Source organism: Ovis canadensis, chromosome 2 (genome assembly GCF_042477335.2).
Source record: "Ovis canadensis isolate MfBH-ARS-UI-01 breed Bighorn chromosome 2, ARS-UI_OviCan_v2, whole genome shotgun sequence".
Classification (NCBI taxonomy): domain Eukaryota; kingdom Metazoa; phylum Chordata; class Mammalia; order Artiodactyla; family Bovidae; genus Ovis; species Ovis canadensis.
This window is the reverse complement of record NC_091246.1, coordinates 14,776,920-15,353,635: the sequence shown is the minus strand read 5'-3', so window position 1 is coordinate 15,353,635 and position 576,716 is coordinate 14,776,920. Positions and strand designations below refer to the sequence as shown.

General features: G+C 41.8%; 2 non-coding genes across 2 annotated transcripts; one reads left to right on the top strand and one right to left on the bottom strand.

The window, feature by feature from the left end:
• Positions 1-73,320: 73,320 nt before the first annotated feature.
• Positions 73,321-73,427, bottom strand: LOC138434814 (U6 spliceosomal RNA). The gene has a single exon (XR_011254893.1). It is a non-coding gene; the product is annotated as a U6 spliceosomal RNA (small nuclear RNA).
• A 343,140-nt stretch (positions 73,428-416,567) lies between these two features.
• Positions 416,568-416,675, top strand: LOC138434807 (U6 spliceosomal RNA). Its single transcript, XR_011254887.1, has one exon. It is a non-coding gene; the product is annotated as a U6 spliceosomal RNA (small nuclear RNA).
• The last annotated feature ends 160,041 nt before the right edge of the window (positions 416,676-576,716 follow it).

The window sequence follows — 576,716 nt, the reverse complement described above, 5'->3', positions numbered from 1 at the left end:
ATCCAGGTCTCCTGCATTGCAGGCAGATTCTTTACCGTCTGAGCCACCAGGGAAGCCCAATATATTTTAATAGTGGATGCTATATTTGTGGCTCTTCAAAACAGTGGTTTTGAACACTGTTCCTGGAAGCAAGGTCACGCATTTGTTTCTTGAGATTTTCTAAGAATTTTGGTATCCTTTTAAATGTCTTTTAATAAATCTGTTTTCTGCTTAAATTAGCCAGAGTGGATTCTGTCAGCTTTTTTTAAAAAATAGGCTTTATTTTTTTTAGAGCAGTTTCAGATTCACAGTAAAATTGAGCAAAAGGTACAGAGATTTCCCATGACCTTCCCATGACCTTCTGCCCTCAACAAGCATAAACTCCCCCATTATTGACATCCCCTATCAGAGCAGCACACTTGTTACAGATGGTGGACCTGCATCATCCAAAGTTCAGGATCTAAGTTATCACACAAAGTTCAGGATCTACATTAATGTTCAGTCTCAGTGTTGTACTTCTAGGGTTTTGACAAATGTATAAAGATACGTAGCCATCATTATACAGAGCAGTTTCACTGCCCTAGAAATATTCTGTGGTCTGCCTATTCATCTCTCCCTCCACACCAATCTCTCAACTAATCTTTCTCTGGGACATTCTCCTGATTCCCAGTGTAAGGATCAGAAATCCAGTTTTCAGAGAACTGGCAGTTAGATCACAGTGTATTCTGGGCTTCATCGTTGCATACATCCAAACAGGACTTCAGATTGGAAGTGAGCATCCCGAAGCAATGGGATCTTCCTAGGCATTGCATGTGCTCATGTGAAAGGTGACAGAGGTCCAGAGTTTTTAGGGGAGCCAGTGCTTGCCTGACTGAGTCCCTGAGGCAGGGCTGGCACCAGGAATGCTGAGAGTGGAGGCTGTGCTAAAGCTAAGTTCTTGGCATCCTATATTTGGCATTGGTAGTGATGACAGTAATAATCCTCATCAGCCTTTGTATGGAGTGCGTGTGTGTATGTGGCAATTTTTTGAGATTTATTCACATATCATACAATTCACTCATTTAAAGTTTTAGAGCATTTTTATCAGCCCTCCAAGAAACTTCATATCTCTTAGCTGTCACTTTCCAACTTCCCACCCTCCCCCCCGACCCCAGCCCTAAACAACTATGAATCAACTTTCTATTTGCCTATTCTGGACATTTCATATAAATGGAATCATACAATATGTGGTCCTTTGTGACTGGCTTCTCTCACTTGGCATGAAGTTTCCAAGGTTCGTTGATGTCGTAGCCAGGATCTCTACTTCGTTTCTTTCTTCCGCCAAACAATAATCCATTGTATTGTGGTTTTGAACACTGTTCCTGGAAGCGCAGCCACAGATTTGTTTCTTGAGATTTTCTAACTAAGAAGCCTCACTGACACATTTGGGGTCAATTAAGATTGTGATTTTAAAAATTTGCTTAGACCAAACCAACCATAAGCTAGGTAGTCTCAAAGGGCCATTCACTCTCTGATGTTCTGTGAGTCTATAAACTTGAGACCACGTGAAATGATCGCTGGCCTCTGACAGTAGGCTTTCTTATGACTGGGTTGGGGACGAGAACATCTCCTCCTTTTGGACCAACTCCTTGCTGCCCACCCGCTTCCCTAGGGGATCCCAGTCTCCACTCATCTCCACACTGAGCTCCTCCACCTTTAGCTGGGGCTCTCTTACAAGCCCCAGCCTCACATCTCCAGTCCTTCAGTTTCTGTTGCCTTACTTTAAATCCCATTAGCCAAGGCAGAACAGTTCACCTTTCCCTCCATCAGGTCTCCTTTCTAACCAAGCATTCTCTTGGCCAAGGATTGAAATCTGACCACCACCTTTGCCTCTTCCTTCTTCTCTAGTAACTTTCTCTTTATGTCTCCAGATGACCAAGTCCTGCCTTTTCTGCCTGTATGATAGGTTCCTGATATTTTTTCCTTTTGGTTTCTCCTTAAGCCACTATTATATCCAGGCTTCTACTAGCTCACCCTGAATGTCATAAAGAACTTTCAAATGGAATTCTGCATTTGGCTCTTCCCTTCTAATGCAGTGAGTAGGCTTCAAACTTCAGATCACGTGCCCCTATCAGTAAAAATTTTGCTTTTTATGTTGATTTTTATGCCAAACAATAATCCATTGTATTGTGGTTTTGAATACTGTTCCTAGAAGCGGAGCCACAAATTTGTTTCTTCAGATTTTCTAAGAATTTTGATACCCTTTTGAATGTCTTTTAATAAATCTGTTTTCTGCTTAAATTAGCTAGAGTGGATTCTGTTGTTTGCAACTAAGAATCCTCACTGACACATTTGGGGTCAATTAAGATCGTGATTTTAAAAATTTACTTAGACGAAGTCAACCATAAACTAGGTAGTCTCAAAGGGCCATTCACTCTCTGGTGTGAATATCACATAAATATCATATTTTAAAAATATGCTGCTACTGCTACTGCTGCTGCTAAGTCGCTTCAGTTGTGTCCGACTCTGTGCGACCCCATAGACGGCAGCCCACCAGGCTCCCCCGTCCCTGGGATTCTCCAGGCAAGAACGCTGGAGTGGGTTGCCATTTCCTTCTCCAATGCATGAAAGTGAAAAGTCAAAGTGAAGCCACTCAGTCATGTCCAACTCCTAGCGACCCCATGGACTGCAGCCTACCAGGCTCCTCCATCCATGAGATTTTCCAGGCAAGAGTACTGGAGTGGCCTGCCATCGCCTTCTCCAATATTTGCCTTTAAAACATATACACAAAAGTCATGTCTAAAAGTAAAATTTTCAAAGGATGAGAATTAGAGAATAGCAAAGAGATGTTATAAAAATTTTCTTCCCATGCCACAGTGGATTATCTTGCTCATCAGTTGCCGATACCATTGCTGTCTTTGGTTCTCTGTGCTGGTATCACAGTTAATCTTCACACGGCAGATCTGTCTAGGGTGGTTCCTTGCTCAAACCTTCCGCGGCTCCTAGGTGAAATGAACTTCTAATCATCTATCAGCCTCCTTTCCCATGTATCCCCTTCTTTGGTTTTATCTCAAGACGACTCTACTCCAGCCGGTTGGCTGGTTTTTCTGCTCAAGCCCACGACAGTGCAGTCTCCAGGACCTCCTTCTTGCTCCTGCTCACCCGCCTCAGAGAACACTCATCAGAACACACAGCCCATATACTGTTGAGCCACGTGTGTAGTGAGCTTTAACAAAAATATCTTAGATCTGTTGACTGAAACTTCAATAATCAAATGACTTTAACACGCATTTTATATTTACCAGCTTCCCTGGTGGCTCAGTTGTAAAGAAGCTGCCTGCCAAGGAAGGAGCTGCAGGAGATATGGGTTTGATCCCTGGGTCAGGAAGATCCCTGGATAGGAAAATGGCAACCCACTCCAGTATTCTTGCCGGGGACATCTCATGGACAGAGGAGTCTGGTGGGCTACAGTCCATATATTCACAAAAGGGTCAGACACAACTTAGTACAACAACAACATTACATTTATAATTCTTATCATCAGCCCCCCTTTCCCAAGGGAAAACTCAGTTTCACAAAAGTTGAGGGACTTGTCCAAATTCACAAAGCTGGAGAAGCCTAGTTTCAGCTGGTACCCAGATTTGGCATGTGCTTCTCTCACCATCCACGGTTCTTCCGGTGGAATGAGAAACAAACATGAGCATTAAATTTAGTCCAACCCCTGGGGCCTCTCTTCAACCAGGCACTAGTCACCAGCCAGAACCCCTTTTCCCCTCAAATTCAAGAATCCCAAGTGAGGATAAGACATTCACACTAGCCACTTCACAAGGCTGCTGGCGGTATTAATGAGCTAATGTTTGCAAAATACTTTGAGCTTCAAGAAAAGCCAGGCGCCAAAGAACTACAAAGGACTATTAAGACGGTAGACTTTAAATCCCCTTAACAAGCTCCCTCCCCTCAGAGCTAATCTGGTGTGGATCCTCCTTTTCTTCCTAAAGCCCTGGATCATTGCTCACCTCTGTACCTTAAGGGTGAGAGTGATGTCTTTTCTGCTTCCTCCATTTCCAGGACTTTCATCGCTTATAAATTGTTGAGCCACAGGTATTTTAATATGGCATGTGGAATCCTTCCAATGTTCAGAATCTTATCATGATGAGGGTCCTTCAAGAGGAGGAAGCCCATGCTTAGATTAGGACCAAAGACCAAGGAGAAACAGGTGCATGATCAAAGATCATGACAAGATCAGTGGCACACAGGCCATGAGCCTCGAGTTTACACATCACTGACGCACTAAGGAGCGAGACTGGAAAGCCTTACACCAGTTATCTCTCACTCCTCCCCCAAGACCAAGTCCATCGGGGGCCGCTGGGGGTGGGTTTAGGCTGCCAGGGTCCCTGAGATGTTTAGCCAGCCCCAGTCCATGGCTAGATGTCCAGATGGGGAAGAGCAGTGTGGTGGAGGGAAAGAACACAGACTGGATCTCGCACACCCCTGAAATTTTTCTCCAGCTCCCCCTTCACTGTGGGATTTGGGGCTGGAATTGGTCAGTGGGCCCTAGTTTTCTGACCTCTGTTCTGGAGCACAAGTCTGAACGTGTCACTCCCAAGCTCACTGCCTTTAATCTGTCCTGTGGGGATCAGAGCTTGGGCAATATAGATGCTCTCGGCCTCAGCTTTTCCCTTTGGCATTTCTGCCAGCCCCTGATGATTCCTTGGACACCCCTATTTGCGTTGTCTTCCTCATCCCTGCATCTTGTCACACACACAGTTGCTTCTTTTCTCCAGAGCAAACTTCCTCATCTTATTGGCGTGGAGAACCTCTTTGCTCAACCCAAAGGTTGAAAGTTCCCTTCTTCGTTGATCTTTGAGACTCACCTACCAATTAGTTCTACTGCTTGTCTTTTGTGCCTACCAGCACCAAGAATCCAATCAGAATCCAGGGAAGCTGGGATGGGTGGGACCCGCTGCCCTCCCGAAGCGGATGGGTAACTGGGTGACTGTAAGAGTGCTGTGACAGAGTGCCGGGAACAAGGAGGGGCTGGGCAGAAGATAGATCCGTGTCAAGGAAAGAGGCAGAAGCTAAGCTGCCATCTGAAAGGCACACATGATTTAGCCAACAGGAGAATGGAGGATGAGAAGCAGAGAGATTCACACAAAGCCAGCAGCACCTGCATAGATGAAGGATTCTCTAGAGGGATTGAAGTCTGCATGGCTCGCCCACTAGGATAGCTGCTGCTGCTAAGTCGCTTCAGTCATGTCCAACTCTGTGCGACCCCAGAGATGGCAGCCCACCAGGCTCCCGCGTCCCTGGGATTCTCCAGGCAAGAACACTGGAGTGGGTTGCCATTTCTTTCTCCAATGCATGAAAGTGAAAAGCCAAAGTGAAGTCGCTCAGTCGTGTCCGACTCCTAGCAACCCCATGGACTGCAGCCTACCAAGTTCCTCCGTCCATGGGATTTTCCAGGCAAGAGTACTGGAGTGGAGTGCCATTGCCTTCTCCTCACTAGGATAGCAATTCATCCTTATTCACTAATGGAGAGACAGCACAACTTAGGCCAGGCATCAACAAACTACATATAGCCCAAGACCTGATGTGCATGATTTGTGAGGTAGAGGTGGCTTTACATTTTTTAAATGATTGAAAAGAAATCAATGAAATATTTCATAACTCATAAACGTTCTATAAAATTCAAATTTCAGTGTCGACAAAGACAGCGTTTTTGGAACACAGCCATGGACTGTCTATGGCTGCTTTTTGCTATGACAGCAGAGCTGAGAAATTGCGACAGAGACCAGATGGCCCACAGAGGGAAAATATTTACTATCTAGCCCTTCACAGAAAAAGTGTGTGGACTCCTGGCTTAGGCTGTGAAACCAGACTGCCAAGGAGCTAGGCCTGATCCCTCTTCCTACTGCTTATGTGACGCTGGGAAAAATCCCTACCCTCTTTGTGCCTCTGTTTCCTCATCTGAGGATTAAAACTATGGCTGTTTTTTTTTTTTTAATTGAGTTAACATGTTAATAAACAAAATATTTTGAAGAATGCCTGGCATGTAGTAAACACTCGATAAATGTTCATTATCATCACCACTGTGGCTCCAGAACCCAGCAGTGGACTTGCCACACTCTGTTATTCCTTAAAGGATATCTGTTGAAAGGGAGAATGAGCGAGGAAGGGGATGGAGGTGCATCGTGCCTCACCTGATCCCATGCAACCTTCTAGAAAGGCACGGGAGGAAACCCTGGCCTCCATACGCCTTATTCCACTTGCCTTTTCTCTTGCCAGCACCCCTGAGCATCTGCTAGCAATCTGGGTCTTGCGGCACTTTCCTCCTTGTGCTGTTAATTTTTAAATGGATTTTCGGGCTGTGGATGATGGAGGGAAAAGCAGAGGGCGTGGGGAAGGAACCCCTCCACTGTGGACAGTGGGAAGCCATAATTGTGGGGTGTGTGCCTAAGAGATCATGTTTCCAGAGGGTAGGGGGGCCCCTAACATAAACAATCCCTACAAGAAAAAGAAAAGAAACAACTATTTCTCGGAGTCCCCTTGTGAGTCCCATTGGGAACTGTTCCTCCTCAGCATTTGGAACTTGCAGCAGCCTCCTGGGGAAATCAGCCCCAGGACCATAGAGGAGAAGGGCAAAGTCACTCAATTGGAGGCTGAATGCTTCTGTCGCCGCAAGGCTCTCTTGTGGTTTGGAATAAGGCTCCTGTCCTTGGTGTGGCATCTGTCCTTTAAAAACTAGCTCAGAACGCTCTGAACACCTCCAGTGGAGCTCTGAACTCATCCTTCAGGGAATATTTGATCTTTCAACTGATTGGAGCGCCAGTGAATCTGAGCCAAGCCTTCTGGGTCATGACAGACCCCGCTTTTACTATTTTCCACATTCACCCTAAGAGTACTTCGGGAACCCCGCAAAGGACAGAGTGAGTGGATTCATGTCTGCCTTATCTATCTATTCACAAAAGTTACCAGCATGGACCAGAATAGCTAAGTGCCACCAAGTGTGTGTTAAAGAATCCATTTCAACGCAGTGAATCCCACACAGGCTGAGCCCTGCCAAAGGAGAAACACCACAGCCTATGGGCCGACGGCTGATCACACTCTGTTTACTTCCACTTCCCTTGTTTTCAGCCACACAGCCCATCCTGAGATGGGAAAGGATGCAGCGTGTGACTCTTACTCACTCACCTCCTGGTACATCGAGAACTGGAATCTCGCTTCAACAGTAATTACTATGATTACAGGTCCCTGTGGAACTCGTAGGGTGAGCTCCAAACACAATTCCTCAAGCTTGTCAAATCACTGCGTCGATTTGCTTATGAAAGGTAGCTCTAATCAAAAGGAGTAATTACAATATTAAGTGCCAAGCCTTGGTGTGCAAACTCTTGAGTCATAAGATATTAAGCTTAATTTAACTCCACTGAAGGAGGCATGTAGCATCATGTACTCAGCCTTCTGAATGGAGGTGAGCCCAAAACTTCACTCCAGGAAAGTGGACAAGCTGCTTGGTCTATTAGCCACTCAACTATCACATACTGTACAAGCCTGAGCACCTGTCTTAGGGAGCGATTTACTCTCGGAAGTCCTAATGATTTAATGGGTTACTGAGTAAGACCCCTCATGCACTGACTTACAAAGCTGTTAGTATTTCAGGGCTATAACTACACTTTGGCCTGGCCCTATACCCTAACATCTATTTACTCACTCATTCATTCATTCAATATATGTTGAGATACTAGGCCCTATGTTGGGCACGGTGGATGCTGAGATAAATAAAACATGCTCTGAGTCTTCAAGAAACTGACTGCTCATTTGGGAAGACAGGCTCATAAACAGGTGATTAACCTATAGTGTGAAAATGCTATAATTAAAAAAAAAAATGTTTTCTGGAAGAGTAGGAAAAAGGATGCCTCCACCGAACTTGACGAAGTCCAATAAGGCTCTGAGAGGGAGGTTCCACCCCAGCTGATTCTATAAGGATGTGAGTGGGTGTGAGAGACTGTCCAGAGCCCCAAGAAGAGGGACCAGCAAAGCAGAGGAGTGCCAGTGAATAACGTGACGTATCTCAGGAAGCTATCCACAGTTTACTGTGATTTTTAAGCATAGTGTGTACGCGTACACGTGCATGTCCACAGATGCCTGGACGGAGGTTGTGAAGAGGTCCAGGAGAGGGAAGCAGGAGCTAGTAATTGGATTCCTGTCCCATGAGGACCATCCAAGTTCTTCTCCCCAGAAAGGGGGTCAGGATCTAAGTGCTGTTACTATTTTGAGGAATCTACTCAAAAACATGGTGGCAGTCAAAAAGATTCCACAAACCAAACCCTGACACATGTCACACACGTAGACACAATCGCCTTGCCCCGCAGAACACACAGGTGCTCCTGCTCTGTGGGGATAGCACCGTCTTACACACACAATGACCCGGGTACCCTCAAGGGTATGCTCTCATCTCAGAACCAAGTCTTACCTGGGGTTCTTTAGCAGCAAGGAAGTCCTCCCATAAAATAAGTGGAGTGATCAGTCATACTGATCATTCTGATAGATTGCCTAGTGGATGAATGGGCCACGCTGCTTATAATGACCTGTTTTCATTAACGATGGAATCATCCTTCAGTTTGGCTAAGGCACTGGAAACAAGGACAGCACACATTTGAATCCATTTAGTTCAGGACTTCTTCTTCTTCTTCTTCTTCTTTTTTTTTTTAAAGAATATGAAACCAAAGACTTCAGGAGAAGGAGAAAAAAAGAGACATTACATGCTCTGGATGTCCCATGTTTTTAATATTTTAAAACTAATTTTAAACTATCACGTAGGGTGGAGAAACTATTTACCATTTCATTAAAAATGAAGACATGAAGGCTCAGAGAGAGTAAAGTATTAGCCAAGATCACCAAGATCACCCAGAGAGTGGATCAAGGACTGGAACTCAAGTCTGATCATTAAAGCTGGACTCTTGCAATAACATGCTGCTCTCTCTTCTGATGAGAACGAAGGAAGATAATTATATTACTTATGCATTTTTTCCTTCAGATATTTATATGAAATAAACGAGTCTCTTAAAAATTGGAAATAGTGGCTACCATATCAACTGTTCACTGAATATTTTGGCTGCTCAAGCAAGAAAGTACACAATGTTGGAAATGACATGTCTTGTTTTGTCTTGTCTGAAATTATCGTTTTTCTTATTGTCTTCTCTCATTCACAGATTTCCCTAATAAACACTGAAAATTTTCTCTCTGTTTCCTGGCCTGTGCTGTGTACAGTCATTCAGTAATGTCCCACTTTTTTGTGCCTGTAGTCTGCCGGGCTCCTCTGTCCATGGAATTTTCCAGGCGACGGGTGCAGGTTGCCATTTCCAGCTCCAGAGGATCGTCCCTACCCAGGGATCGAATGCACTTCTCTTGCATCTCCTGCACTGGCAGGCGGATTCTCTACCACTGCACCACCTGGGAAGCCCTCTCTGTTCCCTGCTAGGTGGCAGTTCTCTTTTCCTGAAGATCTCTCTTTCATGAAGTCAAGGCAGTCAAAGCACGTTATATAAGAATCTCAGCGGTGTGTAAACAAAAACTTGCAAGTTCCAGCACTTCAGGCAACAGCATGGAATCATAGAATTCCCAAGGTGAGAGATACCCAGCAGGTTGTTTGTAGTGACACAGTAGGATTTGAATACAGCTAAAACCAGAACATCTGGTTAGAGTTGCTTAAGACCATTAAAAATATAATTACATTAAAAAAATCAAATAAATCATTTAAGTAAATTGTTCAGTATCTCACCAAATTAATGTTATTTATTTTTTACCAAATTAATCAGCCACAGGTCTAATGTTGAGACATGGCCTGTAAGAACTGCAGAGCAGTAGGTATGTGTCATTGCCTTTCTTCCCCTAGCGCCCAAATGAGACAAGTTTGAACCAGCCAACACATTTACCACTGGTCCTGTGCCACCCTACTCAACATCTTAACTGCTCCACAGCAACATTTAGAAATGAGACCTGCTGTGGATCCTTGGCTGAGGAGGTTCTGGGGATAAGAAGGCCAAATTCACGAGCCTGATCTTCTCATTATCCAGTTAGCCTCATCATATTTTTCCTTCGCTAGACTGCAAGAGAGAGGCTGGAGAGAAAGTGTACTGTTGGGCACAAAGATATCCATTTACAGGAATGATCATCCTGCCTGCGGTCAATGACCAGGATGTTAGGCCCCAGCACAGGTCTAATAATTTGAGACAGAAACATGGACTGTCTGTTTTCAAGGCTTGAGACTTCCAAAGTAAAACTTGCTAATCTTTTCTTTCATGTTAGGAACAATCGGAGACGTTTTTGGTTGGATCAGATTGGAAGGATAAGAGTTCATTTTTTTTAAGCTCTTTGAATGAATAATAACTGCCCAGAAATCCTTCTGTTTTTCCACTTGAGACTTTCCTTTTGTTACCAAATGAACAAAGGCAATAATTACTGGTGCTTCCATTACTTCCTAATGTCATAAGCAATGCTGACATCTGTCCTTATTTAGAACCACTTCTATTCCTAGGAAATGTTAAAAAAAAAAAAACAAAAACTATGAACTTTCATTGGACTTTTCTCCATTTCAATTCAAAGTTAGTTGGAATACAAGAATACATTCTTGTTCCTTCTGACTCCAGTTTAAAAGCCTGACTAATATAATTCCATCCTAGGACTGTTCCAGTACTGTTGAGTTTTCTCTTGGGAAGTTATCAGAGAGGCTTAGAGATCTGGTAACAAGGTTATACTGGGTCATGTTGTTCAAGACTTTCTGATAGCAGATTTCATGAGGGGTTGAGATCTTGGATTGACCTGTCCTTTCCAGGCTTTAATATATAGTATGGAAAGAGAAGTAGGAGGTTAGTTAAGTTACAGAGTTTCTAGATTCAGGCCTCCTCCGCTCACAAGTGACCTTGGATAATTCAGGTCCACTCTCTGGACTTAAGTCTCCCTCTCTGTAGAGTAAGGGCGCTCTGCCTGATTGCCTGAGAGAAAACTATTATGTTTGTGACATCATAAATTTAACAAGATGGCAAATATTTAATTGAGCATCTACAATGTTTGGGACACTGGACTAAATGCCACAGATAAAAAGATGAGTCATAAATGGTCTTGTCTCTGAGTTTTCTGGATCTAGAGGGAAAGGTACATACAGTCAGTGTTGACATAATATGGATTAGAAATATATACAGTCCATTATTCTAAGAAATGTTCTGGTTTACAAGGGCAACATGGCTTTTGAATCAGTGGAATAAGAGGAGATTACATTGCAGAGGTGTTCAGGAGGAGAGCTGGAGTGAAAGATTGTGGAGAGATTGATTTATTAGGGGGAACTCATTGGATTCTCAATGTTGTTGTTTTTAATCTTCATGCAACAGTGTCTCCTGTGTAAAGGCAATGGCAAGCTCTGGAGAGGGAAGCTCCATAAACAAGCCTGCTATTAATCATTATCTTAATGACCTGAGCCAACCTGCTGAGCCTTTTGATGTTTGCTCAACTCCAAGGATTAAGATGCAAATCTGGGTGTGATCTCTATCACCACTGCATGAGGATCCGTGGTCCATTAATCTCAGGCTACAAATGAGCAGAGCTAACCTCAAACAGACACAGTGCATTTCACCTTCCACCCAGGGGAGGGGGCTCTATGTACCACTCCCCCCTCCTTACCCTAGCCCTCACAAAACCTGGGGAGGGCTTTTTTGGGTGGAATCCAGTCTGAATGGGGTCCTTTCCCTCTATTCCAGTCATAAAAAATATTTTCCTAGTGCTTCCCTTCAAGTTGAATCCCCAGTGGCCATGGGAACCTGCCAAACCAGATACTTTCCAAGAGGAATATCTTCATAACCAAATCTGCAAAACGATGAAAGAAAAGGAGGAAGGCACTCAAACATCAAAACACCAGGCATAAACCCAAGATCTAAACATATGGCAAAAGGATGTCAGGTGACAGCTTTAGGAAATGAGACCTGGTTCAGATCTCAGCCTTGCTCCTAATTCGTGTTTGCCCAGATGGTGGGGCAGTTAGGACCATAGCATTGAGAAACAGGTCAATATCCAGGCTCTGTTACTTGCTCCGAAGCCTGGCTCACATAACGACTTCTCTGGGCCACTTCTAGCAAACAAGAATTTTAATATATATACACCCCTATAGGGTGAGATAATAGTATTTCTAGAGCCATTGAATTTAGATTGTAAAGAAGGGATCTCACAAATGGGAGATGTCTGTGAACTCAGAGCAAAGATAATCCCACTTATAAGCCTCTCAGTTCTTGCCCACTCATCAGGCTTCCAGGCAGTAGGGTTTCTTCTTACAGTAAGGTTTTTTCTTCCCCAGATTCTATCACCCAGCTTCACTTGCTCCTGGGATGTGACCATGCAGATGAGTCAGCCTGGGGGATATGGTCTCGCCTAAGTTTTGCGTTCCTTAGGGTGGATGACATAGGCGATCAGGCAGTTAGCACTCCAAAGGGCTTTCCCAATGTAGATTCCCTGACATTTGCGGCCCACATCAAAGTATTTGTTTACCTCTATCACTACCCCGTTAAAAGCTTCTGACTGTACTGGCTTTCCTTTAGAATAAACATCAGCCAGTGATCAGTGGGTATCAGTGATTCTGACTCCTTTGGAATAGTCACCCTTGTACCTGTAGTGATGTTTTCCTGTGTCTGGCCTTTGTTTTGGGGGCAAGCTGAGAAACAAACCGCCGCAACAAAACAATGCTAAAATGGCTAATAAGGCAGCAGCCAACACAGTTTAATGAGAAAATGACAGGAAAACGGAAAGGCCACACAAACCAAAAGATAAAGGAACGTTCTATCTCATAACGTATCAGAGTTTTGTAAACTTGAGTGTCTGTGCAGATAGATGTCAGGTGTGGTTGTTTTACCACTGTGATATAGGTACTTTTGGTCTCATATTTTGGTAATCTGAATGAATGCGCTGCTTGGGAAAATCCTGAATTTCTAACAAACAGCCTGATTGTAAGCTGTCTTGAAACTAACTGATGGAAGATGACTCAATTCAGATACACAAAAGGGACGTCCCCAAGAAATTCTCTTTTCACATCCACCCCACCATTTGCCCAGGCCCAGTAGAGTACCAGACATCAAGCAGGCACCCCATGAATTAAGAATTTAGCTCATTCTGTCAGTTTATTTAGGATACTTGGTAAAGATCCTTCACATTATTTTTTATTCCTCATCTCCCATGAACCATACTTAAACATCCATTTTGAGATTATTTCCAATGGAGTAACACCATAGCTGACTTTGACAGAACACGGATTATGCAAACAGTGTTATGCGTGGTGGTTCCTTTAAGACAACCAAGAATTTATTCTGGCAGGCTTGTTCCTTTGAAGGATGACTCCCTTTAAAACTCCCAGAATACACAGAGTGCGTGTGTGAACATAGGCTCAGGTCCCCACATTTTATGGAAATGACACTGAATCATTTTGCAACAAAGGAAGGGCTTTGGATGCTTTTTGGAGGTGTGGCAGGGTGGCAGGATCCGGGCAAACCAGTCAAATGGGTGCACCCCTAAGCAGCCAATGGCCTACTCTGGAAGGAACTGGGTTCAGAAACCAGAATGAGCTGTGATTACGGAAGATTCTAAGCATTCTCACCTATAATCCAGGGATGTTTGTACTCTTCATGACCATGTAAGGAAGTTCCTAACCAGTGGATGGCCTACTGCTCACCAGAACGAGAGCTACTTACACCTTCCCATTTAGAGTCTCTTGGCCAAAGAGACCTTTATAGAACTCCAGCCTAGTAGTTTTGGGTCTTCTTTCCAAGAAGCCAGAGCTGCCTTTGTGTCAGCTGCAAGGGCAGAGGGGGGACTGCCAAAGTCCTTAAAGCCCCTGCTTCACCTACAACTGTTCTGATTTTGTTCTATTGCATATCTTGGGATTCTTTTAATGCTTTAAGAAAAGAATACTTCTGCTTTAAAAATGTTTGAAAATAATTTCATTTTTTTTTAAACATAGACAAACTGGGCCCAAGAGATGAACAGTGAAACTGATCCCCTCAAGGTCACCATGTTGCCAACTCCAATCCTCTTCCTAGTTGACCTCATCTGAAATTCACTGCTTGCATATCTACAGTCCTCACCTCTCCCTCTGAACTCAAGCACTGAATAGCTAACTTTCTGTCTTTTGCTCTTGGATATCTATTGGGCATCTCAAACTTCACAATTTGAAGACAAGACTTGAATCTCTCGCCTTCAGTCTATACCTTGTCTGCCTGTCGTAGCCAGTAACTGTAGCCTTGCCTGTCACCTTGAATATGGACTGTGCTACTGGCTGTGGAATACGTTGCCAACAGAACTGCCTCAAATACTCTGGGCAAAAACTTAGGACCCATCCTTGATTTTCCTCTTTCCCTTGTCCCTACATTCAGTTGATCAGTATCAGGACTCTGGTTCATTAAATCCTTCTCCACACATGCCATGTGAACTGATGCTGTTTCTTTTTCACCTGCGTTAATGGAATAGCCTCTTACCTAGTCTTGTTGCCTCTTCTGCCTCCACTTCCCTCATAATCCATTCTCTTTACAACAATATAATTTCCTGAAAATGAGAATCAAACCATATTCCTCTCTTGTTCAATACCTGCCAAGAACAACCTGTTGCACTTTGTATAAAATCTGCATCCTTTCCTCTGCCTATGGGGCCCCTGCCTTCCTTAGTGACCTCCAGTGGTACAGCTCTTACTCTCGCTCGCTCCCCAAGTTCTAAGCACACAGGTTCTCTTCTGACACCTGGAGCATCCAAGCTCAAGTTTCACACTGAACTCTTATAGTGAGTGAGTGAAGTTGCTCAGTCGTGTCCGACTGTTTGCGACCCCATGGACTGTAACCTACGAGGCTCCTCTGTCCATGGGATTTTCCAGGCAAGAGTACTGGAGCGGGTTGCCATTCCCAACCCAGGGATCGAACCCAGGTCTCCTGCACTGCAGGCAGATGCTTTACCATCTGAGCTACCAAGGAAGCCCAACTCTTATAGTAGCTGCCCCTTATTTCCTGGAATGTTCCTCCTCTAAGTCTCAAGCTCAAGTCTTAATGTTATTGTTGACCTTCAGAGAAACCTTCCTTACTTTTCAATTGTAGCCTTCCCATACACTTTCTAACATGTTTTCTTGCTTCATTTAAATCATAGAACATACAGCTCTCCAACTTTTTGTTCTTCTTTCTCTTTTTCATTGCTGAACGCACTTTCTCTCTCTGAACAAGGTCCATGAGAATAGAAATCGTGCCAGTCACAAACCTTGTGCAACGTTTTCTCCCCAGCCCCTAAAACAGTTCCTAACACATCACTGATATTCAATAAGGATATATTGAGTAAATGAATGAAGGTGATTTGTCTAAAGACACACAGTCCTGGTAGAACAAAGACTCTGATCAGGCTTCCAGACTCCTACTTCACAGAGAGACTCATAAGATTAACTTCAAATGTCTCTATTCAGGGTAGCATTTTATGGATTCATGTGACGTTATCCTTTCCATAGAGTGAAAGAAGGAAATAAAGTTCCTTGAGTTATAATCTCTGAAGTCATGAGGATATTTTACTGCTTAGAAAATAATCAAATTATTCCATAAACATTTATTGAGAGGCTATTACCTAGAACTATTAAGCATGAAGAATAAAACCATGAATAAGAAATAGTCCCCACCCTCTTCTCTAGACAGGGAGAGAGAGGCACCTAAACAGATGATGACAGTATTAAACTTTTAGTGGATATAAAAATAATTGGTAATACTTACTGAGCACTTCTTGTGAATGGGATGCTCTTCTGAGCATTTTAACTGCTTAACACATTTACTTTTCATAAGAACCCAGTGTCGTGTTTACTGCTATTCCTCTAGTTTTGCAGTTGGAAGAGACTGAGGGATAGATTAGGTGATTTGACCAAGGTCAGGCAATGAGCATGTGTAACCTACTATGGAGTGCATCCTGTTAGTCACTGAGCTATACTGCCTCCCTTATAGAGCTGTGCAGAGAGTGATAGGAAGATAGGGAATCAGTCCCTCCATCTTTGGTGGCCAGGGGGATCAGTGAAGTCTTTACTGTGGAAATAATGTTTGACGTTGAATCTTGAGGGACAAGGGGGAGATTCCCTCAAGGGAGAAGTTGTGAAAGCATGAAAGGTATAGAAAACAACTCATGCAAAGCCGCTGAGTTGTGAAAGAGCCTCTGTCTCAGAAACTAGCCACCACATTGTGAGTAGCAGAGAAAGGGTGTGTATGTGTGTTCAGTCATGTCCAATTCTTTGAGACCTTATGGACCTTAGCCTGCCAGGCTCCTCTCTTCATGGGATTCTCCAGGCAAGAATACTGGAGTGGACTGCCATTCCCTCCTCCAGGAGGTCTTTCTGACACAGGGATCGAACCCATGTCTCCTGCATCTACTGTGTTGGCAGGGGAACTCTTTACCACTGAGCCACCTGGGAAGCAGAGAAGGGATGAGAGGTAAAACTGGAGAAAATGGAGGGACCAGGATGCAAGTTTTCTTCTCCTGAAAGTGAAGGAGAATGAATTTTCCACTCAATGAGAACAAGCGGAGACTTTCAAGCCAGTGATTTACACATTCTAAGCTTGCTTTACAAATTCCACAGTCTTTATGCAAAGGGTGGCTTGGCGAAGGGGGGAAAGTAGTAGAAAGACTAGGAAGTCTTTGCAGTGGTCCAGATGGGAGAGGCAGAGAGACTGCAGGGTATTGTGGCCCCTATTTCCTGCAGGTGAGCAAAGTGCGCCTGATGCTACATGTGAAAGGAAGGAAGAGCAGCTGCTTGGGGTGAGCTAAGCGCGCTCGCCTAAGGCGTGTCTGGGACCATTTCTCCAGCAGCCAAGGAGGTCAGCAAAGGCTCAGCTGCCCCACCCTCTGACTCCAGCCAGCTGTTGCAAGGGCTCCAGGGATAGAGCCTCTTCCACACTGCTGTGTCTTCAGGGCTCATTAGGAAAAGGCGGCTGTCCTCTTGGTAAGGCCTGTGCCTCAGCCCAGCACAGAAGTGATGTCAATGCATTTTTCTCCTGCCTGTCTGTCACTGTTCTTTCACAACAGGTTTTAAAAACATGCTGAGGTCATATGAGAATGTGTTAATGTGTTTGGTGGATTATTATCATTCTGTCATTTCTGCAACTGGTTAGAGGGGTGAGTTCTTTTGGTGTTTAGACAAGAAAGCATGGAATTACCTTTATCTCTCTCTGCAGTTGATGCATGGAGACGATCCAAGAAGAAAACAACCGTATCAGGTGATGTATCCTCTCATCAACTTCCCTTACCTCTCCTCACCTGAGCAGTTCACAGGCCCTTACCTACATCCCCGTTGCCCTCATGGTAGAACATCTCAGGACAACATCCAAGTGTTTAGAGGAGAGATGGCTAAAGGAGAATTGCCCCCAGTATTCTCTGCTGGTTTGCAAGAAATTTTATATATATATATATATATATACTTATATTTTAGTAAGTACTCAGAAGCCTGGATATTAGCTTTATTTCAACTCCTGATCCCAGTGCCTAAAAATATAGCAGTTCCTGTTGATACGGTGATCATAACAAAACCTCACTGTCATTGACTTGTTATTTTTGTGTTTCAGTATATTGTGATTTTATCTACCTAACAGATACTTGTAGACAGTTACAAATGTTTTTAGACTTAGAGATCTTTTATCAGCCTGGGGACTCCCCTGATTCTGCCACATTAGGAAAGGATGTGTGCTATGATGTTTGAAGATTCCAGTACATTGAAGGACGGCTGCATAGATTAAGTATGTTAAAATGATTATGGTTAGAATTGTTTAGGGCAGAAATTTTTAAACATATGTTTGAAAAACAAGTTATAGGAGTCGTTTTAAGGAGGAAAAGAATTCCATTGTGTACTAACTCTAGGATATGGTAGGTATTTTTCTGTCTTGGAGATTCATAATATAACAAAAAGACGGTGTTTGTACAGTTTTGTGTAAGCATAGCATTTGCTTGTGTTTATGATGACCACGGGGTGTGTGTGTGTGTGTGTGTGTGTGTGTGTGTGTGTAAAAGAGTGCAAGACATTTGTAATGCATGATTTTCTAAGGTTTCTAAAAAATGCAAGACACGTAACTACAACCAATATTCTGTCCTCTGTATGGATTTTCCGTTCCGATTCTATTAACATTATCCATTTTCTTAGAGATCTTTTCAAGCTTTGGGTAGTTGGTTGGAAGTTCATTTTCATGATTTTTTTTCCAGTCTCAGACTTCCCACACCATGCATCATATGAGTGGGAAAAATATTCTAGGTTTCTCCTACCTCTTGTTCACTTTCCACTTGCTAGTTAATTGGACTACATCATCAGCAGGTCCCCTTCACACCACTCTCTTGGGCTATAATTATGCATGCATACGGGCTGATTCACTTTGTTGTACAGCAAAAGTTAACACAACATTGTAAAGCAACTATATGCCAATAAAAAAGTATCACACTACTATAAATAAAATAGATAACCAACAAGGATCCTACTGTATAGTACTGGGAACCATACTCTATATCTTATAATTGCCTATAATGGAAAAGAATGCAAAAAAGAATATATATATATATATATATATGTATATATATATATATATATATATCACAATCACTTTGCTGTATACCTGAAATTAACACAGCACTGTAAATCAGCCACACTCTAATAAACATTTTTAAAAATTAACAACAAAAAAAAAACTCAAGTACCAATTGCAAAGATTTTTCTCACCTGCTTCTACCCTTTTTGAACCCGTTATTAATTGTTTCAAAATAATTTCACTCTGGGAACTCCAACTTAAGCTTTCAGGACACGAAACTACATTTATGTCCCTGCTGTCCCAGCCTTTTCTGCCACTACATGTCCCCCTTTCTTTCCTCCTCATTCAGATAATAAATGAGCTGCTACCTATTAAACATCTATAATGCATTTTTAACAGTTTATCTCATTTAACTTTTATAATGGAGATTGGGAGTACTCACCCCATTTTACTGTTGAGAAAGTAAAACTCAGAGAGTTTAAGACACCTACTTAAGGTCACACAGCTGGAAAGTGGCAGGCTAAGAAATTGAACTTGGATTTGTCCAACTCCCAATTTTGTATCATTTTCTGTAATCCTGTATCACAAGCTTGGATATGGGTATCCCTGGATGACAGCATAGATAAAACTGTTAGGCCTAGGGAATCTATTAGACTAGCCACACTATCTCAACGTTTATGGGCAGAAAGGAAATATTGTAAAATACTTTTCATGGTAGAATGAAGTAATTCATAATATGGGCTAAAATACATATTTTCAAGATAATTTTTAAGATGCAACTGAAACTGCTATTAAATGTTGTGCTTTTAGAGATAACTTTGAGCCAAGTTCCTAAGCTCCCAAGGATATTGGTTTGTTCTTATATACCAGTTGAAGCTGAAGCTCCAGTACTTTGGCCACCTGATGTGAAGAGCCGACTTATGGGAAAAGACCCTGATGCTGCAAAAATTTGTGGGCAAGAGGAAAAGAGAGTGAGTGACAGAAAATGAGATGGTTGGATGGCATCACCAAATCAATGCAAACAAATTTGAGAAAACTCAGGGAGATAGTGAAGAACAGGGAAGCCTGGCATGCTGCAGTCCATGGGATCGCAGAATTAGACACAACTTACTCAGACGGTAAAGCATCTGTCTGCAAGACAGGAGACCCGGGTTCGATCCCTGGGTTGGGAAGATCCCCTGGAGAAGGAAATGGCAGCCCACTACAGTATTCTTGGCTGGAAAATCCCATGGACGGAGGAGCCTGGTAGGCTACTGTCCATGGGGTTGCAAAGAGTCGGATACGACTGGGCGACTTCACTTCTCTTTAGAGACTGAACAGTGAATGACAGCTGTATACCATTAGGGTTATACCATGGAGAAGAAACTTTGTTTATACCTGTTACTCCCCATTGCAAAAAAAGCATTATGAAAAGTTCTAAACTCAGTTCCTGTCTAACATTTTTCTGAACTGTATTATAGTGGTTTCATTTACTCACACGGCCCTGTTCCTAGCTTCCAGTCTCTCTTTTGATACATGCCATTGATATGATTATTCATTAGTTCATGAGAACCTGACTATGCATCTATTAATAAACCACAGGACATCTTTAGTTCCATGTGTTTCTAGAAACATCTACCAAAACATTTAAGAATGAAATTCCTTATGCATCCCTTTTAACATGTTTTTATCAATGAACTTTACTGCTGTTTTCCCAGTCATTCATGTTTGAAATGTGAAGATTCCCTTAGACTCCATGTTAGCCTTTATCCTGATATATGTGAGCTGGAAACATCAGCTGCTCCACTGTCATCCTCCATTTCCTTTGTGGCTGCCCTGTACCTGTCCCTTATTGGTCCTTCCTCAGATCAGCGGTTCTCAGATGGGTAATTTTGTACCACGCCACCTCATCAAGGAAACAGTTGGCAATGTCCAGAGATATTTTGGGGTGTCACAATTGGCATTTAGTGAGTAGAGGCCAAGGATGCTGCTAAATATCCTATAATATGTGGGACAGACCCTCACAACATTGAGCCCCCAAAGTCCAAAGTGTTGTGGTTGAGAAACCCTGGCCTGGTCCATGGGAAAATCTTGTTCACTGGTTCCTCCTCTCTGCTTGTGCTTCACCTTCCACCCAGCTGGCCACATCAAGGTTTCTAAAGCATATATCTTCTGATGTCATCCCACTGGTGACACCTTCCATGGTGCTTAGTGAATCTCTCATCCTGTTATTAAGATTCTCCAAAATAGTTCTAGCCCTGGTTCCCACTCCCTCCCTTCATGCCACACCATCATACCAGACTTCTTACACCAGCTCTTCCCCCAGGCCTCTACCCTGGATGCCTTTATTTTTCCCTTCCTCGCCCTCACCCCTCCTGTCAAAATCCTGCCCCTCCTTCCAGCCCAACCGCAAAGGCTACCTTCCTTTCTCAAGCCTTTCCTTATTCCCCCACATGGCCTCAGCTCTTCCCTACTCGTCTCTATGGGCTTCCATCATCAAGTTGTATTCCCTGAGGACAGCCACGGCACCCGGCTACTTACGCTCAGATCCACACAACACTGAGCCTCGTCTGGCATGTTTCAGGGTTGCAACTTAAAAGGAAGAGGCAGGAGGAATGTGAAAGGAAGTGGGCATTCACACCAAGAAGGGCAGAGGGGAGCATGAAGGAGCACAGGGGGCTGATCACAGGGCCGAGAACTGGTGGCTCAGCTTCACCTGCTTCTTGAGCTTTCATCTTTCATCATGGAATCACTTGCTACCTCAATCCACTCTTCCTCTCTCCCTCCTCTTCCTCCTTTCTTCCTCTTTTCCTTTTCTCACTTCCTCCCTTCCTTTCTTTTAGAACATTCATTCTTTAAGAAAGGAGCAGTGACATTATTACCAAGGGGATGGAAATTAATTCTTAGAATATGAAAAAAAAATTAGCTATTACAATGGTGTGTGACTTTCCAAAGCTCAACTCTACCCAAAAAATCCTATTAATTTCCCTCATTAGGGGTAAGTAGCATTTTAATTTATGTTTTCTCTTAAGGGGGGATGGGGTGGGGCCAATCATTTTTTTTAAGGTCGAGAAACCTTGTATTAGAAGAAGGTAAAGGGTATATGCACATACATTTACGTATTTTTAAAGCTCATGGACAAAGTTTTGTGTTTTTTTTTTACTTTAAAGAAATATTTATTTTATTTATTTGGCTGTGCTGGGTCTAAGGTGCAGCATGCAGGATCTTTGATATCTTGTTGTGGCATGCAAAGTATCTTTAGTTGCAGCTTGTGGGGTCTATCTCCCCAATCAGGGATCAAACCCAGGCCCCCTGCATTGGGAGCACAGAGTCTTAGACTACCAGGAAAGTCCCAAAACCCATGGGCAAATTTTTGAAGGTTCTATTCTTTGATTTGTAATTAGAGAAAATATAAAGTGTTGCAGTTTTGGTTGTGATTCACTTACATACTACTTTCTCTGTTTTATCAATAAGAAAAATGAGGCTCAAAGAAATGAGTGTATTCATTCATCAAGATCTCAAGACCTATAAATTCATAGAGCAAGGTTTAGGAGAACTCATTGGAGTATTTAGGAGCAAGACTGGCACATGCCGGGCATCGGTAATATAGCCACCTACATTAGGACCATTATTGTTGCTTTCATTACCTCCCAAGCTCTGCATGGAGGGGCTGGGAATAAGACAGTGGTAGAGACAACAGATACAGTCTCCACCCTGATGTAGCTCACACTCTAGTGGGTGAGACAGAAATCACCATAGGGTATGTAATTGCAAACCGTGTTGAGTGCAGGAAGCCTGAGAATGCATAACAGGAGGAACAGATTTAATGGTGGGAGGAGGGGGGAGGAATGAGGAAGGCTCCGAGGGCAAGGATAATGAACTGAGATCTGAAGAATGAGTTAAGTGGGTGAATTAGGATGTGAAAAGTGCTCCCCTGGGAAGGACCAAAGGATATGGAGGCTTCTGAGCAGAAGGGAGCACCGAGGGTTTGAAAGACAGACACCAGCACCAGCATGCCTGGAGCCTAGAAACCCAGGTGGAAAGAAAGTCAGGATGAGTCTGCAGAGGGAGACTGGGCATGGGAGACCACGGCAGGAGATTTAGTTTCATCCTAGGTTAAATGGAAGCTGTTTGCCAGTTTTAAGACAAGGATTGATGTGCTAGGACTTAAGCTGTTGGGGAAAAAATGAACTGGGAGAGGATAAATGGGGACCATGGAAGAGGAGTGGCAGGTAAGACTTCTTGCAAAAATAGTTGGGTCTAACGTAATGGCAGGGCTTCCCTGGTGGCTCAGATGCAGCATCTGCCTGCAATGTGGGAAACCCGGGTTTCATTCCTGGATCGGGAAGATCCCCTGGAGAAGGGAATGATTACCCACCCCAGTATCCTTGCCTGGAGAATTTCATGGGCAGAGGAGCCTGGCAGGCTACATACAGTCCATGGTGTTGCAAAGAGTCAGATATGACTGAGCAACTAACAAAGTGATGGGGTGAAGATAGAAATAGACAAGTTTGAAGATATTTAGGAGGCAGGATTAGTAAGAATGGATTGCCCGTGGAGGGTGATTGTCAAGGACAACACCTGGGAGTCTGGTTTAGGAAAATCCATGGACAATAGTAACAAGCTGTAGGCCACCTAGTTAGTAAACAGCAGAGCCAGGCCTATAATCCAAGCCTTAGATCATCCTGTTAACATTGTAACTGGTTCTCAGTGTCTGGGGTTGATTTATTTCTGCCCAAGTTCTCTTGAAACATTGTACTCTTGGATATAAATCTTATGGAAAAGTTCTTCCAAAGTTGGAAGCAGCTAACAACCTCTTGGATTTAGGGGAAATGAATTAAAATTCCTATAGCATGGACAGGTCACTCAATACTGCTGAGCTGGCATCCTCATTCTGTTAAACAGTTAAAATACCCACATCATTGTTTGTTTGGTTGGGTTTTTTTTGGTCACCATTTGGCATGCAGGATCTTAGTTCCCCAACCAGGAATTGAACCTGTGCTCCCTGCAGTGGAAGCCCAGAGTCTTAACCACTGGAGTGATGGGAAGGTCAAAAAACATCCACGTCAGAAGGAGGTTATGGAGTAGAGGTTAGAAAAGGCAGAGTCAGTCTGCCAGGGGTACATCTGACCTTGGATCCTGGGCACCTCATTCCGTCCAGTTGCTCCAGTCACAGCCATGTCTTTTTCTCTATAGGTAGTTCCTGTGACACGGGGGCCAAGAGGAACTCTGGGTTTGGGTGTCTTTTTGTCCTGGTGTCCCAGGTGAAGTCAGCTGCATTTTTTTTTTTTTTTTTGCATGTTAGAGGCTCAGGAAATATGTGGTAACCAACCTTGCCCCACAATCTATCCCTCACCATCACCAGGTGGGCCACTGCCTGCTCTCTGTGTATGAGGTCTGAGATCAAATGTCAGTTAAGAGCCCAAGGCAGATCTCAAACTTTGCAGTGCATAAAAGTCACTCTCACCTGCGATGACTTTTTAAAATACAGATTCCTGAGTCCCACCACCCTAGGTTCTAATTCAGAAAGCAAGAATGAAGCTGAGGAATCGGTATTTTCATCAGTTCCCAAGGGTGAATCTAAATTTGGAAAGTTGTCAATTTGGCTGTGATTTTTTGAGGGTTCCCTAACTTGGGGTCCAGTAGGGTGCTAAATAAGCATTTGAGTTCAATTGAACAAGCACTGAATTTTGTCAAGTTGGATTACTGTGCTGTGGCCCTATTGTCCTTCCCTTTGATCCCAAGTCAATTGTTGAAGAATCTGCTATGATTTTAGGAGCAATAAATTTTATTGAAAGGAGTGAGGGTCCGGAAAATGTGTGTGTAGGTATATATATGCGACATGAGGAGTTATAGCAATCCCTAAGTTACTACCAAGCAGCTTAAGAGGATTTGGAGTTCTCATTTTTAAGGACCTGCTGCTGATGAAACTCTACTTTGTACACCCAATATTTTTGTGAAAATAATTATAAGTAAATGAAGCCAGCCTCAGGCTGAACAAGGCACACTTTCTCATCCTGAGGCATCTTCTGAGAGCTGAGGCAGCTCAGGTCCAGGGGTCCCCTGAGCCCTGAAGGCAGCTGATTGCGGGCTGTCCAGCTTCTTTTTGATCACATAGGGTTTCATCCCCTGTGTCATCTAGTCTGCAGAAGCCCATGCATTTCCCACTCCTCCCTCCTGCCAGTATTGAAATCTATTGATTGTGAGAGACAAATGTTCCAACCATTAAAGTTTGGTCTTGCTACCCCCATAGGCATGGCCACTGACTGGCTCTCCTGTTTAAACCCATGTCCAACCTCTGGGATCTAATAAGTTCTGTCCTGTTCATTTCAGTCGCTCAGTCGTGCCCAACTCTTTGTGACCCCATGGACTGCAGAACGCGAGGCCTCCCTGTCCATCACCAACTCCCGGAGTGTACCCAAATTCATGCCCATCCACCATCTCATCCTCTGTCATCTCCTTCTCCTCCTACCTACAATCTTTCCCAGCTCAGGGTCTTTTCAAATGAGTCAGCTCTTCACATCAGGTGGCCAAAATATTGCAGTTTCAGCTTCAACATCAGTCCTTCCAGTGAACACTCAGGACTGACTGGTTGGATCTCCTTGCAGTCCAAGGGATTCTCAAGAGTCTTCTCCAACACCACAGTTCAAAAGCATCAATTCTTCGGGGCTCAGCTATCTTTATAGTCCAACTCTCACATCTATACATGACTACTGGAATAACCATAGCCTTGACCAGATGGGCCTTTGTTGGCAAAGTAATCGCTCTGCTTTTCAATATGTTGTCTAGTTTGGTAGCTTCCCTAGTGGCTCAGAGGGTGAAGTATCTGCCTACAATGCGGGAGACCTGGGTTCGATCCCTGGGTCAGGAAGATCCCCTGGAGAAGGAAATGGCAAGCCACTCCAGTACTCTTGCCTGGAAAATCCCATGGACAGAGAAGCCTGGTAGGCTACAGGCCATGGGGTCACAAAGAGTTGGGGAAATGACTGAGTGATTTCACTTTCACTTTCTTTTCAGGTTGATCATAACTTTCCTTCCAAGGAGTAAGCATCTTTTAATTTCATGGCTGCAGTCACCATCTTCAGTGATTTTGGAGCCCCCCCCAAAATAAAGTCTATCACTGTTTTCACTGTTTCTCCATCTGTTTGTCGTGAAGTGATGGGACCAGATGCCATGATCTTAGTTTTCTGAATGTTGACCTTTAAGCCAACTTTTTCACTCTCATCTTTCACTTTCATCAAGAGGCTCTTTAGTTCTTCTTCACTTTCTGCCATAAGGGTGGTGTCGTCTTCATATCTGAGGTTATTGATATTTCTCCCGGAAATCTTGATTCCAGCTTGTGCTTCCTCCAGCCCAGCGTTTCTCATGATGTACTCTGCATAGAAGTTAAATAAGCAGGGTGACAATATACAGCCTTGACGTACTCCTTTTCTTATTTGGAACCAGTCTGTTGTTCCATGTCCAGTTCTAACTGTTGCTTCCTGACCTGATCTCTAAAGTGCACAATGAATGTAATGTGCTTGAATCACACAAACCATACCCCCATCCCCAGTCCTGATATGTATTTGAAAAGCAAAATTTAAAACACCATACACTTGAACAAACACCCTCTTCCAACAAGACAAGAGAAGACTCTACACATGGACATCACCAGATGTTCAATACTGAAATCAGATTGATTATATTCTTTGTAGCCAAAGATGGAGAAGCTCTATACAGTCAGCAAAAACTAGACCAGGAGCTGACTATGGCTCAGATCATGAACTCCTTATTGCCAAAGGCATACTTAAATTGAAGAAAGTAGGGAAAACCACTAGACCATTGATGTATGACCTAAATCATATTCTTTATGAAGATACAGTGGAAGTCATAAATAGATTCAAAGAATTAGATCTGATAGAGTGCCTGAAGAACTATGGATGGAGGTTTGTGACATTGTACAGGAAGCAGTCAGAGAAGGCAATGGCAACCCACTCCAGTACTCTTGCCTGGAAAATCCCAGGGACGGAGGAGCTTGGTGGGCTGCAGTCCATGGGGTTGCGAAGAGTCGGACACGACTGAGCAACTTCACTTTCACTTTTCACTTTCATGCACTGGAGAAGGAAATGGCAACCCACTCCAGTATTCTTGCCTGGGGAATCCCAGGGATGGGAGCCTGGTGGGCTGTCATCTACAGCGTCGCACAGAGTTGGACACGACTGACGTGACTTAGCAGTAGCAGCAGCACCGCACGAGGCAGTGATCAAGCCCATCATCAAGAAAAAGAAATGCAAAGGCAAAATGGCTGTCTGAGGAGGCCTTTCAAATAGCTGTGAAAAGAAGAGAAGCAAAAGGCAAAGGAGGAGAGGAAAGATATACCTATTTGAATGCAGAATTCCAAACAATAGCAAGGAGAGATAAGAAAGCCTTCCTCAAGTGATCAATGCAAAGAAATAGAGGAAAACAACAGAATGGGAAAGACTAGAGATCGCTTCAAGAAAATTAGAGATACCAAGGGAACATTTCATGCAAAGATGGGCTCAATAAAGGACAGAAACGGTATGGACCTAACAGAAGCAGAAGATATTAAGACGAGGTGGCAAGAATACACAGAAGAACTGTACAAAAAAGATCTTCATGACCCAGATAATCATGAAGGTGTGATCACTCACCTAGAGCCAGACATCCTGGAATGTGAAGTCAAGTGGGCCTTAGGAAGCATCACTACAAACAAAGCTAGTGGAGATGATGGAATTCCAGTTGAGCTCTTTCAAATCCTGAAAGATGATGCTGTGAAAGTGCTTCACTCAATATGTCAGCAAATTTGGAAAACTCAGCAGTGGCCACAGGACTGGAAAAGGTCAGTTTTCATTCCAATCCCAAAGAAAGGCAATGCCAAAGAATGCTCAAACTCCTGCACAATTGCACTCATCTCACACGCTAGCAAAGAAATGCTCAAAATTTTCCAAGCCAGGCTTCAAGAGTATGTGAAATGTGAACTTCCAGATGTTCAAGTTGGATTTAGAAAAGGCAGAGGAACCAGAGATCAAATAGCCAACATCCTCCGGATCATCAAAAAAGCAAGAGAGTTCCAGAAAAACATCTACTCTGCTCTATTGACTATGCCAAAGCCTTTGACTGTGTGGATCACAACAAATTGTGGAAAATCCTTCAAGAAATGGCAATACCATACCACCTGACCTGCCTCCTGAGAAATCTGTATGCAGGTCAAGAAGCCACAGTTAGAATTGGACATGGAACAGACTGGTTCCAAACTGGGAAAGGAGTACATCAAGGCTGTATATAAGCTTCACCCTGCTTATTTAACTTCTATCCAGAGTACATCATGAGAAATATCAGGTTGGATGAAGCACAAGCTGGAATCTAGATTGCTGGGAGAAATATCAATAGTCTCAGATATGCAGATGACACCACCCTTATGGCAGAAAGTGAAGAGGAACTCAAAAGCCTCTTGATAAAAGTGAAAGAGGAGAGCGAAAAAGTTGGCTTAAAGCTCAACATTCATAAAACTAAGATCATGGCATCTGGTCTCATCACTTCATGGCAAATAGATGGGGAAACAATGGAAACAGTGACAGACTATTTTTCTGGGCTCCAAAATCGCTGCAGACGGGGACTGCAGCCATAAAATTAAAAGATGCTTACTCCTTGGAAGGAAAGTTATGACCAACCTAGACAGCATATTAAAAAGCAGAGACATTACTTTGCCAATAAATGTCCATCTAGTCAAAGCTATGGTTTTTCCAGTAGTCATGTGTGGTTGTGAGAGTTGGACTATAAAGAAAGCTGAGCTCCAAAGAATTTACGCTTTTGAACTATGGTGTTGGAGAAGACTCATGAGAGTCCCTTGGACTGCAAGGAGATCCAACCATCCATCCTAAAGGAGATCAGTCCTGAGTGTTCATTGGAAGGACTGATGTTGAAGCTGAAACTCCAATACTTTGGCCACCTGATGAGAAGAAATGACTCATTGGAAAAGACCCTGATACTGGCAAAGAATGAAGCCAGGAGGAGAAGGGGACGACAGAGGATGAGATGGTTGGATGGCATCACTGACTCAATGGACATGAGCTTGCTAAACTCCAGGAGTTGGTGATGGACAGGGAAGCCTGGTGTGCTGCAGTTCACGAGGTCACAAAAAGCTGGACACAACTGAGTGACTGAACTGAACTGATACTCTTGAAAGATATATGATTTTGAAATATGATGAACAAGAGGATGTAGTTATAGGAAACTCATGGGGATGAGCAAAAAGGCCTTTGAAAGTACAAGGAAAACAAATCTAAGACTTTGGCACCAGGGACTGTTTTCATGGAAGACAATTTTTCCATGGACTGGGCGTGGGGGATGGTTTCCAGATGATTCAATCACATTACATTCATTGTACACTTTATTAGATCCCAGAGCTGGGGGACCTCTGCTGTGTGGAACTAGTCTTTTGCCTTCATCCCAGCCAGGCTACTCGCTAATGTTGATTCTCATCACCTACTTCTTTATTACCGCAATTGCTGTTCTACTTCTTTCTTCCAGACTGGTTCATGCTTTCTGAAGGAAACTGATTTTTTGCCTGTGACTTTTGACTGATCATGTGTCACTGATGGCAAAGAATCTGCTTGCCAAGTGAAAGACCCAGGTTTGATCCCTGGATTGGGAAGGTCCCCTGGAGAAGGGCATGGCTACCCCACTCCAGTACTCTTGCCTGGAGAATTTCATGGACAGAGAAGCCTGGCAGACTACAGTCCATGGGATTGCAAAGAGTCGAACATGACTGAGTGACTATCACTTTCACTTTTGATGTCATAGGGTCAATGTTAGATTATAGAAGGCCATCATATGGATAGGAAGAGATTGGTTGTAGATAGAACCAAGTTTGACTCCTGGATCCCTTCCATGAGTGACTATGGAGGAAATCTTCCACTCTAATAAATACCTGTGTTACGCTCCATGTCTTCCAGATGGGGAATGAACATTAGGGCAAAAAGAAGTGTTTAGCACTGAGTTTGTGACTCAGAGGGCATTGGAGGCCTGTCTGTTTATTAGAGGAGACACTATGGGCAGGATGTAGGCTTGTTTGCTAAGGTTTATTTTAGCATCAGAATTTCTGCTCTCCGCTTTAAAGTGTGTGGTTTATTATTTATTTAATTGGCTGCGCTGGGTCTCAGTTGTGGCATTAGGAATCTTTTAGATGCAGCATGTGAACCCTTAGTGGGGGCAAAGAGGATCTAGTTCCCTGACCAGGGATTGAACCCTGGGTCCCCCGCTTTGGGAGCGCAGAGTCTTAGCCCCTGGACCACCAAGGAAGTCCCTAAAAATTTTGTCTTTAAATGTATTTGTTTGTTTGTTTTTTCCTCGGTAGTATTCTGTAACTTTACACTATATCCCATTGTACATCTGAAAACTCTCTCTAGAGACATTTGTTGGGTGGGCAGCTCACAAACTCAAAGATATTGGGAAGCCATTGTATGCAACTTACAGAACAAGTTGGTGAGTCCTAGCCTAAACTGAAGGTACAACAATGGTAGCAGTTTTTCCTAATACAACCTTTCCCCTTGCATTGGAAAGAGGCTTGGTTTCCCAAACTGAAAGTCACTGAGCAGAAATCTCCTGTTTTTTGAAACTGTGGTCAGTCTCTGGCTGAATATAAAGCAGTTCTGTGATGCCATGGTGGTGGTGATTTAGTCGCTCAGTCGTGTCTAACTCTTTTGCAGCCCCACGGACTGTAGCCCACCAGGCTCCTCTGTCCATGGGATTTCCCAGGCAAGAATACTGGAGTGGCTTGCCATTTCTTTCTCCAGGGGAGCTACCCGACCCAGGGATCGAACCCACATCTCTTGCATTGCAGGCGGATTCTTTACCACTGAACCACCAGGGAAGCCCCCACTGAGATGCCATAGAGAGAAATAAGAACAAGTTAATTGGCACTGACAACTTTGCTTGGAAGTACAGTCCACTTCTCCCCACAACCCCCACCTCCCACAAGCTTCTCTGTCTGAATCCAGCCCCTGTTCTATCTGGGACAGAACACACCCTCTACTCTGTAATGTACTTCAGAACATGAGTGCATTAGCAAAGGAATGACCAATCTCCCGAAGGTCCAGAGGTTCTATTTGCCAGAGAGGTTGGACCGAAGAACATTCTGAGCTCCACCCAACCCCACATGAGTAAGAAATGCTTTCTCATAGAGGACAAAGGGAAGGCATCTTATCAGACAGGATTTTACTGACTAGGAGTGAACCAACAATTTAACCCAAAGAGTGTGAACTGAGGAAAGAAACTCCTACTCTATCAGCCTGTAAACTCCATTTCTAACATTCCAGCACCAGCTATACTATCCAAACATCCATCCGAGTTCCTAAGAGCACTCGAGTTTGGCCTAGAACATGAGTCATTTATTGAGAACTGCTATCCTGTTCAGTCCAGTTCAGTTCAGTCGCTCAGTCATGTCCGGCTCTTTGAGACCCCATGAATCGCAGCACGCCAGGCCTCCCTGTCCATCACCATCTCCCAGAGTTCACTCAGACTCATGTCCATCGAGTCAGTGGTGCCATCCAGCCATCTCATCCTCGGTCGTCCCCTTCTCCTCCTGCCCGCAATCCCTCCCAGCATCAGAGTCTTTTCCAGTGAGTCAACTCTTCGCATGAGGTGGCCAAAGTACTGGAGTTTCAGCTTTAGCATCATTCCTTCCAAAGAAATCCCAGGGTTGATCTCCTTCAGAATGGACTGGTTGTATCTCCTTGCAGTCCAAGGGACTCTCAAGAGTCTTCTCCAACCCCACAGTTCAAAAGCATCAATTCTTCAGCACTCAGCCTTCTTCACACTCCAACTCTCACATTCATACATGACCACAGGAAAAACCATAGCCTTGACTAGACGGACCTTAGTTGGCAAAGTAACGTCTCTGCTTTTGAATATACTATCTAGGTTGGTCATAACTTTTCTTCCAAGGAATAAGCATCTTTTAAAGGCACAAAGAAAAATGAGACAATGTACAGGAACACCTTAGAATGGTATCAGGGTCTGGGACATAGTAGCTATTTAAAGGTATTATTTTTGTTGTTGTTGTTGTTGTTAGTTGCCATTGTTCCTGGTAAGTTTTCTGTCTTGTACCAGTAGTATTTGACATTATTGATAAGGTATTGTCTTTTTAGAACGTGCTTGTGTTAGGTTTGCCTCCTAATTCTTGACCCATGACTTCCTGCATCTGCGTTTTTGTTGTTGCCGTCACTGTCATTGTTTGTTTTTTGTTTCTGGCCGTCCCACATGGCTTGCAGGATGTTAGTTCCCCAACTAGAGATTGAACCTGCACCCTTGGCACTGAGAGCACAGAGTCCTAACCACTGGACCACCAGGGAATTCCCTGTCATTTGTTTATATAATAGACACCTTTATCTAGCTATAATCTATCTATCTGGCATCTCCCACATTTTATTTCATTCCTTTCTCTCCAGTTTCACTATGATTTAGTCTAAAAAAAGCAGAAGCTTCTTTTAATCTCTCTCACTTGAGTCTGTGAGCCCACTGAAGGCAGGGGCCAAGGATTATACCTTTAATATGACCAGAGTTTTGATAGGAATCCCATAAACATTTGCTGAGTGTACATATGATCAATGAATTGATAAATGAATGGATGAATTAGCTCGCTAGTCTTTCCACCACTAGTCTTTCTGTTTCTGGCTAGTCATGCCCACTGCAAGCATACTGTCTCCTGGAAATTTCATCTCTATCCTGTTACTCCCTTGCTCGAAAATAAAAGTGGCTCTCCATTACCCTTTAAGCCAGACTTCATGCCATCCCCACTCTCTTCTCTTGATCTATCGCATATCTCTCTACAAAGCCCTCTTCTACTCTTCTGTGTATAAATCCTAGGGCCATGCAGGTTGGACTTCTTTCAGGCACTGAATTTCTGTATACTCATTCTTTCCAGATCCTTGCTTATGCCTTTGCTTCCTTTCTCTTTGTATATCCAAATTTGACCCATTATTCAATGCCCACATCCCAGACTTTAACCATAACACAGTCCATAGAGACATAGTCCCTTCTCAGAACTTCTCACACCGACATGGCCCCTGCTTGGCTCCTTGCCAAATGCTGCTGCTGCTGCTGCTGCTGCTGCTAAGTCACTTCAGTCGTGTCTGATTCTGTGCGACCCCGTAGACGGCAGCCCACCAGGCTCCCCCGTCCCTGGGGTTCTCCAGGCAAGAACGTTGGAGTGGGTTGCCATTTCCTTCAATGCTACCCTGTATTTTATCTGACAGTCAGTTTTTAAGATCTTGAGAGCAGGAGCCGTGCCTTATGTTTCTTTCAATCTGAACTATTGTTAGTGTGTCTTGTCCAAATGAATGATTTTAATATTTTAACTTAATCATCAAATTCCTATGAAGTAAGTTCTACCGTCCTACTTTACAGATAAGGAAACAAATCAAAGCTTCCAACATCATCAAGCCCTGACTTGGCTTCATACCCAGTGTTAGATCCTGGCGATACAGGTATGAATCAGGTACAGTCTCTACTCTCAAAGAGTTTAGAAATTAAGAGAGGGAGGAAAATGAATAATTATGATTCAGTTTGATAAAGAAGTGCAATATATGAGCTAGTATTAGCCTTTCCTCTATCAAATGAAGGCAGTGACCAACCCTTTCCAATGTCTAAACAACGCTTAAATTTCTTAACAACACTATCTAACTTCTGTAGGCTTCCTCCTAATAACCTACACTCCCAGTTTAGTCATGAGAAAACATCAGTAAATTCCAAAAGAAAGAAATTCTAGAATATACCTGAGCAGCACGCCTCTAAATTATCAAGGTCAGCAATAACAAGGAAAGTTTGTGCGCTAGTCACAGCCAAGAGGAACTAGGGAGACACAATGGCTAAATATCCGTGGTATGTTAGATGTGGTCCTGGGACAGAAAAAGGATATTATATAAAACCTAAGGAAATGTGAGTAAAATATGGACTTTAGTTAATAATTATGTGGCAATATTAGTTACTTATTCATAACAAATACACCATACACACATGATTTTGATGAACATCTTTCTTGAGGACACAGCACCTCCGTAGTTGAAAACCTAAGTTAATTAGATAGCTGATGTTAACAAAAGCTTCCATTAAAAAAAGAAACCTTCAAGAGCTATACCCCCCAGACTCCTGCTACAGCAGAAGAGTCAATGCTAAGTGTATAATAAAAAGATTTTAATAATGGAAACTGACCATGGTGGTGCTAGTGGTCAAGAACCCACCTGCCAATGCAGGAGACCTAAGAGACGTGGGTTCGATTCTTGGGCCGGGAAGATCCCCTGGAGGAGGAAATGGCTACTCACTCCAGTATTCTTGCCTGGAGAATCCCATGGACAGAGAAGCCTGATGGGCTACAGTCCATGGGGTCGCAAAAGAGTCAGACACAACAGAATCTACTTAGCACACATGGGATAAATAGGAACTGTCTGTACTATGGTCTCAGTTTTCCTATAATTCTAAAATTATTTTCAAATATAACGCCTACTAAAAAATAATAATGTTAACTCTTAAAATTAGGGTTGTAAGTGATTGTTAAGATAAGGGAGGCAAGGAATCTGAGCAAAGGAATCCATTTATGGTGGGAGGTAGAGAAGGGAAGAGGGTGAGTTTGGTTTTGGAGATACTGCGTTGGAGAGGCTGGTGGGACGTCCAGGTGTCCAAAAGGCAGCTAAAGAGCTTGACTTGGAGTCTAGGGGAATGGAAGAGGAAGACTCCGGTTGAAGACACACACTTGGGAGTCCTCATGCACATAGATGATAGTTGAAGCATTTGGTATTTTAAACACCGTTCCAGAGATCAGCAGCCAGCAACTCTGTTATTACTGAGTGACGGATGAGCTGCAGGAGGGTGGGGGGTAGTCAGTTTGATTATAACTACAGAGCAGCTGGAGCTTTCATCCTCAGGGGGAGCAAAATCAGCCATGTGGGCACAGATGCTGTGTTTTCCTTATTCTGGAAGGCAATTCTCTGAGATAAACTCTGGATACAGTAATTATGTTGGTGAGTAAGTTGATGTAGCCTCAACTGCATAAACCCCACAACAACATGCTTTCACATTATTCAATACATTGTTTTTCTTTTTTTTTTTTAAGAAGAAAATTTTAATTCTTTCTTCCATTGTAGGTTTAAGGTAATTATCCCAGTTGAAACTATTTTGATAAACATCTTTCTTGAGGACACAGCACCTCAGTAGTTGAAAACCTAAGTTAATTAGATAGCTGATGTTAACAAAAGCTTCCATTAAAAAAAAAAAAATCCAAGAGCTATACCCCCCAGACTCCTGCTACAGCAGAAGAGTCAATGCTAAGTACAGTTTTTATCATCAAACTGGCACTTTTGTATAGTTAATCATAGATGTCTGCTGCCTCTGGGACAGAGATAGTATACCCCCAACTTTTCCCCCAAGGATGAAAGACTCATCACCATGGTAAAATCTGTGTTTTTCACATGACAATACCAGTGAGCTGAGTCTCATATACACTAAGGTATTAACGTTGCTTATTGTCTAGTAGGAAAAAGCCATTTCTTGGAAATTTAAGGGAGAGAGTCTCAGTTAACTCTAAGCATCCCAGTGAGCAGGAAAAGCTGAGTAGAATTATCTAGAAGTGAGCAAAAGGACCAGGCTCCTAGAAATGTTCCTAGCAGTAAATTCGCAGAAGCATAAGGTCTTCCAACTATAAGCAAATGAAGTTTAAAAAAGATTGCTGTAACAAAACAAAACAAGACTGCTCTATCCTTTATAAGCCTCCCTACCACACCCCAAACACAAGCATGGATAAGAGGACACATACACACAGGCACACATATTTGACTTCCAAGCTGCGCAGCGCAAGGGAGAGTTCATCAGCTTGCTTTAGTTCAGAGAAAGAAAAGGTTGGTAGCTAGAAAGGCTGCATTTTTGACTCTTGGCAAATGGCCACGAGTGGGATCTCTGTCCACAGGCAGCCTGTGTCTGAGCTCCTGCGCCATCTCTCAGAGGCTCTACAATACCAAGGATGTTGCCCAGCTCCCCTGAGTCTCTCAGGCTCCTTCTTTAAGAAAACAGAGATAGAGATGCTCATTACTATTCAGCTAATACACACTGAATGTCTTCCAAGCAGCAGGCACAGTAACAAATGAACAAGAAAACACAACAGCCCCTCTCAGAGATAAGTGCATCTCTGGGAGGTTGCTTTGAGTATTCAGGGGTTCAGGATACTTGGCCTGTTTGTGGCTGGATGCCTGGTCAATGTGTACACAATGTTACTGAACTTTTCTCCCACCTTGAGATGAGCAGCTGAACTTGAATAAAAGGACTGTCAAAGTAAGGAACATTTAGCAGCACCAGGCCTAGGACTGAAGGGTGTTAGTTTGTGGTGCCTCAAAACACTTTAATAGCAACCACATTGAAAAACCCCAAGAGCTCTGGACTCATAAAGAGCTGGCCCTGAAATCTCTGCCTTGTCAGTCACTGCCTATATGATATTGTGCGGTTTCTATAATCTCTTTGAGGCTGAATTTCCTCATTTGTAAACTGGAGCTCTTATTAGTCATACCTACCTAAGGCTGATGTTATAGGTGATAAGGGAAACACTGTATGTGAAAAGGGCTGGTTCACACATTAATTATTATTGATTATGTTCATTGTTATTGATGATGAAACTCCAGCTCTGACAACAGCCCCCATGTGGTGCCTTTGGGGCTGAAGTATTGCAGTAGCAATGGTAACATACTTCAAAGGCTCCAGGATGACCTCCAATCACTGGAAATGATTTGTAAATAAGTCCCCAACCTCATCAGGAGCAGATCCAAGGATTGTGACTTTCTATCAAGTAATAGCCACAGAGACAATGGCCCAGAGAAGAGACCTGCGAACAAGCCTGTCCCAAGTTCTCAAGAGCAACTCATGGCTCCTGCTTGATCTCTTCCTCAGTTGACTCGACCCCTTTCCACATCAGGGATCGAGTGGAGAGAATTTAAGCACCACAACTGTTCATCAATCTCAGAAACACCCCTCACGGCTAGTTCACCAGAGTCCTAACCTGAGGCCAATCTCTTTTGATTTTTATAACCCAAGATGAGCTCTAGACTCACTTGAAGAACTATCATGGGAGCACTTGAGGAGCCTCCATGATCTCCACAAAATAGAATTTTAATCCTGATTGTGCTGGAGGTCTGAGTCAGTTGGAAGGGTTTCACCATATTTTCTAAGAGGCCATGTGCTGCTCATGCAGAAAGACTCTTGGAGAGCCTCTCAGATGGTAGGCTAGTAAGGATTCCCCTGTGTTAGAACAATGTAATGGGATCACTAAGGCTTACTTGGGCTTCCCTGGTGGCTCAGATGGTAAAGAATCTGCCTACAATGCAGGAGACCTAGATTCAATTCCTGGGTCAGGAAGATCCCATAGACAAGGGAATGGCTACCCACTCCATTATTTTTGACTGGAGAACTCCACAGATAGCCGAGCCTGGCAGGCTAAACCCATGAGGTCACAGAGTTGGACATGACTGAGCGACTAACACACACAGGGCTTAGTTACGCCAACTACCATAGTTTCATGAATTCATCATACAACTTCACACCCTCGTACTTTTGCACAGGTTTTCACTCTGCTTGAGGGAAGCAGTTCCACCTCTACATGCCTGTACTCTCCCTATCCATCCTTTAAAACCAAGCTCAAGCATCTGTCTGTGAAGATATTCCTGATTCCCACTCTCCACTTTGCCAACAGACCTGGATGCAAGTCAAAGGACCCAGCCCATTTAGTGTGTTCTCAAGAAGTGATTATTGTTCTCTCAAGTTCTTAGAGTTGACCTGGTTTCTTCTCCACTCTCTGACAATTAGATCGAGTGCCATGTGAGAGGCTGGAAATCAATTATGCAGTTGTGAAACCTTTGATTGGAAGCAAGATTCTATGTTGTTCAAATGTGAGTTACGTAAGCTACACATTGTGCAATGGGGCAGGAGGATCTCACTGCGAGCACAGATTTGGAGGCTATTTCTGGTATACGAGCACCTCTGCCTGCTTCCCATTGGGGCACTATACCTCTCAGCCCCAGCACAGATCCTGGTCCAGAGCAGGCACTTAACAGAGATTTGCTCTTTCTGGGGGACAAAGAAAGAAGCTCAGAGGGAAGAGGATCTGGGAATTCTTTCCCTCATCTTCTCTCTAAGATTTAGTGACCTATTTGAGGAAACCCATGTTGGCTGCCCTGGCAGCCTTTTCCCCATTCTAGGATAGTAATTAGGACAGAGAAGGCAATCTCTTTATTGATGATGAGACTCACTCTATGGAGCAGTGTGGGTTTGGATGATCAATGCCATCACAGCTCAAAGTAGTCATCACTGTCTTGTCACAATTAGTAATAAAAAAGTTTTTTCTTTTTTTTTGCTTTTTCATGGTATGAAAGCCACTATTTTAATATTCTTAGAAAACAATTCCCATTCCATATTCATCCTTCAGTTTTTTCTTTTTTTTTTTTAATTTTAGTTTTTTATTTTTTAAATTTTAAAATCTTTAATTCTTACATGCATTCCCAAACATGAACCCCCCTCCCACCTCCCTCCCCATAACAACTTTCTGGGTCATCCCCATGCACCAGCCCCAAGCATGCTGCATCCTGCGTCAGACATAGACTAGCGATTCAATTCACATGATAGTATACATGTTAGAATGTCATTCTCCCAAATCATCCCACCCTCTCCCTCTCCCTCTGAGTCCAAAAGTCCATTATACACATCTGTGTCTCTTTCCCTGTCTTGCATACAGGGTCATCATTGCCATCTTCCTAAATTCCATATATATGAGTTAGTATACTGTATTGGTGTTTTTCTTTCTGGCTTACTTCACTCTGTATAATCGGCTCCAGTTTCATCCATTTCATCAGAACTGATTCAAATGAATTCTTTTTAACAGCTGAGTAATACTCCATTGTGTATATGTACCACAGCTTTCTTATCCATTCATCTGCTGATGGACATCTAGGTTGTTTCCATGTCCTGGCTATTATAAACAGTGCTGCAATGAACATTGGGGTACATGTGTCTCTTTCAATTCTGGTTTCCTCGGTGTGTATGCCCAGCAGTGGGATTGCTGGGTCATAAGGTAGTTCTATTTGCAATTTTTTAAGGAATCTCCACACCGTTCTCCATAATGGCTGTACTAGTTTGCATTCCCACCAACAGTGTAGGAGGGTTCCCTTTTCTCCACACCCTCTCCAGCATTTATTGCTTGCAGATTTTTGGATCGCAGCCATTCTGACTGGTGTGAAGTGGTACCTCATTGTGGTTTTGATTTGCATTTCTCTAATAATGAGTGATGTTGAGCATCTTTTCATGTGTTTGTTAGCCATCCGTATGTCTTCTTTGGAGAAATGTCTATTTAGTTCTTTGGCCCATTTTTTGATTGGGTCGTTTATTTTTCTGGAATTGAGCTGCATAAGTTGCTTGTATATTTTTGAGATTAGTTGTTTGTCAGTTGCTTCATTTGCTATTATTTTCTCCCATTCAGAAGGCTGTCTTTTCACCTTGCTTATATTTGGATATCCTTCTGCTGAAGATTTCTACCAGAAGAAAGAGCTGAACCAAGAAAAATTAAATCTGGGGCGGCTCCAAGGCAATTAGGCTAACAGGGAGTGGGGTGATGTTCACCCCAAGATATGGAGCCTTTGGTGGCCTAAATTTTCAATGCATCTCAATCCTACTCAACACTTCCTTCCCCTGGAGGTCTCTCCTGGCTCCTCAACCAGAGGTGGCCTTTCTTCCTCCACACCTTGTTTTTCTAAAGACACCATAGCAGTTTGTGTGTCTTAACACTCTTAGCAAATTAAGAACTCCTTAATTTTGAAGGCTGTGACCACGTGGTTTGGTGGAAAGAAGATACACTCGGGAGACAGACAAACTTGGGTTCATTTTGTTGTTGTTGTTGATCAGCTGTGTGACGCTAGGTAAGTCACTCAACCTTTCTGAACTGGTTTTATCATCTCTGAAACAGAGATAACATAACCCATTTTGCAAGTTCATTGTGCTGATAGAGTAAGATCATATAAATGAAGGGTCTGGCAGTACAAGTTAGTGCTGTGGGATTAGACAGCTGCCCCCACTAATCAGCCCATCAGTTCTGTCAAGTTATCTGACCCTCTAAGCCTCAGTTTTCTCTTCTGTAATAAAGGACCGACAGGACTCTCCTCATAAGGTTTTGAGAGGATTAAATGAGCTAATACATACAAAAAACTTTTCACCTAATTGACACCAAGAATGCTCAATAAATAAATATTGGCTGTTAGCAGTGTTTCACCCACTGTCGTTTCTCTCCATTCTACCCTGATCTTCCACACGGTGCTGGGCAGAGTCAGGAGATAACTGCTGGGCTGAAATGATAACTGAAATGATGTTAGGATGCACATCACATGAGCTTGGATGTTCATGTCTCCTGTTTCAATGTTTGACAGTCGCAAGGATTTTCCCCAGTTTTTCCTAGAAATTAATTTCCATATTTAAAAGAAGACCTCAGCTAAAATGTCCACATTCAGTTAATTTAGAGGAGAAGAGGAAATAAGTGCTATGAGAAAAAGAGGCAAAGAGAGAGAGAGAGAGAGAGAGAGAGAGAGACTAAAAGGGGAAGAGGCAGAGAATATTCCAGAAGAGAACTTCTAGGTTAACCCGGCAGAGGCCTGCTGGTTCAGGTCACGAGGCCCCTCCTACACTCAGGCGTCTTTGGAGACTCCTGTCCCCATGGTAGCAGTGGTGGTTGGAGGATGGTTGGAGGTTGGCACGTTTCTTACCTAAACCAGGAACGTTTAGCGTCCAGGAATCTGACCAGGATGAATCCAGCCCTATAAACACTTCTCATAAGAAGTGCAATGAGGTCCCCGTTAGGCCCATAAGATGGTGGCCCCAGTGGTCCAGAGAGAGTTCCTCCAAAAACCATATGTGTCATTCTTAGAATTGTTCCCCCTCAGAGCCCTCAGGGGTCACGGTCAGGCCCCTCCGCACTTGGTTGAGCAGCAGAGCCCAGTCAAGGCAGGTGTTGGGCTGTGGGCCATGCTGATCTTGACTGGTCCCCTCTGCTTCCAGGGAGTCAAGCTCAGCAGGCATCCTCTGGAGTGGATAGAGCCCTGGGTCTCTGCTGCAAGTTAGCATGTGAGTATAAAATCCAAGATGATTCTATTTGTAACAATTCTTTCACCAAATCCCAAATAACTCTTAGAAACCACCCAGAAATCCATCCTTGCAGCAACATTTCCTTTGTCTCAGAACAATCTCAGGGATGGGAGTCAGGGCAGGGGCCAGGAAGAGAGTATTGTCTTCCTTTTGCTCTTTTTTTCCTGGATGTAAATAGAAAGGTGCACTACCCTGGAAAGGGCTCGGAGGTCAAGGACACGAGGTGTTCACACAGGAGGTTTCACCATATCCAGAAGTTAGGCAGCTGCTTTGCTCCACCCACTAGACCAGGTAACATTTCCTTAAGGTTCCTGCGGGAGACAGGAACATGTGTGCTCTGGAGTTTGGAAATCATGCTTTAGGATAAAAAGTGGTTTAACTTTTCTAAAACTAGCTAATATACTAGGTCATGTTTCACTTCACTTTTTGACTCATAAATCTCCCATGAAAATATGAGGGTTTGGCATCCACCCCCTCCCCAGGATGTTCAGGAAATAGTATATTTGTGGTTTCCTTATGTTAAGGAAAATTTCCTAATTTCCTTTCTTCCCTCCATCCCATCCTGGAGTTGGGCTTTGCTTTGCAAATTTTTGCTGAACAGAAGAAGGTCCTCATCTAGTGGTCTTGCCTTCCATGTTTCTTGACTATTTTCTTCTTTGCAACAAAAGCCCACAAGGTGTATTCTTTTCATGCTCTTGCTTCCAGACAGCAGTCCCCTGCAGGAAGCAAGCACCTCCCAGTGGTTCTCCTCTCCCTCTTCTTCAGCTATAACATGTTAAAGAAATACTGAGATGTAATATACCTGCAATAAAAATTCACCAGTCTCAGATATACAGTCCAATGATTTTTTTTCTTTGCCTAATATATCAGTTCAGTCGCTCAGTCGTGTTCGACTTTTTGCGACCCCACGAATCGCAGCACCCCAGGCCTCCCTGTCCATGACCAACTCCCGGAGTTCACTCAGACTCACGTCCATCGAGACCGTGATGCCATCCAGCCATCGCATCCTCGGTCATCCCCTTCTCCTCCTGCCCCCAGTCCCTCCCAGCATCAGAGTCTTTTCCAATGAGTCAACTCTTTGCATGAGGTGGCCAAAGTACTGGAGCTTCAGCTTTAGCATCATTCCTTTCAAAGAAATCCCAGGGTTGATCTCCTTCAGAATGGACTGGTTGGATCTCCTTGCAGTCCAAGGGACTCTCAAGAGTCTTCTCCAACACCACAGTTCAAAAGCATCAATTCTTCGGTGCTCAGCCTTCTTCACAGTCCAACTCTCACATCCATACGTGACGACAGGAAAAACCATAGCCTTGACTAGATGGACCTTAGTCGGCAAAGTAATGTCTCTGCTTTTGATATATACACCTGTGTAAAAGCCATTTTGACCAAGACATAGACCATTTCCTGCTTCTGGGGGCCTCCTGTGTGCTATGTACTTGCCAATATTTCCCCCTAAAGATATCACTATTCTGATTTTAACTTTACCTATTCTTGCACTTCATATAAATGAAATTGTACAGCATGTACACTTTTGTATCTGGTTTCTGAGGCTTTTCTACTGGGAATTCATCTTCTTTCTTGACAGGGGAGGGGCACTGAACAAATATTCACTGAAATAGATGTACAAAAGATCCATGTATGAGGCTGATTTTTAAAAGAACGTAGATTTTAAGGGAAAGAGTTTCAGGGCAGACAAGATCTTCTCTAATAAGGAAAGTAAGTGCTGCTGCTAAGTCACTTCAGTCGTGTCCAACTCTGTGCGACCCCATGGATGGCAGCCCACCAAGCTCTGCCATCCCTGGGATTCTCCAGACAAGAACACTGGAGTGGGTTGCCATTTCCTTCTCCAATGCATGAAAGTGAAAAGTGAAAGTAAAGCTGCTCAGTCATGTCCGACTCTTCGCGACCCCATGGACTGCAGTCTACCAGGCTCCTCCGTCCATGGGATTTTCCAGGCAAGAGTACTGGAGTGGGGTGCCATTGCCTTCTCCAAGGAAAGTAAAGACATTAGCAAAACCTTTGCTCCTAGGTGATATTACAAAAGAAGAATATGAAAGATATTTCTCACCTACTTCCTGCTCCTCAGCACCCACAGTGACAAATTCTGTCTGCTGATCAGTTCAGGCTGATCTCTCTTTTTCTGATTATTGTTTTTGGAGGGGAGCCTGACCCCAGGCAAGGGCACAGCTCTAGAGTCAGAGAGTAGGTCGGCATCACTGTGAAGACGGCACAGTGGAGACAGTCAGGACACTTGCTTCAGACACTGATTGTGGGTGCTTGGAGAGTCACTCAGCATTTCAGCTTCAGTTTGCTACCATAAAATAACCTATTGAGTGGATTAAAGAAAATTATGGTTATAAATGTACACTGGGAACTACAAAGCACTAAACAGATTCATTCCATAAACTAGTTGTGATGGCTCATTTTATGTGTTAATCTGAGTAGGTCATAGTGTCCTAATATTGGTCAAATATTATTCTGGATATTTCTGTAAAGGTGTCTTTTTTTTGGATGAGACTAACATTTAAATTGGTGGACTTGAGTAAAGCAGATTGCCTTCCATAATATAGGTGGGCCTCATCCAGTCGGTTGAAGGCCGTAGTGGAACAAAGACTGAATCCACCCTGAGCAAGAATGAATCCTGCCAGCAGAGGACCTTTGAATCTGAACTACAGCTCTTCCCTAGTTCTCCAGCCTGATGGCCTATCCTGTAGAGCTTGGACTTGATTAGCCTCCATCATCACATGAGCCAATTCCTTAAAATATATCTCTCTCCCTCTCCCTCTCCCTCTCTCTCTCTCTGTGCATCCTCAGTCGCCTAGTCCTATCCCACTCTTTTTAACCACATGGATTGTATAGCCCTCCAGGCTCCTCTGTCCATTGGGATTTTCTAGGCAAGAATTCTGGAGTGGGTAGCCATTTCCTCTTCTGGGCGATCTTCCCGACCCAGGGATCAAACCTGGGTCTCCCACACTGTGGGCAGATTCTTTACCATCTAAGCCACGAGGAAAGCCCTGGTGTGTGTGTGTCTGTGTGTACTTCTTGCTAGCTTCTTCTTTCATTCCAAATGCTGTCTAGTTTACTGTTTCTTTTCTAAATCGCTGAAGAATATATTTAAATCACATTTTCTTTTTTGCTCGTTATTAAATCTATTTCAAGTAATAATTTTTCTTATCCATGAGAGAGAAAGGTGGAAATAACATTTTTGCAGACACACTATGTGCTCCACTCTGAGCTAAGTTGTTAGTGACATCTAGAGACATTATTTCTTATCATCTCATTAATTTCAGCATGCTATGCTTACTGGTCATGTATCTAGACCTATTGGCTCACTGCTGGGCATACTCCACCCTCTATGACACAAAGATCATGCTTAAATTTCCCTAAAGGATTCTATGTAAACCCAAGTACTTGAATTGATTATACTTAGCTTGTCTGACACCTAGAATCCTTCTTTCTTCCCACCATAGTGAACTGATAAAATCAAAATGTGAAACTTTTTGACATTTCTTTGGTCCCTCCCCTAACACAAATTTCAATCCAGAGTTATTTCTTCTAGATCCTTCTTTATCTTTCCTTGAGGGCATCCCAGGCAAAGGGTACACCCACTCTTGCCTCACTGTCCTCTATGACCTGTGGAAAGGGAACTAATGGGGTTTGGGGAGAGATTTTTATCTTCTTCTTCCTTCCTAGTGAAAGCCGCACCCCAGCCATAGCCAGCTGTATGCCTTTGATGACCACAAAGCAGGTCAGGGTACTGTCAGACAAAGGACATGGGGCCACTGCAGTCTGTATCTTCTGTCATTAAAAACCTTGCTCTTTTTCTTGGATTGCTTCACTGATACATACATAATTTCAGGTTTTAAAAACTCCTTTGTGATCAGATATCTTTAGCTTTATTACTTTCATCTGACTTTTTTGAATCATGACTTAAGAATACAATGAGTGGGATTTCAGTTTATATTACTGAGTTCATCTCAGATCTCTATGAGCTCACCTCTTCATCCTCTTTTTCCTGCTTCCTATCAATTCTTCCTTCTAAAAAAAGGTATGGTGGGGGACTATTTCCTAGATTTTAAACATAGTTTTTCCTGATATCTATCAGATCTATGTAAATATTTCCTCTTTTATTTGTAGAAAATGCTCTTCAAGTCTTTGATACTACATTGGTCTGATGTCAGTAGATTTTTAGACATGCTCATTAAGCCATTCAGTCATGTACCAATAGCCAAAAATAATATAATTTGTCATTTGGTCTTTGATGGTAATTTATTCTCTCCATGTCTCACCTTCTTCATATGTAAAAAAGGGATGATAATGTTTGTCTTTCAATGAGTTTATGGTGAGGATTACAAATAATGATTATTTTTAATGGTTCCTTACATTATTCAGTTCAGTTCAGTTCAGCTCAGTGGCTCAGCCATGTTTGACTCTTTGTGACCCCATGAACTGCAGCACGCCAGGCCTCCCTGTCCATTACCAACTCCCAGAGTTGACTCAGACTCACATCCATCGAGTCAGTGATGCCATCCAGCCATCTCATCCTCTGTCATCCCCTTCTCCTCCGGCCCCCAATCCTTCCCAGCATCAGAGTCTTTTCCAATGAGTCAACTCTTCGCATGAAGTGGCCAAAGTACTGGAGCTTCAGCTTTAGCGTCAGTCCTTCCAAAGAAATTCCAGGGCTGATCTCCTTCAGAATGGACTGGTTGGATTTCCTTGCAGTCCAAGGGACTCTCAAGAGTCTTCTCCAACACCACAGTTCAAAAGCATCAATTCTTCAGCACTCAGCCTTCTTCACAGTCCAACTCTCACATCCATACATGACCACAGGAAAAACCATAGCCTTGACTAGATGGACCTTAGTTGGCAAAGTAATGTCTCTGCTTTTGAATATGCTATCTAGGTTGGTCATAACTTTCCTTCCAAGGAGTAAGCATCTTTTAATTTCATGGCTGCAGTCACCATCTGCAGTGATTTTGGAGCCCACAAAAAGAAAGTCTGACACTGTTTCCACTGTTTCCCCATCTATTTCCCATGAAATGATGGGACCGGATGCCATGATCTTCGTTTTCTGAATGTTGAGCTTTAAGCCAACTTTTTTACTCTCCTCTTTCACTTTCATCAAGAGGCTTTTTAGTTCCTCTTCACTTTCTGCTATAAGGGTGGTATCATCTGCATATCTGAGGTTGTTGATAATTCTCCTGGCAATCTTGATTCCAGCTTGTGTTTCTTCCAGTCCAGCGTTCCTCATGATGTACTCTGCATAGAAGTTAAATAAGCAGGGTGACAATATACAGCCTTGACATACTCCTTACATTATTACTAGCTTTGAAACCTGCAGATGCATTACATATATGCCTCCGTGTATATCAAATATTTTATTTAAGAGAAAGTAAAAAATGTTTATGTGGTGCTTAACATGGTGCTGAGTATAACAGGTACTCAATAAATGGTGGCTACTACTGTAGATATTACAAGTTCAAGTCATGGGTCTATATATGAGAAGAAATGTCAGAAACAAGTATTTAAAGTATTCAGTTCAAACAACCTAATCAAAAGATGGACAGAAGACCTAAATATGCATTTCTCCAAAGGAAACATAAAGTTGACCAAGACGCACATGAAAAGATGCTCAGCATCACTAATTATCAGAGAAATGCAAATCAAAATTACAGTGAGATATCACTTCACATCAGGCAGAATGGACATCATCATAAAGTCTACAAACAATAAATGCTGGAAAGGGCCTGGAGAAAGGGAACTCTCCTACACTACTGGTGGGAATGTAAATTGGTGTAGCCACTATGGAGAACAGTAGGGAGGTTCCTTAAGAAACTAAAGATAGGGCTACCATATGATTCTGCAATCTCACTCCTGGGTATATATGTGGAGGAAAACATGATTTGAAAGGACACATGCACCCCAGCATTCCCTGCAATGCTGTTTATGATAGCCGAGACATGGAAGCAACTTAAATGTCCATCAACAGATGAATGAATTAAAAAATGATACATACATACAGTGGAATATCAGTCAGCCATTAAAAATGAAATGACGCCATTTGCAGTAACATGGATGGACATGGAGATTATCACACTAAATGAAGTAACTCAGACAAAGGCAAATATCATATAATACCACTTATATGTGGAATTAAAAAAATATGATACAAATGAACTCATTTATAAAACAGAAACAGACTCACAGATATAGAAAACATATGCATAAATTATGATGAAACAAAGTTTTAAATAATTTACTAAATAGTAAATGTATATAAAGCTCCGAAATAAATATTTTTAAAGTTTATAATCAGTAATTCAGCTTGTGTTCATTAGCGTAACTTCAGAAACTTTTAGTCTTTATACTTGAAATGACTGCACAATCCCTGACCATGATATTTTAATAATTATCTCTTCAAATTCTTGACCAGAAACTTTTCACATAGATGTGGTTCAAATTATGACATTTTTATAGCAAGTTAAAATTTTCCACAGTTAAAATTGTGTTTAAAGAACCTAACAGCTCTTCCTTTTTTATTGGTAACAATGGATTGTTTACTATAATGCAAATGGACTTCAAATCCAATTAAACTTCTTTATGTCAAGAGTTTCAAAATAATGATGAAGCTCTAATTTGTATGACATGCAGCATTCTTAGAGCAAACACCCTTCAGCCAGCTGGTAAATCACTGTCAGTGGAAACATCTCGCTTATTGTTTTATTCTGATTCAGAGTATCTCAACTTTGGCACTAAAGACATCTGAAGGCAGATGATTCCTTGTATGGGGGGCTGTCCTACACATTGTAGGATGTTTAACATTTTCCTAGCCTGTACATACTAGAAGCAATAAGCCTCCACATCTCCAGACATTACCAAGTGTCCCTTAGGGAGCAAAATCACCTTTTGCTGAGAATCACTGCTCTTCATACTAAATGAGAAACTTGTAAGGCACTGACTTGGCATATAGTATTATGGTTATGACCTGGGTTCAGACTTATCTCTTCCACTTGTAGATTAGCTGACCTCAGAAAAGTCACTCAAATGCCCTGAGCATCATTTCTTCATTTTAAAACAGGAGCATCATCCCTACTGGGTCTGCCTCACTGGATAATTATGAAAATCAAATGAGATCTCAGATACAGTAATGCATGTAAGCCATCAAAGCTGTCAAAACCTGCCTGGAAACACTAGAACTCTGTGGTGAAAAGTGTGGCAAGGAGGCTGCATGGCTCAACTAAAATCCCTTCAAAGTGACTTAAGATATCAGACTGCTCAATACATTTTGGCTTCTATTGTTATCATCTGCATTCTTCAGGCAAAGAAGCTGAGGCTCTAAGAGGTAAAGGAGTTTGTCCAAGAGCGCGTGGAGACAGGGTTGAATTCAGAAAACATGAACTCCAACACTGGCGCTATGTCCATGACATTCATGTGCTTCCCAGTGACGAGTGCCATGAGTACAAATAAAAGTAGCCCCTTCTGTGAGCAAAGGAGGGGTTGCCACTTACAAAATAGATCTCTGTCTTCTGGTGGGAGTTGGAGGAAGTACCACAGGACAACAGGATAAGATAATTTTGATACTTTTCTCCTGCTTTCAACTTAGAAAGGCCATATCTCCTTAAGACCTGCTTGAAGGAAGCTAAAAATGAACAGGCAGGGCCAACCCCGCCTCCCTGCTATGAATCACTCACTCAGAGGGCTAAGTTCTGCCTTCTGCATCTGGGCTCTTTTATTTTTAACTTTGCAAGCCTCGGTTGTTCTGGCTTCCTAGGGAAAACCCCTCCACTGCCAGCAGCCTCGCTAGAAGCCCCGGCTGTCCTGTGAGCATCTTGCTGGCGGAAGGGGAGCACAGAAGAGGGCTGTCCCTTTAGCTGCCTTCCCTGAGGGAAAGCTTCTGATCTCTGGAGTTCTAAAGCCTGAGCCCAACAGCTACCTACCCTCTGCGCTCAAACACAGTTGGCCCAGCTGCCTTGTGGGGGGAATTTTCCCCTCTGGGTCTTGCCTGATCCTGGACATTACACTGAGCCAGGGGCGTCTTCTCAAGCTCCCAATTTGTGGTCTGTGGTTACAGGATAATCAGAAAGGCAGCCTCCGCAGGGTACAGGTTACATCCAACCACGCACCTCTTCTCTCCTAAACCCCTGCTTCGACACTGGATTCCTGGATTCCGGGTTGAGGGTGGGGGTTAGCACTTGGAGATCAGCTGCAGCTCTCCCCTGTAGAGTCCCACATGAAAAAAGAGAAGGTTTCAGTCAGTTTGGGCACAGCGTCCTCCAGGAAGATGCCTGGCAAAGTCCTAAATATGTGTCAAGAAGTGGGACGTGGGGAGAGGAGCATCAGCTTTGGAGTCAGGAAACCTGGGTCTGGAATCTGTCATCCATGAGCCATCCGAACTTCTACTAATCATTAACAAAAGTTAACTTTTTCTTTCTTTTTCCTTCCCAGATGCTTAAACATTAAAAAAAAAAAAAAGCCAACCTCTTTAACTCTGTACAATCAGGTGATTCTATCAAACTCAACTGAGGTGAGACTGTACAAACAGCACATCACCCAGCATAGGCACTTCAGTAAGGGCTGCTTCATGTCCTTCCTTCAACGACCCTTTGTTCAGCGCCTGCTGTGTGTCACTGTCCCGGGTCTAGTCCCAGATGGTCTTCGTGTCGTTTCTAATGTTCAGTCACTCAATTGTGATCGACTATTTGAGATCCCATGGATTGTAGCATGTCAGGCTCCTCTGTCCTCCATTATCTCCCAGAGTTTGCTTTTTGCCTTTTCGTACTGTCCTTTGGGTTCTCCAGACAAGAATAGTGGAGAGGGTTGCCATTTCCTGCTCTAGTGGACCACGTTTTTTCAGAACTCTTCACTATGATGATGGTCATTACCTTCATCTGCACCTTATAATGCTGCAAGCATGGACTCTGCAGCCAGAGCCTGACCTTAGCTCTAGTTCCTCTTCTTACCATCTGCACCACTAGGCAAGTCGTGTCCTTTCTCTGAATCCACATCTCCTCACTTGTAACACGGGGAGAATACTTACAGGACTGTGGTGGTGACTTCCTGAGATCACACAGCTAAGGCAGAGCTTGGCACAGTGAATGAGTCCATACATATATTTTTGGGGGGCTTCTTCCTTTCTATTCATCTGCTAAGTACTCAAAACTGCTCAGAGATGGGGAACTTCTAAAATGCTTCTGATTGTTGCCCAAACCAGTACAAATATTGCCCCTCACACTAGTTGACTGAACAGTAGTAAGATTGAGTGGTCCTCAGGCCAGCTGACACTGGCCACCATTTCTGTCTCTGTCTTAGCAGTACTAAACTCTGGCTATTAAATCATCTGGGGAACTTAAAAAATATCAGTATCAAGGCTCTCCTGTGGAAGTTTCTAATGGACAGCGAGGAATGAAAACCACCGGTTCTTTTCCAGTGGTTCACTTTTCATTTGAAAAGTTCAAAGCTCAGAGAGGTTAAGTGAGTTGCTGGAGGGCAATCAGCTAATATGGAGCCTGAACGGGAGTCAAAGCTAGAACAACAATATTTTCTCTATTGTTATCTCAACAACCTTCAAACATTTGATTGGCTTATCTGATTCAAACTAAAAATGAGGCCTGAGAAGGGGTCCCCAGAGGTGGTCTCCACAGAGCAGAGACAGTAGACCACTCTACTCAGCTTAGAATTTCCAGAGTATCTTCATTCCACAGATCATTCTTGAGACATCTGCCATGACCCACAAGCTGGGCTGAGTCTGAAGATGCATGTCAATGAGATATAGCACCTGTAATTGAGGAGTTCATGGCTGGTTGTTATGGACTGAATTGTATCCCCCTCAAATTCATATATGGATATCTTAATCCCCAGTGCTTCAGAAAGTACTGGTGCTTGGAGACAGGGCCTTTAAAGAAATAGCTAAGTTAAAGCGAGGTCATTAGGGTAGACCCTAATCCGATATGACTGGTGTCTTTTCAGAAGAGGAGATTAGGCTGCAGATACACACAGAAAGAAGAGCATGTGAAGAAGATGGCCATCAACAGGCCAAAGAGGAAGCTTCAGAAGATCTCAGGCCTCCGGCCTCCAGAACTGTGGGAAAATACATTTCTGTTGCTTAGCCTGGGCAGTCTATGGTGCTCTGTTATGGCACCCTGAGGAAACTCATACATGCACTGGTTCTAGAAGGTAGTCAGACAGGTAAGGCATTAGTCTGCTTAAACACCCCATAATAAACAACAGGATGACCATGAGCTGGGGCTTCTCTAGAGCCCAGGGGAGTTCCTCAGCCCTGAAGGGAGGGCTGGGAGGCTGACACAGATGCCTCCACCAGGAAAGAAACACAAGCTGTGTTTTTGAGAACAAGCAGGAGGCTGCACGGGGAAGTGGGAGAGTGAAATGCAGGAAATCAGAATAGGGAATGGGAAGGCAGTATCTCCTGCAGCACCCATGGGGTGAGTCAGGGGATGGGGCCTGAAGGGTGGTGAGAGATGAGGCTGTGACATACATAAGGGCAAGTTATCCAGAGCCCTGGGCACATCCAGATAACAAGTCGAGGTTGGGTAACAGGAGCCAGTGAAGGGCCTTCCATGGGGGAGCACCAGGTTAAGGTTTGTAAAGTGACACTGATGCCCACGTGGAGGCTAGGTTAGAAGGGAAAGACTGAAGGCAGGGAGACTATCAAAGAGTTGCTACAGCTGTCCTGGTGAGAAATGAAGGAGGTTGGAACTAGTGCACAGTCCAAAGCATGGAGAGAATTTAGTGAGTCCTCTGGTGAAAAAGAAGGAAACAAGTGGAGAATTTTTCATAAGACATTGTTTGTCTTAGGATGAACAATTGGTTAGGTGAGAAAGACAGAGAAGGAGTAGGGAAAGTCAAGGATAACTTCCAGGTATCTGGCTGAGACAAATGGGTAGGTAATGGTGCCAACTGCTAGAGCAGAGTTCTTTTTCCCTGCTGTCTTAGCCAGCTGAGGCTGTCGTATCAAAATATCCTGGACTGCATGGCTTAAACAAGTGAAATACCAGAGAGTTTTCTCTCTCTCCTATAAGCACTCACTGAGGAAAGGCCACATAATGAGAAGGCAGCCATCTACCAGAAAGGAAGAGAGGTCTCATCAGAAACCAACCATGTTTTTACCTTGACCTTGGACTCCCAGTTTCCAAAACTGTAATGTATTTACAGGGAGAGAGAGAGAACAAACTGGTATAATTTTTTATAAGGCACTAATTCCACCAGACCCGGGCCCCACCCTCATGATCTCATCTGACCCTAACTACCTTCCAAAGGGTACATTTCCAAATGCCATCACCTTAGGGTTAGGGCTTCAATATATCTGGGAGGATACAGTCAACACTACTGAAAAGAGGTTAACAATGTTGCCATGTACCCCAGCCATCTCCTTGTCCCAATTGATTTGAGCTTCTTTGATGATTTCAGGAGGAGGCTTGCAAGCACATTTGTTATATTCATTCTTCTAACCTTCTATCCATGGGGGGAGCTGGTGGAAATGAAACCTCAGTAGGAAAGTTTGGGCTAAGCTGTGAGTTAATAGTGAAGACCTTCTGACACAAGCATGGAAAACTAATCTCTTGAGGACCCAATCTATGCGAGGCCTCGAACTGGAAACAAGATGTCAGCTGAATATGGTGCACCGCACCCCTGTCCTTAAGAGTCCAGCTTTGTAGATCCAGGGGAGACTTTCTCTGGTCAGACTCGAGTCATGGACCACTTGCTTCTGGATAAAAAGCTTGCTAGGGATGATCCTGTCACTCTCCTCTCTGGGACAGAACTGCATCTAATTCCTCAGGCAAGGGGCAGTCTGCTTGTTTGACTCCTAAGTGGTTTGTTGGGATGAATCATGCCCCAGTTCTCTAAGAGGGTTTACTTGTTGGAAAGAGTGTTCTCTTTGATCTCATGGCTTAGAGTGTGTAGGTTTTGTCCAGTTAATCATGTAGCTGGCGTCAAGCTTTGTCAGCTTTTATTTATTATTATTATTATTTTGAGGCTATATGGCATTCGAAGGATTTAGGCACTGGCCCTGTAGCCAACATGGCTTCATTTCAACAATAGCTGGAGCCTGAATCTTTTTTCAGCCCCTTGATAATAACTGAGTCTGGTCTATTCTAAAGTGTCTCTCAGATTAAGAGGTGATTGAAAGGGTAGACCTTTAAAAGAACATACTCTCTTCTCCTGAGAGATTCCCACATGGTTGAAAGAACCACCCTGATAGACTATGTTGCCTAATGCTTTCCAGTTACAAAGCACATTCATTCTTCCATCACCTTAACGTCTCAAATCAGCTCTGACAGTAGCAAGGATGAGGTAGATGGGTTTAGTTTCACAAAAGAGAAATTCTAACACTGATTAAAGGGTTTACCCAATGTCTTATGGGGAGCTGTGAAACAAACTCACATCTAATGATGTGCCAGATTCTTTCATACTAACTTAGTTAATCCATAAACAAACCCAGTAGAATAGGTATCACTGTGCCCATTTGAAAGACGAAGACATTGAATCACAAGATATTTAAATCACAGTTTCAAAGTTCTCCAGACCATAGGGAGCTAAGACAACACTGACTCCCTAGTCTTCTATTAACTAATCCAGTGCTCTTGTTGGTTATGCTGCATTTAAACTCTCCAAGCCTGACTATAATGAGGAAAATAATATTTCCGCATAGTTGGATTTTGGGTAAAAAGAGCCACAAGTGGAAAAGTCAGTTGTTCTCCCTATTTATAGACAGACTTGGATTTTTTTTTTCCCTTCATATACAGAATGAACAAGACTCAGAGACATGAACCCGCTGTCCCATGCACTCTTTCAGAAGTCTAGCATTCCAACAATCAGGCATTGTAAACCAGGAGAGACTCTCCAAGCTTGATTGCATTGTTCAAGACCACAGGCCAGGGTAGCAGCCCCTTCATGGTGAAGACCATGTCTTCCCTGATTGTTGTTTATTTTCCTCTTCTCTGTGTGCTCTGTGGTCTGGCAAGGAGCTGGGCACCTCAAAGGGAAGCCACCACAGTGGCAAACCTCAGTTCCCGGTCCGAGGAAGCCCAGCTCAGTTTCTCATGCTGACAGAAGTTATAATCTACATGAACCGAAGTCATTTAACCTATCATAGCGACAGAGCATTTGCTAAGTCCAAAGACACACAGACCCAAGATAACAGAACAGGTAGTCATTCTTCTGAAAACTGAAAGAATGGGACAAAAGCTGTCATCCCAGCAGCCTCTGGCCTCCCTTCCTGACACTCCCTCTTGGACCTCTGAATGTTTGCTCACAGTTATTCATGGGGTCCCTGGACCTCAGATCTGAATGAAAGTGAAAGGGAGGGAGGCTAGGGCTGCTGTAGGTTAGGAGCCCATGTGCTCCATCTCATTAAAACCCTATTAAACTCTTTCTTTGTGAAGTGGCTGTTAAGCCCATCTTATAGCTGAAAACACTGAGGCTATAAGAGGTCTGCCGTGGCTCAGTGGTAAAGAATCTGCCTGCTAATGCAGGAGATGCAGGTTCGATCCCTGGGTTGGGAAGATCCCCTGGAGAAGGAAATAGCAACCAGTATTCTCCAGTATTCTTGCCTGGAGAATCCCATTGACAGAGGAGTCTGGAAGGTTCCAGTCCATGGGTCACAAAAGAGTTGGACATGACATAGTGACTAAACAACAATAACAATAGCAAGAGGTATGGTACTTTGTTTAAAGTAACTGGCTAAGCTTGCATTTGAGCCTGAATCTGATTGCCTGCTAAACCTGTGTGCTCTCCATCATTTGATATTACCAGTTGGCACACACATAGCACTTTCTATTCTATTCTATTCTATTTCATTTCATTCCATTCCATTTTTATCCTATTCTACTGTAATTAATAGCTATTTAGAGCCAAACCTTTTCTCTCCAGCAGAAATGAGCAGTTTAAAGGCAATGATCCTCTTCCTCAACTCTTCATCTCTCACCAGACCCCAGAGGAGGGCCTTGTTCATAGTTGCTACCCAATAATTGCTTGCTTTTACTGATTTAAACACTTAGATGTGCATTTATCCCATGATTGTTTCTGCTCCAAAGTCAAAATCCACTGGCCATCGGTGGCATTTCCCTGTACCCAGAGCTGATGACTCTTTCTGTTCTAATAAGATTTTTTGCCCATCCTCTTGGGTAGCAGCAGCAGCATTCAGGAAGTGAACCCTCTAACCCAACCCAGCTCTAATCAGAGATGTGAAGGGAAGCTAGATTATCTGGAGCAGGTTATATAGGATAGTGGTGCTTTGGACTCTTCAAATTCCCAAATCCATGTTACAAGGTCTGTTTTCAATCTTCAGGCATTGTAGGCATCTCCTGGGGCTATGAGAAGAATGCTCTCATTTCAGGACAGAGTATAGCCAACGGCCAACTTGGCAAGGGCCAGAGGGATATAAATTCAGAGTGACAACCTAAGGAACATGGTTTTAATAGAAATATACTTCTATTTCTTCTCCAATCACATGTTGACTGTCTGTTTGCATGGAGAAACCTGAACTAAAATGAGGATAGTCAGAACTGGTAATTGAGGGGCTCTGCTTTTCCCCTAAAGCTCTCCTGTCCTCCAGATGACAACTGTGAGAGATCACTTGGGTGGCTGGGGACTCAGTGAAGTCAGCATTACAGAGCAGCCAGGGGAAATGTAGGTATGATTTGCTTTATACCATGGGGTACAATTCTGACAAAATTCATTCAACATCATGTTAACAAATACCCAGACTGTATTGGGCACATGTTAGGTGGCAATGTTTCAAAGGTGAATAAGATACCTCCTTGAGGAGCCTGTAATCTAGTGGAGGAGACAGACATATAAAGACATATAAAGAATTACCCATATTAGATGTATTGCCTGGGTCACAATATATATCTCTGGACATGGGATGGGAAGTAGAGAGAAGGCAACCTCACAGAGAATGCCTAGGCGTTTTCAGGATGAAGAAGGGGGAAAAAACATTCCAGAAAGATGGAGACACTAAAAATAAATAAATAAATAGGGTGCCTCGGGAACTAACATAATACAGTTTCAGGGCCAGTGTTGTGTTTTGGGACATGGTGGAGAAGTAGAAGTCCCTGGGGAGTTACATGGAGTGAGATTATGAATGGCCTCATACACCAGACCGAGAAGCTCAGCATGGGAGAGACATGGTCAGAAGTGCTCCATGGAACCACTGCCAAGGCTACAGCATGGTAGGTGAATGAGATGGGGATGCAGGGGACGAAAAAAAAAAAAACAAAACCACCAGAACTGGGGTTGATGTGGTATAAAGAGCTGATGAGGGTCTGAGGGTCTGAACCAGGCGGGACAGTGGGACTGAAGAGACTGGAAGGTCTGGGGAAATAGATAAGAGGCCTCCTTCATAGACTGCTGTGATGTTATCCCTCAGAGAAATCACTTACTGCCAACAGAAGACCTTGCCTGGGTACCAGAACCTCAGTATGGCTACTCCTCTTATCCTGAGATGCTACGGTAAACAGAAATGTAGAGTTTCAGAAAAGCAGATCCTCACACACACACAGGGTTTACTGTTTATAAGATCTTTTTCATGTGTATTATCTGTCGTCACAGAAGTCCTAGAAAGCATACATTATTCATATTTAAAATTATGTTTTTGTTTTTCTGATTATAAAAAAATATAGAAATAACAACTGTAGAATGCCTGAAATACTTTAAAAAAAAGTAGGAAATTAGAATTGGCCTAGTACTCAGATGGATAATTAGTTACCATGTAGGTAAACCAGTTGCTTATAGTACAATGCTACGTGAAAAAAAAATATAAGAATACATTTCAATTCCAATTTTATAACAGATCTTTTTAGATTTTATTGTGATTAAAAAATTGGGATTAAAATATAAATAATTTTTTTTCTTTTCTTAGCATTAGATTACAAGCTTTTTTATGTTGATAAATCAAATTCAAAAGCCTAATTTTTCATTGCTGCAAAATATTTTAATATACATGTGTGCTGAAATTTACTAATGCTATTATCAGCTGCTAGGTGTTGTTGATGGACATGGTTATTTCCATGGATGGGAATTTTTACTCTCATGAGCAAAAATTGTTTTGTTGAATATGGTTTGCTGAATAACTCTAGCATACATTTTCCCCATTTATTTCTAATTATTTCCTTTGAATAAATTTTTAAAAGTGAAATCTCTGGGTCAAAGGATATGTGCATTTCAAAAATGGTATTAGTTGTCAAATTGCTAAGGCTTCCCTTGTGGCTCAGCTGGTGTGGGAGACCTGGATTTCATTCCTGGGTTAGAAAGATCCCCTGGAGAAGGGAAAGGCTACCCATTCCAGTATTCTGGCCTGAAGAATTCCATGGACAATATAGCCCATGGGGTCGCAAAGAGTCAGACACAACTGAGCGACTTACACTTTCACTTTCACTTTCTCTCCTTGTTTATTCCAATTCACTAGACTTCAGTTCAGTTCAGTTCAGTCACTCAGTCGGGTCAGAATCTTTGCGACCCCATGAATCGCAGCACGCCAGGCCTCCCTGTCCATCACCATCTCCCGGAGTTCACTCAAAAACTCACGTCCATTGAATCGGTGATGCCATCCAGCCATCTCATCCTCTGTCGTCCCCTTTTCCTCCTGCCCCCAATCCCTCCCAGCATCAGAGTCTTTTCCAATGAGTCAACTCTTCACATGAGGTGGCCAAAGTACTGGAGTTTCAGCTTTAGCATCATTCCTTCCAAAGAAATCCCAGGACTGATCTCCTTTAGAATGGACTGGTTGGATCTCCTTCAGTCCAAGGGACTCTCAAGAGTCTTCTCCAATCCCACAGTTCAAAAGCATCAATTCTTCGGTGCTCAGCCTTCTTCACAGTCCAACTCTCACATCCATACATGACCACTGGAGAAACCATAGCCTTGACTAGATGGACCTTTGTTGGCAAAGTAATGTCTCTGCTGTTTAATATGCTACCCACAGTGAATTAGCCAGCCCATATTATCCACATTCATCAGCGCTAATCAATCTTTTAAAAAATCTTTGTCAAAAAAAAAAAAATCTTTGTCAATCTGAAACACATACATGATAACCCATTGTTAGGTTACTGTGAGCATCCTCATCACACACGTGGTGAGTTCTCTTTCTCACTTTATGGATAAGGGTTAGTCACCTTCCTGGACCACAGGTTCAGTAAGTATCTGAGGATGGACTCCTCTGGCAGTGCTCTTCCCACTGTGTGCTGACACTGTCTCTGCGGGAAGAGTCACCCCGACTTCGCCATGTTGACAGGGCTTCCTTTCATTGGGGTCACACCCTCAGGAGCTTCCGCCTGCATGTCAAGGCAAGAACACGCCCTATCTCCTGAGGGCCAGCGGCTCCCTCAACCTGTTGGAGGTCCCAGTGTCAGGGACAGTTCATGCCATGCTCTGGGTGGAGGCCCCCAGGTATGGTATGTGCTTAGGTGGGTGGTGGTTCCCATCGAAGCCCAGATGGAAAATGACACGAGGAACTGAACCCCGTGTTCTTTCGGAAAGGAAAACTTGGGTTGTTAGCCCTCTGCCAAAAAGCCGTCCTTGTTCCCTCCCTGCTTCTAGGATCTGGTCTGGGCTTTGCAGTGTGACCCGCAAGGCCCTGAGAACCTGGCCCGGCCTGCCTCCACCACAGGGTCCATACCAGGGGCTCTCACACCAACACTGTATCATCTGTCTACACTTCATATTGTCCTAGAATCTCTTGTTTCTCGCCCTTTAGGCCTCAGTTTCAATGTCAACTTATTTAAGAAGCTTTTCTTGCTACCACAGTCCTCTGAGCTTACCCCTCCTATAGTCCTCCTCTGGGAGTCAGACTGGCTGTTTACATATCTGCCTTCCTTCTGGGGAGAAGGGGACATGTCTTACTCATTCCTGAGCCAGGCATCTGTACAGCCTTGGCCGAAGGTTGCACATTTACAGGTACATGGACTGAATGGACAGTCCCACGGAGAGCCTACGAGATTCCATTTGAGATCGGTCACAGACTCCTTCATTCACTCGGCAAGTGTTCACTGAAGGGCTTCAACAAGTGAGGGGCTACCACACTCAGCGATGTTAATAGACACACCTGCTCCAGCCCCGAGGCTCTCATTCACCAGCAGCTCCAAGTGTTGGCAGCTCTCAACTTTGTCTCTCTCCGGGAATGTCCTCAGCTGAAGAGAACCACCCAGCCAAAAGTTTCATCCCCTTCGAAAAGGCAGGCTTCATCCAAGACAGGTCAATGGGAGGGTGTCCACTGAGGCCCCATCTGCTTGTCTCAATTTGGGACAACTCTGAAGGTTTGCCCCCAGCTCCAGAATTCTCCACAGGGCCAGCTGGGTCCTTTGGGCCGTGACATTGCAGTTCAGGGTCTGTCTGCCCAATCCTGTTTCCCCTACTCTCCCATCCCAGTGGCCCTCCCAGTAAACTTCCTGGATGCAAACTTCCTTCTCAGAGTCTGCTGGCTGGGGAACCCACCCTGCAACAGCGATAAGCAAAACAGACATATGTGTTCCAACAGAGCTTTGGGGCTCGATTTGTCCATTAGTTCCACCCCTGTTTCCAAGGATAAACTGGAGGGCTTCCCCAGTGGCTCAGCAGGTAAAGAATCTGCCTGCAATGCAGGAGACACAGGTGACTCAGGCTCAGTCCCTGGGTCGGGAAGATCCCCTGGAGAAGGAAATGGAAACCCACTCCAGTATCTTGCCTGAGAATCCCATGGACAGAGGGACCTGCCAGGCTACAGTCCATGGGATTGCAAAAGGGTCAGACACTACTGAACAGCTGATTAAGCATAAGGATAAACCAAGGACATTCGACCCCAGAATAGCTGTGCTCAATATGACACCTGCCAGTGTCTGCCCCGTGCAGCCACACCATTCCCAGGGCCATCACTAAGGCAAGAATGGGACTGAGTCGGCAGCTTGCAATCATCTATCCTTGTTCCATAAAACTCTTATTGACTGTCCTCCTGTCTCCGGGTGCCAGGGCCAGATATCTATGAGGCAGCTCTTAACTTCCAAGGCCATTGTCTTGAGGGGAAATGGACAAAAAACAACAGTCAACTGGGGACATAAGTGTCCCCATGAAGACCTGCAGAGTGCTCTGGGAGCCCAGAGAAGGAGGTGATAGCTTCCTAAGGGGGCAGGAAAGCTTCCCAGGGAAGCAGGAGAAGGGGGGCAGGGTAAGGGTAGTATTGATAGAAAAGAAAGGGGAAAGGAATTTTGGTTTGAAGAGTGTCATGTAAAAGCATGACTAGGAGTGAGTGAAAAGCAAACTAGGCATTACTTTATGGAGCTGCACAACTGAGTGAGGTTGTCTGCAAGGATAACCTATCTCTATGTTACAGATAGAGACACCGAGACCCTTGGAGGAGAAACAGCTTAGACACAGTCATTAGAAGTGGGTCCCTTGTGACTTGAACCTGATTCTTCTGACATCAAATCAGTGGCTGTGTTTAGTGCCCTGTCACAAACACTGAGTTTTTCTTTAACAGTCAGCATTGTGTCCAACGAGGATTAAAAGGACTATAAAGTCAAGGCTTGGCTCTTGAAGCACTTATATATAGCAATAAAAAATCAATAATAGCATGGGACAAACGCAGGGGTCCAGGTCCAAGCAAATGCCCTGGGTTCAGTGCAGAGGTATGCCCCAGAAAACTGTCCTCAGACCTGTTCAGTATTTGGTACCAGTGACTTGGACAAAGACATAACAAGTCCACTTATTGCAGCTATAGCTGACACACAGCTGGGAGGGAGAGAAGAAATGATTGATGACAAAATCAAACTTCTAAATGATCTCAGTTGGCTGGAATGATGAGCCAAACTCATTTGGCATCCAGCAAGATGAAGTGCAGCAGGGGTCCATGTGAAGGCCAGAGTTTCCCTTCAAGCAGTCAGCTGTGCTAGATGAGGAGAGGGTAGCCCCACCTGACCCCCAGGCATAAGGGAGAGACCTGGGCACTTCCTCAGGCCCCAGTCTAGCTTTGTCGTTGTTGCTGTTCAGTTGCTAAGTTGTGTCCCACTGGAGTGGTTGTCATTTCCTCCTCCCGGGGATCTTCCTGACCCAGGGATCGAACCTGCATCTCCTGTGTCTCCTGCATTGGCAGGTGGGTATTTTTTTTTTTTTTTTTTACTGCTAAACTGAAGTGTAACAAACTAAGACATCTATGGCTGTGTGAAGATTATAGTCATATTGTAGCTCACCTTTAATAAGACATTTTATGAATTACCTTGGAGATGACTTAGTGGGACATTTTATGATTCTTTCCAGTGGTGGCCTGGAAGTGAGGGCCAACATTGTCAGATGGAAGAGGAAGCTACTTATGCACAGCTTCATCTGGGCAACAGTTCCATGAGCTTACCCTCTGACAGGTCCTGGACAGCAGAGAATATTAGCCAAGGACATGCTGGAACCCGACAGGACTCACTCACATTCTGCCACTAACCAAGTGTGTGACTGGGCAAGTCGTGAAGGCTTGACTTCTACCAAAAAAAGAAAAAAAAATACTGTCTACAGCACAAATGGGCTTTCCTAGTGACTCAGATGGTAAAGAATCTGCCTGTAATGGAGACCTGGGTTTGATCCCTGGGTCAGGAAGATCTCCTGGAGAAGGGAATGACTACTCATGCCAGTATTCTTGCCTGGAGAATCCCATGGACAGAGGAGCCTGGTGGGCTACAGTCCATGGGGTCACAAAGAGTTGGACACGACTGAGCAACTAAGCACACGTACAGCATAAAGCACAATTTTACATTCAATTTTTATTTTAAAATTTACAGAAATGTCCTTGAATGACAGTGTTAGATTGTCAACTCTTTTTTGAAAAGATGGCTTTTCTTTCTGAGATTCCATCTTTCTTTTTTGAGGGGGGTGGCTGTTAAAATTCTCATCCTTTCATGAAATGTTTATGACAATTGACGGAAACTGTTTTTTTTAATGGGCTTCCCTGGTAGCTCTCAGCTGGTAAAGAATCTGCCTGCAATGCAGAAGACCCTGGTTTGAATCCTGGGTAGGGAAGATCTGCTGGAAAAGGGATAAGCTACCCACTCCAGTATTCTTGGGCTTCCCTGGTTATTATTTTCAATTGAATTACTTGAAAGGATACAGAAATTCCCTGGTCTATGAAATACAAAAGATACCTGAAAACAAATTTAGTAAGAATTTATGATTTTCATTCCTAAGGTAAGGAGATAACTCCCCAATGTGGCTTGAGAGGAAGTCTTGGTTCTCCAGAATCTAATGTCAAATTCTGTGTCTAGCAACTGGCTGGGCACAACATGGAAAATATAAAAGGGCAATCCCTGATTCCAGAGCTCTTAGCATCACATTTGGAAGGGTAAACAAGGGTTTGGAACAGTTTGGTGTTTAGATGTTGCCGTGACACTGGCTACCTGTTAACTACAGATGGATATACATTCAATTTAGCTCGGCATTCAAGGCTCTTTGTGGTCGTATTTCAACTAGTCTTAAGAACCTTATTCCTCTTCCTCTTCCTTGTAGCCTTAAACTCTGTGCTGGGAACTTCTTTGGAAGTCTAGAGAGATATATATCTCCACCCACCAAAAAAAAAAAATCTGTAAGACTGTGTGTCACGTTACCACCACTTCTTAGAATCAGGTTCTGCCTGGTTGTGCACTTATCTGTATATTTCTTTTTCTTCCTTTCTCCTTAGACTGACAGTTGGCTGCACTGGAGCAGGATCTAGAGCCTCTCTCTCTTCCTTTTGGTCCTAGCACAGCTAATAAATATGGGATGAGTTGAAAGGAATTGAAACTTCTCCCTATTCATCTGACTCAAATAATCCACACTAAATTACTGAGCCTTAAATGTGAGCAGGAAGCCTCAAAACATCAGATGTCACCTCCTACTTGCTGTCTCCCTGCTTTAGACTCCCAACAAGCCTAAAATGGCCCTGAGTTGGTTTTCTTTGGCTGAAGCCATAATAAGACCTAAGATGTGAGTGGGAAGAAAAAAAATTAAAGTCAGGTTGCCGAATCTGAAAAGTGTTGGCAAGGTTCTTCTGATGTTTGTGCGGAAGACATGTCCACCCCCACTTTATTGACTTAGGAAACTATGTCTTTTTTAAGACAATCCAGCATGGAGCTGCAGAACCTAAGGGCTAGACAAGCCAGTGGCCCTGGCTCCTGCTAATCATAGATGGATATACACACAACTTGGCTTGGCATTCAAGGCTCTCTGTGGTCTTAACCCCAAACTGTTCTTCCAACCTTCTTCCTCTCCTCTTCAGCTCAGTGCAGCCCAGCCAACATGTGCAGTTCCCTGCACAGTGACAGCAAACAGAGGAGGCACTGGGGATAAAGGATGGAGAAGATCCAGGCCATTCCTTTGAGAGGAACAACATCAAGCGCTTCTCAGAAAGGTGTGAAGTTGGCCAAATAGGAAAGGGAGAAGGCAGATGCAGGTAAGCCTCTTGATCACACTGAAGAAATTGGTGATGCCAAAGCAAAACTGGACTTGATTGTTGCAGATTCTGTGGATGCCAAGGGAGGCAGTTTTTCATATAAATTTACATTTATTTTCTAGTGATAATAACCACATATGGTGAAATTACAGCATTTGTTTTATGGTAACCTTTGTCAAATCACTTGGGCTTCCCTGGTGGTTCATGGTAAAAAAATCTGCTTGCAATACAGGAGATACGGATTTGATCCTGGGTCAGAAAGATCCCCTGGAGGAGGTCATAGCAACCCACTCCAGTATTCCTGCCTGGAGAATCCCCTGGACAGAGGAGCCTGGAGGGATATGGTCCATAGGGTCGCAAAGAGTCGGACATCACTGAAGCAACTTAGCGTGCACACAAGCAGGTCAAATTATTTAATCTCTCCAAGCCATGTGTATTCACCTTTAAAATGGATGTCAACATGTACAGTAACTGCCTCGAACAGTGGCATCAACAGTGGATTAAAAAGCGCTTCACGAGCCACCTAGATGTCTATCGACAGATGAATGGATTAAGACGTTGTGGTGCGTAAGTGGAATATTACTTAGCCATAAAAAGAAATGAATTTGAGTCAGTTCTAGTGAGGTGGATGAACCTAGAGCCTGTTACAGAGAGTGAAGCTAGTCAGAAAGAGAAAAACAAAGGTCATATATGAATGCATATATATGGAATCTAGAAGAGTGGTACTGCTGAAGCTATTTGCAGGGCAGGAAAAGAGAGACAGAGAGAACACACTTGTGGACACAGCTGGGGAAGGAGAGGGTGGACGAATTGAGGGAGGTGTTGAAGCATATGCATTATCATATGCAAAATAGCTAGCCAGTGGGCAGTTGCTGGATGAGGCAGGGAGCTCAACCTAGTGCTCTGTGACCACCTAGATGGGTAGGATGTTGTGGGCGGTGGGAGAGAGTTTCAAGAGGGAGGGGACATATGTATACTTCTGGCTGATTCACATTTTTGTACGGCAGAAACCAACACAACATTGTAAAGCAATTACCCTCCAAATTAAGAAAAAGTGCTTCACAAATTACTAGATATTATTTTATTTTCACCAGTTTCTGCACGCATGGTATAAAGTAGTGTTAGACTTTAGGGGAAAGGAGTGGTGCCAAATAACTAGGACCTCTTCCAAGTCACATTCTCGAATTGCTGGGTGACCCCACGTACAACAATTTATTTTTCTATCCCTCCCTCGTGCCTGATTTAGAAGGCAGGGGAGATTGTATCTGCCTTATATCTATGTCCTCCACAGATAGAGAAGATGATTTAGAGTCCAGGAGACAATGAGTACCTATGGGGAAGATAGAAGGCAAGATTTTTTTTGTCATTTTCTCTCTTCCTCTTGTTCCTTTCATTTCTTTCCCAGGCTTTGCCAAAAACAGTTTCTCATAATTTTCTTATTTTCTAAGGCTGGCAAGACCTCCTGCTTGGAAAACAAGAGTACTTAGCTGTTAGAATGACCTGTTTTTGATTGAAAATATAAAACATAAAATAAAAATAAAAATATAAAATTTAATAATTATACATATATTTATATAAAATAATAATTTTATAATATTAAAATAAAAAATTAAATAAAATAATTTATATAATAATATTTATATAAAATATAAATATATATATATTCGGATGGAAGATGCATGCCTACCTTAGAAGCAAGCCCAGCACTGGGCCAATGGCTGGAATGGAAAGAGCATTGGAGCTGGGGTCAGGACACCTGGGTTAGGATTCCTGTTCTGTTTTTCATTAGCTGTTTGACATTGAGTACATCACTTTACTTCTCTGGGCTCTTACTTTTCTTATATATAAATAGTAATAGCACCATCTATCACAGAAGGTTTCAGGTCCACGTACATACCCAGTATGTTGGCCCTTGTTGTAGCTCATGCTTTGGAAGATGATGTTGTGTAGAAAATTACTTAATCTCTGTGAATCCTTGATGCCCAATGCTTATCACTACCTTTTCATCTCTCTCTTCATTCACTACTGTGATAATCTAGTGTTTCATTGTCTTTAGTATCAACTATGAGTTTACGACTCTCATCTACTGGGATGCTCTGTTTCAACTTGAATGTCTAATAAGCATCTCAAAATTAACATGTGCAGCACTGAACACCCGGTCTGTCCTCCCTAGCCTGCTTCACCTATGGTCATCTCCATCGCTGCTAACAGCAGCTTCTTTCAGCTACTTTTAGCAGCATTATTTTTTTTAACTTTTTATTTTGTATTGAAGTATAGCCATTTACCAATATTGTGATAGTTTCAGGTGAACAGAACAGATGCTCAGCCATACATATACATGTATCCTTTCTTGGACCCTTTCTTTTTTTTTTAATTTAAATTTATTTATTTTAATTGGAGACTAATTACTTTACAATATTGTATTGGTTTTGTCATACATCAACACGAATCCACCACAGGTATACACATGTTCCCCATCCTGAACCCCCTCCCACCTCCCTCCCTGTACCATCCCTCTGGGTCATCCCAGTGCACCAGCCCCAAGCATCCTGTATCATGCATCGAACCTGGACTGGTGATCTGTTTCTTATATGATATTATACATGTTTCAATGCCATTCTCCCAAATCATCCCACCCTCTCCCTCTCTTGGAGCCTTTCTTGACTGCTCTCTCCCAAACCCACATTCAAACCAGCAGCAAATTTGGGAGGAACTTGCCACTACTCACCATCTCCAATGTCATCATCTCAATCAAAGAAATCATTGGCTCTCACCTGAATTCCTACAATAGCCTCCTGTCTAATCTCTCTGCTTCAGCACCTGCTCATGGAGGAACTTCCCAAAACAGCAGCCAGTGTCATCCTATTTAAAAAAAATTAAAAGACGAATCTAATCCTGTCACTTCTCTTTCGAAAATCTTTCCAAGACATTCCACTTCAACAGAGTCAAGCCAAGTTCCTTCCTAACCATCACCCGCCCTGGCAGCACGGCCGCCCCCATACCCTTCTGGCTCCTTTCACTCCAGCTCCGCTAGTCTCTGGAGCACCCCAGACTTCCCCTCCAGTGGCTTCTTCCACTTTCAGCATTAGCCTCCCAAATAGGTCTGTGTCTCACTCTCTCACCTTCTTTGAGTTTTGTCCATATGTCACCTTCCCAGCAAAGCCTTCCTTGACCATCCCACTTAAAACTGCATCCCAATCCCTGCTCTCTCAACCCCTTTCCCTTGTTTGCTTGTGTCCATGGTATGTTCTTCCTCCCAACAGTCTATGCTTTACTTACAACTAGAATGTAAATTCTGTGACAGCGGGTGGGTTTTGTTTTGTTTTGTTTTATTTTGTTCACTGATTTATTCCTCTGTAACCATGCTTGGTCCCATAGCAGGTACTTCATAAATATTTGTTGAATGAATGCATGAACAGGGCAAGCCACTAAAAAATCAGGAGAATCAGCACATATAGTCTTGAAAACAGTCATTGGTTACAGTATCTCCACTTTACAGACTAATACATGGAAGCTCGGAGAGATTAACTAATTTGCTTATGTTTACACAGTGGGTGTGTTTATGGTCAGAAGAAATCAGGCTCACAATTTTCAAATCCACATTCTTTCTATCACACTACAAAGCAGGATACATGTGAAAAAGATCCTAAAGTTTCAGCCTGAGTTTTTTTCTTTCAGCTGCTGGCCTGGCCTCCTTGTCTAGTTCCTTCAGGCTTCATCCTCTGTCAGGATGGTTGGGTAAGAGGATGCGTACCGCAGTGCACAGCCTACAGAAATCTGTCCCGTGTGCTGAGCCTCAGCTCTGTGCCCAGAAAGAACCTTCTCTGACCCCCTGGGGCATGAGAATGTGGACAACCAGGCCAGGGAGGCCTGGTTTTTCATGCAAACGTCTCTGCCTTTGAGGAGTCCTTGGCCTTCACGTCCCAGTCCCTCCTCCCCCACCAGGCAGGCTCCCATCTCTAGTCTTCTGAAACAACTGTTTTTCCTTTCTTCACACAGCTTTTGTCTTCCTGCACTCAGTTTGACGTTGCGTCTGGCCGCATGGGCCATGCCGGCTATTTTTACTGACAGCAGCCACCAGCCCATATGTTTCCCATTACCACAAACTGTTACCTTCTTTGAAACCATTTTGTAAATGAGCAGGACTGCAGACAACCAGGAGGTCAAGTCCACGTGGCCACGCACAGGGCTCCCAGGATTGGCCTGGACAGGTATGTTGGTCTTGATGAATGTCTTTGAAACCAAATTGGGTTGGACAAAATGCTGATTAATTACTTCATGTTTTTTTTTTCTTCCTTTTTTAAAATCCCCTTCTCCTCTGCACTCAGCTCAGTAGGTTTTCAACAGGGTCAAGTTTCAAAGGCAGGCTGCTTTTTACAGGGACATGAATTTGAGTTTTGTTTCTTTCCATTTGGGGAGCTCTCTCCAGGATGAAATCTCAATGGGAGATGAGGCGTGTTAACCCCACAGGGAGGGATGGACAGTGACCACAGCTGTCAGTGCAAAGTAGAGAGATGTATGATGTGATGAGCGGGGTCCTGAGGATTCCCTGCCTCCCGGAAGATGAAGAGCGACTCCAGGGCTTTTCTACTAACACCTCCTTCATCATGTAGAACACTGGAATTCATAAAACATCTCGAACACATCATTTTACTTGAGCCTCACCATCTTGCTGTGATATTGGGCTTTTTGTTTTCATTTTACAGATGAGGAAACTGAGCGTCGAGTGGCTAACTGGTCTGCCCAAAGCTGTGTGGCCAGTAAGAGTCTGAAAAGAGATTTAACCTTAGCTCCTAGACTGCAGGCCACAGCTTGGGCCCCAGCAGAACAGCTGCCTGAGTGACTTGAAACAAAACCAGGTAGGGCTTATTCAGAGGAGCAGCTAGCAACTCACAGTGGGGCCTGATGGGGCTTGTTGCAGCAAAACTGGAAGCTGGCACTGAGACCCAGGCTCGCAGGGTACTATAAAGCTGCCGCCACTCTGGCTGGATGGCATTGAAATAGACACAGACAAAGGGCTTCCTCCTGCAGGGCGGAATGTCGCCAGATCAGGGCCCAGGAGCTGTTGTCGTGCACTGAGGGTAAGCCTTCCAGAGCAGGAGGTAGGTGAAAGGGGAGCTCGGGGCTGAGAATGAGATTGGACGCTGGCCCAAGTCATTCTGAGATCCCTTCCAGCCTGACCACCTGTGACTCAGGATGGACCCACCTACCAGGCCGTACAAGGTATTCTTGGCTCCTCTCTCCCTTTCCTAGTTTTCCAGTCCTTTTAGCTTCTCAGATGTACACAGCTCTTTCCTGCTTCAAGGTTTCTGGGTGTGGCATTCTCATTACCTAGAACCCTCTTCCCTATTCTTTGCAAACCAGACTTTCCACAAGAATGTCCCCATCTCAGAAAGTCCTTCCTTGGCCACTGAAATGGGTTGGATAGTGAGTGCAGCCCCCTGCCCCCAAACAAGATATGTGTATGTCCCAACATTATGTCCTGATATGTTTCCCAACTGGAAACTCTGAAGGTGACCTTGGAAAACAGGTCTTTGCAGGTATAATTAAGTTCATCCTGAAAGGAGATAATCCTAGATTTAGGGTGAATGTTAAATCTAATGACAGGTGGTCTTATAAGAAGAGGAGAAAACACAGAGACACGCAGGAAGAAGAAGGAACGCAGGTGATAGGCAGATGGAGAGAGATTGCAGTGAGAAGCCAAGCCAAGCAAGGCTGACAGCCACCAGAAGCAGGACAAAGCAAAGCAGGAGGCCCCTCCCCTGGAACCTTCAGAGGGAGGGAGCACAGGCCTGCTGACCCCTGGATTTCAGGCGTCTGGTCTCTACAACTGTGAGAAATAAACTTCTCTTGTTTAGTAGCCACCAACGGTGTGGTGATTTGTTACAGTAGCCCTGGGATCTAATTTAAGCAGCACCGCCACCCTCCACATACACAGGGACACATAGTCACTAGTCATTCCCTTTTGATCCTCTCATGTCAGTGATCAATTTCCAAATAAACCATCACCTGGGATGACTTGTACACTGTCCTTATTCCCACTTCTTTAGCGCAGAGACCATGCCCATGTCATCCTTCTCACCTTCAGGCAGCTCCAAACACATTCCTAGGTACAGAGTTTGTTATTTAATCACTGAGTTGTGTCTGACTCTTTGCAACCCCATGGGCTGTAGCCCACCAGGCTCCTCTGTCCACAAGAGTCTCCAGGCAAGAATAGTGGAGTGGGTTGCCAGGCCCTTCTCCTTCTCCCTTCAATCTCAACCCAGGGATTGAACCTGGGTCTCCTGCACTGATAGACGATTCTTTATCATGGAGCCACCTGGAAAGTCCAGGTACCGAGTAGGTGCTCGAAAATACTTACGAAATAAATGAGGCCTGAGTTTTCTAGCTTCATATCTCTGCCTCCACTCCACTCCAACCCACTCCTCACTGCCCTCACACTTCTCAGCCCTTTCGCACATACAGCCCCCAGCCCAGAAGGCTGCCAGGTCCTTCTTTACCTGCTGTACTCCAGCTAGGTCTCCAAGGGGAAGTACAGAGCCTTCCAGTGTAAAAGAGAGGATGGGAGGCCTGATTTCTTGGCTGATTTCCCACAGGCTCCATGCTTTTTGGGAGGCCAGGGCCTTGCCTTGTTCCATCTGTGGTCTGGCACCCAGCACAAGGCTTAGCACAGAACATACACTTCAAACAAGTGTGTTAACTCAGTGAGTCCACAGAAAGGGGCTGTTACAGTGCATTTTTAAAAACATATTTTATTTTTCAGATTTACAGAAAAATTAAAAAAACAGTACAGAGTTTCCATATACCTTGTACCCCGTTTTCTCTCTTAATAACATCTTATGTTAGTATGGCATTTTTGCTATAATTAAGAAACCGATACTGATCTATTATTATTAATTAGGATTCAGATTTCCTTGTTTTATGCTTATTTTTTTTCTGTTGTTGTTATTCCAAGATCCTGTCTAGGACACCACATTATATTTAGTCATCGTGTCTCCTTGGGCTCCTCTTTTTTCCTTTTAAATGATTTAGTCTCAACTTGACATTTCTAAAAAAGCTTTTTTTCAGTTTTACTGAGGAGTAATTGATATATATGTATATATATAATATACATATATCACTGTATAAATTTAAAGCATACAGAATAAAGTTCTGGTTTACATATATTGTGAAATGATTGACTTCCCTGGTGGCTCAGATGGTAAAGCGTCTATAATGTGGGAGACCTGGGTTCGATCACAATGAGTTTAGATAACATCTCTCATCTCATATAGATACGATAAAGAGAAAAAAGCAACTTTAAAATGTATAAATGTTATAAGAGACAAAGGTTTAATACCTCCATTCCTCCTTTTCATCCTCTCCCCAAAACTTTGTCATACTTCAAATTATATCAACAACTAGTGTTTGCATCATTATAAGCCTGCAAATATTATTCACTGTAGAACCCATTAGAATACTGTGATTACATGTTCCTATTTTTTAATTGATGCATAATTGACTTGCAACACTGTGTTAGTTCCTGGTGTATAACATGGTAATTTTATACTTCAATACATTGCAAAATGCTCACCACAGTAAGTCTAGTTACTATTAAGTATGTCACTGCATAAAGTTATTATAATATGATTGTCTATAATCTCCACTCTGTACATTTTATCCCTGTGACTCATTTATTTTGTAACTGGAAGGTTTCACCTCTTAATCTGCCCCCTCCTTTCACTCATCCCCTCCTTAGGTTCATCTTGACTGTGGCAGTTTCAGGCTTTCTTAGTTTTTGATTACCTTGATGTTTTGACGAGTACTGGTCAGGTACGGAATGCCTCCATATTGGACGTTAATATTTTTCTCATGATTAGACTAGGCTTATGAGTTTGTAAGAGCATGATCTCACATATATAAAGTGCCACATCGTATCATTATATCACGCCAAGCATTCATACTATCAACATGATTTATCATTGTTGATGTTTACATTGATCACCTTTATTGAGGTAGTATACATCAGGTTTCTCCATTGTAAAGTTATTCTTTTCCCCTCTTCCTATACTGTAGCCTGGAAGGAAATTGCTATCAGAAACTATATTTCATTTTTAAGCTATAATTATGCTTTAATAAGTAGCACCCTAAGTCACATCCACCATTAATTAATTGTCAAGACACTCTAAATTGGAAACTGAGAGTCAGGGAGTTTAAACTGTATTCCCAAGGTCATATAGTTAATAAGAATGGAGATAAATTCAGTTTTATCTGAGTCTGCAGTCTGACCTACATGCCCTTTTTATACTGTTATCCTACAGTACTAAGCCACTAAATTTTTAACATGGTCTTATCAGTGTCCTGGGTCTTGCTCCAGTGAGAGTGAAATGGAAGCCTAGACTAGCAGAACAATACTTTACCATCTACACTGTCCTTGAAAACAGATTAACATGCAGATCTAGTCTATGCACCAACATAAACCTCTTTATGTCCCCCAACTCCAACATCATGAGCAAGAGTCCAAAACTCACATCTGCTCTGCTTGGGAAATCAGACTGCATCTTTGGCAACCTAGCTCAGCTACATAACACATTCAAAGCTGAGAGGAGTGGGAGGACAGAAAGTGCTTTAGGATTATTTTCAAGGGCACAGGGAAGGAATGCAGTATAACATCCCAAACTTCAAGTGACTTGAAGGCCCAGAGGCAAAAAATGACTCACCAAAGGCTACACAGGGAGATACTGACAGAGCTGGAATTAGAAATAATGTCTTCAGTTTGGCACAGGTCTGTTTTTATTTGGGACAAGCGCATCTCAGAAGATGCAAAGTTATGGCTGATCACTGTGTGTACTTCGCAGACTTCATTGTTAAGAGCAGGGTCTGAGAAATGAGCTTCCCATCACTGGTGCACCATTGTCTTCATCTGGTGCCATTTGGAGGGCAGTATTGGGCCATATAACGAATATCCTATGAGCCTCATCTGTTCTCCATGAGAAAAATCCTTAGCCTTCTAGGTTAGCCAGGACCGACAGGGGAAGAAACCACACATCAGGGTATATAAAAAGTTTGGAAGCACCAAATAAAAAGGAGGAGATTCAATGATCCAAAATTTTCTATCTGCCCCTTTAACAAGGAAAACATCCTGTTTCTCACTGAGGCCATTTCTAGAGCTTGGATGAGGACCAGTGAGACACAAACAGCCCTGTGGTCCATATGACCACAAACAGAAATCAGGTAACATGCATTGGACATGTTTCCTTTTACAGGGTTCTATGAGATTACAATATAAAGGACTACCATGATAAATTAAAGATATCAAACACTGTTCAGAGAAGATAGTAGATTCTTTTTAAAGTATTTGTGTATAATAAACTCCATAGTGACAAACATTTGTGGAGAAATTTCTCTTCTATATCATCTCATGGGTATCTTCCAGTGAACTTGACAGGACTATCCCTATTTTACAGAGGAATAAATCAAAGCTTAGGGAAGTTAAATCTCTTGCCCAAGGCCATGAAGTTGAAGCTGGATTCAAGATTTCAACTATGATCTTTTGACAATTTGATGGTGATTATCTTTGTTTCCTATATCGGTTTGTAACACACACCTGTTGATTCTACATAACCTAGGTATTTTAATTAGGTAAGAACTGAAGAAATAGTTTTAGCAGATGGATGAGATATTCTAATTCCACAAACTGAAACCTAAAAAAGAGACGGAGAAGCTGAAGGAGAGTAGGTGAATTCTTAGGGGAGCTTGCTGCCTTACGTGTGTCCAACTCTTTGCAACCCTATGGACTGCAGCCCACCAGGCTCCTCTGCCCATAGGATCTTCCTGGCAAGGATACTGGAGTGTGTTGCCATTTACTCCTCTAGGGGATCTTCCTGACCCAGGGATTGAACCCACGGCTCCAGAAACTCCTGCATTAGCAGGCAGGTCTTTACCACTGAGCCACCTGGCAGGCCCGAAGTGTTAATATCACACTGTTGCTTTAGAGAAGGCCCAAAATGCCAGATACACCAGGGAACTGGCTGAGGAGGATGAGAAGAATAAGGTATAAGAGAAGCTACCGCAGGGATGAGGGGAGTTTTAAGATGGCAGATAGAGCAGGGAGAGGTCTTAGATTTATACCCCTACCCCTCTTTGAAGTTTTCTCTGCCTCCCTCAGGCAGACCTCCTCTGTCTTCCCTCTGTGCTTTCTTCCCTACTTACTCTGGATAGCTGTTTGCCCCACAGCTCTTCTTCTGTTTTTTTGTCAGATAGAGATTTTAGTTTATTTTTTTAATTGGAGGATAATTGCTCTACAAAAATATGGACTGCTTCATGAATTTGCATGTCATTCTAGTGCAGGGGCCGTGTTAATCTTCTTTGTATCATTGTAACTTTAGTTTAAGTGCTGCCAAAGCAAGCACACCATAGCTGCTTTCACAGGGGTTTTCTCTCTCGTTCTATGAGCTTCCTGAGGGCAGGAGCTGGTCTGACCCGTTTCCACCAACCTAGCACTGCCTTGCATTGCACAGTGGAGATATCTGACGAGTGCTGGTTAGATGAACAAATGAATAATGAACAGATGGCAATTGATGAGATGGATTGAAGTCTACCTTCTTGGGACTTTTCTTTGTGGGGTAAATCTCAAAGTTCTTTTCACGTATAAATATAAATACTATGTGGAAAGAATCTCCAGAAATAACAATGATGTAGGAACATGGCATCTGGTCCCATCACTTCATGGGAAATAGATGGGGAAACAGTGGAAACAGTGTCAGACTTTATTTGTTTGGGCTCCAAAATCACTGCGGATGGTGATTGCAGCCTTGAAATTAAAAGACGCTTACTCCTTGGAAGAAAAGTTATGACCAACCTAGATAGTATATTCAAAAGCAGAGACATTACTTTGCCGACTAAGGTCCATCTAGTCAAGGCTATGGTTTTTCCTGTGGTCATGTATGGATGTGAGAGTTGGACTGTGAGGAAGGCCGAGCACCAAAGAATTGATGCTTTTGAACTGTGGTGTTGGAGAGGACTTTTGGGAGTCCCTTGGACTTTGGGGAGATCCAACTAGTCCATTCTGAAGGAGATCAACCCTGGGATTTCTTTGGAAGGAATGATGCTGAAGCTGAAGCTCCAGTACTTTGGCCACCTCATGCGAAGAGTTGACTCATTGGAAAAGACTCTGATGCTGGGAGGGATTGGGGGCAGGAGGAGAAGGGGAAGACCGAGGATGAGATGGCTGGATGGCATCACGGACTCGATGGACGTGAGTCTGAGTGAACTCCGGGAGTTGGTGATGGACAGGGAGGCCTGGCGTGCTGCAATTCATGGGGTCGCAAAGATTCGGACATGACTGAGTGACTGAACTGAACTGAACTGAACTGAGGAACACAGTGGATCACTAGCTCAGTGGGTATGAGAAGGTTGTTCAGTCGCTAAGTCATGTCTGACTCCTTGAGACCCCATGGACTGCCGCACACCAGGCTTCCCTGTCTTTCACCATCTCCCAGAGTTTGCTCAAACTCAAGTCCATTGAGTCAGTGATGCCATCCAACCATCTCATCCTCTGCTGCCCTCTTCTCCTCCTGCCCTCAATCTTTCCCAGTATCAGCATCTTTTCCAATGAGTCAGCTGTTTGCATCAGGTGGCCAAGGTACTGGAGCTTCAGCATCAGTCCGTCTTTTAAATATTCAGGGTTGAGTGGGTAGAGAAATCCTTTCGATAATGGATCAAATGGATACAGGGAAGACAACACCACCAGGACAATCAATTTTGAGGGACAATGATTGAAAGAGCTGTGTATTGAAGCAAAATATAAAATTATAAATTATAAAATTATAAAAATATAAAAAATTATAAAATAATAAAATTATAGCAACAGATGGAGAAAATACAAAAAATGCAAATATTTTAAAAGCCTAAATTCTGAGTGATAATCAACTTCAAAGTGAGAAACCAAAGGACAGGGAGGATTAAACAAGGAGGTCAGTGGAAGAGGCATTTTGCTTCCTCCCCAGGGAGGGCTACACCTGGAAAGTGCCCCCTGCTCACTAAAGGGCAGATTCTGAATGTGAGACAAATGAGGGTGTTTCCAGATGACAAGCAAGTTCCATTGGCCAGTCAAGGAAGGCCACCCATACTCCCATTTTCAAGACTCCTTTCTGCTTAAAAACAAACTAAAGGAGCTTTCCTAGTATATGGTTTCCGGAGAAGGCAATGGCACCCCACTCCAGGGCTCTTGCCTGGAAAATCCCATGGGTGGAGGAGCCTGGTGGGCTGCGGTCCATGGGGTCGTGAAGAGTGGGACATGACTGAGTGACTTCACTTTCACTTCACTTTCATGCATTGGAGAAGGAAATGGCAACCCACTCCAGTGTTCCTGCCTGGAGAATCCCAGGGACAGGGGAGCCTGGTGGGCTGCCGTCTATGGGGTCGCACAGAGTCGAACACGACAGAAGCGACTTAGCAGCAGCAGCAGCAGTATATGGTTTCTGGCAGGCTCAGCTCACCTTCCCCGTTTCCATTCCCTCTCCAGGCCCAAGAGTCAGGGATGAGAAATGGGTGGAGCGTGCAGGGAGGAGGGGCAGGACTGAGGTTTCTCAGAGAACCTTGCTGAGGGGAGAGGAAATAATACTGGCAAGAAAAGCCGCCCTACTGTGCATTGGGCATGGCGCAAAATGTTTTTGCCTTGCTGATTTCAGTCGCTCAGTCATGTCTGACTCTTTGCGACTTCACAGACTATAGCCTGTCGGGCTCCTCTGTCCACGGAAATTTCTAAGCAAGAACGTGGAATGGGTTATCATTTCCACCTCCAGGGCATCTTCCTGACACAGGGATCAAACCCGCGTCTCCTGCACTGGCAGGCAGATCCTTTACCATCCTTTACCACTGAGCCATCTGGGAAGTGCCTTCTCAGGTTACAAACCTTCAACGCTTCTCATTGTCTAGAACAGCACTCTGACGATGGAAATGGTCTGTGTCTGCAGCGCCCAACACAGTAGCCACTAGACGTATTTGGCCATTGAACACTTGAAATATTGCTTTTGCCACTGAATTTTTAATTTTATTTGAATTAATTTGAATAGCCTCATGTAGCTAGTAATTACCATGTTAGACGGTACACGCCTAAAGTCCTACATCTTTAGACTGACATTGAAACCCTTCCAGACCTAATACACAGTGACAGCCCTTCCCCCTCAATTTCAGACATGTTATAACTTGGGGTTAAGCCAGGACATGTGATGTCAGCAAGCAGAAGGGAAGGGAAGAGAAGATATTCTTATGACTTTAAGTCTGAACTCTCTTCTAGGTCCAGCTACACCTCTCTTGTGCAGGCACCCCATCCTCCCAACCCCTGACCCCTCCACACCACCTTCTCTTCCCTCCCTGTCACAACATGGCCTTGTTCTGTTGGCCTTAGCCAGACTTTGGACTCTGTCCCACCTCTGCTTACCTCCTGTAGAACTGGATGCTGTTGGTCTTGGCAACAACCTTGAGGCTACACTTGTTCCTCTACCAGCGCTAATTAGTTATTGAACAAACAGCAAGAGAGCCTCAGGGTAGGCCCACATGCAGGACTTTCAGACCAGGTGGAAAATGTCAAGATGTAATGGAACTTCTGCTGTGAATCATGTCTGGAGAATGAAATATTAGAGAGAGCCAGATCCTGGAACACATGAGGGAAACAGGAGAATGGAGTGCAGTTCTCCTTGGAGCCTCCTCATCTTTGCAACTTCACTGGGAGGCGAGAAACCCTCCTGTGGGTGGGCAGGGCCAAGAGACTGCTTAGCTAAACCTCCCTTTGCTCTGGGTTTTGCTCTGTGGGTCGATGGAACCTTTGCCGTTGATGGAAGCTTTATGTTTGTGGATGGTTCAGGAGAGGTGAAAGTGATGAAGATTCCTCTAAAATGTGGAACACCTAATATGGGGCAGGAAATTACAGCCACGTGGGCTGCCTGGGGTCAGGGCTCACCTCAAACACACTCCTAATCAGAGGAGCTGCAACCCAGAGTGGGGAGGCCCCTTGCCAAGTATGTGGAACATGTTAGTGGCCAAGGATTCTGGGCCTTTGAATCGGGGATGCCTTTATTTATTTTTTATTTTTCGCTATAACATAGATGAACTTTTTTAAAAAGTAATTTATTTTAATTGGAGGCTGATTACTTTACAATATTGTAGTGACTTTTGCTATACATTGACATGAGTCAGCCATGGGTGTACATGTGTTCCCCGTCCTGAACCCCCCTCCCACCTCCCTCCCTATCCCATCCCTCTGGATCATCCCAGTGCACCAGCCCTGAGCGCCCTGTCTCATGCGTTGAACCTGGACTGGAGATCTGTTTCACATACGATAATATACATGTTTCAGTGCTATTCTCTCAAACCATCCCACCCTTGCCTTCTCCCACAGAGTCCAAAAGACTATACATCTGTGTCTCTTTTGCTGTCTCGCATATAGGAACCGGGGTTTCTTGACTCCCAGGCAACTGCTCTTCCTGTTGTAGTTAAACAACAGAGGGAATGCATAAGAAAACACAAGCTGGGATTTCCCTGGGGGTCCAGTGGTTGAGAATCCACCTGCCAATGCAGAGGACAACGATTCAGTCCGTGGTCCGGGAAGATCCCACATGCTGCAGGGCCACTGAGCCCTTGGGCCACAGCTCCTGAGCCTGCACTCTAGAGCCCGTGCTCTGCAACAAGAGAGGCCGCTGCAGTGAGAAAGCTGGTCATCACAACTAGAGAGTAGCCCTTAGTTGTTGCATTTAGAGAAAGACTGTGTGCAGCAATAAAGCCCCAACACAGCCAAAACAATAAATTTAAAAAGAAAACACAAACTGACTTTCTTTCTTAATGGTCTCCCCTTCCATCCTTACAAATGTCCCTTGCAGAGAGAAGGAAATTGAGCAGTTCGCCATCAGCTCTGAGGGTGTCACGCCTTCTCGATGCAGTGGACTGGGACAAGCTCAGAAGTGAGGGGCAAATGACCTGCAGACAAGCCCAGATTCTTTCCACATTTTTGCTCCTGATTCTCAGCGTATTACTTAACTTTCTGGGCTTCAGCCTTCATATGTGAAGTGGGGCTGGTAACCCTGATCTCGCAGGCAATTTATGGGGGTTAAATGAGATGATGGATATATGGTACCTAATTCAACAGCTCCGTTTATCAAACTGAGCAGCTGCCCTGTGCCTGCTGTCAGGATTCAGAGGTGCCACCTAGATGCCTGGGAGGTGGCAGATGTCCATTATGGTCAGTTGGTAGGAGAAGGTGGGGGTGGGGATGCCAGTGAAGGCATCCCTGACCCAAGCAGTGGTCCTCACCCCACGCACCCTTGCTCCAGGTTGGGCTGAGCTCCTGCTGCCTCTGCCCCTCCCCCTCCCACCAGTGAGATGTTTTTATTTGCTCCGTGTGTTGTTTTGTTTATAAACCTGGGCTTCTGGGAGAAGCCAGATCCCGAAGCAGGTCCTAGATGTTGCAGGTCAGCCCTGAGGCTGACACAGGAGCCAGGCCCCGCTGGGGAAAACATCAGGCTGCCACACCTAACGGGCCTGTCCCAGCTGCCCTGCCCTCAAGCGGTTCTAGCTTCTCCTCCATGCCCGGCCCTGGGCAGGAGGCTGCTGAAGCAAAGGAGACAAGGGTCCTGCCCTGGAGACCCTCAGGGGTTCTCAGAAAACACCTCACGGCCATTACACGGTGCCGGATGTTTGAGCTTTGACAACAAAAGCTCATATGCTTATTTGAGGATTAAATTACTTAAAGCAAGACCACAAGAAAAACTCATTATGTTACAGAAAGGGAAAGACGGAAGCTATACAAGCAGCAAGAGGGCTTGGAATCCAGCGTTTTGGGGGGATGTGCTGGAATCCACGGAGATGTGTAAGACTCCATCCCCGACCCCCTAAAGCTCTTAGGTACGTTGAGGAAGAGAACATGTGAATAATCACAGCACTGTGTGAGTCCTGCAGGAATACCTTCCAGCGCTGGGAGCTCCTGATCTGCCCAGGGCCTGTTTCCTCCACCCTGACCTATGTTCTCAGGATCATGAAACCCTTGTCTTACACAGCCTTTGTAAGGAGCTCACAGAAGCGGCTTCAGAACTGTCTGGCAAATGGGGTCACCGATCCACCTGCTTCCCTCTCCTCTTGGTTAAGGGCTGCTCTGTGAGATGTTAACTTCCTTGCAGGTTCAGGTGTGCCCAAGCATGGGTGCTGAGCAGGTCCCCAAGGATCGTAACATGAGAGAAAGCCCAGCCTGAGTGAGGAGGCCGCCATGTGATGCTGAGAACAGTGCCTCATACCCCTCCAGCAGTGGCTGGAGTGAAGGTGGGCTGCACGTGTGTGGGATAGGGTACGCGGAGTGATTGTGAGCTCTCTGCGATGGTGTGAGTATGTGGGAAGGTGAGAAGGGAGAGGGAGTCCACTTGGGTAACTGTTGTGACAAGCCAGGTAAAATTAGAGAGGGAGGAAACCACGTCACTTAAGCTGAGAAGAGGGGAGGTGCCGTTTAGGAGAACGGTCGGGGAGGTGGAATCCAGGGGACCTGGCGACTGGATGTGGGAGGCAAGGGAGAGGGAGGCCTGGGATGGTTGCTAGGACACCAGCTGTTGGGGGAGGCTGGCCACCTGGTGATGCTGTTCATTCAAACAAGGAATTGAGAAGGTGGAAGGGGTTCATATTTTATTCGAAAGGGAACAGGGGTTTTCCCTTTCCCAAGTGAAGAGAAAATGAGACCTCAGCTTTCCTGGAAGCCTTTACTAAGAAATTCCCTGTCTTCAGGAAACAGAAAGAAGTTTCAAAATCATGCAAATGGGGCTGGGCCAGGAGCAAGGAATGTGTGCTTGCATAGGACTTTTTTTCTTTTTTTTTCCTCCTCCACTCACCTCTACAGAACTACTACCTTCTCCCCTGCCTAACAGACTCATAGACACTTCTGGACAGACTCTTTTCATAGCTGGAGAATCTGACCACAGTAAAGAGATATACCCATATACCTCAGTGCGCATGTGTGAATAAAGTCGCTTCAGTCGTGTCTGACTCTTTGCAACCCTTTAGACCATAGCCCACCAGGCTCCTCTGTCCATGGGATTCTCTAGGCAAGAATACTGGAGTGGGTCATGCTCTCCTCCGGGGGGCGCTTCCCAACTCAGGGATCAAACCCACATCTCTTATGTCTCCTGCACTGGCAGGCAGGTTCATTACCACTAGCGCCACCTGGGAAGCCCATATATCTGTGTGTGTGTGTGATATGAGATATATTTCATATCTCCCATATATCTCATATATGGAAGCCCATATATCTCTGAGATATAGTTTATTTACAACATGAGTAGGGATCAGAATCTCACCTGTAACTCAGGCCCGTTTCTTATTCCTCTCCCCTACCCCTTCATGCCTCATTTCTGTACACTGTCAGCTTTCTTATTTTACAATGGGCCAAGGGACGCTCTGAGGTTTGGGGTCAGCATTCCCTAACCAAGCAAACAAGCAAGCAAACAAAAAGCCTTGCGTGTGTACCGTCTTTAGAATACCTGACGCCATGTTTCAGGTACTGCTTTTCGTAAGCCCCAGTTCTCTCCTTGTTTCATTGAGGATGAAACTGTTTCAGAGAGTAGTGAAATGATTTGCCTAAAGTCTCATGACCAGAAGTGAGACTCAGGCCTGAAACCAGGTTTCCTGGACCTCTCCTTATTTCTAGTGAAAAAGTGAAATTGTTAGTTGCTCATTTATGTCCACCTCTATTCAACCCCACAGCGTGTAGCCCACCAGGCTTTTTTGTCCTTGGGATTCTCCAGGCAAGAATACTGGAGTGGGCATCCATTCCCTTCTCAGGGGATCTTCCTGACCCAGGGATTGAATCAGGATCTCCTGCATTGCAGGCAGACTCTTTACCGTCTGAGCCACCAGGGAAGCCCCCTTTTTTCTAACATGGAATTAAAATCATGTTCCTAGATGAAGCACACTAGCTCACAGCAGCCTCCCTAAATGTTGTTTTCCTCTCCTTTTCATCTGACTCTTCGACAAACCATGCTGTTGCTCCCATAGATCCTCCAGCCTGTGCATTCTGGAGGATTTTCTGGATTACTTCGTCCCTTTATGAAAGGACAGGAATGCAATAGTGACTCCTTCCAGTTCAGACAACTTCTCTCACTGCCCTGAACCTATGTCTATGACCCTCAGGATAAAGTCCAGACCCCTTACCCTAACATCCAGGCATCCCATGTGTACTCTGATTCTCCTTGCTCTCTGAAACCATCCTAATCACATGGGCACAGCTCCTTGCTCTCTCAGTTACTCCTCTTTAGTGAGAGCACTCATTACTCTGGAAGTTCCTGCCTCTTTGGGGAACTGTATCGATCAGTAGAGGGGCTCCCAGGTGGCTCAGTGGTAAGGATTCCCTCTGCCAATGCAGGAGACACAGGAGATGCGGGTTTAATCCCTGGATCAGGAAGATCCCCTGGAGGAGAAAATTATACGCTTGCTTGGGAAATCCCATGGCCAGGGGAGCCTGGTGGGCTATAGTCAGTGCGGTTGAAAGAGTCGGACATGACTGAGCAACTGAGCATGCACACACCTACCGGCAGACCATGCTTCTTGAAAGTCAGATAAGTTTTATGCACATCGTGTGCCTCTAGTGATTAGCATGGAGCCTTGCACAGGGTAGTTAATAAATATTCATTGAATTAGTGCAGCAATAGATATGTCCATAAATTCAGGGAAGCAACAAATGGAGATAATGATATCTGTCCCTAAGGAGCACACACAGTATTGTGGTAAAGATAGAAGATATGTAAGGACAATCTACTCATAAGAGCAGAACAATCCATGAGGCGCCAGACAAATATGGAGCATTATTTCCATGGGATTATAGAAAGGACAATGAAGAGCTGGCGTGTTCACTCACAAGGCCTGTGTTGGCACTGTAGGTGCTGCTGCTTGGGGGGCAGGCACCATGGAGAACCTTGTGACCTCACTTATTGTTATGGAAGAAACCGTGTTGTAGTTTCTGAATAGAAGTTGGTTCAGAAAAAGCACTCAGATCATCACCCATTATTAGAGAAATGCAAATCAAAACCACAATGAGGTACCACTTCACACCAGTCAGAATGGCTGCGATCCAAAAATCTGCAAGCAATAAATGCTGGAGAGGGTGTGGAGAAAAGGGAACCCTCCTACACTGTTGGTGGGAATGCAAACTAGTACAGCCACTATGGAGAACAGTGTGGAGATTCCTTAAAAAATTGCAAATAGAACTACCTTATGACCCAGCAATCCCACTGCTAGGCATACACACCGAGGAAACCAGAATTGAAAGAGACACATGTACCCCAATGTTCATCGCAGCACTGTTTATAATAGCCAGGACATGGAAACAACCTAGATGTCCATCAGCAGATGAATGGATAAGAAAGCTGTGGTACATATACACAATGGAGTATTACTCAGCCGTTAAAAAGAATTCATTTGAATCAGTTCTGATGAGATGGATGAAACTGGAGCCAATTATACAGAGTGAAGTAAGCCAGAAAGAAAAACACCAATACAGTATACTAACACATATATATGGAATTTAGGAAGATGGCAATGATGACCCTGTATGCAAGACAGGGAAAGAGACACAGATGTGTATAATGGACTTTTGGACTCAGAGGGAGAGGGAGAGGGTGGGATGATTTGGGAGAATGACATTCTAACATGTATACTATCATGTGAATTGAATCGCCAGTCTATGTCTGACGCAGGATGCAGCATGCTTGGGGCTGGTGCATGGGGATGACCCAGAAAGATGTTCTGGGGAGGGAGGTGGGAGGGGGGTTCATGTTTGGGAATGCATGTAAGAATTAAAGATTTTAAAATTTAAAAAATAAAAAACTAAAAATTAAAAAAAAAGAAAAAAAAAAGAAAAAAAAAAAGATCATATTCAGATTAATAAGCAGATTCAAGCTATAGGGCAGTCTACCATCTCCACATAGTAGGTCACCTGGAAATTCCAAGAGCTCAGGTTGGTCTAATTAATTTCATTCAACTTCTCTAAGACTCAGTTTTCTCTCCATGTAATGGAGACATAAGAGCAACTGCTCCCCAGAGTCACTGTGTCAGGATTACGCAGATTAGACAACGCATGGTTGGAAGGAGACTGTCCTGGTGTCTGCCTCATAGTAAACGCTAAGTACGTGGTGGTGCTGCTTGCAATGAAAATGCTTTTGATGAGGCTGGCAATCAAGTGCTCCCAGATCCCAGGGCAGCACCGGACTTGTTGGTTGAGCTATGTAATGTTTGCTGAAGAACAAACAGACAGATCCTCCAGGAGAGCTGAATCAGGCAAGAGGGATACACATGTGGAGTGAGTTACTTGGGAAAACAATTGAAGCCAAGACTAAATGAGTTCATGAGAAATCAGGTTTGTTTCTGTGTAAGAGATGGACAAAAGACTTGGTGAAAAAAACAGGAAACTGGGATCCTGATGAACCAGAAAGAAGGGCAGTAATTGACAAAAGCCAGATGGCTTCTTCTGTCTCTTAGCATTGGGTCCCTCCCACAACAAAGAAGGGACTACTTCATGTGAAGGATCTTGTGGTCATTTAACTGGGCCAGACTGCAAGGCATGCTGGGATCTCAGAGATTCTTTGGGATCCCTTGGCTGGGTAACTGACAAAAAGGTGAGATAGGGCTAATTCTTGATGAAATGTGAATGATGGGCGTGAATGTGGGGGGCTGATGTTAAGTGCCTATGGTGCTACGGTGCCTTGGGTATCACTGGTTATGTTCTGTGCCCTGTAGCCTCCCTACCACACTGATAACTAACTAGACCAAAGAGTCACTCTCTGGCCGGAATCTAGATGTCAGGTAGTGAGCAGGAGCCCTGGGAATCCGGCTTGCACATCTGCCCTACAGGAATATTTTATATTATATGCTGACAAAGGGACACAAGCAGGATCTCTCTAGAGAAGTTGTGAATACGACACTTAAGAGAAAATTCAGAGAAAAAGAGTAGAAATGATGCAGAAAGCTGTGAGGAAAGGGAGAAACAGCTGAAGCTAGAAGAGAAGCAGAAGGGCAGTACTGAAAGAGGGGGCACCAGCGCAGGGAACCCAAAGACCGTTGCTAGGGGGACAAAAATTCAGGCTGCTGCTGTTTCTTGGCCCTCTCTCTGAGGCCTGCAGAGCGGCTGCCAGTTCCTGGACCCTCCTCACTTCCCTGAGGCTCTTTCACAAGTCCTCTGTAGCGGGGCAGCCCAACTTTGTGTCATTCACTGCCTTAAAGGGACACCTGTGAGCCCTGCTCTGGGCTTGAGCTGCACATACACTGAGAGCTATGTATAGGCAGGGTCTGCAGAGGCGAGCCCTGAGCCAGGTGTCCTCTTTCCTCCAACCTGCATGGAGACTCCAGGTCTGTCTGTTTAGGAAGTATCTCCATTTATTGACAAGAGGTCGAGGGTGGTAGGAACAGCCCAGGCTTCAGAAAGAAGGCAACTGGAAAGAGACATGTCCTTGGGACGCTAGGCAAGAGGTCTAAGGCCTCAGACTAGGCATTTGTCAAAGCAAGAAATGGGGCTCAGGAGTGGGGGTGTTGCCTGGGGTATCAGTGGGCATCCGTTGTCCTAGATGGGGGTGTGCTGTAAGCATCCCAGGGGCGCAGAGCTGCCCAGTGGCTGCAGCCAGGCTCACTAGACACCAGTCATTGTTGGCAGTGACCAGTGGCAGGAATCCTCTCAGAGCGAACTTGCTATTGTACCATCTCTTCAATCATGAACAAAATTGCCAAGTAGGCAGGGTAGGGCTGAACTTGTAAGCTGAAGGCTTCATGGGTGGCTGGAGAGGCAGCCTGGAGAAGCAGGAGCTGACAGTTGCACTCATGCTTACCCATATTGCACTGACGCTGGTTAGATTCATCCTCTGCTCTTCTCCAAGTTGTGTCGAGGCCCTGTCCCCTTCTCTGTATTTCTAGCACTCAACATGATGCCAGGCACACGGGAAGTGTTTAGTACATCCCTGCAGGACTTTTGAATACACATTTAGAGCTGGGGAAACACTGTCCTAAAAACCCCACAAACCTCAGATATCAAATATCATCCTCTTCAACTTGAGATCTTCTTAGGTAACCATAGGGGTGTGTGTGTGTGTGTGTGTGTGTGTGTGTGTGTGTGTGTGTGTGTGTGTGTGTGAGCTCTCAGCTGTGTCCTACTCTTTGCTACCCATGGACTATAGCCTGTTAGGCTCCTCTGTCCATGGGATTTTCCAGACAAGAATACTGGCTGCTGCTGCTGCTAAGTCACTTCAATCGTGTCCGACTCTGTGTGACCCCATAGACGGAAGCCCACCAGGCTCCCCCACCCCTGGGATTCTCCAGGCAAGAACACTCGAGTGGGTTGCCATTTCCTTCTCTAATGCATGAAAGTGAAAAGTGAAAGTGAAGTCGCTCAGTTGTGTCCAACTCTTAGCGACCCCACGGACTGTAGCCTACCAGGCTCCTCTGTCCATGGGGTTTTGCAGACAAGAATACTGGAGTGGGGTGCCATTGCCTACTCCAAAGGATCCATTAATACAATGCCTGCTTGAAGCAGATGTTGCTATGACATGGAAGAAACAACTTATCTGGAGACACGTGTTTAAATTCTCCCTCAAGCAGTTACTAGCTGGGGGGTCTTGCAGAGGGTTACCTAACATCTCTGGGCTTTTCCTCATCTGAAAGTGATAGTCACTCAGTCATGTCTGACTCTCTGAGACCCCATGGACTGTAGCCCACCAGGCTCCTCTGTCCGTGGTGTATACTGCCTCTGTCCAGGCAAGAATTCTAAAGTGGGTCGCCATGCCCTCTTCCAGGGAGTCTTCCCGACCCAGGGATTGAATCTGCATCTCTTATGTCTCTTGCATTGGCCGGTGGGTTTTTAACTCCTAGCACCACCTGGGAAGCCCAGCAACTAAGAGATAATGCCTATTCATGGGGTAACAGAGGATTTGGTGAGATGACATGTGAGAAAACAGCAGCCCGCAGAATGGCTTGATAAATGCTTGTTGAATGGCAGATACCATCCTGGTAACTGAAGTTCACCAAGGCTGTGTTCTGCTTTTTGCCCTGACTCATTGCCACATTGTCTGTCAAGGACCATTATGTTGTTCAGCCCAGCTCTTCTCAAACTAACAGGGACATGCATGAGTTGGCCTGACAAATGGTAGGAAACCACCATTGATCACTTACAGTTCATCCTTGGAAGACAAGCAGTGATAGACTGCCAGGGTCCAGTAGGGGAATCCTGGGCACTGCTTATCTGAATGCACCCCTAGAGCCACTATTCTGGGAGAGCCTGGGCAACTTCAGAGGAGGGACTAGACAGTGCCAGCTGACTGGCATCCCTGGCAGCAGGGGGGTTCATATTTTAGCAAGCCTCTGAGCTTATGCAAGCATCATCTGGGTTAGAGAAACCACAGGTTTAGGTCTGCTAACTATATAATTAAATAAGGTAGAATGTCAAGAGAGAGGCAGAGATGAAGCTTTTAGACTTAAAAAGCTGCATATTGAGAAAAGGCCACAATAACATCTTTATATCTTCCCTGAGAAAAATGGACACAAAGCAACAGATTTCAACTGCAGAGAGCATGAGGACTCACGTGGAGGACTGTTGGAGGGCTGCAGGCTGGGTGTATCACTGCATTTGTGGCCTAGACACTCTGACCCAGGCTCTCCATGTATTATCACTCATCCACACTGCATTTTCTGGGCTCCAAAATCACCGTGGATGGTGATTGCAGCCATAAAATTAAAAGACGCTTGCTCCTTGGAAGGAAAGTTATGACCAGCCCAGACAGCATATTAAAAAGCAGAGACATTACTTGGCCAACAAAGGTCCATCTAGTCAAGGCTATGGTTTTTCCAGTAGTCATGTATGGATGTGAGAGTTGGACTGTGAAGAAGGCTGACTACAGAAGAATTGATGCTTTTGAACTGTGGTGTTGAAGAAGACTTTTGAGAGTCCTTTGGACTGAAAGGAGGTCTAACCAGTCCATCTTAAAGGAGATCAGTCCTGAGTGTTCATTGAAAGGACTAATGTTGAAGCTGAAACTCCAATCCTTTGGCCACCTGATGCAAAGAGCTGACTCATTTGAAAAGACCCTGATGCTGGGAAAGATTGAGGGCAGGAGGAGAAGGGGATGACAGAGGATGAGATGGTTGGATAGCATCACTGACACAATGGACATGGGTTTGTGTGGACTCCGGGAGTTGGTGATGGACAAGGAGGCCTGGCATGCTGCCGTTCATGGGGTCGCAAAGAGTCGGACACGACTGAGCGACTGAACTGAACTGAACTGAACACTGAAGTTGTGTGTGTGTGTATTTATGTGTGTGTGCTCAGTCATGTCCCACTCTTTGTGTTCCCATGGACTGTAATCCTAAATAGTAAAAGTTATTATGCCTGCTTTAGTGAAATGAAAACTGATACTCAGGTTTATTTAAGCAATTCACCCTAACTCATGGGAGCCTGGGGGGCTGCCATCTATGGGGTCACACAGAGTCGGACACGACTAAAGTGACTTAGCAGCGGCATGACATTATTGTGTCAGAGCTAGGACTTGTCTGTCCAAAGGGTATTGTTTTACTGAATCACATTGCCAAGGGAAAGTTCTGGCTTATAATTTACCTTTTAATGTAAATAGTATATATGTAATCTAGCAAAACTGAGAGGAATAGGACTTCAGGGTGAATCTTATATTTAAGGAGGGTTTTGGGGATCTTCTAACCAACTTCCTGTTGTACCTCATCAATCTATGTATTTGGCATGTCACCATAATTGCCCAGTGGCTTTACTGAGAGGCTCTATACTCTTTGATCTCTGTGAAGCATAACATTCTGTGGACCCATCTTTCCTCTTGGTTGGTTGCACCAGCCATGGGCTTATATGATAACCCCTTAATTGTTCTACTTGCTCAAGGCCCTCTCCACTCTAATCCGTCTTTCAACATGGAAGTCAAAATGATCTTCACAAAGTCTGACTCTGGTTCATGTGCCAGTTTTGCACTCAGATATAGAAAGGCTGTCTCCTGCAGGTCACGTTTAGTCCAGTTCTGTGGTCTGACACTCAAGGACTCCTGCAATTCCTTCAATCTCCAACCTTCACCTTCAGCCAATCAGAACTAACTACTTACTGATCTCTAAACTCAGTTGCTCTTTCTCACCTCTGCGCCTTTTCTCATGTCATCCCTAGAGATTTCTCCTAGAGATAAATATCAAAATCATACCAACAATTCAAGCCTGAGGACAAATACTGCCTCTTTCTTTTATTTCATATCTCTTCCCCTTTGCACTGAACACAGTTCCTAGAAAAGGACTTGTGGTCAAGAAATTCTTGCAAGTTCATGCATATATTATTAATGGAGTCCCTACTACAGAAAACTGTGCTATGTGTTTGGAGATGACATAATAATACACCTAGAAAAGCCTAAAGATGCCACCAGAAAACTATTAGAACTAATCAATTAATCTGGTAAAGTTGCAGGATGCAGATTTAATACACAGAAATTTCTTGCATTCCTATAGCCTAACAATTAGAAAGAGAAATGTACGCTATTTCTTGAAATATCATTTTTAGACATATATTGAGCTAAGCATTATTTGTTGACATTTCCCTGATATGGTAATTGAGTAATTAGTTCTCATGCATCACCATCTTGGTGGGTGTGGAAGCGATATTTCATTGTGGTTTTGATTTGCATATCCTTAATTGTTGATTATATTGAGCATTTTTCCATGTGCTTATTGATTATTTGTATAGCTTCTTTAGAGAAATGTCTATTCAGATCATGTGTCCATTTTCAAACTGGGTTTTCATTTTATTATTGAGTTGTAAGAGTTTTTCATACATTCTAGTTATGAATTCCTTGTCAAATGTACAAGTTATAACTATGTTCTTATTTGTGGGTTATGCTCACTTTGTTGATAATGTTCTTTGAAGTACAAAAGTTTTAAATTTTGACAAGTCCAATTAATCCATATTTTCTACTGCTATTTGTGCTTTTGGTTACTATATGAAAAGATTTTTCCTAACACACTGTAATTTAAATGTATTCCTGTATTTTTCCTAAGGGTTATAAAATTATAGCTCTTACATTTAGGTTTCTACAAATATCGACCTATTTTTTGTTTATAGTATATTAAATCTATTTTTAGATGGTTTACATCATTTAGTTTACAAAATTAATTTACCCTTTTTCCTATTAGTACTTCAATTATCTACTATAGTTATATAGAGAAGTTATTGATTTGAATATATTCACTTGTATATATTTATTTGGTGGCTCAGCAGGGAAAGAATCTGCCTGCAATGCAGCAGACTCAGGAGACATGGGTTCAATCCCTGCGTCGGGAAGATCTCCTGGAGAAGGGAATGGCAGTCCACTCCAGTATTGCCTGGAGAACCCCATGGACAGAGGAGCCGGTGGGCAACAGTTCATAGTCACGGAGAGTTGGACATGACTGAAGCAACTGAGCTCAAGTAATTTTTCTAAACTCTAATAACTGCTTAGCTTTTGTGTTTATTTTTTATTTTGGGGTTAAGAAATAGAATTTAATAATTGCTTTTTGAATCTCCTTTTTAATAAATTTGCCTCTTTATTTCACTGACATATTTCTAGAACAATGTTAAATCATAAGAGATAATGGTGGACATCTGTGTTTTGTTCCTAAGTTGGATGTAATGCACCTGATGTTCAGTTTGACTTCTCGTATTCTTTACCATGTAAGAATTATCCTTCTGCTCCTTCTGTATTATTTCAACTTTAATAAGGACCGTATGATAAATTTCATCAAGAGGATCATGGTTTTTTTCTCTTATACCATCTGATGAATGATGTAATGCAGTTATCAACATTTTCAGTATTGAACCATCCTTGCATTTCTGAAGTGAATCCTGCTTAGTCAGAGTGCATTATTCCTTTAAAGTACTGCTGGTTTGGATTTGCTCACATTTTATTTATGACACTTACATAGATGATATTGCCCAACATCAGTGTATGCTAAATCCCCTTTCTTGAGTCAAGCCAAACTACATTAGGAAAGTAAGGGGAGGTTAGCAAGAAAAGGCTCAGATGAGATTTCATGATCTCATTTCTGTTCATTTTGGAGAATCTGGTCATCATCCATCTGACAAAGTGCTTTTTCTATATTAGTTTTTCACCCTGAAGCCCCTATTTTAGCAAAGCACAGAAAGAAAGTGCTAAAGTATTACAAGGCTGTCCCAGTAACATAAAACTGCAATATCACAGTAGTTACACCACCATTTACCAAGTGTTTATGATATGCTGTACCATTCAGTTCAGTTCGGTCACTCAGTCATGTCCGATTCTTTGTGACCCCATGAATGGCAGCACACCAGGCCTCCCTGTCCATCACCAACTCCCGGAGTTCACTCAGACTCACGTCCATCGAGTCCATGATGCCATCCAGCCCTCTCATCCTGGGTCGTCCCCTTCTCCTCCTGCCCCCAATCTCTCCCAGCATCAGAGTCTTTTCCAATGAGTCAACTCTTCGCATGAGGTGTCCAAAGTACTGGAGCTTCAGCTTTAGCATCATTCCTTCCAAAGAAATCCCAGGGTTGATCTCCTTCAGAATGGACTGGTTGGATCTCCTTGCAGTCCAAGGGACCCTCAAGAGTCTTCTCCAAACCACAGCTCAAACGCATCAGTTCTTCGGCGCTCAGCCTTCTTCACAGTACTTGACACTAAATATATTATTTCTCCTTCTCTTTCCTTCTCCCTTTTTCCTCCTCCTCTTCATTATTTTTATTTTAATCAGCTGGAAAACATATTGGGATATTAATCTGTGTTTCCATTTGATAGGAGATTGGGAAAAGACATCTGGAGAAAATTCCCCTTCTCTTCACAGAGCTCTTAAAGGTCTTTGTGTTGTGGGCCTGCCCTCTTGCTTACTTCCACCTCCAGGCATTTGTTTGAGGAACTTACTGAGGGAAGTTAGTATCTGGGCTGGAGAAGGAGACTCAACTGGGCCTACAGAGTGAGCAAAGGCTATCATCCCAGAGCCTGGGGAAGCGGGACATGCTGTGGCAAGTCTCGCAAATGCCAAGAACTTACACAGCATCCTTAGAAGTGCCAGGATCTCCAATCGGGGTGAGACATAGATGTCACAGAAGTGACTACTGTGGAGACTGGGAGAGTCTGAGACCACTGGGATCTGTACAAAATAGTACAGTGTTCATGCTTAGCATGATAGCAAAGGGTTTCCTGTTTGTGAATGTAAATATTTTCACTGTAACATCTCAGAGAACAGTTATAAACTTAAGAACTGAGTACATTCTTCCATCTTTCAGGCACGAAGTACATAGCCAAAGAAGGAGACAGAGTTCCCCTCAACACCGCCTTACCAAAAGAATGATTAGGGAGAAAATTCCTATCTTTTATCTTTATGACTTTCACTGAAACCTTAGGAACTTTTTTGTTTTAATTATTTTCCCATTTTCAGATAAAGAAACTAGTACATACCTGGAGAGGTTAAATAACCTGGCCAGGGTCATGATATCATTCTAAGTTCACCTGACTTCACAAATCATAGGCCAAAAATTCTGCTGCCTTAGTTTAAACAAACCAAAAAAAGGTATTTCTTACTGAGGGACTATTTGTGCCAAGTAAAAGGCTAAATGCCATATATATGTATGCATTATGTGTGTATTATATATGCATGCCTGCGTGCTAAGTCGCTTCAGTCGTGTCCAACTCTTTGTGACCCCATGGACTGTAGCCCACCAGGCCCCTCTTGTCCAGGCAAGAATACTGGTGTGGGTTGCCATGCCCTCCTCCAGGGGATCTTCTCAACCTAGGGATCAAACTCATCTGTTCCATCTCCTGCATTTCCAGGTGGGTTCTTTACCATTAGCGTCACTTCAGAAGTATTTATTAATTTATTTATATAGGCTTCCCTGGTAGCTCAGCTGGTAAAGAATTTGCCTGCAATACAGGAGATCTGGGTTAAATCCCTGGGTTGAGAAGATCCCCTGGAGAAGGGATAGGCTACCCACTCCAGTATTCTTGGGCTTCCCTGGTGGTCAGACAATAAAGAATCCACCTGCAGTGCAGGAGACCAGGGTTCAATCCCTGGGTTGGGAGGATCTTGTCTCCATCTCTTGGATTGGCAGTTGGGTTCTTTACCACTACTACTGCCTGAAAAGTATTACGTATGCACTTACTAATTTATTTATATAGTATTCATATGAAACCCATATCAGAAATTTTCAAGGAAGTTCTTACTATCATATTAATCATCTCATTTTATCATAAAGCAAAAGATGGAGAAACATTCCATTAGTTGCTAGACCTAGTGTCTAGCCCCAGTTGTGCTGCTAACTCTTCAGTTTTTTCATTTGTGACATGAGAACAGCAAAACAGGCCTTTCCATATTATTATGGGTATGGAGTGAGGTACTGCAACTAGCAGGATCTTGTTAACTGTGAAAAGAGGTATACATGTGGACCTTGCCTTCTATTGAGATCACAGTCAGTACTGGTCATCACAGCTGAGAGCCTTTCCCAGCAGTTACCAGGATACTGAGACATACATTACAGTGCAGAGGGGGACCAAGACACCAGGAGCTGGATGCTGGCCTTGGAAACTGATTGTTTACATTTGTTTGTAGTCTCCTTGAAGCAGAGGTTAGGTCATAGTTCTTCTGGGCCTGGCAAAGTCAGCTGGAAACTGCTAATGGCCAAACCATCTCATCAGATTGCTTCTTTCCAGTCCTTCCCTGCATTCAGGGAAGACAAACCAGATGCCCTCTCATCACCACTCTGAGGACCCTCCCTTTGGTAGCTCTTCCAGGCAGCAGGAATGCCAAAGATTCCTAAAGGCAGTCCATCCACAGGGCTCAGAAAACCATCAGGTCTAATGCAGGCCATCCCAAGGAAGGTCCGAAGAGACTTGCTGTGCAGGTGTCTGTACTCAGGATGACATCAAGGCACATGTCTGCGCTCTGAGATTGCTGCTTGGCATTGACCACAGCCAGAGTCACTCAGAACGAGCTGCTAATCCATGCTAGTAAAGGAGGGGTCTAATGTGTTTGCACAATAGTCAAGATTGCCTAGAGGAGGACATGGCAACCCACTCCAGTATTCTAGCCTGGAGAAGCCCATGGACAGAGGAGCCTATGGACAGAGGAACCTGGCAGTCTACGACTGAAGCAATTTAGCATGCACAAGCTTGCATGCACAGCAGTCACCTTCCCTGTGATTACAGCTCTAGCGTTCCCCCCAAAGCACCTAGCACCAAGGCAATGAGGGACTCAGGGGGAAAGTCAGGAGAAAATCACAGATTTAGAGATAGATGCCTTTTTCCATCAATATTGGGAAAGTGTGTCTGGAAATGAAGGTATTTTGGAGACCTGATAAGCACCATGAGCTAGAGAGCTATGTTTTACTCTGTGCTCATCCTGTACTCCAAGGTACTTGACAATGCCTGACATTCTAGATGCTCTATAAACATTGGTTGGTGACTGAGTAAATGAGTATTTTGGTAGCAAGTGGGGTGGTCCCACTTGCTGCAAGTCTTTGTACAATTCAACGATTTCTTCCTATGAAGGAACTGCACTAACCCAGTTTTTTTTCTCATCAAGAGATACAATGCCAGGTGTGAGGAAAGCAACAGCCCTTGGCACAAAATCAAAGTCCTGCATCTGAATCTTGACACCTCCTCCCCTGACCGATTGTGTGGCCATGGAGAAGTCAAAGAATTTTGCACTTGAATCCCCTTATCTGAGAATTTAGAGTTATAATTCCTCCCTTGTGAGACTCTTTTTTTCCTTCCATAATTCACATCCCACATATGTGTGGGATCTGTCAGTACAGTTTCTGGGAGGTGGCAGTTAAGACTAAGAGCGCATGTTCTGGCTTTCGAGCCTCAGAATGTATTTACATCCTGGTTCTGCCACTTGTGAACTAAATGTCCATACTTCTCTAAGTCTCCTCTTCATCTCTAAGAAAAGGAATAGTAATATCCGTCCCATTGGGTTGAGGGCATAATGAATGTAATATACTTGCCACGTTGCCTGGAATATGATAAGAAATTATGATTGTTATTTTTTTTAGAAAGAGGAAGTGATTTCTCATTTGCATATCAGACTTTGATAAGATAAAAATGCTTAATGCTTCTTAAAGACTTTTCTTTCTTTCTTTTTTTTTTAAAATAAACTTTTAAAAGCATAGCCACTCCATGTTCTTGGGTTTCACTACAGAATTTTAAGGCAGCATATCATTTTTTGCATTTTTCCCTTCTTACTTCTTTTGGAATAGAACCACTAGAACATGAAAAAAAAAAAAAACCTTATAAACTGGATAACAGCCTTTGCCCTTCCCCAGACCTTCAGGATATAATCCAAGTTTATGATGCAATTAAGAAAGAAGTACAAGCCAAGGGACACCCATTCCACTGAGGCAACACGCAGCCCTTTCTCCAGTGTGATCTTGCAGAGAATTCTAGCTCAGACAGGGCTTCTGTGCCTCAGATTTCTCATCTCTCAAAAGGAGATTCCTGAGTCATAGTGCTGGGGTGAGGCTCAAAATACAGAGTATATATGGAAAAGCTTTTGAACTGGAAGAAGACTGAGGATGCAAGAGCTACAATGTGGTTAGCAGAGCAAATCCTTCATGCTCCCTTCTTCTGGATGATTGTAACAACCTTCCGAGGATCCTCCTCTTTCCTGCTTAATGAATCATCCATAGCTCTCAGAAGACTAATGATTTCTCCTCCACCATGATCTCTGCCCCACATGAAACTTCAGCATTTCCATGGTATTCCTCTTGCACAGCTGACATCCTCCTTCCTATTATAAAGCAAAACGGCTGCTTACAGAAATTCTGAAGGTCAGAATTCTCAATCACATACTCCTGCTGCTTTGCGATCTTAATGACTGACAGATGGCAGTCCCGTAGGAAAGACTGTTCTCGCAAGATCTAGCTCAATACCACCACCTCCATTCCCTGTCTTATTCTCATCTTCCACTTGCTTCCTGTGAAGCCCTGGGGATTGTCTGAATGAATCCTGTGGTTAGGAGATTGGGGAGAGAAACAAGCGTCAGGAGGGCCCAGAACTAGTGCCGGTTCCTATCTTGGCCACGCAGGGCTCAGGATTCAGAGGATTAATCAAGCCTGGTTACCCGGGGGCAGGACTGGGTCAGAATACCTGGTTGTCTGCGTTGTGTCCTATAGTTCTATCGTCGTGTTGTTCAGCCACTCAGTCGTGTCTGGCTCTTTGTGACCCCATGGACTGCAGCATGCCAGGCTCCTGGAAATTGCTCAGATGTTCATTAAGTCAGTGATGCTATCTAACCATCTCATCCTCTGCCACCCCTTTCTCCTTTTGCCTTCCGTCTTTCCCACATCAGGGTATTTTTCGATTAGTTGGTTCATTATCAGATGCTATTCTATCTCTAATGTTATTCTCACTATGTTGTGAGATAGAAATAATTTCCCTGCTTTCCAGATTAAAGAATCAAGGCTCAAAGGAGTCAAGTAACCTATCTGAAATCACACAGCTGGTGAATGGCAGAGTTGGAACTCACATGTCAATCCACCTGACACTCAACTTCAGGTTCTTTTCCCCCACAACAAACTACCTCTGGACAGTGGGTCAAGATGAGCTTGTGGGCAAAATCCTGGAATATTTGCCTCAGTAGTAAAGACATTTTCCAAATAAAAATAGGCTATTAATGAAGAATTTCCCAAGGAGGCCTAAATGCTGGAATGCTGGTGATAGTGCTCGGGGAAATCGGCAGTTAACTCTGCTGGGCAGTTTTCCTCCCGAAGCTTCTCGTCTCAAAGACCCAAAGGTTACTTCTGATTACATCAGCAGCCACACAGTCCCAGTTTAGGAATCTCGAAACCACATGTGTGACTCACATGTCGTTGTTATAACAGTAGGAAACACATTAACTCGGCTTTAAAGAGCGTTCAGTGAAAAGCCAGGCTTCTAGAAACCAGTTTCTTGGTTTGTGAAGCACACAGTCTAAGCCGTCCTCCTGATGACAGTGTCGTAGTATGAGGCTGTACATTATGTGATCTGACAGCTCAACGAAGCTGTTTGCTTTCACAGACTCCGTGTCCCAGCACATTCCACTGAACTTACAGCAGTGACTAAGGAGAATTTCACCACCGTGACATTTTGAGTTGCAAGCCATAGGGATTGTTGTTTGATTGAACCATATATTAAAAGCGTTTTTAAAAACGTGTGTTACAAAATCATTCCATTGAAGTCATAAACAAGAGTTCTTTCGGTCTCTCTCCAGGCTGACAATAATGCTGGTGAGTTACAGGCATTTCAGAATGAAGGAAGATATCACTTCTCTTTCCCAAGTGTATGCTGTTGATTTTTTTAAATAGATTTTCATGTGCTTAAAATCAGAGTTTTTTTATAACTGGATTATGAATGTGGAGTCTCAGAAATACTTAACATTCCTCAGTGTTCACATGGGGGTTGAGGACCCAGAGCCAATCCCGGGGAGCAGAAACTACGCAGGACTGGAATGATTGGACTTAGACGCCGCTTCAGGTTCTGAGCCCTCCCTCACTGCATGATCTTAGAACAGCCATCAGAATCCTTCGTACCTCAGTTTTCTTGTACCTAAAATGGGGGAAACGATTTTACTTCACAGGGGAGTCTGTGAGGATTAAAATAAGACGGTGCATGGTAGATGTTACCTGGTACAGAGTAAATGTTTGAAAATGTGGTTTCACTCACTTCTGTGTCTCGGTGGAGGCAGCGGACAAGCAGAGGAGCAGTAAAATAAGTTATCAAGGCGAGACTCAGGGGCTGGGAGAGAGCAAAGGGGGAGGACTTTAGTAGGGCCAGAGTCACAGGGAGCGAAGGGGAGAGAGACTGGGAGCCACACTTTCATAATGCCTACCACCGTGTGCCAGGGATTAGTGCGGGTGTCAGAGGAAGCCGGATGAATTCTGTTAAGAGACATGAGACTCTAACTCGCATGGACTGGTTTGACTTAAGAGCTTTGCTCTTCGGGGTTTTCTCTCTCCTGCTTTTTAAAGTGATATAAAGAGAAGGGGGACCAGAACATATGCTTTTATTTACTCAAGGGAGAGAAAAAAGGAGAGTAAAAAAAAAAAAAAAAAACCAACAGAACCTAACGTTGAGTTATTAAAACTCTGGTGAAAACTGAAATGGTAGTGACTTGAGATTCCTTTGTCCCGTTGTAGGTTCTTGGGCATAAAATGATACAGCACCAAGGTCCTAGTAATTATTATTGGAAAACTAAATATAAATACACCCACCAAGATAAAGACTTAATGTGAGAGCTGTCTAGCTTTTGGTTTGTTTACTGTAAGAAAGTAAAAGCAGCTTGATTTGAGTTTGTGTTTATCTTTGCAGAGGAGTTTTATGTGGCTGATTTTGCATAGAAACAAGCGTGTTTTCTAAGAGATGCCAGCAAATGCGGAACTGGGAGACACGCTCTGGATTTGCCTGTAAAAGTCTTTATCATCTTGGGAGGTGATTTGACTGGTCTTGATGGGCAATTGGATCAAAGGCTCTAGCAAAGGAGGGGACATGACCAAGCTCATATGCACACAGAGGCTCAGCAAACAAGACATCACAGCGGCCTCTATAAAATGATTTCCAAAGATTTATTTGAACAGTGCCCATCCAAATGTGAATGTACACCAGACAGTCAGGATGGACCTAGACTGCATTGTATCCACTCAGTGGGGTGTGTGATGAGGCAGAACCTTCCCAGTCCCACCCCACCCTGAGAACTCCAGTCAGTGTTTGTTGACCGTTTTTTTTATAGTCCAGATTCTGAGCCATGTGAGCAGCATAGAAAGTCTAGAGCCACGCAAACTCACTGGGGGTGATGTGGGTGGGTGAGTAGACATGCGGACGCTCTATCCAGAACCTGGCAGGCCCCTTCTGCATTTCCTTGCACCTTTCCCCGGCTTCTGGGGTCTTTGCTTCTACCAGATGCTACCCTTGGCTGCTGGAGCCACTGTACCCAACAGCTCTGAGAGTTGGAAATGTTGCAGGAAGGGGGACCCCACTTCCAGGGCCTAAGACTGGACTCCTGTCTAACATTCAGAAACGAACTGTCTGAGGAGACACACAAAGGAAGAGATGTTATTGGGAAGGGGCGCCCAGGTGGAGAACAGTAGGGGAAGGGAACCCAGGAGAGCTGCTTTGCCTCGTGGCTCGCAATTTCAGGCTTTATGGTGATGGGATTAGTTTCCGGATTGCCTTTGACCAATCATTCTCACTTAGAGTTCTTCCTGGTGGTGCACGCATTGCTCAGCCAAGATGGATGCTAGTGAGCGGGATTCTGGGAGGCGGTCAGACATATGGTGTCTCCTTCTGACCTTTCCGAAACTCTTCCTGTTGGTGGTGGCTTATTAGTTCTGCATTCCTTACCAGGACCTACTGTCAGAAAATAACTCACAAAAGTGGTTACTCTGGTGCCTGGCCAGGGTGGGCGGATCCAGTCAGTGTGCGTCCCCTAACAGAAATACCTGGGAGTTTGCAACCTGCTGGGGTGGCCCTTTGCCAATGACTGATTGGAGTGAACAGTCTGAACGCTCAGCTCCCTGGCCTTGAATGTGGATGAGCTCAGGTGTAATTTCTACTCCAGAGTCTCCTGTGGGATCAGGCTGAGGCTGGACTTTGCCTGAAATTGCACCCTCGCTCGCCTTCTTCCCCTTCCTTATCTTGTTTCCCTCGCTGCTTTTCCAAGTTCTCCTGGGAACACTTCCTTAATAAATCACTTGCATTTGAATTATGATCTCAGGGTCTGCTTCTATGAAAACTGACCTAAGGCAAAGAATTAATCCAAATGCTTCTTATTGAAATAGGGTGTGTGTGTGCGCATATGCGTGCGTGCTCATGCAAGCAATGTTAACTATTAGAAGCCTTCTCTCATGGCGTTAAGGGGGATTGATTTGGTCAGGAGATCTTGTAGCTTTCTTTGGAGGGATAAAATGAATTCTTTCTATCCCCATGTTGGGAGTGAGGTTGGGATTGCAGACTGTGGATGCTGAGGCAAATCTCTCCTGGGAGCTAGGAGAAAGCAGACGTTTTGATTCACCGAGAATCAGGAGAGAAAGAGTGCAAGAACAGCCAGCAACCTGGAGCGGCTGAGGCCCTGGAGGGTGCGCAGTGTCCTATAACTCCTACAGCAGCTACTGTTCTGAGCCTAGGCAGCTGGACGAAGTCATACGTGTTTGGGGGACGCAAATTTTCCTTGCGAATTCCTAGAAAAAATAATGGGGACCATAAGATCCTGATATTTTTCAAGAGACAGCTATCAATTCAGTAGGCATTCAGACCACATCATCACACATTTCTAACAATCAGAAGAGTCCAAAGAAATAGTATTATGCTCATGAACTTGGCTGCCTGTGGGTATTGGAAGCTCACCATCAACAAAAACATCCAAACGAGACAGGAGGGGCTCTGATCAGGCACATTGTAGCTGGGTGAGATCAACCAGTGATCCTTTCAGGCGATCAGTAATTTTAATTCAGGAAATCATCCCTGAATATTCATTGGAAGGACTAATGCTGAAGCTGAAGCTCCAATACTTTAGCCACCTGATGAAAAGAGTGGGCTCATTGAAAAACACCCTGATGCTGGGAAAGATTGAAGGCAGGAGAAGGGGACAACAGAGGATGAGATGGTGGGATGGCATCACCGACTCAATGGACATGTGTTTGAGCAAACTCAGGGAGATAGTGATGGACCAAGAAGCCTGTTGTGCTGCAGTGTATGGGGTCACAAAGAGTCAGACAAGATAGCAACTGAACAACACTTGGCAGAGACATTGTGGCATTTGCTGCTTTCCCCCCAATAAGAAACCATTCATTGACAACTGGTATGATCCTCATAACTCCCCCTACTAAAGAAAGACAAGGACTGAAGCTGGACAAACTAAAGGTTCAGAATTCTATAAACTCACAAAATAGGCAGGAACACTTTCCCTCTTTCACTGACAGCTGGAGCTTCCTCAGTCTTGTTGTCTAGCCAGCTTTTGTTACAGGAAATTGATTACTGGAGGTTTGGGGCACACAGGTAGGCTTGGCCCTGCCATACCTTCACTCACGCTAAATTTGAGACTCTCTGAGCCCCATCACCATTTGCCTCACGTGGCCCTATCTGCAGGCTGCTTCATATACTATCATTCCTACCAGGTACACAGATTTCATCATAGTGCTGCTGGCCCAGTGGAAGGTTAACTTTGAGCTTCTTGGACATGGTCGAAAGGATAACAAGCAGAGGCCAAGAAAGTGAAAAACAAACAAACAAACAAAAAAAAACCTGTTAAGAAATTGACATTGGAGTTGGGTGAATCCAATCACCTCAACTTTTTTAACTTCCTCAAGTTTGAACAAGTCTGTGAAAGAATAAAGCCTATCTTGACTCTGATCTTCTGAGAATTAAGCTTCAAACACATAATCTGCTTTCTCTTCAATATGGATGCTCACTCTGGGCTCTGAGCTAGGTTGTCCAGGGCCTCCTCATGGAAGGGTAGCTGGAGCCCACGCATTCTCTTGGAAAGTGTCAAAAGAGCTGAAAACCCTATGAGAGGTGGGAGGTGGGGAAGAAGTCTCCTAACTTTGGGGGAAATTAACAAGAGCGCTAGCATAAGCATTGGGGTTTGCCTCCCCTGTGAGGCTACCTCGGGATCCAGGATTATCAAGGCCAAGGAGAGGATAAGTACTGATGGAAGTTACCAAGTGGTACAAAAGAGAACAAGGAAATAGCTTCATGAAGAAAAGTCAGCTGCAAACTGTAACATTTCACCAATCAAAATGATAGTGAGAGAGAGAGGGAGCAGAGGTCTATGCCCTTCGCCTTCCCCAAAGACGATGCAGTCTGGAGAAGAGAGGGTTACACTGTGTGTGGAGGACTTGCTTACTCTCCCTCTCCATTCACCCGAAATCCCACTGGGATATTCTAATCTCCTTGGAACATGCTGCATTATCTGTACTTTTAGCACAGCTCACGTTTCAGATGGCAGGCTGCGGAGCAATCTGATTGTTTTATGGGCTCAGCCAAGAGAGGAGCTCCGATTCCTTTCTCTTGGCCAGGTGCCCTCTTTGAGGGAGAAGACCTGTGGTGTATAGGGACCAGCCAAGTGCTTAAAGATTTCAGAAACTTCAAAGGCAGGGGAGGAGCCAGAAACAATAAAAAGGAAAATGATAAACATTCAGCTTAAAGATGGGCTGAGTTAAAAATCCCTGAGAAATTACTCTGAGCAGAGTTAGGGGCCGATTCTCAGAGGCCAGTGGCAACATTCCATGGCATTACACAACGTTCCAAGAACCAATTATTAGCTTTGTTTTAGTTGTGATTAGCACAGTTAATGACTCGTAGAGGCGGAAAGACAAGGAAAGTGGGGGAAGATGAACCCACAGAAAGGGCTTTCTGCTCTAGTCCAGGACTCTCCAAATGTGGGGGAGGGCATCCTACCTTCCAGGGGGCCTAGAACACCTCCACCCATTTTGAATATTCAGTTTTGGAACTATTGTATATGAAGAAACATGATTTTTTATTTTTTTCAAAAGGCAAAACCATTGCTATAGAAGAGCTTGAGTATCAAGGACTCATCATGTCCTGTGGGCAAAGTTATACCACGGGACTCAATATCTTTAGGGTCATGCCTACACAAAGGCCAGAGGACAGTCAAAGCTATCAGCTGAAATGTTAGGTCCAGAATATTGGAAGAGTTCACGCAGCCTGACTGTTCTGGGAGATTTAAATAGCCCAAGCAGAAGGGAAAAAAAAAAAAAAAGTAGATAGACTAATTTAGCAACTGTATGTGAGCATTTACTGGTGGCTTCCCAGGTGGATCAGTGGTAAAGAACCCACCTGCCAAGCTGGAGACTCGGATTTGGTCTCTGGGTTGGGGAGATCCCCTGGAGGAGAGCATGACAACCCACTCCAGTATTCTTGCCTGGAGAATTCCATGAACAGAGAAGCCTGGCGGGCTACAGTTCATGAGGTCGCAAAGAATCGGACATGACTGAGCAAGTAAACAGCAGCAGCACCATGTGAAAGCCTACTGTGTGCCTGACACTTTTCTAGGCACATGGGCTATACCAGTGAACCAGAGCAAAGAGTGCTTCTCTCGGAACTGACGTACTAGAGAGGGAGCCAGGTAAATAAAAACAAGCAGTATGTTCAAAGCTGATAACTGCTGTGGAAGAGCAGGAATGTTGAGCCTGGGACGGGAGCTGGGAAACAGGCTGCCGAATTAAAGAAGGGGTCAAGTTCAGTGTCATTAAGATGGTGAGATCAAAGTGAAAACATGAAGAGGGTGAGGAAGTTAGCCTAGAGGTTTCTGGGGGAGGAGAATTCCAGAAAGAAAGAAGAGTTCCCTCAAAGAGGCAAGCCAGGAGAGTGCTCTGTGGACCAGACAGAAAGGAAGCCAATGAAACTACAGCAAAATGAGGAGTGTGGACAGAGTGTGAAGAGTCAGGCAGATCAGGGATTAGGGGAGGTCCTGTAAGGCCCATGAGGTCGTTATGAAGATGCTGTCAGGGTACAATATTGCAAACCTGAAGTCTGAATGCCTAAGGGATTTCAATAGCTCAGATTGAAAAAAAAGTACAGAAAAAAAATCACATAGTCACTGCCTTCAAGAAGCTTTCTGTGTAGTGGGAAAGGTAGGTAAGTAAGCACGTAACAGTAATACATGTAATAAGTGGGCTCTCCGGTGGCTCAGTGGGATGAAGAATCTGCCACTCCAGTATTCTTGCCTGGAGAATCCAATGGACAGAGGAGCCTGGTGGGCTAGGTCCACAGAGTCGCAAACAGGCAGATACACCTGGAACAACTGAGCACGTGCGTGCAGATGTGCTAAGTAGGCAATGCAGCAGACAATCACCGTGATGTAGGGACAGAGAGGAAGATCGGTGATCCTGCTTGAGGAAATTGGGGAAGGCTTCTCAGAGGAAAAGCTATCTGAGTCAGTTGGTTAAAGTCAAGGAAAGATGGTTGGGCACTTTACATTACACGTGTGCCCCTGGGGACACCGAGGCTCCCAGGAGGGTAGGTGGCCCCAAGTGGCCCAGCACTCAGTCTCCAGTCCAGGCTACTTCCTACCAGAGCCATTCCCTTCCCCTGTACAGACCCAGTGGGAGTTCTGTTTGAAGTGACTCTCTTCCGGCTTCCAGAGGAAATGGAAGGAAGAGCTGTGCCTGAGCCTAAGCACTAAGCTCTGACGTCACTTGCTACACTCTGAGGGTTGCTGTTGTTCAGTCACCAAGTCATGTCCAACTCTTTTGACCTCTTGAACTACAGCAAGCCAGACTCCTCTGTCCTCCACTATGTCCTGGAGTTTGCTCCAATTCATGTCCACTGAGTAAGTAATGCTATCTAGCCATCTCATCCTCTGCCGCCCACTTCTCCTTTTGCCTTCATTCTTCCCCAGCATTAAGGCCTTTACCAATGAAAATGCAGTGAATACATTTTCCAATGAAAATGAGAAGGAGTATCTCTCAATTTGATATGCCCCTTCAATAAAAGCTAGACTGAGGACGTTGTACAGATGACCCCGTGCAAATGAATTTCCCAGAACAAGACAAATTCTAGAGAACAACAAGGAAGACCAAGAGTCAAAGAGAAAAAGATGTGGGTAATCTAATAAAGGAGTCACTGGAAATTTAAGGTCTTCAAAGCCAGTAAGCCAGAGCACGGAAACATATTCTTAGTAGAGTAGGAAGTTTGCGAAAGTTGCTAATAGGCAGACCTAGGCTCGTATCCAGGTTCAGTCCTTTGCAAACTATGTGACGAAGGGTGTCTTTTCCTTCTTTTTTACCAGGGATCATAATACTTGTCTTTCCCATCTCCCAGGACTGTTCTGAGGATCACAGACATGAAAACATGTGGGAAACTATTGTACCCGTGTTGTATGTCTCTGTTTTGGAGGTGACATTTTCAAAGACTTTATTGGCTTATTTGGTCAATATGACATGCTTTTGCAATCTTATGAGTCACAGCCTCTTTGTATTAGAAATTTAAAACCTCACAGAGATTCTTGTCTGAAGGCTTCATGTTACAGATGAGCAAACAAGGGCATGTTGAAGATGGCAGAGGAAAGCAGAGGCCAAGCTGGGCCGGATCCCTTGAATCATCTCTCAGAGCTCTGTACTCAGATGGACTGCAGAACATAATTAGGAGAGCACACGAATGAAGATTCTTCCTGCTTCTGGCTGAGTCAGGGAGAAGGGAAGTATCGTTTCCTCCCGGGGCTCTTCCAGGGCAGCACCTTGAACTCCTTCCACAGCAAGTGCTTTCACTGGCTTTAAACACATTTCTTTATTTTCATAAAAGACTATTTATTAAGCACCTATTGGGTACTAGACTGACATTAAGTGCCTGCATGAAAACTGCTCTCTTTAATCCCCCCAGGAACCCAGTGAGTTGTTAGTATTACCATCTTGCAGATGAGAAAGCAGGCTCTGAGAGCTGGTGTGCCCCTCCCAAGATCACATAGTTTGAAGGCATCAAAGCTGAGTTGGAACCCACCTTTGAAGGCACCATGCCCCACTGTCTTTCTACCTTACCCAAACTGTATACACTGCTTTCTCTTTTAGCCTCTGGCAAAAACTAGAAATCTGGATTAGGGGAAAAAACAAACAAAAAACAGACAAAAACAAAAAAACCCACCTCATTAAAGAAAGCAAGTGCAAAAGTGGAATCTGTCTTCATCAATAGACTTGAGAAATAGAACTGATATTACAAATTAGATTTTGGGGATGACCTGGTTTTTTTTTTTTCTAAATTACAAAATATGGAGCTGACAATATTCTCCACATACATAGTCACTTTTATCCAGAGCAGTTTCACAAATATGATACAGATGAATCATAGGTAGGATTTATGAGTAAGTCTAATATGTAGCAATGTGGGAGGGCCCATTTGAGACAGTGTCTGTAAGAACAGAGGCCCTGTTCAGAACTGCTTAAAGCAGAGACACGTGATGGATGTGATGGATTCTTTCCTATTGTAAATATATCAAGTCGAAAGAAAAGAGTGAACATCACCCAAGCTTATCTATCTAGAAGCAATCACTCCCAACACTGTAGTACCCTTTTTTCTCTTTGTCCCCAGACTTTGCTTTTGGAACACATTAGCTAGAATTAGACTCTGTACATTTTTTCTTTTTCACTTAGTACTATTAGTATTATTTACTATGATGTAAAACACACTTCAAAAATGATATCTTGCAGAGAAATCATATTGCATTACTGGAATGAAAGAAGAGCCTATCAGAGAAATACCCTGGAGGGGGTGGAAAATGAGGACAAAAATCAAATGAGGTGGGGAGGGAGGTGAGATGGTTTCCACGTTTTTGAAGCAAAGGATAAGGTCTTCTTGAGAGAAGCCAGAATGGACTCTCTTATTTCAAGGATCTCTGGCCTCCCCAGTTCGAGTTAACATAATTGTGGCAGTGGTGTGGTTGACTCAAACTGGCTGGGTGCCACAGTGCAGGGCTAGATAGAGAGTAGCTTAGGTTCTGAGAGTCATATGTTCTCTGCTGCAGCCACTCAACGCTGCCATTGTAGCAGCAAAGCCACCATAGACAATCTGTATACAAATGAGCCTGGCTGTGTACCAATAACACATTATTTAGAAAAATAGGCAGTGGGTGGGATTTGGACCACCAGAGGGGACTTCTTTTTATTAGTCTTGGTCTGGGATGGACACTTTGTAGACCCTGTATAGATACAGAGAAGGGCAAAATTTTGTTTCTGCCATCAAATGGGGAGAGATAAGGAAAGAGATTATTACAATGCAGCATGTCAAAAGCGATAAACAAGAGATCAAAGAGAAGGAAGCAGAGCGGTCTCCTCTAAGCAATGAGGAAGACCTTGCAAATGGAGGGATGCCTAGTCTGAGCTCCAAAAATCAAGTGGGAGTTCCTGTACGTAAGCCTATTCCATTGGTTGTATGTTGAATTGCTTTTCCTATAAGCTTTGGTGGTGTCTCCATGGAAACACCCAAAGCCTGGGCCTGGCCAAGGTCAGCAAAATTTCCCAGGGAACTGGTGGGCACTTTCTGGAGCAAACACCACTAAACTATTGCCTGGGCTATTTTTCATCCTTATTTGATCAGCCTATGAAAATAGCCGGTCTCTCTTTGAAATCTTTCTGTGTTGTGTTTATTTGATGTGTATACATGTTATACAAGACACTAAAGATTAAATCACAGGGAGTTGTTTCAAGATACAAATTCCACCCCCAGCTATGGAGTAACTGTGGCTTCCATTCAATGCCATAATGAGTGCCTACTATGTGCAAAAAGGAGGCTTTCCCGGGCTCCTGTCCAAGGCAATTATTATCCCTCATTTTCCAGTACCACCTACACCAGGAGCTGTAGGATAATTGTCAAAGAAACCAAGAGTCCTGGGATGTTTGGCTCAAAAGGAACCAAAGGAATGAGGAACTGGAAGGAAAAGGTGTTTGTACTGGGGAGGAGAGATTGGTGGTGTTTAACTGTTCCTTTTGCGCAGGAGTCCTGCTGAAGTGAGTGTTAATGACTGTATTTCTAGTCTTGTTAGGAGTAATCAAGCTCTCCAGAGATTCTTGAAACAACAGCACTCTCTAAACACCCAGTGTTTTTTCCTGTACTTGCACATTAATCCTTCCATCTCTGCCTAAACCAGCTGCTAAGAAAAACTTACAATTATTCCAATAGATTTCTGTGGAAACAGTGATGAGGGAAAGATATGAAGTTAGTTGTGTCAAGAGTTCTAGGACTTTCTTCTTATGGGTCCAGAAGGTTTTTAAACTGACGTCTAATTAAAATGTGGTTAAAACATGAAAAGAAATTTAATTTAATCTTCAAGTCTTCTACTTTGACAACTATGAACAGGGAATATTTTATTTTTTTCACAGGTAAATACTAGATATGCAATGAGAAGTTAAGAGAAAAATGTTGAGAGGTAGAGAAAGAGGTAATATGGGAAAGACAGAAAAAAGCAGGGGATGGAATTCATCATAAAAAAACTAAATTTTCTATAGATGGTGAGAGAAAGAGAGTAACGGTGGAGGAGAAAGATCAACCTCTTAGTAAAGAGAGAATAGGAGTTAGAAGAGAGAGAAAACAAGGGGGGGAGAGGCGCCACATACACGTGAAACTTGAGAAGCAATTACATCTGGAGTCTTCATGGGTAGAGTGAGACCCACTGCTTTCAGCTCGTCACACTCTCCTTTTTAAAACTCCAGAGGCTCTGATCTGTATGGAGGTGCCACAGCAATCCAACCAGGGGAAGGACTTGTCCTGGGTTGCTATGGCATTGTGTGTGTGTGCTCACTTGCTCAGTTGTGCCTGACTCTTTGTGACCCCATGGACTGTAGCCCACCAGGCTCTTCTGTCCATGGGATTCTCTGGGCAAGAATATTGGAGTGGGTTGCCATTTCCTTCTCCCGGGGTTCTTCCCGACTCAGGGATCTGGGTCTCTTGAGTCTCCTGCACTGGCAGGTGGCTTCTTTACCACTAGTACCACCTGCGATGGCATTACTCAGAAAAATACTTCACATATTGACAGGGAGGCAGCTCTCCGGTGTTGACTGGTGATGGACTCTGGGATATTGGTGATCAGCTCAATTTTCTTCCTGTGCCTTATATAAAAAAAGGGGCAAGACCCTAAAGCTTGAGATTTAATTTGGGGATTTTAAAGCATTTTTTCAGCAGAGATAAAAGTATCCCTTGATATCAGGAAAAACTAGAGGCGATGCAGATAACTGCATCTGAGTCAGCACATATTTTTTGAAGAACTGTGGTGTGCCAAGCACTGCATTTGCCTCTTCACACATATATCAACTCATCTAATCTTCAAAACAATCCAATCAAGTTGCTATTATGATCTTTATTCTCTTGGCAAGGAGACTGAGGCTTGGTGAGCTTATATGGGATTTTTCCAAGGACCTACAGCTACTAAGTAGTGAGGTTGGGTTAGTGCCCAACACTGAAGCCCAAGTGCTTTCCACCAGCACAACTTTACTAGCCTCTTGGAACTACTACCAATCCACCCAGAGACAGAACTTGGCCCAAGGGCCCATTAACCAGGGGATCCTCAGGGGACAGACATCTGGCAATGTCTGTTGACATTTTTGGTGTCACAACTGGCTGGGAGATGCTACTGGCATCTAGAGGCCACGTATGCTACTGAATGTCAATGTTCAGGACAGCGCCTGCAACAAAGAACTATCTGATCCAAAATGTCCATAGTGCCAAGAAGAGAATCCCTGCAGATAGAAGGCCCTGATCAGGGCTGCTCTCCTAAAAGAGCATCTCTTACAAGGATACTCAGAGTCAGACAGCACAATTTTTAATACTTTAAGAATCTTGGAGGCCTCTCGGGACAAAAAAAGTGGGAAAGTTGCCTTTTCCACTCTGGTTCTTGGATAAACACAAGATTTAGTTTTACAAACCCCAATCAGTTCCTTTTAATACAACATATTAGGAGGAAAATAGAAAATGCTGATGACAACATTGCTGGAGCTTTGTGTTTTGGACCGCAATTTATTTAGGCCTCTTCATCTTCTGCCTAACACTCTGCAACAGAGACTTGATTGTTCTTCCTGTCTCTGTTCTGGCTTCCCTTGAATCTCCCCGCTACCCATCATCTTTCTAAAGCTCAGGTAAGGCCATGCCACTGCTAAACCCTTCTGAAGGCTCCTTCTCACCCGTAGAACCAAAATGGTTCATCGTGCCCATCCTGGCCCTTGGGGCTACTGTGGTCCTGTCCCGCCTGACTTCTCCAACTTTATTCCCAACATCTTCATTTCCAAATATTCTTTTATATTCCAACCAAGCTATAACACTTGCTCTTTTGAGTTGGTGGTGGTCAGAATCATAACCTCTTTCTTCTCGCCTCTGTCATTTTGCTAAAGCAATTCCTTTTTCTTGACATTCACTTTGGTTTGTCAGCCATGGCCACCTCTCACCTCAAGGTACAGTTAAATGCCACCCATTCATCAAGCTGTTATTTAATTTCTGATACTACAAGTAAATTCTTTCACCAGTGAAATCCCATAGTCTTTTCTCAGGACCTCCAAATGGGTATATGTGTGCATATATGCAGATTACATGTGAAATAAATATATATACACATATATATTATACTATGCATATTATGTCATATAGTACTAGACTGGTACAAAAGTAAGTGCAGTTTTGGATTGTGAATTTTAAATCATTATAACTAGGTTCAAATATATCTTTATTAATCAAAATAGGAACCATTATAATCAACACATTTTTGCCAATGAGAAATAAGTTTGTTTATGCCTGTAGCATAAAAATCTGTGCTTTGGGATGCAACAGACTCTTGGAAAGCATTTTCTGTTTCCTACTGGTTGTGGAAGTGTTTCCCTGCAAGAAGTTGCTGAGATGCTTGAAGAAGTGGTAATCAGTTGGTGTGAGGTCAGGAGAATATAGCAGATAAAGGCAAAACTCCATAGCTCAACTCGTTTAATTTCTGAAGCATTGGTTGTGTGATGTGCAGTTGGGCACTGTCACGGTGAAGCATTGGGCCCATTTTGTTGACCCATACCAGCTACAGGCTTTGCAGCTTTCAGTGCATCTCACTGATTTGCTGAGTGTACTTCTCAAATGGAATGATTTTGCTGGCATTTAGAAAACTGTAGTGGATCAGATTGGCAGCAGACCACCAAACAGTGACTATGACCATTTTTTAGTGCAAGTTTGGCTTTGAGAAGTGCTTTGGAACTTCTTTTTGGTCCAACCACTGAGCTGGTTGTCAATGGTTGTTATATAAAATACGCTTTTCATTGCATGGCACAATTTGATTGAGAAATGGTTCATTGTTGTTTCCCAGAATAAAGAGAAAACACTTCAAAACAACAGTGTTTTTGATTTTTGGTCAGCTTATGAGGCACCCACTTATGGAGATTTTTCACCTTTCAATTTGCTTCAAATGCTGAATGACCATAGAATGATTGACGCTGAGTTCTTTGGCAACTTCTGTGAAGTAAGAGCATCAGCTTCGATGATTGCTCTCAGTTGGTTGTTGTCAACTTCCAATGGCCTGCCACTAGCCTTTTCATCTTCATCTTTGTCTTCTTTGCAAAACTTCTTCAGCCACTACTTCCCCATACATTTGTTGGCAGTTCCTGGGCCAAGTGTGTTGTTTATGTTGCAAGTTGTCTCTGCTGCTTTACGACCATTTTGAACTTGAATAAAAAAATCACTTGAATTTGCTTTTTATCTAACATTATTTCTATAGTCTAAAATAAATATAAAATAAACAGAAAGTAATGTCATTAACAAAAAAACACAAAACAAGAAATGCTCATTAAAATGATATATAACAGAATGACATTTATTTAAGAATGTATTCCAATATCAAACAGTAAAGTTCAACAATGAAAAATTGCAATTACTTTTGCACCAACCTAATATATATGCTTTGGCATAGTCAATAAAGCAGAAATAGATGTTTTTCTGGAACTCTCTTGCTTTCTTGATGATCCAGCGGATGTTGGCAATTTGATCTCTGGTTCCTTTGCCTTTTCTAAAACCAACTTGAATATCTGGAAGTTCACAGTTCACGTACTGCTGAAGCCTGGCTTGGAGAATTTTGAGCATTACTTTACTAGCGTGTGAGATGAGTGCAATTGTGTGGTAGTTTGAGCATTCTTTGGCATTGCCTTTCTTTGGGATTAGAATGAAAACTGACCTTTCCCAGTCCTGTGGCCATTGTTGAGTTTTCCAAATTTGCTGACATATTGAGTGCAGCACTTTCACAGCATCATCTTTCAGGATTTGAAAGAGCTCCACTGGAATTCCATCACCTCCACTAGCTTTGTTCATAGTGATGCTTTCTAAGGCCCACTTGACTTCACATTCCAGGATGTCTGGTTCTAGGTGAGTGATCACACCATTGTGATTATCTTGGTCTTGAAGATCTTTTTTTACAGTTCTTCTGTGTACTCTTGCCACCTCTTCTTAATATCTTCTGCTTCTGTTAGGTCCCTACCATTTCTGTCCTTTATTGAGCCCATCTTTGCATGAAATGTTCCCTTGGTGTCTCTAATTTTCTTGAAGAGATCATGAGAAACACTGGGCTGGAAGAAGCACAAGCTGGAATCAAGATTGCCAGGAGAAATATCAATAACCTCAGATATGCAGATGACACCACCCTTATGGCAGAAAGTAAAGAGGCACTAAAAAGTCTCTTGATGAAAGTGAAAGTGGAGAGTGAAAAAGTTGGCTTAAAGCTCAACATTCAGAAAATGAAGATCATGGCATCCAGTCCCATCACTTCATGGGAAATAGATGGGGAAACAGTGGAAACAGTGTCAGACTTTCTTTTTGTGGGCTCCAAAATCACTGCAGATGGTGACTGCAGCCATGAAATTAAAAGACGCTTACTCCTTTGAAGGAAAGTTATGACCAACCTAGATAGTATATTCAAAAGCAGAGATATTACTTTGCCGACTAAGGTCCGTCTAGTCAAGGCTATGGTTTTTCCTGTGGTCATGTATGGATGTGAGAGTTGGACTGTGAAGAAGGCTGAGCACCAAAGAATTGATGCTTTTGAACTGTGGGGTTGGAGAAGACTCTTGAGAGTTCCCTGGACTGCAGGGAGATTCAACCAGTCCATTCTGAAGGAGACCAGCCCTGGGATTTCTTTGGAAGGAATGATGCTAAAGCTGAAACTCCAGTACTTTGGCCACCTCATGCGAAGAGTTGACTCATTGGAAAAGACTGCTGGGAGGGATTGGGGGCAGGAGAAGGGGATGACAGAGGATGAGATGGCTGGATGGCATCACTGACTCAATGGGCGTGAGTCTGAGTGAACTCTGGGAGTTGGTGATGGACAGAGAGGCCTGGCGTGCTGCGATTCATGGGGTCGCAAAGAGTCGGACACGACTGAGCGACTGAACTGAACTGAACAGAATATATATGCAATAGATATAGAATATTCAAACAGTATATCATGTATACTTTTATAGTAATTAAAATACTTTTGGGTACTAATGCAGTAATATCTATATAACTCAATAGAAGAGAGCAGAGAAACTAGGAATGAACTCAAGTGTCTAATTTAGTATGAATTCAGTATATAATAAAAAAGCATTTTAAATCAGCAACTGATTATCCATTAAATATATATACATAGCACTTTATACCATATACTATTTCAAAAAAATTCAGATGGGCTAAAAACCCAAATCTTAAAAAAATACTATAATACTGCTATAATATGTTCTTGGAGTAGGTAAACCTTAAACAGTACACAAGAAAGACAAAAGAGAAAAAAGAAATATAACTTAAATTTTAGAATTTATGACTGGAAAAAGTCAGCCTGGGCAAGTTTAAAAGATAAAAGATATCAGTTCAGTTCATATCAGTCGCTCAGTTGTGTCCGACTCTTTGTGATCCCATGGACTGCAGCACACCAGGCTTCCCTGTCCATCACCAACTCCTGGAGCTTGCTCAAACTCATGTCCATCATGTGTGATGCCATCCAACCATCTCATCCTCTGTCATCCCCTTCTCCTCATGCCTTCAATCTTTCCCAGCATCAGGGTCTTTTCTAATAGAAGATACACTGGGAGAAAATATTTGCTATATAGGAGACAAAGACTTATCACAAATAACATGTAAAGAGCTTCAATACTTCAATGAATTAAAGATGGCCCAGTCAAAATAATAAATAAATGGCTTCAGAAAGCAGTTTGCAGACTAGAAAATACAAATGGCCATCGATCACAAGAGAAGATAGTGAACCTTACAGGAAATCAGCAAAACCTAAAGCTGCTCTGCAAGCTGATTTTCAGTCCATAAAAGGCTTCCCTGGTGGCTCAGAGGATAAAGCGTCTGCCTGCAAAGCAGGAGACCCGGGTTCGGCCCCTGGGTTGGGAAGATCCCCTGGAGAAGGAAATGGCAACCCACTCCAGTATTCTTGCCTGGAGAATCCCATGGACAGAGGAGCCTGGTGGGCTATAGTCCACAGGGTCGCAAAGAGTCGGACACAACTGAGCGACTTCACACACACACACACATAGTTTGTAAAACATGAAAAATTTAATAATATCAAGTTATGGTGAGGACATGGAGAAGGAGTACCTCTCATATACTGTGGGTCTAAATATAATTGAAAAGTTTATTTTCAATAGTAATTTATTAACTGAAATGTAAAATGTGTAAATTTTTTGGCATAGCCAATTCCATTCTAGGAGAGGATCTTTCTGAAATATTCATACATGTACATAAGAGTGGAAATTTAAATGGGGTCTAAGGGGAGATGGTTAAATAAATGATGGCATATACAGACTATGGAATACTATGCAACCATCAAAAGGAAAAAGGCAGAGATATAAACATGGGCAAAAAAGTTGTCTCAGTCATATTCTTCACTGAAATAGCAAAGTATGTTTGTGGGTAAGTAAATAGATATTTTCAACTTTCTGGAAGAGTGTATACCAGTGGTTAATTTTGGGGTAGGACTTGGGATTAGCTAGAGAAGAAAGATTTTTCACGTTTTATTTTGATCTTTCACCTTTATTTTTATTGCTTTATGGCTTGACGACAGAGGATGAGATGGTTGGATGGCATTGCCGACTCAATGAACAGGAGTCTGGGCAAGCTCCCAGAGTTGGTGATGGACAGGGAAGCCTGGCATGCTGCAGTCCATGGGGTCACAAAGAGTCTGACATGATTGAGCTACTGAACTGAACTGATGACTCGATTTAAAAAAAAAAAAAAAAAGAACACCATTGGTGATTTTGTAAATTATAAAGCCAATATTTAAAAGGATAACTGTAATGTGTTAAGCACCTAGTTTCAAAGCATTGTGAAAATTGTCTCAAGTGTGTCATCCTGTACAACTCACGAGCAACCCAGTAAAGGTATGCATTAAATCCCAGATCAAGAAACTGAGTCTCAGAAAGTTCAGACATTTACTCTCTGAAAATATGAAGAGTAGACTGTGCAAGAAGATTAGAACAAGAACTGCCTAATGGCAAGGCCAGCATTCTTGACTGCAAGAGGGGATGAGAACACCAGGGAATGAAGGTGCACTGGCGGCGGGCTCTGCAAGAGACGGGCTCAAGAAGACAAACTGGTCACGGCTGGGCAAACCAGGGAGAGCTACAGGTGCCAGTCTCAGAAAGCACCGAAAGGACATGCGGATGGGTACAATGGGAGCCCTGTCCAGGGAGACACATTGTACTGTACGACCACACTCCGGGAAAGGCAGAGGGCAGGCAGTTGTAAAGGCACCGGGTCAGAGCTCAGAGCACTGTCATCTGACGGAAGAAGGAGTTCATTTGTTCTAGAAAATCCTGTGGGAGAAGGGGAAAGATAGAAATGGACAAATTTGCTACATGACTCAGGGAACTCAAACTGGGATTCTGTAAAAACCTAGAGGGGTAGGAAAAGGTGGGAGTTGGGAGGGAGGTTCAAGAGGGAGGAGACATATGTATACATATGGCTAATTCACGTTGATGTGTGGCAGAAACCAAAGCAATACTGTAGAGCAATTATCCTTCAACTCAAAAAAAAAAAAAAAAAAAAAAGGAACACAAGTAAATATATGTTTTTAATATCCAGAAGATTCTGAAGGAAAAATTAAAATGCTGGGCTGACCGGGTAAGGAAGGCAATCCCTGTTAGTAGAGAGGTCCTGTCTCAGTCAGGGATACGATAGGATAACCTAAAGCAGGTGACCCCCCCCCTACCCCGTGTTCAAAGTCTACATCAGTAGAACTGTGGGATATACTTTTCATGAAGATGAAAGGGTATGGAATTTTTTTTTTTTTTTTTTGCCCAGCACCCCTCCAACTCCTTCCCTTCTTATTTGAAAAACTGCTTTTCCTCTATGGATGCAGTATTGGTAAATCCATCAAGATGCCCCCACCACTCTTAAAGTCCATGAAGTGAATTCTTCATTCCCCTTGGAATTTTAATCTTAAGCGGAGTCACACAAGAACCGAATAAAATGGTTAGAGTTTTTTTTCACCCTCCCCTCCCCCCAACAAATGACTTGAAAAGGCTATCTAGTTATCTAGCCTACTTCCTGGAGTCTCTCAAGAGCCTGCTCTATTGCAGATCTACACAGCTATGCTCTCCCCAGTAAATCTCATGTCTGACTTAGGTTGGCTGCAGTTGGCTTCTACAGAATCTTACCAAAGAATCTAAAGTGATACAAGAGGATTTACAGGTTCAGTTCAGTCGCTCAATCGTGTCTGATTCTTTGTGACCCCATGAATCGCAGCACGCCAGGCCTCCCTGTCCATCACCATCTCCAGGAGTTCACTCAGACTCACACCCATCGAGTTGATGATGCCATCCAGCCATCTCATCCTCTGTTGTCCCCTTCTCCTCCTGCCCCCAATCCCTCCCAGCATCAGGGTCTTTTCCAATGAGTTAACTCTTCGCAGGAGGTGGCCAAAGTACTGGAGTTTCAGCTTTAGCATCATTCCTTCCAAAGAACACCCAGGACTGATCTTTAGAATGGACCGGCTGGATCTCTTTGCAGTCCAAGGGACTCTCAAGAGTCTTCTCCAACACCACAGTTCAAAAGCATCAATTCTTCGGCGCTCAGCCTTCTTCACAGTCCAACTCTCACATCCATACATGACCACAGGAAAAACCATAGCCTTGACTAGACAGACCTTTGCTGGCAAAGTAATGTCTCTGCTTTTCAATACGCTATCTAGGTTGGTCATAACTTTCCTTCCAAGGAGTAAGAATCTTTTAATTTCATGGCTGCAGTCACCATCTGCAGTGATTTTGGAGCCCCAAAAAATAAAGTCTGACACTGTTTCCACTGTTTCCCCATCTATTTCCCATGAAGTGATGGGACCAGATGCCGTGATCTTCATTTTCTGAATGTTGAGCTTTAAGCCAACTTTTTCACTCTCCTCTTTCACTTTCATCAAGAGACTTTTTAGCTCCTCTTCACTTTCTGCCATAAGGGTGGTGTCATCTGCATATCTGAGGTTATTGATATTTCTCCTGGCAATCTTGATTCCAGCTTGTGCTTCTTCCAGCCCAGCGTTTCTCATGATGAACTCTGCATATAAGTTAAATAAGCAGGGTGACAATATACAGCCTTGATTTACAGGTTACCAATGCCCAAAATGAAGCGTTCATTCTTTTGGTCATTCATTCAGAGCCTTAGATTTTCTGGGCTGTCATTGACACTGGGGATACAGAGCCCAAAGATCTCAGACACAAAAGGAAACAAACCCAAGAAGCTGAAGGACTCAACCAGTGAGGTCTGTAATCCATCCTGCAGGACAGGTGGGTGGAGTGTAAAGAAAGATTCCTTAGGGGAGATGCCTCAAATTAAGTTAAGGAATTAACCTGCTCCGTCCCTGCTTCTTTCTCCATGCTGCCGCATTTCCACGTTAGCAAGCCCATTTCCATCAGCTTTTGGATGCCACTGAACTTGGGCTTCCCACGTGGCTCAGCGGCAAAGAACCCGCCTGCCAATGCAGGAGACACGGGTTTGACTTTCAGGTGGGGAAGATCTCCTGCAGAAGGAAATAGCCACCCACTCCAGTATTCTTGCCTGGGAAATCCCATGGACGGGGAGCCTGGTGGGCTATAGTCCATGGGGTCACAAAGATTTGGACCTGACTTAGCAACTGAGCACATACACCACTTAACTTTGTCCCAAAAGCACCAGTGGTAATAAAGCAGTTAAACAGATTTTCACAGGAAAGGTTGGGAAGCTACAGATTTAGATAGTTTCTTTGGGAGAATGATATGAGTTTTTAAAAAGCAACAAAAAATGAACTCCTGGAGTTCAGCCCAATTCTGATTTAGTGAGGCAGGAGTCACTGTATAATTGCATACTTTTTTATTACAAAGATAATGGAATAATAAAATATAAAGCACACTGGTAAAAATCACAGATATGACCTAAATGTGATCACATGGAGTATTCTGTCTCAGGGAGTAGAGAGGAGACTTATCTCCTTGACTTCAAGTTTGCTCATCTTGCATATTTAAGACTTTGCATGTCCATGTCTCATTAATTATGGCTTTTCAGCTTCTGAAATTCCATGACACTTGGAAAATATATGTGCTTACTTGTATTTATACACAATAATTAAAAGCAAGCAGGGTTTGGGGCAGACCTTTGGAATGATGTTAAACTATAATATAATTCATCTGAGCAAACATTTACTAAGCACCCTTCTTATGTCATGCCATATTACTGGAATCAGGATACAAAAATGAAAAGGACATCCTGCCTTTGAGAAACTCCCTGTCTGGTGGGGAAGACAGATTCAAAAAGAGCTACAAAAATGTGATTGAAATGAACTTAGGACTATGAAAACATGGGAAAAAACAATTAATTTCACCAAAGTTACCCAGGAAGACTTTACAGAGGAAGTGACATTTGAGAAGGTCTGGAAGGACATGGAGAAGGATGACCTAGGCAGAGCAAGAAGAAAGTGGATGAGCTCGGGGTGGGGGGGCCACTCAGTACAGTGTATAAAGGGGAAGAGGGCAGAGGGCTTTATCAGCACATGCGGCGGCATCTTTCACTCCACTCTTTGTTACTGTCATCGTTATGGTCAGCACAGCCTGAGAAGATGAGTTGCTCCAACTCTTCTTTCCTTTCCTACATCAAAGCACAATTTCATTTGCCAACGTCTATATATTTGATGGGTTACAAATGTTGAGTCTTTTAATGTATATCTCCCATATACATTGCAATAAGATTTTTCAGAATACTGTTTTCCAGGTCTAGTCATTGTTTTATATTAAGCACACTCAAGTGATCTCTGAGCTTCTACCTGTTCAGAAAAGCTAGCTATGGACCATTGGATCGACCGGGTTTGTAGAACTTCATTCATTTGAGGGCTTTGAGATTTCATATTATGAATAGTGATGGAAGATTTTATTTTGCCTTATTTAGGTGAAAAGTGATCAATAAAAAAATGAATGGCAGCAAATATAATTGCTGAGTTGGTATTTTATCTGTTTGAGAGAAAAAAACGAAAAACTTTGAATAGCCACAGAAAGAAACTATTTCCAAACACAAGTATGTAAATTAACTCATTTAAAACTAATTCTTATTCATCCATTAAAGCTGTTATGAGTACTTTTTAGACTTTTTACAACATGTGTTCTAGTACCTGCAGCTAGACTCTCATCCTCATTTAAACCCCATAGCACCACATCACGCCTCCTTATGGCATGTTACACCATCTTGTATTAGAAACACTGAAGTATGTGTTTTTTTTTTAATTTTATTTTTACTTTATTTTACTTTACAATACTGTATTGGTTTTGCCATACATTGACATGAATCCACCACGGGTGTATACAAGCTCCCAATCCTGAATCCCCCTCCCACCTCCCACCCCATATCATCTCTCTCGTTTCTACTTTCCTGTTATTTCCACTAGAGTAGAATTTATGTCTGGTTCACCTTTGCTTCCTCTAACCCACCAAAGTACCTAGAACTTTAAATTATTATATGACTTAATTATATAATATTGTATAGTAAATATTTTCATACAAAGAGTCCTCTGATACAGACTCATTATTTTTGTAATTACTATAAGTATGTACTCTTTCCATTAATTTTTTTTTTTACTGCCTCTCTATTAAGTTGCTCCAAATTAAAGGCTTTTTAACCACAAAAGGTTCTTATTTAAAACTGTTCCCCAGATTTACTGTCTCATCATCATACTACTGCTCTTCTGGCTGAATAGAATTGATGTGTCTTAAAATTTCAATATCAAGATTCTGCACCTTGCCACTAAAGAATTCCATGAATGACTTGGAATGGGGCATTTCAGATCTGACTTTCCGTTCTCTTCACTGATGAACGATGGCTTGTTTGCATTCACTCCAGGATTGTGACAAAGGTGCGACTATGTGAAGGGTAGTGGAGAAAATGATTAGTCATTGCCATTAAATACCAAACCAGACCTTGTGCCTCAAGTTTGGGGCAGTATTTCTTTCCATTAGCAGAGAAGTACTAGGTCATACTGAGCTTCCTCTCTTATTGCGGCATATGGGAACTTAGTTCTCCCAACCAGGGATCGAACTCGCAACTCCTGCAGTGGAAGTGTGAGACTTAACACTGGATCGCTAATAAAGTCCCTTCATTTGTTTAAAAGCAGCACTGGGGCTCACTATCAAGCACTGGGAATTTAAAAAATGAATGAAACCAGCCTCAACTCTCACAGCTCTGTGGGGTCAGCAATGCCATAAGCCAATTGTTGCAAAATATTGTGGCAAAACCTTCAAAAAGAGCATATTTTTCAAAGTATAGGGTTCACAAACCGCTTGCTCTACCTGAGGAAACAGAAAATGCTCAGAAGAAATACTGTTTGAGCTGAATGTAGTGGTATAGTAAGCAGAATAATATTCTTCTCCCTAAAAGACATCCATGTCTTGATCCCTGGTACCTGGGATAGAAGGGATTTTGCAGATGTGATTGAGATTAAGGATCTCAAATGAAGAGATGGGCCTGGATTGTCCAGGTGGGTGCCATCTAGTCAACCACACAAGTCCTTCAAAATGGAGAACCTTTCTATTTGGGCTACAGACAAAGAGAGATGTGAATACATAAGAATGGTCAGAGGGATGTGATGTAAAGACAAACCACTGTAGCTGCCTTTGAAGATGGAGGAAGGAGCTGTGAGCCAATGAATGCAGGTGGCCTGCCTGGCAAAGGCAAGGCAAGGAATTGTACCTAGAGCCTCTGGTGATACCTTGTCTTTGTCCAGAGAGAACTGCGCTGGACTTCTGACCTCCAGAACGATGAGATAATAAATGTGTGTGTGTGTGTGTGTGTGTGTGTGTGTGTTTTCCTAGCCACTGAGCTTGTGGTAATTTGTTACAATAGAAAACTAAGAAAATGGGGACGGTCTACCAATATGGAAGCTTAAGCAAATGTCCAGAGGCATATGAGAAAATGATAACTTCCAGTAACTGCAAGTATTTCTGTGTGGCTGGAATGTAAATTGTATGGAGGAGAAAAGACAGGAGAGGGGCTGGAGAGACTCAAACCCTTGGTGATAACAGCAGCAATAACAATAGCATAATTATGTTAACGTTTATTGGGCATTTAATGTGCGCCAGATGCACGTCTAAGCATTTTCCGTGTATTAACTCTCAAACACAAAAATGTCCTATGAGATAGCAACTATTATTATCTCCCTGAAACCAAGTTACAAAGAAGGCTAAGTAGCTTGCTTGAGCTTAACACAGTCCAGCCCAGCCAAGCTAGGATTCAGACCTTGTAGTCTGGCTCCAGTTTCCTCCCTCTAATCACTACGCTCTGATGGGCAATGTTGGAAGCCAAGGAGGAGGTTAAACAGCAGAGAGACCATCAGTTGAGGCTGGGGAGTGGAGAGGGGAGATACAGAACTTCATTTCTTTATCGTTTGTGAGCCCCCTCTGTCTCTGTGCTGGTTTTGTTTATCATGGAGTGATAGCAGACAGGCAACTAGAAAGATCTACAGGAAAAAAGATCTACAGGAATTGAGGAAAATGAAACAGCGAGAGGGCCGAGGAGATATTTCTCAAGGATGGATACATCTGCTGCAAACATTTCCAGTGAAATTGGCTGTTATTATTTCACAACTCCCAGCGCCTCTTTCCTTCCTGCCTTTTGATAAGAATCAGGAACCACTTCCTTGGTCCACACTTCCTGTCACTAGCGATCATTTGGGGTGTGCATGTGGGTGTGTGTATGTGTGCTCTTAATTTTTACAGACCAAAATGTTTTCAGATACAAATTACAATGTTGTTAGATCATTTAAAACTAAGCAGTATCAGTCTGTCTTCTTAGTGGATCCCACTAGTGATTTCATTTAGAGACCGGTCACTCCTGGTGTACAGACAAATTCCCACAGATCATGGGTATTCTTTTTGCTCCTCACCCTTGTCTGCTTAAGGATCTCCTCAATGAATAAATGTGTGAATGAGTAAATGAATGAATGAATGTCCCGGAAGCGGATTTGATGCTAGCTCCAGATGGATGAGGAGCTCTTCTGAACGCTGTAAGTAACAAAACAAACAGGTTGCAATCTTAGAATCACCTGAAGATTTTAAAAGTATGCCAGTGCCCAGAACCCATTCCAGATCAAGGAGATAGAACTGTTAGGAGCAGGGCTTGTTTAGGCTTATTTTCAGAGTGGTCTGCTCCTCACCTTAGGTGACTGCAATGTTCTCTATCTCTCTAAGCTTGTGAGAGCTCTTTTAACCTTCAAGGAGAAGAAAAACCATGACTTTGGAGTTGAAACACAGGTTGGATTCTTATCACTCTCTTCTAGTAATTTGAGGAAGTTGTTCAGTTTTTCTGAACCCGAGGCCTTCATCTTTAAACTGTGATTTAATAGTTTTCTCACAGGGTTTTGGAAGAGTTAAATGACATTAAATATGGGAAGCCACTGGCATAGCTTAATAATAGTAGGTGCTTCATGCCTTGGAATTTTTGCCTCCTTTTTCCACATTTCTTCCCTCAGAAATCCAGGTAGGACATCTGCGGGAAGACAAGCAGCATTTTGAATCTCAGTGCCTCTCTCCAGCCAGAAGACTTGTGCACAAACTCTATTTTTCACCAGCTCTTCAAGGGCTGTTCCCATCACTGGTTCACATCTTTCCTGGGCAGCTGATGCTAGAGCCAGAACACACTGTTCCCAGCTTACAGGACTGCTCCCCTCTTGCCCTGCACCAAAGAGGATCAGCAGGGTGGTCCCTATTCTAGAGTGTAATGTCACGATGTGTTCAGCTGTGCCTGGCCCTGACCACCTTTGCACTGGGCAACTGTGTAGCCCGCTGACCTTTCCAGCTCTGAGTTCCAGTTTTCCAGAACCTCTTACTCAACACCGTCTTTTCAAGAGCTTGTCAGGGACCACTGTTTGAATGCCTCTGCTGCAGGATGCATTCTGAGGAGCAATTGTCAATAGTCCTCTCGATATCTGCAAGCATCAAGCCTTTGGCACTCTTCCAAATGATCTATACATTGAAACTGCTTGAGGTGCTATCGTTTTGCTCCCAATACTGATGCAGGCTTCTTTCCCACACCAGCAATTATCTGGTATCAGCTGGGTGTCCTACAGTTCAGCTCAGTTCTGACACTGTCTACCTGGAGATGGCATTGGAAGCCCACCGGTGAAGGCTCAGTGCTAGGCCTACCAGACTGGCCTTCCCATCACTTCAGACACCGACTGCAAGCGCAGGCTGTCACCTGTGCTCCTGACTGGCTATAGAGCGGATATTCCAATGCCTGCTCCTTGGGTTTGATTAATTTGCCAGAGCAGCTCACAGAACTCAAGAGAAACATTTTACTTACTAGATCACCAGTTTATTATAAAAGGAGGTAAGTCAGGAGCAGACAGATGAAAGAGATGCACAGGACAAGGTGTGTGAGAAGGGACGCAGAGTTTCCAATCCTTCTAAGAGCAGGTCGCTCTCCCCAGATCTCCATGTGTTCAGTAGCCCGGAAGTTCTCTAAGCCCTGGCCTTTGTGTTTTTGTGGAGACTTTATTACATAGGCATGGTTAATTAAATCATTGTGAGTGAATTTCATCTCCAGTCCCCCTTCACTTCCGGAGGTCCAGCAGGTATGGGATGGAAAGTTCCCTCCGTCTCATCACATGATTGGTTCCTCTAGTGACCAGCTCTTAGCTTTAAGTGACCTAGGGCCATTTCAAAGTCACCTCATTAAGATAATAAAATATACCTTAGCCACTCTCATCATTTAGAAAATCCCAATATTTTAGGCACTCTGGGCTTCCCAGGTAGTGCCAGTGGTAAAGAAGGTGCATGCCAGTGTGGGAGATACAAGAGATTCAGGTTCTGTCCCTGAGTCAGGAGGATCCCCTGGAGGAGAGCATGACAACCCACTTCGATATTCTTGCCTGGAGAATCCCATGGATGGAGGAGCCTGGTGGGCTATAGCCCATAGGGTTGCAAAGAGTCAGGCACGACTGAAGTGACTTACATGCACACAGCTGTCAGAAAAGGGGACAAAGACCAAATAGATATTTCTTGCTATAAATCACGACACTGCAAATGCGCTTACAAGTCTGTCCTTCACAGCGTCAATGTCATCTGAACAGTACTCATATCCCATCCGGGAAGGAAAAGCAAAAACATTACCCTTCCCTGCCCTCAGGAGTGCCACATGGTGCTGGGCATCTGTCTATTCTGTACAAAACACTTTACAAATGCTTTCACAGTCCTAACCTCCTATGGTTCCTTCCCAGATGCCACTGGGATGGCAGGAAAGACACTATTAGTACATCACCCCAATTTCACCAAAGAAAAGTCAGAGTCAGACTTTAGAATTAAGCTCCCTCTCACCAAATCACAGAAATGTACTTTACATGTTTCAGGAGATGAGCCCTGGGTTTCATTTTCAGACAGGCATGCTAACTGACTGTTCAGTCCGAAGTGACTTGAAATAGGAACTATAGCTCAGCGAACACACATCACTGTTGCTCTTGAAAAATGAAAGGCACCATGACCTGGGGTGATGAACTGGCAGGTAAACGAAGGGGGACTCTTCCCTCCTCTCCCCAAATCCACGCCCATGTTCCAAGCTGTGCTATGTATTTGTTGACAGAATTTCCAGAAAATTGCCGGAAGTCATTACTCTTTATTTGCATGACAGGAGGAATTTCTTCTCTGCGGTAAATCCTTCCCTGGGCTGGGATTTGGGAGGTAAAATCGGCTCCCATTTGGAGATGCCCCGTGGCTTTCCTGGGACGCGTCTCTGGCGTGGAATGGATCAAGGCTCTTTTCTGTAAGCCCCAAGCTCTTCATGCCTGAAACCACAGACTCCTTTTCAATAAGACCAATAAGCTGAAATTTCTGGGGCCCTGGAAAACATACCACTTTCCCAACTCCAACTACTGGAGGATTTGGGCTGGATCTCTGGGTACTTGCATAAGCCAGCAAAAAAAAAAACAAAAAAAAACCAGGAGAGAGAAAATCCATCCCTTCACCGAACTCTGAACAGCTGTCTCTCTAGTTGTTTGCTGACAGTCAACAGATCCTTTGGAAGCACCATTTGGATCTGAGAGACTCTCTGCTTCCCTGGGTCCTGATGTCCCAGCCTGCCTAGGAAGTCAGGTCAGAGGGAAGCCGGAACCCAGAACATGGCAGATGCATCTGAGATGGGCCACAAGGAGAGAGATCTGCCAGGTGGTTACTGATAAAGAAGATAGATGACTGACCCTGTGACTCTGCAGTCACCAAGAAGCCCAAGGGTTGCAGAAGAACCAGGTGCAAGAAAAAGAATAACCGCAGGGCACGATCTGCCTCTCACTGCCAGCACCGCTCAGACACCCACCCACGCAGCCACATCATTACCGCCGTTGACATCACAACTCGCTCTGAAGAAGGGCATGGTGTCCCCTGTTCTCAGGTACTTGGAGAGAGGTCAAAACAAAGCTCCAAAAGCCACAGGAGGATGGAGCCTTGAAATGATTCCCGTTTGTACTCCATCAACAAACAGTGTGTTAGCAGATTCGGAAAATCTTTTATTGTTTCTAGACACTGAAAAACTCCCAGTTTGGAGCTCCTTCCAAAACGTGCTGGTATTCCACAGTTAGAGCCATCCCTCAGAGACCTTTCAGCTGCCAAATGCCAATTAGAAATGGACCGGGAGCATTTCTTGCAATTTTAGAGAGACGCAGTAATTGATCGCAATCTAAATTTTTGGCTATCTGTTGGTAAAGCATCTACAATACAGCTAGTTCTTGTCATCTCTTCCCAGACTCCAGATTGTCGTTTCCCTGCCTTCTGGTCCATAGGGAAGAGCACAGTCAGAAGGAAGTGTGAGAGCCCCCACTGTCTCTGCTTCCTGGCTGCTGTGTGCCTCTGACCAGGTGTCAGATCATGCTCGCGCTGTCCACTGCACTCTGCAGAGGCTGTTTATTAGCAGTCGGGGTGCTTTTTTCATGCAAAAGCTGGGCTGTCTTCCTTGATCTTCTCAGTGTGGGTGAACCTATTCTAGAATGCTCTGTGTTTCTATCTCCCACAGAACTGTTTTCACTGCATGAGTGTGTGTATGTGTGTGCATGTGTGTGTGAGAGAGAGAAAGACAGAGATAGACAGACAGAGAGATAGAGACAGAGAGATTGAGATTCCCAGGAGTTTTCTACCCATTTGTTGTCATATTGATATCTTGGTGTTGGCCATGGTTGGCAATATTCATGCCATGAAAATTGGTAAATGCTGTAACTGAGGCTTTACTTTTTTCCCCTCCAGAGATCTAGTTGTTAAGTAACAACCAACACACCCCTAACTTAACAGTTGTATTCAACTGTGGGGACCCACAATTTTGCTCACACCTTCTGCTTATATCCTCTTTTCCCTGCCTCCGCTGTTGCTATTGAATTCTACCCCTAAAATTTTCTGTGCCCTTCTGGAGAAATTCTAGTATTATGTTCACAGAAGTCAAAGCAATTGACTGTTTATTTATACAGAGCCTTTACATTGTTTGAAGCAATTTCACCCACATTTCTTCATTTTGAGCTGTACCACAACCCTGAGAAAGGCAGAGTTTGCATTCTTATTCCCATTTTGCAGATGGAAGTCTGCCTTTTGGAGTGGCTCCATGGGAATTACAGGGCCAGGTAAGGACCAGGGGATTCTCTCCACTACTCTGCAGCCTCTGAAAGTCCCTAGACAAAGCAGTCACTATTCCCAGGACAGACTGTGGCCGGCTGGGGAGAGCCAAACTGCAGCAAGAGCAGAAACAGCTTTTATGTGGTTTGGGGCTGCGTTCTGTGATTCTTTATGTAGAAACAAATTGTCCTTTTAATTATTGTGTGGGCTGTACTGAAATAGAAGTGCATTCCTTGAGCCACTGGCAGCAGGCAGAATGGCCCAGGTGTTCAACCTGAAGATCCGCCAAGTTTCAAGCTTGATGCTCATAATTGGGAATGATATCTGTATTTCTATGCGGAAAGTTTTGTGCTTTTTTTTTAAATTAAGCCTTTGGGATATTGTGAATAAGAAGTACAATGGAATCAAGGCATTCACAACATATTCATTATGAGAAAAGGCTGAGGACAAGCCTGTGGTGAGCAGTGAGTGTTCACTGGAATGTCAGAGGACTGGGGCCTACTCACCCTGATCTGTCTCAGGCATGGGAATCTTATAACTGTTGCCAAAGGGTAAGCTCAGGTGGTTGAATGGCTTTAAGTGATCCTTCCCCACTCACTGCCCAGCTCAGATGACCATGAACACCTCTCCGTTTCCTCTTTCCCAAACAATTTGAAAAGGAAGCACAGAACTTACCCTAAATATAAATGACCACAACAAGGCTCTGGTTCCCCCACTTAAAGTTCACAGGACTCCCCAAGTGGGTAAGTGGGCATCAATGCTTGTCCAATGTCCCCTCCCACCTCTTTTCATAATGTCACCCAGACCGCTCATTAGGGCACTTCTGCTCCTCCGGGTCATGCTGTCTTTGTGGGAATGAATGTCAGCTTTTGTGGGATTTTTAACCAGAATGTCTTTCCTCTCTTGGCCCAGGAAAACCCCTGCCCCAGCTAAGTCACTCAGACTCTCTCCCAGGACCTCTGAGCAGTCCCACAGGGGAAATACACCCAGCACCAGCTCCTTCCCAGAGAGGAGGTGTGAGAAAGGTTGCCCACATTCCCGCCACCTGGATCCTTAGGGCCGCCCCGGATCCTGGTTTACCTCCGGCCTGATTATCTCTCCTTTGATTTCAATTACACTTTCCTGATAAATTTTGGTTTGGGTTTGATTTCTTCAAGTTAGCCAGTAGATCTATTTCTGATGATCAAAACAACATTAATTGGTTAGAGCCCCAAATAAATGAGATTTTTGCCTGCTAGGCTGGGGGCCTCTAGTCACAGCCCACTGGCATCTCTGGGCAGGTTTGAATGTAGACTAGTAGTGGGTGGGGAGTTGGGAATGAAGCTGAAAATAATGCAAAACTTTGGGTTAGAAATGACCAAGACTTTTCCTGGCCCTGAATGAGCACAAATGGGGAACTTACATATCATCCTCAATTGGTTTCTGAGTTCACTCATCTGTAATGTGATGAAGCTGGGCCAGATGACCAGATCCTGGGAGTCTATGATGTTAACACACAGGCGTTTTCATCCATTCAGTAACCACAAACCGAGCATCTTCTCTGTGCTAAGCGCTGGTCCAAAGAGGTGGGTGGGGTGAAGCCTCTGCCCTTGGGTGACATGGTTTGATTTGTGTTGAAGGAAAATTTCCAGGCTGGAGGCACGGTGTGATATCCTGGTGTAGGAAGGTTGGGGCTACAGCCACTTTGTAGAGGCAGAGGGGCTCAGTGACTCAGTAACACAGAGGGAGAAGTTCACAGGAGTCAGTTTACTGACTTAGGTGATGGTTGCTGTTGTTTAGCCACTAGGTCATGTCTGACTCTTTTGTGACCTCCTTGGACTGTACCCTGCCAGGCTTCTCTGTCCATGGGATTCTCCAGGCAAGAATATTGGAGTGGGTTGCTAATTCCTTCTCCAGCAGATCTTCACAACCCAGGGATCGAACCTGAGTCTCCTGCATTGGCAGGCAGATTCTTTACCACTGAGCCACCTGGGAAGCCCTAGGTGACGGCATGCCCCTGATATTAACTGGTCCCCATTTTTTTCTGCGGTGGGTACTTGGGAGGGAATTGAGCCATAAGCCTCAGAAGTCGGTCCCTTTATAGTTTGTTTCTCAGGATGGTTGCACTTTTCCTGGCCGCCCAAGAAGAGCAGCCCCTCCGCGGCAGAGAACACGGAGACCACACAGCAGACCTCCCGGACACCTGCTTTCCTCATAGCCCTTGTACTTTCCAAGACCGCGAGAAGCGCACACAGCAGGAAACTGCTTAGCAACTGCACGTAGCAAATTAGGATTCCAAAATATTACTGTGGGTTTTTTCCTCCCCGCTTTGTTCTCCTGTTTTGTTTTCAGTTGTTCGTGATTCAGCCATTGTTCCATCACACAACAACACGCCAACCGGTTCTGCAGCCCCTGGGGTGGGAACCCTGCTGGGCCACCACTCGGCTTCCTGGGGGGCTGCAGGCAGAGATCCTAGGCGATCGCCCTCTGGAGCCGGCTGGCCGAGGGGCAGCCGCAGGAGCTTGGCGTGGGCGGCTCCCAGCGTGAGGCTGTTCTTAGGGCCCCTGGGTTTCTCCGGGGCTGAGGCTGCAGAAGTTTCTTCTCATCTCTTTCTCAACTTGTCACGCCCCTTGCTATCATTCTCTGTCCTTATCTCTGCACTCTGGCCACCTCCCAGCGTTTCCACTTCCTCTCCCGGCAGGATGAGGCTCTTGCTCGTTCCGCCTCTTGTCTCTCTGAATATACGTCTCTGTCTCCTCCGTGTTTCTCTAAGTTGCCGTGTCTCTGTATTCTGTCTCGTTATCTCTCTCTTTCTGTTCTCTCACAGTTTCTCTCTGTGTGGCTGTACTTCTGACTCTCTGTCTCTTTCTGCCTCTGTAAGTTTCCGTCTGCGTCTTACTATGTCTCTATCTCTTGGTTTTTCCTTTCTCTCTTTTTTTCTCTGTTCTTTTCTCTCCTGCTGTGTTTCTCTCTCTCTTCCTCTCTTCTCTTTCTCTTGCCCTCTCCTTTCCATCCCCCATCCCTCTCTCTTCCTGAATCTTTTTGAAGCTCAGCGGCTTGGCTCCGTTCCCAAACGAAATGGGCTCATTTTCCAGGAGAGGTAATACTGCACAGGGAGGGTTAATTTTTCTCCCGCATCATCAGCTTTCCTTTCATTTCAGAATCCCCGGGTCTGGCCGAAAGAGCTTCCTAGGAGAGGTTCCACGTGCCTTGGTAGAAGCCACCCAGCCACGCTGCACCCCTAGAGAGCTCTGGAGAAGGCGGGATTGACAACTGCAGAGTGAGCCATGCCAGGATTTCTCTGGCGGTGCGCCAGCTAGTCAGAGGCAATTAATATGAAATCAATAGGCCAAATCGACGTTTTCAGAAGTTAGCTCAAAAAAATCCCTGAAGATTAACCAGCCTGTGGCCTTTGCTATGAAATTGTTACCACACCACTTTCTTTTCTTTTGAAAGTCCAGATGGGCAGATAAATCCAAAGTGGATCAACCACATCTGTCATTCCTCCACACAAATTACACCCCCTCCCACCACTTCCCTCTTTCCAACATGCAACAGTACTCAGAGCCGGGGCTGAATTCATATTTTATGCCGCACAGTATGTTTTGAATTCCCTATTGTATTAAGAAGAACCGCATCATGACCCCTCTGAGGCAAAGAGCTGGCAAATTCTGAAATCTGCTTTTTCCAAAGGGGAGAACTGCAGGAGTGGAGGAGACTGCTTTCTTCTAGGCTCAAAATGGGCTGACAGTAGAACCCAGCTCATCCACTCCCTTCACCACTATGCAGAACCAGTATTCAAGCCAAAAAGGTCACGTGGCTGTGTTCCATTTCCAAAGCCCTCTTTTCTACATCTGCCAAGGAACATAGTATCATGCCCCATTTAGAGATGAGTTTAGAACTCAAGTTCTTTCCTGAGAGACAACAGGGAAAGGAGAGACACTGCAGGACTCCTTGGGGGAATGTCTCTTATGCTCTGTGTTGGGAAGCCTCTGGAGGAGGAAAGACACAGAAACCCATTCCAGTATTCTTGCCTGGAGAATCCCATGGACAGAGGAGCCTGGTGGGCTACAGTATACAGGGTCGCAAAGAGTTGGACATGACTGAAGTGACTTAGCATGCATGCATTCAGGGCTTCTGAGCCAAGTCTGAAACATTAAGACTGGTACTCCAGGATGTCTGTCTAAAGGGTCCTTGAAACAAGGAGGACTCAAAGTAAACGTCAGAAATGGGAAGACCCAAATCCAGAGTATTGGGAACACAGTAATAGGAAATACTAAAGAGATTATATCTATGCTGCTTTTCAGTGCTTCATGGGTGGATACACAGGGGTGTTAAAAGGCTAAGGGCAGGGATTTCCCTGGTGATCCGGTGGCTAAGACTCCACGCTCCCAATGCAGGGGGCCCTGGCTTCGATCCCTGGTCAGGGAGCTAGAGCCCACTTGCTGCAACTAAGACCCTGTGCAGCCGAACAAATAAGTATTAAAAGGCCAAGGGCGGATAAACAGAATCTCAAGCAAAGTCAGGAGACTTTTCAAGACCAAGGCCCCTAACGCCAAAACATATGCTCCTTAGGTAAAAGTGTTTCCCGAAGTTTCTTTATACATAGCAGCCAAGTGCATGTACATTCTTTCTGGTCAGGGACACCTATTACTTTCCCTTTAGGATTATTAAGAAAAGTATGGAGAATTTTCTGCTTTGCATGAGTGGAGACTCTTGGCGCCAAAACTAGGTTTCACATGAAAAACTACAATTGTGGAATTCCAGAGCTGGGGGATATTTAGAGGTTGGCGGATTCATCCTCTTCATTTGACAGATGAGGGACCAGAAGCTGCAAAATAGAATATCATACATAAGGTCACACAGTAAGTGTGCCGGGAGGTAAGCTTGCTCCTCAACGCCACTCCGGCACTGCAAGTTCATTGTCTGGTTGCGCTGTCGCTTCATGCCATGCTTGGGGGAATGGGGAAGGAAAAAGACGTTGCCTGAATAGAATGACACTCCTGGGATTTGAGGCTGTAAACTATGGCTGTGTGGAAAGTTGAGAGAGGCTAGACTTAGAGAGAAGAAACATGCATTTTGCATGGCGGTGTCAACACGACCTGCAGAAGCCCAGGTCTGTCCTGAGGGTCTGACACTGGTGATCTCTGTGCTTTGATCAGAGTGCCTCTTTGCTCCTGATCACAGAATGGCCTGGGTGGAGTCCCCCTGACTTGTTTCCTTTGCTGGACCCCACTTTGGACCACAAGAAGCCCTAGCTGTGCCAGCAGATTTGTCTGTGTCTGGCCCTCTGGACCTGAGCAGGTTTGTCCCTTCTTTGCCTGGCCTGACTTCAAAGCCTGCTGTCTGGTCCTTGTCCTGATGGCTTGAACTGGAGAGCCTCTCTCATTATCCCTGCTACATGTTCAAGCTGGCACTGGGAATCAATAGCTTCTGCCATGTGCTCGATGTGACCTTGAAGTGCAGAGTTAAACCATCATCTGGTCCAACCACAGTTCCTCCCCACCCCTCCTGCCATCTGCCAACCCCTGCAAGCCTGCACATGCACCTGTGCGCACACGTTACAGATCAGTAAGTTGAATCTCACGAAAGAGAAGCAACTGGTTCCAAAGCACACTGTCCTTTGTGAGAGAGTTTCGGCTGAGATAGAGACGTCACTATACCAAGCCACCTCCCCACTTCTAGTTTTAATGAGGAAAATCTCTTTGGGTTATTGTTCCCACCTGCATTTTACAGAAGCACATTCTCAGTTCCAGCCTCAATGTTAAGTGATGTCAGCAGAAGAACAGCAAAGCCAGGTCTGGATCATTTCCTATGACTGCAAAGTCACTGCAATACCAAAATGTAATTTTGAAAAATGCTAAAAAAAAAAACCAAAAACCCAATATTCATTAAATGCTCCCTAGTTGTAGGCCCTGCTTTAATAACTTTATGTGTACTAACTCATTTAATCCTCACAATATCCCCATGAGGTCCATACTAGCACTTTTCAGCTTTACAGATGAGGAAACTAAGGAATGCGGAGATTAGGTTAGTTTGCCCAAGACCACACTGTAGTAAATAGCAGAGCTGGGATGCAACCCAGGCGGTCTGGCTCCAGAGCCACACTTTTAAAGGCTATTCTGGGTTGTCAAAAATATTGTGGCAGCCGAATAAATAGTCCAAATCAAATACAATTAAGTTTATTGAAGAATAACTGCTAATCTCCGCAGGCTCTGCATCTTCTCCTGCAGCGCATGGTCTCTCCCTGGCTGCCCAGACTCCGTGCAGGAGGTGGAGTTTCACAGAGGAAAGTGACTTGAATGGTTGGTAACAGAATCAGTCCAAATGAAGAAACATTACTTCATCCTCCATTTTATAGAAGGGGAAACTGATGCCTAGAGGCCTTAGGTGAGGTATATCCGTTTATCTGCAGGGAGTCTGGCACAGCAGTTTGCATGGGGTCAGTACTGAACATATATGAAGTTCTAAGTCAGTTCCAGCCTCTGGACTGAATAATTGGAGGCCACCGGACTCCTTAGACCCCTTGGAGAACCTGGGGTCTCCACTGCCCCCATGCTGGAGAGACGAGATTTGCCTGTGACATAAGCAACCTCAATAGGAAGAAGAGGATTAGGATGAGGAGTGAGGCACAAGGTGAGCAGGGCTGGGTCTCCCTGAGAAATCGAGGTGCAGCTTCCTGTGTTAGGGGATGGACCCTTGATCTGGATATCCTCAGGGAGGAAGCAAAGAGCAACGATCTGGTCCAGCAGGATGTAGGGTTTGCCATCAGTCACACAGCTCCAATCTCTAGACCAGCCACCCTGGAGTCTTACTTCCTTCATGCGTAAAGTCAGGTTGAAATACTACAGATCCTGGTAAACTGTTTAGTGATTGAGATAAAAGAGTGTTTTCTTACTGATGGGACCCAGTGGGCCAGGCAAACATTTTCCTTTCCCATCTTCTCTGTCAAACTCTGTTCTCGTCAACAATGATCTAGAGAAGGTCTTGCTGCTGTTGCTATTGTTGTTAATTGCTAAGTCATGTCCAACTCTTGAGACCCCATGGACTGTAGCCTTCCGGGCTCCTCTGTCCATGGAATTTTCCAGGCAAGAATACTGGAGCCATTTGCCACTTCCTACTCCAGGGGATCTTCCCAACCCAGGGATCAAACCCACATCTCTCACGTCTCCTGCATTGGCAGGCAGATTCTACCACTAGTGCCACCTGGGAAGCCCCACACTCAGAGGAGCATGCCCATATTATATAACTGCATTGAACAGCCATGTGGCCTGAAACCCATTCATTCCATGTGACTTGTTGGCGGGCTCTCTGTAGGGACTCAACTGCTGAAATGCATGTGTTCCAGATGTTTATCTCCTTATTACGAGTCTCTGATGTGCCACTTACAGTAATGTACTTGTCCATGCTAATATTGTGTCTTCCCCTGGAGGCTCTGCCAGGGTGGATTTGAGGCTAGGAGAGACAGAGTGTCTCTAGCCTGTTTTAATTAGGAATTGTGCCCCTGTCACGGCCAGCACCAGGTGCCAGGCCCCCAGCAAGGCTGTTCAAATCAGCAACTATACACTGAGGTCTGTTCTGACCAGGCAATCCTTGCTTTTGAGGGGTCTCAGCTTTCGGGGAGGGCACAGATTGCTAATTAGCATGCAAGGTGACCAGTGTTCCAAACCCGTTCTGGGCAGCAGGCTGTGGGCTGAGGAACTCCACTGGAGTTCAGTTTAGCTGAGCTTTTCTATAGGACAAGTGGAACAGGCCACTCATGGATCAGTGATCAGGCCAAAGTGGAACAGGACAGCATTCCCAGCAAAGGACACAGACCGAATAAAGGCGCAGAGGTGTGAAAGAGCAGAGATGTTTGGCATGTTGCCGACACTGGATTAAGGGCAGAGAATGGGAAGGGACGAGGCAAGAGAGGAGGGCTAGAGACGTATCCATCAGTGCCTTGAAAGTCAGGACAAGGCGTTGTTCCTAAAGACGTGAAAGGGGTATGGCCATGTTCAACCAGGAAGACATATGATCAGGATGGTGCTGTAGATAAGTCAGTTGCTGCCGCCAAGACTGATGAGAGGAGGCCAAGGGAAAGAAGAAGGGAGAGAAGCTCCATGTTCAAGTTGATGGTGGTCTGAATGGGACAGTGCCTGGGGAATGAGCAAGTGGAACTGATAGGATGAGAGAACAGTCCATAGGAGGGTGAGGCAGGTAGGAGTGAAGAAAGATACTGATGCTTCTGTCCAGACAGACTTAGACGGATGAAGTCTCTTAGAAGAGGACTGCAGGAGGAAGCACATTCCAGAGGAGGTGCTGGAAAAGGTAGAGTAGAGATGATGAGGGTTGATTGTGGAGCTACCAGCTCATCAGTATGTGAGCCCCTCCTTCATGTTGAGTGGGCTATGCCATTTTAGGTGCCTAAGGAGAATATCAGTTTGCCTGCTCCCCAAAGTCGGGTCTGACCATGCAATGCAAGGACTGCAGACAAGATTCTAAAACTCCTAGTCTTCTCTTTCACTTCCTCCCTGCACCGTTCTCATTCCTTCCACCGCATTTCTTTTCTTTTCATCTTTCTGAGGAAGACCTTGCGATCAGTTGAGGCTGCGAGCTAAGGCTTGTGGAGAGGTAGTGTGTATGCCTGGTAGGCCTGAGTAATTCACAGACATTGAAAAACTGGTCCCACTGTAACAGACAGTGAATCTGTTGCCCCAGGAGACTCCAATTCTGCAGGTCTTTCGTCTCTGCCATCACACCATTTCTTTTCTCTCTCTCTCTTCCATCCTCTTCCTTCCTTCTTTCAGTAAGTGTGAACAGAACACTTCCTCTGGGCAAGATGGGGCTAGAGTCCGGGGACACCAAGGCAGGTATGGCGTGGAGGGTGTCCACCAGGAGCATGAGGTCTAGTGGCAGGAAAGAAAGCCGACCCTCACATTTCCGCATGCAGGGGCCCATGACAGAGGAAAGGCCAGAGAAAAGGAAGAAGCAGTTTTAGAAGCGATTTCTCCATGGAAATGACCCTGGAGCTGGGCCTCCGAATGAGATTTCTGAGGGGGAAAAGGAGAAGGGCATTCTAGGCAGAAGCACAGAAGCCCACGGGCCACGCTGCTCCTTTTCTCTTCCCTTCCGACCTCTCTTCCCTCCTTGCTCCGTCTCCCTGCTCCTACTCCTGCTCCTCCTCTCTTCCAGATTTTAATCCCAACAAAGTGAAAGCAAAAGTGTTAGTCGCTCAGTTGTGTCCAACTCTTTGCAACCCCATGGACTGTGGCCCACCAGGCTCCTTAGTCCATGGGATTTCCCAGACAAGAGTACTGGAGTGGGTTGCCATTCTCTCTCCAGGGGATCTTCCCGACCCAGGGATCAAACCTGGGTCTCCCGCATTGCAGGCAGATTCTTGATCATCTGAGCCACCAGCCAAGTCCTGTATCACTTGACATGCATTATTTTTGACCTAACGTTGCCTACAATGTAAAGGCAACCTGCACTCTACTATTCCCATTCTAGAGGTGAGGATAGTGGGCTCAGAGATCTTAGGTGACGTCCTACTAGATGGCTACTGGGTGGTGACAGGCACTTTCTCTCTAACTCTCTACCACCCACCTCCTTTTAGACTTTTGAAAAAGTGACAAATTTGTTTCTAAATGTCTCTTGCCTGTAATGAGAAAATAAATGAATGGAATAGAAAACACACTCAACAAGAAGTCAGGAGACATGGTGCTACCATCTTTCCATGGGATCCCTGAAGAAGAGGATGAGGAAGATCCTCCCCAACCACCCCCAGCCGGCATCCCTTGCCCTGGGCAGTGGAGGGTTCCTTAACCAGAAGAAACGGGACCGTTCACACAGGCCAGAGGCACGGTGCGGCTCTTCCACAGTTGCCTAGGGCCTGTGCTTGTTTCGTGCTCTGCCGTTGCATCTTAAAATTCTTCATAATTTTAACAAGAGGCTCCACATTTTCCTTTTGCATCGAACCCACAAATTATGTAGCCGGTCGTTCTGGGGAATCGGCTCTCCTGCCCATCCGCTGTCACTCTCCGGCCACCGCCCCTCCAGAGACGCTCCCCTGCGGCCCGAGTGCTCCTTTGATCTGAGACACAGGCTGGTTCCTGGGTCCACACACAACAGTGGGATGATGGTGTCCAGCACCAGATGTGATTACTCAAATCACTTCCTCCTGTGACCAGGACCCGGCTTAATACTTCCCAGGTACCAGGTGTTCCCTGAATCTCGGCATGTGGAAGGGTTTGGGTGGCTCCATCCTTTTCTCTTTCGATAAAACAATTAGGTTATTTAAAATATGAAAAGCTTTGAAATCATGAAAGTGCTTTATTTGAAGTTTGGGGAAGAAAGGACTTTGATGGTGAAAGAAAAGACAGCTATTTCCATTTTAAACAAGGGAAGAGAGGGAAAGATTTCTGTGAGAAGGTTATAGCTTGGACTTCATTGTCCAGGGTACTAGATAGAGACCCTGTAGAAACTGTCTTTTAATAAAACTGGGACCAAGTCCAATGGATAGAGGCTGAAGAAATAAATCTCTGGACCTGGAGTAATGAGGAGGTTCCAACATCAAGACATTTCTAGATGGGGATTTGACCGATTCACAAGGGATTGAAGTGCTTATCTCCAGAGACATGGAGCCTGCTGCATGCCCATGCCCATTCCATAGCAGGCTAGAGGAGCTTCAAGCATCAAATGGGCACTCAGACCAGATGGCATTTTTAACAATCCGGGCAACATTTGCTTACTAGTTAATTACAATGCTCTGGATACTGAGTTTTTCTGACCCAGTGAGTCTATTAGTCTGTCTGTTTATACATAAAAGCCAAGGTCCCCAACTCTCCTTTTATATTTCTGCAGGAGACAAGTGAGAAGTCCATATTCTTGTATCTACCAACAAATATATAAGCAGGAGAATACTGATTGGCTCAAATTCTGTCATGATTCCCTGCAGTTGGGGACCTTCTCTGAAATGAATGAATGAACAAAGACAGTGAGAAACACTCAGTGTAGAAACAAGCAATGCAGATCCTTCTAAGATGAACAAGATCAGAAAGGGTGGACCCCAGGTGGCGGTTCTCTCAGGTTATGGGTTCCCCCGAACCTACCCAGTTCCCACGACCCTAACTAGTCCTCCTGACTCACTGAGGCCGAGCCAGCCAGCCTCTGGGGTGTCCCTCCCCCTCAGAGTAGAGCTAACAACATTAGCTAACACCTGGCTGAGGGCCGAGGAGAGGATGTTCCTGAAACACTAATAGACACTTCTGTGACCCTTTAATGTCACTGTGTTCCCAGCATTTCCTCAGGCATAAACCACATCCTGGAAATAAGCCAGGCACAGGTACATGAAGATGCAGCTGGAAAATGCCTGTGTTTACTCAGTTAAAAGCATGGAGAGCATGGATCTGAGAGTCGGGAGACCTTGGTGCTCCTCCTGGCTCTGCCTTTGAAGACCTAGATGGCTTTGGCCGAGTCCCTTCTCCTCTTGGGGCCTCATTTTTCCCATTTTAAAAAAGGCAGATAATCGTCTTACTCAACATGATTGAGAATTGAATGAGTTAACCTTAATAAAATGCTTAGAAAAGTACCTGTAACACCATAAATACTATATAAATAACAAAGACCAAAGCATCACTAGTCTTTACAGAAATCTTTTAAGATAAGCATTCATGTTACCATTTTGCCTGAGGAATCTGGGATTCAGGTATCGAGTGATATACCCGAGATCCCATACATGGACCCATTCTTCCATGTCCACCAGAACTAGATCAGCTATGAGATAACTGGCAAGTCTGATAGTCAGTGCTTCTGTCTTTATAAACTGACAACCCTGCCTGGATTTCATCTGGCCCTTGGTTTTTATGGGTCCAAGCTAGATGCACAAAAAGTTCACATTCAAACATCTCCAATGCCATCGATGATGTGGAAGGCCATTTGTGGCATCAGCATTTTGCTCAGTGTTAGATACAGTCTCAGAGACTCTGATAAGCCCTGGCTCTGAAACCCAGAACTTCTGGGTCCACATCAGTGATATGAAGCCTGGTTCACCCAGCTCAGCAGCAATTTTGAATATATTCTGAGTAGCCAAAATGAATGTCTAATCCTGTTAATCCCCTATGTAGGTCAACAGCATCAATAGCTACAGCCTTCCAGGATACTAGCATGTCAGAGATGCTCTCCTCCCCCCTCACCCTCATGGTAGCTGGCCACCAGTCCTGTCTGCAGGCTTGCCTGGTGGCTCTTACGGTAAAAAAATCTGTCTGCAATGTGGGAGACCCAGGTTCTATCCCTAGATCAGGAAGATCCCCTGGAGAAGGGAATGGCAACCCATTCCAGTATCCTTGCTTGGAGAATTCCATGAACAGAGGAGCCTGGTGAACTACAGTCCATGGGGTCTCAAAGAGTCACAATTGAGCAACTAACACACACACACACACACACACACACACACGCACAGAATCCTGTCTGTACGGTCATCTGCTTGGAATCCCTAAGCGGATAACCATTATCTAAAAGACACAGTCTCAATTTATCACTCCAGGCCCTTCCAGTGGGAGGCCCTCCCTAACCTTCTCTCTTAGTCTCCCATCCTCCTCCTATAGCTTCCTCCCATTGGCCTCCAAGGCAAGCTACCCTCCAGTCATGGAGAATCTCTTGTGTAACCTGTAACTACCAAGCCCTCCTCAGCTTTCCTGTTCTATATTCAATACTTCCAGGAGAAATGACCCATCCTTTCCTTCTATTAAGATGCTTTTGGATTCCCCCCATACCCCCTATCACCGTTGCCTTCTCAAGGACCTCACCTTGTCTCTGGTTTCTTCCTTTTTCAGTTTATTTGTTCCTTTCTATGAGGCTAAAGATGCTGACTCTCTCTCATTGTAACAAAACCTTCTTACTCATGGCTCCCTCCAGCCATCACCCTTCACAGCCAATACTTCCTGCCTCTAATTCTCTACCTCCTACTCACTCCCCTGGAGAAGGAAATGGCAAACCACTCCAGTATTCTTGCCTGGAGAATCCCATGAACAGAGGAGTCTGGTGGGCTACTGTTCATCAGATCATAAAAAGTCGGACACGTCTGAGTGACTAGTTCAGTTCAGTTCAGTCACTCGGTAGTGTCCAACTCTTTGTGACCCCATGAATCACAGCACGCCAGGCCTCCCTGTCCATCACCAACTCCCAGAGTTCACTCAGACTCACGCCCATCGAGTCAGTGATGCCATCCAGCCATCTCATCCTCGGTCGTCCCCTTCTCCTCCTGCCCCCAATCCCTCCCAGCATCAGGGTCTTTTCCAATGAGTCAACTCTTCGCAGGAGGTGGCCAAAGTACTGGAGCTTCAGCTTTAGCATCATTCCTTCCAAAGAAATCCCAGGGCTGGTCTCCTTCAGAATGGACTGGTTGGATCTCCTTGCAGTCCAAGGGACTCTCAAGAGTCTTCTCCAACACCACAGTTCAAAAGCATCAATTCTTCGGCGCTCAGCCTTCTTCACAGTCCAACTCTCACATCCATACATGACCACTGGAAAAACCATAGCCTTGACTAGACAGACCTTAGTCGGCAGAGTAATGTCTCTGCTTTTGAATATGCTACCTAGGTTGCTCATAACTTTTCTTCCAAGGAGTAAGCATCTTTTAATTTCATGGCTGCAATCACCATCTGCAGTGATTTTGCAGCCCCCCAAAAATAAAGTCTGACACTGTTTCCACTGTTTCTCCATCTATTTCCCATGGAGTGATAGGACCGGACGCCATGGTCTTCATTTTCTGAATGTTGAGCCAACTTTTTCACTCTCCTCTTTCACTTTCATCAAGAAGCTTTTTAGTGCCTCTTCACTTTCTGCCATAAGGGTGGTGTCATCTGCATATCTGAGGTTATTGATATTACTCCTGGCAATCTTGATTCCAGCTTGTGTTTCTTCCAGTCCAGCGTTTCTCATGATGTACTCTGCATATAAGTTAAATAAGCAGGGTGACAATATACAGCCTTGATGGACTCCTTTTCCTATTTGGAACCAGCCTGTTGTTCCATGTCCAGTTCTAAACTGTTGCTTCCTGGCCTGCATACAGATTTCTCAAGAGGCAGGTCAGGTGGTCTGGTATTCCCATCTATTTCAGAATTTTCCACAGTTTATTGTGATCCACACAGTCAAAGGCTTTGGCACAGTCAATAATGCAGAAATAGATGTTTTTCTGGAACTCTCTTGCTTTTTCGATGATCCAGCGGATGTTGGCAATTTGATCTCTGGTTCCTCTGCCTTTTTTTAAAAGCAGCTTGAACATCTGGAAGTTCACAGTTCACGTATTGCTGAAGCCTGGCTTGGAGAATTTTGAGCATTACTTTACTAGCATGTGAGATGAATGGAATTCTGTGGTAGTTTGAGCATTCCTTGGCATTGACTTTCTTTGGGATTGGAATGAAAACTGACCTTTTCCAGTCCTGTGTCCATTGCTGAGTTTTCCAAATTTGCTGGAATATTGAGTGCAGCACTTTCACAGCATCATCTTTCAGGATTTGAAAGAGCTCAACTGGAATTCCATCACCTCCACTAGCTTTGTTCATAGTGATGCTTTCTAAGGCCCACTTGACTTCACATTCCATGATGTCTGGCTCTAGGTGAGTGATCACACCATCATGATTATCCGGGTCATGAAGATCCTTTTTGTACAGTTCTTCTGTGTATTCTTGCCACCTCTTCTTAGTCTCTTCTGCTTCTGCTAGGTCCATATCATTTCTGTCCTTTATCGAGCCCATCTTTGCATGATATGTTCCCTTGGTATCTCTGATTTTCTTGAAGAGATCTCTAATCTTTTCCATTCTGTTGTTTTCCTCTATTTCTTTGCATTGATCGCTGAAGAAGGCTTTCTTATCTCTTCTTGCTATTCTTTGGAACTCTGCATTCAGATGCTTATATCTTTCCTTTTTTCCTTTGCTTTTCACTTCTCTTCTTTTCACAGCTATTTGTAAGGCTTCCCCAGACAGCCATTTTGCTTTTTTGCATTTCTTTTCCATGGGGATGGTCTTGATCCCTGTCTCCTATACAATGTCATGAACTTCATTCCATAGTTCATCAGGCACTCTATCTATCAGATCTAGGCCCTTAAATCTATTTCTCACTTCCACTGTATAATCATAAGGGATTTGATTGAGATCATACCTGAATGGTCTAGCAGTTTTCCCTGTTTTCTTCAATTTCAGTCTGAATTTGGTAATAAGGAGTTCATGATCTGAGCCACAGTCAGCTCCCGGTCTTGTTTTTGTTCACTGTATAGAGCTTCTCCATCTTTTGACTAAGCACCTACTTACTCCTCAATCCATATAATCTGACTTCTGATCTCTCCATTCTATCGAAATGACTCCTTCCCATTGTTCTCCAAGCCATCTTTTTCCTAAGCCTGATCACTCCCAAGGAACTTTTTATCTGATGTTTCAAAGGTACTGAATTACTCCCCTTCCCTGGTGGCTCAGGTGGTAAAAAAATCTTCCTGCAATGCAGGAGATCCAGGTTCAGTTCCTGGTTTGGGAAGATCCCCTGGAGAAGGGAATGGTTACACACTCCTGTACTCTTGCCTGGAGAATTCCATGGACAGAGGAGCCTGGAGGGCTATAGTCCATGGGGTCTCAAAGAGTTGGACACAGATGAGCAACTACCACTTTTCACTTCTTGAAAGACTCTCTTCCTTACCCTGAAGTTTGTTGATTTTTATTCTATCTCTATTTTATTCTAAACTCCCTACCTGTCAGTTCCCACTCAGACCTCTCTGCTTTCTCTTTAAATTCTTTCTCCCCATGATAACTCGACCAGTCATGATGGGCTAGGTTATGCTGCCCTAAAAAACAACCATTAAAATCTTAATGACACTCAGTTATTTTTTGTTTGGGCTACATGTCCAATGCAAGGCAGCAGTGGGGAAGATCCAAGAACCATTGGGAGTCAAGAACTATTCCTCAGCATGAGCAAGACTAAATACTAACCAAGGGAATTCCAGCATTTTCCTGGCTAGATTTCAGAATCATTCTGGTGATGTTTTAAGAAAAACAATGTCTACAGCAGTTATCCTATGCCTGGCCTACCATTTGTGGGCAGCAGATAAATTTTCTCTTGAGTTCACAGGAGTTCAGATCAAGGGGGTGATATTCTGGACTTTAATTTGATACTGTGATAGAATGAGATGGGGGAGAGTCTTGGGGAGAAGTGTGTTTTGAACTTGGAAGGGATATGAACCTTTGGGGTCTAAGGTCAGAGTGTCACAGCCAGACTCCAGATAGTCCTCAATGGTCCGAACTATGTGGTATTTTCATTCTTGTAGAGTACAGCCTCCTCCCTCATTGTGTAGAGCTGGTCTTGGTGACCAACAGGATATTTCAGAAATGATACGAGTGTAGCTTTTGAGGCTAGGTCATAATACACAGCACCTCACTCACCCTGGAGGAAATCAGGTGCCATGTTATAAGGGCATCAAGTAGTGCCATGGAAAGGTCCACACAGCAAGGAACTGAGACCTGTTGTCAACCTCTATGTACATGAGTCATGTTGTAGATTCTCCAACCCCAATCAGGTCTTCAGATAACTGCAGTCCTTGCCAACTTTCTGTCTGCAGTCTCATGAGAAAACCTGAGCCAGAACTTCTAGACGAGAGATCCCCAACTTCCTGACCCACAAAAACTATGTGAGATATGGAGGTTCACTATGAAACCTGTATTCTATTTTTGGACCATAAAGAAAGCTGAGTGTCAAAGAATTGATGCTTTTAAATTGTGGTGCTGGAGAAGACTCTTGAGAATCCCTTGGACAGCAAGGAGATCAAACTTAGAGGAAATCAACCCTGAATATTCATTGGAAGGACTGATGCTGAAGCTGAAGCTCCAATATTTTGGCCACCTGATGTGAAGAACTGACTCACTGGAAAAGACCCTGATGTTGGGAAAGACTGAAGGCAGGAGGAGAAGAAGGCAGCAGAGGATGAGATGGTTAGATAGCATCATGAGTTTGGACATGAGTTTGAGCAAACTCTGGGACATAGTGAAGGAGAGTGAACCCTGGCATGCTTCAGTCCATGGAGTTGCAAAGAGTCAGACATGACTTAGCAACTCAACAAGAGCAACATTCTGTTTTTGGCTAGTCCATGTTAACTCTTACCTAAACTGCTGCAGCTGCTTCTCTGATCTCTTTGCTTTCCCTCAAAACACTTTCCTTTTCCCCAGATTACTTTCCTCATAGAAACTTAAATGAAATGTCAAAACATGAATCTGCTAAAAATCTTTTTTAAGAATTTCCATTTTTTCTCAGAATAAAGTCCAAACTCCTCAATATGGCCTATAAGGCCTATGTGATCTGACTTATATATATTTAGCCTTTTAGACTCTACTCTCAAGGCTCTTTCCTTTCTACTCAAAATTCAGACAACCAGATTTCTTTCAGTTGCTCAAATTCTTTCCTCTTGGCCCTTGGTTGAAGTTCTCACACAAGCTTCTCTCTCTCTGGAACTTCTCTACTCTCCTTTCTCCCCCTAACCTCTCTTCTTCTTCTGTTGACCCCACATCGCTGAGAAGCCTGTCCTAACTTTCTTGCCCAGGTTTAGAAGGTGACCTTCATGTGTGTTCAAGCTATGTCATAGCTCTATCACATTCTGTAATATTAACAGGAATCCTGGGCTTCCCAGGTGGCGCTAGTGGTAGAGAACCTGCCTACCAATGCAGGAGACATAAGAGACACAAGTTCAACCCCTGGGTTGGGAAGATCCCCTGGAGGAGGGCATGGGCAACCCACTCCAATATTCTTGCCTAGAGAATCCCATGTACTGAGGAGCCTGGCAGGCTACAGTCTACAGGGTCACAAGAGTCAGTCACAATTGAAGCAACATAGCATGCATGCATACACTAGAAACTGAGGCCCCTTGGGCCTATTTCTGAGTCTTCTGCAGATGTTTCTCCCATTGAAGAGATTCTGTGCCTCTGCCTGAAGATGCTCGTCCTTGCAGAACATGTTTGACTCACACCCAGGGCAGCTGGAAACTCTGCAAGATTACTCTCAAGCAACGAGGCCTATCAGTCAGTAAACACATAACCCATCTTTGTAATTTTGTCGGGACAATCCTGAGGTGTGCTCTACCTTGTATCTCAGGGAGTCCCCCGATGGGATTGAACCCCCACTGCCCAGAGAAGTAACCTGCTCATTAATACACGCCTTAGTCTCTGCTTCCTTTCCCTATGTCATTTCATTTAGTTATTCTCTTACAGCTTCTTAAATTCTTTTCCAAACAATTTGCTGGCATACATAATCTCATCTCAGAGACTGATTCTGGAATATCCCAAACTTAGTCACTTAGTCAGCATTTACCATGAGCTGGACATTAAGTCAAGCTCTTTATTCAGATTATAAGTTTTAATTCTCTTAGCAACCCAGTGAGATAGCTACTAATCCACAAACTTAGGGTAATAATACTTACTCACAGGATTTTCATGAGGATTAAATGGGATAATTCATGTAAAGAGCTTAACACTTGCTATGTATGATCATGCATGTAAAGAGCTTTGCACTGAAAGAGAAAATGAATCTGAACAGTTGAGCAAGGCCCTTGCATAGTAAGCAATTAGTTACTCATCCAAGATCACACAAATGCAAAGTGATAGTTTTGCTTTTTTACCAAACCTTCCAGATTCTAGATCTTGCCATTACTGTTCTAAACTCCCTAACTGTAATCTTCTATTGAACTACTTTTCAGAGCACACTGTAAGCTTCAGGACAATAGGAGTCATTCAATTACATTCAGTTTTATCCCCAGAACTTGGTATTCAGTGGGTAGCAAGACAATTGTGTAAAAATGAGCTGATTCTCTCCCTTGAATATAAAAAACCAAGTCTGTCTTATATTCAGTTTAGAATACTCATTACTCAAAATAATTTTCTGGGGCTTCAGTTAAAATAATCATAAAATTATATATAAAAAGAGAGTGTCTTCCATCAAAAGGCTAATTTTTCTGTTTATTTTTTCCTTCTTAAGGATAATAGTGCATTTTCATCATGGGAAGGCAGCATATTTAGTGGCAGATCATGCTAGTTTTGAAGTAAAAAAGAATTGGTTCAAATCTAGTATTTCCAACTGTATGACCTTAAACAATACTTAGCTTCTGTGATTTGTCATTTTCTCACCTATAAAACAGGAACGACCATACCTCCTATATAGTTATCAATTGTTGTGTAACAAATTAATCCAGAACTTAGTAGCTAAAGACAACAAATATCTTTTATCTTACACAGTTTCAGAGAGTCAGGAATATAGGAGTAGCTTAGCTAGGTGGTACCTCAGATATGCAGATGATACCACTTTAATAGAAAGTGAAGAGGAACTAAAGAACCTCTTGATGATAGTGAAGGAGAATGAAAAAGCTGATTTAAAATTCAACATTCAAAAAGCTAAGATCATGGCATCTGGTCCCAACACTTCATGGCAAATAGATGGGGAAATAATGGAAACAGTGACAGACTTGATTTTCTTAGGCTCCAAAATCACTGCAGACGGTGACTGTAGCCTGCTCCTTGGACGATCTATGACAAATCTAGACAGCATATTAAAAAGCAGAGACATTACTTTGCTGACAAAGGTCATATAGTCAAAGCTGTGGTTTTTCCAGTGGTCATGTATGGATGTGAGAGTTGGACTATCAAGAAGGCTGAGCACCAAAGAACTGATGCTTTCAAACTGTGGTATTGAAGAAGACTTTTGAGAGTCCCTTGGACAGCAGAGAGATCAAACCAATCAATTCTAAAGGAAATCAAGCCTGAATATTCATTGGAAGGACTGATGCAGAAGCTGAAGCTCCAATACTTGGGCCACCTGTTGCAGAGAGCTAATTCATTATAAAAGACCCTGATGCTGGGAAAGATTGAGGGCAGGAGGAGATGGGGACGACAGAGGATGAGATGGTTGGATGGCATCAGTGACTGAGTGGACATGAGTTTGAGCAAGCTCTGGGAGATGGTGAAGGACAGGGAGGCCTGGCGTGCTGCAGTCCATGGGGTGGCAAAGAGTTGGACATGACTGACCAACTGAACAACAAAACCATCTATGTGGTTCATGCTCAAAGCTTTTCATGAGGTTGCTATCAAGTTGTCTACTGGGGCTGTAATTATCTAAACGCTCGGCTGGGGCTAGAAGATCCACTTCTAAGTCCATTCACATGGTGGTTGGAAGGGGTCTCAGGTTCTTACCTTGGGAGCCTGTCATAGCATGGCATCTGATTTCCCCAAGGTGCAAGATCTGAGAGGGAGAAAGAGAGAGGACTCAAGATGGAAACCACATTGTGTTCTATAATCTAATTTAAAAGTGACATACCATAATCTCTGCCATATTCTATTGGTCACACAGACCTATGCTGGCACAACGTGGGAAGGGGTTACACAAGGATATAAAGAGCAAAAGACAGGGTCTTTGGGGGCCATCTTAGAGGCTAAGTACAACACTACCCATATGCAGCTGTAGTGGAAGGCTTCGTGTATTTAGTACAGAGTTATCTCTCAAAAAATATTCGTTCTGTGTTATGCATCCCAGGGAAGATATGTAAGTTCTGGGATCTGGAGGATACAGTGAGAAACCCAGAGTTTAATATTCATCCCAATACAGTTACCACCTAACAAATCTAGCTACTACAGCTCACATCCAGATGAGGACAAAACCAATGATACGGATGACAGCCAACATCTATCTACAAAAGTCCTCAGCATCTCCAACATTTATTTACACTTATCATTCTGTATTAATTTTATATCATCATATACTTCATGTATCTCTACAACTCCATGGCATATTTATTATTATTGCCACACTTTCCAAGTAAGGACAATGAGTTTTAGGAAGATTATATGATTTGTCAAAGGCACTCAGCAATCAAGCCAGGATTTAAATCCAGGACATCTGATTCTAGCATCTACTCTTTTTTAATCAATTATCTTATTCTGTATCAGCAGCAAGTCCTTCCCCCACCCTCCCCCCAGTGACAGCCCCCTCTCTAAATATATACATGTATGTATGGAGAATGGAGAAATGGAGAGTGTTGGTGTTTTTGTCCTTTGCAGTGACTTCTACATAAGCACCCAGTATTTTCCTCAGGGTTCTCTTGCATGTGACTATTAAGTGGCCTGGCATGTCCCAGAGCATGTCCACTTTAGCACAGAGCGCCTACTCTGCAGTACTGGTAGGACTGTCCTAGGCGGTTGTTTTCATCTTCTGGGTCCATAGATTAGTGATAGGTGCATTTTGCTTGACCCTTCTCCCCCTCACTACCCTCCACACATGTACACACACGCAGGGAGAAGAAGGTGATTGGAGAAGATTTCTCAGCCCACAGATTCCTAGAAATTAATGACAGTCAAACAGTTTCTCTCAGGAGCCTCCTAAGCCATGAGGTGGTGGATGAAAGAGGGCTGTGTGTATAAATGCACGTGTGTGTGTAAGCAGCATGGGCCTCCAGCCAGCACAGCATCTAGACAGAGCTGCGACTGTCAGACCTTAGAGTCCCGAGTGCAGGTAAGGACAAGGCACAGACCTATAGACTTACCCCAGGGTGTTGGACCTGCTACATTCACGGGTCATGATGACAGCTCTGGTGCAGCTACAGGGGTAGGATTACCATTCAGCTGCTAAGTGCAGAATAAAGGAAGCAAGGGCAAGAAGGTCTGGGAGCATAGCTAGGCCAAGGGACTAGGAGCACTGCCTGAACTGTACTGGCCACTTTATAAGTATCCCCTCACTCAGCCTCATCTACAAACCCACCTGTGGTAGCATGGGAGGGGCTATTCTTCTATTTTAATGTGAAAAAAATTTTTTAACTTTTTATTTTGTCTTGGGGTATAGCCGATTAACAGTGCTTTGTGAATTTCAGGTGAGACGCGAAGGGACTCAGCTATTCACATACATGTATCCATTCTCTCCACTAACCCCTCTGCCATCCAGCCTGCCACGTAACATGGAACAGAATTCCCTGTCCTATACAGTAGGACCTTGTCGGCTACCCTTTAAATGTAGCAGTGTGTACAGGGGCTATTCTTATCTTCATCTGACAGAGGAGGAGACTGTGACTCAGAGAGATAAATGACTTGGCAAAGTCTGACAATTAACAGTAACCACAGAGTAATGATTTCTAAGCTATTGATTAACCATTTACTCATAAGAAACTGGCCTTTCAGTTGGGACTTATTAATGAGTTTCTTAAGATCACTTATCAAAGATGACTATGCACAGCCCTTCCTCTGCACTTGAGGTAGATTTGACCTTGCTATTTAAGAAGAAAAGGCAACCCACTCCAGTGTTCTTGTCTGGAGAATCCCAGGGACGGGGGAGCCTAATGGACTGCCGTCTATGGGGTCGCACAGAGTCGGACATGACTGAAGCAACTTAGCAGCAGCAGCAGCATTATTGGACGGAGGCAGAGTATAGCACTCTTCTAGCTAATCCTTATCAACTCTTGCCTCAGTGGATTTTTAGTGACCCCAGCCTCCCAACCATGACCACTAGCTTCCTCTCTGACCCCAAAATGATACCACTGAGTGAATCAATACATCCCACCAACACACACACACTCACAGAATTTTCTCTTCCACATGGCCCACAACTGGTCCATAGGAAATACAACTCCTCTGCTCCAACAACCTAGGAAAACAGACCGATGCCAAAACAAACATGCTCTCCTGACTCTGGCCTCAAAGCTCTTAGTCCCGTTCAGTTCAATTCAGTTCATTTTCAGTCACTCAGTCATGTCCGACTCTTTGCGACCCCATGAATTGCAGCACACCAGGCCTCCCTGTCCATCACCAACTCCCGGAGTTCACTCAGACTTATGTCCATTGAGTCCGTGATGCCATCCGGCCATCTCATCCTTAGTCGTCCCCTTCTCCTCCTGCCCCCAATCCCTCCCAGCATCAGGGTCTTTTCCAATGAGTCAACTCTTCGCAGGAGGTGGCCAAAGTACTGGAGCTTCAGCTTTAGCATCATTTCTTCCAAAGAAATCCCAAGGTTGATCTCCTTCAGAATGGACTGGTTGGATCTCCCTGCAGTCCAAGGGACTCTCAAGAGTCTTCTCCAACACCACAGTTCAAAAGCATCAATTCTTTGGCACTCAGCCTTCTTCACAGTCCCAGGCAGGAGGGACACCAATTTCTACACCAACCAAACACAGGGAAAATACTTCCAGGTTCTTCAAGCGGTCCTATTAAAGTCTCATCATTTGTCTTGAGTTGAAAAGAACTTAGCACTGGGAACTGTTCTCTTCAAAAAATTCTCCCAACAAAATCCACCCACTCCTATTCAGAAGTGGTTGAGGGGATTGAATTGAGATAAAATAGCGTGGGCTCTTAATGTCATCCTGGCAGTTTCAAATGCTTGTGCCATATGATCTTGGGTGAATTATGTATTTTCTCTATGCCTCAGTTTCATTATCTGTAAAATGTGGTAACAGTAGGCCTTAGTTACAGATTTTCCATGAGGATTGAATGAGACAGTGCATGGAGTTCAGTTCAGTCACTCAGTCATGTCTGACTCTTTGAGACCCCATGGACTGCAGCATGCCAGGCCTCCCTGTCCATCACCAACTCCCAGAGCTTACTCAAATTTATCTCCATCATGTCAGTGATGCCATCCAACCATCTCATCCTCTATCGTCCCCTTCTCCTGCCTTCAATCTTTCCCAGCATCAGGGTCTTTTCCAATGAGTGAGTTCTTCGCATCAGGTGGCCAAAGTATTGGAATTTCAGCTTCAACATCAGTCCTTCCAATGAACACTCAGGACTGATCTCCTTTAGGATGGACAGGTTGGATCTCCTTGCAGTCCAAGGGAATCTCAAGAGCCTTCTCCAACACCACAGTTCAAAAGCATCAATTCTTTGGCACTCAGCTTTCTTCACAGTCCAACTCTCACATCCATACATGACCACTGGAAAAACCATAGCCTTGACTGGATGAACCTTTGTTGGCAAAGTAATGTCTCTGCTTTTTAATATGCTGTCTAGGCTGGTCATAACTTTCCTTCCAAGGAGTAAGTGTCTTTTAATTCCATGGCTGAGGTTACCATCTGCAGTGATTTTGGAGCCCCCCCCCCCCAAATAAAGTCTGCCACAGTTTTCACTGTTTCCCCACCTATTTGCCATGAAGTAATGGGACTGGATGCCATGATCTTAGTTTTCTGAATGTTGAGTTTTAAGCTAACTTTTTCACTCTCCTCTTTCACTTTCATCAAGAGGCTCTTTAGTTCTTCTTTACTTTCTGCCATAAGGGTGGTGTCATCTGCATATCTGAGATTGTTGATATTTCTCCCAGCAATCTTGATTCCAGCTTGCGCTTCTTCCAGCCCAGCGTTTCTCATGATGTACTCTGCATACAAGTTAAATAAGCATGGAAAACACCTATCAAATACACTGAACGTGCCAGGTCTTATGCTTTGTTGTTGTTTAGTCACTAAGTTGTAACTGACTCTTTGCAACCCTATGGACTGTAGCCCACTAGGCTCCTCTATCCATGGGATTTCCCAGGCAAGAATACTGGAGTGGGTTGCCATTTCCTTCTCCAGGGGATCTTCCCAGCTCAAGAACTGAACCTGCACCTCCTGCATTGGCAGGCAGATTCTTTACTGCTAAGCCACAAGGAAAGCCCATTATTCTTTATAACTAATAGCACATCTCTGTGCAAACAGTTGACACTATCACTTAACAGAATGACTCAATAGGTTCCTCACTGATTTTGGAATCAGAGTTTATAAACTTCCATGAATCTGTGAAAGAATATATTCATGAGTATGAATCTACCAGAAGAAAAGTCCTAGATAATTTTTATCACTATTTCCATGTAATTTGCTAATGAACAACAACTGATTACCAAAACTGCAGTGATAACATTTCTACAGAAAATGAACAGAGCTGCTACTCCCTCTTTCTCTGGTATGATTGTTCCTTTATCTGCCTGGCCACTAGGAACACTGATAGTAAGGGTCTAGGATACTCTTTCTTCCTTTTGTGACTGGCAAGCACCAATTCATCAAAATTCAGCTCAAATGTCATCTCCTCCTTGAAAGCTGACCTTGACCAACCTCTACAAATAGAATTACGTACCTCCCTCCTTTAGATCCCTACCGTACTTTGTATAGCTCCCTCTTGTAACTACCAGGCACCTTGCTTCTGCTTGTCAATGTGACCCTCTTGAATTGAACCCTTTGCCATTACTCTTAAATATGACTTTGAGTCTTGTCTTCATATTGGTGTTTCACCCACACTGGGTGGCTAGTGTGACCACACACTCTGGTTTGTCTCCCTTCCTCATCCTGATAATGTAATTTTCACCTTCAGACTCATACTTGTATCTGACATCCCAGGGTCTCCTTGTCCCTAACAGAAAATTTGAAACTAAACAGAAGTGGAATCAGAAGCTCAAATAGCATAGAAAAGGGAATTCCTATATTTGGGAGTGATGAGGACGGAGAAGAGAGGAAGAAGACAAAGGGTCTGAGACCTGTGTCTTGTGGGCAGACGTGTTTTCTGGGCAAAGAGGTACAAGTATAAGTTTATTTAAGGCAGACGGAATGCATTGGCCAAACACAGAGAGGAATGTAAAAGGGTCCCATGTCAGGAACCATGAAAACAATTGATGTATGGGAGTGCAGAATGGGAGGGCCAAGGAAAATGCTAGAAGGCGACACTGGGAAGAAAGGATGAAAGTCAATGGAAGCTAGCTTAAAGAGTTTGAGTTTTATTATTTATGCATTGTAGGGAGATCTAAAATTGTTAAAAGGAGATATGGAGGGTGCTACATTTCAGAAAGTTCACCCTGAATGACACGAGGTTGGTTTGGAGGGAACATTCAATAGCATCAGCCTAGAAGAGTAAGTTCTTTGATCTGTTTCAACACAGTGGATGTCTCCCATCTCATTAATACACATCTGCTATGGCTGAGGAATGTCTCCATAAATCAGATACAATAAAGATTCTTCACCTGGTGTGTGCAGGTGGGGAGTCAGGGAGCAACGATGGTGCAGGGAAGAATGAAAAGGACATCTGCTCCTGGTGAATGCTGGAGGATACGTCTGGCTGGGTCTGTGGTCTTTACTCAGGAAGAAGACAAGGTATCTAGGAAGACACTGCTTTGAAGCAAACGACATAAGGCGCCAGGGAAAGCAGATGAGCCTGAAGATGAGCAGGAGAGAAGGAAGCCAGAAAGATACACAGATGATACTGAACAGTTGTGGCACAAGCAGGAACTCTGCTCCATCAGCCTGTTCATTTGTTCTGAGCTTGGGATTTCCTTGGGTCCTATTCCTGCTGCTTTGCAGACAGGAGGGCACTCCTTGAGTAATGTGCCCCTCCTTCTGGCTGGAATCCTCTGTTCTTGGCCGAAGGTCACTGACAAGTCCAGCCTCTTCTGTCTCTTGCAAGATGGGATGATCAGTGGAAAGTTTGCTCAATGGCCTGAATAGAGATCTGGATCCTGGCTTCCTAAATTTTTTCTTTTTTTAAAATTTCTTCTGGCCCAGGATGTTTAAGGAACTGGTACACCAAGGTGGACCTTGGGTATTAGTTTTTAGCTGATATTGCATCTTGTTTCTAAGTTTGGAACAACCAAGACCTGATCTTAATAAATGTAAATTCACTCTCTGGCCTCCAGAGAAAAGGAGTTACCAGAAAGCATTTCATCAGTATGGAATCCTAACTGTGGCCCTAGGTCATTGAATTTTAATAAATCAGTGTGGCTGAGTGATGACTTAGGAGACTCTATTTTCAGGAGAACTGACAGGATTATGAGAAAAGCTCCTAATGACTGATATCTCATGCTGGAATCTTAATTACCACAGAATTCATAGGAAGCACCTTATGGCTCTACAGATGATTTGATTAGAAACCACATTTTAAAATCTCTCCTGGATGAGTCAGTGATAGCATCCTTTGGGAGCCAAGTGTGCGTGTAAGCTCTCATGCACACAGTAAATCTCAACACTGCAGAAGAAAAACAAAATTCCCTCAAAAGCTACATTTTAAATTTCTAGCCTTAAAAAATTGTTACTGACTTTTTCTTGACCAGAACTTTTCAGACTAAGATAGACTGGAGTTAACGATAGGTTGGAATGAAAGTATTACTCTTGACATTTTTTGTCATTATCAGTCATTATGGGTAGAGATCATGTAAATCCCAAGGCATGACGTATGAAGTCCCACAACATAGGAAGCCAGCCTATTTGCTTATGTACACATTTAGCCGCTGAACCCTTGAAGAGCTACGTGCCGAATGCTGGAGCAGCAACAAAGTGAGCAAAATCAAAAATGGTATCTTGCTCTCTTATGCTTACAAGTTATTGAAGCAGACACACCTAAGCAAAAAGTTATCCCATGAAATGTAAGTGGGAAGATAGGTACAAAGAAACCAATAACGCAGGAAACTGACCTATGTTAATCACAGAAACAAATCCCTTCAAGGGCCAATACATTGGAAACTAAATTCTCCAAGAGTTCACACTCTCTCCTCTCACGTTTCCAGACACCTTCCACGCTCATGTTTTCTCTTATCATTATAGTCAAGGTAGGTCACCTGCCAAGTCACTTTCCAGGTGTGGTTTTCTCCACCTAGGTTGTTTGACCCCAGGCATCAGCAATCTCCAACCACCCAAGTCTTTCTAAGTATCACCTGAAATGTTACTTTTCGGGAACTTCCAGATCTCCTCGGGAAGGATGCCTTCCCCTCTGAGTTCACAGTGTCTTTGCCCTCTGTTCTGCTCTGTGTATGTGGAACGCTGCTGGAGTCCCAGTTCCCAGAGCAGGGTAAACAGATGTTCAGCACTTATTTTCAAATGAATGGGCAACTACGTCAACAGTTGTGTTTATCTTTTCTTCCTCCTTGGGGTAAGATCTCAGTGGGTGTCTTACTCATCTCTGTCCTCACAGCTTGTGACAGTTTAAGGTGCACAATAGCATTTTTAGGTGCTTTGTTTTTGCAAGATTTACATGAAAGAATCACTTATTGAGACTCAATTAAAACCAAGTTTGAGAAAAAGACTCAGACCTAGAGAACAAACTTATGATTGCCGGATGGGATAAGGATGGAGGGAAGGGATAGTTAGGGAGGTTGGGATGAACATGTACACACTGCTCTATGTAAAGTGGATAAACAACAAGGCCATACTGAGTAGCACTCGGAACTCTGATCAATGTTATGTAGCAGCCTGGATGGGAGGGGAGTTTTGGGGCGAATGAATACATGTATATGTGTGGCTGAGTCCCTTCACTATTCACCTGAAACTATCACAACATTGTTAATCGGTTATACCCCAATACAAAATAAAACATTTAAAAAACAAAGCAAACCAACTTTGGTAGCATCATCCAATGGCTCTAAATTGGGACCGGAACTGTTCCTCTGGGGATGGGTATTCAGCAAAGGGTAGGGCATTTCTGGCCGTTTTCATGGCTGGTGAGGACTCTGCTCACATTTAGTGGCAGAGATCAAGAAGGATAAATATCCTGCAAATCAAAGGAGAGCCCAGCACAGTGGAAAAGTGTTCTGCCTCCAATTCCACCTGCACCACTGAAGAACTGCTTCCTTTAAGTGATGTTGAGAGACTTGAAAATATTTTGAAGAAAGTTGTAGACTCTTTGCCTCTGGGGAAATTAAAACAAGAAAATGTTGTCCTGATGGCCTCTCAACCCCACCCAGCCCTGTGATACTAAAATCCTGGGGAATGTAAAATCCAGGCCAAATGGTCCAGACAAGGAGACCCACCCCTCTGCATCATGCAGGGACAGCCTCAGAGATCCCTGCTTCCATGAGAAAGGGCTTAAAGCTGGACAGCGCCCCCTCTGGCCAGGAGAGAGGTTGCTTCTCTCCATGTGTTAATATTTTAACTTCTGGAGAAAAAACTCCCAGGACATTGTTGTTCAGTTGCTCAGTCACATCCGACTCTTTGAGACCCCATGGAATGCAGCACGCCAGGCTTCCCTGTACTTCACCATCTCCCTGAGCTTGCTCAAACTCATGTCCATTGAAGCAGTGCAGTCACCATCCCCAGTGTTGAAGCCTACGTATGTATAGTTTTATATAATAGTTATATTCTCAATCAGCCATAATTTATTTTGATAATATGTGATATTTCATGTAATAATATAATGTACCATTAATGATATGAAGAGAGAGAAGTGTTAGTTGCTCGGTCATGTCCAACTCTTTGCAGCCCCATGGACTGTAGCCCACCAGGCTCCTCTGTCCATGGGATTCCTCAGGCAAGAATACCGGAGTGGATTGCCAAACCCTTCTACAGGGCATCTTCCTGATGCAGCGATTGAACCCACATCTCCTGCATTGCAGGTGGATTCTTTACCATCTGAGCCACCAGAGAATCCCATCATTAATTATATGATAATAATAATAATTCTATTATAATAAATAATGATTTTGTGCTCTCCTCTAGTCCTGGAGTTCCCTGAGAACAGAGGCAGTATGTTACTTATCCTTGTGTTCCCAGTACCTAAAAAACACCTGACAACTTCCTTATACTTCATATACATTTTTGTTTCATTCCAAAGCTTGTATGATTCAAAAAGTTTATATTCATGCTACAATCTATGGCACAAAATCTTGAGGGTGGTAAGTATCTTGTACTTACTTCTATATTCCCCAAATCCAGCTGAGTTCCATATACTCAGAAGGTGTTCAGCAAATTTTAGTTGAATCAAATCAAACTGAATCAGTGCAAATATACTGAGCTTTGAAAGTTCTAGTCTGAAAGATATGAATGATGCATGCTGGTATTATTGGAGAAAAATACATTGAAGAATATATTCCCTGGTGGCTTAGATGATAAAGAAGCCACCTGTGATGTGGGAGACCTGGGTTCGATCCCTTTGGGAAGATTCCCTGGAGGAGAGCATGGCAACCCACTCCAGTATTCTTGCCTGGAGAATCCCCATGGACAGAGGAGCCTGGCAGGCTACAGTCCATGGGGTTGCAGAGAGTCAAACACGACTGAGCAACTAAGCACAGAACACATATTGAAGAAAAGAGATTGACTAGGCTGAAGGAATAAAGGCCCTCTAACAAATAATCTCAGGAAAACCATTTAGCTACCCCAGAAGGGAATGTGTTTCTTGACAAAGGAAGTACTGAAGCAGAAAGTGGACACCTTGGCAGAGGAAATTCAAGACTCAGCCATCAACTTATAATAGCTGCACTCATTGTTTAGAGACATGTAATGGAAACATCCCAGAAGCTGATGGAAACTCAAGGTTTTTATCTGATGGAAACATCAAGGTTTATATATTTCACAAATATAGATTCATTCAAAATTAATGCATGAATATGGAGTCTAGATCAGAGAAGGCAATGAGTGGCACCCCACTCCAGCACTCTTGCCTGGAAAATCCCATGGATGGAGGAGCCTGGTGGGCTTCAGTCCATGGGGTCGTTAAGAGTTGGACACGACTGAGTGACTTCACTTTCACTTTTCACTTTCATGCATTGGAGAAGGAAATGGAAACCCACTCCAGTGTTCTTGCCTGGAGAATCCCAGGGATGGGGGAGCCTGGTGGGCTGTTGTCTATGGGGTCACACAGAGTCGGACACAACTGAAGCGACTTAGCAGCAGCAGCAGCAGCATAGAGTCTAGAAAGATGGTACTGATGGTCCTATCTGCAGGAGATGCAGACATAGGAACAGACTTGTGGACACAGTGGGGGAAGGAGAGGGTGGGACAAATTGAGAGAATATCGAGGAAACGTAGATATTACCATACGTAAAACAGATAGCAAGTGGGAATTTGCTGTGTGACACAGGGAACTCAGCCTGGTGCTCTGTGACAGCCTAAAGGGGTGGGGTGGGGAGGGGAAGGGGAAGGGGGCTCAGGAGGGAGGGGACATGTGCACCTATTCATGTTGACGTAGGGCAGAAACCAACACCATGTTGTAAAGCAATTATCCTCCAATAAAAAAAAGAATATCCTCAAGAATATCCTGCCATAGTAATCCAGCAGAGAAGAAACGATGGATAAACTGAGAAATAAATTATACTCTGCACCTTCAAGTCATTCCTAAACCATTTCCCCCTCCTAATTATATAACCAAGGTATGTTCACTTCAACTCTTGAGTTAGATTTCTATAACTTAAAATCAGGAGAATTTGAGCTAGTTAAAGCACCTACCATTGCTTTCCCCAACATATCTTTTTTTAAGAAAAGCTTTTGATTGCTTGAATGAAATATAAAGATACTCCATTATTTTGAGGCAAAGGATCCATTAAACATAGTTTCCTTTCCCCTTATCTTAAAGCAACTGCTTGGAGGGATAATTTCTAAGTGTGTTTGAGAAAAGCTGACTGCTCTAGATCAGTGGTTTAGAAATGAGACCTTTTTAAACAAACAGATTATTGAATGTCCAGGATACTTGTTCTCAATCAACAAGGACCAAGAAGAGCTTCGAAGAAAAAGGCCAGTGAGGAATCTTCCCTCTCTCCTGCCACCAATGGCCTTGTCTTGCCTCTTTGAAACAGTTATCAAAACTTGACATAGTCTCTCTTGGTCTTCATTCTGAGCAAAGGAATGAGTCAGAGAGCATATAAACTAGCCAGTCTTTTATTCACTCCACCAGGAAAAAGATAACAATATTGCCTGACTGGTTAGTATCTCAGTTTTACTGTCTGCCTCTCTGAAGATACAGGTGGCAGCGGCTTCTTTTCCCTGTTTTGACCAATACTGTTAACATCAATAACCATTTTCTGCAACCATGATAACACTAACTCCCTGTTGGTTTAATAATGACAATAGTAATCACAGTCATGATCTGGATGTATATGTGCTTTCCAGAGGGAGAATATACTATCAGTACTTTCCAAAAAATTTCTATGGCCCCATTCAGAACTTTTTCTCAAAAAGTATGTTTACAAAGAAAGCTTGTGAAAAATTACTCACCAATCCCAGCCCCAAACAGTTACAGTTCTCTGATTATTCATGGTTTTCTGTCTCACAGGAAAGTGACATAAAATCAGACTCATGTAGTTAATCTTCTAGCAGCCAATTCTAGAAGAATATGCATTAGAAAGGTCAAAGGCTAACTCATCTAAAACATGATATCAGAGACATCTGAGCACTCTACTTTGGTCTCAAGTTCTTCAACACATTCAGTCTCATTCATCTCTAGCAAAGAGAAGTTGGAAATGGTCCTGATCATTTAGGTTGACAGATGTGAAGGCCTGGGGAAAAAAAAAATCAATTGACCATTTATTCTGTTCTAGACATTGTGTCAAGACTTTTATAAATGTCATCATACTTCCCCCCGGAAAAACCCTGTCCACTTTATAGATGAGAACATCGAGGAATAAAAAGATAAACTGCCCAAAGTCAGCTAGCTACTAATTATAGGGCCAGAATTTGAACTCCAGAGTCTGTGCTCGTCACTTAACAGAGCAAGTGCTTCTCCCTGATTTTCTTCACCTGTACTTGGTCTGGCCCTCATGCAAAGTGGTTCCCACAACAGATTGTCATTATTTACTTAAAACTTTAATGATCCAATGAGTTTCTGAACTCAATTTTATTAAGCTCTCTATGTGAACATTGCTTGGCCATCAGCAGGGGCTCAGTAAACATTTGTAGAGTAGTGGAATGAACACATGAATGAAAGAATAAAGGAAATAAACAAAGTAAACAAAAACACCTAACATAAACAGTTACTTTTTTCCCTAGCTTCCTATCTGAAGTCTTTCTCAGATCTTTCCTGACTTACTTTTTACCAGATATATTGGAGACTACACATCATAACCTGTATGATTCAGTGAACCTTTATGGAACGGAATTTTGGGCACATCCTTCACGTGCAAGTTGATTTAAGCCAAATCATGCTCAGAAATATTCATGATGTAGAGAAGCGAGCAGGAACATAATTATTCAACTACAGCTGGTGTGGACCAAAGAGATTTGCATTCAGAGTCCACTGGAGCAGGAATAGGTATCTGAAGTTTCACAAAGCAGTTAGTGCTTGAGATGGGCCTTGAAGAATGAGTTTGAACAAACAGGGTTTCAGAAAATCAGTGCTTACCATCAGAGAATTTGTTTCTTTCTCTAGGAGTAGTATGCTTCATACGTGCCCTTCAACAGCCCTCATCAGACCGGGAAAGGACTGAGACAGAGGATGACAGCAAGAACTGTCCATGATGTAAGAAGCGGAGCCAGGGGAACATGGCAAGGAAGAGGCCACAGTGAGGCCCTGTCTCCTGGGGTGGGGTAAGCTGTCCATGGCACCATGACTGTCTTTGAGAGCATCACTGATTCATAGAAAATAGTTGACATTCCTTACCACAGTGCACTTAGCAACTCTCCCTGCAGAGTTCAGTTCTTCCTCCTGTCAGCTGTGAATGGAAATAATTTGTTTATGGTTAACAGAGATCCTATCAGGCAGGGAGGAGACTAGGAACCACATCTTATCATCCAATCTGCCACTGCCTTTCTGTGTTATAACCATGGAACCCAGACACTCAGAGCAAAACAGACGTGTGGGATGGCCATATAACGCTCCTGTTCCAAACTCCGGTCACCATGGGTAGAGAAGGCGCCAAAGGAGATACTCATCTAATTAAGACACAATAGCATGCCAGAACAGAGGCAAGCAGGGGCAGGGAGACTCCAGAGAGCTCATACGCACTTGGAAGTCTGTCTATACCTCCAGAGCCAGGGAAGAAGCTTGAGGATTGGGGCTTGGAGCCAAAAGGAGCTCATGACCAGAGATGAGACGGGTATGTCCCTCAACTCCGTCAGATCCCAACAGGCAAACTGTGCTGATTACCATGGCCTTTGGTTTCTTGGCATTTCATGAGTTGCAAGATCGTCTCGGTTCCCTCCTGCATGGTGATGGTCCATGCTCCAATTCAGTTTTCGTTAGTTCTTGTCTAGAGTGTTGTAACAGCTCCCTCACAGTTTTCCCTGCCCCTGCTTTTACCTTCCTGAAACCCATTCTACGTATTACAGACAAATCTATCCCTGACAGTCCCCTTGAAATCCATCTCTCACTCTTTGTTGTTGTTCAGTCACAAGTCATGTCCGACTCTTTGCAGCCTCACAGACTGCAGCACTCCAGGCTACCCTGTCCTTCACTATCTCCTGGCGTTTGCTCACATTCATGTCCGTCAAGTCAGTGATGCTATCTAACCATCTCATCCTCTGCTGCCCCCTTCTCCTTTTGCTATCAATCTTTCCCAACATCAGGGTCTTTTCCAATGAGTCAGCTCTTTTTATCAGGTGGCCAGAGTATTGGAGCTTCAGTTTCAAGCATCAGTCCTTCCAATGAATATACAGGATTGATTTCCTTTAGGGTTGACTAGTTTTATTTCCTTGAAGTCCAAGGGACTCTCAAGAGTCTTCTTCAGGACCATCATTCAAAAGCATCACTTCTTTGGCACTCAGCCATCTTTATGGTCTAACTCTCACATCCATACGTGACTACTGGGAAAACCATAGCTTTGACTATACAGACCTTTGTCAGCAGAATGATATCTCTGCTTTTTAATGCATTGTCTAGGTTTGTCATAGCTTTCCTTCCAGGGAGCAAGCATCCTTTAATTTCATGGCTGCAGTTCCCATCTGTAGTGATTTTGAAGCCCAAGAAAATAAAATGGCATTGTTTCCCCTTCTATTTGCCATGAAGTGATGGGACTGGATGCCATGATCTTAGTTTTTTGAATGTTGAGTTTCAAGCCAGTTTTTTCACTATCCTATTTCATGCTTATTAAGAAGCTCTTTAGCTCCTAGCGGGATCCATAGAATTCTCTGCAATGATGAAAATGCTCTGTATCTGTGCCATCCAGTATGGCAGCCAGGTGGCTCAGAGGGTAAAGAATCTGCCTGCAATGCAGGAGACCCAGGTTCAATCACTGGGTCAGGAAGATCCCCTGGAGAAGGGAATGAATATCCACTCCAGTACCCTTGCCTGGAGAATTCCATGGACAGAGGAGCCTGGTGGGCTATAGTCCCTGGGCTCGCAAAGAGTTGGACACAATTGAGTGACTAAACACTTTCACTTTTTCAGCCACATGAGCCGATCAAGCATTGAAATATAGTCAGTACAACTAATGAACTAGATTTTAAATTTTGTTTAACTATATTTAAAGAGCCATACATATTTAATGGATACCATAGTAGACACTGTAACTCTGCAGAATGGTATCCAAGCCCTTTAGGGGCTTCCGGGTGGCACTAGTGGTAAAGAATCTGCCTGCCAATGCAGAAGACACAAGAGATGCAAGTTTGATCCTTGGGTCAGGAAGATCCCCTGGAGAAGGAAACAGCAACCTACTCTAGTATTCTTGCCTGGAAAATTCCATGGACAGAGGAGCCTGGTGGGCTACAGTCCATGAGCCCACAAAGAGTTGGACAAAATTGAGCAACTGAGCATAGCACACAGCAACAGCCAAGCCCTTTAGCCTGGCATTGAGAATCCTTTATGATATAGTCCCAATTTACATTATCAGTCTCATTTCCTACTACACTTCCTATCTGATTTCCCCACAAACTGGCTAAACTCTTTATTTTAAACCTCTACGCCTTTTTCCAACTGTTTGCTGCACTCAAGCATCCTATTCTTCATCATCTACTTAACACATTTCTATTCGGATTTCAAGATCTAAATTAAATGACGCATCCTCTGGGAAGCCTGGATCAACTTCTCTTGCCCCACATAATGAATCACTCCCTCCTCTGTGCTCCCAAAGCTCATTGCATCTGCTTCAATTATGGTGATTATACCACATTGTATTATAATTATTTGTTTACTGGGGCCTCTCATCCACTAGTCTGGAAACCACAAAGGGAGGGGACTAACTCTTATTCATCTTGGTAACTCTGTTACCCAAGGAAGGCCACATCGGCAAATGTGTGGTGAACACATGCAAACCTGCAGAATGAATTCATCATCCAGTCAATCAAGTGTTTATCTCAAAGAGCTCCCTGAACTGACAGAGTGGTTAGTAAACTGTTGTAACATCAAAGTGGCTGATGCTAACCCGTGACGTCAGAACAGATCTGTATCCATGAGACGGTGCCTCTAGTTAACATGTCACATGGAACTCTCAAATCCACTTTAAACCTGAAAACACGTGGACCTGAATGCATGGTGCTCTGGGATGAGAGGTTAAGCCGAAGGATGCTGGAAACTGCAGATGCCTAGATAACAAACCAGAATCCAGAGCCCTCTGGGGGCACAATATCTTTGAAGAGTTACTCAGAGCTGCTTTAATAAGACACAGAAAGATAAATATTGCATGATCTCACTTATATGTGGAAGCTAACAAACAAACAAAGAATCCCTTATTCTTCAGAGTGGGAAGAGGATCTGTTGTAAACACAGTAGTTAACAATATGGTATTGTGCACTTCAAAAATATGTTCAGAGGATACACCTCATGTTAAATGCTCTTACCATTTACAAAGGACATTTTTGGAGATGATGGTAACTTGACTGTGGTGATGGTATCACAGATGTATCCCTATGTCTAAGCTCACCAAGATGTAAACATTTTCTATGAATCTGTTTCTATTCTATTTGTCGTTTGTTTCATATTTCTTTTTTAGACTCTACATGTACGTGGGAACATACAGAATTTGTCTTTCTTTGCCTGACTTATTTCACTTAACATACCCTCCAGGGTCATGGTTGCCAGTGGGGAGAAGGTTAGAAGATACATGAAATAGGTAAAGGGGATTAAGAGGTACAAACTACTAGTTATGAAATAAATAAGACACAGGGCTGTCAGGTACCGCACAGGGAATATTGTCCATAATGTTATAACTGTGTTGCTTATCTGAAACTAACATAATATTGTAAATCAACTATACTTTAACAAAAAAGAAGCATACATTTACTGTGTGCAATTATACCTGAACATCAATTAGACCTGAACAAAGCTAAAACCATATAATATGTATAAAATAATTATTTCACAGTGTCAGACTGCAGATGGTGACTGCAGCTATGAAATTAGAAGATGCTTGCTCCTTGGAAGGAAAGTTATGACCAACCTAGATAGCATATTGAAAAGCAGAGATATTACTTTGCCAACAAAGGTCCGTTTAGTCAAGGCTATGGTTTTTCCAGTGGTCATGTATGGATGTGAAAGTTGGACTGTGAAGAAAGCTGAGTGCCGAAGAATTGATGCTTTTGAACTGTGGTGTTGGAGAAGACTCTTGAGAGTCTCTTGGACTGCAAGGAGATCCAACAAGTCCATCCTAAATGTGATCAGTCCTGGGTGTTCATTGGAGGGACTGATGCTGAAGCTGAAACTCCAATACTTTAGCCACCCCATGCAAAGAGTTGACTCACTGGAAAAGACTCTGATGCTGGGAGGGATTGGGGGCAGGAGGAGAAGAGGACGACAGAGGATGAGATGGCTGGATGGCATCGCTTACTCGATGGACGTGAGTTTGAGTGAACTCCGGGAGTTGGTGATAGACAGGGAGGCCTGGCATGCTGAGATTCATGGGGATGCAGAGTCGGACACGACTGAGCAACTGAACTGAACTGAACTGAACTGAATTATTTCTAATGAAAACAAGATCATATATTTTAAAAAGAGTGGCGGTAAAGGAAGTATCACAGTTTCGTCCATAAAGAGAACTATTATTTATTGAGCTCCTGATTTGTACCCTGTTTTATATGTTTTATCTCATGTAACCTTTCTAAAAACCCTGTGACAGTGTTATCTGCCTCCTACAGATGAGGAAACCAGAGCTCAGAAAGAGATGATCTTGCATGATCTCCCACGTTGTGAATGGTGAAGACAGGATTAAAATCCAAGCCTGCCTCTACAAAGCAATTTTACTAGCTGCTTTATAAATATATATATGAAAATATCACACTTTAAGTTCTGAGCCACCTATTGCTGAAAGACAAGTTATATTCTTCCAAAATGTCAAGGAAAATTTGAGCTGGAACAGCTTACATGGTCATCTGTGCACCCTCCCCCATTTCACTTGGGAAAACTGTGATCCAGAAAGAGGCAAAAGCACTAATCCAAAGTCACACGGGATGAATCGTAGAGCAGAGGCCATGTTTCTGGTCTCAGGCCAGAGGCCTTCTAACTTGTTTTCAGATTCACTGAAAAGATAAGCTTCTGTCAGTCTCTTCATGATACATCACTGTATTAGCAGGCTTTGGAGAAACCAGCAATCAAATGCCCTACTGGCCTCGGGGACACTGGTACAACCTTCCAGAAAGCACTTAGGTAGTCTGCATCAGAGGCTTTAAAACTGCTCACAAGAATTGACTGAGTAACTTCTCTCATTTCCTGAAAGTCATCTTGAAGAATTTCTCTGCAATGTAGGCAAAAATGGTCATCTCAGCCTCACTTATAATGGCAAAAATAAAACATAACACCAAAAAGCAAAAAAGAAGCAAATATAAATGCCGTTAAAATCAGGACTAAAATAGTTCCTACTACATTGCATTGGTAGAAGGAATAACTGATTAAAAAAATACACTTAACCCCGTGTTTGGCTCAAGGTTAACACTTTTAAATTAGACACCATAATTCTTCATATTTGTTGCTTCTCCTAGATAATAATGAACCCAAGGACAAAAGCAGTCATTTCACATGATTGAAAGGTTATGCTCAAAATCCTTCAAGCTAGGCTTCACCAGTATGTGAACTGAGAATTTCCAGGTGTACAAGCTAGTTTTAGAAAAGGCAGAAGAACCAGAGATCAAATATCATACATTCATTGGATCATACAGAAAATAAGGAAATTTCAGAAAAAAACATCTACTTCTGCTTCATTGACTACGAGAAACCCTTTAACTATGTGGATCACAGAAAACTGAAAAATTCTTAAAGAGATGGGAATATCAGACTACCTGACCTGTCTCCTGAGGAACCTGCATGTGGGTCAAGAAGCAACAGGGTGTGGAACAATGGACTGGTTCAAAATTGGGAAAGGAGTATAATAAGGCTGCATATTGTCATCCTGCTTGTTTAGCTTTCATGCAGAGGACATCATGCAAAAAGCCAGGCTGGATGAATGCCAAGCTGGAATCAAGATTGCCAGGGGTCGGGGGTGGCGGGGGGAAACATGGCTGGGACAAATTTCAACAACCTCAGCCATGCAGATGATACCACTTTAATGGCAGAAAGTGAAGAGGAACTAAAAAGCCTCTTGATGAAGGTAAAAGAGGAACGTGAAAAAGCTGGCTTCAAGTCAACATGAAAAAAAACAAAACAAAACAAAACTCAGATCAGATGGGCATCCAGCCCATCATTTCATGTCAGACAGAAGGGGTAAAAATGGAAGCAGTGACAGATTTTATTTTCTTGGCCTCCAAAATCAGTGCGGATTGTGACTGAAGCCATGAAATTAAAAGGCCCTTGCTCCTTGGAAGTAAAGCTATGACAAACCTAGACAGTGCGTTAAAAAGCAGAGCTACCACTTTGCCAACAAACGTCCATATAGTCAATGGTTTTTCCAGTAGTCATGTACAGGTATGAGAGCTGGACCATAAAGAAGGCTGAGTGCCAAAGAATTAATGCTTTTGAACTATGGTGCTGGAGGAGATTCTTGAGAGTCCCTTGGACAGCAAGGAGATCAAACCAGTCCATCCTAAAGGAAATCAAGCCAGAATATTCATTGGAGGGACTGATGGTGAAGCTGAAACTCCAATACTTTGGCCACCTGATGCAAAGAACTGACTCATTTGAAAAGACCCTGATGCTGTGAAAGACTGAGGGCAGGAGGAGAAGAGGACGACAGAGGATGAGATGCTTGCAGTCCATGGGGTCACAAAGCATCAGATATGACAGAGTGATGGAGTACACACACACACACAAGTGTGTGTGTATAAATATATAAAACCAAATCACTTTGCTCTATTCCTGAAACTCACAAATATTTTCAGTCAACTATGAAAAGTGAAAGTGAAGTCGTTCAGTTGTGTCCAACTCTTTGCGACCCCGTGGACTGTAGCCTACCAGGCTCCACCATCCATGGGATTCTCCAGGCAAGAGTACTGGAATGGGTTGCCATTGCCTTCTCCAGGGGATCTTCCCAACCCAGGGATTGAACCCGGGTCTCCCGCATTGGAGGCAGATGCTTTAACCTCTGGGCCACCAGGGAAGACCCATATATATATTTTATATATATATATATATATATATATATATATATATATATATATACATATATATATATATACACATACATACATATATATACACACAAACAGAAATACCCAGAGATCAGAGATAAGGTCAAATGCAGAAAATAAAAATAAGCCAAATCAGAGAAGCCTAGACCAAGGCCTCACTGTTTTCTGTTCCAGTTTCTATTTCGAAGCAGCAAGCACTCAAGGGTGTACCCCATTACCATAAAAAGAAATTTCTTGCTATGACCCTGTTAAACCCCTATTCTCTTCCATAATTTATTTCCTCCACTGTCTTCAGGTCTACTTGAGGTTTGGTGACAGTATGCCTCTTCTTAGCCTAACTCTTCCTGGTACATTAAAATAGGCCCTGGCTTCGAAGGGTTAAAAAAAATTCCACTTCTTTCCCTAACAGCTGCATTTAATCTCCTTGAACCTCCTTCTCTTATCTGCAAAACAGGGTTAATACTAACTATCAAGAGATTGTGTGAGGATCAGACAATACATGTGTGAATGTATTTGCACAGAGCCTGGCACCCAACAGGGACATCGCCAAAGGGAATTCCAAAACCATTTTTATCCTTGACAGCTTATGCCAAGAAAGGAAAGATACATGATTGTGGGGCTGGCACATATGATGGGAAAGCAGAGGCTGAGTATGAGTGCCAGCCAAGACACCAAGTGCCCTGGGTGTCCGGGTAAATGTGGCCACAGAGTTGGACCAACTCTTAGTCCTATAGGGTTCATCCTTTGCAAAAAGGAGCCTCATTTATGACATGAAATAACAACCATGTGTCTCTTTGTATGGTAAATCCAATCAACAATAAGCCATCATTTTTTTCCCTACAAATAGGCCAGATGGCCCCTCTAATGAATTAATATTCTCCAATCAACAAACTCATAAGCTCAAAAAGCAATGTGAAAAGAGAAGGGGAAGGTCAGAGAGGATGGTGTGAATGAGCAAAGGGTGTTCTATTTCTCACAGTTTCAAAAACTGGAATTCCTATCTTGGGGGGGCCAAACAAAATTTGTGAGAATACACCAAACATTTTTAATTTTAAAAATGCAGGGTTTGCGGATGGATGACTAGGTGCAGCACAGAGGACTTTTAGGGCAGTGAAAATGCTCTATATGATACTATAATGGTGTCTACGTGTGCATTTGTCCAAACCCATAGAATGTATAACAGCCAGAACCAGTCTGAATGTAAACTATGGACTTTGGGTGATTATCATGTATCAGTGTAGGATCATCAGCTGTAACAGATGTACCACTCCGGTGGGATATGCTGATAATGGGGGAAGCCGTATGTGTTGAGCAGGGAAAAGGGAGCATTTGGGAAATCTCGATACCTTTGTCTCAATTTTGCTACAAATCTGAAACTGCTTTTAAAAAGTTAAGCCCTTAAAGATGTATTTATTTTAAAATGCATACTTACAAAAATGCATTTATGTCATTTTAGGTTCTATTCAATAAGGATTAAAGTCCGTTTACAATAAGGGCCAGGCATATAGAAATTCACTAAAGAGAATAAGCAGTAAAGCAGAACCAAAAACATGAGAAAAAAGAAGACTGGGAATTTTAAGGGAAAATGTAATTCTCCTTGATGTGGTGGAGCACCATGTTGGGCTCTGCGTTTCCCAGCAGTGGGAAAAACAAGAATATAAAATTGTGTAGCTCTTTTTATCTGAGGAGCAAAAGCTATAAAAGCTGCTTAAAGAAGATAAGCGTGTTTGTCTTTGGGGATTGCTGTAGTTTTGCTTTGTTGGGTTTTTCTTTTCCCTTTTCCCCTGCGGCTGCATTTTTTAAACAAACATCTTACTTAGGAATTCATGTGAGTAATATTGAATAACAGAGGACAGTCTCTCATCCTTGGAGTGTGAGCTTTGGGGGAAGGGACCATGTTATCCTGCATCTTTAGATTTCTGGAGTCCAGAGGGGTTGATGGGTCTGAGTCAGACAACAGGTGACAGCTGGGTGAGTGATCAGTATGGCATAGACTCCTGACTGTGGTCTTACAGCAAGTACAAAAGTAAATTGCGCACAACCAGTGCTGATGGTAGCAATGTTTGATGTAATCTTAAAAATCAGGAAAGGTAAGGGATGTGACCCTAGTTAACAACCTTCCATGCACCTAATTTTAATGAACAGAATGTACCATACCGTCATGGCAGCACTGCTGTTCAGCCTAAACATGTCAGTATGAGCCACCAACTTGCTTCCAGCCAGAATCCATCATGAGTGAGTGGTTAATGTTAAACATTTTGAATATATCCTGCAGACGGGAAGGGGCATATCATTCTTTGCTTGAATTCTCTCTTCTGAATTCATTAAAAAATTTTAAATAAACCCATATATATGGAATTTAGAAAGATGGTAACAATAACCCTGTATGCGAGACAGCAAAAGAGACACAGATGTATAGAACAGTCTTTTGGACTCTGTGGGAGAGGGCAAGGGTGGGATGATTTGGGAGAATGGCATTGAAACATGTATAATATCATAAATGAAACAAATCACCAGTCCAGGTTCGATGCAGGATACAGGATGCTTGGGGCTGGTGCACTGGGATGACCCAGAGGGATGGTATGGGGAGGGAGGGGGGAGGAGGGTTCAGGATGGGGAACACATGTACACCTGTGGCGGATTCATGTTGAGGTATGGCAAAACCAATACAATATTGTAAAGTAATTAGCCTCCAATTAAAATTTAAAAAAATTTTTAATAGAAATTATTTTACTTTGAACAAAATTTTAAATAATGATATAAACCTTATTTGGACATATATATACATATGTAAACATATATAGGTTTATATATAATATTTATATTTTATATATATATATAATAGAAACCTATGCCATTTCACTACTTTACAGTATGAAATATCAAGTAGGATGAATGCTTGCATTTGTTCTGGAGCTCAGTCTCTTCACAAATAGTTCTCCTACCTGGGAGGCCAAAATATCAGAAAGTCAGCTGATGCCACTGAAATCAGAGCAGCCGGAATATGCTGACTTTTCCCAATTATTGGCAGTGCCCTTGGGTTTGACCTCTGATTTTTTTCTTTCCAGTGCATTGGAAATTTTCCAGTCACAAAGATGTGGCTGGTGTGAGCGGGTCAAGATATCTTCTCCTTTGGAGCCTCGCAACCTTGGTCAAGGTTTTCAGACGAAGTGCATGAGGAGTCCTTCATGTTATGAATAACCGGACTCTTACTCCATATGAATATGAGAAACCCTAACCACCCCCAAGCTTTTGGAGGTGGTAATAGCAATGAAGGATATCCCCAGATATTCGTGTTCCACTAAAGCTTTTAGCCACTTTTATCTGCTTCTCTCTGCATTTTTAAGTAATATCAAAGAGAACAGAAGGAGCAGAGCTATGGCTGAAGAATTCACCAATAAACTCTGTTTTACAAGAAAGAAGAGAAACCACAAAATCTTTAAAAAGGCTTTTATAGACGAACTGTTTCTAAGCACGACCACACTCCTGAAATAGTGTGTGATGGTCTTGGGATGCAGGGTGCTGTTGGCATTTATCCAAGACTTCAGATGCTCTGAGGATTGGCCATTATCCTTGCCAGACAGGCTTGTCCATCTTCTCATCAGTTGCAAGACATTTAATAAAAACAGGCTGCGTTAATTCACTCTGGTTTTATGGACTGCTCCACAGGGCTTCAACTGGGTAAGCCTGCAAGACCCAGCCGTGCATGGCAAATGGCTAAGCAGATGGTTTCAGTTTAGATAGTGGCTGTCAATGGTTTGGTGTGAACAGCTCTCGCAAGCCAGCATGAAGCGAACAGATTGCATGGTGGCTGGGAGAAACATATGTAATTGGAAACAGTAGCCACTTACAATGGGGGCACATTTTCAATCTTGATCACAGTGGCTCCAGTTTGGAAAAAAAGAGTTGATTAACTTAATGTCTTTTTGGCTGTGATGAACCCAATACTAAGAAAGTTTGGGTAGTATCTCTGGAGGGTGCTGGGCATGGCTGTTCTGCTGCTATGAATCAAGGGTGTCAGGGCCTCAGAACGAATCCCATTCTCTGGAGACTGGGAGGCAGTGGCAGAAACAGGAGCCCAAGCGGCCAGCTGAATACTGAAATGCCTGGGGTCATGATGGCAGAGGCAGATGGTTTGGGCAAACGGCATAGGCGTGAAAGACCAGGTAACTTAGAAATCCGAGGTACAGGTGGTTTTTTGGAGACCCCCACCCCACCCTCATAGAAAGAGGACATATGAAAGTCTGCAGCACACAGTACAGCCAGGGTTTTTGTCCAGGGCTAGATCAAAGAATGTGGATCTTGAGGGTAAGTAGTTTGGGCAAGACATTTCTCAGAATGACAGCGAAATAAAAATAGTTACTGAAGGCAGTTACAAGACAGAGGAACAAAGCACTGATCTTGCCTTAGGACTGGACCTCAGCCTCAGAGCCAACTTTGTAGACAATGTGGTTTCAGTATTTATAAACATTTACTGTGTAACTTTCAGGTCCTGCAACATACTTGGGACACAGGGATCAATGAGACATGGGTGAACCTCCTTGATTCCTTGCCTATAACCCCAGCTCTTCTTCAGCTCCATCAACACTTCTCTGGGAAGGCTTCCTCTGCCCTCCCTGATTATACCAAATTCTCCTGCTGTTCAGTGTGCCGTGGAATTGCCATTCCAAGCACCTTTACATTTCAGCTTTTCATGCACTGGACAATGATCTTTTTAACTCCCTTACTAGACTGTATCATGACACTGGGGACAATTTATGAGGTTTTATTCCTTGAAGATTTTGTATCTCTTGGTGAGGAAGCACATGTGAATATTTGCTTAAACTATGGATTAGTGAAGGGCTTCCCAGGTGGCACTAGTGGTAAAGAATCTGCCTGCCAAATGCAAGAGAAAAGACGGAGGTTCGATCCCTGGGTTGGGAAGATCCCCTGGAGAAGAAAATGGCAACCCACTTAAGTATTCTTGTGTAGAGAATCCCACGGACAGAGGAGCCTAGCGCGCTACAGTCCATAGGGTCACAAAGAGCCTTAGCACGCATGTATGGATGAGTGAAAGCAGAAAAAATGATTCCTTTTTTCAAGGTTCTCAGAATCCTTGACAATGCCAAGGTCAAAGGAAGTGCTGGATTCATTGCCCAACCTAAACTGGGAAGTCAAGGAAGGCTTCCTGGAGGAGGTGACCCTTGGGCTAAGGTATGAAGCTTGAGGGGAAGTAAGACCAGCAAAAGCAGCAGGAAGAGCTGGGAAAACATGGTGCAGCTCCTGAAGGTGGGCCGAAGCTGCTTCACTGCTTGCTGTCCAGTGCCCCTTGTTTCAGGGAAATGGCAGGCAGAATGGAACCAGTGTTGGGTGTCCCCTGACTCAGCAAAGGAGGACACAGGACGGAGGACAGAGAACCCTGCACAGGACAGGGAACCAGGCACTGTGGAACTCGCAGAGTGCTTCTTGGGGGAAACACTGTCCTTCTCTGTTAGACTGATTGAGCCTGAGGTCTGATTGCCTCGGTGTCCCAGCGCCTGTCTGAGCTCTCTGAGTCCCCAGAGCCTGACTCCGCTCTGCACTTTCCCACAGTGGCCTGTCCTGGGCCTCATGCCATGTTCGCTGAGTGGCAGGAAGGCTGGCTGCCCAGCCCAACATCCTTGGCGAGGAGAGCTAGCTTGTAGGGGCTGCCCTACAGGCTTTCTCTGATACCAAGGTGCTATCTCCCTGAGTCAATTTCCTCCAGTGATTAACACTCACCCCACACAAATGGCCTGTGTGAAGGAGCCATTCTTTCCTCTGCCCGTTGCCATAGCCTGGCTCAGCTCTCCTGGCAATTTGAGTTGTTGGCATGACAAAGTTGTGAGCCACCACACACACTGGAATGAATCAAAGGAGGCTTGATGCCATCTGGCCCAACACCCTCATTTGACAGATGAAAAGACTGAGGCCCGGAGAGAGAGACTAGCTCAAGATCCCACATAAAATTACTGGCAGCAAGGAGAGAACCTGGGCCTTTTGAGGCTCTCCCTTCAGGTGCTGAGTCACCAGGGAAAACAGAGCATGGCAGAAGCAGACCACCATCTGAAACCCCGGTTTCAGGAAAAGAAGTCACCAGGTTGGGTCTTTGTACAATAATCAGGCTGTTGGGGCCTTACAGCGGGAGACCCAGCTGAGTGGCTTTGGGCAAGTTGAGCTACTTCTCTGAATCTGTAATGGAGGGGTGAAAATGACCACACTTCTTACACTGCCCCTGCCCTTGAGAAGTTCACAGGTCACTGGAAAGACTGGTGCCCCAAACCAATCATTTCCTAAGATGAGTTCAATTTCCACAAATATGTACAAAGTACACAATTAGTCCAGGGTGTAAGAGCTTCCAGGTGTGCCCAGGTGGGCTTCCCAGAGGAGGTGACAGGTTAGAAGTGTTTTTTAACAGCTCATGTGAGCATAATGGATGGTCATTAAAGGCAGAAGAAACAGTGTGTGTTCAAAAGCATGTTGTAAGAACTCCCTGCCATGTGTCACGACTCAAGTATCAAGTGCAAAGAAGTGGACAGGGACTGCGATTATGGGGTTGAAGCCAAGAGCTACAGCCCAGGTGAGTGGAGGCAGGAGGGGGTTGGTCAGATCTGAGATGAAATCAATCACTCTGGATCATCAAGTCCAACATCAAAATAATCAAGTAGCCAGCAAGTGAAATATTCCTCTCTGAAATTTGCTGTGAAACTTACACACTTGATTAATTTTCAACACAACTTATATCTCACTAAAGTTTTCAATTTGAATTGTACTGTTCACATAATTTAAGTTTGGTAGTTTTAAAAGAGCCACGAGTTATAAAGAGTTAATAACTACTTTCATGTTTGCATATATTTAAGGAGTACTAAATCAAGTTTTATAAAAATTCATTTAGAGATTGGAATATTGGGAACCGGATTGAAGTCAAAAAGACAGATAGAAGAATGGTGTGATTGTCCAGGTGAAAAATCATCCCTGAGACAGAATATAGGTTTTAAAATGTGGGCTCCGGTATCATAGTTTCTGTGGATGACTTCAGTTTCTGCTGCTAAGTCACTTCAGTCGTGTCCGACTCTGCGTGACCCCATAGACGGCAGCCCACCAGGCTCCCTTGTCCCTGGGATTCCCCAGGCAAGAACACTAGAGTGGGTTGCCATTTCCTTCCTCAATGCGTGAAAGTGAAAAGTGAAAGTGAAGTCGCTCAGTCGCGTCCAACCCTCAGCAACCCCATGGACTGCAGCCCTCCAGGCTTCTCCATCCATGGGATTTTCCAGGCAAGAGTACTGGAGCGGGGTGCAGTTTCTAACTCTTGTTATTTAACTTGGATAAGTAAAATAACTTCTCTAAACCATTTCCTCTTCTGTAAGATGGAGATAATAACGCAGTGGAAGTACCTCATTGGATGACTATAAAGGTTAATGATAATCCAGATGCAGTACTTAGCACAGAAGGTGGCCAAAGCATTTGTGCAAAAACAAAAGAAAAATTCACAGCAAATACCAGCAAAAGATGAGGATCGGACCAAGAACAAGGTAACCAAGACCTTTACATGCTGATACATAATTGTGACGTGACAGGAGAGAAAGGAAGCTGGAGGAGGGAAATCTCTGGGAACCTAAGATTCTGAGAGCTCCAGAGGGCAGCCACCAGAGTGCTGCCGACAATTTCTTTCCTTTCCTGTCGTTGTTCCGATGCTCACCCTGCTCTGCAGGAATGAGAGGGAGGAACGGTAGTACTTACAGACCGCGGCTAGTGAGAAAGGATGCCTTCACACCCGCAATGGGGCCTCACTTCAGAGCATCATGCACTGAGCTAAAGTTTCAGGGGTTCCTTGGTGGCTCAGCGGTAAAGAATCCACCTGCCAATGCAGGACACGCAGGTTCGATCCCTGGGTTGGGAAGACGCCCTAGAGTAGGAAATGGCAACCCATTGTAGTATCCTTAACCTGGAAAATCCTATAGACAGAGGAGCTTGGCAGGCTACAGTCCATGGAGTTGAAGAAGAGTTGGACATGAGTGAGCAACTATACAACAGAGTTTCAGTTAAAATACTGAGAGTGAAGGCAAGCAGAAGGCACATTGCAATATAAGGTTTATCTAAAAGTGAGCACTGCTTATGGCAATGCATGGTCAAAGTGTGTGAAAGTTGCTCAGTCGTGTCTGACTCTTTGCAAACCCACGGATTATGCAGTTCATGGGATTCTCCAGGCCAGAACACTGGAGTGGGTAACCTTTCCCTTCTCCAGGGGATCTTCCCAACCCAGGGGTCAAACCCAGGTCTCCCACATTGCAGGCAGATTCTTTACCAGCTGAGCCACCAGGAAAGCCGGTTAAAGTAGGAGATGTGTCTAAATAACTATCCCTACAAGTCTTCCGATGGCCTAGGCTGGGGCTGGATACCTGCCTTCCAGTTTCCATCCCCAGTTCTTCCTCTGCTGTATACAAGGAATTAAAGACGATTTAAAATTTGAATGATAAATACGGAAGTTCCTGTCTTAGTCACATTTTAACAGATATGGAAAAATACTCCAGGGTTCCCTTTACTCTTATGCTTTTAAAACCTCCATTTTTATCATAAATTCTATTTCCTTTAACTGCATTAGATTTGAGGACAAGTTGTAGTCTTCTAACTCAAATGAGGAAGAAATGTAAATTGCTTGAACTTTGATATTCCTTTGTATTAGAGAGATATGACACCTTTGGTCAACTTACACACAATTGGTCAGCACCTCTGTCCTCTGGCCAGCTTAAACACAACTTTCCAGAGAATTGAAGAAGTGTAGTCCCACGGAAACTGAAAATCTCTAAATGGAAAGTCAAATAGAGAAAGAGACCTGGATTCATTGACTGAATATACTGAATGAATATTTATTGAGCTTTTTGTCTTACCTGGATCCATGCTGGAGATACAACAGTAAACTAAAATCAGAGTTTATGACCCCAGGGAACTGTTCTAGTGCTAGTGCTTAGTTGCTCAGTCATGTCCAACTCTTTGCAACCCCATGGACTCCAGCCCGTCAGGCTCCTCTGTCCATGGAGATTCTCCAGGCAAGAATGCTGGAGTGGGTTGCCATGCCCTCCTCCAGGGGATCATCCCAACCCAGAGATGGAACCTAGGTCTTCTGCATTGCAGGCAGACTCTTTACCCTCTGAGCCACCTGGGAGGCCCTGGGAAGGCAGAAATGAATCAAATTCAATTAATAGCAACATATGTGTTTACCATTGCAAGTGGGATAAGTAAAAGTATGTGCTTACCCAGGGCCTCCCTGGTGGCTCAGCTGTAAAGAATCTGCCTGCCAAAGCAGGCGATTCCCGGGTCAGGAAGATCCCCTGGAGTAGAAAAATGGCAACCCACTCCAGTATTCTTATTGGGAAAAATTCCATTCACAGAGGAGCCTGGTGGGCTATAGCCTATGAGGTCTCAAAGAGTCAGACACAACTTAGCAGCTAAACAACAACACGTGCAAGGATAAGAGCTTACTAGAGACATTTTATCTACTCTGGGGGTTGCCCCCAGAGAATCACAGTTCTGCCACTTTCTACTCATGTGGCCTTGTCAAGGAACTTATATTTCCTGTGCCTCAGTTTCCTCATTTGTAACCCGAGGTTCTGCACTTCAGGGCTGTGGTGAGGATCACAGGAGATAAAGTGTGACTATGTCTTCTCTGAGTCTAGGGTTAAAGCACTAAATTTTTCTGTTTGTTTGAAAATTACAATGATAGAATTCTTTTGGAGAAGGAGAAATAGCTGATTATCTTACAAGGTTTTATCAAGTATAGTATCTCCAATCAAGTTAGTGGGTACATGCAAGGTAATTTTGGAAAAGTAAATAGGATTTTAAAAATATATATTGTTTCCATTATAGGCTGTTTCCCACATTTGAAGGGTTTCCCAGGTGGCACAGTGGTTTAAAAAAAAAAAATCCACCCGTGAATGCAGGAGACTCGAATTCAGTCCCTGGGTCAGGAAGATCCCCTAAAGTGGTAAATGATAACCTGCTCCAGTAGTCTTGCCTGGAAAATTCCATAGACAGAAGAGCGTGGGGGGTTACAGTCCACACACATGCATACCCTTGAAACTAACACAGCATTGTAAATCACCACTATACTTCATTTAAAAAAATATGTTTTTTTACGAAAAGGATAAAATAGTAAATAACTTGCTAGTTAATCAAAATTGTAATAGGAAAGTCAGGTTGTACTATTGGTTTTATGTACTAATCTACTTGTCTATTTAATTCAGGGAAAGTTCTGAGCACAGTATAGATTTAACTCAGACTTCTACACTTTATCTTTGCATCATACAGCAATTATTGAGCTTCTACCATGTGCTAGGCACTGCTCTCGATATGAACCATTCAAGTTATTGTTCAGTTGCCAAACTGTGTCCAGCTCTTTGCCACCCCATAGACTGCAGCACACCAGAGTTCAAGCATTAAAGAAGTGATCCAAACATTGGCCCTGTATTAATACGCTTACAACACAGTGAGGAATATAACCTGATCAAGTGTTACAGGAAGTTCCTGATCAACTTTTATTCCTTTTTTCAAAACAGCTCAGCTGCCACCATCTCCAGGAAGTTTTCCTTCATCTGAAGAGTGAGTAACTCATTTCTAATCGCATTTAGTAGTGCACATGATATATTTATCTTGAAATTATTGGTTACATATCCATCTCTCTAACAAAGCAAGCGCTTCCATTAAGCAAGGACCATCTCTTTACATCTTAGTCTGCAACAAAGGGACTACATATGTAAAAATGAAAGGATTTTTCTTAAATGTTGTAAGTATGCTAATTGTGTGTCATGTAAAAAAAAGGAAAGCAGCAAGAAGATCCATTAGGTATAGTGCACGATAGAGATGAAGTGGGAACAAGGCATGACAGAGAGGCTGATGGATCCTAGAGGTGAAACATAAAGATATACGGACTACAAAAGCAAAGGGCCTTATCTTCACATTGCTGCCATTGGAAGACACAGGGAAAATTGTAAACATTTATATTAACCAAAAGGGAGATGGGAAAATCAAGATGAAACTGGTACATACATTTAAGTTCAGCAGAATGGCTATTTCAAAATAACTTGACATTTTTACAATCAGTATCACCAAAACTTCTCAAGGGGGAGTCGTGTTCTTGATTTTGTGTATCTACAACAGTCAGTATAGTGCCTGTTTCCTAGTAGCTACTTCACACATCATGTTTAATCAGACTTGAAGGTGATGATATAGTGGGAAAAAATGATTAAAATAAGGTAGGGGAAAAATACAGTGACTACAACTGAGGAAAAATTATTTGAGATGTAAATACAGGCTTCAATTATAAATTGTACACATCCCCTGGAGGAGGAAATGACAACTCATTCCAGTATTCTTGCCGGAAAAAGCCCCTGGGCAGAGGAGCCTGCCAGGCTACGGTCCACGGGGCTGCAGAGTCGGACACAGCTGAGCAACCAAGCACACACGCGTCTTCCTCTCCTTCTGTCTCAAAACTCCACCTGGGCAAGTTTAGGAGCAGTAGTGCTGGTCGCTCAGTCGTGTTCAACTCTTTGAAACCCCATGGACCATGGCCTGCCAAGGTTCTCTGTCCACGGGATTCTCCAGGCAAGAGTACTGGAGTGGGTTGCCAGTCTCTTCTCCAAAGGATCTTGCCGACCCAGGGATCAAACCCAGGTCTCTGGCATTGCATGCAGATTCTTTACCATCTGAACTACAGGGAAGTCCTTGTACAAGTTTAGGGATTGAGAAATAAAGACAGAAACCCACAAGGATAAATACAGGAGAAAACAGAAATACTTTTTTTGGAAGATGGAAAGCAGATGGGACTGAATTAGCAGTCCCAGTTAAGCTGAATTATAAGCCAGCAGTAGAGAAAGGTGCAGAATGTCCAGGCTTGGCAGCATTAGGTACCTCTGTAAAGAGAGTTCAATACAGGAGGACTGCTTGAAAGCATATTTGAAAATCAGTGAGATACCCTTCCTTTCACCATGCAGAATATTCACCTGGCAGAAAATTGGAGCCTTTTTTCTTTGATGAGACTAAACAGCACATTTTAAGATTAGAGAGCGCTGTACAGAGTTGAAAAGTGGGTGCCATACTGAAAAGGGGTTATTTGACTACAAATGTACATACATGTTGTTACTCAGACTTTTCCCTCATATGGCTTCTGGGGTGCAACAATTAGACTTATATTCTCCAGGAAGGAGGTTGGAGGGAAATATGCTGGGGAATCTGATCATTTTGAGAGGAAGAAGCCTACAAATACTAACACTAGGGAATGAGATGGCCCAAACAGAAAAACATATGCTGAAGCTCATGGAACATCCTCCCATGTACACAGAGCTTTTTAGTGTCCCACACTTAAATATGAGTTACTTGGGGAAAGCAACTAACACGAAGTGCAAAGATCAAATTAATAAACAAACAAGAAATGTAGCCTAAGTAGGGACATGAAAATTTCAGGAAACTATCATCAATTTATTTCTAAGAGATGAAGATGAATTTGCACCAATGAAATAAGAACAATATACAAGAAATGAGAACAAAAATCACATAGGAAAAAATTTTTAATGAGAGTATAAACCAAAAACGATTGAATGAGGGGATTAAAGGTAAATCTGAGGAATTGTCCAGAAAGAAAAATAAACAAAAGAAGAGGAAAAATAGATGTCATTCCATAAGGTATAACATCTGAAAAACAAGAAACTCAGAAAAAACAAGATATAAAATAGAAGGATAGACATCATTAAAGAAATAAATCAAGAAAAAATTTCAGAATTGAGGGATGAAGTTCTCAGGTTGAGTGGATTCAGCATAATAGCTGAAAGTATATCTATATTAAAACACATTATCACAAAATCTTAGATTGCTGAGAACAAAAAGAACCTTTAAAACCTTTCAGCAAGGGAAAAAATGTCTAAATAAGAAGAACCAACAACCAGCAAAGTAGCACACTTTTCTAAGCACATCTGAAAGCAAGAATAAAATTGAGCAATATATTCAAAATTGAATTGAATTAAATTAAAGAAAGTGGGGAAAACCACTAGACCATTCAGGTATGACCTAAATAAAATCCCTTATGACTATACAGTGGAAGTCAGAAATAGATTTAAGGGACTAGATTTTGATAGACATAGTGCCTGATGAACTATGGAAGGAGGTTCGTGACATTGTACAGGAGACAGGGAGCAAGATCATCCCCAAGAAAAAGAAATGCAAACAAGCAAAATGTCTGTCTGAGGAGGCCTTACAATTAGCTGTGAAAAGAAGAGAAGCGAAAAGCAAAGGAGAAAAGGAAAGATATACCCATTTGAATGCAGAGTTCCAAAGAATAGCAAGAAGTGATAAGAAGCCTTCCTCAGCAATCAATGCAAAGAAAGAGGAGAACAGAATGGGAAAGACTAGAGATCTTTTCAAGAAAATTAGAGATAACAAAGGGAACATTTCACGCAAAGATGGGCTCGATAAAGGACAGAAATTGTAGGGACCTAACAGAAGCAGAAGAGAGTAAGAAGAGGTGGCAAGAATACACAGAAGAACTGTACAAAAAGATCTTCATGACCCAGATAATCATGAAGGTGTGATCACTCACACTCACCTAGAGCCAGATATCTTGGAATGTGAAGTCAAGTGGGCCTTAGGAAGCCTCACTATGAACAAAGCTAGTGGAGGTGATGGAATTCCAGTTGAGCTGTTTCAAATCCTGAAAGATGATGCTGTGAAAGTGCTGCACTCAATATGCTAGCAGATTTGGAAAACTCAGCAGTGGCCACAGGACTGGAAAAGGTCAGTTTTCATTCCAATCCCAAAGAAAGGCAATGCCAAAGAATGCTCAAACTACCACAGAATTCCACTCATCTCACATGCTAGTAAAGTAATGCTCAAAATTCTCCAAGCCAGGCTTCAGCAATACATGATCCGTGAACTTCCAGATGTTTAAGCTGGTTTTAGAAAAGGCAGAGGAACCAGAGATCAAATTGCCAACATCTACTGGATCATGGAAAAAGCAAGAGAGTTCCAGAAAAACATCTATTTCTGCTTTAGTGACTATGCCAAAGCCTTTGACTGTGTGGATCACAATAAACTGTGGAAAATTCTGAAAAAGATGGGAATACCAGACCACCTGACCTGCCTCTTGAGAAACCTGTATGCAGGTCAGGAAGCAATAGTTGGAACTGGACATGGAACAATAGACTGGTTCCAAACAGGAAAAGGAGTATGTCAAGGCTGTATATTGCCACCCTGCTTATTTAACTTACATGCAGAGTACATCATGAGAAACTCTGGACTGGAAGAAGCACAAGCTGGAATCAAGATTGCTGGGAGAAATATCAATAACCTCAGATATGCAGATGACACCACCCTCATGGCAGAAAGTGAAGAAAAAGTAAAGAGCCTCTTGATGAATGTGAAAGAGGAGAGTGAAAAAGTTGGCTTAAATCTCAACATTCAGAAAACTAAGACCATGGCATCCAGTCCCATCACTTTGTGGCAAATAGGTGGGGAAACAGTGGCAGACTTTATTTGGGGGGTGCTCCAAAATCACTGAAGATTGTGATTGCAGCCATGAAATTAAAAGACACTTACTCCTTGGAAGGAAAGTTATGACCAACCTAGATAGCATATTAAAAAGCAGAGACATTAATTTGCCAACAAAGGTCTGTCTAGTCAAGGCTATGGTTTTTCCAGTGGTCATGTATGGATGTGAGAGTTGGACTATAAAGAAAGCTGAGTGCCAAAGAATTGATGCTTTTGAACTGTGGTGTTGGAGAAGACTCTTGAGAGTCCCTTGGACTGCAAGGAGATCCAACCAGTCCATCTTAAAGGAGATCAGTCATGAGTGTGCTTTGGAAGGACTGATGTTGAAGCTGAAACTCCAATACTTTGGCCACCTGACGCGAAGAGCTGACTCATTGGAAAAGACCCTGATGCTGGGAATGATTGAGGGCAGGAGGAGAAGGGGATGACAGAGGATGAGATGGCTGGATGGCATCACCTACACAATAGACATGGGTTCGGGTGGACTCTGGGAGCTGGTGATGGACAGGGAGGCCTGGCGTGCTGCAGTTCACAGGGTCACCAAGAGTCGGACACGACTGAGCGACTGAACTGAACTGAACGGATTCAAAATTGATCTCTTGATGAATATGCTATACCTGGGCAAGCGAATGTGAAAGTGTTAATTGTTCAGTCCTGTCCGACTCTCTGTGACCCCATGGACTGTAGCTCACTAGGCTCCTCTGTCCACAGGATTCTCCAGGCTAAAATACTGGAGTAGGTAGCCATTCCCTCCTCCAGGGGATCTTCCCAATCCTGGAACTGAACCCAGGTCTCCAGCATTCCAGGCAGATTCTTTCCAATCTGAGCCACCAGGGCAGCCCCTATAACTAGCCAAGCCATCAACGAACTGAGAGAGTAAAATAAAGATATTTTCAAACTTAAGTGAAAGTCACTCAGTTGTGTCTGACTCTTTTCAACCCCATGGACTATACAGTCCATGGAATCCTCCAGGCCAGAATTCTGGAGTTGGTAGCCTACGCCTTCTCCAGCTAATCTTCCTGACCCAGGAATTGAACTGGGGTCTCCTGTATTGCAGGCGGATTCTTTACCAACCGAGCTATCAGGGAAGCCCTTTTCAAACTTAAAAGGTCTCCAAAAAATGACCAACTGTAACACCTCAGGAAGCTATTTGAGAATGTACACCACCAAGAGAGAGAAAATTAAGGAAGAACTAGAATCCAGGGAACAGTGGATCCACCATGGGAGACTGGCAAAGGGGAGTCACCGAGATAAAGGTGAGAGTCCCAGAGTGTCAATCATGCAAGAGGGCTGGAGAGCAACCTGTCTACATGAGAGAACTTCAGGGGACTCTGAAGTACTTCTTCAAGATGAAATCAGTATTAGCTAATGTATTAGACCGTAACTAAGAGAGTAGTCATAACTTGAGACAAATTGAGGGATTAATTAGTGATATGTATGTAGAAAGTTAAGCCAAAAGGAAAAGTTTTCGGAAGACCAAAAGATTGTGCAGGAATAGAAATACATGACATGAATCAACTCTGAATAATATTTATATAATCATCGAAACGTAAATACTGAAAGTTGGTCAAACCACAGTTAGAGCATAACTGTTAGAGCAGTTATCTTGGGCTCAAAAAGGAGTCAAAAGTGCGCCTGGATTAAGTGTAGCAGAGGGTGAAAGAGATCTAAGTCCTTGTTTTCCGTAATTGGAAGTTAATTTACAATCCCTAAATTAAAATAAAAATTAAGTAGCATGTAATTTAGATGATGTGAAGCAAACATGAAAGAATATACTAAAAGGACGAGTGTACATACTTGCGAGTAGAATTATTTGATTCTTTAAGCTACATGTGTGAATCTCATTGATAAAAATGGAAACTAATTTTTAAAAAATAAGTGTATCAAGTTATAGAGAATGATTAGACGTTAGCGTCTATCCTTGGTTCTCAGGAGCTATTTTAATTTCTAAATACGTATCCATATTAACTGACACTCTAGTTCTTTCTTTAAGGATTTAAGATACCCCCTGGGACAATTTAACAATGTTTTATTTGCATCTTAAAGACTTATAAATCATTGCTTTTGTGATTAAAATTGCTCTGGAAGGCTAAGCCTGGTGGCCATATTATCTGTTTGCTTTAGCGAATTAGGTTACAAATGCTGAGCAAAGACTTGGTCTCTCCATTCTGTATTTGTGTTTACTCAGGCAGGTACCATTTTGTGGCCAAGCAGATAAGCTCGGTTCCCAGGCCTGTAAAGGGTGACAACTATTATTATTTGAATGTGTGGGAAAATTATTTAAATAAAAAATGCACAAAGATTATCAACACCCCTATCACTCAGTTTAAACAGGAACCAAATAAATGTCACTCTGACATCATGTACTTTGCAGCTTATTCCTGAAGTGTCCACAGAGGACAGGGAGGAAAGATGTTGATTGATAACAGCTGAGAATTCGTCACAGTGGGTATGTGATGAAAAACTGCAGCTACTATTTACTGGATGTTAACAAATTTTAAACCACTACTATCTTTTTTAATCTCTAGACCAAGCCCATCAGGTACTTACTGCTGGTTTAATCACTTAGTTGTGTCTGATACTTGCAATTCCATGGATGTAGCCCACCAGGCTCCTCTGTTCATGGGATTCTCCAGGCAAGAATACTGGAGTGGGTTGCCATTTCCTTCTCCAGGGGATCTTCCTGACCCAGGAATCAAACCTGTGTCTCCTGCATTGCAGGTAGATTCTTCACCAACTGAGCTATGAGGGAAGCCCAGGTACTTACTATCCCTAATTTACATATAAAGAAACTGACAGAGTTTAAGCAACTTGACTAAGTAAAAGAGCTGGGAATCAAATACATGGCTATTTCATTACTGCCCAGTGTCTCAACATCTGCTCTACTCAGGTTGGAGCTTATAAATTGGGTTCATACAATGGGGAGTTTGCATATTTGTGAGGATATGTGCATACATATACACAAACGTTTTAGTTGTTGTTCAGTTGCTAAGTCATGTTTGACTCTTTGTGACTCCACGAACTGAAGCAAGCCAGGCTTCCCTGTCTTTAACTATCTCCTGGAGTTTGCTCAGACTCATGTCCATTGAGTTGATAATGGCATCCAACCATCTCATCCTCTGTCTTCCCCTTCTCCTCCTGCCCTCAATCTTTCCCAGGATCAGGGTCTTTTCCAATGCGTTGGTTCTTCGCATCAAGTGACCAAAGTACTGGAGCTTCAGCTTCAGTATCAGTACTTCCAATGAATATTCAGGGTTGATATCCTTTGGATAGACTGGTTTGATCTCCAATACACACACATACACAGATGTCTGTTGAGAGTGAGAGAAATATAAGAATATGAGAGAATTCTGGACATCCTATTTTGACCTGTCAGCCTTGCAGTTTCTAAGGCAAATAAATATCCCAAGGATAGAGTCCAAGCTACACACAGTCTTTGTAACTATGCCACTTAGGCCTAATATCTCTGTAGTTCCTTGATGATCCAGGCTGAGTTGCACGGAAAATGCCTTAACCGGTTTCCTGTCCTCCTTAGCCATTTTTCTAACCAGTGTTGTCCTGGAGAATCTTGTACTGGCTTTGTGTGGACAGATAGCTAAATTTTCAGGAATTCTGTGAGTCAACTGATGTCAAGTTGGTTGTTTGATATCGATCATGATGAGGATATTCACACCACAGAATTTGGCAAATGCTATAAATCAGGACTTGGTTTTCTTTTCTCTTGTCTTATATATCCTTTTGTTGTTAAACTTTTACCAGCCATGTCACTGCCTAAATTGGTACCTTAGTTCCTCAAATCTGAGCACTCCTCTGCAGAGGAAAAGGCAGCCCAGGAAGAGAAAGCAGGTCAACGCAAGTGCAAAGGGCTTTCCCCAAAGCCTGGAGCTGACCTAATCTAGGTCTACCAACCCAGACCTTCTGAAGACAGGACAAGAGCTTCTAACCTTACTTAATTCTGCTAAGGAAGGTCTAAGAGGAGCAAGCACTGAACGGGAAAATGAGAAAGTCAAGAGTGAGTCCAGACAGTGCTGAATCACTTCCCAGGGCAGCAGCTTCTCTCTGCCTCTTCTTGCCTCACCTCCTCTTTCTGGCCTCAGGTTTTAACCCCTTTGTTCCTTCACAGAGAAAGTTCCATTCTCAAGCTCAGTCACCATTTACTGTCTTTGAACTTCACCCACCTTAAAAGACCCATCTTTAAGTGAAGGAGTCAAAACTTGCCCAAAGCTACAGAAACTTACTAGCTATACAACTGAAAGCAAATCATATCACCTATTTGAACCACAGTCTTGTGTGCTGTAAAATAGGGTTTTTAATGCCACCATTTCAGGAATGCTGTAAGGAACAAATGTCAAGTTTCCTCAATTACTGCCAAACAAGAGAGATGTAAAAGATGGTTACTGTCAATATTATGATTGTGGATTTTGGCATTCCTGTCAGGGAAGATGTTGAGAGGTCAGAAAGAATCTAACTGGAATTATGTTACCCATTTCAGAGACTTGAAGCTGAAGCTCCAAGACTTTGGCCACCTGATATGAAGAACTGAGTCATTTGAAAAGACCGTGATGCTGGGAAAGATTGAAGGCAGGAGGAGAAGGGGACGACAGAGGATGAGATGGTTGGATTGCATCACCGACTCAGTGGACATGAGTTTGAGTAAACTCCAGGAGTTGGTGATAGACAGGGAGGCCTGGCATGCTGCAGTCCATGGGGTCGAAAAGAGATGGACACAACTGAGTGACTGAACTGAACTGAACTGAAATGAAATGAACAACAGGCTCAGGAAGACACTGATGCTCCAGAGTCAACATGCCATAGATCAGATTAGCTCATTCCTCCACCCCTAACAATACAAAGAGGTTATATTAATACTATACATAAACCTGGGTTTTGTGATATAGCTCAACCACATAAGATAAGATGTCTCTTAGAAGCACACGTGAGCATAACGATGCTATATGCCAGCCCATCCATCCCTTTTGCCTAAACAATCTTTAATAGCTGGTTTTTAACCTGGCACACTTGAATCTTGAGCCACTTACTTCCCTCGGATACAACATGGGCTTAGAGGGAAGCTGTCTTCACATATGAAGTCAGGCAGAAGTGCCTTTCTTGATATTCTCTTCAGGTAGCTGAGAGATGGGAGTTGGGGGTAGAGTTATCCTAATTTGTTTGCCCATATACCAGTGGGCCCATAGGTCAGTAGGCACTGCCTGTATGTTTCCAAACCCTCTTGATGACAGAAAGGCTGGGGTGAGAATAATCAAGGATCAACCCCTAATCTCCATAACACCTCCATCTCCAAATCAACACAAATCAACACACAGAAGACGTCAGAATAGCATGCTTGCCACAGAAATGTAGTGCTCCAAGTCCTTTGGCTCCTTAAGCAATCAGAATACCCCGCCTCAAATCTGTCTACACAGAAATTTGGAGCTACCACTCATGACTGCCATCTCCAAACAGTTGAAGGCCTGCAGTTAAGAGGAATAAATGGAGTTGACTGGTGTGGCCCAGGTTTAAAATTTCAACAGGTGGGTAGATTTCTAAGGAAGCTGTGATAGCTCTGGTTCAGCATGAGTAGGAGTTCATCAGAGGGGGGTACACAGAGCATATGAGAGAATACGGCTGCGAATGAACTTCTTGGTCAGTCACCTTAAAAGTAATTTGGAAACTTCTCCCACTAGGAGCCAATCTTCATGGAAGGGCAATTCATTTAGGAAGTGCCATCATTTTTAATCAGAGTATTTCACTGTTTATAAAGCCTGGAAATGAGCTACAAATTACCTTAACCTTTCTGTGACCAGTCACTACCCTTGAAAACTCAAGGAATAATACAAAAAGGAACTTCATTGCTCCTCTCATTTGTATCATAGTTGGTTCAATGGTTCTGTGGACAATAATGACTGTTATTTAAATGTCCTCTGTGTGTGTGTTCATAAAACAGTAGATGAATTTCTCTTTTAGTTTACTGCGTGGGAAAATTTTGTCACAACCTATGTAGAGGCACACTTCTTATTCTGATAGTGATGATACATTCTGTTTTACATTCTGTTTCCTTTCCTTTCTTCTTCTTTTTTTTTTTTTGTATTAACTAACAAAAGACTCAGCTCAATTTGGTCCTCACCTGTAGAAACTGCCCGTGTATAGAATTTTGTTAACATTTTTAAAATTTCCCTCTTTTTCAAAGGCTTTTGGTGGCAAAACTTTTATTGGAAATTTGGCAGAAACTGAATGAATAAATACATCAAATAAATTATAAAAGGGTAAATTCACCCATAAAATGTTCTACTGAGCTGGTCTCTTAGAACTCCAAGCTTTAATGCTGGTTGGCTTTACCAGATGGTTGCCTATTACAGCTGCCTAAAGTAACAGAAATGCCACTGGAAGTGCTTCCCAGGTGGCTCAGTGGTAAAGAATTTACCTGTCAATGCAGGAGACACAGGAGTCACAGGTTCGATCCCCGGGTCAGGAAGATTCCCCTGGAGTAGTAAATGGCAACTCGTTCAGCATTCCTGCCTGGAAAATCCCATGGACAAAGGAGCCTGGCAGGCTATAGTTCATGGGGTCAAAAAGAGTTGGACACAACTGAGCAACTTAGCACACAAAATAATAGAAAAAGTTGATAAGTATCTCAAATTCATTATATATTAATTTACCAAACAGTAAAAACAGAACAACACTATCTGTACTTCTCTTAGTATATAAAATATTGTCAGATTCAATAAATATGTGTTAGAACTCCCAGATTATATATCTACATAGCCTTTATTATATTAATACATTTTGTTTCTGTGGGATAAAAATAAACATCCCTGTTTCCTGAGAAAAGAAACACCTTTTTTTTTTTTTAAAAGTGATGAGAAGCATGTCAAATGTTCAATAAATTTGCATACTTCAGTCTTGGCTGTCAATATAAAATTTTGCAAGGCCGGATATAAATTTTGCAGTAGCATTGTGAAAGAAGATGGGTGTCACTTCTGTCAAACAAACCAACCTATGTAATAAAACATTCTGTGTTTGATAAGCCTTTTGTCACCAATACATCTTGAGTAAATTAGCTTCATGCAAAACCTGAACTTGGCAGTGCCAACACCAATATTGACCCTGACCTCACCTTGGCCACCTAACGCAGAAGAAATTCTTCCTCTTATTTGACTTGCTACTTTTTTTCATAAACATAGTCGTGTACATATTTACTCTCTCACCCTCCAGTGCCTCATACCCACAGATACTGAAAACAATCAGGCTATCACATTTCCTCCACATTTATCCAGCTCTGACTACCTTTCTAATTTGTAAGATATGGTGTTGATGTGAACAAACCCACTACTGACAAATAACGATCATGCAAAAAAGTTGATTTCCAAAATCACTTCCTGTGGTATCCATGATGGCCTCCAAGAATTAAAGTTTAACTTGATGAGTAATTAGGTAATGCACACTCAAGTGCTGTACACTTGTAGATTGCTTTCTTATTACATTGATAAGGGCAGTAATTAGATGGGACAAAAAAAATTGTTATCAATCATAAGTTATAAAAGGAATAGTCTTTTTGATCAGGTTGATTCAACTTCAAATAATATACGTTAATATACATGGATACTATACTTGTGATTTAAATCCAGAGAAATTACATATCAAGTTGAGTATCTACCCAAGAAGAGATTTAATGGTATTTTCCCCCAGATAATTTCAGGAGTCTATTAGCCAGAGGATTAAATGCCAATCGTTATGCCTGATACCACATACAATATGTAAATGGTGGAGGGCCAGGGGTTATTTCCTGGGTTGCCCTGAGACAGAATGGCAGGAACATGAAGAGTGTTCCTATTACCACTATCACTGTCCTATCACGAAGGCGACAACTCTGAGACACTCATTCAAGGTGAAGTCAAAGAATGAGTTGATCCTAAATGACCTTGAGGGCATAAAGGCTCAGACAATCTCTGCAAGACTCAGGTACCTTGTTCATAAACTGGGTAAATTGTTCTACTACAGTATTGTGATCAACTCAAGCTTAAATTAGATAAAAGATGCCATTTCACACATGATCTTAGTATGAACGGTATTTGATGAGGAGTTTAAGAATATGGGCCCTGATCCAAGGCAATAACCTCTGTGAGAATTTGGTCAACTCATTTCCTTTCTTTGAATTTGTTTCCTGATGCATAAATGTGACCTCAGCAATTTTATTTATTAATCTGATTTGAGCATTCTCTGCCATCCTGGGTTCCCACGACTTTTCCCTAGTAAAAGGTGTTATTAAAGCAGATATTCTGGTATTGTTCTGGCCCCAGAAGCATTCCTTAAAAAGACTTTTTACTAGAAAGAAGGATTAATATCCAAGCTTCTTTATCTCCTTGGAATATTTTCAGGAAACCTGTGATGAAAACATGTAAGTTCTGTTTCCTGAGGCATAAATGTGACCTTAGCAATTTTATTTATTAATCTGGTTCGAGCATTCTATGCCATCCTGGGTTCCCATGACTTTTCCCTAGTAAAAGGTGTTATTAAAGTGGGTATTCTGGTATTGTTCTGGCCTCAGTAGTGTTCCTTAAAAAGACTTTTTACTAGAAAGAAGGATTAATAATCCAAGCATCTTTATCTCCTCGGAATATTTTCAGGAACCTGTGATGAAAATATGTAAGTTCTGTGAGTAGGAGCAGAAAACTTAGGGAAGACCATGTCTATTGTCCACTTAGAATGATTGTCCATCCTTTGCCTCCTCCTGGTATACTCCTTGTCCACCTCGGCTGTCCGGTCAATTCTTTTGAGATTAAACTGCAACTTGCATCATAAGGAAAGGAGATGTTCCTTCTTAGTCTCTTGCTGTGTTTAATATTCCTTCCTCATTCCCACACTCAGTGCCAGACCCTTTATAAGCTTTTACTGGAGAATATTAAGTAGCATTGGGCAAGTAGCTGGTCAAATATGTATACTAAAGTGACCATTTGGATGGCAGTATTGAGTAGTACATGAATAGCAACTGTCTGTCCAGTATTCCACTAATTACTCAGGGTAAAATGATGACTAGCCAAAGTCCCTGCTCTCAAGGAGCTCCTGGGACAACAGGTATCCTCCGACAATGAAGGGGGAGGCAAAGAAGAAGAAACGGAAATTCTGTAAATCACAATGCAAATTCCTGTTACCAGCAATGAGACTCATCTTTCAGAAAACTTCTTCCTGGGTAATAGGGGACACTGCAATGGTTTACAGAGTCTTAACTCAGCCTGGAATCCTTTGTTCAACCTAAAGATTGGGTGAATGCAGTAACGAAATGGTCAAAGAGAAACAAAAGCAGGTCTTACAGAAGTAGGATAAGGAGACAATCTATGCTTCTGCAGTCCACTCCCAATTCCAGCTTTCAGGCAGGCCACGACTGACTAAGCCTATCCTTGCACCCAACTGGCAAAGGCAGTTCAGCTGAGTAAGACCTGGTTGAATTTCATTACCTGTGTTCTTTGATAAGATGACGTTTTATCCTTTCCATAGCAGCCCTTGGACTGACTGCCCATCTCTAAGCATGAATCACTCTCAATCACGTTTCAAAGGGTCCTTGTCTCTAAATTCTGAAATACGTAATGTTGTTCTCTGTCTACTGATGTCATCCCTTGGTTAAATGTCCGTCCTGCCCTAAAATCTCTGTTACTCCATAAATTTGTATAAGTATTTTCATATAAAGGTATATACCTTTGTTCACCCTGTACTTCCTGAATCTTCGACCGTCATAATATCCTTTATGTTTTTAATGTCATTTTCATTTTTTAATCTTTGAGATAGACATGTCTTGAATATGTACTTTTTTTTTTATTCCTAGCACTTAGAAAGAACATCACCTAAAATTTTAAAGGCACTTAAGTGGTCCAACTTTTGTATTGAATGCTGATTGACTGAATAATGAATAAATGAAGATGATAAAGAGAGTATTAAGGGCAAACTCCAGGAGATAGTGAAGGACAGGGAGGCCTGACATATTGCAGTCCATGGGGTCACAAAAAAGTCGAACTTGACAGCGACTGAACAACAACATAAAAAACAACCCAGACTGCATTAAAATTTCTAGACTAACTTTGGAATTCAGAAGAAAGGAGCTAAACACTCTACATATCTATCTTATTAATTCTTGACTAAAAGTTCTGGGAGAGGGGTGGGGGGTCAATGTTTTCATGGCCATTTTACAGATGAGAAGACTGAGGTCAAGAGGACACCGCGAATCAATGAAATAGCTAACATGTCAGCTTGCATCTCTTGGGCTTGAGCCTTTGTTCTTTCTGCTCATAACATTACACTGCCTCCCTACTGGCAAAGGAAGCAGTAACAATATCCCATCCCTTGCGCAGTTCTTTAGAGCTCAAGGCCCTTTCACAGCCAGCACCTCCTTTGTGTTGGCAAGGCAGCTGTCACTTGGGGGACATGCCGAGCCCTCTGCTCTGTGATGGAGCCAGTGGCAGAAGGCACAGCCAACAGCTTCCAATCAAAGGAAATCCTGAAAAAACAGCCTCAGCAATCTGCTAAGGTCCTCCCCGTCACAGTCCTTGGCAACAAATAACACATGAAAAGAGATCAGCTTCTGCCAAGGTGGACTTCAAAGAGGGTGGGGTGGCAGTGTTGGAACCTTCCACTTGGCATCTATGCTGTCTGCCCATTCCAGAAGTTAATTCACAGAGAGTGGGCTGAAGGGATGCCTGTCTTCCCTTCAGCTGATTCGTGGGAACTGTGTCTGCTAGCTAACTCTCACTTGTCTTTAAAGAGAATGTTCCCAGCTCCAAGCCTTTGAATTAAGCCTTGAACCAGTGCTGTGACATGTGTTCTGAGCTAGTCCCAAACAAGCGCAAACACAACAGCCTCCGCTGATCAGTACAGCAGGCCTGAAGGATGGAATCCAAAGCACGAGCCCTGAGAACAGAAAGTTCCAGCTCTTGCTGTGTGCAAGTTGCCATGAGCTCCAGCCATGCGTCCTGCAGCCAAGGATGGGTGGCCCCTTGAGCAGGAAACTCTTTGGCAGCCTCTGCTGCGTGCTTTGCTTGCTGACAAGAGCACACCCTGGTCTCGGTTATTGCCCTTATAAAACAGCTCAAGTCGGATGTGAGCCAAATGTTTTAAATGTGCCTGGAAGAAAAATGTTAACTATGAATCCATGCGGTAGAACAGTACAGTACAACTGCAACAACACGCAGTTCTCCCAGAGGAGGGGCCAGCGAGGAAAATACAGCTGCTACCCAGGCTCCCAGGGGCTTCTTCTCTTCCTTCTGCAGAAATCCTGCTGGGTCAAGGACTGCTTTGACAGCCACATGCCCCAGAATCTGAGAAATGGGTGCTATTGTGGCTCTAATTAGAGAGTAATAGAATTTTCAGAAATTTCCTAACTAGGAGAGACTGTACTAACGGTTTAGTTTGTATGTAAGTAGAGGACAAGGGCTTTCCAGGTGGCACTAGCTGTAAAGAACCCACTTGTCAATGCAGGAGACGTAAGAGAGTGTGGGTTCAAGCCCTGGGTCTGGAAGATCCCCTGGAGGAGGGCATGGCAACCCATTCCGGTATTCTTGCCTGGAGAATCCCCATGGACAGAGGAGCCTGGTGGGTTACAGTCCATGAGGTCGCAAACAGTCGGACTGAAGCAACTTAGCATGCAGGCACAGAGGACGAAGTCCATAGAGGCCACCAGCAAGGTCTCACCTTTCTATTAAAATTCATTCTGCAGGTTTGCAATCCATGTTTTACAGAACAAAACAATGTACACAGGATACCTTCCGTGCCCAGACCCTACTGTCTACCAGGCACTGCTCTAGGTATTTTTCCAATATCTTATTGAATCTTCAATACAGTCTCATAAAGGATTATCACCTACACTGAAAAAAGAAAGAAATAAAAGCTGAAAGCGTTTTGTGCAACTTGTCCACCCAGTAAGTGCTAAAACAAACATTCAAACCCAAGTGCCCTGACTCCAAAGCACGTGTTTTTTCTTTGTCCTAAAATGCTGTTGCAGATGCACAAAAGTTGTCTGTTATATTTCTGGGCTATTGACATACATTTTTCTAATAATTCTAATGAAGAAATTTAGGGTATGTAATTAGAACAATATTTGAGTGCTTCTATGAGAAGAAAACCTACTTTGCCCAGGTTTATGGTGAAATGCCAGAAACATTAAAATTCATGTATTAATTTAAAAAGACAAGGATACCATCAATTACATTAACATTTATTATTTTTCTGGACACCTTAGCCAATACAATAAAGCAAGAATCAGAAAAATAAAGCAAGACTCTTGGGGGAAGGACATAAAATTATTATTTTTAAATGATTGACTACATATTATCAAGGTAAAGGAAAAAAGTCAGGGAAAAACTTTTAGGACTAATAAGAGAGCTGAGTAAATTAGCCAGTAAATTGGTAATTAAGATTAAGAATAAAATCAATAACTTTTCTAGTTAGCAATAATATCTATTTTAAAAATATAGTGGAAAAGATTGATTATATTCATATTAAAATATACTCCTAGATAGCTTTAATAAAATTGTGAAATCTATGGAAATGAAACTTTAGAATTTTATAGAAATTCAAAAGAAAATTTTACAAAATCAAGAGATATTTTAAGTTCCCAGATGAGATGAATGAACAATGATGTCAGATCTTCCTAAATAAATATATCAGATTATCATAATCATAGAATCATAATATTCTATGATAATATTCTATCAAAATATATCAGAATCAGAATCATAGATCATTATGATCATAGTTTTTCCATTAGGGAAATGAGTGTAAAGTTATTCAGAAGAGAATGACTTGAAGGAATAAAATAGTGCAGAACAAGTTTAAAACAAGAGAAATAAGATACAGTTCGCCTATCAAAGCATATATAATATTATTATCATTAAAACTGGAACATATTGTCATAAGACTAGACAGCTGTATCCGTCAAAAATAACAAAGTTCTAGAACAATCATAAAATAGTATAGGACTTACTACACAGCAAAGGAAGCAATAAAATTCGATAATATTCACCAAAATATATTAGGGAACATGGCTAAAAGGATGGGGAGAAAAATACTTTTATGATCCTCAGCTTACATAGCCAACAGTTCAAATTCCATATTTTACAGATCTAAGTGGAACAAAGAAAACAATTATTTAAAAATAAATGATAACAAATGTTTAAACTATCTTGAAAATAGGGCATGACTTCTATATATGAAACAGTTAACATTTTACAAAATGTTTCTAGGAAGGATTTTGGCAAGGTGAACCAAAAGTCCTCAAAATGTTTTTACCCATTAACTCCACTTCTAGGAACTTACACTGAGGAAACCATCAGAGAAATTCATAAAAATGTTTTCATTTATTAGGAATCTCACTATAGCACTTTTAATAATATTTTTTAAAGAGTTGAAAACAAAATTAATTAAATTGTGAGACATCTAAAATGTGGGTGTAGTCCATGAAATAATACCCCCTGCTGCCCCTGTAAACATCCAGGTCCTAGTCTTCAGAACCTATGAATATGTCACCTTCCACAGCAAAGAGAAATCTGAAGATATGATTAGGTGGAGAATATTGAGATGGAGAGATTATCCTGGGTTATCTGGATGGGTACAATGTCATCACAGAGGTATGGGCGAAAGACTCAGAGTGAGAGCAGGCCATCTGGCAGTGGAAGCAGAGAGAGAGAGAGGAAGCAATACGATGGAAACAGAAACGGGAGAAATGTAGGGCCACAAGCCAAGGACTGTAGGCAGCTGGAAAAGGCAAAGAAACCTAGGGTCCTGTGAAACTTTCAGAAGAAGCCACAGCCTCGCCAATGCTTTGATTTGAGGCCACTGAGAGTGATTTAGGACTTCTGACCTCCAAAACTACAAGACAAAAAATTTTTGTTGTTTTACACCACAAAGTTTGTGGTAATTTATAACAGCAGCAATAGGAAACTCATTTTAGTACTAAAACACCATTAAAAATAAAATTTTGGGAAATAATGCTATAGGATCGTAATGAAGATAAATGCTATTTGAAAACAAGGATAATATAAACTGGTGAAAATGTTAAATCATGGGAGTTGATTGTTACTAAGATTCGACAGATACAACATTTCAAAGTGAGATTCCAGGTCTAGATGCAAATTTCTAAAGGAAATGGTTGTTTAAAAGGCTGTTACTCTTTAAATCCCTATTCACCTTTAGAATATGAAAATATCCAGTTTTGAAAATTAAGAAAGAGGAACTTTGATGGAGAATGTCTTTGGAGAAAACTGCTGCTGTGGTGTGAGTACTCTCCATGTGTGTCAACAAAGTGTGTGTGTGTGTGTGTGTGTGTGTGTGTGTGTGTGTGTTGGAGAGAGAGTGCCCTGAAACTCTTCTCAAGCCTACTGAGAAGAGTTTCAACAGAACCACCCAGAAACTTGACGTATGATTCTTGACTTTGGGAGACACACAGTGGAAAATCTCAATGGAGGGGGCCAGCGTGGCTGGCTCTGCTGGTGGTAGGTTGTGTTGGAGGGCAAGCACTCCAGCAGGAGCAAAGAATGTGTGTTTCTCATCTAACAACTATCAAGAGGGAGTGAGAGAACCAGTGTGGGGTTGGAGTCCTACTCACCAAGACTCCTGGAGGGTAGACAGTCCCACTAGAGGGAAGCTGAAGGCAGTGCTGGATTACTAGGGACTGAGAAAAGAGCCCACATGAGTTGGAGAAGGAGAGGACATCACCAGCAACAAGAAAACTGCAGACAGAAGACCTCAGGAAGCATCACGCGGTGACAGGACTGTCTTAAGGAACACATTAAAGGTCATTGAGAGCAACAATTTCAGCGTTTGCCTGACCAGGGAGTGGGAAGTCCACCTTGGACACTGGCAGTCACTAAGAAACTTCTGTTTCTTCCCCTGACTTCCAACCCTGGAAAGGTCAGAAATGAACAAAAGCGAAGGGCAAAAACTGAGAGTGAAGTCAACTGCACCCCCTTTGCCTTCTTCAGGGTTTCCAGTGGCAGCTGGTCTAGCTGGGGACGTGCAGAAGACAATTTTAAATCAAAGCTTTGATCACCATAAGGGACATGGAACTGTAATCTCCGAATTGCAATTGTGTGTTTGTTGAAAAAGAGCCCATCAGCTCTCTATCGCTTAGGGATAACCATGAGATTCCTCAGTCTTTTAGTTTAGGGCAGAGGAAGAACTATTTCTTCTAATTAATTGTAAAAAGACAATGGAAGAGGTGAAGCAATTTTGCTTTATAATTGAATCTCGAGTTGTTCTGTCCAAGACAGGGGCTACATTGTTTTTTACAACATGTAGAAAGAAAAGAAGAAAAAGAGAGGAAGAAAGGAAAGAAGGAAGAAAACAGGGCAGGGGAAGGGATGGAGTGGAAAGGAGAGGAAGTGAAGAAGAAAGGAGGGAAGGCGAGAGGACAGGGATGGAGGGAAGGAGGGAAGGGATGGAGGGAGTGGAAGGAAACACATGAAAACGTAGTAGAGTTCTTTCCAGTTGATTAGGTGATGCATGTTTTATTTTTTACTGCCTTCTTGTTTCAACACGTTTACACCTTTATAATAAAACAAGTAAGTTTTACATGCATCTACCCTCCCATGCAAGGAGATCCAACCAATCCATTCTGAAGGAGATCAACCCTGGGATTTCTTTGGAAGGAATGATACTAAAGCTGAAACTTCAGTACTTTGGCCACCTCATGTGAAGAGTTGACTCATTGGAAAAGACTCTGACGCTGGGAGGGATTGGGGGCAGGAGGAGAAGGGGATGACAGAGGATGAGATGGCTTGATGGCATCACTGACTCGATGGATGTGAGTCTGAGTGAACTCCGGGAGATGGTAATGGACAGGGAGGCCTGGCGTGCTGCGATTCTTGGGGTCGCAAAGAGTCAGACATGACTGAGTGACTGAACTGAACTGAACTGACCCTCCCATGCAGAAAAGCTCATGTTTGGTGTCTTGATAGCATGTGGCTTTATTAAAGAAGAGTTTGAAAAATGAAAAAGCCTTGGACGGGAAGAGACTGGAGAAGCTTCTCTCTCCTGGGTATTATAGTTTCAAATCTGTGTTTACAGAACTTTCTAAACCTGATGCTGTATTATCCTTAATGTTAGACTGTTGCTTCATTATAGAAAGAACCCACACATCGTGGGCAGGAAACAGTTGAACAATAAAAAACTGGCAGCCAAAAAAAAAAAAAACACCCAAAACCTGAGCTGGCAGTTTTTAGCTTCAGTTCATAAAACCAGGGTGGCATTTGTTAATGGGATGCAGAAAACACCCAGAGAGAAAAAAACTTCTGGATAACAGAGGGAGAGAGAGAGAGGGAGGGAGGGAGAGACAGAGAGAGAGAGAAAGGGAAACGGAGAAAGAGAAAGACACACAACACACACACTTTTGTTTAACTCACAGTGTTAGAGTAATATTTTTCATCAACGCCACTGCAACTACAGTATCCAGCCTAGAGCACACATGTATAGAAATGCCAGCAGGAACTGAAAAATAATTTGGGAAATTCCTACTTCCAAACGGATTCTTGGGACAGTGAGGTGCATAAGATAATCTCACACTTGGCGCTTATTTCATCGTATGCGCTTCATACATGTTCATTCTCCTGTTTCCAAGCAAGCCCCCTCCACCTCCTTCACCCACTTCATAAACATATGGGCACCTCGCAGGGGAGGTTTGGCACCAGATGTCACCTCATCTCTGCTTTCTTTATTCCATTCCAGACTCTTGGGTGAATTGTCATGCCTGATATGGTTGATTTCAAAGCCAAGTTTAGACGATGTGAATAATTAAAATCATGAAACTTAAACTCTCAAGTGAAACATTTCTGAGTCCTGCACACAGAAAGGAAACTTGAACGTTGAATTGGAAAGGAGAAGCCAAACCACAGCCAAACGAAAAAGGCTACAAATCCAGCATTTTAGGTACCACAGAAAATTAAGCACAGCAGGCAGAAAGGCAGCAAAGTTTATCTTGAATCTGGGCCAAGAGTGAGCCAGGAGGAAAACAAACAGCAAACAAAACTCTCGAGTGAAATGTATTATTCAACTAAGGTTCGGTGGATGCGAGGTTAGCCTTTGAGTTGATCTCAGCTAGGTGTTAGTCTATCTTTCGAGACCTCTGAGCAGATAACCATGTGCAACTATGCAAAGCCATGCATCGTCTCTAAATACAATAGCAAAATTAAAGGTCTTTGTGGAGACCCAGAATAGTTCACAGAGGGTTCTGTGGTTGTCCTGGTGCCTACACTCTTTAATTCTGCAAATGCATGTGCTGAAAAACGTAACAAAGATCCCTTCTGATAGGCATGTGGCTCTTGTGGGATCTAAGATTTCCTTCCATCAGAACAGCATATCCACAAGGAAAATACACCCACATTTACCCGCACACAGACTCAGAAATTTACTCCAGCCAGGCAGGGGTGCATAGATACACATACACATTCGGATATAACTACATTCATACACACGTGGGCACGTGCTTACATACACATGAAATCCAAAAAAGGAGTATGGAAATTCAAGGTTAAAAATAAAATTCAACAATTTTTAATGAGGTTAAAAAAATAACAAGATCGGAGGAAAATCTGCTCATAGTATTGAGGGTCTTTTTCTTTCCCCTTTTGTTCCACCCACTTTTCAATGCACTTTGCATTATCGCACATAACGGCTTCTGCTGGAATTGGAAAAATTCAAACACGTGTGCTCTGAAGCAACATTTCCAGAAATACAGCTCAGGAATGTGTACTGGAGTAAATTCAGAGATATTAGCAGGATTTCCCACCTATTAAGGTAAACTCGATGGACATGACTTTGGGTAAACTCCGGGAGTTGGTGATGGACAGGGAGGCCTGGCATGCTGCGATTCATGGGGTCGCAAAGAGTCGGACACAACAGAGCGACTGAACTGAACTGAACTGAAGGTAAATTCACCACCACCAACAACAAAAATCAGTTGCATGCATGAAGCTCATTATCTCCAGTGGCTAAGGGGAAAAAAAAGGGCCATCTTATCTCAGTTGCCAATAATCTTGCTTCTTTAAGACAGTCAATGTCTGTGGTATGGATTGCCACATTAGAAAGTCTATACAACATTTGGAGTAAATTATTCCTTGAAAACCCACTTATTCAACAACCTGAGTCTCTGCTACTTTTCCAGTCTATAAAGGCAGCAGCATCTTCCCTTCAGAAGCTCACTATCCATCTGGTTGTACACTCTCCATCTTCTTCAAAATATTCATTCTTTCAACATTGACCAAGGATGAGAAAGAGGGATTGCTATTTCCCCTACTTGGAGAAAAGGGAAATGGAAGTGAATCATTCCGGAAGTAAGAGGATTCAAAGGCATGTTGGAACTGGCCTACAAACTCTGTTGGAACAAACTGTCCTTGCACTAGGCTGAGCGCTTTGTACCGCATGCAGTACAGACATGCACTTACCAGCTGGAAAACAGCCTGGAAAGGACATGTGCTGCCTTGTTAGCCTTGACCCTGATGGCTACAGCAGAGCTGCACATCTCCAGGGCTGGCATCATTTTCGAATCATAACCAACATTTCGTTTTTCCTCCTCTTAATCAACCAGTATGAGATGGTCTGTGGTTGGGCTGGCAGAACTGCACTGGAAAACTGAAAGGACTGCTTCTGATTTCAGCGTGGGGCTGATCGTGAGGATGTGCAGCAGCCTTGCTCGCTCTGAAGAAAATGGGTGGTAGCCAACACAAGACTCTGCCTGGGCCTCATGCTGAGCGGGCCCCCTGCACTGCACTCTGGAGGAGGAAGCTAATGTGCTGTATCCGCTCCTGGCCTTTTCATGCGCTTATACAGGATGAGATCAAACCCTGCTGATTCACCGCCTAAGCTACATCTCAGCATGATGTCTCACCAACAGTACAATCTTCCCCAGTGGCTCAGTGGCTCAATGGTAAAGAATCTGCCTTCAGTGCAAGAGCCACAGGAAACCCTGGTTCCATCCCTGTGTAGGGAAGATCCCCTGCAGGAGGTAAACATACCAGTATGTTTAGCCAGAATTTCATGCCAGAGGTCCAGGCTTGCATCTACAAGCTCCTGATGAACAATCTCACCGAAATATTCCACAGGCGCCACAAATTCAGCATATTGATAAAGATAAGTTATTTGCCCCAATAGCCACCCTTCTAATAATAACAGAAGAATCTGCCTGCACTGCAGGAAACCCCAGTTTGATTTCTGGGTTGGGAAGATCCCCTGGAGAAGGGAACGGCTACCCACTCCAGTATTCTGGTCTGAAGAATTCCACGGACTGTATAGTCCATGCGGTCACAAAGAGTCAGACACAACTGAGTGACTTTCTTTTCACTAATAATAACAACAATGACCAAAAAAATCCATATACTGTAGAGCAAGATTCAACCTTTTTTTATTGAAGCGCCAGGCAGTTGGTTTTTTGTCCTTGTGGGCCATATAGTCTTTGTCAGAACTCCCTGACTCTGCCATTGTGGGGTAAAATAAGTCACAGAAAACATGTAAATGAATGCATGTGGCACAAATCCAATAAAACTTTATTAACAAAACTAAGGCATAGACTATTATGAATAGTCCATGACCACTCACTCATAGTCACTCAAAGCAGACACTCCTAGACTCTTATTTTCCCCTAATTTTTCACATCTTCCCATCATTCACTAAATTTTACCAGTCTGTACCTCTTCAGTTCAGTTCAGTTCAGTCGCTCAGTCGTGTCCAACTCTTTGTGACCCCATGAATTGCAGCACGCCAGGCCTCCCTGTCCATCATCAACTCCCGGAGTTCACTCAGACACACGTCCATCAAGTCCGTGATGCCATCCAGCCATCTCATCCTCTGTCATCCCCTTCTCCTCCTGCCCTCAATCCCTCCCAGCATCAGAGACTTTTCCAATGAGTCAACTCTTCACATGAGGTGGCCAAAGTACTGGAGTTTCAGCTTTAGCATCATTACCTCCAAAGAAATCCCAGGGCTGATCTCCTTCAGAATGGACTGGTTGGATCTCCCTGTGGTCCAAGGGACTCTCAAGAGTCTTCTCCAACACCACAGTTCAAAAGCATCAATTCTTCAGCACTCAGCTTTCTTCACAGTCCAACTCTCACATCCATACATGACTACTGGAAAAACCATAGCCTTGACTAGATGAACCTTTGTTGGCAAAGTAATGTCTCTGCTTTTCAATATGCTATCTAGGTTGGTCAAAACTTTTCTTCCAAAGAGTAAGCGTCTTTTAATTTCATGGCTGCAGTCACCATCTGCAGTGATTTTGGAGCCCCCCAAATTAAAGTCTGACACTGTTTCCACTGTTTCCCCATCTATTTCCCATGTAGTGATGGGACTGGATGCCATGATCTTCGTTTTCTGTATGTTGAGCTTTAAGCCAACTTTTTCACTCTCCACTTTCACTTTCATCAAGAGGCTTTTGAGTTCCTCTTCACTTTCTGCCATAAGGGTGGTGTCATCTGTACCTCTTAAACGGATCCAAAATCTCTTTTTTCCCGCCCTACCACCAATGCTTTTAGATCAATTATAGTAATCTGTGATATTTTGAGCATGAATAACTGCTGTGCACAAAACTGAAGCAAATTTTATACAGTCACTGCCCTAAGGTCTCCACTGTGTTTAACTTTTTAATTCAGCAAATATTTATTTAGTTCCCATTATGTACCACACATTATATTAATTACTGAGGCAACGGTGATGAACAAGAAAGATGTGGTCCTTCCCTGCACAGAGTTTCTATAAGGTAAAAGGAATGTTATTCTAAAGATACAAACTGTACAATGGAATGGAGTATATGTTACAGTTGAAAACTCTAACAAATCCTTGAGTACTTGACACCAAATAAAGGAAGTAAAACTTAAAAAAAAAAGATAAAAACTTAGATAATCTCTGAAAGTGGTTGGATTTTGTCTACTTCAATAGCTTCCCTGACATTAAAAGCCAATTAAAAAAAATTTGTCAAACACCTATTGAAGAAAAATAAACTACATGTATTCTCTGTGTGCATGCTAAGTCGTTTCAGTTGTGTCTGACTCTTTGCAACACTATGGACTGCAGCCCACCAGTCTCCTCTGTCCATGGGATTCTCCAGGCAAAAATACTGGAGTGAGCTGCCATGCCCTCCTCCAAGGGATCTTCCCCACTCAGGGATCCAACCCATATCTCTTATGTCTCCTGCATTGGCAGGCAGGTTCTTTTCCACTGGTGCTACCTGGGAAGCCCTATATTCACATATAAACCAGTTGTTTAAGTAAATAATAAGGATAAAAGCAAAACTATCTTATTTATCAAAAGAGGAAGGTATTCTTTATCCTGTAATAATTCTGAAGCGTATATTAAAGGCTTTGGGGATATTTTTACTTCATCTCTGAGCATTTCTGAGTATTCTAAATATCAGACTTGGCTTGTATAAATGGAAAATGCTAAATGCTTTTAATTCATTGTAGAAAAAAATCACTATTAAATCTAAAGAATTCATGTTTATTTGTGGAGTTATAACATCAACAGGATAAATAAAAGGGGAGGGGTGAATAATATTATACAAACCCCATCAGTCATGTCCAACTCTTCACGACCCCATGAACTATACAGTCCATGAAATTCTCCAGGCCAGAATATGGGAGTGGGTAGCCTTTCCCTTCTCCAGGGGATCTTCCCAACCTAGGGATTGAACCCAGGTCTCCCACGTTGCAGGTGGATACTTTATCAACTGAGCTATCAGGGAAGTAAGCCCTCTATTCAAAATAGAAAGTATCAAAGTACCTTGAAAAATGGCAACTGAGATGTTTTGATATGTAAAGCTGGAGAACAGAAGAACTGGGGGGACCATAACACCTGCTTTTGGCTGGGAGAAATACTGCTGATTTTGTGGTGCCTGCAGAACATTCCAGTGACGATGGTCATTAGGAAGTTACAGATACAAACCTGGAACTCAAACATAAAATTATAGCCGAACATTTAGATTCAGTAGTTTGTAGTTCTGGTGGTCATGTTGAAACAAGGAGGGGCTAAGCATCTAAAATGAAGCTATGATATGCAATATGTAAAATACAATATAATACATGTAAATATCTAAAATATACAATGCAATACAATATATAAAAGATAACCATAAGATACATGTATTTTATAGTAGATATGTGTACATACAAACTTACAATGCACATGTACTTATGAGAAATTAAGCTTCACTGTTCTAAGTCAGTGAGATCTGCAGGTGTTTATTATCGCAGCTTAATTTAGCTTATACTATTTAATATACTATTTAAAAACCAATTTCAACTTAACTCTCTACAAAATAAAGATGATGATAAAATATATTTCAGAAAGCTGTTGAAGTACATAAGTTTGTTCATGACAATTACTTGGAAGAGAGTCTGGCACAGGGTGAGCGCTAAACAAACGTTACTTTCATGGTAACTGAACTATACCGGATCCCTGAGATTAATGTCCCTTATTTCTCAGTACATGTTTTACAACTACTGCCTGATACACCAGAAATAGTCATTGGTAACAAGGACGATTCCACTAATAGATTAATTTAGCACGAGAGTCCTGAACCAGTTTTTGTAAGAAAATATCTCATCATCAAGAAATAACGCATAGAGAAAATGGGCATTACTGTGACATTAGTGTGTGCTCAGCCAGGTCAGCTCTTTGAGATCCCCTGGACTACAGTTCATGGGGCTCCTCTGTGCATGGGATCTTCCTGACAAGACTACCGGAGCGTGTTGCCATTTCCTCCTCGAGGGGATCTGCCCACCCCAGGGATCGAAGCCGAGTCTCCTGCTTCTACTGCACTGGCAGGTGGATTCTTTTACCACGGAGTCACCTGGGAGTTCTACCATGACTTTGGGAATGAAGAAACCTAAGCTTTAGAACCTTCCACTCCCTGAGCCTCAGTTTCCTCCTCTTTGATTGAGGGGTCTGAACCAGATGGTTTCCAATGCCTTGGCAACTTTCAAGTCCAATGGTGTTCCAGTAGAATACATTTCAACATTACAAATGACACATTCAGAGAATGAAATTGTAGAAGGTGGCCCTAGGGTACATTTGTTTATTCCGGTTCAGCGGTGGTGGAAATTTGAATTCCAGGTGTCCAAGCAAAGTTCTGAACCCAGAGAGTCTCTGCAGCATACCTAGGAGATGCCCTTTCTTTCATGGGCTCCCCAGCCTTGCAGGGGATGGCAGGCAAAAAGCCAGGCCTTTGTATTCCAGCTCTGTCCACGTTTTGTGGCCAAGTCTAATGGGAATTCTGACTGACATGTTTGACAAACATATTCTACTCATTTGTGTCCCCCAAAGCACTGGCATGGGCGTAATAATCCAACACCTGCCACAGAGGGACAGATCAAACTGAAAAGGCCTCTGACATCCTCAGTTTTCATTGCTATGAGTTCATAGACTCTCAGAGTTCACACAATAGCCAAGCAGTGGGTTTTAGCCACACTTCAACTCAGAGAAATCTCCCCTAAAGAACCTCAATTTAAAAGACATAAAACACCTTCCGCTGCTAAGTTTGCAATAAAAAATGGCTTACAGTAACAATGCTGGTGGCAATGTAAATCGATAACTTTTTTGGAAAGGAATTTTAAAATATCTACCAAGAATAGCAAATAGTTCATTTCATAAGACCGAGTGACTCAATTCCAGGAAATTTATTTTACGGAACTAGTTCCCTAAAAGGGCAGAAGTGGAGAAAATTAAATAGAAAACTAGATTTATCATAGTGCCTTCCATAATAGTGAAAAATTAGAAACAGTTTTAAAGTTCTCAAATTGGAAGCTGGTTAAATAAACTGGGACATAACCCCTCAACTGGATTTGATGCAACCAATAAAACTGTAATTCAAAATTTTACATATTCCTGGGAAATGTCTATGACATAAAGTTAAAGAAACTCAGATATACTTTGATTCTATATGAAAAAGAAACAATTACTATGCTTGAGTTACTAAAGTGGCAAAATAACTAGTAATTTTCCCTTTATTAAATGATTTGTGATACATTTACATTATTGAATATTCAAGACATAAATCCTAATAGGCAGAAAACATCTGAGAAGAGTCATCTTATTCAAGTCTTATAATCAGTTTATTCTTTTTTCTTTCCATCTTATTCAAAGATTGTAGTTCCTCTAGAGAGGAAAAAAGATTTAAATTTGTATGTAATATTATAGTAACATTATAGTACCTAGGTCCATCCCAGGTGGTACTAGTGGTAAAGCCACCTGCCTGTTAGTGCAGGAGATGTAAGAGACATATATTCAATCCCTGGGTTGGGAAAAACCCCTGGAGGAAGAAATGGCAACCCACTCCAGGAATCTTGCCTAGAGAATCCCATGGAGAGAGGAGCTTGGCTGGCTACAGTCCATGGGGTCGCAAAGAGTTGGACATGACTGAAGTGACTTCAGTTCTGTTCAGCCGCTCAGTCACGTCCAACTCCTTATGCTCCCATGGACGGCAGTAAGCAATGCTTCCCTATCACCAACTCCCCAAATTTACTCGAACTCATGTGCATTGACTCGGTGATGCCGTCCAACCATCTCATCCTCCATCATCCCCTTCTCCTCCCACCTTCAATCATTTCCAGCATCAGGGTCTTTTCCAATGAGTTAGTTCTTCGCCTCAGGTGGCCACAGTATTAGAATTTCAGCTTTAGCATCAGTCCTTCCAATGAATAGTCAGGACTGATTTCCTCTAGGATGGACTGGTTGGATCTCCTTGCTGTTCAATGGACTCTCAAGAGTATTCTCCAACACCACAGTTCAAAAGCAACAATTCTGCAGTGCTCAGCTTTCTTTATAGTCCAACTCTCAAATCCATACATGACTACAGGAAAAACCAAAGCCTTGACTAGACAGACCTTTGCTGGCAAAGTAACATCTCTGCTTTTTAATATGCTGTCTAGGTTTGCTCATAACTTTTCTTCCAAAGAGCAAGTGTCTTTTAATTTCATGGCTGCAGTCACCATCTGCAGTGATTTTGGAGTCCCCCACCCAAAAACAATCTGTCACTGTTTTTATTGTTTCCCCACCTATTTGCAATGAAGTGATGGGACCAGATGCCATGATCTTAGTTTTCTGAATGTTGAGTTTTAAGCCAACTTTCTCACACTCCTCGTTCACTTTCATCAAGAGGCTCTTTTAGTTCTTCTTCGCTTTCTGCCATAAGAGTGGTGTTATCTGCATATCTGAGGTTACTGATATTTCTCCCGGCAACCTTGATTCCAGCTTGTGCTTCATCCAGTCCAGCATTTCTCATGATGTACTATGCATATAAGTTAAATAAGCAGGGTGACAATATACAGCCTTGATGTACTCCTTTCCCGATTTGGAACCAGTCTGTTGTTCCATGTATAGTTCTAACTGTTGCCTCTTGACTTGTATACAGATTTCTCAGGAGGCAGGTCAGGTGGCCTGACCTTGAAGAATTTTCCAGTTTGTTACGATCCACACAGTCCAAGGCTTTGGCATAGTCAATAAAGAAGAAATAGATGTTTTTCTGGAACGCTTTTGCTTTTTCAATGATCCAACAGATGTTGGCAATTTAATCTCCGGTTCCTCTGCCTTTTCTAAATCCAGCTTGAACATCTGGAAGTTCACGGTTCATGTATTGCTGAAGCCTGGCTTGAAGAATTTTGAGCATTATTTTGCTAGCGGGTGAGATGAGTGCAATTGTGCGGTAGTTTACTTTGCCAGCAAAGGTCCGTCTAGTCAAGGCTATGGTTTTTCCAGTGGTCATGTATGGATGTGAGAGTTGGACTATAAAGAAAGCTGAGTGCCGAAGAATTGATGCTTTTGAACTGTGGTGCTGGAGAAGACTCTTGAGAGTCCCTTGGACTGCAAGGAGATCCAACCAGTCCATTCTGAAGGAGATCAACCCTGGGATTTCTTTGGAAGGAATGATGCTAAAGCTGAAACTCCAGTACTTTGGCCACCTCATGCGAAGAGTTGACTCATTGGAAAAGACTCTGATGCTGGGAGGGATTGGGGGCAGGAGGAGAAGGGGACGACAGAGGATGAGATGGCTGGATGGCATCACTGACTCGATGGATGTGAGTCTGAGTGAACTCCGGGTGTTGGTGATGGACAGGGAGGCCTGGCGTGCTGCGATTCATGGGGTCGCAAAAAGTCGGACACAACTGAGCGACTGAATGGAACTGAACTTGCGCATTCTTCGGCATTGCCTTTCTCTGGGATTGAAATGAAAGCTGACCTTTTCCAGTCCTGTGGCCATTGCTGAGTTTTTCAAATTTGCTGGCATACTGAGTGCAGCACTTTCACAGCATCATCTTTTAGGATTTGAAAGAGCTCAACTGGAATTCCGTCACCTCCCCTAGCCTTGTTCATAGTGATGCTTTCTAAGGCCCACTTGACTTCACATTCCAGGATCTGACTCTAGGTGAGTGATCACACCTTTGTGATTATCTGGGTCATGAAGATCTTTTTTGTATAGTTCTGTGTATTCTTGCCACCTCTTCTGCTTCTGTTAAGTCCATACCATTTCTGTGCTTTATCAAGCCCATCTTTGCATGAAATGTTCCCTTAGTATCTCTAATTTTCTTGAAGAGATATCTAGTCTTTCCCATTCTATTGTTGTCCTTTATTTCTTTGGACTGATCACTGAGGAAGGCTTTCTTATGTCTTCTTGCTATTTTTTGGAACTCTGCATTCAAATGGGTATATCTTTCCTTTTCTCCTGTGCCTTTTGCTTCTTTTCTTTTCACAGCTATTTGTAAAGCCTCTTCAGACAACCATTTTGCCTTTTTTCATTTCTTTTATTGGGATGGTCTTGATCACTGCCTCTTGTACAATGTCACAAACCTCCATCCATAGTTCTTCAGGCACTCTGTCTGTCAGATCTAATCCCTTGAATCTATTACTTCCACTGTATAATCATAAGGGATTTGACTTACGTCACACCTGAGTGGTCTAGTGGCTTTCCCTATTTTCATCAATCTAAGTCTGAATTTGGCAATAAGGAGTTCATGATCTGAGTCACTGTCAGCTCCTGGTCTTGTTTTTTGCTGACTGTATAGAGTTTCTCCATCTTTGGCTGCAAAAAATATAATCAATCTGGTTTTGGTAGTGACCATCTGCTGATGTCCATGTGTAGAGTCTTCTCTTGTGTTTTTGGAAGAGGGTGTTTGCTATGACCAGTGCGTTCTCTTGGCAAAACTCTGCCCTGCTTCATTGTACTCCAAGGCCCAATTTGCCTATTACTCCAGGTATTTCTTGACTTCCTACTTTTGCATTCCAGTCCCCTATAATGAAAAGGACATCTTTTTGGGGTGTTATTTCTAGAAGGTTTGTAGGTCTTCACAGAACCATTCAACTTCAACTTCTTCAGCATTACTGGTCAGGGCACAGACTTGGATTACTGTGATATTGAATGTTTGCCTTGGAAATGAACAGATCATTCTGTCGTTTTTGAGACTGAATCCAAGTACTGCATTTGGGACTCTTTTGTTGATTATGATGGCTACTCCATTTCTTCTAAGGGATTCTTGCCCACAGTAGTAGATATAATGGTCATCTGAGTTAAATTCACCCATTCCGTGAGGAAGTGGCTTAGCACATAGTATATAGTATAGACCTATGGGTCTTTGGCCACCTCATGAGAAGGTTGACTCATTGGAAAAGACTCTGATGCTGGGAGGGATTGGGGGCAGGAGGAGAAAGGGATGACAGGGGATGGATGGCATCACTGACTTGATGGACATGAGTTTGGGTAGACTCCAGGAGCTGGTGATGGACAAGGAGGCCTGGCATGCTGCAATTCATAGGGTCGCAAAGAGTGGGACACGACTGAGCGACTGAACTGAACTGAATGGGTTTTAAATGCATTTGGAATTTTTAATAAGAAGTGCATATTGATGTTTATGAATTTATTTGTACTTCCAGTTTAGCTGTAATTCAGCTTGGAGATTTTTTTTAACAAATGATAAAATTACAGAGAAAGCATCCCAAATATAGAATTTTGTAACAAATGTAACTCTAAATGTGAGGACAAAATGAAGAGGTGAAACCTACAAGTATTTTGCCTTCCTGCAGAGTGACCCTTACCCAGAGCAAGAATGTGGCTCCATCTCCCCAAAAGGCATTGGGTTTGCTTTCTGAACTATGCCAGTTTAAAAATTTCAAAATGATGGCAAGAAGTGACACTGAGTAAACCACTAAGACAGATTCTTAACTTTCTATTGACTATTACTTGATAAAGTCTTTCCATCACACTTTGACAATTTAAAGCCTTGCTCTGATTATTTTTACTTACAGAAGTTGGGTATGTTTTTTTAATCCAATGCCAAGGCAAAATTGTCATGATTTTTTTCTCTTTCAATTATAAAATCAATGCTTGAATTAAAAAAAAAAAAAAAAGCCTGGAAAACATCCTACAGGTAGAAAGAACCATCAAATAAAGGCAAATTGCGTCACATTATTCTGGGCAGGCCATGAGTGTCCATCTGCTGTGAAGAAGGCATCTTTGGCCCAAATTATTTTCACTGGCCAAGACATCCTACAAGAAAAAGCACTGCTTTTCCAGGCAGTCTTATCCAGCCAGTGCTTGCCTCTTGCAACTCAAGACCCTCTTTCTCCCTTTTCTGCCAATCTCCACTTCCTAAAATAAATCCTCAGTTTCAGTTTGCAGCTGAGATTCCCATTCTCCTGCCAAGAAACCTGTGAGCACAGCAATGCCTTTATCTTTGAAGGAATGCGCCTGTGCAGGAAGCCAACACCTATCGAAGTAGCACTGACTCAGGTCCATTCAAATGCGCTAAAACTCAGAGGAGGCATGGACTGAAAGGACTTTCTGGGTTACATAGGCAAGGGGTTAAGGCCTCAGTTCTGCCATTTGCTCAATTTTAAAACCTTCACCAAAGTCATTTATGTTCTCTAAGCCTTAGTTTCTTCTTTTGTAAAATGGTAATCACAATTTCAACCCAGTTGCTATGATGATTGAACAAGATAATATATCCAAAGCATCTGACTCAGTAGCTTGCAATAAATACTATCTATTATTATTATCTCAGATATTTTATTTAGCAGGCATAACTAGCACAATCTATCTGTTAGCATATGAGTCAACATATGTGTCCAAAAAGAGTAAGCTGTGCCATTGCTCCATTTGGATTTTTCTCTCTTTTTCTGTAGTAACTTCTATTGGCCACTGCCTAACTCCCCATATAATGTATATATGTTGACAATTGCAAGGGCAAATAGGTAGAAAAGGGAAAGAAGAAATAATAACAGAGAAGGTGTGGGCTAGGCAAGGTAGTTTGTAAATTGTCAATATAAGATGACATATAACTTGATTTTTAATTTTAAAAAGTGATCATAAAACTAACTAAATATTACTTCTTGTGACTATAAAAACTTTTTTTGTTTAATTGTTTGTTTTCTGGCACCTAAATACTTTCAGATGTGCATTTAATTTTGGCACTTGAATGTTAATCTACTCAAGAGACAATTAACATTCCATTAGTTATATATGTGAATGTGTTTAGGGCAGGAGAGTAGCCCATCATTCAGTCCTCCTTCCATTGGTGGGTAGGAAGTGGGGAACATTTCCCATGGCATGTTTTCTTAATAGCAAATGAAGGGAAATGTCTATTCTCCCTTTGACAGTCAGAGGCACAGGCCTATAACCCAGATTGAGCCAAAGATGCATTTTTACTAGGAAATTGAAATCAGAAGCAAGGGATGCTAAAAAGAAGTGATGGTGGAACTAATTATGGTGTCACACAGATCCACGGCATTTAAGCTCAGTGTCTGCTACTGGCAGTGATGACCCACAGTGCAGAACACCAACAGCAGTGAAAGCCACATGCCTCCACTGCAGTCGAGTCCAGCAAGGGTGGTTTGTGACCCTGGTCGGGTTGCTATTGCCGCCTGGCTTCCAGACGTTCTTTGAATCTTGTCTGCTTGCCAAATCTACTTCTTCAAGCTTCCATGAATTACAAAAATTCTCTTTTATTCCAAGAGAGTTGGACGCTGCTTGCAACCAAGGAGTCTGGCTGGCACACCATATATCTCCCTATGAACCATCACTGACACCTTTGTCTTCATTCTCTGTGGAACCTGCCCAACCCAGGTTCTTTTTATATTACCCTCAACCTCGTCTCAGGCTATAGTCTCCATTGGCCTGTCCCCTTGTAAACTGCTGGCGTTAAAGACTTCACTTAGCAGGAGTGCTGAACAGGATGATTAATTTTATGTGTTGATCTTTAACTGTGTTATTGCTTTTCCTAGACCTAACAGGCTGTTTGGCCCTGTGTCTTTTCACTTGCATAGCTGTGTTTCGTCTGTGCCCATCTGTTTACAGTTCTTAATTTCTACTCGTACATATCATGTTTGGTGTATACTAGGGTTTAACTGTATACACTAGGGCTAAAGCCAAATTCTTTTAGGGCATTTAATGTACAGCTTCGTTATACATTTGTAAACACAGTCCTCATATCTTTTGCATTAGTTTTGCTTCATTTTTGTAGAATTCATCCATTGTGCAGTACCCACCAAGTATGGTCGCCTTGCCAGAAATGAGCTTAGGGCTTGTCCCAGTCAATAAACATACAAGCCACGTTTCAAGATGTCTGATTGACATGAAGATCCACATGGGGCCTTTCATGAATGCAACAGGGTAGTGGGACATGACTCTTAAGGATATCTTCTGAATTTTCTCCCCTGTTCCACAGACTGAGGTCTACTATCCCATCATAAATACTAGGAAGTAGTTCCCCCATCCTTAACTGTCTACTTCCCACCCCAAACTGCAAGGAGTAGGAAAGACTTCTCTGAGAAGTCTCTCTTTTCTCATTCTGTGTGTGTGTGTGTGTGTGTGTGTGTGTGTGTTGTACTTTGCATCGGCTTCCAAATGGAAGTATATCTGGACTGGAGCCCAGAGGCAGCTCTGAAGACTCAAATCTTTCTGTTCTTACCCTGAGGTCCAGGTGTGCTGTGGCCATGATTCCTTGAGGTTCAGTTCAGTCGCTCAGTTGTGTGTGACTCTTTGAGACTCCATGGACTGCAGCATGCCAGCCCTCCCTGGTCATTGGACCATCACCAATGCCTGGAGTATACCCAGTCTCATGTCCATTGAGTCAGTGATGCCATCCAACCATCTCATCCTCTGTCGTCCCCTTCTCCTCCTGCCCCCAATCCCTCCCAGCATCAGAGTCTTTTACAATGAGTCAAGTCTTCGCATGAGGTGACCAAAGTACTGGAGTTTCAGCTTCAACACCAGTCCTTCCAGTGAACACCCAGGACTGATCTCCTTCAGGATGGACTGGCTGGATCTCCTTGCAGTCCAAGGGACTCTCAAGAGTCTTCTCCAATATCACACTTCAAAAGCACCAGTTCTTTGGCGGTGAGCTTTCCTTATGGTCCAACTCTCACATTCATACATGACTACTGGAAAAACTATAGCCTTGACTAGATGGACCTTTGTTGGCAAAGTAATGTCTCTGCTTTTTAATATGCTGTCTAGGTTGGTCATAACTTTTCTTCCAAGGAGTAAGCGTCTTTTAATTTCATGGCTACAGTCACCATCTGCAGTGATTTTGGAGCCCTGAGGTTAAGCTGGCTGGTTAAACAAGCCCAATTACTGAGCTAAGGCAGCTCTTTCCAAAGTCAAGATTTAAGGACGAGGAGGAGGAAGCATACTCAAAACACATTCTCTGATCTAGCATTGCTAGCAATATTTTGATCACCTTCTTTCTGACTTCTCTATCCCTCAGTTGGTTTCAAACACGTGTGCACGTGCGTGTAGCCATGCCCTATGAGGTTGGAAGAGGGATAGGGAAAGATGCAAGTAGCTTTTGTATATTAAATTCCAATGTGGGTATAACTGTGTAGATGTCATCCTTAACTAAAAGAGTAAAAAAAAAAAAAAAGTAAAGTTTAACTTTTTTTCTCTCTCTCTCTCTGTCATCCCCCAAGTTTTATTCCATTTCCCTGAATAATCTGGGCTGCCAGAAGACGTCTCTCAAATGATAGGTATTACATCATTGATTTTCATTGATTTAGTGCCTACCTGCACCAGGCACTGAGCTGGACACCAGGGCTGTCCCTCAGAATGCAAAGATGGATACAAGTAGCAAAGGATAGAGCTGTCAGGGAGGAATGGGCCACGTGATGAAGGACCTTGAGGAAAATGCTAAGGAAGGTTCGCATGACCCAGAAGTTAGCTATTTGATATCTCAGCCACCTACTTATCACAGCAAGCCTGTGACCCACAGGATGGCTCCAAGCTGAAGGTCAGAGCCCTTGTACTCCACAGGCTTCACTTATACCAAATCAGTGTGAGAGACAGGCCAAGTAGAAGGGCTCTGCCCACCAACTCTGTGGGCAACCAACCCAACCAACACTGCCAACCAAGTGTAAATGTAAGACATTTACACTTTCACCTGAATCATATACTGACATAGTGCATGAAGGGCTTCCCGAGCTCTCAGACAGTAAAGAATCTGCCAGCAATGCAGGAGACCTGGGTTCAATCCCTGGGTCAGAATGATCCCCTGGAGAAGGGAATGGCTACCAGCTCCAGTATTCTTGCCTGGAGAATTCCATGGACAGAGGAAACTGGTGGGCTAAAGTCAATGGGGTTTCGAAGAAAATTTGGCATTTCAGCTAAAACAAGATAAAAAAATCAAACTCTTATTTTTTAAGGATAAAATTACCAATGTACAACATTCCTATTGAGGGCCCTTCTGCAAGTAGGTAACACTAAAGGCTCAACTTATTTTATAAATGAAAGTATGAATCTCAGTTTGCATCTCCAGGCATATAAGAAATAAAAAAATTCTATATTCTCTTTAAATCAAGTTAAACATGACATTGAGCTGTCATTCTACCAGGGTGGCATGAATCCAGTTTCAGTTACAAGGGGTAGACCCTTCTTTTTGTAAAGCCACATCAAAATCTGGGAGGCCTCCAAAGGAGGAGGGCTGTCTGATTCCCAGTCCATCCTGGTCATCAGGAATCCTCACTGAGCCCGAAGCTGCCCCTTGAAAACCTGCTGGTTCCATGCCACGTGGGACTCTGGCACTCTGGAGCCCAGAACTCTGCCTTCTAAGCTCACCAAGAAGCCAGCCACGCTCAGGGTTGCTCATCGTCCTAAACAGTCAAACAGGGTGGAGCAGGAGCCAAGCTCATCACTGGACATACAGCCCTTCTCCATCTCGAAGATGCTCTACTCTCTCTGCTTACATTTTCCATCACTTTTCTCTATAAAGGACACATGACGCTTTCAAGTCAAGGCTTCATTGAAAGGCTATAGTCTACCTTGTATAATTTCATGAACTGTGATATTAATTATATCCTGCTACCTGATTAAAACAGAGGTTGAAAAAGACACAAAGAGCCTCATTCATATGTTGACAGTTCAATAATATAAAATGTAGGGTTTTGTTCTTAAGTCACTACATAAAGTATCTTTCTAATTACTGACTCTTCTTCCTGGAAAAAATTCTGATTAGCTGAAGGAGAAATTCCATCACTCAACATTGAGTTACTCTAGGCACTTGTGACCTTTCCTTTTCTGTTTCAACCAGGGACAAAAGTCATCAGCCCAAGGTTGGTCGTCACAGAAGTTCCCAACAAAGGGCAAAGTGTAGCTTTGAGCCCCGACTTGGCAGCTTGGGAAGAGGTCTCTGTCTCCTTCCAATCCGGGGCTCTGATAGGCAATCCATGAGGCCAGGTGACTTTGACTTTCCACAGTCTTAGTGGGAACTCAGGCAGCTCATCCACTGATCTCTTCTTGACTCCCATGGGGAGGTTGGAGCTCTCAGCTGTGAGAAAAAGCGAACTGGGAACAGCCCATCCATAAAAGTGTAATAACAAGAACTATTCAGAAGCCTCATCAAGAGCCAGTCAAAACACCAATACAATACCAGCTGGGCAGACAGGAGGAAACCAGGAACAAGAAAGAGTCCAAGCGACAACTCCAGGCAGAATGAGCACCTTCAGTATGCTCATCTATCTCCTTTCTGTGCAAGGGTGTGAACTGGCGGCGACTGCTGCAGTAACTGGATCCTGGCAGTGGTGGGGGGCTGAGGGGAAGGCCCAACCCCTGAGACAGGTACAGCCAGGCTTCAGTCAGGGTCTGAGTGTCACAGGTTGTGTCCTCTTGGATGTGGTCCACTGTGAACACTGTTGACCCCTTGCACTATCCCTCACCCCACCTAATAAAGCTGGGCTAAGTTACCCTATTGGCAGGCCACAGTCACTGATCTCAGATAATGTAGATAGTTCTCTCAAACATCTCAAAATTGCTGGATTGAGTCTCTTTCTTCTTCCATTCTACATGGACCAATGGGAAGGGGGTCCATGGCCAGACAGGGTTCTCTCCTCCTCAAAGATGCAGGCCCCGAGAGAAACAGGCCAGCAGAGCAGAGAATGAATCACCAGCAGTTCCCAGCAAATCCCAGGGACTGATAGACATGCCGAGATCATCAATAAATGGGAGGGAGCTGTAATATTGTCACTTGACATATGACTCTGCTAGTCATTTTCAAAGGGAGGCTCCAAAGGCAACAAAAGTATTAAGAACACACGCGTTCCAAAGGAACATAGGAAATTCACACATATTACCATCTTCCGTATGCTAGGATCTTTGTCTATATTGCCTCATTTGAACCTTAAGACATCTCTGCAAAGTTAGCATTATCTGCATTTTTTACAAAGGAGGAGGTGAGTGATTTAGCCAGTGTCACCCTTTGGTAAATGTAGAGCTGAGAGCTGATGCCTGGTACTTCTGACTCCCAATAAGTACCATTTCTAGTACATCCTCTCCAGGAGGGTGCTGAACCATCATTTGATATCTATATTCAGGCACTGGTGAGAAGAAATCAGTCCTATTGATTTAGTCACCCTTTACAGAAATATTCTAATTACAGCCAAGAACCTGGAAACACACAGACCAAGCTATTCATCATCAAATCAAAACAGGGGTCTATTATGTCTTTCCCAAAGAAGACAAGAATGTGATTATATGGCAGGCCTATTTATTCCTCAAATCCGATTTTGAGAGTTGTCTTTGAAATTGGTACAGAGTACTTTTAGAGGAAAAACAAACAAACAAACAAACCTAATTGCTTCAGCCTTGGTCTTAATTTGACAACAAGACACAGGCAGCAAGGCAGGTTTGGGTGGTCAGCCTCCCGCCTGGTGGGATATAGGCCAAGAAGCCCACCCATGACATGATAAGAGGATGGTAACTCAGGATGTCACTGTTTTATTTTAACCTCCAGAATCACCGGAACACATGAGTTCAGAAAAGCAGAGACTAGATGCTCATCAGAGAGAGTTCTTCTCTGGAGAACTGCATGGAACTCTCTGGCTTACAAAAAATTATAAGCAGCCAGAGAATCCCAGAGAAAAGTGTCAGCATTTTCTCTAGGAGCACAGAGTACTCAAATATTCATGGCACATCAAACCAGATTTCTGGTAGGAACTTGAAGAGCCTAGGGGAGGTGGTTCACTTCATTCATTCATATACTCACTCATTCACTTTTTCTGTACTTCCACAGCACTTGTTTATTGCAATGAAAAATAAAGATGAGCAATATATATTCCTTACCTCGAGTGTCTGGTACATAATAGGTTCAAAATAAATATTTACTGAATAAAATAATGCTCATGAAAGACACATTTAAGAGATAATATAAATATGCACATACTATTTTATTGCTATCAAAGCGTGTTAGTCTTTCAGTCCTGTCAGACTCTGTGCGACCCCATGGACTGTAGCCCATCAGGCTCCTCTGTCCATGGGGTTCTCCAGGCAAGAATACTGGAGTGGATTGTCATTCCCTTCTTTAGAGGAGCTTTCTAATCCAGGGGTCAAACCCAGGTCTCCTGCATTGCAGGCAAAGAGAATATAAATTAGTACATGTTATTTTATTGCTATCAAAAGATTATATTAAACCTGGGTGGCAGTATTTCAGAGAAAGCTATTGAAAGGAAAGACCATTTGATCTAGGCTTTGAAGGATGGATAGAAGCTTGACAAGCATATAAAGGGAGGAAAGAAATCCAGATGGGAGAAGATATGTACATAGACATGGAGTTGGGAAAGAGGATAGTGTCTCTGGGCACTCACCAGCATCCCTATGACACAGAATTGTGGCTGATGCAGATGGGTGAGGTAGGCAGGAGATGAAGCTGGAGAAATTACCAGGGACATACCCTGGTCAGCTAAACAGCAGGACTTATCCTTCAGGCAGTGGGGCAGAGAGGAATTCTGCCCAACTTACGTTTAAGGACACAAATGTTCTTAAATGTTCTTATGTTATGTTTAAGAACACAGCTCCAGAGCAACCGTGGATGACTCAGCACAGACTAATAGCATTCCCAGGAACCATGCTCAGCTTTCTCCTTATGTTGGTGGGTGGGCACGATGTCTCTGGGCAGGAAGACCACCCGCCTGGTGTCACTGCACACACATCTGACTTCCATGGGGATCTTCCTAAGTCTCATGGCATGAGGAAAGCTTATTCAGAAATCTGGAAGGCAAAATTCTCCCATGCTTTTACTTACATTTCTGTTCTCTTTTTTTTTTCCATTTGGCCCACATTCTTTTATTATTATAGTCACAGAATTCCTTCTTGCTGCTTCTTCTTTAGTACTCCAACAGAGAAACTGTCACTTTGAACATCTCTTTCTCTCATTAGCAGATAATTCTAGCCACACTTCAAAGCCCAGTCAAATGCCACCCTGCCTGTTCAGTGAAAATGTAAGAGGCAACCACCCGGCGCCTTCTGACCCAAGCCCCGCAGCAGAGGCATGCCATTTGCATTTGAGTCTCACATCGGACCTTCCTACCAGCCACTCTCTGCCAACCTACCTACCCACTCATACTTGGATTGATCTCCTCACCAAACCTCCTGCATACCACTTTCACCCCACATTCACCTTGATGTGCACCACATGGATTGAAGCCTTTTTTAAAAGTTGCAAAATCATGAGCAGTGAGAAACAGAAAAAATAGAATAGAATAAGCTCAAGAGTAACAAGTATTTATCCAGGGCTAACGCCGAGTCAGCCTCAGCTCTAAGGATTTTTAACTATTAAAACTCATAATGGGTTAGACAGCAATATAAGGAATCCAGACAGAGAGGCTGAGCGGGAAGAGGAGGAAATAGGAAAGAGGAAGTTTGCTGCCAACAGAGGTGTCAGCTCTCACCACTTCCTTTCACTGTCACCCAGCCGACTCAAGTCTCTGCCCAGCAACAAGTTCGCACTTTCTTCCATCCAGTAGGGATTTTTTCCCAGTGCTTCTATTCTCATTCCCATTCCTCTTCCCTAACAGAATCTGTAAGGAATGAGGATTCTCAACCTTCCCATTCAAGAAGGTTTACTCTAGTGGAGAGGCATCCTAACCACTGTGTGAAACAAGCCCCCACCTCCCCTTGAAGGCAAGAGGAAGCCATTGAAGGTGCCGGAAGAGGGAATAACATAATCCAGGTGGTGTTTTAGGATTTGTGGCAGAGGGTCTTGGTTTTCTCTGAGCTTCTGGCTTCACATCCTGGCAGAACGTCCTAAAGGGGAGTTCAAAATGATAAGTAAATGACTGTGGTGGGACAGGATGAAAGTACTGTTCACAGAGTCACAGAGTTGGCATCATATCTGTTCCTTAGTGAGAATTTGAAAGACTTTGATACTTTGAACCAAACCAGACTGCTCAATCCCCTCCCCATCTGACAACATTTTATCAGTATTCAGTGAAGTTGCTCAGTCGTGTATGGCTCTTTGAGATCCCATGGACTGTAGCCCACCAGCCTCCTCAATCCATGGAATTTTCCAGGCAAGAGTACTGGAGTGGGTTGCCATTTCCTTCTCCAGGGGATCTTCCCGACCCAGGGATTGAACCCAGGTCTTCCACATTGCAAGCAGACACTTTACCGTCTGAGCTACCGTTTTAGCAGGCTGATAGTTAATTAGACTATCAGAGGGAATCAGACACTTGCTAGCTCACTGAATACTTGACACAGGATTACAGAAACTTCCCTGTGCCGTTTCTGTCTCACCTTGAATTTTCTCACCCTTATACCCTGCAGCCATGCTGGTGGCTTCTGGACACCCAGTTTTATGACCCAACCAAAGGCCTACTTCATCCCCAGGACCTATTGACCATCCCTTCCTTTGCTCCCACTGTGACTGCACCTCCTCTCTTGGGCTTTCTTTCCTTCTTTTTTCAGGCCTTCATTCAACAAACAATGTTGAATTGTTTCTGAGTACTATGCTTCTGAGTACTCTGCTTAAGAATCAAGATACAGATGTGAAAGTGGTTTCCAGAGCGTCTGCCCTCTTGAAGCTCAAGAAGAAGAGAAAAGTAAACAGACAGACATGTGGGAGGGGCTGTGATGGGGAAGAAATAGGTGGCACCGAGACAGGAAACTATTCTAGCAGTCATCAATTCCCAGGAAAAAAAAATGACCACTGCAATCACAAAGTCTGGATGAAAACTCAGCAGATTTCATGAGTGTGGGTGTGTGTTTCATAGGCATTGACTCAAAGAAGGATGATGCTATAATTATAATTCAATGAAATTCAACTGAAATCATGGCAAATTTAACAGCTTCTTCACGTAAACTTGGCCAATTCCAGATTAAAATTTGGTGAGCTCAAGGTTGTCTCCTCTCTTTTTCTTCCTCTTCCAATGTAATTTAAGTTGGAAAAAAGATGGAGAGGTGGTGGAGAATTTTCCAGCACTGGTGTGGAACTACCTCTGGGCAACAACCATGCCTCGGTACCTCCCTTGCCTCTCCCATCACCCACCCGCCACTATGCTGCTGAACCGACTCCTATCATACTTAAGCCCCTCCTCCTGAGTCTTCTCTTCACTCTGTCTCTTAAAGTCCCAGATCTGTATTTCTGGATTCTCTACCTTCCTAGTTAGCAATCAATCAAACAACCTCTCACCCTAACAGAGACTCCTTTTACTTTATAAGTAGAATAATTTGTCTTCCTTTTGTCTTAAGTTTCCCCTCCATTTTAGGTCCAAGGTTTTATATTTGAATAACCAGTAGCTTCATCAAAATGCTTCTATAACAAAACAGCAATATTACTCTAAAGATGAACTGTTAGAGTAAACAAATAGGTATGTGCTGTGCTTAATCACACAGCTGTGTCTGACTCTGTGACCCCATGGGTTATACCCCGCAAGGCTCCTCTGTTCATGGGGATTCTCCAGGCAAGAATACTGGAGTGGGTTATCATGCCCTCCTCCAGAGGATCTTCCCAATACAGGGACTGAACCCTGGTCTCCCACATTGCACGTGGATTCTTTACTGTCTGAGCCACCAGGGAAGCCCCATAAATATAGTTCTTTTAAATAAGGAATTTTTGTTTTCTTTTGTCCTGTCTCATGTAAAAAAGTTAAATCTAAAGTCTATTCTCTTCCCCTGAATTACACACCCCTCTAAGTACAAAGTCCACTTTTCTGTAGAACCATTTTAGCTTGGGCTGTTAGTTCACCCATGTTCCAAGATGATTAAAAAAAACTGCATGAATTATATTAATAAATTTGCCTACAGATCTTTGACAGCAGTTATGAAAGTCCTTCATCCCATACAGACTATTTTGCATCTTTCCAGCAGTACATGTTCTACCAGTTGTACAATTGTGATAACAAATTCAAAATAAAAATATCAAGGATGTGGGGGATATATGTGCCCCTGGGTTGCCCATGCTTCTGTCCCTCCTTTAGTACAGAAAATGAAAAGTTCTCTCTCTCCTGACTATTTTAAGAGAATGTGTTTTCAGGGGCCCTTTTCCTTTAAAAGTTAAAAGATCAGTCAAAACACACAAAGAAGAGAATTCAAAACATGTTTATGGTTAGTCCTATGGTTGATTTAAAAAAAGAAGGGACTGTTCTTTTCCATCTAGATCCTCTTACCACATTCAGGCTTCCTAATATATCCACTGACTGAATTTCAAGAGAAGTGGTCTACCTCCAATCCCACCAGCCCAATACATATTCAAGATGAACAAGTTATGCTGGGCATGGGGTAAAAGCAAGGTGGAGGGCTGCTTGTAAGACAGCTCTGCGGTGGAAAGGATTCTAAGGTCAAGGTCAAAGTAGGAGAGATGTTGCACAAGGCAGTCTAAGGCAGCTTGGCCAGGCTACCAAAGTTTTCACCTAGAAAGCCTCTTTGGGTGTTAAGACAAGAAGGAAGCAGTAGGGTATGGAGTGAATTCAAAGATGTGTGAAAGGTGTGAACTGCTAATGAGGATGGTGCCAGCGTCAAGGCACCTTGCTGAGCTTCTCAGAGCACTGGCCCAACACTGATGAAAAGTGAAAGTAAAGTCGATCAGTCCTGTCTGACTCCCCGTGACCCCGTGGACTGCAGCCTACCGGGCTCTTCCATCCATGGGATTTTCCAGGCAAGAGTACTGGAGTGGGTTGCCATTTCCAACACTGGTACATCTATCATTTTGTTTGGGTGCCACCCTCCCGGAGCAGGCTGACACCTGGCCTCTCCTGAAGGCATGTAGAAGGGCCAGCCCACTGAAGAAATAGGGAAAACACAGTCCTACATATTGTGAGCATGAAGTCAGTTGAAAGTTCTTGGGCCATGTGGTGCCCATGACTCCTCGTCCCTTCTTTCTAGGCCTGTGCTGAGTTATCAATTTTTTAGAGAAATAATCCAGATAAACACAGGCTCCCTGTTATTGGTGTAAGTTCAGAGCTCCTTGAAAGAATGAAGAGTCCATTATTTCTTTGTTCAGCCACACATTATTTCTTGTTCAGCAGTTGTGCTCACATTTCAGAATAGCTAACTATGAGGCATGCAAGCAGCCAAACTCTTTGATGTGTGCCCTCTACACAGTACAAGCTTGCACTCTACTAGCCCAGAGGTAACCCTGCTACTCTAGATCAGAAGCAGAACATCCTTGATACTGTTTCCGAAGCCACGAGCCCTAAAACATTCAGTTGTGCCTAAACTCATCTGCCCTTTTCCACTTAGGGAGAGGAAATAGTGAGAGAGAAAAATTTCCCTTTCCAAAGAAATGAGCTTTTGCATTACAATGATAATTATAAATCCATTTTATATGTGATTCTTCCAAGGTCACACAACTGGCATTGTGGATTTAGAACTTCAACCCAGATCCAAACCAAATACCTACCAGGCATTATGTCCAAAAACATCATGCCAAAAGGAAAAAGGAGAGGATGGGGAACACCATTTGTTCACTAAAGTTCGGGGATATCAGGATTTCACGGATTTTTCAAAGATGCTGTGAAAGTCTTCAATAAAGTGCTTGATTCTTTCAAAGTAAAGCCAGGATAATGGGAAACACTACATCTGCTTTGTAAGGATCCCTTATTGGGCTCTTTCAAAGTGTACCTTTTTCAAATTAAAAGGAATGTTACCAGTATTTTTGCTTTGCTGAGTCTGAATGGCCCCGGTGTGGCAGCAGCCCAGAGCACGCTGGGAAGAGGCAGAGCTCCAGGGTGAGGGCAGTGACCCAGGACTGCCTCTCTCCTGACCAGGACCTGCTGCTGCTGTTGAGGCTAAAGATGAGTCAGTCTCCCTCCAAACCAAACAGTAATTAAGAGAGGATGCATTTTTAGACTGCTGTGGTCTTACTCTGCTGGCAGCTTCTGAAAGCTGTCAGAGGTCTGCCAAGGGAAAAGGGAAGGGACTACCATTTATTGGCTGAGTAGCTACGACAGATTGGGTACTATGCTAAGTGAGCTACGTACTTGGTGCCATTCCATCTCAGCAGCATCCCTATAAGACAGGATTTTTCTAGCCTCAGTTTTTTGGTTTTTTTTTAGAATGATGATAATAAGGTTCAGAAAGAAGAACTGACTTGCTCTAGACCACCCAACTGGGAACACACAGTTTCTAGAATTTATCCCTAGATCAGCCTGACTCCAAAGTCTATTTTAATTTTTACCTCATCAATTCTTGACAGCCAAATTTTAAGTTTCATGGAATTTGCTCTGTGCTCCAAGTTTGAGTCCTTTAAGAAAATATATGGAAACAATGGAGATCTGTGTATTCCATATTAACAAGGCACAACTTGCGTTTGTCCTTTAAATTCAATATATGTGACTTCTCATTGAGGAGCGTGCTCTGCCCTCCACATGTAGGTCGTGGACAGTGACATCTGTGCTCTCTTACTGATCCACCATGAGACAAGTACAGAAACTGAAAGTAAGTACATCTTTACAGTTATTTGATAGAGCAAGTTTTTTTTTGGCAGTGAATCAAATAACAAGGTAGTATATATTATGTATGTCTTTTATTATGTTTTTATCTTATGAATGTCTTTTCTTCTAGTATTTCATTTTTAATGTGGTTTATAAAAACATCATATATAATGGATTGAAAATTTTAAAAAATAGGGCTTCCCAGGTAGCTCAGGTGGTAAAGAATCCATCTGCCCATGCAGGAGACACAGGTTCGATCCCTGGTCTGGGAAGTTCCCTCAGGTGGTAGAGCAACTAACCCCATACACTACAGCTACTGAGCCTCTGCTCCAGAGCCTGGGAACCACAGCTACTGAGCCCAGGAGCTGCAGGTACTGAGGCCTACGTGCCCTAAAGCCTGTGCTCCACAACAAGAGAAGCCCCCACAATGAGACCCACACGCTGCAACTACAAAGTAGGCCCTGTTTGCACAACTAGAGAAAAGTTTGTACAGCAGCAAAGACCCAGCACAGCCCAAAATAAAATTATTCTTAAAAGTTAAAGCAATAAATCTTCTTCACTTCAAGTCTGAAAATACTGTCTCAAAGTTTGAGAGATCTTTGAAAGCAAAGAGCATCTTTCAGTGGTCATTAAACGAATGCTGTGATGTAGGTCTTTATAACTAGGGAATCTCACACTTTATGGGTGACTTCTTGCCGAAAACCATTTCTGACCTATACCGCTAGCCACCTCAAGTATTTCTGATTTAAGAGGAGGCAAACCAGCAAGGCAATTAAAAACACAGAGTCAGAGGAAACTGGGTTTGAATCTTGTGTCTACAGATTAGCATCTGTAACCTACACATTAGCTCTGTGAATTTGAATAAGTTACTTTGCTATAACTCAGTCTCCTGCCCAGAGAAGGCAATGGCACCCCACTCCAGTACTCTTGCCTGGAAAATCTCATGGATGGAGGAGCCTGATGGGCTACAGTCCATGGGGTCGCTAAGAGTCAGATGTGACTGAGCGACATCACTTTCACTTTTCACTTTCAAGCACTGGAGAAGGAAATGGCACCCCACTCCAGTGTTCTTGCCTGGAGAATCCCAGGGACGGCGGAGACTGGTGGGCTGCCGTCTATGGGGTCACACAGAGTCGGACATGACTGAAGCGACTTAGCAGCAGCAGCAGCAGCCTCCTTCCCCATAAAAAAAAAAGACATGAATTTGGGGAAATGCAAATTAAAATTAAAACTAAAATAAGGTACCAATTCACACTCATTAGGATCAAAAATGAAAAATAATAAATGTTCATTAGGGTATGGAGAAACTGGAATCCTTGTGCCTTGCTAAGGGAAATAGAAAAGTTAAAGACAGAATCACCATATGCCCCGCTGATGCCACTCCGAGGCACATGCACCAAAGAACTGAAAACAGGGGTCACATAGCTACTTGCACACTCATGTTCATAGCGGCATTTTTCACGATACCCAAAAGGTAGGAAAAAACCTTAATGCCCATTGATGGATAAATGGATAAACTGTGACATAAACATAAAATGGAATATTACCCACCCTGGTAAAAAGATAAAATGAGGAATATTAAAATTTTTAAGAGTATATTTGAGCAAAAAGTCAATTCATAGGGAGTAACACCAAACCTGAAGTGTTAGGAGTCCTCCACCGGCACTAGGAACGGAAAGACTTATGAGATAGTGTGAAGCAAAGCAATGATTTGATTAGCTATAGCTTAAGCATTCTACCTCCTCTGGGAAAGCCTGTTTATGATCAACTGTATTTATGTTTCAATTTCTTAAACTTGAGACATTCACAAGTTTGGGTTTTGATTTGGTTACAAAGGCCAACCAGGCAGGCATTAGAGGCAATCCAGTCTAATGGCCTCATTGTTTTGATCAATTTAGCACTCTTAAGAAGGAAGGACATTCTGACACACGTGACATGGATGAAAAGCCCGACACAAAGGACAAACCCTGTATGATTCCACTTATATGAGGTACCTAGAATAGGCAAATTCATAGAGATAACAAGTATTGATAGAGGTTGCCAGAATAAACTGCGGAAAATTCTGAAAGAGATGGGAATACCAGACCACCTGACCTGCCTCTTGAGAAACCTTTATGCAGGTCAGGAAGCAACAGTTAGCACTGGACATGGAACAACAGACTGGTTCCAAATAGGAAAAGGAGTACATCAAGGCTGTATATTGTCACCCTGCTTATTGAACTTCTATGCAGAGTACATCATGAGAAACGCTGGGCTGGAAGGAGCACAAGCTGGAATCAAGATCGCCAGGGGGAAATACCAATACCCTCAGATATGCAGATGACACCACCCTTAGGGCAGAAAGGGAAGAAGAACTAAGGAGCCTCTTGATGAAAGTGAAAGAGGAGAGTGAGAAAGCTGGCTTAAAGCTCAACATTCAGAAAACTAAGATTATGGCATCTAGTCCCACCACTTCATGGCAAATAGATGGGGAAACAGTGGAAACAGTGGTTGACTTTATTTTGGGGAGCTCCAAAATCACTGCAGATGATGACTTCAGCCATGAAATTAAAAGACACTTACTTCTTGGAAGGAAAGTTATAACCAACCTAGACAGCATATTAAAAAGCAGAGACATCACTTTGCCAACAAAGGTCCATCTAGTCAAGGCTATGGTTTTTCCAGTAGTCATGTATGGATGTGAAAGTTGGACTATAAAGAAAACTGAGCGCTGAAGAATTGATGCTTTTGAACTGTGGTGTTGGAGAAGACTCTTGAAAGTCCGTTGGGCTGCAAGGAGATCCAACCAGTCCATCCTAAAGGAAATCAGTCCTGAGTGTGCTTTGGAAGGACTGATATTGAAGCTGAAACTCCAATACTCTGGCCACCAGATGTGAAGAGCTGACTCATTTGAAAAGACCCTGATCTTGGGAAAGATTGGAGGCAGGAGGAGAAGGGGATGACAGAGGATGAGATGGTTAGATGGCATCACCAACTCAAAGGACATGAGTCTGAGTAAACTCTGGGAGTTGGTGATAGACAGGGAGGCCTGGCGTGCTGCAGTCCATGGGGTCGCAAAGAGTCGGACATGACTGAGTGACTGAACTGAACTGAACTGAACCAGAAGCTGAGGGAGGGGCAGATGAATTGCTGCTGTTTCAGTATGGGATGATGAAAAAGTTCTAGAAACAGATATTAGTGATGGCTGAACAACTTTGGGAATGTACTTAATGCCACTAAACTACACACTTAAAAACAGTTAAAATGGTACATTTTATGTTGTGTGTGTTTTGCTTCAATTAAAAAAGAGAAACAGATGTTATTTCCCCACCTATCCCTAACTGTTGTGAGCATAGGAGTCGTGCTAATCAGAGACTAGAATGAGCACTTCATGCAATTTTCTGTGCTTTTCCAATGTTCTCTAGTGAGTGAGTATTCCTTTCATGCTTGGAAAATAAAGAATATGTTAAAAAAATTATTTTTGTTTGAAAAGTAGGGTTTAAAATCTAGGATTTTCACCTATCCAAACTGAGAGAACTTTGTCTTTACCAAAGGATCAGGCTTTAGAGTGACTGTTTTTATTTAGAGGTGTCACCATAATCAGCTAAACTCAGCCACATTTTGTGTGTGTTTGTCTTTGACTATTTTTCAGATGTTTAGATGACTGGTGAGACCCGCATGGCCCCTGTTTAAAAGATGTCTGCTCTTAATTTCTAAGGTAAATTTAATGCATTACTATCTTTCTTCAGTCATCGGCCTTTGAAGTAGGCCTTTCATTGGCTTGCCACAGAACTGAACTTCAAGGTTTCCGCTGATGCCTCCTTGCTCCCCTACATCACTTACTGCAGTTAGTGGGCAGCAAGTAGATGTACTTGTTCAGCAAATTCTAATGAAACAGTTCCTGGAACAAAGAATGTAGGAGCACTCAGTGTGGTATCTGCTGCTGAAGAGCTCTGCATCAACAGGGAGAGACAGAGGAGCAAGCAAACAAACAGATGGGAAGCGTCAGGCTGAAGCTAGTCAAGGTTAGCGGGAGCACCGTCTCCAGCTGCACAACTCAGGAGCTCTCCCTGTGGCCAGGCGAACTGCTCGGTGGCTCTGTCTGATCTCTCTTCCACCCCCATCCATCCCTCTACATCACATCACCTGTATAATTTCTTTTGTCGTTAAGAGCTCACGCCATCTTGTCTATTTACTTGTGACTTACACGGTAGTGAAAGCTCTGGGAGCAGAGACACCTTGTGTCTCTCTGGGACACCACAGTATGTTCAGCATCTAGAACAGTGCTCAGATCTGGTCAGCGACACCTGAAGAACTTCCACCCAGGAACTGATGGAGACAGCAACCCGTGTAGAATAGGAATAGAATTAAAGCTCTATTTTCAAACAGCCCTAATGTTCCAAGTATGTCTGGCATGACTTTGATGGGGAGGTGTTAGAGATGAGGAAAGCAGCTCAAGATTCCTCCCTCCGCTGCCCCCTTGGGACGCCCTGGTCCCATAGCATTTTAGAACTCCAGAGAGGCCCGTATTTATTCATTTTATCCTTCTAATAAAATTCAAGAGGAAGCAATGCCAGGAAGAGATTACAAAATTTATGCTGCTTTTAAAATGTTTGTGTGTAATAAATGAACATTCTATAAACAGAATGCTGTTATTCTGTTAGTCACAGAATAACTCTAGTATTTTTTAAAAACGGAATTATAGTGTACCTTGGACAACATGTTCCAGTTATGGAACACAAATTTAAAATTGTATATAGTTGACTTTTCTTAATCCTGTAAGTATTCTCATTTGACAAAAATGCCTCACGCTTCAATTTACTGACATGAAGTCCATGCCAAATAGTTCTCAGGCTCCACCCCTATTTTATTATGCCCTGAGGCTTTCCTGGAGCATAGTAACTGCTCACCAAGAGGTTCATAAATAAATGCTAAATGAATACACATATGAAGGAACCAGTGACTGCAGACAAGAAAGGAGGGTACCTGAGTTGAGTCTACAAAGATGAACAGCATCTCCAGAAACTTGCTGGTAGGAAGAGAAATGCCTTCCAGGCCCAGGGGACAGGTATGCAAAGGCACGGCACTGACAATCAGAACCAGGGGTTCTGGGAACTACGAACAAGATATATATAGTACATGCATGATCAGTCGTGTCTGACTCTTCATGGCCTCAAGGACTATAGTCTGCCAGGTGCCTCTGTCCATGGGACTTTCCAGGCAAGAACACTGGAGTAGGTTGCTATTTCCTCAGGGATCGCACTCCTGTGTCTCCTGTGTGGCAGGCAGATTCTTCATCACTGAGCCATCGGGGAGCAGTTTAGCAAACAAGATATATCATGCTACAAATTCTGCAGGGGGCATAGTGCGGTCTCCAGCGTGAGAGCTGGCAAGGAGCCATATCTACGGGGCTTTGGGAAGAGCTTGGAGCTGACAGGAAGACAGCGAAGGCCGTTAAGCAAGACAGCAAATACAGTTGAACTTGACTTTTAAAAAGATCATTTTGATCCCAGTGTAGAGCCAGGGCCAGCAGACTATGACTGTGGGGCAAATCTGGCCCTCCACCTGTCTTTGTAACTTAAATGATACTTGTTTGGAACACAGCCACGCTCATTCTTTTGTGTACTATCTGTATTGCTTTCACACAGCAATGACAGTGTTAAGTAGTTGCGCTGAAGACCTTTGGGCTCACAAAGCCAAAAGTGTCCACCACCTGGCCCTTTATACACCAAAAAAAAAAAAAAAATGCCGATTCCTGGTCTATAGGAGGAGAGAGGAGAAAATGGGTTCAGAGGCAGGGAGACCAGCTAGGAGTCTGCCAAGAGCCAGCAGTGAGGCTGGAGAGGACAGGCAGATACAGGAGACGTCAGAGGAGTAGAATGGTCAGGACTTGGGTTCCGTGGGGCCAGGATGCTCAGAGTGATGTCCTGTTTCTCTCTTGGGTGACCAAGTAGAGGCTGCATTATTCACAGAGAAAGGAAAATTGGTTTGAAGACAAGGATGCTGACTTTGATTTTCAACATGTTCACTTTGAGGATCCTCTGGGACATCCAGGGCTTCCCAGGTGGCACTAGTGGTAAAGAACCTGAGAACCAGTGCAGGAGACATAAGAGGCATGGGTTCAATCCCTGGGTCAGGAAGACCCCCTGGAGGAGGGCATGGCCACCCACTCCAGTATTCTTGTCTGGAGAATTCCATGGACAGAGGAGCCTGGTGGGCTACAGTGCATAAAGTTGCAAAGAATTGGACACAACTGAAACAACTTATAGAGAAGGCAATGACACCCCACTCCAGTACTCTTGCCTGGAAAATCTCATGGATGGAGGAGCCTGGTGGGCTACAGTCCATGGGGTCGCTAAGAGTCGGACATGACTGAGCGGCTTCACTTTCACTTTCCACTTTCATGCATTGGAGAAGGAAATGGCACCCCACTCCAGTGTTCTTGCCTGGAGAATCCCATGGACGGGGGAGCCTGGTGGGCTGCCGTCTATGGGGTCACACAGAGTCGGACACGACTGAAGCGACTTAGCAGCAGCAGAAGCGACTTAGCACTCGTGCACACACTGGGACATCTAGGTGGAGATGTCACCCAAGGAATAGGATAGACAAGCCTGGGACACAGACCTGGGAATCCTCAGCATGTCATAGGAGGTGGTTAAGCAGTAGAGGAGAACCTATGCAGAGAAGAGCTGCGGACTGATGGAGCTCTGGGAAGCCCACAGAGGTCAGCTGGGAGCAGTCAAGGCATGAGGAGCCAGGGGCCCCGGGGAAGGGTACCTCTTACCCAGAGGCCTGGTTCCCTGCTTCCTTCCCCCTCTCCCACCAAGACAGAGTAGGGCTACAGGCCAGGGGGATTCCTCCTCTGCCTCCCAACTCTAGGGACACCATCATTTCACCTTAGAATGGCCCATCCTAAGCGGCCTGTGGGAATCTAATCATTTTTTCTATAGACCAGCCCAGCATTGTTCTCATGCCACCTCAAAGTGGTGGCAAATGTCAGGGTGAAAAACAAACTGCTCCTTGAGATGCCCAGAAACCTGCAGTGAGGGACCAGTTTACTGTGTTTGCCTTTAGGCAAAGGCTCATTGGTGGACATGTATGTCTCTATAGTCTCTCTCAGAGGCATTTGACTCAGGCCCCTGTACCCAAGATCATGACCTTGCTCTGGGTTTAGAGGAATATATATGACATACACAAACACACACACACACACATATGCATATGACAGGGCTTCCCTGGTGGCTCAGTTGATAAAGAATCTGCCTGCAGTGGAGAGGATCTGGGTTCAATCCCTGGGTTGGGAAGATCCCCCGGAGAAGGAAATGGTAAACTACTCCAGTATTCTTGCCTGGGACATTCCAGAGGAGCCTGGCAGGCTCCAATCCATGGGGTCACAAGAGTCAGACACGACTTAGTGACTAAACCATCACCACTGCCATACATGATATATCTCATACAAATTATATATGCCATACAAATGATAATAAATGATACACATACGCATTTTTTTTGTTCAACTTAAAAACTGAGGCCTCCAAAGAAAAGGAGTTTGCAAAACAGTCAACAAATTTATAGAAAAGCCAAAAATATCCTGTTTTCTTTTTTCTCAGTGTTTTTTTAATTGAAGGATAATTGCTTTGTAGTATTGTGTTGGGTTCTACAAAACATCAACATGAATCAGCTATAGGTGTATTTATGTCCCTTCCCTCTTGAACCTCCCTTCCACCTCCCTCCCCATCCCACTGCTCTAGGTTGTTACAGAGCCCAGGTTTGAGTTCTCTTCCCATGTCTTCTGATACTAATCTGATATTTCCTCTTACCTGGCTCCTCCTCAGTGTTCCACAGCCTTTATTATCTTGGTGTGGATCTGAAGGCTGTTCCTCTTTCCTTCCCCCACCTTCCACTGGAACCCTCCTTCCAGGATGGTGTCACGTAGACACACACAGGCATAGTATTAAAGTTTCAAGGGATGGAAAGCTCATTCTCCACACCTCTGAGCTTCCTTGAGCACTCTGGCCTCTTGCCCTGTCCTGACTCTCCCCTCAAGAGGTACAGTCCTGACTGGGCAGACAGCTCTTGCTTCACGGCTCCCTGTGGTTATCGTCATCAAAAATCCTGATCCCAAGGATCTGCTCGACTTCTCCCTTCTATCCCAAACCAAAACAATGCCGTCATTATGGTTCAGAGGGTCTGCTCTGCAGACTCCAGCTTTATTATGGTTTAACTCTTCCAGAGCCAGGTGCCTTTGACTCTCATCTTAAACCATGCACCTTTTGATAGCCATCATGCTGACTCTTGCATCTTCTCTTCAATTTGTTCCAAATGTAGGTGCAAATGAAGGAAGTTATCAACTTTTTAGAACAAGGAAGCAGGAAATTTTCTCCGTCAAAACCCCAGTGTGTCTCTGTAAAGGGTAGGGAAGGGTGAGGCTGAATTCAATGTTTTGTCTTTCTGGTAATTCACATGATATCCACGTGGTTTGAGAAAGAGTTAGTCCAAAGCTGAGAATACTGCATTTGGCTTGGGAATGAGTCCAGTCACAACCTGGCCTTGGGCTTCCTATCCAGTTTCATTCACCAAGGCTGGGGGCTGGGTAGCCAAGTTCATTTTAACATCTAACATGATCCAAAGCTTTCAGCCACTAGGCCTTTGCACATATGGGCCTTCCCACACCTCAACTTTCCACCTTAGTCGGAGCCCCTGTGTGGCAGGTCTTAAACCAGGTCTGAAGGAGACGTGAAAAAGGATGAGCTACTTCAAGACACGAACTCTCTGACCCTGTATTAGTTTTCCAGGGCTACTAGAACAAGGTACAGCAAACTGGGTGACTTAAGACACCAGAAATGTATTCTCTCACAGTTCTGGAGCCCAGAAGCTTGCAATCGAGGAGTCAAAGGACTTTGCTTTCTCTAAGAAACAGACTCCTTCCTTGCCTCTCACTATCTTCCGGTGGGGGCCCACAACCCTTGGTGTTCCCTGGCCTGCAGCTACATCACTGCAGTCTCTGCTGTGGCTTTCACGTGGTCTTTCCTGTGTATCTGTATGCCTCTGAGCCTTCACATGGCATGTTCCTCTTCTCATAAGGACTCCAGACATACTGGATTAAGGGTCCACCGTAATGACTTCATTTTAGCTTGGTTACAACTGTTAATGGGCTTTCCAGGTGACACTACTGGTAAAGAACCCTCCTGCTAATGCAGGAGACATAAGAGACACAGGTTCTATCCCTGGGTCAAGAAGATCCCTGGAATAGGGCACGGCAACCCACTCCACTATTCTTGCCTGGAGAATCCCGTGGACAGAAGAGCCAGCAGGCTACAGTCCATAGGGTTGCAAACAGTTGGACACGACCAAAGCAACTTAAATGCACAACTCTTAAGACTCTATTACCAACCCGTGGCGGGTTCATGTTGATGTATGGCAAAACCAATACAATATTGTAAAGTTAAAAAAAAAAAAAAAAAGACTCTGTTACCAAGAAAGGTCACATTGACAGTACCTGGGATTAAGACTTCAGCATAGTTTTTTGGTAGACACAATGCAGCCTATCACAGGTCTTGCTCATTTTGCAGGCCTCAGTCTAATATCCTTGGGGAACATACCTGGATGCCTCAACGAGATGGAGCCCCCCACCCCTTCCTCCTTATCAGGATTTGGTCCCTCCATCTTTTGGTGCTTGTCTTATACTGCCTCATAAGATGTGATATTTTGGAGAAAATTACCAAGAGGAATGGGTCGTACAGGGAGAAGTAAGTAGTCATTTGGTCCCTAGGTACTACTTACGCCTTGCACAGCTTCTCACAGACTATAGAGGGTCTGCGTGCCTTCTTTGGCCAGACCTGAAACTCTTCACAGGGATGGCCCAAGGAAACTTTTCAGAGAATCCAGGATTGAACAGAGGCACTGGCACAAACTCACCATAGCTGGCCAGGAAAGTCCTGGCTAACAGACGCCCCATGGGTTACTCTGTGGTGTGTGCCTCAGCCTGCCTGCCAGCCAAGGAGTGTCCTTCCACTCATCTTTCTGGATGCTGCTGAATCCAGAAAGTGGGCTCTTCAAGAGCAGCAGCAGGTGGCTTGCCTGAGTCAGGGCCACTTCCTCTCCCGACCCTGGGGTTCACAGCTCCCCGAGGCAGCCCTCCTGGCTGGTGTAGGTGGTTCTCCACCTACATTCCTAAGCCTTTCCACTTGGCCAAGATGAATACCTGCAGCCCTGCCTCCAGCACTAGGGGGAGACTGCTGGCCCTTGAGGCCAGCCGCTGGTGACCAGGATTGAATTCTAGATACCCACAAACCTCCAAGCTGCAGCCACCGTTTAGCCCAGGCCACAGGGCAGGAGGACTTTGTAAAGCAGAAGTCATCAGAATGAGATCCCCCAGCACTCTGAATCCTAGCTCTGCCCTTTAGGCAAAGCTCTGATCTCAGACAAAGCCATGTGATTCTCTAAGCCTCTGTGACTGATCTCATGGTGAAATGGGTTTAATGACAGTTTCCTTTCAGCATTTCCGGAAGCCGCTTTAGTGGTTGTGAACATGGGTTCCAGAGTCAACAGCCTAAATTCAAAGGCAGACCAACAACTGGAGCAAGTCACTTACCCCATCAAGCTTCAGTCTCTTCAGCTGGATGGGAACTAGTCAGGACAATTGTATTAGTTCCCTAAGGCTGCGCAAACAGATTATCACAAACAAGGAGGCTTCACATTTATTTGCTTACAATTCTAGAGGCCAGAAGTTTGTCCCTCCGGAGGTTCTAGGGAAGAACTCATTCCCGGTCCCCTTTCAGCTCTGGAGCTGCATTCCTTGGATGGTGGTCATTCTGTCCATCTTCAAAGCGAGCAGCATCTCCCTCCGCTTCAGTCATCACACCACATCAGCCTTTTGTGTTGAATCTCCCGGTGTGCCTGCTCTTCCAAAGACACTTCTGATTGCACTTGGGACCCACGGGGATAATCCAGGAAAATCTCACCATCTGACAGTCCTTAATCACATCAGCAAAGCCTCTTTTAACACATATCAGATAACACCACAGACTCCAGGGATTAGGACCTAGATATCCCTGGGAAGCATTATTCAGTATACCGCAACAATATAAAAATCCACACCAACCCATGCAGCATGGCACAGATCCCTCAGGATAGCCCCCTGCTCTTCTTCCCCGTGGGAGGGGCAGAGGCATCCAGAAGGGTAGGGGGCCACTCAGGGAGCTCAGGAAAGGAGCTATCTACTCACCAGACTGGAATTATTTCAGTGTTTTAGTACACAGTCATACCAGCTCAATATGAGGCCTGCTATTGGTAAATACCTCAGAGAGCAGTCATCATGATTACATTTCATAATCCATAATCCAGGCATGTCAAGTACTCAGCACAATGCCTGGCCTATAGTTAAGTGCTTAGTAAATGTTAGCTATTGGTATTGTTATTAATAGCAACATGGTACCTTCCAGGGGCCTCAGCTCTATTCTGAGTAGATTAATTCCACTGCCTTTCTGCTGTCTCTCAATTTCCTCCACTCTGCTCCTTGGACTTGCTGTGACTCTCAGATCCCTCAGAATTAGATCTTTATCCTCTGCAATTGATACTCTAATCAGAAAGTGGGGTAAATACATCCATTCATCAAGCCTTCAGTTGGCACAAAGAAAAAAACCATGCTTCCCATTTCCTCATCTACATATTATGTGCTATGGCCAAGAATACCCTGGATGTGTCCAACTACCTGGGAGGTAGCCAGACATCCTAGGCCTCGAGTTATACACTGGAGCCAGGTTCTGACAGTTAGGAGGAGTTTTCTTTGTGAAGATTCACTACTCGGAGCTGATTGGCCAAGCCTGGAAGATGGCCTCAGACCACACTCATCCCCGAGCTGAGTGCTCATAGACTCTAAGGCAATTAACTGCTCATGAAGCCCAATAGATGCAGGCCTATGGGAATCCTGTCTACAAAGAAGATTCCAGGCATCGCTTGGTGCAAATGGCCAGTGAACCTTTAAGGTTAAGTCTCCAATTATCCCATCATTTTTTTTTTTCATCTAATACTTGAGAGTACCAATTCTGGGTTAGAACACTTGCCGTGCTTGGAAATCCAAACCCAGTGATAACAGCTACTGCACAGTAAGTGTTGCTAACAGTGTCAGACTTTGGTTTTTTTGGCCTCCAGTCACTGCAGATGATAATTCCTGCCATGAAATTAAAAGACGCTTACTCCTTGGAAGGAAAGTTATAACCAACCTAGATAGCATAGTCAAAAGCAGAGACATTACTTTGCCAACAAAGGTCCATCTAGTCAAGGTTATGGTTTTTCCTGTGGTCATGTATGGATGTGAAAGTTGGACTGTGAAGAAAGCTGAGCATCGAAGAATTGATGCTTTTGAACTGTGGTGTTGGAAGAGACTCTTGAGAGTCCCTTGGACTACAAGGAGGTCCAACCAGTTTATCCTAAAGGAGATCGGTTCTGGGTGTTCATTGGAAGGACTGATGCTGAAGCTGAAACTCCAGTACTTTGGCCACCTCATGTGAAGAGCTGACTCATTGGAAAAGACTCTGATGCTGGGAGGGATTGGGGGTAGGAGGAGAAGGGGACGACAGAGGATGAGATGGCTGGATGGCATCACCAACTGGATGGACATGAGTTTGGGTAAACTCCAGGAGTTGGTGATGGACAGGGAGGCCTGGTGTGCTGCAATTCATGGGGTCACAGAGTCAGACAGGACTGAGTGACTGAACTGGACTGATGTGCCAGAGAGGGTGCTAGGAGCTTACCTCTATTCACTCATTGTAAAAAGAGGTAGAAACTGAGGCTTGCACAGTTTAAGTAACTTGTAGATAGTGTTGCTGGGCTCCCCAGGTGGCACAGTGGTAAAGAATCTGCCTACCCATGCAGGAGACATGGGTTTAATCCCTAGGTCAGAAAGATTCATTGGAAAAAGAATGGGAACCCACTGCAGTATTCTTGCCTGGAAAATTCCAAGGACAGAGGAGCCTGGCAGGCTACACAGTCCATGGAGTCACAGAGTTGGACATGATTGAGCACAGCACAGCAGCAAATAGTGTTGCCAGGTCTTCAGCTCAGGATGTCAATATCTTTTTTCCCCCTACAGTACCAAATTGCCTGCGAATGCAAACCAATCTATGAACTGCTTTAGGAGTTTCTATCTAGTGGGACTATGTTCCATAATTAAATAACTGCTCCATTACCACCTGAGCAAGGTGGTAGGAGCATGGAGAATAGAGGACCTCTCTCTTCAGCCACAGAACTAGAGCCCGGAACATGCTCAGAGACTACCTGCTTAACTTCACACTGTCCATAGAGGGAAACTGAGTCACCGTGAGGGACGAATGTTCTCCCAGGGCTTCAGAGAGAGCAGAGAGCAGAACTTGGAAAAGAGCAGCTTTCTGAGGCCCACCTACACAGCCTCTCACCCTTGATCCTTCCCACTGCCTGGGCCCCTGGAAAGGGAAAAGTCGGGATTATATATAGTTGCCAGATTTGGCTAAAACCAAAACAGGGTGCCCAGATCCTAAACAATAAATAAATTTTTGTATACGTATATCTGTAGCAAAATCTGGCAACTTGGGTTGGAACAGATCCAACTAGGCAGTCAGGGCTTTAGGAAGAGACGGGTCGAAGGAGAGTGGCAGCCACCCTTTGGCTGATTTCCAGTTGATTACGTGAAATTCAGAGAACTGACCAAAGGGGTCAGAGTGGGAGACGGGGGAGAGGTCTGGGTGGTGCACGATTGACCCACAGCCAGCCAGGCAGAAGGCCCGCACTCGCACCAAACCCTCCAGGAAGGCAGAGGGGAAGGGACATGGAGCCACAACAGGGGCATTAAGGAGGGAGCACAGAGGAAGGAGGGGGGACTCAGCCTGGATGAAGGAGATAGTTCTCAGCAGAAGCAGAGCTCTTCCAAGGTGTGGTGGTCACCAGAAAGATTGGGTAGTGGTGGTGGGAGCATCCTAGGCAGAAGGAACAATTGAAAAATCCCCTCCTGAATTTTTTACTCCCCTTGCTAACTTTCTTAGTATTTGGTAGCTTGTTACAACAGGAAAAAAAAAAAAAAAAGAAAATGCAGGATTTGACTTAAGAATCTGCAGGCACATTGGCACCACCTCCCAGCTATGTGACCTGGACACATTTACAGAGCATTTCTGAGTTGTTTTTTTTTTTTTCCCCCACCCTGGGTAAAATGGGTTTCATGGAGCAGTTGTTCAAATCAGATAGGAAAACGAGGGTAAAACTTGATAAAGTGCTGGTAAAAATGCCAGCTCTTATTTAGTAAACGCTAAGTTTCTATTGAATGAATGTTGTTTTCATGCCTCCTCTCCCCATCAAAACCACATCTGGATCTTAACGCAAATCACATTCGTGAATCAAGCCCTCTGCTGCTTTATCACTCCTTGCTCCTCCAGTGTACGAGGAGAGTAAGGGGCCAGATAGATCCCCTGGGCCTCTGGTTTCCAATCGTTAGTTTAGGGAGTGGCTTTGGCTCTCAGCACCACACTGGGCACTATTAAATAGTTTCCTGCAGCAGTAAGTTGTAGCAAACAGTCCCTTAGTGAACAAAAGTTTTGAGGATGAGGTCAAGCAAGGATTATTGGTGTTAAAAAGTAATTAAGTGAAGAGACAGGGATGGGAGTAGAGACGATGCAGAGCCAAAGAAGAAGGGAGGAGAAAAGACAGGGAAGGAGGAGCGAAGGCAGGAGAAGAGTTAGGCTGTGCTCGCATCTAGTTACTTTCTGCCTGCAAGCTGGCAGCTCTGGGGTCTAAGGCAAATGGTTTAAGCTCCCTGAACCATTTTTCTGATCTGTAAAAAGAATAGAACCGATTTACAGTTGGGTTAAGCTGGTAATTACTGGAAAACACTAGCAATTTTATTAATATTTATGTCATGCCCTATGGTACACATAGTACGTTCTGATCCGTCCTCCTACTTGAATGGCACGTGACTCAGGTGGGCAAGAGAGTGACTGTTCTCCATGCTTCAAACTGAGACTCAAGAGATCAGTGATTTTCCCATATCAAAGCCTGGTAAATGGCAAAGCTAACTGCTATTAGACCAGCCCCTGCTCTCTGTGACCCTGGTACCCACAGACCACTTTCTGTGGGACAGGCCTTGTGATCTGTGCTGAATGAGGTCAGCCAAACCAGGTTTCAGTGACCTCTACAGGAGCAGTCTGGATGATGTGATGGAGGCAGAAACCAGTGTGTAGTGTTCTGGAGAGTGACTCAGCAATACCTTCATAGTGTTAAAACATAAACTGAATCATATTAAAAAATTTAAGTTTATTTGAGCAAACATTGATTTCCATCAGGTAGCCAGAACTGAAGCAGTTCAAAGCAAGAGGAAAGACTTTTACAGAAAAGAGGTGGAAGCAAAGCAAGTAAATCGTGTGATTAGTTATGTTACAGCTTGCTGCTTCTGCTGCTGCTAAGTCGCTTCAGTCGTGTCCGACTCTGTGCGACCCCACAGACGGCAGCCCACCAGGCTCCCCCGTCCCTGGGATTCTCCAGGCAAGAACACTGGAGTGGGGTGCCATTTCCTTCTCCAATGCATGAAAGTGAAAAGTGAAAGTGAAGTTGCTCAGTCGTGTCCCACTCCCAGCGACCCCATGGACTGCAGCCCACCAGGCTCCTCCATCCATGGGATTTTTCCAGGCAAGAGTACTGGAGTGGGGTACCACCACCTTCTCCGTATATTAGAGCTTACGAGTTGCCTTATCAGGAAAAGCTTAGTTGCCCATTTGTGATTGTTTATCTTTGGGTTTTGATTTCTCAAACTCAAGAAATTTTAGGCTTAGGTTTTGGTTTGCTTATGTAAGCTACGAAGGCATTAGAGTTACCTCAGTCTAACGACCTCCTTGTTTAATTAACTTAACTTGTGGGAGATACTTGCATGTGAAAACAGGGAGTTCCATGGAGCCGTATTTACTGAAGCTGTGTTGATTTTTGCAAAAATAAAAAAGAACAACTTAAATATTCTTTTAGAGCAGAATGGAACATAAACCATACACAAAGCTACAGAGTGAAGTGAAGAAGTGAAGTGAAGTGAAAGTCACTCAGTTGTGTCCAACTCTTTGCAACCCCATGGCCTAGACAGTCCATGACATTCTCCAGGCCAGAACACTGGAGTGGGTAGCCTTTTCCTTCTCCAGGGGATCTTCCCAACACAGGGATCGAACCCAGGTCTCCCGCATTGTAGGCAGGTGCTTCACCTGCTGAGTCACAAGGGAAACCCAATAATACTAGAGTGAATAGCCTATCCCTTCTCCAGTGGATCTTCCTGACCCAGGAACCGAACTGGGGTCTCCTGCATTGCAGACGGATTTCTTACCAACTGAGCTATGAGGGAAGCCGACAGAGTGACGTGGTTAATGGCAAAGGCCCTGAGGCCAGACTGCCTGGTTCAAATCCTACATTTTCCACTTGCTTGCAGTATGACCATTGGCAGTTACTGATCTTCTCCATAAAAGGGCACTAAAAATAGACCATCTACCTCCTAGCTGTGTACTGAGAATTAAAGTAAGTTCAAATATATAAAATAAGTTCAAATAAACATCTTGAATTAATGAACATCACTATATAACTCAAAGGGTATCAAGATAATTTTCGTAACCCCGTTTTACAGATAAGCAAATGGCAGCCCAGTGAGAGGAAAGTACTTTTGTTTATCTCAATAGAGGCTATGAGCTCAATCCACAGACGCTTCCAATACCAAGCTCCTTCACCACGCCCCTCTGTTCACACACAACAAAGTCAGATCTCAGGAGTCTAGCTCAAGGTCTTAATAAGGCAAAATGCTTAGGAGGCAACACAAATTCCATTTTTTTAAAAAAAAAAGTATCTTCAAACATACAAAATAGCATCAAACACTAACAAATGTAAAGTGGTAGTCATGGGACGTGTGTCTCATCTACAAAATACAAGGGTTAAACTAGGAAAAAAGAAGACTGGAGTATGATGTTGTTGTCTGACATGCTTGCTTGCTTTCTTTGTTGTTATTAAAATATAAAGTAATCTGAGTTTACTCAGTACTGGAGAAGGAAATGGCAACCCACTCCAGTGTTCTTGCCTGGAGAATCCCAGGGACAGGGGAGCCTGGTGGGCTGCTGTCTATAGGGTCGCACAGAGTCGGACACGACTAAAGCAACTTAGCAGCAGCAGCAAGCTGAGTTTAGCCTAAATCTAAGCCAGCCTTGTCTTCTCTTTCGTACCCTCCTTTCACATTCCCATTGTTTATTCTATTTCTGAGTCTCCCTCCCAAGCCCAGAGCCTCAGTTTGCATGCCTGGATGTCAAGCAACCTCCTACATTTTCTTGCTGACCTTCAATCCGCCTGCCACACTGATAACAGATGAATCTTTGTAAAAGGCCCATCTGCTCGTTTCTCTTGCTGGGGTCCCTTTCAGGGGTCCCTTATGATCTTCAGAATGAGGCCTTAGCAAGGCAGACAAGACCCTCTGTCATTCGGCGGGCTCCTACCTCAGAAGATGCTATGACCCTCCTCACCTCATCACAATTCCTCCACTAGCTTTCTCACTCCCAACCCTTGCCCGGATTCCTCTCTCTGTCTTTCCCCCTTCCCTTCAGCTGCATGGAGAAGGAAATGGCAATCTGCTCCAGTATTCTTGCCTGGAAAATCCCATGGACAGAAGAGTCTGGTGAGCCTCAGGTCCATGGGGTCGCAAAGTGCCAGACATGACTGAGTGACTAACGATGCATCTGCACAGTTCCTGCTCATCCTTCAAGATTCTAAGCACACCTCCCACCCTGAAGGAGGTCATCCCTTTGACCCTTGACCCTACCCCTCACCCACTCCGTGAGCCGGCTGCTCTTCTGGGCTCCCACAGCAGCGCCTTGAGTTTGCATCTACTTTTGCGCTTGGCACACCCAACTGTCAGTGACTTGTCCCCCATCCTCTCTCTCTCCCCCTTTCTCCTCACTAACCTAGAGGAACTCCTCGAGGGCAGAGATCATTCCTCTTAATGTCCCCAGTTAGTCTGGAAAGTGCTACACACAGACACACTAGACCAGATGCACAATTGAATTTTATTCCATCATCCTGTAATTCGCTTTGAAACTGGGAAAAGCACAGAGGAAGTCTGTCCACGTCTCTGAATTTCTACTTGCACCTATTCAGGCACTGCACACATACTTGCTAGATGTTTCTGAGGTGCTAACAAACTTGTTTTGTCTGTTCAGTTCCGCTCAGTTCAGTCACTCAGTCGTGTCCGACTCTGCGACCCAATGAATCACAGCACGCCAGGCCTCCCTGTCCATCACCAACTCCCAGAGTTCACTCAGACTCACGCCCATTGAGTCAGAAGATGCCATCCAGCCATCTCATCCTCTGTCGTCCCCTTCTCCTCCTGCCCCCAATCCCTCCCAGCATCACTCTTTTCCAATGAGTCAACTCTTCGCATGAGGTGGCCAAAGTACTGGAGTTTCAGCTTAGCATCATTCTTTCCAAAGAAATCCCAGGGCTGATCTCCTTCAGAATGGACTGGGTGGACCTCCTTGTAGTCCAAGGGACTCTCAAGAGTCTCCTCCAACACCACAGTTCAAAAGCATCAATTCTTCGGTGCTCAGCTTTCTTCACAGTCCAACTCTCACATCCAAACATGACCACTGGAAAAACCATAACCTTGACTAGATGGACCTTTGTTGGCAAAGTAATGTCTCTGCTTTTCAATATGCTGTCTAGGTTGGTTTTGTCTGTAAATGCACTTAAAAACAAAGTCTGGGTTTATGCTTTCCAAGTAAGATAGTTAGCAAGGTTTCACACTGTATAATTCCACAGATATAATACTGTTCACTAGTTAGAGAAACAATTGAGTATGCCTCATAAAGATGACTTAATTTCGCAAATGAGTTGTACTCAAGTAAATATTTACTTCTAAATGCAACTTTGTCTCTTAGGACACTTTCAGTAAGCTCATATGATATATGGCTATGTAGTTATATAATCATTTAGCGAGATGATAATTTTAAATAAAAAGAAACACATGCTTTCAATGTATCAAACACTTTTTAGGACTACTTACATGCAAAGTCTTGAGGTGACCACAATACCCTTGATTTCTTTCTTTTTCACTAACACACATACATACATTCCACAGACAGGTCAAAATAGAGCCATGATCTCATACGATCTCTCCATCTCACTGCTGTAACCCTGGTCGATTACCGCATACACGGATCCTTGCAGTAGGCCTTAACATCTCCTAATTCCACCCTTGTCATCATTTAATCCTTCTTCTACACAGCAGCTAAGCGAATTCTGTAACATCTAAACCACATTATAACACTCACTTGTTTAACATCTTCTGATGACTTCCCAAGTTACTCGGAATAAAATCCAAGTTCCTTACCATCGGCAAGAAACCCCGCCTGACCCAGTCACTGCCCGCCTGTCCCCGTCCCACTTCTGACACAGCTCTCCTACCCCCTTAAGCTCTCTGTGCACTGGAGGTTCTCTCTGCCTTGATCACTCAAGCCGGCTCAGTTCTCACACCAGGATTTCAGCAATCACTGTTTCTTCTCCGTAGAGCCCTCTTTCCCTAGTCCTTTGCATGACTGACACCTTCTCATCATTCAGGCCTCAGTCAGAATCACTTCCTCTCCCAGAGCGTCCCTTCCACTCACTCCATCACATAACTCTATTTTACTCTCCTGACAACACCTGCCTTTCACTATTGGAATTTAGCTTGCTGCTTTGCCTATATTTTGTTTGACCTCTTCCTATTGCCATACCCTTTCAATAAATACCTCCATGAGAAGGGTCTGCCTTGGCTTGTATCTAAGCCTGGCAGTGTCCCCAGGGCTTAGAATAGGTCCCAGTCCACAGTAGATGTTCAACAAAATGCCCATTCAGGAATAAATTTAGACATGAACCCTGCCTGAAAGATTACGTGTAAAATTCAACTGAACATGGGACAATCTAGGATAAGTGCTGTCACGGGTGAAGAAACGCTAGAGCCTCCTCTTGCTCAGCGTTGGCCTCGCCCTTTGATTATAGTGACAGCGTTCTGAAGAGACCTGCCTCCTCTACTTTCTTTTTCCATAATGCAGTGAGTGCTTTGTCCTATGCTCATGGCCTTTAAAGATAAAGTATTAATTCATTAGCGCCCATTTAAGGCTTCCCTGGTGGCTCAGCCATAGAGAATCTGCCTGCCAAAGCAGCAGATGCAGGAGACTCGGGTTCGATCCCTGGGTCGGGAAGATCCCCTGGAGGAGGAAATGGCAACCCATTCCAGTATTCTTGCCTGGGAAATCCCATGGGCAGAGGAGCCTGATGGGCTACAGTCCATGGGGCCCAAAGAGCGACTAAGCAAGGTATTTTAAGTTCTGGTTCTAGCCACGCTCAGTGGTTTCGCTTCTTGCCCTCTTTCCTGCAAGCATCATTCAGTCCTCTAAAACCAAACATGTGCAGATGCCAATCACCTTAGCTTTGTCTTTCTTCTGTGTTATTAATATCTTGTTCTCTCCGCCCCCAATGCCATTCTCTATTTCTTAGCCTGGCTGACTCCTATTCCTTGCTCAAGGCTCAGTCCAGATGATTTCATTTCTGGAAAACCTTTATAGTTTCTCCCCTTCACCTGCTACCACAGGCTGGGCTGATGCCTCCTCTTTGCTCCTGTAGTTTCCTGTGCTCAGCTCCACCTGAGGACTCATTCCACCTGTTTTTGCCAATGTAAGTCTCTGCTTTTTGTCATCAGGCCAGGACTGCAAAGGGCAATCTGATTTATCACAGAAGTCTCAGTGGCAAACATAATATACAATAAATGTTTACAGAATAAGCAGATGAACTAATGAAGTATTCATGTCCCTGAATAAAATTTCCAGGGACAAGGAAAAATGCACTGTGAGCAGAGCAGGTCAAATCGGGGAGATGTTCAGAAACAAGCAATATAGGTCTGTAGTCACTTATGAGTAATTCCAAACCCCGAAGCATGAGAAACCAACTCTTTTCTTAGCAGGTGGTAAAACTTCATTTGATCTATTTAGTATCTTAATGTAGTCTACTTAGTATGAGTATTCTTATGTGAAGTCGCTTCAATCATGTCCGACTCTGTACAAACCCATAGACAGCGGCCCACCAGGCTCTCCTGTCCCTGGGATTCTCCAGGCAAGAACACTGGAGTGGGTTGCCATTTCCTTCTCCAATGAGTGAAAGTGAAAAGTGAAAGTGAAGTCGCTCAGTTGTGTCCAACCCTCAGCGACCCCATGGACTGCAGCCCACCAGGCTCCTCCGTCCATGGGATTTTCCAGGCAAGAGTGCTGGAGTGGGGTGCCATTGCCTTCTCCGTGAGTATTCTTATACTTTGCTATAAAATATTAGTGCAGCTGAATGAAGGGTGCTGCTCTAGGGAGATAGTTTGTAATATAACAATATGGACTCTATTACCTTTCTTAAATCTAAAAAGGTTCTAAACTCCAAACACAACTGACCTCAAGGGTTTCAGATAAAGGATTATGGCCCAGTGTTTGAACTGTCCTAAAGGATGCATAGGGCTTCCCAGGTGGTTCAGTGGTAAAGAAACCTCCTGCCAATGCAGGAGACGCCGGTTTGATCCCTGAGTTGGGAAGATCCTCTGGAGGAGGAAATGGCAACCCACTCCAGTGTTCTTGCCTGGAGAAGCCCATGGACAGAGGAGCCTGGTAAGCTATAGACCCCCGGGTCTCAAAGAGTTGGACACGACTGAACACAAACAAACACACACACACAAAGATGGATAAGGTCCCAGTAGACAGGACTGTGTAAGAAGGAACAGAATGTACAAAGGAAATGCAACAAGTAGACCAGTAACGGTGATTCGTCTGGCCTCACCTGAGAGAAGAATGCCTAAATTGACAGAAAGATAACAAGGAAGATGTGTGCATCTGACGGGGTCCTTGAATTCTAGGCTAAGGAGACTGAACTTTATTCTACAACTGATAGAAAGTCAGAAAAGGATTTTTAACAGATAAATAAGGTCAGGTAAAGCATCTCTGATATTCTGAAAACAATCTGTCTTCCTAGTTATGGGGCATTTAACTGTTCAGGGCATCGATTGTTTTACCTGAAAATTGCTGCTGCTGCTAAGTCACTTCAGTTGTGTCCGACTCTGTGCGACCCCATAGATAGCAGCCCATCAGGCTCCCCCGTCCCTGGGATTCTGCAGGCAAGAATACTGGAGTGGGTTGCCATTTCCTTCTCCAATGCGTGAAAGTGAAAAGTGAAAGTGAAGTTGCTCAGTCATGTCCCACTCCCAGCGACCCCATGGACTGGGGACCAGGCTCCTCCATCCATGGGATTTTCTGGGCAAGAGTACTGGAGTGGGTTGACATTGCTGAGGATAATTTAAACTGAAAATCAAAGGAAGAATGCATGTGAAAATGTTTTCTAAGCTGTAAGATTCTTTTAAAATATAAAGTGTAAATAATGAGAAAGTAGAAAAAGAAATTAAGGAAACAATTCCATTCACCATTGCAACAAAAAGAATAAAATACTTAGGAATATATCTACCTAAAGAAACTAAAGACCTATATATAGAAAACTATAAAACACTGATGAAAGAAATCAAAGAGGACACTAATAGATGGAGAAATATACCATGTTCATGGATTGGAAGAATCAATATAGTGAAAATGAGTATACTACCCAAAGCAATTTACAAATTCAATGCAATCCCTATCAAGCTACCAGCCACATTTTTCACAGAACTAGAACAAATAATTTCAAGATTTGTATGGAAATACAAAAAACCTCGAATAGCCAAAGCAATCTTGAGAAAGAAGAATGGAACTGGAGGAATCAACTTGCCTGACTTCAGGCTCTACTACAAAGCCACAGTCATCAAGACAGTATGGTACTGGCACAAAGACAGACATATAGATCAATGGAACAAAATAGAAAGCCCAGAGATAAATCCACACACATATGGACACCTTATCTTTGACAAAGGAGGCAAGAATATACAATGGAGTAAAGACAATCTCTTTAACAAGTGGTGCTGGGAAAACTGGTCAACCACTTGTAAAAGAATGAAACTAGATCACTTTCTAACACCGCACACAAAAATAAACTCAAAATGGATTAAAGATCTAAATGTAAGATCAGAAACTATAAAACTCCTAGAGGAGAACATAGGCAAAACACTCTCAGACATAAATCACAGCAGGATCCTCTATGATCCACCTCCCAGAATTCTGGAAATAAAAGCAAAAATAAACAAATGGGATCTAATTAAAATTAAAAGCTTCTGCACAACAAAGGAAAATATAAGCAAGGTGAAAAGACAGCCTTCTGAATGGGAGAAAATAATAGCAAATGAAGCAACTGACAAACAACTAATCTCAAAAATATACAAGCAACTTCTGCAGCTCAACTCCAGAAAAATAAACGACCCTATCAAAAAATGGGCCAAAGAACTAAATAGACATTTCTCCAAAGAAGACATACGGATGGCTAACAAACACATGAAAAGATGCTCAACATCACTCATTATTAGAGAAATGCAAATCAAAACCACAATGAGGTACCACTTCACACCAGTCAGAATGGCTGCGATCCAAAAATCTGCAAGCAATAAATGCTGGAGAGGGTGTGGAGAAAAGGGAACCCTCCTACACTGTTGGTGGGAATGCAAACTAGTACAGCCACTATGGAGAACAGTGTGGAGATTCCTTAAAAAATTGCAAATAGAACTCCCTTATGACCCAGCAATCCCACTTCTGGGCATACACACGGAGGAAACCAGAATTGAAAGAGACACATGTACCCCAATGTTCATCGCAGCACTGTTTATAATAGCCAGGACATGGAAACAACCTAGATGTCCATCAGCAGATGAATGGATAAGAAAGCTGTGGTACATATACACAATGGAGTATTACTCAGCCGTTAAAAAGAATTCATTTGAATCAGTTCTGATGAGATGGATGAAACTGGAGCCGATTATACAGAGTGAAGTAAGCCAGAAAGAAAAACACCAATACAGTATACTAACACATATATATGGAATTTAGGAAGATGGCAATGATGACCCTGTATGCAAGACAGGGAAAGAGACACAGATGTGTATAACGGACTTTTGGACTCAGAGGGAGAGGGAGAGGGTGGGATGATTTGGGAGAATGACATTCTAACATGTATACTATCATGTGAATTGAATCGCCAGTCTATGTCTGACGCAGGATGCAGCATGCTTGGGGCTGGTGCATGGGGATGACCCAGAAAGATGTTATGGGGAGGGAGGTGGGAGGGGGGTTCATGTTTGGGAATGCATGTAATAATTAAATATTTTAAAATTTAAAAAATAAAAAACTAAAAAAAAAAAAAAAAAAAGAAAGGGCCATAAAATGTCAGCAGGCCTCAATGGCCAGAAGATGATATAAAACCCATAAGACCTTTGTATAATTTTATATGAAGCACCTGATTGTGACAAGGGTCAGGTCTACTGACCCCCGCGTGACTCTGTATTCATCCCTATGTATAACAAAAGGTATATAAACAAACCTGAAAAATAAAGAAATTGGATCAGTTTCTGGAAAAAAAAAATAAAAAAAATAAAATAAAATATAAAGTGTAATTATTATTAACTGACAATGAAAACTGAAGGATGGTTTGGCAGGATTAAGGGATTCAGTGTTACATATGCTAAGTTTGTGGGATATCTAAGAAGCAATATCTAATAACCAGCCACAGGAGTTGGGCCTGAAAGCAACTGTGGAATTTGTCATAAAGAAGCCCTTCATAAATCTTAAGAGGAGGTGAAGTGTTCCCCATTTCACCATCTGAACTGAGACACTGTATTTACAAATTTAAGTTGCTTTCAAGAAAGGGATAAGGAAGTCAATTGTACAGTCTTTGAGAGGATGTGTCATTAAGAAGCTGGAATAGTGAAATCGTCAATCCCTTCATGCAGGGGGCCTTGTTGCTAAGCCATTTGCATTTTATTGAAAGAATATAGTATGGGAAGTCACTGTAATAGACATTTTGGGATTTGTGTCTGGATTTTTTTTTTTTCCTGCAAAAAGAGAGGACTGAGAGTTTGTTTTGCTTCTGAACTTTTCTTTCAAATTCTTTTTTTTTTTTTCCTTCCAAACTACATCTCTGAGAATACAGTGAAATTTAATAGACTATAATAACTGGAAGGACCATTATTTTCAAACCTCAGTCATTCTGTAGATTGAGACTAAAGTCCAGATATGGGAAGTTAGCTGCCCATTAATGCACCGTTAGTCAGTATAAGAACATAGTCTTAAGGCCAGCTAAAACCTTCTCCATTTCCAACAGCGACAGAATCTACAACCAGGCTGGAGACAATGGCATGAGCCTGGACAGAGACAAGCAGACTCTGTCAATCGTCTTTCCTCCCCATACCAATGAGCGGGGCTCAGATATAACAGATTACCCTGAGGTGGTCACCAAGCCATTTAGGATACATTTAGCCGGAATACTCTGGAGAAATACAGTGAAGGCAGGGAGAGGTGGTCAAAGGAAGACAGAAATGGGCTATTGAAGGATGGTTCAGAAACTGAAAGTCTGGCTTTGGTTTTCTCTTTGGAAGTTTTTCTCTTAATGCATTTGACCATTTTGGAAGAAAGTGAACAGAAGTATATCTATGCGTCTCTTTTCCACATACAGCTGGGCAGCTTGAATATACTCTCCAGGTTATACAAGAGACTGTGTGGAAACCAAGCTTTTCTGAGCACCATGCTTTCAACAGATAGGGCACTTAGAACCAGCCTTTTCTGCAAGTCTATTGTTTCCACATATCATATACCTGATCCCTGCCCCCACACTTTATACACATGTGTATACACATGTCCATTCCCCTGGCATGCAGTTACTGAAGCATCCTGGGTACTGAGAATACAACAATGAGTAACTCCCAGAAGAATGTTGACTGTGCTGTATTTCCATTTTGAGAAATCTTGGAAGATGCTTGTATTGTTTCATTTTGTTTTCCCTCACCTTGATGGGATAACAGAATGTTCTTTGTTTCTCCACCAGCAGCGTTCTTCGGGGCATTAAACAATTCGGTTCCTCGTTCTGCCCAGGGATGGTTTAGTTTTACCATCTTTTTCCAAATTGCTTTGTCAGTGCTATAAGGAATTTTCCTTCCTTCATGGAAATATCAGCGTCTTGGGACATTTTCCCTGTCCTTGCCCTTCTCAATATTAATCATTAATAATTTCTTTCTTGATGTCCCCATAAACACCACAACATGGCATTTCTCTCACTTGATTGAGATGGGTTTGTTTCCATGTCAATTGTGAAGTTTGATTTCCTTCTGAGCTCCACGGCAGAGCTTAGGGCCTGGCCCATAGTGGATGCACATAAACGTAGCCCTGAATAAATTCAATCAGGTAAAAATGCATCTGTCCTACTGAAATCATTGTCTGATTCAAAAGAATACCTCAGATGATCTGGAAGACAGACATACCATGCCAGCCTTAACCTCCCCAAATATCCCCAAGATATGTCCCTGCCTTGGTAAAACCACCTCATGGAGATGCATGACCTTGCAGCTGTTGATGTTTTGAGCCCCACTCTCAGTCACCATGGGAAGGACCCAAAATGAGCCCTACATCTGAGCGAATAGGAGGATTCACTCTTCATTCACATGAGTGACCTGGATGAATTAAGCCTGGTTTGCTTCATATTTATCCTGATTCAGTTTCCATGCATGATTAGAAAAATAAGGATAAGTATTTAGGCAATGATGCAATTCAAATGAAGCAAAATGCTTTGTGATGTATATGAGGGTCAGTGACGGAGCATGTAGAGTACATGTGTACGCTCAGTTGGGTCTGACTCCTTGTGACCCCATGGCCTATATAGCCTATATGCCAGGCTTCTCTGTCCATGGGATATTCCCAGCAAGATTACTGATATTGGGATACTGAATACTGATTCTGGAATATACTGGAACACTGATACTGATACTGGGAATATTGATAGTAATACTGGGGTGCCATTTCCTCCTCCAGGGGATCGTCCAATCCAGGGATTGAATCCGGGTCTCCTACTGCTCCTGCATCGGCAGGCAGATTCTTTACCACTGAGGCACCCAGGAAACCACAAGGGCACATACCAAATGCCTAGCTGAGGAATTGTTTTGGGAGAAGCTAAATGTCTTGGAAGATCTGGCAAGAAGACGGCTGAGAGCTGCGTGCAGCCCACTGATGCATCATGACTCTTGAAGCATCAGGACTCCGTTTCTCACCTTATGTGTGTAATACAGTGGAAGGGAGCCCCTTGACTTCCCCTCAGAGGACAGCAAGGCTGACGGGCCTCAGCGTGGATCACTCAGGCACTGCTTGCTACTGCTGCCACTACTTATTGCTTCTAGTAAATTCCACAGCCTGGCCGTTGGCATGCCGTCTCATAAAATGAGGTCTGACCTATGGGCAGAACATGGTCAATCTAATATTTCATTATCTCTGACATGGTAAATGTTAGGGACCTGAAATGCATTTGAGAAGCAAACGTGTGTCTGAATTAGACAATATTTCTCCATCAGCTCATTGCTTACTCACTCTGGTTCATTCTAATACAGGGGGAAGAAACTAAAAGGCAACCAAACAAAGGGATCTTCATTTTTCTCCTCACACATTCTGCTGTACTTTCACAGAAGCCATGAGTGAAGTGGATAAGGGGCTAGAAGTGTATTTTCTTGATTGCAAGGAAATACACTGAGATATGTTTAATGGCGGATTTGAGCAGCAGGCATGTGGCAATTTTTTCTCCTAACTGCTATTCTTTTCCTAAAACATTTTTAAATGGAAAATATGGTGCCTGCACATATACAAAGAGGCTTAAACCTGTAGGCAAACAGTTTGGGAAATGTTGTTGGATACCTATTTACCACTCCCTACTCAAGAGATAGTCACCAACATCCTAGAAGCTGCCCTTCCTAATTTCAGGATGCTGGCCCCTCCCAACCATAAAGGTTCTACTCTCTAAAATGTATGGTAATGAATTTGTTTATGTTCGTTGTTCAACCATTTTTCTCTACCTCCTGTAACAATACACTCTTTGTCTGTTTTAAAACTTTGTATAAATTGACTCAAGCTGGATGTATTCTTTGAGTCTGACATCTTTTGCACAACATTATGTTTTTAAGATTCATTGGTGGTGTTGCACATATCTGTAATTGATTTGTTTTTACTGCTCTATAATATCTCATTATATAAATTTTCTATGACATATTGATCCATTTTGCAGTTGATGACTGTTTACATTGTTTCCAATTTGGGGCTATTTGGACCAAGAATAATATAAATATCTGTGTCGTAACTCCCTGGTACATATGTGCACACGTTTCTTTATGGTATACACTTAGGTTGCTGGACAAATGGCTGTGCATATCTTTAACTTTGATAGTTATGGAAAATGTTTTACTATAACAAATGCAGTACCTTTAATAATAAAAAGCATTTTAGTTTAACAAGGAGAAATATACTAAAAAGTTTTAACAGACAGATGACCCAAGCTTAATTTGGAGATGTATCACAAAAAGAAAAGAATTTGTGAAGTCACTATGCCTGTTTTACCATGAAGCCAGTGGATTTCCTTTATTGTGATGATTCCCTTTAGTCCCTTATTCCAGGGGTTTAAGAATGGAAATGGGGGGGGGAGCATGAAATAGGAGATGTATCTATGTTTGTTACTTAACTGAGAACATGTATTTTCCAGACAGGATGGTTTTCTGTAATTTAGTAGAAAATTGCATTAGCCTCCAGTACTCATTCTACACTGAAGGTTCTGGAAGAAAAATAATAAAGACATTGAAAAACATGACAGGTGGGAAACAGTTGGGGAAAATGAGATGAAGCTATGTGTTCTGGAGAAGAGATAACTTAGGAAAATTAAAAAAAAATCCTAGCACGCCAGTCTCAGAAAGGTCTCAGCAAGGAAAAGCAAACTGGTGTACACAGTAAGACTTTGAAAGAAATATGTGCATTTATTTAAAAATACATTATATATACACCACTAAATATGTGCCAGGCATTCTTCTAAACCCCTGAGTGGGGTCACTTAGGCAGATGTCAAATGATTTTTTTCCAGCAGGCTGGATAGATTGCCTTATCAGATGAGAACCTTTGTCTCTGGAGGTACAAGGGCTCAGAGACTGCTAGTTGAGCTGTGCAAAGCAATTCACACACAGGGCACAAGATCTGTTCTGCCCTTACTACCTTTGTGACAATGAGCAAATACTTAACAGCTCTGGGTCTCATTTTTGTTATCTATAAAAGAGGAAAGGGTGATCAATAATAGGACCTTCCTCTTAGGGTTCTTGTGAGAACTCTGTATGTGAGTGTGTGTGTGTGTAATACTTAGTACGATGCTTGACACAAAATACATCCTCAATATATTAGCTGTTCTTGTTTTTGTTATTATACAAGATGACCTCAGAGATAACTTTTGGTGTTTGCATTCTGCATTTCCACTGAAGTAATGAGTATAGCACAGATTTCTTTGACAAAGACTGTGATGTACACTGGGATGCTCCTCTTATGAGCTGCATGAGCTTAGGCAAGTTACAACCCTTCCTGAGCCTGTTCCCTCATCTGTAGAAGAAGAATAGTTATAACCCTGTAAACTAGTGGCTGGAGTGACCAACGCAGCAAGTGATGTAAAAAGTTTAGCATGAGGCCTGAAAGCCAGCTGGTCTGGGTGCTCTCCCTGCTCCTAGGCAAGCTACCTAATTTCAGCGAAATGCCATTTTATATAGGTAAAATCAGGATAACAATACCTGCCACAGTTTAACACAGTAAAGCCCTTGGCATGGGCATGATCTGCAGTAAGGCCTCAAAGCCTTTCTTGGCTTCTGTTGACTTTTCTGTGAAATGGAGCAAGCAATGTCAGTCTTCTCTGACTCATAAGCTTGTTGTGAGGATCGAAAAAGATAATGGATATAAACTTACTTTTTAAACTATAAAATTTTAAGTTAGTGAGAATCTAAATTAGTAGGCAGGGACTTCCCTGGTGGCTCGGTGGTAAAGAATTTGCCTAGCAATGGGCGATGGCACCCCACTCCAGTACTCTTGCCCGGAAAATCCCATGGACGGAGGAGCCTGGTGGGCTGCAGTCCATAGGATCGCGAAGAGTCGGACACAACTGAGCGACTTCACTTTCATTTTTCACTTTCATCCACTGGAGAAAGAAATGGCAACCCACTCCAGTGTTCTTGCCTGGAGAATCCCAGGGACGGGGGAGCCTGGTGGGCTGCCATCTATGGGGTCGCACAGAGTCGGACACGACTGAAGCGACTTAGCAGCAGCAGCAGCAGCAGCAGTAATGCAGCAGACATGAGAGTCTGGGAGGATCCCATATGTCACGGAGCCACTAAGCCCACGCATCACAACTATTGATCCTGCGCCTTAGAGCCCGGGAACCACACCTACTGAGCTCACGCGAAGCAACTCCTGAAGCCCATGCACCCTGGAGCCTGTGCTTTGCAGCAGGAGAAGCCACTGCAATGAGAGGCCCTGCACACCACAGCTACAGGCTAGTGCCTGCGCATCACCAACAGAGAAGAGCATGCACAACAGTGGAGACCCAGCACAGCCCAAAATAAATAAATGACGAATTTTTAAAACTATTAGGTCGGGATTTATATTGCCTAGTTTTATCTTATGAAAATGAGTATTACCAAATGCTCTTTTACCATTCAAGATCCTCCTAAACACTGCATCCACTTACTCATCCAGCAGTTATTCAATGAGTATATTACATCAGAGCATTTTCCTAATAGCATTCTTTCTTACAATTATTTTGACCTTGTCTAAAAGATGATTTTTTTTGGCAATAACTGGAAAAAGATGGACACAAAAATAAATAAGGAAAGAAACTGGGATTGTGTAAATGTAAGGACAAAAAAATAAAATGACTCCAGAGGTAAGATTATTCTATCAGAACTAATATATAATTCTATACTCTGATTAATACAGGCTATCTGTTTTATTCACAGGAGACACTGCAAAGAGAAAAGCAATTTCTTACTGTTGTTCAAAGTGTCATCCATCGATTCTAAATTGAAATCATCAGGGGTGCTTGTTTCCTTTTCCCATCTCCTGACCACCTGAATTTCCACACCTCATTGTGTCTCTGAACATTTTACAAAAGCCCTAATACCTATGGAAAGCTGTCCTTCTATCTGAAATTAAAGACATGGGGAATGGTATCCACAGAAACTCTTGGCAAATCTCTTTCGGAAAATAATTTGGCAAAAGTGGTAAAAAAATAAATGGTTAACTATATTCAAAATTCTTAAATTTCTCAAGAAAGTGATTCAATCAAAACTAAAACAGAGGCCAAGGAATAAAGATGGTCATTGCAATTCTATCTACAGTTAAATTGAAAACAACTCACTTATGCAAAAAAAAAGGGGGAAATAGCTAGTTACAGTATAGAATATCTTTTCTATTTGCTTACTCTGGAGACATAAAAAATGATAATCATGACTTTGCCAAATTGGCTCAATTTCCTTCATGAAACTTGGAAGGTTGATCTCAAAATGATTGCATTGATGCACAGTATATAAACTGAAGATTGGAAAATAAAAATCAAAATATGTTTAATTATGTATAAGTTAGGGATAATTTTGTTTCACATTTTTAAAATTGTCTTTCATTTTGGTTTGGTTTGGCTCTGTGTGTGTGGTGTGTGTGTGTGTTCTTTTTTACCCCAAATGGGGCAAGTTTATTATCTCCATCATCATTTATTATTGGAAAACTAGGAATCAAGCTTTAACTATTTCCAATTCTCTCTTTCTGGACAAGGTTAAGGTGGGAATAAGCAGTGAGGGGAACAGATAAACCTTACAATATCACTGAGAGAATTGAGAAAGACCTCAAAAATATAAATTCTCTTCAAGGAGAGTCACAACCCTCTACCTCTCTTGGATTTTTTAAAGCATGCTTTTCTTGGCAGTTGCATTTATCAGCACATGTGAAAATATTATCCAGGGTGCATTGTGTATTTTCAGAAATGTGACATGATAACATCCCATGCAGAAAGGGATTTGGTAGTGAGCACCCATCAACTTTCACTCATGGGACTCCCTCAGGCAAGACCTTCTATGTCATGTCAACATTTTTCCCCTCTACCAGCAAAACTAGAAGATATAAGGAGGGATAGCATGTCAACCTCTTGTCATCATTGCCTTCCTAACCCTCATGCAAGCCAAAATGACAGGAGGGAAAAATGTTGCTGTTATTGCCTTTTTAAAGGAAATAATGTCAAAGATAAATACTGTTTACAGATTTAACCCAAATGTTAGTCATAAAATCATCTTCCAATGCTTGGATATGTAATGAGGCATCTAACGCCAAGTTAGTACTGTCAACAGAAACCCCATCCAACTTTCTAAACTGTCTGCATCTGAATAAGGGGCAGCTCTCAGGATACTATGAAGGATAATCGCATAAAACAAGTCAAAGGGCATATGTGCCTAGCCCTTATGCTGCTAGACACTGATCCATTTTCCTTCCAATACAAGAGAGCACGAAGTTCTTCATGCCTTACCTATAAGAATTTCTTCCTGTTCTAACAGGTGAGACAAAGACTGTTTCTAGCCCTGTGTGGGTCATGGATTGCTCCATCTGCTCTGTTCTGGTGACTTTTTTCCCAGCATCAGATCATTCCTCACATGCATGAATAGATCAATACCTGACTGAGGATTCAAAGGGAACCCTCCGTAGACATTCAGAGTTCTCTCTGCATGCAGCTTTTCCTCTTAGATTTTCTGTTCTGAAAATTCTAGTTCTCTCAGCCTCCCTAAATTCTGAAGCCTTCCTCTTGAACTGAAGGAGTCCAGTGGGCCCTGGTTAGGATCCTTCCCCCTATCCTATGACCTCAACCCCCTCCCAGAAATGTTCTGGAGCTTACTGTCCTTCTCTCAGGAGTCACTGTTCTAGGCTGCCTATTAGTCATGGTTCAACATCGTAAAAATATTCTTTCATATATATTTTGTTTAATTTTCTAAGGATTTAGGGCTGGAAAGTAACCAGAGTTCCTGTTTTTCTTTCACAGGCAGAAGCATACATTTCCAATACATTTAACATATAAATTTTTGATCTTATTCTTATAAAATGTTCACTGTCCTTTAATGTTACTTATTTCAAATGATGCAAATGTTTCTATTTTAAATTCAGAAACATGTTCTAAGACCGATTTACTCTGCTGCTACTGCTGCTAAGTCACTTCAATTGTGTCCAACTCTGTGAGACCCCATAGATGGCAGCCCACCAGGCTCTCCCACCCCTGGGGTTCTCCAGGCAAGAACACTGGAGTGGGTTGCCATTTCCTTCTCCAATGCATGAAAGTGAAAAGTGAAAGTGAAGTTGCTCAGTCGTGTCCGACTCTTAGCGACCTCATGGACTACAGCTCACCAGGCTCCTCCGTCCATGGGATTTTCCAGGCAAGAGTACTGGAGTGGGGTGCCATTGCCTTCTCCAATTTTAAATTCAGAAACATGTTTTAAGACCGATTTACTCTGCTGCTGAACGTCTAAACCATAACTTTGGAGCACTGCATAATGCCCCATGATGCGTATTCATCCCTATTTGCCTATATTCTTCCTCAGTGATATAGACCCTGGTAGCCTTCAGTTTGACGCCACTACACCTAATAAGCAACCGTCATCCTTCTACATGTGTCATGGTCTTTGGGAGATATACTAAGAGGAGAAACTCCTGGGTCCCACATCATTTAAACGAGTAGTGCCAGACTGCACTCTGGTCTGGCTGCCAATACACTTCTTCATGAGATAGCCTGAAATCCAAAGTTTCTGCTCCAGTTGGTATTATCCAGTTTTTAATTTTTGCCAGTATCTCACTCAGCTCAGGCTACCATAACAAAATGGCACAGACTGTGTAGCTTAAACAACAGAAATGCATTTTCAAGCTGTCCTGGAGACTAGACATCTAAGATTAAGGTGTTAGCATGATCCATTTCTGATGAGAGCTTTCTTCCTGGCTTGTAGACAGCCACCTTCTTTCTGTGCCATCACATGGTTGCGGGGAGAGAGAGAGCTAGCAAGCTCTCTGCTATCTTTCCCTGCTAGGGCACTAATTCCATCATGAGGGCCCTACCCTCATGACCTCATCCAAAACTAATTATCTTGTGAAGGCCTGTCTCCGAATACTAACAAAATGCCAGTTAGGCATATGAAATTGGAGGGGTGGGGGATACCATTTAGCCCATAGCAGTCAGTTTCACAGCAGCTTCTGCAATGCCTCAGTCGCATCTGCGTGCAATACAGGAGACACATGTGGTTCAATCCCTGGGTCAGAAAGATCCCCTGGAGGAAGAGACAGCAACCCACTCCAGTATTCTTGCCTGGAGAATTCCATGGACAGAGGAGCCTGGTGAGCTATGGCCCATGGGGTCGCACAGAGTCAGACAGGACTGAACAACTAAGCATGAGCAGAGTGTTTCATAGGATGATATCTCCGTTGTTATTTGCCTGTAGTTTAACCTTATTGTGAAAGACTTAGCCAATGGAAGAAATAAGACAAACTAAAGATTTGAGACTTTTAAATTTTGAGAAGGAAAGAAAATTATTCTTATTGTCTACCTAAAACCCTTACTCCAAATCAACTGATACACTCTAGCAAGAAAAAAAAAAGGGGGGGGGACTAAGTTATTTATTTATTTATTTATTTGTATGGCTCTGCTAAGTCTCTCTTGCTGTGTGAGGGCTTTCTCTAGTTGCGGAGAACAGGGGCCATTCTTCATTGCAGTGCCCAGGCTTCCCAATACGGTGGCGTCTCTTGTTGTGGAGCACGGGCTCTAGAGCGTGGGCTCAGTAGCTGTGGCACAAGAACTTAGCTGCTCCCCAGCATGTGGGATTTTCCCTGACCAGGGATCAAACTCGTGTCCCCTGCCTTGGCAGATGGATTCACAACCACTAGACTACCAGAGAAGCCCAGGACTGAGTTTTAATTAAACAAACCATAACTGTCTTGCCAACAAAGGTCCATATAGTCAAAATCATGTTTTTTTCTGTTGTCATGATGAATGTGAGAGTTGGACCATAAAGACAGCTGAGTGCCAAAGAATCGATGCTTTTGAACTGTGGAGTTAGAGAAGACTCTTGAGAGTCCCTTGGACTGCAAAGAGATCCAACCAGTCCATCCTAAAGGAAATCAGTCCTGAATATTCATAGGAAGGACTGATATTGAAGCTGAAGCTCCAATACTTTGGCCACCTGATGCAAAGAACTGACTCATTGGAAAAGACCCTGATGCTGGGAAAGATTGAAGGCAGGAGGAGAAGGGGATGACAGAGGACTAGATGGTTGGATGGCATCACTGACTAGATGGACATGAATTTGAGCAAACTCCTAGAGATGGTGATGGGCAGGGAAGCCTGGTGTGTTGCATTCCATGGGGTTGCAAAGAGTTGGACATGACTGAGCAGCTGAACTGATTGAACTGATAGCTTTCTTGAATGCAACTATATTTACATACACATATATAGCTCATAAATATATACCTATTATGTCAATACTATGTATTCATACAGAATACATGTACATGCATATTATGTATACATATATAATGCATAATAGGAAATAATTCAATTAATAGTACAAAAATAAAATACTTAGAAATAATAATAAATATGCAGCTGCTGTTCAGTCACTCAGGCATGTCTGACTCTACGTGTCCCTACGGACCGCCAGTCTTCCCCATCCTTCACCATCTCCCAGAGTGTTCTCAAACTCATGTCCATTGAGTCACTGATGCCATCCAACCATCCCATCTGTTGCCTAATGCTTGCTCCTTGTGCCTTCAATCTTTCCCAGCATCAGGATCTTTTCTAATAATGACTGAGCTCTTCATATCCAGTGGCCAAAGTATTGGATCTTCAGTTTCAGCATCAGTCCTTGCAAAGAATGTTCAAGGTTGATTTCCTTTAGGATTGACAAGTTTGATCTCCTTGCTTCCAAGGGACTCTTAGGAGTCTTCTCCAGCACCATAGTTTAAAAGCATTAATTTTCTGGTGTTCAGCCTTCTTTATGATTCAACCCTAACATCCATACATAACTACTGGAAAACCATAGCTTTGACTATATGACCTTTTTTGGCAAAGTGGCATCTCTGCTTTTTAATATGCTGTCTAGGTTGCTTCCAAGAAGCAAGTATGTTTAAATTTCATGGCTGCAGTCACCATCCTCCGTGATTTTGGAGCCCAAGAAAATATGCAGTACTTAAATTAAAAGTAACACTTTAGTGAGAATAATAAAAGAATGTTGGGTTAAATAAAGAGAACTCTTGCTTTTGGATGGGAAGATGCAATACTGGGACTATGTCAATCCTTCCCAAAACAATATAAAGATTTAATAACTTGCCAATTAAAATTGAAAGATTTTACTGTAACTTGACACATTTATTCCAAAATTTAGAAATCTTGCCAAAATACATTAAAAACTTAAAAATAGCAAAGAGGAACTTTCACTGATGCTAAGTATGCCAGAAAAAAAAAAAAAAGAGTGACAACAATTGAAACAATGTAGCACTAATACCAATTAGGTGAATCTGACAGAATAACAGGTAAGAAACTGATTAAAAACTCTATAATAAAGTAAGGAAAAGATGCATTATTTGACAAATTGAGCTTTAGTAATTGATTCACAATTTAGGGGGAAGTTAGTCTTATCTAATACCATATGGCAAATAAATTCCAGACAGATTATATCTTTAAACATTTAAAAAATACAAATAACAAAGTACCAGAAAAAAGATGTAGGCAAATAATCATAAAAATGGGGCTTTTAAAGCATAATACCAAAAGCACAAATTATTCTAGCAAATACTAATACATTTAACTACATAAACTCGGCAAACATTTGAACACAAAGCTCTAAGTGAATCTGATGCAGGGTGAACTCTACTCTACTCTTCCTCTGTCCTGAGAGCTCCTGGTCTTCAACATAAAGTTCAAGCCACTCAAAGCTGCATTCAAGTCCTTTTACAATGTGACATTAGCCAACACTCTCAGCCTCTTTTCCCACTGGGTCATAGCATTCACCCTGGGTTATGGCATGTCATTTACTCAGAGTCTATTGATCCATCCTCTGCTCCCCATCTCTTATCCTTCCCTGGTAAACCCCTACTCCTACCTGAGCACTTAATTCAAAATCTCTCTCTTTGTTAAGTCTCATCCAGTCCTCACTCCCCTTCCCTCCCCCAGGCTTGCCCTCTGGGTTCCCTCTTTTATTACAGTTGTCTAAGGTGTTTACATTCCAGTTTCTTTACTAGGCTGAGATCATGCTTTGTCTCTAAATTCTTGTCCTGTTGCACAGTAGACAAATGCCAGCATGCCTTGCCTGGTAGTGTTGCTCTTGAGTGCTCATGCTATCTTCTGACTGTGGATTTAGGCAGAAGTTTTTAGACAGATGAAAAGCCTAGGCCCAGAGATGTGCTGATCTGTTAATATAACATGGAGGGCCAGGTGATCAGTTTTGCACCATACTATGTGCTTTTGATAAAATCCAGTCTGTGATTTTCAGATGCTTCACCAACAGCACTTGCTTATCACATTAATTCTCTTTAGCATTTGTATTTCCTTCAGTGACATTCAGGCATTTGAAAGGCCACCGCAGCACTTCCAGTACAATCATCAGACTTGCTCCCACGGCTCCAGAGAGAACCTCCCCACTAAGATTCTTTTTCAAAGGAACCATCCCAGAGTCGAGCATGTTGGAATTCAGTAACCACTCAGCATTTCTGACATTGAGAAGATATATTACTGTACTCCAGTGACTGCAATGTTTAGACAGTTTTGGAAGAGTATTGTATCAATTATATTATCCCTCTGGGAACCCTATTAACATTAAAATGCCTTATGAGACTAGCTAAAGACTCAAGCAAAGAAAATCTCTCTTAGGCGTCCTCATATTTTATAGTTGTTAAAGGAAAAAAATTCACCTTAGCTCTCTCTTTGCACACTGGGATAGATGGCTCTTCTTGAACTATTTTAAGCAAGTTATCTTAGAAAAGGAGGACTTGTCTCAGAACAAATGACCTCAAACCAAAAGCCAACTTGTGTGGGAGATGATGAGGAGACAGCATGAATTAGAATCACACATATCTCAGTTCAAATACTGGCTTGACTATTTACAACATCAACAAAACAATAACAATCAGTATAATTTACTGAGCAACTATTCTGGGCAGGGACCTTATATAGCCTATTTCATTTAATTCTTATATCAACAGTGAATATTATGCTTATTCTAAACATGGGGAAACCAAGGCTAAATGGCTAAGTAAACTTCGCCAACTCAGACAGGTAGTGTGGTAGGCAACTTAGGAAATGACTCTCAGTGACCCATGCCTACTAGTACACACATCCTTATGTAATTCTGCCCCTTATGTATGGATTAGATCTAGTGATTTTCCACTAGTAAATAAAACACAGCATGGACTGTTACTTCCACAATTACATTTTAAAAGACTTGCTTTCATCTTGCTCATTCCCTCTCTTTCACTTTTTCATCTTGGTGGAGCCATGTTGTAAGCTGTAGTATGGAGAGACTTTCATGGTGAGGAACTGAGGGTCACTTCCGGCCAAGAGCCAGATCCACAGTCCCACATTCCATAAAGAACTAAATCCTGCCAACAACCACTGAGTGAGGTTGAAAGTGGATCTCACCCTAGTTGAACCTCAAGATTGCTACTGTATGGCAATACCTTGGTTGTAACCTTGTGACACCCCCTGAGCCAGAAGACCAGCTAAACCCAGCCCAGATTCCTGACCCATAGAAACTGTGAGCTAATAAATGTGTTATTTCAAGCTATTAAGCTTTGAGGGAACTTGCCACATGCGATAGATAACTAACACAGGTGATAAGAAACAGAGATGAGGGTAGGAAATCACTCCAAAGAACAAGTTTCTTCTTCTTGGTTAACTGATTCCTTAAAAGCCACATGACTCTGGGCAAATTACCTAGACTCTCTGAAATTTTTCAGTATATGGATAAAATAAAGATGATGTCAACACCACATGTATAGAGATAATATATGCAATGTCTGTGGCTTATCGGTCAGTTAAAAAATGAAAAAAGAGAAACGAGTAAAAGGTTACCACAGGAGAATGTCTTACCAAGGCCAGGCAGTATGTGATGGTGGGGAACTGGAATAATAAAGTGCTTACAATATATATTTTACATGTTGGCATCAAGGGAATTAGGCTCTTGAGAGTCCCTTGGATTGCATGGAGTTCAAACTAATCAATCCTAAAGGATGTCAACCCTGAATATTTGTTGGAAGGAGTGATGCTGAAGCTGAAACGTCAATACTTTGGCCACCTGATGCGAAGAGCTGACTCACTGGAAAAGACTCTGATGCTGGGAAAGATTGAGGGCAGGAGGAGAAAAGGGGAAACAGAGGATGAGATGGTTGGATGGCATCACCGACTCAATGGACATGAGCTTGATTAAACTCTGGGAGACAGTGAAGGATAGGGAAGCCGGGCTTGCTACAGTCCATGGGGTCACAAAGAGTCAGATGTGACTGAGCGACTGAACAACAATTAAGGAAAGCACAAATGTGGGAAGCACAGTAGTTACATAACCGGGTGCAGTCGTTTCACATCTATGATATGCTGTTCATGGGTGCAGTGATAATAATGTACAACCTCCCCCCACACCCCTGACACCAGGAATGTTCTGAGGCTGAAATGAGATCATGTGTGTGGAATAACTGGCATCAGTTCAGTCCAGTTCAGTTGCTCAGTCATGTCTGACTCTTTGCGACACCATGAATCGCAGCACGCCAGGCCTCCCTGTCCATCACCAACTCCCGGAGTTCACTCAGACTCACGTCCATCGAGTCAGTGATGCCATCCAGCCATCTCATCCTCTGTCATCCCCTTCTCCTCCTGTCCCCAATCTCTCCCAGCATCAGAGTCTTTTCCAATGAGTCAACTCTTTGCATGAGGTGGCCAAAGTACTGGAACTTCAGCTTTAGCATCATTTCTTCCAAAGAAATCCTAGGGCTGATCTCCTTCAGAATGGACTAGTTGGATCTCCTTGCAGTCCAAGGGACTCTCAAGAGTCTTCTCCAACACCACAGTTCAAAGGCATTAATTCTTTGGCTCTCAGCCTTCTTCACAGTCCAACTCTCACATCCGTACATGACTACTGGAAAAACCATAGCCTTGACTAGACGGACCTTAGTCGGCAAAGTAATGTCTCTGCTAGACTTAGCAAATAATAGACACTCAATAGATTCTAGCCATTTTTATATTATTTTTCTAGTTAGTATTAAATAGTTTTACTAACAAAGATGGCATTAGGGATTTGGCACAGGTGAAAAGGAAGTTTCTAGACTAAGGCCTTTTTAGCAACTACCATCATATTTTGCAGTTCCTTTCTACTCCTTGAAAGTATCAGGTAAATTCAAATATACACACTTCGTATATTCAGATATACACACTCCATTTCAACCTCTTTTCCCTTCTCTATTTATCAGATCTCACAGCAGGGCTTCTCCACTAATAGTTACTCCCTAAAAGAGCAACAAAAACAGAGAGAGCCTCCATCTAAATTAAGTGTTCGATTTCCTCCTCAGGGAATCTTCTGAGAGATTAATCATCAGACATCTGGGCTATTGCAAATATCTATAGCCACTTCTGATGCCTCCATATATATGGAACATAGTAGGCTCTCACAGTGACCCACTTAATACCTTGGAGAGTAATAGCAGAAACCATATCCATTCAGGCCCCCAGTGTCTAGCAGAGGTCCCAGCTTAGGGTAGGTACTCAATGAACATTTGCTGAATTTATGAATGAACTGAACAAACAGAATGGCTTTTGACCTTCCTGGACAATCGTCATTTGATTTTCTAAACTTTACTGTGTTCATGAAAAATCTTCGTGTATAGAATTTGTTGATGTACTAGATGCATGCAACAATTTCACTTCCTTCCCCACCCCCCACCCCCATGGCCTGCTCTTACATCCTGACAAATCTATTGGTTGAAAAACAGAATTCCCCTCTCAAATACAGAGTCAGTATCCTCTCAGTTTCCTATGAAATGAAATAAAAGAAAACAAAAAACCTAACTGCAGTAACAGCAAGTCTGTATGTTTTGTCGAGCTAAGTTTACTTAGAAACTGAAGCCACTCAAGACTGCTAGCACAGATTCTTTTCTGCAGCCATAAAGGACTACCTCACTGAAGGCATGCCTGTTTTCAAAGAAAGGAAAACTTGGATATACTTAAAAATGTATATGTCATATAGTTCATCTGACACCAAACAGCCCTATGAGTTTATATGAATCACCTAATCCTCTAGTTTCAAAGAAGTTGATGGGGAAATCATTGATACTGAATTGTATACACTACCCATTGATTTCCTTTAGACTCCAGTACTCCTGCCTAGAAAATTCCATGGACAGAGGAGCCTGGTAGGCTGCAGTCCATGGGGTCGCTACAAGTCAGACACGACTGGGCGACTTCACTTTCACTTTTCACTTTCATGCATTGGAGGAGGAAATGGCAACCCACTCCAGTGTTCTTGCCTGGAGAATCCCAGGGACGGGGGAGCCTGGTGGGCTGCCGTCCATGGGGTCGCACAGAGTTGGACACGACTGAATCGACTTGGCAGCAGCAGAGCAATAATCAAAATGATCAAATATGTAGACCAAAACAGTTTGGAGAGATGATACAGGAATGGTTATCCTATAAAGGTCACAGATTCACTTATTCTCCCTGCTTTTATACATTTGTTCAGTGGGACTAGGGTGCTCAAGAGTTAAAGAAAGAGAGAAAAATTTATTCAGTTAGAAAGATCAGCAAGATGTGAACCGCATTTTAGCATTAGAAACAGCAGTTATATTAAAGGGGAAAAAGGAAAACTCTACACTTTGAGTATCTGTGGTGTTTGTGTGTGTGTATACATGCACACATTCAAAACCCTGGCCTCCTCTAATTGCTTGAAGAAACTTTAACAAATCACTTTACTTCTAAGAGCCTCAATTTCATCCTCTGTAAAATGGACAAAATCATTCTGACCTCACTCTGGCCCTGTTGTGAGGTTTAAAGGAAGCACTGCACACCAAAGTGCCTAGCATAGCTCCAGGCAGATAGCAGGGACACATTAAAAGTTGGTTAAATCTGAATAAGAATGGGCATGGCTGGCTGCAAATGAAGTCTAATTAGAAAATAATTACATAACTCAAACTTTTGAATGATTAATAATGAAAATAATTGTTTTTTCCCTCCTACCCCATTTTCTGTTTAACATTGAGCATACTGTCACAATTAAGGGCCAGAACTCTCTGAAAGTGACTGCCATAAAAACATAGAGCTGGATTTATTAAAAAATAATAATAAACAGAACATTCAAAATGTTCATGTATTTAAACTCCAATTCCTGGAATTTGCTAATAAAAGCATATTAAAAAGGTACACTCCTTCAAGAGCAATTTTAACTTTCAGAATAGTTTTGTCCTCCATTTAGGATCACCTAGCCTCAGCACACTCAGACAAATGACAGGCTTACAATAATTTTGCAGGTCCTTCTGAATACTATTTTTCATCCCCAAAGAGAAATTGTTCTTATTTTATAAAGACAAGGCCGCCACAGGCTACAGAGGTGAAGAAATTCTCTTGGAACCTGCCTCATTCAGACTGCAAGACTCTCCGGTGAGTTCCTCTTGTTTTAGAGACTCTGTAGACACGGTTGTGCCATGTGGGTCTAAGGACTCTACTCTAACACACTTTCTTATATATATATATATTTTTTTAACCACGTATCCATTTTCTCTTTATTTCACTAAAATATATGGTACATGGAAAATTATATCCAAGAAGAATGATACATGATCTATATTATAATTATCATCATTATATCAACATTATACATCACTTTACTATTCTGTACTTTAGTATGCCAGGTATCTTATTTAACTTACTTATTTTTTAATTGAAGTATAATTGCTTTATAGAATTTTATTGCTTTCTGGCAAACCTCAACATGAATCAGCCATAGGTATACAATATCACCTCCCTCTTGAACCTCTCTCCCACCTCTCTCCCCATCCCACCCCTCTAGGTTGATACAGAGCCCCTGTTTGAGTTTCCTGAGACATACAGCAAATTCCCATTGGCTATCTATTTTACATATGGTGATGTAAGTTTCCATGTTACTATCTCCATATATCTCACCCTCTCCTCATGTCCATAAGTCTGTTCTCTATGTTTCTCCATTGCTGCCCCACAAATAAATTCTTCAGTACCATCTTTCTAGATTCTGTATATATGTGTTAGTATATGGCATTTCCCTTTCTCTTTCTGACTTACTTCATTCTGTATAATAGGCTTTAGGTTCATCCACTTCATTAGAACTGATTCAAATGTGTTTCTTTTTATGGCTGAATAATATTCCATTGTGTATATGTACCACACTTCTTTATCCATTCATCTGTCAATGGACATCTAGGTTGCTTTTATGTTCTAGCTACTGTAAATAATGCTGCAATGAACAGTGGGATACATGTGTCTTTTTCAATTTTGGTTTTCTCAGGGTATATGCCTAGGATTGGGATTGCTGGGTCATATGGTGGTTTTATTCCTAGATTTTAAGGAATCTCCATACTGTTTTCCATTTTGTCTGGTGTTCCTCTACATAAAACATCTTTGCCTCTTAAAGTCCTCCAAGAGTCAACTCTTCCTTCAGGAATTCTTCAATGAACCCCCAGACTTTTGCAGCATCACACAAGCACCTCCATTCTGGAACTGGTTAGTAAAACCTAACTTTCCCTCTATACTAGCCTGAGAGCCTTTTTAGAGCAGAGAACTAAGCAGCATACTATGATCTTTAAGAAAATGGTCTCTGAATTCAGAACAATGGAGATGGAATCCTGTCTCTATATGCATTAAGTCCATTGACGAACTACATAAACTCTTGGAGCCCCAGTTTCTTTATCTTTTAATAGGTGACAGTAACACTGAACTCAATGAATAATTAACAGAATTAAATGAACTGAGGCCTAAAGGATGAGGAGTTGGCCGTGCAAAGACAGAGAGTGCACATTTCAGGAAGAGAGAATAGTAAGCACAAAGGCACAGCTGATGAATCATGGGACACTGAATAATTAACAGCCATCAGCTCCATCCCTCCTCTAGCATTAACTCAGCCTAGGATTATAGTTTCTAGGGAAAAGCAGTGAAAGCCCCAGAATTAACACACGATGTTCGCGGAATGTTATTAGTTTAAATCTTCTTCATTCTCCTGTCCCATTTGCATTCTTTCCAGACTCTACTATCACACTTAAACTTTGGGTGAAACTTAAAAGCCCTCCAAAGTAGAGAAAAGGCTACCCTGATAAGGCCCCCAAAGTATGAACACAAATGCTGAGTGCAGCATTCTGGCAAGGCAACTTCAATGAGAGCAAAATCCAAACTGGTGGGCCTCTGGATGAACACTGCAAAACATACACATTCAGGGAATGTGAGCTTCTAGTCAAGCCTGACAGCAGGTTTATTTCAGTATGAGGTACCTTTGCCAAATGAACAGACACTCAAAGATTTCAATGGCTTAAAAAATGATTTTTGCTTTATAGCAGAGAAATAAAATGATTTATGAGTTTGTCAGCAAACGGATATGCCTTTAAAATAAAAATCCTCCCAATTCAAAGTTTCATGAATTGCAAATGAAACAGCAAGTGATGTATATGTACACACGTGTGTGTGGACACGTGTGTATGCACATATGTATCTTAGTGCTTAAGCTCTCACTTCTTTGCCTCTGTGATTTGGAAGCCAGCTCCACTGTGTGCCTTCACTGAGGCGGAAAGATAATTGTAATTATGATGCCCAACAGTCATTTCCAAGACAAACCAAATCTGTGTTCCATTAGAGTCATGCAATAGTTAAACATTATTTTTTTATCCCAACCATAATAAAAAACAGGTTCATTCAACTGAATGCTCCTGAAGTCAGAAGATTCCACATAGTCCCTTCTGTGATATTTGGAAATGAGATTTTGATGGTGTTCCAGGCATATCAGCAGGAGGTCAGTTTAACTTAGGGTTTATCATGTTCACTGTGATTTGGACAGCGGCTGTATGGAAGTCCTGAAATGGTAATCAATTTCCTCCCTGAGATGCTAAGTCTGCTTGCCAACTACTCAGCATGTTCCCTCAATGCATTGTTCCGAGATGTTAGAATCACAGAAGTGAGAGCGATACCTTCTATGGACCTAGTGATGAGGAAATGCTGCTCTTTAGGAGTTGTCCCAAGAGGAAAATCTAACACTGGAGTTCTCTTCATCAATTTGCGAGAATCATTCTGATACTATATTTTTGCAAAATTAACTTTGAAATGATTTACCAATTATTGCATCCCAATGCCCTAATACATGTACTCAAGTATTTTAATGGTAAAAGCAACTCTTTAAAGAATGTTGGATAAAACAGAATGTTCTAACATCCACTGGTAACCATTTATCTCCTATAAAAATTCTAGCTTATATGCACTTTCTGCTTGCTTGTTCACATTTTTCAACCATGGCAAAAATTACCAATACATTTAAAACTTCAATTTAAAAGGATGCATTCTTTCAGCCAGTGCTTTATCCAGCAAATCCATGTCACACCTCCAGAGTCAGGGATCTTGCTCTGTTTGGTCTTCTAAAGATTTGCCTGATTTTCTAACCAGCTCTGCTATGTATTTAAACAGTGGATTTCAAATTCTGTGAGTGACTCACATAATGATACCTATTTTACATTGTAACCCAGCATACACAAAAACTTATCATTCATGGAACAAAATTTACCCTTACTATCTACACTACACACTGATTTTATTTTATTTTTCCTTTTCTTCTTAACTCCATTCCATTCCATTTTATTCCATTCCTTTCCATCCACTCCATTCCATTTCATTTTTTAAATGCAAGTCACAACTCATTAAATTGATTTTCCCACACATCAGTAGGACAGGGCCTGCAGTTTCAAAAATACTAATTCACCAACTTAAAGGAATGTTCCCCTGCTTCCTTCAGTATTTTACCCCCAAGTTCTATGGATTTTGTAGCATTAGGATATCTAATTTACCGTGCTGACTCTTAACATAGTTTACAAGTTTCTTTATACTAATCTCTAAAGGAAGCTAGAGATAAATACTACAGGTAACACAGGATTGCTGTAGGAATTAAATGAAATCATGTACATAAAGCACTTAGTTCAGCCCCTGACACATAGGATGTCCCCAATAAATGGTAACTAATCCCTATGGCAGACTCCTGAATCCAATCTCATAATTTTTACCTGTAAGAAAATATCTCTAGATATGATCAAAAGAGAAGAAAGTTAGCAGAGTGAGTCTTCTCCAGTTGTAGGCTCTCCAGTTTGTAGTTTCTACTGATTAATATTCTCAATTGTTTTGTACTCCATATGGGGTATGTACCTGTCACTGTCAGAAACCACTGACCTCCCTTCACCATTCTAAACCAAGAGAAGTTTGACCAGTTTTATATATATATATATTATATATTATATTATATATTATATTATATATTATATATATATATTGATATATATTTTTACGGCATGATATAGGAGCTCTAACACTGCCTGGAGAGTCGGCCGAAAAAGAGAGAAGGTATGGGCTGAATGTTGAGGAATGAATAAGTGATAGTCGGGGGCAGGGCGGGGGGTTCGTGCTGCCTGAGTCTTCACTGCTGTGCGTGGGCTTTCTCTAATTGCAGTGAGTGGGAACTGTTCTCTAGTTGTGGACATGGGCTTCTCATTGCTGTCACCCTTCTTGTTGCAGAGCATAGGCTCGAGAGCCGTGTAGGCTCAGTAGCTGTGGAGCACAGGCTTAGTTACTCCATGGCACGTGGAATCTTCCTGAACCAGAGATCAAACTTGTGTCCCCTGGATTGGCAGGTAGATTCTTAACCACTGAACCACCATGGAAGTCCTGACCAGTTATTTATTGAATGATTCTAGTAAGTAGCCAAAAGCCGCGCATAAGTTAAATTACTGAGTAATGCCTGAGTTACTCAATTTACCTCCTGTACCTCGTAAGGGCAAGTCCTTCCTGCGTGGGCCATGACAGGGTCCACGAGGGTTCTCCTTGTCTTTACCTTCCCTCTCCCCTCTGACTGCATTCTTGCCCTTCATACTCTGCTGTATATGCTGCTTCTTCCAACCCCCTTCACTTAGAATGTGATGAAGTGGACCTCACTCCTATGATCCCTTCTTACGTCTTTCAAACTTTGCAGTTCTTCCTTTGGCCATTCAGTTCCTACTGGATCTACAGATAAACAGGGGATGGTGGGCGTAAGGGATGTTTTAATCCCAGTCCTTGGCTGTTATTCTCCTAATTCTCTGATACAAAATACAATATGTAACTGTGAGGACTGAGTTCCTTCTATAAACCGCTTCTCTGGTTGACACTTGCCTTGGATGGTATGGGTTCATCTGCCCCTTCATTTCCCTGAGCTGCACTGGAAGAGGAGCAATGTTAACAAACCTGCCTCTGCCCCTGCCATCCAGACAAATGACATCATACCAAAAGACCTTCCCTGCGGCTCTGCAGGGCCTCCCAGGATGAAGGACTGCAAGTTACTTATCATGACTTCCAAGACGTTTTATAAGTTGGCTCCTACCCAACTCTCCCGCCTTACTTTCTGCCATGATTGGTCTCCTCATCTACCATTTTTTCTATCCTCTGTCTCTCTGCCATACAGAATAATTTACCATTCTTCCAATTTGCTGGACTTTCTGGTCCCCGCACCGTTATCTAAGCTGACCTCCCACACGGAGCTCTTTCCACCCGACTCCATCTGATTATCACTTATTCATCCTGCAACGTTCAGTCCATAACTTACTTCTTTTTCTCCCTTACACAGGTGCTGTTAGATCTTCCATATCATGCCATGAACTTCTCTTTATTACAGCTCTCACCGTCCAGTACTCTAACTAGCGGTCCCTCCCAATACCATAAGCTCCTTTTCATTTCAAAAAACCTCAGAAATGAAAGCAGAATGGGTAATTATTGAGAATTGTTTGGGTTCAGTTAACTTATCAATTAATCTCAAGTCTAACCTCTTGTGCTATGAGGCTGAATCACTTCAGTTTTTAGAACCACAAGGGCGTGAAGGAATGTATTTTTCCTCCTCTACCCCATGAAACTTGCTAGGTCTTCCTTTGCCTATGAGTCAGCCTCCTGTCCCATCAATTAGTTCAGTACAGTTCAGACACTCAGTCATGCCCGACTCTTTGCAACCCCATGGACTGCAGCACACCAGACTTCCCTGTCCATCACCAACTCTAGGAGCTTACATAAATTCATGTCCACCGAGTTGGTGATGCCATCCAACCATCTCGTCCTCTGTCATCCCCTTCTCCCACCCTCAATCTTTCCCAGCATCAGGGTCTTTTCAAATGAGCCAGTTCTTCATATCAGGTGGCCAGAGTATTAGAGTTTCAGTTTCAGCATCAGTCCTTCCAGTGAATATTCAGGACTGATTTCTTTTAGGATTGATTTCCTTTAGGATTGACTGGTTGAATCTCCTTGCAGTCCAGGGACTCTCAAGTCTTCTCCAACACCACAGTTCAAAAGCATCAATTCTTTGGTGCTCAGCTTTCTTTATAGTTCAACTCTCACATCCATACATGACTACTGGAAAAACTGTAGCTTTGACGAGACAGACCTATGTTCTTTCAGTGGCATTCTATGGGTTGCTTCACTGAGATTTGAATTTGGATGGATTTGCTTCTATGTGTGTTGATGTGAGTTGACACTACAGCTTGAAACAGTATCTCATCTTCTATTTGCTTTGAGATTCCTCAACTTGAGCCCATGTCCAAAAAGTTAGCTTATTGCCTCCTGAATTATTTATTGACCTTTGAGGCAATGGAATGTGGTCCAGATGGGGATTTCTATCTAATGGGGAAAGTGTTTCCTCACAAACTTGACCAGAGTTCCAAAACTGGGGCCTGTGGAGGGTGCAGAATTCTTCAGCTGTCAAAGAGCTTGGCTCAGCATCAGTCAACAAGCGTGGTCACACTCACAGACTACATAGCCATTCAGCTGTCACTGAGTCCAACACTTTCTCTTTCTGCCATGTCCTCTACCAGGCCCCAGGCAGTAAGGATGGTCAGACACAGGTTTTGCCATCAAAGAACTCAAAGTCTGTTGAGGCGAAGACAAGTAAACAGATCATTAGGATGGAATGTGACAGAGATACGTATAAAATTAGGGGCAATAGGAGAGTCAGTGACAAAGGTATCACAAAACCTAATGAAGAGATAATGGACTGCATCAGGCCAATAAAGAAGGAAGTATTTTTTCCTGATGTGCCATATGAAAAATGACTTAGGAATGCTCCACAACGGTGAGAACCAGAATTTTGTCCCCATTGCTTTGACTGCCACTTAAAGCCAGACTTTAAATCTGTCCTCCTCAGAGAGGACAGTTGAGCAGGTAGCAAAGGAGGGAGTCAGCATGAAAGCGTGTGTGTCTAGGAAAGACAGTGTCTCTTGGAAAGCTTCCTCTTCACTCTATAGGCAGCATGTTGAAGCAGGATGCAGGAAGCAAGCAGAATTCAACCACAGAATTCTAGAAACCATCCTCTATCACTCTACACATCCCCTTATCTTCCTACTCTTGTGATGGAAAAGGTGGCAAAAAAGGGTGGGGAAGATATAAATAAGATGACCCCTAAAGTTGCTGCCATGTAGTCACTCATGTTATACAGTGAGATCACTGACTGACTTTAGGACCTATTTTGCGATGATTAAAGGAAATCTTCAAAAGCTGAAAAGTCAAGATGGAATAATTTTTGTTCTTGATGGTTCCAAATCTGTTCAACAGTTGTCCTAAACTTGTCATTATTCTTTAAATTAAAAAAAAAATTTTTTCTGTTGTGTTAGTTTCAGATGTACAGCATCTGGGTGGAGCAGGTCTTGGCATCAAAATGGCAGCCTCTAGGACAGCTCACACCAATGCATTATCCCAAGTACCTCTGCCAGCTGTGTCCTTGTCTTTGCAATGAGCCACGGCTGTCCCCCCCGCCACCTCTCCAGAAGACCCTCCAAGACCAGCGGGTAGGTCTGTCCCAGGTTCCTATGAAGTCACTGCTTCCCCCCCTTGCCCAAGTGTGCACAAGACGTTGAATGCACCCTCCAAGAGTGCATTCAAGCACTCCAAGAGCAGAGTTTCTGTAATCAAGTCCCACTGGCCTTCAAAGCCAAATGCTCTTGGGGGTTCCTCCCTAATGCAAGACAACCACACTGAGGAACCTGACGTGGGGCTCAGAACTCTCATTCTCTTAGGAGAACCTCTGTGATTAATCATTTTCCAGTTTGTGGGTAACTCACCCAGTAGATGTGGGATTTGATTGTATCAGCAATGTGCCCTTCTTACCATCTCCTTTTGGCTCCTTTGTCATTGTAAGTAAAATCCTTTTTTTTGGTTATTGTTGGTTCTAGTCTTTTTTGTTGATGGTTGTTCAGTGGTTAGTTGCCATTTTGGTGTTTTCTCAAGAGGAAGTAAGCTCAGGTCATCCTACTCCACTGTTTTGCCCTTGGACACCTTCACTGACTCCTAATAGTCCCTAAAACTGGCTTAGTGCAGCTTCATCCTTGGGCTTTCTTTGACTACTTTCTTCTTTGATAGGTGGCCTTCTCTTGGGATCATTTATATAATAACTGCTACACTGAGTTACAAAATACCTGATCTGGGTGCAGGTCTTCATTGTACACATGTGGGACCTTACATTCAGAGAAGGGAAGGGACTTCACTAAGACCATACAGTCAGTGGCCGGCTTAGTCCTCCCAATTACATTCCTTGTATCTTGATGCTGTGCCTTCATTTTAGGAGATAGAGTCAGCCATCTTTAACATCCCTGTCTCAAAGATGCAGGACAGAGCCTTGAAGAGGGTTTAATACCATTCCTATGATAACACAGAGAGTAAATAATGAAAGGGAGCATTTAAACCAGGAATGTTCAATTCTACTTTTTTTTTCTCTGCTATATTGTATTGGGAAAACCTTTAAGAACAGATCAATGCTAAGAATCACTCATATCTTCTGAACAAAACTCACCTCTCAAGTACCTTGAAGTGTCCTTAGATACCTAAGAAGATATATCTTGACATGTCCTTTGAACATGACTTATAGCAAACTTTCTCCTTGAGAAGACAGACACAGCTCCATGGAGATCTTTGTCTTGTCCATTCCTCACTTCTAGACAGAATGTGAATCCAATAGCAGATGGCCTTACAGTTTAAGCCGTTCATACTGTGACTTGAAGCTGTCCTTATGTGAAGACACATAAAGAAACTTTCCAATAATGGCTGAGATTTTGAAAAATAATTTATTCATTAATGGGTTAGTATGTTCCTCAAATGCAGAGACAGACAGGCCTTTCATTCTTGTATTTCCAAGGGTTGGATCAGGTCAGTGTCTGATATTGCATGGATGTTCAGAAAATGTATGAAGAATATTTGAGGGACTTTGCTGGTGGCTCAGTGGTTAAGACACCACGCTTCCACTGCACGGGCTGCAGGTTCAATTCCTGGTTTCCTAATGAAGATCCCATGTGCCATGGTACAGCCAAATAAATAATAATTATAAAAATTATTTTTTAAATTATCTTTTACCTGTACACTTCTGTAGACAAATACCTTGCAGAGTAAAGTCTGGGGTGGATATGACTAAACTTGAAAATTCGTCTTTGTAGAGAACCTAACACCAGCAAGCCCTTGTCCTAGTGAATTTCTCAAACTAGTGTGGTATCAGAGGCAGAATGATGTGAGTGGTTACATCATCACATGTTATGATGGGTGCAGGCGGTGAGGGGTCTATTATCCAAAAGGATTATCAAGCAATACTGAAAATGGACTGAAAAGTTATTCTGCTCTTCGTTATAACCTTGAGCCAGAAATTCGAAACAACACCTGTGATAAACTATTCCTCCCTGAGAAAATTTTTCTGTTAGCCTAAATTCTAAACAATTATTGTGGTTACCACCGAGTTCAGATAATATATATGTGAACTTTAAATAAACACTTTTTTGCTATTTAATCTTGAATAAACCTCATATTCTACCCAGAAGTTAGTTTAGAGAACTCCCAATTATTCAGGCTGTCCTCAAGAGGTACAGCAGCTCTGGGTACTGATGTTGAGGTTATGTTTGTGACAATTTGGAACCATTCCAACTTGCACTAAGTGTAGTTCACATCCCTAGCATTGGTGGTCTTACCTATCACTATATTTAAATGGGTGATTCTGAATGAACATCAACAACACAGCAGCTGAAAAAGGTGAAGAAACAGAACCAGAGATTTCATTTTTGACATCCTGAGTGACCTCTTGGAGAACTGGTTTGCATCTAAAACTTAAAACAGCAAAGGTTCAAGGTATTATGTTCCTGGCTGGCTAAGTGCAAATTTTAGCTCATAAATGAACTTGAGTTTTTATACTGTGAATTTTTATATGAAAGCACTACTTACAAAAACCCAGAAGCAGCTTAATCAATGTACCTTGAAACAGTATATTTTCTGACACTCAGCATATAGAAATTGTGCAAAAGGTCATTAACTGTACAACAACATGATACAAGAAAATGAATATTTTGCCTAGGAAAAAATATTAAAATTTTAATGAAGAATGAAGAAGAAGCAACAAAAGATGCTTGCCTTACATTGCTAGAAAACAAAAGTACAAAAGAATGCTGCTGCTGCTGCTGCTGCTAAGTCGCTTCAGTCGTGTCCGACTCTATGCGACCCCATAGACGGCAGCCCACCAGGCTCTGCTGTCCCTGGGATTCTCCAGGCAAGAACACTGGAGTGGGTTGCCATTTCCTTTTCCAACAAAAGAATGCTGAACTCCCTCAATCATTTTTTTCAAGAAATTGGACACTTGTTCTAAAGCAATTGATCAAATAATGTTAGTATTTTTGTCATATAGTCTTTTCCTTGATTTTTGCAAAACATTTTACAAAATATGAAACATTTTGATAAATTTTCTGATAAAGTTATCTTAGTTAGTATTTTAAATTTCAAAGACATTTGAAAGCAGTAGAATTAATCTCAAAGACCAATACATAGCCTATATAATAATTTCTGGCATTTATTGTGAAGTAGGGTTTTATGAATTTGCCAAACTTATTCTATGTATAATATTTTTCTTAACTATGTGCATATCAACCAATTCTTGCAAAATAAGAAGTTTTAATTAAAATCAATGAAACGAAAGAGTTTGTAATAAACTATGAGAGAAAATGGGTCCATTATACTTGAAAAACAAGCAAACTCATAGAAACAGAGATCAGATTTGTGTTTACCAGGGGCAGGCAGTGAAGGGAGGGAAAATTAGATGAAGGTAGTTAAAAGGTTCAAACTTCAACTTACATGATGAATAATACTAGGGGTGCAATGTACAGCATGATAAATATCATTAAAACTACTGCATGTTGTCCATGACAGTTTGTTAAGAGTAAATCCTAAGAGCTTTAATCATGAGGAAAATGTTTTTCCTATTTCTTTTATTTTGTATTTATATGACATGATGGATATTCACTAACTTATTGTAATAATCATTCCATGATATACATATAAGTCAAACCATTATTCTGTATACCTTAAACTTATATAGAATTGTATGTCAATTATATCTCTCAAACTAGAATATTACTTAATTAAAGCCAATAATTCTTATCAACCATAAGGGAAGATAGACTAACAAGTCTGGCTATACTATTTATTGAACATAAATAGGCAAAGAAGACCAAATTTGACAATATCATTGACCCATTTGCACAAAGTACAAGATCAGAAACTATAATATTATTATGTAAAAGCATGTGTAAGCTCTTTTGCCTCTTAAAAAATATATTAATGTAATTAAAAACATTAATCCTTCAATTTTTTCTTTTTTATGACATAATTTTCTATTGGCATGATTATATATACATTCATAGAAAATTTTTACAGTCTGTATTTTTTCCTATTATTATTCATTCATTTTATTATTATTCTTACTGAAAATCATTTTGCCACTTAGAGGAAAGGGGGTGCTCAAAATGATATGCTTTCATCTGTCACATGTGCTAGGCTCACCACTTTTAGCAGCTGTGTTTTACAAATGAGAAAAATCAGCACTCAGAGAAATTAGGTGTTCAAGGTAACAAATTTAAGAAATATCATGAAGTTAATCCCTTATGAGAATTCAGATGACTGCAATCCTTAGAGCCCACAGAATTCACCAATTGAGCCCATGCTTGAGCAATGCACAGGGTAGAGAGAACATTGTGGTTGACTTCATGTGTATTCATAAATTTTACTTGAATATAAGTCAACCCTACTCTACAGCCTTTCTCTTGCTTCACCTAAACAAATTTTTCCACTAAAAAATAAATATCAACTGTGAAACAGCCTATTTATGTAAGCAAAAACATTATCTAATCCCCATTTATTATGATTCATACATATACAATGCATTTGATTATACTTTTTGGTAATGTTACTTTTCTAGTAAAGTTTATTAAAAACAGAACTCTTTGAGAGATGCAAAAGGAATCACTATGAAAATTCACAATAAACCCCATATTGCCAGCCTCATTCCCCTAGTTAATGTCGTTCTTGAAGATATACATAGGAAAGGCGTATGGGGCCCCTTCTCAGTTGTGTTATACTATATTCTGTTTCCATGGGAATACATACTAAGGAGATGAAATCATGAAGTACTCTAGAAGGTGCTAATATAGCAATGGGGCATAATAACCTGCTGAAAATATCTCCATTCACATAAAATATGTCAAAGGAGAATAATGAAAATTTTGAGGAGGTGAAGGAATGAGCGCCGTAGACATGGCAGACTAAATTGCCGTGCTAGCTCTGAAGCTGCATTTAATAACTGTGAGTCACGTGCAGTATTAAAATACCACTGATCGTAATTTAACTTTTTCAGGGTCGGGGTCTACCCTTTGAGTATTCAAGTTTCTCTCTTTCTTTCAATTCCTCTCCCTCCCTCCTATAGATTTTCAACCCAATGGGCTTTATCATCATTTTTTCTATCATTGTCACTTTTCTCCTTCTTATCAAATTTACCTGTCAGTTATTGTGACATTACTGCTAAGTCACTTCAGTCGTGTCCGACTCTGTGCGACCCCATAGATGGCAGCCCACCAGGCTCCTCCGTCCCTGGGATTCTCCAGGCAAGAACACTGGAGTGGGTTGCCATTTCCTTCTCCAATGCATGAAAGTGAAAAGTGAAAGTGAAGTCACTCAGTTGTGTCTGACTCTTAGCGACCCCATGGACTGCAGCTTACCAGGCTCCTACGCACATGGGATTTTCCAGGCAAGAGTACTGGAGTGAGGTGACATCGCCTTCTCCAGTTGTGACATTAAGTGCCAAGCAAATTATAAAGACCATCCCATTTATATTTCAGAATGCACTTATCATGTAGAAATTCCTTTTTTTCCCCCCATTTTGCTGCTGAGGAAATTGAGTCAGAGAGAATGTCATCTTGATAAGCACGATTCAGGACTCAAGTCCAGGTCCCTCTGATGTGTTCCCCACTAAACCCCACTTCCTCATTTATGACCATGATGCCTGAGGTTCTTAGTTCATTTAGTTTAGACTTAGCAGCTTACAAACATCCCGTGAAAAAAGACAATTTCTTGCAGGTATAATGGGAGTCCTCGCTTAGCCTCAAGCTATCTCGGTACAGATAATCAATTGGGAAGAGCTAGCATTAAGAGTCTTCTCTATGAATCAAGCGTCAATGATGGTTTCGGCTAAAAGAAAGTTCAATATGCACATCTAAGGAGAAGACAGAAGAGGAAGGAAGAATACTGCAATGAAGGTGTCTAAGAATGTTGCCTGCTGGGCCACACAAACTCTTAGGGGAGTCATGTGGAGAATGAGACTGGGGCACCATCTGAAGAAGCTGTTCTCATAAAGGACTCTGATACACGGGTACAGCTGGGCTGACCGGGACACGAAATGTAAGGCAGAGTGGGAGAAAGGACACTGGCCTGGCGGCTGCATTACAAAATGATAGTTTGGGAATTAGTTAGAGTCAATTATCTGCAACAGCAAACAGACTGAAAAAAGTATAATGGCTCAAGCATATAACTGTTTTTGTTGTTTGTTTGCTTTTGGCTTTGTTGGTGTTGTGTGTGTGTGTGTGTGTGCAGTGCACATTCAGAAATAATCCACAGTATTTCTAGGTTGCCAGAATGACTCTGATCACAAGTCATTCAAAGAGTCATGCTCTGTCGTCTTCAACATGATGTTCAAGGTCATCTCAGGTATGAACACCTAGCCAGACAAAGGAAAGAACATAAAGGATTGCTGTGGAAATTTAGTACTGCCAGGTATCCACAAAGGAAAAGAATCAGTCTGGAATAGACTCCAGAGAATTCATCCCCACCATAGCAGCAACTTTGGAAACATCAGATAACAACTCAGATATCAGCAATCTCGGAGAGGATTCCAGCCCTCGTGATGAAAAAGCAATCCCTTCTTGTGGCTTCATAGTCATAAAGCAAGGCCAGAGGTAATGAGAATCTACTGATAAGAAGAAAGAAGATGGCTGTCGGCCTGAAAGAACAGAGATGTCTGCTCAAGGCTCACACAAAAGGAGTTTGAGTAACAACAGTTACAGCAAGAGTCACAGAGAACTGAAAGTTTAAGTGTTTATTTTTAAAGATCCAGATTCAAAGAAAGAAAATAACAAACGTTATTAATAATCATTCCACCCACAGATGAAAATTATTAACATTTTGGTGAATACTCCATCAAATGTATGCTCACTTGGATGTTCTTTATATTTATACGTGTGCAGTCATCCCTTAGTATTTGTGGGGAACTGGTTCCAGGACCTTCATGGATACCAAAATCTGTGGTTGCTCAAGTTCCTCATTTAAAAGGGCATAGTACTTGCATGTAACCTATGCATATCCTCCTGTATACTTTAAACCATCTCTAGTGTTGTTTATGTAATATCTTGTTGTTTAGTCACTAAGTCGTGTCTGACTGTTTGTGACCCATGGATTGCAGCACGCCAGGCATCCCTGTCCTTCACCAACTCCCAGAGTCTGGTCAAACACATGTCCATTGAGTCGCTGATGCCATCCAACCATCTCATCCTCTGTTGCCCCCTTCTCCTCTTGCCCTCAATTTTTCCCAGCATCAGGGTCTTTCCAGTGAGTCGGCTCTTCACATCAGGTGACCAAAGTACTGGAGCTTCAGCTTCAGCATCAGCCTTTCTGATGAATATTCACAGTTGATTTTCTTTAGGATGGACTGGTTTGATCCCCTTGCTATTCAGGGGACTCTCAAGAGTCTTCTCCAACACCACAGTTCAAAAGCATCGATTCTTCTGCACTCAGCCTTCTTTATGGCTCTCTCACATCCATACACAACTACTGGAAAACCCATAGCTTTGACTATATGGACCTTTGTAGGCAAAGTGATGTCTCTGCTTTTTAACATGCTGTTGAGGTCTGCCATGGCTTTCCTTCCAAGGAGCAAGTGTCTTAATTTCATGGCTGCAGTCATCATCTGCAGTGATTTTTGAAGCCTTAGAAAATAAAGTCTACCACTGTTTCCAATTTTTCCCCATCTATTTGCCATGAAGTGATGAGCCCAGATGCCATGAGCTTAGTTTTTGGAATGCTGAGTTTTAAGCCAGCTTTTTCACTCTCTTCTTTTACCCTCATCAAGAGGCTCTTTAGTTCCTCTTTGCTTTCTGCCATTAGGGTGGTATCATCTGCATATCTGAGGTTGTTGAGATTTCTCCCAGCAGTTTCGATTCCAGCTTGTGATTGATCCAGCTGGCATTTTGCATGGTGTACTCTGCATAGAAGTTAAATAAGCAGGGTGACAATATACAGCCTTGATGTACTCCTTTCCCAATTTTGAGCCAGTCCATTGTTCTATATCCAGTTCTAATTGTTGCTTCTTGACTTGCATACAGGTTTCTCAGGAGATGAGTAAGGTGGTCTGGGATTCCCACCTCTTTAAGAATTTTCCACAGTTCTTGTGATTCACACAATCAAAGACTTTAGACCATGAAGCAAAAGTAGACTTTTTTTTGTTTACACTGTAACACATAATACAATGGAAATGCTAAGTAAATAGTTGCAGGCATATGGCAAATTCAAGTTTTACTTGTTGAAAATTTCTGAATTTTTAAAAAATACTTTTGATCTGCAGTTTGGTTGAATCCATGAATAGGGAACTCCTGGATAAGGAGAGCCAACTGTGTGTATATATATATGTGTGTGTGTTCATACATGTTTTTACATGGTATATCATACTTCTGTGCTATAGCCTGCTTTTTCAGCTAAATGTTAAAGATTCTTGCTCTTGCATTAAGTAGATGATCACATAAATGATCATATCAATTCTTCAGAAAAAAGTCTTTGTCTGCTTCTTCTTTTTATTTATCTATATTCTTTTTGCTTATAAATAAAGCTATAATCAATGTCCTTGTTCATATATCTTGAGGCACCCATCTGCTTATTTACATAGGAAAAATTCCCAGATGAAACAGTTGATTCATTACATCATTCATGACTACATACTTTGGTGCACAACCTTAAGAGTGTGCACATTTAAACATTTGAAATACATTGCCAAATCTCGCTCAGGAAAATTACAGCCACTTAACATTAGCAGCACATGAAAACTGATGCCTATATTTATGAGCCCTAGATATCTTTATTATCTCTAACATTTTCCAAAACAGCAAAAAGGAAACTCCATGTTCATTTTCATCTCTTTGACTATGAATGTTCATGATGATGACTTTGATTGTGTGGTGCAGTCTGCATCTGTTCACATGTTTCTGGGGCATCCTGCATTTATTGTATTTGAATATTTGGCCGCTCAGTGCCTTCCTCTGTTGCTGCTTCTCGTCAGAAATGTTTTTACTACACTAATTTTTATTTTTAGATGTTAAAGCAATTTAATAAAAAATTATCAAGATTGTGTTAAATACAAAGGTTTGTTCAGTGAGTAATGGCATAACTAGAGTGAGTATTCATACAAGAACCAACTGTAGCTCTTTATCCTTCTTTTTTGGTGATTTTTGATGGGTTTTATAGTTTTCTTCAGATAAGCGCTGAACTTTTATTTTTTGTTTATTCTTATATTTTTTATGTATTAAGCTGTATTTTGTATCAGAATGTTCACCATTGTATTTCTTACTTGATCCCTTCTTGTTAGATAAGACCTTTTTGAGTTGTATATATTCAGTTTTTAACCTGCTACCTGACTGGCTTCTCTTTTTATGTCTATGAGTTTTTACTTACTTTCTTGACTTTTTATGAAGTTGGAAATTTGAATTTTTTTTGTATTTATATATCTTTATTTTCTTAACTCTTTGCATGGCTGATTTTTCCAAAACAGTATTAAGTAACAATGGGGGTAACAAACAGGCTTAACTTGTGTCTGATTCTAAAGAAATGGTACTGTGTGTGAAATGTGGGCGTGTATCTGTGCATGTGAATGAGTATGCAAATATATGTTTATTATATGAAAAAATAGCATCTTAAATCTGTTCCTGCTAGACTTTTAACAAGGAACAATCAATAAAAGTTGTTTTATTTTAATATCCGTTATGATACTTACAAAAAGTAATTCATACAGCTAGGTTTTACATTTTACAGGGAGTTTCTTAATAAAAATGGGGGAATCATGTTAGTTATATTGTATCCATTGCCTTTGACAGGGAAGGACAAATGTTTGATTCTGTAAAGATGCATCTCCAAAATCTCAAGTTCAGCCATATACTATAAAAACAACTTTGATGTATTTTTAAAAATTGAATGTTGACTATAAACTGCTTAAGAAGAGCAAAATAACTGCCATGAAATTGAATAAAGATCAGGTAATTATGTGGAAAACCTGGAATCTCACTGCCCAGATATGAAACTAAACTAAAGATGCCCACAGGCAGGTAAGAGATGGGTGTACAGCTGCTTCATTTGTTGCTGTTGTATAGTCACTAAGTCTTTTGTGACCCCGTGGACTGTAACCCACCAGGCACTTCTGTCCATGGGATTTCCCTGGCAGGAATACTAGAGTGAGCTGCCATTTCCTTCTCCAGAGGATCTTCCTGACCCAGGGATTGAACCTGCATCTTCTGCACTGGCAGGCAGATTCTTTACCACTGAGCTACCAGGGAAGCCCCACAGTTTCTTCACACCTTACAGAAAAAGAAAACAGTGGCATTTTGAAATAGAGTTTTTTTTTGGTTGTTGTTTTTTAATGAGATCCTTCAGGGGATTGAAGGACTTGATCTTTAACGTCCTTTTCAGCTCTGCTAGGACAATGTGAGACCTCTAGAAGAGACTGCTGCCCGCAACTGGAAACCAAAAGGATGTCAGAGACTTCAGAGGAGGCGGGGGGAGTTCTGCAGTGAACTCATTGACCTGAAAGGACCCATTTACCCAGGGGAGAGGGAGAACAGATTTGTATTTTCTCCAGGAAGCCCTTCCCTATTTCCTCTTCCACCTCAGTTCCTAATCAGATCAGACTCTTCCCTCCTGCTAATCTCTGTACCATTTAGTGTGCCTCTCCTGGCACTTCTTCTTCTCATTATACCTTATTTTCCAACTAGAAAATAAGAATATCGAAGGAAAATTTTATGTGTTTGTATTATGCCCACCCATACACTATAGCAGGGGTCCCCAAACCTCGGGCCATGGACCAATACCAGTGGGTACGTGGCCTGTTAGGACCCGAGCCACACGGGATGAGCAGTGCACAGGCAAGCAAAGATGCGTCTATATTTATAGCCACTCCCCATCACTCACATTACAGCCTGAACACCTCCTGTCAGATCAGCAGCAGCATTAAATTCTCATAGGAGTCCCAACCTTACTTTAAATTGTGTCTGTGAGGGCTCTAGGTGGCCCAGTCCTTATGAGAGTCTAATGCCTGATGATCTGATTCTGCATTATGGTGAGTTGTATAATTATATCATTATACATCACAATGCAAATAGTAGAAATAAGATGCACAATAGATGTAATGCACTTGAATCATCCCAAGACCAACCCTCTCTCCCCCTGCTCTGTGGAAAAAACGTCTTCCATGAAACTGGTCCTTTATGCCAAAATGGTTGGGGACCACTGCCCCACAGCACCCAAAACAGGACCCTATGTACAACAGACATTGTTTAGTCAGTCAGTTCGGTGTCTCAGTCATGTCCGACTCTTTGTGACATCATGGACTGCAGTGCACCAGGCTTCCCTGTCCATCACCGACTCCCAGAGCTTGCTCAACTCATGTCCATCGAGTCAGTGATGCCATCCAACCAGCTCATCCTCTGTTGTCCCCTTCTCCTCCTGCCTTCAATCTTTCCCAACATTGGGTCTTTTCCAATGAGTCAGTTCTTCACTATTAAATGAATAAATAAGTGATAAACATAAGCTCAACTGAGATTCTTTACAGTATTACTACTGATAATAATTATGATAGCAACAGCTAATTTTTATTAAGTACCTAGTATGTGTCAAGATTTTAATATGCATTGTTCCTTTAATCCTTATAATGGTCCTGGCAGGTAGATAGTATCCCTACTCAAGAGATGAAGAAATGAGTTCAGAGATGTCCCCTGATTTGCCAAGGCTCATATGAAAAAGATTGGAAGGTCTTTCTAGACTTCAAAGACCATGTTCTTTTCAGTGTGCCAAGTTGTCAGGTGATGACAGGAATTTCAACCCTACTTACATGAACATTCTGGTGTTCCTGTTCTGCAAAGATTACTTTGAAGAATTTAAGAAGGAAAAAATATGTTCAAACGTGGGTGGGATTTCCAATGAGTTTTGAAATTGGAGAAAATGTATTGCCAAGCACTAAACAAACATTGAATCTGTTTTATGAGTTAATGGATTAAGTTGGATTTCGGTGGCATTCCTGTATCATACACAGCATACACAGGCTCATGCCTTTCTCCAAAAATTTCAGAGCAGTTGGGGTTGATCACAGATACTGTCAACTAGCTGGACTGTTTCAGGAGAATGCTGCATAGAGTTTGTATCTGAGACTGTTGCTTATCCAGAAGAGTTTGTGAAAGCACTGTGACAGCCCAAATGATCCTCTTGGAAACAGGATAAATGGTTCCTAAAAGATCTTCCCCTGTTTAAAATTTACAGTTTTTGAAGGCAGGAACTCTGTCTTTTACTTTCTGTATAAAGAATAAGCTGCTTTGTAACATGCTCAACAATCATTCGTTAAAGGAAATGAGCAAAATTTAGCTCTGTGGCATTTAAAGTCCACTTACACTGATTATACCAGTAGGTAACACCAAAATCTGGTTTTCCTTAAATGTCTCATAGCCTGGGAAGGAAAACTTCAAAATGAAAGGTGTCAGCAAAAATAGAGGAAAAGAATAAGCAAACTGAAAAACTAGCTTCAAATACTGACAAAAATTAAAGCAGGGATAGAAAACTTTACGATTTGCATTTAATATTGATCAGTCGTTAGAGTTTCTTGCTCGGAAAGGTGTGAGACTGGATGCAGGCTCAGAGAGTAAAGAGTATGATGATCCACTCTTAATGTCTGATGGTCGTAGTCTGTGATCATAGTGCTGGCACTCTGGCCATGCATGTATCCAATACCCTAGGCTTAAAAGAAACAAGAGGTGTTCCCTGATGGTCCAGTGGTTAGGACGCTGGGCTTTTACTACCAGAACCCCAGGTCAATCCCTGGATGGGGAACTGAGATTCCACAAGCCATGAGGTCTGGCAGAAAAAAAAAAAAAAGAGTAAAGAAATAGAAAAAAAATGTTTTTAAAGTGAAAGGAAAAAACTAAAAAAGCTATGCCTTTAAGAAACAGCTTGATCTGCCAGAGTCATTTATTCAACTGTAATACTTCCTAAGGAGGCGCAGTGGTAAAGAACCCATCTGCTAATGCAGGAGATAATAAGAAAAGTGAGTTTGACCCCTGAGTCAAGAAGATCCCCTGGAGAAGGAAACGGCAACTCACTCCAATATCTTGCCTGGAAAATTCTAGGGACAGAGGAGCCTAGTGGGCTGTAGTCCGTGGGGTCACAAAGAATTGGACAAGACTAAGCACATATATGCACGCGAGACTTAGTAAAGAGGCCATTAGTTTTAATAACAAAGTAAAATTACCAAGGAGCTTAATTCATAAAGGTAACTTTTCCTTTATTAAAAATTAACATTTTATTGGCCTGTATACAGACTAGAAAAAATCATAAATTCAAAACTCAATCTGATTCTTCTATTAATTAAGTAATATGATATACAAGAAGACAACTTTTTGCCTTGCCCCCTCCCACCTCCTGGAGAAAGAAATGGCAACCCACTCCAGTATTCCTTCCTGGGGAATTCCATGGACAGAGAAGCCTGGTAGGCTGCAGTCCATGCGGTCTCACAGAGTCGGACACGACTGAGCGACTAACACACACACTCCCACCTCCTGTCCTAAATGCATACAAACGTTCACATGTGCACATAAGCAGGCAGCAGTGGGACAAGCTAACTAACCAGAGCTGAATACTAGCATGAGGAAGCCAGACTGTGGAGAATGCTAAAGTAACACAGGCACAATTGTGAGGACTCTCAATGCCAAACCGCAAATAGTTTATGAAGGAGAACACTGCTACTATGATCCTCTGATTTTCACACACTCAGAAACACTGGGAGTTGCAAGTGTCCTCAGAGGTAAAAAGAAAACCCCAAATGCTGCCTTAGAGCAGTTAAACTTAGTGAAAGAGTTTTGATTTGAACCTGTTTGCATGTCTTTAAATTTTGTTCCAAGTTTTATCTTATATATTGAAACAATGGTAGATGCTGAATGATTTATGTTTTTTCATTTAAAAAGAGTGTTGGCTAAAGTCGGTGTTATCCCTGTTTCTCAAGTCATGAATAGTAACAAGGAATCTTTCTTTTAAAATTTCTTTCTGTAAGTCAGTTTTTGCCTAGTAGCAAAGACTAAGTGATGCAAAAAAATAGTAAAATAGAGTGAATTATGTCATACTTATATCTATAGGTTGACTATCTGATCATTTTAAGAAAGCAAATCCATTGTTTTAGGAACTAGAATACTATGAAAGTTCACTAATGAAAATAACTAATCAAAACTGCAATTTGCAAACTACACTCTTGTGCTTCTTCATCTTTGACTTCCAAGGTTTCATTTGTTTGTTTGTTGCCCAAGAGGTCAAAAAATAAATAAATAAATAAAAGGAGCCTCTCCTAACCTTTCACTTTACTTAGATTGTTGCTGACTTTTTTTCTTTTCAATAAGTAGGATAAAGCAAAAACAAACCAAACAAATAAATACTCAGAAAACGAAAAAAAAAAAAAAAAAAAAGAGCCCACCCTAATCTTAGCCAATAACTGTTTCATTTGGTCACATTATCTAATTCTGGATGACTGTTTTACTCTATCTGAGCTTTCTAGCCAATTCACTGATTTTTGCTTGGTTGTAATGAAAGGTAATGGAACACAGTGGCTGCAAACATTTTACGAGCAGTCCTACTTGCTGTTCTTCAAGTAATCACCATGATCACCAATTCTGTCTTTTAGCTTACGTGTACCTTGAACTGGGATGGTCTTCCTCCTGTGTTTAAGTTCTTCAAGGACCAGCTTATTTCTCTGCCATGACTTCCATGCTCAGTCTTGTTGAAAATGACTTCTTTCATTTAAATTTCTATAAAACTATCCTGTGCTCCTCTTCCTTTTCTGTATCATACAAAATAGCTTTTAGCTGAATATCTACTTCCCTAAAAGACGGCAAATTCCTCCAAAGCAGGATCTTTGCCTGGTTCTTTAGGTGCCAAGAATTTAATACAAGCTCAGAAAATTATTTATTTGATCTATGAAAAAATAAAAAGAATTTAAACACATACTAGTATTAGATGTGTATATTGTTATGTGCTGCTACTAGGACTCAGAGTCAATTTTCAGAATTTTTAAAGCAATTAACTATGGTTCCCATCTTTTTGGCATTCAGTATCCTTCCAAGGCTTGCTTTTGCAACAAATATCTCCCTAAAGTGGAAAATGACTTATGGTTTGATACTTTTTTGAAAAACATATTTAAAATTCAGTCAATCAGTTCAGTCGCTCAGTCATGTCTGACTCTTTGTGACCCCACGGATTGCAGCACTCCAGGCTTCCCTGTCCATCACCAACTCCAGGAGCCTACTCAAACTCAAGTCCATCATGTCGGTGATGCCATCCAACCATCTCATCCTCTGTCATCCCCCTCTCCTCCTGCCTTCAATTTTTCCCAGCATCAGGGTCTCTTCAAATGAGTCAGCTCTTCACATCAAGTGGCCAAAGTATTGGAGTTTCAGCTTCAGCATCAGGGCTTCCAACGAACATTTAGGACCGATTTCCTTTAGGACTGACTGGTTGGATCTCTTTGCAGTCCAAGGGACTCTCAAGAGTCTTCTCCAACACCACAGTTCAAAACCATCGATTCTTCAATGCTCAGCCTTCTTTATAGTCCAACTCTCACAACCATACATGACTACTGGAAAAACCATAGCTTTGACTAGATGGACCTTTGTTGATAAGGTAATGTCTCTGCTTTTTAATATGCTGTCTAGGTTGGTCATAGCTTTTCTTCCAAGGAGCAAGTGTCTTTTAATTTCATGGCTGCAGTCACCATCTGCAGTGATTTTGGAGCCCCCTAAAATAAAATCTCTCACTATTTCCTTTGTTTCCCCATCTATTTGCCATGAAGTGATGGGACCAGATGCCATGGTCTTCGTTTCCTGAATGCTGAGTTTTAAGCCAACTTTTAATTAGGTTTTTATTAAAATATTTATTTGGATAAATGTTATAAAAGTAGTTCTAAAGTTTACAAATCACAAGCAAGAGCAACAATGCTCATTACAGGCTATGTTAGTTTCTTAGGGCTGCCGTAGAAGAGGATCACAGACTGACATAAAGGTTCTGACAACGGCATGTCAGTTTTCCCCTTGGCTGCAGGATGGGATTTCTTGATTTGGCTCCGTTGGGTAGTAGTTGCCACGCGTGGGATCCTCACTGCTTCATGCAGGATCTTTCACTGCGGCACATGGACTCCAGCTGTGGTGCACAGGCCCCAGAGTTCACCAGCTTCAGTGGATGCAACTCTGAGGCTTAGCTGCCCTATCAGGGATCTATCCCACATCCCCTGCATCGCAAGGCAGATTCTTCATCACTGGATCACCAGTGAAGTCCTGTAATATTTAGTAGTAGCTGTTTCCCTAATATGAAACTATTATATTCCTTTTAAAAATTCAACCTGGACATAAAGTAGAGTTTCTTTAATATTCTGCTAAGACAGAGGAACCAGAGATCAAATTGCCAACATCTGTTGGACCATAGAAAAAGCAAGGAAATCCAGAAAAAAATCTACTTCTGCTTCATTCACTATGCTAACACCTTTGTGTGGATCACAACAAACTGGAACATCCTGAACACCTTACCTGGGAGTACCGGAACACCTTACCTGCCTCCTGAGAAGCCTGTTAGAAGGAGAAGCAACAGTTAGAACCAGACATTGAACAACGGACTGGTGCCAAATTCAGAAAGGAGTACGTCAAGGTTGTATATTGTCACTCTGTTTATTTAAGTTACATGCAGAGTACATCATGTGAAATGCCAGGCTGGATGAAGCACAAGTGGAATCAAGATCGCCTGGAAAAATATCCATAAGCTCAGATACGCAGATGACACCACCCTAATGGCAGAAAGCAAAAAGGAAATAAAGAGCCTCTTGATGAGGGTGAAAAAGGAGTGAAAAAGCTGGCTTAAAACTCAACATTCAAAAAATGAAGATCATGGCATCTGGTCCCATCACTTCACGGCAAACAGATGGGGAAAATGTGGAAACAGTGACAGGCTTTATTTTCTTGGGCTCCAAAGTAAGTGTGGCTAGAGACTGCAACCATGAAATTAAAAAGACGCTTGCTCCTTGGAAGAAAATCTATGATCAACCCAGAAACCATATTAAAAAACAGAGACATCAATTTGCCAACAAAGGTCCACATAGTCAAAGCTATGGTTTTTCCAGTAGTCATGTATAGAAGTGAGAGCTGGATCATAAAGAAGGCTGGATGCCAAAGAATTGATGGTTTTGAACTGTGGTGCTGGAGAAGACTCCTGGGAGTCCCTCAGACAGCAAGAAGATCAAATCAGTCAATCCTAAAGGAAATCAACCCTGAATGTTCATCGGAAGAACTGATGCTGAAGCTGAAGCTCCAATATCTTGGCCACCTGATGCAAAGAGCCGACTCATTGGAAAAGACCCTGATGCTGGAAAATATTGAGGGCAAGAGGAGAAGGGGTTGGCAGAGGATGAGATGTTTGGATGGCATCACTGACTCAATGGCCATGAGTTTGAGAAAACTCTATGAGATGGTGAAGGAGAGGGAATCTTGGTGTGCTGTTGTTCGTGAGGTCACAAAGAGCTGGACGTGACTGAGTGAGTGAACAACAGAAAGAAACTTATTTTACTAGTGTCATATAAAGTGCTTTTTAAAAGCTCACTGTATATGCTGCTGCTGCTGCTGCTAAGTCGCTTCAGTCGTGTCCAACTCTGTGCGACCCCATAGACGGCAGCCCACCAGGCTCCCCCGTCCCTGGGATTCTCCAGGCAAGAACACTGGAGTGGGTTGCCATTTCCTTCTCCAATGCAGGAAAGTGAAAAGTGAAAGCGAAGTTGTTCAGTCGTGTCTGACTCTTCGTGATGCCATGGACTGCAGCCTACCAGGCTCCTCTGGCCATGGGATTTTCCAGGCAAGAGTACTGGAGTGGGGTGCCATTGCCTTCTCTGCACTATATATGAGATAGGTCTAAATTTTTGTCAGGTTTCAATAATATAATTATGCTAGGTTATAAAAGTTAAGTTTTATCTTTTCTAGGTTTCAGAACAGGTTTCATAGAGTTTATCAAGAGTTTGGAATCACTTATAAAAAATATCTACAAGAGAAGTTCTGTATGTCTAATAACTTCACAACTTTTAAAAATTTCTTTCCTGATTATTGATCTATTTATCCACTTCTCCTTGAGTTCATTTTTTTCTAAGTATTGGGCTTTCTCTCTGTTGCTATTACAATTCATGCTTTCCTTTTAATTTTATTTTCCTGCTATTATCTTTACTCATCTTTTAATCTTTATTGATCTGCATTATTTGATTTAGTTGTGTTTCTTTTAAATATCAAAAGCTTTAGTTGAGGGGGGGGATCCAATCTGAAAAATCTGTGTTACTTAAGAGGGAATTTTGTCCCTTTCATGTTTATTCTCATAAAATATCTTAGCTCTCATTTGGCCATTTTTTTAAAAAGAATCTGTGATGTTAATGTTTATTTGATTTGTTACTAATCTGTTAATAATGGACTGTGTTTTTGCTGGTTTTCTTCCCCCTGGTGATTAGGTAGGTAGAGAAAAGACTACATATTCTGAATCTTGATATCTGAGTAATTAGATGCAGTCAGCTGTGGTATGGGAACTCAGTACTTTGTTTCACAAATAATAATATCAAAACCCAGCAAGGTTAACTGATTAGTCTAAAGTTCTAAGGACTAATTAGCAATAGAATTGATCTTAGACCTAGAACTCCTAGCTTCAGAATAGTGCTTTCTATCGCCTCAAACGTGTGAGAAATTATGCTCGATTTCATGTAAAGAGCCTTTTTCCCTCAACAGTTTCCACCCCGTATGTTCACACTTCCTTCTCATGGAAGAAGCATGCTTTCCATCATTTCAGTGCTTTCTGCAATCTTAGCAAAGGCAGAGAAGACTATATACCTGCAGAGAAATGCAAACCTAATGTATTAGTTGATGTTGGAACTTAGTGAATTATCAATAAGCTTATCATATTTTCAAAGTTCCTTTCATTTCAACTTAACACTGAAATTGGTGCAAAGGGATCTAGGGAGGGTTTTTGGCATTTAGGAGCTCACTCCTTATTCAAGGAAAGATGCATGAATAAGTAACTATGGCAGACTCTAATGGGCATAACAATTTGGAAAACATCTTTGATATAATAAATATGGCATTTAATGAAGTTTACATGTAATTCCCTCCCATAATTTCTCTTTGAAGAAGATGAGTGTTTCAAAATACTTTTAATAAAGATTAATTCGCTTATCAGTCTTATTATAGGTTTGGTGTTTTCACTGAGAAAGAACACATACCTCCATACAAAAGCATGAACACAGTGCATGTACATGCTAAGACGCTTCAGTCGTGTCCAACTCTTTGCAACCCCATGGATTGTAGCCCATCAGGCTCATCTGTCTATGGAGTTCTCCAGGCATATACTACAATGTTAAAAAACCAAATCTGCATTTTATCCACAGCAGCACAGTTCAGTTGCTAAAGGAAAAAAGGAAGGAGGAAGGAAAGAAGAAAAGAGGGAAAGAAGGGATGGAGGAAAGAAAGGAGGGAGGGAGCGAGGGAGGAGAGGAGGAAGAAAGAGAGACAGAGAGAAGAAAGAGGGAAGGAGGAAAAGGGAGAAACAGATAGGCAGGGAGAGAGGGGGGAGAAGCTAAAGAAAAAAAAGAAGAAGGAAGATGACTCATGAAGGAAAGACCAGAACTCATCTAATCCATTTCAGTTTGTGTTATCTCTGAATGAAACTCTTGTGAGTTTCAATGCCCTTATTTGTAAAATGATGATTACGCTACACTCATAGGGTTGTGTAGATTTCAATTAAACAAGGCAGCAACTGGAGGCTCTGGCACATGGCAAACTCTCAATAACTGGTAAACAGACTGTTACATTAATCCAGCATCTACACTGAGGAAGTTGCCTGTCACCTCATTTAGTATCTCTGCAGCATTAGCTGTTTAATTTATTTGGACAAATCTGGCAGCAATCACTCCCTACTGTTGCAGATACATATAAAAAAGTGATTCAAATTTTTACTTTTTGACAAATCTTTTAGGTGACATTGACACATTTCCTTTCACCGTACCTCTAGACAGACACATTTTCTGAAATTAACATATTCCTCTATGTACAAGTTAAACTACAGTAAAATTGAAAACTGTAATAAATCAATCCACCAAATCTCATACTTCAAGGATGATTCCATAAATCACCTAGAAAGTCAGAGGCTTATCTTGAAGAAACTTCCATGTATCAGAAAGATCATTTTAAAAGGGAGTAATTTATGGTTAAAATAGATTTTGAGTCACCTTTTAAAAATGTATTCGTCACATAATTATCACAATAATCTCGAGATGAGTCAGGCTCATGCTTGGTAGCAATGTCTTTGAAAAGGTGCTACTTCTGAAAACCACTTTACGATGCTGCATAAATGCAAAACATTATCCTGAGTTAAATGACAGCTTCATTTTGTGGAAGTTCTATTGTCCTTGCTGCAGGGAGCAAATTTAATAATTCTTTTCTCCTTCAAACAGATTTTTCCCACATGTCTTCTATTGCTGCCATGCTAAGAATTTTTGAGAGAATTAAATACATATTCCAGGTCATTATAACATTTTCTTAAATACTAAACTTTTATTTTTTAAAGAATAACATATAGTTACAATATTTACTATAAGTTAGCTTTGTGCTAATAACTTTATTTATTTGGATGTCAGGTATGTTAAAAATTGTACATATATTTTCTTATTTAATCCTCGCAACATCTGTGTGTATGGTAGGTACTGTTCTTACCATCATAGTGCAAGAAACACCATGGGCTAGAAAACAGAAATAACTAAGTTCTCACAATAATGGAACCAGGACTCATGCCCAAGCAGTCAGATTAGAGGATACCAAGCTCTTAACTCCACCGCCATATTGTCTCTTGGCTAGTAATGACATATTAAAAGAAAAATGCAAACTTCAGAACAACATGTATAGAAGGGCCCTTAGTATGAAATATATTTCCTTAGTGTGTGTGTGTATATACAGATACATTTTATATATATATACACACACATATAGACACTATATATCATTTATGTATATTTATGAATGTATTATATTTTTATTTAACTTAGATATCAAAAATAATTTAAGTTACTATACAGCACTTTTTATGGGAAGGACTTCCTATATTCTAGACATTACACATGCATTATCTTGCTTCTCAAAATAACCCATTAACATGGGCACTGTTATCTCTCCACTTTACAGATGAGAAGAAAGCACATTAAACCAAGATCATAGACCTGAAAAGTGGCTAAGAATCAACCAGATAATAACATATATAAATATATATACACACACATACATCTATGCACACATATTGACTTGATGGCATCACTGGCTTGATAGCATCACTGGCTTGATGGACATGAGTCTGAGCAAGCTCTGAGAGTTGGTGATGGGCAGGGAAGCCTGGTATGCTGCAGTCCACGGGGTCACAAGGAGAGTCAGACACAACTGAGCAACTGAGCTGAACTGACACACACATATATATACACGGATATATATATATACACACACACACACACATATATGTGTATGTATGCACACATATATAACGATATATACACACATACATAGTTTTAATTTTAAAAGGGAACATCAACTAATATTGTTTGAAATAAGTTCACAAAATGAACTTTAAAAAATTGAGTCTTAATACGTGATCTCCATTGACTAAGATAACCTTTTCCTGAACTTACAAATGGGCACTATCCCTGACTGCCCCATGACCTCCCCTTGACTTTTCTTCTGTGGTTTCATTGGTTAACAGGATTCCTTTCAGATTGGTACATTCAGTTTCCAGAAGTGGTGATGTCTTCACTTAGATCATTATAAGTTTTATGGCCTGAGAGGCATTTTATCTTGTCCTGTGACTGTGCCTCTATTCCAGGGGTTAGCAAACTATAACTTTGGTTATTTGTTTTGTACAGACCATGAAGGATAGTACTTACTTTTTAAAAATGGCTTAAACGTCAAAAGAAGAACAGTGTTTCATGACATGTGAAAATTATACGAAATTCAAATTTCAGTGTTCATAAATAAAGCATTATTGGAACACAGCCATACTCATTAAGTTATACATTGTCCATTGCTTTTCTTGTACTACAATATCACAGCTGAGTAGCTGCAACAGAGACCATATGGCTTGCAAAGTTTAAAATATTTACTATCCGGCTCTTTACAGAAAATATATGTCAACCTCTACTGTATTCTAATATGTTGTTTTAAAATAAATATATTTATTTTAAAGTTCAACTTTCTAGGAGCCTCTCTTCTTTCCTAACTTCATTCAGGGCACCTCCCTATTGCCCTGTATCCTGCTGTGATCTCTTAAGGACATGCCATTTTCCGTCTTTTTTCCAAACATGACCATAATTGATTGCTTTCTCATTACATAGGCACACTGCTACAGTTGCTAATGGTCTAAGAAAACCTAGATATAGAAAAGTGGGCCATAGACTGAGAATCCAGATTATTCAAAAACCTCCTCCTCCCTAGACCTCTGTCTTCTCATCTGTAAAGTAAGTGCAGTATACTAGATAGCTAGCGCTTCTCAGATGGCTGAGCAGTAAAGATTCTGCCTGCAATGCAGGAGATCTAGGTTTGACCCCTGAGTCAGGGAGATCCTCTGGATAAGGAAATGGCAACCCACTGCAATATTCTTGCCTGGGAAATCCAATGGACAGCAGAGTCTGGAGGGCTGCAGTCTAAGGAGTTGCAAAGGAGTTGGACATGATTTAGAGTCTAAACAACAACAATAATGAGATAGATAAGGTCATTGTTATTATGACATCTCTGTTTACAGTAATTGAAAAATCAACATTAAATGAACATCAACTACATACAGGTAAGAAAAATTAACGTGAACAGAGTCCCTGCCTTCAGTGAGCTGAGAAAACTCAGCACTTGCCTCAACTGTCCAAATATTAGCTGCCCAGGTGTACCAGGAGAATAATGCCCACTCCCTCAATTCCCCACCAATATGCTTATGCCCTAATTCCAGAACCTGTCACTATGTTACCTTACACGCAACATTTTACTGAAGCTACCTTGTTGACAACTATTTTGCATCCTGTCTCATCTGTTACCCATATGTTTTAGTTGCTCAGTCGTGTCAGACTCTTTGCAACTCCATGGACTGTAGCCCGCAGGCTCCTCTGTCCATGGAATTCTCTAGCCAGAATACTGGAGTGGGTAACCATTCCCTTCTCCAGAGGATCTTCCCTACCCAGGGATCAACCCTGGGTCTCCCATACTGCAGGCAGACTTCATCTCCTGAGCCACCAGGGGAGCCCTCCTGTCTCACCTGTTACCCATCTGACACTGTGCATTTCGGGATGTGCCACTTCTGCTATCATCCTGCAGTTTATTGAGGAGGAGATTGAATTTCAGGTGCAGGAGACTTGTCTATAATCATGTATTTAACAGTGGACAAGGATTCAGAAAAAAATGCTGCATTCATTCATTTAATGAACACGTACCAATCATCTGCCACGCACAAGACTCTGCTGCTTCCCAGGGCGTGATTCTTTCCCCTGGATCAATAGTTCCTCATTCCCAAGAATTGATACCACTTGTCCCCATACCAATGTAATTCTTTGAATAATTTCATCTATCAAGAAAAATAGAACCTGTAAAAATATTTCTTCCTCTTATTAACTAATGACGTACAGAAAACTCAGAACTCCCGAGTTGATAAACTCTCCTCCTAGTCATGGGAAAGCACACAATATCGAGCATTGATTCTGAAGCTCAGCCCTTAGGGGCTCAGAAACCTCGGGCCAAGAGCCATTGTTCTGGGTTTGGATCACCGAATCTTGATGCCATACCAGCCTTTCAGAGCCACAAAGCTAGCAAGGTCTGCAGCTCATCTGGGTTATCAAAGATGAATACATCTTCTTTCCCTCTTTTTTTTCTTTCTTTTTTTAAATCTAGAGAGAATTGTCATAGCCTTGAACCCTTGTTCAAATATTCTGATGAGAATTAAACAAGCCCTGTGCTAGTAAGTTCTTTGGATTAAGAAGGAAATAAGGGAGAACTGCTTGCGATGAGGGACAAACTGTCCTTTGAAAACTGAGTTAGTGTTTCCAGGCTGCAAAAATGTAAAAGAAAAGGCTCAGAACAGCAGCTGTGGAAGAGAGGGAAAATATAAAGAGGCTGAGGGTGCTGAGAACCTGGGCTAGATTGAGTTGCTCTAAAGACATTTATGAAGAACAGAGAGGGGTGAACACGATTGCTCAGTCCCACGTCACTCATCCCAGGCTACATGGAACTTGGAAGGCAAGATTTTTTTCCAGAAGGCGAAAGTAGAATTTGCCTGCCTTTGGGTAAATAAAATGGTCCAATCACATAATATTGAATGAATGGATAAATGACTGAAAGAGATACTGCTGATTACTATCATTTTGTCAGTCTCTATGTTGTAATACTTTTGTATGTTATTTGTTTTAATCATTCTGTATGTGATTTGTTTAATCATTTAAACAACTCTATGAAATTGGCATTCATGTCCTCATTGGTAGATGAGGATATTGACAGTCAGTATTGACAGCTCAGTATCATCCTCATTTTTCATATGCAGTAAATGGAGATTCAAAGAGATGATATGTCAGTAGTAAACAGCCACAGACTTCTGACTTCTTGCTACTACCTGACTGTGTATTCCTGGGACATCTAAGTAGAGATGTCAAGCTAAGAACTGGAAATACACCCAAAAGAGTTATAGATAGACACAAGGTACAGAGGCTAAATGAACAGGTGAATTTTGAATTAAAGCAGAATGTGAAATGTTGAATTGCTTTAATGTGGTCAGTTACATGAGGACAGAAATGGTGGTCAAAAAAAAAAAACAAAAGTGATGAAGCTGCAGCAGATGAAAGCAGCCAAACCTGAGCTGTCTTCTTTTCTGAGATTACTGACAGATCCCATAAGTCCTTCATCTTTGTAAGGGTCACGTCCTGCAGCTCAGTTGAAACTCCATCCCTGCAAATTACAGCCTCTCCAAGCCCTGGACACCTCTGTCGCTATGGATTCACAGCAGGTGCTCATGAAAGAATAATCTATGCTCATCATCTCCCCATACTGGCCTCTCATTCACTCCTCAATCTGACTGATTTTATTGTCATCAGACACCGGACACCAGCTCACCAGGGCCACCAACAGCCTTCATACGCAGCAACGGCCAGGCATGCGCTCACTTCAGCACTGCTTTTGCTTGACACTGCTGACCACCAATTCCACCTAGAAACTACCTGAAGGATGGGTTTTGATGATACCATTCTCCCATGTTTCTCCTTCGCCCTTGAATTATTCCTTCTTAGCTTTTCCCAAGCTTTTCCTCCTCTGTCCATTCCTTAGGGAAACTGTATGCCAGAGCCCAAAGGAGAAGACTCTCTTTCCTTTCTTCTCTGTTGACATCTCATTTCCTATCTGTTACCTAACCACATGCCCATAATCGTGAAATCTCTATCTGTATAAAAGTCCCTACTTTATATCCAATTTCCTATCAGATATATCAAACAGGACATTGTTTAGATGTCTCAAACTCAACGTAACCAAAGTTAAATTAGCTCTGCATTCTTCTCCTGATTCCAGACCTGCTTTATCAACTGTATTAACTTCATATTGATACTGTAACAAATGACCGTAAACTCAGGGGCTTAGAACAACGCACATTAGTTATCTCAAAGTTGTGAAGGTCAGAAGTCCTTAAATCAAGATGCCATCAGGGTTCTCGAGGCTCTAGGAGAAAACGTTTCCTTGCTCTTCACCTTCTAGAGGGTACTAGAATGCCTTGACTCATGGCCCCTTCTTCCATCTTCCAGGACCAGCACTGACTCATCTTCAAATCTCTTGCTCTCTTCCTGAGCTCTACTCCTATCATCACGGTTTCTTCTCTAACTCTGACCCTCTTGATTCCTTCTTTTAAAGACCTCTGTGATTATATTGGGCCCACCTATATAAGCCAGGATAGTCTCCCCCTCTCAAGGTTTTTAATTTACCACACCTTCCAAATCCCCTTTGCTAAGTAAGGTAAGCTACACAGGTTTTGGGGATTAGGGCACGGGCATCTCTGGGGGAGACACTCTGTTACCACCTGTGCTTGCTCTCTCAGTAATTACAGTATTTTTATCTAGTTGTTCAGGCTGCTGCTGCTAAGTCACTTCAGTCGTGTCTGACTCTGTGTGACCCCAGAGACAGCAGCCCACCAGGCTCCCCCGTCCCTGGGATTCTCCAGGCAAGAACACTGGAGTGGGTTGCCATTTCCTTCTCCAATGCGTGAAAGTGAAGTCGCTCAGTCGTGCCCAACTCTTAGCAGCCCCATAGACTGGAGCCTACTAGGCTCCTCCGTCCATGGGATTTTCCAGGCAAGAGTCCTGGAGTCGGGGTTCAGGCTAGTAACCTGTATAATCTTTGACTTTTCCTTCACCTCCACATATCAAGGCCATTACTAAATTCTATAGACTCAACTTCCTTATCCTCTCCACATTCACTTCTTCCAGCGTCATCTGAAACTTTCCGGATCAGGTAGACTCTACCTAATTTGATTCCAGTAGTAAGCCTTGAGATAGAAATATGTAAGTTTTTGAATATGTTTGGGAAATTTTTTCTTTATATTTTAAAAGAAAAACATTGTCATGGAGATCTAGATAACTTTTCCATTAGAGAGGCTACTGTGGCAGAGTAGCAAGCTCTATGGGTGATGTATCAGAGCCTGATGTTGAGTTACAGCTTGCCATTTCCTAACCCTGTAACATCTGGCAAGTTAAGTTTTCTAATTCTTGGTTGAAAGTGAAAGTGAAGTCGCTTATGTCCTACTCTTTGCGACCCCACAGACTGTAGCCCACCAGGCTCCTCCATCCAAGGAATTTTCCAGGCAACGGTACTGGAGTGGGTTGCCATTTTCTTCTCCAGGGGATCTTTCTGGAGATCGAACCTGGGTCTCCCTCATTGCAGACAGACACTTTACCAGCTGAGCCACCAGGGAAGCTCATCTGTAATACCTAACTTATAAGTTATTCAGAGACTCAAACTGTAATGATGTAGGTATTTATACTGTTCACAAGTAAGTGGCTAATAACACAATTTGATTCAAAGGACAAGCCATTATATGAGCATAATAAGTCAGAACCTGGAAACATTTCAATATTCAAAAACAGCTTTGGCTATCTCAGGCCAAGAAGCATCAACTTGCCTGTCTCTCAATGGAGCTCAAATATTTATAATTATGCTGGGAGCAACTTTCTACCTATTCTTGTCCGGGGAAGATTTCATTTTTATTTTTATATAAGCGTGCAGTGAAGGAACTCTTTAAGAAAAATAACACTAAGTTATGAATCCAATGTACATTATAAAAAGGAGGGTTTGTTTGGGATGAAAAAGGAAATAATAATATAAATATATTCCTTTGTAAATATTATAAAATTATATGACCACATGAAAAAGGCTTGGGTAAGTGAGTAGAGTTGAAGCTTAAGCTTTAGCAGCTTCAGAGCAAATTTTTTCCTGCTTTGTCTATTTCTGTGTAAAAAAAGAAAAATCCGCAGTTCTGATATTCGTAAACATCATGTTTATCTCCACCCCCATGCATATAAAATAACTTCCCTATTTGCAAAACTGAGGTGCTAAATATACTACTAACAAATGTTACAAATAAATGTCACATGGACTCTGAGGCTTGTTGGGCATTAAGCATTCCTGTTACAAATCTGTTTCAGTCTTGCATTGACAAAAATCCGACTGGTGTGGGGATTCATCCTAAATTCCAAACAGAGCTGCAAGGAACAACAGAAAATGTTTGCTCCTTAAAGGACTAGATTAACATACAAAGAGACAGTTGAACTTGTGGAATTGCCACACATCCTGGGAAGCATGATTGAAATGAACAAGTAATTGTTTTTTAAAAAATAGAATCTGTAGAGAGAGGTGCTGAGGGTGTTATGGTACTCTGCCCAGATTAACTCTTCAGAGCCAAAGCATCATTCCGTGGACGATGGGACTATCAGCAACACCACTCACAACAGTTGTACCCTTCACTGGGGATTGCTCTCAGTTTCAGGGAACTGTCTGGCACCGGTCCATCCTCTCCCATTGGTCTGCCACCAGTGCAGGGCTCCAAACACCCAGCCCCTTGCCTCAGTATGGAGTAATTCTGAAGGAGCCATCCTAGCTCCAGAGCTTTCATAGGACTGGCTGAGGCATCTCTGGCAACCATGCTAAGGGGCAACTCCCCTTTTCCCCATCCTGCCTGCTCCGCTTTGTGATCAGAGCGTAACTACTGAGAGAGCACACCCCGATCAACTCTCGCTCAAAGCCTATTTTTAGGAAAGCAGGCTAAGACAATTGATTCTGGGGATGGTCCAAAAAGGCAGACTCCAAGATGAGTCTAGAAGGGAATAATGGAGGGAGACTTTTTTTAAACACGGGTATAGACAGGCTTGTGTTTAGACATTCTCGCCTGCTGTCTGTCCAACTCCCGGCCCAGCTATGCTACCATGAGCCAAGGCCACAATGGTCAAGTCCACTGTTTTCTCCCTCTGTGGGGCAGCCTTTATTTTGGGCCACACGCTGAGGACATCTTGGTGAACCTCAATTTTGTGGCAAAGATTTCTGTGGTCACATCCCACTGCGACATGTTTATCTCCTATGCTCTGTCTTCTTAGCACATTAAAACTAAAAATTTAAGATCTGCAGAGTTTATTAGGGCAACCTACACTTATTTATACCTCTGGAATCATACTTTCTTATGTTTTTATCTCTAAGTGTTTTTCCCTCTAAGTGTTTTTCCTACTTTACCACAAGCTCAGTCATACTTTTACAAAACAATTTGATCTAACCCCATAAGTTCCCTCTACTGAGACTGTTTCTCTGCATATCTACTCTGCCTTATTGTTGCAAACTGATGTTTAAAATTCCCCATTTTTGCCTCATTTCTGAAATTTCTTACTAATCTCCTTTGATCTTCAGAAGACCTGATTTAGGACCTCAGCTCAGATACTTTCTAGCTCAACAAATGGGACATTGCTTCACTTGTCCTTCTCTCAGCTCCATGTCCATAAATGGAAGAGATGACCTTACTTCACAGGGCACTGTGGGGACTAAATGATCCAATGTCTATACGAATGCAAACTAAGGGCACAAGCTTACTGACTCTGGGTCTGGGCTACGGTGATCAGAAGGTACTCTTTGTGTCTTTCCAAGGCTTACTGACAGCTTCCTTTTTCTAGTTATTATAGACCTGCTGGGTTACGTGATGGCCTGTGACCCATTCTCTAGAACAACTGGAAGAGGGGTTATCATAGCAGATGAAGCTAGGCCTCCAGAGATCACCTCTGGCAGAGTTTCTTTAAATTTTCCTGAAGGTGAAAGGAAGTGAGGGCATCGCAGGGCTCTTTTTAGATGCTAAACTTTGGGGGTTTTTTCTGAAAGTTGTTATGTGTTTCAATTGTCTTTTCTTTTTTTAAATTGTTATTAGATAACTTAAGTTGCACTCATTCTTTGTATGTTCTCAGAACTGCTGAAGTTTCCTTCTCACGTTGTAACTTATTGGTGCCGAAATGACCACACTGTTCTTTGCAAAGGAGGCCAACCTAGTCCCATATCAAGAGCCTTTATGGAGTGATTAATGTTCACACCACATCATCTTTAGTTCAAATATAGAGAAATGGTAAATGCATGCAACTTTTCATTCCTAAGACTCAACTTTAAAAGCCAACTCTTCTTTGCAATTTTCCTTGACTTCCCCCTTCCACCGCCAGAGAGTTAGTCACTTTCTCCTCTGTGCTCCCTCAGGACTTCATGCAAATGTTATCTTGAAAGCTCTTACCACTTGGTATGATGTCCTGTCACTGTTTGTTTATATGTCCCAGGAAATATTCAGTCCCTTAAGAGGAAGGGCAACTTATTATTCCTCTTTGTAATTCCAGCACCTAGCATACCACCTACCACAGTGTAGGTGCCCAATAAGTATTTATTGAGTCAAAACAAGAAGGTTTTAAAATCAAGCTATATTATATGCCTACAATTATATAAGATTAATATTTAGATTTAAAACACCAAAGTATAATTATTAAATTCTAGTTAAGAAAATTTACCTTTTTAAAAAGGTACTTGGAAAGGTTTGAGTTGTAAAGTTTCCTGAATTTTATTTGGTGTGATTTGGGTGGATATTTTAGGTGTTTTCTCAAAGAAAGAATTAGCTTCATAGAATCTACAAATGCCAAAATGAAGAAATTATACAACTCAACAATGTCTATTAGTTCCCGTGCTTTATTTTCTTCAGAGTATTTATTATTCATTCAAATCATATAATTTTCATGCTTTCAGGTTCCTTTTCTATCACACCTGCTGGATCACAAGTTCTAGGGAAGCCGGACCTTTGCTATCATGCTCACGGCTAAGTTCCCACCTCCTGAAGTAATGCCCAAGGCATAGTAATTTTTTAAAAAATATTTTTTGGAGGGATGGATGGATGGTGAATTAACTAATGAAAGAATGAATGACATATTTATGCAGATGTGAAAAGGGACTTGTAGCAGTTAGGTCAAGTCTTCTGATTCCCAGTCTAGCATCTTTTATGCCCCAGAATACTAACTCATTTTTAGGTAAAATAGCACAAGTCCCCAGGACTGAAACTCAAAATCTCTCTTTTATTTTCTTTTTGGAATTTCTGTTGCCACTGACATAGTCCAGGGCCCAGCATTTATACTTGTAATATGTTTTTGTGTCTTAAACATCCTAATTAGATGTCAGTGCAGGATGGCATCAGTCAAGATCTTAGGAGCAAGAAATAGGAAAGCCCTTTCTGCAGATGGCTTCAACCTTAAAAAATTGCAAGAGCATCCGTCTATTCATTTATCCAACCAATGTTCTTAGTGAATGTTTAACGTGTGCCTAGCAATAGTTTTAAGTACTTGGTTACTTCAGTAAACAAAACAAAAACCTTTCCTGGTGGAGCTCAAATTCTTTTGGGGAGGAGGAAAGGAGGGGAGACAGACAAAAATAAGAAGCATATAAGTAAATTAGATAATTTGACTAGACAGTGATAAATGCTATGGAAAATAATAGAGCAAGCAAAGGGGATTGAGAATGCTGGGAAATTCATTCTGCTCTGGCCACTGTGTCAAGAATGATCTGTAGAGTAATGAAAGGACCAGCAGGAAGACCTGTATGGAAACCAGAGAAAGTTTCACTGAATATACCACACATACACACACACACACACACACACACACATACACACACACACACACACATTATATCTCACACACATTTACAAATAATCCAGCCATGCAAGAAGCTGGCTTATATCAAGTCCAAAAGGAAGCCCTGGGGAAGCAGAAATAATAGCTGTTCCCCAACCAGCTGGCTATGCATCTCCTCCCATGCAGAGATTCTTCACAGCACTTGTATCACAGGCGTAACAGGCTGCCTCTCACACCTTTTCACAAACTAGGGAGGGAGCTTGGCACTATCCAATGCAACCAGCTTGATTTTTAGATATCTGGGTTGTTACTTTCTTGAGTTAATCTAACTGAAATCTACCTTCATCATTTCTATCCTCTGCCCTAGTTCAACCACACTGGAGTAAGATGGAAGGAACTTAAGCTTTGGAGCAGTCAAGACCCGGGTTTGAGCTATATAGCCCCACTGTTTCCTGGCTAAGTGATTTCCGCACGGCACAATTTTTCCTGAGCTTCAGTTTCTCATCTACAAAATGGGGATAGCAGTTGCATAATAGGAGTTTTTTGGACTCCAAAATCACTGCAGATGGTGATGGCAGCCATGAAATTAAAAGACGCTTACTCCTTGGAAGGAAAGTTATGACCAACCTAGATAGCATATTAAAAAGCAGAGATATTACTTTGCCAACAAAGGTCTGTCTAGTCAAGGCTATGGTTTTTCCAGTGGTCATGTATGGATGTGAAAGTTGGACTGTGAAGAAAGCTGAGTGCCAAAGAATTGATGTTTTTGAACTGTGGTGTTGGAGAAGACTCTTGACAGTCCCTTGGACTGCAAGGAGATCCAACCAGTCCATTCTAAAGGAGATTAGTCCTGGGATTTCTTTGGAAGGACTGATGCTAAAGCTGAAACTCTAATACTTTGGCCACCTCATGCGAAGAGTTGACTCATTGGAAAAGACTCTGATGCTGGGAGGGATTGGGGGCAGGAGGAGAAGGGGACGACAGAGGATGAGAAGGCTGGATGGCATCATCAACTCGATGGACATGAGTTTGAGTGAACTCTGGGGGCTGGTGATGGACAGGGAGGCCTGGTGTGCTGCGATTCATGGGGTCACAAAGAGTCGGACACAACTGAGCAACTTCACTGACTAACTGACTGAATAGGGGTTCCTTGAATGTTAGTTCCTTTATGTAGGTACTGGGCTTCCCAGGTAGCTCAGATGGTAAAAAACCTCCCTACAATGCAGGAGATGCCAGTTTGATCCCTGGGTTGGGAAGATCCCCTGGAGAAGGAAATGGCAACCCACTTCAGTATTCTTGCCTGGGAATCCTATGGACAGAAGAGCCTGGTGGCCTACAGTCCACGGGGTCACAAAAGAATCAGACACAACTTAGAGACTAGGCAACAACATCTAGGCACTAGTTTGTGTACCATATTAGCCAAAATACATAAGCATGTGCTCTGCCTTCAAGGTCAGACCTGCTCTTGAACATCACCTGTGCCTTTAGCCAATGCTCCTAAGTAGTAGGCTGAAGTATTCTTGCCTCTGGATTTGCCCAACTTTGTTTATACCTACTTGTCCCATGGCCTGGCCTTCCCTATTTAGATTAATTGCGTTTAGCAAACAGCTTTTTGGAAAACTACCTCTAACACCAGGTTGCATAGGAATAACTTATCCTGTAGGGGAATGGGACAGTCTGGACTGAGTCCATGGGGTGGGTCCCGGTCCAACTTTATACCTAGACCCCTCTGCAACCTTGGTGATTTTCCTTCTTGAATTATTGACTACTCTATTTGTATAATGAGGAAGTTCAGTGAAGTGAGTATGCATACTTTTCGAGTTGTAACACAGAAACCTAAGATGCTATGTGGATGCGGAAGTAAAGCCAGAGATCTGTTCTTACAGTGACATGCCAGTTTTTTCAACAATTAATTATACCTTCAGAGAAGTGTTCTTGGCAATTTCATAAGTATTTTCACTTTATTAGTTTGAAGCTTTAGCAAGATTTCTCAGTGCTAAGTCAAATGGCCTCTGATTAACACCGGGGAACATTCTCTGAGCTTCCCATTCACTGCCATCTATAAATGTAACTGTCTCTTCAAAGAAAATGTACTTCTAATTACAAGGTCAGGCACTGAGAAAATAAACCTGAATCTAGGATGTGGAATGAGTAAGAGATGTGCAAGGACCTTAGGGGTGTCTGCGTGTGTGTGTGTGTGTGTGTATTTGCCTGATCTTAAGAAAATTACTCAGAAGCCACTTAAAACCCTTACCAAGATTACATGAGCAAAATTAAACTAAAGACTTTAATGAAAACCCAGAGTTAAGATAATCTAGCAAGATCATTTCCAAACACTGCCTTTGCAGTCGAAACGTCTCAACACCTGTTTTTAGAGCTCCAAATGCCCATTCCCTAAGGGATTCCCTGGTGGCTCAAATGGTAAAGAATCTGCCTGCAACGTGGGAGACTTGGGTTCTATCCATGGGTTGGGAAGATCCCCTGGAGGAGAGCATGGCAACCCACTCCAGTATTCTTGCCTGAAGAATCCCAGGGACAGAGTAGCCTGGCAGGCTACAGTCCAGGAGGTCTCAAAGAGACGGACATGCCAGAGCAACTAACTTTCACTTTCAAATGTCCATTTCCACAGTGCTTGCTAAAGGGCTTCTTCATGGAAGAGAGTCTGAGGGAATGCAGGGTCCCCTAAGAAGAATAATTGTGGGATGTGGGAGGCCACGTGCTCTGGGGCTGCTATCTATGAGTGAACTAGAGGAAGCTACTGCACTGTTCTGAAAGGGTTTAATGGGAAAACAGCTGGAGAAGAACGTGGGTTTGTAGCTTTCCTCTGTACAATAGCCCTTCCAAACAAGAAATAGGGGAAAGAGTAGGTCTGGGACTTCAAACAAGCCATTTTCTCTTTCTAGCCTCAATTTCCTCAGCTGCGCGGTGGAGTGAGGAGACGTTGTGAGGGGCACATAGTAGGGCTTCATCTGAGTGTTCATGAAACATGGGAGAAACTCTCAGCACTGGGAAAACGGAAGTGACTGTGGATGTGTAAGGAGGCCTCCTGAGGTCAGTAGGACTCTTACTCCTGGGCAAAGAAAACAGGTGTGCCCCACAGGAGGAAAACGATGGCACACCTAGGGGTGCTCAGGGAGCTGGGTGGGTTCCTGGAGAGTGGGGAAGACATCTGGCAGCTGTGGGAATGACCCCACTGTCCTCTGGACAGGGACCTCCAAAGAGGGAGCACTACTGTGGGAACTTCTCAGTGAAGGTCCAAACTCACTCTTTGTTCCAAGAAACCTACCTACTCTGAGCCCCATCTTCCTACCTCCAGAGCCTCAGTAAGAACCAAAGGAAAGGAATTTGACCTGTGGACAGTTTCTCGAGCCCCAAAACTCATCACCTTCCACATTCAGGAAGAAACACTCTCGCGTACCTAGGTGGGAGTTTGGTGGTTGTTATCATCAAGTGTGAGTTTGAGGAAATAAATGTTCCATGGGAGCCCTTTAGGGGAGTAAGTACAGTGGGAAGTCAGTAGGGAGTTCCCTTCCATCCCCTCCCCCAGGTTCCTATTTCGCTAAGGATTGCTTTAATAGATCTGGGAGGACTGATTCGGCCTCTCCCACTCCTCCCTTTGGCTTGTCTTCTCAATAACAACAGGGAATCGAGGATCTTCTTGATGTCCAGGGCTTAAGAATTGCCAGGGAGCAGAGCCAGACCTTGGGAACAAATGCTTAGTTCTCATGGTGGAGAGCAGGCTCAGATGCCCACCTGCTTTGTGGGAGCTGTAAATCAGGCCTCTCCAGATCCACAGGAGGCCCCATGGTTTGTCTTCATGGTTTGCGTTCAGGAAAGCCCAGCTATAAACACTTCAGAACAAGACAAAGGGGGCTCAGCTAAATCCAAGACCTTTCAGAACTTGAAAGACAAACTCTAATGTCTTCAGTCTCCGGCATTTCCTTCTGATCTAGACTTCTACAACCAACCTCAAGGTCAGAACATCAGTGAAAATGCTATCAGCTTTTCTGAGTGAACCTGTAAAAGGAACCAAACTAAAATGATCAGATGAACCCTGGTTTTGATCCATGTCGTAAGTTTTCCACCTGGTTCCTATGAAGTTTTTGTTGCATATTTCCTCAACTTCAAATTTTCTTTTAAAAGATAACTTTCCTATTTTTCAGATAATAGACATCCCACCTTTAAGTGGCTCTAAAGTCAATATCAACCAGAGATTAGGAATAGCAAGTTTGATTAACTTGAGCATGGGTGAGCCAGCACAATAAAATACATGCTTAAAATGCATTTTATATTATATCTATAGAAGTAATTTATTTTAAATACCTGTTGAACAGACTTGCAACCAGTGTTATGAATTGAATGTTTCTGTCCCTCCTCTTCAATTCTATATGTTGAAATTTATAAGCCCAGGGCTTCCGTGGTGGTTCAGATAGTAAATAATCTGCCTCCAATGCAGAAGAACTGGGTTCGATCCCTGGGTCAGGAAGATCACCTGGAGAAGGGAATGGCAACCCACTCCAGTATTCTTGCCTGGAAAATTTCATGGACAGAGGAGCTTGGCAGGCTACAGTCCATGAGGTCACAAAGAGTGGGACATGACTGAGCAACTAACACACACACACACACACACAAATGTGATGGCATTAGGAGGTGGGGCTCTGGGGAGATGATCAGATCATGACGGTGGAACTCTGGAATTAGCGCCCTTATGAAAGAGACCCCAGGGAGTTGTCTTGCCCTCTCTGCCATGTGAGCACATAGCAAGAAAACGGCCATCTGCGACCCAGAAGACAACTCTCACCAGAACCTGACCCTGTCAGCACCCTCATGTCAGACTCCAGCCTCTGGAACTGTGAGAAATACATTTGTTGTTTATAAGCCACCCAGTCTATGATATCCTGTTACTCTGAATAAGACCTCCAGCTATAGGTTTATATAAGAAATGGTAACTAAATAAATCGGTTCAATTGCAACCCAAGCCTACAAAGCCCTGCTTCTTGGTCTTCCCTGGCTTCACATCTCTTGTCAGCCCTCCCTTCTCTCGTTCTGTCCAGCCACTCTGACCTCCTTCCTATGCCTGCAATATCAGGTAGGATAACCAGGCTTCAGAGCCCCGCTCTCTTTTCTCAGTCAAAGCCATTCACCTCTCAGAAAGTCACACAGCTCCGTCTTCTCTCCCCAGACAATGAGACTTCCTGAAATCCCAGCTGCTCCCCACTTCTAACTCCCTCGCCAGCTTTATTTTTCATCATGACAGAAATCACTACCCAGCCTTATGTTTCACAGCTTTTCACTATTTTGTATCTGACTCTCTGACTCAAATGTAAGCTTCATGAGGCTGGCGACTTCAACTGTTGCTTGATCCTCAATATCCGAAATGGTACCTGGCATAAAGAGGCCTCAGTAAATATCTATTGGATTAATTTTTTAAAACTAGCAAGTAAATTTTTTGTGTGCTATTTTCCAGATGCCATGGTAAACATTTTCATGTATGAGAATGAAATTGTTAGTTTCGTGTCCAACTCTTTGCTACTGCCTGGACTCCTCTGTCCATGGGATTTCCTAGGCAAGAATAGTGGAGTGGGTTGCCATTCCCTTCTCCAGGGGATCTTCCTGACCCAGGGATGAAACCGCAGTCTCTCACACTGCAGGCAGATTCTTTACTGCCAGAGCTCAAAAATGCCTTCTGAAGCATCCTTTCTTCACTACCCTCTCCATCTCCTACCCATCTTCCTGTCTGTTAATGGTGTTTACTGTCTAACTACCTATGATTTCAAAGAGTGTTGTCTAGTTTCCATGCACAGAATTGATCACATTATGTTTCTTTCTTCTTGCCCATACCTGCTTCTCCCTAGACAGACAGACAGGCTTCTGGGAGGTAGCAGCACATTCTTGTTCATCTGTTTTCCCAGAACCAAACCAATTCCCAGGCATACAGCAAGTGTTCTACAAATAGTTATTGAATTAATGGATGACATTTCAGGTAAAGAGAAAAGAATAAGCAGAAGCAGAGAGAAGATTCTTCTTGGCTTTCAGCATATTTGTGAATGGAATTCAGAATCAGATTTAGATTTAAACCAGTCTCTACAACTTACAAATTCTTTAGTCTTGAGCAACCTACATATAGTAAGCTTTGCTTTTGCATTTTGAAGGCCAGGATGAGACCCACATGCTCACAGAATTAAGTAATATAATACAGGTAAGTGCCTGGCAAGTCTACCCCTTTCCTTTTCTATGATGCAAAATGTCTCACATTCTCAGTGTCTGATAACCAATCTGCTTGGGCTTTTGGGCCAGGGGAGGGGTGAAAGAATGGGGACAAGAGAAGCTGATTTATCCAACTGTCCCTGTAGTGGGTTTCTCTACAAGTGATTTTCATCACTGTCACGTTGGTGGCAACATAAGATTCCCAGACCAGTGAGAGTTCCTCCACATTGCTTTAGCACTGAGGGTTCCTTTAATCTGGAATTGCACGGCTAATCCAAGACATTTCTGTGACTACATGAGGAAAACTCACTCCTTATAGACGTCCTGAAAGCAAGACACATACATTCATTTTTCCATTGGACTTTGTTTTAGATTAATAATCTGTCAACTAACAGACTCTTAAAGGCCCTTGGGAGGATCTAATCCTCATCTAAGAGTTTAAAAATCCTTTCAACATTTGTTTCTATTTTCATCTCAAAAGAAGGTTCTCTTTTTCCTGCATGGTTTATTTCTACCTGTATCTCACAATTGTGAAAAGAGGCATTTCTTCAAAACTAAACTATAAATCAGCTTATAGAATATCATTGGGGTGACTTCAGTTCAGTTGCTCAGTAGTGTCTGACTCTTTGTGACCCCATGTACTATAGCACGCCAGGTTTCCCTTCCATCGTTAACTCCCACAGCTTACTCAAACTCATGTCCATTGAGTTGGTGATGCCAACCAACCATCTCATCCTCTGTCATCCCCTTCATCTCCTGCCTTCAATCATTCCCAGCATCAGGGTCTTTTCCAATGAGTCAGTTCTTCACACCAGGTGGCCAAAGTATTGGAGTTTCAGCTTCAACATCAGTCCTTCCAATGAACATTCAGGACTAATTTCCTTTAGGATGGACTGGTTGGATCTCCTTGCAGTCCAAGAGACTCTCAAGAGTCTTCTCCAGCACAACAGTTCAAGAGCATCAATTCTTTGGTGCTCAGTTTTCTTTACAGTCTAACTTTCACATCCATGATGGACTAAAGGAAAAACCATAGCTTTGACTAGATGGACCTTTAAAGGATGACAAAGTAATGTCTCTGCTTTTTAATATGCTGTCTATGTTGGTCATAACTTTTCTTCCAAGGAGCAAGTGTCATCTAATTTCATGGCTGCAGTCACCATCTGCAGTGATTTTGGAGCCCAACAAAATTAAGTCTGTCACAGTTTCCACTGTTTCCCCATCTATTTGCCATGAAGTGATGGGACAAGATGCCATGATCTTAGTTTTCTGAATGTTGAGCTTTAAGCCAACTATTTCACTCTCCTCTTTCACTTTCATCAAGAGGCTCTTTAGTTCTTCTTCACTTTCTGCCCTAAGGGTGGTGTCATCTGCATATCTGAGGTTATTGATATTTCTCCCAGCAATCTTGATTCCATCTTGTGTTTCTTCCAGTCCAGTGTTTCTCATGATGTACTCTGTATAGAAGTTAAATAAGCAGGGTGACAATATACAGCCTTGATGCACTCCTTTTCCTATTTGGAAGCAGTCTGTTGTTCCATGTCCACTTCTAACTGTTGCTTCCTGACCTGCATACAGATTTCTCAAGAGGCAGGTCAGGTGGTCTGGTATTCCCATCTCTTTCAGAATTTTCCACAGTTTGTTGTGATCCACACAGTCAAAGGCTTTGCCATAGTCGATAAAGCAAAAGTAGATGTTTTTCCTGGAACTTTTGCTTTTTCAATGATCCAGCGGATGTTGGCAATTTGATCTCTGGTTCCTCTGCCTTTTCTAAAACCAGCTTGAACATCTGGAAATTCACAGTTCACATATTTCTGAAGCCTGGCTTGGAGAATTTTGAGCATTACTTTACTAGCGTGTGAGATGAGTGCAATTGTGCAGTAGTTTGAGCATCCTTTGGCATTGCCTTTCTTTGGGATTGGAATGAAAACTGACCTTTTCCAGTCCTATGGTCACTGCTGAGTTTTCCAAGTTTGCTGACATATTGAGTGCAGCACTTTCACAGCATCATCTTTCAGGATTTGAAAGAGCTCAACTGGAATTCCATCACCTCCACTAGCTTTGTTCACAGTGATGCTTTCTAAGGCCCACTTGACTTCACATTCCAGGATGTCTAGTTCTAGATTAGTGATCACACCATCATGATTATCTTGGTCGTGAAGATCTTTTTTGTACAGTTCTTCTGTGTATTCTTGCCACCTCTTCTTAATCTCTTCTGCTTCTGTTAGGTCCAGACCATTTCTGTCCTTTATCGAGCCCATCTTTGCATGAAATGTTCCCTTGGTATCTCTAATTTTCTTGAAGAGATCTCTAGTCTTTCCCATTCTGTTGTTTTCCTCTATTTCTTTGCATTGATTGCTGAAGAAGGCTTTCTTATCTCTTCTTGGTATTCTTTGGAACTCTGCATTCAGATGCTTATATCTTTCCTTTTCTCCTTTGCTTTTCACTTCTCTTCTTTTCACAGCTATTTGTAAGGCCTCCCCAGACAGCCATTTTGCTTTTTTGCATTTCTTTTCCATGGGGATGGTCTTGATCCCTGTCTCCTGCACAATGTCATGAACCTCCATCCATAGTTCATCATGCACTCTATCTGTCAGATCTAGTCCCCTAAATCTATTTCTCTGATGCTGGGAGGGATTGGCAGCAGGAGGAGAAGGGGCGACAGAGGATGAGATGGCTGGATGGCATCACCAACTCAATGGACATGAGTTTGGGTGAACTCCGGAATTAGTGATGGACGGGGAGGCCTGGCGTGCTGTAGTTCATAGGGTTGCAAAGAGTCGGACAAGACTGAGTGACTGAACTGAACTGAACTAAGGGCTGCAATGCAAGTTTTCAGGGGCCACTGTAAGATTAAATAAAGGGAAGGAAAACCTTCTCAGATTAGGTAGGTCATTCAGGTATAACACTACAGAGGCCAGTGTCATGAGCTCCATAGTTATGCACAATTCAGAATTCACTAGGCAGAGTCAGAGAAGGCTGCTAGTCCAGAGGGCTATTACTTCCAGAACTTTTTTTTTTTTTTAACTTATTTGGCTGTGCCAGGTCTTGGTTGCAGGATGTGGGATCTTTAGTTGTGACATATCAGATCTAGTTCCCTTACCAGGGATGAAAACAAGGTACCCTGCATTGGAGGACGGAGTCTTAACCACTGGACCGCCAGGGAATTCCCCTCCCAGGACTCTTTAATGGAAGACAGTATGAAAACAATGAACAACTGAAAGAAATACATGAAAGACAGTTAAAAAAAAATCAGCCACCACCAGCTCCATGGCCTCAAGCAGCCAGAGGGAATGGTTTAGACTAGTGGTTCTCCAAGCGTGGTCCCCAGCCAGCAGGGTCAGCATCTCCTGGGAACTGTTTAGAAGTGCACAGGCTCAGATCCCACTTTAGAACTACTGAGGTGCAGCTCAGCTGTCTGTTTTAACAGGTCCTCCAGGTGATTCTGTCATTTTTGAAATTTTTGAAATTGCATCCAATTACTGTATTTCGGACTCTTGTTGACTATGAGGGCTACTCCATTTCTTCAAAGGGATTCTTACCCACAGTAGTAGATACAGTGAGCATCTGAATTAAATCCGCCCATTCCATCCATTTTCGTGCACTGATTTCTAAAATCAGGTGATTCTGATGCATGCTACAGGCGGAGAACCACTGGTTTGTGGGCAGTCCCCAGAGCACTGTAGCTTTTTTTTTTTTTCAGGATGTAATTCACAGAGGTTGACATAAGAAAGGACTGTTAGACAGTGCACTTGATTTACTGGCAAATAAATATGTTTTGATAAATTCACAGGGCCTTAATTCTTAAGGAACTTCCCCTTCAGGGAGACTGAGTTCTGCCAGTATTTATTTATTTATTGGAGGCTAATTACTTTACAATATTGTATTGGTTTTGCCATACATTGACATGAATCTGCCATGGGTGTACATGTGTTCCCCATCCTGAACCCCCTTCCCACCTCCCTCCCTATCCCATCCCTCTGAGTCATCCCAGTGCACCAGCCCTGAGCACCCTGTCTCATGCATCGAATCTGGACTGGCGATTTGTTTCACATATGATAATATACATGTTTCAATGCCATTCTCCCATTTCATCCCACCCTCGCCCTCTCCCACAGAGTCCAAAAGACTGTTCAATACATCTGTGTCTCTTTTGCTGTCTCATGACTGTGTGGATCACAATAAACTGTGGAAAATTCTGAAAGAGATGGGAATACCAGACCACCTGACCTGCCTCTTGAGAAACCTATATGCAGGTCAGGAAGCCACAGTCAGAAGTGCACATGGAACAACAGATTGGTTCCAAATAGGAAAAGGAGTACATCAAGGCTATATATTGTCACCCTGTTTATTTAACTTCTATGCAGAGTACATCATGAGAAATGCTGGGCTGGAAGAAGGACAAGCTGGAATCAAGATTGCCAGGAGAAGTATCAATAACCTCAGATATGCAGATGACACCACCCTTATGGCAGAAAGTGAAGAGGAACTCAAAAGCCTCTTGATGAAAGTGAAAGAGGAGAGTGAAAAAGTTGGCTTAAATCTCAACATTCAGAAAACTAAGATCATGGCATCTTGTCCCATCACTTCATGGCAAATAGATGGGGAAACAGTGGAAACAGTGTCAGACTTTATTTTCTGGAACTCCAAAATTACTGCAGATGGTGACTGCAGCCATGATATTAAAAGACGCTTACTCCTTGGAAGAAAAGTTACGACCAACTTAGATAGCATATTAAAAAGCAGAGATATTACTTTGCCAACAAAAGTCTGTCTAGTCAAGGCTATGGTTTTTCCTGTGGTCATGTATGGATGTGAGAGTTCGACTGTGAAGAAACCTGAGCACCAAAGAATTGATGTTTTTGAACTGTGGTGCTAGAGAAGACTCTTGAGAGTCCCTTGGACTGCAAGGAGATCCAACCAGTCCATTCTAAAGGAGATCAGTCCTGCGTGTTCTTTGGAAGGATTGATGCTAAAGCTGAAACTCCAGTACTTTGGCCACCTCATGCGAAGAGTTGACTCATTGGAAAAGACTCTGATGCTGGGAGGGGTTGGGGGCAGGAAGAGAAGGGGACGACCCAGGATGAGATGGCTGGATGGCATCACTGACTCGATGGATGTGAGTTTGAGTGAACTCCAGGAATTGGTGATGGACAGGGAGGCCTGGCATGCTGCAATTCATGGGGTTGCAAAGAGTCAGACATGACTGAGCAACTGAACTGAACTGAACTGATACAGGGTTATTGTTACCATCTTTCTAAATTTCATATATATGTGTTAATATACTGTATTGGTGTTTTTCTTTCTGGCTTACTTCACTCTGTATAATAAGCTGCAGTTTCATCCAACTCATTAGAACTGATTCAAATGTATTCTTTTTAATGGCTGAGTAATATTCCATTGTGTATATGTACCACAGCCCTCTTATCCATTCGTCTGCTGATGGACATCTAGGTTGCTTCCATGTCCTGGCTATTATAAACAGTGCTCCGATGAACATTGGCATACACGTGTCTCTTGCAATTCTGGTTTCCTCAGTGTGTATGCCCAGCAGCGGGATTGCTGAGTTATATGGCAGTTCTATTTCCAGTTTTTTAAGGAATCTCCATACTGTTCTCCATAGTGGCTGTACTAGTTTGCAGTCCTACCAACAGTGTAAGAGGGCATTTAAAAAAAAAAACCCCACCGACCCTGCAAAACAACAACAAAAAAACCCAGCACCCTCTCTAGCAGACAGGTGTCCTGCCTAACAGCAGAGGGAAGAAGGCCTTGCTCAGAGCACCAGGTCAGGCATGGTGCTTCCCCCAGCCTGCCCATGGGTCTGGAAATCAGGGCAAGGCAAGATTCCCACGTACAAAATTAGATCTTGGAAACAGGTTAGTTATCTTGGACAGACTTAGCACAGAGGAATGTTATCACTGTACAGATCTACACACGGATCTATATGAAACTGAGCTGAAATCATACAGCCTTCCAAAGAGAAAGTCACCAGCCAGAGAGATTAGAGGAGTCACAGGACGCCTGTGTTATTCCTTGCACAGAAAAATCAGGAACCAGGTTTCTGTAGATTGTCTGAAGGCGACCTCTCCCCCACCATCACCACAGCCTAGTTTCTCCTCCATTCTGGGTACTTTTAGCCTTCAGGGAACACTTACAAATGTACAGGCCTTTTAAAATTGACCAAGTCACCCAGAGTCCAAGAGATAGCAGTCAGTGTTTTATTTTTCAGACACCAACTGTAACGATCTGTGAAGAAGTGAACCACCCCAGCACTATGGTGGTGTATGACGACTGTGAATGAAGCATTGGATATTGCGTAAATAGTCTTTTCCTTCGCTTAGATCATTAACATTCAGAATCTCATTGTTTTGCTCTCTTTCTGTGTTGATTTGGCCATATCTATGGCCATAGGGGGAAAGATGAGATGTTTAGAAACAGATGGATCTGAGTGGGTCCAACACTCATCGGCTGGGTGACCTTGAATAGATCATGTCACTTCTCTGAACCTCAGTTATCTACAAAATAAAGAAAATAAGAATCTGCCATTTTCATGAAGATCAAGAGAGGTAATGCTTATGAAAAGCCAGGACACCAACTGGCCCACTCTCAAGAGATTCATAAACAGGGTGATTTTTCCTTCTTCAAAGACTTTGTAAAGATTACCTGAGACCATGTGTGAAGGGATTTTGCATGCTATGAATGGACTGCACAAGTGTGGGTTATTACTATTCTTTTTATTTCCCCTCTCTTCCTTTTAATTACCTCCAAGCCTTTCTTTACCATCTTGTTGGCTTTTACAGGAATTACACAATGTTAGCTTTAAAAGGACACCCACCAAGTCTCCTGCCCTCAGCTAATTGTGCCACAAACACGCTCACTTAATCCTCACAGTGATGGGTTAACTCTCCCCTTCTTTACAGTTAAGCAGATGCAGTTCCGTGGAGCTTCCTGCGGTTTGGCGAGCTTTGCGGTTGATTTGTGTGAGGACCAGATTTTGAGCCCTGCCAAGCCTAACACTCCACCTTGCCTCTTGGGAAAGGCTTTAGAGATCCTTACAGCCCAATTCAATGTTGCATCCTCAGGGGACTTGTCCAAGGTCACAGAGCAAGTTCAGCATCAGGATTAAAACTCACATCTCCTTATAACTCAGGCCAGTATTCCAAGTCCTTTGCTCCTATGTGTGTTTGAGTCAAACTTTCCTGACCCAGGAGAGGAAAGATCTAAATCATCCTTGCCCAAACGCTCAACCAGGGCTCTCTAGTTTGACTTTGCTTTTTCTTTGTGGAGCTTCTAATCCCAGAGTAGGGTGGAGAGAATGGTGGGGGGGCTGGGGGAAATCTTCAGGAGCTTAGTTCCTGTTTATTCATGTGTCATTCTTTTAGTCCCTGAGGCTATAATATCCATTTAGAAAGATTAAATCAAATGGGATCGAGGGCAGAAAAAGGGGAGCTAAGGGGGAGGCAAAGAAAGAGGGAAGAAAGTGGAAATCTCTAAGCACTAGAATAAAGAACCTAAGATATTACTAATTCTCAAATAGGTCTTACTTCTTACAGAAGAGCTGCTCCATGGGATATGCAGGTGAAAGCAACTTGGGGGATTTTTTTTTTTTTTTTTCTGTCCGTGAACCTGGCTTTTCTTTCCAGCATTCTCAGGTGCACTGGAGGCCCTGGGAAGAGAGAGGGCTTTTTCAAAAGACACTTCCACCTCCTAAGCCCTGTGCCTACAAACCAAATATTGATCTATTTAGTAAACCCGCCTGTGGGAGGAGAGATTGTAAAGCTCTGTTTACTCAGCAGTTGGGCCCCCCTGACAGCTGTTCAATGGGGGATTATGATGTCACAGTGGTAATTACACTATAAACAAGGGATAGGGAGAATAAAGCATGAAAGGAAACTGTGGGGCCGTTACCAAGCAACACAAAATATGTAACCTGAAACCCGACAAGCATGTAAATTTCCTTGCAAGCCTCCCAGATGTCCTCAATTTATGGCCAGCGCGCAGTTTCAGTTTCAATTTGTTTATTTGCCCTTCTTCAGTCACAAATGTGGAGCTAAGAATGTTGAAAGAGAGAAAAGAAAGCAAAGGAAAACGGGGGGCAAAGCGGGTAGGGGTGGTGGAGGAAAGCTCGGACTTTCTTCCTAGGATGTAAGAGGTTGGGAGAAAGCCCAGGGCTTGGTCTTCTCTCTTCAGAAAGATGTAGAGGTCATTGTCCAAGGAGGGGGCTAAGCCAGGTAAATAAGCCAAAGGCAGCTGAGAAAGTGAGGCAGGGGAGAAGAAAAAGAGAAAGAAAGGAACAAAAAGTAAGAGGATGAAACCGATTAAATGGGAGGAGAAGGAGGAGGGCTCCGCAGCAGGATCGGCCCCCACGGACTTGGAAGGGCCCTGGAGTCCCCATTGCCACAGCCCCACCTAGTGGTTGCCCCACGTCTTGATTCCTCTGGAGTGAAGCTGCTCCCGCCAGTGCCCATAGCCCTGCCCTTCAATCAGCTTCCCACTCTGGACACCTCCCCCCATGCCCAGGACAAGTCAGTCACTGCTCCACAGAGCTTTGGAAACAAAGACCCAAACACCATGTGTTTTTCTTCTTCTGGATTCTCACCCCAGCAATACCTTCCCTCCCAGTAGTTTTTTCCTAGATGAGACTGCTTCTAGCTCACCACCAAGCCCCCCGCCCCCGATCCCCCCCCAACGCCACGCCCCCTCCCAAAAACTTTTTTTTTTCAATTTGTCAGTGTCCCTCTTAGAATCTCAGACTTGAAACCAGACACACCCTCTCAGGTGAGGTCTGACCTCAGGAACTAAACAGGATCAACCACTAGTCTCCCCGGCCCCGCCCCCAGCCCGCTTGCTGTGAGAGCTATAGAGGCTTGAGCAGGCTCACCAGAACTGATTGTTAAATTTTCAGGAACTCTGCTAGGTTGTTTTAAAATCACTGATAGCTTGAAATCTGCCATAGCAACACCGATATTGGCAAATACAACAGATAGGGGCTTCCCTTCCCCATCCTCTAGAGAGCTGGTTTAGCAGCATACCCTGGTCATGACCAATCCCATTCAACCTCTTTGGAGAGTTCGTGATTCACAGAGGATTGGCGAAATCTGTAACCAGAGAGAGCAAACCACAGACCTCCAGACAAAAGCTACAAAAGGATTCACTCCTTTTAGATCTAAAGAACATGGGATAGGATTTTAGTTCCCCTTGACTCCCTTGCATCGACAGTGAGCACCTTTGCTACTGAGAACATTTCTCTTGGGTCTGATTCACACTACAGCCACATCAGTTTCTATGGGGTGCTCACAGAGCCAGATGTTGAGTGATCCTGTTGAAACAAACAACAAAAATGTTCACTGAACTGTAGAGACTGGTGCTGTGTTTGTTTGGGCACAAACACAGCAGCTGGTACAATGAATGGCTTTTCCACAAACAGGAATTCTGTCAACTCTCCTCCTAAATTCTAGTATTAACTGTCCAGAATGACAGTCTGGCAACAAGGCTAAATTCTAGTCCGGGATCAGCCACTCGGCGGATGTTTGTTTGAAAGCCCACCCCTTTTCCCTCTCTGGGCTTCAGTTTCTCCAACAGCAGTGACGGCTGAGTCTCAGGACTTTTAACTCCAGACGGCTTTTCCAGCTGCCTCCAGCTTGGGCCTCAGCACCGCTGTTCTCACAAGGGCTGTGAGCAGAACGTGACAGTGGGTGAGCAGCGTTTTTCCACAAGTTAATTCTCACTGTGTGGAAGTGTGTCCCACCTCCACTCCTCCTGTTGTCCTGGGGATGGTTTGTTTGTTGTGACTCTCCTCGGATATTCTACAAATGCTGATGAAATTACCCTCCATATTGCAGCCCTGGGGCTTGTTGTCTCCTAGAGATCACACCCAAGTCCAGGCTAATTTTAGGTCACTTCTGGAAGCCAGGCAACCCAACCTGAGCTGAAGCAGAGGTCTGGGGGAGCTTGGTAAAGCCTGCGTCCCTCTGCAAAGATCCTTTCTTTGGCTCTTACCTGAGCCCTTCTCAGGAGAAAATGTACAAGGCTGTTTTCTTTTGCCAATGTTATGATTACTTAGGAAAGGTCCAGTGCTGGTCCAGAACATCTTTGAAACAAGAGCCCAGGTTTCGAAATAAGAGAGTGCAGCATCAGTTTTTGGCCCACTCTAATATCCTCTCTCATCATGGCTCCAGCAACACTGGCCCCCAGCTCAGCATCTTTACACTTCTTGCTCCCACTTCCTGGATTGCTCTTCCCCACATGTCCGTGTGGCTTGATTGCTTTGAGTGTTCAGATGTTACCTCTCAGGCTTCCCTTGACTACCCTGTGTGAATAGCCATCCCTCCACCTATCCGTCCCTAATGCCCTCTCGAGTTTGATCAGTCTATTGCCATAGTCACCCTCTGACCATGATGTATTTATGTGCATTTAACCCTCCCCCAGGAAGTTATATCCATGGACATGGGAGCTTTGTTTTGTTCGCCTCTAAATCCCCAATGCCTGGAACAGGGTCAGGGATATGACAGATACACTATATATATTTACCAAATGAATGACTGCAGAGCTGATTCTAATTATTCATAGGTTCCATGTCTGTGCATTTACCTACTTCCTACAATTTATTTGTAATCCCCAAACAATACACATGGGAGTTTCATGGTCATTCATAGCCACATGCAGAGCGGTGAACATTTTGAGTTGGCTGATGCACCTATTCTGTCTTTGTTGTTGCTCCGACTCTTTGCAACCCCATGGACTGTGGCACCCCAGGCTTCTCCATCTCCTGAAGCTTGCTCAAACTCATGTCCATCCAGTCGGTGATGCCATCCAACCGTCTCATCCTCTGTTGTCCCCCTTCTCCTCCTGCCTTCAATCTTTCCCAACATCAGGGTCTTTTCCAATGAGTCATCTCTTTGAATCAGGTGGCCAAAGTACTGGAGCTTCAGCTTCAGCATCAGTCCTTCCAAAGAATATTCACGGATATTGATTTCCTTTAGGATTGACTGGTTTGATTTCTTTGCTGTCGAAGGAATTCTCAAGAGTCTTCTCCAGCACTGCAATTCAAAAGCATCAGTTCTTCAGCGCTCAAAGCTATGGTTTTACCAGGAGTCATGCACAGATGTGACAGTTGGGCCATAAAGAAGACTGAGTGCCAAAGAACTGATACCTCCAATGGGATATGTAATTCCAGCTCAAAGCAGAATAATATGATAGTGTGAGACAGTTCCTCTGTTTTTCTAAATCCACCTTGAACATCTGGGAGTTTTTGGTTCACGTACTGTTGAAGCCTAGCTTGGAGAATGTTGACCATTACTTTGCTAGCATGCCAAATGAGAGCAATTGTACAGTAGTTTGAACACTTTTGGGCATTGCCCTTTTTGGGATTGGAATGAAAACAGACCTTTTCCAGTCCTGTGGCCACTGTTGAGTTTTCCAGATTTGCTGGCATATAGAGTGCAACACTTTCACAGCATCAACTTTTAGGATTTGAAATAACTCAACTGGAATTCCATCATCTCCACTAGCTTTGTTCGTAGTGACAGCTTCCTGAGGCCCACTTGACTTTGCACTCCAGGATGTCTGGCTCTGGGTGAGTGATCACACCATTGTGCTTATCTGGGTCATGAAGATCTTTCTCATATAGTTCTTCCACGTATTCTTGCCACCTCTTCTTAATACCTTCTGCTTCTGTTAGGTCCGTACCGTTTCTGTTATTCCCAGCTAGGGTTGAGTAAAATGATGGTCTGTCTTCTTATTTAAGCTCTCTTTGATCTAGTGAGTGTTATTTTCTGAAACTCAGGTTCCTAATCTGCCAATTTGTAATGATAGCACCTATCCTCACAGCTATTTAAAAGAACAAGTGAGACAATTAACATAACCAAACGCCTAGTACAGCACCTGACCGACAGAGGTATACCAGAGACATTCACTCCTCTTACTTTTACTAGTTTATGGCATATTTGCAATCCACAGAACAAATACATTTTCTCTCTTGTGTCATTAAAAGCATTTTCTATGCAATCCTTGTTACTCTGAAACAGCCTACCAACTTTTCCAATCCATTCTCCTACTGTTGGACATTGAGTTTAAATCAGAATTTGAATTCTATAACAGACAACTCTGTTGTTGTTGTTGTTATGTAACTCTTCTCTCCTTCCTAAGAGGTTTTTTATGAGGAAATCCCAGAGGTGGAATTATTGATTCCTTGAGTACAAACAATTATACAGCCCTGAGAGTACATTGCAATAGTGGTGATAAAAGACTTTCTAGCAGACACTCCACTGAGTGTATATGCGCAGGACTTAATAGTTCACCAAATGATTTGCTCATTCTCCTTCAGCTTTCCACTTCTCAGAGAATTCAGACCCGGAAGAAGCCTTAGTGATCGTCTCATTGTATCAAGGAAGGAAATTGAACCTATGGAAAAGAAGTGAGTTGTCCAAGATGATATGATCAGTCAGTGCCAAATAAAAACTAGACCCCGGGTCCAATAACTGTCCAACCACTGTTCTTCCCACCATCCCTTGGACAAATTGAAAAATAAGATGCCCCTAACAGGTGTAGCATGGGCTTCAGTGGTAAAGAATCTGCCTGCCAATACAGGAGACATGGGTTCCATCCCTGGGTTGGGAAGATATCCTAGAGAGGGAAATGGCAACCCCTTCCAGTATTCTTGCCTGGGAAATCCCATGGACAGAGGAGTCTGGCAGGCTAGAGCCCACGGGGTTGCAAAGAGTCAGTCATGACTGAGCACAGCACACAGCACCAGGGGCAGTCATGCTGCTTCCTCGAGTTTTTCAGACGCACTGCTTTAAGGAAAAGAAATGTGATACAGTTGTCTTCTGATGAGAAATTTAAGTGTGCCCTTCTGTTCTATTCATCCCTTCTCTTTTTAACTTCTGTGTTGACACTGTAACAGACAGAATAAAGAAAAAGGATCTGTGCTGAGGTATGGGGTTCAACATCAGAAAGTTAAAGGGAGAATCTAAAACTGACTGGCGCATTTCTGTCCCCGCACCTGACATCTAGCCCTTCTCACTCAACTGCCTCCTGCTGGAGGTACAAAGACTGTAACTCCTCTCACGAGACTGTGAAGCAAAACCCGAGCAGTACTTTTCTGATATGAAGATAATAGATCTATACACATAAACCACTGTGACAGTAATTAATGGTTCCTGGAGAATGACAGGACTTTGAGGAATTGTCTGCTCTGTTAGTCCAATTTTTAAACCACTCTAGAACCTAGCTGTCTGCTTTGTTTCAAAAGGTTCCTGATGATACCAGAGTAGAACAAAACAGAACCATTCACATTTCATCTGAAGCTTTATTTCAGAAAAATATACTCCGTGTTTGATTCCAACCAAGAGAGACTGTTTGCCAGAAATTCATGGAACCATCCCCATGCAGGACCAATAAGACCAATGATTGACATAGGGTAAGAGAAAGAATTTCTCAGAAATGTGTACCACAGCCCTAAGTCTGGGTTGGGGATGCGATGGCCTAGTCTGCCATCAGAAGGACTGTACTGACATGGAAACAGATTCTCCATTTTTCCTGTATAGAAGTTAGCAGCCCCCTATGTTTGCCCAAGATTGCCTGTCTCTGTAGCAAGGAAAGAGGGTGGGAGGGAGGGAGGAAATGAAGGGGGAGTGGAGGGTGGGAGGGATGAAAGGGGGGGAAAAGGAGCGGGGAGAACATCCTCTGAGTTCCACAGAAATCTCTCATATAAAAGAAAAATATACACTAACCATAAAAAGAAATGCATATCCCATTTCCTTAACATTTAGTAAAGAATGTTTTCTCTTAACCCAAACCAAAGCCTTCTTTTCTTTCCATTTGGATATGATTATCTGTCCTTTATTCCAATCAGCAGCTGTCATGTATGTCTTGGATAAAGGGTCAACTTCTTCTCCATGAAGCCTGCTCTTATTTTTCCATAAAGACACTTATATACTCTAACATTGGCACCAAGAACATTAGCCAAGATTTTAGCTCTGTTTAATAAGTATCTATCAGCAACTACATATCTTGTATCCCCTGCACACTCAGCACTGCACTACAGAATGGGAGGTGTACAAAGACTTGAACAAAAATGTAATCAACTATCATTGAGCTCCTGCTCTATGATGACAGAAATATGTCCATTCTAGATCCTACTTTGGAGGACCCCAGAAGGAAGACAAGTAGACAAAAAAAAAAAATGATATGGCAAAGTAGAAAGAAATGTAAGTTACAGAAATAATACAACCAAGAAAAGAATTAATTGCCAGGGAAGTGGGGATGATCACAGAAGATTCCACTGAGGAGGTGACTGCTGATCTCCAGATGAATGGCAGGAAAAGGGAAAGGACAGTTGGAACCTTCAGTAGAAAGGCCTTGAAATATCATCCAACAAGGGAAAGTATAGAAACATCAGACTGCAGGTATAAGCAGAGGATGATAGAGACCACTGAATGTCATGGTGAACATTTTGGACTCTTAGAAGAAGCACCAAGAGGATTTTGAGAACTCTCTCAGGCAGCAATATGGAGGGTGGACTGAAAGAGATGAGTACTAGAAATAAAGAGATCTCATGGGTAAGAAGAGATCTTTGCTGTGGCCTCATGGAGTAAGCGAGGAAAGGAGGGAAGGAGCAGCCTGTCAGGGCACTTGCCCGCAGAGAATTACCCAGGAAGTGGAAACCCTATAGGGTGGGTCAGCATCTTTGAGGAGGAATCAGGAAATGCCTGAGCCTGGTGACAAACAGCAGATATCCTGGATACCCACCTCTGGCCCTTGAGCTTTCCTTCCTCAACTAACTGATTCATAACTCTACCAAGTGAAGGCAAGCAGAGGTCCTTCATGTTTTCTCTGGCCCGATGGATGCCTGGCTCTCTAGATGGGAAGGGGAGTTAGTAGAAATTGGCCCAGGCTGAGTCTCAGGAAAGTTATGACCAACCTAGACAGCACATTAAAAAGCGAAGATATTACTTTGCCAACAAAGGTCCATCTAGTCACGGCTATGGTTTTTCCAGTGGTCATGTATGGATGTGAGAGTTGGACTATAAAGAAAGCTGAGCACCAAAGAATTGATGCTTTTGAACTGTGGTGTTGGAGAAGACTCTTGAGAGTCCCCTGGACTGCAAGGAGATCCAACCAGTCCATCCGAAAGGAGATCAGTCCTGGGTGTTCATTGGAAGGACTGATGTTGAAGCTGAAACTCCAGTACTTTGGTTACCTGATGCAAAGAGCTGACTCATTGGAAAAGACCCTGATGCTGGGAGGGATTGGGGGCAGGAGGAGAAAGGGAGGACAGAAGATGAGATGGTTGGACGGCATCACCAACTCAGTGGGCATGAGTTTGAGTAAATTCTGGGAGTTGGTGATGAACAGGGAGGCCTGGCGTGCTGCAGTCCATGGGGTCACAAAAAGTTGGACACGACTGATCAACTGAACGACTGACTGAACTGAACTGAGTCTCACAGTAGAACGAGTGCCAAGGACACTAGAATGGCAGCCATCAATTAGAAAGTGACTTTGCACGGAAATATTGAGAAGTCAGGGATATAGGCTTCTTCCCTCTATAGGCCCCTGGTCTATACAGGTTTCCTGAGACGAAAGAGATAGTGAGACCATAACAGTATTACAAGGCTGTACTTTCACAGGAAAGTTTCTGCTTGATCTCTGCTGACCAATTTAGCAAATCATGTGTGAAAATATACCCACCGGGAAAAGCCAAAAAAGGAAAAGCACACAAGCAAGGGGCCAGATACCAAAAATGGGAGGAGGGATGTAGCTCCTATGACATACATATGTCCCTTCCTCTTTGTTTCCATTGGTTCTGTCCTAAAAAGGGACCAAGCAGACTATCCCATTCATAGCCCTGAATCAAAGTAATTGAGGCTCTGTAAGACAAGGGTAAATTCATTGACTCTGTTACCTCCTGTCCTAAAAGTTCAGAAGGGCATATGGATAAAGTGGTTTTGATAAACAATAGGGCAAACAAATAAGGAGGGTTATAAACCATCATTACAAGTGATGCACCATGGAATATACTGGAACATTGTTAAATTTTTTTTTTATTAGACCAACCTTTGAAAGACCATGCCTCGTTACTTTAATTTTAATTACTATAACTCACATCACTGGGTTCTTGTTATACCAGCCCTACTACTCAGAAACACTTACAACAATCAGCAATTCTTTCACTGGAGGCCCACAAATTACACTAAAATGTATTGATAGTTTCCTCTAATCACTTATTTTGAACAAGACATGAATGGAGATGAACGTGGAAATGAAATATCTTATGAACCTTCCAGTTTTGATCCAAAGGACTGATTCGTCACCACATGAAAGCACAATGGGCAATTACCAGATGGTTGAAATGACAATTAACTTCATCCTTAATAATTATAATTTGACAGACGATAAATCAAGATGGCAGCCATCTGTAAATAAACACCCACAGAGCCAGCTAAACAGTATTGCACAAGAGCTTAACCTCATAAAACCAGCAAACTAGTTCTGACTAGTGAGCAACTAAATCTCCCAAAGACCAGAGAGGAGCAAATTTTTGGGTCACCATGTTCCTACATTTGTCAGCTGGACACAATTGAGGGTCCAATGTTGTTTTGTTTTTTATTTTTTTTCCCCCTAGGACAATTATTGTTATTTTCCATGAAACATTAGGTCATTTTATAATATGGGATTATGACTTTTGGATTCAAGTGAAATTGTTCTCTCAAATAGCTCTACCCCACAGCCTTATATGGGTTTCCCTGGTGGCTCAGATGGTAAAGAATCCGCCTGCAATGAGGGAGACCCAGGTTTGATCCCTGGGTCAGGAAGATCCCCTGCAGAAGGGAATGGCTTCCCATTCCAGTATTCTTACCCAGAAAATCCCAGAGGAGGTTTGGCTGTAGCCAGCACAGAGTCGGACACGACTAAAGCGACTTAGCAGCAGCAGCAGCCACACAGAGGAGTCTGGCTGGCTACAGTCCATGGGGTTACAGAGTCAGACACGACTAAGCAACTATGGCTGCACGCACACAGGATCTTATATAGTCCTTAGGATATCCAGCCTTGACCACAGAGCAGCCTCTACAGAGTTTATTGTCTTCTTTCTTGAAGACCTCTCCTTACTGATCTTCCATTATGCTCTCCTACTTCTATTTATCAGAATTTTTTGCTAAATTTTGAAAATAATAATGGTGTTAGTATCAACAACAACAACCACTTGTATTCTTTATTTTCAGCTAACTGATCTCTATGCATTTTATTGGTCAATTCTCTTAGCCCTCCCAAGTGGACATCTTTTTTCTTTCAATTACTCTTGAAAGCACGAAGGCCAAGAATCATCTAGTCACTTGCCCATAGTCATAAAGTTCATAATTGGTGGAAAAAAGATTTTAACTCAAGTCTGTAATCCCAAAACCATTGTTCTCAACTCTGATATTTATCTGACAGTTTTTATTTCTTTTCCCAATTTTTATGTTAGTCTTAAAAGAAAAAAAATCTCATCAAATGTCTTTTCCTTGTTCTGTCTTAGCTACTCCCACCTATTTCACTCATCGCTAAGAACTGTCAAATCTATGTTTAACCCTGATCTATCTCATGAGTACTAGATTCTCACAGTTAACATGCTGCTATACTCCACCTGGATTTATTCTTTCATTCAACAAAAATCTACCAAGCAACTGTAGATGCAAGAAAGTGGAGGGGGAGGGGGCAGGTGGAGACAAATAATAGATAAAATCTAAAGGTGATTGTAGAGTATGACAGATGGTAAGTGAAACTGAAGTCGCTCAGTCGTGTCTGACTCTTTGCTACCCCATGGACTATAGCCTACCAGGCTCCTCCCTCCATGGGATTCTCCAGGCAAGAGTACTGGAGTGGGTTGCCATTTCCTTCTCCAGGGGATCTCCCCAACCCAGGGATTGAACCCGGGTCTCCCACATTCCAGGCAGACGCTTTAACCTCTGAGCCACCAGGGAAGCCCATGATAGATGGTAATACATGCTACAGAAAAAATACACAGAAGCAGGAGAGGGATTGGAAGATCAAATGTAAAAGGGAGGAGCCAGTTTAGATAAGGTAGCCAGAGAAGGCCTCGCTGAGCAGATGCCATTGGAGTGAAGAGCTGAAGGAAGTGCATTTGATGGAGCTCATTAGATGGACATTTGAGGAAACTATTCTAGGCAGGGGACCAGTCATTGGAAAGTCTCATAAACAGAAGCACTCCAAGCACGTCTGAGGAACACTAAGAGACCCAGTGTGGCAGTGCGACACCAAAGAGGGCTAAAGTAGAAGAAGTCTAAGCGACAATGGGGCCAGGGGTTGGGAAAACGCAGTCATGCAAACCACCACTGTAAACACTTGGAGATTTTACTCTAAGTAAGATGGAGATGCCTTTGAGAAGCCAAGTACAGAGGAGTCATGATCTGACTTTTTTTAAGAGGACCACCCTGGCTGCTGAGTTGAAAACAGGCTGAGGAGGGCAAGGTGGAAAGCAGGGAGGCAGTTTAGAAGACTCTTTTCATAATCTTATAAAATATGATGATGGTTTTGATGAGCGTGGTAGCCTTGAAGATGATGAGAAATGGTCATATGCTATATATATTTTGAAGAAAAAGCCAGCAGAATTTGCTGAAGGATCAAAAATAGAATTTAAGAGACAGGAATCATGGAAGACTAAAGAACAGAGTTGCCATTTGCTAAGATGGGGAAATTTGCTGGGAAACAGGTCTGGGGATTGTGATTGAGGACATGATCAGGAGTTTAGAACTGGCTGTTTCCAGGTAAGTTTTGTATAAAATGGACATCTATTATTTCTAGTTCAACACACACACACACACACACACACAAACACGCACATCCCTCACATACCTTCTCTTATATATTCCTCATCTCTATTAACAACATCACCATTCTGTCCAGGTATTCATGCCAGACTTAAGGGCCTTTTTTGATGCTCCCTCTCCACTCAGCATTAGACAAGTTCTCGTTCCAGGAATATACCTTGTTTTTCTGTTCCAATGCTCAAATCCTTCCCTCAATCTACATGATCCACCCAATCACATTCCACTCTACCTTGTTCAGCCAATATCAACTTATTCTTCAAGATACAACTTAAATGTATCTTCTCTGAAGCTTTCTATGAGCCCATGAGCAAAATCAGCTGCTCACTCCTCTTACTCAAATATTACTTACTCATCAAGCCAATATAACTTTTTGCACTTTGGGCATTTGTTGATACTTGTTGTATAGCGTGCATGTGGGAATGATGAGAGATGAGGCCAAGAGAGGAAAAAAGAATGAGTTCAAGAAAGACCTTGAAAATTATGCTAAGGGCTTGTACTTAGTCATGAAGTTGATAGGGAATAATGATATTGCTTGAAAAAGGTGAAGGGTCTGGTTCAATGTGAGTCTTCAAGGATTCACTCTAGACCCCACGTGAAGTATGAGAGGGCAGGTAAAGAAAGACAGGCAAGACTTGATGAGCTCTTGAAATAAGACAGAGATAATGGGGATACAGTGGAGCCTGGCAGGTTATAGTCCATAGGGTTGCAAAAGAGTCAGACATGACTTAGTGACTGAACAACAACAATGGGGATGAAGACGTGAAAAAAACATGACTTTTCTGAACTAGACTTCATAAGACTTGGGGACAATAACACTTATTGAGCCTTATTAACTCATTTAGCTTGTTCAACATTCCCATGAGGGAGACAGAATTCTTATTTTCATTTTACAAAGGGGTTAAACTAAGACACAGATTAGACTGAATACGTTGCCCAAGTCATACAGCTATTAAGTAGCTGAGCCTGGATATGAATATAGGCAGTTGCTCTAGGACCCATATTCTTTTCCCCTATCTTATATCTCCTATAGCATAGCGAATTAATATAAAACTATATTTAGCTGCACAAGAACATTTTTCCAACCAATATCAATCCAAATTTAATGTCTACTTCAATATTTTCATAAAATCGCCCTTCTAAAATGCACCATTCATGAACAGTACATGCTATAGCTTGTGTTTATATGGATGCTTAGCCACTATGTTATGTTTTTCTTAGTCTTTCTTCTCCCTCAGTCAAATGAGGGGAAACATCTAGCATATGGAAGCATTTCCACGCTATAAGTTATGCTGAAGGGGAATATTATGCAATTTGCAAACACTGTCAAATGAAATATAAATATGCATTAGAAAAATACAACAGAGACAAAAATGCCTTTGTATGGATGATTCATTTAGTCATTCATTCTTTCACTCAACAAACTTTCATCAGGTACCCACTCTACGGCAGAGGTGAAGTAGTCAACAGCGAAAAGAGATAGATGAATTAGACTTAAGCCTTGTCATGAGGAAACGCATAGTCTCATGATTTTTATTTTTAAATGGCCACAGCTGAATGGCAATTTTTGCAGCTGACTCTCAGTAACCATCTCAGAGATAAGCAGAGTTCTGTGCTTTGATTCATATAGAATTACAATCTCTAGCCCATCTTCATCTCTTATCAGCTGGACATGTCACCCCATCTATCGGAGCCTCTGTTTTCTCAAATGAAAATAAGACACTACCTTACAGGAAGATTATGGGAATTAGGCATTATGCAGGGCAGATAAATTCTAGTTTGAGCCAATGCAATCAATGAATGACTCTTGAGACCCTCATTTTCAATCACCAGTTGAAATTGGTTTTTCAGTCACCAGTACTCTTTCCAAGGGTATAATCAAAATTCACAACTAACCAAACATTCCCACATATTCCAAAACTATCAAATGTTAACAACAATGAACAACAATAAACCAAAAACTCCCCTAGCAGCTTCAAGAAAGAAAGAAACAGTCCTAACTATCAGGAACTGAATTGGTTAAGTTCTTGGAAAAGCAGCCGATGCTTTATCATCAGCTAGTGCACACCAGGAGGAAGGACAAGTTTTTTGAGCATCAGCTTATGGATGCGGAATTAAACTTGATGAAGAAAAGGTGAAGTTCTAATGAGGTGGATGAACCTAGAACCTATTATACAGAGTGAAGTAAGGCAGAAAGAGAAAGATAAATATCGTATTCCAGTGCATATATCGGAGAAGGCAATGGCAACCCACTCCAGTACTCTTGCCTGGAAAATCTCATGGACGGAGGAGCCTGGTAGGCTGCAGTCTATGGGGTCGCACAGAGTTGGACACGACTGAAGCGACTTAGCAGCAGCAGCAGCAGTGCATATATATGGAATCTAGAAAAGTGGTACTGAAGAATTCATTTACAGGACAACAATGGAGAAACAGACATAGAGAATAGACTTATGGACATGGGGAGAGGGGAGGAGGGGGTGAGATGTATGGAAACAGTAGCATGGAAACTTACATTACCACATACAAAATAGAGAGGCAATGGGAATTTGCTGTATGGCTCAGGGAACTCAAACAGGGGTTCTGTATCAACCTAGAGGAGTGGGGTGGGGAGGGAGATGGGAGGAAGATTCAAAACGGAGGGGATGTATGTATACCCATGGCTGATTCATGTTGAGGTTTGACAGAAAACAACAAAATTCTGTAAAGCAATTATCCTTCAATAATAAATAAATTAATTTAAAAAATTAATAGCATTGCAGTGAATGCTAAGAACTAGTGTCCCTGTGGAGAGAGAAAACCAGAATTCTCTTGAAGATGTCCCAATAGGTTTTCTTCAGAGAAGTGACACCAGCTAAATGGTTGATTCTCTCCAGATAGGGAGACCCCAGTAAACAAGTTTCCAGAAACATCACAGTCCCATCCATTACTCCAGCTGTGACTCATCAGGGGACTTCCAGGAAGAACTTAATAAGAGAAAAGAAAGATGATCAGACCGGTTCTTCAACATTCACAAGGCAGACATCTCACCATGTAAGGGATAACTGGTGGAGGAGTAACTGAAGGAAATCAATAAATAGTAAATACATTCCATGTGTCAAGCTCTTTTACTTAGGCAACTTGTTTAATATTCACAATACCTCAATTAGGTAGGTAAGTAGTTATTATAATCTCCATTTTACTGGATGAAGAAACTGAAACTCAGAGAAGGTAAGCTGAAACTCTCATGAAGCAGTTCAAGAAAAGATCCCAATATCTGAGTATTAGTGGGTAGAACTTGAATCCAGATCTTTCTGACACCTAAACCTATGTTCACACTATTATGCCACTCTGTCATAGTAAAACCTGAAATCAATTGGTATAGGATACCCCAAAACAATTTCTGCCCTTCTCTATCTGTCGTGAACCCCCAGGAGACTGACCTCAATGATTCCCAGTCTTCCTTGCTCTCTGGCTTCTGGCTAGGCATGGCCAATGGGTGGCATCAGCAAGTATTCAGAGGATGCAAGTGGAGAGGGTGGGGAATTTATTCTCATGTTTCCATCCAGCCTTGCTGTACTGAGCCAAGCCACATTCCTCAGCTACAGGTCCTGTTGGACCTTCCAGAGTACTTCCCAGGCACCTACCCTCCAAGCCCTACCCCCTTACTCCTTCTGCGTGAAGCAGCAAGAGCTTACTGATGCTAACAGTTCCTGAGTGCCTCACCACTCCTTGTCGATTCCCTTAACCATGCCCATGCCTCTTAAATACTCTCTTCACAAAATTATATTCCACTAAACCCTTTTGAGTGTGCCATTTGTTTCCTACTAAGACTCTAATGATATATACTGAGTCAAAAACTATTGTATATTTAATTCTACCATAGTTTAGACTCTTAAATTGATCTTGGGATATCTTGTAAATAGCATCAACTTGCATCTTATGGAAATGAATCAGCTAAAATTACAGTGCACACATTTTGTTTGGATTTGATGAGCTCGCTAGAGGGACAATAAACTCCCCACATGTTATTGGCAACCACTGTGGTGAATGAAACTTCCCAGTCACATTTGGAATGTGATGTTTTTCCATGAGGCTGTGCTACAAAGATGAAATCCAAAGAATATGAAAACACACTTTAAAGACCCTGCCAAGAAGTTCTCTAGAATGTATGCAAAGCCGAGCTAAAACGTTTGTAACTCTGTCATAGAAAGTGGGGCTTCAGTTGGGAAAACGTGACTGAGATTACTTGAGCTCCCCCAGTTACTGGCTTTTGGAAATGATGAGTGAGTAATGTGAAAATGAACTGAGAAACATTTCAGCCTGAATGGCCTTTTTGAAGTTTTCACAGGGCTCCTACACAATAGGAGTTTGTCCAGGAAAGACATAAATCGAAGAGGCCAAATGGAAGGCTCCAAGTCATACCTCAGTGGGTGTGCTAGGTGAAGGCTGAGGCTCTGTTTACACACATTAGAATAAAGTTGAGATTTGAGCTCCTTATTCCCCAAAGTATGCACCTTCTCCAAAAGAAAATGCCTCCCCCGCAAAAAAATTGCCATCTACTTCTCCAGAAAATTATCATCACAATCATCTTATTCTCTACCTTACTCCACCCAGAAAGATCTACCTGTGGTGAGTTACAGGCGCAAGACACAGGTTTGGCTTGGGGAAAGTTTAAGGAGACAGATTTTTTTGTTGCTGGGGTTCCTCAGTGTTATGGCTTTTGGCATTATTGTAAACATGGTACTTCGATTTTTATGCGTTATCCCCTGAAGGATATTTTGCAAGAGAATACGCTTTCTCTTCTAAACCCACCTGTAAATCATTTAGTATCCATCTTCCCATGCTGCCCCAACAAAGTTTTATTGCGTGCACTTTACACCCACAGTAGAGCGCAGAGTAGATATGCAAATATTTGCATGAGTCTATTTTTATTTCCAGTCTGTGACAACTTTTTGGGAGGGGTAGGGAATAGGGCTATAATCAGCGCAGTCAAGCTTTAATTGCCCTAGACATTGGAGGTGCTCTTTTCCATTCCTCTCCTAGCTGTGTGGCTCTACGCAAGTTACATAACATCCCTGGCTTTCCCCATCTATAGACCAGGGACATGAACTCTTGCTTCATGACGTTGTTGTGATGACTAAATACTATAATCTTTGTGAAGGGCCTAGCATGATGATGGGGAAAGTTTCCTAAAATCTAGCTCATGGCATTCCTTCTGAACTGATACCATGGACACTTAATATAAGAAGCATGAAAAAGGATGGAGGCTATTAAGAGATGGTCTCTGGAGGAAACCTGAATTAGTGGGCAATCTGATCTCACCAGTAAAGCTTCTTTATGAATGAATGTCGCAAAACTATGTTGAGGCCAGTATCACACCTTGTATGTGAGGACCAGGTTGGATTTGTTAAAAAGTAGAAAGATCTTTGTCTAGCTAGAAACCTGGTCCTCACATACAAGGTGTGATACTGGCCTCAACATAATCAAATGTACCGCATTTGGTTATTATGTCTCTCTTCTTAATTCTTTTAAATTAAGAAAGGCCCCCTTCAATGGGCCCAGGAAGAGGCCAGGCCAGTCGTTATGTAGAATGACCACTATCTGAACTTGTTCCCTTATGCTGTCTGTATCTTTTGTTTCCAGCAAGCTGGAAGATGGACCTAAAGGTTTGGTTATATTCTAATTAAAAGTCTGTGACAAGAACACATCATAGGTGAGTAGATCTACTTCATGTTACATTTGGAAGCACAATACACTGTACTGCCCATAAAGGAGATTAGTAATATTGACATCAAATAAATTGACCCTATTTAGAGAGGAAAACCCTGAAGTAAAGGAGGTTAGTAACATGCCTAATATGCAGTTAGTAAGAGACTGAGGCATAATTCAATCTGTTACCTGCCCAAGAAAGTCAGGGAGAGAGGACTGATGGACAGACTCTCGAAATGTTCTAAGTGGACCACCAGAAGTGTATGATGCGGCATAGAAGCAAGACTGCAAGGCACACTCATAGGAAGAGAACTAGCTGTCTTCAGTGGCAGTGGGTGGGAATGGGGTTATGAATTGTGATCAGTTCAACATATGACCTGACGAAAGCTTAGTGGGAAACCTTCCTTTAAAAGTTTGTATTACAATCAACTAGGCACTAGAAATAAAGTAAACTTTTCAATGCTCTCTTATGAACATGTTTGTATTCCAATGTTTGAGAGAAGGCAGTCAGAGGCTTGTGAAAAGCATCCTCAACTAGCTTATCTGGCACATAAGAGCCAGTTAATAGCTATTTGTTAATTGAATGAACCTATTTGTGGCAAGTGTCATCCTGCTTGACTGATAATCAATTCCAGGGGCCAATGGTTCTAGTTCCTCAATATCTCCTGACTGCATCTACTCTTCTGCATCACTGCTCCAACTGCTTTAGGGGGAGCCACCATCTCTCCTGAAAATACTGTAACAGCCTCTAAATTGGTCTACTCTTCCATTCTTACACCTTCCAATCACCTCTCTAAAATGCTGCCAAAAAAATTTTTAACACTGCAAAGTGGATTTAAAATTGGCCTAAAATCCTTTCAGTGATTTCTATTTATACTTTGGTAAAATTCAAGCAACTTACCCTATCTTATGAGGCTCTGCATGATCTCATCCCATCGACTTCTGCAGGCTCATCTTTTCCCTTCGTATCCGAAGCTCTATTCCATTGGTCTTCCCTTGCTCCCTTATCATGTCAATCTCTTTCCTGCTTTTGAGTCTTTGCAGGTGCTGCTCCTTTTCTCTGATGTCCTTTTCCTCATACCCTGAACTCCTAGAGCATCCTTACTATTTTACCTTGAATAGCACTTTTTCAGGGGTGCATTCCTTGACTCACAGATTGGGTTAGATCTTCCTATTATAGCCTTCATTTAATGCCTTGCTATTACTCTGTTGTTTTAATTAAATTGTGATTTAAAAGTTGCTTGTATGTATGTACATATGTATGCCTTTCTAAGCTGTAAGTTTCAGGCTAGAAGGAACCACCTAGGTTAAAGTCATATTTGTAATCCCTAGTATTCCCTGTAGGTCTAGCACAAAGCAATTCTTAATTAAAAAAACTGAAACTGTGAATGAGTGAAATTTATCATTTTATAGTTCTAATCAAACATCACATCTAAAACTGGTTAGTACTTTTGGTCCTCAGTCCTCTGTACAATTTCAGCTTGGCAATCCCTATTTTGACAATTGGGAGGTCTGCAACATTAGGATCTTGGGTGCCCTGAGATTTTGACTCTAAACATAGCTCTGGAGCAATTTTTTCCTTCATTCATATCAATTATAACCTGGTAGGCACAATAGTAGGGCTTCCCAGGTGGTCCACTGGTGAAGAATCCGCTTGCCAATGCAGGAGAGGCAGGAGAGATGGTCGATCCGTGGGTCAAGAAGATTCCCTGGAGGAGGAAATGGCAACCCATTCCAGTACTCTTGCCTGGAGAATCCCATGGACAGAGGAGCCTGACGGGCTACAGTCCATGAGGTTATGAACAGTCAGGCATAATATCGCAACTGAGCACACACACAGGCATAATAGTAAGGGACAGGGCAGGAGCCAGGAAAGTTCAAAGGAGATCTCTCTCCATATTTGGTGTCGCGGAAGTGGAGGTGTCAGGGATGATACACAAAAGGAACAGACTCCTGACCTGAGTTTATTAATAGAATTGGGTTTACCAGGGGAATAGGAGGGGTGCTATGGGCATTCCAGGTATATGGAACAGCTTGTGAAAGGAATGTAAGGAAGAGAAAATGTGGCATTTTCAGGGCTGTAAGTGTGGCTAAAGAGTGAGCAATGAGACCAGGAGCCAGTGAAGCAAGTGAGGTCTGGATCACAAAAGGTCCTCCTGCCATGTTAAAGGAGTTTAAACTTTATGCAAAGTGTGATGGGAAGTCAGTGAAGGCAGTATAGCAAGGAGTAAGATGAATAGATATGAATTTTTAAACAACTGCACAAACTACAGCTCAAATGAAGAAGAAAGACAAACTCCAAATTCAATTCAGTAACAGTACTGAATTCAATTTGATAATTCTTGACTTTGTCAGGACATGTGTTTTTGTACTTCTTTTTCCACTTGCCAAATCAAACATGCCTATAGCACTGTGTAGAAGTAGTATGATCTGCTAGTTAACCCTTTCCCTCTCTATTGAAAGGAAGGTTGAATTATTGTATCTGTTGATTACTTACACATGGGGCAGCCACACCACCACCATCACCCGCCCCCACCTCCTGACTTGAGCTGTCCCAGAGAGTTGGGCTCTGCTGCTGGGTTCTGTAGTTTTTATTTATTTAACGAAAGCTAGGAACATGGAAAACAACATTCTCTGAGCACGTGGATGGGTTTCCTTGCAGAAGTCTGAGCTGGCAGTTATTTTGATTAGCAACACATTTTAGGACAGAATCAGAAATGGAAACATGTCAAGGCCTCTTTAGCTATTGAGTTTGGCAGATTCATACGAGTGTGCCTGGGTATGGTAATCAGCTCTTAACAGCCCTCTGACTCTCCCAAGGGAACCACGTGACCACACAAAATGTTCCCTCTGCGTATAGCCCCCACTTGGGTTGGAGGACTTATCAATATCACACACTAAATGCTGAAGATTCAGGAGTCCTCTTAGAGCCAGTTCTGGGAACTAAAGCCTTCCCAGGCCTAAAGTCACTCCTCTTTTATCTGTCCCCATACCAATTTCTCTGGTTTTTAAAAGGTTTCACTCCCTTTTAAGAATCAATACTTCTAGATATGCATCTCAATATGCTAAGTTTTTCTCTGTAACACCTACTTTGCTTTTGAAATATGATTTCCCCTTTTTATTGCCCCAGTGACTTCCCAGAATCCTGGAGATAGATGTGTGTGTATGTACTGTTATCACTTGATATATAGCTGAGATGAATCATAGTATGCTCATACCATCTAAAAATGACAGACAAGTATGTATACTGTTCTAACAGGGAGATCTTCTCAATGAATGAATTAAGTTTACAGGGCTCCATCTGTTTCCCTACCCTTTCCTTATCTTTTTCAATCACCAAATTTCTTTCTGCGCCAGACATATGCAAAGTACAAAGGATAAGAAAAAACAGGTCTATAACTTTGAGAAACTCTCAATTTAATGGGGGAAAGTGGTCCATGGACCAGTTTAAAACAAAATGGTAAGAGTAGTGATGGATATATACACAAATTTCTTTGGTTTTCAAGTGACAAAAACCAACTTGAAGCAGCTTAATAAAGATAGAAAATTTGTCAGACGGAGAAAACATTGCATTAAATTCAAAGTCACAGTTTGCAACTAACCAAACCCCCTGGGATGGGCGAGAAGACCTCAGATACAACTTCTCCCAGGGTCTCTCATGTTCTCACTCCTTCTTTGTGTCTCTATTATTCTTTGCCTCGCCTGAGAATGGAATGGCTACCCACTCCAGTATCCTTGCCTGGAGAAGTCCATGGACAGACAAGACTGGCAGACTATAACCCACGGGGTCACAAAGAGCCGCACACAAGTTAGTGACTGACGCTTTTCTCCCGAGCTAACTGTGAAGAAGGCTGAGCGCTGAAGAATTGATGCTTTTGAACTGTGGTGTTGGAGAAGACTCTTGAGAGTCCCTTGGACAGCAAGGAGATCCAACCATTCCATTCTGAAGGAGATCAACCCCGGGATTTCTTCGGAAAGAATGATGCTAAAGCTGAAACTCCAGTAATTTGGCCACCTCATGCGAAGAGTTGACTCATTGGAAAAGACCCTGATGCTGGGAGAGATTGGGGGAAGGAGGAGAAGGGGACGACCCAGGATGAGATGGCTGGGTGGCATCATGGACTCGATGGATGTGAGTCCAAGTGAACTCTAGGAGTTGGTGATGGACAGGGAGGCCTGGCGTACTGCGATTCATGGGGTCACAAAGAGTCGGACACGACTGAGTGACTGAAATGAACTGAACTGAACTGAATATTTCATTATCTAAATTTAAACAAACATTCCAGACTATAGATAATATCTTGGTAACAATTCAGAAATTTCTGGGTAACAATGCATAAATTTAAACAAATATTCCAGACTACAATTAATATCTTGGTAAGAAAGCATCACTACAAACAAAGCTAGTAGACCTAATGGAATTCCAGTTGAGCTAATCCAAATCCTGAAAGATGTTGCTGTGAAAGTGCTGCACTCAATATGCCAGCAAACTTGGAAAACTCAGCAGTGGCCATAGGACTGGAAAAGGTCAGTTTTCATTCCAGTCCCAAAGAAAGGCAATGGCAAAGAATGCTCAAACTACCGCAGGATTGCACTCATCTCACACGCTAGTAAAGTAATGCTCAAAATTCTCCAAGCCAGGCTTCAGCAATATGTGAACCATGAATTTCCAGATGTTCAAGCTGGTTTTAGAAAAGACAGAGGAACCAGAGGTCAAATTGCCAACATCCGCTGGATCATGGAAAAAGTAAGAGAGTTCCAGAAAAACATCTATTTCTGTTTTATTGGCTATGCCAAAGCCTTTGACTGTGTGGATCAAAATAAACTGTGGAAAATTCTGAAAGAGATGGGAATACCAGACCACCTGACCTGCCTCTTGAGAAACCTATTATGCAGGTCAGGAAGCAACAGTTAGAACTGGACATGGAGCAACAGACTGCTTCCAAATAGGAAAAGGAGTCCATCAAGGCTGTATATTGTCACCCTGCTTATTTAACTTCTATACAGAGTACATCATGAGAAACGCTGGGCTGGAAGAAGCACAAGCTGGAATCAAGATTGCTGGGAGAAATATCAATAACCTCAGATATGCAGATGACAACTGCCCTTATGGCAGAAAGTGAAGAGGAACTCAAAAGCCTCTTGATGAAAGTGAAAGAGGAGAGTGAAAAAGTTGGCTTAGCTCAACATTCAGAAAACTAAGATCATGGCATCTTGTCCCATCACTTCATGGCAAATAGATGGGGAAACAGTGGAAACAGTGTCAGACTTTATTTTGGGGGGCTCCAAAATCACTGCAGATGGTGATTGCAGCCATGAAATTAAAAGACGCTTACTCCTTGGAAGAAAAGTTATGACCAACCTAGATAGCATATTCAAAAGCAGAGACATTACTTTGCCAACAATGGTCCATCCAGTCAAGGCTATGGTTTTTCCTGTGGTCATGTATGGATGTGAGAGTTGGACTGTGAAGAAGGCTGAGCACCGAAGAATTGATGCTTTTGAACTGTGGTGTTGGAGAAGACTCTTGAGAGTCCCTTGGACTGCAAGGAGATCCAATCAGTCCATCCTAAAGGAAATCAGTCCTGGGTGTTCATTGGAAGGATTGATGCTGAAGCTGAAACTCCAATACTTTGGCCACCTCATGCGAAGAGTTGACTCATTGGAAAAGACCCTGATGCTGGGAGGGATTGGGGGCAGGAGGTGAAAGGGATGACAGAGGATGAGATGGCTGGATGGCATCACCGACTAGATGGACATGAGTTTGGGTAAACTCCGGGAGTTGGTGATGGACAGGGAGGCCTGGCGTGCTGTGATTCATGGGGTCGCAAAGAGTCGGACACGACTGAGCGACTGAACTGCACAATTCAGAAATAATCTGATTGGATTAGATATCCATCTTTGATCCATCCAATCAGATGCAGCCAAGTGGCAAATTGTCTGTTACAGCTAAGTGGCAGTTATTTTATGCAAATCACTATTCTGAAACTCCACACATGCAAACTCTAATTTTTTCTCAAGAGAAACAAAGAATATTCTCCTATTCTGCACTGTTTTCTCTCCAATTAGACAGTGAAGTCAATGGATACCTTTAAGATGATTGGCTAGTTTAGACACATTTCTTTGAAGAACACATAGAATCAACAGGTATCCATTTAAAAATTTTATATGAGAAAAGGATGGAGGGGATAAAGGAAAAGAAATCCTTATATTCTAAGAAATAAATGCACTCAAATTTCTAACATGTATTTTATGAAACACTACTGCATGTTTAATTTTTAGGCCAAAAATGCCAAGATTATGGCCCATATGGTGAGCTTAGCACCAACTGGGAGAAGCCCATAAGAAGAATGGTATGGTTAAAATGCGGAGAAGGCAATGGCAACCCACTCCAGTACTCTTGCCTGGAAAACCCCACAGGCAGAGGAGCCTGGTAGGCTGCAGTCCATGGGGTCACTACAAGTCGGACACAACTGAGCAACTTCACTTTCACTTTTCACTTTCATGCACTGGAGAAGGAAATGGCAACCCACTTCAGTGTTCTTGCCTGGAGAATCCCAGGGACGGAGGAGCCTGGTGGGCTGCTGTCTATGGGGTTGCACAGGGTCGGACACGACTGAAGCGACTTAGCAGCAGCAGCAGCATGGTTAAAATGTACTAGAATCTTACTCCTATAATTGGTAGTTTCAAAGAAGCTCTGATTCTATCCTATACACATCTCCCAAAAGCTGTAGGAACTTTTTAAGGCCACTGACCTGAACACCAAGATTATTATTTTCAAAAAAATCTCTTCCAACTACCATAATGCCTCAGAAACCAAAGCACTTGTTAATCCATTTTGAAGTTCATTTGGGTCAAACAAAAGAGAACAACCTTGACTTTTAAGCACATGACCTCCAGTTTAATGTTCATTTTTTTTTAATATCACAACATTGTTAATCATCTATGCTCCAATACAAAAACAAAAAATTTAATTGAAAAAAAACAAAAAACATTGTTCACTGTTTTGATATTTAAAAACACTTTTTAAAATAAAAAGGCTGCTTTTGCTTTGGGAAGCACACACAGCGAAATGCCTGGCAGAATATCCAAGTCCTCCCAGGAGGTAGCTACAATAAAAAGGAGAGGTGGTATTGGCTATAAACTTTACCATCATGTTAGGTGAAGCCTGGAGAAGGCAATGGCACCCCACTCCAATACTCTTGCCTGGAAAATCCCATGGACGGAGGAGCCTGGTAAGCTGCAGTCCATGGGGTCACCAAGAGTCAGACATGACTGAGAGACTTCACTTTCACTTTTCACTTTCATACATTGGAGAAGGAAATGACAGCCCACTCCAGTGCTCTTGCTTGGAGAATCCCAGGGACGGGGGAGCATGGTGGGCTGCCGTCTATGGGGTCGCACAGTCGGACACGACTGAAGTGACTTAGAAGTAGCAGTAGTAGGTAAAGCCACTCTTTATTCATTTTCAAGCATTCATTCAACCCACATGTGGTTCCTATTGAGCCCGTCTTGCCTGTGAGGTTCTGTGGGAATCCAAGGCAAACCACAGCCACTAAAGACACATTGCTTCCAAGTAAGAAGGAGAAAGAGATAAGAACTTGCATACCTAAACAGCAAAGCAGAGTGTACTAAATAACATTCAAAGCACTAAAGAAGGTTGGAAGAGAATGTAGTAGTAAGGTGTTTGGCTTTGGAAAAATTGAAAAAATGACATTTAAACATCAGGTTTGCCACTTCTAGCTATTTGACCGTGATCAAGTTTCTACTATCATTTAACTATAGTGTTTTCCTCTGCAAAATGAGGATATTAAGAATACTCACCTCACAGAATTGTGGTGTATATAAAGTTAGAACAGAATGGAAAGGAACTTGCCGTATGGAAGAAATGCCACTTGTCCTAGGCCTTAAGTGATGGCTTCTATATTTGAAAAATAATGTAAATAATGTACTATAAATTTGTTATACACAACAACTGTATAAACTTTCAAAAATATAATGAGTTAAGAAAGAAAAATAAATTCCAATTCCCATTTCCAGTGACAAACCCTAGTGAAATTTGGCTAAACTTCTGTCTGGCCTTTTTTCTTCTCATATATTAATACAATTATATGTAATAAATAAATAATATAGTTAAATTTCTTATATTTTAGAGTCAAAGAAATTAACTAGTTATTTACTTTATAAATTTTCTATTGCTTTTGATTTTAGAGGACCTCATCTAAATTTACATATTGTATGTTAACATATACTGTATTATACTATATCATCAGCTAGGGCTTCCTAATCTCTCTCTCACAATTCAAGGCTAAAAGGACAGGATTAAGAATAAATTAAAGAAAAGATGCAAAGAAAGAAGGAAAAGTCCTACTCTAAAACGCATAAAAAGAAGTTGTTCACAGATTAACTCACATTTTTACATACAGACTATATGCTGTTATACTAGGTTCTGAGGATTGTTGTTGTTTAATCCTTAAATTGTGTCCCACTCTTTGCAACGCCATGGACTGCAGCATGCCAGGCTTCCATATCCTTCGCTCTCTCCCAGAGTTTGCTCAAACTCATATCCATTGAGTCGGTGATACCATCCAACCATCTCATCCTCTGTCACCCCCTTCTCCTCCTGTCTTCAATCTTTCCCAGCACCAGGGTCTTTTCCAATGGATCAGCTCTTCATATCAGGTTGCCATAGTATTGGAGCTTCAGCTTTAGCATCAGTCCTTTCAGTGAATATTCAAGGTTGAATTCCTTTAGCATTGATCTCCTGGCAGTCCAAGGGACTCTCAAGACTCTTCTCCAGCACCACAGTTTAAATTCTTCAGTGTTCAGCCTTCTGTATGGTCCAACTCTCACATCCATACATGACTACTGGAAAAATCATATCCCCTGGAGAAGGAAAAGGCTACCCACTCCAGTATTCTGGCCTGGAAAATCCCATGGACTCTATAGTCCATGGGGTTGCAAAGAGTTCACAATGACAGAATGACTTTCACTTTCACTGGAAAAACCATAGCTTTGACTGTACGGACCTTTGTCAGCAAAGTGATACCTCTGGTATTTAATATGTTGTATAGGTTTGTTATAGCTTTCCTTCCAGTGAGCAAGTGTCTTTAATTTCATGGCTGCAGTCACCATCCACAGTGATTTCAGAGCCCAGGGAAAGAAAATCTGTCACTGCTTTCACTTTCCCCCTTTCTATTAGCCATGAAGTGATGGGACCAGAGCTATGATCTTAATTTTTTGAATGCTGAATTTCAAGCCAGCTTTTTTCACTCTCCTCTTTGACCCTCATCAAGATGCTCTTTAGTTCCTCCTCACTTTCCGCCATTAGAGAAATCTGCATATCTGAGGTTGCTGATATTTCTCCCGGCAATCTTGATTCCAGCTTGTCATTCATCCAGCCCAACATTTTGCATGATGTACTCTGCATTAAAATTAGAAAATCTTGTTGTACTCCTTTCCCAATTTTGAACCAAGAAGCTGGAGTTCTTATTAAACTGTATGTCAATGGGAAAAGGAAACCAATGCACTATATATGAAGCTTCTGCCCTGCATGATATATAAAATACCATTTACCATAGTAGCCCTGAGAAGTAAGTGTGACAGTCCGGTTCACATGTGAAGAGACTGAGGCAGAAAGGAGATGTGACTTGTTCTAGGTAATAGGTAGACGAACCAGAATTAGAACCAGCTGGCTTCACAAGTATGCAATCCATGTAGTCATGTGGCACCTGGTGCTCTCAAGGATCCCAGTTGTCACCAGTTTGAAATTTTTAATAACCTTATCTCTGAAGTTGAGTTTTATAAATGAAGTCTAATAGGCCAATGGCACGTGTTCTTGGAGCTTGGCACCCACAGCGCATATGCACTCTCCTTTTCCACCACCTTCCCGACTCCCTGGATGGGTTCTTGGCCTTCTGCTTCCTGACCCCAGCTCCCTGCTGCCTGGCCTTGCCCGCTTCACACACAAGCACTGGGTCCTCCACCCAGGCCAGCAAGGAAGTCTTGTTGGCAACAAGAGGTCTTCCTTTTGCCTACAGTGGGCCTGAGGGCACAGGAAGAATTCATCCAGGCAAGAATACTGGAGTGGGTTACCATTTCCTTCTCCACTGTGCCCTTCAGCATCTCTGGATAAGGCAAGGCAGTGCCTGTCCTTGCCATAGGCTAGCAGTGCCGCACACATTCGGCAGGTGAGTCAGTGGAGACCTCTTACTCACTCCCATACAGGTACCAAGAGTGTCCCTGCAGAGAGGCTGCAGTCCCTTAGGAGATGATCTTATGGGAAGCAGAGATTGAATTCCCTATATGGGGCCTCTCATTTTCACCTTCCATGTCCCATGTCCTTTCCATGGGCTCTGCCAGTTATGTAGCAGGCCCTGATCCAAATCCAGACCAGAATGACTTCAAAGTCTTTGCTTCCTGCAATGTCCCACAAGGTTGAGGATCAGCACAGCAGTGTGAGTCTGAGGTCAGAGGGCTTCAGTCAGCCTCGCACCAGAAGTGCTGGCAGGAACCCGGCAGAACAACTCTGCGCCAGCTGCCTGGAGAACATCCACCATTTTTCCTGCCTAAGCAGCAGTTTCTGTCATACCTACATTGTCTCCCTTCTTCTCTCTGTCCCCATGAAACAGTTCTTCTGTTTTACTGTGCAGAAGTATCTCTTTCCTTCTATACTCCCCTTCAGAGGAATCATGCCAGTGGTAATAGGTGAGTCACGTTGGTGGAGACAGACCTGAGAGGTCTTGGAAAGTCTCAAATGCTCAACAGGAAGAAAGTGAACTAGAGAAGAGGCAAAGGAAACAGAGACTAAGGGGGAGGATGACCAAACATCCCGGTTTTCACAGAGCTGAGGAGTAAAATATATAAATAAAGGATATAAAACTGGACAGCCCAGGGTGAACTAGGATCATCAGTCACTCCAGAAGATCAAAGCATAGAAACAGTGACCACTAATGATCCAGTGTTTCACAAATGCCAAAGCCCTTTCCTTTCCATGATCAAATCTCATTCAGACAACAATCGTGTAAGGAAGGCTGAATGGATTATCAACCTCTTTTACTTATGAAGATGCCAGGGCTCAGAGAATATAGTGATTTACCCCAAATTCAATAGTTCGTAAGTACTGGATACACCTGAAACTAACGCAACACTGTGAATCAGCTCTACTCTGATATAGACTAAAATTTTTTGACGTGGACCATGTTTTTAAGTCTTTACTGAATTTGTTACAATATTGTTTCTGTTTTATGTTTTGGTTTTTTGGCCGTAAGGCATGTGAGATCTTAGCTTCCCTGGTGGTTCAGGTGGTAAAGAATCTGCCCACAAAGCAGGAGATCTGGGTTCGATCCCTGGATTGGGAAGATCCCCTGGAGAAGGGAACAGCAACCCACTCCAGTATTCTTGCCTGGGAAAGCCCATGGACAGAGCAGCCTAGTGGGCTACAGTCCATGGGGTCAAAGAGAGTCAGACATAACTGAGCAACTAACACTTTCACTTTCATGTGGGATCTTAGCTCTCTGACCAGGGATTGAACCCATATCCCCCGCTTCGGAAGGCAAAAATCTTAACCACTGGACCACCAGGAAGTCCCTAACTCTTTTTTTTAAATTAAAAAAAAACAAAAACAAAAAGACAGACATGGAACAATACTGCAAATTTACATAAGTTAACAAAGTAGAACTAATGAGACCTGATAACTGATTGAATGTGCTGAGGAAGAAAGAGAAGATGGGCTTTGGGTTGACTGAGAGCAGAACGCTTTCTTGAAAAGAAATAGAGAAATCAAGAAGAAAGAATTGTTTGGGTTGGAGCAGCTCATGCTCTGAATCTCTTCAGTGGGCCAAGGTCTTGAAAATACTCAGCCAAAATCATGGCTGCCTAATCAATCAATCTGTTTTTAAGCTCTGAACACACCTTGGCTTTCTGCTTCTACTCAGGAAATACTCTAATATTCTAGGCCCCCTTCCTGACAAGATAAGCATTAAGTACTAGCAGTGACTTTACAGTGAGCAGGAAGCAAGCAAGAGGTAATCAATTCTCTGTAAAGGTCCTGAGGCTGGGAACCACAAAAGTAACCCAGAAGGGAGGGAAGCAGAGAGGTTGAGATGCTGTCTTTAGGATTCCTTTCTTTCATTTACTCATTAATTAATTTCTTTAAAAATCAATTTCCAGAAGCCAGGCTACATTCAGAGAATGCGAAGTGAGAGTCCTGTCATTGCAAATCACATTTATCTATCACCGAAGAACACAGGCTGTGACCTGTGCTATAATATATGTCTGTCAGTGTTTGGCGTTGGGGGGAAGTCTAGGAGAAATAATGTAAATGGGATCTTGAAGAAGGAGCTAAAAAATTTCCAAGTAAACACGGATAGAAAAAAGCAACTCATTCCCTTATTCATTTATTCAGCTGAAGATTTATTTAGTGTCTACACAGTGTGCCTGGACCTGCTTTAAGTGGCTAGTGTCCAGACACTACTGAGACTGCATTCCCGGCTGCCATGCTATGCCGTGCTTAGTTGCTCAGTTGTGTTGACTCCTTCTATAGCCCACCAGGCTCCTTTTCCATGGAATTTTCCAGACAAGAATACTGGAGTGGGTTGCCACTTCCTACTCCAGGGGATCTTCCTGACCCAGGGATCAAACACACGTCTCCTGCACTGGCAGGTGGATTCTTTACCACTGCACCACCTGGGAAGGCCAAGTTCAAGGCTATCTGGTGCCAACTTGTACCATACTGGGATTCCTCCACAGAGGACCAAAACCTTCTAGAAATGGAGAGGGGCTCCGGGTGGAGGAGAGGACTTGTGTCCAAAGATGAATTCCCCTACAGTCCTCTGCTTCAAGCTTACCTGAAGGGCCGATGTAGATACACCACCTGTAGAGAATTTATGGGATGAGTATAACAAAAAGCTATACCTCTTAAAGAAGCTACCACTTCTTAAAGCACGTGCCATGTTCCCAGGACTGAGTTTTGTCACGTTTTAAGTTCATCCTAACTTTATTTCTGATGCCAAAATGAAAACTCAGAGAAGTTAAATACTTTCCTCAATGCCACACAGCCAAGAAGTAAGAGTCCAGTGTCTTTCTGACTCATATTCTATGCTCTCACCACTGTACTGGACTTTCCCCAAGGCAAGTAACTAGTGTGTGACTATCGGAATCCTCAATCCTTCATATCTTACATTCCACAACTGCTTTACTTTTATAATTATCATCACTCCTTCTACTACTATAAATATTAATAACTAGAAGGCAGGATGTTATATAACAATCATGTTTCATGATAGAAATAACTATTCCTGGGCTCTTCCAATAGGAAACAGCGAGATATTTATTTATTGGATGAGCTTTAAGATCACTCCTACTCTTTGAGATGCTGATTTCCTGAAAACTCTAGGATAAGGCTCAGAACAAATCTTGTTGAGTTTCACTGGTAACCAACACATTTGTGAAATCTTCCCTCCCTGTTCTCCCAGCTTCCTCTTTTTTTTTTTTTTTTTTTGGGTTTTGTTTGTTTGTCTTACTGCGCATTTGTTTAATTCTTCCAAAATGCTGGTAGAAGTTACTAAAGTTGTGTAAGACCTCACATTATCAATCTAGGCTATTCAAAGCATATGCTAGCACAGACTGTTTTGTGGATATTATTCCTCTTGGTTACAATTATGACAACCAAACAGAGCTTTTACTACAAACAAAGTTGCAATTACAAATTTTTTTTTTTTTTTAAAGTATCTGGGCAACAGAGAAAAGCTGTATCTCTGAAATTGACTCTTAGTTTTTAGAAGCAGAAGTGGGGCAGAGGAGGAGGAGGAAAGAGGATTATGCTGCCTACATTCAGCGATTCCATCCAGAAAGCAGCCCAGCCTCACTTCTGTGGCCGAGAACCTTGACTCCAGCTTCCATCTGGTTTCCATAAGGCAAGGGAACTTGGCGAATGACTGGCCACGTAAGTGCCGCACGTGCTTATCCTGACCACGAGCACCAGTATGAGAAGCCAGACGGAATGAAGAAATTTCCCTTGGTCCCTCTGTGCAGTCCAGAGCAGGGAAAGTTGTTGCTTTCGAGAAAAATGGAGCTCTCCTCCACCCTGTCAGGCAGGTTCATAAAGAACTAAGCATTTAACTGCATCAAGAATGCCCAAACCCCCAGTGATGTGATGTTACCAATTATTCTAGAAATGTCAGGTATATAGTCCAACTCCACTGCTGCTATCAATTCCATACCATGTACGCACAGGCAGCAGGACCAAGGAGAAAGAGCCGAAACTTGGATCCAAACGGGTATGACAGTTCTGTTACTCGCTAACTGTGTAGCCTTGAACAGAGTAAAGCATGCAGACTGGCCCTAATTTGTGAGATTGGTATTCATAATACACAGGAAACATCCTGTACACAGTGGATGTTTGCTAAATAGCTAATTATTTAAGGCTGAGGTGATGCTTTCATTCAAGACTTGTAGTTATTAAAACATGCTTATTGTATGTCTGGCCCTGGGATACTGCACAAACGTTGCCCCCCATTAACCTCTTTAACGCAACTTAGTTGCTTTTAATTTACACAACTTACAGTGCTTCAATTCAAAGGTCATGGGAAACTCAATGGTCCTGAGGATGCTGCTCCAGAATAAAAGGCCCACCCACAGATGCCCAGGATGCAGAGTGATGCAGTGGAAGAGCTACAGCTAACCCAGTGTCCCAAGTCAGTTTTCCTGTCGACTGTTCCACTTGCTCTCCTAAATCTTTCTGAATCTAATACAGTAATTTCAGTCGTCATTCTAAAAGCCTCACCATAGAATTACAGAGCTGGGAGAGGTCTGAAAAAAATCCCTACTTTGCTTTTTAGAACAATCAGGTAGTCTAAGTGATAGTTCCCAAAGATGCCTAGTCCCTGGAACCAGTGACTATAAGAAAGTAAGTTTAATCGCTCAGTCGGGTCTGACTCTTTGCGACCCCATGGACTGTAGCCTACCAGGCTCCTTTGTCCATGGGATTTTCCAGGCAAGAGTACTGGAGGGGTTTGCCATTTCCTTCTCCAGGAGATCGTCCCAACACAGGGATTGAACCTGGGTATATAAACATAAATGAAAAAGGGACCTTGCACACACATTAAGTGAAGAATCTTGAGATGGGGATGAGCTGACAAATGGAGGAGTATGGGCTTTACTCCACATGCCTGGAGACTCACTGAAGGTTTTAAGCACAGTGAGATGACCAGACTTATTCTTTAGAAAGTTCAACCTGTAAGTGGAAAGAGATTCAACTTAAGTGATGTTAAGGAAAGCTGAGCGCAGGGCAACGGCAGTACAGTAGCGAAGACAGGATGAATGTAAGCAGAGCTGATATGACTTGGTGAAAAGAAAGGGAGGCATTCCAGTGACCAGAAGGAAACTATGGAGGTGAGCTTGATCTGGGCTGAGAGGGCAGGAACTGTACCTACTTGAAAATCTGAAATTGATGCTCACACTAGATATTTTAAAAGACATTCTCATCCTGACGACATGTTGATCTATTGAATTGAAGGCAAGATGGAGAACATTTACACTGATAAGAAGCAATCACCTTGATTAAATTAATACCTCATAGCTTTTAATTTTGTTATTTTATTAATGACAAATTAATAAGATGTGATATAATGACTGTATTATTAATTTGTTTTTATTAGTATTATAGTTAGAAAGAAAAATATTTTCATGACCTATATTTTCCAAATTTTCCAAATTTTCCAAATTTTCCTATATTTTCCAATTTTCCAAATTGGGAAAGGAATATGACAAGGCTATATATTGTCACCTGCTTATCTAACTTCTATGCAGAAGACATCAAATGCCAGGCTGGATGAATCACAAGCTGGAATCAACACTGCCAAGAGAAATAGCAACAGCCTCAGATGTGCAGATGATACCTTCTGCAAACATTAGATAAGCAGAAAGTAAAGAGGAACTAGAGTCTTTTAATGAGGGTGAAAGAGGAGAGTGAAAACGCTGGCTTAAAACTCAACATTCAAAAAGCTAAGATCATGGCATCTGGTCCCATCACTTCATGACAAATAGAAGGGAGAAAAGTGGAAACAGTGACAGATTTTCTTTTCTTGGACTCTAAAATCACTGCAGATGGTGACTGCAACCATGGAATTAAAAGATATTTGCTCCTTGGGAAGAAAGCTATGACAAACCTAGACAGCATATTAAAAAAACAGAGACATCACTTTGCTGACAAAGGTCCACATAGTCAAAGCTATAGTTTTTCCAGTAGTCATGTACAGGTGTGAGAGGTGGACCATAAAAATGGTTGAGCACTGAAGAAATGATGCTTTTGAACTGTGATGCTGGAGAAGACTCTTGAGTGTCCCATGAACTGCAAGGAGATCAAATCAGTCAATCGTAAAGGAAATCATCCCTGAATGTTCATTGGAAGGACTGTTGCTGAAGCTGAAGCTCCAATACTTTGGCTACCTGATGCGAAGAGCTGACTCATTAGAAAAGACCCTAATGCTGGGAAAGATTGAAGGCAGGAGGAGAAGAGGGCAGTAGAGGATGAGATGGTTAGACAGCATCACTGACTTAATGGACATGAATTTGAGCAAACTCCAGGAGGTAGTGGAGGACAGAGGAGCCTTGCCTGCTGCAGTCCATAGGGTCGCAAAAAGTTGAACAAAACTTAGTGACTAAACAACAACAAATATTTTAAATATTGGAATGAAATTATCAGCTTTCAGTGATCACAAAAAAGAAGGAAACTCGTCCTGATCCTTTCCTTAAAGGTGACAGGTGTTTTGTCCTCTCTACCACAAAGAGAGCAGAAATACTTAACGTAGGTGTCCATATGTATAACCCTCTCATTTCTTTGTTTCTTTTTTTTTGGCCATGCTATGGTGACTTGCGAGACCTTAGTTCCCTGACCAGGCATTGAACCTGGACCCATGGCTGTGAAAGTGCTGAGTCCTAACCATGGGGCTGCCAGGGGATTCCTGTCTTCTAATTCCTTTATCTGTGTTTCAGACACAAAGAATGTCTACTACATAAACAATTTCTACATGTCATTATATGAGTAAGCACCTTGATTACTCAGTGCCAATAATTTGACCTATTAAAAAGTAAGCATTTTTTAAAAGGCATGATTTATTTTCCTGTGAAGCCACTTGAACACATTCTTAAAGATAGATTTTTTAAAACTTTCTGTTTCATTTTCTTAAGAGATTTGTAAAAATCAGTGTTGTTTTTTAATGTACTTATTTTTAATAGGAGAATAATTGCTTTATAGTATTGTGTTGGTTTCTGCCATATATCAACAATGAATCAGCCATAGGTACACGTGTGTCCCCTCTCTCTTAAACCTCCCTCCCACCTTCCACTCCATCCTACCCATCTAGCTTATCACAGAGCACCAGATTTGAGCTCCCTGGTCATACAGCAAATTCCCACTGGCCATCTAATTCTACATATGGTAATGTATGTTTCCATGTTACTCTCTCAATTTGTCCCACCCTCTCCTTCTCCTCCAATATCCATAAGTCTGTTCCTTATGTCTATGTCTCCATTGCTGCCCTGCAGACCAGTGTACTCTAAAAACATAAACTCCCATCTAATAAAGTGACTGTTCATGCGATTCTGAGATCCTGAGTAAATCCTGGGTAAATTCACTTGTTCTAACATTTGCAGGTGTTTTAAGAGAATTTCTGCCTGAACAATGTGCGTTTTAGAGCCAGAAGGTGCCACAGAGATCTTTTATTCTATTTTATACAGGAGGAAACTGAGACCTGCAGGGAATTAAATACACTGCTCAAAGTACTGCAATTAGAATCCAGCCATACTCCCTATCCAACATCCTTGCCATTACTATCACACAGGCCTCAGCCTTCGAGCACTGTGGCAGCCTTTGGTACCACTCTGCAGGAAACAGAGCTTGTTAGTGGAGCCAGGGCAAGGAGCCTCCCAGATCCATCCAATTCCCTGTGTCTGATTATAGGTAGGCCTCAGAGAAGAACAGTCACTCAAGCTTCACCTTTGAGTAATATATGTTTACATGCTAAGTCACTTCAGTTGTGTCCAACTCTGCGCCCCCGTGGACTTCAGCCCACCAGGCTCCTCTGTCCATGGGATTCTCCAGGCAAGAATACTGGAGTGGGTTGCCATGCCCTCCTCCAGGGGATCTTCCTGACCCAGCCATCAAACCCACATCTTTTATGTCTCTTGCATTGTCAGGCGGGTTCTTTACCACTAGTACCACCTGGGAAGCCGTTGTAATACAGGGTTCTATTAACCTATCCTCGGGTGGAACAGCTGTAGCTTTCTGCATGTGGCCCACCGGGCTCTAGTGGGTTTTCCTGCCGTGCCATGTCTAACAGCAGCAGGCCTAGGACTACACTCTGATCAGCCTCCGGTGCAAGCATCATGAATCCATGGTTAAATACACACACACCACAGAACTCGAACTTGTGACAAAGCCTTGCATATGCTTACAAACACAGCAGTATGTCTGTGAGTTATGAACTGCACCACTCCTACAGACCCAGGAATGCCTCCCTTCAGAGAGGGAGGCTCTTTCTTACATTGTCACTCAACACAGAAACCAGGCTGCTTTCTTTTTCTGAACGATTCTTTCAGTAGAGTCACTGTATTTCACCTCTGTGACATGTTAGGGTCTAAAGAGAGGCAAATGGTTCTTCTTCCCTATGCTTCCTCTCACAGGAGAAGTGAATATTATTTCTCACTAACCCAGGGGGTCTGCATCTAACATAAACCACACAAAATCAGCCTGGAAGGGAAAAAAAATCCCTAAGAAATGCAGGAGAGAATGGATGTGCTATCAAACCAATGCAGATGCTCAGGTCCCCAGAGTGTCTCATGGACTGAATTGTGTCTCTTCCCCAAATTTGTATGTTGAAATCCTAATCCCGAGTTATCCTAGAATGTGACCGTGTTTGAGAGAGGATCTTTAAAGAGGTAATTAAAGTCAGATGAGGCCATTATGGTGGGGCCTTAATCCGATATGACTGGTGTCCTCATAAGGAGGAGAAGCACCTGGATGTGTGCACCCAGAGACCAAACCATGTGAGGACACGGTGAGACGATGGCCGAGATCTGCAGCCAAGGAAAAGGCCTCCACAAAACCAAACCTGCTGAACGTTGATCTTGGACTTCTAGCCTCCAGAATTCTGAGAAAATCAATATCTACTCTTTAAGTGACCCACTCTGTGCTATTTTGTTATGGTTTAGTTCACTTCCGTTCGGTCACTCAGTCATGTCCGACTCTTTGCGACCCCATGAATTGCAACACGCCAGGCCTCCCTGTCCATCACCAACTCCTGGAGTTCACTCAGACTCACGTCCATCCAGTCCGTGATGCCATCCAGCCATCTCATCCTCTGTCATCCCCTTCTCCTCCTGCCCTCAATCCCTCCCCACATCAGAGACTTTTCCAATGAGTCAACTCTTCGCATGAGGTGGCCAAAGTACTGGAGTTTCAGCTTTAGCATCGTTCCTTCCAAAGAAATCCCAGGGCTGGTCTCCTTCAGAATGGACTGGTTGGATCTCCTTGCAGTCCAAGGGACTCTCAAGAGTCTTCTCCAACACCACAGTTAAAAAGCATCAATTCTTTGGTGCTCAGCCTTCTTCACAGTCCAACTCTCACATCCATACATGACCACAGGAAAAACCATAGCCTTGACTAGACGGACCTTAGTTGGCGAAGCAATGTCTCTGCTTTTGAATATGCTATCTAGGTTGGTCATAACTTTTCTTCCAAGGAGTAAGCGTCTTTTAATTTCATGGCTGCAGTCACCATCTGCAGTGATTTTGGAGCCCCAGAAAATAAAGTCTGACACTGTTTCCACTGTTTACTCATCTATTTCCCATGGTCTTTGTTTTCTGAATGTTGAGCTTTAAGCCAACTTTTTCACTCTCCTCTTTCACTTTCATCAAGAGGCTTTTGAGTTCCTCTTCACTTTCTGCCATAAGGGTGGTGTCATCTGCATATCTGAGGTTATTGATATTTCTCCCAGCAGTCTTGATTCCATCTTGTGTTTCTTCCAGTTCAGCGTTTCTCATGATGTACTCTGCATAGAAGTTAAATAAGCAGGGTGACAATATACAGCCTTGACGGACTCCTTTTCCTATTTGGAACCAGTCTGTTGTTCCATGTCCAGTTCTAACTGTTGCTTCCTGATGTGCATACAGATTTCTCAAGAGGCAGGTCAGGTGGTCTGGTATTCCCATCTCTTTCAGAATTTTCCACAGTTTATTGTGATCCACACAGTCAAAGGCTTTGGCATAATCTATAAAGCAGAAATAGATGTTTTTCTGGAACTCTCTTGCTTGTTCCATGATCCAGTGGATGTTGGCAATTTGATCTCTGGTTCCTCTGCCTTTTCTAAAACCAGCTTGAACATCAGGAAGTTCACGGTTCACGTATTGCTGAAGCCTGGCTTGGAGAATTTTGAGCATTACTTTACTAGTGTGTGAGATGAGTGCAATTGTGTGGTAGTTTGAGCATTCTTTGCCATTGCCTTTCTTTGGGATTGGAATGAAAACTGACCTTCTCCAGTCCTGTGGCCACTGCTGAGTTTTCCAAATTTGCTGGCACACTGAGTGCAGCACTTTCACAGCATCATCTTTCAGGATTTGAAACAGATCAACTGGAATTCCATCACCTCCACTAGCTTTGTTCATAGTGATGCTTTCTAAAGCCCACTTGACTTCACATTCCAGGATGTCTGGCTCTAGATTAGTGATCACACCATTGTGATTATCCAGGTCATGAAGATATTTTTTTGTACAGTTCTTCTGTGTATTCTTGCCACCTCTTCTTAATCTCTTCTGCTTCTGTTAGGTCCATACCATTTCTGTCCTTTATCGAGCCCATCTTTGCATGAAATGTTCCCTTGGTATCTCTAATTTTCTTGAAGAGATCTCTAGTCTTTCCCATTCTGCTGTTTTCCTCTATTTCTTTGCATTGATCGCTGAAGAAAGTGTGAAAGTGAAGTTGCTCAGTCATGTCCGACTCTTTGTGACCCCATGGACTGTAGCCTACCAGGCTCCTCCATCCATGGGATTTTCCAGGCAAGAGTACTGGAGTGGGTTGCCATTTCCTTCTCCAGGGGATCTTCCCTACCCAGGGATTGAACCTGGCTCTCCCGCATCGCGGGCAGACGCATTAACCTCTGCACTGAAGAAGGCTTTCTTATCTCTTCTTGCTATTCTCTGGAACTCTGCAGTCAGATGCTTATATATTTCCTTTTCTCCTTTGCTTTTTGCCTCTCTTCTTTTCACAGCTATTTGTAAGGCCTCCCCAGACAGCCATTTTGCTTTTTTGCATTTCTTTTCCATGGGGATGGTCTTGATCCCTGTCTCCTGACAGTGTCATGAGCCTCATTCCATAGTTCATCAGGCACTCTATCTGTCAGATCTAGGCCCTTAAATCTGTTTCTCACTTCCACTGTATAATCATAAGGGATTTGATTGAGGTCATACCTGAATGGTCTAGCAGTTTTCCCTACTTTCTTCAATTTGAGTCTGAATTTGGCAATAAGGAGTTCATGATCTGAGCCACAGTCAGCTCTTGGTTTTGTTTTTGTTGACTGTATAGAGCTTCTCCATCTATGGCTGCAAAGAATATAATCAATCTGATTTCGGTGTTGACCATCTGGTGATGTCCATGTGTAGAATCTTCTCTTGTGTTGTTGGAAGAGGGTGTTTGCTATGACCAGTGCATTTTCTTGGCAAAACTCTGTTAATTTTGCCCTGCTTCATTCCACATTCCAAGGCCAAATTTGCCTGTTACTCCAGGTATTTCTTGACTTCCTACTTTTGCATTCCAGTCCCCTATAATGAAAAGGACATCTTTTTTGGGTTTTAGTTCTACAAGGTCTTATAGGTCTTCATAAAACTGTTCAACTTCAGCTTCTTCAGCATTACTGGTTGGGGTATAGACTTGGATTATGGTGATATTGAATGGTTTGCCTTGGAGACAAACAGAGATCATTCTGTTGTTTTTGAGATTGCATCTAAGTACTGCATTTCAGACTCTTTTGTTGACCCTGATGGCTACTCCATTTCTTCTGAGGGATTCCTGCCCACAGTAGTAGATATAATGGTCATCTGAGTTAAATTCACCCATTCCAGTCCATTTTAGTTCGCTGATTCCTAGGATGTCGACGTTCACTCTTGCCATCTCTTATTTGACCACTTCCAATTTGCCTTGATTCATGGACCTGACATTCCAGGTTCCTATGCAATATTGCTCTTTACAGCATCGGACTTTGTTTCTATCACCAGTCACATCCACAGCTGGGTATTGTTTTTGCTTTGGCTCCATCCCTTCATTCTTTCTGGAGTTATTTCTCCACTGATCTCCAGTAGCATATTGGGCACATACTGACTTGGGGAGTTCCTCTTTCAGTATCCTATTATTTTGCCTTTTCATACTGTTCATGGGGTTCTCAAGGCAAGAACACTGAAGTGGTTTGCCATTCCCTTCTCCAGTGGACCACATTCTGTCAGACCTCTCCACCATGACCCACCCATCTTAGAGTAGCTCTAGCAAACTCATACATAGGGTGATTCAGGAAATAACATGGATCTAGACCTTGATTCTAGAACCCAGCATCCAAAGAGTGCACAAAGCTCTGTGCTGTATGTCACTCGACATGATCAAATCTGACCAGTTTTCCTTCAGAAGGAGCACAACCGAAGGTAATCAATCTCCCAAACAGTGAAAGAGAAGAAGGATGGCTGTGCAACAAAGTGGATTTCTTTTTGGCAGCCATGGAAAGGAGTCATATTTCATGGAGCAAACAAAATCCAAAGATTATCCTGCCCAAGAAAATGTCTATTCTATCAAATATCCTTATATAGCATATGAAGTAAGAGTTCACTCAGAAGAAGGAAATGGCATCCAATATTTTTGCCTGGAAAATCCCATGGACAGAGGAGCCTGACTGGCTACAATCCATGGGGTTGCAAAGAGTCAGACATGACTGAGCGCACACACACACACACACACACACACACACACACACACACAGAGTAAGAGTTCATTAACTCAAACCTTCCACTTACTTGAATTCTGTGATAGGAATTGTACTAAATTTATCTTTATAGAAGGTACAAATGAGGTAATTAAGGAAATCAATCAACTTCAAGGAAATGGTATATTTACTTAGCTCAGCTTCAAGTGCATTAGAAATACACATTTGCATGTAAATAATGACTGTACCTTGGATGCAATCTCAAAAACGACAGAATGATCTCTGTTCATTTCCAAGGCAAACCATTCAATATCACAGTTATCCAAGTCTATGCCCCAACCAGTAACACTGAAGAAGCTGAAGTTGAACAGTTTTATGAAGACCTACAAGACCTTTTAGAACTAAAACCCAAAAAAGATGTCCTTTTCATTATAGGGGACTAGAATGCAAAAGTAGGAAGTCAAGAAACACCTGGAGTAACAGGCAAATTTGGCCTTGGAATGTGGAATGAAGCAGGGCAAGATTAACAGAGTTTTGCCAAGAAAATGCACTGGTCATAGCAAACACCCTCTTCCAACAACACAAGAGAAGATTCTACACATGGACATCACCAGATGGTCAACACCGAAATCAGATTGATTATATTCTTTGCAGCCAAAGATGGAGAAGCTCTATACAGTCAACAAAAACAAGACCAAGAGCTGACTGTGGCTCAGATCATGAACTCCTTATTGCCAAATTCAGACTCAAATTGAAGAAAGTAGGGAAAACCGCTAGACCATTCAGGTATGACCTCAATCAAATCCCTTATGATTATACAGTGGAAGTGAGAAACAGATTTAAGGGCCTAGATCTGACAGATAGAGTGCCTGATGAACTATGGAATGAGGTTCATGACACTGTACAGGAGACAGGGATCAAGACCATCCCCATGGAAAAGAAATGCAAAAAAGCAAAATGGCTGTCTGGGGAGGCCTTACAAATAGCTGTGAAAAGAAGAGAGGCAAAAAGCAAAGGAGAAAAGGAAAGATATAAGCATCTGACTGCAGAGTTCCAGAGAATAGTAAGAAGAGATAAGAAAGCCTTCTTCAGCGATCAGTGCAAAGAAATAGAGGAAACAACAGAGTGGGAAAGACTAGAGATCTCTTCAAGAAAATTAGAGATACCAAGGGAACATTTCATGCAAAGATGGGCTCGATAAAGGACAGAAATGGTATGGACCTAACAGAAGCAGAAGAGATTAAGAAGAGGTGGCAAGAATACACAGAAGAACTGTACAAAAAAGATCTTCATGACCCAGATATTCATGATGGTGTGCTCACTAATCTAGAGCTAGTCATCCTGGAATGTGAACTCAAGTGGGCTTTAGAAAGCATCACTATGAACAAAGCTAGTGGAGGTGATGGAATTCCAGTGGAGCTATTTCAAATCCTAAAAGATGATGCTGTGAAGGTGCTGCACTCAGTGTGCCAGCAAATTTGGAAAACTCAGCAGTGGCCACAGGACTGGAGAAGGTCAGTTTTCATTCCAATCCCAAAGAAAGGCAATGGCAAAGAATGCTCAAACTACCACACAATTGCACTCATCTCACACACTAGTAAAGTAATACTCAAAATTCTCCAAGCCAGGCTTCAGCAATACGTGAACCGTGAACTTCCTGATGTTCAAGCTGGTTTTAGAAAAGGCAAAGGAACCAGAGATCAAATTGCCAACATCCACTGGATCATGGAACAAGCAAGAGAGTTCCAGAAAAACATCTATTTCTGCTTTATAGATTATGCCAAAGCCTTTGACTGTGTGGATCACAATAAACTGTGGAAAATTCTGAAAGAGATGGGAATACCAGACCACCTGGCCTGCCTCTTGAGAAATCTGTATGCACATCAGGAAGCAACAGTTAGAACTGGACATGGAACAACAGACTGGTTCCAAATAGGAAAAGGAGTCCGTCAAGGCTGTATATTGTCACCCTGCTTATTTAACTTCTATGCAGAGTACATCATGAGAAACGCTGAACTGAAAGAAACACAAGATGGAATCAAGACTGCTGGGAGAAATATCAATAACCTCAGATATGCAGATGACACCACCCTTATGGCAGAAAGTGAAGAGGAACTCAAAAGCCTCTTGATTAAAGTGAAAGAGGAGAGTGAAAAAGTTGGCTTAAAGCTCAACATTCAGAAAACAAAGACCATGGGAAATAGATGAGTAAACAGTGGAAACAGTGTCAGACTTTATTTTCTGGGGCTCCAAAATCACTGCAGATGGTGACTGCAGCCATGAAATTAAAAGACGCTTACTCCTTGGAAGAAAAGTTATGACCAACCTAGATAGCATATTCAAAAACCGAGACATTACTTTGCCAACTAAGGTCCATCTAGTCAAGGGTATGGTTTTTCCTGTGTTCGTGTACAGATGTGAGTTGGACTGTGAAGAAGGCTGAGCACCAAAGAATTGATGCTTTTGAACTGTGGTGTTGGAGAAGACTCTTGAGAGTCCCCTGGACTGCAAGGAGATCCAACCAGTCCATTCTGAAGGAGATCAGCCCTGGGATTTCTTTGGAAGGAACGATGCTAAAGCTGAAACTCCAGTACTTTGGCCACCTCATGCGAAGAGTTGACTCACTGGAAAGGCTCTGATGTGGGGAGGGGTTGAGGGCAGGAGGAGAAGGGGACGACAGAGGATGAGATGGCTGGATGGCATCACGGACTGGATGGACGTGAGTCTGAGTGAACTCCGGGAGTTGGTGATGGATAGGGAGGCCTGGCGGGCTGCAGTTCATGGGGTTGCAAAGAGTTGGACATGACTGAGCGACTGAACTGAACTGAATGACTATACCAAGTCTAAAGCACTCATCTCTCTTCTTAGAGCTGTTCATTTCCTTTCTGTCTCATTCTCGAAGATTGATTCTTAATCCTTGCTTACTTAAAAGTTGACTTGGAGAAACTAGAAAGATAATGAAAATCTAACAGAACCTATAGAAATGAGAGGGTAGGATTGATCAGTATGATTTCTTATGTTTAAACATCCCCAAAGATAGAAAAAATGCACTCTATAAATGCCATTTATAAGTTTTACTATAATGACAGATTTAGGTACTAAAGAATCATAATAAGTTTATGAATTATAAAGCTGAAATGACATTAGAGACCATCAGCTCCAACTCCTTTATTCTGAGTTGTAGAAACTAGGGCAAACAGAGGTTAGCAACTTCTTAAAGTTCATTTATTCATCAATAAATACTTTTTTGTGTGGCAAGCATTGGGCTGGTCAACGAGTTGGTTGCTGATAAAGTCAGGCCCAGCACCCAGGACCTTTGACCTTGAGCTCCTTCTACTCCCACCCTCAATACTGCCTCTGAATTAGGTTTTTCAGAAATCATCATGTGACCTCTGGCATATCTTTCATACCTTTGTCTGCATGCATTGAGGATTGATTCCTGTTCCTTGAATGTGGGAAGACACCTAAAACAAATCCCCAATGCTGGCAGAATTGCACTCATAGAAAGGGGGAAAAACTCTACAAATGCTACCTCGGGTATTTGAAAATGCCTGTGATGTTTCAATGACACTGTGTTTTGAGCAGAATTGAGGCATAAGCAATATTTGCTATTACTATGATTGAATGTAAAATGTATCATGGGGACATCAAGAAGTTGTGGACCAAGGCAGAAGGAGGAATATTATGACAGGAGTTGTAATAAAGTTATGGAGGTATAGGTGGGGAGGTTGGCAACAAATTAGATTATTGTTGAAGAATGACTAAACGGTCAGAGAGAGAAAGGAGTGGTGCTCAAGGCAGATGGAAGAGAATACATATATGTACCTAGAAACATATGTTTAATGTGGAAAGTGAAAATGTTTTAAAAAGTAGAAAGTATGACACAAAAATATTTCATTATCAATAACGTGAAGTTCTTTTGTTTAAGAACTGATGCGGGCTTCCCTGATGGCTCAGTAGTAAAGAATCCACCTGCCAATGCAGGGGACATGGATTCAATCCCTGGGTTAGGAAGATCCCTAGAGAATGAAATGGCAACCTACTCCCGTATTCTTGTGTGGGAAATCCCATGGACAGAAGGAGCCTGGTGGGCTACTGTCCATGGGGTCTCCTGAGAAACCTATATGAGGGTCAAGAAGAAACAGAACCAGACATGGAACTCCTGACTGGTTCAAAATTGGGAAAGGAGTATGACAAGGCTGTATATTGTCACCCTGCTTATTTAACTTCTATGCAGAGCACATAATTAGAAATGCCAACTTGGATGAATCACAAGCTGGAATCAAGATTGCTAGGAGAAATATCAATAATCTCAGATATACAGATGACACAATGCTTATAACAGAGAGTGAAGAGGAACTAAAGAGCCTCTTGATGAGGGTGAAAGAGGAGAGTGAAAAAGTTGGCTTAAAAACTCAACATTCAGAAAACGAAGATCATGGCATGTGGTCCCATCACTTCATGGCAAATAGTTGGGGAAACAATGAAAACAGTGAGAGACTTTATTTTCTTGGGCTCCAAAGTTACTGCAGATGGTGACTACAGCCAGGAATATAAAAGACCCTTGCTCCTTATAAGGAAAGCTATGACAAACCTAGACAGCATATTAAAAAGCAGAGACATCATTTTGCTGAGAAAGGTCCCTATAGTCAAAGTTACGGTTTTTCCAGGAGTCATGTATGGATGTGAGAGTTGGACCATAAAGAAATCTGAGTGCTGAAGAATTGATCCTTTTGATCTGTGGGACTGGAGAAGATCTTGAGAGTCCCTTGGACTGCAAGGAGAACAAAACAGTCAATTTTAAAGGAAATCAACACTGAATGTTCATTAGAAGGACTGAGGCTGAAGCTGAAGCTCCAATACTCTGGCCACCTGATGGGAAGAGCCAGCTCACTGGAAAAGATCCTAATAATGGGAAGGATTGAAAGCAAAAAGAGAAGGGGGCAGAGGATGAGATGGTACCAACTCAATGGACATAAATTTGAGCAAACTCCAGGTGATAGTGGAGGACAGAGGAACCTGGTGTACTACAGCCCATGAGATTGCAAAGACTCGAACAGGACTTAGCAATTGAAGAACAATAAAGAAGTTACATGAGTGGGCTATTTTTCAGTCTTCTTCATTTTTTTTTAACCCCTTCATCAAGTCTCCAAAAGTGCCTCAAGTGAAAATATAATAACTTTGTTGAGTAATTCAATATTTACCCTGTTTTTTGGGGGGTAGGGCTTGCTTGGCCATTCAGATAATATTTCAGCAATGCTTCTAATTGGGCATTGGGAAGTTTGAGTTGCTTCTCAGACTTGTGAATGAACCAAAAATAATATTATATCTCCTATGCTCAAAAATTGGTCTTAGTTTACTGATGCTCTTCCCTGCCCCCCCAAAAAGTGATACTGGTAAATGTCTCCAGAAGAGAATTTATGAAATTCAAGTAGTAGCATCAAGAGCACACATGTGTACATGCACACACACACACAATCTGCCCATCTGTTTAGTGCTTTGAAATCTAACAGAGACAAAAAAAAATGTCTATTTTGTTGAGAGTCCTGGAAGCATTTTAGAAAGAAGAAAAATAGCAGTTCATGAGGAGATACTTCTACATTCCCGTGTTTATTATTAAAAATAAAACCTTGCTTCTGGCTTATGATAGAATATCCAGCTAGTTTTCCTTCTATAAATGTTAAAACTCGGAGCAAATAATGAGAAAATTAAATTTTAAAATAGCATTTGCAATAGCATGAAAAATATAATGTTCTTTAAAATAAATTAATGAAAGATGTAGAAAAGCTCCACACTGAACACTAGAAAATTTTATGAAATAGGTTTTTAAAAACCTAAATAAATATATAGGTATATGTTTATGGTCAGAAAGCTCAGTATTGTTAATATGTCCATTCTCTACAAAGTGATTCATGGATCCAGTGCAACCTTAGCTAAAATTCTAGAAGACAAGATGACTCAAAAATGTATATGGAAATGTAAAAGGGCCACAAATAGCAGAAGCAGTAGTAAAAAAGGACAAAGGTTAGATGAGTTACACAACATAATGCAAAGATTTACCATAAACTTTGTTAAGCAAGACCTCATCTATTGACTAAGGATACAGATTCATCAATAGATCAATGAGAAAGACTAGAAAGTCCAGACATAAACTCATACTTATATGGCCAGCTGATTTTTGCAAAATACACCAGTGTAATTCAATGTGAAACGAGAGTATTTTCAACATGGGGTTCTGCAACCACTGTACATCCATGTGCCAAACTCCTCCCCCAAATAAAAACCCATAATCTCCATTCCTACTTCATGCCATAGACAAAGTTAATTTAAAATGAACCACAGACATAGCATAAAGGGTAAAACTGTAAGAACTCTGGAAGAAAACAAGGGAGAAAATCTTTATAAACTTTGGGTAGGCAAATGAAATGCAAATTCCTTAAACAAGACACAAAAAGCATGCAACATAAAAGAAAAAAATTATAAATTTATCATCAAAATTGAAATGCTCTGTTCTTTAAAAGACACTACAAAGAAATGTAAAATGTCAACCACTGGAAGAAAATATTCATAATACAGATATATGACAAAGAACTAGAAAATAAAAAGACCTCCTCCAACTTGATAAGAAGAGAAAAAAATAAAAATAACTTCGCCAAAGATTTAAAGAGATACCTAAGTAAAGAAAGTATTTGAATGACCCTAAGTGAATAAAGATAGTAAACATCTTTAATCCTCAATCAGACTCCATTATATACCTACAAAAATTTCTATAATTAATAAACCAATAATTATACCAAGTGTTGACAAGGATAAGGGGGCAGCTCATACATTGCTACTTGTACAGTAAAATGTTGCAACTACTACATGGTTTCTTCCAAAGTTAATCATAGAACTTATCTTACAACTCAGCAATTTCAATCATAGGTAACTGCCTAAAAGAAAAGAAAACATATATTCACAAAGTGATTTTATGTGAATATTTAAGTAAGTTTTATTCATAATAGCCCCAAACTGGAAATAACCCAAAAGTTTATCAGCTGGTGAGTAGGTAACCAAACTGAAGTATATTTAAACAATGGAATACTACTCAGCAATAAAAACAAATGAGCTACTGATAGATGCAACAACATGAATGAATCTCAAACACGGAGTGAAAGAGGCCAGACATGATAGAACACACCCAATATGATTCCATTTACAGGAAGCTCTTGATCTTGTAAAGCTAATTAATTGTAACAGAAATCTGATACATGTTGGTCCTAGGCAAGGATGGGGGTGGGGAGGGAACCTACAAAGACTATGAGAGAAGTTTCTGGAGTGACAGAACTATTATTTTGTGTCATATTGAGGTGGCAGTTGCCCTTGTAGCATACATTTGTCAAAACTCATCAAAGTATAAACTTAAAATGTAAGCACTGTATTATGTCAATAATAATATAATAATATATAATAATAATATAATGGAAAAATTTTGATTAAAAAAATCATAAACAGAAATACATGCTACTTTATAGTTTACAAAAGTATTTCAATGTTCAGTTGATCTTCTTAATCCTTAACACCACCATGTGAAATAAGCACATATACAAGCTTCACTTGTGAAAAAAATTACAGAATCACACAGTCTGTTCATAAGCTACAGTGTATCATTTGCACAAAGGATTTATTCCAACCTATCTTGGAGGGAATGAGACAAGAATCCACCCCCTCCCCCCAGGCACACAAATTATAAAAGCTGCTTAGGATGAAGCATCACCTAGATTTTCAGGGAAGGGGTGCTCAAAATAATAATGGGCATCATGAGCACTATTTACTTATAAGGTGGCATGGTGACAAGCTCTATCCAAGCAATTCTCAAAACAGTCCTGGGAGGTAGGCCTTATGATCGTCATACACAGATGAGGACAATGAGCTTCAGCAAACTTAAAGAACTTGTCCATGTTCAAACAGCTTTTTGGCAAAGCTGGGAACCAGACCTGATGGAGTCAACACACAGCTCTCTGCATACATAGCACCACACTGGCTCCATGCTTGAGATAACTGGAGATATATCTTCTTGGCAACTAAATTTACCCAAGCCAGCTGTCTGGGAATGGTACTTCGGAAAAGATTAAGGTAAGGTTGAAAGAACTTCAAGAGTAGGATGATGTGTTCGACAACCCGAGGATCATGTAGGTGTCAGCACTCCTCCTGAGGGTAGACACTGAGCTCCAAAGGAAAGAGGGGTATCACTATATGAGGGAACAGGGAGGCTCATCCAGTCACCTGTGCTGATCACCTGGGAAGCTGAACATGGGTGTAATAGAGGCTTCAACATGGCCAGGCAGGCAGTACACCCTGGGATGAGAAGATGTTTCTGGTAGAAGATCTGAAGCCACAGAGTCCTTGATGCAAAGCATTGTGGGGTGGAGGTTTCATGTTGGTAAATAGTAATGCACACTCACTTTTCTTTAAAGAACAAAAAATAGAGAAATAGCAAAGCACAGGGAATTGTTTTAATATATTGAGTATTAACATTTGGTAAAAGTAAGTTTGAAGCTAAAGAATGCTGTGTGAAAATTCTGACTCTGATACTGGGTTAAAATCACATCTCTGTATTTGCTTGGATAGGCATGCAAACTTGGATAAGTTACTTTACCTACTATACCTCTTAAGCTTCCCTCACCTTAGCTGTCTAATGTAGATAACATAATATCTACTACTGTGGGCAAGAATCCCTTAGAAGAAATGGAGTAGCCCTCATAGTCAACAAAAAAGTCCAAAATACAGTACCTGGGTGCAATCTCAAAAATGACAAAATGATATATGTCCATTTCCAAGGCAAACCTCAATATCACAGTAATCCAAGTCTATGCTCCAACCAGTAATGCTGAAGAAGCTGAAGCAGAACAGTTCTATGAAGACCTACAGGACCTTCTAGAACTAACAACCAAAAAAGATGTCCTGTTCATCATAGGGGACTAGAATGCAAAGTAGGAAGTCAAGAGTTACCTGGAATAACTGGCAAATTTGGCCTTGGAGTACAAAATGAAGCAGGGCAAAGGCTAATAGAGTTTTGCCAAGAGAACTCACTGGTCATAGTAAATACCCTCTTCCAACAACATGTGTAGAGAAGACTCTACACATGGACATCACCAGATGGTCAATACCAAAATCAGATTGATTATATTCCTTGCAGACAAAGATAGAAAAGCTCTATACAGTCAGCAAAAACAAGATCAGGAGCTGACTGTGGCTCAGATCATGAACTCCTTATTGCCAAATTCAGACTCAAATTGAAGAAAGAAGGGAAAACCGCTAGACCATTCAGGTATGACCTAAATCGAATCCCCTATGATTATACAGTAGAAGTGACAAATACATTCAAGGGATTAGATCTGATAGACAGAGTGCCTAAAGAACTATGGATGGAGGTCCATGATATTGTACAGGAGGCAGTGATGAAGACCATCCCCCAAAAAAAGAAATGCAAAAAAGCAAAATGGCTGTCTGGGGAGGCCTTACAAATAGCTGAGAAAAGAAGAGAAGCTAAAGGCAAAGGAGAAAAGGAAAGATAAGCATCTGAATGCAGAGTTCCAAAGAACAGCAAAGAGAGATAAGAAAGCCTGCCTCAGTGATCAGTGCAAAGAAAAAGAGGAAAACAATAGGATGGGAAAGATTAGTGATCTCTTCAAGAAAATTAGAGATACCAAGGGAACATTTCATGGGAAGATGGATACAATAAAGGACAGAAATGGTATGGACCTAAAAGAAGCAGAAGATATTAAGAAGAGGTGGCAAGAATACACAGAAGAACTGTACAAAAAAGAGCTTCATGACCCAGATAATCACAATGGTGTGATCACTCACCTAGAGCCAGACATCCTGGAATGTGAGATCCAGTGGGCCTTAGGAAGCATCACTATGAACAAAGCTAGCAGAGGTGATGGAATTCCCTAAAAGATTATATTCCCTAAAAGATTTCAAACCCTAAAAGATAATGCTGTGAAAGTGCTGCACTCAATATGCCAGCAAATTTGGAAAACTCAGCAGTGGCCACAGGACTGGAAAAGGTCAGTTTTCATTCCAATTTCAAAGAAGGGCAATGACAAAGAATGTTCAAAGTACCACACAACTGCAATCATCTCACACGCTAGCAATGTAATGCTCAAAATCTCCAAGCCAGGCTTTAACAATACTCAAACTGTGAACTTGCAAATGTTCAAGCTGGATTTAGAAAAGTCAGAGGAACCAGAGATCAAGTTGCCAACATCTGTTGGATCATAGAAAAAGCAAGAGAATCCCAGAAAAACATCTACTTCTGCTTTATTGATTATGCCAAAGCCTTCTGTGTAGATCATGACAAACTGGAAAATTCTTCAAGAGATGGGAATCCCAGACCACCTTACCTGACTCCTGAGAAATCTGTATGCAGGTCAAGAAGCAACAGTTAGAATTGAACATGGAACAACAAACTGGTTCCAAAATGGGAAAGGAGTATGTCAAGGCTGTATATTGTCACTCTGTTTATTTAACTTATATGCAGAGTACATCATGTGAAATGCTAGGCTGGATGAAGCACAAGCTGGAATGAAGATTGCTGAGAGAAATATCAATAACCTCAGATATGCAGATGACACCACCATTATGGCAGAAAGTAAAGAGGAACTAAAGATCCTCTTGATGAAGGTAAAAGAGGAGAGTGAAAAAGTTGGCTTAAAACTCAGCATTCAGAAAATGAAGATCATGGCATCCGGTCCCATCACTTCATGGCAAATAGATGGAGAAACAAACAGTGAGAGACTTTATTTTCTTGTGCTCCAAAATCACTGTGGACGGTGACTGCAGCCATGAAATGGAAAGACACTTGCTCCTTGGAAGAAAAGCTATGACCAACCTAAACAGCATATAAAAAGCAGACATATTACTTTACCAATGAAGGTCTATATAATCAAAGCTATGGTTTTTCCAGTACTCCTGTATGGATGTGAGAGCTGGACTATAAAGAAAGCTGAGTGCCAAAGAATTGATGCTTTTGAACTGTGGTGCTGGAAAAGACTCTTGAAAGTCCCTTGGACAACAGTGAGATCAAACTAGTTAATCCTAAAGGAAATCAGTCCTGAATATTCATTGGAATGACTGATGGTGAGGCTGAAACTCCAATCCTTTGGCCACCTGATGTGAAGAACTGACTCATTAGAAAAGACCCTGATCCTGGGAAGATCGAAGGCAGGAGGAGAAAAGAAGGACAGAGGATGAGATCTTTGGATGGCATCACCAACTCAATGGGCAGGAGTCTGAGTAAGCTCTGGGATTTGGCGATGGACAGGGAAGCCTTGTGTGCTGCAGTCCATAGGGTCGCAAAGTGTCGGACATGACTGAGCAACTGAACTGAACTGAACTGAACTGAACTTCCTGGTACTGATGTTAAGATGGGTGTTTGCAAAGCGCATATCTATAGCACGTCAGGAATTATAAATGACAACCTTGAAAGTAGGCTATTTTCCCACTATGGAGTAAAAAAAGAAAAAGTGAGAATTTCTGCAGTAAGAGATTTCCCAAAGGACCCCAGAAAATAGGGCCAACTGCAATCCAAGGCCACTGGACCACCCTGGAAAAGCAAAGCCCTCTTAGATTTGTGTGGGAAACCCCTCAGCCCACACTGTGCTTTTAGCCCATTCAGTCTGGAAACAGAGTGTCACATTTTTTGGTCTGTGCTGTGTACTAGCCTGCTCCAAAGTTGAAGGGAACAGCATTCTCTAGGCACAAAGAATGCACCCAGACCCACTGATTAGAAATGTATTTTTAAACCAAAAAGTTTGGGAAGAGTTAAGCAGCCTGGAAGCTTTTAGAGATCTGTAGCAAATGGGATTCAGCACAAAGACCTCCCAGGATGTAGAACTTGTCCCAGACAGGAATCAAAGCTGTCTCAGATCTGGGAAAGATTTCTAGGGACTTAAGTAATCACCAAAGATCTATTTGTGGCAGATCCCCAAGGTGGACACTAAGACTCTGAGGGTCTGTTCTCATGTGAGACCTGCAAATGCAGGCTTCTTTGCCCCAACAGATGGGCAAATTTGGACAAATATAGGCTTAGTTGGATCCTTGAGATGTTGTTGTGTGGAAAGACTTCAATTTCTAGTTTGGATGTTATACAGGGATGTGCCATTGATGATTATTCCCTACAAGCTCTATTTCTTCATCTCTAAAATGCAGACCCACTGAAACTGTGTCCCCAGGGGACCACAAATCAGGACAGTGGATCTGACAAAGGATGGGTACAACACAGCAGCTGAGAGGGTGGTCTCTGGGGTCTGAATGCCTAGGTTAAACTCTGGCTCCATCAACTGTGTATAATGTATTTTCTTAACTTGCCAGCCTCATTTTCCACATCTGTAAAATGGAAGTAATGAGAAGTTGTATAAGAGTTGGGATTCAGTAGAATTTTATATTGAATAATTTTTTTAAAAAATATTAAATCCTTGCATGTTCCTGGCTTAGAGGAGCTAAGGATCAATATGTTTTAACTCCCGTTAGTGAAATGGGACTATCCTTGACAATCCGGGGCACACAGCAGCCACAAGAATGATAGGACAGAATCCTTGCTCAAGTGGTTCACCTTATAACATTGCAAAAGAGTCCAGTAGCTTCTGTTATAAGATGGCCATTGATCTGGATTTGTTTTCTTTGTCAATCAGCACATAATTACCAAGATTATGTGCCCAGATAGTTCCAAGCATCTGGGGATACAAAGACGTAGGAGAAATGGTCCCAGACTTTTCTGACCTCACTGAAGGGTGGGAGAGTCAGGTCCAAAAAGATGTCATGGTAGACTAAAATCCATCTCATTACAGTGCGATAAGTCAAGTGAGAGAAGAAGGCAGAGGGCTGTGGACATGCAGAGAAAGGGCTCAGGGGGAGTGAAAGGCCTCCTAAAGGACGTAAGACTCAAGGGGATACACAAGAGAATGAGAAGGTGAGCTCACAGCTGAAGAAGCCAAGGGAAGCATGTTCAAAGCGGGAAGGCCAGCCAGGACACAGGCCTAGAGATGCCACACACAGTTTGGGAACTGTTAAAATGACCAAGAGACCTGACAGTAATTCACCTTGGCTAGAGGCCAAGATGTAAGGGTGGCAATGAAGCAGGAACCTGATGTAAGTAGAAGCTTATCAGAGAGATCCCATGGGCTGAACTCAGGTTTCCAACCTCGGCACTGCGGACATGTTGAGCAGAATGACTCGTGTTACGGTGGCTGTCCTGAGTGTTATAGGATGTTTAACAGCATCCCTAGCCTTCACGCACCAGGTGTCAGCAGCACATATATGTCCCATTCCCCACTGTGACAGACAAAAATGTCTCCAGACATTGTCAATGGCCCTGAAGGGGCAAAATCCCCTGGTTGAGAGCCACTGGACTAAACTGAGGACCTTGAACATTATACTGGGCTACAGACTCCTAAGGTTAGGTGACATGGTCAGATTACATTTAACCTAGGTTGTTTCAGGTTAGGAAGTCAGCACAAAGACAGCCAATCTGGCTATTTCAACCATTTAGGAAAGAGATTACGAGTGACAGTGGAAATGCTAAAGAAAGGATGTTCTTGCTACAGTAATAGCAAGACACAGATACAGATAAACATATAGATATACAGTTCTCCACATAGATATATAATATATGCTAATTGATAATTAGCATATATACTATTCAGATATATAATACTATTAGTGTGTGTATATAATACTAATTGTACTGTAATATATACGTAATATATAATACATACACACACACTAACTGGCTCCATAGGAAAATGGGGTGGGTGGCTAAGGGAGAAGTGGATATTAAGTCTACCTCCTCTCCAAGGACAAACAGGGAAACTTTTATTTTATTTTATTTTATTTTATTTTACTTTATAATACTGTATTGGTTTTGCCATACATTGACATGAATCTGCCAAGGGTGTACATGAGTTCCCAATCGTGACAAATGCCACTATCGCACTTGAAGGAGAAGGCACTGGCACCCCACTCCGGCGCTCTTGCCTGGAGAATCCCATGGACAGAGGAGCCTGGTTGGCTGCAGTCCATGGGGTCGCGAAGAGTCAGGCACGACTGAGCGACTTCACTTTCACTTTTCACGTTCATGCATTGGAGAAGGAAATGGCAACTCACTCCAGGGTTCTTGCCTGGAGAATCCCAGGGACGTGGGAGCCTGGTGGGCTGCCGTCTCTGGGGTTGCACAGGGTCGGACACGACTGAAGCGACTTAGCAGCAGCAGTAGCAGCAGCATTGCACTTGAAAATTGATAACACAACTTCATAAACATCAGCTCATCAAATTCTCACAACAGCCCCTTCAATTTGGTTTTAACTGATGTGAAGAACTGACTCATTGGAAAAGATCCTGCTGCTGGGAAAGACTGAAGGCAGGAGGAAAAGTGGACGACAGAGGATGAAATGGTTGGATGGCATCACCAACTCGATGGACATGAATTTGAGTAAGCTCCAGGAATTGGTGATGGACAGGGAAGCCTGCACTCCATGGGGTCGCAGAGTCAGACATGCCTGAGCAACTGAACTGAACTGGTATTACAAATGAGGAAACTAAGGTTTAAAGGGTTTGTGATTCACCCAGAATCACGCAGCTAGTAAATTGTGGAGCATGCATTCACTTCTTGAGTTCAAATCCCGTTCTCTTTCCCCCATATCATGAAAGATGTTTCATAAACACAAGGCTTATGGTATTCTGACACTGCAATCAGTTTGATCTAGGGAGTTTTTAAAGGAACTTCGTTTAGTTTTTCAAACAATACATTTCCAAGCAGATGATCTCATAAAAATACATAAAGAATAGGACCACAAAAAGTTCTGAAAGGTTTTGTATGCTTTTTTTTGTATGTGCTTTCTTTTTTCCCTCTTTGTTATGGTGCTAATTAAAAACGTGCTGTCCTTTTTTAATACTCACTCCAGGCTCTTATAACTAGTGCTCACCAGCCCTCACTGAAATGCTTGTATCCAGAAATTCTCCAGGTTTCTGTGAATTTCATGCCTGGAGTCCTTGTGCACTAAGCAGACAACTGAGGTGAGAGAATGAAGCCCTCTCCTTAGCTGGTTTGAATTCCTCCTGTTGCTAACAAATCTTTCAGCCTTATGCTTAAAAGGAGAAAAAAAAATTAGTGTTCTTTTTTTTTTTCTTGCTTGGTGCAAAGTTTACAGCTGATAAATCTGTCTAAATATTGTTAACAGGTCAAGTGTACCTGGGAGCCAAACATGGTTTCTCCAGACCCACGAAGAATGTGTGCGTTTTCCCTGGATATACCCACACATCATTTGTTATACTATTTGAAAGGCTTGGCCAGTGGCTGTACCCAGTCTCACTCCCACCCTGAGTTATAAAGCTTGCTCCACTTACAGAGTTTTCCAGCAATTAGGGAAAAAATTTCTGGGAGGAACATCAGTATTGTTTTGCATACTGGGCAAGAAACAGAAAAGTTATGGAATGTATTCAAACTACACAGTTGCTCTATTTCTCTTTCTTTCTTTCTCTCCTTCTCTCTCTCCTCTCCCTCTCTTGCTTTCTCTCCCTTTCTCTACATAAATTTCCTGAAAATTGGATTACTGTCAGAAGACTACTTTGGCCACTGGAGGTGAAAAGAAATCAGTATTTGTCTAGAGCTTTTCATGGGCTAGGTCTTGTATTACTCTTTAGCCTGTTCATCTCATGAAGTTCCTGCTTATCTAAAGAAACTTGGAGGCTCAGAGTATGAAAGACTTGCTGAAGACTGCTTAGCAAGTGTGGGTAGAACTGATTAATTTATTTATTCATTCGACCAACTCTTGAGAGTCTGCTTTTGCCAAACCCCATTCTGGGCACTAAAGTGGCATTCATGAACAAAACAAAGACCTCTGTCCTTAGAGAACAGACATTCTAGACACAGAGACAGATAATAAACATGATCGATACAGATAATATACAGTATGTTAAAGACAACAAATGCTGCGGCAGTTGCTGATGCTGCTCACTAAGTATTTCCCGCGCTCAGCTTCCCATGAGTCTGGTTCTTGCAAATGAGTGGTAAGCAGTGTCGCTTCTGGGCACATAATTACTAGTCTGCAACTCTCCAGGACACTCTTGTTTCTGTTATGATGATTGCTCTATTACTCTGGGTCCCAGGTAAGAACCCAAGAGTTCAGCTGAAGGGAAAAAGGGCAAGGCTATGTGCAAGAGAGAGGTTCCATTGCTACCTTGTAAGCAAAGAACACTTAATTAGCAGTAACACTGTAAGGGGAACGGGGAGGCCCTGTCCTGGAGCTCATAACCAACAGTACAAATAGCCTGCAGCTAGGGGACAGGGTGGTACGAGTCGCGTCCCACTGTGGAAGGAGCGCTGGATAGTTAGTGGAGGAACTGTGGAAGGTGTGTCAGGTCGACATGGGCTCAATCTCAGCCAGGCCATTAACTAGCTAAACAAACACCCTTGACCTTGAAATCGTACTGGGGCTCAGTTTATTCGCAAATGCAAGTAACGAACTCCGGCGGCTTTACAGAGTTACTGCGTTGAAATAGAGTGTGTGAAATGGAAATGGCTGGTTCTGTGTTCATTATGATCAGTGTCCCCACAGCGCCTCTGTCGCCCAACCCCAGTGGTCTTCAGGTTCTCTCTCTCCCCCTCTCCCCCTCTCTCTCCCCCTCTCCCCTCTCCCCCCCCCCCCCCCACTCCTCTTCTCTCACTCTCTCTCCCTCTCTCTCTCAGGAATGAGAAGTCAAGTTGTGTACTGACTGTATCAGGGTACAAGCATGACTTTTTCTCAGTCAAATGGCTGTAATTAGACCATCTTCCCTTTTATAAGCCTGGTTTTTGTTTTCCTCACTTTGGTTTCTTTGTTTCATTTTGTTTGTGTGCTTTTTTTTTTTTTGCCTCTTTTCATTTGTCTTCAGAAAATTCTTTATGTATTCACTGTTAAACATTCCAAAGACTGAACATCCTCTTCAAGATTTGTTTTGTATTGTGTAACAAATAACATTGATTCTCACTTCCTATGACAGCTGCTCCATCTCCTTCTCCTCTCTTGGCTCCTCTCTCTCTCTCTCTCTCTTTCTCAAGAAAACTGAAGCACACAGCCTCCTAGCTCCCCTTCAATGGTCTCCATCCGCACATCATCCTCTCCTCTCTTGGGACCCTGTCTGTTGATTGAAATATATAATTGGATTAAGCAGGTTTATGTCTCTGTGTCCTCTTTCCTGTGTAATTTATGTCCTTTACCACACATCAGTAAGAAGGATTAAAAAAAGCTAGTGTCTTCCTTGCTCAAAAAGAAAAATCAATTATCCTCCTTCTAAAATGAAATCATATGTATTTATTTGGCAAGAAGTCTTCAAAGAAATCAAAGTATCCCTCTAAAATATTCAGGCCATTATTACAACCCCCCAGAGTCTGCTTGAATGCTTTATTAACCATAAGTGTCTTGGCTACCTACTAGGCACTTGATATCAAATACAAACAAGATCTAGCTCCCCTCAGGGAGCTTCCAGTACAGAAGAAGAGGCAGACATGGTGCATTACAGAACAGTATGATTCACGCAGTGAGAAGAGTGCAGCAGTCAGGTGGCCCAGGGCCAGGGGCTATTAGCGCAGTGGCGATTCTGGCAGGAGTTCAGGGTCTGAGGGCACAGGGGCATGGGAGGCACGTTGATTGGGAGAGATCATCCAAACCAGATCATAAAGAGGAATTTAACTGCAGTATAACTTCTTTTCCTTAATTGCAGTATAACTTCTTAACAATGTTGCGTTGGTTTCTGAGGTAGAGCAACATGAATCAGCTATCAATACACATATATCCCCTCCCTCATGAGCCTCCCTCCTAACCCCTCTAGGTCATCACAGAGCATCGAGCTCAGAGCTCCCATTTTATGAGAGAAAAACTGTAGACTTTTCTTGTCTTCCTCAAGAGAGGGGAGAATTAGAAGATTGCGGGCGTGGAGGTGGATTCCATAGCGACTTTAGATTGGTTCTAATTCAAAAATGGAAAGAGCAGAGAGGAAGCAAAAGAATGGAATCAATTAGACACTGTGCTGGGAAACTAAACACATTATCTTGTTTGATTCACAAGCTATTGTTACTGCACTCATTTTACACATGGGAAGGCTAAGGTTCAGAAACTTTAATGTGGGGAGAGGCATTGCTGCACTACTTCCCATGAGGGCTGACCACTGGGGACCAGTGGCGTGTATCCCTCCAGGCTAGGATGTCCTCACACAGGGTAGGAGATGGGCCAAGTGCCCTGTACCTGCCTGAAGGGCTGAGAGGCATGAAAAGCTCTTCTGAGTGCTGGCTGGGAAACCCAAATGCCATGTGCTTACCATACAGGTTTTCTTCCACCAATCTGTCCACTCCAGGAGATTTTATAATTATGTTTTTAAGAAGCTGACAGAAGCTAGATGGTAAGCTAGATGAACTAATGGTAGCTGGAAGAAAGATGAATGTTCAGCAAATTTTAAAATTATTAAGATGGCATAGCCCTAGATAAAGATTTTATAGCCCCTGGAACACTTCTGTTCTCTCCCATTGTTTGGAACTTCAACTTTGATATATGAACAGTGCTTAGACCCCAGGACATCACAATTGGATAAACAGTGACTGCACATAAGGCAGACAAGAAGCTTTACCTTGGGACATAAAGAAGCACTTCATTGGGGAAACCACCATTTCATCACCCAGCCCAGCAGTGTCTACCACATCTCCTCCACAGAAGGCACCTTACCATACAGGTTTTCTTCCTGCACCTTCCTTCTTCTCCTACAGAAGGTGGTGCTGGGGGCTCGAAGTAACTCCCACTCACAGCAATTCCTTCAGCAGGCTTCTTCCTTGAGGCAGACTACCTGGAAAAGGAGACTTCCTGGACTCTTGCTTCTGTGAGGGTCAATCAGGAGGAGTTTACCAATGACCTTGGTCTTTGTCTTAAGCCCTCATTCTCAAAATGATGGTGATTTTTATTTTTCAGTGGTTTGGCAGATTGCAAGTTCACCAAGGCCTACTACCAGATGCAAGCAGTCAATAATGGCCAATCACAACATAGGTACTGGGCAAGTCCAGGATACTGAGCAAGAACCTGGCTCTCCAGAAACTAGTCAAAGCCATTTCCCCAGACTACCTGCATGATATGGAGCTGCTGGCTGGCACCAAGAAGAAACTTAGGTATGTTGGCCAAAGAATCACTGTTCAATCTGTTTGGAAGGCTAGGCCTCTAAGAAGAGTAGAATTAATCCCAGGAAACGTGTGAAGGATCATGGCCTGGGGCCTGTCACCCCTCATGACTAGTCAGCCTCAATTAAGCCTAGTTTTAACAGATGGGTTGTCTTTCCACTTTTCCTGTTTCCTTGAAAATTATTGACCAGTTTAGCAATTATTCTATCCACCACATTTGTACAGAACTGATTCTTCGGCTCAAGTACTGAAAAGCAAGAGTTCTTTGGGTTTTCTAGCACCCTTAGTCTCCTTTTATCCCCTAATGATACAGCTGAGGCAGATAATATCAACAACTTCTCACCTGACACTTAAGAACTGTAATGAAGGGTAGCTTTTCCAGAATTAGAAGGAAGACCGCCTGACAAGCAAAGCAGTTTTCTCCATGAATATCCTGTAGGATTGAACAGTGAGGCCCTGGTTCCCACTGTTGCACATTTTCATGCTGCAGTTTTAAGCCAACTTTCTTTCTCCCCTTTGAAAGTGCTGTAGGGAAGTAGTTTCATAATGCAGAGGAACTCCATCAAATTTGGATTTTATTTATAAGATGAAAGGTCCCCTTTGTATGTAGGCATAATGGGAACAGGATCCAAGTCAAGACCATCTTTCTGAACTACTATTTCCTTTTTTCTTTCTTTTTTTGGGGGGTGGGGAGAGGACTCCTCTCAAGGCAATGCTGTGTGTCTAAAAAGGGCAAAAGAGTCACTGTTATTATTGCTTTTTTGTCACTGTTATCATTCTTATTAATTGATTGTTTTCATTGTCACCTCAAGCTCTCTCAATTCCTGATTGAAACTTTAGTTTTTCTGGCTTATTTACCAAGACCGTACCCTGACATGAAATTTTACCATCTATCTGACACTGGTCTGCCTCCATTCTGCCCCTGCGGCCCTTATCTCTTTCCTATGGTTTGTAAAACTTCATAACCGCAAGACTCCTTTCTAACTATAAAATGCTCAGATTCAAAATTTTGTGTTTCTCTCTCAGTGTTGAGCAATGTTTCTACTCTCAGATAATTCAGGAAAAAATAATATCTATAACCCCCTTTTCTCTACAATTCAAAATGAGGACAGCTGTATTGGGTTCCCAGACACTCTGCTATTGGAGGGGCCAGAGGGCTGGAGAAACTTTGTGGAGAAGTTCACCACAAACGCCCTGGGAATTAAGGACTGCCCCAGGGCAGGCTCCTCAATCTCTACCCATCCCCTGAGAGCTGGAGACCTAACAACACCTCACCAGCCTCGAGTATCAATGAGTTCCAGTTATACTTGTGCTGTTGTGCTTAATCGATTTAATATTAAAAATATAGCTTGCTTATAAAATATATATATATTACTTTGTTAATAAACCTCCTTGAAAATCTCATTCAGCATATTTCTATGGTGAATACTGTCTATAATGGGTCCTTGGGACCCATTCAATAATACAGTTTCTCCCATGGCTATTTCATAATACTTTTGATTTGCAAAGAAAGTTTTTGTATTTTTCTGTGCATATTTTCCCGTGTTTTTTTTCAACAGTGAAACTAATATCATGCTAATCCAATCAGAAAATGGGTTTATAGTGCTACTCCCCTCTTGGGAAAGTAAATGAGAGAATATTGTGATTTCTTCATCAATATAATTTGGAGAGAAAAATAGATTAAATTATTTGCCAAAGAAATACAATCAGTGATAACAATGAAGTCTTCAGTCTAATTTTGTTCCATAGCCTGTGGCTGTCTTGCACAGTTGGATTAGGAAACCCGAACAGATACTAAGTTTGTTTCTGGGGCTTGGTTTCACCTTTTCATTTCACAAATGGGAGAACAAAGGACAGACTAAGGTAGGGGCTTCCCTCAGGTCACATGTATGTTTGATGACTGATTTGCAATAAGATGCCTGGCTCCTTGACTCCCCAGGCAGGGTTCTTTCCATGCTTGCAGGAGCTCCTTATTGGTTCAGAGTCATTTCCTCTTCTTCCTCCACACTGGGCACCACGTTAACGCTCTCTTTTACTGCATTAAATAGCTGATTACTGAGACTTCAAGCAGCACCAGCAACGCAGCTCTACCTCCCTGTGTACACATATTCTTGCTGCCTTCTCACGGGAACCGAATCTTTGAAAGCACGGCACAAAAAAGCAAACCTGCTCAGCTGAAAGGCAATATGGTAGAGCAAAAAGAGTTTGGACTTTGAAATCAGACCAATCCAGGTTTTCACCCTGGCTCTATTGCTAACCAGCTGCATGGCCTTGACGACATTACAGACCCTTTGTAAGTTTAATTTCATCATCTGGGCCAAGGAAATCTTAGTGTCTGTTTCCCATCCACAACTGTGTGCACCAGACGAGGTGGCAGACAGATTATACTGAAAATTCAGAACAGAAAAAATGGCTATAAAATTCCTCAAATGTGAGGACAACACTTTAAAGTGAAAGAAAGTTTCTGGACTAGTCCAATATTCCCTGTGTATACATGATACTGATTCAATATACAGATAGTTCCTAGGACATGAATAGCTTTCTCAAATCTTGTCATAATTCTACAGGGAAAAGCCTCCCCTTCCAGCAAAAAAAAAAAAAAATTCCATCTCATCCTTTTTTCTCAGGATTATGTCCATCTATCAAATACCTGACTATTCAATAACCACTAATCACATATTTACGTTTTCTATAAAAACATACCACATATAGTGTATGTGATATTAGAAAATACAATTTTCCATACACCAAAAACCTATACTTTGTTTAATAGAAGAATAAGAGAGTACTCTCAATAAATGGGGAACTGCATTTTCTTAGAAAATAACTTAGAAAAAGATCTCTTTCAGCTAAGAAAGTGTAGTTAATAAAATAAGAGTTTGACCAATTTATTACTTAAATGTATACTTTGAAATGTAAAACTATAATATTTTTGCATATTCTCCTTTCTAAAACATTCAGATAATTTTCATTCATCTTTTCTAACATTCTCATTAGCAAGGACAAATATAGTTAGTTGTAACTGGATTTCTTCAAATGAAGTACAAAAAAAGTTATGTTTCTCTGGCCTGCCCAGAGAATCAACATTAGTTGAACAGTTTTAAAGCAGATGTTCTAAAACATCTAGGCACCTCAGCACTTCCCAGCTCTTTGGTTTTTCCCCATCCACAATCATGAAGAAAAGCTAGTTTCATTCTTTAGTCCAGAATCTAACCCAAAACAAGGATCCCCTGAAAGTCCTCAGTAAACAACTGGGCTCCTTTCCACCATCACTGTTTCTGTGGACACAAACCCTCCAGGCCTTTTTAGATGTTAGGGTTTAGCTTTAGGATTTCTACTCACCCTGCCATTGTTCTTCTAGAGTCAACCATCCAGAGCTCCATCCGATCCCCTTGTCATTTCTAAGCTATACCAAGAGAGTCTTTACTCCTGACAATTATATTAAATGGAAACAGACTGTACATATGATGATTATATGTGAATAAATAGGCCACTTTCCCTGATACTGTGGGTCTCTCAGTACACTAATGTCTTTGGGATAGAAAAGGTGTATTGAATAAATGCCCTTGCCCATGCGAAATTCCCTGTCAAGACCCATACTGCCTAATGCCAGTTCTCAGGGAGAATTCTCCACTGCCAATCTCAAACTGCATATGTGAATGCATGCCATTAAAATTAATCTTTGCTTTAGCTGTCCATTCTTATTTATAGACCTAATTTTCTTTGCTACAGTTAACTCTAGTTATGAAATCTTCCCTGATCCTGAGGCCTCCATGCCACCTGAAATTGACTGGACTTAATTTGAGGATTGAATGTGTATGGAGGAGCTTAAGACATATCTGAAATTCACACTTCAGTTAATACAGATGAAACTTCTTTACCTTGTGAATTCTTTGAAGGAAGTGTGGCACCAATATTTTCTTGCACACAAAAAATCCCTATGTTCTTGGCCAAATATAGATGGCACAGGGAAGAAAACCACCATTGACTGAACATCTGCCATATATGGACATTGTGCTCACAGCTTTACATACTTTAACTCATTAATAACAACCCTATGGAGAAATTAATATTTTCTCCAAATTACAACTAGAAACATAAATCTTAGATAAAGTTACTTACCCAAAGTCATAAAGCTATAAAGCGTAGTGGATGAAATTAAAACAAAAACAAAACAGGGGTTTCTGTTCTTTTGCTACTGCTTTTATCACCATAACACACAGAACAAGAAGTTAAAGTTCCAGCTTTATTCCTCATTTTCACAACTAATTAGACCCTATAATAATTCTGGTCTATGAGTTCACATAACTTGACACATAATGCTAAACAGTTGTATCTGATATATAGATCATGTCTGATTCCAAAGGATATTAAGAATTAGGCAACTGATTCATTAGAATCCATGTTCTGTCATTTCTCTCAGGATTAATTATTGATTCATTTCAGATAAAGGGGTTCTGTTTTTCACCTTGTCAGTCATTCCCACCAAAAAAGTGACTGTTCGTAGAAATCTTTAATAGTATTCTTAAGGTTCTATTCCACTATTTCTGTTTCCTAGAGGGACCTGTAACTCCCTACTCTTATTGAAGATAGACATTCCTGACTCAGAGTCTTACGGAAACTCGCAGTTATCCAGCTTAATTCTAATGCATAAACAGAACTCCTCACTGTCAGCAGCAGTTTGGTTAAGCTCAGCACAGTCTGCACAGGATTGGAATCAGGAGAAAGCAGAGAGCTTCACCCTAATCTTGGAGATGCAGAGTCAAAGGCACCAAATCAATGACTTTATAGACACCAGGGGTGATGTAGCATAGTTATGCAATTAGTGCTAATGGAAAAGAGTCCAAAAAAAAAAAAAAAGTGGGGGAGGGAGGAGCAGGGAATGAAGAAAGATACAATCAGCAGCTTCACCAGATAAACTTTTCCTCAAAAAAATAAAATTCTACTTCTACTTAAATATGCTAAGCTGAACAGACATATTTAACCTCTGCTTTCTCTTTCCCAAAAGCGTCATTAAATGCCATTAGGCCCTATAGTGCTTTGTTATTATTTGTCTATCCGCCTATCTGTTTGTTTTGAGATATAAAGACACAAAGACAAAGAAATAGAAAGAAGCTAAGAGCAACAGAAATTTGGAAGGTTTGTAAAGTAACTGGATCAGTTGGAATAGACTTAGCAGAATCCTAAACTGGGAGCAATGATTTTAAAACAAAGAGAACAAATGACATCCTACAAGTTTGCAGAGAAGAAATACAGCTTTCATATAAAAGTTCAAGAATTATGTTGGCATCATAGTTTCAAACAGAAATCTTGGAGCCAAAAGAAAATTGAGCAATGCTTTGAAAATTCTGAAGGGAAATTATTTCCTACCAAGAAGATTATATCCAACCGAGCTATTGATTAAATGTGATGCAAATAAACTCATATTTGGACACGCATGGTTTAAAAAACTTGATCTTCTGTGTATTTTCCTCAGGAAGCTACTAGAGAATGTGCTGCATCAAAACAAGAGAGTAAACCAAAGAAAAAAGGCAATAGAGACCCCAACATAGCAATACATCAGAGGGAATCTCCAGGGTGACAGGGAGGGGTGTTGTAGGAAAACTCCTGTGCAGAAGCCTTAAGAGAGTAACAAGTTCAGCTTGGGTTCTCCAGAAGCAGAGGCTGAGAAGGAGTTGGACTGTAGAGAATGTATTAGAAATCAGTACTTCTCAGGAATTGGGGAAAAGTGAGAGATAAGAAGCAAAACTGAGCAGAAGGAGAAGTTGAATCATGATGCAGATACAATAAAGTCTTGGCCAATCCCTTAGGGAGTTCTGGAGCATTCGAGTCCATTTGAGTTGCTCCTCAGTGGGCTGAAGTGACTTTTATAACCTCTCCATTATCAGTCACTAGATATGGACCACCCAAAGGCATGCTCTTGGGTGGGAGAGCTCTCTGCAGCTGACACCAAAGATGAAGACCCTGACAGCTGCAGGCTGTCTGCTGACTCATTCCCAGCAGCTGGAACAAAAGGTTCCTCCTTGAAGGGGCTTCTAGGCAACACATCTTCCTGTCCACCTTACTGGCCCAAGTTGGAGCAGGCTCAAAGAGTCCAGAAGAAAGTTCTTCAATGAGATGAAATTGATAAGGCTACCTTATATGTTTTAAATTTACACAACTTAGTGTTAAGTTTGGGGATGAATGAATGAGTGATCAGTACTTAGAAACCTAAGCAAAGGATAATAACAAGATTAACTCCAAGGACAAGAAAATATTGTGCAAGAAACTAATCATATAATACTTCATGTTTGTTGTTGTTAAGTCACTAAGTTGTGTCCGACTCTTTGTAACCCCATGGATTGCAGCCTGCCAGGCTTCTCTGTCCATGGGATTTTCCAGGCAAAAATACTGGAGTGGGTTGCCATTTTCTTCTCCAGGGGATCTTCCCGAACCAGGGATTGAGCCCACATCTCCTGCACTGGCAGGCGGATTCTTCACTGCTGAGCCACCAGGGAAGCGCTGTAAGACTGCAGCCCTTCTATAAATCATCATCATGCTCAGTTGCATCTGACTCTTTACAACCCCGTGGACTGTAATCCTCCAATCACTGTTATACAGTCATACAATTGCATTGAGAGAAGGGAAAAATGAGAAATGTGGATAGCAATGAATCTGCATCTACCATAGTGTAGTACTTAAAATAGTATTAGTATTTAAAGTAGTTTTTACAAAGAAATAGCAACATAAGTTTGGTTTAAATATATAGAACTAAAGACTAAAAGACTCTGTTAGAAGTGTTGCAAGTTGTTGCCTTGAAGAAGACGAATACAGATATAGAGAAGTGCTATTTTTCATAGAATTATGTACACGTATAGCTTTGATAAAACAGAACGTCAATTTCAAAAACAGAAAATATATTATATTACATTCTGTGCTTTCTGATGGCAAGTATGAGGGTCTGGTTCTCACCTGTGTTTTTTCCAACCTGTTCAAAAAAGACAGTCAAGGTCATTCTCTTGCCCACAGTCAACTTCCCTTCCTGGCTCTCGTCTTCCAAAAGTGAGACCTTGAGAGGATATTGCTGGGGAAACTGGAGCAGTGAGTGCCTTTGAGTAGAGGAAAAGGAACACAAAGGGACAGAAGACAGAGAATACCTAAGGCAAGGAAGGTGCTGGAGTTGGGGGAGGTCCTATGAGTAACATCTAGTCACTGGGACTCCCAAGATAAGCAAAAATTCTGGAGTCAAGTTTGTGATGGAGGTTCCAGAGCCACCTGAACTTAAGACACCCATAGACTTGGATGATGAGAACACTAATAATGTTCATGAGAGCCTGAGGAAAAAGACACCATCCCCAATTCCCCAGTTCTGCTTAGTTTTCTAATATTTCCATGGCTCTCTGAGGACTACTAGTACACTATACAGAAACAGTGGTGTTATTACTATCATCATCATTATTTAAAATAACAAACAAGAGTACTGAATAGCTTCTATTTAGTGACTTGTAAATCTATTTTAGTAGAAACTATGCCTGCCTATATATAATCTTCTGGACTATCTTATTCCAGAATGTTTTAATATATGGATAACAAGTATCAAATTATCACAAGCCTAACTTCAATACTTATCCAACAACTGGGATGATAGAAGAAAAGGTTATCACGGCCCTGAAAACAGCCCGGCTCTCCACCAGATGGTCCACATTTCTAGACCTAGGGCTTTGCCTGTGCTTTTCTGGCTTTCTGGACCAGTCTTGTGCCTGCTCTGCAGAAGCTGCTTCTCACTGAAGCTTAAATGTCAGCCACAGCCCTAGGCCTTCCAGGAGGAGGATCACTCTATCTCAATAAGTTCTCTGTTACTCCCCAGCTGAGTCCCCCAACACTGTGGACAAGCTCTACTTATTGTATTTATTCACAGATCTGCTTTTTTCTTAACTCTCTCCTCACTTGAAAGCCATTTCCATGTAACCAGGAGTCTTGCCTGTCCTTTTCATTCTGTATCCGAGAACTTGGTAATGGCTCAGTGAATAGTTACTGAACTTAAAAGCCAATGGGTTTCACAGTTAACAACATTAATCAGCCATAGGGTTTTGGCTGTATTTTAAAATAGTTAACACATCAATTATGACAGCTGTTGGACACAGTCCCTACAAATGTGTGACTGAGCACCCTGCTGTTTGTACAATAAGAAAGCAGTTGAATTTTCAAGGCTTCTGTACAGGTAAGAGCTCATGTGTCCCACATCATAGCTTCCTAAATTAAATTCCCAAGCTCAGAGACATAGTTGGTAATTCATCATTCATGTGCCAGTTGTTCCACCAACATAAGAACTGACAAAGGAGAAAGCAAAGATGTGAATGATTACTACCATTTATTGAGCATTTACTACAGACATGGTACTTGGGACATTATAGTTTTCATTCTTATAATATGAGAGACAGTTGAGGGGCAGGGTTTAAATCTCACTTTAAGATGGGAAAACAGAAGCCTGGAGAAGTGAAGTAATATGTCTAAGAATACACAGTAAGTAATTATCTGAGTACTGAATGAGAGCTCAGGTCTGTCATTTCTGAAGCTGGTGTTCTTTTCACTGTAAAATGCCATTTCTGAAATCTAAATTTGTACCTTTTCACATCCAGAAAATCAAACCACAGTAGCAAAAACTGTTCTATTAAAATAACAGAGTCCCTTTTAAAGGGGAAAGCCAAGAAACCAACTCCTTTCAGCTTGTTGTCAAGGAGTTTAAAGAAAATTTGTTGTTCATGGAGCACTTATGCTATTTTATATAATGACCCTGAGAGTCATGGCTCAATCACTGAAGTCTCAGCATACATCAAGAGGGAAAATGATAATAAATGTCTTTAAGATAATAATGGAAAAGTACCAGTCTTCAAGGGGTTACAGGTTAGCAAAAAAAGATATGAAATGCAAATGACACTTCATTTACTGTAAGAACAAAGTACAAATGTTCAGAGTAATTTCTTTCCAGCATGAATTCCTAATGAAATGTTGCGATCAATGTCAAGCAGGTTATTACTGAAAGAGGACATGGAATAGATGTCAAAGTTAAGTCAAACCAAATAAAGTAAGTTAGAGGAAACGGGGCCCTATGATCCTTTGTCTTTGGTTTCAAAACAAAGAATTGGTTTTTTTTCTTTCTTTTTTCAAAGCAATTGTATTTAGAGTTTATTAGTCGTGTTGAAAACGCCAAATTTTTAAGGTAGAGTTGCAAGTTCAATAGATATTGGACAAAATCAAAAACAATTTCCTCTTTAAAATAAAATTTATCAAAATAATTTTTAAAAACAACCTTAATGTCAAGTTTTCTTAGTTATTATTTTGATAGATATACCAAGATAATTTATGGAGAAAAATTTACAGAAACATTCTTTAGTCATCAGAAGATATCCTCAATAAGGATAATAATCACATTGTTTCTAATTATAAAATACATATTCATTTGAAACTTGAAAAAATGAGAAAGAAACCTCTCCCATAATCTTACAAACCATGACAATTTTTCTATGAGTAGAAATATGGTCATCTATTACACATGAAATATATATTTTAAGCTCAATTTTAGAATGCTCATAATAGTTTCTCTACTCTGCACTTGGGGATTAGGGTTTTCCAGGATGCTGATAATTTTATGAAATTATTTTTTAAATTAAGGTGGTTTTTATTAAACATATGGTTATACATGATTTGATTCATATGCCTTTGAAAATCTTTTCCTATAAATACATTTGAGAGTCTTTTGCTAGATGGTATCTTTATACTGAGTTCAAAACCTATGTTGCCCACACCTCACAACTGTCTTCACTCCTGCCCTGTTATCAAATATCCTCTTGCTGGCCTTTCCCAAAAGGACACAAGTTAGTGAAGTCCCATTTTGTTGGCAACTCTCAGCACCATTTCCTTTTCTCTCTGCTTAATAACTGTCTACATAAAAATCTGTTTCAGAAGCCCGCCTTATAATTATCTGTGAAAAAAGACTAGGTTTAACTCTTGCCCACTCTTGTCCTAAAGCCAGTCCATCAACTGCTTCTCAGGTGTCACGACTCTCAACCTGGTTTGGTTTTGAGTGTGCGTGTGGGATGGGTTGTTTGTTCATTTGCTTTATTTTTTTAGAGGATATATCATTGTCCAAAAGCCATGGAAAAGATGGCAAAGGGCACCCCTTACAAAGAAGAAGTTGTAGAGAGGTGCTGTGTGGACACTGTCATCCTTCACATGGATGCCCAAATCTGGCCCTCCATCTCACACCAGGCAGCTCCAGAAGGTCATTGCTCTTCCTCTCCACAAAGCACACCCTAGCCACCAGTGACAAAGAGAATGCTTTCAAAATTTCCTGTGTTGGCATACAGTTTACCCTCTGCTTTCCTTAAGCAATGCAGGAGATCTGGGTTCAATCCCTGGGTTGGGAAGATCCCCTGGAGAAGGGAAAGGCTACCCATTCCAGTTTTCTAGCCTGGAGAATTCATGGACTGTCTAGTCCACGGGATTGCAAAGAGTCAGACACAACTGTGTGAGTTTCACTTTCACTTTTCCTCAAGCTTGCCTTTTCTGTTTTGGGTCTCAAAAACCTATGTTGAAAGTTGCAAAAGAAAAGCTTACCCCATCTGCTGTTTCTTACCCTTTCAATCCTGCTTCTCTCGGAGTTAGTGCGAAAACCATTGAGGAAAGGTCGTATGCAAGGATGAAGAGAAAAAGAAAGAATGATGGTTCATCTTCCAAAACATCAAACTAATTCAATTGCTATCTGACCCTCAATGACTGTGAGCCTTTTGAGGGCAGAAGTACCACTCCAGATGCCAGCCACCCCACTGCTCAACGGTACTTCTGACTCAGCTGTGCAGCCTCAGAACTACTCACTAAATGGATTCACATGTGAGCTATCAAAATTTTTGATAATCAGATATGGAGAAATTTGGCACAACAAATGGTATTCTCAACTTCCAATAATACAAAGTTTCAGTCAAGCAGAAAAATGCTTTACTTCTAAGTAGAATACTGGAGTACTTAATATAAACTGTTGAATTAAACAGATTTATGACAGTTCTGCAAAAGTAAAAGTTTACAAGGTGTTTTAAAGAAACTGATATCACAGGCCATATAATTTCCACAAGCATTTCAACGCGAGGCTGTGTAATTCCTCTGCTTCTGATGATGATGTAAGTGCAAGCGTCAAACACTCAGCCTTCCACCCTCAGTCAAATGGGATGACCAATGGATATAAAATTAGGGAAAAACCAGCATCAGCACTGGAAAATAGGAAGGATGCCATGTACATGCCCGACACCTTAGAGGATATATATTTCACACAGACTGGTGGTAACGAATGGAAGGGTACCTTTTAGGCTCTAGTCATGAATGTCATTGTGATAGAGAGGGGATAGTAAGGAGGTGGAAGGACCCAGACAATTCCTGTGAGACCAACTAATTTGCAAGAGTGAAAAGGGACCTTAGGATAGGAGAGTTCAACAGTCAAAATGCTAGGCTTTCTCTTTCAGCCAGAGGCCATCTCAAGAAGAAAATGCTTGCAACAGAAGCAAGAAGCTCCTTCAAGTGGGAGGTCATGTTGCAAGTCCAAATAAGAAAATCACCTTGAAAAGATGAAATGCTTCTTTTCAAATATTTCCTCTAGGAAATAAGAACACAGATATGCCAGTTTATGTCAGAAAGATACTAGAGGGTTTCTTAATGAGTATCTGATAACAAACTCAGCAGTAGAAATGAAAAAAACAGTTGCTGAATGTGACATAGATAGCTGATTGACCACCAGATATTCATAGCCCCCCGTCTATCTTTATTCTTGGAAGGCACTTGCCCCTTGACATTGGGGTAGAGCCAGATGAATAGTTTTTGGTAAAGGAATATAGGCAGAACTGAAAGGTCTCTCCTGGGTTTATGCTTTTAAGAAGCCAGTATGCCTTCTCTATTGAATCTTTCTGCATTGTCTGGCTGGAGACAGAGGACTCAGGGGACAGAGGATGGAAGAATCTGGGACCTAGAACCATCACATAGAGGATGGACAAATACTTTTCTACTGTTAAATAGAATGTCAGATTGTTAGTGTGAGAGATGGTTTAATGGCTGCAAATTCCTCCCTTTCCAGTTATCCACACTGTACCACAGTATGACCTCGCTGCACCTTCAGAGAGGAAAACTATTTCCTCTCTGCATTCTCTTCACCAACCAAAAGAAAACTCTGCTTTTCCATAGTCTACCACGTTCACACCAGAACTTCACTTTGGACACCAGGTGTGTGTGTTGTTTCCCACACAGAGCGACTCTCTAGTTCTCTGTGGAAACCAACTCTGTGTCACATAAGTCAGTTAAATTCTGATACTCTATCTAGAGTTGGCATCAGATCCCACAAGTTACGGGCTCAGCCCCAGAAGACTGCCTCCACTTGAGGTGCCGATCACCAATCCCCGTTGTCATTTGTGGTTGTGACTAACCAGCTATAAATCGAGGAGTCCCACGACCTCCTCCTTGGGTTCAATAATTTGGTTAAATGGCTTACAGAACTCAGGAAAACAGCTCTTGCTTCTGAGCACATATGTGTCCCCTGTATTGGAAATTGAAGTCGCTTAGTCGTGTCCGACTCGTTGAGACCCCATGGACTGTAGTCCTTCAGGCTCCTCTGTCCACGGGATTTTCCAGGCAAGAATACTGGAGTGGGTTGCCAGTTCCTTCTCCAGAGGATCTCCCTGACCCAGGGATTGAACTCGGTTCTACCCGCATTATAGGCAAATGCTTTACTGCCTGAGCCACCAGTGAAGATCCTTAACCGCTGGACCACCAGGGGAGTCCAATAATAATTTTTAAAAGAGAAGCTATATGATGAAGATAACAATAATTGGGTTAAAGTAAAAAATTATTATCAATAAAAACTGGACATGCGGACGTGTGGGAAAAGATATACAAAACTATATTAAATTGCCTATGCAATGGAAAAGAATATAGCTTAATTCTCAATATCAATAATAAATGAAAATAAATTCAAATGTATTTTTAGTTATAGGGAAAAGTATAGACCAAATAAAAAGATTACATCTTTTTTTATCAGTGAGACTTGAGCAATATTTCCCCAGTTCAGTGATTCCTTAATAAATTCTATAGAGATACATGTTCCATCATATGTACTTATTTATGTGTATGCATTATAGAACAGATGCTAACAGAATCATCAAAAGAATGAGATAAACCTAAAATTAATCCTAATTTAAAATAAATTTAATTGTGCTTATTAATAACAAAGCAACTTTTTTCTTTCACTGAAATAATAATTTTTAATGGGAATCAATGATTAATATCCTCTCAATGTTTTTAAATAGCTTGATTCCACCTCTGGCAATATGGCAATTCAAAGGTGTGATTTTGGGTCTATTTTTATTTCAAACGTGGTTTTAGTGACTGCAATAGCTGAATAATCCTTCACAGACAGACAAATTCAAAGTGAAGAAGTATGTCATTGGCTACACTTGATAATCATCATGCTTATGTCCTATTCCCTCCACCAATTATGTAATTGTTATTGTTGAAATGTGGTAGTAAATTTCCACCTTCCACTGATATCCATCAACTGCCCTTGCAAAGGGAATTAGTCCATGTTATATTTTTATGTTTCAACAAATGGGTTTGAAATTCTCCAAAACCTTTAAACAGACTAAAAATTCTATTTCAAGTTTTTGAAGCGTGTTGATATGAGAGATTATATTTTATAGGTGTAACATCTACATCATTTTCAGCAATGTATCAGATAGCAGCGGAAACACACTGGGAAACATTTCCAAACATCCGTTCTGAAAATGCTCTCTCTTACCTCATAATGTGGCTAATGGTGAATTCCTGCCAGGAAAAGGGAAAGTATGAGCTTGGCTGGTCTCCTGTGGAGGCGGGGAGAGGGCTGTTGTTGCTGTTCTCTTGTGTTTGCTTTTACATAATGGACGTTACTTTTAGCCTGCTTTCTTCCCCCCCAGGAATCATTTTAAGAACCTTGCCAATTCTGTGACATAGTTTAGATAAAAGTAAATAAAACAACCCTAAATTCACTTAACTGAGTACACTAAAATTCCAATGAGCCCAGGAAAGTGCGCAAAATGTTAAAGTTCACTGTTATTCATCCTGACTTCTAAAAGTCACTCTCTTCTACCTCAATTATTAGGATTAAACTGACTAAATCTGCCTTACGTGTGGACCAGACCAAAGTGCCAGTATTAACTCAAATTAAATATTATTACAGCTTAATATCTTTCTTAATTTTTAAGTAAAAATAAAATTTTCTTCAGAGTCTCCAATGAATGATTTTGTATACCAGCTGGAATATATGCATCCTACTTTGGAGAATAAAATAGATCAGTATGGATTCAGTATGGAAGTATAACAGACTATCATTGAAGTGAGACCAATATATCAATTGTGACAATAAATATAAATGGTCAGAAATCAAAACCTGTCTCCAACAGCTCTAAAATCAAAGTATTAAATTATTTTATAAAATTAAAAACACAAAGACAGGGAAAGGCACACTTTGATTTTAGCAGCCCAAACAGAAATAAGTGAGGAGCCACAGTACTAATTTCAGACAAAAAAGAATATGCAGCAGGGAGCACTGAACAGGACAGGGAGCACCCTTCCATACTGACAAAAAGCACAGCCTGCAGAGATCTCAAGAACAACAAATGCATATCTATTAGAAATCCCATGCAAAATACACAGGAACACAACTATTAGAGACTAAAATACCACTCCAGCTTTAGCCACTCACGTTTATAAAAGCCAGGGAAGAATGTAAAAGATATGAATAATAAAGTTAAACTTAATATATTTACATGTATATATTAAATTTCAGGGGAAGAGAAAATACCTTCATCCAAGATCTTATGGAACATCTACACATATAGATCAGATATTCGGCTGCAAAAAAAGCCAGATAAATTCCCAAATGTAGGAATTGCACAAGTCATGTTCTCAGAGCACAGTGAAATTTAAATGAAGAAATTAATAACTTACATGGTCTCACTGGCCTTTTACTATAAGCTTTCCATCAAAACATCATAGAGATTACTCTGATCTAGGAATACATAAGTTTATTGTGTTCTGAGAATATTCCTCTTCTATTAATTTCATGAAAAAAGGCTTTAGGAGAAGTATTCTTACCTGGAAAAGTATTCCAGTATTCTTACCTGGAAAAGTCCATGGACAGAGGAGCCTGGTGGGCTACAGTCCACAGGGTTACATGACTGAGCACGTGTGCATGAGGGTGGAGGGAGATGGGTTGGTAGCAGTAAACTGGTAGAACTCAAAAAAAAAAAAAAAAGCCTTTAATTCAAGGCTTAAACCCTTCATAATTGAAGAAATACATGTATATTGCAAGGAATTATGACAATCAATAAAGGAATTTAAAAAAAGGTAAAAATCATCCATAACCACACTACCTAGAGATATTTTTGATTTCACTGTTTCAGGCTTTTTCTGATATATATATACATTAACTCACACAAGTATCCATATGCGTTTTTCCCCTCACCCCACAAAATAGGATTTATATTGTAAGTTTATGAAAATATGATAACACTATACCTCTCCAAGTAATTAGCCACTTGTGCCAACCCATTCCCCAAATAACTTTTGCTCTCATTCCTAATGGAAACTCTCTCTTTATCATTTACTAAATTCGAGGATACTATTTGTATATCTGGCCCCATCCCTTCACCAACACTTTAAGTCATTCTGATTTTTATAATGTGCTTTCATACATTTGGTATAAGTATGCCTTCATCACTCCTCTTTCCCAAAGTATTCTGGATTCACTCTAGCCTTATATTCTAGATGAAGTTGAATTTCATTAAACTATTTTAATTATTAAAATATTTCATTAAATTATTTTGTTAAATTCTAAAAATTTCACTAGAATAGGATTTATGGATTGATATAGGGATAATTAACCTCTTCACACCAGAATAATTTTAATAACAAACAGTTTACATTTTCTAAAACTAAGGTTCAAAAGGCTTGGGAGCTCACAGAGGAAACGTGGCAGAGTCAAGATTTATATTTGGACCTGTTCACTTGTCACCTAGGTGAATGCATAATTTATGAACATCAGTTTGAATTAAAATATACTCAAGTATAATTTTAATTTAATATTTTTTTTACCAACATGTTCACATTTCTGCCCATTTTCCTAGCCAATCCTTTTATATTTCATGGTGTACATTCCAAAAGCAACATGTAATCTTGATGTCAATAAATTCTGCAAGCAGTGGCAATGTTCTCTTTTCATAGCATAACTATAAGCAGAGAAATCTCATTAAATGCTGACATTTATTTCTATTTACCTAACCTAGAGACAATATGCAAATGTATATAAGTTTTTCTCCAGTTACATAAGATACGTTTAACAGAAGAATTTCCCTTGTGGTGAATTTTTTCAGTTTGTTGCAAAAGTCTTTGAGAGTCTACCTCGTGCCAGCATTTATACGGGTCCTGGGGTGAAGAGATGAATAAGACATGGTCTCTTGCCTCAAGAAACTAGCATTAAATGGTTCAGTTCAGTTCAGTTGCTCAGTCGTGTCCGACTCTTTGCGACCCCATGAATCGCAGCACACCAAGCCTCCCTGTCCATCACCAGCTCCTGGAGTTCACTCAGACTCACATCCATCGAATCGGTCATGCCATCCAGCCATCTCATCCTCTGTTGTTAAATGGTTAGATATATACAAATATTTCAAATACATTTGGCTATCGTTGCATCCCATTTCTTAGAAATATGGACAAGGTTGAGGGAAGACTCATAGGAGGGAGAAGCAGAGAACCCTCTGGGGCCCAAAAGGGCCTTCACTGAGCATGTGATCTTACCTGGGTCTTGATGAATGAATAGGAGTTCATCACTGACCAATGGGAGGAAGGGCAATCTAGGAAGAGAGAAAAACGAGAAAAAGTTGTGACGTCAGAAAAGCAGGCTGACAAACTGTATGTGATTTCATACACCATTCAGTATAGTTTCCATCCCCCGCCCCCTGCCAAAATGTCTTAGAACTTCAGTATATGAAGATTTCATCAGACTCCTGTCACCCAATCAGCCATTTCTTTTCTCAAGGTCACTTTACACCATTAATTATTAAAGTTTTATCTCTCTTCTGACTTGATACTTTCCTAATTTTCTTCTTTTATGAATTTTGAGAATACCTTGAGAAGAAAAATTTATAAAGACCTTCCAGTTTCTCTTCTGCTGAGATGAAAATTTGACTAAGTCTTAACCATTCGTACTAGCCAATTGATACGTATGGGTTCTGTTGTGTGGCATCAACATGCCCTTCATAAGATTAACAGTCCCTTCTATGTTGTTTGGGGCCCTATCTAATCCCCAACTCCAGTGTTTCATGAAGCTGAATGAAAGGCCTGGGTCTTTACATCATCTCTGCAGGAGACAGAAGGCTGGAGAAAGTATCTAGACTTTGGAGGGTGAACTTAGATTCCACTCTCAGCGCTGCCATCTGCCTGTCCAAGGAGTAATCTTGGGCAAGTCATTCATCCTTCTGAGACTCAGTTTCTCCAGCTAGAAAACTAGATGCCCTTGGATTTACTTAATTGGGTTTCTGTGAGGAGCAACGATGAATAATGTACATGAAAAGGCAGGATAAGCTCTCAACTTTTCAAAGAAAATCAAATCCTATTATCTTTGTGCCTGGTCCTGCACTACAGGCTTTACATGCTTTTCCTCCTTCAATCTCTATTGACAGTTGAGGAAACAGCTAAGAAAAGTTGAATAGCTTGCCCAAATTCACATATTTCATCTGTGTTACAGCAAAACTAAATTCTGTATCTCCCATCGCTTTTAGTTCAGTTCAGTCGCTCAGTCGTGTCTGACTCTTTGCGACCCCATGAACTGCATGATGCCAGGCCTCCCTGTCCATCACCAACTCCCGGAGTTCACTCAAACTCACGTCCATCGAGTCGGTGATGCCATGCAGCCATCTCATCCTCTGTCATCCCCTTCTCCTCCTGCCCTCAATCCCTCCCAGCATCAGAGTCTTTTCCAATGAGTCAACTCTTCGCATGAGGTGGCCAAAGTACTGGAGTTTCAGCTTTAGCATCATTCCTTCCAAAGAAATCCCAGGGCTGATCTCCTTTAGAATAGACTTGGTGGATCTCCTTGCAGTCCAAGGGACTCTCAAGAGTCTTCTCCAACACCACACTTCAAAAGCATCAATTCTTTGGCGCTCAGCCTTCTTCACAGTCCAACTCTCACATCCATACATGACCACTGGAAAAACCATAGCCTTGACTAGATGGACCTTTGTTGGCAAAGTAACGTCTCTGCTTTTCAATATGCTATCTAGGTTGGTCACAACTTTCTTTCCAAGGAGTAAGCATCTTTTAATTTCTTGGCTGCAGTCACCATCTGCAGTGATTTTGGAGCCCCCCAAAATAAAGTCTGACACTGTTTCCACTGTTTCCCCATCTATTTGCCATGAAGTGATGGGACCGGATGGCATGATCTTCGTTTTCTGAATTTTGAGCTTTAAGCCAACTTTTTCACTCTCCTCTTGCACTTTCATCAAGAGGCTTTTTAGTTCCTCTTCACTTTCTGCCATAAAGGTGATGTCATCTGCATGTCTGAGGTTATTGATATTTCTCCCAGCAATCTTGATTCCAGCCTGTGCTTCTTCCAGCCCAGCATTTCTCCTGATGTACTCTGAATATAAATTATATAAGCAGGGTGACAATATACAGCCTTGATGTACTCCTTTTCCTATTTGGAACCAGTCTGTTGTTCCATGTCCAGTTCTAACTGTTGCTTCCTGACCTGACCCATCTCTTTAAGTATTAGCTTTTTCAGAAGGTGGGATTGAGCTAGATGATAAAGTGTATCTCTGAGACCAAACCAAAGGTGGAAGCTCTAAAGAGGTCTTATAATTATATACCATTACCAGACACTTAAAACTTCTGGCCTAATATCAGCTATTTCCAACCATCCTTGGCTAAAGATTCTATCCATAGTTGTAAAATTCAAAGAAACTATCCTCTCTGAAAATCAGAATAAAGAAGGAATTCTACAAGTTTTTCCTGTAATTATATGCAAAAATGAGAACTTTATACTACTTAACTAGCATACCTTGCTACCTTGCTCCTTTGAATACCCTTTTATTTCATGTTGAGTGGCTTGTATGCAAATTGTAATGTAAATTCTTTCTTCCCCAGCTTCTACAGTTTTCCATTTTGCAACTTATTTATTATTCCTTGAAATGTCATAATAACAGGTTAAATCCAAGCTCTTGTGGGGTTTGTGCCAAGATGAGATTTTTTAAAAATCATGTCTAAATTACTTCATGAAATAATGTTCCTGTTTGCCTCCAAGCTGCTGTCAAGGCTGAGGCCAAAAACTTGCTAAGAACAGAGCAAACTGAGCTAGGAGTCTCCAGGGAAAGGGTAGAGTAGAAACCAGCTCTAGGGAGAGCCCTCAGTAGATATCCTCTTATTTCATATTTTCCTCTAAATGGTGTAAATGTTTACCTCTACAAAGTATATTTCCTAACCAGATTTGATTCTACAGGGATTGGAAGCCCCCTAAACCATGTGCCCTTGGCTCTCATCTAAACTCATACTATGATGAAAATGAAATATGAGGGAAACATCTGAGAAATCTTAGACTAAGTAACCTGACCCTTAATATAAAATTTTGTCATTTGTTTATTTAGCAAACATTTACTGAATGCCTGTATATAAACATACATTAAAAACATCTTCCCTGCCCTGCAGAAAATCAATCTCTGATAGGATTGATAACCATGAAAATAGATTATTACAGTACAAAGTGATAGGAAGTACTATTGTCCAAAGGTAGACTGTGATACTTTGAGGGCCAGTGGTATTCTGTCCATTTAATTTTCATTTGTTTTATTCTTCATTCACTCAGCAAATCTTTACAAAGTAACCACCATTTGTGATGTGCTATTAATTGCTCAGGGGTACACAAAGATAAACTGGATAAAATAGTCTTCAAAAAAACCCTGTGTCAATTTTACTGACTTACTAGAGAGACAGCACACCTGATAGATATGTCCTCCCCACACAAGACCTACTATCTATCCTTTCCTTCTGCTCTGTGACCCACAAAGTACACTCTTAGTTGACTTCAACATTGATTAACTTTCCTCCAAAATGTGTTTTATATCGGCAAACCACTCTATGCCATTTGAATTCCTTGATCAGTAATCTTTATAGCACAGTGAAACCACATGTATTTGTGTATTTTAATATTTACTTAAGTTATGCCCACATGGTCTTTTCCTTTGCTGTTGTTTAGTTGCTCAGTCATGTCCAACTCTTTGCGACCCCATGGACTGAAGCACATCAGGCTTCCCTGTCCTTCACCATCTCCCGGAGCTTGCTCAAAATCATGTCCACTGAGTTGGTGATGCCATCCAACCATCTCACCATCTATGGGTCCCTTCTCCTCCTGCCTTCAATCAGTCCCCGAATCAGGGTCTTTTCTAATGAGTCAGCTGTTCACTTCAGGTGGCCAAAGTATTGGAGTTTCAGCATCAGTCTTTCCAATAAATATTCAGGATTGAGTTTCTTCGGGATTGACTTGTTTGATCTCCTTGCAGTCCAAGGGACTCTCAAGAGTCTTCTCCAACAGCACAGTTCAAAAGCATCAGTTCTTTGGCACTCAGCCTTCTTTACGATCCAACTCTCACATCTATACATGACTCCTGGAAAAACCATAGCTTTGACTAGATGGACCTGTATCGACAAAGTAATGTCTCTGCTTTTTAATATGCTGTCTAGGTTGGTTATAGCTTTTCTTCTAAGGAGCAAGCGTCTTTTAATTTCATGGCTGCAGTCACCGTCCACAGTGATTTTGGAGCCCAAGAAAATAAAGCCCATCACTATTTCCATTGTTGCCCCATCTATTTGCCATGAAGTGATGGGACTGGATGCTATGATCTTTGTTTTTCGAATGTTGAGTTTTAAGCTAGCTTTATCACTCTCCTCTTTCACTTTCATCAAGAGGCTCTTTAGTTCCTCTTTACTTTATGCCATAAGGGTGGTGTTATCTGCATATCTGATATTTCTCAGATTACTGATTCTCAGGTTATTGATATTTCTCCTGGCAATCTTGATTCCAGCTTGTGCTTCATCCAGCCTGGCATTTTGCATGAGGTACTCTGCATATAAGTTAAATAAGCAGGGTGACAATATACAGCCTTGATGTACTTCTTTCCCAATTTGGAACCAGTCTGTTGTTACATGTCTGGTTTTAAATGTTGCCTCTTGACCTACATACAGATTTCTCAGGAGGCAAGTAAGGTGGTCTGGTATTCCCATCTCTTTAATAATTTTTCACAGTTTGTTGTGATCCACACAGTCTTTTCTTTATACATCACAATAAAGACATTTTTCAATTCATCAGGTTTTTTCCCTGATATGAAAATGTTCAAAGGTATTAAAATGTTCAAACTATACCTGCTGCACAGTGATTTGTTGTTGTTACTGTTAAGGTTATTTCTATTGAGTGCATTTGTTTTTTAATCTGGATATATTTTTCAGATAATCTCTTTAAGGTAATAAAATCTTTTGTCATTTTTTAATCAATAAAGTTTAACTTTACATATATTTGTTATTAACATCGCCTTCTGTTCACTATCTCTACCTGCAATATTTAGTTGTGATTTGATTAAATGAAAGTCACTCAGTTGTGTCTGACTCTACAGGCCATGGAATTCTCCAGGCCATAATACTAGAATGGGTAGCCTTTCCCTTCCCCAGGTCATCTTCCCAACTCAGGGATGGAACCCTGGTCTCCCGCACTGCAGGCAGTCTTTACCAGCTGAGCCACAAGGGAAACCCAAGAATACTGGAGTGGGTAGCCTATCTCTTCTCCAGTTCTCCAGCGGATCTTTCCGACCCAGGAATCAAACCAGGGTCTCCTGCATTGCAGGCAGAAAAATAACATCAATGTTTTTTGAGGCTGCTAAATTTCAGAAGAACTTTTCATTTTACCTCAATAGTGTTAAAATGGCAATGTCAAATGATGAGGTCAAAATATTTTGCTATACATCATGTAGCTCCTTGGATTTACACATCTTTCAGAGCACTTAGCATAGTATATTGAGATTCATGTTTGCCTTCCTCAGGAAAATGTGAGCTCCTTGAAGTACAAAATTAAGTATTGTTCACGTCCAGGAAGCCAATGCCTTGCTCAGCCTGCTCCAGATGGTGTTGAGTAAATGTAGGTTGACTGTAGAGTCATAAATGTTTTGGTTTTCTTTATACACTCTTCTGTATGTATGTATGTATTTCTAGAGAACTAATCAGTACAGTGTTGCCAACATTCTCAGATGTAGGGAATCCTAAAGTCCCAGTGTCCCTTCACTTTGTTTAACTCTGTTCCTCCTCTTGTTCCAACTGATGTTCATGTGTCCAAGCACTACCCATCAAATGGAAAAACTGGGCTTCACATACCAGACCTGACCTCAGGTCTATCACTCTTGGGGCTAGATTCTATCCAAGCAGGACCTGCAACAGGAATTGAGAGCAAATGAGTTAAAGAGGGGAGAAGAGGGAGCCAGGGAGGAAGGAAGGGAAGAAATTCTGTGCTTGTGTATATTTATCAGTCTGTTTACTAAAAGCTCCATGGAGGCAGCAAATTCATCTTTTATCCATTATTATGCATCCAACTCCTAGAATATTGCCTGGTACACAGTAGGTGCTCAATGAACATTTTAATGAGTGGGAGACCTGACAAAGGACACTCTGATTTACTGAGAACCACTGTTTGACAGGTTTAGAGCTAATCACTTCACTCACGATCTCATTTTAAATGTGGTCCTCAAACCATCTTGGTGAGGGAGGTGGTATCACACCTGTCTAATGAGAAAGACACAGAGCCTTCACTACCACATACCGGCTGTTAGTATAGATTAGGCCTCATGGAGCAAAAGATTTGTCAGAGCAGAAGGTAACCTAGAGATGCTCTAACCCAACCTTCTTATTTTACTAATGCAGAAAATACCTCTTGGATAGTTGAAGTGACTTTGCCAAGGTCTCACAGGGGTTAGGGTTGGCAACTGACCCTGAACTCAGATGTCCCACCTTAGTCAGGGATCTCTCTGCTCTGCTTGGGTGCCTCTTGCTTGTTCCTATCATTGCCATATGGAGAGAGGACAAGAAACCATGAGCCATAAAGTTGTTCAACTCAAAAGAGCTAATTTCAGCTGTTCTTCAAATCACATTCCACAATCAGCCACCATAACATCTCCTGATCCCCATCAAGTCCACGACTTTGTCTGCACTGGGTGGCCTTGTGTGCAGTTCTTGGCCCTGTTAGCCTCTAGCCTTGTATACAACCCTAAAAACTGTGGAACTTTTGCACTTGGCAGAGGAAAATTCACCAAAGTACAGAACATACTCTTTTTCTTGTTTTAACTTGACTCCATTCTTCACCAAATACATTTTTTTTCTTTCCATGAAGTATAACCGAACAGTTTATGACAGGATTGAACATTGAAATCAGTGATATAATGATCTCTCTTTGTCCCTGTACCCTGACAGTTTATCAAACAGGGTTCATGCAGATGGCAAAAAGCATGACTACATTATTAGGTAATTCCTCAGGTTAGCTCTTTGCATCCATGCATGTTACAGACAGCAGAATCAACAAGAGGAATGGGGATCTGAAGCAAAGGAAGGGGAAATGCAAATATAAACCTGTGTTTCTAAAGGGCATGAGTTCTTGCTGTTCCAGAGGGCTAGAGTCTGGATTCCTGAGGTGGGCATCAGACACTACCCACCTCATTTCCAAGGAACTCCCCTGATTTGCATCTAAAGTAAATACTTCCCTATTGCCCACACTTTGGACTCTTTTGTTGACTATGATGGCTACTCCATTTCTTCTAAGGGATTCTCCCCCACAGTAGTCGATACAATGGTCATCTGAGTTAAATTCATCCATTCCGGTCCATTTTAGTTCACTGATTCCTAAAATGTCAGTGTTCACTCTTGCCATCTCCTGTTTGACCACTTCCAATTTGCCTTGATTCATGGACCTAACACTCCAGGTTCCTATGCAGTATTGCTCTTTACAGCATCAGACTTTACTTCCGTCACCTATCACATCCACAACTGGGTGTTATTTTTGCTTTGGTTCCATCTCTTCATTCTTTCTGGAGCTATTTCTCCACTCTTCTCCAGTAGCATATTGGGCACCTACCGACCTGGGGAGTTCATCTTTCAGTGTCATACCTTTTTGCCTTTTCATAGTGTTCATAGGGTTCTCAAAGCAAGAATACTAAAGTAGTTTGCTATTCCATTCTCCAGAGGACCACATTTTGTCAGAACTCTCCACCATGACCCATCTGTCTTGGGTGGCCCTACATGGCACGGCTCATAGCTTCTTTGAGCTAGACAAGGCTGTGGTCCCCGTGATCAGTTTGGTTGGTTTTCTGTGATTGTGGTTTTCATTCTGTCTGCCCTCTGATGGATAGGGATAAGAGGCTTATGGAAGCTTCCTGGTGGGAGAGACTGACTGAGAGGTCTTGTTTTGATGGGCGAGGCCATGCTCAGTAAATCTTTAACCCAATTTTCTGTTGATGGGTGGGGCTGTGTTCCCTCCCTGTAGCTTGACCTGAGACCAAACTATGGTGGAGATAATGAAGATAACTGCAACCTCCTTCAAAAGGTCCCATGAACACACTGCTGTACTCAGTGCCTCCGACCCTGAAGCAGGTCACAGTGGAACCACACCTCCCCTGGAGACTCCTGAACACTCATGGGCATGTCTGGGTCAGTTTCTTGTGGGGTCACTGCTCCTTTCTCCTGGGTCCTGCTGCACACAAGGTTTTGTTTGTGCCCTCCAAGAGTCTGTTTCCCCAGTCCTGTGTAAGTTCTGGTAGTTCTATAATGGGGTTAATGGCAACCTCCTCCAAGAGGGCTTATGCCATACCCAGGTCTCAAAAATGGGAGAACGATCTCTATTCATTTCCAAGGCAAACCATTCAATATCACAGTAATCCAAACCTATGCCCCAACCAGTAATGCTGAAGAAGCTAAAGTTGAACAGTTTTATGAAGACCTATAAGACCTTCTAGAACTAACACCCAAAAAAGATGTCCTCTTCATTATAGGGGACTGAAATGCAAAAGTAGGAAGTCAAGAGTTACCTGGAATAACTGGCAAATTTGGCCTGGGAGTACAAAACCAAGCAGGACAAAGGCTAACACAGTTTTTCCAAGAGAACACACTGCTCGTAGCAAACACCCTTGTCCAACAACACATGTAGAGAAGACTCTACACATGGACATCACCAGATGGTCAATACTGAAATCAGATTGATCATATTCTTTGCAGACAAAGTTGGAGAAGCTCTACACAGTCAGCAAAAACAAGACCTGGAGCAGACTGTGGCTCAGATCATGAACTCCTTATTGCCAAATTCAGATTTAAATTGAAAAAAGTAGGCAATGGCACCCCACTCCAGTACTCTTGCCTGGAAAATCCCATGGGCAGAGGAGCCTGGTGGGCTGTAGTCCATGGGGTCAGGAAGAGTTGGACACAACTGTGTGACTTCACTTTCACTTTTCATGCATTGGAGAAGGAAGGGAAGGGGGAGCCTGGTGGGCTGCCGTCTCTGGGGTTGCAGAGTCGGACACGACTGATGCGTTAGCAGCAGCAGCAGCAGGGGAAACCACTAGACCATTCAGGTATGACCTAAATCAAATCCCTTATGACTATACAGTAGAAGTCACAAATATTCAAGGGATTAGATCTGATAGACAGGGTGCCTGAAGAACTATGGACAGAGGTTCGAGACATTGTACAGGAGACAGTGATCAAGACCATCCACAAGAAAAAGAAATGCAAAAAGGTAAAATGGTTGTCTGACGAGGCCTTAAAAATATCTGAGAAAAGAAGAGAAACTAAAGGCAAAGGAGAAAAGCAAAGCTATACCCATCTGAACGCAGAGTTTCAAAGAATAGCAAGGAGAGATAAGAAAGCCTTCCTCCAGTGATCAGTACAAAGAAATAGAAGAAAACAATAGAATGGGAAACATTAGAGATCTCTTCAAGAAAATTAGAGATACCAAGGGAACATTTCATGCAAAGATGGGCTCGATAAAGGACAGAAATGGCATGGAACTAAGAGAAGCAGAAGATATTAAGACGAGGTGGCAAGAATATACAGAAAAACTATACCAAAAAAATCTTCATGACCCAGTTAATCATGATGGTGTGATCACTCACCTAGAGCCAGACATTCTGGAATGTGAAGTTAAGTGGGCCTTAGGAAGCATCATTACAAATAAAGCTAGCAGAGGTGATGGAATTCCAGTTGAGCTATTTCAAATCCTAAAAGATAATGCTGTGAAAGTGCCACACTCAGTACGTGAGTAAATCTGGAAAACTCAGCAGTGGCCATGGGACTGGAAAGGTCCGTTTTCAGTCCAATCCCAAAGAAAGGCAATGCCAAAGAATGCTCAAACTACCACACAATTGCACTCATCTCACACGCTAGTAAAGTAATGCTCAAAATTCTCCAAGCCAGTCTTCAACAATACTTGAACTGTGAACTTCCAGATGTTCAAGCTGGATTTAGAAAAGGCAGAGGAACAAGAGGTCAAATTTCCAACATCTGTTGGATCATCGAAAAAGTAAAAGAGTTCCAGAAAACCATATACTTTTGCTTTATTGACTATGCCAAAGCCTTTGACTGTGTGGATCACAACAAACTGGAAAATTCTTAGAGAGATGGGAATACTAGACCACCCAACCTGCCTCCTGAGAAATCTGTATGCAGGTTAAGAAACAACTCTTAGAACTAGACATGGAACACCAGACTGGTTCCAAATAGGGAAAGGAGTACAGCAAGGCTCTATATTTTCACCCTGCTTATTTAACTTGTATGCAGAGTACATCTTGCGAAATGCCAGGCTGGATGAAGCACAAGGCGGAATCAAGATTGACAGGAGAAATATGAATAACCTCAGATACACAGATGATACCAACCTTATGGCTTTCTGCGAGGAAGAAATAAAGAACCTCTTAATGAAAGTGAAAGAGAGAGTGAAAACATTAGCTTTAAAATCAACATTCAAAAAACTAAGATCATGGCATCCAGTCCCATCACTTCATGGCAAATAGATGGGGAAACCATGGAAACAGTAAGATACTTTATTTGGGGGTGCTCCAAAATCACTGCAGCCATGAAATTAAAAGATGCTTGCTCCTTGGAAGAAAAGCTATGATCAACCTAGACAGCATATTAAAAAGCAGAGACATTACTTTGCCAACAAAGGTCCGTCTAGTCAAAGCTATGGTTTTTCCAGTAGACATGTATGGATGTGAGAGTTGAACTATAAAGAAAGCTGAGCGCCGAAGAATTGATGCTTTTCAACTGTGGTGTTGGAGAAGACTCTTGAGAGTCCCTTGGACTGCAAGGAGATCCAACCAGTCCATGCTAAAGGAGATCAGTCCTGAATATTCATTGGAAGGACTTATGCTGAAGCTGAAACTCCAATATTTTGGCCACCTGATGCGAAGAACCAACTCATTGGAAAAGACCCTGATGCTGGGAAAGATTGAAGGTAGGAGGAGAAGGGGATGACAGAGGATGAGATGGTTGAATAGCATCACCGACACGATGGACATGAATTTGAATAGGCTCCAGGAGTTGGTGATGGACAGGGAAGCCTGGCGTGCTGCAGTCCATGGGGTAGCAAAGAGTCGGACACAACTGAGTGACTGGACTGAACTGATTGCCTGCACATAATTGCTTCTGTATTGATCTAAGAAAGTGGGATTATTTTTCATTCAGAACTGTATAGTTTGATTGTATTTATGATGCATGACATTAGCTAAGTGTTTTACTGAACAAATGAGACAGTAAGGAAGATGCAACAGACACTGGTTTATGGTAAATTCACACTCACTTCATGTATTGGGTGAACTGTTGCAAGCATCTTTAAACCAGTTTCCCTGCTTCCCTCTCACCTCTATAAGCATCATCTATGATATACATCTTATAGAATATACTATGAGATTATCTAGAATACAATGTATTGATAGTCCTTGGACAGGAAGGAAATAAACCAGTCTCGATCAAACCATCTAGAATATAAATCCCATCATGTCACTCCCTTGCTTATAACTGTTGAATGTTACTTTAAACTTAGAATGAAGTACCAACTCATCAACATGGTAGACAGACAGGTGCTTAAAAATCTGGCTCCAAACCTACCCACCGGATGCATTTCTTATTTCACACCAGATCGTCTCTTCTCCAACAACATCTGATGATTTGTTTCTCAGCAAGACAGTCTGTTACTTCACAAGTAATACTCTTTTGCCTTTTCTCTGCCTCACAATCTCTTAGTTATACTTCAAGACCCTGTATACAGGCCCCATCTCCTGAAAATCATCAAGACCTTTCCAGGTAGAGTGAAACATGCCTTTCTTTTGTTAGAGCACTGATCACACTGAAATCTAGTTGTTGTTCAGTCACAAAGTCATGTCTGACTCTTTGCCACCTCATGGCCTGCAGCATGCCAGGCTTCCCTGTTCTTCACTCTCTCTCAGAGTTTGCTGAAACTCATGTCCGTTGAGTCTATGATGCTATCCAATCGTCTCATCTTCTGTCACCCTTTCTCCTCCTGCCTTCAATACTTCCCAGCAACAGTCTTTCCCAGTGAGTCAGTTCTTCGCATCAGGTGGCCAAAGCATTGGAGCTTCAGCTCAGCATCAGTCCTTCCAATGAATATTCAGGGTTTATTTCTTTTAGGATTGGCTGGTTTAATTTCCTTGCTGTCCAAGGACTCTCGAGAGTCTTCTCCAGCACCACAATTCTAGTTATCTGATCCCTTATCATATCTACCCTACTAGACTGTGAGCTCTTCAAATCAGAAGACTATGTCTTATTCTTACTTATCAACCCAGGAGTTGGCACAGTACCTGGCAAAATAATGAGTCTATAAAAATACTCATCAAATGAACATTTACTCTGCTCAAAGCACCAGGCTAAGTGCTATGAGGAATGCAAAGGTAGATTATTCAAAGTCTGTTCTTTGATGGCACCCAGCTGGAATGAATTATATCTGTGGTTCTTGTGTTTTCCACTTGGTCACTCTTTAGCACTCCTCGAGAATTTTTACTAATTGTCCTCTGTTATACAGTCATTAGGCAAAGCACTGCATGTGTTCCTTCCAATACAAAACCCCACCTTGATGCTGACTGAGTTTTCTCCATACGACTCTTCTGAAGCATATATATTCTCAGTTGAAACAAAATTAAATGTACACACTGATCAAAAGCTGACAAAACGTCTGAGGGTGGGTTTTAGGTACAAATGAATGACAAGATTTGTCAAATGGGCAATGCTGACTTATGCAGGTGGTTATCATAGGATTATACTTTTTAACTTAGGAATGCATCCTATAGACTCTATAGTAAAGATGTTACTAAAAAGGTCTGAAGTTATCGAGAACAAAGAAACAAGAAGATCGAGGAAGGCTGCACAGAGAAGAAAATATCTGACCCTGATAGGAAAATGGAACTTTTAAATCCTATAAATAATTCATAAATTTTATTTGAGCTACTTTTTGGAATACCAATAAGGTAATTATCAGAGTATTTCACCTGGAGCAATCTGGTAACTAAATGTATGCAAAACAAAGGAAGAGTCAACCCAGAAATACAATTAAATAGCATGTGAAAGAATCTTTTGAGCAGCTCAGGGTTGGTCACAAAGGGTTTTATCTTAGAGTTGGGTTCTGCAATTGGTAAGATAAAAATCACACAAGATTGATTCCAATTGAGGGTGATAAAGATAATCAATAAAAAATGTTTTCAGAGAAGAAAACATTTCTTCCCCCAAACCCATAATCCCAGTCTAAGCATAAGGAAAACATCAAAGTCACAGTAAAGTGAGGAGCATTCTACCTAACCAGTACTCCTCAATCTGTCAACAAAAACAGTCTGAGAAACTGTCACATAGAAGAGGAGGCTAAGGAGACACGATGCCTAAATCTAACATGGGATCCTGGGACAGAACAAGGATCTTAGGCAAGACCTAGTGAAATCCAAATAGAGTGCAGAGTTTGGTTAATAGTGATATAGTAATTAATGGCTAACAGTAATGTACTCCTATTGGTTTCTTAGTTGTGACAAGTGTACCAGTGCTGTAAGATGTTTACAATCAGGGAAATCAGATGAAGAGTTTATAGGAACTCTCTGTGTCATTTTTGCAACATCTCTGTAAATTTAAAACTATTGTAAAAAAATTTTCAAGTTTGTTTAAAAAAAAAAAAATACTGCCTCAAGCCTTATTGAAATTGGCTCAGTTAGATAATCAACTTCCAGGAGACAGCTTTGCAAGGGAGATAAGGCAGGCAGACAAATGTTGCCAATTCTGTTTTATGCAGAAGAAAGTGGAGGCTCATAGAGTTTTAAGGTCAATCAACTATTAAAGTCCCAGGATAGGTTTGAACTTGTGATTTTCGGCTAGCCCATTAATATTTACCTTCCTTGCAAAACTGGGCAGGCAGCTTACATACTTATATCTTTTTGAATCCTCACAATGACAGCAGACACTGTAAAACCCATTTTGCAGACTGAGGAGGCTCAAAGAGACTAAACATCTTGCTTATGGTCATATTATTAGGACTTGTTAAAGCTAGATTTTGTACACAGGTTATCTATCTCCTGAGTTGTTTCCTGCTGCCTCCCTTCCTCCAGGCTGACTCCCATGGAATATAAACATAAATGCTCTGGAAACTGCCACCCCACTCTACGCTGCTTCCAACACCAATGCCTGAGAGCCACACAGGCTCAGGCACACAAATATAAAAAAGGGTCTCTCTCCACTTGCTAGGACTGAAAAAGCAGCTCCTCAATTGGGCAAGGGGTACTTGAGCAGCCTTCCCAGGCACCAGGGATCTGCTCCTCCTGTGAGCTCTCATGTTCTTATTTCTAGGTCTTTGGGGGCTGCCCTGGGGAGTGCTCAGCCTGCCTTTTGGCAGCTCCACAGGCTCCTCCTTTCTGCTGCAGAGTGCTTTCCATCAGGGGTGTCCAGGGCAGGAACCAGAGAGACGTATTGGTAATGTGATGCGATAATAGTGTATCAAATTCAAAACGCCATTTCTGCCAAAAGGAATTTAATTAAGCACAAAAGTGGGTTACTGCAATGAAATGCACATGTGTTCTTTAAAGTCATGCGTGCCTTTGTGTATTTGGAAAATACCCTAAATGCATGTTATTACAGGAATCTTGTTATCAGCCAGAAGGAAGGCTTTAGATCCTGACATATGTGAGCGTCTTGAAACCTTGGTGTTAATGTGTCAGTTTATCTGCATTGGATGAACTGTATTTTAAGACATAATCTTTCATGTCACTAATCAAGATACAACGGACTTTTCCAGTCTAAAGTTTCAGCTTTGCTATCAAATCCAGACCAAGCTTTCTTTCCAAAGATCTAGACAGCTAAGAAAGTTATTACTATTATTCTCCCTTTTAATAAGAATATTAACTGGCTTTGAACAGAAGCATTTGTTATCACAGATTCATAAAAAAAATCACAAATTGCTTCATCCATAGCGTTATTAAAGGGCCACCTAACTCAGTCCCTTCTTTTAGTAAGTGAGGAAATTGAGACTACAAGGGTAACTAGCCCAGGATGGCACAGGAGGTCGCTGGCAGGGCTGAGCCCATATCTGAGGCTGGTGGAACATAGCTCACAAAAATATCCTATTCAGATCTAGGTGATCCATTAGATTACTGTATGTGCTCAGTCGCTCAGTCGTGTCTGACTCTTTGCAGCTCCATGGACTGTAGCCCACCAGGCTCCTCTGTCCATGGAATTTTCCAGGCAAGAATATTGGAATGGGTTACCATTATGTTCTCTGGGGGATCTCCCCGACCCAGGGATCAAACTCATGTCTCCTGTGTCTCCTGCACTGGCAGATGCATTCTCTACCACTGTGCCACCTGGGAAGGCCCCTAGATTACTATATATGTGATCAAGTCTTTTTTAAAAGTCACACATCTGGTGGAGAACGAATAACATGAGTCGAGCTGGAGGGGAAGGGCTTCCCTAGTGGTTCGGTGGTAAAGATTCTGCCTGCCAATGCAGGAGACCCGGGTTCAATCCCTGGAAGGCTGATCGGGAAGATCCCCTGGAGAAGGAAATGGCAGCCCACTCCAGTATTCTTGCCTGGAAAATTCCATGGACAGAGGAGCCTGGCAGGCTATAGTCCATGGGATCACAGAACAGTCTGACATGACTTCACAACAAACAACACGCTGAGGGGTGGAAGAGGGAACATGGAAGGCACACCAAGTGAGGAACATTTTAATTTAAAAGGAAGGAAGAAATTATATTCTCCAAAAATAGCAGTGTCATAAAAGACAACAAAAGGCTGAGCGACTGTTTCAGATGAAGGGAGATAATTAAATGCATGACTGGAGAGAACTATCCTAGAGGAGGAAGTGCTAAAAAGCACATTATTGGGTTTATTGATAATTGAAATATAGACCATAAACGAGGTAAAAGTATGTGTCACAGTTAAACTTATTAAGGTTGATAACTATACCGTGCTCGCAGAAGAGAATATCCTTATTCCTAGGAAATGCACAGTGAAGTATTTGAGGGTAAGTAAAAATGACATGCAGCTTACTCTCAATCTGATCAGAAAAAAATTTATATAGAAAAATAGACAGATGACACAATTAAGGCAAAATGTCAACAACAGATAAACTTGGAAATAGGCTATAGGAGTGTTCTTGCTTTAATTTTAAAAGTTTGAAATTGTTCCAAATAAAAAGTTTTTTAAAAAAAGTTAAGCAATGCAAATGATTACCACCAGCACCACAAAATTATAACCACTCTTCATTCAAGAGCAAAAGAGGGCATTTTAAGAACATCTCTAAAAATATAGAGTCATGACATCCCTCATGCATATTTACTACGAAACCAAAATCTCAATAAATGAAAGCAATGAGCAGGGTTACCTCAGAAGTCCTCCCAGCTTGGTGTTTATGTCTGGATTTGGGGTTGGCACTACCCCTTCTGGGACTGCTGCCATTTACCCATTTTGTTATGATCTTTCATAGTGAAAAAATAATAATAACTTTCTATTATCCTAAAAATTACAACGAGAAAATTGATACCTACTGATTGCAGCAAAATAATTAGGCCACATGGTTTTTCTTTAAAAAAACAAAAAGCTAAAGGTTACATTTCTGGATGTGAACAGGAAAATGGTCACATCAGGCCATGCTGAGGGTCCTGGTTATAAGGAGACAAGACAATAACCATTTCCTTGGAGGCTTAAACAATCAGCTTCATGGCAGAGCTTCATCTACAGTCATTATTTACACTTGCCCAGAATAGCAACTGCAATGCCTGCTCATCCCAGTTGAAAGAAAAGCCTCTTCTCTGAATTTGTCATCTGATTCTGGGCAGTGCCTGTCAGTTGTCTGCTTCATGAGTCTGTGCCAGCACTGACTGTCCACACAAACCACGTGGCATTGATGTTCCCCAAAGATAAAAACAAATCCTGGCCAACACTCAGTATTCTTGGTACTTAGAGAATGTTTCCTGTTAATAGCAGGGGAGCTTTACTAAGTCACTCACAGATAAATTTATACCCAGTATGTTTGGAGATACAGGTATGTGTTCCATTCTGGAAAAGAAACTAAGTCCAAAGGTTGGGTCCTGCCCTCAGGAAGCCTGTAATTGCATTGGGATCACACAGAACACAAAAGGCAACTACAGAAGCGATCCTGGCCACAGGCCATAGAACCCAGATGTTCTATGCACAAAAAAAAGAGTTGTAAATGCAGTAACTCTGGTGCAGAAGGTACTCGCATAGCAACGTTTCCATCACATTGTTTAGTCAGGATGATTAGCTTGCCTAATCAAGCCAAATGTGACATGCTCTCTTGCCTCCTGGTCTTTGTACATACTGCTCCTTCTGCCCAGAACATTCTCTCCTACCCCACCCTCACCATCCAGTATCCTGCCTTCCCACCACCACACCACCTCTTTCTTTGGTTAACTCCTACAGCTTCTAGCTTGGGTGTTATCACCCTTGGAAAGCTTTCTTGACCCCTTCCTTCTTGGCCTGGGCCCTTCCTGGATTCTCCCATTATATCCTTTATCATGTTGCAAGGGGTACTCTAGAGTGAGACTGGGTTCAAATTTTGGGTCCCTCACCTACTAGCTTTGAGACCTAAGTCAAGTTCAGTTCAGTTGCTCAGTCGTGTCCAACTCTTTGCAACCCATGGACTGCAGCATGCCAGGCTTCCCTATCCATCACCAGCTCCCAGTGATCACCAACACCCATCACCAATACCCATCAAACTCATGTCCATTGAGTTGGTGATGCCATCCAACCATCTCATCCTCTGTCATCCCCTTCTCCTCACATGCATAACCCCTGTGTATCTCCTATGGTTTATTATCTCATTTAAGCTCAAGCCAGTTCTCTAGTGTTGGCCTCTCTTCACAGATGAGGAAACTGAGTCTCACAGAGGCTTCATAACTCACCCAATGTGACACCTGGGGAATGGAGATCCAAAGCCAAGTCTACAGGATATTGAAGACATCAGTTTTAAGCATCAACTGATGAACTTTCTTAGGGGCTCCTCTGATGGCTCAGACAGTAAAGAGTCTGCCTGCAATGCAAGAGACCAGGGTTCGATCCCTGGGTTGGGAAGATCCCCTGGAGAAGGAAATGGCAACCCACCCCAGTATTCTTGCCTGGAAAATCCCATGGGTTGAGGAGCTTAGCAGGCTACAGTCCATGGGGTCACAAAGAGTCGGACATGACTCAGTGACTTCAGTCACTCATGAACTTTCTTAGTTAAGTGATACCAGAATTTCTGCTACTGTGGGAATGAGTCTTGGCAAAAGGAATTGGAACTGCCTTTATGGAAGAGGTCAGGCAGAAGAGCCAAGAGGTTGTGAGCTGAGACCCCCACCCCTGAGACAGTCTTCCACGGAGGGAGGCGACCTCCAGGTGACAACTATTCGAAACTGTTTGAGAGCCATTAGTTTTAATATCACATTTAGTGACACAGTTCAATTTTTTTATATTTTCATTTTCATTAACATAGAAACGCATGGAAAAGACTGAAACAGGAGGCAGCGAAACAAAGAGTTTAACATCATGGCTTTTGAAAGCAGAGCTGATCCGGCCCTTTTATAACTGTGTAACCTTGGGAAAGAAAACTTAGGAACTCAAGTTTTGTCTAACTAGAGTTAAGCTAAGTATTCCAAGTCAAACAGGGGTGTCAGTTAGATATCGAAGAAGGGGGAAGAGAGTAGTGCAAGGCCAAGAGGGTAGTGTGTATAAAGACAGTCTGTCCTGTCTGTCTGGTAACATCTCTAAATGGTGCTAGAAGAACCCCACTGCTGTTTGTGATGATGCGTCCACTTCTACTTCACAGCTGACCCCAAATCCTTCGCTGGTAAACATGTTGCTGTAATTTCATCTCAGCCGTTTGTTTAGAGGTTTTGAGTGCTAAATTTTGATTTTGAGGTTAAATTATCCTTTAAAAATAGTTTCAAGATGCCTTAACTTGTGGCACAACTAAAAGGTAATAGTTGTTTTTCTGTCGTCAGTGTCTCTAGTTAAACACTAGTATCTTCTTTCAAAAGATTTCCTTCCGTCAATAATACATCTCCAGAAATCTATATTTTAACCATACTTATTTTCTGCAGTTCTAGAATTACTGTTTAAATTCATCACTAATAGAAGGGAATGCATATGGTTTAATATATAATCTCATTTTCTGAAAACTGGTTCATAGATTCTAAGGACCAGCACATGATCAGTGCATAATCAGTAATGCATGAGGGAGGGAGTCTAAGGTGAGGCTTCTGGGAATAGAGTCACATGATGGGCTTGGACCAGTGGGTGAACACTGCTGGGAGGGAAGTTTGGGGATATATCAGACTGCCTTTGGCAGGCAGAATTCAGACTTTGAGTCCCTGCTTGATTTCGATGGCATGGGCCAGGCACCTGCATGCTATGGGAACTTTGATTAGTTGGCATTTTCCACTAAGATTGTGTTAGTGCCTTTAGTAAAAGTGTCACTTATTACTCCTGGACAGGTGGATGAGATGCGATAGTTTGAGAAGTACTGGGTCCATCTTCTTTCCAATAGCATCAATTGAGTAAATTAAAGAAATTACAGAGTAACAAAGTATTTCATGTCTTACCCATATTTTAGCACCAATATGAATATGGGATATACAATTGTAAAGTATAAAAACATTTTTATTTTGATTTTAATTTTAATATAGGAAAAATTATAGAAACATTTTAATATGTAACATGTTTAATTATTAGGTATCTAGGCAGTATCGCTGATGTTGCTGGCACACTCTTTCTATCATTAAATACATACATCTGTGCTCAACTTTATCATCCATTTTCTACATTGAGTTGCCCCAAAGAGGAAAAGTCTCATCATAATCAATGTCTATAGTTTGAGGTATCTGTCAGGTAACCACTGACTTCAGTTCACACTTGAAATTAACTGCCTTCTTTGTTCCCAGCTCAGCAGCCCTGGACTGTGACTGCCTGTTCTATGAGCTGTCACACTAAGAACCTCTCTAAGAGAAGGCCTTGAGTGCCGCATGGCCTACGTTTGGAGTCAGATCCACTCAGATATAGTTTTGAATTTGACAATAATTTCCAATCATATCCATATGACAAATTAGGGAGAAGAAAATGAATTTTATTCATGTAAATATTATTAGATTAATAAAGTTCATTTATAGCTTTTGTCCTTCTTCATCATGAGCTGTTGGGATACACCACTTTCACTAAATGAAAGAGCAAATTTAAATTCTCAAAACTATTTGCTTTTTTATTATAAAATCAGTAACAACAGTGAAAGAAACCAAAAAAGAAAAATCATCTCTAATGCCAACTCAATCAAAAAATTTATTTTCATTCTAACCCCACTCCTAGCTTCAGTTTACATGATTGCAATCATAGAAGACATAAATTTTTATAATCTGCTGTTTCACTTCACGCTCAATTGCAAATATTCTCAATGTTGATATGTAATTTTTATTTTTTATTTCATTTTTTAGTACAAAATTTAGCCTTTTGGTTTTTTTTCTGACTGCATAGTTCATCAAATACTGTTACTTTCTTAGTCAATTCTTTAGTAATTTGAACACTTGATTTGTTTCCAGTTCTGTGTTATTTAAAAAAAAAAAAAAAACTACAGTAAGTTAACATATAGTATAGTTTTCCCTTGAAATAAATGCCCCGAACTGAGATTTTTTAGATAAATGTGAGAATGTTTTTTGGCTTTTACTCAAACCATTTATTAGCAGCTTGGATGAGCCCCTGATGGAAATCTCTGCCAGTTCTCCTCTCCTCAGTCTGACACATGACTTCTCTGAGCTCTTAAAGTCCTCTTGGCTCTCTAGCTCCCCTTCCACTCCCAGACCCAACAAATAAAGGATGCTAACCGGCATTTTAACATTTGGCTAAGCAAATCCCAGGCAACTTCACACTTCATTACTTTATCTCCACTCTCCTTTCTTTCTAAAGAAATGCCATTTCTTATAACGAATGAGGTGTGTATAATCCTCAGTTGTTTTGGTGCACTTTTAGAAATTCACAACTATGGTAATGTAGCAAGTTATCTGAACTATAGAATGTGACTGACACACCCACGGGCCTAATTCTACTGCAAACATAATGAATAGGGTTTGGTAAGGAACACAGCAGACAAAATATGGGAAAGTACTTTCTAAATAGCAAAGGAACGTGCAGAAAGTATAACTACTATTAACCACCCCTAAATTTACCTTTACATCTGTGGCATAAGGAGAAATATGTGTGTGTGTGTGTGTGTGTCTGTGTGGGTGTGTGTCTGTGTATGTGTGTATAATCCCAACTCCATTTCCTGGCACAGAGCTCCTAAAACACTAGGAACTTCCTGAGGATAGGACTGATAGGAGTGTCTTCTGTTATTCATAACAAGCCACTTTAGACTACACCTATGTTTATGCTAATGAGGTGACTCTCCAGAGGACCCTAGATATCTAGAGGACACCAGCTTGTTGGTGGAAAGACCAAGCCATGCTTAGAGGGCTGGAATATGTATCCCTTACCCTTAGCCACCAGGAGGGACAAGGGTCTAGAGATTAAGCTCATTCACCAGTGGTCAATGATTTAATCAGTTGAGCCTACATAACAAAACTTTCATAAAAACTTTTAAAAATAGGTTCAGAGAATTTCTGGGTTGGTAAATTACATGGAGGTGCTGGGAGGTGGGTATACCTGGAGAGGGCATGGTATCTCTGTACCTTGTCCCCTGTATCTTACTCTATACACCTCTTCCACTTAGCTGCTCCTAAATTTTATTGTTGATGATAACCCAAGAATAGTTAAGTAAACAGCTTTCCTGAGTTCTGTGAGTCATTCTGGCAGTTTATCAAGTCTGAGGGAAGGTTGTGGAAACCCCCAAATTTGTAATTGGCCAATCAGAAATGTGGGTAGCCTGGACAATTCATTTTCACCTGGTGTCTGATGTAGGGGCAGTCTTGAGGGACTAAGCCCTTTAACTAATGGGATCTGATATTAACTCCAGGTAGATAGTTTCATAATTGAATTAAATTCTTGGACATTCAATTGGTGTCTGGATAACTGCAGAATTGATGTTAGAAGAGATACCACATATTTGGTGTTAAGGGAAAACACTTCTCAACATGACTCATGTGGTGATCCTGTTAAGATGGAGATGCTGATTTGAGAGGAAATTTACTCCTGACAGTGTGGTCCATGGATCAGCAGCATTGGCATCACTTGGGAACTTAGAAATGCAGAATCTCAGACTCTATCCCAGACCTACTCAGCCAGATTCTGCATTTTTAACAAGATCCCACAGTGGGTCATATACACAGTAAAGTTTGAGAAGAACTGGTATAAGTCTCAGATTTATTGTTCCTAAAAGCTTTGCAACCACATACAATACACATTCAGTGAGAGGAAGCTACTATATAGGCTTTCCTCTGGGTTCAGAGCTTGGATTTTAAAAAGCATTCCTTATAAGTAACCAAAAGAGTAACTTGTCTGATCTTACTGTATGTTCCATGGAAATTTACTTCATGTTTTTATAACTTAGTTTATCTCTTCTAATAAAACAAAGACAATGGTAACTATCTCATAAGATTATTATAAGGTTTTATAAGAAAACATAATTACAGTAGCTAACACTTAGGGAATACAATGAGCCCGGCTGTGCATAGCTCTTCATGCAGATTCATTCATTCGATGCATATTTACTGAATACCTACCATGTTACTGGGCACTGTTTGGGGGCATCTGGAATAATGTTATAATAGTTAACATTACTGAACATTTCCTATGTGCCAGGCACTTTTCAAAACAAGTTATTTCTTTTTTAAAATTTCATCTTTATTGAGGTGTAATTAATATACAAAAAACTGCACCTCATTAATGTATACAACTTGGTGAATTTGGACTTATGTATCCATCCATGCTGTGCTTCTTGAAGGAGGGCATGGCCACCAACTCCAATACTCTTGGCTGGAGGATCCCATGGACAGAGGAGCCTGGCAGGTTCCAGTCCATATGGTTGGAAAGAGTCAGACACGACTGAAGTGACTTAGCATGCACACATGCATATACCTATGTTATCAACACCACCGTACAGGTAGTAAACATACCCATCACCTGCAAAAGTTTCCCTGTGTCCATCTGCTAGATAAACATGTTATTTTCAACAGATCACATTTCTAAACAGGTTAAATCTTCACAATAGTCCTCTAACTTTCTTCAGTTTCCACAATAATCCAATGAAGATCATCCAAATGGGGAAACTGACTAGCCCAAAGTTACAGTATGGTGCATGGAGTAAATGGTAAATGGTAAATGCTAGTAAATGGAGAACTCCAAAGATCACACTCCAAACTACTGGGGTATGCTGTGTGATGTAGGAGGTTAAATTGTATGAAATCACCAACATTCCACCATTATTGATTCTTGCAAACACTAATTTTGTATGCAGTGTCCACAAGATTGTGAATTATTATCTTCCTTTTGCTTTTTTTTTTGAAATGACAGTGTGTGTCCTTAATCTTTGCCTTAGGATCCAGGATCCACTGAAGGCTATGAAACTAACAGAAAGACAGGAACTATAAACAAGGTTCTCTCCATTAGATAGCCTATTTCACTTCAAGTCCTCGGTGAGACTCAGTAAAGGTTTTTACTCTAGTCATTAAAACATTAAAAATAACACAATTCTAGTGCTTGCTTCAGCAGCACATATACTAAAAACTGGAACGATACAGAGAAGATTAGCACGGCCCCTGCCCAAGGTGGACATGCAAATTCCAGAAGTGTTCCATATTTTTAACCAACACAACACTGTAAAGCAATTATCCTCTAATCTGAAAAAACACAATTCTAAATAGCAAAATAGGATATGTTCATCACTTTGGCAGAGAGAAGAAGAAAGGAAAAATAAAAGTCTGGTGTCCACTGGGAATATATTTGATCTTTTTCCTCTCTGAATTCAGAACAAGCTTCAGCATTTGCTGTGCACAAAGGGCCAAAATGAGCTGATAGGGTAGATGTTTTAAGACATAATGAAGACAAACATGAGTTCAGAACCAAAGCCTTCACCTGAGAGTACAGCTAATATTATCAGTGTAAGTATTTTTTATTTGTAGTGTACACAGGGTGGGGGGACATAAGCTGCTTTAATAGCTTCTCATTGAATAACACGAATGACTTCTACTAAATGTAACTCTGAAAGATTAGAGAAGAGTCATAAAAAATAATTTTAACAGCCATGATCCCCTGTCCTCCCACTTAAATAAACTCTGTCTATTCTATTATTGTATTATACCATAAGCTACAGGGCTAGGAAACTCCCACTATTTCCAGACTCACTCATGCATAGAACGTTTGTGATTGACGGACAAGTGAGGCTGAAATGTGCAAATGGAGATGAAACATTCTAAGATTATACATCTCCCAGGTAGGGGTTGGCCCTCTTCCAGCATCTTAAGCTTGGCCAAGCTCTGCAGGGATGAGTATTCAAAGAAAGATGCTTATTCTCAACCAGAGCCTGGAATAACTCCTCCCCTTCCTGAATATCTAAATACGCCCCCTCAAAACTTGCTTTTTCATGATCTATACTCATTTAGTCAACAAATAGCAACAGAGCCTGGAAAATCCACTCTTATCCAGGCCCTGAGAAAACATACAGTTAGTTGAGAAGAGGTCCAAGATCAGAGGAACTTAGAGTCTAAGACAGTGATTCGCAACTCTGAATGCATGTTAAAATTACCTAAAGCTTTAGAAAAATCCTAATGAGTCCCACTGCTAACTAATTAAATTATAATCATTGTGGTAAAGACCAAAGAAGAGCCAAAGTTGAGAATGACTAGGAAAGAGAGATAAATATATCACTGTCATACACTGCTATTGTGGAAAGTATAAGACCTATTAGACCCTAAAGGAAGGATTCCACCCCAACTTTGAGGGAATCACAGGTTGGCTGGAAGGCACCTGACCTGTATTACACTTGAAGAGAAAAGGAGATAACAGAGAAGGCAGGGTAAGGAATGAGGATTGAGGGGGCAGTGTGAGCAAAATGAAAGGCAGTATGAAATTCTGCAGAACTGCAAGTTGTGTAGTGTAGTGTAGTGTAGTATAGCATAGTATATTGTGGTGTGGTGTAGTATAGTGTAGTGTGGAGTGGTGTGGTGTGGTGTAGTATAATGTAGTGTGGTGTGGTGTGGTGTAGTATAGTGTATTGTGGTGTGGTGTGGTGTAGTATAATGTAGTGTGGTGTGGTGTGGTGTAGTATAGTGTATTGTGGTATGGTGTAGTATAATGTAGTGTGGTGTGGTGTGGTGTGGTGTAGTATAGTGTATTGTGGTGTGGTATGGTGTAGTATAATGTAGTGTGGTGTGGTGTGGTGTGGTGTAGTATAGTGTATTGTGGTGTGGTGTAGTATAATGTAGTGTGGTGTGGTGTGGTGTAGTATAGTGTATTGTGGTGTGGTGTGGTATAGTGTAGTGTGGTGTGGTGTGGTGTGGTGTGGTGTAGTATACTGTAGTGTGGTGTGGTGTGGTATAGTGTATTGTGGTGTGGTATGGTGTAGTATAGTATATTCTAGTGTGGTGTGGTGTAGAATAATGTAGTATGGTGTGGTGTGGTGTAGTATAGTGTATTGTGGTGTGGTGTGGTGTGGTGTACTATAGTGTAGTGTGGTGTGGTGTAGTATAGTACAGTGTGGTGTGGTGTGGTACAGTACAGTGTAGTATGGTGTGGTGTGGTGTGGTGTGGTGTGATGTGATATAGTATAGTGTGGTCTGGTGTAGTGTAGTGTGGTGTGGTGTGGTGTGGTGTGGTGTGTGTGGTATGCTGTGGTGTAGTGTACTATGGTGTGGTGTGGTATAGTATAGTGTGGTGTGGTGTGGTGTGGTGTGGTGTAGTATAATGTAGTGTGGTGTGGTGTGGTGTAGTATAGTGTAGTGTGGTGTGGTGTGGTGTGGTGTAGTTTAGTACAGTGTGGTGTGGTATGGTACAGTATAGTGTAGTATGGGGTGGTGTGGTGTGGTGTGGTATAGTATAGTATGGTCTGGTGTAGTGTAGTGTGGTGTGGTGTGGTGTGGTATGGTGTGGTGTGGTATAGTGTGCTGTGTGTGGTGTGCTGTGGTGTAGTGTACTATGGTGTGGTGTGGTATAGTATAGTGTGGTGTGGTGTGGTGTGGTGTGATATAGTATAGTGTGGTCTGGTGTAGTGTGGTCTGGTGTAGTATACTGTATTGTGGTGTGGTGTGGTGTGGTGTAGTATAGTGTAGTGTGGTGTGGTGTGGTGTAGTATAGTGTATTGTGGTGTGGTGTAGTATAATGTGGTGTGGTGTGGTGTGGTGTGGTGTAGTATAGTGTATTGTGGTGTGGTGTGGTGTGGTGTACTATAGTGTAGTGTGGTGTGGTGTAGTATAGTACAGTGTGGTGTGGTGTGGTACAGTACAGTGTAGTATGGTGTGGTGTGGTGTGGTGTGGTGTGGTGTGTGTGGTATGCTGTGGTGTAGTGTACTATGGTGTGGTGTGGTATAGTATAGTGTGGTGTGGTGTGGTGTGGTGTGGTGTAGTATAATGTAGTGTGGTGTGGTGTGGTGTAGTATAGTGTAGTGTGGTGTGGTGTGGTGTGGTGTAGTTTAGTACAGTGTGGTGTGGTATGGTACAGTATAGTGTAGTATGGGGTGGTGTGGTGTGGTGTGGTATAGTATAGTATGGTCTGGTGTAGTGTAGTGTGGTGTGGTGTGGTGTGGTATGGTGTGGTGTGGTATGGTGTGCTGTGTGTGGTGTGCTGTGGTGTAGTGTACTATGGTGTGGTGTGGTATAGTATAGTGTGGTGTGGTGTGGTGTGGTGTGATATAGTATAGTGTGGTCTGGTGTAGTGTGGTCTGGTGTAGTATACTGTATTGTGGTGTGGTGTGGTGTGGTGTAGTATAGTGTAGTGTGGTGTGGTGTGGTGTGGTGTAGTATAGTGTAGTGTGGTATGGTGTGGTGTGGTGTAGTGTAGTACAGTGTGGTGTGGTGTGGTACAGTATAGTGTAGTATGGGGTGATGCGGTGTGGTGTGATATAGTATAGTGTGGTCTGGTGTGGTGTTTGTGGTGTGCTGTGGTGTTGTGTACTATGGTATGGTGTGGTATAGTATAGTGTGTTGTGGTGTGGTGTGGTGTGATAGTATAGTGTGGTCTGGTGTAGTGTGGTCTGGTGTAGTATAGTGTATTGTGGTGTGGTGTGCTGTGGTGTAGTATAGTGTAGTGTGGTGTGCTGTGGTGTAGTATAATGTAGTGTGGTGTGCTGTGGTGTAGTATAGTACAGTGTGGTGTGCTATGGTACAGTATAGTGTAGTATGGGGTGGTATGGTGTGGTGTGATATAGTATAGTATGGTCTGGTGTAGTGTACTGTGGTGTGGTGTGGTGTGGTGTGGTGTGGTGTGGTGTGGTGTGTGTGGTGTGCTATGGTGTAGTGTACTATGGTGTGGTGTGGTATAGTATAGTGTGGTGTGGTGTGGTGTGGTATGATACAGTATAGTGTGGTCTGGTGTAGTGTGGTGTGGTGTAGTATAGTGTATTGTGGTGTGGTGTGGTGTGGTGTAGTATAGTGTAGTGTGGTGTGGTGTAGTATAGTGTAGTGTGGTGTGCTGTGGTGTAGTGTAGTACAGTGTGGTGTGGTGTGGTACAGTATAGTGTAGTATGGGGTGATGTGGTGTGGTGTGATACAGTATAGTGTGGTCTGGTGTAGTGTAGTGTGGCATGGTGTGGTGTTATGTAGTGTTATGAAGTGTAGCACAGTGTAGTTCGGTGTGGTGTAATATAGTGCAGTGTAGCTGGAACAAAAGGTTCCATGGGAGAGATAACCAGTAAGACAGGAGATGAAGAAATAGACAAGAATCATATTATATTCATACTTAACCCTTGAACTTGTCAGGTATATCCAAATATACTTTGTGATTTATACCGAAGGCCATGGGGCTTAATGGAGGATTTGGGTTAGGGAATAAGTATTTCAATCAGATTTCTATTTTAGAATCCCCCAGTTCTATCAAATGAAAGGAAGTGATAAATGGAGCACAAGTGTCTGAGACGGGGTGAGGAGTAAAGGAGGAAGGGCAGCTAAAACACTGGTGATACAGAGGAAGATGGATGATGTGAGACTGAACTATGGCAAGCAGAACGGAGAAAGAACAGATTTAAGAGACAATAAGAGCAAAATAAATGAAAATTACTGATTGATTAAATGTGAAAGTGAAATAATGAGAAGGCTGACTCCCAGGTTCCTGGGCTGAGTGGCCAGATGTCTGGAACAGCAGCAAGAGTAGAGAAGGAAAAACTTTAATCTTCTGGCATCCTGTCCTGCTGCGGCTCCTGCCATCCTTTCTCTTTGACCATTTCATGACCTACCTATGCCTTCCACCAGCATTTGAGGGAAGAGCATAGACATAGTATTTCTGTTAATGATATGACAATGGGAAATGTATGAATGGATGGTTCCAAATGGCTTTTGGTCCTTTGAAAGAGTTTATTATAGCCCAGTCCTCATCAGCATCTCACTATTATCAGACAAGTCAGATACTTTCCCTCTCCCAACTCCAGAATAGGTGAAAAGACACTCTAGAGATCTCCATCAGTGCAGGCCAAGAAGGCTGAGGGACAAAAAACTAGTCTCTCCTATCCATAATCAAGATGGAAGAACTATAAGAAAATGAGTGGTTAATTCCTTTTTAGCCTTGCTCCAATCAGGAATAGCAGATTTGGGGAGCTCAGATGATACAGAGAATGAAAAGAGAAACATAAAATTACAACTGGCTCTATGGATTAAAAGGTTGCCTAATAATTTACGATCTGTAATTTCACTCTGAGGTATATTCCTAAAAGAACAGCATATATTTCATCAGCAAATGGCATGTACTAGAATGTTCATAAGCAGTATTAGCAAAGCCAAAAGCAGAAAATTACCCTGATGTCCATTAGTAATATAATAGATAAATAAATTATAGTAGTTTCTTTATCCATGGCTTTGCTTTCACAGTTTCACTAATCAGTGGTAAACTCCAGTCTGAAAATATTAAATGGGAAATTAAGGAAATAAGCAATTAATGTTTTAAATTGCATGCCATTCTGAGTTGCATGATGAAATCTCACACTGTCCCATTCTGTCTTGGCTGGGATCCCCAATAATTGATGTCTATTCATGACATCCAACCGTTGATATCAAATGGCTCCATAATCCAGAATCACCCAAAGCAGATGATCCTTTTTCTGGCATATTTTGTCAGAAGATAAATAGTAGCCTAACACTAAGTCACAATGCCTATGTCATTCACTTCACTTCATCTCATCACACAGGCATTTTATCATGACACATCACTACAGGAAGAAAGATGAATACAGTATAATAAGGTGTTCTCAGAGAGAGAGAGAGAGACCACATTCATATAACCATTATTACAGAATATTGTTATAATTGTTCTTTTCTAACTTTTAAATTTTTTATTCTATATTGAACTTCAGTTGATTTACAATGTTGTATTCATTTCAGGTGTACAGGAAAGCAACTCAGCAATCAGTTCAGTTCAGTTCAGTAACTCAGCCATGTCTGACTCTTTACGACCCCATGATTCGCAGCACGCCAGGCCTCCCTGTCCATCACCAACTCCCAGAGTTCAGTCAAACTCATGTCCATCGAGTCAATAATGTCATCCAACAATCTCATCCTCTGTCATCCCCTTCTCCTCCTGCCCCCAATCCCTCTCAGCATCAGGGTCTTTTCCAATGAGTCAACTCTTCACATGAGGTGGCCAAAGTACTAGAGTTTCAGCTATAGCATCATTCCTTCCAAAGAACACCCAGGACTGATTTCCTTTAGAATGGACTGGTTGGATCTCCTTGTAGTCCAAGGGACTCTCAAGAGTCTTCTCCAACACCACAGTTCAAAAGCATCAATTCTTCGGCGCTCAGCTTTCTTCACAGTCCAACTCTCACATCCATACATGACTAGACTTGACTAGACAGAACTTCGTTGGCAAAGTAATGTCTCTGCTTTTGAATCTGCTATCTAGGTTGGTCATAACTTTCCTTCCAAGGAGTAAGCGTCTTTTAATTTCATGGCTGCCATCACCACGAGCAGTGATTTTGGAGCTCCCCAAAATAAAGTCTGACACTGTTTCCACTGTTTCCCGATCTATTTGCCATGGTGATGGGACAAGATGCCATGATCTTAGTTTTCTGAATGTTGAGCTTGAAGCCAGCTTTTTCACTCTCCTCTTTCACCCTCATCAAGAGGCCCTTCAGTTCTTCTTCACTTTCTGCCATAAGGGTGGTGTCATCTGCATACCTGAGGTTATTGATATTTCTCCCGGCAATCTTGATTCCAGCTTGCGCTTCTTCTAGTCCAGCATTTCTCATGATGTACTCTGCATAGAAGTTAAATAAGCAGGGTGACAATATACAGCCTTGACGGACTCCTTTTCCCATTTGGAACCAGTCTGTTGTTCCATGTCCAGGGCTTCCTGACCTGCATACAGGATTCTCAAGAGGCAGGTCAGTCTGCTATTCCCATCTCTTTTAGAATTTTCAAAAGTTTATTGTGATCCACACAGTCAAAGGCTTTGGCATAGTCAATAAAGCAGAAATAGATGTTTTTCTGGAGCTCTCTTGCTTTTTCCATGATCCAGCAGATGTTGGCAATTTGATCTCTGGTTCCTCTGCCTTTTTAAAACCAGCTTGAACATCTGGAAGTTCATGGTTCACATATTGCTGAAGCCTGGCTTGGACAATTTTGAGCATTACTTTACTAGCGTCTGAGATGAGTGCGATTGTGTGGTAGTTTGAGCATTCTTTGGCATTGCCTTTCTTTGGAATTGGAATGAAAACTGACCTTTTCCAGTCCTGTGGCCACTGCTGAGTTTTCCAAATTTGCTTGCATATTGAGTGCAGCACTTTCACAGCATCATCTTTCAGGATTTGAAAGAGCTCTACTGGAATTCCATCACCTCCACTAGCTTTGTTCATAATGATGCTTCCGAAGGCCCACATGACTTCACATTCCAGAATGTCTGGCTCTAGGTGAGTGATCACACCATTGTGACTATCTTGGGCGTGAAGATCTTTTTTGTACAGTTCTTCTGTGTATTCTTGCCACTTCTTCTTAATATCTTCTGCTTCTGTTAGGTCCATACCATTTCTGTCCTTTATCAAGCCCATCTTTGCATGAAATGTTCCCTTGGTATCTCTAGTTTTCTTGAAGAGATCTCTAGTCTTTCCCATCCTATTGTTTTCCTCTATTTCTTTGCACTGATCGCTGAGGAAGGCTTTCTTATCTCTTCTTGCTATTCTTTGGAACTCTGCATTCAGATGCTTATATCTTTCCTTTTCTCCTTTGCTTTTTGCTTCCCTTCTTTTCACAGCTATTTGTAAGGCCTCCTCAGACAGCCATTTTGCTTTTTTGTGTTTCTTTTTCTTGGGGGTGGTCTTGATTCCTGTCTCCTGTATACATATATCTATTCTTTCCCAAATTCTTTTCCCATTTATGTTATTATAGAATACTGAGCAGAGTTCCCTGTGCTATATAGTAGGTCTTTGTTGGTTATCTGTTTTTGAATATCTGTAGTGTACATATGTCAATCCTAAACTCCCAATTTGCCGCTCCTCAACCTTTTCGTTTGGAAACCATAAGTTTGGTTTCTATGTCTGTGGGTCTGTTTCTATTTTGTAAATAAGTTCATTTGGAGCATTTTATTATTAGATTTTGCATACAAGTGATATCATATGATATTTGTCTTTGTCTGTCTTACTTCACTTAGTATGAATATCTTTAAGTCCATCTATGTTACTGCAAAATTGCATTATTTCATTTCTGATGGCTGAGTAATAGTCCATTGTGTATATGTACCACATCTTCTTTACCCATTTTTCAATGGACATTTAGAATGCTTCCATGTCTTGGCTATTATAAATAGCACTGTAATGATCATTTGGGTTACATATCCTCTTGAACTATGGTTCTCTCTAGATATATGACCAGGAATGTGTTGCTGGATGATATGCTAGCTCTATTACTAGCTTTTTTAAAGGAGCCTATATATCATTCTCCACAGTGGCTGTACCAATCTACATTACTATTAACACTGAACAAGGGTTCCTTTACCCTATACTCTCTCCAGCATTTATTGTTTGTAGACTCTTTTGATGATGGCCGTTCTGTTTGGTGTAAGGTGATGTCTCATTGTAGCTTTGATTTGAATTTCTCTAATAGCTAGTGATGCTGAATATCTTTTCCTGTGCCTGTTGGCCATCTGTATGTAGCCTTTAGAGAAATATCTAATTAGGTCTTCTGCCCATTAAAAAAAAATAATTTATTTATGTTAATTGGAGGCTAATTACTTTACAATATTGTAGTGGTTTTGCCATACATTGACATGAATCAGCCATGGCTGTACATGTGTTCCCCATCTTGAATCCCCCTCCCACCTCCCTCCCTATCCCATCCCTCAGGGTCATCCCAGTGTACCAGCCCTAAGCACCCTGTCTCATGCATTGAACCTGGACTGGTGATCTGTTTCACATATGATAATATACATGTTTCAATGCTATTCTCTCAAATCATCCCACCCTCGCCTTCTCCCAGAGTCCAAAAGTCTGTTCTTTATATCTGTATCTCTTTTGTTGTCTCCATATAGGGTCATTGTTACCATCTTTCTAAATTCCATATATATGTGTTAATATACTGCATTGGCATTTTTCTTTCTGACTTCACTCTGTATAACAGGCTCCAGTTTCATCCACTCATTAGAACTGATTCAAATGCATCTTTTTAATAGCTGAGAAACAGTCCATTGTGTATATGTACCTTCTTATCCATTCACCTGCCGATAGACATCTAGGTTGCTTCCATGTCCTGGCTATTGTAAACAGCGCTGCGATGAACATTTGGGTTCATGTGTCTCTTTCAATTCCGGTTTCCTTGGTGTGTATGCCCAGCAGTGGGATTCCTGGGTCATAAGGCAGTTCTATTTCCAGTTTTTTAAGGAATCTCCACACTGTTCTCCTAGTGGCTGTACTAGTTTGCATTCCCACCAACAGTGTAAGAGGGTTCCCTTTTCTCCACACCCTCTCCAGCATTTATTGTTTATAGACTTTTTGATAGCAGCCATTCTGACCAGCGTGAGATGGTACCGCATTGTGGTTTTGATTGGCATTGCTCTGATAATGAGTGATGTTGAGCATCTTTTCATGTGTTTGTTAGCCATCTGTATGTCTTCTTTGGAGAAATGCCTGTTTAGTTCTTTGGCCCATTTTTTGATTGGGTCATTTATTTCTCTGGAACTGAGCTGCAGGAGCTGCTTGTATATTTTTGAGATTAATTCTTTGTCAGTTGCTTTGTTTGCTATTATTTTCCCCCATTCTGAAGGCTGTCTTTTCACCTTGCTTATAGTTTCCTTCACTGTGGGTCCATCCATTTTGAGTTTATTTTTATGTATGGGATTAGAGAATTAGCTGGTATTAGTTGAATGAGTTGGTTGCTCAGGAGAACAATTTGTATAAGAATCACGGAAACAAAAAAGGAACTTGCTCTTCCCCTCTTTTAGAAAACATACTTCATAGAAACAGCGCAGAAAGTTAACTAATTACCCCTTTAACACTGAACCTCTTGAGCAAAACTTTTCTTTTTCTGTTCTTCATGAGTCTTTCTGTAGCAGTGTTTTCCTGACAACGACTGGCTATTTTAAACTATTATGGAATACTCTCACAGCATATATAGCTATTCTAAATTCTTCATGCATTGAGATGGACACTAGCTAACTGTTTACCATGTCCATCTCCTCTTTGCCCTGGGCACACAGTGAGATTACCATTCCCAGGCTTCCTTGTAGTTAGACATGGACATGAGCTTTGGTTCTAGACAGTACAGAATGACTTGATATGATGGGTGCCGCCACTTCCAGACCTGATCATTACAGTCTCTCACATATAATCCTCTTTGCTCTTCTCCCTTCTGCCAGTCTGAAGCAGACAACCTTGGAAGTCATGCAATGAAAGTAAAGCAATCATAAATGGAAGGGCCCCAGGTCCTTGAATCTCTTCTAGCAGAGAGCCACTCACTGTACAGAAATACCTATTTTAAAACTCTATGAGATGAAGAAATAAACTTCAGGTGTCACCTTCTCTAACTAGCCTTTGCAAATATTCCTACATGACAAGAACTCTACATATGCCTTCTACCTCAGATTTTGACAGCACTTTATTTGTACCTACCCATGTTATTCTGTGTCTTCTGTTTTGATCATGTATACTCTTGTCTACTAGATTAAAAGTTCTGAGTGGCAAGAATTGACCCTTTATTTTCCAACTGAGAAGTTAAACTGTTTTTAAGAATTTTTACCAGGTACTCAGTACTTGTAAAATTAATGACATAAATGCATATTGGATAAATTCATTCACACATGGACACATGGATATGAGTGGCAAAATAAGGAGGAGATGCCTGAGAGTTGAAGCCTGGCGAAAATGGAGAAAGATAGTAAGTGTTAATGGCAATAAGAAAGTCCAAAAAGGGGAAATCGGCCTTCAGGTATTCATTCATAGTTCATTCCTCCACTCATCTCCTCTTCCCTCAATGAAAACAAACTGAGCAACTCTGGTAATATAATGAGATAGCATTGCTGTATGCACTTTCCATGGATAACTCATTAAGTCTTCATAACAAGCCTATTAGGTGGGCACTCTTATTTCACTCTTTTATAGACGAGAGAAACTTAAATAAATAGCTTGTCAAAGCCACATAGGTAGCAGTGAGGCTAAAACTCAGACCCACACAATCCCAGTCTACAGCCCTAGAGTTCAAGCACAACGCTACAGCAACTCCTACCTGCCAGCCGTGATTTTCCTCATGGAGTTACAGAGAAGAATAAGTAAACAACCTTATTCTTTAAAACATCATCATAGTAATCTCAATATGATGTCTAGTGTGACATATATTATGAAAATTCTGAAAGAAGCAGGACAAAATTGTTGTGACCTTAGGTTAAGCAAAGATCTGACAGAAACTTACAATATAATCCACCAAAGAAAAGACTGATAAATTGAACTGCATCAAAATTTAAAACTCTGTCCTTCAGAAAAATACAATTAGGAAAATCAAAAGACAAATACCATAGAATGAGAGAAAATATTTGCAAAACACATACCTGAGAAAGGGCGGGAAGACACTTTTGGTTTTACTCTAAAATTTAAATGCAATTGTGAGGTCCTAGCTTAGTGGTTTTGAGAATAAGCTTTGGAGTCAGGCAGACTGACATTCTCTCCAAAAACTGACTCAGTCTTCGCACTTGTAAAATGGAAAGAATAATAACATCTAGCTCATGAATTGTGGAGATTAAATTAATATAAACTATTTAGCATAGTTTGTGGTACATATAATCCTCAGTAAAATTTTTCTAACCAAAATTGTGTAAAAGACTGAAGGATATGAAAGATACCATCTTCCTCTTATTTGGGGATGTTTAAGTTGCTTCCAATTGTTATCATAAGTAACATTATGAAAAATGTATTTGTGCTTGAAACTTTTCCTGTATTTTTTATTATTTCCTTAAGATCAATTCTTAGATTAAGGCATGTAAAGCTTTTCAAGGCACTTCATAATTCTTATTATCTTCTCAAAAGATTATATCTATTTCTCATTCCTCCTGATCAGCAAGTTAAGAATTTTAGCATCATTATACCCTTCACAAGTGTAATTTTTTTATTTACATGCTTGTTATAGAAAATGCAATTATTATAGAGATATCCACCACTCTAGTAAGATGGTAAGCAGTTAACAAGGAACTGTCTCACTAAAAATGCATAAATATGCTGTATTAAATATAAGAACTAAAAAAAACACACAGAAATGTTTAAGAGAGAGAAATAACATCTAGGAAACAAAAAGGAAACTCAGAGTCTGATCAGTAAAGTTTAACAAGCATCCTGGCCTATGAGTATAAACCCACAAATAGGCCAGAGATCCAAGAGATGGCATTTAACATCCAGGAAACATAGATAGAGAGACACCTATATTAACTTTAGACTTTCCAAAGGCTGCCCTTTTTATGAAAAGAGAATTAGAAAAATCCTAAGCAATGACTCTCAGATACACCAAGGGAAATTGCTGCATACTGAGAAGTTAAGGGAAAAAAATGTTCTGTAAGAAATCTGGATTCCAAGTTCACATCACACATGGATGCAGCATTAGTGTGGCCAACTTATCACCTTTGTTAACACTCTCCTGGTTTTAGCCCTGCAATCCCATCTCTTAGGCAGTATCTCAGCACCAGGGCAACCTGGAAGTCTGATCATACCACACAGAATCCAAAGGTACACACCCATACTTTCTAGGAAACTCAAGCCAAGTAAGTATATAAAAATTGTTCTGACTCTTGTGAGCCCCTGTGGATCCAAATGGACTCAATTATACAATCATTCTATGTACAGACTTTCATGAAGCAGGTTTCTGAGGATCCTCCAGATAGTGTTGTCAGATAAAATACAATTCACCCAGTTCAGTTTGAATTTCAGTTAAACAATTTTAAACTTGCAATATGAGAACACTTATGCTAAAAAAATTCCCTTCCCTGAGAAGGGAATGGCAACTCACTCCAGTCTTGCAAGGAGAATTCCATGGACAAAGGAGCCTGACAGGCTACAGTCCATGGGATCATGAAGAGTCGGACACAACTGAGCGACTAACACTACACTAAAAAGTTAGTTAACATTGTTCTGAAATTCAAATCTAACTGAATATTCTGTATTTTTATTTGCTAAATTAAGCAACCCTGTAGTGCCAGAAATAAACAATAGCAAGCCACAATTAACCATATGTCCTGGAGATAAATTCACTCATAAAAATTTAAAAATTATACAAGGAAATGAGCTACAATGATGGATAGTCAGTAGACATATAAAATGTAACTTCACAACCAGAAATTATAAAACAAACTCAGACAATACAAAATAAATACAAAAGTCCCATCTATCAAATAAATGTATTTTGACTTTTCTTCCATACTACATAGCTCTTATGGCTATGCTAATACAAAGTGACACCTCCACATGGTTCCCCAGCCAAATGCATGTTTGGGGCTCCTTCAATTATTAAAGAGAAAAAAGAAGGAATGGAAATTATAATAAAAGAATAGGACACTGTTAAAAAGACAGATGGATCTGCAAAGGGACCAAATAGAACCTGGATAAATGAAAAATGTAGTCACTAAAACTAAAAACTTGAGATTTAGGTTAAACAACAAATCAGAGGGTTGAGGAGAGCTATAAGACCTTGGGCTAATCAACTCTCTGTGCCTCAGTGTCCTCAATTGCAAAATAGGAATAATAAAAATACCTTTCTTAAAAGTTGATTATAAAAATAAATATAAAACATATAAAGCACTCACAATAGCGCCAGTTTATCAAATAATAATTATTATTCAGTTCAGTCACTCAGTCATGTCCAACTCTTTGTGACCCCATGGACTGCAGCACCCCAGGCCTCCCTGTCCATCACCAACTCCTGAAGTTTACTCAAACTCATATCCATTGAGTCGGTGATGCCATCCAACCATCTCATCCTCTGTCGTTCCCTTCTCCCCCACCTTCAATCTTTCTCAGCATCAGGGTCTTTTCCAATGAGTCAGTTCTTCATATCAGATGGCCAAAGTATTGGAATTTCAGCTTCAGCATCACTCTTTCCAATGAATATTCAGGACTGATCTTTAGAATGGACTGGCTGGATCTCCTTGCAGTCCAAAGGAGTCTCAAGAGTCTTTTCGAACACCACAGTTCAAAGCATCAATTCTTCAGTGCTCAGCTTTCCTCATGGTCCAACTCTCATATCCATACATGACTATTAGAAAAACCATAGCTTTGGCTAGACGGACCTTATTCAGTCATGACTTATTAGATAAGTATGTAGAACATCCTCACATGGTGACGATTCCCAAACGTGTGGCTCAGAAATTTAGCTCTGTAAGATGCCCTGAGAAAAAAAGTACTCCGTGATGAAATACTTTGTGAAGTCCTATATTACCCTAGCAGCCTCTCAAAGATTCACAGTTCACGTTACCATCTTAAAAAACCCTCAGAATTTCTGCTATGAAGAAACCTGTTTAGCCTTGTCATTTAGGTGGTAACCAGAAAAATGACAGAGTGAAGACTCCTGGAAGTTATCACCTGGCAAAGTCCTTCAGCTGGTAAATGGCAAGAGCTGCTCTACACACCACGGCTGCCTGGCCCTAAAGTCCACGATTTTAATGACTGCACAATATTGTAAGGTTCAGAAGGAACTGATAATAATCTTCTTGTAAAAAAAGCTTCTTTCTGAAAGTGCAGAAACCCAAGGATGAACTCACCCTAGTGTCCCTTCATACAAACATCTGTATATCCGCCTCAATAGCCCCCAGCCAGTCCCCTGAATCCCAGGGGCAAGCAAGGTATCCGTTGAGCATTTCCTCTCTTTCTGAGGCATAGGCAAGGAACAGCAGGAGGATGACTGGCTTCCAGGGTCCTGGTTCTAAGAAGTCCCATCAATCATGTAACTGCATTAAGAGTTTTCGTCCATGCACATAGCTCCTGTGGCTATGCTGATACATAGTGACACACCCACATGTTTCCCTAGTCAATTGCATGTCTGGAGCTCCGTCAATAAATAGCAGTGGAAAATCAAAGATTAAGACAGGAATTCACTAACACTGTTTATAATTTTAGGCTCAAAAAAAAAATTTTTTTTATTTAGGTCCGTAATAGTTGTGCTGTTACTGTCAGAGTCAATGTCTTTTTCTTATGTAGACATCTAAGTGTTCGACTTGAGAGAAATGAAGGTGGAATTTTCTGCACTGAATTTTATTCAAGGCAGCGATTTGAATTTCACAAGAACTGATAGGACTTGAACAACACTATTAACTGATTTCCATTAAAGGTTAATCATACCCCAGATGTGAGTTAAGTTGGAGTCTATGTGCTGGGTGTGTCACTTTTGTTTCCTAGAGCTGTACTTTTAAATAAAACTATGTTAAAACCTTCTCAACTGTACTCAGAAGTCCCAAGGTAATCATACTTATGACCAGAACTCATTGGTATTAAGTTGAAGTTAGAAAAGCTAACTAACGATCATCAAATATTCTGACAACATAGAAATTCTTCCTAAGCGAATCTTTAATATCCATAATATTTGGCTGCTTCTTTCATTAACATTTCATTCCTTTCAGTTCACCAACATTTTAATTAAACACTCATATTCATATCATATTTTCAATCCTCAACACAAACTGACCAAGCACTTTTCAAGGGCCAGTCTCTAAATTTGGCACTGATTCTAACATTAGTAAGACAAGTTTGGCCTTTGAGGAGTATACTGTGGATAAAAAGACTCAAGCAGTTAAAAGTAACCAACCAATCCCTTACTGATTGTAGACATGGCAACATACATGCATCTTAAAATACACATTACTGATTTACAAAGAATGAGCTAAATAATACCACGGTATTTAGGTAAATTTAAAAAAGCATCCATACAAAAACACAGTTGAATATATTTTACAGCATACAAATAAAAAAATACACAAAAAAATATGCCTGAATGGTTGTCTGTGGGAGAGGAGGTAAAAGGAAGTGGGGAAAGGAAGGAAAGAAGAGAGTCAGGGAAAGAGGGAACAAAGGAGCAAAGGAAGGAAGGAAGAAGAGGTTGAACTTTCAAGTAGCTCTGCCAACTTTCAGTAGCTCAGACAGCTCTGCCAGCTGTCTGGTGGACAGGCAGTATTCTCTAGACATGTTCCTTTACCTAATCCCTTCCTTCTTTTGTCCCGAGTCCTTAATTATGAGAAATCTTCTTAATCAGAAAATTGTTAAAATAAGAAATAAACCAATAATAAGCTATGCAACCACATAAGTGACTTGGCTTTCAATTTCAATAATACAAGGTAAGCATGTAGGTAGGCAGATGGACTGGCATGCCAACTCAATCCTTCTATAGACACCAAGTACCTTAAAATCATCACAGCAGACCAAGGAGAGTCAGCTGCCCACTTCCCACCCTCCTTTTAACATGGGTGATTGCTCATGCTTAATCTGACTCAGATTGTAACCTGCACCTCTTTTTGAAATATCATGCCTTAACCCAGTTCTGTTCCTCTAGTAATTAGAGTCTTCTTCCTCAAAGCTTTAAACTTGAGAGAAAGCTGAGGAGAGTCTTTCTAAACCAATCTTTTCTTGTCCTGGGATTCAACATAACCATCAGTCAATATTTACTAACTGCTCCCCTTCCCCCAACAAAGGCCTGGAAAATTCCATGGACTCTATAGTCCATGGTGTCACAAAGAGTCGGACATGACTGAGCAACTTTCACTTTCATGAATGAACTATAGTTTTTCCACATGAGACATATCTGATAAGAGAGGCAGTGTAGAATAAGGAGAAAAACAATGGCTAGAGGTCAGAAAAGTCAATCTCAGATCTACCTCTAATTAAATCTGTGGAATTGGGCCACTTATGTCTCCTCTGTGGTCCTCAGTCTCCTCATCTGGAGAATGGGAGTGGAAGCCTAAATGATTGCTAGTGATTCCTTCTGCTTCAGCCCTCAATGGTATTCATTATATTTACCTAATTTAGTGGAGACAGTTTTGTTGTCCTTGATCCATGCAGGAACAATAATATTAACATAAAAGATTTCTTCCTCTTCCCATATTTCAGTAAAATTCCTCTGTGAGGTATTATGGTTGTTACAAAAAACTGAACCCTGAAGTTCAGGCTCAGTAAGGAGGCCAAAGATTGCAGATGCCCTGTTACCAAAACTGAACCACAGCAGAAGCCTTGGTCTGAACAGTGTTGCCTTTAGGCATTATATATAAGATATATACAATCCACAGTACATATCTTAATTAACAAGGTTTGAAGAGCAAGAGGTAGGTCTGCCTATGTTTTAGAACAGTTAATAAACTATCCTAATATTACCAGCCTAAATTATTCTGTGTATCCCCTAAACTATGCAATATAGTATAGTTGAGAAAAAAAATTTCCATTCAGAATATTTAAAATCAGAAATGTGCATCATTTAGAGGGATAAACTTCAGTGATTTGGAAATTTAATTTATCCACAATAAATCATTCTATGACTTGATTCTTTTTTTTAACTTTCTATTTTGTATTGGGATATAGCCAATCAACAATGTTGGGACAGTTTCCGGTGAATGGTGAAGGATTCAGCCATACACACACATATTCATTCTCCCCCAAATTCCCCTCCCATTCCAGGGTGCCATGTGCTATACAGTGGGGCCTGTTGGTTGTCCATTTTAAACATAGCAGTGTGTACATGTCCATCCCAAACTCCCTAACTATCTCTTGCCTCAATCCTTCCCTTCTGGAAACCATAAGTTTGTTTTCTAAGTTTGTGAGTCTCTTCCTCTTTTGTATGTAAGTCCATTTGTAAATGATTTCATATTTTTTAACAACAATAAAGATAGATCATAATTTGGCCGATTATTGCTCTATGGCTAGAAGTATGAAAAGTGTATAAATTTAACCAACTTTTGATCCTTACCACTCCTAGAAGTTTTTACTATAGCCTAAAGATTCCAGAACTTACGCCACCTCATGCGAAGAGTTGACTCATTGGAAAAGACTCTGATGCTGGGAGGGACTGGTGGCAGGAGGAGAAGGGGACGGCCGAGGATGAGGTGGCTGGATGGCATCACCGACTCGATGGACGTGAGTCTGAGTGAACTCCGGGAGTTAGTGATGGACAGGGAGGGCTGGCGTGCTGTGATTCATGGGGTCACAAAGAGTCAGACATGACTGAGCGACTGAACTGAACTGAAAAGATTCTGAACACACAGATTTTTCTTGTGTCCCAATTTTAATTTTTAATCCTGTTAAGTCCAAATGGAGGTAGAGAACTAAGATGTCCCAGAGGGCAGATAGTACATCTCATCTACCTAAGATCCATCCATCAGCCAACTACTAACTGTGTCTCTTATATAAGAACTTGGTACATAGAGAATACGAACTGGCGAGTTGTGCCCTTATCAGTACAGATTTAAGTGACTATAAACAAAGACTTCCTTCTAAGGTTACATCATTTATGCTGAGCGCATCGTTGATAAACGCTGTAACATACTCTAAGGAGTCCCTCAGTTTCCTTGGATCTTATTTCTTTCACCTCAGATCACAGCAATGCATCAATTATACTGAGAAAGAGATCAGGAATGTGCTGTCCTCATGAGTTTGTTCCTACATTAAGTCACGTCCAGTGCTCAGGAAGCACATCACATGCTCTGAAATGTCCATTTTAGGTGCCAAAACCTCTTGTCACACAGAAACCTCCTGTCTCAGCAGCTTCTGCCAGCATCATGAACTACAATGAGGATAATCCACCATTGGATTATGTAGGACAGTCTTGCTTTTTCATTTTTTATGCCTTGTATCAGGCTTAAAAACGTGACTGAATAAACTTTGTCATACAGTTCTACTGATTCTGTCTCATTAATTTTTAATGAGAAAATTCCTGGTGCGGTCTGTAAGCATCAGAATGTCATTTAAAACAAAACACAATGTAATGCCTTCTTCAAACTCAAGAAACTTGTAGAAAATAAACATTAACCATTTGTTGCAGTAATGAGGTAAATGAAAGTGTGCCAACTTGGTTGGAATCCTGACTGCCATATTTGAGTTATTTTAGCTCTTTAAGCCTCCATTTCTCTATCTACAAAATAAATTTGAAAACATTTATTACCAACTACTACATGTTCTAACTCCTTGGAAATGCATCAATGAATACAACAAAATCCCTGACCCTACTGAGCTTACTATACAGGGACAATGTATTAAAATAAGCCAATGAAGCAAAAACTGGGACATTATTCCAGCAGTTTACTTCTTATACAAATAACCTTTTAGATATTTTTATATTACAATAAAACAAAAAAGTTTTTTATATATATTATGAGATAAAACTTTAGAAGGAAAAAGAAAACTAGGAAATCATCACTTAGAAGCCACCACAGTAATAACTGTTCATGCAAAACTTACCAACATATGCTAAAAACTAGTAGGTGACAATCTGAAGAGAACAGAACATTTATATAGTCTCAAATATTTTCCCACATGATACTTCTTAGTTAAAAAGAATTAACACCTATTTTTAGGAAAGAGAATGCAACCTAAGTCTTAGCCTATCTGCGTATTACCATTACTCTGGCCACAGGATTTTTACGTTGGATCGATCACCTTAACCAAGAGATCAAAGGTAACATCTCCAGTGACGAGAAAAATTCGTAGGTACTGTATACATCCTGATAAAATACATAAGAACATGTTCTATGATACTCCTGTTAAAAAATAATAGTCCGAATCGAAAAATGTGGAAACACTAAATATATTATATTAGTCGCTCAGTCATGTCCGACTTTTTGCAACCCCATGGACTGTAGCCCGCCAGGCTCCTCTGTCCATGGGATTCTCTAGGCAAAAATACTGGAGTGGGTTGCCATTTCCTCCTCCAGGGGACCTTCCCAACTGTACATAAAGGAGACTTCATTAATGTGCATTAGAGGATATCCCAGGTTAACTGTCATAGAAAACTGTCTCTTGAGCCTTTAAATTCTATACCAATTCTACACCTCTGGTTGGCCGACTGTTTGTTTTTTCACTTAGGTTTTAAGGTAAATGACCTGGGGCTATTTGTTTCCATCAACCTGACTGTGAATCTAAAGGCGCAGCTGAAATGGGAAACACTAGGGAAACCCAAATTGAAGGGTATTCTACAAAAAATTGACTACTACTCTTCACAAATGTCAAGGCCATGCCAAAAATAGAAATACTGTAGAACTCTTTCAGATTTAAAAAGACTACAGAGATATGAAAACTAAATGCAACGTGTGATTCAAAACTGGATCCTAGGCCAAAAAAATACATTCTTTTGCTCTGATGATATGAAGAGGACAACTGGTGAAACTGTAAGGCCTGGAGGCCAGATAAAAATACTGTAGTAATGTTAATTTTCTAATTGTGACCATTACGGTATGGTTATATAGGAAAATGCTCTTGCACACTGTTATGTGGAAGAATGCCCTTGCATTTAGCAAATAAACACTGAAGTATGTAGATCAGAAACTAACATCATGGCATCTGGTCCCATCACTTCACAGCAAATAGATGGGGCAACAATGGAAACAGTGACAAACTTTATTTTGGGGGGCTCCAAATCACTGCAAATGGTGACTGTAGCCATGAAATTAAAAGACGCTTGCTCCTTGGAAGAAAAGTTATGACCAACCTAGACAGCATATTAAAAAACAGACACATTACTTTGCCAACAAAGCTCTGTCTAGTCAAAGGTATAGTTTTTCCAGTAGTCATGTATGGATGTGAGAGTTGGAGTACAGGAAAGCTGAGTGCCGAAGAACTGATGCTTTTGAACTGTGGTGTTGGAGAAGACTCTTGAGAGTTCATTGGACTGCAAGGAGATCCAACCAGTTCATGGTAAAGGAAATCAGTCCTGAATGTTCATTGGAAGGACTGATGCTGAAGTGGAAACTCCAATACTTTGGCCACCTGATGTGAAAAACTGACTTATTGGAAAAGACCCTGATGCTGGGAAAAATTAAAGGCAGGAGGAGACGGGGATGACAGAGATTGAGATAGTTGGAGGGTGTCACAGACTCAATGGACATGAGTTTGAATAAACTCCAGGAGTTGGTAATGGACAGGGAGGCCTGGCATTCTGCAGTCCATGGGGTCTCAAAGAGTTGGACATGACTGAGCAACTGAACTGATATAATGATGAAGTGGCCTGTGTCTATCATAATTTATCTTAGATATTTCAGAAAAAGAAAAAAATACATATATAAACGGACAGAGAGAGAGACAGAGGAGAGAGAGAATAAAGTCAAAAATATTTTTTAAATCGAAACATTTGAGGAATATAAGTGAAAGGTATATAGAAATTCTTTGTACTATATTTTCAATTTTAGTGTTGTTATGATCTGGCAGTGAACAACCTAACCAATGAATCCAAATTAGCATCACTAAAAGAGGGACAAGCTGATATTTTATGCCCCTTGATGTGACGCAATATGAAACGGACAACATCATCTATGATGTGTTCCTGCCAAGACGTTTTATCTCAATCTAACCCTTTACGCATAGTTTCCAATTAACAGAAAATAAAGGAACTGAAGAATGAGTTAAATGACACCAAGTGAAAATAATCAGACAAGCTCAGAATGCAGAACATTCTATAACATTCTATAAGACAATTACCCTGGACTCATCATAATGTAAAATATCAGGGAAGAAAAAAAAAGATATGGGGAAAAGAGAGGGTTTGCATTGCGATTCAGTTCAGTTCAATTCAGTCACTCAGTTGTGCCTGACTCTTTGCGACCCCATGGACTGCAGCACGCCAGGCCTCCCTGTCCATCACCAACTCCCGGAGTTTACTTAAACTCATGTCCATTGAGTCGGTGATGCTGTCCAACCATCTCATCCTCTGTAGTCCCCTTCTCCTGCCTTCAATCTTTCCCAGCATCAGGGTCTTTTCAAATGAGTCAGTTCTTCACATCAGGTGGCCAAAGTATTGGAGTTTCAGCTTCAACATCAGTCCTTCCAATGAACATTTAGGAATTATTTCCTTTACAAAGGACTGGTTGGATCTCCTTGCAGTCCAAGGGACTCTCGAGAGTCTTCTCCAACACCACAGTTCAAAAGCATCAATTCTTCGGCACTCAGCTTTCTTTATAGTCCAACTCTCACATCCATACATGACTACTGGAAAAATCATAGCTTTGACTAGACAGACCTTTGTTGGCAAAGTAATAATCTCTGCTTTTTAATGTGCTATCTAGGTTGGTCATAACTTTTCTTCTGAAGAGTAGGCATCTTTTAATTTCATAGCTGGTCACCATCTGCACTGATTTTGGAGCCCCCCAAAATAAAGTCTCTCACCATTTCCATTGTTTCCCCATCTATTTGCCATGAAGTGATGGGACTGATGCCATGATCTTAGTTTTCTGAATGTTGAGTTGTAAGCCAACTTTTTCACTCTCCTCTTTCACTTTTATCAAGAGGTTCTTAAGTTCTTCTTCATTTTCTGCCATAAGGCTGGTGTCATCTGCATATCTGAGGTTATTGATATTTCTCCCAGCAATCTTGATTCCAGCTTGTGCTTCATCCAGCCCAGTGTTTCTCACGGTGTACTCTGCATATAAATTAAATAAGCAGGGTGAGAATATACAGCCTTGACATACTCCTTTTCCTATTTGGAACCAGTCTGTTGTTCTATGTCCAGTTCTAACTGTTGCTTCCTGATCTGCATACAGATTTCTCAAGAGGCAGGTCAGTTGGTCTCGTATTTCCATCTCTTGAAGAATTTTCCACAGTTTGCGGTGATCCACACAGTCAAACGCTTTGGCAGAGTCAATAAAGCAAAAATAGATGTTTTTCTGGAACTCTCTTGCTTTTTCCATGATCCAGCGGATATTGGCAATTTGATCTCTGGTTCCTCTGGCTTCTCTAAATCCAGCTTGAACATCAGGAAGTTCACGGTTCAAGTATTATTGAAGCCTGCCTTGGAGAATTTTGAGCATTACTTTACTAGCATGTGAGATGAGTGCAATTCTGTGGCAGTTTGAGCATTCTTTGGCTTTGCCTTTCTTTGGGATTGGAATGAAAACTGACCTTTTCCAGTCCTGTGGCCACTGCTGAGTTTTCCAGATTTGCTGGCATATTGAGTGCAGCCCTTTCGTAGCATCATCTTTTAGGATTTGAAACAGCTCAACTGGAATTCCATCACCTCTGCTAGCTTTGTTCATGGCAATTCTTCCTAAGGCCCACTTGACTTTGCATTCCAGGATGTCTGGCTCTGGGTGAGTGCTCATACCACTGTGATTATCTGGGTTGTGAAGATCTTTTCTGCGTAGTTCTTCTGTGTATTCTTGCCACCTCTTCTTAATATCTTTTATTCTGTTAGGTCCCTACCATTTCTGCCCTTTATCGAGCCCATCTTTGCATGAAATGTTCCCTTGGTATCTCTAATTTTCTTGAAGAGATCTCTAGTCTCTCTCATTCTATTGTCTTCCTCTATTTCTTTGCACTGATCACTGAGGAAGGCTTTCTTATCTCTCCTTGCTACTCTTTGGAACTCTGCATTCAGATGCTTATATCTTTCCTTTTCTCCTTTGCTTTTCACTTCTCTTTTCTTCACAGCTATTTGTCAGGCCTCCTTAGACAGCCAGTTTGCTTTTCCTTAGGGATGGTCTTGATCCCTGTTTCCTGTACAATGTCACATATCTCCATCCATAGTTCATCAGGTACTCTGTCTATCAGATCTAATCCTTTGAATCTATTTCTCACTTTGAATCTATACACTTCTCACTGTATAATCATAAGGGATTTGATTTAGGTCATACCTGAATGGTCTAGTGGTTTTCCCTACTTTCTTCAATTTAAGTCTGAATTTGGCAATAAGGAGTTCATGATCTGAGCTACAGTCAGCTCCTGGTCTTGTTTTTGCTGACTGTATAGTTCTTCTCCATTTTTGGCTGCAAAGAGTATAATCAGTCTGATTTTGGTATTGATCATCTGGTGATGTCCATGTGTAGAGTCTTCTCTTGTGTTGTTGGAAGAGGGTGTTTGCTATGACCAGTGCATTCTCTTGACAAAACTCTATTAGCCTTTGCCCTGATTCATTCTGTACTCCAAGGCCAAATTTGCCTGTTACTCCAGGTATTTCTTGACTTCTTACTTTTGCATTCCAGTTCTCTATAATGAAAAGGACATCTTTTTTGAGTGTTAGTTCTAGAAGATCTTGTAGGTCTTCATAGAACAATTCAACTTCAGCTTCTTCAGCATTACTGGTCAGGACATAGACTTGGATTACCATGATATTGAGTGGTTTGCCTTGGAAACAAACAGCGATCATTCTGTCATTTTTTAGATTGCATCCAAGTACTGCATTTTGGACTCTTTTGTTGACTCTGATGGCTACTCCATTTCTTCTAAGGGATTCTTGCCCACAGTAGTAGATATAATGGTCACTGGAGTTAAATTTATGCATTCCAGTCCATTTTAGTTTGCTGATTCCTAAAATGTTGATGTTCACTCTTGCCATCTCCTGTTTGACCACTTCCAATCTGCCTTAATTCATGGACCTAACATCCCAGGTTTCAACGCAATATTGCTTTTTATAGCATCAGACTTTGCCTCTATCACCAATCACATCCACAACTGGGTGTTGTTTTTGCTTTGGCTCCATCCCTTCATTCTTTCTGGAGTTATTTCTCCACTGATCCCAGTAGCATATTGGGCACCTGCTGATCTGCTGAGTTCATCTTTCAGTGTCCTATCTTTCTGCTTTTTCATACTGTTCATAGGGTTCTCAGGGCAAGAATACTAAAATGGGTTGTGATTATTTCAGATTAAAAGGGTATAAGAGAGATAACAACCAAAGGCACTATATGATCCTAGATTGGATCCTGTTTCCAAAAACATTGTTTAAAGCTCCAAAAAGAAGTTATGTGAGACAACTGGGAGAATTTAAATCTGGCCTGAGTATTGGATGATATGAAATTATTGCTAATTTTCTTATCATTCATAATAAGTACGCAGCAAATTGTCCTTATATTTAGGAGATGTTTGCTGAATATTTCCAGATGAAGTGCCATGATGGCTACAATGTACTTTCAAAGGGTGCTGAAAATGTTATGGTGCGAGAAAGACACAGAGAGTAAATAGAGCAACTCATTAATAATTGTTGAATCTAAATAAAGAATATATGGGTATTTATTATACTATTGTTTCAACTGCTTATGTAACAGGTTTTATAACAGCACTGAGGGGAAATAAATAATAATGCTTTTACCTTCACAATATATTCCTATTAGTCTTCTTCTAAGAGATTTAAAAATTTGAAAGTAAACAAGAAAATGAAAAGATTTTAAAAGCATATCATTGTTCCCAAGCTTTGTTCTAAAACTTCACTAAATTTGAAAAGATTAATACAATTTACCTCAAGGTTGTGTATGTAGCACAGATGAAGGAGGGTTGACCAGCTATAGCGATTCCCTCAGCGAGTAGCAAGGTAGAGAATGAGACACAATTGTGGCCTCATCAAAAGTTCAGTTTAGTTCAGTTCAGTCGCTCAGGCGTGTCCGACTCTTTGCGACCCCATGAATCGCAGCACGCCAGGCCTCCATGTTCATCACCATCTCCCGGAGTTCACTCAGACTCACGTCCATCGAGTCAGTGATGCCATGCAGCCATCTCATCCTCTGTTGTCCCCTTCTCCTCCTGCCCTCAATCCCTCCCAGCATCAGAGTCTTTTCCAATGAGTCAACTCTTCACATGAGGTGGCCAAAGTACTGGAGTTTCAGCTTTAGCATCATTCCTTCCAAAGAAATCCCAGGGTTGATCTCCTTCAGAATGGACTGGTTGGATCTCCTTGCAGTCCAAGGGACTCTCAAGAGTCTTCTCCAACACCACAGTTCAAAAGCATCAGTTCTTCAGTGCACAGCTTTCTTCACAGTCCAGCTCTCACATCCATACATGACCACTGGAAAAACCATAGCCTTGACTAGACGGACCTTAGTTGGCAAGGTAATGTCTCTGCTTTTGAATATGCTATCTAGGTTGGTCATAACTTTTCTTCCAAGGAGTAAGTGTCTTTTAATTTCGTGGCTGCAGTCACCATCTGCAGTGATTTTGAAGCCCAAAAAAATAAAGTCTGACACTGTTTCCACTGTTTCCCCATCTATTTCCCATGAAGTGATGGGACCAGATGCCATGATCTTCATTTTCTGAATGTTGAGCTGTAAGCCAACTTTTTCACTCTCCACCTTCACTTTCATCGAGAGGCTTTTTAGTTCCTCTTCACTTTCTGCCATAAGGCTGGTGTCATCTGCATATCTGAGGTTATTGATATTTCTCTCACCAATCTTGATTCCAGCTTGTGCTTCTTCCAGACCAGCATTTCTCATGATGTACTCTGCATAGAAGTTAAATAAGCAGGGTGACAATATACAGCCTTGACGGACTCCTTTTCCTATTTGGAACCAGTCTGTTGTTCCATGTCCAGTTCTAACTGTTGCTTCCTGATCTGCATACAGATTTCTCAAGAGGTAGGTCAGGTGGTCTGGTATTCCCATCTCTTTCAGAATTTGCCACAGTTTATTGTGATCCACATAGTCAAAGGCTTTGGCATAGTCAATAACGCAGAAATAGATGTTTTTCTGGAACTCTCTTGCTTTTTCCATGATCCAGCGGATATTGGCAATTTGATCTCTGGTTCCTCTGCCTTTTCTACAACCAGCTTGAACATCAGGAATTTCACAGTTCACGTATTGCTGAAGCCTGGCTTGGACAATTTTGAGCATTACTTTACTAGCATGTGAGATGAGTGCGATTGTGCAGTAGTTTGAGCATTCTTTGACATTGCCTTTCTTTGGGATTGGAATGAAAACTGACCTTTTCCAGTCCTGTGGCCACTGCTGAGTTTTCCAGATTTGCTGGCATATTGAGTGCAGCTCTTTCACAGCATCATCTTTCAGGATTTGAAAGAGCTCAACTGGAATTCTATCACCTCCACTAGCTTTGTTCATAGTTATGCTTCCTAAGGCCCACTTGACTTCACATTCCAGGATGTCTGGCTCTAGATGTGTGATCACACCATTGTGATTATCCAGGTTGTGAAGATCTTTTTTGTACAGTTCTTCTGTGTATTCTTGCCACCTCTTCTTAATATCTTCTGCTTCTGTTAGGTCCATACCATTTCTGTCCTTTATCGAGCTCATCTTTGCATGAAATGTTCCCTTGGTATCTCTAGTTTTCTTGAAGAGATCTCTAGTCTTTCCCATTCTGTTCTTTTCCTCTATTTCTTTGCATTGATTGCTGAGGAAGGCTTTCTTATCTCTGTTTGCTATTCTTTGGAACTCTGCATTCAGATGCTTATATCTTTCCTTTTCTCCTTTGCTTTTCGCTTCTCTTCTTTTCACAGCTATTTGTAAGGCCTCCTCAGACAGCCATTTTTCTTTTTTGCATTTCTTTTCCATGGGGAGGGTCTTGATCCCTGTCTCCTATACAATGTCATGAATCTCATTCCATAGTTCATCAGGCACTCTATCTATCAGATCTACTCCCTCCAAATCTGGGGCTGACTGTGAGATTTTACAATCTGAGACTGTCTCCAGGTCTGAGGTAGACAGCTGAGGTGGATGTAAACTTTCTTTTCTAATTCCTTTCTGACATGTGGAGTTGTTCTATTTCTAGACATGAATCCAGACTATTTCTTTCTGAAAGCCATCCATGTATACTGAAGATGGATAGTCTTAACCGCCAATGCTACTGAGTTTTGTGTATTGCCCTGTATTTTCATAAATATTATTGTGATAGTATGTGTATGATTTAATCAATGAGAGATCAGGAAAGAGCACAACTGCACACTCTGCCTTCTGTGTGTGAACTAACAGATATATGGGTATCTAATCACCACAAGCTTTGAAAGAAGTGATGTCACAGGCTGCTGATCACATGTATCTGTTATTTATACAGTGATTTGTGGACTGAAGAGCTAGCAGCAAAGTCTGTACTTTATGCAATTGTTGTTGTTGTTCTTTAGTCACTAAGTCATGTGTGACTGTATGTGGTCCCATGGACCATAGGCCCCTCTGTCCATGGATTTCCCAGGCAAGAATACCAGAGTGGGTTATTTTCTTCCTTAGGAGATCTTCCCGACCCAGGGTTTGAACCTTCATCTCCTGACTGGAGGTGGACTCTTTACTCCTGAGCCACTCTATGCAATTACTAACAACTAATTTATCTTGAGAACTGAAATTTGAACCATATTGTTTTTCATTTCATAATCATACCTATACTGTCACTTTAGCCTCTTTTTTGTGTTCCTTGAACACCCAAGAAAAAGTGTTATTGGGTGAACCAGTGTTACTGAGTCTGTGTTATATGGAAACCTGGAGAACCAGGCAGGGAATAAAAACTAAACCATTCAGATGAGCAATTGTACTTGACTAATCCATGAATCTTTTTTTTCGGAAGGATACCCATGTAGTTTTAAACCAAGAAATGACCCCAGTGAACCAGAAAAAGGCTATGAACAAAGGCTCAGGTAGTCTACCAACAGTAAATTAGGATTAGTACATCATTCTTCTGTGTACCTATGAAAACCTATCCTACTAGTCAATCCTAAAGGAATTCAACCCTGAATATTTTTTGGAAGGACTAATGCTAAAGCTGAAGCTCCACTATTTTGGCCACCCAATGCTAAGAGCCAACTCATTGGAGAAGACTCTGATGCTGGGAAAGATTGAGGGCAAGAAGAGAAGGGAGAAACAGAGGATGAGATGGTTAGATAGCATCACTGACTCAATGGACATAAGTCTGAGCAAACCCTCGGAGATAACCAAGGACAGAAAAGCCTGGCATACTGCAGTTCATGAGGTAACAAAGAGTCAGACATGATTTAGCAACTGAACAACAATGAAAACCTACTTATATTTTTGGTAACTATTAAGAAAAAGAGATGGGGAAACAGTGGAAACAGTGTCAGACTTTATTTTGGGGGGCTCCAAAATCACTGCAGATGGTGACTGCAGCCATGAAATTAAAAGATGCTTATTCCTTGGAAGGAAAGTTATGACCAACCTAGACAGCATATTCAAAAGCAGAGACATTACTTTGCCTACTAAGGTCCGTCTAGTCAAGGCTATGGTTTTTCCAGTGATCATGTATGGATGTGAGAGTTGGACTGTGAAGAAAGCTGAGCACCGAAGAATTGATGCTTTTGAACTGTGGTGTTGGAGAAGACTCTTGAGAGTCCCTTGGACTGCAAGGAGGTCCAACTAGTCCATCCCGAAGGAGATCAGTCCTGGGTATTCATTGGAAGGAATGATGCTAAAGCAGAAACTCCAGTATTTTGGCCACCTCATGTGAAGAGGACTCATTGGAAAAGACTCTGATGCTGGGAGAGATTGGGGGCAGGAGGAGAAGGGGATGGCAGAGGATGAGATGGCTGGATGGCATCACCAACTCGATGGACATGAGTTTGGGTAGGTGAGCTGGTGATGGACAGGGAGGCCTGGCGTGCTGTGATTCATGGGGTTGCAGAGAGTTGGACAGAACTGAGCAACTGAACTGAACTGAAGAAAAAGAGATAAAATTTTAAAGAAAGAAAGTAGGCATTTGTATTTCTGTAATAATTTTAATATTTCCACACAAAGTAGGATTTCTCTTTACATAAAATACTTGGGAATATTTCTTCTAAGTTCAGTTTTACATAGTTTTCATGTTCATAACTAAGGTTCAACTGATTGTAGCTTTCACAGAATCACTTCAGTCAATATCACACAAGCATCTAGTAATCATAGGAAAACCATTCCTGTTAATTTATAAATGATGATAATAACAGGTGGCAGACAAGTGGTAATGATTGCATGCATATATGTATTGTATATTTTATTTAACATTTAATTTTAAGAACTAATTTAAAAGCTGTTAGAAGCAATTGTTAAATATTTGTTACCTATCTTGCTCATAATACAGTGTATAATTGTATATATTACCAACCCATAGATTAATTAACCCTAGGGATTAACATTTCTTATCTTCTCAAGAGCAACAGAATAACCTCGTGGGATTATTCATTGCGTCTCAAGTGACCTACATTAACAAGGCGTCTATATTATTTCATTATTAACTGTGCAATTTCATATTTCAGTACAGGTAAAGTTTCTGGTTTAGGGCCTCCCAAATTCATTTCACATCCCTGGGGCTAGGATCACCAACATTTCTCTGCTTCCTCCAAATCAGAACAAGATAAAGCCAGGTTCTTTCTCACTACATCCCAGTGATTATAAAAACTCTTTGATGTGACCAATTCCATTATGCATCAAAGAGAAGTAAAGCTATCCAGTAACATTTCCGTCAAAATACACCAGTCTGTGTGTTTCATAATGATCAAAAAGATTGATCAAGAAAACATCTTCTGGTAAAAAGATATCACTAAGTCCTTGTAAATGTATAATGACATTTCTTGGCCAGTTCCTTCATTTTGGCTTTATTATGTTAGTTATAAAAGCAGTGGACCTGAAGATAAGAAATTCAGGATGTACTGGAGACCAAAACCTGTCCCTAATTAACTAAACGACCTTAACAAATACTTCAGCTTCTATCTATGAGCCTTAGCTTTTTCACTGTAAAATAGCTTAGCAGTTCTTCATCTGCCTCAGAGCTTCATCATGAGAAGAAAATAGATGTCCATAAGATACGAATAGTGGGACTCTATACTAATGTGACTACAAAATGAGCCAACCTTACTATGTGAACCAGTATGCAAAATTAATAAAAATATAGTCCTTGTTTAGGGTATTCACAATTAGAAAAATTTGAAATTGGTCATGTGTTCATTAACTAATCTTTATACAAACTGATCAGCTTCCAGAAAAATAATACATTTCCCAATCTTTGAAAATGGTTTGCTTCATCTGAGACATGAAGCTGACTCTGAATTCCAAAGAAAACATGGAATAAGCATTAACACGAAAAAAATGTTTAATCCCACACAAAAGACACATTATATGGCTCATATAACCAGCTTCCCAGGTCTGTTACCACTAGAAGCCGACTCTTCCAATGATTCAGAAGGTGTAGGGTGGTCATGAAGCCAAATTTCAACTGTCTTGCCCACTCAACGTTGGCTATTTCACTTGTTTCCCATGTGTATGTTTCTCCCTTGTGGAAACCTTCTCCTACTACAAAGGTATCTCTGTGGTTGTACAATACACATCACAGGTGTTCAGGCAAACAGGACAAAGCTGGATTTAGTTTTCATATCTGAAAAAGATCCAGACAAGTTTCATGGATCATTCTTTTAAGAGTAGTTAAATACTGCCAACTGTCAGAGCCCTGGTGAAGATGGGAGAGTCTAATTACCCACTTCTACACATTTTCTGTGGGTGCAGCCCACGGTCAACTGGCAGAATGAGAAATTTTACTTGTTTGTCCAAAAGCCTAAGTTCATAACTCATCATTCCTGGTTGAACATTTATCATCATTTACTAAGCAGCATCTGTATGCCCTTCCTATACAGGAGAAGAGGGTAGAAAAGGGAATCACTGTAGGAACAGGGAGGAACTGATTTCCACACTACAGAACCAACACCACTTCTCATCTGTCTTCCTCATATGCTGAGACAGCAGCCTGTGACTAATCTTGGCCTAATCAATCAAAAAATAGGGATGTCCACCTCTGGAACTCTGGATGATTACAGGGGAGTGATGCAAAGATGCAGGGCAATTTGGGAAATCATTCACAAAGGCAGGAGGAACACTGATAATCCAGAGACAAAGAACGAAAGTGTCCAGGACCAGTGATGCCAGTAGTGGAGGTCAAAGGAGACTCTTCCCAAGGTTGTTCCCAGTGCCAGTTCTCCAGAGTTCCCATCCAAATTCTCTAGCCTTTCAATGAACGTGCATCCAATATCTGTGATAACCCAAACATGTGCCAGACTCTCCATAAGAGAATTAGCTGGAAGTGTGCAAGGAGACACTGTAGATATAAATATATATGACACATATTTTGCCTTGGAGAAGCACACTGTAGTGAGGCTGGTGATGAACTAAAATTCTATTCTGATCCCACTTCCTCCCAGACCCCTATCTTCTTTCCTTCCTCCCAGCTCCCAGGTTCTATGATCAGTAGCCTTCTCTTGAAATAATTTGCTTTCTAATCTCTTTTATAGGTATTTCTTGTCTACCCTCTAAGATTGTGGGCATATAACCCTCATAGGTTTTATTTTTAAATCATCATAGCATTCAGCCCAGTGTCTAGAATGTGGGAGGTTCTTCTCACAGAAACACGTACTGACAATTGCCCCCAAATATCCCTTGCCTCATAATAATGGAGCTTTGCTGTACTTGCCCACCTCTTAGAGAGAATATCAGATTTCAAACAATTCAATTATGTGAGCACCATAAATGTCTTTGTGTTAGGTTCTTGCTTTAGCACAGCTGATGAAGAGCCTCCACAATCTGATGATCCTTCACCTCATAAACACATCATCCTGGCACCTACTCAGGGCAAGCTCTGAGCTAGGAAATGGAGACACAAAGATACATCATCTTCCTTTCACTCAGGGAGTTCACAATTATGTGGAAATAAAGACATTAAAAGTATTCCCTATTCCCAATCGGAGAGACAGGTTTGTAATGGGGTTTATTCCAACTGTCAATACAGAGACAGAATGGGACAGCTGAAAGTGGGAAAGAGAAGTCATAAGTACTGAGAAGACAGGAAGAAACCGAAAGCTTCTGAAAAGGACCTGAGCAGCTGCTGTGACTGAATGAAAGTCAGGTATCAAACTGGCAGTAAAAGGAATTCTCAGAATCAAGCAAAAACAAAAAGCCTGGGACAAATTCCTGATTAGAGCTGGAAGGACTGGCTAAGACTAGGGCAAGGACATAAGGACGGATACATAAAAAACAGATTCCCTGGGCAGCATATTGGGCTTGTGCAGTAGGATGGATGGGTCACTGGTGGGTCAAGGTCATGGTTTTCTGAGTTCATCACCTGAGGTTAAGTGTGGTAGCTAAAGCAAGCATGAGACACTCTAGAAGAACAATGGAAGAAACTGAACTTCAAAAGTGAGGTTTCAATTAAAATTTATCCAGTAGATAAAAGATCAACAGCCATCAGCAGAAGAAGAAAAGTACGAATAAAGCAAAGAAGCTAAAAGAGTATCATCTGTCATGGGCAGGGGGAGACCCGACCTGTGGCTGAAGTACAGGGGCAAAAATTTCTCAGGGAGGATTCAGAAGAAGTAATTCAAGGTTAGACTGGGAGGGGCCTTTGAAAACATGCTAAAAATTTTGAACTTCATCCTGGAATCAACAGAAAGTCCACGCAGGGGGTGTTGTATTGCAGGTTGGGTTCCATGGGAAGCTGGTTCAGAGCACAGATTTGCATGCAGGGAGATTAGTGGATAATGCCAGAAGCTTAGCACCTATTGGGGCAGTGAAGGAAGTCATGCTGGGCAGAGGGAGAAGTTGGACTGAGATGCTATCACAGCAAAGGCCTCAGCTGACCCGCAGATGCTACTGTGACAAGTCAGTTACTGCTGGAAGGCCCAAAGCGGGGGCTCACCTATGCTCTATTCATCACAAGCCGAACAGTGCAGCACACCAGGGTGAGCTCGCTCGGTGTGCCACGGCCTCTGCTAAGACGTGTTTCATACGTACATTTTTCAATCCTCCCCAAATCTTATATACCATTTTCACTCAACATACCACACTATTAAGGACCTCAGAAGTAGAATCAGGTAAAATCAATGAAAAAGTATTCTTGCTGTAACCACATAACAAAAAGAATAAAAAAAGATAACCCAATACAAACATTTCTTTGGTGTAATATTTTTTTTAAGAATTATTTGGAATCTTGGGTAGAAGAAAAGGGTTGGGAAGTTATGTCTTTTCCTTGTGAGTTTTTTGTTTCGTTTTGTGTTAACTGTTTGTAAGAGTGAGATGAGGAAAACAACTGAAATTCTTACGCAAATAAACTGTTGCAACTGTCCATTAGGTTTTTGTGAAATAAAACAAAAGGGAAAAAAAAAGATGAAGAAAGAATTAAAAAAGGAACTAAATCAGTGTTTCAGAACACAGTCATAGGTTAGGAGAATAGAATCGTAGTCTAGGAGAGAAAATAAATAGATGTGTAAAATTGCTGTACTTCATTTTACTAGGTCTTCCCAGATGACACTAGTAGTAGAGAACTTGCCTGCCAATGCAGGGGACATAAGGGACAAGAGTTCAATCCCTGGGTGGGGAAGATGCCCTCCTGGAGGGCATAGCAATCCACTCCAGTATCCTTGCCTGGAGAATCCCATGGACAGAGGAGCCTGCTTAATCCATGGGGTCTCAAAGAGCCGGACACAACTGAAGCAACTGAGCATGCACGCACGCATCTTACTTAGATTCTGCCCCTACAGATACATGTGCGTATGGGCAACCTATACTGGATCTTGCCACAGAAGGCAACAATTCTAACAACGATTAACGTTTGTTGCTTTTGAACTGTGGTGTTGGAGAAGACTCTTGAGGGTCTCTTGGACTGCAAAAGATCCAACCAGTCCATCCTAAAGGAGATCAATCCTGAATATTCATTAGAAGGAGTGATGCTGAACCAGAAACTCCAATACTTTGGCCACCTCATGCGAAGAACTGACTCATTTGTACAGATGAGGAGACCAAGTCTCACTAAGTTTAGAAATCTTGAGTTAGACCAAGTCTCACTGAGTTTAGAAACACCAGATTTCTAAACTGAAGTGATACCTTTCCATCTGGAGAACCCACTAACTCCATAACTCTGTCAACATTCGTACAGAATTTATATTTACAAAGCACCTACCCAGCCCTTATATGCAGAGTACATCATTAGGAACGCTGGGCTGGATGAAGCACAAGCTGGAATGAAGATTGCTGGCAGAAATATTAATAACCTCAGATATGTAGATGACACTACCCTTATGGCAGAAAGTAAAGAGGAACTAAAGAGCCTCTTGATGAAAGTGAAAAAGGAGAGTGAAAAAATTGGCTTAAAACTCAACATTCAGAAAACTAAGATCATGGCATCTTGTCTCATCACTTCATGGCAAATAGATGGGGAAACAATGGAAACAGTGACAGACTTTATTTTTGGGAGCTCCAAAATCACTGCAGATGGTGACTGCAGCCATGAAATTAAAAGACTCTTGCTCCTTAGAAGAAAAGTTATGACCAACCTAGACAACATATTAAAAAGCAGAGACATTACTTTGCCAACAAAGGTCTGCCTAGTCAAAGCTATGGTTTTTTCAGTAGTCATGTATGGATGTGAATGTTGAACTATAAAGAAAGCTGAGCACTGAAGAACTGATGCTTTTGAACTGTGGTGTTGGAGAAGACTCTTGAGAGTCCCTTGGACTACAAGGAGATCCAACCAGTCCATTCTAAAGGAGATCAGTCCTGGGTATTCATTGGAAGGACTGATGTTGAAGCTGAAACTCCAATACTTTGGCCACCTCATGCGAAGAACTGACTCATTTAAAAAGACTCTGATACTGGGAAAGATTGAAGGCAGGAGGAGAAGGGGACTACAGAGGATGAGATGGTTGGATGGCATCACCAACTCAATGGACATGAGTTTGAGTAAACTCCGGGAGTTGGTGATGGACAGGCAGGCCTAGCATGCTGCAGTTCATGTGGTTGCAGAGTCAGACACTCGGACTGAGCAACTGAACTGAACTGAACTACCCAGCCCTCAACTCAAGTGCCTGTCATAACTTTGTGTGCAGGCATGTCAGTAAACACTTTGCAAATGAAGCCCAGAGAACTTGAAGAACTTGTCCTGATCACACAGTGGGTAAAGTGGGAAAATCCAGGCTTAAACTCCTGGTAACAAACACTGGTCTTTTGCTACATAAAGCACACTGATGCTACATTTAAGGGGAAAAAAATACAAGTTTGTCAGTTGGATGCTTTAAAGATACAAATATCAAACATGACTGACTATGGGCATAGACAGATGATAATAAAAATTCTTGGTTGAAGGAATCATTTCTATGAGACTTTAATAATACAGATCCAAGAGCTTGGGAAAAAGTTCCTGGCTGACAGAAGAGCAGATCAGTACCAAGTCTTTGGAATGCTATTCAGCAATATATACAGAGAGTTTTCAGTGTGCAGACTCTTTGGCCCAGTAATTTTATTTCTACTTTACAATAGCATCTGGCTAGCAGCCCCAGCAGGAGCTGCTGCCATTAAAATGTACATGAAGTCAGAGGAAAACCTCCATCAACACTGAAAATTAAGCCTGACAGAAACAACCAGAAAAACTTGGAGATCCCACTCTATAGCACAGGCACTGCTTTTTGAGGTAATCAAAAATGCTGTATCTGTTGTACCTATTTAAGGACTAAAATTCTAAGCAATCACACGTCAGGCCATGCGAGAGGGCAGCATGGTGCACCTGGGAGGTGGGGCTTGCATGCTGGATTCCAGAGTGCCATCATGGCTTCCATCAGTTCTAAGTGCCAAAGGGCCAAGTGGTAAGAGAGGAGAGCTCTCTACCCTAACCTGACAGAGCTTCTCTTGTTAAAAGTCAGATCTGTGTGGAGCTTTCATTATGAGGAGAATTTCAAGGGAAAACTGCTGAAAAACTCTACAGAACAACCAAAAAAAGAATATTAACCATGCAATTCAGAGAATAAGTTACTTCCTTAAAAAGATTTATGACAGGAACCAGAAGAAAATTTTAGAAAGCTGTTTGGTATCTTTTGTAGCATAAAGAAAAAAGACGTGGTAGTTCTGAAATGAGGTAAGAGTTGGGTGTGGAGGATAAAGGAGGGAGAGGCCATAAGGAGAGAACAGGATGAAGTAAAATGAGAAAAGAATAAGATGAAAGAAGAGGATAACAAAAAATAATAGAGCCATGGCAACAGTGTACCGAGAAGGCAAAAACCGAGAGACTAAGAATTTTATACCAAGTCAAAATGTCATTCCTACCTGAATGCAAGAGACAGACAGTCTCAGATTTGTAAGTTCTCAGAAAATATATATTTAAAAAATATTTTTGGAGATATACACCAGTCTACAGAAAGATAAAAACCCAAGAATGAAGAAGTCAGGGTATAAAAGGTTCAGTGCTAACTACTGACCGGAGAAGGCAATGGCACCCCACTCCAGTACTCTTGCCTGGAAAATCCCGTGGACGGAGGAGCCTGGTGGGCTGCAGTCCATGGGGTCACAAAGAGTCAGACATGACTGAGCGACTTCACTTTCATGCATTGGAGAAGGAAACAGCAACCCACTCCAGTGTTCTTGCCTGGAGAATCCCAGGGACGGGGAAGCCTGGTGGGCTGCCTTCTACGGGGTTGCACAGAGTTGAACACGACTGAAGCGACTTAGCAGCAGCAGCAGCTAACTACTGAAACGTAGTAAACATAGAGCTCAGTTAAAAGGTTGTAAATATTGTTATAAAACAAAACAATTATTTTTTAAGTATTAAAATTAACAAATATGAGGCAAAGCTATTGATTATATGATTACGTTAATAAAGTCCATGTATGAAAAGGAACTGAGATTAGGGATTAAGTAAAGGGTGTTAAATTCTCAGTGTAAAATGTTTCATTCCCCAGCTGCCCCAGGTCAAGAGTCAAGAAAGTTCAACAACTCCCAGGCTGTCATTTTACAGAAGACGTTCCCCAAAAGGGGAAGGGCATAGCATAAACCTACTTCAGATATTGTGAAAATACAGTTCCTTAATTCTCCCTCTTCAGGTTAGTGCTGCATTCAGTTTAGTGCCAGGATTTTGGGAGAAAAGAATAAGAAACTTGCTTTTATCACCTTTATGAAATCAGTGAAGAAGGCTTAACAGAATGAGAAGTTCTGACCTCAATGTTAACAAATGTAGCAAGAAGTGTTCATAATTTATTTTGTTTTAACTTAGAAACAAACCAATTGAAACCAAGGCTTCCACTATCCAAAAACTTTCAAGATCCAGCGAATATAATCTCTTCTTTTTTCTCTCCCTCTTTCGTCCCCCACCCACAACTCCTCATACAGCAGAAAAATGCTTTCATTTTTCTCACAAGATACTTCCTTTAGGAAATGCAGGAAACATTACCTATGACTTAGAATGTATTAGCATATGATCATTTCCTTATAAAAAATACATGCTTTTTGCTGAAACAGATTCCAACTATAATTGTTACTTGCATTACTCTGATTGTCAGGATTAACGAAGACCCTTTCATTATCAAATAAGAATATGCAAATCAGCCTTATTTAGGGACTTATCGAATCCAAGAGTACTTCAAAATAGTTCATGTCACTAAGTTTCTCATTTTCTCTCGTCCTTCACTGGCTCTCCATTTTTAACCTCATGGGGACTTTTAAAGACATCAAATACCACAGTATGTTTCTAATTTATTTACACTTAAATCATCAAAATGCTCTTTTGTAAGAGTCATTTGATGTCCAAGCATGCTTATGGGGCCTTATTCATTAGCCATGTCCCTGCGCTAGAAAAAAAACAGGAAGTCACAATTTGCTGCAATTAAAAAGACTGAGCCGGAAAACAAGGTTTGAATTCAGTTCCACATTAGTCACAGCACACTCCTGCCTCTCTCCAAGTCACCTTTTTTGTTTTTCAAAAATGATTTAGAATACCGCAGGTTCCTTTAAATTTAAACTTCATCAATGGACGTTCATAATAACTGCACTTGGATTGTAGTTTACCATTCCAGTGTGTGTGTATGTGTGTGTCTGTGTGTGTGTGTGCGCGCGCATGTTGGGGGAGGTGGTAGGGATTAAGATCCCTTAAAAAAGAATTGTAAATAGGAGAGAGAAAGAGTCCTAACTTCTCAAGTGAGATATGCTGATTTCCTGTGAGCTGAATCAAAGGGATTCACTGCCGAAATAAAATTCTAGCCAAAAACTATATACTCAAGGGAAAAAAAAAAATAGTAGAGAGAAGTTCCACAATTTTCTCTTCTTTTTCTGCCATGAATGTAAATTAGATCTTGGGCTTTTATTGATTTTTGGTAATAAGCTAAGATAATATTAATAGCAGCTGAGGAGAAAATGAAGTCTTCTCTCAGTGTATACAGAATGTCAGTCTGTCATAAGGTTTTGCTTCAAATACCATAACCTCCAGGTGTTCTGCTTCCTGAGTGAGTCTGAGATTTCCCAAGTTGCCAGTCAGGATCCAATCAAGAGCCAGAAACCACACCAGTTATTTGAGCAGAGATAATTCAACAGAAAGGATTGCTAAATAGGCGTGAAGTGGTTAACTAGGTAACAGAACAAGCAGGAAGAGGACTCAAAGGTATCAGTTCAGTTCAGGTCAGTCACTCTTTCTTGTCCGACTCTGTGACCCCATGGACTGCAGTACGCCACGCAACAATTTCAAGAAGCAACTTTCACTCCTCAGGCTCAAGGAACAATGGAAGAGTCTAGAAATACTGAAATGCAGAAGCCCGTGGAAACCAAACTCAGATTCCTAATGTGGGGGGCAGCTATGGCAGAACAGAGGTTTGCAGGCTCCCTGTCCCAGCTCCACAATGTAGGGCATAGAAGCGGTGACTTTGGAGATGAGAGACAATATTTAAAAATCAGTCCTCTGAGATATAAAGTAATTTAGGAAGGCGCTTGAGCATCCTGGTCTTCCCTGGTGGCTCAGATGGTAAAGCGTCTGCCTGTGATGTGGGAGACCAGGGTTCAATCCCTGGGTTGGGAAGTTCCCCAGGAGAAGGAAATAGCAACCCACTCCAGTACTCTTGCCTGGAAAATTCCATGGACCGAGGAGCCTGGTAGGCTAAAGTCCACAGGGTCGCAAAGAGTCGGACACGACTGAGCGACTTCACTTTCACTTTGAGCATCCTGAGAATTATTATTCCCATTTTATTCATAGAAAAGCAGACTGGAAAAGTGAGTGCTGTAACAGAGGCAAATAGCCAGTAATAATAACAGCAGCATTTATCAAATGCTATGTGCCACATACATTTCTACGTGACTTATAAATGTTAATCCTTCACAATAACCTTTGCATCTTTCTGTGAGGTAGGTACTACATTTAGCACACTTCTACTTGTGAGGAAACTGAAGGGCAGAATGGTTAAGGAACTTGTTAAGGTTGCTTAGCAAATAGATGAATGAGATTCGAAGACCAAGTGGTCTGAACCCACCATCTTAACCATTACGTAATACCACCACTCCTACATCTGTCTTCATGTATCATGCTGCCTCACTGAAGCAATAATAGCTACCTATAGCTAACTAGCTATGGCAAGGCCGTGTTCTAAGAGCACGCATATATTTTCTAACTAAATTCTCACAGCAACTGTTTGAAGTAAGTACTATTATTTTCTTTGTTTTACAAATGAAGTACAGAGAAGATATTTTATAGCCCTAAGTCTCAGACCTAGTAAGAGGCTGTGCTATGATTGAATCCAGAGTGTTTGGCAAGAGAACTCATGCTTTCAACCACGATACTAGAATGCATGATAAGTTAAGCCTCAGTATGCAGAATTTATGGCATCTTTCCTTGAAAACCCTTTGGCTAGTTACAGTAAATGGGCCATTTACTCCCATCTTTTTTAGGCAATCAAACTCCCATCTTTCTAGACATATTCCATAATGTAGACTTTTAGCAATCAAGACTGCTCTTCCTTTCAGATTCTTGATGAGAATTAAAGAAGCTTTGCTTTATGTCATGGTCCGTGAAAACAGAGTTTCACTGAAGATTATGCATTTAAGAAAACTGAAAAGGTCTGAGTCAATGTTTCTTTATGTGTATATCTGGACACATATTATGTGTACACAGATAGTTAATAATCCATTTCCTGGACAAAATATGTGATTTTTACATATTTCTGATATGATTATTTTTTTATTTCCTTGAGCCATATTACTATCTATGTTATAATGAAAAACTGGCTTGTGACAATATCCAGAAGGAAAATTTTGTGACATGATTTCCTTTTCCAAAAGAATTGATTTTTTATTGTTTTCTAAGAAGAGCATATTTCTCTAAATCCTTCTAAATATTATTTATTTGCTAAATCTTTATTTATCCACAGCATCTCAGAAACCCATCCAGTGTCTACAGAGAGGATATACTTTAACCACACAAATTAAATTAAATAACTGTTTTTTTGTCCTGATTTTTTAAAATTAATTTACTTTTTATTGAAGGATAATTGCTTTATGGAATTTTGCTGTTTCCTGTCAAACCTCAACATGAATCAGCCATAGGTATACATATAACCCCTCCCTTTTGAGACTCCCTCCAATAGCTGTTTTAAATGAAGGCAAAGCAAAACATCCTTTAAAACTAAAAGGCAATAGGCACAAAATAAGGACTTTATTCAAACTAACAGCAATAATAAAAAACAAAAAGGTGCAGAAAAGAATGTAACATTGCTAAACGCTGACAACAAGAACATGGCAAGTCACCAGCTCTTTATATATGCGGCATTCATTAAACTGGAAGTGCTCTTTGCAGAAAAGTGAGAAAATCCTTTATAGTACAAAGAATACAAAAAAAAAAAAAGAAGGAAGAGAAAGAGAGGAAGAGAAAGAGGAAGGAGAAGAAGGAGAAGAGGAAGAAGGTGAAAACTACACATGGTCCAGAAGAAAAACACTGCAGAAAAATTTAAGTATGCTTCTAATCTTGTCTGTGCACATACATACATGCACATAAATAAATGCATAGTTTCCCTTTTCAAAATTTAGCTCACACTGAACATACTTTTTTGCAACCTGCCAGAACTCTTTAAGCTCTGAAATTCATAACTCAAGCCCTTGAGGCAAACTCTGGAAGAAAGAGAGGAATAGGCTTGAATAGCAATCTTACAAGAAAAAGAAAGGGAAGGAAAAGTAGAAGGCAAATGAGATCAAAGAAGACAGAGGATGTGGAGCTAAAAGGATATCACAAAGGAAGCAAAAGATAAAGACGGACTTTTTCAATTTAAACTTCATTTTCTAATTTTCTTAATTGCATCAACATTGCACTATTGTGTGTTTTCTGGAAATTCTACTCCTCTTCCTCCCCCTTCTCTGTGGCTGGGGTAGTTCACAGCACAGTGTAGGGATGCCAACCGCTGGAGCCAAATTCAATTCCAAATCCAAACATAAGCAATGTTTGCAAATCGAGACTCCTTTGAGGTTCACCCAACTCCAATTTTACCAATTCCCTTCAGGGAAACATTTCCCTTTGAAGCTTCTGTGTATCCAAGCGCATTCTGGGATACAGGTTTGAGTTTCCAGTGTGGGGCAATTTACATATAGAATGAATATATTCTGCACCTAGCCCTCTCATTACTTTGTGTGAGCACAATCTGTGACAATGTATATAGTAAGGTCAGTACTTGAAGGCATGGCTGGAAACCATTTTTGGTCATGTGAATCTAAATTAAAATTCAAAAGGCAAATTGAGAATATTGAATTAGCCCAGATGTTGTAAAGTTAATATGCATTTGGATTTCTCCAGAAATACTCTTTAGCTTTAAAAAAAAAAAAAATGGGTCAGGGGAAAACTTGAAATGAATCTGATATTAAAATGGTGGTTTCAAAACTGTTAATTGTGTCGGGATTATCTCCTAGATAAATGCTGCAGCCCACAACTTGAAATGCTTAAACAAACAAACAAACAAAAACTGTTTTTCCTCTCCAGAGAAGAGCCTACTAAGTATGTGGGTTGGAGTATGTTTCTAATGGACTTGGCAAGTGGAGAGTGTAGTTGATCAAGTTTAAGGGAATCTACCTGCCCTGAAAGGTCTAAAAGCACAGCTGGAGAAATAAATAAGCTTGAGCTTAAAGTAAACCAGGAACTGGGGAATGGCTGAGAATTGTGCCTGTGCTGAGAATGACATGTTCACAAAGCCCAAATGTGGGGTGGAGGTGGGTGGGCAGTGGCATTCACCAGTGTTTATATTATCATTTTGTGGTTGAATGGAATCTAAGAAGTCTTTAAACCCAGCTAGGAACCTGAGCCCCCAGTTTCCCTAGCCTTCTGAAAGGCATCTCCCCTCTCCCTGTACACCAGATCAATATGACCTGTGACCAAAATAAGACAAAGTGTTAATATTTTCAATCAGGGTCACAGGTGACTCCATTCTTAATCCCTCCTACTGTGCATACCTGTTTCCATGTCTCCTCTCAGATTAAACTTCTAGGAAGCTGGGAGTTTGTCTCCTTATTTGACCATTAGGCACTACTCCCCAGGGCCTCATCATGATGTCACACACCCAATATGTACTCAGGAAATATTTGAGAAGAATGGCCTCCATTATCATCTCCTTAAATTACTGAGAACAGATTTGGGAGTGGGCCTGCAGAATTATGTCTCCTGAGACTCTGAGAGTCTTTATGCTATACTCAATTATTTTACATTATTCTACACAGCTTCATTTGGCTGTCTGATCAGAAATAAATGCTATCTGGTTGACCTAACATTGTGAATTTTTCCAAAGCACATCAATACTTAGAAAATAAATTATTTTTTTCTATCCTTTACATTAATCTACTTTCCTCCCTTTCTAGACTGTCAGTTTGGAATCCCCATCCTAACAAAAATCCCCTCATTGGTTTTTACATTATTATTCTTCCTGGACTTTCCAAAAGAAATATGCTTTTGATACAGCATGTATTTATGAAACAATGGTGTGTACACAGCATTGTATAAACAAATGTATTGACCAAATTAAAGTGTACTTTTATGATAAGAAAAATCCTCATCCTCTTAAAAAACTATACTAAGCTTGTCTTATTCACCAAGATGTGAAAGGTGAGGTGTGGTCCCTTTACCATGTACACCATGCTATCACAATCAAGTGGTATTTATCCCAGATAAGCAAGGCTGGCACAATATTTCAAAATCAGGTAATGTAACCTATTGCACAGACTAAAAAAGAAAAGTCACATGATCATATCAATATATGTAGACAAAGGATCTGACAAAATCTAACACCCATTCATGATTTAAAAAAAAAAAAACTTAGCAAAACTAGTAATATAACGGAACTTCCTCAACTTGGTAAGAATACCAACAAAACCTACAGCTAGGATCACACTTAAATGGTGACTATAAAGTCATGAAATTAGAAATCAATCACAGAAAGAGAAATGAGAAAACAATTATATAAAGACTAAACAATATGCTACTACAAAAAGAAAAATCAATGGGTCAGTGATGAAATCAAAGAGGAAATTTCAAAATATCTTGAAAAACAACAGTGAAAACACAACTATACAAAATCTATGAGATACAGCAAAAGCAGTTCTTAGAAGTTCATAGCGATACAAGGCCTTCCTCCAAACACAAGAAATAATCGCAAATAAACTAACCCATAACCTGAAAGAATTAGAAAAAGAAGAACAAATAAAAGCTATGCAGCAGAAGGAAGGAAAGTTTAGAGGTTGGTCAGCAGAAGGAAGGAAAGTTGAGGTTAGAAAGGAAATAAAATAGAGATTTTTTAAAATAGAAAAAAATCAATAAAACCAAGAGCTGGTGTAAATAACACTGACAAACCTCTGGCCAAGATCATGAAGAATAAAAGAAAGAGGACCCAAACAATAATAACAAAAATAAACAAAATAAAAAATTAATGAAGAAATAACAACTAATACCACCAAAATACAAAACAATAACACTAATGGAATACTATGAACAGTTACATGCCAACAAACAGGGCAACCCAGAAGAAATGGACAAGTTTCCAGCCCACCAAAACTGAATCAAGAAGAAACAGATCATTTGAACAGACCAATCACTAGAAATTAAATAGAATCTGTAATTAACAAAATTTAATTTAAAAAAAAACCTCCCTGAAAACAAAAGCCCAGTACCAAATGGCTTCACTGGGGAATTCTACCAAACATAAAAGAAGAAGTCATACCAAACCTTCTCAAACTCTTCCAGAAGACTGAAGAGGAGGGAACACACCTAAAGGCATTCTATGAAGCCACCATCACACTGATGCCAAAACCAGACCAAGATACCACCAGAAAAGAACATTTCTGGTCAATATCTTTTTCTTCTCCACCCAAGTGTGCTGGACCTAGTTCCTTGACCAGTGATCAAATTTGCATACCCTACATTAGATGGGCAGAGTCTTAACCACCAGACTGCCACAGAAGATCCTACAGGCCAATATTTTTGATGAATATAGTTGCAAAAATTCTCAACAAAATATACGCAAAACAAATACAACACACTCAAAAAAAGATCATATGCCACAATCAAGTTGGATTCATCCCAGGGTCACAAAGATGGTTCAGTAATACTAATCAATCAATGTGATACACCACATCAACAAAAGAAAAGGTCAAAACCACATGATCATCTCAATAGATGCAGCAAAAGCATCTGATAAAATTCAACATCCATTCATGATAAAAACCCTTACCAAAGTTAGTACAGAGGGAACATATCTCAACATAATGAAAGATATTTATGACAAACCCACAGCCAACATAATACTCAATGGTAAAAAAAAAAAAAAAAAACTGAAAGACTTTCTGCTAAAATCTGGAACAAACAAGAATGCTTATTTTCATCACTTCTATTCAACACAGTATTTGAAATCCTAGCCACAGCAATAAAACAACAACAAAAAAAATAAAAGGTCTCTAAATTGGAATAGAAGAGATGAAACTGTCATCATATGCAGATAACATGATACTATGTATCAGTTCAGTTCAGTTCAGTCGCTCAGTCATGTCAGACTCTTTGCGACTCCATGAATCGCAGCACACCAGGCCTCCCTGTCCATCACCAACTCCCGGAGTTCACTCAAACTCATGTCCTTCGAGTCGGTGATGCCATCCAGCCATCTCATTCTCTGTCGTCCCCTTCTCCTCCTGCCTCCAATCCCTCCCAGCATCAGGGTCTTTTCCAGTGAGTCAACCCTTCCCATGAGGTGGCCAAAGTACTGGAGTTTCAGCATTAGCTGAACACTCAGTGAACACTCAGGGCTGATCTCCTTTAGGATGGACTGGTTGGATCTCCTTGCAGTCCAAGGGACTCTCAAGAGTCTTCTCCAACACTACAGTTGAAAAGCATCAATTCTTCGACACTCAGCTTTCATCATAGTCCAACTCTCACATCCATACATGACTACTGGAGAAACCATAGCCTTGACTAGACAGACCTTTGTTGGCAAAGTAATATTTCTGCTTTTCAATATGCTCTCTAGGTTGGTCATAACTTTCCTTCCAAGGAGTAAGTGTCTTTTAATTTCGTGGCTGCAGTCACCATCTGCAGTGATTTTGAAGCCCAAAAAAATAAAGTCTGACACTGTTTCCACTGTTTCCCCATCTATTTCCCATGAAGTGATGGGACCAGATGCCATGATCTTCATTTTCTGAATGTTGAGCTTTAAGCCAACTTTTTCACTCTCCTCTTTCACTTTCATCAAGAGGCTTTTGAGTTCCTCTTCACTTTCTGCCATAAGGGTGGTGTCATCTGCATATCTGAGGTTATTGATATTTCTCCCGGCAATCTTGATTCCAGCTTGTGCTTCTTCCAGCCCAGCATTTCTCATGTTGTACTCTGCGTATAAGTTAAATAAGCAGGATGACAATATACAGCCTTGACGGACTCCTTTTCCTATTTGGAACCAGTCTGTTGTTCCATGTCCAGTTCTAACTGTTGCTTCCTGACCTGCATACAGGTTTCTCAAGAGGCAGGTCAGGTGATACTATATACAGAAAACCCTAAAGACTATGCACAAAAACTACTAGAACTGATAAATGAATTAAGCAAGTAGCAGGATACAAGATTAACATACAGAAATCTGTTGCATTTCTTTCCACTAACAGTGAAATATCAGAAAGGAAGTATAACAAAAAATCCATTTAAAATCACATCTAAAAATATAGAATACTTAAGAATAAATATAACCAAGGAGGTGAAAGATTTATATGCTGAAAACTAGAAAACATTGATAAAGGAAACTGACAATAATTCAAATGGAATGATAGCCCATGTTCTTGGATTGGAAGAATTAACATTGTTAAAATGGCCATACTACTCAAAGCAGTTTACAGATGGAATGTGATCCCTATGAAATGATCCATGACATTTTTCTCAAAACTAGGACAAATAATCCTAAAATTTATATGGAACCATAAAAGACTCAGAATTGCCACAACAATCCTGAAGAAAAAGATCAAAGCTGAAGGCACAAGCCTCCCGGGCTTCAGACAATATTACAAAAACTGTAGTAGTCAAAACAGCATGGTACTGGAAAAAAAGGAAAGAAAAGAAGAAAGAAACCAGACATAAACCCATACACCTATGGTCAATTAATTTTTGACAAAGGAGGCAAAAATTACAATGGAGTAAAGATAGACTCTTCTCAAAGTGATGTTGGTAAAGCTGGACAGCTACATATAAATCAATGAAGTTAGAACATAGCCTTACACCACACACAAAAATAAACTTAAAATGACTTAAAAGCTTAAATATAAGACATGACACCCTAAAACTTCTAGAAGAGAACATAAGCAAAACATTCTCTGACACAAATCATAGCAACATTTAATTAGAACAGTACCCTTAAAGAATAAAAGCAAAAATAAAAAATGAGACCTAATCAAACACAGCAAGCTCAGTTCAGTTCAGTTCAGTCGCTCAGTCATGTCTGACTCTTTGCGACCCCATGAACCACAGCATGCCAGGTCTCCCTGTCCATCACCAACTCCCGGGGTCTACCCAAACCCATGTGTATTGTATTGGTGATGCCATCCAACCGTTTCATCCTCTGTCATCCCCTTCTCCTCCTGCCCTCAATCTTTCCCAGAATGAGGGTCTTTTCAAATGAGTCAGCTCTTCATATCTGGTCGCCAAAGTATTGGAGTTTCAGCTTCAACATCAGTCCTTCCAATGAATATTCAGGACTGATCTCCTTTAGGATGGACTGGTTGGATAAAGAGTCTTCTCCAACACCACAGTTCAAAAGCATCAATTCTTCGGCACTCAGCTTTCTTCACAGTCCAACTCTCACATCCATACATGACTACTGGAAAAACCATAGCCTTGACTAGACGGACCTTTGTTGACAAAGTAATGTCTCTGCTTTTTAATATGCAAAGGAAGCCTAAATAAAACAAAAAGACAGCCTTCAGAATGGGAGAAAATATTTGTAGACTACATGACTGACAAGGGGCTGATTTCCAAAATACACGAACAGCTCATACAACTCAGTAACAACAACCCAATCAAAAACTGTGCATAAGACCTAAATGGACATTTCTCCAAAGAACACATACCAATGACCAATAGGCACAGGAAAAATATGCTCAGCATCACTAATTATTACAGAAATGCAAACCAAAACTACATTGAGGTACCACCTCAAATCAGTCAGAATGGCCACTGTTAACATGTTTACAAATGCTGGAAAGGGTGTGGAGTAAAGGGAACCCTCCTACACTCTTCAAAAGAATGTAAATTGGTGTAGCCACTACCGAAAACTGTATGGAGGTTCCTCAAAAAACTAAACATAGAGTTGCCATATGATCCAGCAATCCCCCTTGTGGACATACATCCAGAGAAAATTCTAATTCAAAAAGATACATGTACCCCAATACTCAATTCAGTTCAGTCTCTCAGTCGTGTCTGACTCTTTGTGACCCCACAGACTGCAGCACACCAGGCTTCCTTGTCCATCACCAACTCCCAGAGCTTACTCAAACTTATGTCCATAGAGTCAGTGATGCTATCCAACCATCTCACCCTCTATTGTATCTTTCTCCTCCCACCTTCAATTTTTTCCAGCATCAGGGTCTTTTCAAATGAGTCAGTTCTTCACCAAAGTATTGGAGTTTCAGCTTCAGCATCAGTCCTTCCAGTGAATATTCAGGACTGATTTCCTCTAGGATGGACTGGTGGGATCTCCTTGCAGTCCAAAGGACTCTCAAGAGTCTTCTCCAACATCACAGTTCAAAGCATCAATTCTTCGGTTCTCAGCTTTCTTTATAGTCCAACTCTCACATCTGTACATGATTACTGGAAAAGCCATAGCTTTGACTAGATGGACCTTTGTTGGCAATATTCAAAGCAGCACTACTTACAATAACCAAGACATAAAAGCAACCTAAATATTCACTGACAGATGAACGGATAAAGAAGATGTGGTATATATACATAATGGAATACTACTTGACCATAAAAAAGAATTATATAATGCCATCTGTAGCAACATGGATGGACCTCGAGATTATCACACTAAGTGAAGTGTCAGAAAGAGAAGACAAATATCATATGATATCACTTATACGTAGAATCTAAAATATGATATAAATGAACTTATCTACAAAACAAAAATAGACTCACAAACACAGAAACAAACTTATGGTTACCAAAGGGGAAAGGGGCTAGGGGAGGGATAAATTAGGAATTTGGGATTAACAGATACAAACTACTATATATAAAATAGATAAACACAGATTCTACTGTATAGCATAAGGAACTATATTCAATATTCTGTAATAAACCATAATGAAAAAATATTAAAAAGGATATGTATATGTATACATGTACATATAACTGAAAACCTTTGCTGTACACTACAAACTAATACAACATTATAAATAGACTGTATTTCAATAAGAAGAAAAAAAAATAGAGGATCATAGGCCTAAATGTAAAATGCAAAACTACAAAACTCCTCAAAATAACAAAGGAAACCTATATGACCCTGGTCATGGTGATGACTTTTTAGATATAATACCAAGGCACAATCCATGAAAGAAAGAATTGATAAGTTGGAATTTATTAAAATTGAAAACTTCTGCTATACCAGAGACAATGTTAAGAGAATGAGAAGAAAAGCAACAAACTGGGGAAAAAAAGAGTTAATAAAAGACACAGCTGACTAAGGACTATTATACAAAGTACACACAACTTAACAATAAGAAAATAAACAGCCTGGCTTAACACTGGGCAAAAGACCTGAACAGACACCTTACCAAAGAAGATATACAGATGGCAAGCAGGCATATGAAAAGATGTGCATATCATATGCTATTAGAAACTGAAAATTAAAACGACAATGAGATACCATTACAAACCTATTAGAATGGCCAAAATCTGGAACCTTGACATCATCAAATGCTGACAAGAATATGGAACAAGAGGAACTATTTTTCATTCCTCGTGAGAATGCAAAATAATAATACAGCCACTTTTGAAGACAGTTTGGTAGTTTCTTACAAAACTCAGTATACTCTTAACATATAATCTGGCAATCATACTCTTAGTTATTTACCCAGAGTTGAAATTTACATCCATGCAAAAACCTGCACATGAATGTTCACAGCAGCTGATTTCATAACTGCCAAAACTTGGAAGCAACCAAGATGTGCTTTAGCAGATGAATAAACTGTCGTATATACAGACAATGGAATATTATTCAGCACTAAAAAGAAACAACCTATCAAACTATGAAAAGACATGTAGGAAACTTAAATACATATTACTAAGCTAAAGATGCTGATCTGAGAAGCTACACATTATATAAGTTATGACATTATGGAAAAGGACAAACATTGGAGATAGGAAAAATATTAGTGGTTTCCAAGGGTTAGGGGAGGGGAAAGAATGAATAGGCACCACATGGAGAATTTAGGAGGGAGGCAGTGGAACTATTCTATATGATACTACAAGGGTGAACACATATCATTATACATTTGTCAAAACCAAATAATGTACAAAACCGTTAGTGAACCCTAATGTAGACTATAGACTTCGGGTGATAATGAAGTGAAGGATGCGCCAAGGTACTTCATCAGCTGCAACAAATGTACCACTCTGGAGCAACCAAGGATGCTGACAGTGAGGAAGACTGCACATGTGTAGGGACAGGGGTATATGTGCATTTCCTGTACTTTCTGTTCAGTTTTGCTATGAACCTTAAACTGCTCTAAGAAATAAATTTTACTAAAAAAAAAAAAAAAAGTCTTGGGTTTGAGTTCTGACTCTGCTGCTCACTAGTTAAATTGCCCCGGGCTAATCAACTTATTAGCCCTTGTTAACTGCTGGTACAAGTGGTGTGTACTTCCCAGGCTTGCCAAGATTGCAGCCAAACACTAGGCGTGAGAACACTTTGTAAAGTGCTATAGACCCGTGCCTTTGGCTTCCTACAGAAGTAACCAAACAATTTCTCATCATTTTCCACTGAGCAAGCGCTGGTAGCTGCAGATGTGGAAATATCTCATCCTTTTTACAACCTTCAAGAAATTAGCACGAGCGCCAAGAAAATCCCAAACAAAAGAAGATGAAACTCTGCCGGATCCCAAGGAAGCAGCTGGCACCATAAACACTGTGGGAGCTTTGCTGGCATGCTTCCCTCTATTGTGCTGCCAAATGGTCTTGATGGGGGCATCTGCTATTGCAGTGGGGAAACCAACGGGAGAGAAGAGGCCATCCTATAACCTGCCTCTGGCCTAGAACAAGGGGATACTTTTGGCAAACTACTGTTGCAGGACCCCACCAAGTTTAAGCGCACATTCCATGATATACCCTTTGGGGGAATGTGGGGCATGGCCCAGATCCTTCAGGATAAAACACCCAGGTAACATAAGTACTGTTTTTCTTTTAAACATATCATCAATATCTGTTTCTTTAAGTCTCTATATAGAAACAATCTTAAATTACCTTCTAAACATGGATATGTTTGTTTATTTACTTCGGTCTGCTTATCTTTAGGGCACTTCCCAGACAATTTTTAAACAGCCTTAAAAATGTTTCCATTATGAAGACACGGACAACAGTTGTACGGTGAGTGCTGCCAGAGGAAATAAGAGGACAATGACTATTTTCCTTTATTAGGTAAACCTTCATCCATTTTCTTCACCTCTTATCCTGAGCAGGCTCTATATCACCCATTCTGGATAACTCAAAAATTCTTCCGAGTTACAAAAAAGAATTTTTGCCTCCTATATAAGTGGCATGCCAGGAAAGAACAGGAAAGGCAGCCCCGCAATGCCTTTGCTCACCAAGTTCACATTCCCTTGCCCTCACTGAGAGGTGCTGTCAGCTCAGACATGGGCAAGAAGGCAAGTGTTCTCCTGGGCACTCCACCTCCTGGCCTTTCATCCATGGCTTGGCACTGGCCAAGCCCAACCTGGGGTCTGCCTCAGGTCCCATCTCTCATGCTTCAGAGAGCTATGATTTAAAGGGGAAACACAGGTGAAAGAGGACCCTGGCTTTTCTCACAATCCTTCACAATTATGTCTTTTAGCAAGGACGAGAAAAACTGAGTCTGTATACATGGGGCCAGGGCATATTCAAAGAACTGATGTCGCCGGAGTTCGTCTACTGGAGTGACTTCTACTTATGGTAACAGTCATAGCAAGATGTTCCATCATCATTTCTAAGTTGCATTTGAAGTATAGACTTGAACATTTATAAACTGATGCTCAGAAACACCTTCAGGGTCAAACTGACCCTCAGACTGAAAGGATTCCATTTCAAATTAGGAATGATATATATTTCTAAAAAATGTATCTATATATCAGCTTGGAAATTCATTTAAGAATACTGAAGCCATATATTAATACAATTGGTACATTTTTCACTGGGCAACTGGGATGATGCTTTTTTCTGCTTCAAGAACATTGAAAAAATAAGTTTCACTCACAGATCTCTTCAGACCAACAGCAGCCTGCATGATGATGTCTCTGAACACAGGAGAGAATAGCTGAGAATGTAACTCCAATGATTTTTACAGATTTATCGGTTGTTATAAAAATATTCCTTGCCCCAAACTTAAAGGTCTACTGACTAGACTATAGCAAACCAAACACTGGGATATCAGTGAGATGTTAGACTTCCAATCCCAGAAAGGAGTGAGTCAAAAAAACAGAGATATGGAAGAAAGGAGGGAAAGAAAGAAGGGGGCGGAAGAAGCGGGGGAAAAAGATGGAGGGAGAGAGAGAGTCAGGGAGGGAGAGAAGGAAAGCAGCAGGATGGGGAGGAAGAAACAGCATCAATCAATATGTGTTTCAAAGTGCATCAGCTGAGGCTAGTTTTCCGACTGGCTCCAATTACTTTAAATTCAACAAGTATTTATGGAGTCCATACCATAGGCAAGGCATCCTAATGAAAAGACAGTAATAAGATAGTGTCCTCAAACATTTTAAAAATAAGATTCAACTTAAAATAAAACCTAAATAAGCCGCACAAATGCACAGGAATGTCTTCATACCACTTGTGCATAATATAGGTACAACGAGGTATTACATGGGCTTCCTAGTGGCTCAGTGGTAAAGAATCCACCTGCCAATGCAGGAGATGTTGGTTCAATCCTGGGGTTGGGAAAAATCCCCTGGAAAAGGAACTCTTGCCTGGGAAATCCCATGGACAGAGGAGCCTGGTGGGCTTCAGTCCATGGGGTCACAAAAGAGTCGGATATGACTAAGCAACTAAACAATGGTATTATATAAGCCCCCAGAGAACTGCAGCTCACAAAAATACAAATCTGGGCATCTTACCATGCCATTTTAAAATCCTACTTGATAACAATGTAAAAGTTTAAGGCATGGAGCATATCCACCTACTGATCTACTTACCTATCTCGTTTCCTTCCTTCCACCTGTCCATCTATTGATCCACCCTTCCTCTATGCCATATCCCTCTAAAGTCAGCCTGCCAGTCTGACTTCATAAACTATAATCTATTTACTTTTCCAGCAATAGGCTAGAGATCTCATCACAAACTAGGTAGACAATTCCTAATTCTACCACCACCCCTTCCCACTTCAAGCCCCGATCAACTCTTAGCCGAACAACCGTAGTAGACCTCTAACTGTTCTCATCTTCCTTCTTTATACTTATTCTCACGTAGTAGCTAGAGAGAAATTTTTGAAATGTATCCGATCTTGTTAGTCACCTTTTGAAACCCACACAAACATGGCACTGATAATAAAACCCAGGGTCCTCATCAGGACATCAAAGGCTCCGTTTAATCAGCCCTACTAGCTCTCCAACCTTGTCTGTACCTTTCTGCCTCCAGCTTTTCCCTTCCTTGAATATACCAAGCTTTTTCCATGTTAACACCCCTTGGCCAGGTTATTCCATCTTTCTCAGCGTCCTCCAATAAACCCCTTCTCTTTCTTCCTAGATTAACTAAAACACTACCTTCTCCAAACATGCTGCCTGAAGAGGGCCTTGCCCTCATTATCCATTCATTCCTTCTCTATCACCTCTCCTTGCTCATTTTCTGCACAGAACTTAGGACCTTCTCAAACTATTTTGTTTTTTCATTCTCCCCTGCTGGAATGTAAGTCCTTAGAAGGATCAACAAAATTGACAACATTTAGCTAGAGTGACCAGGGAAAAAGAAAGATGATTAAAAATCAGGAATGAAAAGGGGGACATTACTACTGACCTTAGGGAAATAAAAAGATTACAATACTCTAAACAACTGTAGGCCCTAAAATGAGACAATTTAGATGAAATGGGCAAATTCCTAGGAAAAACACAAACTACTGAAACTGACTCAAAAATAAAGAGATGCTCTGAGCCTATAACATATAAGGAGACTGAATTATTGATCAATGTGGCTTCTTTGATGGGTCAAGTACTCTTCAATGTTTCCGTTTTAAAGAATTCTTTTATAGTCAGTTGTGAGGATTTGCAAGATATGAAGTAAAATGCTTCATCCCTTTAGGTAGGGAGAATGATATTTATGTCAACAACATAAAGATCCGGTTATCAAAATTAAGTGCTATACCATTTCTATTGGCCATAACATTTAGCTATATTTTTTTCCAAAAAAGAAAAGCCAATAAGCATTTGTAATTCTCCCCCAGGTTTCAGGACCTGAAATAATTCCAGATGACCTAATATTTAATCTTCATAAAATCAGTAAAATGATGGTTTTTGGAATCAAACCTGGGATAAAATCCCAGCCCTTTTGCTTATGTTACCTGTGGGACTTAAGGACAAGTCTCTGAGAATCCATGCCCTCATTCTTTGGGACAGTATGGGTATAACGGTGGCTTTCTCCTAGAATTAAAAAGAATAATTGGGGTAGTATTTAAAAGTGTACAACCTAACAATTAATGTAGCAGCTATTATTGATCATCTCCTACATAACTGGTACTCTACTGGGGGATACAATTGCAAGTAAAACATGGCTTCTCCATGGGGGCAATAGAGTGGTTGAAAAGACACAGTCAATGTTAATAGTTTTTTCTTCATTTCTCTGCTTAATGTAGAATTAACTTTTTAACTTAATGACACTTGATTAATAGGCCTACATATCATTGTGGCTAACAGTGAAAATGATCAATGACTATTTTACAGGTGTAAAATGCTGCTGATAAGGTTTTTAATCCTTTCTTTCGGGAGGTTCTCTATGTATCTCTTGAGAATGGAGATTACAAAAAAACACCAGAGAAGTTGAGTTAAAATGCTAACTTCCTGTGTATTAATGATGAAAACAAAATGAAATACATAGAAGAGCTTATACATTTCCTCCTAAACGATAAGTACTGGATGAGGTTTTTAGAATTTCAAATCCTTATGAATCCTCTTGAACTATTTCAGCAACATATTCTGCAGCTCATATTCTGCAGAAGTGAAACTATAGGGACAGAGAATGTTGGCACCCAAAGGATAAAGATTAAGGAGTGGTCACAGAGCAGGGGACAGAGACATCTTCCAGATGAAGTGTGACTTGTGGCAGAGCTCAAACATACAAAATATATGACAAGGACTTCATGACCAGAGAAAATTTAAAGCACCTTCCACCACCGGGGAAAATAATGCTTAAAAGTGACAAAGGACAATGTTTCTTAGTGAGAAGCTTTCACCAGCCCCACAGACAAAGGCAAAGAAAATCAGAAAGTAAATTGGAATATCCCAATTTCAGTTTGATGACAACTTTTGGTTATAAGAAGAAATGTGTTCCTCAGAGGACTCCCAGATTTCTGAGCTGATACTTGCCCTAAGTCTAAACTATATCTAGCACCATCTAGTGAAATAAGAGAATACGTAAGGTTTTAAAAAATAAAAACTTAAGAAATGATTAAAAATACAAATCAATGAAAGAGGTAAGGTTTTAAAAGGACAGGACGGAGGAAAGTGTGTTTATTGTCTTACTTATTTTTGAAATACATTTTGAACTCTTAGATAATACAAGAATGCTTTTAATTCAATCAGGTGTTTGATACAGCAAACATCCTTAGGCATTGGTTTGGCATTACAGGGAGAGAAATGTTGGAGTAAGGAAGAAAGAAAAATATTGGCTGTAGAGGTGAGAATTGGGCCAGCTGACACCACTGGAGAGAGCCAAGTGTGCATATCTATTCTCACTTCTTTGCTCAGTGATGTCTCATTTGAACATGAAATTGCCATGGTGGAAACACTTACACGATGGAAACTGGCAAGTGCAACAAGTCAAGGTTGTGTGCCTGTGCTTGCGCATAGTCGCTCAGTCATGGCCGACTCTTTGCAACCCCTTGGACTGTGAATTGAATTAGACTGTTTCCAAGAATACATCTTCTCTTCCATCTGCTGCTGCTGCTGCTGCTAAGTCACTTCAGTCGTGTCCGACTCTGCGACCCCAGAGATGGCAGCCCACCAGGCTCCCCCGTCCCTGGGATTCTCCAGGCAAGAGCACTGGAGTGGGTTGCCAATGCCTTCTCCAATGCAGGAAAGTGAAAAGTCAAAGTGAAGTCGCTCAGTCGTGTCCAACTCTTAGCGACCCCATGGACTGCAGCCTACCAGGCTCCTCCGTCCATGGGATTCTCCAGGCAAGAGTTCCAGCACTGGTATTCTAAAGAAAGAATTGGCTATCAGCTGCATTTCTCCCGATCACCCCTATCTAGAGGAGTGACTCTCCTCTCCTTCTACCTGATCTAAGTGGGTGGAGGGAACAGAGTCCAAAACCGGCTTGCCTCCATAGACGGCCCGAGGACTCTACTCCAACTATGTTTTCAATCTGCAAACGACTGATCCTAGATGGGTCTTCAAGTCAGAAGAACTTAATGCAGAAGCAAATCATATCTGGGCAAGATTTCTCTGTCCCATTCCAAAAACATTCTGCTGTTTGGAGCCTGCATGCATAGATGAATTACTCATAAGTGCTTTAGTCTTATATGAACATGGTTTGAAACTATAATTTTTATCAAGAGATAATGATCAAGGAGGGTTACCTTTTCTTAAGCTTTTAGAAAAATATTCCTAGTCAAGAACAGCAAAGATATTAGATAATTTCAGAGCTAAAATCTTATCTTATGGGGGGTTTTGTGGCTTTTTCATTTCAAGGTGATTATGCTTCTAAGTGGCCTAAGTTCATGCAGATAAAGGTGGTGTCTCCAGGACCATAGAGTGACTAGTGGCCTACAGGCTGGCACTGCATATCAGAAGATAAACATGTTGTCAATGGGACAACTCTAATCTCTACAGAGTTGGAGAGTAATGAGGATCAGCTGCCAACATGTAAAAAATGGGAAAATATCACATGAAACTTCAGACTTGTGGCTTTTCTTGGGGAAAATAAAAAGTATATAGTAAAACTGGGCCTGCATTCTTATCTGGCAACCACCAGCTAAACTGAGAGCTGCCATTCCCTGCTCTGATGCTGAAGCTCCAGTACTTTGACCACCTGATGCAAAGAGCAGACTCATTGGAAAAGACCCTGATGCTAGGAAAGAGAGAGGGCAAGAGGAGAATGGGGCGACAGAGGATGAAATGGTTAGATAGCATCACTGACTCAATGGACATGAGTTTGAGCAAACTTTTGGAGAGAGTGAAAGACAGGGAATTGTTCCAGGGCTTGCTGCAGTTCATGGGGTCGCAAAGGGTCACACACGACTTAGTGACTGAACAGCAACAAATTCCTTATTCTCCATGGTCTTCTTGATGCCCCTGCAATACCCGTTTGGTACCTCCCTGCCTTCATTCAACTTTGCACATGCTGACTTAAGGCCATGCCACACTGAGCTGCAAGAGACTTCGGGCCTTTCTGAGGAAAGTGAAGAAAATTCATAGAAAGTGAATACATTTAAAATTGCTCAGGCCTGAGCCCCACCTGGGCCCTGGGCCCTGACTGAAGGGACAGGAATGCTCCTTGCAGGCAAGAATACACTCTACTTAATGTGCAGACAGAAAACCTGAGCTGCCTTTGGAGCAAGATGGGGAGTTTGTGGTTGAGCAAATTTATTTCTGAACTTAATGACATGGAGAACCACAAGCCTACCCAAAGTATCAACTTTTTTCATAAAAAAAAAAGGAGAAAGTCTATTGAGTCAAATGTTCCAAAAGTGCCTGGGCCAGGGAAACCTCCAGGATATTTATAGCTCGGATATACAAACAGGAATGACTTGTTCAGGGGAGAAAAGGAATACGAGCTAATCACTGAACACTTGTTTTGCGCTCTCTTTCCATGCTCACAATTACCCAGAAAGGTTTTATATTTACAGATCAGGAATTCAAAGCTCAGAGAGGTTAACTAACTTAGGCAAGTCACACAGCTTGTTATTTGATAAACCTAGTATGCACTGCATAGGCTGACAGCAGACCTGTGCTTTCTTTACTATGCTGTGCTGAAATTTTATATTTTAAAATGGCCCTTCATACTCTTCAACACATTTTCTTAAATATTACTGCCCAGGAGCTCTGTTACAAGTGCATAAGGGGGAGAAATTATTATCCACATATTGCAGACAAACAGCTCAAGCACAAAGAATCAAACTTCATAACAATTAGTGACTAAGAACTAGTACCAGGTTTGCCAAGTGTTCTTTTCATATCATCACACTGAAAGCTGACTCGGGGCTGAGTATTTGTGTCTTCCTCTTCAGATGCTTAAAGAGTTATACAATTTTATATTATAGACATTTTTACATTATTTTGAATGAAGGACTTCTTTTAATTTGCAAAAGGGTCGGAAAATGAAGAAAACAAAACTTTCAGATTATTCTGCTCATTAAAGTAACCATGCTTCTTTTAAGGTAGCCAGTAAAACGTCTCTGTAACTGAGCTCTATTTATAATAGAGACGAATTTAGTCTTTTGTGGCGAAGGCAGTTGACAAGGAAAATAAGTCTGGGTAAAATACTTTTTTTGTTTTTCAAAATAGTACAACCCAGTTTAGAAGCAATAGAAGTTACCAAAATGATGCCACAAGCTGAAATTCTTTTTTTTTTTTTCCAAATGGTGGTAATGAGGCAGAAAAGGGGGCTGAGAAAGACCAGTGGTTTAAACAGATTGATTTGTAGTGTCTGGAAATACATTGTCTTTATCTGCATATGGTTTTATGGGTAAGAATTTTCCACGAATAGGGATATTTTTAAAAAGGCAAACCTGGACACTACAGAAATGGAATAAGTTCTTATAATACTCTGGGAAACACTGTCTCTCTGGATTCAGTCATGCCAGGAGAGCATCTATAATTTTCATTATATGTTTCCACTGAATCCATAGATTCCCAAGTTGGAAGGAGACATCTGTTCCACTCTCATCTAGACATGCCATTTTCTTCTGTCATGACAACACTCAGCCAGCAGACACTTGCAAGCCCAAATCCAATTTATGCTATGAAAGGAACTGACTTTTATTCCCCACACTTGATATAAAGGGAGGGCTTTGAGATCCCTTGCAGAGGGGAGGGCACATGCTAGTGCTGGGCTGCCACAGCACTTTGGAGGATGTGGAGATGCAAGGCATAAAGACTAGAAAGACGGCAGTGTCAGGGCTTCCATCAGACTGGGGACAGCAACCCTGTGCTAAGAAGATGGGTAAGAACAGGACGAAGCTCCATTTTGGGAGATTCTTGCAAGGACAGTCACTGAAACAAGAAATTGGTAGACTTTGGATATGGATTCACGGTTAATCCTGTGATACTGAACTATGATTTCTTGAAGTTAGTCTACCTTTTTTCTTGTCCCCAAGGTTGATGCTGCAGATGGAACTCAAGAAATCCCCTGACTGCAGTGTAAGAGTGGCTGCCAGAATAGGAAACCAGAAAGGTCGTTATACTGCAACAAAATGATAAAGAAACAAAGGCACTACTCCTTAAATTGGCCTGACAAGGGGAATTTCCCTGGCAGTCTAGTGGTCAGGACTCAGTGCTTCCACTACAGGGGAACAGGTTCTATCCTTGGTGAGAGAGTAAGATTCTGCAAGTTGCGCGGTACAGCCAAATAAGTAAATACATAGATAAGTTGGCGTGACAAGGACATTTGCTCTGCAGCCAGTAACAGAGAAAGAAACAGAGTTTGTAGGGAGCAAATTCACCAGAAGAGCACTGATATCCTTAGTTCACAATAGGTAGCATTTACTGAATACATCCAAGGGGCCAGGCATAATTCCAAGCCCTTCACCTATAACAACTCATTTAATCTTCATCCTACAAGGAAAGGACTGCTATTATCACCATTTTTCATTCAAGGAAACTCACAGAGAGAGCAAGTAATGTGCTCATAGATAATTACAATGGCATATAGCTAGGAAGTGGCAGAAATAGTGTCAGAATTCACTGTGGTAGAAAAATAATAACCCTCTAAAGATGTCCATGATCTTATTCCCAGAACCCATGAAGGTAATACCTTACAGGACCAAAAGGACTTTACTGATGGAATTAAATGAAGGATCTTGAGGTGGGAAGATTATCCTGGATTATCCAAGAGGGCCCAAGGTAATCCCAAGGATCCTTTTATGAGGGAGCAACAAGGTCAAATTCACTAATAGGAGATGTGTTGTCAGAAGCAGGAGATAAAAGGAAAGGGCTATGAGCCAAGGAATACAGGTGGCCTCCAGAGGCGGAAAAGACAAGGAAATGAATTGAAACCTCCTGAAGGAAAGAAGCCCTGCTAATACCTCGATTTTAGACTTTTCACCTTCAGAATTGTAATGGAACAAATGTGCACTATGATAAGCCAGTAAATTTGCGATAACTTGTTACAGTAGCAATAGAACACTAATACATCCAGGAAGCCTACTCCAGAGACTGTATACTTAAATACAAGTACATCGCCTTTCCTGTATTAGTTGTCAATATTCCTAGAAAAGACTTTATAAAAGGAGTTCCATATTGGTTCAGTGTTTTCCTTGTTTGTCCCCATAGTGCTTGATGTCTGTGGGACTTTAATTACTATTTTAGATTCACTGCATACACACAGACCTGATATTCAGCAGGTCAACAAGCAACAGTTAAAACTGGACATGGAACAACAGACTGGTTCCAAGTTGGGAAAGGAGTATGTTAGGCTGTATATTGCCACCCTGTTTATTTATTTATGTATGCAGGATACATCATGAGATATGCTGGACTGGATGAAACACAAGCTGGAATCAAGATTGCTGGGAAAAATATCAATAACCTCAGACATGCAGATGAGACACTACCCTTATGGCAGAAAGTGAAAAAGAACTAAAGAGCCTCTTGATGAGAGTGAAAAAGTTAGCTTGAAACTCATCATTAAGAAAACTAAGATCATGTCATCTGGTCCCATCACATCATGGCAAATAGATGGGGAAACAGTGACAGACTATTTTGGGGGGCTCCAAAATCACTGCAGATGGTGACTGCAGCCATGAAATTAAAAAACGCTTGCTCCTTGGAAGAAAAGTTATGACCAACCTAAACAGCTTATTAAAAAGCAAAGACATTACTTTGTCAACAAAGGTCTGTCTAGTCAAAGCTATGGTTTTTCCAGTAGTCATGTATGGATGTTAGAGTTGGACTATAAAGAAAGTTGAGTGCAGAAGAATTGATGCTTTTGAACTGTGGTGTTGGAGAAGACTCTTGAGAATCCCTTGGACTGCAAGGAGATCAAACCAGTCCATCCTAAAGGAGATCAGTCCTGAATATTCATTGGAAGGACTGATGGTGAAGCTGAAACTCCAATACTTTGGTCACCTGATTCGAAGAACTGACTCATTTGAAAAGACCCTGACGCTGGGAAAGATTGAAGGCAGGAGGTGAAGGGGACATGAGATGGTTGGATGGCATCACCAACTTAATGGACATGAGTTTGAGTAAACTCCGGGAGTTGGTCATGGACAGGGAGGGCTGGTGTGCTGCAGTCCTTGGGATCGCAAAGAGTCGGACATGACTGAGCAACTGAACTGAACTGAACTGATATCCAGCTCACACATACTGACATAGAATGTTGTTGTTCAGTCCAGGGTGTCCAACTCTTTGTGATCCCATAGACTGTAGCACGCCAGGCTTCCCTATCTCCTGGGGTTTGCCCAGACTCATGTAATAACCATTGTTAAAATGGTATACAATTTCTGCTGCTGCTGCTAAGTTTCTTCAGTCGTGTCCGACTCTGTGCAACCCCACAGACGGCAGCCCAGCAGGCTCCCGCGTCCCTGGGATTCTCCAGGCAGGAACACTGGAGTGGGTTGCCATTTCCTTCTCCAATGCATGAAAGTGAAAAGTGAAAGTGAAGTCACTCAGTCGTGTCCAACTCTTAGTGACCCCATGGACTGCAGCCCACCAGCCTCCTCTAACAGTTCATAAATAACACCTGAGACCCTCCCTGCTGTTCTGGACATCTTAGTGCCTCCCTTGGGAGTGCCTCCCCCCACTCCCACCCTAGGCCTTCCCAATCCCTGTAGGATTAGAGCCTGATAAGGAAGCCTCCTCCCCCAATCCAGCCCCAATGGCAGGCTAGGGCCATTCTAAAAGCTGGTGGCCATGCCAAAAGCAGATGTTTACTATTTTGAACATAACCCTAGCATATATACATGCTGATTAATAACTTGAGACCCTCTAGAAGCTTCCAAAGAATTTTTACTTATAACTCGAGTTTCAAAAATATTCTTGTTATAAATGAAAGCAAATTATCACAGAATACTAAGCAGCATCTAGTGTTAACTCCTTTTAGCAAAATGACTTTCTATGGAGTGCAGCAGTGAAATTCTCAGAAACCTAGATCTAGGTCTCTAACACCATACTGGAACCACAATGGCCTCAGTTGAAAAGCAGCCACTCCCAACAAACAGTATCAGCAAACACCTCAAAGATTTGACTTTAGCATGTGTTTCTTTTCCAAGTAAAACCATGCAGTCTCACTCCTTATCCTGTCCTCTTGGTTAGGACAAGAGAATCTGAGAATCAGATAAATACACTGTGTATAAACCATTATGAAATGTCATTAATTAATTCTTCTCTGACGTCTCTGGCTTCACTGAAAAGGAATTCCACCCTCTGTGGATGCCTCATACTCTTAGTCTCCTCTGAGTAATATAACTGGGCGAATCCATGTTTTCCTCAGAACATGAAGGCTGGGTTATAGTCTAAAACTCTCCTCTGCTGATAATCCCGTAGTAGTATTGCGCAGTTGCTTAGCTGTGTTCAACTCTTTGCAACCCCATGGACTGTAATCTGCCAGACTCCTCTGTCATGAAATTTTCCAGGCAAGAATACTGGAGTGGGTAGTCACTTCCTACTCCAGGGGATCTTCCCGACCCAGGGATCGAACCCACGTCTCTTACTATTGATCTTACCTTGTGGAAAGAATCATTTAAGGAAAATTGTCAAGGGAATGTGTTGATATCCTTTATTCTCCTGAAGATATATTGTGGTGTTCTGAGCACACCAGGCATCCATGGGGTTAACAGAATGGATTACCAAACTTTGGAGTTATATCAGCTACAGGTCACCCTTTGTTCCACCACTACCAACTGTGTGACCTTCACAAGTCGGTCAACCTCTGAAATCTGTCTCTGGAAAGCGACAGCAGATTCCTTTCTTACACCTGGTTGCTTGTGAGGACTCAATGAGTTAGCATGGTAAAATATCTATGATGATATCAGTGGCTTATAGCCTGTGGATCCCAGGTAGTTCACTTCCCATCTTCTCTTTGACAGACCCAGAGCCCATTACTTGTCAGATTGCTAAACAATATTCTGAAATGATCAAGGATGATTCTCCTCTGTACTTGTGCTTTGTTTCATCACACCGAGCAGGAAGCAAAAGAAGCAAAAGCCACACATATGTCAGGACTTTTTAAAAAGATCTGGATTTCATGAACCCAAATTTAAGCACTAGTATGTTCTGCCTTTAAGAAAATGAAAACTGTGCAAATGAAAAATGCTAGGTGGGGGCAGTGTCCTTGGGTGTTAAAAAAAAAAAAAACCATAAGTCCCTATAGACTATAGCTCACCAAACTCCTTTGTCCATGGGACCTTCCAGGCAAGAATACTGGGTAGGGTAGACATTCCCTTTTCCAGGTGATCTTCCTGATGTAGGGATCAAGCCCAGGTCTCCTGTATTGCAGGCAGATTCTTTACCATCTGAGCCACCAGGGATGCCCCCTATAAGGCCCATCCAACAGCAACTTTCAAGAAGACCACCATCTTTTTATTGCCCAACACAAAAACATTGCTGCTTTTCCATCAACATTTCTTGCATTTTCTGTAAGTTTGAGAAAATAGAGTAGGTGACCCAAGGTTGCTGCTTTTGCCACTTCTAAGTCAGCCATTTGAAGACTGATCACAGAGTCTTTCTTTCCTTCCTTTTTCCTTATTCCAGGCACACTGCCATGCTAAGATGAAAGAGCAGCCACTTTGCAAAAAGATAGGGAACTGGAATCCAGTTGTGACCCCCAAAATAGGCACGGAGATACAGAGAATGTATTTTTCTACCCAATAGCCCAAGGGAGAACCTCTTCAATTAGATACACTTTTGATATGAAGCCAGACTGCCCATGATGACCATCTAAAAATATACAAAAATCTAGGAAAAACAAGCTCTCCATCCTGGAGAGAATGTCAATGGAAAATAGTTGCTAGGCTTTTCCAGTTACCAGTAATAAAGAGAAAAATAGGCTCCCCATTATTAGCCCAGAGCTGGAGGGGTCGTCAGCTGGTTTTGAGCCAGCCTTGGGATTTTCTGAGTGCGTTACAAATTATAGGAACAAAATGTGGACTTTTCACTCTAACCATGTCCAGACAATTTATTATTAGGTTTACTTCCGAGTGGGCCAGAGTTGAAAAAGATGATCTATGTATGGATAATGTTTATAAGCTTCTAAAGCACCTACACCCTCATATTGAAAAGGACATAGACTTTAAATGAGAGAATTAAGAAAAACAAAAACAGCTAAGGCAGTAATCCTTTCATTCACCAAACACTGATAATATGCCTAAATATGTATGACCTTGTTAAAAATTTCTGCCCTTTAATGTCTGGTATGCCAAAGCCTTTGACTGTGTGGATCACAATAAGCTGCGGAAAATTCTGAAAGAGATGGGAAAACCAGACCACCTGACCTGCCTCTTGAGAAACCCATATGGAGGTCAGGAAGCAACGGGTAGAACTGGACATGGAACAACAGACTGGCTCCAAAGAGGAAAAGGAGTACATCAAGCTGTATATTGTCACCCTGCTTATTTAACTTCTATGCAGAGTACAACATGAGAAACGCTGGGCTGGAAGAAGCACAAGCTGGAATCAAGATTGCCAGGAGAAGTATCAATAACCTCAGATATGCAGATGACACCACCCTTATGGCAGAAAGTGAAGAGGAGCTAAAAAGCCTCTTGATGAAAGTGAAAGAGGAGAGGGAAAAAGTTGGCTTACAGCTCAACATTCAGAAAACTAAGATCATGGCATCTGGTCCCATCACTTCATGGGAAATAGATGGGGAAACAGTGGAAATAAGTGTCAGACTTAATTTTGTTGGGCTCCAAAATCACTGCACATGGGTATTGCAGCTATGAAATTAAAAGACACTTACTCCTTGGAAGGAAACTTATGACCAACCTAGAGAGCATATTGAAAAGCAGAGACATTACTTTGCCAACAAAGGTCCATCTAGTCAAGGCTATGGTTTTTCCAGTAGTCATGTATGGATGTGAGAGTTGGACCGTGAAGAAGGCTGAGCACCGAAGAATTGATGCTTTTGAACTGTGGTGTTGGAGAAGACTCTTGAGAGTCCCTTGGACTGCAAAGAGGTCCAACCAGTCCATTCTGAAGGAGATTGGTCCTGGGTGCTCTTTGGAAGGAATCATGCTAAAGCTGAAATTCCAGTACTTTGGCCACCTCATGCAAAGAGTTGACTCATTGGAAAAGACTCTGATGCTGGAAGGGATTGGGGGCAGGAGAAGGGGACAACCGAGGATGAGATGGCTGGATGGCATCACTGACTCGATGGACGTTGAGTCTGAGTGAACTCTGGGAGTTGGTGATGGAGAGGGAGGCCTGGCGTGCTGCAATTCATGGGGTCGCAAAGAGTTGGACACGACTGAGCGACTGACCTGAACTGACTGAAGCTGTAAACTACTTTTGTTTTCAAGATGACTATGAATTCTTTTGAAGGCAAGATCATATTGTATTCACCTTTGAATCTTTGTCCTAATACTGTGCCTAACATACAGGAGATATTCAATACATGTTTGATGAAGAAATTTCTCTTTGGGGAGCTGTAGGTACAGGTTTTTCCATTGTGTTTTTTTCATGGACTCCTACAAATATATATCTAATAAATTCCTCCCAAAGTTTAACACTAGGGGAAAAAATCGTCTGCCAGGACGTTCTTTCTCTTTACATAAGAGCAATGTAGCACACCATGTTTTCCTTGTTTACCTGGAACACAAGAAGCTCAGAGTCAAGCTTTAAGTTCAGTCATCACTCTCCTTACCCTAAGTCTTTTGATGCAACTCTTTCCCTCCTTAGTTTCTCTTTTCAATTCAGTTTAGTTGCTCAGCCATGTCTGACCCTTTGCAACTACATGAATTGCAGCACGCCAGGCCTCCCTGTCCATCACCAACTCCTGGAGTTTACCCAAACTCATGTCCATTGTGTTGGTGATGCCATCCAACCATCTCATCCTCTGTTGTCCCCTTCTCCTCCAGCCCTCAATCTTCCCCAGCATCAGGATCTTTTCAAATGAGTCAACTCTTCGCATCAGGTGGCCAAGGTATTGGAGTTTCAGCTTCAGTATCAGTCCTTCCAATGAACACCCAGAACTGATTTCCTTTTGGATGGCCTGGTTGGATCTTCTTCCAGTCCAAGGGACTCTCAAGAGTCTTCTCCAACACCACAGTTCAAAAGCATCAATTCTTCAAGGCTCAGCTTTCTTTATAGTCCAACTCTCACATCCATACATGACTACTGGAAAAACCATAGCCTTGACTAGATGGACTTTTGTTGACAAAGTAATGTCTCTGCTTTCTCTTTTACTTGGCTCTTTATCTTTTATCTTTGTTTTACATAAACTTGATTTTAAGCTGCCTCGAATCCCTGTTGGGAGAAAATAGGAAGTGAATAGTGAATTAAAAATAATAAATGAATAAGAAAAAAGTTAGCATATTTCTTCTCAGTGGTTTCCTATATTTGCTGAAGAAATACCCTCAAGATGCTGTTATGTTATATCAATGATCACTTAATGTATTTCAATAGAAACAAAAAAGAAAACACAGCACGCTATCAAAGAAAGGCTACTGAACTGGGAGACCAGCATCACAGGTTTAAAGTTCAGCCTCTGTGCCTCCCTAGGTACATGACCTTGAACAAGACACAATTTCAGGAGTATCAGTTTCCTCTTCGCATAAATGAAGCGCATTTGTGTTTTCAACACTGAGTATTACTATGTGACAGTGACAAGTAAATGAAAACAGAGCAATGTAATCAAGTTAGTGCACAGCCTGGCAAGGGAGACAGAAAGGCAAAAAAGACGATCACAGTCAAATATGATCACTGCTATACTACATAGGTTACAGAAGCAGCAGAGAAGGGAGACGCCTAAATCAGACTGGGGTGTCCAGAGGATTTCAAAAGAGGCGACAGTTACATTGATTTTTCAGGTCGACTGGGAATTGGCTAGACGAAAAATGAGACAGAGGGGGGTAAGAGGGCATGCCGGGACTCAGGAAGAACACGTGTGAAGTCACAAAAACACACAACAGCAGGACGAGAGTGGGCAACTGTAAAATGCTGGAAGATAATATGTGTCCCATCTATCTCCCAGGGTGGTTTCAGGGATCAGTTGAGTGGATGTATACATAGAAAGTGCTCTGTAAACTCTAAAGCACCATACACATGTTCAAATGTAAAAGATTATTATTAGACACTCATTTTTTTTTTCTGCCTCCAAATTGGAAACATTTGCTGAAGTAAACATTGCTGATGCATTAGCTGTCAGGATGGTGTATTATATTTGGAAAACATTTGCCAATGCCTGTTCAGTTTTTAAATTCCCAGTCACATGTGTTTTTTGTTTGAGAAAATACATCAAGCAATAATGGATTTATTGTTAATTGTGCAACACTGGAGCTTCAAGATTTAAGTAATCGCTCTCCCATGTTGATTTTATTCCACAATGCCTGTGAAGTTTGAAGTCATTTATTTAGTAATGAGAACTGATAAGTGAACACTATTACTACCTTGTAGTGATCAAATTTTGTTATCAGAGGAAATTCTGGATTCTAACCATAGACAAGGGTGCGGATAAAGACAAACTACTTCAGAGAAAAGGAGGAAAAGAAGTGTGGTCACAGCTCCCCAAAGTCCAATGGAGCTCAGATTCAAATACTTATGTCTCTGTTCAACATTTCAAGAACCAAACACTTCCTTCTTAGGGACATTTTTTCATGATTAGAAAAATCAACAAAAAGCATTTTGGGTAGAAAAATTAGAATGGATAAGTCATGTTTAAAATTCTTGACATTCATGTACTATCAGTCACCGGAGGGTTTGAATCACTGCATTTTAAAAAGCGCATGCCTTCTTTCCCTCATTCCTGTAAGAAATTCCTATAATAAAATCTGAAGAAGAAAAAGATAATAGGATTTTTTTTCATGTTGCCAATGAGTTGTCTTGGCTTTACTTTTTCATCTTTAAACTCTCAGGAAATAAGCAGATCCTGGCCCCTCTCCTCCTTCCTAGAGAGAATGTTTCAAGTCTTGGAAGTTCTGTTAAACAGTGAAATCTTAAATTGAATCATGATTAATTAGGCCATTTATTAGCAGTTTTGGTCACTGGGATCTAATACATCATGTGGGTGAACTAAGTAACATATTCACTTACTTCCTTTTGTGTAGAGGAAAACAGAATCATAGCTCATCAAAGACAGACAGGAGCTGAAAGGTTGTCCTGTATGACATCTCATTTTATGAATGAAAAAACCTGAGGAAAGTCAGTTGATTGTTTAAAACCAGACCTTGAATACATGGCAGAGTTGAGATTAGAAGTTGATGCTGTTGTCTCCCAGGGCAATCCACCTGGACACAAGGCCAACACCCAGAGAAAAGCTTCTTGGGTGAGTGATTTCAGGCAAGTTTCAGTCAGTTCAGTTCAGTCGCTCAGTCGTGTCCGACTCTTTGCGACCCCATGAATCGCAGCACGCGATGCCATTCCAGCTCCACCGCTTGAGGGGGCTGTCGAGTCCCTTCTTCCCTGGACTAGCTTGAGAGCACCAAAGGCTTCTTCGCAGAGGAGGGCTGGTGAGTGGTGCGCTTAAAGCAGGCAGTTCCTGCTAGGCGACTGAAGTGGCATCAGAGCCGTGGCAGAGCTCCCAATAGGAGCAATAAACCCACTGTGCCTTTACAAGAGTGGTGGCCAAAAACCCGGACAAACTGACTTGCTTTAGAGGCAAGCTGGGAAAAAATGATTTGTTGTAGAATTCCTGTTAGTCCCGTCAGCTCTCATTCTCTTGTGAAACCGGATTTGTAGGCACATGCACTGGCCAATGAGTCAGCCCTTAAAAAGTCATTCATAATTTATGTATAAACAAGAATAGCTTTTGTTTCAGAGAATTTGGGAGGTTTTTGTAGCCTGATTTCTTCCAGTACCATTTCTGAAGAACGGTTCCTGTCTCAAGGCAGTTCCTATAGGGCTACAAATACTTTGATGTTCAGACATCTGGAACTTATATTTGGTGTTGACTAATGAGTATTATTATTTTATTATGTATTTATACATGATCTGAAAGAAATTTGAGGTTATATGCCACATAACTCTGTATACACACTGAACAACGACAAATTCTTTTTACCCATTACACTTATGATTTATTACTTGGGCTGAAGAAGTTCTGAGTCATTCAATTGACATATAATTGTGTTTTGGAAGATAGTAATGGGATAGAAAGAATGTAAAATTGCCCTTAACATATATTGTTAAAATAATTTGTAAGTGGACAAAATGGACTCCAGAGATATTATTTCTCCCATTTTAAAAATATCAAAGGATAATTAATATGGCAACAAACTCCAGTGCTCCTTTTGAATGAGTAAAGATGAGGCTTGGTCTTAGAAATACATGTGGGTATGTTTGAAAGGACAATAAACAATGCATAATGGATCTGACTTCAAAAGAATGCCTATTGGACAACCAGGCCTATTTCAAAGTCAAATGCTCAATACCCAGTTTGCTTTGGTACCAATAAGCCACAGGTAAACACCAAGATCAAAGGGAAAGGTGGGTGTGTGGAGGGGCATGTGATGACATTACTTCTCCACAAAGCCATTTCCCCCAGGGACAGGGACGGCACCTTGTAACAGCCTCTGTTGTATATTCAGGAATTTATTTTAGAGGAGTGTCAGAGGTAGTTCAGTCCATAAGAACTGCAGCTTAAAGGCCACCAAACAAGAGGTACGCTGAAGGAGGCATGCACTTGGAGAAGAGGATACTGAGCTGGAAAGGGATAAATGGGGCCTTTTTAGGCCACGCTGATCCATGCTTGCTTGCTTCTCCCTCCCACTAGCAACAGCAGTGTAAACTGGTTTGGCCCACCAGCAGGCCGTGTGGCCCTTTGAAGAAGAATGAGCGCTCTGTGTATGCTGGCAGAGCAGCTGCCAACGAAGGCCCAATGGAGTGTTTAAAAGTTCCAACTTGATGCTGAATCAAAGACTTTCTAGAGGCTGAAGCTGTGAACAGGATATCCCATCAACAGGAAGATGAACTCTTCTGCAGCCCCTCTACGGAATCCTTATAATTGACTTATCTGCTGTGCCAACCGTCCCCAGTTTCAATGCCCACAGTGGGCAGTATTCATTCAAACTCATTAGTAAGGGTTCTGTTAAATCTTACTGAACTACATTCTGGGACTTGACCAGGAGCTAGCAGACTCTATAGCAGGGGTAAGGTAAAAAAGACCCAGTAGATCCTACAACAGAAAGAAAGAATTCTGAAAACAAAACAAAATCCAAACTTGGTTTTAAGAATGTGATAAAATCAAATATTTCCAGTCTCCTCTCTCATACTCACACACCTTTCAGTGACTTTATTGTCCATGATAATCAGATTAGAAGATTGCTCAGAAACATAAACTTAGGAAGAAATATTAGCCTTACTTTGAATGGATGCAAAAACCTGAGATGAAGGGCTAAAAGTTGTAGGCTATATTTTGATTGCATGAAAATTATCTGTCCTATATATTTTTAAATGCATCATAGTATTTTCCTTTTGACCGACTTCCAATGAATGTCTCTCTTGTCCAGGGGATTATGTGAGGGCTAGCTGATTAGAAGTAAACAAGAACTACATACACTGAAAGTATACAGAGCAACAGATGAGTTGCATGAACAAATCTCATTATAAATGACAGAAAATAGAGGATGTCAGCCTCTACCACTGATTGCCCTGGTACTGGCCCAAAATGTTCTCTTCCTTAGTAACTATTACTATCCCAGTGACTAAGCTAGTACCTAAGTAGGTCAAAATATCAGTTTATCAGCTAATCTTTCCTATCACACCTCCCACTGAACCTGAAATTAGGCCATGCTTCCAACTTAGGTTGATAATCTTGGATTTCTAACAAAACAACAAAGTTCTAATTCTCTCATTCTAGGGCACCTATGTAGCTCCGTGTTCTAACTCTCAGTAACCATCAGTGTAGATTTGTGCCATCTCAAGTTCTGTTGTTTCCTATCATCCATCTGTGATCATATTGTTGACCTGATGATGTTAGAGTTGCCCAACACTAACTCTCACCCCATTTAGCATATTTTCCCATATAGGCCACATTCACAGGGCTAAATCCCAGTTCCACTCCTCCAAACTTGGAAGAGCTGCTATTTTTCTGCTCCCAAGCCTCACCCCTACATGTGGTCACTGCCTGGATTCCCAGATCCTACTAGGCACCACAAGGAGTTAGAAATACAAAGACACTGAATTACATGCTCGCTCACAATCCCTTAGCACTTCAATACCCTGGGGGGAATTTAGGCTTATGATATGAACTATTTTTGACAAACTGGTTCTGATAAATTGTACTTCTTAGTTATACATTGTACAAAAATACACAGAAGATTTCTGGTAATATAAAATTACCAGAAATTTCTGGTAATATAAAAATTACCAGAAATCCAACCAGCAGAGATGTGAACCTTCTTCCAGACATTCCTCTTTATGCATGTATACAGATATTCCATGTATTTTCTATAAACTGGAAAATGCAAATACTTAAATACTGCTTTTCTCCTCAAATACATGACATGGATCTCTTCCTTAGCAATAAATAAGGAGATATATAATCATTTTAATTGCTGTAAAATATTTCATTATCTGCTATATTATAGAGCACTTAGCCAGCTTCCTATTAATGGGCATTATATTCTATCTTTCATATTAACAAGAATATCTTAATGTTCCCTTTTTTGTCATTTGCACCAATATCTCCTTCAAATAAATTTCCGTAAGTAGAATGTGGATGTCAATGTGTATTTACATTTTATAATTTGAAACATATTGCCAAGCTACACTCTTAAAGGTTTGTGCCAATTTACACTTCCAGAGACGGCATAGGAAATTACATCATCTACCTATACCCTCATTATAGTTGAGGGGTTTTTTTCCCTTAACATGTTTAATCCAATCTGATAGATGAGTTTTATGTTCATTAACTTTTCTTTGATTATCAGTGAGGTTGAAAATCTTCATATATATTCATTGGCTATTAGTATTTCTCCATTTGTAACTTGTTCATGTTTATTACCATTCTTTTTTATTTGTATAGACTTTTTCATGCATTGGTTAATGGTCCTTTGTATATTAGAAATATCACCCCTTGTTTTACCTACCAGTGCTGCAAATATTTTTCTAGTGTGGTGTTTCAACCTTAAATTAATGGCTCTTAGTCACATAAATGACTTTTTCAATTATTAAAAATTTCAAACATCCAGAAAAAGAAAGAGAAATAAAAGAGACAAATATAAGTGAACCCCATGTGCTTACTGTCAGCTTCAATATTAATTAATTCACAATCTTGTTTCTGTTTTAAATTCCTCCTTCTTCCAATCCTGTGCTCTTTTGTAGCAAATTCAAAATATCATATTATTTAATTTACCAATAATTTAGTCTGCACTTCTAAAAGATAAAGGTCTTCAGAGGGTTTGTATTAATATCATCACATTTCTCATACCTTCATTTATGGTTTTCTTGGTTTTTGTGATCTACTCAAGTCATTGTCATGGCCAAATTATTTTTTGAATGTATTTATGACTTCACAGATTTTCACCTGACTTCTTTCTACAGCTGCTGCTGCTGCTGCTAAGTCGCTTCAGTCGTGTCCGACTCTGTGCGACCCCATAGACGGCAGCCCACCAGGCTCCCCAGTCCCTGGGATTCTCCAGGCAAGAACACTGGAGTGGGTTGCCATTTCCTTCTCCAATGCATGAAAGTGAAAAGTGAAGTGAAGTCGCTCAGTCATGTCCAACCCTCACCGACCCTGTGGACTGCAGCCCACCAGGCTCCTCCGTCCATGGGATTTTCCAGGCAAGAGTACTGGAGTGGGGTGCCATTGCCTTCTCCGTCTTTCTACAGAGATGTGAACAAATACAGAATTCTAATCCAGTATCATCAGGCAGCTCAGTTTGATCAATAGTGGAAACACTACTGAGTCTGTGGCTTTCACTGGAAGTGATGTCCTATTTTGTCTCTTGAGCATGATTTGCAAATTTTCCATTTAGTGTGACTGAGATAACTACATACCATGGCATTCATTTATTTTTTTATGTGTAATCACTGAACTTGATAAGTCTTGCATTCTTATTTAATCTGTTTATACTTATGATGTGTGCTACCAGGTGGATGGAAGTTCTTTGATGATTGACTGGTTGGAACGGTCAGTGTACTACTGTTGTTCAGTTGCTAAGTCGTGTCTGACTCTTTGCAACCCCATGGACTGCAGCACTCCAGGCTTCCTTGTCCTTTACTATCTCCTGGAGTTGGCTCAGACTCATGTTCACTGAGTCCATGATGCCATTCAGACAGTGTATGTGTACGGCTAATTGAGAATGTATAATAATTAATGGTCTCTTACAATAAAATATGTTAATATTTTAAATAAAAGAAAATTTTCATCTATTAGTCATATATGTTAAGAAGCAGAAGTTCTCCACATTCAAAATAGCAATTATTCAGTCCAGGGAATAAAAGAGAAATAAAAGAACAGGGAAAAATAAGTGTTTACTAAATATCATGAATTTGAAGTAATACTCATACACCTTACTAAAGCTATGGATCTCAGAATACATTCATCTTATTTTATACATAGTTGTTAAAACTGCACTAGCCTATCCCACATCACATCAGAAAAAAATTAAAAACGGATGGGTCAGAATGGAAAGATAAATGAGAAGGTAATAACTTCAGAGAGGAGGTGATGAAGCCTGTCAATAAAAAGTACACACAAGAACTCAAAGAACTAAGGGACCTGAAGGCAAAGAGGCGCACACAGAGTTGTGAAGGCAGGCTTCATTGCTCCCTAACACTGTGCAGCATTCATAGTGATAACCCTGAGGCGTGAAGGGAAAACCACAGTACTTACCACAGTCTCTTTAGGAAAGCATGGAGTTCATTCATTTTCCATCATTTTCCATCAGATAATTATATTAAAATTTACTTTTAACTTTATATTTAAGCCTTTTTGGTAAAATTTCTTTTAAGCATTTATGACTTCATTAAGTCATATAATGTCAGTATTAATCAGTCACATTTAAAAGTCATATCCAAGTGGAATAAGATTCTGAGTAACACAAACTCAGATATATTGTTAAAATAATTTTTAACCCAACCTTGGTTCTGTTGCATCATTTCAGTAAAATTTGCTTGATTGCAGAACCCTTTTATCAGGAAGCATCTCAGAAGTCAAATGTGGGGAATTCCCTGGTGGCCCAGGGGTTAGGACTCAGCACTTTCACTGTTGGGCCCAGGTTCAATCCCTGGTTGGGGAAACAAGATCCCGCAAGTCACATGGCATAGCCAAAAATTACAACATCATTTGAAAGTCAAGAGAATAGTAAAATATATTCTAAGTAAAACATGTGAAAACCTCAGGATAAACCAAACACTAGAATCAAATATCTTTAATTCTTATTTTCTTGACCATGTAAGAGAAATGCTACCCTGGTACTCTATAAACTTTACAGCTTCAAACAAGAGTTTGACAACCATCCATAACTCAAAAAATAGATTCAGATTACAAAAATATTCTATGTAGTTTGAAATCACAAAAACAAAATGAGTAACTGGTTCAACCCAGTGAGCATAAAATATACTCTGGAGAGAAAAGAACTAGGATTCTATCAATAGGATACTCTTTCCTGCCTTTGCCTCTAGTAAACCAAAATTCCTGATTCAAAGTGGACAGTAGATAGGTCAATCCTAGACTAATGAGTTTTTGGTCACCAGCAAGGAGGCACAGGCAGCATGACATCTTACAAATATATATTTCTACTTTTTATTAAACAGATCAAATTATCAATTACTTTTAAACATTATCCTTGAAGGTCTGATTTCCGGATATTATTTGCTACTGGAAACATAAAACAAAGGCCCTGGGTATTCTCCTCTCATTTTGTGAAGTTATTATTCTATAGGCTCATGTTTCCATGCTCACATGTATGCAAGAACAATAATTGGCTAGGTCTCTGAATGGCTGTGTCAACTGTTAAGCTAGTTCTCAATAAGGCTTGGCTTGAGTGACCACTGGGACCTTTCAGTGACCAGAGTCAACTTCCTGAATTCATCCATTCACTCCACAGATATTTTTGAGGGCCAACTACAAATCAGGCAATGCAGAATATCAATCTACCAGACAGGTGACAAACCAGAGCCACTCACAGTTTTGGCAGAACAGTCCATCGCCCTCACGGCCACTATGTGTGCAGAATATCATATGACAAAACATTCAGCTGTTGGTGTTTTTTTTCAGCTGTTCAGTCATTCAGTCGTGTGTGACTCTTTGTAACCCCAAGGACTACAGCACACCAGGCCTCCCTGTCCATCACCAACTCCTGGAGTTTACTCAAACTCATGTCCATTGAGTTGGTGATGCCATCCAACCATCTCATCCTCTGTCGTCCCCTTCTCCTCCTGCCTTCAATCTTTCCCAGCATCAGGCTTCATACTGAAACCCATAAACAGTATGAAAAACACTCAGTGGTTTGATACAAATTTGCTGAGAGGAACTGAACTGCGTGGAAATATTGTATGGTGAAATATGCACATGGTGTGACTGCCTTCAAGAATCTCAAATCCAACGATGCTCTATGAATTGATTCAGAAGCATTTATGCTTAAAAGACACATAGAAGACAGGTGTGAAATCTGATTTCTGTTCCCAGATTCAACTCCTGACTTCATTTTAGGTCTACTGTCTCTAACATTACTACAACTTGTTCACCTGCTTCTTTGAGCTGAAATATATTAAGGAACTATTGGGCTTTTGTTTTTCTAAGAAAAATATTTTTTTAAATAGCTGATATGGATTATATATATATATATGCTGACTTTCATTAAGCTATTGCCTTTGCTTGAGATTGTCATGCAGAATTTCTGAACTGGAAAAGATCATTCATATAACCTATTACAGTATACTAGAACTGTTAAAAACAGGTTCTACCATGAGGTGGAGGAAGATGGTGTACATGGGTGAGACCAGGAACCCCAGAGCTACCCTGCTTTAATATTTTATCTGTTTATAATCCCAGGAATATTTAAAGAAAGTGATATATGAGTATTCTTAAGAGCTTGAAATCATTGAATTAGTCTAACTTCTTTGTGTTATGAAGATACCAAAATTCAGAGAGAAAGCTGACTTGCCGAAAATCACATAGCGGGTAGGCGAGAGTACCTGGACTCAAATCAGTATCTCTCCATTTCTTGTTCAAGAATTGTCCAGTAGGCCATTTTGCCAACTGGTCAGGTATTCAAATAGTCAACGTACTAAGGTTATGACTGTATTCCAACAGACTGTGGCATGATAGTTCCTGTCCTTTTCAGGACATTTGTCAAGTTCTGTGATCTCCCTTCTCATTCCCTCTGGAGGGGAGGACATCTGACAGCATAATAATGACTCAATTTTGCTCTAAGAAGGTATCACTACTACCAGGAAGATCTGGTATAAAGTATAAAGGTTCTATACTAAACGATGTGAGCACCTCACAGCTGTGCTCCAAAATGGGGCCAGGAAGCATCAGGTTCTCTCCAGGATTGGGGAAGACAGAGGTGATGAAAGGAAAAGATGAGGAGCATCAGAATTAAAGCACTTCCAGACACCCGTCTGAAGCAGAATCTGCTCAACGGAAAGGCAGACTGAAGAGAGAGCTAAAGGGCCATTTTCTACCGCCCTTTGCTCTCTAAGTGTGTTTGATACATAGTTCAAGGCTGTACTATACAACTTTCTAGATCAAAGACTTCAATGTGAATTTCATGATTTTATAATTATGTGACAACTGTTGACACCCACCTACCCCTAATCTTATAGGATGCAGAGAACAATTATGTAATTATAATTATTGTGCTCACAACTAATGATTAATAATAAACTTCTGCAGTTAATGTGTCTTACTGAAGAGAGGTATCACCTTCTCAAACAGAAAAAAATGAAACAAAAACTGTTTCATATAAAAATGAAGATATTCAAGAGAGAACATTATAGCTAAGCCTATACAAAAAGGAAAGACCAGAGGATAATATAACAGACTCAAACAGACTCCTCGTTTACATATATTAGTCTGCTGAGAATTACTGATGTCTCTACTTTGTCGAATTTTTTGATAGACAATAATTTTATCTGGGAGTGGACTATCCTTTGCTAATTCCAACCTTAGAGCCTCAGTCTTCCCAATCACTCAGGTCATGTGTATCTATATCTGGATTCTTGAATCTAGGAAACATCCTGACTTGTGCCTTTCTCAGACTACTTTAACCAAGATCTTATTCTACCCTCTGTGGATTTTTTGACCAACTAATATACTGTTTTTGCTAAAAATGAAAATTTTGTCTTAACTGATTAATTAAAGCATAGTACAACCAGAGTCAAGTTTGTAATACCCAGTTTTCCAAGGTGATTACATCTCACTTTGCACATAGGGCCCCATACCTTTACTGCTTTGTGTCTCAAGAGCAATAGCAATAGTTAAGAGGGTAGCTCTGGAATCACACTGCTGAGTTCAACTCCCAGCTCTGTCAATTACAAACTGTATGATCTTGAATAAATCACTTAACGCCCCTATGTCTCTGTTTTCTCATCCATAAAGTGGAGATAATAATAACAGTACTGACTTCTTCATAGGACTGTTGGAAAGACTGAATGAGATAATAGATGTATGCTGCTAAGAACAACGATGGCACACAGAAAGTACTTAATTAATGTTGGCTATGCTCAGTCAGTAAAGAATCTGCCTGCAATGCAGGAGACCTGGGTTTGATTCCTGGGTCAGGAAGATCCCCTGGAAAAGGAAATGGCAAACCACTCCAGTATCCTTGCCTGGAAAATCCCATGGACAGAGGAGCCTGGTGGGCTACAGTCCACAGGGTCGCAAGAGTTGAACATGACTTAGCAACTAAACTACCGCCACCACCATCATCAATTTTATGCAATTATGTGGATCATGATGAAAATGAAAGAGGAGAGTGAAAAAGTTGCCTTAAAACTCAACATCCAATGCCATCACTTCATGGCAAATAGATGGGGAAACAATGGAAATAGTGAGAGATCTTATTTTGGGAGGCTCCAAAATCACTGCAGATGGTGACTGCAGCCATGAAGTTAAAAGACATTTTCTCTTGGAAGAAAAGCCTTGACCAACCTAGACAGCATATTAAAAAGTAGACACATTACTTTGCTGACAAAGGTTCATCTAGTCAAAGCTATGGTTTTTCCAGTAGTCATGTATGAATGTGAGAGTTGGACTATAAAGAAAGCTGAGCCCTGAAGAATTGATACTTTTGAACTGTGGTGTTGGAGGAGAATCTTGAGAGTCCCTTGGACTGCAAGGAGATCCAACCAGTCCATTCTAAAGGAGATCAGTCCTGAGTGTTCATTGGAAAGACTGATGTTGAAGCTGAAACTCCAATACTTTGGCCACCTGATGCAAAGAGCTGACTCATTTGAAAAGACCCTGATGCTGGGAAAGAGTGAAGGCAGGAGAAGGGGCTGAAGGAGGATGAGATGGCTGGATCGCATCACCGACTCAATGGACGTGACTTTGAGCAAGCTCTGGGAGTTGGTGATGGACGGGGAAGCCTGGAATGCTGCAGTCCATGGGGTTGCAAATAGTCAGACATGACTGAGTGACTGAACTGAACTGATGTGAATCATGGGAGTAAGCACTTTTTCTGATTCAAATCTCAGTAGGAAACGTGAGCCATTTTTCCTCTACTTGATAGTCTGTAATATCCACTGTCCCTCTTGAACATCCAGCACTGGGTCATGGCTTGTATCCCGTAATTGCTGACTACCTTTGTCCCCTTCCCTGACAGCTCAGTTGGTAAAGAATCCACCTGCAATGCAAGAGACCTCAGTTCAATTCCTGGGTCAGGAAGATCCACTGGAGAAGAGATAGGCTACCCACCCCAGTATTCTTGGGCTTCCCTTGTGGCTTGGATGGTAAAGAATCTACCTGCAGTGGGAGACCTGGGTTCAATCCCAAGGTTGGGAAGATCCCCTGGAGAAGGGAAAGGCTACCCACTCCAGTATTTTGGCCTGGAGAATTCCATGGACTCTGTAAACCACTGGGGTTGCAAACAGTCGGACACAACTGAGTGACTTTCACTTGCTTTGTCCCCTTCTAATTTTGTCATTTTCTCTCTCTCTTCTTCCGTCGCTCTCATTGTCATTATCATCTTCATCACCATCAGTATTGAGTACAGTACTAAAGACCAAAGTCAGAAAATTCAGTTCACTGAGAATTCAAGAAGCTGCAACTTAAGAGGCAGTAGATAAGACATGGGATAAAGCAAAGAGTGAGACGCACATACTGCCTGGAGAGATCCACGGTCTCCAGTGCTGGAGACACAGTAGAGTCTCATTAACTCTGATGCAAGATTACTAAGCTCCACAGGGACCCACAATCATCAATTATTCTTCCTGTCATGCTTCTGGAGCTCAGAAGTTCTGAGCTCAGGGGTGAGGATCAGAAGTGAGTGGCACAGAAGTAAGTCTAATCACAACCCTGACACTCATCCGACCCCAGTCACGAGCACCAAGATGGGGACAGTTTCAACAGACACTCCATCAGGATCCCAGAAGAACAAGAGGCCTGAGATACTGTGATCCCAAGGACCAAGTGATTGGCCTTCAAATATCCAAAGGAAACAGACAGTGCAATAGGACCCTTTCTTTAGGGTTCTCACTGCCTCCTTCTCAGCAGAGGCTATGCTAGAGGCTTGGGACAGAAGGAAAGGATTGGATGTGATGCTATGGGTCACAAGCAAATTCCTAAAAAGTGAGCCAAAGCTTTGGCTGAGTCCCAATCCCTGCCAGTGGAATTCAAAGACTAGTGATTAAGAAATGCTTTCTTGGCCTATTCAAAAAGGTGGTAGAAGCATGGTGCCAAAGTACCACCATCAACATCAGCATCTTTAACTATAATTTATTATCCGCTCACTCAAGTTGGACCCTACAATCAAACATAATGCTTCATACATAGAAACTCATGATGTGGATATTATTTCCTCCATTTTACAGAAGAGGAGACTGAATCTCTGAGAATTTGGGTAAACTGTCCAAGATCACACAGCTACTAAGTAGCATCCCAGTTTCTCTAAAGAATGAAGACAGTTAATTGAATATATCAATATATACCCACAGCACCCACCAGCTGCCAAAATGTTACTAGTTGAGGCAAAGTTATTTAACTGCTTTTATTATAATTCTTTGTCTATATTATACTGAGAATTATTCATCACCTTTGTTGTATAACTATAAATGGTGTTGCATGATGAAGTATTAATAAGCTGTTTATCTGCCCTTCACTTCTACCTATTAAAAAAAAATTACTCAAAACTGGTTCCACTAGATAATTTTAGGATCCCAAGACTAGAAGTAAAGCGCTTCTCTGTAATTTGCAAAATTCATCATGGTGTTTCACTACAGAAATCAGATGTTAGCATTGGGTCCAGTCTGGTCTCTATTCTTTTCTCTTTAGAGAACTACACTTGTTGACTGGTCATAGTGAGATAGATCTTACATTCTGAATGTACTGTGCTGTGTTGCATTAATCATTACATAGCTACAGGGAATGAAAATAACCAATTTCCTTAATTAAAGTGTTCTGGTAAGACAAGAAATGCTCTATTCATCACTTTTCATTTGTCTTGGCTAATAGTAATAGCAAAAAATAATACCTTGAATTTAGACAGTTACTTTCTTTCAAGAAGTTCAAAGCTCTAGTATGTCTAGTAGATCATGAGAATAGACAGATGAGTACTAGTGAACTTGGCAAGGAGAAAGAGATGTTATTTATGCCAAATTAAAGCACTAAAATGAGACCATAATTTATTTGATGAATGTATTCTTTCTTAAGATGAATGCAGTGTGGTATAAGAAAGAAAAAAACAGAAATTAGATGCAGGCTATTGTGTGTAAATCTTGGCTCTGTTATTAACTACCTGGGGATTCACACTTAAACAAAATTTTAACCTTGCTAAACTCAAAGTTCTCACCTATAATAGAGAAATAGTGAATATTTATCTCATATGATTACTGTGAAGATAAAATAAGTGTTAAGTATGGCCATATATATGGAAGTGAAAGTATTAGTTGCCCAGTCCTGTCCAACTCTTTGCGACTCCATGGACTATAGCCCACCAGGGTCCTCTGTCCTTGGGGTTTTTCAGGCAAGAATACCGGAGTGGATTGCCATTCTTCGACCCAGGAATCAAACTTGGGTCTCAGTTTCTTTACTGTCTGAGCCACCAGGGAAGCTATCTATCTATCTATCTATCTATATAGGTATTATATATATAATACATATATAATATATACATAATATATTAACATTATATATATTAATATATAATATAAAAATATACATCATATGATTACTATGAAAATACAATAAAAGTAAAGCATGGCACCTTATAAAACATGAAGTCTTGCAGCACAAGTATTAAATTACTGTTTTCTCATGACATTAGTAGAAACAATTTTAAGCAAGCTGCCTTACATATGTACACATCATCCTCTACAATCTATGTGTAACTTTTTACTCTCCAGTCCTTTTCCTGAAACCTAGCATCCACTACAATGCTCATCAATGGTTTGCTGCATTGGGGTGGATTAAGTCAGATTTTTTATGTTCTTTAAAAATTCATACAAACAATAGATATGGTAATCAGATGCCCCATGTCTTTAAATTCTGGGATTTCAGATTTGTAACCTATAAGAACAGAGGAAGTAGTCCTAAACTGATTCAAGAATCAGAATTTGGGAGTTAAGAATCATTTAGGAAATCAACAGAAACCATGCTTTTAAATGCAGTAAAGTGAGAATTTTTTCAATGTTCCTCATATATAATTTATTATTCAATAAAGGATTAGGATATCTCTAAATAAATAGTAGTTGGTATATATATTTCTAGTCCCAAATGAGTCCATGGACTATTAAAAGTCACTATTGCCTCTTTGGAAAAATAGTTTTGCAGTAGGATTTCAACAAGGGATAATAATCACGTGCATGTTTACGTCATTTTGCCTTTGAAGGGGCTCTCATATCTCTTATCTAATTGATCCTCATAGTAGTAACCCATTTTACAGATAAGGAAACAGTCATAGACTATGTGACTAGATCCTAAGTGACAAGGTTAGGATTAAAAATTAGTTCTTAATTGTTTGAAAAATTCAACCACTCTAAGAATAAGACATACCATGAAAGGATACTCAACTCTAAGAATCAGAGGGGAATAAATGAATGAGGAACTGACTTAGCTGATTTTATCAACAAAAAAACGAGCGGCTTTACCAACCACTGCCAACAAAAACTGAACAGCACAGTCAGCTCTTTGAAGCTGATCTACTTGGTGCCTGGGAGAAAGTCTGGATGTACAGTTTGATGGTTGTGGTTGGTGGTTTTGTGTTAGGTTCTTTTCTCTTTTTTTTGTATTGTGGTTTTGAATTTTTTCCTGTAATTGAATAAACAATAATTTGACTAACTGACCAAATGAACTAGGTATTTTGCCTTCAAAAGACATAACCTAAAAATACAAAAGGAGAGAACAGAATAAGGAATAATGGAATTAAGAAGAAAGTGTAATGAGGGAAACTGAAAAATGGACAGCTCAAAGGAAACAATACAGGAAAATGAGTACACATTTTAAACTTAATTCTGTGCTCCTAGAAAGCTGAAGAAAAGACAATTTCTAAAATGTTTAATCCTTTTTACATTTTTTACTTAATTGTTTTTATATCTTTTCCTGCAAAACAACATGATAAAATGGAAGATAAATTTTAAATAATTACCCAGAATCCTAATTTAAAATTTATGCTTTATTTTCTATTTAAAGCCTTCCCAAACTACTTTTGGACAGATTTCAAGTACTCTTTCCAAGTACTTTAAGAAGGGAGTCACTGTGCTCTGATTTACCTTTCTGTAAGTGCCGGTTTCCATGCAGTGGGCTGGTTTAGGATGTAATCTGGGGTGGCAAATCTCTTCTGGGCTTCCTACTGGCTTCTTGTATATTTTTCTCTGTAAAGTCACAGAAAGAGCTGGACTGGGAGAAGTGACTCTCTCTTCCAAAGAGGTACTTATAAAAGTATACATACCAGAGGGACTGTTATTCAAGACTTATCAACAACCTTCTTACAAAAGATGTAAACTTACTTAAAGCAAAAGCTCATTGAGAGCTTCTATTAGATAGAGTACCAAGTGCAGTATATAATTTTAATCTTCATCTAACCTTACAACAACTCTGTGAGTAGGTATTCGTATTCTTGTTTGACAGTGGAGGAAATTGAAACTGAAGGAAATTAAGTAACTAACCCATGATCAGAGAGCACACAAGTGTTGGAATTAGGATGTAAGCCTACATCTGCCAAGTTCCAAAGCCTTTTTGGATGTGGTGACTGCTGTGGAAGCCATGAGCACAAAGGCATGTTGCTCTTATCTGAAGGCAGGCCATCGGAGCTCAAGTCCAACGGTTGCTGGATGCAGGTTTTCACTGGAATTGGACTTGATCCTAGGAGAGCGATTAGTAAATCCTGAAGAATGGCAGATTGGCCCATACTTCAGACTAGTCATCTACTTTGTTAATCACTTTTCCAGCATCACTTCAAGCCACTTGGTCCTCTAGTCTATTTATACCCTCAGTTTTTATGTTGAGAAGCTAAACCTAAATACGCTGCCTCATCTTGCAGCAAGACAGGATGGAGCTACAAAAAGAACACGACACTGAGAGTAGCTTAGACACCCCTGCGCTCCAGTTTCCCAGCTCTGCCATGCACTAACTCTGTAGATGGCAATAAAAATAACAACAGTGACTAGGTGAAAGGCACTGCACCAGGGCTTTACTTAACGCTATTTCATTTAATCTTCAGCTCTTCTATGATATATTTATAGTCTCCTCAGATAACAGACTAGGAAAGTGAGATCCAGGAGCTTCCAGAGTTTGAATTCAGGCTCTACCACTCACTATCTACATGATCCTGTGCAAGCTACTTAACCTTTTAAAGCCTCAGTTTATCGTCTATACAAAACTCATAGAATGATTGTAAAAATACAGTATATACTTGGCATACAAGGCTACTTGTCTTATTCAGTTTGATATCTCTTCCCAACACCTAACAGAGCACTTTGAAACAGCAGAAATTCAGTTATGGTTTAATCTAGTATCAATACATAGACTGGCTGACACACAGGTGAAATTTTGCTGAAAGAGTGATATGAAATAAGCATTTGTGGATTAAATCCTTATGAAGCAGGAGAGCTGGTCAGGCCTTTTGAAGGAGGACTCATGGGGACCATGGATCTATCTTCTCTGTGTTCAGCCTTCTTATCTTAGACATGAATTTTAACTTAGGATGTTGGAGATAGGAGAAAGAAGTGGAAATCCCTTCCCCTAGGACCACATCTCCACCATTAGCTAAAGTGTAAATTTCCTTCTTGGTTTGGCTCCAGAATGTTTTCTCCACTTCCTTTAATACCTAATAAATCATCCTCTCCAGACCAATGACTTCCTATGCCTCAAAATACCTTCTGCCTTTCAGACCTCTGCTGATTCTATCCTACTTAACTGAAACACACTTTCCACCATCTCTTCTGATCAATCGTTTAGATTCTCTTAGAGCCCAAATGGCATTTCTTTTAAGGATCTTCCTGCATTTTAACAGAGTTAACTGGACTAACCCAGCTCACTCTGTCTGGCATTACAGTGAATACTCAACCCACAACGCCCCCACCCAATCATACAGATGCATGCTCCCACAGACACATACCCAGGGAAGTAACTTTGTCTTACTCCTCTCTGTACCCACAACAACTACTACTGAGTTTGGCCCAGGATAATTTTTATATACGTGGATGAAATAACATGGGATGTAATCAGAACCCCTTGTCCGTAACCTCTGCAGTGGACCATAAATCAAGATGTGTGTTCCCCGATGGACTGCCTTTATGTTCTCCATCCCCTTCAACCTCTGCTTTAAGTATTAACACATTCAACATGGCTGAGAAGTCCCCTCCATTATAATGGAAACTGGCTTGGATTAGAATTGTTTCAGTAGTGAAAATAGGAAGATTATTGATGAATCATCCCCCTTAGACACAATATGGCCAAGCTTAGGACACACCCAGGGATGGAGGAGCCTGGTGGGCTGCCGTCTATGGGGTCGCACAGAGTCAGACATGACTGAATTGACTTAGCAGCAGCAGCAACAGCAGGACACACTGAAAGGGAACTCTATACTTATCCACACCTAAAAGAGAGAATGTCCACTGGGTCTCCATTCATCATCTCTTTCTATGATTCTTGGGTCTGGTTTCATAAGAAGTGTTGCAGGGATGTTTTATACTGACATTAAGGTAGAATATGGTCAGAACAGGCCATAGTAACTAAAAGGCAAGCAGTGAGGTAGCAGCATCAGGTCCTGAAGTCATAGCTGGAAACATAAACTGGTCTAACAGGCAAAGAAAACTTCACGGGGGGAATGTGGTGGGGGGAAAAGTGGAGAAGCCCCTCCCTAAACCCCCATATCCTTCTTCCCTCTAACCTTAGCCTCAGCTTGTCACCCAAGCAGCAAAGAAGGCTGGTTAGAGAGAAGCTTGCACTCAAGGCAGATGCTGCAAGTCATGAGTATTTACACGACACCAGAGGGGATTGTGGCCTTCACATATATAAGGGAAGAGGAACTATGGGACAAGAAAGACAAGGAGAGGATACTGGCATTTGGAAAAGGAGATGTTAAAAGTCAGAGGGATTACAGGAAGGAGGAAGATTGAACAGCATCAGGAAGGACAAAGTACCTCTAAGGCACGCAAAGGGCAAGCCAATCCTGAGAGTCTCCAGAGTAAGTATGGTTGGCCTGGGCAGGCAGCTCCATACTTCTCTACAACACTGCGACTGATTTTCTACCTAGGGCTCTGAGTGGTTTGGATTTATCACTGGAACTTTGCACAAAGCTGCCTAAATCTACCTGGAGTATATGTGTGTGCTTCAGAGAGCAGAAGCAGCAAAGGCAGGCACTGGAATAAGAAGGAAGCAGTCTTATCTCCCTTGCCCTGATCCTGTATTACCATATCTGTGCCTACAGTGGCCATGATGGCTACATTAGCTACCTTCCTGGTGGGCTCCTCTGGGGGGAGTAGAGTCATCCTCGCCACTCCAGTGGATTATGGGACTTGAGGAGACAATTTTCATTTGTAAGAATTGAGTTTCCTCCAATATAAAATGACAAACCTGGACCAACTAAGTTCAAAAGACCTATATGAAGCTTCAGTTCTACCTGTAATTCTCTATTTATTTATTTATTTTCATTAGAGGATAATTACTTTACAATACTGTGATGGTTTTTGCCACACATCAATATGAACTGGTCATAGGTATACATGTGTCCCCCTCATCCAGAATCCCCCCAACTACCTCCCTTCCCCACTTTATCCCTTTGGGTTGTCACAGAGCACTGGCTTTGGGCGCCCTGCTTCATGCCTTGAACTCACATTGGTCATTTATTTTACATATGGTAATGTAATGTTTCAATGCTATTCTCTCAAATCATCCCGCCCTCTTCTTCTCCCACTGAGTCCAAAAGTGTGTTCTTTACATCCAAGTTGCCTTAGCTGCCCTGTATGTATGATCTTCACTTCATGGGAAATAGATGGGGAAACAGTGGAAACAGTCTCAGACTTTATTTTGGGGGCTCCAAAATCACTGCAGATGGTGACTGCAGCCATGAAATTAAAAGACGCTTACTCCTTGGAAGAAAAGTTATGATCAACCTAGATAGCATATTCAAAAGCGGAGACATTACTTTGCCAACAAAGGTCTATCTAGTCAAAGCTATGGTTTTCCAGTAGTCACGTATGGATGTGAAGAAGGCTGAGCGCCAAAGAATTGATGCTTTTGAACTGTGGTGTTGACAAAGACTCTTGAGAGTCCCTTGGACTGCAAGGAGATCCAACCAGTCCATTCTGAAGGAGATCAGCCCTGGGATTTCTTTGGAAGGAATGATGCTGAAGCTGAAACTCCAGTACTTTGGCCACCTCATGCGAACAGCTGACTCATTGGAAAAGACTCTGATGCTGGGAGGGGTTGGGGGCAGGAGGAGAAGGGGACGACAGAGGATGAGATGGCTGGATGGCATCACTGACTCAATGGACGTGAGTTTGAGTGAACTCCGGGAGTTGGTGATGGACAGGGAGGCCTGGCATGCTGCAATTCATGGGGTTGCAAAGAGTCAGACACGACTGAGCGACTGAACTGAACTGAACTGATATATGATCATCGGTACCATCTTTCTAGATTCCATATATACGAGTTTTCCTGCCAGAATCCACTGCTCCTTTTTTCTGTCTTTTCTATTTTAGACTCATAGATTGCCAGAGATAGAAACTATTATTTTCCTTACAGTAGATATGAGGTGAGACAATATGCCAAGACTGTAGATGAGGAGGGAGAGAGAGAGAAACACTCCTAATCAAGATGCTGCTACTGCTAAGTCGCTTCAGTCGTGTCCAACTCTGTGCAACCTCATAGATAGCAGCCCACCAGGCTCCACCATCCCTGGGATTCTCCAGGCAGGAACACTGGAGTGGGCTGCCATTTCCTTCTCCAATGCATGAAAGTGAAAAGTGAAAGTGAAGTCGCTCAGTCATGTCCGACTCTTCGCGACCCCATGGACCGCAGCCTACCAGGCGCCTCCATCCATGGGATTTTCCAGGCAAGAGTACTGGAGTGGTTGCCATTGCCTTCTCCGTGATCAAGATGAATCAGCTGCAAAATTTATTGGGCCCTGTGCAAATTGAAAATGTAGGATCTACTGTTCAATAATTACGAATTTCAAGATGGCAATGACAGAGCGTTAAGCCAGACTCAGGGCTCTTCTAAGCACAGGGACCCATGTAACTGCACAGGTCAGTGCCCAGGAAGCAGCCCAGTTCCTAATGTCAAGATCTCTCTTCGATGGCATGCTGACTGCTTTCTGCCTTCCCCATCCCCAGTCTCTATGAGATTATAAGTAACAGAGAAATAAATGTCATTTCAAGTTTGAAAGACTATGACTGCATTCTTGAGGGGAAGCTATTCAATCCCTGAAAAGAAAACAAAGGAAGAAAAAGAGTTGAAGAATATCTCCTCTATTTTTCACCCTCTCCAAAGCTCTCTTTACTTCTAAGACACTTCCCTGTGAGCAGAAAACAAGGTTAGAATCTGGAATTCAATGGGAATGAGAAAAATCATAAATTGGGCTTTCTGAGTAAAAGCCAGTATGTTACAAGAGGTGAATGGCAGGGACTACACCTCACCTTAAGGAACAGCTTTGGACAGTCCTTATTTCTCAGTGCTGAAAGGGTTACTAAGAACAACCATCCACATACAATAAGACAAAGTTAAGTGACGCTGACACATTGTTCTGCTCTTAGGGTCACCACAGCACTGATAGACACAAATGAGTTGCTGCATTGAAAAGGCCAGGGTATGAGAGGTTGGTTGATACGATGCTTTCTTGCTGTTGTTCAGTCACTAAAATGTGTCTTTGCAACCCCATGGACTGCAGCACACCAGGCTTCCCTGTCCTTCACTATCTCCCAGAGGCTGCTCAAACTCATGTCCATTGAGTTGATGCCGTCCAACCATCTCATCCCCTATCACTTCCTTCTCCTCCTGCCTTCAGTCTTTCCCATAATCAGGGTCTTTTCCAATGAGTCAGCTGTTCACCTCAGGTGGCCAAAGTACTGGAGCTTCAGCTTCAGCATCAATGAATATTCAGGGTTGAACAATGAATATTGTTAAATGAATATTAAACGTTTCACTCGGGTTAAACAATGAATATTTGATACTCTCGCTGTCCAAAATCTTTACAGAAAGACTTCTCTCCAGAATCTTCTCTAGCACCACAGTTCAAAAGCGTCGATTCTTGGCACTCAGCCTTCTTTATGATCCAACTCTCACATCCGAACATGACCATTGGAAAAACTATAGCTTTGACCATATGGACATTTGTAGGCTATGATGCGTGGTAGGCACCAAAGGTCTGACAAAGATAAAGCTAAAGGCACCACATGCTGACTATCTATCAACAGAAGTATAAAGGGCAGGGTGAGAAAGGTAAAAATATATCCTATGCTGTGCCGGGGGTGGAGTGCAGGAAAAAGGTGTTCTCTGTTTTAAGCCTTTCACTGTAACTAGGAAAGAGTAAAAAAGAGGACGAGAGTTGTAAGTCAGGATGGCGAAGGATCTCAGAACAGCACCACTGAAGGACTGGTTGAAGGAGAAAGGAGCTCTTCACCTGAAGAAGAAGAGAATCAAGGAAGTCTTTGTGTGGGAGCTTTATTCAGCATAGTCAGTGCGGCTTCAGAAATCAAAAGACTTGGTGTGGATGGAAGACAGGAAGACAGGAGGAGCCCCTGTTACTGGAAGTGAAGGCAACGAGCACCTGAGAATGCTATGCAAATTGGAAGTTCCACTGGGTGGGACCTCGGGTTCTCTTCCAAGTCTATGAACTCCTGGGAATCAAACACATAAAAAGATAGTAGGTGTCCTGAGTCTTGAGGTGATGTATTTCACAACCAAAATCAACATATTTAAAATATTTCATAACTTCCAGGATGGTAAGGGAAAGGGGAACACCGGCATCTACAAAGAGTTAAGCGGAACATGGGTTGGGTTGGACACTTTACAAATACCTTCCGGAGTGAAGAGATGCCTCAGACACTGCTGCAGGCACTTGATAGGTACTGCCTAGGACGAGGGCCAGGACAGAGCTTGGGCGTAATACTGAGTAAGTCATCCTAAGGTTACCTAAAGCTGGCCTGGAATGAGAGAGCAGTGGCTGTTCTCCAAAGACATTTTCCTTGACCAGTCTTGAGCACAGATTAACATCAGCAGCAACTTTTGACTATGATAAGATAGAAAGAAATCTTTTTTTTTTTAAACACAAAGCTTAGGTCCTGCTGTCTTTTATAATCAGAGTGTTTTTTTTTAAGCCCGTCTGATTCCCTGTTTGTTTTCTTTGGATTACTCCACCCTGCCATGGGAAAATTAACTCTTTGGCACAGCCACAGGTACACAATCCTATAGACATCCACCCCCGACCACATCCTCAGGAGCCCCACTGAGGCTACCAGGTTACAGGAAGGGCTTAAAGTCCAATTAGAGTCTAATGAGCTGTGCTAATTGAGATTATTCTTGCAAACTGGCTAAAATTCTAATGAGTTGGCCTTAAATGGAACCTTCAGTCAATGTTTACTCTGGCTCTGCCCCAGCAAATTTGTAAGACAAATGCAATATCTCTGTCCTTGCCAGCCTCAGAGAAAGTAGGGGATAACATTACTGGACGCCAGAAAGTCATAAGCATTAATCATCATTTTAGGCTGCTAAAAATGCTGTCAGCTACTGATACAAAAACTGATATCAAACACAATGGATGTTTTCTAGGAAAGAAGCACCCACCATGTGCTAGATTCTGAGTTAGGGGTATCCAGAAGTCAGGGCAAATACAAATGGATACTTGCCTGATATGATCAAATTTCCAAAAAACGACAGCTGTGTTTTGGGGAGGTGGGGGAGATAACAGGGGAGAGGGTGGTACAGCTGTTCAACTCTTCCTCCTATCGGGCACCAAAATCTTTACAGCAAGAACTGGGATCCATTCACTCCAGATCATTAGCTACAGTAACACCTACAGGGAATTTTTTTAATGGAGGGCTTCAAAAAGACAATAAAAAAAAAAAAAGACAATGTAAAGATTATACAAAGCTGATGGGAGTGAGCAGTATATACAGATTACAAACTAGATGACTTGGTTATGAATATATATATATATATATATATATATATATATATACACACTTTTATCTGGTAGTAGCCCCCAATGAGGCAATGGAGAAAATATGAGCATCACTGAATCACAGCCTTTGGAGTCACAGACAAGGAATGAGTTAAGTACCTGCTTCTTTACCCCTCAACCTAGAGGAGTCACACACGATATCAAACTTCCTAAGAGGATTCCTTCAAAGGCTCTCTCACTTGGATTGAAATCCGTGGGATAAAGACAACTCTCTCCAATGAAATCCATCACTCTCCTGGACATTCAGCTTCCACATTTTATATAGCTTAGAAAGGGACTTAGCTAACATCAACAGAACCAGATCTATAGTTGCTCAGATGGTACGGCAGAGATACCTGGTACCTTGCTTTAGGAAAGGTACCTATTATGTTTTTCTTCTCCTTTGGGATTTTTGCTAAAATTACAAGGGAACTGGAAGAAACACATTTAACATCCTGTTGTAATAATCAAGTTCCCCTTATTAGTCAGAGTTCTTGGCTGCAACTATAAGACCCTCCATTGAATTTAAGCAGAAAAGATATTTACTGAAATAGTACTCAGAACCTCTGAAGAAAGCCTGGGGTCCAGTTTGGAGTCTACCTGCCAGGAGCAACATATTTGTACTCCAGTAAAGGTATCTCAGCTATAAATAGACACCATGACTTGCACCACCAACCGTAGGGCCCAGACAGAAATAGTCAGCAACTGCTGATCCTGAAAACAGATGCCACATCATCACTTGCACTAAGAAAGAAAAAAGATGGAGTTCTTACAGCAGCTGATTCTCAGACTGCTCCAAATAAAATGAAATCTCACATGATTAGCTCTGGCTCATAGAGCTTGTAGTCATACGCGTATGTCCTGAAAATGCTAGTTTCTTCCTTGAGGAAGCACAATTTATAAAGATATTCCCCTAGCATGAGAATGGTATTCAAAGTTGCTGAGCATTATAAACAGGGCAAACACCCTTTCATACATCTTAACAAATGAGACACTTAGGGCCAGAAATTTTAGAAGTGAGGTCAGATTTCACCTCAAACATTTTTCTTAAGGCTGACTTTCTAGGATCGATCCTCCTTTACTATGGCTAAGATAGTGTTAACAGCTCAGTCTGTCCTTGAAACAGACTTTATTTTCAGTTACTTATTTTCTTACAGTTATCGCATTAAAAAATAACCTGGTATTCAGAAATGATATCTGACATTTTATTTAGCTTTGTATTCATCAAAAACAAAGATCATTTTGTCTATATATCAATAATTATTATAATTATTAAATTGGAGTAAATGTAGTGAGAGATAACCACAGTTTAAAAGCTACAGGAGTTTAAAGATGGGAAATTATCTAACTGAAGAAAGAACAGAAGGCTTCAAATAGAAGTATTATCGGTGCTGACTATGAAAGACAAGTAGAATTTCAACAGGAGAAAAAGGTTAAGGGCATTCCAAGTAGAGGGGAAAGTGTGAACCAAAGAAGCAGCAGCTGATGGTGGGTAAAGATGCCCAATGGAAGGAAAGACTGCAAACATGAATCAAGGATCTTGAATAGCATGCCAGTAAGTTCAGCCCCATTCAATAAACACCAGGAAGTCCTGACTGAACTACCATGTTTGGTCAGCAGACTAAACTATCAGATCTGGGCTTCAAAAAGACAAATCAGCATGTTAAGTGCCCTGTGGGCTAAATAAGAATAGAGAGGACTATAGATCAGATCTGAAATAAATCTCACCAGTTTCATCAGGACCAATTTTCTTAAAAATACATATATATTTATCTGTGCCAGGTCTTAGCTGTGGCACGCAGGATCTTCAGTCTTTGTTGTGGCATATGAAGTCTTTAGTTCTAGCATGTGAATTCTTAGCTATGGCATGCAGGATCTATTTGCCTGACCAGGGATCAAACCCAGCGTTCCTGCATTGGGAGTCTTAGCCACTGGACTACCAGAGAAACCCTCCCATTTTCTACAAAATACTCTCATCATATAGAAACAATATTCAAGATCAGATAGGATTTTTTTTTTAGATAAGAGAACTGCTTTCAACTAACTTTGGGAAGTCTAAGTCATTTAGATATATTTTGGTGCAGGAACTATGCCAGACATTTTAAGTTGCCATCACTGTTAATTCCTGGGCCATGAAATTATCAAATATTACTGCTATGAAGATGTTTTAGAAACTACCTTGTCCAATTCCTTCAGATGAAGGGTGGGAAAAACAAGATCCAGAAAGAAGCCACTTGGGCTTGTGCAATAGAATAAGACATAGTGTGTCAATAACAGGACCGATGAGTGAATGAAGAATGAATTCTCCTGTTATCATCATTCCAAAGATAGGGAAAAGCATTCTTTTTCATACAGGGCCAGACAATACAATGTAGCCCCATGTCAAATTCCAGATTCTCCACTTACTCCCCAGGTAAGCACTTTACCATTTATGCCTCTATTTTCTTTTCCCTAAAAGGAGCAGGGGAGATAAGAAGAATATCTTCTCCGCAGGGTTGCTGTGAGTACTGGACTAGCTAATTTACATAAAGTTCTTCTAACAGTGTGTCTACTACAGAGTAAGTCCTCCATAAATGTTAGCCATGTTAATATTTAGTGTAGACTCATCACTACAATTCAGGTGATGGATCTTAAGACACATGCTGATGAACTGCCATGTATCTGGAGAAGCTAGGCCAAGACATTGAAGAATCTGTAAAACAACTCAGGCAAAGAACAGTAGAGGGAAGTGAGGTATGGAAAGAGAAATATGGAGGAGGGAACCTGACAACTGTCTTCAAAAGCTGAACTTGTATCATAGCAGAAGAGGGCATAGATTTTTTTTCCTATTGTCACTTGAGGAGGAAGAATTAAGAACAATGGAAAAGAGCAAAGCAAATTTCTATTTATAGAAATAATTTCAGAAGTAGAGCTCTTCCAGAGTAGGAATAGTTACTTTAACCAATAGGAGGTCTTCTGTCAATACACATGGCCAAGGCCTGAAAGCCTGACAGAATGGTATCCCAATATCAAATGCCAGTCTGCCCTACACTATGTCTCAGTCTCAGAAATAAGTTTTAAATGTTGAGTGTTACCATTTTATGGAACAAACAAAATAGGAAGATAATTAAGTAATAAGAACTATAAATAGTTTACAAAGTAATTTCATCTTCAGTGTTCCATTGAAGCCACATCCTGCAGTGATTGTTGTCTTTTCCCCATTTTGTTGGAGGAATCTGTGACCTGGAGAGGTGAAATGATATACCAGAAGTCACACAGTGAGTGTCTTCTAACTACAGTTGCAGAGGTCTTTCTCTTGCTGCATAAGTGTGGCCTTGCAAAGGTCACAAGTGAAGTTAGTCTTCTAAGTAGGGCACAGGCCAGAAAATAGAATCAGGTAATACGGCCGTAAGCTCACAAAAAAAAATTACCCATAAGAATTCTAGGGTCTTCTAGGTTGGAAGGCTTCTGCAGCAGTTTTGAATTTTGGCAGAAAAAGAATCACCTTTATAAAACTGTATCTTAAAAATGTAGAGGCTTCCCTGAGGGCCCAGTGGTCAATAATCTACCTGCCAATGCAAGAGACATGAGCTTGATTCATGATTAGGGAAGATCCCATATGACATGGAGCAGCTAAGCCTGTGTACCCCAACTACTGAGCGTGTGTTCTAGAGCCTGGGAGCCGTAATTATTGAGCCCACGTACTGAAGCCTGCATGACCTAGATCGTGTACTCTGCAATGAAAGAAGCCGCCACAATAAGAAGCCCACACACTTCAACTGGAGAGTAGCCCCCACTCCCCACAACTAGAAAAAAAGGCCTGTGCAGCAACAGAGACCCAGCACAACCAAAAACAAATAAAACAGAATAAAATAAAACAGACGGCAATCTACTTTGTATGCAAAGCAATCATTCAGATCAAAACCTAGTGATGGAATTCTTAATATAACTTAAATATTCAATTATGAAGTTTTAAGCAAGCTAGGGCATTGCTGACTGTCTTTTCAGTAACAGACTAATTTCAGCATATTACATAACAAACTAAATTGGCTCTCCACTTTCCAGGACATGAAAAATTTCAGTTTGCTTGGATTTCAAATATCATTCACACAAAGAAATTCCGCTTACAGCTCATGAATAAAGAAACAACATCACAACGTTCTTTCAGCTTATAGTATACTTTTCCATCAATCATAGCATTTAAATTTACAACAATACTGTGCAGTACATACTATTATCATGCATTACATGTATTCTTAACTTCATGGTCAAAGACCCAAAACGTTGCCTTGTGCAAGGTCACCTGGATAATGAGGCCAAAATCATGGCACTAAAACCTGCTGAGTCCAAGTTTAATGTTTCTCTCACCACAACAGAGCTATGGTGCCAGCGATATGAGCTACCTTGACCAACCTCAGTTAGACACCAGAAACTACTCAACCTCCAGTGGGAGTCGGGCCAGGGTCCCATGGCTCTCTCGGTCCTTTGGCCTGGTTCCTGTAGCATTCACCCACTGGGTTCTGCTGCCCTACCCAGGGGAACAAGACTGGCTTTCTTGTCCAATATTGATTTTCTCAATATTAGATGGAATGGCTGGGTACTGCAAAAAAAAAAAAAAAAAAGAATTAACTGCCATATACAAAGAGAAATACAATTCATAGTATTGAGGAGATGAGGCTGAGAGGATGCCTGACAAGGCCCAAAGGGGACTGTTATCTCAGGCAATTGACAGGGTCCACAGTATGGCCACTCCCCTCCTGGGTTCATAAATTCCTCCTGTCAAAGCCATGGACATGACTGGACCCAGAACACTGACTCATTCTAACAATGCTCACAGAGACATTCATCAAATTTGCTGCCAAATCTGCTAATTCGCCATGAGGAAACTCACTGTCAAGTGGATGGATGCTCATGTCAGCCTGACCAGCTGTGGACAGGCTACACAGAGAGCCAAGAGACCAGCAGGCTCTTCACTGGGCCTAACCCTGATAAGAGTCAGAGAAGTAACCTGATCTAAATGCTTATTGTTATCAGCAGGATAATATTATGATGCTTCCAATTCACCACTGGGCAGACTTATCATGGAGAAAGAGAAACTGAGGCCTGCTGAGATGGGCACCAGCCGTCTCTGTGATCTTTCAGACACGTTCATCCTTTATCAATTATTTTTCAACAAATACATCCTGGATTGTATTTCTGAATGTCAAGTCTGGTTGTAGCCAGCATTAATTCTGGCCTGTGAGTCATTTGGATTCTTTAAAGAGATTTCATGTAATTCAATGCTAATACTTTTCGATGTTGATTTCTCAGCCTAATTCTCAGAGGGCAAGCTGAGTCCCTTCTTTCCAAGTTTGTGGTGAGAGCACACTCATCACTGTCACGCCATGTCGGGGCACTCTGACTCATCCATTCTGCTTCTGCAAATATAAACCTCTGAATTGTCCACTTTAAAAGGAAGAATTTTATGCTATGTAAAATATATCTCAATAAAGCTCTTTAAAAATAGAAAAAATATTTTAAAATTCTTATTAAAAAATCAATACAATTACCATAAAGGAAAACAAGAAAACACATTTTCACACAAAACCTACATTTTTAAAAAGTCTCCTCTAATCTCACTGATATTAGACATAACCACTCTTAACATTTTGGTGAACATTCTGCCAATTCTCTGTATATATACATTTTAATAAAACAACATTTTGAAAGTTATTTTTCACTCAATATATTAAGAGCATCTTTACCTGTTGGCAAATACAATTCTACAACATCATTTAAATGACTGCCTGGTATTTCATCCTATGAGATCAAGGCTGGATATTTAGGCTATTTTCAAATTCTTGCTTTTACAAGCAGTACTATAGTGCAAATATTTATTTTTATAAAAAATTGAATTAAAAAAATATTTTAAAGACATTTTGTTTTAGGGTAATTTCAGGTTTACAGAAAAGTCACAAATGCAGTACACAGAGTTTCTGTACATCCACATTCAGTTTTTCCTAACGTTGACATATTACCATGTTATATTAGTTACAACTAAGAAACAAACTTTGACACATTACTATTAACTAAACTCCATACTTTATTCAGATTTTATTAGTTTTTCTACCAATGTCCTTTTTCTGTTCAAGGATCCAATCCAACATACCTCAATGCATTTAGTATAGCTGAACTTTCATGTACATATTTATCACCTTCATTTATTGCTGGAAGCAGAATAAACTTCTAGAAGTGCTGGGTTCTAGGGCACACACATTTTTTTTAATGTGTGTCACTGAACTGTCTACCAGAAGTGTTGTAACAATACACATTCCCTCAGCAACATGTTCGGAGAAGGCAACGGCACCCCACTCCAGTACTCTTGCCTGGAAAATCCCAGGGACGGAGGAGCCTGGTGGGCTGCAGTGCATGGGGTCGCCAAGAGTCAGACACAACTGAGTGACTTCACTTTCACTTTTCACTTTCATTCATTGGGGAAGGAAATGGCAACCCACTCCAGTGTTCTTGCCTGGAGAATCCCAGGGATGGGGGAGCCTGGTGGGCTGCCATCTATGGGGTCGCACAGAGTCGGACTTGACTGAAGCGACTTAGCAGCAGCAGCAGCAACGTGTTAAAATGCCCATATATATGGTGATAGCAGCTTTGAACATCATTAAGATGATGTTGTCTCGATTTGAATCTGTCCAGAAGTCTGAGCATACATGCAAATTGGTGAGTTGCACGTCCTTCAAGGAATCCTTTAAGTCTTACTTGATAGCTATCTAAAGTCTGAGCAGATATCAAGAAGTGGTGAGCCTGGCAAGTGCTCCATGGAGTTCTTAATGTTGCCAAGAAAGCAACTGTCTTTAGTACATCTCCATAGATACTTAGCTGGGAGAATGTACCATATCAGCTTTCAAACATGCTTAAAAATTTTTTTTATTGAATTATAGTTTATTTACAATGTTGTGCCAATCTTGGCTACAGAGCAATGTGACTCAGTTAAATACATATCATATATACATTCCTTCTTCATATTCTTTTCCATTATGACATCACAGGATATTGAACATAGCTCTCTGTACTATACATTAGGACCTTGTTGTTCATCCATTCTAAATGTAATAGTTTGCATCTACAAACACCAGACTCCCAGTCTATCCCTCTTCCTTCCTGCCTCCCCCTTGGCAACCCAAAGACTGTATTCTACATCTCTGAGTCTTATTCATCTCATACTTATAAACCACAACCCTCATTCAAAAACACACCTTGCATTTCCTGAAAAAGTATTTACCTTACTATGAGCAATTCCTGCTGAAACTATTCCATTATATTTCAATGAATAAACTTGCAGGCACCAAACTTGGCTGTTTAGTGTGATAGTAAATAGCCGCATGTGGCTACTGAGAACTTTCAGAGTACCTAGTCTGAATTGGACGGTGCCAGTGTAAAATAAACACCAGGTTTTGAAAAATAAGTATAAAAGGTTAATGCACAATATTTCATTAATAATTTTATCAGTTCAGTTGCTCAGTCGTGTCTGACTCTTTGATACACCATGGACTGCAGGCTTCCCTGTCCATCACCAACTCCCAGAGCTTACTCAAACTCATGTCCATTGAGTCAGTAATGCCATGCAACCATCTCATCCTCTGTCGGCCCCTTCTCCTCCTGCCCTCAATCTTTCCCAGCATCAGGGTCTTTTCAAATGAGTCAGTTCTTTGCATCAGGTGGCCAAAGTATTGGAGTTTCAGCTTTAGCATCAGTCATTCCAATGGAATATTCAGGACTGATTTCCTTTAGGATGGACTGGTTGGATCTCCTTGCAGTCCAAGGGACTCTCAAGAGTCTTCTCCAACACCACAGTTCAAAAGCATCAATTCTTCAGGACTCAGCTTTCTTTATAGTCCAACTCTCACATCCATACATGACTACTAGGGAAACCATAGCTTTGACTAGATGGACCTTTGTTGGCAAAGTAATATTTCTGCTTTTTAATATGCTGTCTAGGTTGGTCATAGAGCAAGCGTCCAAGGAGCAAGCGTCTTATAATTTCATGGCTGCAGTCACCATCTTCAGTGCTTTTGGAGCCCAAAAAAATAAAGTCTGACACTGTTTCCATTGTTGCCCCATCTATTTGCCATGAAGTGATGGGGCAGGATGTCATGATCTTAGTTTTCTGAATGTTGAGCTTTAAGCCAACTTTTTCACTCTCCTCTTTCACTTTCATCAAGAGGCTCTTTAGTTCTTCGCTTTCTGCCATAAGGGTGGTGTCACATGCATATCTGAGGTTATTGACATTTCTCCCAGCAGTCTTGATTACAGCTTGTGCTTCATCCAGCCCGGCATTTTGCATGATGTACTCTGCATATAAGTTAAATAATGAGAGTGACAATATGCAGCCTTGATGTACTCCTTTCCTGATTTGGAACCAGTCTGTTGTTCCATGTCTGGTTCTAACTATTGCTTCCTGACCTGCATACAGATTTCTCAGGAGGCAAGTCAGGTGGTCTGGTATTCCCATCTCTTGAAGAATTTTCCATAGTTTGCTATGATCCACACAGTCAAAGGCTTTGGCATAGTCAATAGAGCAGAAACAGATGTTTTTCTGGAACTCTCTTGCTTTCTCGATGATCCAGCAGATGTTAGCAATTTGATCTCAGGTTCCTCTGCCTTTTCTAAATCCAACTTAAACATTCAGAAGGTCACAGTTCACGTACTGTTAAAGCCTGGCCTGGAGAATTTTGAGCATTACTTTGCTAGCATATGAGATGAGTGCAATTGTATGGTAGTTTGAACATTCTTTGGCATTGCTTTTCTTTGGGATTGAAATGAAAACTGATATTTTCCAGTCCTGTGGCGACTGCTGCATTTTCCAAATTTGCTGGCATATTGAGTGCAGCCCTTTTACAGCATCATCTTTTAGGATTTGAAACAGCTCAACTGGAATTCCATCACTTCCACCATGTTTGTTAAGTGATGTTTCCTAAGGCCCACTTGACTTCGCATTCCAGGATGTTTGGCTCTAGGTGAGTGATCACACCATCGTGGTTATCTGGGTCATGAAGATCTTTTTTGTATAGTTCTTCTGTGTATTTTTGCCACCTCTTCTTGATATCTTCTGCTTCTGTTAGGTCCATACCATTTCTGTCCTTTATTGTCCTCATCTTTGCATGAAATGTTCCCTTGGTATCTCTAATTTTCTTAAAGAGATCTCAGTCTTTCTCATTCTATTGTTTTCCTCTATTTCTTTGCATTGATCACTGAGGAAGGCCTTCTTATTTCTTATTTTTATTTCTTATTTTATATTAAAGTTCACTTCAGTTCAGTATTATATGTCAAATAATATTTTAATAACAGATTAAATTATTAAAATTAAAGTTAACTGCTTTCTTCATATGGTTAGAAGAAATTTTTTTTAATTATTAGATGACTGGTATTTCTATTGGGCAACAGTACAGTAAACTAATTTTATGACCTGCTAATGAACTGCAGGGCTTCCCAGGTGGCTCAGTGGTAAAGAATCCACCTGCCAATGCAGGAAACACAGGTTCAGTCCCTGGCTCAGGAAAATCCCCTGGAGAAAAAAATAACAACCCACTCCAGTATTCTTGCCCGGGAAATTCCATGGACAGTGGAGCCTGGAGAGCTACAGTCCATGGGGTCGCAAAAAAGTCGGGCTTGACTTAGCAACTAAACAGCAACGACAGTGGGTTGCAACCTACAGTCTAACAACCCTGCCCTAGTGGGCTCTGGGTTCCTGACCAGGAAATATGCCATCATCTGCACCCAGCCCACCTATCTGAGAGCTACCTGCCCAGGGACTGAGCCAGGATTCTCCGTGAAAAACTTCACTTCTCCATGAAAAACAGCTTTTAGTCTTCACCAGAAGAATGGATGGCCTGTGTTCAGATATCTATTCCATAGACCATGATGTAAAACAGCTTAGAATTCAACAAACATTTCTGAAAAAAAAAAATCAGACTGTCATCAATATATTTTGAAGGGCTTTCAGAAAAACTGATACCTAAGAATATATATTTTTGCCACCTCTTCTTAATATCTTCTGCTTCTGTTAAGTCCATACCATTTCTGTCCTTTACTGTGCTCATCTTTGCATGAAATGTTCCTCACACAGGAACTATTGGAACTCTCATACTATTGAGAGTTCCTCACAAGCCACTATTAAGCTGTTATGTTGTTACTTTTTACAACTTCACACCATTTTGCATTCTACAGTGAAATTATCACACAGATAATTGGTAGAGGTAAAAACAGCTCACTAACTGGTTAATGGGAAAATGTATCATCTTTGGGATATGTTGACTTTAAGATCAAAGTGAAGTGAAAGTGAAGTCGCTCAGTCATGTCCAATTCTTTGCGACCCCATGGACTGTAGCCTACCAGGATCCTCCATCCATGGGATTTTCCAGGCAAGAGTACTGGAGTGGGTTGCCATTTCCTTCTCCAGGGGATCTTCCTGACCCAGGGATCGAACCTGGGTCTCCTGCATTGCAGACAGACGCTTTACCCTCTTAGCCATCAGGGAAGTCCTAAGATCTAAAGCAGAATGTTATTTATTATGATTTTTAACTATATATCATTTAGTCTCTAGAAATTTTCATATTCTCATAAGCTCTATTTTACAATACACTAACTATATGTTATGGAAAAGGCAATGGCACCCCACTCCAGCACTCTTGCCTGGAAAATCTCATAGATGGAGGAGCCTGGAAGGCTGCAGTCCACGGGTCGCTACGAGTTGGACACAACTGAGTGACTTCACTTTCACTTTTCACTTTTATGCATTGGAGAAGGAAATGGCAACCCACTCCAGTGTTCTTGCCTGGAGAATCCCAGGGATGGCGGAGCCTGGTAGGGGTTACACAGAAAAGTCTATGGGGTTACACAGAATCGGACACGACTGAAGCGACAGCAACAGCAGCAGCAGCAGCAGCAGCTACTGTCTTATTGGAGAGGGAAATGGCAACCCACTCCAGTGTTCTTGCTTGGAGAATCCCAGGGATGGGGGAGCCTTGTGGGCTGCCGTCTATGGGGTTGCACAGAGCCAGACATGACTGAAGCAACTTAGGTTACCAACTATATGTTATAGTTGAAAATACAGCAGAAAATAAACTTTACTAATAATGATATGCTGAACACTGGAAATCTGCTAAGAGAATACATATCAGGTGCTCTTACTGCACACACAAAAATAGTAATTATATTTAATAATTAACTTAGCCATAGTAATAATTTCACTATGTATATGTATATCAGATCATGTTGTATACCTTAAACACATATAATTTTTATTTTTTTGTATTTTACAAATATATCTTATATAAGCACTGCAACATCAGTAACATAAAATGCTTTGTCATTTTATTTTTATAACCTCTTTTATAAACTAAAAAGGAGCACATGTTATACAGAGACATTGAAATGAAATGCACAGTATTTCTTCAATTACTTTTACCTGAAGAGACAGTCAGATTTTCCCTGGCTTAAAATCTACTTCTATGTCTCTGAAATGAAAAGAAACTAATTATTCAGAGTCTATTTAGATCTAATTACCAGAATCTTTTATGCTGTACAATAAGCACTGTCAGTATCGTCAAGTGGTTAACTTGTTGAGCATAAACATATTAACTTTATTAACGTGCTCATTAACCTTATTAATAAGCTTGTTAACCACTGTCTCTTATACAAAATGTATGCTATTGACTAAATGCTTCTTTTTTTATTATTGCTTTGTTAAGTATGCTTTGCTTACTGTGCATACTTTGCTTAAGTATGTAGGTAACACAGGCTCATATAACTACATAAACAGTCTAGAGCTATGTCGTGTAACTATCAGCTATTACACCTGGAGAGGGACATTGCAACAATACAGTAATGACATACTTCAGGAGCCGCAATCAGACCTCTCCTGGGTTACAAGGTCTTGGAGAAACTGGGTACCATTTGTTTCTTAAATAAGAATAAAACTGAATCGTTTTTTTTATACATGTTACGTAAATCTCTTATTAAATGTTTCCTAAATTTTATCATTTCTGTCATTTCCTCATGTAATATAATTTTTTCTATTCCCACTTCTAATTCATTAATATTCATAAATAGAACTAGCCTTTTATAAGTTAAACTATTTTGCATAAGGCATATATGTAGACATCCCCTGTGGCAACAGCATGGCTCAGATTCCACCATAAGTTGAGGCCTTCCGTGGCCTCTGCGTGTGAGGAGGGGACAGGGAAAAGGGAAGTAATGAGTTAAAGAGTCAGTGCAGGGGGTACAAATCTGGAGGAATAAGGCAAGAGAAGCGTCCTATAGACCCAGATCACAACAGAGGTTGCCCTCTGTGCTCAGGTGTAGGAATAGGGGGGTACTCATAAGTGAGAATGGGGGAGTACTCAAGAGGAGAATAGTCAAGCTGGAAAAATGGAAATGGAAGTAAAGATTGTGTGGGGAGGGCCTTATGGGAGAGAGAAGATGCCACATTGGCCTCATGAGGCTACAGGAAGCCACCAAAACCCCCACTTCTATGTATATGCATCACATCAGACCATGCTTCCCAAGTCTTATAAACTGAAGAGAGAGCTGCAAGGCCTCAAGCCACTGCAGGAAGGGGTGAGCTTGGGGCTTGGGACCAGGTCTCTGTTATCTCTGTGGTATATGAAATCGGGTGGCCACAGGAGGTGACCCTGACCTCACTCATGAGTCACCCAACACTTTCAGGTCACAACACACTTGTGAACACGCCTTTCTGTCTGTCTGAGCTGTGGTTTGCCTTCACTTGATACAGATAGACAGAAACTGAAGTGGAGGCAAAAGCAGACTTGTGTGCTTCAGAAACTTCTGCACCATCTACAACAAATAATTGCTCAAGTATACCAAAGAGGAAGTGAATCAGCAAATCCACAGGCCTTTCAAGAGACAGACCTGAGAGATTCCTGGGATTCTGAGTGTCCCAAGCCAGAACACAGATATGAAAAGCCTATCTGTGCACAGGTGGGAGGGGGAAAAGACAGAAAGTAAAGTAAAAGCTCATATGCTTTTGGCTTCCGTGTGCTATCATTAATCATTTTCCTAGGAATGGAGGATAGTTTCCTCATTGTAAGCGGAAAAGAGAAACAGATTCCTTTGACAAATATGTTACCCAGATGTTCACCAGACCCCAATATCTTTTCCCCCAACTTGATTTAGAAAAGTGAAAGCTAGGATGACAATTGAGGGGAAGTAGTTCCCAAAGAACTTATCAGATTGTGGCTTCACTCCACTTCTGCAAGGGGAAAGGGATTACATGAGGTCCTGAGAGCTTTCAAGAGTAGTATCCAGTCATCTTCTGACAGAAGCCATGGAAGCATTTGGCAGACTAGCTCTTTCCTGGATCAGCCATGAGTTAAATCGCCTCCTAAAATGGAGGGAGCCTTTTATGAAACCTGTTGCCTGCAGGAGTGGCCCCAACCTGGAATGCCTTGACACATCCCAGCCCCGCCTGGCTTCCCATTGCATCATGTATTCCTGAGGAGTTCACTGTCATAAGGAGGAACTAAGTCACGTACTTGGTGGAAATGATTCTTAGAAGCTCCAAATTAGGACAAATTTAAGTCATAAAGATTGGGAGGTTCAATCAATTGTTGTCGTTGTTCAGTCGCTAAGTTGTGTCCAACTCTTTGTGACCCCACGGACTGCAGCACACCAGGCTTCCCTGTCCTTCACTATCTCCCAGAGCTTGCTCAAACTCATGTCCATTGAGTCAGTGATGCCATCCAGCCATCTCATTCTCTGTTGCTGGCTTCTCCTCCTGCCCTCAATCTTTCCCAGCATCAGGGTCTTTTTTAATGAGTAGGCTCTTCACATCAGGTGGCCAAATTATTGGAGCTTCAGCTTCAGCATCAGTCCTTCCAATGAATATTTAGGACTGATTTCCTTTAGGATTGACTGGTTTGATCTCCTTGCAGGTCAAGGGACTCTCCAGCACCACAGTTCGAAAGCATCAATTCTTCAGCACTCAGCCTTCTTGATGGCCCAATTCTCATTGAATTTATGCTAAAGAGAGTGGGGACTGCATCTTTATTTTCCACTGTGGACTTCCGAAAGCAAGAGACTCTGTGGATCTCAACAAGTGTCATTACTTCTCTTTTAGTTAACTCACAATCTTACTTATATAAATGTTTGTAACTGGAAGCCTTATATTACCGTGTTATACAGTAAGTGAATATTCCTTGCCACATGTAATCATGAAACATGAAAAATAAACACTGTGACAAAGAGGCATTACAAAATTCACTTCACAGAGAGGGTTGTCTACAGAAGATTTGCATGTTGTGTATGCTTATGCTTTTTTAAAAATAAACAAATGAATAAATAAAGATGATTAAGTCACAGGGAGGTGATACAGACATTTGGGATCCAAACTGCAGCTTTTCCTTGCTTAATCAGAAAGCTGGAGAATTTTAAAAAGAGAATGCCTCTTACGAGTCAATGGCGTTTAGTACTGTATCTATGTACCTTATCGAAACAACCTCAGTGATACAAGGGTATAATCTCTTGCTTTGGAAAACATCACATTAGATCATCTCTAAGGGCCTTTGAACACTGACATTCAAGAATCCAATCTGTTTTAGTGATATCTTTCCCTGGATAAAAATTATATCATCAGTAAAATTATCAGTGTGAGGTGGATATGAACATATGAAATGGATTTTAGAAGCAACAAATCTGATTTTCTTGCCTAACTTTGGGAAAACAGCCTTACATCTTCATAGCTACCCTTCTCCTTAGTCATGTCATCAGATTATGGGGCCCTACCAAGTGGGGCAAAGTAATTACATGGATTTGGGCCTCCCCAAACCACAACGGTTGATAAAATGAATCTACAAAACTCAGGTAGTTTTTCTATACACTCTATAGCAAGGTTTTCATGAAACCTAATGTATAAATAAACTGGGGCTGCCATACAGCTTTCTTTAAATCTTTGTCTCTCTAGAGCGAGTATAAAGTCTCTGGAGTTAAGTTCTTCCCCGAGTTACTATCAATAAGGTGAAAAACACCCCATTAATAAAACCAAGGTAAATCCAACAGGAGACGAGAGAAAGGAAAGCCCCAAAGAATGGATGGAACTCAGAAGTCTTTTATCCAAGGTAACTCAAGAGTGTATTCATCACACCAGAGAAGCCATAGTTGGGAAAGCCACGGTCAAGAGATAAACTGAATTATTATCCAGGGAAAAGCAGCTGTGAGTATTGCGGGGAAGTTTTATGGGAGACTGAGCATGGAACAACAGACTGGTTCCAAACAGGAAAAGGAGTCCGTCAAGGCTGTATATTGTCACCCTGATTATTTAATTTATATGCAGAATACCTCATGAGAAACGCTGGACTGGAAGAAGCACAAGCTGGAATCAAGATTGCCAGGGGAAATATCAATAACCTCAGATATGTAGATGACACCATCCTTATGGCAGAAAGTGAAGAGGAACTAAAAAGCCTCTTGATAAAAGTGAAAGAGGAGAGTGAAAAAGTTGGCTTAAAGCACAACATTGACAAAACGAAGATCATGGCATCCAGTCCCATCACTTCATGGCAAATAGATGGGGAAACAGTGGAAACAGTGGCTGACTTTATTTTTCTGGGCTCCAAAATCACTGCAGATGGTGACTGCAGCCATGAAATTAAAAGACGCTTACTCCTTGGAAGGAAAGTTATGACCAACCTAGACAGCATACTAAAAAGCAGAGACATTACTTTGCCTACAAAGGTCCGTCTAGTCAAGGCTATGGTTTTTCCAGTAGTCATGTATGGCTGTAAGAGTTGGACTATAAAGAAAGCTGAGCCCTGAAGAATTGATGCTTTTGAACTGTGGTGTTGGAGAAGACTCTTGAGAGTCCCTTAGACTGGAAGGAGATCCAACCAGTCCATCCTAAAGGAGATCAGTCCTGGGTGTTCATTGGAGGGACTGATGTTGAAGCTGAAACTCCAATCATTTGGCCACCTGATGCAGAGAGCTGACTCATTTGAAAAGACTCTGATGCTGGGAAAGATTGAGGGCAGGAGGAGAAGGGGACGACAGAGGATGAGATGGTTGGATGGCATCACCAACACAATGGACATGGGTTTGGGTGGACTCCAGGAGTTGGTGATGGACAGGGAGGCCTGGCATGCTGTGGTTCATGGGGTTGCAAAGAGTCGCATACGACTGAGCGACTGAACTGAACTGAACTGAGCTGTTAAAAGGAATCAAGGGAGAATTGAGAGGTAAGGAAGAAGGAGCCAAACTGGTGGTTAAGGAAGCTAAACTGAAAAAGACCCAATTGCCAGAACAGTCCATCTATGTTGCACCTGCTGCATACTGCCAAAGCAAGAATGTGGGCAAAGAAAGACCACTTCAAAATCTACAGACAGCACATGCATTTAGTATGCCTGCATGCCTACAAGCATGTATCCATTAACCCATGCCCATGGACCCTCTCCATTCCTCATTGTGTAAGGTTGTGATGAGTGAGTACAGAGGTGAATACAGCATAGATCAAGATGCTAAGAAGAAAGAAACAAGAAAAAGGAAACTAGAGCACTTAAGGGAGACAGTGTCAGCAAGCTGAGAGAGGTACAGAAATTGCCATGGGAAGGAGGTTCAAGGAGAATAGGGTCACAGCTGGCTGGTGTGGGGTCCGGGCAGGGAATACCTAGAGTTCTCCCAACATCTCCACCTCATCATGAATGCAATAAAAGGAGTGATTTTCCTGGAAATGGGGCCTTAAAGTGTGCTCTGAAGGATTGTGGGCGGGGGTGGGTGGACAGGAAGGATGTGACAATGAGAAAATGGGAGGCCGAGAAAATAGCTTGAGCAAAGTCAAAGAGGCCATCATTTACAGCTTCCTCGATGTTTTCTAACCACAGAAACCAAACCATAAAGAATCTGTCAGCACATTCGAGGCTTACTGACTGAATCCTGAAAATTTATAGGCAATTGACACAGGAGGGTTGAGCAATTCCATTGATTTTATCATAGTATCTGTGATCTTACATGAAGAGCAAGAGGCAATTGCCTTAATGATTTAAAAGACTTTTCACAGATTTCTTAATTTGAAAATTATTTTTAATAAAATATGTTGACGTGTTTATAAATATCATATTACAGTAAAGTGATCCCTTTTGGACCAGGCAGTGGCAGCGAGTAGGGAGGAGTTTGTACTTTATTGAATGAAAAGTTGGGAAATTCCTGAAAACGCTTTAAAATAACATTTAAGGCACTTGGAAACTGCAGCTGGTTTGAACACATTTGTGTTCCCAAATATTACAAGGTAACAGAGCTCATTTCCACTGATGGAGCATTCTTCCCCTTAACCACATTAGATTAGTGATTAGTGAAAGTGGCTCAGTCGTGTCCAACTCTTTACAACCCCATGGACTGTACAGTCCACGGAATTCTCCAGGCCAGAATATTGGAGTGGGTAGCCTTTCCCTTTGCCAGGGGATCTTCCCAACCCAGGGATCAAACCCAGGTCTCCCTCATTGCAGGCAGATTCTTTACCAGCTGAGCCACAAGGGAAGCCCTAATCACATCCATGTATTTAAATTAATTCTCTTGATGTTTTACATGGAATAAAAAGAGGAAAGTGTTGATCTTTCCTAAGAGGAAAATAATATCTTAGGAAAATGATAAAAGTAAAGGATATCTTCTTCACTCTGAAATAAAGATGCTACATTTTTTTAAAACTTCTATTTTAACATGAAGCAAAAGAGATTCCAAGAAATTAAGTAAATGCCCCTAGTTCATTCACAAGTAAGTGAAGGAAGAGTAGAGTGAGGCAGCACTAGATCCCCTCGTCAGGCTATTACTTGAGCAGTGCTCTTGGCCCTCTCCCCATACTTGAACCCTAGACCTGGAACCATCTCTGCTTACCTCTCTCCTCTTCCCTGGATCTGCCAACCAGCACTGAACTCTGCTTCATGTGGAATTCCATCCCCCTTGCCACCTCTAGAAGATGAGGTGCTCTTCTCCCAGGCTTCCCCATGTCAGTAAATGGTATCATCCTCTCAAAAACTCAGGAGATATTTTTGACTTTTTGTGGCTGCCATAACAAATTTACCACAAACTTGCTTAAAACCACAGAAATGTATTCTCTCACACTTCTGGAGGCCAAAAATCCAAAACTAGATGTTGGCAGTTTTCATTCCTTCTGGTGGTTTTAAAGGATTCACACCTCTTCTACCTTCTTGGCTGTGAGCAATCCTTGGCATTCCTTGACTTGTCAATGCATGATTTTATCTCTGTCTCTGTCTTCACATGATCTTCTCCCTGGGTCTCTGTATCTGTCTCTTTTCTATTTCTTATTGAATTTAGGACCTACTGTAATCTGGAATGATCTTATCTCAAGATCCTTATCTTAGTTACAGCTGCAAAGACCCTTATTCCAAATTAGGTCACATTCTGAGGATGCAGGTGGTCATATCTTTGGGGGACACAATTTAACCCTCCTTCCCACATCAAATCAGTCCCAAGTCCCACTGATTTGACTTCCACCATATATTCCATTATCATTTCCTTCTTGCCACCTTTAACACCACCATTCAGGCCAATACCATCATCATCGTTCCTCGGACCTCTACTGTAGCAGCCCAACGGAACTCCCTGTCTCCACATGCAGATCTTTCTATCCTTTCTCTCCACCACAATCTGAATGATTTTTTTTTAATTCCTATTATATCTCTCTCCTGCTCAAAATTCACCAAAAATTTATCACCAACTTAGCATAAAATTCAAACTCCTCCCCACAGCCTAACCTCAGGCTCATCTACAACTCCTGCCCTGCTGGGCTTCTTGCTGATCCTCAGATTGTTGCTGGTGTTCAGTCACTCAGTCGTGTCTGTCTCTTTGCAAACCCATGGACTACAGCATACCAGGCTTCCCTGTCTTTCACTGACTCCCAGAATTTGCTCAAACTCATGTCCATTGAGCTGGTGATGCCATCCAACCACCTAGTCCTCTGTTGTCCCCTTCTCCTCCTGCCCTCAGTCTTTCCCAGCATCAGGGTCTTTTCCAATGAGTCAACTCTGATCCTCAGATACTGTAGGCTTATTTCCTTCTGTGGGTTTGTTCTTAGCTTTCCTTCTAACAGATGTGCCTATTTTGCCTCATTTTCCATCTCTGTATGGTCCATTCCCCACCATTCAATTTCAGCTTAAATGTCACCTCCTTAAAATGCCTTCCTGATCATCAAGAAGCCATCACCCACTACCCAGGAAATTCTCATCACAGCACCTACCTGTATTTGTCCGCTAAGTACCCAGCACTGTCTGACAGCTTTCCTGTTTATGCTTATCCTGTAGTTCTGTGTTCATTCTTTTATCAGCGTCCCATTCCCGCTAGAATATATGCCATGAAATCAGAAATTATGTCAATTTATTCACTCTTAAATCTTCAACACTAGAACTTTTTGGAACATTGTAGTTTCTCAAAAAACATTCGTCAACTTACCAAATACTGAATGAATTAATTAAAGTTACAGATGCTTAAAGACCCTGACTTGTGAATGGGTAACAGGTCACAGCGGCTGAAACCCTCTGATAGGGAGAGATCTGTTGGATGAGGACCCAGGAATATCCACAGATATTTCCTCAAATTTGGGGCACAAAGAGCAATTAGAGGCAAGAAATCTCCAACTGCTAGACAATCGGACCCAGAGCTTTGCTTTCTGTAGTTAAGTGTATATAATTCCTCTCTGGAGTTGATTAGAAGGTCAGTGTAATTAAGGAGGGCAAGGACATCAGCATCAGTTATAGAACCTGGAGAACCTAGAATGAAAACTAAAACTTAGTTTGGCCATGGAAAAAAAAAACATCGTTACGACAAATACAATATGGGTTTCCTATTTCCTGTGCATCATAATGATCACATATCTCATTCAACATTTACCAAATTCATATAATTATAAATGTTTTCACTGATGACAATAAACACAGGAGGAAACAGATGTTTTATGTAAGTGATCTGAGACCCACTCACCAACACTGGGAATCAAAAAAAACCAACCAAACAAAAAAAACTGAGCCACAGATTAGCCAGAGCAACTTTGAAACAGGAGGTCAAATAAGGCACTGTTTTGCTTGATGAGATAAGAAAAAGAAGAATGGTGGTGGGGTACTCAACTTGTCCCTGTTTGCCTGGGAGCGTCTTGGTTTTGGCAGTAAATGTGATTCTGGAATCCCTTCAGTCCTGGGCAAACTGAGATGGTTGTGACTCTAAGTGGTGAGGACTCAAGGCTGAAATTTCTCATCTGTTGAATGACCAAGTGAGTGGCACTGTTTCATTCCCAGCTCAAACGTCTGCATAACATTCACTGTCATTTCATGTCCTCTGGTTTCTCTCTCTCTTACTAATTGTTAAGGATACTTTGTAAAATGCTCCTCCCAGCACTGCCAGCCACCTGAACCTTGGGCCCATCTCTCTGGCTCAAAGACCCCACATGCTACTTTTGCCTGGGAGCAAGTGGCCTCTCCCGTAACAACACGTGAACTCAACACATCTGGCTGCTCCCTCTCTAGAACCCCCATCACCACCCTCAGTGTCTCCTGCACTTATTCCAGCCCCAGGACCCACACACTCTCGGCGCTGCTCTCACCTTCATGGCACAATCCGCTCACGCCTGTCCCAGACTGTCCTTTTATCTTTAGTCCCAATCCATCTGCTTGCTGTCTTTCAGAGCTTTCTCATAGTACCTGATTCACCATGCCCCTTCTTTTCCTGGTCTTCCATGGTAGCTCAGATGGTAAAGAATCTGCCTGCAGTGCAGGAGACCTGGGTTCAATCCCTGGGTCTGGAAGACCCCATGGAGAAGGAAATGGCAACCCACTCCAGTATTCCTGCCTGCAAAATCCTATGGACAGAGGAGATTGGTGGGCTATAGTCCATGGGGTCATAAGAGTCAGACACAACTTAGTGACCAAACCACCACTTCTATCCCAATATCAGGGATATTCTATCCCAATATCAGATTTATTTCAATACCTGTCTTCTCTATTATTTCCTGGATTTGGTGTCATAGAAGTGACTATAATATATACTCAAGCTACCTTTTAAAAAATATACAGCTTGCATAATTTGATCCCAATTTAGGAACGCCTGACAAGACACATAATGTAAGAGGAAAAAGAAGAATGCAAAAATACATAAAATAAGCCAACAAATGAACACTCACCACTTCCAAATGTGTGAACAGTACTATTAGCTGCAGAGGGAGGAGAGTTTCCTATATCTGCTTTTCTGCTATTAATGTGTTGCTCATTGATTTTATGCCTGATATCTCTTTTACCTGTAGTTTTTAGGCACAATAACTAAAATCATGAGATCTACTCATGAGCTCAGAAACTCTCTATACATGAGTGTTCCAGCCAAAAGCAGTTTTCTTATTTGCTTTGTCTTTATATTTTATTTTAAATTAGAGGATAATTACTTTACAATATTGTGACGGTTTTTGCCATGGATCAGCATGGATCAGCCTTAGGTGTACACAGGTCCCCTTCCTCTGGAACCTCCCTCCCATTGTCCTCCCCGCTTATCCCACCCTTCTAGGGAGTCACAGAGCACTGACTATGGGTTCCCTGTGTCACACAGCGAACTCCCACTGTCTCTATCTATTTCACATACGATAATGTACATCGTTCAATGCTATCCTCTCACATCATCCTACCCTCTCCTTCCCCCCAACTGTGTCCAAAATGTCTGTGTCTCCTTTGTTAATGAGGCTCAGCTAGGTAGCTGCAGTTGAATGGGGGCAGATGAATAAGTGTTAATTCAGTCCCATCTGTGGCATGGTGCCTGGGACCAATGGGTGCTCCTGGGATGCTGAAATGGATACTGCCAATCCTCTGCCCGCAAGGAGCCTGCCATCTGGGCAGGAAAATGAACAAGCAGAAAAGTCAGAAAACATAAAAAAGTCTGAAATAAGCACACCCAAGCCAGGACTGTGGAAATACGGAAGAAGAACTGACTATTCCAGATCAAGAGAATCCAGAAAAGCTTCACAGCAAAGATTATTTTCAAGCTCAGCCTTAAAGAATGAGTATGAGAAAGCAATGAGGGTGTTAGTGGGCAGCATGAGTGATGACAAAGGTGCCTGGTCTTGAAGGGTCTTGAACACCATGTGCATGAATTCGAGCTTTATTCAGTACACTGTGGACATGTCAGAAGTACTTTGAGAAGGAATCTGACATGAAAAGAGCTTTGCTTCTGCAAGCTCACACTGGTACCCACACACAGGGTGAGTGGGACATAGATGGAGCAGGGCCCTGTAGGGAGAGAGGGATTGTGAGACAGAGACGGTAGGAAGGGTAAAACAACAGATTTAAGGGCTGACTGAAGACAGAGGGAGATGAAGAAGGGGCTAGATAACTCTGAGATTTAGAACTAAAGAGATTTTTTACTTCTTATTGAAATTGGGAGCAAAACTGATTGGGAGGGAGAAGATACTTTTGCTCTGGGTCATCCTGGCTAATGCTCATTCTTACTTGGAAAGATTACCAGGAATGAACATCAGCTCTTGCCATGATTTCTGGGAATGGCAATCATCACTTTTTTTCAAACAGATAATACTCAGCACTCCTCCTGGGCTAAGACTTTTATCCACTACTTCGGTGATCGGCTCTAATCAACAGTCAAGGGGGCTTTTGAACTCAACAAAATATTTCTGCCAACTTCCCCCATCCCAAGACACTAATGAACCCCCTTCAGTCACCCCCAAAAGGGTCCATGAAAGGCACAAAGAACACAAAGCAAAAAGAACACGAGCTTTAGAATCAGAACAGGCCTCCAAAACTGAGGCCTTCTCTCCTTCCCCACTGCATGACCTGTGGGCAAATTTCTAACAATTCTATAGGTGATAAGGCTCAAAATGCAACTGGGCTCTGCGTTCTTCATCATCAAAGGGCTGGGTTGTGATGGCTTTTGTGACCACCCAAGGCTGCCTTCAGGTTGGATGTTGGCTTCATCCATTATCTGCTTATAGCAGCAGCATCCTTGCTATGAGCCACAGTGAGAATAGACCAAACACCCCACTCAGGGCAGCATGAACAGATGAGTAATTATCAGCTAATTCTCAGCAGTGAGAGAAGCCAGGGCAGACAAAGCAGGCTAAGCATCCAGAAGAAATGAACTGTTCCTCCGCAATCACACAGCCCTGGCTCGGTTTGTGTGCCTGGGGAGCATTTCATTTCGAACACTGTTATCATCATCACTAATACCTTACATCTGTACAGTGCTTTATAGTTTAAAAGCATTTTCATATTCATTATCTGATCCCCACAGAATCTCTCAGAGCTACGGATTTGTATGCCCATTTTACAGTTGCTAATAATTATGATTATGCATTAGAAATACAGCTTCCCAGGTGGCTCAGTGGTAAAGAACCCACCTGCCAATGCAGGAGACACAGGAGACCCAAGTTCGATCGTTGGGTCGGGGAGATCTCCTGGAGGAAGAGATGGCAACCCACTCCAGTATTCTTGCTGGGATAATCCCACAAACAGAAAAGCCTGGCAGGCGACAGTCCGTGGGGTCTCAGAGTCGGACACGACTGAGCACGTGCACACATAGGTAGTATAACATGCTAATTACACTATATTATTAATTATTACACTGCGTTCCATGTACTGTGCTAAAAATTTAGTTTGTATTATCTAATTTAATTCTCACAACTCCAAGTGGTAGGCAATACTAGTTTCCCTACTTTACTAAGGAAGAAACTGAGACACTGAGAAGTTAAGTCAATTCCTCAAGGCCCTACACCAGGGTGCCCTGGATCCAGAGCCCTCCCTGTTAACCACTGACCAGGCTGCTTTTTCAGTCACAGCCAGAGGAGGCAGAGCAGTTATGAGCTGCATCAGAGGTTATAGAGTTAATAAGCATACAGTTGCAAATGAACCTATGACCCCTTACTCTTGAACTTATGTTGCCCCTACTACTCCGCCTCCGCATGTGTTTAAAGAACACAGTGGTAAAAACCAATTCCCATTCTCTCATGATCATGAGATAAGTGAATAAGAAATGACCACTGAGCATCCATGAAACCCTCTTGGGTCTCACTAATCTCCCAGTCTGTCCCTTTCCCCTCACTGATACTACAGCCGCTGAGTGCTGCCTTAATTGGGACTTCTTGCATTTGACCCTCTAGCTAACCCCCTTCCTTGGTTTACTGGGCTTCCTGGTCAATGATGTCAGCTGAGAGACCCAATTTCCTGACCCACTACAGCCCACTGCAGAAGCCTGCCAAGTGTAAACCCAGATACTGGTCATTCTTCCAAATCTTCTTGAGATCCATAAATATTCTTAAGATGAGACAAGCTCAGCTAGTTTCTGTTTTGTCTTCATTACCCTAAGGAATCCATGGCCTCTTAGGGGATATCAGAGAGGTGGTTGATTGGCTACTGCAATAGCCTCCTTCCTAAGTGGGCTCTTTTCAGTCCTTCTTCTTGCTCAAAACATATGCCCCATGACACATGGGCAATTTTTCCACAACAGAGATCTGATTTTGCCACATCCCTGCTCAAAAACATTCACTGATTTCTACTTACGTAAGACTAGGCTGTAAATGCTACATCCCATATTGATTCAATACTCGATTCCTGGCTTTTTCCCATCTGTTCCTACCCACTGTTATCATTTCAGTTATTCCCCATAGGACCTTCACGTTCTCACCCTGTGCTTTGCTCAGGATGTTAACTCTGCCACAGTGTCTTCTCCTCTATTCTTAAGTCTGACCATCATTTTTCAAGGCCTACTTCAAAAATCTCACCTGTCCATCAATTCTTTCCAAAATACTCCTCTCAGAATACCTTCCTCTTCATGGTGTTACATATTCCCCAAACATGTTATTTGTGCTATGGTAGAATTATTTTAATGAATGAGAGCAATACATGTATCTATATCCCCTGCTTGATTAAGAGGGAAAGAATTCATTTATTCATTTCTGTCTTTCTTTTCACACATAAAATAATGTTTTATACAGTATTGAGCCTGATACGGTGGAAAGTACTAGACTTGGGAGTTGGAAGATGGCAGGGTAAAACCTTAGCTGCTGATCGATGACCACGAACCAGCAGATCCCAGCAGAGAAGTAGACTGTCCTCTCCAGGTTTCTTTCCACCCCCACACCAAGTCCCAGGTCTTTTCTCTCTTCAGAGATGTGCCAGAGCTGGTGGCTGGGGTCAGCATTGATCCCATGTCCCTCCCTCCTCATTGCTACACCAGCTTCTGCTGCTTGTCACTGACCTGTGGCCCCTATACAATCAATGTTGGTACCTTTGACACTGGCACATATAGTCTAGGCACCCATACTGTCTGTATTCTTCCATGCCTTTTATTTTTCATTCGGTAATATGATCCTGAGATTTACTTGCATACATTTTCATTGAATGTAGCTTTATTTCATCAACTCTGAATCAGAAACACCATGGTATCTGATGTTAATAAAAGCCTCAGGTAGTAGGAGAAAAGAGATATTTGCAAATCAGTGTCACAGTTTCCATAAGGTAATGGTCCTGCTGGAAAACATTGCTCTTTTCCATTCCTCCCACCACTCCACTTCCTGCAGGGACACTGGGCCCTGACACCCATGTCACCATGGAAAAGTGTGTCCAGTGTAACACCCATCTCCGTGAGCCAGGCAGTTCAACACCCTCTGGGTGTGAAGTGGGGAGGGGAACGAGGCAGACATCTGACTGTGCCTTTCTCGGATAACACACATGAAGAACAGTCTGGGGGAAACTACTACCCACCAATGCTCTGGACTTATCATTTCATTTGGCATTTTGTTTCTGAGCCAGCTTTCCAAGTCTAAAAGACAGCCCTCCATGGGAGAAAGGTCATATCAAGAGCCATTTCCCCCTCATTTGTGTCAGATAAAACGAGTCTTGTTCTGTCAGCCTTCCACATTTAGCATTTCCACTTCAGCCGCCCCTGGGAATTTCCTCTATCTGAAGAAGACCTAATTAGACCCACAACCAGGCTGGCTGGCCATGGAGCACTCTGGATCCCAAATGTCAAAGATTTCCATCCAAGAGACTCTGACCTATTTCTCACATTACTCTGTCTGCGAAGGCCTTGTTAACAAACCAAAGACTTATCTTTTCTACAGAATTTATTCCCTGGCCCCAAGAAGGAAATTTGGTTCTGTATGAAGCATTCTTCCTTCACAGGGAATGCCCCTGGGGACCCAGCACCTTATCACTAAAGCTTTCCTTAACCATCCCCACAACCTGGTGCAACGGACTTGCCCCCTGTCTATACCCCTCATTCACTCCATATGGATGTATCTCTTAGTACCCACACTGTATTGCTAGTTTTATTTACTTAGACAGTTTTCTTCTCTACCTGGAGAAGGCAATGGCAACCCACTCCAGTACTCTTGCTTGGAAAATCCCATGGACAGAGGAGCCTGGCAGGCTGCAGTCCATGGGGTCGCGAGGAGTCGGACATGACTAAGCGACTTCACTTTCACTTTTCACTTTCATCCATTGGAGAAGGAAATGGCAACCCACTCCAGTATTCTTCCCTGGAGAATCCCAGGGACGGGGGAGCCTTGTGGCCTGCCGTCTATGGGGTCGCACAGAGTTGGACACGACTGAAGCAACTTAGCAGCTTCTCTACCAGGTCCTAGGTCTTGAGAGTATCTAATCCATCTCAATATCCTCAGCTTAACCCAAGGCCTGGCACATGGGATCTATGATGGTTGTCCTGAATTTTTTTACTCCTGGGCCGCCCCAATAGGTGATCTAGAAGGCCAGCCAGGATGCCAGACAAGCAACATGGAACCAGAGCATGAGTTCCGAGAGGCGGGTAAGGGTGTCTTTCTCTGGGAAAGAAGCTACAGAACATGAAGGAAACTCCAGGCCAAGTCCTTGAGACAAAGGTAAGAGTCTGAACTGGGAATACCAAATACTCACATTGAGTCTAAAATCTTAGGGTGGGATAGTTACTAGAGACAGAGTGTCATCTGTATACTAGAGCAAATCACAGCAGATCAAGGACAGGCTTAGAACCATGAGCCAACGAGGTTTAAACATGGTTAAGGTATTATAAATAGGTTGGAACTCAAGCCTAAATAACCTTGAATGCCAGCCTGTGGAGTTTGAATAGTATTTTCTGGGGCAACAGCCAAATGGCCTCATGGTACCTGAGGCTAACTGGCTTCCACTAACTGGAACCTAGTGTGAAACCAGATTATTTGAGAAGAGGGGTGTCACTTCTCAGATTCAGTTCAGTCACTCAGTCATGTCTACTCTTTGTGATCCCATGAACTGCAGCACGCCAGGCCTCCCTGTCCATCACCAACTCCTGGAGTCCACCCAAATTCATGTCCATCAAGTCGGTGATGCCATCCAACCATCTCATTCTCTATCGTCCCCCTCTCCTCCTGCCCTCAATCTTTCCCAGCATCTGAGTCTTTTCAAATAAGTCAACTCTTCACATCAGGTAGCCAAAGTATTGGAGTTTCAGCTTCAACATTAGTCCTTCCAGTGAACACCCAGGACTGATCTCCTTTAGGATGGACTGGATCTCCTTGCAGTCCAAGGGACTCTCAAGAGTCTTCTCCAACAACACAGTTCAAAACCATCAATTCTTTGGCGCTCAGCTTTCTTTATAGTCCAACTCTCACACCCATACATGACTACTGGAAAAACAATAGCTTTGACTAGACAGACCTTTGTTGGCAAAGTAATGTCTCTGCCTTTTAATATGCTTCTCAGATTAATAGGATTTTAACTTGAATTCTGTCTCTGAGTCTAACACAGGGGAAGGCACCTATGTGATTCAAAGAATCTCGGCACAATGATAGATTAACTTTATAAACTTAACCTAAAATGGTAGGTTTCAAATGGAGAAAGAGAGGCCATCATAGATAGCTTTCTCACTTATTCTCTGGGCCTCGGCAACATCCTTTGTAAAATGAGGATTTGAAGTTTTCCTCAGAGTTCATAATCTATGAAGCTGTAAAGCATGTTTTTCTTAAAAAACCACCAAATAAAAACTCCAATTCTACCTGTTAACAGCTTGCTGGGAGTTCTGTGATGCTTTGAGGGCCTCCATATCCCCAGGCTGTCAGGTCCTGACGCTGAGCAGTGCCGGACGCTGTAGCACCTGACACAATGTCTCCAGGATCTGGAGCTGAGAGGCCTCTGCCTGGACAACTGAGAAATCCAGATACCGTACAGAGATTATCCCAGACTGAGGCCATCCTGCCTGATCTGCCTGATTCCCATATCTTTCCATCTAATCAAAATAACCAAATTCTGCTAAGGAAAAAGAAGCCCTACGCCCAAAGTCCTGACCATTAGCTTTAGTTTAGAAAGTCAATATTTATTTTTCAAAAAAGAAAGAAGTGTGCAAGTAGAGCATTTTAGACTAGGAAGAGCGCTTATAGTCATCGAGTCCAAAACCCTAACATAGAGGTGAAGAAATTAAAGCCCCAAGTGGGGACTAGCCTTAGCCAATATCACAAATCTGGAGAGAGGAGGAACTGGGAAACAAAACCTTGTTTTCCAGCCTCAGACACACTGTCTTAAAAACTGATTCAATCATGGGTTTATGTTTTCAAATGGCAGAATAATGAAAGTATAATAAAATGAGAATAAAGCAGCAAGTAAATTCAATTCAAATATCAAGGGGGAAAGTACAAACAACCAAGAAAATTAACTCTTCAAATAGCTGATACAACCACAGAATACCAAGGCCCTAGTTAATTGCCTATATTTTGTGAAAATGTAAAATGGGGTTTGATCAAGCCTAGCAATGATCCAAGTTTTCATCTGGAAGACTCATGTTCAGTGCATGGAAAGTTGGTTAGGTTTGCTAAACTAAAAAAAGGTAAAGGAAGGACTGGATGTAATTCTGGATGGGCCCGAAATGCAGAGTTGCATATGGGAATGCAGTAAGTGGGACAAATGGATCCCCCACCCCGCCCCAGTCCTGTGGCTGCCTCTCTGAAACTTGAGTTACAGAGAATCTGCACGAATGCTTAGACCACGTGAACTCCCTTCCTGAGCCTCAGTTTTCACAGCCCCAAAATGGGGATCCTAAGAACCATTTCTCAGAGCACAACAGGAACAACATGGAAATCCCCTGGTAAACCATTGCTAATGGAAGCGTAAGAGCATCGCTACTAAACTAGTGACAGGACCAGGGAGGTTTGCTTCTGATTCTATGATTTAGTGAACCTGCTTTTTGTAACAAATGACAAAAACATTCCACAGAGGAAGAGCAGGATACTCTGCTCACAAAGGAGTGAAGAGAGGTATTTAACAACCTAGCAAAACAACCTTGCTGCCTGCTAGCCAAACCATAAATCTAAATGGCAAAACCAGAAGAAAAAAAAAAAAAAAAAGATGTGCAGTATTTCAGAATAAAGGATGTGTCAAACATGTTCTGCGCAATTATCTAAGCAGTTTCTTGTTTAGGAAGGTTTTCGGAGAAAGCTGGCCATCAGATGCAGCTGCCCACCTGGACTGCTTTACTTCACATTGTTCTCAAAGACTTCGCTTTGAGAAGGACATCACCCTGGAAAACAGGAGAGCTGGGCTCTGCACTTACTTCACTGTGTGTCCTCAGGCACATCCCACCCCCTCTTTGGGTTTCAGATTTCTCATCTACGACATGAAGGTTCAATCCAGAGATACTATTATTTTTATTTTTATTTTTTTTTTACATTATTTTTTTTTAATTTTTTTTATTTATTATTATTATTATTATTATTATTTTTTAGTTTTTTATTTTTTAAAAATCTTTAATTCTTACATGCATTCCCAAACATGAACCCCCCTCCCACCTCCCACCCCATAACATCTTTCTGGGTCATCCCCATGTACCAGCCCCAAGCATGCTGCATCCTGCGTCAGACATAGACTGGCGATTCAATTCACATGATAGTATACATTTTAGAATGTCATTCTCCCAAATCATCCCACCCTCTCCCTCTCCCTCTGAGTCCAAAAGTCCGTTATACACATCTGTGTCTCTTTCCCTGTCTTGCATACAGGGTCGTCATTGCCATCTTCCTAAATTCCATATATATGTGTTAGTATACTGTATTGGTGTTTTTCTTTCTGGCTTACTTCACTCTGTATAATCGGCTCCAGTTTCATCCATCTCATCAGAACTGATTCAAATGAATTCTTTTTAACGGCTGAGTAATATTCCATTGTGTATATGTACCACAGCTTTCTTATCCATTCATCTGCTGATGGACATCTAGGTTGTTTCCATGTCCTGGCTATTATAAACAGTGCTGCGATGAACATTGGGGTACATGTGTCTCTTTCAATTCTGGTTTCCTCGGTGTGTATGCCCAGCAGTGGGATTGCTGGGTCATAAGGTAGTTCTATTTGCAATTTTTTAAGGAATCTCCACACTGTTCTCCATAGTGGCTGTACTAGTTTGCATTCCCACCAACAGTGTAGGAGGGTTCCCTTTTCTCCACACCCTCTCCAGCATTTATTGCTTGCAGATTTTTGGATCGCAGCCATTCTGACTGGTGTGAAGTGGTACCTCATTGTGGTTTTGATTTGCATTTCTCTAATAATGAGTGATGTTGAGCATCTTTTCATGTGTTTGTTAGCCATCCGTATGTCTTCTTTGGAGAAATGTCTATTTAGTTCTTTGGCCCATTTTTTGATTGGGTCGTTTATTTTTCTGGAGTTGAGCTGCATAAGTTGCTTGTATATTTTTGAGATTAGTTGTTTGTCAGTTGCTTCATTTGCTATTATTTTCTCCCATTCAGAAGGCTGTCTTTTCACCTTGCTTATATTTTCCTTTGTTGTGCAGAAGCTTTTAATTTTAATTAGATCCCATTTGTTTATTTTTGCTTTTATTTCCAGCATTCTGGGAGGTGGATCATAGAGGATCCTGCTGTGATTTATGTCTGAGAGTGTTTTGCCTATGTTCTCCTCTAGGAGTTTTATAGTTTCTGATCTTACATTTAGATCTTTAATCCATTTTGAGTTTATTTTTGTGTGCGGTGTTAGAAAGTGATCTAGTTTCATTCTTTTACAAGTGGTTGACCAGTTTTCCCAGCACCACTTGTTAAAGAGATTGTCTTTACTCCATTGTATATTCTTGCCTCCTTTGTCAAAGATAAGGTGTCCATATGTGTGTGGATTTATCTCTGGGCTTTCTATTTTGTTCCATTGATCTATATGTCTGTCTTTGTGCCAGTACCATACTGTCTTGATGACTGTGGCTTTGTAGTAGAGCCTGAAGTCAGGCAAGTTGATTCCTCCAGTTCCATTCTTCTTTCTCAAGATTGCTTTGGCTATTCGAGGTTTTTTGTATTTCCATACAAATCTTGAAATTATTTGTTCTAGTTCTGTGAAAAATGTGGCTGGTAGCTTGATAGGGATTGCATTGAATTTGTAAATTGCTTTGGGTAGTATACTCATTTTCACTATATTGATTCTTCCAATCCATGAACATGGTATATTTCTCCATCTATTAGTGTCCTCTTTGATTTCTTTCATCAGTGTTTTATAGTTTTCTATATATAGGTCTTTAGTTTCTTTAGGTAGATATATTCCTAAGTATTTTATTCTTTTCGTTGCAATGGTGAATGGAATTGTTTCCTTAATTTCTTTTTCTACTTTCTCATTATTCGTGTATAGGAATGCAAGGGATTTCTGTGTGTTGATTTTATATCCTGCAACTTTACTATATTCATTGATGAGCTCTAGTAATTTTCTGGTGGAGTCTTTAGGGTTTTCCATGTAGAGGATCATGTCATCTGCAAACAGTGAGAGTTTTACTTCTTCTTTTCCAATTTGGATTCCTTTTATTTCTTTTTCTGCTCTGATTGCTGTGGCCAAAACTTCCAGAACTATGTTGAATAGTAGCGGTGAAAGTGGACATCCTTGTCTTGTTCCTGACTTTAGGGGAAATGCTTTCAATTTTTCACCATTGAGGATAATGTTTGCTGTGGGTTTGTCATAGATAGCTTTTATTATGTTGAGATATGTTCCTTCTATTCCTGCTTTCTGGAGAGTTTTTATCATAAATGGATGAGATACTATTATTTTTAATGCTGAGTCTCTCATTTTAGCTGCTGCTTTTGACTTGTTAGCTTCTTAACATACCTGTGTACGAAACTTTCATGTAATGAGAGAGGCTGGGCTGCCCAGGTATGACGCCAAATGGTGAATGCCTTGGCTTCTTCCTTCTTTGGACTTTTCCAGAAGTAGACGAAATGAAAAGACAGGACAGGGTCCTAGTCCAGGACTTTTTCTTCCATCAGCTGCCTTCCTTTATTTCCCCTTCTAAACCACTTCCCAAAGCCACACTCCCCACTTCAGACTGTCAGCGCCCTCTCAAAACTACTGTTATCCACTGCCCTTCTCAAAATCAGGATGCAGAGAGCTCCTCGTGTACCTATGACACTGAAATGTGATACTGACTGGAACTAAAACACAGCTATTATCTCAGTATAAGACAGGACCCAGGAATCATTTTCAACCTCTGTCAGTCAATAATAAGACATATTCTAAGTTGTGCCAGGAGAAGAGAATGAAGGCCAATTAGTGCAGGAGGATAGTTTTTAACATAATATGTTTTAGTCCATTTTACACTCTTCCTCAACTGTCCCCATCTGATAAAACTTCCTATCTCTAAAATATTTTCTAAAAATCAATGAATACATCCATGATCATCTAACAGTGCCCTCTGTGTACATATTCTTTCCCACGCTCCAGGTACTGTTGTGTGCTTTCAGGCGACAAGAGCTATCAAGAAGGTTGTGTCAAAGGGAACTCTACCCCCAACTTTGAATTCAGTCTGTTCTGCAACACACTGGATGGTCACTCTTTATGCCTCTGTGTGTGTGTGCGTATGTGTGTGTCTGTGTGTGTGTGTGATCACATGTACATACGCACACAATTTTGACCCACAGTGGAACACAGAAACTATCTAAGAACGGATCTGGATTTTCCAGATTTATTTTTCCTGTTGGCTGTTAAATTATAATTAAATTGCAAGTTTCCGTATCTTGAGACTCCTTCAAAGAAAATGAGCAAAGAAACCAGTGAAGATCAGAAGATAGTCAGGAGGGCTCTCACTGGCTTGTCCCTACACTTGGCTTGCCTGGATTACACGCAGACTGATGAAGTTCCTGCTCTCCTCTCCATGCCTTACCACCTAGATCAGTCAAGGTCACTCGTTTTGCCCCAGAGAAGTGATCTACTTGGACATATTCCTGTAGTTGGAAATAGGTCAAGGTGAGCTTTGACAGAAAATACAGAGCAGTCCACTGTCACGTCAGATATTTCAGAATCTTACCTGTACTACAGCCCTGACAGATGGCCCCGCTATAGAGACTCCTTACATTTCCTAGCACTCACTCAAGAACCTGCCCCCTGACTTTCTAAGCAGAGCATCTTGTAAATGCTCAGAGAAGCTCTCAAAGGCTCTCTGTCTGACCTGATATTCTCTGGAAGACTTAACCTAGTAGTGGCTTAGTGCCCGTTGTTACATAGTTAAGTCTGTACTTATAACTCACGGTTTTTCATTTTACATCATTTATAATAGCAAAAGAGAGAGAGAGAGAGAGAGAGAGAGAGAGAGAGAGAGAGAAACAAACTAAAATCCAACAAAAAGGGATTAGTTACAAAAAGTATGGTAAATCTAGACAACGGGACACTATAAAAATTAGATATACCTACGTATTTATATACTTAGCAATATACTGTCAAGTAAATAGATATAGTACAATCTCATTTACAGAAAAGACTCTGGACAGTAATGCACCTAATTCTTAATTATACTTATTCACGAGTGGTGAAATTACAGTTGCTGTTGGTGTTGTATTCACTTTGCTTATATGTATTTTCTAATTTTAAAGAGTAAATTTATAGTTTGTATAATATTTTGAGGCTAAAATAGTTAAATAAGGGTTGATCAGTCCTGATGGCATTTAGCATTCCTCCAACACTAAGACTATGAAACTGATTACCTGAAACCAAATAACTAATGCTGTGCCCCCTCCCGCAACTAACCATACATACACACAGAAGCTCACACACACTTACACACATGGCTAATCTAAAGACTCTTTTTCATCCCTTGCATATATGTCACCAGCAATGGCCAAAAAGTCCATCTCTGAGACACGAGATTACAATGATGAGTTTCACAGTAATGGCAGGAATTTCAATGGCCACATTCAAAATGACAGCATGGCTGAAACAACACCAGCACTCTGCAAACAATAGACAGGATGGAGTGCTGCTTGGCTCAGGTGGACTCCACAGTTTGTTTTCTTTTCATTGTATTCTCCCTTCACAAAGCCAAGACTTGCCTTTGGATCTCATGGGCCTAGGACACTATTATTTTGACAGTTGTTCGGTGGCATTGCAGAGGATGAAAGAACACTGGTTAGCTTTCCATCTAAACACACCACCCACTCCAGGCAGCATAAACACTATTATTTTGAGTTGATGGATGAGATTTATAGATGTGTGTTTAGAGGGCAAGTTGAAAATTAGTAAGGAGAAGTTGAGAATTAGAATGAAGAGAATACATGTGATTCACTTGTCTATAAAATAGACCAATAATTGAATTTGTATAAATACATTTTAATTAGAAGCTGATATCTCAAATATCAGATCAAGATCAAGCTCAATAGCAAATGCAAATCCTTCTACCTCTCAGGAGTGTTCAGGATTTAGTTCTAATAAGATAATAGATATGAAAGTCCTTTGTACCTTTTGTGAGAAATTCTTATTATTGTATGAGTAAAAGCAATAAACACTTAATTTTACTCTGATTTCTTAAGAACACTAACTTTCAACAAAGATCTGTTCTTGCCTACGGTGTTAAGATATACAAAACCATATTAGGAACATCATCATTTTTCTTTGTTTAAAAAAAAAACAACCCAGTATCTAGAATCCCACAAACATGTAAAACATAAGAAAAAAATCTCCATTCAAATAGCCATATGAGTCCTTGCCTTAATATACTAAAAATATTGCATTGAAAGAAAGTTATAATTTAAAATGTTATTTGCATCAAGTCATCTTGATGTGTCAAATACTTTGAAACAAATACTAAAATATCAAGTCTCTAAAAAAATCTTTTATACAAAGTAATACTTTCAGAGCCTATATATATGGGCACTCCATATGTTTTTCATTGTTGACCTAAGAAAGGGATATAAGAATCATGTTTTATTGTTGAAAACTCTGATACCAAGAGGGATGAGGTGATCCATAGGCAGAAACTTTCAGGACCAGTATTCAAATCCACATTTGATTCCAAGTCTCTTGCCCTTTTACTTTAAATGAGTTGCCTCTTTTCCTTGCCCACTGAGTAGCACTGTAATGTACTGAATATAGGCTAACCACTTGAAAACCTCTAATTTCTACAGAGGAGTAGATTATGGAAAATGGCTTGTGCTAAGCAGATCACTCTATGCACCCCACGTGATCTCCTGGTTGCCTAACTCATGACTGCAATGAAGTCACAGTTATCCTAATTACCCATCATCACATGAATGAGATATGCAGGAAAGGTGTTTCCTCCCAAACACTGAGCATTTGAATCATTGCTTATGATGGAAACAACCTTAGGGACTGACCTAAGAGAAAACAGTAGTCATGTAATTTAAAGATATATTCTATTAACAGGAAGATGTGCAAGCTACCGATCCATAGGAGTGGATTTGTTACTGTCATTCGTACATAGTCTCCATGTGAGTTGAAAAAGAATGGAAATAATGATCTGAGATACTGTGTTAGAATTAAGAGAAAAGTGTTCCCCTAAAACCAATGGTTAGAAAACAAGTGAAAAGCATTTTGGGACAATAGAGAAAGTTCAAATTTTATAATCTCATTACCCTGGTTTTTAAAACTTATTGAGTTCTAAGATATTGGGCCAATTTTTCAATCTTTTTGATCCTTAATTCTTCACATGTTGATAAGTTTCTACAGATCTCACAGTTAGGTAAGCCAGTACTCAAACTCAAATTCCATTCAGGAGAGGCCTGTTGCACATTTCAGAAGACAAGTGAGCCTGCACATGTGGAGGGTACAGACCAGGGAACCTGACCCTCCTCTGAGGGATACCAGAGACCAGGAAATGGTGGAGGGTACATGAGAGAAGTTATTTAGGAAAAGAAATGCTGATGGAAAGGTAGCTGCCAAATGAGGAATTTCAAGCTAAAACTACTGCAAGACTCAAAGACCAGAGGAATTTGATGAACCTATTTGAGGTTCTCAGGGAATAGATTTCCAAAGAAAGCTGGTTCCCCAATTTGTGGAAAACCAAAATCTTGAAAATCCTGAAAGCTCCATATGCACATTTTAATGACATGAGTTCTTTATCTGACATTCATGAAGTATTTTTGATCTAGAATCAAGAGGGAGAAACAGATACACAGTGTCAAGCTATAAACTAGGTAGAGTGGAGGGGGAAAAAGTAAGAATAAGAAAGGAGAAAAGCTGCCAGCCTGGTCTCCAAGGTGAGTCTCATAAGGAATGTTTTATCTCAGGGGTAATGCCCTTTTTGATCCCCTCCCCATTCCGTAATCCCTACTCCAAAACAAAAACAAATAAGTCGGCTTCATTAAAGGATATGTCATTAGACCCACCTCACTGTCGCTGCCTTCATTCCCCGAAGAGTTTAGAACTCAGTGACTCTTTCACCACTTTTCTCACCATCTTGATAAAAGTCTTAATGACTTCATCCTCCATGTAGATTACTCATCCACTGCCTGGCCTCTCCACTGCTATCCTGGACCTTATCAATCAGTACTACATCTGTCTGGAATTTCTCTCCTTAACACCCCATTTGTGGATGCCCACCTCCTGTCTTACAAGCTCACATAATCTACCACGTCCACAGCAATAATTCTCTGGCCCAATGAAGAGCTCCAATACACTGGGTTTGCAAATTTGTTACTTTCCATCACCTCTATCATATCCTCACTTTCTTCTTCCCCAGGTGGGTTTCCTCAGTGTGCTTCATAATCACTCCCTTGCCTTCTACTTCTTGTCCTATCCATCAAGCTCCTCTGGGAAAACTCCAACCCTGGTTGCAGTGGCTATCAGCACAAACTCTCTGCATTTGTGACAAAATATGCCTCAGATGAACTGGAAGACTGGACAGACTCTGTTCAAGTTTGGCAATTCCCTCCAACCACAGAATTAACTGACTCTTGTATATATGCTGTTAGATGCAGGTACAAGGAAACAAAGCATTATTGACTCAGATTAAGAAAAGTAGGTTGAAGGGAAGTAAGAAGGAGTATAATTTTAATTTATATCTGAATAATAAGTATTTGACTTTAAAATAAAGTAAGTGAAACTGCTAAAGTATTGCCAGGCAGAAGACAGACCGATTAAATAATAAAAAGCTTTCTTGTTTGCATTTAGCAAACTGCTGATAGTATGTAAAATGAAAGATAATACATTTCTTAACAGAATTAATCTCTTAGTCAAACATTAATCATTAACGTCTTAACCATCAAGGGGCTTCCCTGGTGGCTCAGAGGTTAAAGCGTCTGCCTGCAATGTGGGAGACCCGGGTTCAATCCCTGGGTCGGGAAGATCCCTTGGAGAAGGAAATGGCAACCCACTCTAGTATTCTTGCCTGGAGAATCCCATGGACTGAGGAGCCTGGTGGGCTACAGTCCACAGGGTCTCAAAGAGTCAGACACAACTGAGCAACTTCACTTTCACTTAACCATTAAGACTTGTTAACAGATTTCTTCATGAAAAATAGGAATAATGACTTTAAAAGGTAAAATTTATGGCACTGCTATGATCATAAAGTTAATAAATGTTTATCATAGAATATTTGAAAAATATAGACAAGAAATGTCTGAAACAAAGTGAGCACTTACATCATTAAACATTATTTGTAGATACTGTTGACTATATCCTATTGATACTACTTAAGATTGGATCATTACCCTGTATCATGGTATTTATATTGCTTCCTTAAAAAAAAAATATATATATATATATATATATATAAACTGCCAAAAACTTTGTAAAAAATGAGTGCATGAAGTTAGTTTTGTTAGATCATATTGGGAAAGTGAAATAAAAGAGTCAACAACAGATATGATCAGCTTTAAGGCTTCTTATTGGTAAAGCTAACTTGCCTTCTAGAAAATTCCTATGCTCTAGAAATGTGGTTACTGGTTTTTACTCCCCACGGTGGAAGAGTTCCTAGGAAGGTAGACAAGCACACAAAGTACCTTGAAAAGAGTGAGGAAGTTTAAATTCAGACCTGGCCAATATTGGGCCCTTGGGATAATTATACAGCTCACTTCCCCTCACAAGAGTAATTTTGTTACCTACCAAGTCCAAGTTCTCTTCTCACCTGCACTGACAGGCCAAGAAATTTTAGAGACTGTTGAGGCAAAAGCCAGCTGACTGAAAAGATGGCAGACTAATGTGTCAAAATAACCATCTTCTCAGGGTCTGGATGCCAGGTTCTTTTATTGACTGGTGGGGGTGAGGGGGTTGGGTTGGAGCTGGAAACAAAGTAAAAAGGCCATTAATTGTGTAAATATCTCCTAAAATGGCAAGTTGCAGGCAGGGGATGTGTTAATTTCTTCCTTCCTGCCATCCACAGGTGGACAGGGTCCTGAACAAAGACTTTAGTTTAACAGGCAGAGGGGCAGGATTCTCTGGGGTATAGCCATTATGCATGATTATAATAACAAAAGCAATGAAAAGCAAATCAAAGAACCAGTTCTAACATGGAATCAGAATTGACTCTTCCCTGCAAAAATTTTATGTAAGGATCAGATAGCTCTGAATGATGCACAGTGGTGCCTAAGGTATGTCAACAGGAGAAGACTCCACCAAGAAAACCAGCAAGGTCCTAGACTGCTGTTGACCTCAGATGCCCATCCATACAATTATCTCCCCACCAGTGGGTCTTAGACTCAAAGGCACATCCAAATCTTCCGGGGGCATGTTAAAGTTCATAACACACACATACACACACACCCTTACATTCCTGGATCCACTGTCTAAGGACTGTAACTCAGTAAGTCTTAGATTGGAGCTAGGAATTTGTATTTTTAATACTGTCCTTAGGCAATTCTAGTGTAGATGAGCCTCTTATAAAGAGCTAATTTCTGAAAACCTACCAAGCCTTTAATTTTCATGGAAGTTCTCATGAGAGAGTTATCACTGCTTTTTAAATTTGACTAGGAGAGGTTCTTAAAAAAACGTTTTGAAGATAAAGTGTATTTTAGCTGTCAAATTTTTAATGGTTATTTTGTCCCTGAGCATACTCCAATATCAATTTCTCTCAAAGAATTCTCAAAAGTATCTTATACTTTTCATATGCTTGTGATTTTGTAATCAAAACTTTATTTGCTGTCCTTTCCTTCCTTAAAAATGTATGTTAAAATATATTTTAATATACAGGAAATTTATTTAGACTTGCTTATCAATGCTTGTACCTCATCGTCTGATCCAAGATAGCAATAGTGGGGTTAAAACTGACTGCACCAGCCATGCACTCATGGCTTCCCATTGAGCTCGTCTCCCAATACTTGTCTTTCCATTAGCAGCAGTGGCAGCAACAGTAAGACATTCACTGAGCACATACCAGGTATAAAACAATGTATGGAAACTTTCCTAGAGATCACCTTGGCTCCCTGATAACAGTCAATGCTACCTTGTAGCTCACTAGATGTCATTAGATTTATTGCTTCTACCAATATAAATAAATACAAAATATACTTTCTCTTTAAACACAAATAAAACAACCACATACTGTTCAAGTATATTTTCAGACTCTAATAAGCATAAAGTGAATGTATGAGGAAATTAATGCTATAACAAGTATTTGAGAAATTAGGTACACATAGGTAACATATAATAGATCTCTGCATTAGATAGAAAACTGGCCATTGTTCTACATAGCCATAACCCTTGATCTTTGGGGCTTTCTTTTCCACCAAATAGGAATTATTTGCCTTTCTACCAGACAAAAACCTACTAGTCCCCATGGTATCCCTATAGAACTAGAGCAGCAGTCCCCAATGTTTTTGATACTAGGGATCAATTTTGTGGAAGATAATTTTTCCACAGACTGGGGGTGGTGGGAGGAAGGTTTCAGGATGTGTCAATCACGTTACATTTCTTGTGTGCTTTATTTTTAATCTAATGCTACTGCTGCTGATCTGACAGGAGGCACTGATCTGAGGCCTGGGAGTTGGGGGTCCCTGAGCTATAGACTAGCTCAGTCAGCAGCAAGTCTGTTGAACTGCACTGACACTGTGACACCAGGACACAGTAGCCTCATTTGCCTACGTCCAAGTTCGGGGTAGCTTTCATGGCAATCTGAAGTTTGTGAAAATATTACAGCTGATAAACTAGCGCTGTCAATGAGTGGGTGAGAAATCTTTTCTTACAAATGTGAGTGGGTGAGAACTCTTTTCTTAGAAATGTGGCAAAGCTTTATGTAATCAAGCACCAAAAATTTAAAAAGCAGAAAGGAAGGGAGGAAGGGAGGAAAGGAAAGGAAGAACGGAGGGAAAGGGAGGGGCGGAGATAGAGAAAAAAAGAAAACAGGATTTCAAGTTTTACCCTCCTATTTCATGCCTAGAGTTTGGATTCACTCAAAGTATGCTATTTTCTTAGGAATTTTACCCAACACTGTTTCTAATTCTGTCAAAATCAAGGCAATCTGGATTATATACTAACAATATCTCAATAAATACAGTATTATGCTTGAAAAACTAGAGGAATGCTAAATTTACTTATGGTTTGTTCAGGTAACAGCTTTGAGGTATTCTGATGGCAAATATTCTGTGGTTAAATCTGATACGCTACATGTTCACTGTTAAGATACTACTTTACTTTATGTTGGTTTTGATATATACATTTCTATTTGGACACGACTGAGTGACTGAACTGAACTGATTTGGACCTTTTATTCCTTTAGGTGAAAGGGCATGACAACTTTTGTAGACAGTTTTTAAAGGTTACTCTCCATTAATAGCTATCACAAAACACTGGCCATATTCCTAATGTTGTACAATACATCCTAGCAGACCATCTTACACACCCAACAGTTTGCACACTCCTGCACCCCGTAATCACTCTTGTTCTGCCTCTCCGCTGGTAACCACTAGCTTGCTCTCTTATACCTGCAAGTCTGCTTCTTTTTCGTTATATTCAGTAGTTTGTTGTATATTTTTTAGATTCCACATACAAGTACTATCATACAATATTCGTGTTTCTCTGACTTTTTTCACTTAGCCTTGTTGTTGTTGCTCAGTTGCGCAGTCATGTCCAACTCTTTGCAACCCCACAGACTGCAGCACGCCAGGCTTCCCTGTCCTTCACCATCTCCCAGGAAGACCATAGCCTTAGCATAATGCCCTCCAAATCGATCCATGTTGCTGCAAATGGCAAAATTTTGCTCCTTCTCTTTTATGATTGAGAAGCGTTCTGTTATGTATATATATCACACCACAGCTTTTTCTTATCCATTCATCTGTTGATGAACACTTAGGTTGCTTCCATATGTTGACAACTATAAATAATGCTGCTATGAACACTGAAGTGCATACATCTTTTCAAATTAGTGTTTTTGGTTGTTTGCTTGGTTTTTGGTTTTTTTTTCCCTATATATACCCAGGAGTGGAATTGCTAGGTCATATGGCAGTTCTATTTTTGTTTTCATTCTGATTAGCAGCAATTTTATTTTTCCATTAATTCTACTTTATCCTTTATAATTTTAATTTTTAAATTATAGTTGATTTACAATGTTTCAGGTGTATAGCAAACTAATTATGTGTGTGTATACATATATATATATATACTTTTTCAGATTCTTTTTCATTATAGGTTCTTACAAGATATTGAATATATTCCCTGTGCTATACAGCAGGTCCTTGTTTATCTGTTATACATATAGTAATGTGTATCTTTTAATCCCAAATTCCTAATTTATCCCCTCAAAACACACTCTTTCCCTTTTGGTAACCATCAGTTTACTTCCTATGTCTGTGAGTTTATTTTTGTTTTGTAAATAACTTTATTTGTATCATTTTTTTTCAGATTCCACATATAGGTGATATCACAATCTTTTATGTTCTAAAATATATTCAAGAAATATAGGAAAGTCTGAGAAATTTCAAAAATCTTTCTGATCTGAAAGTGATCTGTTTATATTAAAGCTGAACAGAGAAAGAAATAGCCTTATTTTTTCCCTGTAATTTGTAGATGATCCTAGAACTTAGGTTATTTTTTTTTCTTTCCTTTTTACTTTGAGATTTTAATTCATATTGATGGAAGAAAATGCCAGAAGATGACCAAAGCCATAATAAGCTGGAACATTTGGAAAAAGTCAGAGAGGTATTTACATGACTATCCCTTATTAAAATCTACCTTCCAATCTCATAGGGGAAAAAGGTCCTCAGGATAGCCCCTGCACTCTGTAGTTTGGCTAACCAAAAGTACCTTCAAAAGACTTTAAGGCAGTACCATGAAATCTCTAATTTTGGGTTTTAGTGGAATCAGGAGCCACAAGGGCAACAACAAGTGGAAAAATATTTTTTTTTCATTTCCCAATGTCAGTCAACATTTCAGTTATCCAACATTCAGTGTAAGGACACTTAACCATAACATGTCAGTTTTGGCAGAGATAAAACATAGACTCACCCCACCCAGATTCACATACTAGGTACTGGGGTTGACCCAGATGGCCTCTCCTGTCCCCTTCATGAATGATGTATGTTGAGAGTTATGGAGAAGTGAGGAGGAATTATTAAATCAGTCTCTTCCACCCACAAACACTAGAGAACAACTGCAAAAGGAACTGATCATTAGTGAACACCAAGACAACCAGACATATTACAAACGCTACTCTCAGTAAGGTAAATGTTATCCTCCTTTGAACAAACAAGGAGACCATGTCTAAGAGAATTTAAGCAACTTTCCCAGGATCAGAGGACCATGTAGCAGGGACATCTGAACAGCAAAATTCAGTTCAGTTGAAAACCATGACCTCCTACAGGCATTCTCAGCCTATTAAGCCCCAAGCCAAAGGCTGCCAGCCAGCAGGAAAGCTAAGATGACTCTTGTGTGATAAATCTTTGACAAACCAAGCAAGAAAAAGTGGGATGTGGACTCCAGTGTTTTGATTCCAAAACCAGGCTCATTCTCCTACTTCAGCAACCTGAGAATGGGCCAGAGGACCTCGAAGCATCACAGATGTTCTTAGTACCCTAGTCTGGGGTTCAAAAAGGAAGGCCTGTTTTTTCTGATCATGTTCATATTCTGGGTGTGCCCACATAGGAATATATAGCCACATCATGTCTGCAGTGCCCTACTAAAATCACACATAGTCCTGTAAAGTTGAAATGCCCACACAAGTTTTAGAGAGAGCCTGGAACATGTGTCCATTATTTTTCTGACAACTTCTCCCTTCTGGATGATGCTAATGGGATGTAATGAGAAAACTCATTTAAAAACTCACTGCTCCCCACTGACTGAAAGTTCATATTTTCAGTCTTTGTAATTAATCAGTCAACAGGTGTATTACCAAAGCGACTTACCAAATTATAAATGAAGATCTGTCAAAGTCCAGAGCTATGAGAGAAAAGAAAAAACAACAATATATCAAGCTATTCAAAAGCAACAAAAAAAGATGCAACTAACTCTTGAGAAAACTGACAGGTTAAATTTTATTCAAATTTATTTAGATGGAATGGTCTTGAGATGTGGTTAGTTTTGATGATCTATTATTGCCAGGAGCAAGAAACTTTGTATGACTGAAAAACAATTGTACTTGCTAGGTTTTCATCAGGATTAAATGGTGAGTCTTAAACATCTTAGTCAATGGCTTTAACATGGATCAACTAATCTAGAATACAGTTTATAGGTAAGTTAAATTGACATGCCTCACAGGGTCCACTTTCTCAAAATTAAACACCATACCAGAATTGCAGTATAAATGACTATAGTGGACAGCCCATCATTCTCAACTTTTTCCCAAGCTAAACTCCCTCAATCATGCTTAAGTCACTCTTCATTCAATTAGAACTTGTTTGGAGTCAGGCTTCATGAATGTCACTGAGAATGTAGAAATAATCAAGGCACAGTACTTTCCTCCAAGAGGCACAAAGTCTACTTTGCGGCACAAAGCCTACTTTGCGGCACAAAGTTGATGGTCAAGTAAACGAAAAATGGCAAGATAATCCAATGGCATAAGTCCAGAGAATTCTGTGAATGTCAAGCTCAGAACCATTTCACCCAGTTCAGGGAAGATTTTCAAGAAAAAAATTACACAAGTGAAATTATTTACAAAACACAAACAGACTCACAAACTTAAAAAACACACTATCGTTATCAAAGGGGAAATGAGGGGCAGGCAGATAAATCAGGACACTGGGATTAACATATACACAGTACTATATAGAAAATAAATAGTCAAAAAGGACCTATTGTGTAGCACAGGGAACTCTGCTCAATATTCTATAATAACCCACATGGAAAAAGAATTTGAAAAAGAATGGATATATGTATACACACACACACACACACACACATATATAACTGAGTCAATTTGCTGTACACCTGAAACTACTACAATAATTGTAAATTAACTCTACTCCAATATAAAATAAAAAATTAAATTAAAAAATAACTCATAAGTGTGAGCAATAGCATAGAAAATCAAAGGCATTCCGGTTATCTAATAATAATTGGGCTAAAGAATTTTTAGGATGTCTACTATGCTACAGTGCAATCTTTTTGGCTCTTTGACCAAGGATGGCAGATAGATTTCTGATCATCTTTTTTTTTACATACACTCCTGCGTTAGGAACCAAAATTCCCCAAGATTTTGCTACCTTTATCTCGGTATCTTGCTAACATAGATTGCTTGACTCTGTAAATAAGAGGGAAGGGAGGTACATATACTTCTGGATGTATAGACAATGGGGTAACGTAATGTTCTAATAAACATAAACCTTCTACTTGTTCAGCTACTAACGAATGAAAAGAAAAAAGAAGAAAGTGTGAAGCTTCATCTACATCTTGAAGAACAAGTAAAAGTTTACCAGATAGAGAAGAAGGAAGAGGACTCCAGGTAAAGGGAACAACCTGTGGAAAGGCTCAGAGGTAGGAGAAAACATCGTATGTTGGAATGAGGCATGTGCAGAGTCTCCTAGCACAGACAACAAAGAGCATGAGCAAGAAAACAAACCGCCATCGCACTCAGAGGTTTTGGAATTCTTATTACTGCAGCATAACCTAGACATTCCTGGCTGAAACAACAGCCACATGTCCTTGGGCATGGATTTCTGAGACTCAATTTCCTCATCTGTGAGGAAAAAAAAAAAAAAGGAACAATCATATCACTCTGGAACATTATAATAATAAAAATAAGCTAATAGATTTGAATTTACTTTGAAAACTGACAACTGTTTTCCTTTATTTAGTAAACTTAAGATATAATTATTGATTTCTTTTTAGAAAGCAAATAACATGAAAAGAAAGAATTACTACCCAATGTTACTCTTTTCTCTCACTTAAAAGAAAGCTTTATCTTCATGTGAACTAGTCTTCTACATAGATGTCGAGGTCTTTAGGTAAAACTCTGTAGGCCTTAAGTGACAATTCCAGTGAGATCCACTTTATCCCTCATTGACACAATATAAACAGACCTCCAGCAGGCCTAAGCCTCCTTTGATGAGCTTTTCTGAAATGGGCACGTCCATATCTTAGTAGACGTATCACTGTCAGCTTTAGCTACAACAAAATTCCCACTGATATGTGATTCTCACTCCCATTAACTACCTCATTCTACTACACTTTGAATTCATTTCTTTATTCAACTAGCAATCATAAAAATATACTGAGCACCTTCTCTATGCACAGAGCATTGCTCCAGTTAGGGCAGCTATGTTTTCTGAAACACAAATCAGGTCGGATGTTCAAACAACCAAAAATGCATAGAAAAACAGAGTGCTTCCAAGTGAGCCCACTATGGACAGAAGTCCAATGTACTATCTATTGTATGAGCACACTGTGGATAATTTGTCTATACAACATTTAAAGGGTATTCATTCATTGATACATTCAACAAATACTTATCACTCCCCTACTCAGTACTGGGAATGCTAATGATAAATAAAAACAGACACCACTTCTGCCTACGAGTTACTTACCATTTGAAATGGAAGACAGAAATTAGTGAAGCGGTTATGGATACAAGTAAACCGGCAAATGTGATATAATTGCTGTGCTATCAAGGTATTTAATTTAGTCAGGGAAGCCAAGTAAGTGCTCCTCGGGAAATAATGCTTCAGCTGAGATCTGAAGGTAACTAAGTAGAGAGGAAACAATTCCATTCCAAAGGAATGCATGTGTAAAGGCACTGTGGCAGAGTAAACAGGAGACTAAAAGGAAGCAGGAATAGAGAACACCAGAAGGAAAATAATATGAAGTAGGCTGGATGAAAAAAAGGTTAAGGAAAAATGTTCAGCACTTATGTGCTTACACCAAGAGCAATAAGAAGCCACTGAAAGGATACACAGAGGTATAAGACATGATGACATCAATTTGATCTTGAGTGGCATAATATTTGTCAGGAGGACTATGTACGTCCAGCATTAGCAATAAATTAAGGGAAATACCATAAGGTAAACTCTCCAAAGTCAGAGATCTTTGTTCACTGAGGTACCCCAAATACCTAGAACAGTACCTGGTTCATGGGTAAGTTAAGTAAGTAAGCGAAGTCGCTCAGTCGTGTCTGACTCTTTGCGACCCCATGGACTGTAGCCTACCAGGCTCTTCTGTTCATGGGATTTTCCAGGCAATAGTACTGGAATGGACTCCCATTTCCTTCTCCAGTGGATCTTCCTGACCCAGGGATTGAACCCAGGTCTCCTGCATTGTAGACAGATGCTTTACCATCTGAGCCACCAGGGATTCATGGGAGGAACTCAATAAATACTTGCTGAATGAATAATGAGACAAGACTTTGAGAGGATAGAAGAAGCATCTGTTCCAGAGATCAGACAGGATGTTAAGAGGCAGCATGTAAGCTATATCTTGAAGATCAGGTAGGATCAGGCTAGTAGAGAGGACAAGCTTGGGCTTTCTAAGAAGATATTTCAGGGAAAGAGGCCTGTCTGAACCAAGGCAAGGAGGCCACTAGGGCATGGACATTATGAGCCATTCACTTTGGCTGGAGTACAGGGTGCATGAACAAATGTCATGCAAGGTAAACTGCAAAGGTAGGCTAAGGTTAAATGCTACAGGGCCACTTTGAATGCCAAAGTTATTTCCCAAGCTGATCCATATATCTTCTCTTGGCACTAGGAGCTCCCACTTACAGAAACAGTTTGTGCTGCAGCAGGAGGAAACAAGCGCCAGGAAATCCAACTCTTGAAAAGTAAGGACTCTACACCAATGTGATGATAGATTTTTTTGTTTGTTTTTATTTGGGAATTCCAGCATGTGAGCCAGCCCTCCTCAGCACACCCTCCAGGGAGCCAATGGGACCATCTTCCGTCTGTCTGACATGTGAATCTCACCACCCCAGCCTTCACTGGTCCTACCCTTGGGGAGGTGGAAAAGAGGATGCGGAACTGAACAAATGTAATCTGGAATTCCAGGCACTGTCCAGAAGAAGCATGCGCGGCAGCTCAGTCATGCAGAACTTCTAAAGAAGTGCTTTTCCCATGGAGAATCCAAATCCTGTTTACTTGCCACTATTAATCTATGTTGAATCACACATGGAACTCAGAACTGTTGGAATGAATTACTGATCACAAGAGTTATGAGTGTTAGTTGGAGGGAGGAATGAAATTCAAGATATGCTATTTCACTCTGTGTGTGGGTGTATCTCATTCCTTCCTTAATTTCTAGATATTAGGTTAAGTTCACTAAAAAAGTAAGTCTGGAAGTCAGGAGCCTCAGATTGTAATCCTGAGTTGCCACAAATGAGATTAAGATTTAGTTACTTAACCTTTATGGATTTTCTCATCTATTAAAAACAAAGTAGGAGGGTTGGGAGAAGGGGCAGAGGTAGAGAGTCAGGGGTTGAGGAAGTGAATAATAGGAGGCATGCTGTGGCTGGACCATGCCCAAAGTCTTTCACTTTGAAAGAAGCATTTAAGTGAGGGATGGTCCAGGGCAGCAGAAAGTGGGTGGTGTATGGAATCAGAATTGGTTCTGAATCCCAATCCCTTGCTTACTGGCCATGTGTCCTTCCAACCAAGGCTCTACTGAGCACTCATTTTTTGCCTATTCCAAATGCTTTATGGTGTTAACTCAATCCTTATAAATAACCCCATGAGGAGAATCATCCCATGGGAGGAATGGGATAAGTGAGGAAACTGAGGCACAGAGATGACAACTTGCTCAAGGGCAATAGAACTGACAGTCTTTACCACTCCACTCTTCTGCACTAAAAGTAAGATTGTAACTCACTGAACCTCTTTTAAGACGTCCTGTTTCCATAATGTATAGGAATAATAGTAATACCAATAATAGCCATCATAAATACTATATAAGGGTGAGCTGGAAAACATTTTAGGTAAATCACAGGCTGACATCTAAAGGACTTTCCAGCTCCAATTCAACAACAGTAATAATTGTATTTATTTAGCATCTAATGTACTCCAATACTTCAATAGGCATGTTTACCCCTATTTTTCAGAGGACATTGAGGCAGCTAGTAAGCACTGGCCCTAGAACCATTCTGGGGCATCTGAACTCAAGTCTGCCTGGTCCTGCAGGCCCTACTCTTAGGATTCAATGACGCAACTCACAGGCCCAAGAATCCCAGCACAAAGAGGCCTGAGCCCACACAGATAAACCAGGCCAATATGTTTCCAGAACTCTTTGACCTTCAAATCACTCTGGAGTGAGAAAATGAGAAAGGCAAGGAGTGTGTCCAGATCACTCAGTCATGAAAGACAGATGTTCTTGGAAATATTCAGAAGATGCTCTGCCTGCCTCCTATAGTCACAGACGATAGGCCTCTCCAGGGACTATTCCTATCTACATTCACATGGTCACCAGCCAGTCTGGGAAATCAAGCTGAATGCCTGGTAGACTAGCATATGATCCGTTGCCGAGACCATGGTAAGCAGCAGCTCTCAGGCCTCCATATGTTTTAAATGGCCCAAGAAGATGACCTAGTACCAAGTGGGTGCTCAAGGTCAGACACCAAAGGCCTACTCAGGTGCATGTCCTGAGAAAACCTGTGAATATAAGGCTGTGGGCCTGGTGCAGAGGCCCAACCAGTTCTCACCACAACCCTGTCAAGAGGCCAACTTGGTGCAGTGTAAAGACAAGCAAGTCTTTGAAGCCAGACAGACTGAGATATTCTAAATCTTATCATGCTGTTTACCTGCTTTATGTCCTTGAACAAGTGATGAGCCCATCAGAGTCTCAGTTTCCTCCTCTGTAAATGAAGACAGAGGATCCGTGCTTCAAAGGGTTGCTGTGAGGACTTTCTGAGGGAATATGAAAAGGAGTACGTCAAGGCTGTATATTGTCACTCTGCTTATTTAACTTACATGCAGAGTACATCAAGCAAAATGCTGGGCTGGAGGAAGTACAAGCTGGAATCAAGGTTGCCAGGAGAAATATCAATAACATCAGATACGCAGATAACACCACTCTTATGGCAGAAAGTGAAAAAGAACTAAGGAGCCTCTTGACGAAAGTGAAAGAGGAGAGTGAAAAAGCTGGCTTAAAGCTCAACATTCAGAAAACGAAGATCATGGCATCTGGCCCCATCACTTCATGGCAAATAGATGGGGAAACAGTGGAAACAGTGGCTAACTTTGTTTTTTGGGGCTCCCAAATCACTGCAGATGGTGACTGCAGCCATGAAATTAAAAGATACTTACTCCTTGGAAGAAAAGTTATGACCAACCTAGACAGCATATTAATAAACAAAGATATTACTTTGTCAACAAAGGTCCATCTAGTCAAGGCTATGGTTTTTCCAGTAGTCATGTATGGCTGTGAGAGTTGGATTATAAAGAAAGCCGAGTGCCAAAGAATAGATGCTTTTGAACTGTGGTGTTGGAGAAGACTCTTGAGAGTCCCTTGGACTGCAAGGAGATCCAACCAGTCCATCCTAAAGGAGATCAGTCCTGGAGGTTCATTGGAAGGACTGATGTTAAAGCTGAGACTCCAACACTTTGGCAACCTGATGTGAAGAGCTGACTCATTTGAAAAGACCCTGATGCTGGGAGGGATTGGGGGCAGGAGAAGGGGACGACAGAGGATAAGATGGTTGGATGGCATCACTGACTCGATGGACATGAGTTTGGGTGAACTCCAGGAGTTGGTGATGGACAGGGAGGCCTGGCGTGCTGTGGTTCATGGGGTCACAAAGAGTCAGACACAACTGAGCGACTGAACTGACTGACTGATATATAAAGTTCCTAACACATAGAAGGTGTTCAAAAACTCTCATCTCCTCTTCCCTGCTGAGGAAGAAGAGCTCTTCTTTCATACCTGGTCCCCATCAGACGATGAGCAAGTACCCAGAGAGACTGGAGAGGGAATACAGCTTCCTCTGAGTCAACATCAATCACTTATTACTTATTCATTTATTCACTCAGTAAAAATTTACTGAGCATATACCGTGTGTTGAGCACTATACTGAATGCTTGAGAGGATCAGACATGGAGCCTTGCTATCACCTCCCCCACCACCCCGACACACACTCTCCTGCTCCCTGCGAGAACACCTGAGACAAAGAAAAGGGTCAGAAAGAATCATCTCCCTCTCAGAGGCAGGGCATCAAGGAGCAGAGCCAATAGCCCAGTGAACCCACTGTGTGGTTGCAGTCAGGTCAGGAAGGGCAATAGTGTCCAGGCGCTGAGAAATTGCTCTGTACGGAGAAAGGGATGGCGCAAACACTACTCCTTTAACCATTACCTCCAGTCCCAGCCCTGCATGCACACAGGAGGTGCTTGTCAGGAAGACAGCGCAGATTCCAGGGCAAAGCAGACTGGGGAATTGTGAATGAAAGGCCTTGGGGGTCTAAAGTAAAGAAATTTATAACTCTGTCTGTGGTTCTTACCTGGGGAGAGGTTCCCAGTAGGAACCGAGAGCATACTCAAAAAGCCCCTGGAGACAGATCACTGAATTTTCTACCAAGTCAGTTATATTCAATAAAAGGTATCAAAGGAGTTGGGAATAATGGGGTGTCAGACTTTTGGGAGAGGGTAGATATTTTTCTGATATTTCTTATATGTAACCCAAATTCAGTTCTATCCACAATTAATGGTGTGATCCACATTCCACGTTCAGAGAGCCAGGATGCTTCTGGGTGGGATGGGATGGGATGAGTGGGAAAGGAGAGGTGAAGCAGGACACTCCCTGTCTGTAGAGGTGTGCTTGCCAGATGCAATGTGGGGGGCCATGGGGGGCTGGATTGGACAGCCATCAAGGCTTCTCTAAGCCCCAAGGTTCCTTGCCCTTGGTTCCATGCGATAAAGGATTCCCATTTCCCTGAATGCTTTGGGTCTCCTTGACATTATTCTGCTACTTTCACTGCAATGCAATCCAAAAACACATAGGGTTTGGGATCAAAACTGTTGGGAGGGTTCCCAGAGCACACTGTGCTCAGCAGCTGATGCATCCCCTGGACAGCCAGAGAGGTCTGGAGAGGGAATGCCAGCTTCAGCTTCATGGTGGGGTTCACCATGTGGGCCTTCCCACAGGAGGCCACCCATGGGAAGAGGGCTGCCAGTGAATGGCCCAAGAGGACTTCTTTCTCCTCTCCTTGAGGGGAAGTCCAGGCTTGAGAGTAGAAATGACTTCAACTTGCATATTCCTTACAGCTCTCACTCAGCAGCTGACAGTTCAGAGTCCTGAGGAATGGGAGAACTCTACACAGCTTCTATGGGTCATAGAAAGGGCTTATCCCTGGTTTCACCCAGAAAACAGCACAAAGAAAATAGCATCAGAGGCAATCTCTAAAGTTTCTCATTAGGGTCCCTTGGGATGAAGACAGGGGCTAACTCTTTAAGCTGAATAAAAGTGGAAAAAGTTTAACTTCTTCCAGATCTCTTACCCTGAAGCCAGTGCAGACACTGGCAGGGAGCTCTGAAAGAGGCTTCATCTCATCTCTTGAATCCTAGGTAAAAATTTCGTGCTGGGTGGTCAGGTTGGTTTCAGCATGTGATCAGGACATTCAGAGGCAATAATGTTGAGTAACAAGCATGAGCATGAAATGAGGAATCTGACAAATGTTAAAAGAAAAAAAATTCCAGAATTATAATGCGTTAGAACTGTTCTTCTCTGCTGTGTTTACTCAAGTATTTGATCTTTTCCCCCTCCCAATCTTCTAAATTTTGAGAAGAAAATACTTTGAACTTTATTTTCATACCATATCCTCTCACTGAGATTCCAAAGCTGTAAGCAGTGTTACCTAACATGGGAGGGCTTAGGAAGAACATCCGAAAATGTACAAACAGTGAGACATCAAACGTTGGTGAGGAAGTGGAAGAAATCCTGACCATATCACCACCATTATTATAATAACCACTTTATTTTAGTTTAAAGAGCAGCATTAATTCTCTTTCTTGTGCATTTCTGTAAAGCATCTTATTTGCCTATTAAAGAATTCAAACCACCAAGGCAGAGAAACCTGGTAATTAGTCACCTTTATTATTAAAGGAGTAATTATACAATAACCACTTGACTTGGGTGAGGCAGCAAATGGAGCAGAAGGTCTACTGAGTGGAGCCTTAGGAGAAGGGGAACCAAGTTTCAGCTGTCCACACACCCACAGTGTTGACCAGGGCAGGTCACCAGTCTCCGTAAGCCTCAGGTTCCTTGCCTCCAAACAGAATGGCAGCTTCTTCTTGACCTAAGGGTATCGAGAACCACTTTGGAAACCTGTGTGTAAAATGCCTTTGTCAACTGTATACCTTCTCCAATTCGGGGCATGACAGACATAAACAATAGGGTGGCCTCTGGTTTATCATAAGTAAAGAAGGAACTAGTCTTTTTTTAGTTTGTATTTTATATTGCAGTAGTCCCCCAGTCCTGGATGCAGGAATCTGGTCGAAGGGCCCTCAGCCTGAGCTGAGGATTGGAGACTGATCACTTCCTCTTGGCAAAGAACTCGAATTCTGGTTCTGGTCTGGTCTGATTTCTGGTAGGGCTGAGTTCCAGTCCTCCCTTCTCTGGAAGCCCAGGGAAAAGTCCCATAATGCCTAGGTATCTGTAGGTGGCAGGAGACATCTGTAAGGCCATCCCTTTTGCCCCCCTCTCCCACCTCCTCCCCCTTCTTCTTTCAACCTGGCTTCCTTTCCTCCCTTGAAATTTCTGTGTCTCCATAGGAGGTTTTCTGAGAGACTGTATTTTTGTATTTAAGGGCTTCCCTGGTGGTGCAGAGGTTAAAGCTTCTGCCTGCAATGTGGGAGACCTGGGTTTGATCCCTGGGTCGGGAAGATCCCCTGGAGAAGGAAATGGCAACCCACTCCAGTACTCTTGCCTGGAGAATCCCATGGACGGAGGAGCTTGGTGGGCTACAGTCCACGGGTCGCAAAGAGTCGGACACGACTGAGTGGCTTCACTTTCACTCACTAAGGTTGATTTACAATGTTATGTTAGATTCAGGTGTACAGCAAAGTGACTGCTATCCATGTACATATATTCATTATTTTTCAGATTCTTCTTCCATATAGGTTATTACACAATACTGAGTAGAGTTCCCTGTGCTATATGGTAGATCCTTGTTGATAATCTATTTTATATATAATAGAATGTATATGTTAATCCTGAACTCCAAATTTATCCCTTCCCTCTACCTTTCCCCTTTGATAATCATATGTTTGTTTTCAAAGTCTGTGAGTCCGTTTCCGTTTTGTAAATAATTTCATTTGTATCATTTTTTTTCAGATTCCACATATAAGTGATATATTTGTCTCTGTCTGACTTACTTCACTTAGTATGATAATCTCTAGGTCCATCCATGTTGCTGCAAAAAGCAGTGTTGCGTTTTTTATGGCTGAGTAATATTCCGCTGTATGTACGTACCACATCTTCTTTATGCCTTCCTCTGTCAGTGGACAATTAGGTTGCTTCCACTACTGTAAATAGTGTTGCAATGAATTTTTCAGTGTTTTTTTCAGTATGACAGCTGGTCATAGATTCAAAATTAAAATTGTCATTGCTGAGTAATAAAGGAATGTGGAGAGTGGTGATGATGATGCTAAACTTAGAAAACTGGGCCTGAATGCTGCTGAGCTGTTTAAACTAAATGTATTCCTACATTCACTGGGCACTTTTTTTTATGAGGTACTGGGGAAACTGAGGCATGAGCCCTCAGTGTGAAGGGGGCCCAAGCCCAGAGTCTTGTGAAGAGATTAGCAGAACAGGGCAGGTGTTTGTAACAACATGGACTGAGGTATGCATTAGCCCAGAGGAGGACACCTGACCCAGACTGGGAGGAGGGGAGCAAATTCCCTCTTAAATAGATCTGATGACTGAAGTCTAAGGGTGCGCCTGCAGAAGCAGAGTGAACCTCCTTTAGTTTGCTCTAGAGTGCCCAAGTTTGCCTTTCCTTTTCCACCCAAGTGTCAGTAGCCTTTGGGGTCTGTCTGGCACAACCTTGCCTTTGCACCTGTCTCTGAGGAGCACCTGTCATCCCCAGCTGCTTGCAGGATTGGTAGTTTTCGACAAGGCTCTCCACCTTTAGGCACAGGAACAAAGGCTGTGGACGGGGTAGCTGCTGCTGCTAACCCGAGGCTTGAGCTCACAGTGCCCTATTCCCCAGGGAGATTACTCACCCCTACCTCCCAGGGGCAGCACCTACAAGTGTCTGAGAGGCAGAAAGCTTCCACTATTGTTGGAGAGCTGCTCCTCCCCGCTGCTCCCTGTGCATTTGAGCAGGGAGGATTAGGGTGTGTCTCAAGTTGGCCTGGGGAAAACCCTGTTTCCCCAAATACAGCACGCAATTATATCAGAGGGCACAATCCTGTGTGCTGGGGCTGGAAAAGAAGAAGCTAATGATTTATGTCATTTCCCTCTACCCCTGACTTTCACAAAGCTCCATTACTCAGACCCAGGACAAAGGTCTGAGTAAACCGGGGCCCTTCTCACACATGAACCATGACATGGTGAGTGGTTTGGGCCTTCTGCACAGAGTTCCCTACCTCTGCTTCTGTGTTTTGAGGAAGCTCCTACCCACCCCACAAGACCCCACTCAAACATCACCTCTGATCTATAGTCTGTGCCAGCAGAGAGGACGGAGTTCCAGTACCAAGTTCTGAACTGCCAAAGACCAGGTGCAATGGAGCTGGGTATATTTGATCCTACAACAAGTCAGGGTTCTTATAGAAGACAACAGAAGGGATATCAACTAGGCAATAAACAGTACCTGTGCCCCCAAAACTGCGTTTTATACTTTCCACTCACCATCTTCCCATTTTGGTGATCAAAAGATATTTTAACACGTCAAAAGTTTGAGAATTTTATGTTATTTTGTCCAACCTAAACTTTCCACACTTAAAGAGTCAAAAAATGGATGCGTCCCTCACTTTCTATCAAAAATCTGTAGACCCATACAATGAGAAACACTCACCTGGTACATTTGAGCCTAATAACATTCCTATGAGGTAAGTGTTAATATTCACATTTTATAAATGATTGAGGCATCAAATCATCAAGTGGGTTACAAATGTTTACCCAGTCAAGAAGGGTAAACTTGAGGTTAGAATCCAAGGCTTCTGACTACAAATCTAGATCTTTCTCCACTAAAACCAGATACTAGATACGGAAACAAAGAAACTAACAGAAAAAAAGACAGGTGGATTATGCTAACATTTTAAACAGAATTAACTACTGAAAGGAGAGAAAGAGAAGGAAGAGGTCCTCTTTTCTTAAAGATAAGTCTAAAGTCCACAGATATAGAGCAAAGACAAGTGTGGCCCCACTCCCACTAAGATCGAACAGGGTACGGATTAAAGGAAGGGGTTTAGGTAGGGAAGGGCATAGTTCTTCCCATGATTTCTTTTTTTTTTTTTTCCATGATTTCTTTTTTCCTTCATTTGTCCAACCACCAATGCGTTCATGCAACAAACTATGGTTGAGTATCCACTCTGGTCAGCCCTTGCTGGATATGCAAAGAGAAGAGCCTCTGGCCTCCAGAAGCTTCTAGTCTCCACAAGCATCCTGACTCCCAGCCACAAGAATCTGCTAACTATTGCCCTGAACACTCAGGTCATTCTTTAGACTTCCATGCTTTACGCAGGCCACACCCTCCTCCTGAGAAATGTCTTTCCCATCTTCTCTTCCTGAAAAATTTTTGGTCAGCTTTCCAAGTCCAGCCACATGGCCTATCCCAGGTGCAGCTCAGGCTGTGGAACCCCTCTGAGTTCCTTCTCACGCTGCCCAAGACTCTGCCTCAGCTCTGTGCACTGGGGTACACGTAAAGTTCTCATTCAGAGCCTGCAGTCCTTGCAAAAGTGAACTAAGGAAGTCTCCACAGCTGAAGAGGCCACCCTCTTCCAAGCCAATTTGATTTACCTTCCAACTCAAAGCAAGGGAAGTAGAACACAACCGGGTTATGACGGAGAAAGATGTAAACTAATCCATGGTAAGAAATCCTCGTGGAAGAGAAGTTAATGAAGAGAAGGAATAGGGTCTGTATGTTTCTGTAACTCAACAGCAACTCAGACAATATTCTATACCCTTGATTCTGTCAATAAACTATAATTATTATAGCTCCATTTGTCAAAGTTAGAAGTTAATATTCTGACACTCTGAACAAGTGCTCATATCTGGAGGACATGTGCTAATCTGGAAAAGTAACCCTAAACAAATAACTTGTCAGAACTTGTATAGCCCTGCCTGCATAGCCAACACTGACCCTCGGTGGTAACAGCCCTCTGGTTACTGGAGAGGGGGTTTTATCATGGCACAGGGATCACTGTGGCTCCAAGACAAGTTCCATCTGCTTTTCTTTCATGTTCACCAAGGTACTTCAAGGATTAATTTCCTCTCCTTGCTAGGCTTTCATTACAACATAATGAAGAGAAGCATGGCCTATGGCAGCAAACTCTACAGTATTCAAAACCCAACACAACCATTTTCTTCGTTAGGCAACTAACATAATCTCTTTGAGGCTCAGTTCCCTTGTCTCTGAAATTATAACAAAGAGATAAACACCAACCTTATAAGATGTTTGTGGGAAGAGATGATACAATGCACAGACAGTGCACAAGCTTTGCACTTAGCCCTCAATACACTGGTAGTTATTATTAGTGACAAATTCTTACTGTTACTTCTTTGATACGATATCTGGAAGGTATCGTTCTATCTTAAAAATTCAGGCACTGATATTTAGTTCCTACACCACTACTGTAAGAAGTAAGAATACACTGAGTACGAAAGTTAACTTGCTAATGTCTAGGGACACTGCTATGATAATGGTCTTGTACCTCAAAGCCTTGTGTCAGTCCCTAAAGACATTACCGCTCTGGCAGCAACTTTCACTCCACCCTGAAATCCTCACACCCACTCTAGCGCACCTGCAGCTTCTATATTGCTGTCCCGCTTCCATGAACTGCAAATGCCCTGCTCTGTGAATACTTCCCCTACCAAAATATCAGCTCCCGGAGGCCAAGGCATATGTCCTTCCCGTGTAGCTCAGGATCTGGCCTGGAACAAATCTTATCATGTACATACTGGACAAATGATTTTAGCAGGGAGAAAGAGGGCATTATTCATTGTGTTCATGAGTGACCACAATGCAAGAAGACCTTAGTTCTCTTTGTATCTATTTCCCCCCAATTCTAATCTTTTTAAAACATTCATTATTCCCAGTGTCCTAGTCTCTCTTCTTTCCACTCCTTTTTCCAACGTTCACTCCCTTCTCTGCTTCCTATCCTGAAAACTCAAAACTGAGTGAGTGCTATATGGCTTGTTGACAGCACTCATCAGTCCAGAACTCTTGAAGTATCCCTTCCAAGAGTTCAATACAAGTCAAGGCAAACCTGGACTGTCCATGAAGCACATTAGGCTTACAAATAAAGAAGAAAGGAACATGGAATTTGGCTTCCCAGGAAGCTCAGTGGTAAAGAATCCACCTGACAATGCAGGAGACACAGGTTTGATTCCTGGGTCAGGAAGATCCTCTGGAGAAAGAAATAGCAACCCACTTCAGTATTCTTGCCTGAGAAATCCCTTGGACAGATGAGCCTGGCGGGCTATAGTCCATGGGGTCACAAAAGAGTTGGACATGACTTAATGACTAAACAACAACATGATTAAGTCGTAAAAGAGACACAAAATCCAATCAGAGAAAGGAGTGGGCCAGCCAGGTAGCTGCCCAGAACACCAACTGTATTAGTCAGCATGTCAAATAGATTCCCCAAATCTCAGGGATATGACACTTCTTGGCTTCTTGGTATTGACACGTCTAATGCAGGTCAGCCAAGTATTCAGCTTCGTCTAGTCATTCAGGGACCTAGTCTGGCAGTGGAGCAAGCGATCGGGTTGTCACACCACCAGCTTGAAAAATGGCTTCAGGCTTCAGCAAAGGATGGGATAGGGCAAGGGACTTGCCTTTGCTTTTAAACTGGTTGGCCGGAAATGACATGTATCACTTCCACTCAGTGCTCATTAGCCAGAGTTAGGCAATAACCTATCTTATTTCAGATAAGATATCTTAAAATGTGAAATCTTTCTTAGGATACAAATAGAAGTATCCATCTCAAAATTTTAAACATCGTGAAGGTGAAGTCACTCAGTCATGTCCAAATCTTTGTGACCCCATCAACTGTAGCCCACCAGTCTCCTCCATCCATGGAATTTTCCAGGCAAAGGTACTGGAATGGGTTGCCATTTCCTTCTTCAGGGGATCTTCCTGACCCAGGGATCGAGCCCAGGGCTCCCACATTGTAGGCAGAGGCTCTTACCATCTGAGCCACCAGGGAAGCCCTGAACCTCATGGGACTGTATCAAAAACGACCAGCAGTCACCTCAGGTTTCCACTTTCACAACTGGCAAAACCGAACTGAATTCTGCTGTCACTGAGACTCAGAAAGCACCTTCATTTGGAAAGTTTATATTTGCTGCTCACTGGGGTCACCCTATCTCTGCTGATTAGTTTTATGACAGAGGTTGCTTGATGCAATAGATGTCAGGCCACCAAGTCAGAGGCCAGCCAACTGTTTGTTCCTGGAAGCCAGAGGAAAATCTGAAACCAAATCACACCTGGGGTCATGCCATTTACTGGCAGCAAATGATTTTGTGTAATATTTAAATGTTAATCCCTTTAATAGGCTTCCCAAGAAGCTGCCTGGTTCAGTAAATCATACAAAAAAGCTGAAGGGAGAATGAGAAATAGAAAAGTGGAAAATTTTTGCCAAAAGGCAAACCAAACCAAGAAAAGCAATTTTTAAACTCTGAATGAGACTGTGCAACTATATTCTTGGAAGCTACCCCAATCCTCTTGTGTGTGAGTGACTTATACAATCCAGTTATAAGTGATGGAAAAACTGTGAGCTGGACAGCTATGCCAGCTACATGAAAATGTTATATTAGCATCAGTGCATGTAGTGGATTCCCCATCTTAAATCTAAACATGAAAGGAACTTAATTTAATAAAAAATCAATTTCTCTCTCAGTGAAATAAATGGTGAGAATACATATTTTAAACATTGATACAAGCAAATACCATAGTAGCTGCCTGAGGCACCCAGGTCTCCAGGCCTTGGCAACAATATAGCCCTGCCAGAATCAGAGCCAACTCTCTTTTTCTACTGATAAGAGGAAGCATCCTTTTTTCTTTTTTTGGCAATGACCTACAGCATGTGGGATCTTAGTTCCACGACCAGGTATCAAACTCACACCTCCTGCATTGAAAGTGCAGAGTCTTAACCACTGGATCGCTAGGGAAGTCCCAAAAAGAGGCATCTTGATGTAGACAAAGACACTGAACTTGGCTACAATTAGTACATAAGTAATGGCATGGCAAATTACTAGTCAATTTGGATTATCTATTTAAGCTACTATATAGCAATAATAATGTTTATCAAATAAGCTACCATATATATAAACAGTCAGACGTGACTAAGCACAGCACAGCACAGGATGAGCCTACTTGGCGCATAATGTCTTCAACATCTAATCTAAGTTGATTAATGACTTTGTATCAGGCAGGAGACTTGATCTTGACCCAAGCAAAATCAACATGAAGTGGGTCAACTTAGTAAAATTTGCATCAGCTTTCCTTTCTCCAAAACACCTGCTTCTGCCTTTACAACAGAGCTAAAGAGGTGACCAAGGTAAAGTGGAAAAAAGACCTTGGAACTCTTAGAGAAGAGACACCAGAGAAATCCAAACTCTTATTACCTGACCTTGATGAGTAATACTGGGGGATTTTCCCTACCAGGAAACGGGTCTCCACTCCTAAGAAGGCATATTGTCCATATCAAGCAAATACTACAATGCTGACCTAGTTAGTACTGTCAGATATAATCTTAGCAATGCTTTTTGTTAACTGAGTTCATTATGCTTAAGGACATAGCATCAGATGAACAGGAAAATACCAAGTAGGCCTCCTTTGCATTCTATCTGTGGGAGTGACTGGACAGGTTTGGGGTGCTGACTCGTCAGCAACAAAAGAAAATTAAACCAAACCTTCCTGTTTAGTTTTCACGCTATATTTGACATTTCTGGGATTTCCCATTTCTTTTATCTACCATCCACTGGCAGAGCCCTTCTCTCCTAGGGAACATGGGTCCACAGCCACTTTTCCTGGTAACTTACACTTGGCACTTGGCCAACAAGCATTCTAATAGCTGCCCTCCTAGAGCCAACAAATGGGATTTCACTCAAATGAAAATAGCCTTTTACTTTCACAATGGGAGTGAAATGTCCATGAAAATTTGCGTTTGAGCTGACTTAGAGCCCACCTTTAACAAAGGGGGCAAATATTTTCACAGTTGCTGCAAGTGATAGCAAACTCTCACCAAGCCCCACAGCCAGAAAGAGGTAGCTCATAAAGCCTGCTGTGAAACCTTGTCAGTAAAACAAATTTATTTCTCTGGGACCAGTCCCTTCTGAAAATACCATGCCAGTTCCTTGCTGGAAGTTTGAACAATGAGCACACCATCAGAAACACATGAGTCCTTTTCTTCAAAGAAACTTAAGTCTCTGAGCATGCACTGTCTCATTAATTCTCATGACATATCTATAAGGAAGTCAAAAGCAGTCATTGTGTTTTTCCCATTCTGCAGATTTTATGGGCTCCAACAATTGCCTAGGGTGACAGGACACATTTGTGGCAGAGCCCAGCCTCCAGGACTGGCCAGTCTCCTGGGAAATTACTGTTTTCTGGTAGATTCTTGTGTCATCATATGGTCACTCTCTTATTCATACACTGGGCAAACATTCATTGAATGCTGACTCCCTGCCAGCCATTGAGCTGTATGCCAGGAGAGGAAACTAATTAAGGAAAGGACCTGCCCTAGAGAAATGTACAGTCTAGGAGGGGGGAGTCTGGAAGTAAACAGGTAATTACAAGGAGATCCAAGATACACAGGCAACACAGCTGAGTGGTTAAGAACATGCCAGGGGTAAACGAGCTCTGGGTTCAAATTCCTGCATAGTCTCACATCTGCATTTTCCCATGGCACTGATCTTCTAACGTACTATATAATTTGCCTGTTTATTTTGTTATGCACACACACACACACACACACACACACACACACACACACACACAGAATATACATTCTATGAGGATAGGGATCTTTTGGCTGTTTGTTCGGGAATGTGTCTTCCAGGGCCTGGCATGTAACTGGTGTTGGATAAACATATAATGAATAAATAAATTCACAGCATGACCCTGGGAAATTTACATTCTTTGAGCCTTAGTTCCCTCATGTATAACATGGGGGCTGTCAAGAAGACTAGGTTGGATAATATACACATGGGTTCAGCATAGAGGTAGGCCATAATAAACAGAGTAAGTGGTCTTAAATGTTACATTTTGATGATACAGTTGTTTCCAGTACTAAGGGAGCACTAATAAGCATTAACGATCTCTACTTTGGGAGGTCAGAGAAGTCTGTGATGATGTATCCTGAAATTGAGTAGTGGAAGAAAAAATGAAAGGAGATGGACTCAAATCAGCAAGAAAGACAAGATCAAGACTAAGAAGATGTCACTGGAAGCTACTCTGAGGCCTCCTTTTTTGTTCACAGTCTTTCATCCCTGTACTCCCAAGGACTTCTGTACTTCAGAGGCACCTTCTCCTGGACTGCTTTCAGGACCCAGCAGAGAGCGAAAGTCCCCTAATTCCTCCTACACAAAGGCTTCTCCTTCAGGCCCAGCCACGGGCTGGATTCTGTGCGCTCAGTACAAATCCACCAAGATGAGACTGGCCGTGTAGTAACTACAGCAAGTAAAACAAGAGGCTTTCCGCTCAATGACACACCTGTGATTCAGTCTGCCCTGACAAAGCTGGAGATTAAGTTTCCTTGCCTAAAGCTGCAAGGAGAAACATGACACCCTTTACTGGCTATGAGTGGAATACACTTTATTAACCCGACCTTAATTATATTCCATTTTGAGATTCAATAGTTTCGATTGCAACACCACATGAAACCAGAGGGAACTGCACCCCATGGGATGCCAGCCATAAACGAGATCGGAAAAGTGCCTCTAAGGCAGTGACCTGCTTCTGCCAACCAGTCAGCAGTGAGCAGCCTGGAGCCCTTGCCTGGCTCTGGGGGAGCCCCAGAGGTGGCCAGATCAGGCAGGGCTGGGACAGCAGTCAGCTGGGTAATGTGAATCTGGCCTCTATTTGTAAGAGAAATCATGTCTCACTGTGAAAAGTAAGATGCAAACGTGGCAGGAATTACATGCAGCCTAAACTTTCCAGGGATGCAGTGAATACAACTATCTCCACACAGACAAAATTCTTTTTCATCCAATCATCGCAATCCAGTTCTAGCTAGAGGTAGAAAGTGACTTTTCTTTTCAGTAGACAGATTAGAATCAACCTTATAAGAGGCAAGGGAGTTAATCCTGCACTACTTTTCTGAGGTCAATTTTCCCCAAATATTTTGCCTTCCAACCTGTACTTTTCAAATAAAGTTACTAAGACAGCTTATTGGCCCAAGAGTTGAGTGTCTTCATTATTGTAATCAATAGCTACAAATTATTGGCACTTACTAGGTAGCAATCATTATGTTAAAAGTTTTACATGAATTATTTCATTAAATCTGCACAAGAGCTTTATGATGTGGACATATGCATTTCATTTTTCTAGTTTCCACAATCAGAAAAAGGCAGAAGGAGAGCTCACACTCAAGTCTACATGAAGCCCAAGCTTGCACCATGGCAGCTACACTCTGCCTCCACTGAAACACAGGATCTGAAACAATGAGCAGGATGTCTAATTCATCTGGGTCCCCCAGTGCCCAGCAGAATCCCTGATGGATGGTAGGTCTTAGTGATGTTTGGCCAATTAATTAATTAACTGGGCAAATTTAAAGAATCTCAGACTAGGAACAGAGGGGCTAGTTGAAAGCCAGCTCTCACAGTAACAAGCCATGTGAATCTGAGCCAGGCAATTCCCCTTGGGCCTTGGCCTTCCCACTTGAAGAATGAAATAGTTGGACTAGATGACCTTTGATTCAGGGTCTTGCTCCAAGTTCACCTAGCCAGCCAGCACCTAAAGCCTGCATTGGAAGCTTGTCTGCCTCCCCATCTCCCACCCCAAACTTGAATCCACATTCGCAGAAATGGGCGCTTAGTTTGACAGCACTTTGGCCAGAGCCCTAGTGAGTCATATTTCAGGCTAGGCAGGAATGTAGGCATGCACATGAGTTACTGTTAAAAACACAGGCTGGTGTCTATCTACCAGAGGGAAGAACAGTTAACACAACCATGATCCAGGGTTCTCTTTAATCTGACATATGAGAGAATGAGTCTCTGTGAGCCCAAGGGGGACCCTCTCCTCAATCATGGAAACATGCAAATATTTTTTTTAAAAAAGTCATTAAACACCTCATCTTTCTGAACAGATGAGGTATCTAAAATTAAACTATTACCATTTAGTCATGGTCAATAATACATTCAGGACACTTTGCCACATTCAGCAAATTGCTTTTATTGCTATCCTGTAACAAGTATGAGATGAGGCAAAGATACTATAAAGAGGAGAAAATAAATTACTCTTACCTCAAGAGCCCCAATCTTGTGAGATTTAGCTATCATTCAAGATGGACTTGTAAAAGTCAACAAAGAAAGGACAAATTCTGACAAGAGAATGGAACAGCAGGAAGGCTGACTGGAAATTGGGGCAGGTTTCTGAGGACATGACATTCAATTTAAACTTCACTAAAAGAATGGGCTTTGGCAGGTGGAAGTGAAGGAAGAATATTTTACCAAAGGCAAATGATTAGTTATTACACCATGACATGCACATACGTACACACACACACACACACACACGTTATCCACAGTCAGAATGTCCCTTTGCACACACCTGTACCCATTCACTAGGTTTCTGTGGGCCCAGCCCCAGGATTTCTCACTAACTATTAGGAATAAAACTGGTCACACTTCTCATAATGGCAGGATTGAAACACATGTCTCTGTTAAGTACAATTTAAACCATATGCTTCTGCCTTATTTCTGCCTAGTTCATCAAAATTGTCTTTCACATTTGAGTCTGGATAGCCAGAAGCCTTCCAAGTTTTTTCCTCTCTTGACATGTAGGAAGTTGTCTTTTTCCAAAGAGAAAAACACTCTGAAATCACATAAGATTCCAGGCTGCTTTTGGAAGGAATTAGATGTGTTTAGATTCACACACAAAGTCTGAAAAGGTAAAAATTCTTCCAAGTTGAGTTTATTGGTTCTGCATGGTCCCACAGTGCTCTGTGTTTTCCTTTACTTTAATACTTACCATAAAACTTAATGTGGAGATATAATTTTATAATATAATACAGGGCCCAAGTGCAAGGGGCAGCAAACCCAAACAAGTGGTGCAGATATGACTGGCCACCTATTTATATATGAACTGCAAGTTAGGACTGGCTTTGTGTTTTTAACTTGTTTTTTAAAAATAAAAGGAATAATACTATTTTGAGATATGCAAAAACTATATAAAACTCAAATTTCAGTGTTCCTAAGTGAAGCTCAGGAACCAGAGATCAAATTGCCAACATTCGTTGGCTCATCAAAGAAGCAGGAAGGTTCCAGAAAAACATCTACTTCTGTTTAACTGACTACGGCAAAGCCTTTGACCATGTGGATCACAACAAACTGGAAAATTCTTCAAGAGATGGGAATACCAGACTACCTGACCTGCCTCCTGAGAAACCAGTATACAGGTCAAGAAGCAACAGTTAGAACTGGACATGGAACAACAGACTGGTTCCAAATAGGGAAAGGAGTACGTCAAGGCTGTAAATTGTCACCCTGCTTATTTAAACTTATCATGTGAAATGCCAGGCTGGATGAAGCACAAGCTAGAATCAAAATTGCCGGCAGAAATATCAATAACCTCAGATACACAGATGACACCACCCTTACGGCAGAAAGCAAGGAAGAACTAAAGAGCCTCTTGATGAAAGTGAAAGGGGAGAGTGAAAAAGTTGGCTTAAAACTTAACATTCAGAAAACTAAGATCATGGCATCCTGCCCCATCACTTCATGGCAAATAGATGGGGAAACAATGGAAACAGTGACAGACTTTTTTGGGGGCTCCAAAAATCACTGCAGATGATGACTGCAGCCATGAAATTAAAAGACACTTGCTCCTTGGAAGAAATGTTATGACCAACCTAAACAGCATATTAAAAAGCAGAGACATTACTTTGCCAACAAAGGTCCATCTAATCAAAGCTATGTTTTTTCCAGAAGTCATGTATGGATGTGAGAGTTGGACTATAAAGAAAGCTGAGTGCCAAAGAATTGATGCTTTTGAACTGTGGTGTTGGAGGACTCTTGAGAGCCCCTTGGACAGCAAAGAGATCCAACCAGTCAATTCTAAAGGAAATCAGTCCCGAATACTCACTGGAAGGATTGATGCTGAAGCTGAAACTCCAATCCTTTGGCCACCTGATGCGAAGAACTGACTCACTGGAAAAGACCCTGATGCTGGGAAATATCGAAGGCCGGAGGAGAAAGGAACGAATCAATGGACTTGAATTTGAGCAAGCTCCAGGAGTTGGTGATGGACAGAGAAGCCTGGCGTGCAGCAGTCCATGAGGTCGCAAAGAGTCGGACATGACTGAGCGACTGAACTGACTGCCTGAAGTGAAGCTTTAGTTGCACATAGCCACGATCATTTCATTTCTTTACATCTCTCTATGGCTACCATGAGACTTAGTGGCAGTATTGAGTAGTTGTGACAGAGACTATATGAACTGAAAATCTAAAATATTTGCGATCTGTCCCTTTACAGAAGATGTTTGCCAACACCTGCTCTAAGGTAACAGGTTGCTCTCACTCAACTGGATGCTAAAGATTTTTTAAATAGGTCTTAATGCTGAAAAAACAAAACTATCTCGAAGTTCTCAGTAGTTATTATCTGCTAGGAACTAAAGAATTAAATTTACCTTTGGGTCATGCTATCCTTTGTCCTTTGTTCTTGAAAAAGGAATCCAGTGTGGCCTTTAATTACCCAGATGTAAAGCAATATATATTTGAGAAAAAATGAAGTAACCATTAATCTTAATGTAAATGTTTATACAAAGAAGTAAAGAATTCTCTTTGATATATATGTCAGATATTTCTTTTAGGATAGCAGCATCTCTGCAGACTTTGTAGCTTCTTTAGAGAAAAAAATTTCTTTAGTTTTCATCTTCTCTATGATTGTATATCATTGCTTGTTCTTGGGGAACTGTGTGTGTGTTTTCTAGAATTTTTACACATTATATTTGAAGTACAGATCTGAAAAACTACAAGAAAATGGAAAAGACTCTGTTTTTACATTAAGCTGAGGTTGAGATTAGATTGGCTATGTTTATGTCATTTTGAACTATAATAAGATGTTATTTAAGATGAACAACAACCTAGGCTTTGTGAAATGACGATGAAATATTGCATTCTGATGTGATGGTATTTGGGAGATCATAGGCCCAGGGGCAGAATTTCATCTGAAAAGAAGGGGTGTCCTTGTGGTATATTATTCTCAAAAGAAGGATAACATATAAGGACTAAGGCTGCAAGACTGGTCAGTGACAAGGGGAAAGAATAAAACTCTTCTTTTTCTCTGGACCTTCATAAACTGAGGTCTAAACTCTGGTGAAAGGGATATACTGTAGGTCACAGAGACTCCCATAAAGTAAAATGGTTTCTTTGAAATAGCTAGGATGGGGAATGATCATTCAGAGGCCTTGGGAGGATGAGTCTGGACCTACAGTGCTTGAAAACAGACACTGGAAACAGCAGTTCTAGAATATTTATTGCTTGTACTTACCTCCTATAAGCCTTAGCCTCCAACAGAGTTGTGTTCTAAATTTATCATCTAGGCTCAAGTATGTGGTGATAAATAAAGAACCTGCTCTGTATTTAAATGAAATGATAAAGAGGAAATATAATCAGCTGAGGATGCCAATACCCAATGGACTAGTGACTGGCAACAAGAGAAACTCCACAGCATGGCAAAGGGTTTCATAAAGGGTCTATATGTGTGAGTGTGTGCTAAGTTGCTTCAGTGGTGTTCAACTCTTTGAGACCCCACGGACTGTAGCCTACCAGGCTCCGCTGTCCACAGGATTCCCCTGGCAAGAATACTGAGTGGGTTGCCATGCCCTCCTCCAGGGGGTCTTCCCAATCTTCCCTGCGTTTCTCTCTTAAGTCTCCTGCATTGGCACAGAGGCTCTTTATCACTGGTGCCACCTGGGAAGCCCCAATAGGTCTACACTAGGGATCTATTTAGGAGAAGGCAATGGCACCCCACTCCAGTACTCTTGTCTGGAAAATCCCATGGATGGAGGAGCCTGATAGGCTGCAGTCCACGGGGTCGCACAGAGTCGGACACAACTGAAGCGACTTAGCAGCAACTTAGCAGCAGGGATCTATTTATTTACACACATAAACCAGTATCCAAAGGAACTGTAAGAACCAACTGAGAACACATCAAGGAAGATGCAGGTTGGCCATCAAAGCTGACAAAGGCTCAAGCCAATAGCAAAAGTTCTGAAAGGAATGTGACCTCATTTTACAGTTTTATAGGTGGTAGGAGTTACTTCTGCTGATAGCCTCCCTTAAGCTATAAGCTTCTTAATAATGGATAATCTCCCCATCCCCATCATCATAATTCCTGACTCCAAGTAGGATTTGAATACAACAAATTATCCAACAGAAAAGCACCAGGTTTATTCCCACACCTTCTCATTATAAAGAGGCCCCACTCAATCAAGCTCAGGGGCACACTTAAAAAGAGCCACTAGGAGGTGAGGTGAGGTGAAGTTGCTCAGTCGTGTTTGACTCTTTGTGACCCCATGGACTGTAGCCTACCAAGCTCCTCCCTCCATGGGATTCTCCAGGCAAGAGTACTGGAGTGGGTTGCCATTTCCTTCTCCAAGGGATCTTCCCGACCCAGGGACCAAACCCGGGTCTCCCGCATTCCAGGCAGACACTTTAACCTCTGAGCCACCAGGGAAGCCCACCAAATCATTATACTTTTGCCTCCAAAACTAA